This window comes from Macaca mulatta, chromosome 4 (assembly GCF_049350105.2).
Source record: "Macaca mulatta isolate MMU2019108-1 chromosome 4, T2T-MMU8v2.0, whole genome shotgun sequence".
Lineage (NCBI taxonomy): Eukaryota > Metazoa > Chordata > Mammalia > Primates > Cercopithecidae > Macaca > Macaca mulatta.
Window position 1 is genome coordinate 89,570,162 of NC_133409.1, and position 576,716 is coordinate 90,146,877.

Consider the following 576,716-nt stretch of genomic DNA (forward strand, 5'->3'; position numbering starts at 1 on the left):
TGGTGTTTTCTACATAGATAATATGCCATGTGTGAGCAAAGACAGTTTTATTTCTTCTTTTTGAATTTATTTATATTATATATATATATATTTAGTTTTATTAGAGTGGCTAAGATTTTATAAGTATGATGCTGAAATGGAGTGATGCGAAAGAACATTCTTGGCTTTGTCATAATATTTAAGGGATAGATGTGCCCCTTAATTTTTATGTTAGCTGTGAATTTTTTCTAGATGTTTTTTATCATGTTGAAGAAGCTTCTCTCATTCCTACTTTGCTAGAAGTTTTCATCATGAGTAGATGTTGGATTTTGTCAAATGCTTTTTCCTAAGTCAATTAATATGATCGTATCATTTTTTTCTTTACGGTGTTGATGTGGTGGACCACATTGACTGATTTTTTTAAAAAACCATAACCACCATTCCATTATCATACTTGAAACAAAAAATAATTTATTAATATGATTTCCTATATTGTGTTCAAATTTCTCTGATAGTTCCAATTTCTTTTTAAACATTTAGTTATTCAGAATGAGAATCCAGACAAGGTCCACACATTACATTTGTTGATACATACATTCACTTAGAGGATATTAACGTCTTCTAACTAAATTAGTCACCCCAACTTTCAAAAGTACTGCTGTTAAGAAACTGCCATGGTGTCATTTAACGATTTTTTATCCTTCTGTTTTCTGTAAACAGATAGACGGCAGTGCTTGATCAGATTCAGGTTCAGTTTTTTGGCAAGAATATCTTATGGATGTTTGTGTACTCTTCTTACTGCAGCAAATCAGGAGGCACGTTATATCACCAACAGCTTTTCTCTCTTGTGTGATGTTAAGGTTGTTCTGTGGTTTTAAGTATAGAAAGTCTAATCCATCTATTTTAAAGTTCCCCATCAGCAAATGGTTTTAGCAACTGTTAATTATCATTAGATAGAGCAATGATTTTATATAGATTCTATTATTATTTCTATGTTTGTTAGATGTAATTCTCTAAAGAAGGATTTTTCTTCATTTTTGCCAAGATACGGTGCATACAACAGACTTTTTAAAAAAACCATATTGGTTATTTTTTAATGTCGAACCAGCCTTGCATACTTGGAATATATCTGTTAGTTGAAGTGCACTTTTTTTTTACATTGTTGGATTGTTTGTTATTTTTTTGTGGATTACAATGGGAAATACACGAAGATTCTTTGTACTATCTGGAACAAAGAAATTTTTGAAAATGCAAATTTCCTGACATAGAGCAAATGCTTGCTAGGGCCATCAGAATTTGTGAAGTATAGAAAATGTGATTTATTTTATATCACTGACTCGCAAAACCTGTAGATTTGATTTCATCTTAGTTCAATCTAACGAGATTGGTAAATGTTTGTCATTTCTCAGCTTAGGATGCTGACTACAGTTGAGGAAGAATATAAGCAAATTTCTTAACTCTGTTTTGAACCCAGGTTTTCCATGCCTTAAAATCCATGCTTTTTTTTTTTCACCACAATAGCCAGCTTTGCTAAGAGTAGAGGAAGTGGAAGGTTGATACATTAAAAGCCACAAAGCGAGTCAGTAGTAAAGTTTGAAAACGAAGTATGTATTTTTGATATCTGCATGCAAAATATCAGTCTAAGGTATTTAATCAAGATAATATATGTATTTGTGTATATACACACACACATACACTAAGAACTGAAAACAAACTTTCTAAGCCATTTTCTTGTGATACTGAATTCTGTGCTTTCGTTTAGATGATACATTCAGAGTAGAGAAAATGGGGATTGGCACAGGCTTGTTTACTATGAAAAGCTGATATGCAGTCTATACAACTCCTCAATACTCACTATGTTTCCTTTAAAACTATGAAAAAGTGTTTTGTTTCCCTGAACCTCAAACTCATTTTCTCTGACACAGTGTTCTGTCATTTAATAGTGTCTTTTGAGAAAATTATCAATGTAACACTATTAATCATTTAGCAGCTGGTAAAAGAAAGAGCTTTTAGGAGACTTCAGTTGCAGGAATAATTATTTGCTCACTATGCAGCATGAGATGTGCTTCATGCAATGAACCAGAGATTCATTCTCTTTTTTTTTTTTTTTTGCCCTTATGATTTCTGAAACTGGAATGTTCAGTGTATGTTTTAAAATAGACTTTATCATATTTATAATTTAGTACAATGAGAAAAATATGTGACATTTTCTGATGAAAAGGGAAGGAGAATGTGAAGAAAAGAATACCTTTGAATTCTCTTGAGGTGGTTCATTTTTTACAAATTCATTTTACTATGTAGCAGTGAAATATTCAACTGAATTTTACAAAAAAAGTGGATGTTTTATAAATTTTCTATAAAAAGTTTCAGAATGTATATGATGTTAAGTCCTATCACTGAATTTGTGAGCAGAAAATTGACATAGTTAAATTTTATTTTGCTATCATTAGGTATTATGTTTTATTGTGTGATCAAAGCTTATTAGCCAATTAACTAAATGGCTCTTAAGAATTTTTGTAAGTGTTGACTTTTTAATTATAGTATATGTTCATTTTAGAAACTTTATATAATAAAGATGAGCATGTAGTAAAAATTAAGTTAATTAGAATATACATCTATAAATAATTTTTTTAGCATTTTGTCATATAATCTTTGTTTATGTATTTTGCTATAATTCACATATGTGTATATATAGCAAATGCATAATTATAAAATGACTGAAAACATATTGTGAATGCTTTATAATAAACTGTATACTATTTATTAAACATTAAAGTGATGAAATTTTATAAGACAAAACTCAAAGTGATAACAAAGGATTTAGCCATATGGGCTAACAGCTATAATTTGATTTGACTGTATCCCCACCCAAGTGTCATCTTGTTCTCATGATAGCAAATAAGTCTCATGAGATCTGATGATTTTAAAAAGAAGAGAGTTCCCCTGCACAAGCTCTCTCTCTTTGCCTGCTGCCATTCATGTAAGATGTGACTTGCTCCTCCTTGCCTTCCACCTTGATTATGAGGCCTTTCTAACCATGTGGAACTGTAAGTCCATTAAATCTCTTTCTTTTGTAAATTGCCCAGTCTTGGGCATGTCTTTATCAGCAGAGTGAAAATGGACTAATACAGTCAATTGGTAACAGTAGAGTGGATTGTTACTGAAAAGGTACCTGAAAATGTGAAAGCAACTTTACAACTGAGCAACAGGCAGAGACTGGAACAGTTTGGAGGACTCAGAAGAAGACAGGAAAATGTGGAAAAATTTGGAACTTCCTAGAAACTTATTGAAAGGCTTAGACCAAAATGTTGATAATGATATGGACAATGAAATCCAGGCTGAGATGGTCTCAGATGGAGATGAGGAACTTGTTGAGAAATGGAGCAAAGGGGACTTTCGTTATGTTTGAGAAAAGAGACTGGTGGCATTTTGCCCCTGGTCTGGAGATTTGTGGAACTTTGAACTTGAGAGAGATGATTTAGTGTATCTAGCAGAAGAAATTTCTAAGCAGCAAACCATTCAAGAGGTGACTTGGGTGCTGCTAATGGAATTCAGCTTTATAAGGGAAGTAGAGCCTAAAACTTCAGAAAATTTGCAGCCTGACAATGTGATAGAAAAGAAAATCCCGTTTTCTGAGGAGAATATCAAGCTGGCTACTGATATTTGCATAAGTAATGAGGAGTCAAATGTTAATCACCGAGACAATGGGGGAAATGTCTCCAGGGAAGGTCAGAGACCTTTGTGGCAGCCCCTCCCATCAAGGCCTTGAGACCTAGGGGGAAAAATGGTTTTGTATGCCAGGTCCAGAGTCTCTTTGCTATATGCAGTCTATGGACTTGGTGCCCTGCATCCCAGCCGCTCCATCATGACTAAAAGGAGCCAAGATACAGCTTAGGCCTGTATATAGCCAAGATATGGCTTCAGAAGATTCAAATCCCAAAACTTGGCAGCTACCACATGGTGTTGAGCCTGTGGGTGCATGGAAGTTAATCAATGGGGCTTGGGAACCTCTGCCTAGGTTTCAGAGGATGTATGGAAATGCCTGAATGTCTTGGCAAAAGTTTCCTGCAGGGGCAGGGTGCTCACGGAGAATCTCTGCTAGGGCAGTGTGGAAGGGAAATGTGGGGCTGAAACCCCCACACACAGTCCCCTTTGGGGCACTGCCTAGTGGAGCTGTGAGAAGAGGTCTACTGTCTTCCAGACTGCAGAATGGTAGATCCACAACAGCTTGCACTGTGCACCCAGAAAAACCATAGACCCTCAACACTAGCCTGTGAAAGCAGCTAGGAGGGAGGCTGTACCCTATAAAGCCACAGGGGCAGAGCTTCACAAGACCTTGGGAATCTACTTCTTGCATCAGTGTGACCTGGATGTGAGACATGGAGTGAAAGGAGATCATTTTGGAGCTTTAAGATTTGCTTGCTCCGTGCGATTTTGGACTTGCATGGGGCCTGTAGCCCCTTTATTTTGGCCAATTTTTCCTATTTGGAATGGCTGTATTTACTGAGTGCCTACATCCCCATTGTATCTAGGAAATAACTCATTTGCTTTTGATTTTACCGGCTCATAGGCAGAAGGGACTTGCTTTGTCTCAGATGAGATGTTGGACTGTGGATTTCTGAGTTAATGCTGAAATGAGTTAAGACTTTGGGCGACTGTTGGGAAGGCATGATTTGTTTTGAAATGTGAAGACATGAGATTTGGGAGGGGCCAGGGGTGAAATAATATGGTTTGACTGTGTCCCTATCCATATCTCCTCTTGAATTCTCATGTGTTGTGGGAGGGACCTGATGGAGGGTAATGAAATCATGAAAGCTGGTCTTTCTTGTGCTGTTCTCATGATAGTTAATAAGTCTCAGGAGATCTGTTGGTTCTAAAAAGAGGCGTTCCCCTCCACAAACTCTTTCTTTGCCTGCTACCATCCATGTAAGATGTGACTCACTCCTCCTTGCCTTCCACCATGGTTGTGAAGCCTCCCCAACCATGTGGAACTGTAAGTCCATTAAACCTCTTTCTTTTGTAAACTGCCCAGTCTCAGGTATGTCTATATTAGCAGTGTGAAAACAGACTAATACAAACTGAATGCTAGGAGGGATCCAAAGAACATGAAACAGAGAAAGGAGGACCAAAAGGTGTCCAATCGAAATGCTATCTAAGACAGAAATAGAGGGTAACAGAAGGCAAAAACATGTACATTTGTTTTAGAGGTAGTCCTCTGGCCTCTAGATCCCGCATCATGTCTTAGCGACAGAAGAGTAGCAAGAAAAACTGCGAGGATTATTTACACACAAAATCTTTGTGAGATTTGGGTGGTCAAAGAAGCTTCTTTGAGGACAATGAGATTGTGTTTGTATATGTGTATGTAGCAAGGTGGACAGTGGATCCAACTTAATTTTTGATTATTCTTTTAAAATGTGATAAATGGAGGTTGATATTTGCAGAGACAGAATTGGGGAACATTTCATAAGGAGCTTGGTTTCTTTTGGAGACACAAAGGATAGAAATCCTAAACTTCCCTGAGATTAAAAGTTATTAAAACTCGTTGTATAGACAGAGCCAGGTTTGATCAAGGCTTGTAAACAGAAAAGACCAGAGAAGTCCTTGATAGTCCCATCACGAGGTATTTGAAAGTAGATCGGAGCTGTGAACTGGTCTTCGCACATGCATAGCAGTCCTGGAGTAAGTATGAGCTGACAGCAAAATTAATTCATGTCTAGCCCTTTTAAACCAGAGGAGATAAAACGTTAGCAAATCTAAAGTGTTATACTTCTGGGAGCTTAAAGAGTTACTTTGACTGAGCATGGTTATGCAGAGGAAGGCAGCCATGTAGGGGATACATTCTCCCATGAAACTTGAAGAATGACAGCATCCAAGATAAGCACCTGTGGCCTAAAACTGGGGCAGGAGGTCTTGCCTTTAGCCACATAGCCTTAGACAGGACTGGAGGAGTGTGCCAGCCTTTTTTGCAAACCAAGGATTGCTTGCATGTTTTGGATGTTACACAGATGTCTGGTTGCCCACAGGGGCTGGGTTGGAAGCAAACTGAATGTATGCTGTTTGATTGTAGTATCTCCCAGTTTAAGGGGTTAAATGAAGTCTGTAAAGCAGGAACAAGTAGGTCTGACTAATTGGAAATGAGAAAGCACTCTGGAGATTCTGAGGATTATCATGGGAATGGGGACCCTGTGGAAAAAGCATTAAAGAACATTAAAAATTGATGCAATAGTAGCCAAATTCCATACCAATAAGTGAGAGCCCTTATACATGGAGAGGAAATTCTCTCTATTTTAGCCCAGAAGCCTCAACACGTTGTGGCTTTTATGTGGTATGGCACGGTATGGTCATCGACAGAGAGTGGCTTTGTTTCCTGTTGCTGCTGTAACAAATGATGACAAACTTAACTGTTGAAAATAACACAAATTCATTATCTTATGTTCTGAATGAAAGATTTCTAAAATGTGCAAGTAGGGCTATATTCCCCCTGAATGTTCCAGAGGAGTATCCTTCTCCTTGCTTTTTCTAATTTATAGCCCACATTCCCTGGCTCATTGCCCTGCATTACTCTGGCCTCTGCTTCCACTGTCACATCTGCTTCTCTGATTGTCCTCTCCTTGCTTCCTTCTTCACTTATAAGCATACTTGTGATTACATTGGGCATGCTTGGATATCCAGGATGATCTCTGCATTGAGACCCTTAAATTTAATCACATCTGCAAAGTACTTTTTGCCGCATAAAGTAACATATTCGCAGCTTCTGTGAATAATGACATATTTGGCGGGCCTGTCATTTAGCCCACCCCAATGAGCAATGCAAGACCGGTCACTGACACCCACTTCTGTGGCAGGGGCTTGTCCTCTAGACTCAGGAATTTTGGATTAGATAAGTTGCTATTTACTAAAATGCCATGGTTAGGTTATGTAGAGTTCTCCAAAAAATATTGCATGTGTACCCTTGAAAGTTTTATGGAAGCCATATATTAGTCAAGTGGGAGATAAATCAAAGTTGAAAACACAATAATAGGTCATTAAATGAAAACAAAACCAGGTTGTGTACATCAAAAACAGTATTTCAGGTCAATCTAAATTATTATTGTAAATATTGTTTGTTAAACTAAATGCAATCAATATTTTCAAAAGAAATGGTGTATTAACCAGTTTTGTGTTTCTGTAAAGGAATGCCTGAGACTGGGTAATTTATAAAGAGAAGAAGTTTATTTGGCTCATGGTTCTGCGGGCTGTATAAGCATGCCACCAGCATCAGCTCCGCTTCTGGTGAAGCCTCGGAAAGCTTTTACTCACAGTGGAAGGCAAATAGGGAGCAGGCGTTTCGTATAGTGAGAGAGGAAGTAAGCGGGAGGCCAGGCTTTTGTAAACAATGCTCTCCATGAGTGACACTGGGAGTTTCACAGTTCCATCATTACCTCCTGGTTCTCAAGACTGTGGACTCAGACTAGAATTAAACCACTGGCTTTCCTGGGTCTCTATATTGTAGATGCCAGATTCTAGAACTTTTCAGCCTCCATAATTGCATGAGTTAATTTTTCATAATAAATCTTTATATATATATTCATGTGTGTGCATATGTATATATATATGTGTGTGTTTATTTGTGTATATATGCATATATTTATATCTATCTATCTATCTATCATCTATCTATCTATATATCTACAAATGAAATTGGTTCTGTTTCTCTGGAGAACCTTGACTAATACAATTAAAGAAATAAATAGAAACAGAAAAATGTAAAACTACTTCTTCCAGAAAATAAAGCATAAAACAAACTGACAGAAGTAAGGAAAAGCATGACAATTTTGTCAACAAATATAAAGCATTCTACTGAACATAAACATTGGCAATTTGAGTGTAATGAGCAAAATAATCTAATTATCTACGTCTACATGAATCAGAATTATTGAAAATAAATGGATGGACAGCATTCCTCAAATTTGAAAAAGAAAGCTTCGGTTGCAATTTTAATTTCAGACAAAGTTGAGAATTCATTGCAAGAATAATTGAATGGGCTAAAACCTGTTATTTATATTTAAATAAAAATATAATACTCATGGGCTCTTTTAGCTATGCTTAATAATGTATCAATATATATAATTCAAAGACAAATCCTTAAAAAAGAAATGGCTGGGTTCTGTAGCTGACACCCATAATCCCAAAACTTTGGGAGGGTGAGGTGGGAGGACTGCTTGAGTCCAGGAGTACAAGACCAGCCTGGGCAATGTAGTGAGACCTCATCTCTACAGAAAATAAAGAAAAAATTAGCCAGCCATGGTGGTTCTTGTGTGTAGTCCCAGCCACTTGGGAGGCTGTGGTGGAAGAATCACTTGAGCCCAGGAGGTAGAGGCTGCAGTGAGCCTTGATTACACGGCTGCACTCCAGCCTGAGTGAGACCTTGTCTCAAAAAAAAAAAAAGAAAAGAAATGGAAAGATACATGATCTAAGATAACTGCTGTTGCCTTCGACTGGTTGAGTCCAAACATCTAAATAAGACATACAAAATTAGAATAACATAGCTTATAAAACTTAATTATTAATTTATATGTAAAGTTTGTTATCCTAAAAGAGATATCAAAACTTATTTTTTAATTTTTATAAAATCTTCCCCCACTCCATTAAATATTAGGCTAAAAAGTAAATTTAGAATAGCCTAAATGACAGAAATGATTCAAGATAGATTTTTTTTTCTGTCCAAACTGCTGTAAAATATGAAATTTATAATTAAAAGTTATAAGTAAACAAATCACCCACACATTTGTTCATTAATGCAAGCCTCCCTGGTTACAAGAGAGTTAAAGAAAATCCCTGTAAGACAAAGTTTTGGGGATGTCTAAAGTGGTGACAAAATCAAATCATAGTCATATGTTTCTATTATTAAATACTTAAAATAAAAATCTATTTGTAGCCAATAAAAAATTATACTTTAATAAGCACATCTACACATAGTATCTTCAAATGGGTTCCTAGACATGGAATTATTGTGTTAAATGATATACATTTGATTTGTATTACCACTGTATATTCCAGAAATGTTGAAAAAGTAAAAATAAAATCTCTTGTATCTTAGTAGAACATTATAAGAATTAACTGAACAGTTATCAATCATATTTGTACATGATTTTACTCACAAACCATAATCCCAGCATAATCCCACAAGCCAAATGATAATCCCATACCAAAAATCCCAAATGATTTTAATCACAACCTATATTATCTCTATTTTTGAGCTGGCATTATGCAACAGTGTAAGCTATATGGTTTATTTGACTGTAGTAAACTTGGTTAGATAATTTTATTATTTTATTTATTTACTTTTCTGAGATGGAGTCTCGCTCTGTTGCCCAGGCTGGAGTGCAGTGGTATGATCTCAGATCACTGCAACCTCTGTCTCCCGGGTTCAAGCGATTCTCCTGCCTCACTCTCCCAAGTAGCTGGGACTACAGTTGCGCACCACCACGCCCAGCATTTTGTGGGTGTGTGTGTATTTTTAGTAGAGATGGGGTTTTACCATGTTGGCCAGGCTGGTCTTGAACTCCTGACCTCAAATAATCCACCTGTCTTGGCATCCCAAAATGCTGAGATAACAGGCGTGAGTCACTGCACTCAGCCAGAGAACTTTAAAGTCACAATCATAGTTTAATTATCAAGTGTCACCAGCTAGGTCACAAAGCTCTGTGGGCTCCAGCTGCTTGTGTCCTCCCCCAACTGGCCTGTGGAGCTAGTGCTACCCCATAGCTGATTCTGTCATGTGGCCCACGTGGGGACCCAGCTGGGCACCCGCCTCACTGCCAGCCATGAGGGATTCTAGAGAAGAGGTCTACCAAGTGTGAGCCCAAAAGTCCCCACTGATATAGGCTCAATTCTCTGCCAAGCTGTTCCTTAAAGGTGGCAGCCAGCCATTTCCTTCCCCTGCCCCTTTACCTTTCGTGGCTGGCTTATGGCCCATTTTTGGAGAAAAGACACGCAATCTTGCACATTTGTGAAAATATTTAAGCATTCCCTCATACCCTTTCAACTGTACCACTATATGTATGTTGTGTTTTAGATATGTGTGTGTGTTACATGCATATTGCTACTTGCTCATTTGAGTTTATTTTTCCTTTGCATAAGTTGGCTGAGCATCAGTTGCCATGAGAGATTCAGATGAGAAATTTTCACCATCTTCAAGTCACAAATTGCAAGAGAAATTCTTCTGGGGATGGGGACAATCAGGACTGAAGAACATGTCATTTTCCCTAGAAACAGCTCTCATCCTCCTAAGAGATTTGCGTCTTTTTCTTTCTGTTTTTATTTATGAAGTCACTTCTGGTAGTTGGAGGAGACAAAACCAGCTCTTTTAGTTTCTTCATGGTTATATTCTTACATCTGCAAGATATTATAGAGTTTAACTATATGTAATTTGGGGATTGTCCTCTGCAAACAAAGGCGGGGGTGGTTGCAGAGGAAGAAAAGATGTTCTAGAACTGGTAGTTGATATATGGAGATACTGTAATGAAATAATCCCACATGTTACTCTATCAGAGTTCTAACAGTTTATAGGGTAGTACTGACAAAATAATGTGCAGAAAAATGGAATGGAATATGCATTGATGTATCTCTGAACTAAGTATATGCTAATAGAAGAATTACAAACTGACACTGAAGGGATATCTTTACTTAATAAATGGCATGGGGAGAAAGTTATTACTAGATGAAATAAAGACTTAAATGAAAAAAATACTGAAGGTGAAGAATTTTGAGTGTAGAATTTTTCAAATAGACTAATATTTAGCTACGAAAGTGAAATATCTTTATTTTCTGATGCTCAGCTCAATGAACTTCAGAAAATTTGCCACACAAAAATGACTTTTGAAATTACTCTTGGAGACAGAATTCTAGCAAAAAAGAGAAATAAATCTAAGAAGAAGTAACACTGTGGAGTTATAGCTTAGCAATACTATTATCTTAATAAACAAAAATATAACCAAACAGATACAAACAAATTAAACAAATGAACCCCATAACATTCCAGAATTAAAATTCTTGGTGATTCTAAAATAATGGGGATATAAGGAGTGCTGGAGACCAGTGTGGGCTGAGAGTAATTGTCCAGTTCAAGAAAAATATGTACACAGTAATAAATTTAAGAAATTTATAGTTGCAAATAAAACAACTCTAAATTTTAATTAGACAGAATTAAAAATAGTATGTCTGCTGTGTTACATAGAGTTTAAGATGCCATCAGTTGTAAAATGTGCCATCATTTCATTTACCATGATGAAGGATGGATCCAATTATGACACTATGTGCTTTCTTATCAGATAGAATATTTATTTATATTCAAAGAGTTTTTTAGACATCATCATTTTATGAAAACACAGAAAGAAGAAATGAAGTAAAATCAGATAAGATATTATTAAAACTTCTTTACAAGAGTCCAACTCTTCTAAGCTACTTCTTAACTTAGCATCATTGATATTTGTATTTTTCTGGACAAAATAATTCACTGTACCATAAAGAGTGATGATGTCATATTTTTAAAAGAATTTATAGAAGAAGTAAAACTACTCTGTTTTGCAGTTAGAGGAGGTCTACTTTAGGCTTCGTTTAGGGATGTTGCTACAGTTCTCCAGTTCACCACCTCTGTCAACTTCTTTCCGCATATCATTTCATTTCTAGGGGTTAAAAATACTCTACTCTTCAATATTTTCTCTGGGATTTTCTTCAGACTGCTGACACTAATTCTGTGGGTTTTGATGCTCAAACTTTTGATATTTCTACGTGTTCAGGAAGTGGCAACTATGTCACAATTACCACCTGGCCAGTAATGATCATACAATGCCATACACTTCAAACCATTCTGGTTTTCAAGACATTAAACTATAAAACACACACATCTTAGAAAGCATAAATTTTAACTTTCAGTCAACTGAAAAACAGTAACCTTCCTAATATCTAAAGTAGGAATGGAAAAAAATGAAAAAAATTAAGATATGGTAATATAGAACACTAAGCTTTACACACAAGAAAACCTAAATTATAAGAGTAATATTAATTACTGTGAGTTAAAATATAGAGACAGAGATTGAATTAAAAATAAGATTTAATGATATGTTGTTTTTATTAGTCAAAATTCCTATCAAGGAAAAAACTCAAGATATTTAAAGGAAATTCAGGTAATTGGTCACACAGGTGTTGAATGAGCAAAATGCAGAGGATGATCAGCAGAAGCAAAAAAAAAATAAAAAAAAGATGGGGTGATAGCCAAAGAACAGAAACTTTGACAAGTTGACAATTCTGGGCTAAAGTCCAGGTTTCTATACCTGTCAATAAATTGATGGAGCTGCTGTAACATCCTATTCAGAGTGCACCAAAGACTTTCCTTTTTGGCCAGGGATAGACCCATAACCTACACTGTAACAAATACCAGTGCTGTCCTCTGTGTCTATGCTGTAGCTCTGTTGTTCTGTCACTGCTGCTGCTGCCCCTGAAGACTGTCACAAACTGAAAACAGGTGAGAGATATTTTTTCCCTCCTCCAACTTACGAATTCCTATTAGGATTCCCGTTAGCAGAACTTGACAGGAAGCCAGTTGGCATGAGATCCTAGGAAATGTCACTTGCAGGCTTTCAGTCCCCTTAACACATAGCAGAATACAGAAACATGGGAATAGGGGCTTAAAACAAACATGCAAATAACTGAAATCACTGTCTACAAGATATACATGTAAAAAAGAGGGATATGGAAGTGTTTATTCATTCAACAAATATTTATGGAAAGCCTTCTAGGTGTTGAGCTCCTCTTCCAACTGTGATGTTACAGCAGAGAGCAAAACAGATGAAATATCTGTTTAGTGTATTTTCTGAGTTAAACTCAGGGAAGACAGACAACAAACTACATGAGTAGTTACATTCTGTCTTTGTTGACACTTGAAAAATACTATAGTGGAAAGTAAAGCAGGGAGAGGGGTAAGGAGGGTAGGGTGTTGCAATTTGATAAAACAGAGGCCTGGAAGTTACCTGAGTAAATCCACACAGGGACAGTTTAGCCAGCATACAGGGAGACAGGAAAGAACATGGTAGGAGAAGGCAACAAATACATGATGAGGTGACATCATTTGGTCTGAGCAGGACTGAAAGCTGTCTTTTACTGTTTATATAATATTTATACTTTTAAGAAATTTCATAATGCACCCCCATCTAGTCTTCAGATTAGTCCAGATTTCAAGATCACATTGATTTAATGACTTTGGCCTCAGTTTTTTTAAACCTTCTAAAGACTTCCTAATAATTATAAATAAGTTAGCATCCACTATAAGTGATTTGTCCTCAAGGACTCTCAGATGGAAATATATCTTACTACCCACACTCTGTGTAGAAACTGCAAGAAACTTTCTATGACACCTGAAAGATTAAACTGTCCCCACAGTCAATTCACTTCTGAATCTTCGTAGTCATGGAGAGAAGTTGTCAGAATGCTTGGGTGCTGTTGCTTAGTGGAAGACAGAATTAAAGAAATTTCCCCATCAAAACCAAGACATAGCACAAGAAAACAAAATATCTCTCTCATTTGGGAATATAATCATATAATCCCTACTTAGTAAAAATATATGGTTGGCTATAGAATAAAATGAACTATCTGAATTCAAGCTATTGCCTCTTTATGGTTTAATTAACCTAAGTCCTTCAGAAGGAAGCCCCATTTATTGTTACCGAAGGAAATCAAGAACAAATACAAACTGAGATAACTACTCACACACGTATGCATGCATACATGACTGAGTGTGTTCGTTTGAATATGAATAAGCATTCATGGGCAGAAAACAAACAAATAAGCCAGAGACCTGGAAAGGCCTCTTTGAAAATGTGGCGTTTAAACAACGATATGAAGGAGGAAAAGTAAATCTGAGTGAAATCTGAGATAATTATTCTAATAATGCACCAAGTAGACATTAAGGTGAAAGTATAGTAGGAATAATGAAATATATAATTTACTGGTAAAAGAAATATTAGCTCAAGAAGGTATGATGATCATGCATGTAATTTGCAGAATATCAGTGCAACTGAAATGGGCCCAGTTGTCCCACAGACATGAGGTTATGGTTTCTTTTGAATAAACATAGAAATTGCCCCTCCCAATCTCAAAGCTTGAGAATGTTACATTTGTCTTATACGAGTTCCTTTCTCAGAACACCAATCATCAGTCCTCCCAAATAATGTCAAGGGACTGAAACTTATGAGGCTATTGCATCTGAACAATAAGACACCAGCGCCCTCATCCCTCATGATTGCCTATTCAACCATCTGCTTCCTTTTCACCACCTCCTCTTCTTCACTATTCCCTAATGCCTGTTTTCTTACACATAGTTACATTTCTTCCCCATTATATTAACTTCTAATTTTAATCAGTTGAGAAGATGGATTTGAGACTGATCTCCTATCTTCTGGACTACAACCCCCACGTAAAGCCTTCTTCCCTGGCAATGCTCATTGCCTCAGTGATTGGCTTTCTGTGTAGTGAGAAGCAGGATCTAGACCAAACCTCTGGTGTTTCAGTAACACAGCCCTAAAACATGTGACACAACAATGCTCAGGAAAAATAGATATATCAAAAGTTGTGGTTTAAGCTGAGAGATCTAGAAGACAAACCTATTAATATATTAGATTTAAGTAACACATTAAAAACATGTTAACTGTATGTAGAAATATATACCCAACGACAACAATAAGTATTCTTTTAGTCAATTCATGGGAGATACCATAGACAAGGCCACAACAGAAGCATTAATAAATCCTGAAGAATTGGCATTGTGTTATGACTATGTTCTTTGACCATAATTCAGTGAAGTGAGAAATTCATAACAAAAGGACAGCTTTAAAAAAATCTCTTATATTTGGAACCTGTGATAAATATTTCTTTTATTGTAGAGGAACTCTTAGGAAATTATGAAGTACTGAATGAAGTAAAAACACTACTTATCAGTATTTGTAAGACTCAATCAAAGTGTTACAGGTAGTTAGACAGGCATGAGTGGGGCAGGAGACGGCTCTTCCCCCACTCACTAGGAATGTCAGGTGCCAGGGACATGCAACTTCCTGAATATGTGCATGAAGAGACAAAATGGCAGAATACGACCTTCTGGGGGAACACTGCTGGAAAAGGGAAGAAAGTCTCAGATGGGCATGCATACAACTTCCTAAACACACTAAGCATGCTCACTTCCCAAGGACAAGGAATCCTGGCCACATCTAAGGGCCATGAATAACAGATTACAATGGTATTGGTTAAGGAAAATCTTGCTTTTACCACTCTCCATCTACCTTCTTTCCCTCATCACTGGAACAGCCAGTGGTAAAAGTTAAAGACTAAGTCAGACCTTAGCTGAGTGAGGCAGCAAGTTTCAAATGAAATGAGAGACTTGCACTTGACTTTAACTTTTAATATGTGAGTGTGGCAAGAAAGAAAATGCAAAACCTCATTTAGAACAGTGACAAAGTATTCAGAAGATTGCATAAAGGCAATGGTCAAGAAAAGATCACGTTTCTTTTTTGCACCTTGCCAGGTCCAACTTACTCAATAAACCAAATATACCTACATCAAATAAATATATTTACTAAAAAAAACCTCTTACGTGTTGTAGTATGTGTCAGAATTTCAACCCATTTTAAGGCTGAATAATCCATTGTATGCACATACTATATTTTCTTTAACCATTTCTTCTTTGATGGACATTTGGGTTGCTTCCCCCTGTTGGATATTGCGAATAATGCTGTGAGCAAATGGATGCACAAATATCTCTTTACGACCCTGCTTTCAATTCTTTTGAATATATCACCAGAAATGAAATTACTGGATCATATGGTAATCCTATTTTTAATTTTTGAGAAACTGTCATACTGCTTTCTATAGCAGCTGTACTGTTTTACATTCTCAACAACAGTATAGAGGGTTTCCAGTTTCTCCACATTCTTCCTAACACTTGTTATTTTCTCTTTTATTTTTAATAGTAGTCATCCTAAAAGTGTGAGTTTACAGTTACTTGTGGTTTTGAATTGCATTTCCCTAATGATTAGTGATGCCAAGCATCTTTCCATATGCTTCTTGGCTGTAAAATATTTCTGATTATCAAAATCCCTATAAACAAATATTTCTCTATATCATTTAAAAAAGATGTCATATTGTTGTTATAAAATATATTACACAACAATAAGGATAACATTAGCATCTCAAAATAAACAGAATTCACATAAAAAGAACTCAAGATAGTCTTTAAAGACACTTTAGGCCAGGCGCGGTGGCTCACACCCGTAATCCCAGCACTTCAGGATGTCAAGGCAGGCAGATCACAAGGTCAGGAGTTCGAGATCAGCCTGGCCAATATGGTGAAACCCCGTCTCTACTAAAAATACAAAAATTAGCCATGCGTGGTGGTGTGCCCCTATCGTCCCAGCTACTTGGAGACTGAGTCAGGAGAATGACTTGAACCCGGGAGGCAGAGGTTGCAGTGAGCTGAGATCGTGCCACTGAACTCCAGCCTGGGCGACGGAGTGAGACTCTGTCTCAAACAAACAAAAAAACGACTTCAGTTATTTTAATATAAATGAAAATGTAATTTAAAACATCAAGTCTTTAAAAATATCAAATTGACAAAAATTAAAAGAAACATTAATATTTAATATAACTGAGGGTTTATTAAGACATTCGTATTCTTAAAATGATGCCATTGTTTTGATCCTTCTGAAATGAAGTTATCTGTCTATTCATCTGTCTCTCTCTCTCTTGCATATATCACATCTATCTTAAATTAACAAAAATACAATATTTTTGACCCTTCAATAAAGTCATGATAAAATACAAATCATAAAGAAAAAAAATGCATAAGTTTAACTCTATCAAAATAGAAAATTCTAAAGACCATCAGCAAAATTAAGACAAGAAATAGACCTGTAGAAGGTTTTTGTAACAGAGATAACAAATGATAAATGTCTAAGATAAATTAAGAATTTCCATACAATAATATGAAAAAGACAAACCCACAGAAAATAAGGCTAATAAATATGTGTATAAGATCTATAGATTTATTAATAATAACTTACACAGTAAATTACAGTGAAATATCTTTCTGTTGCATCAGCTTGATAAAAATATTATGACTATATCTAGCATTGACAAGCAAAAAAGAAAACTATTGTTCATCGATGATGAGATTATTAATGATACCAAAATGTTAAAACTACTTTGGCAGTATGTATTAAATTTGCATATGTGCATATATTAGTACCAAAAATTCCATTTTAGGTATGTATTATTATGGAACAAGGCCACACATTAAGAATTTCACTTTAAAAAATAATAATGGAAATGCAGGGAGGAGGGTGACTCACAGCTCGAGCTAGCAATGACCATAACGCATTTTTTTTAACATATCAAAATTCGAAGCTTTACACAAAATGACTGAGTAAATTCAAGGTATTTCTTCCTTCTCTCTACATGCAAGTACATGAATTCAGGAAGTCCTTGGTAGTCAGCAGGATAGGGAAGGTATATACTGGAAACAAACAAACTTTGAAAGAGGAAGTTGAAGATACACATTCGAAAAATCAATCATATACATTTGTAAACAAGGTGACTCACAATATTTATTCAGAATGAAAGTGAATGTGATGTTGAGGAACTGTAAAGGGGTTAGAGGTAATTGTTTACCAGAGCAAAACATTCCTGTTAGCTGAGTAGTTAACTGAATAACTGACACACATTTCTTTTGATTGTGTTGGGGCTGACTTTGCCATGATGCCCTTCTGTACACAGGGTGACAAAACAATAGTTTTCAACGTGGTAAAATCTGTACTAATAATAAGAAAAAAATTAAAACAACCCCAAATATCCATCAACAAGAGAATAGAGAAATAAATTTTAGACAATTCTTATAATGGAATATTATACAGCATATAGAATAAACTAGAGCTTAGCAAATAGAGACCAATGCTTGAGCGTGGAATGGAAGATTTTGTTCCCAGACAGAGCCCAATCTAGCACAGCATCTAAATATTGATGAATGAGGTGCCAGGGAAGAAAAATGTGGTAGGTCTCTTAAAGCTGAGGAATAAATCAAACCATTTCTGCCCCATATTACAAAAGCACAGCCTCAGACTGCAGTTGATCAGCAAGCAATAACTATGATGGTTCGGAAGGTTTCAGGTGGCAAATATCACTTTAGTACTTTCTTCAGGGTTTCAGCATCTGGCTATCTTTGCTGTGCAGGTAAGTTTCTTAGTTTGGAATTATAATACCCAGATATTTTTTAGCAAAGTTGGTGTGCCCTGCTGTCAGCATACTGGACGACCAGGTTAAGAGCAAGTAGTAACGTGGGCAGATCTCAGAGATGATAGTAAATGCAAAAAGCATATTGCTGAACCATTGAGCAGTCAGAATTATTTATGTAAATTATGTACATTTTAAAACACACTAAGGGGTTTATATTTTGTTATTTTGAGCATATTTAAGAATATTCTCGGGATGATTATTAGCTGCTTATAGATTGTGTTTGCTTAATTATCCTAGACACTGAAATCAGAAAAGAAAATACTGAGTACATTTGGCTAAATGGGTTTACTTACCATTCCATCAAAACTAAAATAAATGATGTCTGGCTTTAAAAATAAAAATAGCTGCTTTTCTCTTACAGCAACTATGAGCTGGAACCACCAGGCACAGCTCCTTGGATAATGTGTGGAGTCAGAGGTTTGAAATTTTAGTGTTGTAAAATACTGTCCTTATATGCCTTACCAATACCTTGTGAATTGACAGTGTAGAAATGGTGGCTCTCACCTTCCTTTCAGTGTTTTCAGACTACAGAGTAGTCAGTGCAGACTAATAGAGACATGATGCTCTATGTCAGAGCTAGGCAAACTTCTCTGGAGGAGCCATTGTTTTTCAGGGATTTCTTGGGTGAGCTCTAAACATCAATATTTCCTTTTCATCTAGTGGCAATAACTCAAAGACCAGGGGAATCACTTAAATATTTATAGGAGCTACCTGCCCATGCTCATGCCTGGGCTGTCATCAGATTCAAGGAAAGGCATGAGCCCTGTCATCAGAGGCAGGTACTTTCAAAGAAAAAACAGCACACACTCTCATATATCTTTAATGGAAAAACAAATCATACTTCTATGGAAAGTGTTGGTGTTGATGTGATGGAATGTTGAAATTTATTCATAGATGTGAAAATTCTTCCACGTCAGAAAAAAATGACATGGAGCTTGACCAAGCTTCACATTAAAGCTGTACCCCTGACTTCCCTCACTAATTAGTCTTTCCACCTAGAAAGCCACTGGAAAAAGGTCCTCAGATCGGCATCGCTGTAGCTGCTTGAGCCTCACCAGGTGGTCAGATCACAGGCAGCTATTTTCCTTGCCCTAACCCAAACCTGCAAACCTCTGGCACAGCAATTCAACTGCAGAAAATGTGCCCCTTTGCTGTTTTGAAAGATCCTTCTCTTTGTCTTCTAATAATGTAGGCTCTATTTTTCCCATGTTATTTATTTTGTCTTTAGATTTAATCAGGATTGTAAAACGTTTTTATTTTTACAGCCAGACATCATAAATTCTGTGACAAGCTCTTCAATGGACCATTTGAGCTTATGTGACCTGCTTTCTATTTCTTTTTCATCCCTCTAACTTTTATAACTTATTACCTACTTTCTGTTACTTTAGCAGTGCGATTTAGAACAGGATTAAACACATTTCCACATGGTTTGCAAGTAGGCTTTTAAACTGGGTCTTTTAAAATATGCTTTTGAGTCAGAGTTTTACTAGAGTACAATAATTATTCTTTCATCCTTGCTCCATTTTTATACTGGTGGGTAAATAAAGCAACAACTGTACAGAATGTTTATTGGTGATATAATTACCTATTGCCAGTAGCCAAACACCTGGTGAAAGCCACAAATTCCCCAAACGTATATTAATTTACTTAATAGATGTGCCAGTTCATAGATGTATTAAATAAACACTAGCTTTTTGATTGGTTGATTCAGACTATATTTGTTTGCACATATGTTTGTCCAAAAACTTTCCTAGTCAGTTTAATCAGCCAACCAATTAGGTCAGTTGGCAAAACTACCAACTGATATGATTGCATATTTTGACTCACTGCTTTGTCAAATTCATGCTATTAAAACAATAGGCTTTTTATCTTATATTTGTCTTCCCCACCATGATAATAGCTCCATACTTAATTCAACCATGGCTGGATGTCCTTGGAGCTATTCAGTCCTCCTCCAACTTGATTCTGAGCAATTGAAAAACCAATCATTATAATTAATTCTAAATCTTCTTGTCAATTCACCATCTCATATTTCATATTATTTCTTTCTTACTGCAGTTGTTTCTGTATCTATTTTATGGAGTTTAACATTTCCATCTTCAGATTCAGGTCCTAATTAATCTCCTGCAGAAGACTTAAAAACTTTTGCCTTCATTTGTAATGATCTATGTGCTTTAGACTTACTCATTCACAGATTAAAACCTTTTTTTTTTATTGTGGTCAGATTTTCACATTTCTAACACCGTGATTTCTGCATTTAGCATCCTTTTGTCCTCTCTTTCATTTAATTAACTGAATTAATTAATTCAATTTTAATAGTTATTACTTCTTCCATGTGTCCAATATTATGTTAAACAAATGAAAGAAATGAAAAAGACAATTCTTTTCCTTGTGGAATTTGTGCTCTGGTTAGAGAGAGATGTGGGAAAAAAAACAAAACAAAGCAAAACAACAACCACTCACACAGATAATTCCAACACAAAGCAGTAAAATCTATCAAAGCAGAATCCCAGAGCGCAGGCAGAGGGGCAGTGTGCCAAGATAGTCAAGAACACTGACTCTCACATCCTACTGTCTGCTCCTGTAATGACGTCACCACTTGGAAATCTTGTGGCTGTGGCGGAAATTCCTTTCCTTTTTCAGGCCTCGGGTTCCTTTTATTTTAATTTAGGATACCTACAGGACTTCCTTCATTGACTTGTCGTGAGAAGGTAATGAAATGATACATATTCAATACTTAGGCTAATTCCTGACACATATAACGTAGTCAATACATGGTGTTGTTATTAAAATATGATTATTGTTACTAGGTGCCCCAACTTCAGAAGGTAGAGAGAAAAGAGGGTTTGGCATAACTGGCTGACTGCCATTTGGGTAAATGATAATAAGGCTGGGAGCTATGAGATGTGGTTTGTTTTCTGGATCTGCCACTAAAAACCTGTAGTCTCTCCACCTTTGGAAACTCAAAATTGTTTTAAGTGACGTTGTTACAGACCACAGGTTCTTGAGCTCTCTATGCAACAGAAATTGACACAGGCCAAAAGAGTTTTCCAAATAAGACTTAATTCTTAATTGGAGGTTACGCCCAGACTTAAGCGAGGCAGCGAGAGAGAGAGAGAGAGAGAGAGAGAGAGAGAGAGAGAGAGAGAAAGAGAATTCCTTGACTGAGTCCCTGAAAAGAACTAGAGGTAGAGCTTTTTTTTTTTTTTTAAGCATGGGAATTGACATCACGGTAGGGTGTGCAGGTTGAGCTAGTCAAAGTATGTGAGGGGTGAGGCATATGGGCCGGCATTATCTGGTTGTGATGGTTATCTTGAGTAATGGGCCACCTGATGGTCTGGTCTGTGAGCAAAAAGGCTATAAATCAATTGTTCAGCATTCCTGCCTGAAGTGGGACACTCTGCAACCTTGGTTATCTCTTAAGGCCACTTCCTGGAATTCTTTCAGTAAAAGGCATGGTTAAACATTATGGCATTAGTGAGGTAGTGGTGTGAGTTCTGTGATCAGTGGGAATGCATGAAAGAATGCTCTAGTGGGAACGAGTTGCCACCGAGTCCTGTTCCTACTCTGTCTCAAAATGAACAGATTTAAATAGTTTCTCTCCCTCACCAAATTCAGATTAGTTTAGACCTTTAAAACTATGCTCTCACAGATCTCAGTATTTATTATTATTATTTTTTGAGACAGAGTCTCTCTCTGTCACTTAGGCTGGAGTGTACTGGTGTGATCTCGGCCCATTGCAACCTCTGTCTCCCAGGTTCAAGCAATTCTCCTGCCTCAACCACCCAAGTAGCTGGGATTACAGGTGCCTGCCACCATGTCCAGCTAATGTTTGTATTTTTATTAGAGATGGGGTTTCGCCATGTTGCCCAGGCTAGCCTTGAACTCCTGGCCTCAAGTGATCCGTCTGCCTCAGCCTCCCAAAGTGCTAGGATTACAAGTGTAAGCCACTGCATCTGACTGTATTATTTGTGTTATAATGTTACTACTATTATTTAGATAAGTACAATCATAAAGCAATATAAATCTTTAATACTTATTAAACTATAAAATGAAAATCAAAGCAAATATCCCTTTTTGGGGCCTGATTTGTTTTGATTTGCCGTGATTTAATTTTATTTGAGTCTACAGAGTGCAAACAGATAGCTTCATTCTATTTTTTACAATTGCCTTTATTATAAACAGACCACATGGGATTTTTTCACTCAGTCCTTTGATGGCATAGTGGGGCTAATTTTTTCAGTCACTTTCAGGTGTTGAAATAATTTTATTTTTTACTTACTAGAAAATCCATTGTGACCTTAATCAAATAACCAAAGATAACATCACAGTAATGGGACAAAATGAAATTGTGTGCCACAGTTACAGTAGGTAGCTAGTCAGACATGAGCAGAACTGGAGAGGGCTCCCCTACTCTCTGCCACCAGGAATGTTAGGCAACCACCAGGTGACAGGCAGGCGGTTGTTACACTGTTTCTGTAAAATAATAATTGGTCGCAGCCTGCACCAGGGAAAGGCAGTCTCCCAATATATAGAAAAAACCTGAAACTGGTGATCAGCAGTTTCCCAATAAGATCTCGTGAGTTAGGCAAGTGGGCTCAAACATGTGCATTAAGAGGCAAAATGGTGGAGTTTAACTGGTATATGACCTTCTAGGGACATTTGACTGGTAAGGAAAGACACCTCAAGTGAGCATGTGTACAACTCCAGTAAACACACTGTGCTTGCAGCACCTTCCAAGTGCTGGCAGGCCACTGTGCATGCAGACAGTCCACTCCGCAAGGGAAGAATCAAGGAAGAAGGAGCACAAGACCTGGAAGCAGGCCAACGTACAAAACCCCAAGTCAAAAAGTCAAACTATGCACTTGATCTCTCAAGTCACCCACTTGGTCCTCTTCCAGGTGTACTTTATTTCCTTTCATTCCTGCTCTAAAGTTTTCATTAATCTTTCACTTCTGCTCTAACACTTGCCTCTGCCTCTCCTTATGCCTTATGCCCCTCAGTTGAATTCTTTCTTCTGAGGAGGCAAGTATTGAGGTTGCTGCGGACCTATATGGATTCATCGCCGCCGGTAACACCACCTTAGGCAAACTAAGAAAAATATAGTGTCTCTTCCATGATATTCTTGCCAAAGATACATAACTTGGATCATATCGCTAGGAAGCATGAGACAAATCTAAATTGCTGGGCAATCTATAGAATAACTGGCCTATAATTTTCAAAAGAATTAGGATGTGGGAGTCAAGGTAGACTAAGAAACTCTTCCAGATTGAAGGGAATTAGAGAAACATGACAGCTAAATGCAATTTGCATTCCTGGGTTAAATCTTTTTGCTATAAAGGATGTTATCGGGACAACCACAAAAATTAAGTGGAATGTGAGGATTTGATGCTAGCAATGTGTCAGTATTTGTATTCTGATTTTGATGGCTGCATTATACTTATATATAAAAAGTCCTTGTTTATAAAAATAGCATGCTGAAGTATTACAAGGTGATGATTGCATTAACACTATTTTCAAATAATTTAGGAAAAAATGACTTGTACTTGCAACTTTTCTGTAATTTCAAAATTAATTAAAACTATTTAAAAATAATTTGAACATGTTGTTTTTCAATGAGTCTGAAAGGAAATATATGTACCTTATATTTATGCTATGTATAAATCCAATTCACAGCAAAATAAAAACTCCAGTCTCTTACTTAATATTTTGCTTCCTTCTCTAGTTGAATCCTGAACTTCGATACTGTAAACCCCATAGAGAAGGCAGTGCATTCTGTGCTATCTTTCCCTGCTTCATAGCCTGATCCTCACCTCTGCTGCTCCTATTTCTTCTGGGTCTGGGACATGGGAAAAAGTATTTAGGAGGAAAGGACAGCCTTACCTGACTGGTTCTCTTGAAATCTGATCATAGCATCTGTTATGGCAGAAACCGCATGTTTTTAATTTCTCCTGTGGGTCACTTTATAAACCTTTGGGGATATACCACAGAGACCTACATAGTAGCATTCCCTGATGCTGATAATGTGTACTCCAAAGAAGCCCAAACCACACTCTTAGGAACTACACCTCTGGAGTGTTTTTTACCAGGATTTGTTCAATGTCATCCTAACTTCTTTTTTTTTTTTTTTAATTATACTTTAAGTTCTAGGGTACATGTGCACAACATGCAGGTTTGTTACATATGTATACATGTGCCATATGGGTGTGCTGCACCCATTAACTCATCATTTACATTAGGTATATCTCCTAATGCTGTCCCTCCCCCCTACCCCCACCCCACCACAGGCCCCGGTGTGTGATGTTCCCCTTCCTGTGTCCATTGAGTCCCGGGAAAATTCATCACTAAACTCTGTCAAATGCGAATGTCTGTAATCCCAGCTACTCTGGAGACTGAGACATGAGAATCACTTGAACCCGGGAGGCAAAGGTGGTAGTGAGCCGAGATCATGCCACTGTACTCCAGCATGGGTGACACAGACAGACTCTGTCTCAAAAAAATTAAAAAAAAAAAAAAAACTTAAAAAAAATTGGGGCAAAAATGGAGAGGGAACAGGGAGGATATGGTAATTCACATATTGCAAGAGAAAAGGAGCAGGTAGGGAATAGTCAGTTATGTATTTGTCTCATACTTTACATAAGATATGGAAATACTTAACTTTTATCTATAGCTATTTAACTTGTGGAAATATTTAACTTTTTATCTATAGCTATCTGCTTAGGAACAAAAGGAAAGGCAGCTTCTTGCATGACTCAGCTTTCACCTTAACATTTTTCTTTTGGCATAGTGAATTGGGGTCCCAAGTTTTTATTTTACTTTCACAAGGTCTATATTGCATTCTGGAAAATATTGCCATCATTATCACAATGGGACTGTATCACTGTCGTGTTATTTTTTACCTCTATGATTCCATTTATTTGACAATATTTCACAGGCAAAACAACAAAGAAAACAGATCAGTGGTTGTCAGGGTGTAGGGATTAGAGGAGAGATTGACCACAAAGAAGCAGGGAGAAATTTTTGGGAGTGGTGGGACTATTCTGGTTACATAACTGTGTATGGTTACACAACTGTGTATGTTAATAAAACTCACAGAACTGTATACTAAAAGGATAAATTTTATTATATGTAATTGATCCTTAATTTCTAAAATGAAAAAAAAATCAACCAATTAAAAAAAGGAGGAAATTTAGAACGTGTAATGAGGAATTAATTTAAATGCCAAATGCTGGGCAATACAAACCTCCACCTCTGTTTCCCCTAGAAAATATCAAATGAATTCTATGTTGAACATTATGGTTTTTAAAATGTTTCTCTTTAAAGGAGATTTGTAAATAAATTTTGAGTGCTATCTTTAAGGTTGGTACAAGGAAAAAAAGAGGCTGACCACAGGGGACAGCCAATATATAGACAAGGTAGTTCATTTTAAAATGCAAATTAAAATGTATTATCATTTCTCCACTATCATACTGGCAATTTCAATATTATCTGTAGAGTAAGACTGAGCCAAAAGACAATGGATTGATATTTTCAAAATTCAGAGGAAATTTTTAAATACTATTTTTTTTTATTTCAATAGCTTTTGGGGCACAAGTGGTTTTTGCATACATGGATGAATTGTTTAGGGGTGAAGTCTGAGATTTTAGTGTACCTATCACCAAAATAATGTACATTGTGCCCACTCTGTAGTGTTTCATCCCTCACTGCCCCTCACACTCTCCCTCTTCTGAGTCTCCATAGCCCATTATATCACTCTGTATGCCTTTGTGTTTCCATAGCTTAGCTCACATTTGTAAGTGAGAACATATGTTATTTAGTGTTTCATTCCTAAGTTACTTCACTAAGAATAATGACCTCCAGCTCCATCCATCCAAGTTGCTGCAAAATATACTATTTAGTTCATTTTAAAGGCTGAGTAGTATTCCATGGTGTATATACACCGCATTTTCTTCATCCACTCATTGGTCAATGGCCATTTAGGTTGGTTCTATATGTTTGCTACTATGAATTGTGCTGCAATAAACATGCATGTGCAGATGCCTTTTGGTGTAATGACTTTTCCTTTGGTAGACACCCAACAGTAGGATTGTTGCGTTGGATGTTAGATAATAGATTTACTTTTAGTTCTTTAAGAAATCTCCTTACTGTTTTCCATGGAGGCTGTACTAGCTTACGCTCCCACCAGCAGTGTATAAGTGTTCCCTTTTCACCACATCCACACCAATGTCTATTTTTTTTGACTCTTTAACAATGGCCAGTCTTGAAGGAGTAAGGTGGTATTGCATTGTGGTTTTAATTTGCATTTCCCTAATTAGTGCTGCTGAGCATTTTTCATATGTTTGTTGGACATTTGTATATCTTTTTATTGAGACATGTCAATTCATGTCCTTTGCCCACTTTTTGATGGGATTTCTTTTCTTGCTGATTTGTTTGAGTTCCTTGTATATTCTGGATATTAGTCCTTTGTTGGATTGATAGTTTGCAAATATTTTTTTCCTTGCTGTGCTTTGTCTGTTTACTCTGATGATTATTTGTTTTGCTGTACAGAACTTTTTAGTTTTATTAGGTCCTATTTATTTATTTTTATTATTGCTGTATTTGCTTTTGGAGGTCTTAGTCATTAATTCTTTTCCTATGCCAATGTCCAGAAGAGTTTTTTCTAGGTTATCTTCTAGAGTTTGTATGGTTTCAGGTCATAGATTTAAGTCTTTGATCCATCTTGAGTTTATTTTTGTGTAAGGTGAGAGACAGGGATCCAGTTTCATTCTTCTACATGTGGCTAGCCAATTTTCCCTGCACGATTTATTAAATAAAGTGTCCTGTCCCCACTTTTTTTGTTTGCTTTGTTGGAGATCAGTTGGTGGTAACTATTTGGATTTGTGTGTTCCCTATTTAGTTCTATTGATCTGTGTGTCTACTTTCATACCAGTACCATGCTGCCTTGTAGTATAATTTGAAGTCCAGTAATGTGATGCCTCTGAATTTGTTCTTTTTGTGTAGGATTGCTTTGGCTATTTGGGTATTTTTTTTTTTGTTCCATATGAATTTTATAACTGTTTTCTCTAATTCTGTGAAATACAATATCGGTATTTTGACAGGAATTGCATTAAATCTGTGGACTGCTTTGGGGAATATGGTCATTTTCACAATATTGATTCTTCCAATCCCTGAACATGGGATGTGTTTCCATTTGTTTGTGTCATCTATGATTTATTTTAGCAGTGTTTTGTGTTCTTCTTGTATAGATTTTTCATCTCCTTGTAAAAGGGTATTTTATTTTTTTTGAAGCTCTTGTAAAAGGGATTGAGTTCTTAATTTGATACTCATCTTTGCCATTGTTAGTGTTTAGCCGTGGTACTAATTTGTGTAAATCAATTCTGTAACCTGAGACTTTACTATATTTGTTTATCAAATCTAGGAGCCTTTTGGATGGGTCTTTAGGGTTTTCCAGGTATATGATCATATCACTGGTGAACAATGATAATTTTTGACTTCCGCTTTTTCAATTTGAATGCACTTTCTTTCTCTTGCCTGATTGCTCTGCCTAATACTTCAGTACTATGCTGAATAGAAGTGGTGAAAGTGAGCATCTTTGTCTTGTTCCAGTTCTCAGGGGGAATGCTTTCAACTTTTCCCTACTCAGTATAATGTAGGCTGTGGGATTGCCATATGTAGATTTTATTATTTTGAGGTAAGCACCTTCTATGCCTAGTTTTTTGAGTGTATCATAAAGAAATGCTGAATTTTATAGAATACTTTTTCTGCATAGATTGAAATCATCATATGATTTTTGTTTTTAATTCTTTTTATGTGATGTGCTACATTTATTGACTTGCATATGTCAGACCATCCCTACATTCCTGGGATGAAACCTACTTGATCATGGTATATTATCTTTTTGAGATACTGTTGAATTCAGTTAGCTAGTACTTTATTGAGCATTTTTGTATATATGTTCATCAGGGGTGTTGGTCTGTAGTTTTCTTTCATCGTTATGTGCTTTTCTGGTGTTGGTATCAGGTTGATACCAACTTCATAGAATGAGTTAGGGAGGACTCTCTCTTTCTCAATCATTTGGAATAATTTCAGTAGAATTGGCACCAGTTATTCTTTGAATGTCTGGAAGAATTCAGCTTTGAATCCAGCTGGCCCTGGGCTTTGTTTTGTTGTTGTTGGGAATTTTTAAATTACTGATTCAATCTCACTGCTTCTTATTGGTCTGCTCAGAGTTTCTATTTATTCCTGATTTAATCTAGGTGGGTTGTATATTTCCAGGAATTTATCCATTTCCTCTAAATTTTCTAGTTTATGTGCATAGAGGTGTTGATAGTAGTCTCAAATGATGTTTTGTGTTTGTGTGTTGTTGCTTGTAATGTCTCCATTTGCATTTCCAATTGAGATTACTTGAATCTTCTATCTTTTCTTGGTTAACCTTGGCTAATGGTCTATCAAATTTGTTCAACTTTTCAAAGAACCATCTTTTTGTTTAATTTATCATCTGATCTTCTTTTTCTTTATTTCAATTTCATTTAGTTCTGCTCTGATCTTTTTTTTTTTTTTCTTCTGCTAGCTATGGATCCAGTTTGTTGTTGTTTCTCTAGTTCCTTGGGGAGTGGCATTAGGTTATTTGTAACCTTTCAGACTTTTTAAAACTTTCAATAGTTTTTTGAGAATAGGGGGTTTTTGGTTACATGAATAAGTTCTTTAGTGGTGATTTCTGAGGTTTTGGTGTACCCATCACCCATAAAGTATACACTGTACCCAATATATAGTCTTTTATCCCTCATCACCCTCCCAAATTCTCTCTGAATCCCCAAAGTCAATTTTGTCATTCTTATGCCTTTGCATCCTCATAGCTTAACTCTCATTTATGAGTGGGAACATATGCCATTGCTATTTGGTTTTTCATTCCTGAGTTACTTAACTTAGAACAATCACCTCCAAATCCATCCAAGTTGCTGCAATTGCCGTTACTTCATTCCTTATTATGGCTGAGTAGTATTCCATGGTGTGTATATACCACATTTTCTTTATTCATTCATTGGGCATTTAGGCTGCTTTCACGTTTTTGCAGTTGCAAATTGTGCTGCTATAAGCATGTGTATGCAAGAGTCTTTTTCATATAATGACTTCTTTTGTTGTGGAGTAGATACCCAGTAGTGAGATTGCTGGATTAAAAGGTAGTTCTACTTTTAGTTCTTTAAGGAATCTCCATACTGTTTCCCATAGTGGTTGTGCTAGTTTGCATTCCCACCAGCAGTGTAAAATTGTTTCTTTTCTTACCACACCCACACTGACATCTAGGTTTTTTTTTAAATTATGGCCATTTTTGCAAGAATAAGTTGGTATCTCACTGTGGTTTTAATTTGTATTTCCCTGATAATTAGTGATGTTGAGCAGTTTTTCATATGTTTGTTGGTCATTTGTATATCTTCTTTTGAGAATTATCTATTTATATCTTTCGTCTGCTTTTTGATTGGATCTTTGTCCTTGATTTGTCTTTTCCTTGATTTTCCTGATTTGTCTGAGTTACTTATAGATACTGGATATTAGTCCTTTGTCAGATGCATAGTTTCTAAATATTTTCTCCCACTCTGTAGGTTGTCTGTTTACTCTGCTGATTATTTCTTTTAGTGTGCAGGAGAATTTTAGTTTAATTTGGTCTCATCTATTTAGTTTTGTTTTTGTTGCATTTCCTTTTGGGTTCTTGGTCATGAACTCTTTGCCTAAGCCAAAGTCTAGAAGAGTTTTTCTAATGTTGTTTTCTACAGTTGTTATGGTTTCAGGTGTTAGATGTAAGTCTTTGATCCATCTGAAGTTGATTTTTGTATAAGGTGAGAGATGAGGATCCAGTTTCATTCTTCTCCATGTGACTTGCCAATTATCCAAACATCATTTATTGAATAGGGTACCCTTTCCCCAGTTTGTAATTTTGTTTGCTTTGTCAAAGATCAGTTGGCTGTATTTGGCTTCATTTGTAGGTTCTCAAATCTGTTCCATTTGTCTATGTGCCTATTTTTATACCAGTGCCATCCCATTTTGGTAACTATATAGTCTTGTAGTATAGTTTGAAGTCAGGCAATGTGATGCCTCCAGATTTGTTCTTTTTGATTATTCTTGGTTTTGCTATGCAGGCTCTTTATTGGTTTCATACAAATTTTAGGACTGTTTTATCTAGTTCTGTGAATAATGGTGATAACATTTTGATGGGAATTGCATTGAATCTGTAGGTTGCTCTGGGCAGTATGCTCATTTTCACAATACCGATTCTACCCATCCATGAGCATGGAATATGTTTCCCTTTGTTTGCGTCATCAATCATTTCTTTCAGCAGTGTGTTGTAATTTTCCTTGTAGAAATCTTTAACCTCCTTGGTTATGTTATTCCTATGTATTTTATTTTATTTTTTGCTGCTGTTGTAAAAGGGATTGAGTTTTTGATTCAATTCTGAGCTTCATCGTTGTTGGTGTAGAGCAATGCTACTGATTTGCGTATATTGATTTTGCATCCTGAGACTTTATTAAATTTGTTTATCCGATCCAGGAGCTTTCTGGGAAAGTCTTTTGGGTTTTCTAAGAATATGACTATATCATTGGTGAACAACAGTGGTTTGACTTCCTCTTCACCAATTTGAATGCCCTTTATTTCTTTCTCCTGTCTCATAGCTCTGACTAGGACTTTCAGTATTATGTTGAATAGAAGTCATGAAGGTGGGTGTCCTTGTTCCAGCTCTTGGGGTGAATGCTTTCAACTTTTTCCCATCCAATATAATTTCGGCTGTGGGTTTGTCATAGATAGATTTTATTACCTCGAGGTATTTCACTTCTATGCCAGTTTTGTGAGGGTTTTAATCTTAAAGGGATGCTGGATTTTGTCAAATGCTTTTCTGTGTCTATTGACATGATAATATAATTTTTATTTTTAATTTTGTTTATGTGATGTATCACATTTATTGATGAGCATGTTAAATCATCCTGCCTCCCTGGTATGAAACCCACTTGGTCCTGATGTGTTTCTTGGTTGTTTCTTCTTTTTTTCTTTGTTGTTGTTGTTTTGGTTTTTGGTTTTTTTGATATGCTGTTGGATTTGGTTAGCTATTATTTTGTTGAGAAGTTTTGGATCTATGTTCATCAGGATATTGGTCTGTAATTTCCTTTTTTCATTATGTCCTTTCCTTGTTTTGATATTAGGATGACACTGGGTTCACAAAACGATTCAGACAAGATTCCCTATTTTTCTATCTTTTGAAATACTTACAGTAGGACTGGTACCACTTCTTTGAATGAATGTTTGTTAAAATTGAGCTGTGTATTCATCTGGTCCTGGATTTTTTTATGTTGGCAATTTTTTTATTACTGTTTCAATCATGCTACTTGTTATTGGTCTGTTCAGAGTTTATATTTCTTTCTAATTTAATCTAGCAGGATTGTATATTTCCAGAAATTTATCCATATCCTCTAGATTTTCTAGTCTGTGTGCACACAGGTGTTCATAGTAGCCTTGAATGATCTATGATCTTTTGTATTTCTGTGGTATTGATTATAATATCTCCCATTTCATTTCTAATTGAACTTACTTGGATTTTCTCTCTTCTTCTTTTTTTTTTTTTTTTGGTTAATCTCACTAATGGTCTATCAGTTTTGTTTTGTTTATCATTTCAAAGAACCCGCTTTTTCTTCCTTTTTTCGTTTTTTAAAAAATTATTTAGTTTTGCTCTGATTTTTTAATTCATTTTCTTTTTCTGGGTTTGGGTTGTTCTTCTTTCTCTAGTTCCTTGAGGTGTGACATTAGATTGTCCACTTGTGCTCTTTCAGGTGTTTTAGTGCAGGCACATAATGCTATGAACTTTCGTCTTAGCACTGCTTTTGCTGTATCTCGGAGGTTCTGATAAATTTTGTTGCTATATCTTTCAGTTCAAATAATTTTTGAATTTCCATTTTGATTTGATGTTGACCCGGAGATCATTCAAGAGCAGATTATTTGATGTTCATGTATTTGTGTAATTGTGAGCGCTCCGTTTTGAGTCAATTTCCAGTTTTAGTTCAATGTGGTCTTAGAGGATGCTTGATATGATTTTGATTTTTTAAAATTTATTGAGACTTGGTTTGTGGCCTGTCATATGATCTATCTTGGAAAATGTTTCATGTGCTAATGAGAAGAATGTGTTTTCTGAAGTTCTTGAATACAATATTCTGTAAATATCTGTTAGGTCCATTTGTTCTAGAGCATAGTTGAAGTCATTGTTTCTTTGCTGACTTTCTGTCTCAATAACCATTCTAGTGCTGTCAGTGGAGAGTTGAATCATTGACTATTATTGTGTTACCTTCTATCTCATTTATTAGGGCTCATAGCAATTGTTTTATAAATTTGGGAGCTCCAGTGTTAGGAGCATATAAATTCAAGATGGTAATATCTTCTTATTGGATTGATTCTTTTATCATTATACAGAGGCCTTCTTTGCCCTTTTTATTTCCTGCTGTTGCTTTAAAGTGTGTTTTATCTGATATGAGAATATCTACTCCTGCTAGCTTTTGGTTTCCATTTGAATGGAATATCTTTTCATATCCCTTTACTTTTAGTTTATATGAATCTTTACATGTTAGGTGAGTCTCTTGAAGACAACAGATATTTGGTATGCATTTTTAAAAATCCATTTGGTTAATCTGTATCTTTTAAGTGGGGTGTTTAGGCCATTTATATTCAATTTTCATACTGAGAAGTGAGTTACTGCTTCAGTCATTATCTTAATCATTACCTAGACACTTTTTTTTTCTTTATTGTGTTATTGTTTATAGGCCCTGTGAGTTTACGCTTTCAAGAGTTTCTATTCAGGTGAATATCTTAAGTTTCAGGATTTAGAATTCCTTTTTAGCATTTTCTTAGGGCTGGTCTAGTAGTGACAAATACCTCCTAGCATTTATTTGTCTGAAAAGTGGGTTTATTTTTTCCTCATTTAGGAGACTTAGTTTTGCTGGACCCAAAATTCTTGGCTGACATTAATTCTGTTTAAGGAGGCTAAAGATATGGCCACAATCCCTACTGGCTTATAAGGTTTCTTGTGAGAAATCCACTGTTAGTCTGGTAAGTTTTCCTTTAATGGTTACCTGGTGCTTTTGTCTCACTACTCTCAGAATTCTTTCCTTTACATTGAATTTAGATATCCTGATGACTATGTTCATTGGTGAAGTCTTTTTTGTGATGAATCTCCCGGGAGTTCTTTGAGCTTGTTGTATTTGGATATCTAAATCTCTATCAAGGCCAGAGAAGATTTCCTCAATTATTCTCTCAAATAAATTTTACCAAATTTCGCTTTCTCTTCTCCCCTCAGGAACACCAGTTATTCTTAGGTTTGGAAATTTTATATAATCCCATATTTCTTGGATATTTTGTTTAATTCTTTTTATTCTTTTTTTCTTTATTTTTGTTTGACTGAGTTAATTCAAAAGCCATGTCTTAGAGCTCTGAATTTTTTCTTCTGCGTGTTCTAGTCTATTGTTGAAACTTTTCACTGCATTTTGTAATTCCTTAAATGTGTCTTTTATTTTCAAAAGTTCTACTTGGATTTTCTTTAAAATATCAAATTAGAAAATTTTTCATTAATATCTTGAATTTTTAAAAATGTATGTTGGTTTTCTCTTTTCTTTGGTATCTCCTTGAGTAGTTTAACAATCAACCTTTTGAATTCTTTATCTTGCATCAAAAGTTTCATGTTGGTTTAGATCCATTACTGGAAAGCTAGTGTGATCTTTTTGGGGTAGTATAGAACTCTGTTTTGTCAGATTACCAGAATGATTTTTCTGGGTCCTAATCATTTGGGAAAACTATTTCTTCTAATTATTCTTGAATTTATTTTTTATTTGACTGTGTTGTTTCCCCTTTAAGGATGTAAATTTAATTTTTAGTTTATTGTAGCTTAATTCAGTTTTTTATGTTTTCAGGGGTGAAGACTGTATGAATTTCTTGATTATAGAGCACGAGGCTGGTGCTGGGGAATGTCTGCAAGGGATCCAATGATGTGACCTAATCTCAAGTCTCCCAGCAGGACCTATTTTGATAAGGGTGGCAGGGGAGTGATGTAGACTCTGAGATTCCTTGGTTATAAATAGCCTTTGGCTTTCTCAAATGCCAGTTGTAGTAGTAATAAGATGGTCAGGACCTCCTGGTTAGTCAGGGTAGTGCAGGCAATGGTGATAGCTGAGGTTTTCCACAAGTTTTCTCATTCCTGGGCGCAGATTATTCTACCTATAGATGCTATAATGAACTGTGTCAGTTCTTCTTCAGTCAGGAGGTGGGACTTGCAAAAGAGTACTAGCTGCAGTAGTAGTGGTGGTATTCATGTTTGCCTTATGTTACCCATGGGAGGTACTCTGGTTTCTCAAGTGATGGGCGGGGCCGCTGGGCTCCCAAACATTTCTGTCCGTTGTGTTAAGCTACCCGGGTGGGTTGAAAGGCAAAGCCAGGTGGGGGCTGAATCAGGCAGGTCTGAACTCTGGCTCTCTACATGCAGGGCAAGCAGAGGCTCCTTTGGGAATTGAGGGACTGTTCTCTGGTCTCTAGGGTAATGTTCTAGGAAGGGGTGCAGCTGCCTCTGCAACAAAGAACAGTTTGTACAGGGAGTGGGAAATAGCAGGTGGCAGTAAGTCTCACCCATATCCCATGCACTTGGCAAGGCAAGTTTCTCATGAAAGTGTTGCAGTGTTTGCTAGGAGCAGCTAGCTAAATTCCAGGCAGTCTACACTCAGAATTCTGGAGATACCAAGTCATATGCTTTCTCCACAGACACAGGAACCATTGCTTTCAGGTCATGCCCCTCCCTGTTGCCCAAACAGCCAGGGTTCCCAGCTCCTGTGCCCATGGTTGCAGCACACTTCCCACTCACCCCCTGGTTCTGGCCAAGGGAGTTCCTTCCTACTCGAGATTATATTAGGAATTTCAGTTGGGAGCTTCTTTTCACCTACCACCACTCCCTGAGGTAGTTGGCTAACTTCTGCGAGGTGCCTTGTGATGTGGAATCAGGAATGGCTTCCCTCAGTCTGCACTGAAGACTGGGAATGCCTGCAAGGCTCTTCCTGCTGTCCCTCCTACTTTTCGATTCCCCATCACTTCCTATATGACCTTCAGCACTGAGTAGGGTTAAGACCTTCCCCCATGGGCTGAATTGTTATGTTCCCCAGAAGGAGTGTATATCTTGGAGGCAGTCTCCCCATTTCTCACATGCTAGAGACTTACAATTTTTTTCCCTGCTCATGGTGTAGGCTATACCCTGTTGCTTCTTTCAAAGGGTCTGTGTTTTCTTTCAATTTTCCTGTTAAGTTCCTGCATTGCTTCTTGGAAAAAAGTTCACAGTGTGAATCTCTGGTCACTACTTTGTCTTTCCAAGTTGGAGAGGCATGTTAACACTGCCTCTAATTTGCCATCTTGGAAAACACACACACACACATACACACACACACACACACACACTCACACAGTGAGACTCTCTTAATACACACACACACACACACACAGAGTGAGACTCTCTTAATACCCTTTTTACCTGTACTAGAGGAATGTCATAAAATAGAAACACTAAAGCATTCTCTAAACCTGCATATTTCCTTTGAAAATCTTCTCTCATCAATAAATTCTCAGATGTGTGATGGGTGATTCTCTAAAAGTTTCTTGGGTTTTTGATGCCTCAGATTTATTTATATAATTTCATATTATAAGAAGTCATATAATTGTGCTGAAACTAAGTTGCTGTAAGCAACATAAATATGGTACTGATGATTAATGCAATAATTGTTTTGATTTTTACGCTATCTATATTGTATACCTATTCAATTCTCCCATTTCCTTTCTCTATACAAACTGCTAGGTATCCTGATGTTTTTAGACATTAAATAAACTGACATGGTTCTCTTAGTATTGGCTCCAAAAATTAAAATAATAGTTTTTGACCTTTACATGATTGAAAACACAACTGTAATTTAAGATTTTTCAAGTCCAACGCCATTATAATGTGCTCATTCATATGGTTAAGAAAATTTTTGTTTTCAAATTATCATTGAATTATAGATGTGCAATATGCAGGTAAACCCTAATTTTAGAAACATTGATATAAACCAAGTAATTTTATGTTATTTCAAATATATAGTCACAATGACTCTAAGAGTATAAAAGATTTCCTTGTGATTGGTCTTTTATATGGTTGAGGATGATCCGATGTTGTCAAAATTAAACTGGACCTTTAAAAGTACTAGATCTATATGTTTTTTATAGGAAGCTATCATTTCCCAACCTTTTTTCTTAAAAATGGTATAGAAAACTTGCTGGTAGATATCTGTGAGATGTGCTATTTTTGTCTACTAGAGATATTTATAAAAGGAACATGTTGGAGTTCAGAACCCAATACCCCAAAATATGTCATGTTAACATGCTGATCTGAAGAAGAAATCTCAGTGTCTCTTTGATCTTCCCCTCCTCCCCACAGTCTTTCCAAAAGAAGGTGAAATTCTTTTATTTGCTTAAAATCCAGGCCTATCAAAGGAAAAAAGTTTTCTTATCTTCCCTATAAGATCAAAGCTGTAGCCACACTTCAACAGATCTTTTTTCAAAATAATGACCATCTCCAAATATCAATTGTTTAAATTCCAAAGAGAACTATTTACAAGTTCCCTGATATAATCATTTTCACCAATAACCACTTATTGCCCCTCAATAGAATTCCTCCACTCTCTCTCTCAATAGAACTCCTATTCTCCCCTTCCCATAACCTGTTTTACCAGAATCCAAGACCCCATTCCTTCTGTAACCTCAAGAGGGTATCAATATATAAGCTTCAGTAACCTTATCAGAAAGTTGGGTCTTCATTTTGAAGGCTCCTGTGTATACAAGTTAAATAAGTTTTTATGTTTTTTCTTGTGTAAATCAATCTGCCACATGTCACTGATTTTTCAATGAACTTTTAGGGGTCTAAGAGCCTATGTTTCCCACATAAACCCTCAAACTCCATACTTGTGTTAGAAACAGAAGGTGAGGTTAGTTATCACTGGGTATCTTGTCACAGTGTCCAGAAGTTTTTAAAAGTGTTCTTGAAATATTTTCATATATTGTTAAAGTCAGTAAAGTGGCTGACCTTAGAGTGTGTCTTTCCAACTCTCAGGGTTGTAGAAGTATGTGGAAGAAAAGAAAACAAAAAGGCAAATACAACCTCCATGTCCCCTGGCAGTTGCTACTTTATCAGTTGGTGCTCTCAAATGCTCTGGCACCAGATGAAGATTTAACTGAGTATATCAAGGTTCCCTGGGACCACATTTTCTATTTCTCTGTATTCTTCACAGTTTCACACATTGATGCATATGTAGAAGTCTAGTAGACTCATGATGTTCAGATAAATCCTGAATATGGCTCATCAAGTTACTGAGGGAATAAGAAGGAAATTTTCTGTGAAATCCTGGTTCAAATTTTGGTGAGTATAATAAATAAACAATGAAAAGAATACTGAATAATCTCAACTGAATTTATTGCTTGTTTTTCTGAACCTCACATGGAAAAGTTTGTCCAGAAGATATAATTTATAATTTATTCAAACCAATAGGTAAACACAGGTTTCTCTCTCAGCAACATAACTCAGGGTATAGGATCTTTTGATTTAAATCTCTTGGGCTATACACCAAGGTGCCATAGCGTTTTAGTTGCAATCTGCATCTTGATTTTGACAGTCTATGATTTGTAACCACGCTGTGCAGGATGCAATAACACTGTCTACCTCTTATCTTCAAGGGTGCAAAGAGAGAAAATGACTGTTTACTAGTATGTTGACCTCAAGAATTTGTAAATATTTTAATAATATCATCATCATCAAAATTTCCAGGAAATACCTTGTATGTTTGCTGTAGTGTATTTCCTGTTTTTCCTAGCTGGAAATTTAGAAATAAACTCTACCAGAAATAAGAGTATAGCTCTTTTTAAAATTTTAATGTGCTTATTACTACTTAAAAATAAATTGCATTTGTACTATTTTCAGATAGGAAATTTTAGTAAGAAAATTGTTTTAAATAGTTGCTTATTAAGGTTAGCATTTGCAAATTTCCTGGTTTATATTTGCATTTGAAAATGATCATGAAGAAATGTTTAGATACATCTGGCAATAAAAAATTTACATAATAGCTGGGCCAGTGAAACTCATTAGCTTCCAAAATAATGTATATGTTATTTATATAAAAGCTAGGAATTATGTTTGATTTTAAAATCTTCATTCAGATTAATAATTAGGCAGTTTTAGGAATTAACTGATTAATGGGATAAGGCGTCATTACTTTGCAGTTTAGAATAGGAGGGGTAATTCAATTACTATAAGGCAAATGTTTGGCTAATCTGAGCTTGCTTTTTTAATTAAAATCAATACTCACTATCATATCAATTTTCCAAAGTAAACTATCAAGATATATATTGTATGCTATGTCTATACTATGCACTATAAACATAAAGGAAAACTATCATTGAAATGAGAATTATGTAAGTAAAATGAGTATCATTAAACCAGTGGATAAAAATAACTGAATCACATAAAGCCACTTATCAAAATCGAAGGAGAAAAACATTCTTAGCGTTATTCTGATTTTTTCTTGGTAATTGGTTTTCTTTCTTCATACCTTACTTCATATTTCTTTCTTCATACCCTTTGGAATTAGAGGAGACCTACTAATGGAAGAAAAAAAACACACTGTGGAAATGAAAACTTGACAGACTCACAGGATTAACACCCGGCTTCCTTTCCAGATTTGTTATTGATAGACTTTCTCACAATCCCTCTAACTCTAGGAAGTATTATTAGTTGGCAACCCATATTTAGGATTCCTTGTATTTGCATCAGATCATGTATATCTGACTTGTTTTTCTTTTTTGCATTTTCCTTTTTATGTCAGTTTGAAATATTACCATTGGAAGGCAAATACTGAAATAAAAGTTATCTTCCCTTAGCCTTTTAAAAGCTAGAAAAACTTTATTTATTTATTAGTATTTTATTTTTTTCAGAGACAGAGTTCACTATGTTGCCCAGGCTGGAGTGCAGTGGCTATTCACAGGCACAATCCTACTACTGATCAGCAATGAAGTTTTGACCTACCCCATTTCTGACTAGGGCTGGTTCTCCCCTCCTTTGACAACCTGGTGGTTCCCTGCTGCCAGGAGGTCACCATATTGATGCCAAACTTAGTGTAGACACCCAATCAACATAGCTCACTACAACTCAGAACACCTAGGCTTGAACGATGCTCCTGCCTCAGCCTCCTGAGTAGCTGGGACTAAAGGCATACACCACTGCACTGGTGCTAGAGAAACTTAAAAATTAGGGTAGGAAAAGTTCAGGTATTCAGAACAGTGGAGCAGAAATGTCTTTGTACAAGTAATCTGGTCAATTCCTTTGTCTCTAGTATAAAACTTTTCCTCAATTATTCCTGAAAGATAAGAGTGAACCCTTCATCTCTGAATCCCGGAGGAAATACCACAATTCTCTCAAGTATTATAATTAGAATGCCTCTTATTTCACTTCTCAAATTAAATCTCTTATTATTGGCTGGGCATGGTGGCTCACGCCTTTAATCCCAGCGCTTTGGGAGGCCAAGGCAGGCAGATCACAAGGTCAGGAGTTCAAGACCAGCCTGGCCAATGTGGTGAAACCCTGTCTCTAACAAAGATACAAAAAAAATTAGCTGGGCATGGTGGTGAGTGCCTGTAGTCCCAGCTACTCAGGAGGCTGAGGGAGGAGAATCACTTGAACCCAGGAGGCAGAAGTTGCAGTGAGCCGAGATCCTGCCACTGCACTTCAGCCTGGGTGACTTTTTGAGAGTGAGAATCCATCTCAAAAAACAAAACAAAACAAACAAACAAAAAAACAAAACAAAAAAAAACACAATCGTATTATTATTGTACTGCTACAGTAAGGTGTGATACTGAAGTAATATGTGTAATATGGGAGTCTTCAGACATGAATACTGAAAGACTCAGGGAAAACAGTCTATTTTTATGCTTGGGTTTGTTGAAGAATGTGCAGCCTTGCAGAAATGTGATTGGACTAAAAGGTAAAACTAAGAGTAATAAACTGAGAGGGGAAACCTAGCAAGTTCTATCTATTCAGATTTATCTTGTCCTCTTTGGGTACCATTCATTCCTCCCAGGCTTGGGGAAGAACCCTTCTGGAGAGAGAGTCTTCAAGGGAGAAGAGAGAAGGAAGAGAGTGACCTTTTTTTTTGATTTTATGGGTTGCTTTGGGGCAAATGGATTCAAGTTTCTATGACCAAACTTGGGGAAGAGAAATTCTGCTTTCTATGACTTGGTTGAGATCATAGATCCTTTTGGTATTGCCTAACCATGTTAAAGTGTTTTTATTCTTTTTTTTTATGTAGCCACTATATTTGTCTCATATATATACCAAATATTGCTACCAGCTTATAGTTTTCACATTAGTTTTATAAATGATGTTTTTGAGATAATTTTACTTCTTGTAGTGAAACTATCAATTTTTCTCTTTTTTAATTATTATCTGATTTTTATAGCTTTTTTATATCATGGCTATGCATCCTTAGAGTGTGAATTGGGAACTATTCATATGTTTTTTATTCTCTGTAATAATTTGCATAGTAAGGAAGTGATCTCTTCCAATGTAGTTTGAACTATTGGTCATTTGGAATTGCTTGTTTATGACAACTTTCTTGAAATTTAGCTTTCGACAATTTTTTCAAAATCACCCAATACTATTATTGTTAAGATTAGGATTCATCTACTTTGAGTCAGTTTTCTTTTCCAGAATATCACCTACTTTATTTTATTGCTTGGTTATGACAACTTTCTTGGAATTTAGCTTCTGATAATTTTTTCAAAATCACCCAATACTATTATTGTTAAGATTAGGATTCATCTACTTTGAGTCAGTTTTCTTTTCCAGAATATCATCTACTTTATTGAAATTTTATAATTTACTAACATAAAATTGTGCCTATTATTTTAATTTCCTTTGGTAACCTCCTTTTTATTTATTAACGAGTTTTTCTATCTTCTCTCTTTTTTTGTTAACTTTAATAGCATGTGGTTTATTTAGTTCATAAAATTCTTCAAGTTTTTTGTTTCATTACATAATGTGAATGTCTTCATTTCTTAGGTTCTCTGACTGTCAGGAACACCTTGTATACCAGGAAAGGCATGTTTCCTTGTCCTTTAGAGTATTTAACATTTTATCTTCAGTGTATAGAACAGTATAGTAGATTCTCGATAAATGCTGCTTGAATAGGTTATTAGAAAGTGGAGATCAAGGTGGGGGCATGGAGGGAAGAAAATAGAGTAAATATGAAAAGCATACATTTAAGGAAAATGAACAAAGAGAGAATTGAGAAAACATTGTTATATTCATAAGAATTTATTCTCTGCTTTATATCCTAAATTACACCACTTTTAGCTTAGGGATTATAGATAGTACAGATTCTCAAGTATGTGTCTGTTTATTCACTGCTATAAATAACTACCTGATACTGGGTAATGTATGAAAAAAAGAGGTTTAATTGATTCACAGTTCTGCATGCTTAACAGGAACATGACTGAGGGAGCCTCAGGAAACTTACAATTGTGGCAGAAGGGCAAAGGGGATGCAAGTATGTCTTACAGTGGTAGAGTAAGAGACAGAGAGCACAAAGGGGAAGTGCCATACACTTTCAAACAACTCTTGTGAGAACTCAGTATCACAGAAACAGCAAGGGGGAAGTGTGCCCCTACGATTCAATCATCTCCTGGAAGCCCCTCCACTGACATGTGTGGATTACAATTCGAGGTGATATTTGGGTGGGGACACAGAGCCAAATTATATCAGTCTGTATTAGTCTGTTCTCACACTGCTATGAAGAACTATCTGAGACTGGGTAACTTATGAAGGAAAGAGGTTTAATCGACTCACAGTTCTGCAGGCTGTACAGGAGGCATGGCTAGGGAGGCCTCAGGGAACATGCAATCATGGAGGAAGGTGGAGGGGAAGAAAGAACCTTTTTCACATGGTGACAGGAGAGAGCAAAGGGGGAAGTGCCATACCCTTTTAAAAAAATCAGACCTCATCAAAACTCACCCACTATTATGAGAACAGCAGAGGGGATATTCACCCCATGATCCAATCTCCTCCCACCAGGTCCCTCCCGCAACACTGGGAATAGTGATTCAACATGAGATTTGGGCGGGGAGACAGAGCCAAACCATATCAGGGTCTGAGGCCTGATTGCTGGAAATGGAAGAAAGTATGCTAAGGTCATCTGACCAGAAGCTGTCTTAATTTATTTACACTGTGATTATTTTGTTTGGGATTGAAATATCCCCTTTCCCTGCATTCATCATATGTATGTTATCCTGTCATCCTGCACTATGAGCATCTGATTTGAAGGTATTTGGGGTTGCTTCATACAATTCCATCACTTTGTGGAACAACAGCAAGATGTCTGGCAATAGTTTTTGGACAATTAGATATGGTCAGCTTGAGATATTGTAAGAGGTTGAAGTTTGATTCAGTTTTGTGAAGGAAAACATGGATATCTTTTAAAGGATTTCTTAGATTTACTCTCAAGAGATTAATCTCATTTCATATTCTTCCTTGAACCACCTAAATTTCTTCTATATACCACAGGACCTTTACCAGAAGCATTGGTAACCATGGCTCTCTTTTTTCCCGTGGACATATGTTTTCTTATCTTGTGAGTTATTAGCTCTATCCAGTGAATCAGGGAGAACACAGAAGTGCGTTCAATTAATTTCTTAGCTCAAAGGCATCAATCTGCAGTTTCTCACATCCATTACATATGTCGGTTGTGCCTTTTATGAAGGCTGACTGCTATTTCTGAGACAGCACAAATTTAACCTGAGTGCTTGGACAGGTTTTCTTGATGACATGGTTGATTTCCAAGGGGATTTTATTTTGAGCAAGAACATGATTTTGAGAAATGGTAGAAGAGGTATTTTGGAGTAGATTTACTTTACAAACTCCTTCAAAATCCATTTTTATTTCAGTCTAAGTTTCAAAGCAAATGTCACTTTACATAGTAACAGAACTCTTCCAGTGTGCAAAACATTTTTGTGATTAATGTTCTTAAATTATGATTAATTCAACATACATTGTTGATTACATACTATGTGCCAGATACTACGCTAGACACTGAAGTTCCAAAATAAAATGGGTGCTCTTGCCTCAGAGATGAGAGTGTGTATAGTAGGGTGACTGATTATCAAACCAGTATAATAAAATAAGGTACATGTTATGTGTTGCTATGAGACTGTGTTCAAAGGGCACTGAGAAAAGAACAAATGGCATACATCTTTAATGTTATGTTCTTTTGTTATGGAAGAAGATAAAAATAAGCAATGGCTAGGATTAGTGACAAGATAGCAATTGTGAAATAAAATAGGTGGCACAGTTACACCGGAAGCAGAATGATAATTTAGTACTCAATTGATAAAATGACTGCACTTTCACAATGGATTATCTACTTTCAACCAAACCCAGGTCACTTACATTGCGGGGAAAAAGTCTCCATCAAAATAAAGTTCACTCATACTATTTGCTTTTAGTATTAACTATGTTTATTTTTTGATAGTTGATAAATAGCTGTGTTTTGAATATATTGCTCTTGATTCACAGGGAATATATAGGTATATATATTACGCGTAGACACACACACACACACACACACACACACACACATGCTGAATAATTTTCTTAACTCTTCTTCCAGATCTTTCACTAGATCTTTTTCAGACATATGCTTCTTTTAAGTCTCCAAATGCTTATTCTTCTACTTTACTATGTGGTACTTTTTTTCTTTCATGTTCCATGGCATTGAATATTATGAGATTTATTAAAACACAGATTTTGTTAGATTATGAGACAGGAGGATCACTTGAGCCCAAGAGTTTAAGATGAGCCTTGGCAATAAAGTAAATCCCCATCTCTCTCAAAAAATCCCCATCTCTCTCAAAAAAAAAAAAAAAAAAAAAAAAAATAGCCAGTGTGGTGGTGTGCACCTGTAGTTCAGCTCTACTCAGAAGGATGAGGTGGGAGGATAACTTGAGCCCAGGAGTTTGAGGCTGCAGTGAGCTATGATTGTGCCATTGCACTCCAGCCTGGGCAACAGAATGAGACCCTGTTTCTCTCCCACCCCCACAAAAAGAAAAGAAAAGGAAAAGAATACTGGATGAATGATTGCTCTTGATCTTTCTCCTGTTTATGAGTGGGAGTTAGTTTTTTTCCATAGGTTCACAAGGAGCAGGTTAAGTCAGTTCATTCTTTCTAGTTCGTATTTCAAAACCTGTTCAGTGTTTTCAGGCACATCTCTGCAGTATTGCAGGTTTATCTTCCTTCTACCCGTGTCTATTGGTTGTCTGTTTCTCTCAGCAGTCACTAATCTGTGAAAAACTGCACTTTTCAATATGCATGATTACCAGCATGCTTCCAATTTCTACTTCCACTATAGTAATCTTGTTTTCTGATTTATGTAGGACTTGGGTCTTTTGGTTAGAAAAGAGATTTAAGAGGATGTAAGAAATATACTGCTACAAGTTTTAGGCATTCTCTTCCAAAGAGGTAAAACTGCGAACAAATGCAAAGTTTTCTCATTATTCCCTATCATTTCTTTTCACTAAAACACATTTCCAACTTAGGACATGGGAAAAGATCACTTGGGCTGCTAAGCAAGACCCCACAGACTTGAAAGAATGGTGGGATTTTATAGGTGGAGAACATTCCATGCAGAAGAAAAACCGAGAGTCTGGTTAAGATTATGACCCCAAATTATATCCAGTATGTTCAGGGGATAATTGTTATTTGCTAATATGGTAGTGCAACTAGGAGAATGAGCATTTGTAAATAACCAATGAGAGAGAAATTTGTAAAGATAATTTGGGTCTAGATTCTGGAAGAGATTAAGTGTTTTTGTTTTGTTTTGTTTTTCCTTTGTAAATGAAGTTGACATCATATTTTGTTATTACCTTGACTAAAGAAGTTGAGTTTTATAAGAGATGGTTAGCGTCTTTTCATCTATTTTAAACCTTTGTCACAAATGCTACATGAGTTGGGATATGTTGACTTTCAATGCATATTCAGATCTGATTACTTTTCATCAGCTCCACCTCAGTTAGTTGGACTTCCCAATATATCTCATTTAGATTATTACCTTGGCATTCTTGTAAGTAGTTAATATGGCTTGGTTCTGTGTCCCCACCCAAATCTCATGTTGAATTGCAATTCCCAATGCTGGAGGTGGGGCCTTTTGGGAGGTGACTAGATCATAGGAGTGGTTTCTAATGGTTTAGCACCATTCTCCTAGTGCTGTCTTATGATTGCCTTCTTACGAGATCTGGTGGTTGAAAAGTGTGTAGCACTCCCCATTTCACTTTCTCCTGCTTTGCTATGTGAAAATTATACCTGCTTCCCTTTTGCATTCTGTCATAATTGTAAGTTTCCTGAGGCCTCCCCAGCCATGCTTCCTGTACAGTCTGCAGAACTTTGAGCCAATTAAACCTCTTTTCTTTATAAATTACCCAGTCTCAGGTAGTTCTTTATAGCAGTGTGAGAATGGACTAATACAGAACGTGGGTATCATGGAAGTAGGGTATTGCTATAAAGATACCTGAAAATGAGGAAACAACTTTGGAACTGGGTAATGGGCAAAGGTTGGAACAGTTTGGGGGACTCCAAAGAAGACAGGAAGATAAGGGAAAATTTGGAACTTCCTAGAGACTTGTTGAATGGTTGTGGCCACAATGCTGATGTGATATGGACAGTGAAGTCAAGGTTGAGGTGGTCTCAGGTGGAGATGGGGAACTTATGGGGAACTGGAGCAAAGGTCACTCTTGCTATGCTTTAGGATAAAGACTGGCAGTATTGTGCCCCTTCCCTAGAGATCTGTGGAAATTTGAACTTGAGAGAGATGAGAGAGATAATTTAGTGCATCTGGTGTAAGAAATTTCTAAGCAGAAAAGGGTTCAAGAAGTGGCCTGGTCACTTCTAAATACCTATGATTATTTGCAAAAACAAAGAAATAACCTGAAACTAGAACTTATATTTAAAAGGAAAGCAGAGAATAAAAGTTTGGGAAATTTACAGTTTGACCATGTGATAGAAAAGAAAAACCCATTTTCTGGGGAGAGAACCAAGGCTGCAGAAATGTGCATAAGTAAAGAGGAGATGAATCTTAATAGCCAAGACAATGGGGGAAAGTGTCTTCAGGGCATTTCAGAGACCTTCATGGCAGCCCTTCCCATCACAAGTCTCAAGGCCTAAGAGGGAAAAAAGGTTTCATGGGCCAGGCCCAGGGCCTTGCTGCTCTGTGAAGCCTCAGGACATGGTGCCCTCTGTTTCAGTTGCTCCAGCTCCAGCCATGGATAAAAGAGGTCAAGGCACAGCTCGGGCCATTACTTTAGAGGATGCAAGCCCCAAGCCTTGGCAGCTTCCATGAAGTGTTGGGTCTGTGGGTGTACAGAAGACAAGAATTGAGGCTTGTAACCTCTGCTTATATTTCAGAGGATGTATGGAAATACCTGGATATCCAGGCAGAAGTCTGATGCAGAGGCAGAGCCCTCATGGAGAACCTCTATGAGGGCAAAGCAGAGTGGAAATGTGGAGTTGGAGCTCCCACACAGAATCTCCACTGGGGCACTGCCTAGTGGAGCTGTGAGAAGAGAGCCACTGTCCTCTAAACCTCAGAATAGTAGATCCATTTATGGCTTGCACCTTGTGTCTGGAAAAGCCACAGGTATTCAATGCTGGCCCATGAAAGCACCTGAAGGCATTGGGAGACCACCCCTTGCATTAGTATAGCCTGGATATGAGACATGGACTCAAAGGAGATTATCTTGTAGCTTTAAGATTTAATGACTGCCCTGCTAAGTTTCAGACTTGTATGGGGCCTGTAACCCTTTGTTTTGGCCAATTTCTCCCTTTCAGAATGGAAACATTTACCCGATGCCTGTTGTCTTCATCATATGGATATTCATTTTCCTAAGCACTACTTGTTGAAAAGACTGACCACTCCCCAAGTTACATTCTTGATGTCTTTGTCAAAAATGATATCATTTTAGATGTATGAATTTGTTTAAGGGTTCTCTATTCTGTTACATTACTCTATATGTCTGTTTTTATGCCAGTACCAATCTGTATTGGTTACTATAGCTCTGCAGTATAATTTGAAGTCAGGTAATGTGATCCCTGTAGTTTTGTTGTTTCTGGTCAGGAGAGCTTTGGCTATTCTGAGTCTTTAGTGGTTCCATATACATTGCAGGATTTTTTTTTTTCTATTTCTGTGAAGAATGTCACTGGTATTTTGATATGGATTGCATTTAAAAGTAAATTGCTGAGAATATTATGGACATTTTAATGATATCGATTCTTCCAATCCATCAAATATCTTTCCATTTTTTGGTGTTCTTTTCAACTTTCTGTAATAGTGTTTTATAATTTTCATTGTAGAGATCTTTCTCTTTGTTTAAGTTAATTCTGAGGTATTTTATTTTACTAGTTTTTTGAGGTTGTTATTGTGATGGGATGTTGAATTTTTATCAAATTTTTTTAACATAAATTGAAATGCTCACATAGGTTGATTTGTGGGTGTTGAACTGCCACACTTAGTCATGATGAATTATCCTTTTAATGTGTTGTTGAATTTAATAGTATTTTGTTGAGGACTGTTGAATCAATGTTCATCAGGGATGGTTTTAGATTTCTTTATGGTTCAATCTTCTGGCCTGTATGTGCCTAGGAATTTATCCATTTATTTGAGATTTTCCAATTTATTGGCATATAGTTGCTCATAGTGGTCATTAATGGTCTTTTGTGTTTCTGCAATATCAGTTGTAATGTCTCCTTTTTCATCTCTGATTTTATCTATTTATGTCTGGTTTCTTTTTATCTTAGTTAGTCTAGCTAAAGCTTTCTCAATTTTAAAGGCTTGTCAATGTTTAATTTTTCAAAAAAACAACCTTTTTGTTTTGTTAATCTTTTGTATTGTTTTTTTCATTTCAATTTATTTATTTTTAATCTTTATTATTTCTTTCCTTCTGCTGTTTTAGATTTGGTTTACTCTTACATTTTTAGTTAAGATGTGTCATTAGGTTGTTTATTTGACTTTTTTTCTTCTTTATTGATATAGGCACTTATAGCTATAAACCTCCTTCTTAATAGCTTTCACTGTATCACACAGGTTTTTGTATGTTGTTTCCATTATCATTTGTTCCAAGATATTTTCCCTTCTTAATGCCATCAAAATTTCCTTATTAATGTCATACTTGACCCACTGGTTATTCAGGAGTGTATTGTTTAATTTCCATGTGATTGTATAGTTTCCAAAATTGCTCTTGTTATTGATTTCCAGTTTTATTCCATTGCGGTCAGAAAATACGCTTGATATTATTTCAATATTTTAAATGTTTTAAGACTTGTTTTGTGACCTAAAACATGGTCTATTCTTGAGAATGATTTATGTGCTGAGAAAAAGAATATGTATGGTGTAGTGGTTGAATAAAATATTATGTAGATTTTTGCCTATAATGCAGATTAAGTTTGATACTTCTATAGTGTAGATTAATGTCAATGTTTCTTTGTTGATTTTGTCTGAAAGATCTGTCCAATGCTGAAAATGAGGTGTTGAAGTCTCCGGCTATTATCGTATTGGGGCCAATCTTTCTGTTTAACTGTAATAATAGTTGTTTATATATCTGAGTGCTCCAGTGTTGGGTGCATATATAGCTACAAATGCTATATCCTCTTGTTAAATTGACCCCTTCATCATTATATAGTGGCCTTTTGGCTCTTCTTATAGTTTTTATCTTGAAATCTGTTTCTGTGTGATGTAACTATCACTACTCCTTTTCTTGCTTTCAGTTGGCATAAAATATCTTTTTCCATCACTTTATTTTAAGTCTATGTGAGTTTTTATAGGTGAAGTATATTTCTTGTAGGCAATAGATGAACAAGTCTTATTTTTTAATCCACTCAAGCAGTCTATATATTTTTATTGGAGAGTTTAGTTCATTTCCGTTCAATGTTATTACCGAAAAGCAAGGACTTACTCCTGCTATTTTGTTATTTGTTTTCTGGTTGTTTTGTGGTCTTCTTTTCTTTCTTTCCTCCCTTGTTGTCTTCCATTTAGTGAAAGTGAATTTTTTTTCTGGTGGTATGTTTTAATTTCTTACCCTTTATTTTTTGTATATCTATTTTATGTTTTTTTGGTTTAAGGTTACCGTGAGGCATGCAAATGTTGTCTTGTAATTCATTATTTTAAGCTGATAAGCAACTTAATACTGTTTGTAAAGCAAACAAACAAGCAAAAAAAAAAAAAAACCTAATAAAACTCTACACTTTAAATTTGTCCTCCTGCTTTTTAACTTTGTATTCTTTCTACTTACATCTTATTGTACTCTCTGTGTCTTGGGAAGTTGTTGTTGCAATTATTTTGGATCGGTTTATCTTTTAGTGTTTCTACTTAAGAGTAGTTACACACCACAGTTACAGTGTTATAATAAAGTCTTTGTTTATTCTTCATGTTTGAATAATATTTTCACTGAATTTACTATACCAGGATGTACGATTTTTCCTTCATAACTTAAAATGTGTCATGCCATGTTCTCTCCTGGTCTGTAAGGTTTTCACTGAAAAGTCTGCTGTCAGATGTATTGGAGCTCCAGTTTTACTCTTCTATATGTGGCTAGCCAGTTATCCCAGCACCATTTGTTGAATAGGGTGTCCTTTCCCCACTTTATGTTTTTATTTGCTTTGTTGAAAGTTAGTTGGCTGTAAGTATTTGGTTTTATTTCTGGGTTCTCTATTCTGTTCCATTGGTGTGTGGCCTATTTTTATACCAGTACCATACTGTTTTGGTGACTATGGCTTTATAGTATAGTTTGAAGTCGGGTAATGTGATGCTTCCAGGTTTGTTCTTTTTGCTTAGTCTTGCTTTGGCTATGTAGGCTCTTTTTTGGTTCTGTATAAATTTTAGGATTATTTTTTCTAGTTCTGTGAAGAATAATGGTGGTATTTTGATGGGAATTGCAATGAATTTGTAGATTGCTTTTGGCTAGGTGGTCATTTTCACAATATTGATTCTACCCATTCATAAGCATAGAATGTGTTTCTGTTTGATTGTGTCATCTATGATTTCTTTCAGCAGTGTTTTGTAGTTTTTCTTGTAGAGGCCTTTCACCTCCTTGGTTAGGTATATTCCTAAGTATAATTTTTTTGGCAGCTATTGTAAAAGGGGTTGAGTTCTTGATTTTGTTCTCAACTTTTTCACTGTTGGTGTATAACAGAGCTACCAAATTGTGTACATAAAGTTTGTTAAATTCATATATCAGTTCTAGGAGCTTTTTGGATGAGTCTTTAGGGTTTTCTAGGTCTATAATCATATCATCAGCAAACAGCAACACTTTCTTTTCCTCTTTTACTGATTTGGATGCCCTTGATATCTTTGTCTTGTCTGACTGATCTGGCTATAACTTGCAGTACTATGTTGAATCAAAGTGATGAAAGTAGGCATCCTTTTCTGGATCCTTATCTCTCACCTTATACAAATATCAACTCCAGATGGATCAAAGACTTAAATATAAGACCTGAAACCATAAAAATTCTAGAAGACAACATGAGGAAAACCCTTCTGGACAATGACTTAGGCAAAGACTTCATGACCAAGAACACAAAAGCAAATGCAACAATAACAAAGATAAATAGGTTAGACTTAATTAGACTAAAAAGCTTCTGCACAGCAAAATAAATAATCACTGCACAGCCAAAAAAATAATCAATCAGCAGAGTTAACAGACAAATTATAGAGTGGAATAAACTCTTCATAGTCTATATATCTGACAAAAGACTCATATCCAGAGTATACATATATAGACATGAATAGACAATTCTCAAAAGATAAACAAACGACCAACAAGCGTATGGAAAAATGTTCAACATCACTAAGTATCAGGGAAATAGGAATCAAAACCACAATGTGATACCACATTTCTCCTGAAAGAATGTCCATAAATCTTTGAGAAATTCTTATTATACCTTTGAATAAACTTCCTACTCCCCCACCTCCTCTTTAAGGCCAATAAGTTTTACATTTCTCATTCTGAGGTTATTTTCTAAATCTTGTAGATATGCTTCATTCCTTTTTCTCCTCTGACTGTGTATTTTCTTCTCTGACTGTATTTTCAAACAGCCTGTCTTCAAACCCATAATTATTTCTTCTGCTTGATCAATTCTGCCATTATGAGACTGTGATGCATTCTTCAGTATGTCAATTGCATTTTTCAACTCCAGAATTACTGCTTAATTCTTTTTAATTATCTCAATCTCTTAGTCAAATTTATCTGATAGAATTCTGAGTTTCTTCTCTGTGTTATCTTGAATTTTGTTGAGTTTTCTCAAAGCAGCTATTCTGAGTTATCTTGTCTGAAAGGTCACATATTTCTGTCTCTCCAGAATTTGTCCCTGGTGCCTTATTTAGGTTTTTTTTGTTTTGTTTTGTTTTGTTTTTTTGTGAGGTCATTTTCCTGGATGGTCTTGATACTTGTGGTTGTTCATCATTTTCTGGGCATTGAAGAGGTAGGTATTTATTGTAGTCTTCACATTCTGGGAAGTTTGTACCCAAACTTCTTGGGAAAGCTTTCAGACATTTAAAAGGACTTGATTGTTTTTGGTCATTGCATTCTTATCTGCATTTGAGGGCACCCCAAGTCCAGTAATGCTGTGGCTCTTGCAGACTCATATAAGTACTACCTTGGTGATCTTGGGTAAGATATGAAAAAATTTCTTGCATTACCAGGTGGAGACTCTTGTTCCCTTACTTTCTCTCAAATAATGGAGTCTCTCTTTGCTGAGCTGCCTGGAGCTGGGGGAGGGGTGACACAAATACCTCTATGCCCACCACCACTGGAACTGTTCTGGGTCAGACCTGAAACCAGCACAGCACTGGGTCTTGCCCAAGGCCCATGGTAACCACTGCCAGGCTATCACTTATGTTTGCTTAAGGTTCTAGGACTCTACAATCAACAGGTGGTAAAGCTCTCCTCAGGCTCTCATCCTTCCCTTCAAAGCATTGACCTTCCCCCAGCCTTGGGCAGGTCTCAACATGCCATCTAAGAGCCAGAACCTGGAGTAAGAAATTTTAGGAATCTATCTGGTGCTCTATTCTACTCTGGCTAAGCTGGCACACAAGCCACAGGGCAAAGTTTTTCCCACTCTTCCACCTCCCCTCTTGATACTGGCAGAAGAACCTTTCCCCATCACTGCTTCAGGTCTACATCAAGTACTGCCTGGCTACTACTGGTGCTCACTCAAGGTCCAAGACCTCTTCAGTCAGCTTGTGGTAAATGCCTCCAGGCCTAGGATTCTCCTTTCAAGGCAGTGGGCTCCTCTCTGTCCCAGAGAAGGTACAGAAATGCTGTCCAAGAGCTCAGACCTGAAATCAGGTACCCAAAAAGCCTGTTTGGTGCTCTACCCCACTGTGACTGAGCTAGATCCTAAGCTGAAAGACAAAATCCTCTTTACTCTTGCCTCTCCTTTTCTCAAGCAGAAGGGGGTCTCTCCCTGTAGCCACTTGAGCTGGGAATGTGCTGGTTCACATCTGAAGCTAGCGCATCTCCGAGTCTCACTCAATGACCCTGGTGAGTACTGCTTGGCTACTATCACTGATTATTCCTGACCCAAGGGATCTTTATTCAGCAGATAATGAATCCTGCCAGAATTGGGTCCTTCCCTTCAAGGGAGTGGGTTACCTTCCTGCTAAGGATGTATATAGAAATGTCATCCAGAAGTTAGGGGCTGGAGTGGGGGTCTCAGGATGCTGCCTATCCTACTGATTGCCCTAGCCTACAGTGACTGAGCTGGTATCCAAGTTGCAAAGCAAAGTGCTCTTAATTCTCCCCTCACCTCTCTTTAGGTAGAAGGAAGAATCTGTCTCGGAGATGTTTTCTAGGGTTGGGGGAGGGATGACAAAAGCACTCCCTTTGCCACCCCACCTGGTGTCTCACTGGATCATATACATCTTAAATCCACTGATTCCAAGCCCAGCACAGTTCTAGAACTTGTCCAGGAATTGCAGTCCTCGTGGCCTAGACTGCCTTTCCCATTTATTTAGAACCCCAGAGCACTTTAGTCTGCAGTGGTAGGGATTGCTGTAACTCAGATTCCAACCACTGGGATGGTCAATTTTCCTCTGGCTAGGGCTGGTCTAAATGCCCTGCCTGTGAGCTCCAACAAGTTCTGCCTGGTGTGGCTTTCACCTGTGACAGACAGCACTGAGTTCCAATGCAAAGTCTCACAATCATTGTGTTTTCCTCCCTCAAATGCACAAATTACTTCTTTGCATGTGGCTGCCACTAAAGAACTGGGAAGAAGCGGCATGGGCAATTCAAGACTGTTTTTCCTACTCTCTTTGGTGCATTTTTCAGTAATATAAAGTTAAAACCAGGTACTGTGTGCACACACCTGATTTTTGGTTCTTATGAGGGTGCATTTTTTGTGAGGATAGTTGTTCAATTTGATGTTCCTTTGGGGAGGACAATTAGTGGAGGATTCTATTCAGCCATCTTGCTCTGCCTCCTCCCTCATTGCACTTCTTATCTTCTTTACCCAGCTTTACTTTTCTCCCTAGAGCATATTACCACCTAATATATTGTGTACTTGCTTGTTTATAGTCTCTCTTTCCCCTTTATGAGGATAAGGACTTTGATTTTGTTTATTCACCTCTATATCCCCAGGGCTTAAAAGAGAGCTCTTCATGAAGTAGATGCTCAATATATTTGTAGAATAAATGGCATGAAGTGATACATGCAAGGTGAATGGGTAGAGTATAGCAGTTTCATTTTAAAGAAGCAATTAAGGAAGAGCTTTCTCAGGATGAGACACTTGAGCAGAGGCTAGGGAAGGAGTGGGCCCTGTGAACATCTGGGGGAGTGTCATAGGCACAGAAAGAGAAAGGGAATGTGTTCTGGGAAAGAAACATGCTTGGAGACCAGTGATTTATCTTGGTGATGATAATGAATAATAACAAATCTTCTATTTTAATTAATGTTATCCTCTTGTTATTTATTTTAATATAGAATTCTAAGTCAGAAGTTGAAAGTGAGTGACCATTGAGCCAAATACAGCCAAAAGATACATTTCTTTTGACACACATAATTTTTGTAAAGGACAAAATTATTTGCTAGCATTTAAAATGGAAAGATTCACTTCTGGTTCTTTTAGACTTTTTGGTTTCTCCTGAACAATCAACATATTAAAAAGCTGGTGTCAGCAAGCAGTTGGAACTGAGCAGTGGTGGTCTCTATAAATGAGACTCAGTCTATTTAGTTTTATTTCTCATCTTGCTCTACTGTCCTCAATCTACTTGCTGCATTCACTAATGTTATCTGCCCCAACCAGAAGGCATTCGTTGTAGTCATACTCTTGGGTGCACTTAAAAAAGATAATTTTTATACATTGAAAGAGTATAAGTGCAATTTTCTTACATGAATATATTGTGTACTGCTGAAGTCTGGGTTTTTAGTGTACCCATCACTTGAATAGTGAACATTGTACCGAACAACCAGTTTTTTTCAATCCTCATCCCACTCTCTCTCCCTCCCACCTTTTGCAGTCTCCAATGTCGATTTTTCCAATTTGTATGTCCACATAGGATGACATGAATATTCTTTCTATGAATATTCTTTCAAAAAGTGTCTGTGAAAGTTCACCTGAAAATTGCATGTGCACTTTTGTAAGTAAAGCTTAATGACTGTTTAGAGGCTTTTATAATACATTAGAGGCTCCTGACAAAAAATATATGAAGAAAAGATTATTTTTTAAACTGCTCTTTGTTCACAAACTTTCCAACTGAAATATAGAAATGCATAATTTACTGAAAATAATATGACTTTTAGCTGTCAAAATGTTTAAGTTATGTCACAGTTAATATTTTATTAGATATATTTCATCGAAGGCAGACACAGCTTGTCATGCTGTAACTTAATTGTTTTTTACAAAGATCATAGGGAGAAGTTGTTCCGAAATTTCCTCTTGTCTTGCACTGAGAGAGAGGATCATAGAAAGGGCACTCATTGAATTCTAATTATCTAACATCTAAGGTGCCCACTTCCTCAGGCTTTCCAATATTTGACTGAAATTAAGCTTGTCTTCATTAAGCCCTTTTAAGGGCTATTTGGCTATAGGAGCACAAGAACAGGTGATGTGAGTCTGCCCTATGTCTTAATCTCTATGAATTTATTCTAATTGGATATAACTGTACTGTTGTGAGATGCCTGGATATCTTTGAATAAAATGTAAAGACTGAAATGTGTGAAGTAAATCATTTTATATGCTGCTCACACAGGTGATCAATGTGATAGTGTGATTCAATGAATGAGTCATTAGACTTTTAGTTTTCAGTAAGTGCTATTTAAAAGTAAAAGGATTCCTAGCTGTCTGAACTTAAGTTAGCAGAAACACCTGTGCAAATCTAGGAGCCTGTACTTTAACTGAGCTTGAAGCTTTATTATAGGCACAATTAAACTAATTATACAACCAAATGTTCTCAATGTGATAAACTTCTCTGTACATTCATGTAAGAGCTTTTTGCAATTTTGCATTTTCTACTTTGTACATACCAATTTACTAGGAGAGGCATGCAAATTTTAATACATTTTAGAAATATTTTCATACTATAACTAAAATAGCAAATGAAATATAGTGTTTTTTAGGTCTGTAGAAGAAAGTGTTGCACTTAAAACTCTTTAAGTGTACAAAAAATAATGTACACATTGGCAGCTACCATGTCACAATTTGTAGCTCATTTGGGCTGCTATAACACAATGTTTTTTATGAGGAAAAAAATTCGTCCATTGGGGCTGCTATAACACAGTTCCTTAAAATGAGTAATTTATATCTCTGGAACACAGCTAAAGCAGTGTTTAGAGGGAAATTTATAGCACTAAATGCCCGCAGGAGAAAGCAGGAAAGATCTAAAATTGACACCCTAACATCACAATTAAATAAACTAGATAAGCAAGAGCAAACAAATTCAAAAGCTAGCAGAAGACAAGAAATAACCGAGATCAGAGCAGAACTGAAGGAGGTAGAGACACGAAAAACCCTTCAAAAAATCAATGAATTCAGGAGCTGGTTTTTCAAAAGATTAACAAAATAGATAAACCACTAGCCAGACTAATAAAGAAGAGAGAAGAATCAAATAGACACAATAAAAAATTATAAAGGGGATGTCACCACTGATCCCACAGAAATACAAACTACCATCAGAGAATACCATAAATACCTCTATGCAAATAAACTAGAAAATCTAGAAGAAATAGATAAATTCCTGGACACATACACCCTCCCAGGACTAAACCAGGAAAAATTCGAATCCCTGCATAGACCAATAAAATGTTCTTAAATTGAGGCAGCAATAGACTACCGACCATAAAAAGCCCAGGACCAGAGAGATTCACAGCCGAATTCTACCAGAGGTACAAAGAGAAGCTGGTACTATTCATTCTGAAACTATTTCAAACAATAGAAAAAGAGGGAATCTTCCCTAACTCATTTTATAAGGCCAGCATCATCCTGATACCAAAACCTAGAAGAGACAAAACAAAAAAAGATTTCAGGCCAATATCCTGAATGAACATCAATGTGAAAATCCCCAATAAAATACTGGCAAACCGAATCCAGCAGCACGTCAAAACGCTTATCCATCATGATCAAGATGGCTTCATCCCTGGAATGCAAGCCTGGTTCAACATATGCAAATCAATATATGTAACCCATCACATAAACAGAACCAATGACAAAACTCACATGATTATCTCAATAGACTTCAATAAAATTCAACACCTCTTCATGCAAAAAGCTCTCAATAAACTAGATATTGATGGAATGTATCTCAAAATAATAAGAGTTATTTATGACAGACCCACAGCCAATATCATACTGAATGGGCAAAAGCCAAAAGTATTCCCTTTGAAAACCGGCATAAGACAAGAATGCCCTCTCTCACCACTCCTATTCAACATAGTATTGGAAGTTCTGGCCAGGGCAATCAGATGAGAGAATGAAAGAAACATATTCAAATAGGAAGAGAGGAAGTCATATTGTCTCTATCTGCAGATGACATGGCTGTATATTTAGAAAAGCCCATAGTCTCAGTCGAAAATCTCCTTAAGATGATAAGCAACTTCCACAAAGTCTCAGGATACAAATCAATGTGCAAAAATCACAAGCATTCCTATACACCAATAATAGACAAACAGCCAAATCATGACTGAGTTCCCATTCACAACTGCAGAAAAGATAATAAAATACCTAGGAATACAGCTTACAAGGGACGTGAAGGACCTGTTCAAGGATAACTACAAACCACTGCTCAAAGAAATAAGACAGAACACAAACAAATAGAAAAACATTCCATGCTCATGTATCGGAAGAATCAATATTGTATAAATGACAATACTGCTCAAAGTAATTTATAGATTTGATACTATCCCCATGAAGCTACCATTGATTTTCTTCACAGAATTAGAAAAAAAAAGACTTTAAATTTCATATGGAACCAAAAAAGAACCTGCATACCCAAGACAATCCTATGCAAAAAGAACAAAGCAGGAGACATCACGCTACCTGACTTCAAACTATACTAAAAGGCTATAGTAACCAAAACAGCATGGTACTGGTACCAAAACAGATATATAGACCAATGGAAAAGATCAGAGGCCTCAGAAATAACACATCTACAATCATTGGATCTTTGTCAAACCTGACAAAAACAACCCATAAGGAAAGGATTCTCTATTTAATAAATGGTGTTGAGAAAACTGGCTAGCTATATGCAGAAAACTGAAATTGGACCCCTTCTTTACACCTTATGCAAAAATTAACTCAAGATGGATTAAAGGCTCAAACATAAGACCTAAAACTTTAAGAACCCTAGAAGAAAATCTAGGCATTGCCATTCAGGGCATAGCCATGGGCAAAGGCTTCATGACTAAAACACCAAAAGTAATCGCAACAAAAGGCAAAACTGACAAATGAGATCTAATTAAATTAAAGAGTTTCTGCACAGCAAAAGAAACTATCACCAGAGTGAACAGGCAACCTACAGAATGAGAGAAAATTGTTGCAATCTCTTCAGCTGACAAAGGGCTAATATCCAGAAGCTACAAGGAACTTAAACAAATTTACAAGAAAAAAACAAACAGCCCCATCAAAAAGTATGCAAAGGATATGAACAGAAATTTCTCAAAAGAAGACATTTATGCAGCCAACAAACATATGAAAGAAAGCTCATCATCACTGATCATTAGAGAAAGGCAAATCAAAACCACAATGAGATACCAGCTCATACCAGTCAGAATGGTGATCATTAAAAAGTCAGAAAACAACAGATGCTGGAGAGGATGTGGAGAAATAGAAATGCTTTTACACTGTTGGTGGGAATGTAAATTAGTTCAACCATTGTGGAAGACAGCGTGGCGATTCCTCAAGGATATAGAACCAGAAATACTATTTGATCTGGCAATCCCATTACTGGGTTTGTACCCTAAGGACTACAAATCATTCTACTATAAAGACACATGCACACATATGTTTATTGCAGCACTATTCATAATAGCAGAAACTTGGAACCAACCCAAATTCCCATCAATGATAGACTGGATAAAGAAAATGTGGTACATATACACCGTGGAATAGTATGCAGACATAAAAAAGGATGAGTTCATGTCCTTTGGAGGGACATGGATGAAACTGGAAACCATCATTCTCAACAAACTAACACAGTAACAGAAAACCAAACACCACATGTTCTCACTCGTAAGTGGGAGTTGAACAATGAGAACACGTGCACACAGGGAGGGGAACATCACACACCAGCACCTATTGTGGGATGGGGGGCTAGGGGAAGAATGGCATTAGGAGAAATACCTAATCTAGATGATGAGTTGATGGGTGCAGCAAACGACCATGGCATGTGTATACCTATGTAACAAACGTGCACGTTCTGCACATGTATTCCAAAACTTAAATTTATAATAATAATAAAGTAATTCTCATTCATTGCTTGTGGGAATATAAAATGGTAAAAAATTGAGTAATTTATAAACAATAGAAATGTATTGTTAACAGCTCTGGACACTACACCACTGACAGATTTGTTGTCTGGTAAGGGCTTGCTCTCTGCTTCAAAGATGGAAACTTCTTGCCATGTCCTCATATGGCAGAAGAGGTGGAAAAGGGGCAAACAGGTTCCCCCATGCCCTTTTATAAGGGCACTAATCCCACTCATTAGGGCAGAGCCCTCAAGATCTAATCACCTCCCAAAGGCCCCACCTTTTAATGTTTCGACATATGAATTTTGGAGGGACACAAACATTCAGACCATAGCACAGTTACATGTGTTAAGGTAAATTAAGAGAACAAGCCTAAAGAATCACTGAGCAAACAAGGCCAGTTAGGCCTCATAAGTGACCTTAACCTTCCTTGATTTACAAACAGAAGCAAAACTTAATTTGAGCTATTTCTTGTTAATGCCTGTATCAAAGAAAAACAGAACTTAAGCTCAACCAATCAGAAATAACCAACTAACATATAATTATATAACTAGAGACTTTCCAACAGGATAGACCAAATAAAGCAACTGTAAAACTGTAATCAATCAAATATTGTCTTTGTTTTGCCTCCATGTTTGTCCTATAAATCTCCCTCTTTTCCTTCCCTTAGTGGAGCTCCTGAATCACTAATGGTTTGGAGCTGCCCAAAACAGAAATTACTGTTTGCTCAAATAAACTCTTTAAAGTTTTATGGTGCTTCAATTTACTCTTTCATATGTGAAAGTAAAGTCACTTTAAAATTGCTTCTAGTTGTAAATGAGTATTTTTGTTTGAATTACAGCCTGTCACTTTAAATAAAAAAAGAAATGGTCAGCTATTTCATACAATCATTAAAGGTATTTCCTAATGATAAAGAAAATGGAAGATAGAGTATAATAAAAAATATATTAATTATGGAAATAATTTCCTTACCAAAACATGTGAGTCTTACATAATTTCCCCAAAGTTTGAATCTGACTCTCTTGCGGGAAAATACCTCATTAAAAATCAGAATATAATTTGCATATCTGTTAAAAATATCGGATTTATGTTTATGTACACACATAATTTCAATTTGGCTTATTGCAGCTCATTTAGTGACTAATTCAAAAATTCTAGTGATTGGAAGTGTTCAAAAGTCCCTAGGTTTCTGTGAATCTTTACTGCAAGTGAACCATCTTAACATCTTTACAAATGTAGTCACTATAATCAGATAGAATTCAAAAGGTCATTTTACCAGTGGTGCCAAAAGCGAGATTACTGAAGCAATCCATTAGGATTTGCTAACATTTAATTAAACACTTGACCCTGGCACCCTCAACAGGCACGTATGTCATATAGTAGCCTATGGGGAGTTATCCTGAGGGAGGTGAAGATATCCTAAAACAAAGATGTTTACATAGCTCTTCGTGTATTCATTCGATTTCAACATATTGTGATTATTGAAATTTATTTCTGCCTAATTAGGTAAATTTGCAGATTATATTAATCAGTTTTGATGAAACTAGACCTCAAAGTGAGCAAATGGTTTAAAAAATATTTCTGCGAAGAAATCCTAGCTTGAAGATATTACTGATAATGCAAGTGTAAATAATCAACAAGTAAATGGCAGAATTAACACTTCTGAAGCTAGCATTTGCTCTTTTGCCACATGGTGGACTCAAATCAATAACCTAATAAGATTTGAGATATTGGTTAAAAAATATATAAAATTATCAGGATGAGGCTTTTTGAAATTTGAATTGCATCCAACATCATTAAGGACAAATCTTGTCCTAAGTGTTTATTTAGCCCTAAGATGTTAGCTAATCATAGTAGAAAACCATTATGAGAACAAGACATTGAAAAGCTAAGCACTGGGAAGCAAAAGACTATTCTTTCAATACTACTTAGAATTATTTGATAATGTATTACCTTGTAAAAGCTTAGTCAAATATAATAATTGTATAGATGATCAATTTGAGGTTTCTTAATTGTAAAAGATGAAATGCCATGTACTGTTAGGGAAACATTTGTTCTTGCTCTGGTTAAAAAGTAGCTGAAATGCTACATAGGAATTAACATAAAAACAAACTCAAAGCACATTTCTTCTCAGAAAATGCTATTGAAAGATGCATAAGAAACACTACTAAAGAAATAATAAAAAGTGATAAAATATATTTCATGTATTTAGGGCAGGCAGGTTTACTATATAGCTCGATGAATGTACACGGTTTTCCAACATTTGGGCTATGGTACTTGCTAGGTTATGTTTCCTTTTGTAAGCAACCAAAATAAGATGTCCCATAAAGAATATGTTCTCAATATAAATAATTTCATTAAACAAAAAGTATTTTATTGACTAAGTCTATACATGTAACCACTGATAAAGCTGCTGATTAGTTTGTATAATAAAAATGTTCCTGGTCATGATTATAGAGATATATCTTCAAAATGGAAATTTATTCATTGTATTATTTGTAGAAAATAAATTGAAAATGAAATGACATCATTTTCAAATGTTATGAATATAGCTAATTTTGTAAAAAGAAGACTATTCAATAGAAGAACTCTTTGTATGTTATTTTTAACACAATACAAGTGACCATAAAAGTCTTTGTTAAGTACTGCAATTTGCTGGTACTTAAAGGAGGTGGCAACTTAAAAAAAGATATAATTTTTCTTTTAAAAAAGACAAGTTTCCTAAATTTGCTGACATTTTCAGGAATGAAGAAATGTACTACCTGGAAAATATATGTGTGTGTGTGTGTGTGTGTGTGTGTATATATATATATATATATATATATAAAATTTTATATAAAATTATATACATATTTAAAAAATTTAAAAATAAAACATAATCTATTTCTTCAAGTTAAAATTGAGATGTTAACAAAGAGTGAGAAAATGAATATTTGTTCAAAGAAACTTATGTTATGACAAGAGAACATTGAGAATAGATACTTGGAAATATTCCCATAGTAATGTGGTTTTGTTGACAAAAACAATTCTAAGCATTTCACCTATAAACTCTAGTCTGCATATCTGAAATCAGAATTTTCTAGTCTGTAAAATCTCCCAAATGAAGAGCTTTTTTTTAGGTTTTAAATATATTTTAAATATAAAATATACTTCTTATTTTGTAAGATTTGAATGCCATCAGAAAAGGTAAAAATTTACTAGCAGCTTCATAATTATTTATACTGATAGATGGGATTGAAAAAATGTATCATGATTTAGTAGGAGCTGCAATGACTCACTTTTTGTATTTGGGCTTATATAGTTTTCTAGGGCATCCTTTTTAGATATATATGGCCACTCAGACAAATATGAACATAATTTATAAACCAGACATTAAAATTAGCATCTCACAGAATGTTATGCAAATATTAATAAAATAAATTCTAAATAGTGTATACTTGGGGTATGTATTTACATTTTCCTTTTTTCTGTTTGAGTTTAGGATGAAAATATCCAGGTACTATTGATGTAAGCACACCTGCTGCTACAAGGTGCCCCAGACTTGAGTTGCCCAGTTACATGAGCCTTAGTCCTAGTATAAAGTCCTCACCATTGGAAGTGTCTACAATAGCTTGTTTTAAGACAGAATGTGAAACATTTTCTTTATAATATTATTTCTCTGTATTTTTTTTCATTTAGTCTAGAAAAAAGCCTTATTCTCACTTGTTTTTTAAATTGAAGTGTTACATAGTGACATTTGACTGTGTTTTCTTCTCATTCGAGTTAAAGCCTTGGATCCCTTGCCTGGATCCAAGGCACCGCTTGGGAGTTACCACCACTCCCCACCTTCCCCTCTTCATTTTCTTTCTTTCTCTTTTCAAACATTATTAATTCTTTCCTGTTTTGAAAACAAAACTAACAAAAACAAACTTTCACTTATACTCTAGTTGTTATCTATTTTGTATTTCCTTATTGCCAAAGCATAAACAAATAGGAAATATATTCTCTGGTCCAATTTCATCTTCACTCACTCCTTCCTTTTTCATACCTTGGAAAAGGTTGGAAAGACTCCATTATTTATAGTTGAAAATTTTCTGTTTTCAAAAAACAAAACAAAACAAAACAAAAAAATAACAAAAACAAAATGTTAAAATAGAATATTATAAGATTTTTAAAAATGGCCACCGTTCTTTCCCTCAATAAGACTCTTAAGCATGCTCTTTTCCATCTTGTAAGCCCACTCTCCCTAATACTAAGTTACTTCTGATATATTAAATAGAAGTGATTATCACAGTTACAATTTTCTTCCTATTTTGAGTTTTCCTTATATAATTGAGTTGGTTTTGTGAATACAAAGCTCTTCATTCTTTTTCTCCTGTTCATATGCAAAGCCACTTTCATTTTGTATTATTCATTTTCTGTCTCAAATTTTCTATCCAATATAATGTGAATAGTTAAGCAAGTTATTTTACTTTGTGTTTGTCTTTATCTACTTCCTCCAAATTGTGTTTTATCCACAATACTTTGTATATTTTCATCCGCCTCACCATTTTAAGAATCCAGGTGAATAAACACACAAACCCACACACATTGAATTTTCTGCTGGAATTGGAAATCTTTGGCAAACAATCCAGGAGTTTATTGAATTATCTGGGTCGTGCTCTTGTTATTGGGACTTAATAGTACTTGTTTGAGGAGTATTTTTTCACTATTTTAATGGAATTTAAAAATACTGTAATAACAATTATAAATGTATTGTTTATTACAGTTGTGGTTATGTTTTACAGATTATTTAATTGTAAAATTCCTACTACAAATCCACAAACTATTGCAGCCAGTTTTGATTCATAATTCAGAATTGCTCAGCTTTTTAAAATATTTAAGTATGTGTATGCCAAATATTGCATAAACACCCTGTAGAGTCTGAAGTATCAGTCTATAATCAACACATTACTATTCCTGTAGCAAAACATGAAAAGTTACTCTAAAATGTATTGATATTGAGTTTTATCAATATTTAAAATATCAATATAAATATCTCACCTCAGTGTAGTAAGCACGCCAAGTGAGTGCTGCATATTTACAAAACTCAGTTTTCAGAACTTTTGTGTTTTAGAATTTCAGATAGCTATGTGATTTTAAATGTTTCATGGAAGACATTTAATACTTATAGATTAATGTTTCCCATTTATAAGCATGTAAGCACTAGAGTATTGTTTTTGTTTTCCTTTGCTGTTCTTGATGAGTAGTTCATGAATGTGTATTAATAATTAGGCTTTTTTCTCATAAACTTTTTATAATACTAAAAAAAAAAAAAAGAAAAAAGAAAATTTTCTGTTTTCAAAGTCACTAATGACGAATTGATAATCGAATGCCCCTTTTCTATTCGTCTCTGTGGCTTCTCTGAAGCGTTTCACACCATTGTCTAAAATCCTCATCATACCTCTTTTTTGTCACTTCTCTGATGTTACACTATCATACCCTCTTCCCTAGGATAGCTGTTCACTCTTTGTTCGTGTCCCTGAATTACCAAGTATCTATATTCATCACTGTTTAGTCCCCGACACTCTGGATCAAGGAGGAATATATTCTTTATATAGGAACCTTTTTGTATTTTCCCCAAATAATTTTTTCCCATCATCTAATTCAGTCATGATACTGTCAGGAAACTAAATTGACCCCCAGATTATTCAAATGAAGAGACTTAAATAAAAGGATTACAGACTTGCAGGCAGAGTGAAGGGCTTAAGAAAAAAAGGATGGTGAGGTGCTTAGAAAAGAATAATATTGGGAAATTATCTCCACTTCAAGGGCTAAAGAAAAACAGAGACTCAAACTTACAAGAGCCCAGCGAGGCCTGAAACCTGGCGGGAGGAGCTGTTAAGGTGGAGCTGTAATGGTGGCGGGAAACAGTTACTGTCAGAAATCAGACTTGAAGCCAGGAGGGAGCAGAGAAGAAACGCCCTGACTGCTTTCTCCTCCTACCAACCCCTCCAATTCCCTGTCCCTGCCTCCTATGGCCCAACCCAACCCGTAGCCAGCTGGTGAGTGAGGCTGGAAAGGCAGCCTATGGAGATCAGCCTCCCGAGGAACAGAGTGGACAGAGAGTGAAGACAGCCAGTCAGTACACCACCTCTTTGCAAATAACTACATTTTTTTTTTTCCAGTTGGACCTCTCACATAAACCTTATTTCTAGGTCAACCATCTATTAGCTATTTCCACATGATTTTCTTTTTGTTCCTTCAAATACAGTATGTCTAAAGGCAAGTACCATCTCCTTTTTCCAAACCTGACCCTGAACTAGCCTTACCTTTCAACTCATGCCATGCATGCTTCGAGATTTTCTCTGACCTGTATCCTAGTTCCACTCTGTAATTCTGGGACCATATTCGACTTTACCTGAATCTTGGGACTCATTCTCTACTTTGAACCACACTGACAGAAATCTAATGCCTTATTTGTTTCCAGTGTCTATCTCATCTTGCTCTTCCTATTATCCCATATCCTTGGGGAATGAAGTTTTGTCCTAGTGGCTGAAATCTGGCAGTTTACAGATGGTCTTCTGAGCAGCTGTGGTCCATCTGATCTGCCTGGGTCTCTGAAGGGACCCTATTCTTAAAGGCTCAGCTGTCTTGCTCTGCCTTTTAGCGCACCTTTTGGGTGAGATTTTCCCCATTCTGACTCCCTGTCGGGGTGCCTTCTGGGTTAGTATTAGTCTCCAGGTTTACTGTTGTGTTTGCTATACTAGATTTTCTTTTTAAAACTTATATGCAAATCTGTGATCCCTAGTGCCTGCCTCCTCTGACAGGCAAGTATAGTTCTAGGTGCTAGTCCTTCCCAAGTGGAGGAGTTACTACTACTGGGTTGTTCCGAGTCATGGAGCTACTGTGATCAAGTTGAATAAGTCAGAAACTTCTTATTTTTATTATTTTTTTTTTGAGACTGGGTTTCACTCCTGTCGCCCAGGCTGGAGTGCAACGGCGTGATCTTGGCTCACCGCAACCTCCATCTCCCAGGTTCAAGCGATTCTCCCGCCTTAGCCTCCTGAGTAGTTGAGATTACAGGCACCCGCCACCACGACTGCCTACTTTTTGTATTCTTAGTAGAGTCAGGGTTTCACCTTGTTAGCCAGGCTGGTCTCGAATTCCTGATCTCAGGTGATCTACTGACTTCGACCTCCCAAAGTGCTAAGATTACAGGCGTGAGCCACCACTCCCAGCCCTTTTAACGTTTGTTTTTTCTGATCTAAAAAACATGCCGGCAAACTATAAAAATATAAGAAAATACAAAAAAGCATTGCAAGCAAATAAAATCCACCTATGTTTCTAATGTCAACATCCTGAAATAAAAACTAATAATATTGGGGGATATTTCTATTTCAAATATATATGGATACATATGTGCATATATGTGTGTGTGTGTGTGTGGTAATAAATACATACTTTAAAATGCATATATAGATAATGTTTATATAATTTTTCACATCTTTTATTTTTATTTATTTATTTTAGACTAGTTCTTACTCTGTCTCCCAGACAGGAGTGCAGCGGTGCAATCACAATTCACTGCAGCCTCAACCTCCTGGGCTCAAGTGACCCTCCCACCTCAGCCTCCTGAGTAGCTAGGACCACAGGCATGTGCCACCACACCCAAGTAATTTCAAAATTTTTATTGTAGAGTGGGGGCCTCCCTATGTTGCCTAGGCTTGTCTTGAACTCCTGGACTCACACTTCAGCCTCCCACAGTACTGAGATTACAGGCATGAGCAACTGCATCTGGCTCATATCTCTGTCAAAAATAATATATGTATATGCACAACATATTTACGAATAAATATATGAATAAAATATGTATGAAAATATATGTATAGATATGTGTATGTAGTTTTATAGCCCATCTTTTTAACTTAATATTTTTCATGAAAAAATAAGTTCCTAAATATTTTTGGAAACTATTTTACTGGCTAAATAATATTGTGTGTAAGGATGTGCCATGAGGCATTCTGTCACCCACTTTGTTGAATCCCTTTATTTGCTTCCAGCTTGTATCTTTGTAGAGCATCATATTTTTTTGCTTTAGGACAGAGTCTGCAAAGTAGAATTACTGAGTCAAAGGGAATCAGATTTATTAAAGGCTCTTGAAACACACTGTGAAGTTGCTGTCTAAACAAAATAAAGCAACATGTGCCTCTCCCAGAAGTGTTTGTGCACACAGGTACCAATGTCCCTTTTTGCCACATTCTTCTTACAGGGAATATTTTTCTTAAATATTATTAATTTTAATTTTGTGGGTATATAGTATATATATATACGATATATATATTATATATATATTGTGTGTGTGTGTGTGTGTGTGTATATATATATATGGGGTGCATGAGATGTTTTATACAGGCATACAATGTGAAATAATCACATCATGGAGAATGGGGTATGTATCCCGTCAGGCCTTTATTCTTTGAGTTACAAACAATACAGTTACACTCTTTTAGTTATTTTAAAATGTACAATTAAGTTATTGTTGACTGTATTCACTCTGCTGTGCTATCAAATAGTAGGTCTTATTCATTCCTTCTGTTTGTTTCCAACCCATTAACTATCTCTCCCTGCCCCACAGCGCCTACTACCTGTCCAAGCCTTTAGTAACCATCATTATACTCTCTATCTCCATGAGTTCAATTGTTTTGATTATTACATCCCACAAATAAGTGAGAACAGGCAAAATTTGTCTTCCTGTGCCTGGCTTATTTCACTGAACATAATGATTTCCATTTCAATCTATGTTTTTGCAAATGACAGGATCTCATTCTTTTTATAGCTGAATAGTACTCCACTGTGTATATGTACTACATTTTCTGTATCCATTCATTTATTGACGAACATTTAGATTGCTTTCAAATCAGCTACTGTGAACAGTGCTGCAACAAACATGAATGTGTGGGTATTGCCTCGATAAACTGATTTCCTTATTTTGGTATATACCCAGCAGTGGGATTGCTGGATCATATGATAGCTCAATTTTTAGTTTTTTGAGGAGCCTCCAGACTGCTCTTCATAGGGGCTGTGCTAATTTACATTCCCACCAACAGTGTACAAAGATTCCCTTTTCTCCACATTCTCACCAGCATTTGTTATTGCCTGCCTTTTGGATAGAAGCCATTTTAACTGAGGTGAGATGATATGTCAATGTAGTTTTGATTTGCATTCCTCTGATGATCCATGATGTTGAGTGGCTTTTTATAGCCTGTTTCATTTGTGTATCTTCTTTTGAGAAATGCCCATTCAAACCTTTTTGCCCATTTTCTAATCAGATTATTATATTTTTTCCCTATAGAGTTGTTTGAGTTCCTTACGTATTCTGGCTCTTAATCCCTTGTCAGATGGGTAATTTGCAAACATTTTCTGCCATTGTGTGGGTTGTCTCCTCACTTTGTTGATTGTTTCCATTGGTGTGCAGGAGCTTGTTAACTTGATGTGATTCCATTTGTCCATTTTTGCTTTGGTTGCCTGTTGTGGGGTATTGCTCAAGAAATTTTTGCCGAGACCAATGTCCTAGAGATTTCCCCTAACGTTTCCTGGTGGTAGTTTCATAGCTTGAGGTGTTAGATTTAAGGCTTTAATCCATTCTGATTTGATTTTTTTTTTTTGTATCTGTTGAGAGATGGGGGTTATTTTCATTTTTCTGCATATAGATACTCAGCTTTCCCAGCATCATTTATTGAAGAGGCTGTCTTTTTCCCAGCATATGTTCTTGGCACCTTTGTCGAAAATGAGTTCAATATAGGTGTCTGGATTTATTTCTAGGCTCTTTATTCTCTTCCACTGGTCTATGTCAGTACACATCATTTTGGTTACTATAGCTGGGCACTATAATTTGAAGTCTGGTAATGTGATTACTCAATTTTTTTTTTCCTTAGGATACCTTTAGGTATTCTGGATCTTTTGTGATCCCATATAAATTTTAGGATTTTGTTTCTATTTTTGTGAAGAATGTTATTGGTATTTTGATAGAGATTGGATTGAAATGTACATTGCTTTGGGTAGTGTGGACACTCAGACCACAAGATGCGGTCTTTCCAGCTCTTCTCCCCTCTTTCCAAAGGCAAAGGAGTTTTCCATGGTACCACTGCCTCCACAGGCCATGTCCCTTAAGGCCCAAGGGCTCTTACATCAGCTTGTGGTGAATGCTGCCTAGCCTAGGACTCACCCTTCAGGGCAGCGGGCTCCGCTCTGACCCAGGGCAGGCTTAGAAATTGCTGTCCAAGAGTCAAGTCATGAAATCAGGGACCCCAAGAACATACTTGCTGCTCTGCTGCCCTGTGGTCATGCTGGTGCCTGAAGCCAGAAACTCTGAGAAGCTCACCCAAGGCCCTCGACGTAGTACCTGTGTATCACTGCTGGTTATTCAAGGTCCAGTGACTCTTCCATTAGCAGGTGATAAATGCTGCCAGGACTGGGTCCTTCTCTTCAAGGCAGTGGGTTCACTTCTGGCCAGGTTGTGTCTAGAAATGTCGTTTGCAGCCAGGGTCTGGAATGGGGTCCTCACGACCCTGACCAGTGCTTTATCCTGCTGTGGCTTGGCTGGTATCCAAGATGCAAGACAAAGTCCTCCCTGCTCTTCCCTCTCCTCTCCTCAAGTGGAAGGCAATGGTCACTTTTGCATTCAGGAAATATGCAGCCTGGGGTTTGGGGAGGGGTGATGCCAGCACTCCCTTTGCTGCCCTAGCTGGTGTCTCACTAGGTCATATTTCCCCACACAGCGCACTGTCTCTAGGCCTACTTCTGCACTAGGACTTGCCTAAGAGTTGCAGTACTTATGACCTAGACTGCTTCTCACGTTTATTTAGAAACACAGAGTACTGTAGCTCTTCCTGGAGAGGTTTGCAGAAAGCCATGTTCAGACCACTGGGATTTGTGATTCTCCTCTGGCTAGGGCTGATTTAAATGCTCCCTCCATGGTGGGAAGTGGGGTGTCAGCTGAGTTTGGTACAGTGTTCCTTTCTGCTCTAACAGGACAGCGCTGAGTTTAATGCCTCACAATTGCTATGCACTCTCTCTCTCTCTCCCCCAGCATCCAGAGATGCTCTCCACACCACACTGTCACGTGGGGAAGGGGAAGAGAATCCTCCACAATTAGGACTGGTTTTTTTCTGTCTCTTCAGTGCAGTTTTCAGTGACATGAAACTGAAGACTAAAGACAGATACTATGGGTGCTCACCTGGTAACTGGTTCTTATGAAGGTGTTTTTCTGTGTAGGTAGTTGTTAATTGGTGTCCTTGTTGAAGGGACGATGGGTGAAGCATTCTATTCCTCTGTTTTGCTATGCCTCCTCCCTCTCGAGTATTTTTATATTAAAAAAATTCTCGACTTGTGTGGCCCAAATTTCCTTAGTGTTTAAATGATGTTTCTTTTACTGCATCATGATAAGCAGAGAACATTTTGAAGAAACTGGACTCCTTATTGTCTCACAGTAAAAACAAAATGGAGGACACCTTCCCTTATCTTTGTGTCCTCCCCAGCTTATTTTCCATTGGATGTGCTCTGTTTACTTGTGTCCCAAGGAGCCAGGGAAATTTGTACTTATCTATAAGAAGGACGGTAAATGAAAACTAGCCAGGAATCCCTTCCTGGATGAATGTACAGGGCACTCAGAAGGTAACGGTGCATTCCAAGGTTAGAGGTCTCGACTGGAGGCTATATCGGATGAAAATTTGACTCAAAACTCTGAAACAATAAAGACAGTTTCAATTTCTTTTTGTGGCCTTTAAAAAACTGTATTGTTCCTCCCTTCCTGCTCCCACTTCTTTTTGGTAAGTGTGATACTTGTTGATTAAAATGTAAAGAAAATGCACCATATGAGGTTCTGTGGTACTTTTCTTAATTTCGAGAACTGAAGTGTGAAATTCTCAATGCTGTCTTGTTTTGAGAATTAGCTCAGTAAACCTATCTCCAATGTTGCCCATAAAAAAGAGAAGCCATTCTCTTCAGTTTGTTCTATGAGGCTTTACTTCCATTTATCAGCCATTCCCTCTACAAGCAGAAGAGGATCTTGAAGATATATATATGCGTGTGTGTGTGTGTGTATGGATTGTTATTTCACTATATTAAAAACAATGAATCTTTCAGGTGAGAGTTTATAAGATAAGCTATATTGTCTCCATGACAAATGAAAGGTAAGATAAAGCAGCAAATATTTGTCTTAGTCAAAATAAGAGCTCAAAAATATTCTTGTGTTGTTAATTTTCATTTTTCCCTGTCATTAGCTTTGTACTATTTCTTGTCAATTTCACAAAGGGAACTAGTGCAAAACAAATGGAAAAGAGTTTCTGGCCTCCTCTCTCTTTTAAAAAAATAAAAAAAGAAATAAAAAGAAAAAGAGAAATCCCACATTTAAATCAAGCTTATCGTCACACATTTTGATATCAAAAAATGTTTTGCCAGTTAGAGACTGAAAACATGGATCTAATCAAAAGCTTCTTTTCTCATTAATTTCAATTTTCTTTTAGAGGCATTTATTTGCTACTTTTCAAAGGTGAGCTAATAATTTCCCTTAAGTCTGAGAACTCATCTTGAACAAAAATATCATAGAAAGAATCTATACATAGCACTTAAATCTTTTTTATCAGTCTTTTGCACCATGTGTAGTGAATTATGTCCTTCTTGAATTCATAATTAGAGGAGGGAGCAGATGGCTGGGACTTATTGTAAAATTTTATGCCTATTAAACAGTAAGTTATGCATTCTCAGTAACTATTCTTTGTTGTGAGATAAGCCAAATATTTAAATGATTTTAAAGGATGAAACAAAATACATTTTCTCCTGTAGATTAATGTGCTATATACATCAGAATCACTTGACAGTTAAGTTTTGAATTACTATGTGCTGACTGTATGGAATCTTTGTTCTAAATCCTTTTCATAGATACTGTGATACCGACACTTTTGGAACAAGGGTTCTTATAATGCAACCAGCAATTTTATCCCTTTCCACTGTATTTTCAAGCCCTTCCTTTATGATGATTATTTTCAAAAGTATTTGACCTACATCAAAGCTATCTTACTTTTTCTTTTTATAAAGATACATTTGAGCATGGGGGCTATGGGTAGAGACAGATGATTGAGCCCATCATTTTCTGATTTTGTTCTAATTGTACCCAGAAGAGGTGCTGAGAGTAGGCAGCTGCCAGAGGTATGCCTATATATCCTAGTGTTACCCACACACTCACAACCCCAGTTCAGTGATGCATGCACTCATTCTTTCTTACAAGCACATGCACATCACACACTACTTGAACACTTGTGCTTACCAAGAACTTCCTACTTTCTCTTTATGTACATTTTGATTACCTCCTGCTTGCTGTAGCTGAAAAAAAGCATTTTAATTTTATGAGAAATAAAATATGAGGATAGTCAAGTACAGTGCTTTTGAGGACAACATCATTACACCTTAAACATTCAACTGTCAGTTGGCAGAATTGTTAAGCTTAAAGCATAGCAGTGGCATTAGAGAGGCTATACTGTTGGAACAAAGCTTTTGGAGTGATTTCTATTCTGTCTAAACAGATTTTTATAGGTATTTTAGCTCTCCTTTTTCTCTGCTTAAAATAGTCTTTCAGAAAAACTATAGGACCACACTTGCTGACTGAGGAGGGCAGGAATTAAAAAATGAATTCATTTTTTCATTTCTGCTCTGTGTTTCATGTTTATTAATGAATAATTGTACTTTTTGCCTACAATTACATGGAAATTCTAGAAATCTCTGCCTTGGCATTTAGTAAAATGAATATACAGACACATAATCTTATGTCAAAAATCATGTTAACAAAAAGGGATTGCTCAAAATGCTGGTGGGCATAGTTAATGTTTTCTTGAGCAAGAAACTACACATTGTTTGCAAAGATTTTAAAAAATATATTACATGTGTTTTGTTGAGAGAAAGGTATTTCCAGATACTTTTATGCAGATGATGAAAGGAATACAAAGAAAGGAGTGATATTATGTTTTCAATAAAGCCTGGCTGGGCCTCACTGGTATTCTTAGTTGTAAGAATTCTCGTATTTTTAGGATCAACTTCAATGGATCAGCTCTGAAAGCAGATATACCTGGATGGTCTCCAAACTGGTCTCAGTCCAGAACTTCATTGGCCTGTCTTATTCTAGAGCTTTTTCATTATCTTTGAGGATTCCAGTGTTAAAAAAAAAAAAAACCAAAAGTCAAGGAGCTATGGACACTAATAGGGTTAGTATCCTGCTATGTATTTAATTCAGGTTCAGAATCTTAAACTGGGACCAGTTTCAAATATCTGGGTTGACCACACCATTCACCTAGGATTTGGGTTGCTCCTAGGGAATGTTTTAGGATTTTAGATCAGGAGTCTCTGCTCTCAGACTTCTGAGGGTCCCCTTTTTAATAAAGTATATAACAGGACACTTTAGTACAAATGGCACATCTTTTTGTTGATTCTTCCAATTGGTTACTCTTCTTATGAGAAGTATACACCTCATAATGATACAGCTTTTGCATTTGATACATAGGATTTGGTCCATGAGTTAAAAGGATCGTTGAATGCCATGAAGAACGAGGGTGGCACCCTAAAGACCAGCAACAATGACTGGTGTCCGTGTGGACATGTGAATAAGTTTAAAAAGTCAACAGTGATTGATATTGTGTTGGCTTTGTGCAGGCAGAGACTTTTCATTAGTTATTGCAGTATGTGAGAATGTTACATATATATGTGTGTGTGTGTATATACATATATATGCACCAATATAATAGATAATATAGGCTCTTCAATTCTAATCACCCTTGCACTCATGCATTGTAATCAAAATATTGTATGCCTTACAATAGTGAAGTAGTATTTTGAACTTTTAAATTTGACTCACTACCCTTCCTTAAGATTCTGTGATTTTTCTCTTTGGCTTTTATATGTGCATATATGTATATATACATAGATACACACACACACACACACACAAACTCCAGATAATTCATAGAGAAATGGAATTAAAAGATAAAAGTAAAAAACATAAGCTTTATTTCTCAACATAAGTTCCATCAAGTTGAATACACCTTTGTAAGCAGTGACACCAGTTGTTTAGTCTATCCTTAAAGAACTAAAGTTCTTGTGAATTTAACCGTGTTGATGCAGTATTTTTAACATTATTAACTGAGGAAAAATAGGTGCCCTTTACAGATTTTTTGTAAGAATAGTGATATGGCTTGGCTGTGTCCCGCCCAAATCTCATCTTGAATTGTAGTTCCCATGACCCCCACATGTCTTTGGAGGAACGCAGTGAGAAGTGATTGAAGCATGGGGGTGGTTTCCCCCATGCTGCTCTCATGATAGTGAGTGAGTACTCACAAGATCTGATGGTTTTATAAGTGTCTGGCATTTCCCCTGCTGGCCCTTCACTTTCCTGCTGCCTTGTGAAGAAGCTGCCTTTCTTCCCCTTCACCTTCCACCACGATTGTGTTTCCTGAGGCCCAGCCAGCCATGAAGAACTGTGAGTCAATTAAACCTATTTTCTTTATAAATTACCCAATCTCAGGTATTTCTTCATAGCATTGTGAAAATGGACTAATACAATTGGGAAACAAAAAGGAGTCAGAATGAGCCAATTCAGGACCGAAAGTGGATGCCTAATAAGTTTCCACTGAAACTAACAGAATTACTCTTATTTAATGAAAGAAATGACCAGGAGCATTATGGTGGAGAAAGACTCCCTGTTAAAGCTTTCTGGGGTATTTTTATGCTACAGCTTTGGCTTTCTTAAAAACAACAACAAACAAACAAACAAACAAACAAAACTCTCTCATAATAAGAAGATGTCACTGTTCTTTGGCTCCCCAGAAAGACAACAAGCAAAATACCTTACCTTGAGCACCCCAAAAAACTGTTGCCATATTCTTTGCTCTTGAGTGGTCTGCTTCTGCTTTGACTGGATCGCTTTCATCTCGTGGTAGGCATTGCTTTGATTGTGTTTTGTTTTCAGGGTCATACTAGTAAAGCCATGTTTTATCTTGTTACAATACTTGAAGAAATACTTCAAGATCTTGATCTCAATTGTGTAAAATTTCCACTGAAAGCTCTGCTCTTTTCTACATCTGATCTAGGCGCAATGGTTTTGGCACCTATCAAGAGGTAACTTTGCTCAACCTTAACTTTTCAGTCAGAATTGCGTAAGTTGAACCAACTGAGAAGTCTATAGTGTTGGCTATTGTTTCTGTAGTTAATCATTGGTCCTCCTAAATTAGGGTATGGGCAAGATTAATTTTTTTCCTCAGAAATTGATGTGGATAACCTGCCACTGCAGGCTTCATCTTCAATATGCTCTTGTCCCTTCTTAAAGTGAGTTATCTCTTTGTAAACCGCTGATTTCTTATGGGGCATTTTTCCCATAAACTTTCCATAAAGCATCAGTGATCTCACTATTCCTCAGCTAAGCTTCACCATAAATTTGATGTTTTACTTCAGTGTTAGCAGAATTTATGTTGCTCTGATAGGGACTCTTTTCAAACTGTTGTCTTATCCTTCGTAGTGCCCCAAGCTAGATCCTGTCCAGACATGTTAAGAAGTTAGGAAGCTTTTATTTTGGCACAAAACATTTTTAAAATTCATGGATTATTTAATAATATCCATTTCCCATGATTTTTTTTATGAGACAGGGTCTTGTTCTGTGGCCCAGGCTGGAGTGCAGTGGCATGATCATAACTCCATGTAGTCTCCAACTCCTGGACTCAGATGATCCTCCCACTTTAGTCTCCTGAGTATCTAGGACTACAGGTGCACGCCACCATACCTGGCTAATTATTTTAATTGTATTTTGTAGGACAAGATATTGCTCTGTTGCCCAGACTGGTCTTGAACTCCCAGCCTCAAGTTATTCTTCTAAAGAGCTGAAATTACAGGCATAACCTACCATGCCAGGCCTCCATGAACATTTTTAAAACCCTTTCTGTATCTCCAAAAATTTCTCAATCATTCAGAAATTGATGCTATCTTTTCCTCATGTCTATTGCCTCTAATCAACTACAACTATTATAGTAAATTAGCCAATATATAACTAGATTTTATCTTCCCTTTTTAATTCTTTTGAAATTGCTCTGGGAATTCATGAAAATTCTAATCTAGGATAAATAGTATACAGTAAAAACATTCAGTGTGAAGTATCAGTGTGAACAGGAGTTTTTCTCTCCCGATAGCTAAAACATTAAATTTGTCTGAAATATTGTTGAATACTGGGGAGGCTAATTTAATACTAGTCTCACGAGAAGTAACCTGGAATTTAGACATCATTTAAATCACCTTCCATTAGAAGCAAATTAGAATGTTCAGGTAAAACAGAAAAAGAACTGTATCTAGAGATTGATTTTTAAAATAGGAGCATGTGCATTATCGTTTGTCAGTGCTATGTCCTCAGTTGGTGTATTCATCATATAATACTCGTTTCTGTTAAATCTGTCATTAGTGCGTGAGACTACAGATTTTCTAGTACACACTTGACTTTATATAGGTTAAGGTAAGAGATTATCCACTTCTATTGTGCTAGAAGATACGGATTTGTAGAAAACATTTATTTTAAGAAGTAAGTCTCTATTAGATACAAACTATTAAAAATAACTGCCTAAACTAAGATTTTGCTTTCTCCCTGGGAATTCCTGACTTTCTGGATTTCTCAGGATGCAGCAGAAATCCCATTTCTGGGTTCTCTTCTTGTGCTGGGCATTATTTCAGAAAAATCAGAAGTATGTCTTAGATTTCCCCCCTTGATGTCCACATCCAAAACTGTGAGGTTCAAAGCCTGTCTTATCTGTCTTGCTTTCAGTTTCAGAACTTACGTATTCTTTGGAACATGTTTATTCAAGTATTAAAGAGTATCAAATTACATGACAGTTTTAATTTTTTTTTTTTTTTTTTTTTTTTTTTTTGAGACAGAGTTTCCTCTCTCGCCCAGGCTGGAGTGCAGTGGCGCCATCTCGGCTCACTGCAAGCTCCGCCTCCCAAGTTCGCGCCATTCTCCTGCCTCACGCTCCCGAGTAACTGAGACCACAAGCGCCCGACACCACGCCCAGCTAGTTTTTTATATTTTTGGTAGAGACGCGGTTTCACTATGTTGGCCAGTCTGGTCATGAACTCTTTACCTCATGTGGTCCACACGCCTCAGCCTCCCAAAGTCGCGGCCTTTTAAAAAAAATATAGATGAAATCCAGAGGATATTTACAAAATGCATGCAAAATTTTAAAAATAGTGTACAGTAACATAAATAGACCACACAACTCAGAAAACACCTGTGTTCCTCTCTGAGTCCCTGCCCTGCTTCATTCACCGTCAGATGTAACCATCATAATGAATTTTGGATTTATTATTATTTTGCTTTTCTATACAGCTTAATTTTATGTTTGTATTCCGAATAATATATCATTAGATTAACGAATTATTGAAATGTATGTGATTGAATTTGAATTATATCGTAAGTATTCTTCTACAATTTTTTGCCACTCAAAATTATTTTCTCAAGATCCATTCATGTTGTTGTATCTAGCTGTAATTCATCTATTTTCTCTGTGGTATCAGATTTCATTTACAGCCATTTGCAACCATTTATTTACAAATTCAACTGCTGATAGATGCATGGGATTTTTACGAGGTAATTTTGATGTCCAGTTTTTTATATAGGAAATGTTTTCATTTTCATTTATTTCATATATCCAAACACAAAGTGATTGACTTTTGAATATTTTAAAAATTTCAATTTAACTGCCCTCTCTAATATCACACCTTCCCTGATTCCCTTCTGTCCTGAGCCTTTTTCACTCCGGACATACACTTTATCTCACCTCTCTACATATTGCTGTGAGCAATGATGTAAAAGAAGATTGAGCTTAAAGGAAAGATTACTAGTCAGGAATGAGTTTGGACAATCAGTTGGTAATAACTTTTAAGAGAGTAAAATTTCATACTTATCAAAATGTTCTGCTTTTTTAGTTTCATCACATCGTGTTTTTAAATAAATAAAATGCCTTGCTGATAAACCATTACAACTCACTTAGGCTGATGTCCTTTTCATATATAAACACACAGAGTTTAGAGATTACCATGTGATTTACTATATAATTTCCTGCTGGTTGATACGCCTGGCTGGGAGTATCTGAATTTTGTTCTTTGTATCACTCCTATTTAATGGAGAAAAAGTTGCTATTGCCACCAAAAGAGAAGGACAATCAACAGCCTTTCCTTCTCTATTTTCAATGATTTTCTGAAAATGGAGTTAATTCCCCTAGGATAATACTTTATAAAATGTGTAAGAGCTTATTGTGGTTCAGGGAAATGCAGTGCTGTCTCAGGAAGAAAGTGAAGGAAATTTATACGGGAGATTAGAAGAGGGGTTGAGATCGTAGCCAAAAATTAATTAACTTCACAGGAGAGATAGCATGGCTCATATCTTAAGGCCTTATTGGGAATTTGTTATTTTTCCTCAATGATTGATTTAGTGCATTGTGTAAGTCAGAAATAAATACACGAAGCTTAACATGAAAATTTCTTACATTGTACATTGAGTAATTTTAATTAACACTTTTATACTACTTATGCTTTAAAAGCAAAAGTTAAAGCTTATGTTAGGGAATCAAAGGCTATCAAAACACACTCTATGAATGTATACCATATAGATTTTACTTCTGCAGTCATTCACACTTCACTGTAAGAAAATGAACAAGGGAACATTTTGATGATTTTCAGGAGAAACACTAGCCTGTTTTCTCCAACCACTTCTGTTATCTTCCTTTTATGGCATTACGTCTGTTAAAATGTAATACCTTTTAATGATTAAAAAAAAACAAAAAACCTTCTAGCCTTCTTTCTGACATACGACATACTGGCAAATTTCCCTCTCTTTGAAATTTAGAATGTTGTATTGGAAAGTATAGACTTGAAAATATAGTTAATGTATTACCTTCTCATAAATGAAGAACTTACAATTAATAAATATTCAATCTGAAGTATAATCCATGTTAGTTTGCTAAATTTATACACAAGTAGGCAATGGGGCTCATTCACATTCTCAGGAGGGAACTAAAGCTGAAATAGGAAGGAGGCATTTATCATCAGTGAAAATGCCTTTGGTTGGACAACAGGCCTGAGCAACATGCAGAGGGACAGTATTGTGCAAACCACATTGATAAGACATGTGGTTGTGGAAACACCCTGGCCCTACAGCTATGCCACTCTACCAACTAGGTTACATTCACCTTGGATTAATAATAACCTCTTTCTTTTATTTCCTCATCTGAAAAGTGCTGAAATCTATGCCTAACCTGTCTACTTCACAGTATTATCGTAATAATGAAATAGAGAAATATGTATGAAAGATGTATGAATTTTTAAGTATTATATTCATTTAAAAAATAATAATATTGTGTTCACTTGCTCCTCACAGTGGTAGAAAGTATAGTTCACATGTTTCTTAGATGGAGGTGCATCTTAGAAAGTCTCTAACTTGTCAAATGCCACATGTAATAACACTATTAATATATTTGGGATTTCATTACAGGGTACTTCTTATGGCCTCTATTTTAAAGATGTTTAAGAATAGAGCAGGTTTTTTGTTTTCTTTGGTTTTTATGTAGAGGACTTCGTTGGTGATAATATTTTAGGTTAAACTTGATTTTGACTGCCAGTGACAGAATGCAAAACATCGTAGTTTATGAGATAAAATAAAAAGGATTGTATATATGTTTATACAACTGCAGCAGTCAACTTCAAATGATTATCCCAATGCTCCCCTGGCCCTGGCATTTAAAGCGTTGCATAGGCCCCTCCCACATTGTGTCAGGATTGATCTGCGTGACCAATAGATTACAGCAGAAGTGATGATATGTGACTTCTGAGGCTAAGTTATGAAGGACATTGTAGCTTCTACCGTAATCTTTCTTGAATTGTTAGTCTAGGATGAGTGAGCTCCCTGCTGTGTCTTGAAGACATTCAAGCAGCTCTAAGGAGAAATCCATGTGATGAGGAACTGCACACTGTTGGTAAAAGTCACTGGAAAACTGAGGCCTCTGGCCAACAGCCATGTGAGTGAGCCATCATGAAAAGGGTCCTTCATTCCCAGTGTAGCCTTCAGATGATGGACCCCCCAGCTGACATCTCTTCTTCAATCTCATGAGAAACATTAAGTCAGAGCTGCCCATCAGATCTATTCTTGTATTCCTGACTCTCAAAAACTATGAGAGTTAATACATGTTTGTTGTTTCAAGCTGCAATGTTTGGACTAATTTGTCATAAATAAATAAATACCTAATACAACAATGGAGGAATCCTATGGTAGAACTTGTTGAGGTACGTGTGAATTGAAAATTGTGGTCAGAGCTATTTTCGACTTAATCTCGTGCCTGTACATTTCTCTATGTTTTTTTTTTTTATTTTCAGACTCTTTCTATGTCATAGACATAGACCACCAGGAGATTCTGGCTCACATCAAATTTACACCTTTCAATTTTCAATGAAAAGTAAAATCTTATTTTTCTTTCCACGTTGATAAATATACCTTATAGAGGACTCTGAATAGTGCACCTTGAGACACATGTCACCTTTTAGATCAATCATTTTGGGCAGTGAGTCATTCTAGGCTACTCCATGTGGCCTTTATATTACCATATGCACCATGGTTGGCCAGACACATGTCATGGGGCATATTCACTACCACTGAGGAAAAGAAGTATGTTATAGGCAGTCCCATAGAAATCATATTGAATATGGATAGGGATCTTCTGCAAAGAATAGGGTATTGGCTAGGAAAACAACACACATTCATCATAGGATAGGTAGGTGTCACTCCACAGGAAAGAAAGAGTACTTTATTTTGCTTCCCTTTACACTTTCATTAGGGTAAGGAAAACCAGATGGAACACCTATTTGTCAGATTGCGGGGTTACTATTATTTTCTCTAAAGGTTGGCCTACTATGTGCTACAGATAAGAAAAGGGCAACACAATTTTTATTTTAATGAAGACACCGGATATTTTTTTTTGTTAGAATATCAAAATTCATTTGAAAAAAAATTATAAGTTGGTAGACAATTGAATCAATGTTATGTTAGGAATGAAGTGGTGGAATACATTATCTGGATATAAGGGTGACCCAAGGAACTCCCTAAGCCTCTTTACTACTCCCCTCCCTTTGGCCTCAACATAATCCAGAGTGGAGTTATCAGAGGTCCCGCAGCCTTGTGCACTCTGGCTAACACCAGGTCTCGATGCTCATCTCTGCTCTTGTTGAACATTTTCTGAATTATTTTCACATAATTGCTTAAGCAAAGAAATCTCTCAAAGAAGAGGCTGTAATTGGAATTGTTAATCCACCTGCTTTTAGAAGATCCTTAGAAATCATTCTATTATGCTTGGCATCTCAGTTTACCTCAGTCCGCACCAGAGGTGCAATCCTCCCAGGGATTCAGCTCCTTTGTACGTAACGCTTGGTACATCCTTGGTTTCAAGGCTCCACAACAATCTGTTAGCAAAACCTATTGGCTCTACCTTCAAAATATTGTATATCATAAATCCAACAACTTCTCACCACTGTTATTCAGCACTGTAGTCTAAGCCATCATCATCTCTATCCTGGGCCAGGGTGATGGTTACTTGACAGCTTGTCCTCTTCCCCAAAATCAACTCTCCATTTAACAGCTGGGCTGGAATGAACCTTTAAGCACATAAATCAAATACTTTGATTTCCTTTACCAAAACCCTCTAATTGTTTTATGTTATAACCAGAAAAAAAATCTAAGGTCCTCACCATGCCCTGCAAAATCCTACATGATCTGCCCACGTGTGTGTCTCTGGCTCTACATCCTACCACTCTCCACTTTCTTACTCTGTTCTAGCTACAATGGCTTTTTGGTGTTTCCTAAACTCACCGTGTTAAAAATTCTCATCTCAGGTTCTTTGCATTTGCTGTTTCCCCTTTATTTAATGCTCTTTTACCAGAACTGCATGTATCCCAATATCTTACTTTACTCAGGTCTCTGCTCAGATGTCACCTGAAGTGGGATTTGCTTGATCTTCCTAACTAAAATAGCTCCCATGTCCACCATTCTGCTTATTATCCAAGATGATTTTGTAGGTTTAATATACAGACAAGTAAAGAGCAGTGATTATATATCTCATTATATAAGAAACTGGCATGAATGACTAGAGTAGAAAATGTACAGAGCTGAAGTCTATGTTAGAATAATAGAGTAAAAATCATAGGCTCGAAGTAGACCATGGACAGCCCCTGGGAGAACAGCATCTCTAGCCAGAGAATACATATGAAGAGGCAGTGAGTATCTGCAACATGAAAACTTTCTAGAGCCAGATACAGGAATCTCCGCTTATTCGCAGTTTCACTTTCTGTGGTTTCAGTTGCCTGTGGTCAACTGCAATCCAAAAATAGATGAGTACTGTACAATAAGATATTTTGAGAAAGAGAGACCATATTCATTTAACTTTTATTTCATACATTGTTATAAATGTTTTACCTTATGATTAGTTATTGTTGTTAATCTCTTACTGTGCTTTGTTTGTAAATTAAACTTTATCATAGGTATGCATGCATAGGAGAAAATATAGAGTTAAGTACTATCTGCAGTTTCAGGAATCCACCTGGGTCTTGGAACATATCCCCTGTGGATAAGACGGACTACTATACCAAGGAATTTCATTAGAACTTAAGCAACTGTATTGACATTGTATAAATAGATTAGGGGAATATATATTCAACAGGATGAGCCAGCAAAGTCTCTAAGAACACACACCAGATGGTTTGCTCATGGTATTTCTCCCTCTTTGGTACAAATGTATAAGAATATTGCAGAATGTAAGGAACAATGGCTTTGCCAATTTTTGCCTAGTACAACAAAATAATATAAAATTCTTTATTTCCGTAAGAAGAAAAAATATTATATGGTGTTGGAGGGAATTTCAGGCCATATAGGGAGACTTTTCTGATGAACCCTCTAATAATAATATAAATGATCATTGCCTTATCATTGGAAAGTTTACTTATTTTCTGGTTTTCACTATAAAATAATTCTGCAATGTAAATGCAATGAAAATGCAATTCTTCTTTAAAAGTCCTTTTTGTACATTGGTGGGAAAATTTGTAAAATAAATTTCTAAAAGTGAAAATATTAAATCAAAAGCCATCACAAATTACCTTACAAGAAGTTATATATCAGTTTATACCAGTATAAAAAATATAGGACAGTGAACATTCCCCTTCTTTTGATAACACTGGATTTTATCACACAGATTTTCCCTAAAACCAATTTTGAAAAATAGTATCTCATTCTTCTTTTAATTCACATTTTCCTGATTACTGCTGAGAGTGACTGTCCATATATTTGTCATTTACATTTTTTATTCTGTGACTTGCCTCCTCATATTCCTTCCTGTTTTTTTCTTTTTGCATCTTTTTTCTTTCTATTTAGGATTCTTAAAAGTCTTTATGTATTTTCTACATTAATCTTTTGTCCACCACATGAACAATGATTTTTCCAGTACATTTCTTATCTTTTAGTTTTCTTCTACTACCATCTATCATTCCAGTTTTAAACACTTAAATCATTATCTGGTGCTTCCCATTTCAGTAAAACAACCATGCATTCAGTTACTAAAACTAAAAACCTTGATGCCATCTTGACCCTCTTTTAAAATATTCCATTTTACATCAGCAACTCTTTTTAACTCATCACTCATATACTTCCCTATATTGATCCTTGCTTCCACTGTCCGCTCTACCATGCCTTCTTGAGCCATCACCATCTTCTGCCTATACAACTGTATGGCCTTTAGACTGGTAGACTGTTTGCACTTGTACTCTCTACTCTCCATGTCTCAGCCAGTGACACGTTTATTTTTGTTACCTTTTTATTATAAAATAATAAATAAAATATTATAAAAATTATATTTTATTGGCACTATATATACATTTTAAATAACAAAAATTAATTAAAGTATACACTCAGGTGCCCACCAGCTAGCTTGAGGAATAGAATATTTCCAAAATATCTGAAGGCTCTGTGTGTCCCTTTTGTTTATATCATCATTTTTCCACCACAGAGGCAACTGCTATTCCGAGTTTTATGTTAGACATTGTTTTACTTTTCTTAAATGTTTTTCCATATACATGTGCATTATTAAACAATACATTTTTTTATTTTGCCTGATATTGAACTTGTTTCTATGAAACATATTGTGAAGTTTTTCATTGTTGGTGTTTACTGCTATAATTTATTCATTTAACTGGTATATGTTATTCCATTGTAAGAATATGCTGTTTATAGAGTATAACATTTTGGTTCTGTTTATCTATTTATTGATTTATTTCTCATTAGGAACAATGGTTCTATGGATATCTTTTCACATACTTCCTGATGTACATGTGTAAGAGTTTCTCTAGGATAATTTAGGAGTGGAAAGGTTGAGCTATCAGGGATATGCATCTTCAACTTACACCATATTTTGAACATGCCATTCTTTCCCCACTAACTTTCAATGTCATCTGCATCATTCAACAAATATATATGTGCACATATCTGTCTCCAGTTTCCTCCCTTTGTTCTTTTGTTTCATTGTATTTTTCTGTGCCAATGACAATGCATCTTAGCTATTAAAGATTCTTAATAAATTTTGAAAATCTGTACATACTATAGAGTATATCTCCTCTTCTGGTTTTACTTTCGAGGGTCTTAGCTATTCTTGACCCTTCATTTGTTGGCATAAATTTTAGAAACAGCTCGTCATGTGACATGAAAAATTCTATTTGCTTTTTTGTTAAAATGTCATTGAATGTTTTCTTGCTAATCATGAATGATTTATTTTTCCTTTCTTAGGTCTTTTCTCATTTTAATAAACTTCATGACTTTCTTCATAAAACCTTATATATATTTGGGTAGATATATTCCTAGTAAATTTCACCTTATGATTATTTTTTAATAAAATGCCACTGCATTTTGTGTCTGATCTTATATTCAGCAACCTTTACATATTATATTATTTAATCTAATAATTATCTTTTAAGTATTGTGAGGGATTTCTGTATAGGCAAAAATGTCATCTGCAAATAATTACAGATCTTTCTTTGTTTCCAATACTTATGTCTTTTTAAAATAGTTGCACTAGTTAGCATCTTTAATACAATATTAAATGAAATTTGTGATGGTAGGAGTTCTAATTTAAAAGAAAATGATTTTGGTTATTAATATTGAAATATGGTAGATGTGTTGTTTTTTATAGATATCATTTATCAAAATAAGGAAGTTCCTTATAGTTATATTTCTGAGATTTGGTTTTCTTCTTAAATTATAAATATTTTTGATTTTTAATGATTTTTCTACATTTGTACAGATGATAATTTATTTTCCTCTAATCTGTTAATATGGTGAAATAAATTATTTGACTTCCTATTATTGATCTATTGTTGAGATGAAACAAACTTGTTGATTATATAGTAAATGTACATTTTTCTTTTTCTTTCCTTTTTTTTTTTTGAGACAGATTCTCCCTGTTGCCCAGGCTGGAGTACAGCTGTACAATCTCTGCTCACTGCAACCTCTGCTTCCTGGCTCAGGCGATCCTCCTACCTCAGCCTCCGGAGTAACTGAACTACAGGCATGCACCACCACACACGGATGTTATGTATTTCTTGTAGAGACAGGGTTTCACCATGTTGCCCAGGCTGGTCTCCAACTAGTGAGCTCAAGCGATCTGCCCACCTTGGGCTCTCAAAGTGCTGGGATTACAGGCACGAGCCACTTTGCCCAGCTGTAAGTGTATTTTGGAATTTAATTTTTTTCATTTTTATTTCTACAGTAATGAGAAATATTGATCTACAGTAGTTCTTTCTCATATTTTTCTTACTTAATTTTAGAATCAAGATTATACCAGGTTTTTAAAATGAGTCCAGGAGTATTGCATCTTCTATTTTCACACAATATCCTATAAATTAGAATAAGCTGTTTCTTGAAAAATTGGTAGCATTTGACTGGAAAAAATGTTTAGTCTGGTATTTTCTTTATGGAAAGATTTTTAAACTGATCCAGTTTCTTTACTAAGACAGTTCAGACTTTCTGTTTATTCTTGAGACAATGTTGTTAATTATATTTGAGATGAATTTCTTTTCATTTAAATTTTCAAATATACTGACCTAAATTTGTCCGTAAAACTCTTTTATTATGTTTTAATTTTGCCTGAATTTAGAATTATGTTCTCCTTTTTTTTTTTTTTTGAGATGAAATTTTACTCTTTTTGCCCAGGTTGGAGTGCAATGGTGCAATCTTGGCTCACTGCAACCTTCTCCCGATTTCAAGTGATTCTCCTGCCTCAGCCTCCCAAGTAGCTGAAATTACAGGTGTGCACCACCACGACAGTCTAATTTTGCATTTTGTTTTTGTTTTTGTTTTTTAGTAGAGACAGGGTTTCACCGTGATGGCCAGGCTGGTCTCAAACTCCTGACCTCAGGTGATCTGCCCACCTTAGCTTCCCAAGGTGCTGGGATTACAGGAGTGAGCCACCACACCCGGCCCATGTTCTCTTTTCTATTTTAATATGTCTTCTTCCTTTTTGCAAAATATTAAGCAATTTTATTAGTCTTAATATTAGCCAAATTTTGCTTGCCTGTCATCTCTATTGTAGTTTTAAAGTTTTATATTTCTTTAATTTTTTTCTCATGTATATTAATTCTATATTTTCTTTTCAAATGTCTTATGTGCTTCATTAATTTTCAGCTTTATTTCTTTTCCAAAATGAATTTACTTAAGAATAAAATTTTCCTATGTTTTGATTTAGTGGTATCCTAAAAAGTTAAAATAAGTTTTATTATCATATAGTTCTAATTGTTTTCTAATTTCAATTACAATTTCATCTTTAATCCATAAATTATTAAGGACTTAAAAAATTTTTTACTAAATATGTTGTTTTTAACTTATTTTTATTTCCTAACCTAATTGACTTGTAGCCCAGTAATACCAGCTTTATGATATAGATTTTATTACATATGTCCAAAAAATTTACACAGTCAATTGTCAGTATTTTTTAATGTTCTGTATGCTTAGTAAAGAATGTTCTCCAGTTGCTGGCTGTTGTGGTTCAATATATGCCAATTAAGTAAAGTGAATTGATTGTGATTTAAAAAAACTTTTAAAATCATTTTTATTTTCTCTACTTCGTCAATTATTGATAGAAATGTGTACATTTTTTCTCATTAACTTGACATATCCATCAATTTCTTCTTGAAGTCTATAAACATTTGCTTTATGTATTTTGGATCCTTGTTATTAGGTTCACAAAGATTTAGAATTTTATCATCCTGTGAACTGAAACATTACAATATAACTCTATCCTTAGTAAGGCCTTTTTGCCAGGAAGTCAATTTTGTCTACACTGATTTAGGAGGTTAATACTTCCAGTATATATGATTTTTCTTTTTTTAAAATTTTTATGTTTATTTTCTATATAGCAAGAGTATTATAATTTTAATAGTGTAGTCAATACTTGGATAGCTTTATTGCCCAATTTCCTATTTTTCTTTGCTCATCATGTTTTTTTTTAATCTTGCACATATTTTCTTGATCATTTTCTTTCCTTCTTAAGTAGATTCCTTGGAAATAATTTTTATAAAGTAGTTGTAGTAAAATTCCTTTTTTAACAGGATCTGAAAATATCTGTATTTCAATCTTGCTATTGAAAGATTGTTTGTCAGTACAGAATTCTACTTTGATGATTACTTTCTCTCATATCTGAAAATAGCATTCTTCCATTTTCTATTATAGGCATTGATAAATTAGCTATCAGTTTAATTATATTTACTTTGTTTATGATATATTTAAAAATTGATAGTTGCTCATACTACATTGTTTTCTTTTGTGTTTTGCATTTTTAGTATATTTCTTGGTATGGATTTCTTTTTAATTTTTCTCACTTAGGTTTCATTGGAGTTTCTGAATTTGCAAATTGAACTGTTTCTTCATTTCTGAAAAAATTCTTGACCATTACCTTTTACTATTCTTTCCTTCTGGCACTACAGTTAGTCTTATATTAGACCTTCAGTTACTCTTATATTAGGCCTTCACACTCTTCTTTCATAATTTCTTTCTTATCTGTTTATCTTTGTGTTGCCTCGTAATTTTTTTAGATGTGTTTTCCAGTTTACTTCCAGCACTTTCTCGTCTGCAGTTAATCCATGATATTGTTTTTGTTAGTATATTTGTGTCCAACAGTTCTGTTTTGTTCTGTTTCTTTCAAACCTACCTGCCAATTTTGTTACTCTTCTGCTTTCATCATGCTTTCATTGCTCCCCTTATTTGTTTGTACATAGTAAGAATGTTTACTTTATATTTAGTACTGGATAATTCCAATATCTTTTTTTTAATGTGGCGCAGATTCTGTAGTTTGATTTTGTTACTGATGGTTGTAATGTTGGCTTGTTTCCTTACATCTTAGTAAATGTTCATTGTGAGCTCACATTTTTTGAAACTCTGGAAATTATTTGAATTCTGAGTTCTATGTGTCTTCATTTATTTGCTTCAGACTGATGTATGGAAAAGTTAGAAACATGGTGATAAATGTGCAGCTTGTGCTTTTTGGGCCCATTAGACTAGTATGAAATCAGAGTTAAACCTGTGTGAATGTGAGCTTGTAATCTCAATGAGTAATTTTTTGTTTCTTTGTTGCCAAATTCAGGTCTTGGTCTTGACTGGATAGTCTCTTTTTTTGAGGCTTTATTTTCTGGCCGAGCCATTGAGTAAGCTACACTCCTGTGCCTCTAATGTTATCAGTGATCTCCAATTAGACTTCCTCAGTTTTTTGTCTTGTCCTCAGCACACTCAGTTTGTTAAAGCCCAAGCTCTAATCTACCAGAGATGGAGAGCCAATTTGAGAGTAAGTGCAGCTCCAAAACACAGAGTATAGATTTTTATTATTTCTGACATTTGTAGATTTCTTTTACTTTACACCTAGCTTTCTTTTAAAAAAGTGTATTGTACCTGAATGTATTTCTCTTTATATCTTTTCTGCCATTATATTAGAAATGGAAGACACTGGTGATTCTTTAACACATAAATTAGGTCATGTCACTCTACTGCTGAAAACAGTCTATTATGACCCATCATACTTAGAATGAAATTTAAAACCTTTCATCTTGTCTGTACAACTTTACATGGTTGGGCCTCTGGTTACTTCTTCTCATTTCTTATGACTGATGCCCACTTGTTCTCTGCACTTCAGCCTGTGTTTCTCTTCCACAATAGGACTGCTTGATTTTCCTCCAAAATACTAAACTCACACCAGTCTTGGGGTTTTAATCTGCTTTTCTCTTGAATTTGAATGCTTTCACCCAAGCCATGACTTGCTTCCTTAATTCATTCCGGACAGATATTTTGTGTGCAAATGTCACCTTACATAATTTTCTCTATCTAATGTAATAGAGCACCTTCTACCACTGTCCCTTTAACCTGGTTGTTATATTTTTATGCATTGTATTCATCACCATTTGCACACACACAGGTACACATTTCTGTTTCATATTAGAATGTAAATTTTGTGGAGCCAATACAGAATGCCTGGCACCAATTCCTGGCACAAAACAGTCATTCAATAATTACTTGTTGAATTAATAAGTGAATGTCTTCAATTATGTTAATTTTATCTTATGTGACTTCTTAGTATCTCATGTTAAGGTGGTCTGCTGTATTTTCTCCTTATTTGTTTTATAATTTTATTTAGCAAACTTTTATTGAGTTCTTGTGCTAAGTTAAACATGCACATGTATTATCTCATTAATCTGAAAACCAACCCTGCATTGTGGATTATCATTCTTATTTCACAAATGAGGAATCTGAAGTTCGTGGAAGTCAATAAGTTCCCTAATGTCATACACGGCCAACATGAATTAAAATAAAAATTAATGCCAGTCCAAATTATACTTGTCTGACTCTATATCTATACTCTTTACCAAATCAGTGCATTGTATTTTTCTTCCCAATTGACCACTATGGTGGTGATCAGTCGATTTTAATGGAAAACTTGTGAAAATCAAATAAAGCCTGAAGTTTTGCTAATTTTTTTAAAATGAACTACTAATGTAAGCAATGGCATAGATAAATCTTACAAAAAATGTTCTACATGAAAAAAGTCAAACAAAGTACATTCACATGATTCCATTTATATGAAAGTTGGAAACAAGCAAAAACTACTCTACAATGACAGAAGGCTAATGAGTGGTCACTTAGACTCAGAAAGTGGAGTGGTATCGACTGAAAATGGGCCTGATGAAATGTTTTGGTGAGAGTAAAATGCTCTCTAAAAGTGAGCGGCTTACATTTTCAAAACTTTTAGAAATGTAAAATTAAATTAGATATAAGTTATATAACATAAATTATATCTCAATACAGTTGTTTTCTTTTTTTCCCAGAAAAATAAATATGGGTTGAGTGCAGTGGCTCATACCTGTAATTCCAGCATATTGAGAGGCCTAAGCAGGCAGCTCCGTTGAGTCCAGGAGTTGAAACCAGCCTAGGCAACATGGTGAAACCCTATCTCTACTAAAAATGCAAAAAATTAGCATGGCGTGCTGACACAGACCTGTAGCCCCAGCTACTTGGGAGTTTGTGGTTGCAGTGATGATTGTACCACTGCACTCCAGCCTGGGCTATAGAGTGAGATCCTGTCCTAAAACAAAACAAAACAAAACAAAACAAAACAAAGTGTGTGTGTGTATATATATATACTTAAACCAAATATTTCTGAATTGTGAACTATTTTCTTGAGTTGTTGAAGTCAACATGTTATATTTTACAAATATCAGACCTTTTAGGGCAGCAGACTGGAAGTCAGGACTCCTGATTTCATCATTGAATAAGAGGCACTTTTCTGTGTTCTGACTTTGGTTTTATCGTCTATGAAGCTAAGAGGCTATCCCACAGTGCCCAAGGTTCCTATCGGCTCTGAAGTATTTGAATACAATGTTGTAAAGATGATTTTGTTTTGTGTTTCAAGTACTTTTAGAGAATTGTTGGGTTTCTAATCTCTATTCCACAAGTAAACAAACAACTTAGTCAACAATCCGGAGAGACAGACAGAAGTATGAACATGTGAGTGTGCCTATAATCTAGACAGCAGTCTAGTTTGACTAAAGTTTAATGTTTTAAATGTTTTTTGAGGTGTGTGTGCATGTGTGTGTCTGTGTGTATATATATTCAGAATTTAGGGTAGGTTAAAAGCACTTTTGTAGGCACTATGGGAAGACAATAAAGAATTTAGCTATCCTCAAGATAACTATATTATAATTTTCAACATGATAGATTGTAACTCCAAAGTCATGTACATAAGACATACAGTTATAAACAAGAAGGCAAATGTGTGGCTGTATAGAATTAGATCATTAAGATAGAAAAGTCTACAAGTCAACAAATATAGTCTTAGTACACTAAGTGCAGTTAGTACACTTCCCTGTGTTGAGGGAAGGTGGGAAAGTACCTTTCGTGACCTTCAGGAATTTTTTATACAGTGAATAGAGGAGATAGGATACATTTCCAGTACATCACTCAGGAATAAGTGAAATAGTAAAGATAGAAAAAGTCTCATGGGAGTGTAGGGAGGAAAAATAACTCGTAGGACATCTGGGAAGCTTCCTAAAATATTCATCATTTACACTGGACCTTAAGGAATGAGGAAACTTTTCAGAAATAGCTATAAGAAACAAGGTCATTTCAGTGAAAGTATTAATCTGGAGGCTGACAGGTCAGTAGAAGAGTCTCCAGAGGGGTTCAAACAACGAGTCTGAAGCAGCTTAGGTCATGATCCCAGCACTCCTGTTATGTGCTTTAGAAGGCATTTTGCACAACGAAGCACAAGTTTTCTTGCAAGGAATTTTTATACAAGTGTAGGATATGGGTCTGGTGTAAACACTTTTATGTTAGTTTTATGAGATACTAGAAATCTCCATATAAATGCGCCACATTTCCTAGATCAAACTTACTTCTATTGCAAGGAGAAATGAATGTATTCCAGCAGATGCACAGTTGCACTATCTCACTTGGAAATATTTGCAGCTACATCTACTCTTACTGACATAGTTACTTGGCATTTGTTTGGATTCCTAGTCTGCAACAATTTGAGAGAACTCCAGTGAAACTGTCAGCATTCCCTGGAACTGAGGTGATTTGAATGAATCGAATGAATCTTTCTTTTTTTTTTTTTAAATTATACTTTAAGTTCTAGGGTACATGTGCACAACATGCAGGTTTGTTGAATATGTATACATGTGCCATGTTGGTGTGCTGCACCCATTAACTCATCATTTACATTAGGTATATTTCCTAATGCTATCCCTTCCCGCTCCTCCCACCCCATGACAGGCCCCAGTGTGTGATGTTCCCCTTCCTGTGTCCAAGTGTTCTCACTGTTCAATTCCCACCTATAAGTGAGAACAGGTGGTGTTTGGTTTTCTGTCCTTGTGATAGTTTTCTCAGAATGATGGTTTCCAGCTTCATCCATGTCCCTACAAAGAATGTGAACTCATCCTTTTTTATGGCTGCATAGTGCTCCATGGTATATATATGCCACATTTTCTTAATCCAGTCTATCATTGATGGACATTTGGGTTGGTTCCAAGTCTTTGCTGTTGTGAATAGTGCCACAATAAACATACATGTGCATGTGTCTTTATAGCAGCATGACTTCTAATCCTTTGGGTATATACCCAGTAATGGGATGGCTGGGTCAAATGGTATTTCTAGTTCTAGATCCTTGAGGAATCGTCACACTGTCTTCCACAATGGTTGAACTAGTTTACTGTCCACACCAACAGTGTAAAAGTGTTGCTATTTCTCCACATCCTCTTCAGCACCTGTTGTTTCCTTTTTAATGATCACCATTCGAATTGGTATGAGATGGTATCTCATTGTGGTTGGATTTGCATTTCTCTGATGGTGAGTGATGATGAGCATTTTTTCATGTGTCTGTTGGCTGCATCAATGTCTTCTTTTGATAAGTGTCTGTTCATGTCATTTGCCCACTTTTTGATGGAGTTGTTTGATTTTTTCTTGTAAATTTGTTTAAGTTCTTTGTAGATTCTAGATATTAGCCCTTTGTCAGATGCATAGATTGTAAAAATTTTCTCCTATTCTGTAGGTTGCCTGTTCACTCTGATGGTAGTTTCTTTTGCTGTGCACAAGTTCTTTAGTTTAATTAGATCCCATTTGTCTATTATGGCTTTTGTTACCATTGCTTTTGAAGTGTTTTACTCATGAAGTCCTTGCCCATGCCTATGTCCTGAATGGCATTGCCCAAGTTTTCTTCTAGGATTTTTATGGTTTTATGTCTAACATTTAAGTTTCTAATCCATCTTGAATTAATTTTTGTGGAAGATGTAAGGAAGGGATCCAGTTTCAGCTTTCTACATATGGCTAGCCAGTTTTCCCAACACCATTTATTAAATAGGGAATCCTTTCCCCATTTCTTGTTTTTGTCAGGTTTGTCAAAGATTAGATGGTTGTAGATGTGTGGTATTATTTCTGAAGGTTCTGTTCTGTTCCATTGTTCTATATCTCTGTTTTGGTACCAGTACCATGTGTTTTGGTTGCTGTAACCTTGTGGTATAGTTTGAAGTTAGGTAGCATGATGCTTCCAGCTTTGTTCTTTTGGCTTCGGATTGTCCTGGCAATGTGGGCTCTTTTTTGATTGCATTTGAACTTTAAAGTAGTTTTCTTCGAATTCTTTGAAGAAGGTCATTGGTAGCTTGATGGGGATGGCAATGAATCTATAAATTACCTTGGGCAGTATGGCCATTTTCACGACATTGATTCTTCCTATCCATGAGCATGGAATGCTCTTCCATTTGTTTGTGTTCTCTTTTATTTAGTTGAGCAGTGGTTTGTTGTTCTCCTTGAACAGGTCCTTCACATCCCTTGTAAGTTGGATTCTTAGGTATTTTATTCTGTTTGAAGCAATTGTGAATGGGAATTCACTCATGATTTAGCTCTCTGTTTGTCCATTATTGGTGTGTAGGAATGCTTGTGATTTTTGCACATTGATTTTGTATCCTGAGACTTTGCTGAAGTTGCTTATCAGCTTAAGGAGATTTTGGGCTGAGACGATGGGGTTTTCTAAATATACGATCATGTCATCTGCAAACTGGGACAATTTGACTTCCTTTTTTCCTAATTGAATACCCTTTATTTCTTTCTCCTGCCTGATTGCCCTGGCTAGAATTTCCAACACTGTGTTGAACAGGAGTGGTGAGAGAGGGCATCCCTGTCTTGTGCCAGTTTTCAAAAGAAATGCTTCCAGTTTTTGCCCATTCAGTATGATATTGACTGTGGGTTTGTCATAAATAGCTCTTATTATTTTGAAATACATCCCATCAGTACCTACTTTAATGAGAGTTTTTAGCATGAAGGGCTGTTGAATTTTGTTGAAGGCCTTTTCTGCATCTATTGACATAATGATGTGGTTTTTGTCTTTGGTTCTGTTTATATGATGGATTACATTGATTGATTTGCATATGTTGAACCAGTCTTGCATCCCAGGGATGAAGCCAACTTGATCATGGTAGGTAAGTTTTTTGATGTGCTGCTGGATTTGGTTTGCCAGCATTTTATTGAGGTTTTTGCATCAATGTTCATCAGGGATATTGGTCTAAAATTCTGTTTTTTTGTTGTGTCTCTGCCCGGTTTTGTTATCAGGATGATGCTGGCCTCATAAAATGAGTTACGGAGGATTCCCTCTTTTTCTATTGATTGCAATAGTTTCAGAAGTAATGACACCAGCTCATATTTGTACCTCTGGTAGAATTTGACTGAATCTGACTTGTTTTGGACTTTTTATGGTTGGCAGGCTGTTAATTATTGCCTCAATTTCAGATCCTGTTATTGGTCTATTCAGGAATTCAGCTTCTTCCTGGTTTAGTCTTGGAAGAGTCTATGTGTCCAGGAAATTGTCCATTTCTTCTAGATTTTCTAGTTTATTAGCATAGAGGTGTCTGATGGTAGTTTGTACTTCTGTGGTTTCGGTGGTGATATCCCCTTTATCATTTTTTGTTGCACCTATTTGATTCTTCTCTCTTTTCTTCTTCATTAGTCTTGCTAGTGGTCTATCAATTTTGTTGATCTTTTGAAAAAAACAGCTCCTGGAGTTGTTGATTTTTTGAGGGTTTTTGGGTCTTATCTCCTTCAGTTCTGCTCTGATCTTAGTTATTTCTTGCCTTCTGCTAGCTTTTGAACGTGTTTGCTCTTGCTTCTCCAGTTCTTTTAATTGTGATGTTAGAGTGTCAATTTTAGATCTTTCCAGCTTTCTCTTGTGGGCATTTAGTGCTATAAATTTCCCTCTACACACTGCTTTAAATGTGTCCTGGAGATGTTGTGTGTTTTTTCTCATTCATTTCAAAGAACATCTTTATTTCTGCCTTCATTTCGTTATGTACCCAGTAGTCATTCAGGAGCAGGTTGTTTAGTTTCCATGTAGTTGAGTGGTTTTGAGTAAGTTTCTTAATCCTGTGTTCTAGTTTGATTGTATTGTGGTTCTTTTATATTTGCTAAGGAGTGCTTTACTTCCAACTATGTGGTCAATTTTGGAATAAGTGTGATGCAGTGCTGAGAAGAATGTATATTCTGTTGATTTTGGGTGGAGAGTTCTGTAGATGTCTATTAGGTTCACTTGGTGTAGAGCTGAGTTCAATTACTGGATATCCTTGTTAACTTTCTGTCTCATTGATCTGTCTAATGTTTACAGTGGTGTGATGAAGTCTCCCACTACTATTGTGTGGGAGTCTAAGTCTCTTTGTAGGTCTCTAAGGACTTGCTTTATAAATCTGGGTGCTCCTGTATTGGGTGCATATATGCTTAGGATAGTTAGCTCTTCTTGTCAAATTGATCCCTTTACCATTATGCAATGGCCTTCTTTGTCTCTTTTGAACTTTATTGGTTTAAAGTCTGTTTTATCAGAGACTAAGATTGCAACCCTTGCTTTTTTTGTTTTCCATTTGCTTGGTAGATCTTCCTCCATCCCTTTATTTTGAGCCTATGTGTGTCTCTGCATGTGAGATGGGTCTCCTGAATACAGCACACTGATGAGTCTTGACTCTTTATCCAATTTGCAAGTCTGTATCTTTTAATTGGAGCATTTAGCCCATTTACATTTAAAGTTAATATTGTAATGTGTGAATTTGATCCTTTCATTATGATCTTAGCTGGTTATTTTGCTTGTTAGTTGATGCAGTTTCTTCTTAGTATCAATGGTCTTTACAATTTGGCATGTTTTTGCAGTGGCTGGTACTGGTTATTCCTTTCCATGTTCAGTGCTTCCTTCAGGAGCTCTTGTAAGGCAGGCCTGGTGGTGACAAAATCTCTCAGCATCTGCTTGTCTGTAAAGGATTTTATTTCTCCTTCACTTATGAAGCTTAGTTTGGCTGGATATGAAATTCTGTGCTGAAAATTCTTTTGTTTAAGAATGTTGAACGTAGGCCCCCACTCTCTTCTGGCCTGTAGAGTTTCTGCAGCAAGATCCACTGTTAGTCTGATGGGCTTCCCTGTGTGGGTAATGTAAGCTTTCTCTCTGACTGTCCTTAATATTTTTTCCTTCATTTCATCTTTGGTGAATCTGACAATTATGTGTCTTGGAGTTACTCTTCTTGAGGAGTATCTTTGTGGCATTCTCTGTATTTCCTGAATTTGAATGTTGGCCTGGCTCACTAGGTTGGGGAAGTTCTACTAGATAATATCCTGCAGAGTGTTTTCCAACTTGGTTCCATTCTTCCTGTCACTTTGAGGTACACCAATCAGACATAGATATGGTCTTTTCACATAGTCCCATATTTTTTGGAGGCTTTGTTTGTTTCTTTTTACACTTTTTTCTCTAAACTTCTCTTCTTGCTTCATTTCATTCATTTGATCTTCAATCACTGATACCCTTTCTTCCACTTGATCGAATTGGCTACTGAAACTTGTGCATGCATCACATAGTTCTTGTGCCATGGTTTTCAGCTCCATCAGGTCATTTAAGGTCTTTTCTATGCTCTTTATTCTAGTTAGCCATTTGTCTAATCTTTTTTCAAGGTTTTTAGCTTCTTTGTGATGGGTTTGAACATCCTCCTTTAGCTTGGAGAAGTTTGTTATTACTGATTGTCTGATGCCTTCTTCTCTCAACTCGTCAGAGTCATTCTCCATCCAGCTTTGTTCAGTTGCTGGTGAGGAGCTGCATTTCTTTGGAGGAGAAGAGGTGCTCTGATTTTTAGAATTTTCAGCTTTTCTGCTCTGGTTTCTCCCCATCTTTGTGCTTTTATCTACCTTGGGTCTTTGATGATGGTGATGTACAGATGGGGTTTTGGTGTGGATGCCCTTTCTGTTTGTTAGTTTTCCTTCTAACGGTTGGGACCCTCAGCTGCAGGTCTGTTGGAGTTTGCTGGAGGTCCACTCCAGACCCTGTTTGCCTGGGTATCACCAGTGGCGGCTGTAGAACAGCAAATATTGCAGAACGGTAAATATTGCTGCCTGGTCCTTCCTCTGGAAGCTTTGTGTCAGAGGGGCACCTGGCTGTATGAGGTGTCAGTTGGCCCCTATTGGGAGGTGACTCCCAGTTAGACTATTCAGGGGTCAGGGACCCACTTGAGGAGGCAGTCTCTATGTTCTCAGATTTGGAGAACCACTAATCTCTTCAAAGCTGTCAGACGGGGACGTTTAAGTCTGAAGAAGTTTCTGCTGCCTTTTGTTTGGCTATGTCCTGCCCCCAGAGGTAGAGTCTACACAGGCAGGCAGGCCTACTTGAGCTGCAGTGGGTTCCACCCAGTTTGAGCGTCCCAGCTGCTTTGTTTACCTACTCAAGCCTCAGCAATGGTGGATGCTCCTCCCCCAGCCTCACTGCCACCTTGCAGTTCGATCTCAGACTGCTGTGCTAGCTGTGAGCAAGGCTCTGTGGGCATGGGACCCTCTGAGCCAGGCGCGAGATATAATCTCCTGGCATACCATTTGCTAAGACCATTGGAAAAGTGCAGTAGTAGGGTGGGAGTGTCCCAATTTTCTAGGTACCATCTGTCATGGCTTCCTTTGGCTAGGAAAGGGAATTCCCCGACCCCTTGTGCTTCCTGGGTGAGGCAATCCCCTGCCCTGCTTTAGCTCATGCTCCATGGGCTGCACCCACTCTCCGACAAGCCCCAGTGAGATGAACCTGGTACCTAAGTTGGAAATGCAGAAATCACCTGTCTTCTGTGTCACTCACTCTGGGAGCTGTAGACTGGAGCTGTTCCTATTCAGCCGTCTTGGAACCTCTCTCTGAACAAATCTTTCAAAAGTGTGCATTGAGTTGAAGTTTAGAAAGAAAAAAGAGGAGGCAAGGATTGATATGTTTATCAAATTCACATCCAAGTGTTATTTCACATCAGTGATACTTTTGAAAAATGATTTTCACTTTTAATAGATCTCTCATCCTTTTGCTCCTCTCATTTCAAGAGATTTTTCAGTGGAACCTTGTCACAAAGTTCTTAATCAGTTTTGAAAAGTTTTAGCTGATGGTCACCTATGTGTGTTTGTCTAAAACAGCTTGCCTAAAAGGCAAATTCTGAGGCAATGTAGCGTGGTGACAACATGTCTACTTTCAGGTGAAGCAGTCTCCAATTTAACTCAGCCCTCTGCTTCCTGGCTCTGGGACTTGATAGTCATTGTAATTTCCATCTCCACCTGGGTAAGAGGAGGCCAATAATTTATCCTTCTAAACACAATCATGAGAGTTAATGGTATGAGTTTATGTTAGCAGCCTGAGCTTCTGATTCATAGCAGGGCTCCGTTTGCTCCCATGCCATGGCCTTCTCTATTCTTGACCACATACATGATTTTGCTCTGTCTCATCTTGTCCCAGCCTAGTTTTGGCCACTGAGCCTTTTCCATTCGTTGAAAATACCTTTCACCCCACTGCTCCAGAGATATTGCAAATACCTCTCTTCCTGATAAATACATACTCTTTTTACATAGCACTTGTCACAGCTGGCAATTTCTATTTATTTGTGTGATTATGGGTTGGTAAACTTCACTAGGGTAGGAGTCAGGTCTGTTTTTCTCTTCATTGCATCACCTGTCTCTACTTCTTACCTGGCACTTAGGAATCTCAGAAAATACTTGAATGTATAACTGAATGAAGTGGAGAAACAGAGTTCTTAAATTCTAATATAAGATACTTCAAAACTTTTGTGGACAGAGTCAGCATTGTTGAATAGACAGGATGCTATCTTTGGAGTCAGATGAATCTGGGTTCTGTTCTGTCAGTCAATGAACCAATTATCTTTAGACAACCTCTCTGAAACTCAGTTTCTACCTCTGGAAAATGGGGCTAAAATATTCAGCATAGAGTTTTGTCTTTTGAGTATTAAGCAGGATAATGTAAATGAAAGACCTACTTTAGTACATGTATTTGGTATTCATACAATAAATGATAGTGTTAAATACACATAGTAATAATTATAATAATATATACATTAAATAAATAATTGTCCATATCATATATAAAATCTTCATTCTATGTTAAAGTTAAATGTAATCTGCTTATAATCATTAAAATTTAATAAGGAGCAATGGCATATTTTTTCCTCTAGAGTAGCTAGAAAGAATGGCAACAGCATTTTTATCTGAATAATTCAAGAGAATGCAGCCTAGGAGTATGCTTTGAGCAAGTTACCAGTAGAGCCAACAAGTAAAACACGTTAGTAGTTGACAGAGCATGATGTCTTAAGGATTTTTGGAGCAAAGAGTATTCGAAGAAAATAACTGAGTTATTAGTTTAGGGTGAAAGACACAAGTAGTAATTCCATTTTACTAAAGGTGCTTCTGATAAATTGAAAGGCAGATTAGAGATACATTTGAGAGCTGAAGACAGACTTGTTCCTTCTCCATATGACCCTGCTTTATGTAGGTTTATGAAGCTTTAAGTGCTTAGAAAGGATTAATCTATTTGATACTTTTGTCTCTATATAAGAGTCTCCTGTATAAGAAGGAGCCGTTGATCAATTTTCTCCTTCTACTGACTTCCATCATCACAGGTGGAGTGCTGTGGCTGACAAAGGGGGCCTTTGAAATTTATAAATAGGTCCACGAGAACTTTTAATAACAGAAAGGCTGTGGGCTGGGCAAGATGTCACTAGCAGAAAGCATCACTTAAAAGCTACATGGGAAATCTTTAGTCATGTTGTGGCTTTGGGTTACCCATACAAGAGGCGGAATATGCATGGAACATGAGTTAGTGGCTAACTCCCTAATGAGGAAAAACTCATTGTGGAAAAGCTGCAGGCCAGAGAACACTTTATTACTACTTGGTATGCAGCATGCTTTACAGTCTTCCAATGGCAGAGGAGCCACTTTAGAATTTATTATATACATTAATTTGATTGTACAGTGATGTATTTGTTAGACAAATTACCGCAGGTCTAATTAAAGACGGTCCTAAAGCCACCTGATTACTGATTTACATTACATTATTTGATTCCAATGTATTTGTGGAGACAAATTAGATGTAATTTCCAGGTAATAAAACTTAAGTGGTGTAAAATCTCAAGGTTACTAGATAAAACATGAATTGAGAACCTCAGCCACATCACTGAATAATGTGAGCCACTGAATGAGGTATTGTGTATCAGTATTATCATATGCAATGTAGGGGAGTCAGAAGACTGCTTCTTTTTTCCTTTTATTTTTAGTCGACACATAATAATTGTACACATTTATGGGATTTATTGTATGATTTCAAAGGCTAGAAAAGTGGATTTTGAATGTCCACAACACAAAGAAGATTGTTTTAAATTTATTTATGTTGTTGATTTGTGGGGCCCTCTAGTTAGAGGCCACAGTTTTTTCATCTGAAAATCAGTTGTTTGGATTTACTCACCATGGTTGCTTTTAGAAAAACTAGTAAGATGGGAAGACATTCAGTTTTCAGTGTTGTGCAATGAATGATAGATGATGGAAGCTATTTCTCGTGATGATCCTGAGCCCAAGAAGAAACAATCCACGACCTCAGAGTGTAGGTATTTCTATGTTGTTTATCCTGTAACCTGTATGTGAAGACAATATGTATGTATATTAATTATAATTTGCCATAATACCATTGAACATCTGGCCAGAATATGTGTTTATTAACTCTAGGCCAATAATTAAACTCGTAGGAAAAGGCCCTACTACTTATATATCTGAAAACAGATTCATTTCCAGTTATTCCAAATTTAATAATCCTTAGATTCTAATATTAAATACTCTTTATTTGAAGTTACAAAGATGGCTTTGGTGGCCAGATGGATCTCTCTCAATATTTGCTATCTTTTTTTCATTTGGGCCCATTAGTGAAGTTTACTGCTTCACTTATTTTAATTATGTGACACTAATAGTTTTAAACTAATCTACTAGAACAGGACAGATTTTTAGAATCCTAACCCACTAGTCCATGAAGGGGTACATGGAGATGGAATCAGGAAGAGGCCTGGATTAGAAGAACATAGATGGTGACTGTTAGGAGCTCTAGAAACAGGAGCCCATCCTAGGGAACTGATTCATCATTAGGAATGAGAATGTGTGCAATGTCTCTGCCCACGGCCCTCCTCCTCTTTTCAAATTGTGTATGCGTGTGTGTGGGGAGGAGGCTGTGTGTTTGCGCGTATCTGCATGTGTGCATGTGCGTGTATGTGTGAGTTACTAACCCAAGGTGTTTATAGAGGACTTTTCCCCTCATTTTATTCTACCTATGGTGGTGGGAGCCCTAGGTGTATGGGAAGTCCTATGCTTGCTGATTTTGCCATCTGACATTTGAGCCAAACATGACTTTCCTTATCTTTTATTAAAGATGTCTTTTTATTCTTATATCTCTTTCCCACCAGAACCTACAGGCTAATTATATGTATGAAAGAAGATTCTTCCTCTGTCAGTGGTTAAGTATGCCTTTGTTTTTTGTTTCTAGTAAATTATGCTTCTTGAGCTTCTTTGTAATCTATTATAACCATCCACCTTCATGATGTATTTATTCCTTCTCAAAAATGGCACTTCTATTTTTTGCACATTAAGCTTCTTTAATAGAATTATTTTTTCGTATCTTCCTGTTTTTACCATTGCTTTCTGTTTTATTTCAATCATTGGGTTTGTTCTTTCTTCTTGGATGGGACCTGGCTTGTGACATATAAAGCAAATTCAATAAGTTCAGTTTTTAAGGTGGAAAGCTGAGATAAGCTTGACTGCAAATGTCTAAGATCCTATTTTATTTATTACATGTTCTAAAGGTAGATTAGAATTGAAAACTCTATCAATAGAATCATTCTGGGCTTATAGTCATGCAGTTATCAACTTGAGAACCCAATCCTGGGGCTTTACATTTTTAGATACATAACTTAAGATATATTCAACCATCTCAGGAAAGAATAAGCAAGACACAAGAAGCGTATTTCTGTTCTTGCCATCAAAGCCTTACAGCTGTGCATAATCTGTGTGTTACAGTTTCTTCTTTAATGAAGACACTGAAACTCAATAATTCATATAATCTCTTCTAGTTCTAAAAAAAGATAGTTGGATTAATGCTTTTAGCTTATCACTTTATTTTTCAGTTTCTACTGAAGGCATTTTTGCAATTAAGAATTAAATAAATATTACCTAATTAAATGAGTGTGATTTTTGCCCATACTTCCATATGTAATACAAATGTAAGACCTCTTGCTAATTAATAACCAAAAGATGGAAGATTAGTGAAGATGAATTAAAACATTGTGTTGATTGAAATACCAAATGTTTAAAAATAAATGCTATAGTTTGGATATTTGTCCCGACATAAATCTCAGGTTGCACTGTAATCCCCAGTGCTAGAGGTGGGACCTGGTGGGAGGTGTTTGGCTTATGGAGGCATATCCCTCATGGCTTGGTGCCATCTTCGCAATAGTGAGTGAGTTCTCATGAGATCTGGCCCTTTAAAAGTGTGTGGCCACCATTCCTTTGCTTGCTCCTGCATTCACCATGTGACATGCCTGTTCCCCTTTTGGTTTCTGCCATGATTGGAAGTTTCCTGAGGCTTCTCCAGAAGCGGATGCTGCTATGCTTCCTGTACAGCCTGCAGAGCCATGAGCCAACTAAATCTCCTTTCGTATAAAGTATCCAGTCTCAGGCATTTCTTTATAGAAATTTGGTAATTTATGCCTTCTTTCTTTTTTCCATGGTCAGTCTAGCCAAAAATTGATCAATTTTATTAATCATTTCTAAGAATCAGTTTTTGGTTTCATTGATTTTCTCTATAGAAATTTCTATAAAGAAATGCAAGAACGGTCCAGTACAATAATTATTTACAGTGTTATTTTCTTGTTACAATTACATTCATGTGGAAATTTTGGCTGAATCTTGGTTTGATGAGCAAGAAGAATAGTGGTGGTCAACATGTAATAAATAAATAAATAAATATTTATTCACTTTGTCTCTGCTTGCATGTTTGTTTCATGATAACTTTTGAAGGAGAGGAGTTAGTGAACATTGAAGTATTCCTTAAGTGTGCCAAGAATTTCCCTAGATTCCATTGTAGTATAGACTCCATTCTTGACTCTAAATTAAAATTGAGCAATTTTTTCTAAGTTTTTTGTATTCTTAAATTGGCTTTTAGCTCATTTGAATAATAATTTTTGAATCATAACTTTGTGTCAGGCACTAAAAAGTAAGCAATCATGTTAGCATTAGTTTAGAGTCAACACATTCTCCTCAAAAGTAAACTTCTTTCAAATACTGAAAAAAATGATTTGGGGTTAAATATTATATTTCACACAAGCGCAAATTTAATAATGTTGGCAATCAAAATATAAATTCATAATACAGTGTTTTCCATCTTGTTTCCATATGCAACATGTGTTTAAAATAGCTACTTAGATGTGATATGTTTGGTTTCCCTAGAAATTTATCTTTCCATTACAGAAGCTAAACATCTTGATCCAGTTAAAATCATTTTCTTACACTATGATAAAAGCAAGTTTATTGGAAACATAAATATCAATTTATTTATGACAGCTGATACATACACACATATATCTCATACATTACTACAATGTAGTAAGTCCTCACTTTGTTGATAGGTTCTTGAAAACTATGTCTTTAAAAGCAAAAAGACATGTAGCAGATCCCGAATAAAGCTGTTTCATTCAATGTACTTTTGTTATAATGTAGATGAGAAAATAAATGGTTTTGTTATATGTCATTCTGATTAAAGTTGCAATTTCCAAGAAATTACTGAGGACATGTATTTCCGTATTACTTTCCATATGGGTAAAAAAGCTTATGATTCCACCAGCACTATCAAATATAAAATTCTTATCACAATTTTCTCAGCATTTATTTGATCTTTTAAAATTTGGTGGGAGGTATAAAATAATTTTTCATTATTATTTTATTTGCATTTTCTTAATAAATGTTGGATGTATTCCTATGGGAACTGTCCACTGCTTATTTACTGGAAGCATATTTTTTAAAAACCTTTTTAAACAGATTATTGAGGTATAACTGACATATATTTACAGTATATAATTTCATAAGTTTTGATATATGTATACACTTGTGAAGCCATCATTGCACTAAAGACAATAAACATATCCTGTTGAATTTCTGAAAATGTTTGTTGAGTTTGCCAGTAAGTCATCAGGCCTGGAAATGTCTTTGTGGGAATATTTTACACTACAAACTTAAAATTTGAAAACAGATATTGGGTTATTCAGATTATTTTTTTATTTTGAATGAGCCTTGGTAGTTTGTGTCTTTGAAAATTTTTCCCATTTCATCTAAGTTGTCAAATTTATTGGCATAGAGTAGTCCATAATATTCCCTCATTTGCTTTTTAATAACTCTAGAATATGTAGTTCTATAACTTCTCTCACTTCTGGTGTTGGTAATTTATGTCTTCTTTCTTTTTTCCATGGCCAGTCTAGCCAAAAATTGATCAATTTTATTAATCATTTCTAAGAATCAGTTTTTGGTTTCACTGATTTTCTCTATAAAGTTTCCATTTTCTGTTTTGTTAGTATCTGTCCTCATTTTTATTATTTACTTTCTCCTACTTAATTTGAATTTAATTTTTGACTTGATGCCAGACATTAAATATTTTATCTTGTTGAATAATATATACATTTTAAGTCTGTAAATGTGTTTGAACTCTGGTTTGGACACAGTTAAAGTACTTGGAGATGGTTTTGTTCTGTTAAGAATTGCTTTTAAGCTTTGTCAGGCAGAATCAGAGCAGCCCGTGCTCAAGGGTTAATATTTCCTCCTACCGAGGCAATATATTTTGAATCCTTTACTGAAAGTCCTGTTAATTTCAAGGTTTTCCTTTACTCACTGGTAGGAACACAAACTAGTCTCAGCCTTGTATTATTTCCAAGGATTGCACACATGAATCCTTTGAGGTTGTTCTTTCCCTGGCCTCAGATAATTTCCCCACATACATGTTTTAAAGAGCATCAGCTGATTTCTCAGCTGAATACGGGAACCCTCTGCAGAACTTCAGATCTCAATCTCTCTCTCTCTCTCTCTCTCTTTCTCTCTCTCTCTCTGTCTCCATCTCTGTCTCTGTCTCTCCTGCTATTTGGTACTGTGCTTTGAAAATACGACTGGTTGCCTTTGCCTCTCCAGACTACCAACTCTGTGTCCTCAACTCAGGGATCTTTTTAATCTATTTCTGTTGACGTTTCGGAAGTAGTTTTACTTGTTTTTCACCCATAATTAATTTCCTCATTTTCCTATTTATTTTTGCATAATAGACAATGTCTTAAGAAGATAATTTATAGAAAACAATCAGGAGCTCAGGATGACTTACCATCCTTTAAAGAAGATTTTTATTGCTTCTACTGGATACCTGAGATCACTATTAGACCACATAACTTGAAACTGTGCTTGGGGCATGAGGTTTCCTGTTCTACCCACATGATCTGACTGCATTCTGTACAAGAGCAGTTCCTTCTTTCCTCCTAATACTGCAATGTGGTTCTTTGGACCCCAGCTCAAAGCAGACAGTGAAGTGTGGCAGGATTACGTTGTTTATTGGTCCTAAGTGCTGACTTTTGCCACCCAAGACTTGTGATGATGTTAGAAATGCCTGAAATAAAAAGCAGCTCAGCTTTTAGTGGTGAACAATTATGATTAGATAATAATGCAGAGTAAAATGTTCCCAATTGTCAAGTTAAAATCACTGGATTCACATTCTTTCCAGTGCCTTGGCCTTTTAATTCTTTTTCATCAAGCTATTTGTTTTCAGAAGATGATCGTTACAGTTCATTCAGCATCTTAATGTTCAACAGAAAAGTTTTTCTGAAACATTTAGTCCACTGATTTCAGAAATGAAAGTCATGCTATTTTTCCCTTTAAATATCAGTAAGCAGTGTGTTGTAGCTATAATGTCACTGTCTTAAATATTAAATGTAGTATTACTTTGAATCTTCTAAATTATCACAATATTAAATATTAAATAATATATTAGTTATGACAACTAAAAATGTCTCCAGAATTTGCTAAATATCCCACGGGGAGCAAAATTACTCCTAGTGAGAACCATTGCTACTGGAAGCAGGAAGGCATTTTCCAGTCTTTGCAGCCCATGCTCATAACCATGATACTGCACCGTCTACTTGGTACTTTCTGCCCTGGGGAATACACTCGTTTCCACTAACTCTCTATCCCACTGCTTATTTCTCATTTTACAGACAAAAAACTATAATTAATCTGAATTATTTCTTTTTCTTCTCTGTATTTTACACTTCCTTCCTTCTTTCCTTCCTCCCTCCCTCCCTCCCTCCCTCCCTCCTTTCTTTCTTTCTTTCTTTCTTTCTTTCTTTCTTTCTTTCTTTCTTTCTTTCTTTCTTTCTCTCTCTCTTTCTTTCTTTTTTCTTTCTTTCTTTCTTTTCTTTCTTTCCTTCCTTCTTTCTCTCTCTTTCTTTCTCTCTTTCTCTCTCTCTTTCTTTCTTTCTCTCTCTCTCTTTCTTTCTTTCTTTCTTTCTTTCTTTCTTTCTTTCTTTCTTTCTTTCTTTCTTTCTTTTTCTTTCTTTCTTCTTTCTTTCTTTCTTTTTGACAGAGTCTTGCTCTGTCACCAGGATGGAGTGCAATGGCACAATCTTGGCTCACTGCAACCTCGGCCTCCTGGGTTCAAGCGATTCTCCTGCCTCAGCCTCCCAAGTAGCTGGGACTACAGGTGCACCCACCAAGCCCAGCTAATTATTGTATTTTTAGTAGAGACAGGGTTTCACTGCATTGGACAGGATGGTCTTGATCTCTTGACTTCATGATTTGAAAGCCCACATCAGCTTTCCAAAGTACTGGGATTGCAGGTGTGAGCCACTGTGCCTGGCCCTGTATTTTACCTTTTCTACATGTCATCAGGTTCCCTTTCCTTACAATTCACTTATTTCTTGTCCTAATACCTGCCCTGTCCATCCTGTCCAGTTTAAATGCCATGTACTTTCTAAAGCCTTTCCTCATCATCTCATGTGCATTTCTCTCTCCTTTGAATGCGGTTTCTCCCCTGAGTGTGTGAGTTTTATATATATATATATAAAGATATATCATGAAAGATGTGAGGACAAAATTCACTGTATTCATGCGTTGTCTTCTAAAAATACATCAGAGTTCCCTGAGTCCAGTAGGGACCAAGTAAATGTTTGTTAAATGAGTTAACTGCTGTTTTGTGAGAGGGGAAACTGATTGTCTTTCCTAAACTTCTTCTCGAAAGGAACTGCTTCTTTAGATTCCATTATGGACTCGTTATACATTTATCATCCAAGAATTCAACTGAATTATACTCTTCCTAAGTTACTATTTCTGTGAACTACAAATTCTTGAAGCATTATGTCCCATATAGGGACTAGTTAACATTTTGCTTCCAGTTATTTGTCTGAAAAATGAGCTTCTTTCCTTCTTTACTCTTGATTTTTTTGAATAATTTTAGGAGTTGGGTTGTTTGCACAAAATTTGATTTTTCTGCCAGTGTTGAAATATTCATTAATTTTAGAATCTATGAGAAGAGAATTCTATAACTAATTAAAATTAAACCTGAAAAGAAATATACTCAATTTTTGTTCAGTTTTCCTTATGACACAATTGTTTCTTATGTATTACTTTATTAACTCAGAAATAAAAGCAAATTATAGCCATATTTCAGAAGGAATCATCTACTAGTGCCTTTCAGTAGTTCATAAAAATACAAATGAATTAAAACGATTATATACATTTTGGAAACTTTATGGTATATCCTGCTCTGAGAAAGTCGTAATTCACTGTAACATATTAAAGGTCATAAGAAATCCTACAGCAAAAATTAATCAATGAGATATTGGTTCAACCTCATTTAATCCAGCGTTTCCAAACAGTAGAATTTAGTGGTTGAGCACTGACGTCCTGGAGGCAGATGACCTGCTCTCACATTCCAGCTCTCACACTTTGTAGCTGTGTAAAGTTGGGTGAATTTCCCAACTTTTTGGTTAGGAAAAAAAGAGGTAATGCTAGAACTGTAGTGTTGGGAGGATTAAATGAAATAACACTTGTAAAGTACTTAGAATACAACCTTGCCCTCTGAAAACTCTCAGTCTATATTTACTATTATAATCATTTATATATGACCAGGATTTTTTTCTTTATTTTGGAGAAAGAACTATTGGAATCACTGTGGTATACAAACTTTGCGAGGACTGTTACAAAGATTTTGATGCAGTAGCCAATAGAAGGAAGTCTGCCCAGATAAATTACTTCCTGTCTCTGAGTGCTTACCTGGGGGAAAGATAACTGACCTAAGCAGGGAACAGTTAATGCCTGTATGTGACTGGAAACAAGTTGCAAACTCAGAATTATGGAGCTGAGTTTTCGTCTACCCCCATGGACACTGAGAAACATAACAGTTCTATATCCAGAGAAAAGAATAAGGCATGAAGATGAGAAAAATTAAAGAAGTTAACACCCTTCACCCGTGCACAACACAGACACACACAATTACACATGAGCATGTGCACGTGCACACACACACACACAACCAACCCACACATCAAAACACATGTGTAGAAATCCAAACTTGTTCACATAAGTCATACGCATACCTGTAGAGCACTGCGGAGATTCCTGCAGGCTTCCCTGTTCCAAGTCCAGGACTCTCAGAAGGCCTGGCACCTTGAGTTCTCTAAGCCACTTAAGAATAATATCATTAAGCCCCCTTTTTGGCTTATTTTAGCTCATGTTAATATATCTTATTAGCATTTTTTTCAGAAATACCTGAATCACAAATTTCATTACAACAAAAGAACTTGGTAAAACCTCAAATTCTTCTCAAATTTCAAAAGTAGAGATCAATAGATCAATATAAACATGCGATTTCTTATAACTGGATTAAACAAATGGTTTTGAGCTTTAAAAAAACTCATCTTTACCCCACAGGCACAGACAACCGAAGCAACAATGGACAAATAGAATCACATTAAGTTAAAAGTTTCTGCACAGCAAATGAAACAATAAAGTGAAGAGACAATGCCCAGAATGGGGGAAAATATTTGCAAACCACCCATCTGCCAAAGGATTAAAAACCAGAATATATCAGAAACTCAAACAACTCTGTAGGAGTTGTAACTCCCACAGAGCAGCAATAACAAATACTGGTGAGGATATGGAGAAAAGGAAACCCTCATGCACTGTTGGTGGGAATGTAAATTAGTACAACCACTATGGGGAACACTTTGGAGGTTCCTCAAAGAACTAAAAATAGAGCTACGCTATGATCCCTTTCCTAGGTAATTACCCAAAAGAAAGGAAATCAGTAGAGTGAAGAGATATCTTCACTCCCATGTTTATTAGAGCACTATTCACAGTAGCCAAGATTTGCTTGTTTTTTTTTTTAATCTATTATTTTTTGAGACAGGGTCACATTCTGTCACCCAGGTTGGAATGCTGTGTCATGATCGACTTCTGAAATGGATCCACTCACCTCAGCCTCTTGAGTAGCTGGGACTACAGGAATTCACCACTATGCCTGGCTAATTTTTTTTATTTTTATTTTGTTTTTTATTTTTTTATTTTTATTATTATTATTTTTTGGTAGCCGTAGGGTTTGCTCTGTTGCCCAGGCTGGTCTCAAGTTCCTAACCACAAGTAATCCATCTGCTTTGGCCTCCCAAAGTGCTGGGATTATAGGCATGAGCCACCACACCAGGCCCACAATTGCCAAGATTTGGAAGCAACCTAGGCATTCATCAACAGATGAATGGATAAAGAAAATGGCATACATATACACAATGAAGTACTATTCAACCATAAGACAGAATGAGATCTTGGTATTTGCAAAAACATGGGTGGAACTGGAGATCATTATGTTAAATGAAATAAGTCAGACAGAGAAGACAAACTTTGCATATTCTCACTTATTTGGGGGAGCTAAAAGTTAAAATAATTGAACTCATGGAGATCATGGAAGGATGGTTACCAGAGGCTGGGAAGAGTGGAGGGGTCTGGGGAGGACAAGTGGGGATGGTTAATGGGTACCAAATATAGAAAGAATAAGAATTAGTATTTGCTAGCACAACAGGGTGACTATAGTAAAAATAATTTAATTGTACAATTAAAAATAACGAAAATGGTACACAATTGGATTGTTTGTAACACAAAGGATAAATACTTGAGGTGATGGATACCCTATTGACCTTGATGTGATTATTAAACATTGCATACCTGTATCAAAATATCTCATGCATTCTGTAAATACATACACTTACTATGAACCCATAGAAATTCAAAGTTTGAAAAATCCTTTATTTAGAGGTTTAGATAGAAACATGACACACTTATGTATCATGTATAAAAGTTGGAAATCAGAAAGTAGTTTAGTAACAAAACTAAAGATAGTGTCAACAGAGATTATTAATATGCTTGCTTAATTATCTTAATGAAATCATGATTTTTTAAATTTTACTTTAAAATTTTATAAATAAATTAATGATTTGGCCCATAAGGACATAATTAGAAAATTTTGACTGATTGATACAAATTAAATAAGAAGATTCTGAGGTGAATTTTGTGAGTTAGAAAACTCACATGAAATCACATTCCCAGCAAAACTGGAAATACTTTGCCATCAAATTAAGTGACTGTAAATAAAGCATCTCTTATGAAATAATCCAAACATGAATCCATAGGTGATTAACTGCATAAAGTTTTCTGAATAATTCAGGTGAAATAAATGATATAACATAAAATCAATGTCTTCTCCTACTTTTAGGTAGAATAAAGATTTTCATCTGCATATTTCCTGTTATTAAGTAACTATTGAGGGTCTAGGGTGCCAATATCAGAGAATTTTGGGTTTCGGACTTGTTGAAAAATATCTTATTGTGTCTTAATTCATTGGCAACTCTAAACAATGATTCTACTCTTTTTCTAAGACACCTAGTGAGAAGTACGTTAACGTTTTTGTTTCTGGATCTGATTGAAGATACAACATTTGCTGATTTACCATTTTAGAAAGTAGACTTAGATGAGACCAGGCGTGGTCCTATACTCCTGTAGTCCCAGCTATTCATTAGGCTGATTTTGGAAGATCTCTTGAGCCCAGGTTTTAAGGTCAGCCTGGGCAAAATAGCAAAACCTCACCTATAATAAATAAATAAATAAATAAATAGATTTGAATGACTACTTTACAAGCTGTAAAGTTGTAAAATTCCTTACAATTTGAATGTGAATTCTCTTCAGCGTCTGTGGTTTCCTGACTTTTTAATGATCGCCATTCTAACAGGCGCAAGATAATATCTCATTGTGGTTTTGGTTTGCATTTCTCTAACGACCAGTGATGATGAGCTTTTTTTCATATGTTTGTTAGCTGCATAAATGTCTTCTTTTGATAAGTGTCCATTCATATCCTTCGTCCACTTTTTGATGTGGTTTTTTTTTTTTCTTTTAAATTTGTTTAAGTTCCTTGTAGATTCTGGATATTAGTCCCTTGTCAGATGGATAGATTGCAAAATTTTTCTCCAATGCTGTAGGTTGCCTGTTCAATCTGATGATAGTTTCTTTTGCTGTGCAGAAGCTAAATAGGAATGCTTTTACACTGTTGGTGGGAGTGTAAATTAGTTCAATCATTGTGGAAGACAGTATGGCGATTCCTCAAGGATCTAGAACCAGAAATACCATTTGACTCAGCAATGTCATTACTGGGTATATACCCAAAGGATTATAAATTATTCTACTATAACGGCACATGCATATGTATGTTTATTGCAGCACTATTAACAATAGCAAAAACTTGGAACAAACCGAAATGCCCATCAATGATAGACCGGGTTAAGAAAATGTGGCACACATACGCTATGGAATACTATGCAGTTATAAAAAAGAATGAGTTCATGTCCTTTGCAGGGACATGGATGAAACTGGAAACCATCCTTCTCAACAAACTAACACATGCACAGAAAACCAAACACCACATGTTCTCACTCATAAGTGGGAGTTGAACAATGAGAACACATGGACACAGGGAGGGGAACATCACACACTGGGACCTGTTGGGGGGTGGAGGGCAAGGAGGGGGATAGCATTAGAAGAAATACTTACTCCATGCAGGGCATTAAATCCTAGATGATGGGTTGATGAGTGCAGCAAACTATCATGGCACATGTATACCTATGTAACAAACCGGCACGTTCTGCACATATATCCCAGCACTTGAAGTACAATAAAAAAAGAAAAGAAAAGTAATATTCTACAAAATAACTTGCTAGTATTCTTCTAAAGTATCAGTCATAAAAGAGAAAGGACTGTGGAAGTATCTCAGAATGGAAGAAATTAAGGAGACATGACAACTAAATTCTATGTGTGAACTTGGATTAGATCCTGATCCTGATAAGGGTCATTTGTGGGGCAACTGGTAAAATTCAGGTTATGTCTATAGATTAATTAATGATATTGTACGAACTTTTTGTTTTTGATCTTTAAACTATGTTAACATTTGACAAGATGTTAATAGTTAAGGAACACACATAATTAATAGTTGGATGAGGGTTATAGCAGAACCCTGCAAAAATTTTTAATTTTTTTTATAATTCTTTAGTTCTTATAAAATGGAAAGTTAAAACATTAAAAAAATGTGGAAATACAATTCTTAAAGACTTAATGAATAAACTAGCACTATCTTGTGTCACTTGAGTTCTAAACTGACACACACACACATTCACACATACACACATTCACACATACACACATTCACACATACACACATTCACACATACACACATTCACACATACACACATTCACACATACACAGAGACACGCACATAGAACAGATATAGTTTTATTTTATGGTTAGAGTTCATTTCTACACTAAAATGATCATTGCTATTTTGATCCTAGTAAGGATGGAAAGGGTGCTTTTTCCTACTTATAAAGTAAGGACAACAGTTATCTTCTTAATTGTTTTTCTTGCTTAGTCCGAAGCTATCTTTTTTTTTTTTATTTTTTTTTTATTTACGTATTTTGAGACAGAGCCTCACTCTGCTGCCCAGGATGGAGTGCAGTGGCACAATCTTGGCTCACTGCACCCTCCAGCTCCTGGGTTCAAAGGATTCTCCTACCTCAGCCTCCAAATTGGCTGGGATTACAGGCGTCTGCCACTACGCCCAGCTAATTTTTCTATTTTTAACAGAGACGAGGTCTCACCATGTTGGCCAGGCAGGTCTTGAACTCCTGACCTCAAATGATACACCCACCTCTGCCTCCCAAAGTGCTAGGACTATAGGCATGAGCCACCGCACCTGGCCTGAGGTGATCTGTTAAAAATAGACATCCTAAAGTGTAGTTAGCACAGAATATAAAACGTATATGTCTGTAGTATCCACATCTGCACTTGGTGAGCCTTCTCTCAGATGAATGGGATCCCAGCCACTCCCTCTCCCCTCCTTTTCTTCTTCCTGACATCTGCTCCTACCTTCTATGCCATGTTCTGCTACCGTTTTTTGCTACTGAATTTCACATATATATAATATATGCATTTGTTTCTCTTTTCTATCTTATTCTAATCACTTGTCTGTACCTGGAATATCATTTGCTGTCTGTTTCCCTAACTTGTGAAATCACATTAATCCTTAACTTTCTAGAATAAACTTTCTTTTAGCACCTATAGCTTGGGTCTACCTCTCTAGTACCTACCCTGCTTCACTTGGCAAAAGTAATTCTAGGTCACAGATTCTAGTTTGTCCTGTTTCACTACGCTCAACTAGGTCATGTTGTAAAGGCACTTGAGCCTGGAGATGATTAGGTTGAGGGCAAGGAGAAAGAAGTAAGATAAACAACATTGGCACTAGCATAATTTGGGACATAGACTTAAGGGACACCTTTTGATGCAGTATTCAGTCTGAGTGATCATTTGCAAACATGGTCATTTACTAAACTAAGTAACATGTGTTGACAAATTTAATAAATGGCCAAATGGCCATACAAATATTTTCTTGTAATTCTAAACTCTTATACTCTAAAATTAGAATTTTGGCTTGATATAATTTGGCTTTGAATAATTAAAATCCTGAGTTTTAGATCTGCCTCTGGCTTTGGGGCATAATATTTAACATTTTGGCGGAATCTGGCAATCCCAAATGGACATTGAATCTTCCAGAATAATCCATTTGGTCTCTTTTGCCAGATTGTATGTTATAGGTATTTGTGTCCTTGCTGGTTTTGGGTAATTGGGCATATTTTTCTCCTGAATTATAGCGAGCAATCTGTTGATAAAGGTATTCCAATTTTAAAAAAATCCTTTTTACAGTATAAGATAGAGTGAAAACAAAAGACAAGGAGGGCAAAACTCCATCATCCATCTGGAAAGGAGTTTCAGTTTCTTTCAAGCCAGTTCTATGCTCAAAAAAGGTTGTTGGACTGCTTACAATATGAGAAATTCTGAATTATCACTATTGCCAGCTTACTTCAGATGTAATTCCCAAATCAGAATGTGTTCAGTGTGGAGTTTTTTTTCAGAGTACCTAACTACTGAGCATAGGCTATCAAATATTTATATTCCTCCTGTTTGTAGGAAGCATCCAGTCATGTTCTAGGACTCTTCTCTGTGATGAAAACCACCTTCTGTCTAGAATAGACAGAATAGAGCAGTAACTTGAAGATCTATGTTTTGTTTTGTTTTGACTAAACAAAGTGATAGAGTGACTGGGTCTCACTGTATCACTAAGGCTGGAGTGCAGTGGCACAATAATCACAGCTTAGTGAAACCGCGAACCCCTGGACTCAAACTGTCCTCCTGCCTAAGCCTCCTGAGTAGTTAGTACTCCAGGTACATGCCACCATGCTAGGCCTGAAGATCTATGTTTTTAACAAGAACAACAAAAATATGTTAAAAGACAATGATTTAATAGTGACCGGTGGAACTGAAGTAAAGGTGTATTGTAAAAATGTTTGTGTTCCTTTTAAAATAATAGCTGAGATATTGAGTGCTTGTAGTGCCAGATAATGTTCTAAATAATGTATGTGCATTAACTCATTTAATCTTTACAACAATTTAGGAGAAAGTGTCATTATTCCTGCTTTTCATACAAGAAAATTAAGGTGAAGAGGGGTGAAATAACTTCCCCAAGGCCACACCACTGGAAGTGGAAGGGCTGTAGAATGTGAGCAGTCCAGCCTCAGAACCCAAACACTTAGAGCCACGATATCACATGGTTTCTCTCAGCCAAAGGGAGACATTGTCCACTGAAACACCTTGGAACCGGCCATGAGGGTGGACAAGATGTTATGATGCTAGTTTACATTTTTTAATGATTTAGAGCTTTAAAAAGATACATTTCACGGCTTTGCACACACCCATACATCTGCTCATAATTATTCAGTGACTTTAAATCATGCAGCGGTATGAACCGAATCAAACTAACTCAATGCAAATCAACCAACCTAGTTTACATTTATCAGTTTGAGTGTCAAGCTCCAAGTATTCTGACCTTTTCATTTTTAAATCACTAATGCTTTATCTAACACTATTCTTCTTCATGAATGTACAACTAAAATGAGCCATTTTTATTCATTCTATGCTGTTCCCAAGACCTTGTTCATGTCCTCATTGGAAGGTCTATCCACATGTCCTCTCTGCTTGTTTAACTAAATTCTTCTTTCAAGGACAGTCTCACAACTCATTTCTTCCAGGATGTTGCCAATAACCTTACTTGCCTCTTAGGCTTTGAACACAACTGAAATATCTTTTGCATCTGAAATGTATTTTGCATCACAATGAATATGACCCTGGACTATAATCTTAAGGATGCTGAGAATTCACTGGGCAGAAAAGCTGTCTGAGCCCTGGGAGGTGTGAGAGGTATCACAGATGATGAAACGTCATAGGGTAACACAAGGGAGCGAAAAAGAGCTTAGAAAATTTAATATAAGTCAAATGTTAACGGACAGTATATGATCCGCTCCCAAATAAAGAATTCGTCCTAAAAACTATGAGGAACCAATGAAAAAATCGTAATCAGTATGTGACTTTGGGGAAAAAAACTACTGGTTAATCAACATTTTAAGCTGAATTCTCTCTGTATCACTTTTCCTCTGTTTTTTTCCAGCAGTGGCAGTGTCGAGTGTAGATTTTTTGAGACTTAAGAAGTTACTGCTTTGCCCCAGGTAAGAAATATTGAAGGCCCTATTGACTGAATGAAGCCATGCAGTGGATCAGAAGAAAATGACATATTTGAGAGAAATTTCATAGTCAATTCAATGTGGGGAAAAGGAAAAAGAAGAATTAAGGATAATTCTAAGTTTTTGGTTTAGGCAACATAATTTATAATAGTGCCCTTAAGGGAATAAAAGTTTAGAGGCCTTTCGGTGTTTCCATTCCCTTACAGTGGGCTATCCCTGTTAATGGATCTGCACGAAGTTCGATGACAGTAGGAAACTGGATATAAACACTTGGGATCTTAGCATATTGGTAATTGTTGATTCTGTAGGCCTGAATATAAACAACCAAAAGAGTATGTAGAATGGCAGATAATTCAGAATGCAAGGTGAGACATTTCCAAAGCCAAGATCAAGGCAGAATAGAGAAGGTTGAATGGATTCTCCTATTCCCCATGCATACAAGCCCAAATCATTAACAGGTCTAATTGCAGCCCTGAATCCATTAAAGCAATGCAAGAGTAAGGAAACAAAGCATGTAGAACATTTTATATATGAACACTGACTGTCCTTTTTGATGCAATATTTGTAATGAGTGTATAATCTGGAAAATATATTTATGTAGTTTTAAAATCTTAATTCAATATATATATAGAATCTAGATTTGCATCTGAGTAAAAATGAGTCTTCTCAAGTGAATAATTTTGATTGTAAGAATTACAAATAACCAGCACTAGCTAGTATACATTTAAATTGAATTCTTTTATTTTAAATATTCACATTACAGGAATTCATTAGGTCAGAATAGAACATCATTATTTACACATTCAAGGAATAACTCCAGTGCTAAATCAGCGAGGTACTTACACTGAATTTAGGAAATATGACTGAAGAGTTTCTTCTTACACACACAGGCTCAAATCCTTTATACATTTATGTCTGCCTTGGAATCTTACATATTGCTGAAGTCACTATTAATTGCTGAACAAAATTTCACAAAATTATAGCAATCACATCGTGTATTTATAAGCCTAGAAAGACATCCATGAGCAGGAATCCATTTGTGACAGCATGTTTAAGGGAAGAAAATTTCAAATGACATCTCCAGTTTAATTTGTGGAAAACACAAGTTCTCCAAATAGCTGAATATACAGATTTCCTCTGGTATCTTGCCTTTCATGGCTTATTAAAATATTTGCTTAGCTGCCTTAAAGTGTTATGTTATTTACAGTTTAATCAATGAAGGGAACAATGTGGTAGCAAACTAAGTGCCCAGATCAATGCTAGCTGAATGTCACACACTTACCATATCTTGGTTGGTAAAGTTGGCATCTACAGTGCTAGGACTGGCTACTCCTCATTTGAATTAATGCTTTACTCCCAGGATGCAGCAGGACTCAGCTGCATGAATTTCACTTGGAATAATAGCCAGAGTCAATTTTTTCTTATCATTATACTAACTTCACTGAAGCTGTTAAATTGAACTGGAAGGAACCAATCTTCTGTAAATAAATAAATAAATAAATGTATAAATAGGATTCCCATCATTTTAATAACATTGCAATGAAATTACCTTCCAACAGTGTAAATGTTTACATCATGTTTTAAGTCACTAAGAGCTACTTTCTAGCCTTAATATATTACTATGAATGATTAATTTCATAGGAGGAGAGATGATTCATCCACATATATTACCTGTTTGGAATTAAGCCCTTTCAAAAGAACAGGTGTATTTTCTGAATAAAAGAGAAAAGCTAAACAAAACAAACCCTTCATTAAATGGAATATTTTTTGTTATTTTCAAAGACTGCTGTAAATTATCTGCATGCAAAGGCTCCTCTGCAGCCAACATTTGTATTTTTATACAATTTTTATTACTTAAGTTACTAAGTAAAAGGGTAGGCCTACTTTTTCTTCCCCTGGTGATTACACTGGTTGACTGTCAAGGCTGCCTAGATGTTCTATGTTATTGCCCAATTTACTGTTGTGCAGACCTGACCTCAGGTGACTGGCAGTAGTACTGATTTTGGCAGTGTATAAAAAGATATACTATTCTCATTATAGAAAAAGCTGCCAGAATATTATGTTCATAGAATGAAACTGGTTAAGATGATATTTTCACATCTTCATGCTTTATGCTATAAAGTTGCTATACAGTAAATTGTATCACTTGCCAACAAATAATTTGTTGTATTTATTGCCAACAATAACTCCAAAAATAAAGTTTTGGGAGAAAATTTACCACAATATGCTGCAAAGTTAGAAAAAAGAAATGCAGCATTGTTTATCGGCTCATTAGCACTAAGAATAGCATTTTCACTTTACCAAATGTTGAAAAAGGACTTTTGAAAGGACGTGAATCATGCAAATGGATTGAGACAGAGCCTGTGTGTGAGTGGCAGTGCAAATGTCCCCAAAGCTGCATGATTCACCAACTGCATGCATTTTTTCACCTAATATAAACACAACCTTAATATAGTCATATAATTTCTAACACATCTTATTTCAAACATGCATTAGCTACTAAAATAAGATTTTAAAGAAAAGCCGATGTTTGATATAAAATAATCATGTTTTTTTTTCAAGTGTGGAAAAATACTCTACAAAAAAATAAATAGAAAAATGATTTCTGATCAATGTGTGATTTTTATCTATAAAAATCCAGATGACTAATTAGTGTGCTTAAAATAACCCTATTGGGTCTGCATCGCAATAATACATACACAGAAAGTTAATAGCAAGAAACAACTATTAGCACAATGCAATTAAATTCTTATCAGAAATAACATGAACCTATAAACTGTACATTTGGCATTACATTTCAGGGTATTTTTAAGAGTTTGATTAAATATGACAATACAATAGTGCAAAATTACATCACATTAATAAAACATACAATTACCATCCAAATAGTTTATGGATTACTGACCCTTACAATTCACATATTGGCTAGAATTGGCACATTTTGCTTCAGAACAATAGTTTTGACCTTCCTTGAATGTAAGTCATTTTATTCAAAGTTATACTTGAACTACATAAAAAAGATATTGGCATATGTGTGTCTATATGTGCATTCTTGAGGGAATGAGACAAAGAGAAATCATGTAAAGTCCCAACTGTTCATTTTCAGAACTTCATTGCAGTATTTTGCTTCAGTAACCTTTTAATCAGAGCTCCTGAAGCAATTACAGGTTAACTTTTTCCCTACCCCTTGTAGTGATATGGCCACATGGAAAGGAGCAGTAAGAAAAAAACTGCAAGAATATATGGCAGTTCGTGTACTGTGCCAGGCTAATTAAATTGGAATTTCTAACCAATTCATCAAGATTTATTAAGAGCTTCTCATGTACTTCTAATGTACAGTCCACCACACTCCCTTTACAGATTAAAAATCTATGGCCCAGAAATGTTAGTGAATACAGTAGATTGTGAAAACTGAAACTTGGGCTTTGATCCTTAGTTTACTACTCCTCTTCTTGTTTCTCATTGACACTTTTCTCCTTTTTGCCGCTTTGTGAGCTTGAATCTAGATACAGACTTGTTAGCTCTTTACTTTTTCCATTTAAAAATCTCTTCTCTACATTCATATTGTCTTGGAATCAGAATGAGACATATTATTATAATGAAGATGTTTAATCTCAACAATTTCATTCAAGTAATTTTGACCAGTTGCATTTCTGCAAGCATACATTACTTCCTACCTTCATCTCATACATTATTTACCTCTTAGGGATTCTATAACAATGCCATTTTTTATATTGTCACAATTACTCCCTTAACCCTGATTCCTACCAAACCCAATCTTTCTTTTAAGCACATGAATATATATTGTTTTGAAAGCTGTCATAATGACGACAGCTCTAAAGATTTGCATTTTTATTTAAGGATAAAAAGGCATCATTATTTCCCTAATTTCCTTCCTCGTATCCATTTCCAATGACAGGGAGCCTGTTAGACTTCCAGAGCAAGAACTTTCATTGATTTGAATGTAGAGCATCTATAAGCTGAAAGCTCTTTTTTTTTTTCCCCGCTTCTAAGTAAAATCTTGTTCTCAAATATGACCGTCTTTGTTTTTTGATTAATTATTTAAAAATCATATATGAAATATTCAAGATAGATTATCTTTTATCTAAAAAGTAAACTACTTCCAGCTTTACATAGATCAGATAATCTTCATTTGCTTAAGGACTCTTGAGGAAGAAAACCAGTAAATGAAAAGCCCGATCTCATTACAGTCCCTGGAGACATGTATTCCACCCTAGATGAGCTCATATCCTCTGGCAATCTCACCTTGGGTAAGGATGGCATCTTCAGGATTATCTCATTTGAGGAACTGAAGATGGCTAATGAGGCCAATCTGAGACTGGAGATGTGATATTGTAACTGTGGCCCATATTTCTCACATAATGAGTAGTAGTCCTGGGTTTTTAATTTAGTCTTTGGATACGGCTTCTGCAGAGCCCGCCTTACTATTTCCTGAATCCTCATTAATCTAAATGGAATGCAGCCATGTGTAGAAAGTTAGCACATTAGCATAACTTTCTGTAGAAATGGTCCTTAAAATTGTTCAGATAAAACCTATATTTGTTTTCCACAATAAAATTCCAGCAAGCTATAACTTAACTTACTTTACATACACAACTAATTCAAAATTGTTTGGTTTCCAGAGAATTCAGAAAAATAAATCAGTTTTTGAAGTTTTCTAATGTTACTGACATAACAGACATTTCTAATGCTCTTTAAAGGAACACAATTAGAAACTACTTAAAAATACTATCTTGAATATCATTCCCTTTTTCATATAGAAAAATAGAAATTTTCCTTGAGCCTATTTTTTTGTTCTAACACAGTACAGCTTTAAAATTGTACACTTGAACAATTGAGATTATTCATGTCAAAACTATTTATTATGCAATTAGGGTAGCCTTAATCACAGTCTGGCTAACAATTATTTTATTTCTGCACCACTAGACAAATATTCCTGTTTATTGAAGTTATACCCTAACATTTTTAAAGTAACTTTTAACTTTTTTAAAAATTAGTTTTACGAAAAGTACATGGAGACTTCCTAAGAAATCATTAACTAGTCCTGTGTCAAAACTAGTGAACCAGCTGAAGTGATAGATTAAGTCAAACTGCTAAATATTCCTAGGCATTTTTCTTTACCAGAAAATGGTCTCTGAGAATCTTCTTGCTATCTATTCTGTGAAATGAACTATACCAACTGATAGTAAGTTAAATTGACTATTAATTTATTGATTGCTCATAACAGGGAGAGAAAATTAGGCCTCCTTGAGTTCCAATTATTTTAAGAAATGGTATATGTATTTAGTAATGCAAACAATGCCTATTCACCACCACTGCCAGCTCCTCACACCTCTTCCATTACTTAGTAATTATGGGAAACATGAATATATGCTTCAGCGCTGTATTTATTTGTTTCCCTTTTGCTGAGTGTTGTTCCTTCGGCTTGTATAAAATTTCAATGATTCCTACAAGCTGCCTGTTTAACATCTTCAGAGTTTTAGACCTAAAACTGTGAAAATAGCCCTGGATTCCTCACAATTATCTTTCATAAGAATAACAGATAACACTTGAACACATATCTAGTCACTTGAATATAATTTCTCAGAAATATGCTACCTCTATTTTACAGCTGCAAAATCTGAGGGTAAGAGAAGTCGAGTAACTTGCACATAGCTAGTGAATGGCAGACCTTGGATTCAATTCTAAATCTGTAGTTGTCAAAAATTTGGATGCTGCAATTCTTTGCCATATCTCAAATGCAAATTACCTTTCTATCTATCAGGCAGAGACTTTGGAACCCAAGAATGTGATCTCTTAAACAGATACAATAGAAAAGCAGATCACAGAAGCATATATCCCAGTAATTGTCTAGACCAGTCTTTCCTGTTGCAAAATATAAACATGCAGTTAGAACCTAGAAAGTAAATTAGAGATATTTTTTTCAAGATATGTAGCCTTTTATTTTCCTAAAAGTTCCTCCAGGACAAGAACTAGTGATTTCCTGAGGTATGCCCACATTACTATTACCTGTGGAGCCTTTACACCTGTTAGACTTCTGGGCTTTTCCTCAAACTAAATAGATTAACTCTCTGGAGGTGGGGTTTAGACATCTACAATTTTAAATCCTCTCCAGATGGTTCTAATGTGCATTCAAGTTCGTGAACTACTATAAGCAACTTGCAACTGGAAAAAAAGTCTGGAGACTAGAAATAACTTGCCCTAAATCACAAGACTGGTGAGTTCCATGCTCATGTGTGAAATAATTAGACATAGAAAATGTCTTGGATCTTGAGGTAGAATACTTTACCTATGTATTTAAGAAGATTCCAGGTGAACCAAAGACAGATAATACCTCATATGTAATAGAATACTTCCCATCTAAACAGGTGGGATGCAAACCTCAAAACTAGCAGGACACCAGAACCATCTGGGGAGATTTTTAAAATAAGATTCCTGGTCCCATCTCACACCCAGAGACTCAGAAGCTGTGTATTATTAACAATCTTTCAAATGATTTTTATGCATATGATCTAGGAAGTTTCAAAGGCATATGCATGTTTGAGAACTGCTAGTTTAGGACAGGATGGTTTACCAGTTATAGCAGAAACAGAATAATTTTGGAAATGTATTAAAAACATGCTCTTTTTTTGGATGGCAGGAGGGCATGGATTATTTGAAGAAATTCTAATTTCATGGCTCAAAGCCCAGAAATCGGTATTGTTAACACTTCTGGTGATTCTAGGTCAGGTGACCTAGGAAACGTGCTTTGAGTAAAACTGAGAGGAAGCAACTGGTGTTAGAGAGGTTATTTTTAAATAAAAGTATTTTTAAAGTAAATCAAATGCATGGACATATGTTGACTATGAGTTAAAAAATAGCTAAATGTTCTAAATGAACTCAGTGTAGCTTACTTAAAATTATGCTATTTTATCGTTAGCTTGGGATTGCCTTAGGTATTTCCAATGACTCCCTAAATTTTTTGCATCAATAAATATCTTCAGATTTTTGTAATAAGAATCTTCATGGTACAGAAAACTCTAAAATATTTCAAAATAATGCCCCAGATATGATTGATTTTTCTGCAGGCAGTTAAGGTGTCAGGGAGTAGTGAGTTCAAAAGTCATAGACAACTAAAGGGAGGGAGGAAATACAGGAGGAATGTCAGTTAATTGAGCACTTTCTATATTCCAAGCTCTGGATTAGGTTCTTTCCACATGTTAGTTTAAATAATCAGTTTCATACTTTAAGTATCTACCCAGAGAAATGAGAAGGAAATCTGTATGGAATATTCTAAAAAATTACTTTGTGATGGTTATTGAAATTCCATTAGGAATTTCATCCATATATCAAATTCGATCTTAGATAAGAGTAATAGTGCTAGAAGAAACTTTACAAACAAGGTCCAGAGAGGTTAGGTGGCTTTTTCAAAATCAGTTTGTTGAACTCATAACCTACGGTAGCACTCATATTCCAGGTTTAGCAGGCTGTTACTTAGGTTCTGTTAATCATTTTATAAAATGCATATGAATATGGATACATTCAATATGAATTACTAAAGGGGAGAACACTTTGGATAGTAGTGAAGCATACCCATTTGCAAAATGCTACAAAATCTCTAAATGAGACATCCAGGAAAAAAAAAATCACTTTAATTGACTGATTGCAATACAATGGAATGAAGTTAGGAGAGAGACTATATTTCTCTCCATGTGGTTTGGTAATAGATATCTGCCCTTCACAGTGCTTGCACTTTATACTCTCCTTAAATACCAATTTTCTTTCCTGTTAGAAACAGTTGATATGTTACTAATATTTGCATAGAATGTTAACGTGATCCAAATCCTTTCTAATCTTTCTTGCGATGTTACTTCTTTTGATGATTTACAATGTGGTAAGATAGAAAGGAGTTAAAATGCCTTACTTTCGCATCCAGGCGACAAACTGACTAATCAAATAAATATAAAATATCATCTCCAGTTGGTGCCAAAAAACACCATCAGTACTCTTAAAAAATGTTTTACGACAACTAATGACTTTCATTTATTTATTCAACAAATATTTGATATGACCCTCCTGTACATTAGGCACTGTGCTTATCCTTTAGGTTCTGATGTTTGTTATATTTAACAGCTTGATTGTAATGGTTAAGAAGTTTTCTAAAATGAGATCAGAGTTCAAGGGAGCTCAAAGATATGATCAAACACAGTCATAAGGTAAGGACCTGAAAGTTGTGGTAACTTTAATTCATGCAAAAAAAAATTCTAGGTGATTACCTTAAGACTCATGGAATCTAGTTTAAAAATAGACTGACAAAAATATCAGAGGCATAGTTTCCTATTCTTTTCATATTTAACCTCCAATTGGAGGCAAGAATTGAAAGGCTCAGCAAATAATTCCTAAATATTCTGTTGCTTTACACATCAAATGCTCTGAGCTTTCTAAGCCCCTCACAATTAAAAAAAAAAAATTCTGCACAATCTGAGATTATCAGGAGTGTTACAGTAAATATAACTATTTTAAGCATGTATATGTTTCCCACTAAGATGATTTTTTTTTTCATTTTCTGCTTCATATTGTCAGATATACAGCTGTCATAATATATATGGCTGTCAGGCTCTCATGTCTTTCTTGTTCAGGGTGTGGTACTCTGGATGTGGACAATTCAGTATATATTCTTATTAGTAAGGTCTATAATGACTAATATTTATTCATTCTTACTGATGACTACAATAATTAATATTTAAATATTTAGAGTATTGAAGGTAATAGCTTTTCAATATTTTGAAATAAAACATTTTAAACGGTCTGTTCCCTTTTTGTGTCCACAATTTAATTCCAGGCATAATTATTTGTTTGTATAATCAACAGCAAACCAATTTTGTTGAATCAGTATATCTTTTCCATAAGTTTCTTACAAAGCATTGCAATCCACAGGATTTATTAAAGGAGTGGCTGTGAACCATACACTTTCTTGAGGGCTGTATTTCACTTAAATGTAGTGATAGCCCATTTCCTTCTGCTGAACTCAACTCCTAAAATATTTAAACCAGAACGAATGCTAACAAGTTTGATGTTTTATTTATCGTATACCTTCAAAAGTCGAAGTTCTTCTACACGAGGTATACCATTCTATAGGTCCTAAAAATACCAATAAGACATTCACATTTGTAAAAATTGAGACATAATTCTATGATAAGGTAGGAATGCGATTGAAAAAAAAAGTGGGATTTAGAGAAATAGGATCCTTAAATCCTAATCTTAACTATTGTCACTAGCTGTGATGTGTGTGTGCATGTGTGTGTATGTGTGTGTGAATGTGTGTCTTGAATAGATACTTCTGGATCTAGTTAATTCATAAGTAGAAAGAAAAGCAATTATAATTTTTATATTATAGCAATTATAAACAACAAAATTATAATTCCTTCTAGCCCTAAAACTCACAGATCAATGGACCAGAGCTAAATGGTTCCACTGAGTCGTTTAATTATTTCACTTCAAATTTAGGAAACAGTCTTCTGGGACTTAGTAATGGGGTTTCAATGCACCTGTTAGACACTTAGTACTGCCTTGACTTGGGTCGTATTATCAGTGTGTGATTATAGTCATAGTCCAACAAAGAGCCTAAATTTGTAGTCAACAATAGAGACAATGCCTTTAGGTCTTTCAGTCCTTTCAAATCATGAACATTCACTAGAGCCAAGGTGGGTTGAAACAATATCGAATGCTTTTCTACCTTCAAAAAAGCAGGTGGCCCAGACACAGTGACTCATACCTATAATCCCAGCACTTTGGGAGGCTGAGGGAGGTGGATCACTTGAGGTCAGGAGTTCAAGACCAGCCTGGCCAACATGGAGAACCCCATCTCTACTAAAAATACAAAAAGTAGCCAGGCATGGTGATACATGCCTGTAATCTCAGCTACTCGGGAGGCTGATACAGGAGAATCGCTTGAACCTGGGAGGCTGAGGTTGCAGTGAGCCGAGATCATGCCACTGCACTCCAGCTTGGGTGACAGAGCGAGACTCCATCACAAAAAAACAAAACAAACAACAAAAAAAGCAGGTGCTTTCTAAACTTGTTAGCAGTGTATCCTCTTTAGATCTCTATGCTTTTTACAGGTCAAAAATTTGACAAATAAATGTAAATGTATGAATTTGACTGTCTTACCAATTAATTAAATATGGATGGAGATCTTTACTTATTGAGGAGGACATCCACATAAAAATATTATTTCTTAATGCATTGTGGTTAGAAGAGGTAATACAGAGAGAATAATATATTGGGTCAAAAGAGTTAACAAAGTTTGCAACTCAGAAACATGTCAAACAGCTAAGCAATTGGGGAAATTTGCTACTGTTTTGCCCCATTAAATCAGCATTGACTCATACAAACTTCATTGAGAGTAGCACATGCATGTAAACAGTCTCAGACTGAATTGAAAGGAAGTTTTTATATGTCTGTCCACTTAATTGTAAGCTCATTTTAGGCAGTGATAGTACCTTGTTCATCTTATTTCTGTGGGTGTTAAGGCAGTGTCTGACACTGCGTTCAATTTTGGCTTAAGAAATATACCTGAGAATCAAACAATCCTCTATTCATTACAGGAATATTCCTCTGCTCAAATCTTTCTGGTGCTAGGGTAAGCTTATTCTCTCACAAGATAGTCTGGGTAGCTGGATCTACGCCCTTTTTACTGAATTCTTTTTGAATTTTGCTGATGTCAACTTGTAATAGGACTACTGGAATAAGTCACAAATAGACCCAAATGGATGTCCTCAGAACATTCTAATTTTTGGATGGATTTTTGGCCTGAATGGAATAAAGGCACTAAAGATTATTTTGAGGAATGCTTTCCTTGAAGAATCTTTAGTGGCCCGTCTTTTTTCACCTACTGTCTCTGCTTATATCCAGCTCTCCTCTTCTCTAGCCTTATGGAGGAGAATGCTATAGGCAGCTGCACGTTCAGGAATATACTCTTCAAAATTTTCATGTAATGGTAGGTTTATTTTGGTTCTGTAAAGCCCTGAACATCATGGTCGTATGTGCTATGTATGAATAATTACCAAAATGGGATATAAAAGTCATCTCCAATTAGTACTTCTAAAGTAGAACTGTCACTTCCTTGAAACAAACAAACATTTTTCTGTGAATTCAATTGCATTTATTTATTCATCCAACAAATGTGCATTGAGATCTTACTCTGTGCTAACACTGTGCGTTTTCTATATATCCCCACTTTATTATATTTAACATCTTATATTTAATTCCTTGGTGATAATTTTATTTAGGCTCTCTGAAATGATAGAACTCAAGTCAAATGATAGGGCTCATCATTATGAGCCAAATCTTATATCCATATGGTAAAATAAGACCATTTTAAATAATAGGGCTTCAGAAAAAAAATCTTAAATTGGTAAGTAATTAAACATTTTTCATAAATGACACCATTTATAAATATATTTATAGGTATCATTTTTCTTTGTTATTTGAGGAAATCATTTGTTTTATTATGACAATGACTGTTATCAGTAGCAGAAAGAGAACTGTCTTCGATTTTCTAAAATATTATTGGTATTACTTCCCAGGTGCTGAAAATCACAACAAATTGGATATTTAAAAATACTTGAATAATTTAAGATCATGCGAATAAGTAGTGGCAAATCACCTTAATGAAAATAAATGAGAAGTCTAATAGCTTTCTGAATAGAACAGTTCTGCTTCGTATATTTCTAATTCACTCCATGAACAATTTCACCTTCACAAATGTGGTAAACAGGTAAAAAATAGATCAAATAGAGACAGTTAAACACTTCGTTCAACTTCAGAGTCAAAGAGGTTAGAATTCAATAGCAACATGTTCTTCCTTTGTTATAGTATGCAAAGTTGGAACTAGACATTATAATACTCAGTGAAAATTTTTCATTCTTTAAGATGCGCATCTTCATTTCCCAAATAGATTAAACAGCTGATCAGGGTAGAAACAATAATCAAACCACAAGCTTACATTATAGACAACTACAAAAATGTGAAAAAACAATGTTTACAAATGATAATGAAGAATAAATTACTCTCCAGTGCACATAATTAGGTATATACAGGATAATTTAAAACCAAATGGAATGATTGCTCATGCTGAGCTTTTAAAAATCTCCACCAAAATATACATGTTACCCTAGAGAGGGTGATAAAAATAAATTGTGACACAATAGTAGTATGTTGCATCTCTTCTTATCCTCAATACTTGGATGATATTTCATCAAAATATTTATCAAGTGTGCAAGTGATGAAAAATTTTAATTCCAAAACCATTTCTCTAAATTACCAACAGATTTATATTCTTGATGCCTTTTCACATGATCACAAGCCAAGCAGGCATGTGATTCCCAAAATCGTGGAAGATTTACAGTGAAATCCTTCCTCCAGTTAAAGTAACTAAGGTATAACTTATTGTTTTTGTCGACTTCCTTCAGATACTTTGCTAGCTCACTGGGAGAGTTATAATCTTCCACATGAATGAATGAATCTGCTGGAATGTAATTCTCATAGTTTTCTCTAGATGGTCCCAGAACAACAGGTACAGAGCCAGCCAGAAAAGCATTGTAGAGCTTTTCCGTGATGTAATCCTTGTGGATTGAATTTTCAAAGGAAAGATAAAATTTACAAGTAGATATGGTAGGAATCAAATTTTTATCATTGACATATTCTCCAAATGCTTGCCCATAGGTATGGATTTCAATGCTTTTGCTTAGCTCATTGTAATACTTGACCCTGGCATGCTCAGGGTTCCAGTTACTCACAACCCAGCACACCAACTTCTCTTTGCTTGGCACTTCAAACACAAAGGGATTTGTGCTCACCGTCAAGAAGCCATAAGGCACTTGGATATCTGAGTCGCGGCGATAAGTCAGAGTCAGGTTAAACAAGTGCTCAATGCCACTCTTTTGAGGAGTGTGAGTTGGTGACTCCAAATTCATCCAAATCCATTTCTGGAAGGGTGGCCTAGCTTGCTGAGGTAAATTTGTCAGATCCCAACTGATGTCTCGGTGATGGATCAGAACTGCATGGGATTTGTTGTACAGTGAACGGTCCGTTGTGAGATGGCATCCTTGGATGTTGAACATTGCTTGGCAGGATGTAAGGTCAAAGGTCTGCCCAAATGGCCACACCCACACCAGAATAGTAGTTTCATTAAAATAATCAGTTTTGGTGGAGAAGAAGTTTTTCATTTTCAGCACAGAGCTGGCTGATTCCATTGGACTGAAGATCCAGCTGTTGGTAGGTTTGATGTAAATGAGAAGACATGCCATGAAACAGCCCAGGATAATGCAGACAATTAAAAATGGGCGAAGAATTCCTTTGGATGTTGATGTCATAATTTTTTCTATGAAACAGAGAAAGACAGAAGGGGAGGTGGGGTGGGAATGAAGAGATAATCATAAATATATTTGAGATATATTTAAAATCACAAATATGAGATAAACAGGTAGTAATCAACTGCATTTTCCTTTTCAGTGTTATCAAACCATTAAGAGAAACAGAACTTTCCTCAAAGCCAAGAAACTGCTTTCAAAAGGAAGTTTCCCAAAAACTCTTCTAAAAGTACCAGCATATCTTCAAACCAAGAAACTTTTTTTTTCAACGCTATGCTTAACTGTTCTATTTTTATTTGCTTGTAGAAAACTGGCACAACCTAAACTGTTATCTCTAAAGCCATGACTAGAAGTTTTAGTATTTTGTAACCACATCAGATTTGTAAACATTTCCCAGTTGATATAATCACTTATTTACTCTCATATTGAGACTGTACTATAACTTTGTGGTTCAGATGGAATTCAATAGAAAACTAAACTGTTTTTTAAAAAGTTACATTTTTGTTTTTCTCGTTATAAATTTATCTTCACAGTTTGCAAATGCATTACTATAATCATCCGGTAAAAAAAAAAAAGGCAACTCTTGATTTGATACATTTTTAAAAAACAAATACACTCAGGCAAATTTTATAAATTTAAAACTCACAGTGTTTTGTTTTTATTTATATATTTTTCTTACAGTTTTCTTTGTTTACTTTTAATAATTTGTTAGTACATCCAATATCTACCAAGATGTAATAATCAAATGTTCTATTTGTATTGGAACAACTTTCTCACTTATATAGCTTAAGGGCTTTAAAACAGTTTTCCTTTGTATTAAGATGATACTGGTATTATAAAAATAAATGTAAACAAATTCTCAAAAAAGGGCTGTATTTCATGAAGAACAACTTTGATCCCAAGGATTTTAACAGATTGTGGCTAAAAAGATGAGTGAAGCCTTTTTTTTTTTTTTTAAAAGAAAAAAAGTGTCTCTGAGTTTTTTTCTCTTCGGCATTCATGCCTCTTTATGGGTATGAACACAAAAATATATTTGCAAAAACTGTTTCTTGATAAAATCCTCACAGATCTTTGAAATTCGTGTTGTTTCTCTTATGAAAATAATATGGCCTATAAATTTCAGACTCATTAAAGTATTTTGAAATTTTGATAGAAGCTAGGATAGGAACATTAGATGTTTCCTTCAAAAAAGGGGAGAAATTGCCCTTCATTTAATTACCTAAATTTATGTGAACATTAAAAAAAAAGCACATTCTTTTGCTGTGTAGTTTTTTTTAAAGCATGTGAGACTCTCTGAGTATCTAAGCTTGACTGTGAATACAAAGATTTTGGACATTGCATTCTAGATCACTCCCAGAACTACATTAGAATCAAATATTGCAGCTTCCTGTCAAAGTTGGCTTTAGTTCTACAGTCAATAAGAAAATGAAAACAAAAGGTATATATTAAATATGTCCAGGAGCTAAATTATTAATCAACCCTTGGAATACAGAGAAAATCAGGAAAGAATTATGAAGGAAATTTCAGTTATTCAGAATTAAATGACACTGAAGGTTCTACATGCCAAATTTTGTTGTATATTTAAACAGAAGGAAATTATAGGTTTGCATACTTTCCAGAAAAATAATAAATTGGTCAACTCAAGACGCCAGACAAAGAAAAATGGTAAAATGCTAAAAAAATAAGAAGGAAAAATGTTAAGGTAAGGACCAGAAATTTGAAATGAGTAATAACATCACAAGTTTTGAAAATACTCAAACTGTAGGCAAGAATAATGAAGAAAAAAGAAATTCAAATTTAATATCAAAAATAGCAAATATTTGTTGATTTAGCATGGATAAAAATGGCAGTAACTATTTTGAGTAATTTTCTGTTGAAAAATTTGAAATATTACTAAATAGTTGTATTTTTGTACAAATATTTGTAAAATAATTGTACAAAAATTCTGATTCAAAAGATAACAGTTAAAGAAATGGAATTTATAAACAATAACAACTAAAAGCAAATACTAGGTCTAAATAGTTTTCCAATAATATCAACAATTTAATAAATTGGGAATACCATCCACCTTTTAAAAAAAATCATTTTAGAAAATATAAAAATAAAGAACTCATGAGGTCAATTATAATCTTGTTACCCAAGCAAGATATGACTTTTTAAAAAAAAAGTCATTTGTGTTTGTGAACACAGATGCAAAAATACAAAAATTTAGCAATAATAAGTATTGGAAATAGATCATGATGTGATTCAGGAGTAAGTTTATGGAAGTTTAGTTGCATTTGATCCTAAGTATAAATTTAACTAATTAGACCATCTCTCAATTCCACCTAGACTCCACAATTTACAGACTGAAAAACCTTACCGGAAGGGTCTCTTTTCATTGGAAAAACATTAACTTCTAATATGCATGATTTGACTGACTTTTGCATTGTTTTCTTCCTGTGAGACCAATGTTTAATGGTTTTTAGAAATGAAATGCTCTGATTGACAGTTTCCTTAAATCCTTCTTGAACTGAAATGCAGTGGCAAAAACTATTAAATAAATGACGTCAGTTCAATATAATCAGGTTACAACTGAAATAGCCACCATTTAATAAATGCTCACCCTTAGCCACGCCTTGTGCCAAGCATTTTACACACATCATTTCCTTTGATCTTTCCAGAACCCCTAAAAAGGACATCTTTTCTCATTCCTTCACAGATGAGGAAACTGAAGGCCAGAGATACAGGTAACTAGCTTAACCACTGGATTGTGCTCTCTCTTTTCTTCTATAATCTACTTTGAACAAATAATACAAACATGAATAATCCATTTGCTTTTCGTGTCTCAAGTTTTGTTGTCTTGATTTCCCTGGTCTCTACCTTTTATTCTGTAATTAAGAACCATTTACCCATGAGTTAAATTAAGATTAATTTCTCTTAACAAGAAGGATATCTGACACATATATATGGCACTTATCAGTGTCAAACACTGATTTGAGCACTTATATTAACTTACACACACATACACACGTATTAACTCATTATATCCCCATTTTATTGATAAAGAAACTGAGGCCCAAAATGATTAAGTAACTTGTCCAAAACCACACAGAGAGTTAATGGAACAGAATACTTTTCAAGCCCAGGCCAACTGGCTTTGGAATCTGGGCACTTGATAATTAACATTTTAGATCACTGTTTCCCCAGGTTGCAGCCAGAATATGCAATCATTTCAGTGATATCAGAATGTAAGCTTTGTGAGGAGCTATGTTTTCTTCACTGCTGTATTGTTATCACCAGAATGTAGCAGATGCTTAATAAATGCTGTATATCTCATAGGAATGAATGGGTGAATTGCTGCATCTCAACTATGTACAGATATTATGCTTGATAGGTAACCAGATACACAAAAATGAACCAAATATGAATGAATGAATATGTACTTTGTTTTTTCCTCTGTGCATTTACCATGGAGCTCTCTATGGAATGACTCCCATTAAAATTGGCATGTGGCTATTCCTACCACTAGATGAGCAAAATCCCAGTCCTCTCTTTGTTTTGTCTCAAAGTTAGTATCTACCCAGAACATTTTAGTTTCATGTCTCAATTTCTCTCTCTCTCTCTCTCTCTCTCTCTCTCTTTTATTAGTCAAATGAGGAATTGGTCACTAGACAGGAACAATGTTCCTTCTACGGTGTGATTTCCAGTTTTCATGCTTCCTGGATATTTTATATAACTTGAGGTTTTCCTTGTTAACTCTCTGCTCACCCTCTCCCCTCAATTTTTCACTGCTGTCAGGGTCAATTACTAAATAACAGGGGCAGTTATTCAGTAACCCCTACTTTGTACAGAGCTGTCAAAAAAAGTTTGCCCCTTGGGGCCAAATTGACATCTCCTTGACAGAATCCTTTTCACCTATTCCTCATAACTAAAATTCAGTTGGATACTCACTGTGTCTTATACTGGTAATCAATACAATCTATTTTAAAAACACCTGCAGCAGTGTTTCTATAACTCACTAGAGATAGCAATAAATGTATAGCACAAAGCAAATTGTAACAGTAAATAGGATAATTAAACCTTTTCAATTATTTTTAGTAGTTTCAAGTACTATGAAAGAATGTAACTTAAAGACTTTACCATCAAAAATAATAGAATCTGTGCTAAAAGTACTGCTTAACAAGACGTGGTATGTATGATTCAATTTTCTGTTAAGAGATTACCTATAGTCATTCTTTAAGAACTCTCTACTGAATGTTAAAGAATGGAAGATAACTTGAAATAGAAAAAGATTAGAGTTGTAATTCTCAAACCACAGATACATATCAAGGTATTTGGAAGAAAAAATGTGAAACTAAGGAGAACAGGAGGCTCCCTCAAGGAGAGGCAGTCCTACTGTATGTTTTGATTTTGCGGGGAGGTAGGCATTGAATCCTTATTTTAAATGGAAAGAAACAAGAGCATACTATAGAACAAAGTTCAATGCTTGCTTCAAATGTGGAGATGGAACAGGATAGCTGAGCTTGTAACTTGTCACTTGGGGCATTATACCCAGATTGCAGTCACTACCTACCTCTTCAACCCACCTCCCCTATCTCTCATTAGCAGGATGGTGGAGTTGGAAGAGATTTTCCCTTATGCCATTAGGAGTTGTTGGGTCAGCACATTTGACAGTCACTGTATAGTACATTTACTATTTTGTGTGTGTGTGTGTATGTGTGTACTATCAAACCATTCCTAATAAGACTTTTTGATAGCTGGTAAAAATATGTGAAATACGTAGACTATTTGAACAGAACTTTAGATCAACCTGAGGATCTTCAAGATAAATTCATACCGACTCCAAAGACAACAAATGAATCACTGACAAATTGAAGGGTGAATTAAAGTTAGCAAAGGCCTCAGAAGCAACCTCAGAAACAAAGTTTCTGTCTGACTTTTTCTGCCCTCCTGTCTTTCACCACTCATTATCTCCTAAAGCAAGCAGTACAAACTAGAATCCCTCTTTCCCAAGGCATTCATAGAAACAAGAACCCTTTTCCTCCAAGGCCACTAATAAAACCTAAAAATATTCCTACACCTTGCACCCATCTTTCTGTGTAAGAACTGGCCATGAAGAAATTTCCTGACCTACCTTGTTCGATTGTAGGTCATAAGACCTGCATTCCAGAGAAGATCCTGCCTTTTACCAGAAGGAAGGAATGCTACAGAGAAGCCAGGAAGAATCTTAACAGACTGGTCTTGCTGGGTTTCTCCCTTTGTTTATTTACTTTATTTTATTTTGCTTTTTTGAGACGGAGTCTCACTCTGTCACCGGGCTGGAGTGCAGTGGTGCGATGTCGGCTCACTGTAACCTCTGCCTCCCAGGTTCAAATGATTCTTCTCCCTCAGCCTCCCAAGTAGCTGGGATTACAGCTACACACTACCACGCCCAGCTGATTTTTGTATTTTTAGTAGAGATGGGGTTCCACCATGTTGGCCAGGATGATGTTGATCTCCTGACCTCATGACCTGCCCACCTCAGCCTCCAAAAGTGCCAGGATTACAGGCGTGAGCCATTGCGCCCGTCCCTCCTTTGTTTATCATTATTAGATCAGACCTTTTTTGCCCAGTCACATTTCTATATGACTGTCCGTTCTTCATTAATCCCAAGCATAAAAATGAATAGTTCACCTTGAGCCTTTGAGTCTTAATTCTGCAGGCTCCCGTGTAACATAAAGCTATGATCAGAGAAATTTCTTATGCTGTTATTAATTTTTAAATTAATCTGTCTATTATACTCAACTATTCTTCTATTAATCTGTCTTTGTTAGAGGGGAGTTGGCCATGACCCTTATCATGGGGAGGAAAGAGACCACCACTTTTCTATTCCCACACTGGCAATCGCTTCCCCTTCTTCCCCTAATATTCCAGGATCCAAAGTATGTATATTGAATCCTTCAAAGTATATCCATAATTATCTAGATTTTCAAATAAGCCAAAACACCCCACAACAATACTATATGTAAATTCTCAAAACTACAAGGAAATCTCTTTATTTTATATAAGCCATTGGTGTTATCTGACTCTCAACTATTAGTAATCTGTTTATGCAGGCTCAAATACAAATTTGCTCCCCATATAATCACTGTGATCTTCACTATCATAGTATTAGTACAGGATTCTGCAAAAATCTGAATACTACACTGAATGCTTATAATTTAAATTGGGTGGCTTATCTTTTCTTTTTAGGTTTTTTGGTTTTTGTTTTATTTTACTCCTGCCTACAATTTTTATGCAAGATTAAAAACAAAAGCTTTACGCTTTAGCTAGCTATTATACACCAAATTATATTCTGCCTCAGAGTCCTGTAAAATTTTATATATTCATCACTGTGCTTTGAAAAATTCCCTTGAAACTTCAAATTCTATTGAACCTCTCTAATGGGCATTCCTCCTCTAAGTTCTCACAATTTTCTCCATTAAATTCTGAGCCAAATATCTCTTGCCTTTGGGAGAAATGCCATTTCCTTTTTTGGCATGAAGACACTGGTTGATCTCTGGAATGCTATAAAATTTGTGTTTGTGAACCTTTCTCAAAGATCCTTAGATATAATCTCTGGTATTTCCACAGGTAAACCTTTATTTTATTTCCTCAAGCCCTGAGGAAGTTGCCACCAAATTATACCAATTTTGATCACCAACACTTTTCCTAAATATTCCTCAGAATGCTCTCTGGTAGTAACAAGTCCCTGATTCATTTCTGCAGTGGGGTTGTCTTTAGACAGTCCAATGCATGTCTTTGTAATATTCATTTTTCTTCTTTCATTTTTGTCTCAGACATTCGTTTCGACAGGCAAGAGAGCTGGCAACTACTCTAAAGAGCTGGCCCCATCTCTAAAAATTTTCCTGTACTGCAAATTTCTTTATTTTAGGCACCTTCTACCATCTCTGTCTTTGAAATTTTCTTTTCAAATTCAGGGATTCGCCTCTCTTAGTTTGATCTTTCATCTGCTTTCTCTCCTCTCCACTCAATCACTAGTCCTTCATCACTGTCTTTATTAACTTTAGAAGCTCTGTTTATTGGCTTCAGCTGCAGCTAGAGCCATGCGATCTGACATTGAGCCCAAGTGTAACCTGGCTCATGCTTCACGTGCCCTTGGGGAATACCACAGACAGGACCAGGAGGTTCCTTGCTGGCATTTTTTCAGAACAAGCTTTCCAGCACCCTTTGAGGCCAGCAGTCTTTCATAACTTAGCTGTCAGTACCAGCACTTTCCATGATTATTGTCAGGTTTTAGTCCCTTGCAGCCAACCAGTGCAAGCCAGGAGAACCTTTTAAAAACAGTCCAAAACTCTCATTTTGGGCTGTAGTCTTTTGGACTTTATAAATGAGAATGTCTTCCTTCTAGATGATAAGGTAGGGCAACTAACCCAGTGACATCTTGACATCTCCCTGTCCTTCATATCCATACCTAACCTAGAACCAAATCCTGCCAATTTTACCTCCAAAATATTCCTTACATTAGTAAACTTCTCTCTATTTCCCTAGGTCAAATGTCCATGAATTCTTGTGTGGAAGACTAATATTTCTTTGTAAGTGGTCCACCTGGTGCTCCCTTTTGATCCTTTCAATTTGTTCACCGTACAGTAGATTAGTAGTCCTCAAAGGATGACTCTAGACCAGCAGCATCAGCAAGATCTGGGATCCTGTTAGAAAGGCAAATTCTCCTACCGGAACCCAGACATATGAAATCAGAAACTTTGGAAAGAGGCCCAGCAACATGCTTTGAAGACCTCTCCAAGTGGATCTGATGTACACTAAAATTTGAGGATTCCTCCAACAGGGTGATGTTTCAAACTGCAGATCACATATTACCATTCTGTTTTAAGCCTTTTGATGAATTCCAATTGCTTATAAGATTAAAAAAAAATGTTAAAAGTCTTCATGTAGCTTAAAGAGCCCTGGATAATGGGGACACAGCTTTTGTCTCCAGCTTCAGCACATGCCAATGTTGCATTCCCTCCATCACCATACTTGTCCCTCTCACAGAGCTGCTCCACCAGCCCCCACCTCTCCCTGGCGCAGATTCCCTCCTCTCTTTACTGATATGCTCCTTTTCACTTTTCAGCTCTCAGTTCTACTGGCAGTAGCTTATGGAAAAATTCCTGACAGTCTCCCCACCTTCCCCCAACACACTAAATCAAAGCCCCAAGTACACATTTTATAGTACCATGTGTCATTTTTGCACAGCATTTGCCGCAGTATCAAGTTTACCTAGATTTGTGTGAGTATATGATTAATGTTGTTATCTCTGTTCAATTGTAACTAGGCTCATAAGGCAAAGATTGGGTATTTTCACTCAGATTTCAATCCCTAGTGCCTAAAGCATACTTGTCATATTCTTGCTCTCAACATATGTTTTATGACTGACCAAAGAGCTAACAATCATTCAGCATTTCCAATGTTTAAACCACCAAACTAAGATTTTTATATAAATTTTACCATTTAATCTTCAGGAAAAATATATTTCTTACTGTTCATTTAACAAATATTTATATATATATTTGTTAGATGAACAATATATGGGCATGTGTTTAAACACACACACACACACAAACATATATGTATATTTATTTCTATGTGCCAAGCATGGTTCCAAGCATTTTGCAGGTAATAATTCCTTTAAATCTCACAACCAGATGAAATACGGGTTAGAATCACATCAATTTTTCCAGATGAGGAAACTGGTGTACGTCTTTCTGCCTCAGGCCACACATATTGCTTTAAGAATAAACTGAGTGCAGTGGCTCACTACTGTAATCCCAGCACTTTGGAAGGCCAAGGCAGGATTGCTTGAGCCCAGGAGTCTGAGACCAGCCTGGGTGCCACAGAGAGACACCTTCCCTACAAAAATAAGAAAAATTAGCCAGGTGTAGTGGCAATGCCTGTAATCTGAGCTACTTAGGAGGCTGAGACAGGAAAAGTGCTTGAACCCAGGAGTTCAAGGCTGCAGTGAGCTATGATCGTGCCACTGCACTCTAGGCTGGGCAACGGGTCAGGCCCCATCTCCAAAAATTATATATATACATACACACACACACATGAAAGAGAGAGAATATGAAGATTTCAGTTAACAGTTGCAAAGACTTTTATGAATTATATGACTGAAAATTGATTTTATGAGATATATTTTCCTGGAGTCATTGTTAATTAGAACAAACTAGATTCACCAACACTTCCCTGTCTTTTCTCTTTCTGGAAGCCAATGGCCAGGAACAGTGGTCACGTGCCATCAGGAGAGGATAGAAAGGTGAATCAGAACAGTGAAGGAGTCTAGATTTGTTTTATTGTTGGAGTGTTTATGAAGCAATTCAAGGAACATCAAGGATTAATGATGCATTAATTGCTGATCCAAAGCCTCTGTGATAGTTGTATCCCCTCCTAACCACATTCTCTTTCAGATAAATTCCTTATGTGCTGCTCTGTTGAGTCAGCTTTGAAAATTAACTAACCTCAAAGAACCAAGTTGCCTAAAAACAATATAGGGAGAGAAAAGGAAGATTGTAAGTAAACATTTCAATTATGTCCCAGAGTTTTCCACACATCATCAGCTGATATATTTTTTTAAATATTTGCAAGTATTTATTTTAATTACTGAAAACAAAATAAAGAATTCTCTCTCTGTAAATTTTTATAATCCAAATTCCCTGGATCTTACCAAACTACTGTATAAGGTCAGACATTTACTGACCATATTGTGATAGTTTGATCCTTTGTTGATCTTACCACTGGGCATTTCTCTTCTTTCCCCAGTTGTTTCTGTAAAGGACCACAGGAGTTTTATATGGATTCCAAACATTTCTAGCAATTACAGTCTGCACCCACCCTACTCGCCGTTTATCATTTGGCTGCCACTCGTCTGAGAATCTGTCTGATGCAAGCTCACTTCTGCTCCTCCCTATTGGATGTGTGGGCCCAGAATCCCAAATTCAGTAGTTCCTTGACCTCTAACTCTGCAACTGCCAGTCTGGCTTCATGTTGCAGCTGAGGAAAACTGACTATCTGCATCAAACTTTGTTGCTGATTTCAGTGGCTTTGAATTCACTGAAACACTCACAGCATCTCTTCCAGAACACTTCCGTTAATTTCTGGTCCTCTATCTGCTAATGATAGAGGTTTTAGTCCAGTTCACAGGGCAAGGTAGAGAATCCATGGGAAACCAACTGCTTTACCCTCCTTGACTCTTTCCTACACCCTTTTTTCTAACATTAGGCCAGGCCGGCAACCTGCTCTAATCTTTTGCTATTATGTATACATAAAATTCTTGCTCTTCCAGTTTGTGATGGTTAATTTTATGTGCTAACTTGCTTGGGCCATAGGATGCCTGGATAAATGGTTAAACATTCTTTCTGGGTGTGTCTGTGAGAGTGTTTCTGGAAAAGATTAACATTTAAATTGGTGGATTGAGTAAAGCAGATAGCCCTCCCTAATGTGGGTAGACATCATTCAACCCATTTTAGGGCCTTAATAAAGCAAAAAGATAGAGAAAGACTGAACTTGCTGTCTGCCTGACTGGTTGGACTGGAGCATGCATCTTCTGTCCTCAGGTTTCCTGGTTTTCAGCCCTTAGATCTGAACTGGAATTGACACCATTGGTTGTCTGGGTTTCAGGCCTTCAAACCACTCACAGCTTTTCTGGGGCTCCAGGTTGCAGATGGCAGATTGTGAAACTTTCTAGCTTTCATAATCATGTGAGCCAAAACCTTATAATAAATCTTTTCCTATACAGATAATTCTATTTTATATGTATTCTCTATATATGATAAATCTCTTTCCTGTTGGTTCTGTTTCTCTGAGAACCCTAATACACAGTTACAAAACAAACACCATCATGCATATAAAGGGACGTTAACATACTAAGAAGAAGGCTGCAGGAGTGAAAGAGAGTATTACTTTAGATGGGGCATTGCTATGACAACAGTTTCTGCATCAGACCAAATTTTGCAGGCTGATCATCTTTTGAACTCATGGGAAACTAATTAGCACCAGCTTTGCTGAGATTAAATAAAAATGTATCACTATAGTTAATGAGGAGCTCTGAAACTTCAAGTTCAATTTACAATAAGAGAACAAACTAAATGGAAAAAATAAGCCACAAAGAAGTCAACAGCCTAAAAAATAATATGATAAAAGTGTAGCTAAAGAGATTTTTAGAAAAAAGGCAAGTTTAATCAACTTGCAGCTGAGTAATCTGAAAATGAACTAATGAACATACTTTTTAGAAACTGATGTTACTAGAAAAAAGGTGGAAAGGCAGAGTTTAGAAGTGAAAATCCAAGAATGAGAAATCACTAATCTTAGAGAGATAAATTTCTCGAACCTTAGAGGAGAGGATTTTTCTTATATCAGGAAATTTCTTTGGCTCCATTTCTTTCTCCATAGTCTGAACAGAACATCCTCAAGGGTCATCTTATACTTTTGTCTGATTTCATTCTCAATAAACAATCTTGTCAATATTAAGTTTACCAAGTTGCTAACTACTCAGAAGAAAGTTCCAAATTTTGTGAACACAATAGTGAAAATGGAGGCCACTAGAAGAGAATACATCAAAGAGAACATTCTTGCTTTTTTCCCTCCCACCAGAATGGAAAAGGCATCTGTCCTCACACCTAAAGCTGATCCCTCCTCATTAAATTATGAAATCTAAATGGGTAAAGTGATCTCATTCCATAGATTATTTTATATTTTTGCTACATCATCCTTTTCTATGTTTTTACTGGTTGTTTTCTATCAGAATTTAAATAAAATCAAAGTTCTCTTATCTTCTATTAAAGAACCTCCATCTTCCCACACATTGCTCCTCTGTTTTCTCAAATAGCCATGTTATTCATATACCTGCCTAAGGCTCTGACTGGAAGTCATTATTTATTTCTTCAATTCCCTAAATCCTACATCTAGTCAATTACTATATTGAGTCCATTGAAATGCTGTGGTATTTGTTAAATCTCACTCCCTGTCTCCATCCTATTGTTACTTCATTGTTTAGGCTTATATCATTTTCTGGATTATCATAATGAACCATTCACTATTATAAATGATGTTAGTCTTGCTTTCCTCCAATTCAAAACAAACACGATGGCTTGAGTGTTTTTCCCCCCTTTCATTCCTTCTGTTAAAAAAAAAAATTCTAAAAGTATTGTTGAGGAGGAAGGAGTTAAAGTAGCTAGCCTGTAACTCCTTCTGACTATCAGGGGATTCCCCTGGAGAGTGGGGAAGGAAGGTTGGTGACCTGGTCTAATCTCTTTGTAAACATAACAACTGGGGCCCAGGGCAACAGACTAAGAATGTTTGCTAAAAAAAAAAAAAAAAAAAAAAAAAAAAAAAAAAAAAGCATTTTTATCTATGAGCTACTTTGAGAAAGTTGTTCTTGATTTAGAATTGCTTACTGTAAAGAAACCTAAACTTTGATGAATTTATGAGACATGGCATAAAGGGAATGTCACATAAGCTATACAACAATCTTAGGTACAAAATAGAGATGCTTCTCTCTCAGACCACAGCAGAATAAAACTGGAGATCAACTCCAAAAGGGACCTTCAAAACTATGCAAATAAATTGAAATGAAATAACCTGCTTCTGAATAATCATCAGGTCAACAATGAAATCACGATGGAAATTAAAAAATTCTTTGAACTGAATGACAATAGTGACACAATGTATCAAAACCTCTGGGATACAGCAAAGGCAGAGTTAAGAGGAAAGTTCATAGCTCTAAACGCCTACATTGAAAAATCTGAAGAGCACAAGCAGTCAATCTAAGGTCACACCTCAAGAAACTAGAGAAACAATAACAAAGCAAACCCAAACCTCAAAGAAGAAAGGAAATAAGCAAGATCAGAGCAGAGCTAAAACAAACTGAAACAGACAAACAAAAAAAAGATATATGAAACAAAAATCTGGTTCTTTGAAAATAAAAATAAAATTGATAGACCATTAGCAAGATTAACCAAGAAGAAAGAAAAATCCAAATGAGCTCAGTCAGAAACAAAATGAGAGATATTACAACTTACACCACAGAAATACAAAAGATCATTCAAAGCTACTAGGAACATCTTTATATGCATAAACTAGAAAAGCTAGAGGAGATGGATAAATTTCTGGAAAGATACAACCCTCCTAGCTTAAATCAGGAAGAATTAGATACCTTGAACATACCAAAAACAAGCAGTGAGATTTAAATGGTAATAATAAAAAATTACCAACAACAAAACAAAGTCCAGGACCAGATGGAGTCATAGCTGAAATCTATCAGACATGAAAAGAAGAATTGGTACCAATCCTATTGAGACTATTACACAAGACAGAGAAAGAGGGAATCCTCCCTAAATCATTCTGTGAAGTCAGTATCACCCTAATACCAAAACCAGAAAAGGACATAGCCAAAAAAGACAACTATAGCCCAATATCCCTGAAGAACATAGATGCAAAATTCCTTAACAAAATATTAGCTAACCAAATCCAATAACATAGCAAAAAGATAATCCACCATGATCAAGTAGGTTTCCTACCAGGGATACAGGGATGTTTTAACATATGGAAGTTAATAAATGTGATACATCACATAAAAAGAATTAAAAACAAAAATCACATGATCATCTCAATAGACACAGAAAAAGCATTCCACAAAATCTAGCATCCCTTTATGATTAAAACTCTCAACAAAATCAGCATAGAGAGAACATACCACAATGTAATAAAAGCCATCTATGACAAACCCACAGCCAATGTAATACTGAATGGGGAAAAGTTGAAAGCATTCCTTCTGAGAACTGGAACAAGACAAGGATGCCCACTCTTACCACTTCTCCTCAACGTACTAATGGAAGTCTCAGACCAATCAGACAGGAGAAAGAAATAAAGGACATCCAAAACGGTAAAGAGGAAGTCCAACTGTCACTGTTTGCTGATTATATGATTACATACCTAGAAAACCCTAAAGACTCCTCCAGAAAGCTTCTAAAACTGATAAAAGAATTCAGCAAAGTTTCCAGATGCAAAGTTAATGTACACAAATTAGTAGCTCTCCTATACACCAACAATGAACAATCTAAGAATCAAATCAAGAACTCAGCACCTTTACAATAGCTGCCAAAAAATAAAAAATGAAACACTTAGGAATATACCTAACCAAAGAGGTGAAAGACTGCTACAAGGAAAACTATAAAACACTGCCAAAAGCATTCATAGATGACACAAACAATAGGAACCATATCCCATGCTCATGGATGGGTAGAATCAATATTGTGAAAATGACCATACTGCCAAAAGCAGTCTACAAATTCAATGCAATTCCTATCAAAATACGACCATTATCCTTCACAGAACTAGAAAAAATAATCCTAAAATTCATATGAATCCAAAAAGGAGTCTGCATAGCCAAAGCAAGACTAAGCAAAAAGAACAAATCTGGAGGCATCACATTACCTGATTTCAAACTATACTATAAGGCAATAGTAACCAAAACAGCCTGGTACTGGTTTAAAAATAGGCACATAGACCAAGGGAACAGAATAGAGAACCCAGAAATAAACCCAAATACTTACAGCCAGCTTATCTTCGACAAAGCAAACAAAAAACATAAAGTGGGGAAAGGACACCCTATTCCACAAATGGTGCTGGGATAACTGGCTAGCCACATGTATTAAAATGAAACTAGATCCTCATCTCTTGCTGTACATAAGATGGATCAAGGACTTAAACCTGAGTTCAAGATGGATCAAGGACTGAAATCTAAGACCTGAAACCTTAAAAATTCTAGAAGATAACACCGGAAAAACCTCCAGACATTGGCTTAGGCAAGGATTTCATGACCGATAACCCAAAAGCAAATGCAATAAAAACAAAGATAAATAGCTGGTACTTAATTAAATTAAAGACCTTTTTCATGGGAAAAGGAATAATCAGCAGAGTAAACAGACAACCCACAGAATGAGCGAACATCTTCACAATCTATACATCTGACAAAGGACAAATACACAGAATCTACAATGAACTCAAACAAATTAGCAAGAAAAAAACAATTACATCAAAAACTGGACTAAGGACATTACTAGACAATTCTCAAAAGATGATATACAAATGGCCAATACACATATGAAAAAATGCTCAACATCACTAATAATCAGGAAAATGCAAATCAAAACCACAATGTGATATCCTTACTCCTGCAAGAATGTCCATAATCAAAAAATCAAAAATTAATGATGTTGTAGATGCAGTGAACAGGAAACACTTCTACAGTGCTAGTGGGGATGTAAACTACTACAACCACTATAGAAAACAGTGTGGAAGTTCCTTAAAGAACTAAAAGTAGGACTACCATTTGATCCAGCAATCCCACTACTGGGTATCTAGCCAGAAAAAAAAAAGTTGTTATATGAAAAAGATACTTGCACATGAATGTTTATAGTAGCACAATTCACAATTGCAAAAATGTGGAACCAGCCTAAATGCCTATCAATCAATGAGTGGATAAAGAAACTGTGGGTTGTATATACGATGGAATACCACTCAACCATAAAAAGGAATAAAATAATGGCATCTGCAGAAACCTAGATGAGATTTGAGACTATTATTCTTAGTGAAGTAACTCAGGAGTGGAAAACCAAACATTGTATGTTCTCACTCATAAATGGGAGCTAAGATATGAGGATGCAAAGGCATAAGAATGGCACAATGAACTTTGGGTACTCAGGGGGAAAGGGAAGGAAGGCATGAGGGATAAAAGAATACAAATAGGGTGCAGTGTATACTGCTTGGTGATTTGTGCACCAAAATCTCACAAATCATCACTGAATAACTTACTCATGTAACCAAATACCACCTGTTCCCCAATAACCTATGGGGAAAATTTTTAAAAAAAGAACTATGGAGAAAAAAATAAAATGGAGATGCTTTCTAACATAAATGCTTCCTATTGGGTGAGGTGACATTGTAGACTTCTATTATCATCAACCAGAGATTATATGTCTAATGTGAAAAAGAGGGCTGTGGAGGCTAATAGGGTGTTTCAGACCTCTTCTTACCTCTTCATTGACTGAACCCTTAAACTACAGGTAAAGCTTCATACTGGACACAATCTCTCATTGAAGTGAGTCTGATATGACAATCTGATTTTATATTAACTTAATGTTTATTGTATATAATTTTGAAAATACACACATAAGGAAATGAAAGCAATCTATACTTCAACTCACAGAATTAATAACAATTTCTAGTCTTTACTGTATAGATCTATTTCCTTATCTTAACTATATATTTACCTATCTAGTTTCAATGACTAACTCTGTATGTTATTTTTAAAAATAGTAGTGAGAACCAGTAGGTAAAGATCACTTTTCTGCTGCTTTTCTTTTTTTTTTTTTTTTTTTTTTTTTTTACTTAACAGTAAGTTGGGAGCATTTGCTTAAGTCATCAAAAAAATTTCATTTTTATTTACAATAACCAAATGAATGGGTAAAGAAAATATACACAATAGAATACTGTTTAGCCATAGAAAAGAACAAATGCTGAGCTTGGAAGACATTAAGTGACGTAAGTCAGGCACCAAAAGATAAATACTGTATGTTCTCATTCATATGTAGAAGCTAAGAAGGTTGTTCTTACAGAAGCAGAGAGCAGAATAGTGGTTACTAGAGGGAGGAGAGTGTTGGCAGGGGGATAAGCCAAAGGTTGGTGAACTGATACAAAAGTATGCATGTGTTAAAATATCACACTGTACTCCATAAATATTACAATTATTACGTGTTAATGAAAAATAATAAAAAAACCTTCACTTACATTTAAAAAATGTAAACAGGAAGATCATCCACTGGTTTCTGGACTATGTGGGGCACATGGCACATTATTCTGACAACACTTACTCTGGACACAGCACACCTGGTTTCAAATCACCACACCTGGATCTACGTCAGCTCTCTGTGAAACTTTTGGGCAACATCCCCAACCTTCCATGTCTCAGTTATTCATCTAAAAACTGAAAAAATACCACTATGCTAGATTTGTGCCTATAAAATGAACTGATACATGTAAATTCCCTGGGACAGTCCCTGGACATAGCAAACACTCAGTAAACATGACCAGGAATAATTGTTGCACTTACACATGCATGACTTAAGATGTATACTTGTTTTGTTATTGAATATGAAATTGCCACCAATAGCAGTAGCAATAATAAACTTTGCATTTCCTCTGAGAGACAGGATTGCAGAAGATTTTCCATGAAGTAACCTAGTTACTTAACCATCGAGCAATAGATCACCTCTCACAAAAAGAAAGTGGTATTTTACAGCATGAATGTGTCACTAATTGTCATTGGCCACAATGTAAAAGGCAATTTGCTCCATTTTAACTTGATTTTGTCTCATCTTTTAGAGTAATTGCTGCACAATTATTTTGTCATAAGCTGTATGTTCAGTAGGCAAATCTGGCTGTACGAGATTAAGAAACTCATTTTCTCTGATGTGCTTTGCCCCTCTTTGACCTTCAATTTATGAAAACATATTTTTTTTCAGGTATTCTCTTTGGGAATAAATGATTTTCACTTATTATCATTTTCTTAATTTTTATTGTTCTTATGTATAATAATTCCATTTTTTCTTTCAGCTAGCAAGGTAACTTAACCAAAACTTTGCATATAAAAAATGTTCATTAAATATTTTTAAGTTCCTGTATGTATGTAACATAGTGTTTTGAATAGAATCCCTCTTAAATAATGCACAAGTGAAAAAAAATTGTCAAAGTAACATATAAATCCTGTTGAATAATAAACACCTTTGAAAGATTTTTATCTTAATAAGAAAGGTGCTCCTCCTCTGTGCTCCCATAGCTGCTGTGCATCTCTTTGACATCGCACTTGCGTTAGAATGACACTATAATTGATTTGCCTGTGTTTCTCCCCCATTAGACCATAAGCTCCATGGAGGCATGAACCAAATTTGTTTTGACTTTCTATTCTTTGTACTTAGCACAATTTCTGGTACACAGGAGACATAAATATCTACTAAATGAGTAAATGTGTATTGAACAAATAAATATAAATAATGAATGAATGAAAGTTCAATCAAACATTCTAACTTGATAGTTTTTTTCTTTCTTTGGAATGAAGAAGGACAAATCTTCTATGGTCATATACAATACGGGATGACTATACCTAAGATCCCAATAACTATAAATTTATAGCTGTAACGATTTCATTGCATTGAGAGAATGAGGTTTTTGCTGCTTGATGTATAAAATAAGACCCAGATTCTTCAGAAATCCCAAAATGTGGGAAACTACAAAAGGTTTGTTTCTTTTTTAAATTTTTTTAATTTCGTTTTTTTAAATTGTGAAATCAAAGTACAATGAGATCCTTAAAGCAAAAGAATATATTTTTTTCACCATGTGATTTTATGAACTGCAAATAGTGAATGCCGATGTGAGGCAAATATTGGCACAGTGCAAAAGGGAGATGCGAAATGGATATCTCTGTGTTTATTATATTAAATGATTAACATAATGATAGCAAAGAAGACCCTTAGATACTACAGTTCATATTCCTTCCACTTACATTTTAGTTAAATATCACATATTTAGTGACACAATAGAAACAACAAACCACGTATATTAGCTTCTGGTTCAAGACTTTTTCCATAATACAATGTCTCCCCTTTTCCTAAAATTAGGAAATACAGTTGTGATATTAAGAATTCAAAATGGAAAAAGTCCAAATTAAATTCATCAAGTGGGTTAGGATTAAAACTTAAACAAATGTAAATTCAAAAGGGAAAAGTCTTCCCTGGATATTGAATTGACCCAGTGGCTTGTCTTGGCCATCCTGGTACACATCCTTTCCTATCATTTTCCTGCTTCCAACACTGCCATTATGTTCTAGGCCTGTGCACTCAGCAAGGTCTGGCATCATGGGAGCTGAGGAGAATGGCAGCGTAGGCAGACACCAGACTTTGTTCTTCAATGTGATGCTCTTTTAGTCCTTTTAAGAATGGGAGTTCCTCACACTATGAGCAAACAAAGGCTGCCCATCAAAGATGCTTCTGCTCTGGGGAAAAAGATGTCTGTATAACTATTCTTGGTGGGTGTAATTCGAATGGAAGAGTAATAATTTTAAGAAGAACTAGTTCTTACTAAGCCTTTAGTATGTGGCAGACTCTATGTTGAGGACCTTAGTAACATTAACCAAAAAATGATAATAATTTTAATACCCTATAGGATCGTTTTGAGAATTAAATAAGATAATATATCTAAATGTTTAGAAACTGCCTGGCTCACCCAGGGGCTGGATGAAAGATAGCTGTTACTATATTTACCTCATTTAATCCCAATGATTCCATGCAAAGGTGGAGAGAAGTTCATTTATTTGGAGGCTTTGGGGCTAGAACCCAAACCAAGCGCTTTACCAGGAGTTAACTTCCTGTCTTCCAGGAATTGTGGTTGAATGAGAATTAGGAGTGTAGTCAGAAACAGGTATGTTTTCTGCTTTTTTATAAAGTAACTGGTCAAGCTTTATTTAGCAAATTCTGTGAACCTTAATTTTTTCATCTCTAGATGAGTATAACAATACCTACCTAGGAGGACTGCTGCAGGGGAAATTTAACATAACATGTAATTACATTATCCTTTCTGAACTTTGTCAATGCATGACCTTTATCCTAGCTGGCCTGTCATCTAATCTACCTCAGGGTTGGGTAGGATAAGTAAATTCAGATTTATTAGAGAAGGAGTAAGAAGAGAAAGAAGACTGTAATTTTCAGGTTCTGACATATAGTAAAAGATACAAACTCAATTATTTTTAGAGAAAAAATGTTTAATGCTTTTAAACATATCAAGATTTAGGACTGAGAGAAGTTCTCTGGGCTTTGACCTAAGTGAGGAGTATCACATAATTTAGGGTAATATTTCAAAGAGAGAGAAGCGGCCTCTCACAAACCACAGGAACGGCCAACAGTATAGTCAGACACCTGAGATCTTAAGACAGTTCTCCAAATTGCCCTTGTTTTATGTATAGTGTGGGTGGGATGTAGAGATGGCTGGGAAGCTAGTTAGAGGGGATTACCATAATGTGATGAAGTGATGAAGTAGCTGTGGAACTGCAGAGCCTAAGACTAAGCGGCAGTCACAGCCAGACCCCTGAAAAGTCACAGCACCAAAGGAGCTGAGGAGAACCAAGACAGCCAGGCAGCTCCACATAGTGCCCTTCCTGGAGAGTCCCAGATTACAAATTATCCTGGCCTCAGAACCAAAGCCAGCAGGGCAAGCCAGAAGCAAGGAGCCAGGAAGCGTGGCCCTGAGGTTGGCGGATGAGACGATGCCTTTACTCATTCTATTGAATTTCAACTGAGCAAGAAAAATAGGTGAAAGGAGAGAATATCTGAGTGAATAAAAAAGCAAAATTTCCCGAAGGGATTGTTGAAATCCACAGTCAGCAAACTATATGGCTGGTGGCCAAATCCAGCTACTGTCTAATTTTTAAATAATATTTTACTGGAAAACAGCCAAACTCACCCTTTTATGTATTGTCCATGACTGCTTTTGTGCTACAATGACAGAGTTGAGTAGTTGCAACACAGACTGTATATTAGGGTTTCCCGCAGAAACAGAGCCAATAAGATATATATATATAAATATACCTTACATATTATGTATCATTATATACGATATAAAATATTTCAAAAACATATTTTATAAAAGTAGAAGATAGATATAAATAGGAGGGGATTAACTAGAGGAGTTGGCTTATGTGATTATGGGGGGCTGAAATCCCACAGTATGGAGTCCACAAGCTGGAGAATCAGGGAAACCGGTAGTGTGGCTCAGACCAAGTGCAAAGCCTGAGAACCAGGGAGTGGACCGTGTAACTCTTGGTCCAAGGCTGAAGGCCTGAAAACCGGTAGAGAGGGAACTGGCACAAGTCCTGGAGTCTGAAGGCTAGAGATCCTGGAGTTCTGATGTCCAAGAGCAGGAGAAGCTGAATGTCTCAGCTCCAGAAGGGGGAGAGAGAGAGAGAGAGAGAGAGAGAGAGAGAGAGAGAGAAAGAGAATTCTTCTTTCCTCTCCTCTGCTTTTTGTTCTGTCTGGGCCTTCAGCAAATTTGTTAGTACCCAGTCACATTGGTGAGAGCAGATCTTCCTTACTGAGTCCGCTGATCAAAAGTCAGTCTCTTCTGAAAACACCCTCAAAACAGACATCCCCAGAAATAATGCTTTACCATCTATCTGGTTATCCCTTAATCCCATTAAGTTAACATCTGAAATTAACCATTACAAACTGAATGGCCCACAAAGCCTAAAATATTTGCTCTCTGGCCCTCTGTAGAAAGATTTCAATTGCTGGTTTATAGCACCAGGTAAAATTTATTTTAAAGTGTAATGTGCATTTATTTATTTATTGTTTCATAATATTTGAGGCTCAGGTAGAAGGCCAGAGTAGTTTTAAACAAGAAACTCTATATTTTCAATTTACATGCCTGTTAAATCTGCATTAAACTAGGTGCCCCGTGGTATTTGTATTTACGTAAGTATCACAGCTAACCACAGAACAGGTACAATATTTGGTTTTTGATTTATATATTTAGCATCGAGACCATTAATTTTTCTCTGTTTTTTTCAAAGCAACCATATAGCTTACACATTTATTAGCAGACAATGTAGTATTCGGGATGTATTTTGTTGAGACCAAAGATGGAATGAGACAGATCGGAAACAAAAATACAATGCCTTCCCTTTACTCAATAAAGACAGAGCTGAATGTGCTATCTGGGAAGGAGAACCAGGTGACGGGGCCATGGACTTGGAGAAGCACTGTTTCTTTCTCTTTAATGAGCTCCAAGATTTCTCTCCTAAACTGTAATGTCAGGTAACTGGGAGCCACAAGATATTCCTTTAGCTTTAAATAGTCCCTGAAAGACACTTGATATCTTGCTGAGGACATTTTCTCAGTCCAGCTCCAGAAAACAAAAAGTCTTCAATCTAGCTAATGCCTAATTATTAAGGTAAAATCGTGATCGGAATAGCAACACAATTATTTAGTCCACAGCAATGTTTAGTCTAAGATCCCGAAAGTTTTTGAAGTCAGCCACCCCTTTGGAATAGATGAATGCTTTAGAATCTGATGACTTTTTTTCTAAATGCACATATATGAAATGGATTGCATTGAATTTCAAGGAGCTTTGGTTTGTGATGTTTTCTAGGTCATCAGTTTAGGACTTCAGAACTGGTATGTATTGCAAAAGTCTTTGAGTTTACTATTATTTACTTTCTAACTGTGCATTCTTATCTTCCCTCATTTATTTCCATCTTCTTCAACTTTTCTAATCTAGTCACACTTTCTCAGTTCACTTTATTGTTTCTTTCCCTGGTTCATAAAGCACGATGAACTGGGGACAAACAAGACCAAATGTGTGTATTTTGTTAATCATGGTGATAGTGAGCCTCTTAGAGACCCCTGTGTCTATTTCTGCCAGAAGAAAAATCCTGGTGGGTATTGCCTCTTCGTTCTCTGCCTGCAAGTATTGCTATACGTAACTGGTGAAAGATGACTGTGTCAATCTATAATCTTATCCAGTAGGGATGCTTATTTTTAGGTGTAATTTACTTCTTTCTTATTATAATTTGCCATCATTTAATTTGATTCTGTCCCCATGTAGATGGAAAACATCTGTTCATTTTAACGGCACTTTTTATATGCTTGAAAACAGTTATTAACAACCCTCAGTTCACATTTCTTTAATAATAATCTAAGTTTCTTTAAAATCTCTATAATAATGTGCTGCCTGTAAATATAAAGCTGGAATTGTGAGGACATTAATTTTGAGTCATTTTACAGGAGTGGTGAAAAGTTTGTATTTATTTACTCACATCTCTTTAATGTGTTGCTTGTGGATTTTTAAGGTAGTGCTTGAAATGGTCTGTGACTGCAAAACCCGTGAGGGAATTACTGGGCCACAGGATTGCATATTTCCTGTCTCAACCAGTAGAGCAAATTCTTCATTTTAGAAGTCCTAAATACTTTTTCTATTTCTCTTAATCTTGATTCATATAGTAAAATTTCACATTCCTTTTTATAAAAACTAAACAACAATCAACACAAATAAATTATTAACTATTTTGTTTTGCAAAATGGTTTTTTAATAGAAAATTTTAATGACAACAATATGGCTATCACATTTAATGTAAAACTTAAAACTCTTTTAGCAATGCTGTAAGAAGACAGCAACAGATCGTAGAAGATAAACAGTATTAGAGAAAACAAAAGAAAATTTGTGTGATTTTTTTATTTTAAATGTCCATAATACATTTTAAATTATCTTATTTATCATATTGTAAATATAAAAGACCAGATGTTTCATCTTGCCAAATTCATACCTTTATAAGACAGATGTAAGAATATTTTATCTGATAAAATAGTCACCAGTTTTTTTTTTCTTTTTTGTTGTTGAATAGATTTTAAATGAAGCAAGAACATGAATCGAGGAAACCTCTAGTTAATAGAGAGACTGAGAAAAGAACATACTGAAGTCCCAATTCTTGCCATGGAAGAGGCAAGGTCATATGATTATGTGTGATACATTCTTCAACTTATCCAAGAAATATGATTAGTCGTGAACTTTATGTTGAGTACTGTTCAAATTGCTGTTGAACGGTAGGTAAAGAAGATGGAAAAGTTCTCTTCTCTCATGTAGCTAACATTTTGGCGGAGGATGGCAGACAAAACAAACACAAGTAAGTAAGTAAGACAATATCAGTTAAGGCAAGTCCTTTGAGGAAAATAAAATAAGGCATAATTCTACAGAGAGACTAGTGTCTACACAAGTAAGATGATGCAGGGATTCTTAAGGCAAGACTTAAATGACAAGTGGGAGCCAGCACCTCATCTCAAGAAAAATCAGCAGAGAGGAACTTAGGGAAATGGAAAAATGCCATTGTGACTGGACAGAATAATGTGTGTCTGTGTAATTACTCATATACTATTCCTCACAAGAAATGCATTTTCTGGCCTTTTCCACAAGCCCAAATTCAAACCTCTCATTTTCTACAAGTCCTCCTCTAAATCCATAAAACCATTCATTTTGACTCCAGCCTTATAAAAATGTTTCTGTTTTTAAATTTTTTTCAATGGTACGGGGAACCTTCCACCTAATCTTATGTTATGTAACTGTTTGTACATGGCTCTCTTATATCCTCAGAGTGTACAGTGCTCCCTTCAAGATTGAGAACCCTATCTCTTTATTTTGTCCTCCATAGTGCCAATCTTTTTGGACAAATTAGAATTTCGTGCATGTTTATCAATGTATTGTACAGACAATCTTTTGGTTTGATGAAGAACCTGCTTGTTTGCTGCTACTTGTCAACCTTAAACTTTTAGTGTTTGTCCAGTTTTTTTTTTTTCAATAACAGGTTTCCTTTCCTCCTTCTCTTGACTTTTGGCAGCAATCTCTAAACACTGGTGGTATGATGTAGAAACCCACACTCTACTAAGACCCCAATTTTCAAGAAAGGGGCAAAAATATACAGGGGTCAAGTATTTAATAAACTAAACATCTCTCAGTGTGGTAGTGATGCTTTCCAAAAAGACATAACAACAATCATCTGAAATTGTATTCAGACCCATAATCATTACTAAGCATTTTGACAAGAATAAAATGATATGAAAAATGTATATGGTGGTAAATGGCAATGTTTCCAAGAAAAATGTTAAAAAGAAATCTTTCATTCAATTATCTCACACAGATTACAATGGACTGAATGTTTGTGTCCTACTCTCCCAAATCTATATGTTGAAATCCTGACCCCAGTGTTTTGGTATTAGGAGGTCGGGATTTGGGGAATTCATTAGGTCTGAGAATGTAGCCCCCTCTCCCATAAATAGAATTAGGGCCTTGTGATAAGGATCCCAGAAAACTCTTCCCATCATGTGAGGATACAAACAGAAGAGATCCTTCACCAGAACCTGACCAAGCTCACACCCTGATCCTGAACTTCCAGCCCCTGGAGCTCTTAGAAATAAATTTCTGTTGTTTAAGTCCCCTAGTCTACTGTCATTTGTTACAGTAACCTGAACTAAGACACTGATGTTTGGAGGAAATACATTCTACCACAAGAATTGTCAAATAGTAGTGAACCACAAAAGGTCTTAGATATTACATCAGACAAATTCTTTATTCTGTTAGGTATTTCAAGACGAGGGTAGGATGGTATTTCAAGACGAGGGTAGGATGATGTTTCAGGACACTTGACTAACTTAAGGGTTAGGATGAATGAAGGGAACCAAGAGTAGAAATCCCATGAGGTGATAGAAAGTCTTTGATAAGGTAGAGGGATTCAAAGGTTTTCTGCATGCTGCATGCAGCTAAAGCTGCTATTTAGAATTTTTACATACTTAAGGTTGAAGATATCACTATTTTGTTTTTATCCTGCTCCAGAAAAATAAGTCATGCATTAAGATAAAATAATCTTGGTATGTACAGAGTAGCAACAAAAGCAAAATGTTTTGTGGGCCATAAGTGGAGGAGCTTGAAGGAGTCTAGATTACAGGAGGAGGAAGAGCGTCTCAGACAACTATTGTGTCTCATTTCACCATTCTCTAAGCCTTACTGGGAACTCCAGCCCCTGTTTCTGTGGTGTGACGGCCTCCATTCAGCCCTCCACTAGCTGTGGCAGTTGGAACCCAACAGTGCCTTTTCTTGGGCTACAAACCAACTGCTTACTGCCTTGAGTATAGAACATTATTGAGCTTCTGCAATGTACTCACGCATGAGCAACCCAGAAGAGCACGGCAGTTAATGTCTGAGGAGTCAGTCTTATCCAAATGAAGGTTGGAACTGACAGATAAATGTTTTCATCTATCATCCTCCAGGAAAACGGCTCTGAAGCCTCTTCAGAATGTGCCATGGGCTTGAGTCTCAGTCACGTATTTGGTTGCCAACTTGAAAATGCATTCTGGAATCAGTTATCGCTCCTTTTCATTTTCACTTGCCCTGTTCTGCACTTCTGTTTCTTAGGATTGTATGCTCCTCCAAATGACTGGCAATCAAGTCTTTGTCTCAGGCCCTTTTCTCAAAAGTACTACAGCTGAAACAGTGAGAATGTAGGGGAAAAGCGGGGGAAAAAGCAGAATGAGTGAACTACATGTTGTCCTCAAAAGAGTAGACAGTTACTTCATTTATGAACTAAATCACTGTTACGAGTAACTTAGAGAAAGTGGGACAGTTTGTTTTATCACTGGAATTTTCTTTGAATATCTACTTGACTCAGAACACAATCCCCAAATGTCCCATTCTCCAGGGTTTAAAAATATGTTGTATGAATGGAGAGTTAGAAAAAGATATTTCTTACTAATCTCAGGACAGTGGCTCTTTTGTCATTATTATATACTTTATTGATTTTTATTAACTTATAAAGATATCACAGGAAAACCGCTGTTTTCAACCTAGAAGGCAATGATTATAAGTGACAATAACATTATTTTCTTATTTTATTACTATTCAATAGCACGTGTGTGTGTGTGTGTGTGTGTGTGTGTTTGTGTGAGAAAGGGATTTCATTCTGGTTGAACTAGCTCTAACTAGCTCATTAGCTATTCTTTTGAAAGAAAAAAAAAGAACAGTTTGATTTTGATATACTGTTGTACATAATCCTAACTTATTAATATGGGTACTTTTGTTTCAGTTTATGGTTAGAATAAATCCCTGCTGTTAACATTAAATCTTATTTATAACTTATTTTAAACTTCGATTAGAGTCAAACTTGGGTTTCTGCATTTATCAAATAAAACATTTAACTCTAAGCATGACAACATCAATTTGACCTACTGTACACATTATAAACTACATATACTTAGCAACTTCATGAGATTTGGATTGAAACTCAATTTTCCTGAATTATTTCACATCACCAACTTATAGATAAGAAATGTTTCAAATGGCAAAGTGAATATGAGCTTCTTATTATGCTGTCTATGCACATTTCCTTCTCTGAAATATTATATTTATAATTTCATTAGACTTTTCAAAACATATCAGAATGCAAGCATTTTTCAGTATCTAATTCAGTTAGAACTGCAAATGAGTCCTATTTGTTTTCAGGGTTGGTTTTATTTCATTAAGTCAGAATTACTTGTTTTATAATTTCATGTGAAATAAATAACCTGTTCACAGGCTAATGGGGGAAATCACTCACTCAAGTTTTCTCCAAATTTCTTTGGTTGGCAAAATTAACCTCTCACTCATCTTTGCCATAAGAAATTAATTTACCTTTCTTTTCAAAAGGAGAAAAAATTGTTTCTTTAAATTTCGCCAAATGGGTCAAAATAATAAACAATTTTAAGGAGCAAAAGAGAGAAATTTGGTAAACACACGGCATTTAAAAGAGATTTGAATATGAGAGAAACAAAGTCTTAATCATAATGCCTAAGTCCTTTAGAACAGTTCTTCAATTTAAAAAAACCTAAAGAGAGAAAGATTTACATTTAAAATGATTATGCCCATCTCCAATAAATAAAACTTTTTTCCTGAAAGATAAATCTAATTCTGATCTTCAGTCGAGACCTCCCCCAATACAAAAACAAAACACTATCAGCAACAAAGCCACCCCCTCCACCCCTAGCAATAATGAAAAATAAATTATTACTTTCTAAGAATTATGATTGTTTTATTTAACTTATACCTGAGATTCATTTAGTACTTACTCTGTGTCATAACTATGCTGAGTTCTTTATTTGCACAATTTCACTGAACTCTCAAATAACCTTATCCTCCATGATAATGACATGAATTTACTGTATTTAATTGGGAAATGAATGTAAAATACAACTGAAATCATCAGCCCAGCTTACTTTGAAGTTAGAATTAAAATCAGCATATTTGCTTCATATTCATCAGAATTTATGTAGGCAATATTAAATCGCCCATCAGCAGATTAGTTACTCACTGCTTGGTAAGTCACTGTAGTGGACCCTGTAGGGCATCACCCAGCTCCCTCCTTCAGGGTCTTGGTACTCACAGGTTTCCCCAGTTGCTGGGCATGTTGACTGCTGACGATATATGTAAAGAAGAGAATGTCAGCTCACTTTTATTCCACATATGTGCTTCTACTCCCTTCTGTTCAGACCTAGCAGCATCTGTACCCATATGCCATGCTTTCCTGCCTGTTGCCACAGACAGGATAAGCTTTATTCCTATAAGAACCAATCCCTTGATTTGTACAGTAAGTCCCATCACCTTGTGACTAATAAAAAAAATTCAGCCCTGTTCTATCATCATTTTTTTTCACTTTCTATGGGATTATTCCCATCACAATACAAAGACGTCTCTCATCTTAAAAGAAGTCATCAAACTTCTCTTGACTCCACGTCCCTGCCATCTACTGATTCACTCCTGTATTTCACTTTGCGGCAAAACTCTCTGAACTAGTGGTCTACATGTTCACTTTCTTCACTTTTTCTACTTCTATGCCTATTACATACATTCCAGTTGGCCACTTTCCCTTGCTACTTCATGAAACTCTTCTATTTCCCAAGTTCAATGGTCAATTCTCAGTCTTCATCTTATTCACTCTTCCTTTACTTATGAATGGTGTTTGATGCAATTGCTTTCTTCCCTTGTCCTTCATAAACTTTCTGCTCTTAGGTCAAGATACCACCTTCTCTTAGTTTTCTCCGTTTCTGGTCACTCTTTCTCTGCTCCATTCTTGGTAATGCCCATTCTTCTTTAGCAGTCAAGATTCAGGTGTCCCAGAGCTTAGTACCTGGTTCACATACCCAATTTTGTTCCACATATATGTGCAAAGTTACCAATTATGTATTTCCAGAGTAGATCACTCCCGAACTCTAGATTCATATATCAAGATGCCTACTTGATCCTTCCATTTGAATTTCCCACAGACATCTCAAATCCATGAAAAATCATCAAATAAAGCTCATCAAATCTCAAATTTGTTTTCAGATAAAAGAAAAATTGAAATTCAATGTTCTACTCAGTCTTCTCCACTTGTTTTTTTCTCTGTCTTACCTGAAGGCAATTTCATCCTTTCAGTTGCTCAAGCTATAATCTTGGGATATATGGTGGACTCCACTCCTTCACTTGCATGTGTACCCAATTAGCAGGAAATCCAGTTGGCTCTACCTTCAACTTATATTTATAGTTTCGCCTTTAATGACTTCTCTGACCTCTTCTTCTTCCCTCTCTTTTCCCCCAGTTCTCTGGTCACTCCTTTATGGCCACAATGGCTTCCATGTAGCATCTTGAGCACAGTAGCACTCTCCACCCTAGGTCATGTACAAGCTATTGTCTCTACCTGGAGCGCTCTTCTCTCCTACACTTTTGTTCAAATGTTTACCTTCTCAATGAGGCCCACAGATTTCAAGTTGCAACTACTCTCCTCTACTTGGCACCCTCCAAATTTCTTACTCTACTCTTTTTATTATCCGTAGTACTTTTGAGATCATTATTTACTTATTTATGTGCTTCTACTAAAATAGAAACTACAAAAGGACAGAAAATCTTGTCTACTTGGCTCATCTGTAGTGTCCCACATGTCTAGACAGTTTCTGGCACATGGTAAGGGCTTCATAAATATTTGTTGAGGGAATGAAGGAATAATTAGTTTGGTGCCTGGTACATGTAAATGATTGATAAACATTAGCTATATTTGCAATTTCCATATTACCCCTCCACCTCGTGATGCTGCAAGTGAAGGCAGAAGATCTTATGGTATTACAGTTGTTTCCTTCTTTATATCTTTGCTCATTGCTGGCTCTATTGATGTCTACACATATTTGCCATCAAGTTGGCCCAGGCATTTGATTTAGAAATTTTCAAGATCTTTATTATTATTTTCAATTTTCAAGATTTGAGGATACATAGTTGCTTATTAGGAATTAAGGTTCACATCCAATAACTTCCAGTCCCAGAAATAGTCTTTAAATTATTCTTAATTACATTGCTTCTCTCAAACTTAAAATAACCATTTTACATTTTCAGGAATTTATTTTAGGAATCTCAGTAATGAAAGCATTTAATCAGTGAGTAAGAAGTTACAAAGTTAATATACAGTCAACCCTCCGTATCCATGGGTTCTGTATCCATGGATTCAACTGACTGTGGATTGAAAATATTTTTTTTTAAATGTGTCTGTACTGAACAACTACAGACGTTTTTTCCTTATCATTATTCCCTAAATGATGCAGTATGACAACTATTCACTTAGCATTTACATGGTGTTGGGTATTATAAGTAATCTAAAGATGATTTAAAGAGTACGGGAGGATGTGCAGGGGTTATATACAAATAGTACAATGTATGCAATGACAAAAAACTACACCATTTTACATCAGACACTTGAGCATTCATAGATTTGTGGGAGATCCTGAAACCAAGCCCCAAGGGATACTGAGGGACAACTATGGAGTGCAACATACATTTATCAGCCTCTTACTAATAAGTATCACATTTTGTCCAAATATCACATTTAAAAAAATAGTATAGGAAATATTTTATTTTCTTCAACCAATGGCATTCCAGAATGAATGGCTCTTACTCTCTGATAAAAGTAAAGGATCAAAGGCAAAATGATAAACTTCTAATTTTAACATTCAATTTAAAAAACAGATTGTTCAAAGTAAAAACTTGCGGCTCCTGTGAGGAACTCAGAGCAGCATATTGGCATTTTAAATCAGTTATATACAGCATTATTAAGAAAAAATATAAAAAGATATCTTTAACTGCTGTATTATACCAGTAAGACAATGTTTGAACAACCGACAATGCACAGACTATGCCAACATTACTATGCTTCTCCGGTCTAACAGTGCGTTATCATATTTAACTGTCCTGGCAGTATAATTACCTCAAAGGTTTCAGTCATTAAGCCTGTCACTTATATGACATTCTTTAATAGTAAAAGTACAGAGGATCTCATTTTCTTTTTTTTTTTTTAATTGTTTCTGAAGCAAGTGAATTGTGTGTGTGCTCTGTCTTTCGTTTAAAAATTTTTTACTTTTATTCTGGATTATATGCTTTTGAAATTAATTTCTGAATAATTCCTGGGGCTGAATCACCATACATCCTTGGGGAATTTTATTACACACTCAAAACCACAAGCTGAAGCTAGAATTTACTAGCTAATTCTCAGACTTCTGTCTGACAGGAAAAATATACTTAATAATATAAAAACAAGGCCAGGTGTGGTGCCTCACACCTGTAATCCCAGCACTCTGGGAGGTCGAGACTGGTGGATCACTTGAGGTCAAGAGTTCAAGACCAGCCTGGGCAATATGGCAAAACCTGTCTGGACTAAAAATACAAAAATTAACCAGGCATGGTGGTACGCAACTGCAATCCCAGCTACTTGGGAGGCTGAGGCACAAGAATCGCTTGAGCCTGGGAGGTGGAGGTTGAAGTGAGCCGAGATCACGCCACTGCACTCCAGCCTGGGTGACATATGACAGAGCAAGACTCAGTTTTAAATCCACAAGCGACAGTCAGTTACAGAAAATCCAAGTTTGGCTTTAGCTATATTATGAAAATATAAAGGTCTTTGCATTGGGTTGGGTCTTTTTTCTTTTTCTTTTTCTTTGCCTTAGGTTAATTGCTATAATAAAGTAGAGATCACTTTTTATCTTTATCACTGCAGACTATTGTGAGTCAACTCTTTCTTTTCTTTTTTTTTTTTTGAGACAGAGTCTTACTCTGTCACCCAGGCTGGAGTGCAGTGGCGGGATCTTGGCTCACTGCAACCTCCACTTCCCTGGTTCGAGCAGTTCCCCTGCCTCAGCCTCCCGAGTAACTAGGATTACAGGTGCCCACCACCACGCCCAGCTAATTTTGTATTTTTAGTAGAGATGGGGTTTCTCCATGTTGGTCAGGCTGGTCTCAAACTCCCGACCTCAGGTGATCCACTGGCCTCGGCCTCCCAAAGTGCTGGGATTACAGGTGTGAACCACCATGCCCGGTCCGTGAGTCAACTCTTTAGTTATCCTCTCTTGTGAATTTTCTCTCTTATCATTTAGTGAATCTGAGACAAAGATTTACATCACCCTAAACGATTTTATTTTATACTGACCCATTTTGTCTTGTGATTCTAATTGCCCCATGAGATTTCTTTAGAGAATTCCTCTAGCCCATCTCTGACTAATAGAAATTCCTGTGATGATGGAAATGTTCTACATGGGTGCTGTCTCATACAGAAACCACTAGCCATACATGGCTATTGAACATCTGAAATATGGCTAGTGTGACCAAGAAACAAATGTTTACATTTTACTTAACTTCACATAGTTTTGTAAACCAAAAATAAAATTCTAAGCGCCCCCAACCAATTGAATGGACCCCTCCTCTTGGCCAAGGGCATTCTACAAAAACCCCGAAACACTAGTTCAGGCCGTGATGGGAATGGGTGGTCAGACATGCCTCGTTTTACCTTCCTTTCTTTGGAATTTGGGCATAGCTGACCAACTTTAACATTAAAATGGAGATCTTAAGACTGACAGAGCAGACTCTTCAGGTCTGATAAGAAACGTTTACAGTCTATTCTCTCTGAAGTCTGCTACCTGGAATAATAGTAACCTTGATCTCCAAAACTGTTTATCTTAACCCAGAAACTCCCTTCTATTGATTCCAGGTCTTTAGAGAAACTCTTTCATCCAATTGCCAATCAGAAAATCTTTGAATACACCTAAGACCTGCAGAGTCAACCCCCATCCCCAACGTAGAGTTGCACTGCAGTTCTGTATCCTGAACCTATGCACATTTCACGTGTATTGATTGATGTCATACGTCTCCCTAAAATGTATAAAGTCAAACTGTAGCCTGACCACCTTGGGCATATGTTGTCAGGATCCCCTGAGATTGTGTCACAGGCGTGTCATTAACCTTGGCAAAACAAACTCCTGAGACTTGTCTCAGGTACTTTTTGGTTTACAATTTAAATTTAAATAGACACATATAGAAATTCTGGTTTTAGCTACAATATGTGAAGTGCTTAGCTGGGCACAGTGGCTTGTGCCTGTAATCCTAGCTACTCAAGAGGCTGAAAAAGGAGGAATACTTGAGGTCTGGTGTTAAAAGAGAAACTTCTTAAATGAGTTTAATTGAGCAATGAATGATTCATGAATCAGGCAATCCCCAGAATCACAGCAGATTCAGCGAGACTCCAGGGATGCTTCGTGGTCAGAACTAATTTATAGACAAAAAAAGGAAGTGATATACAGAAATCGGCAGTAAGGTATAGAAACAGCTGGATTGGTTACACGTTGGTGTTTGCCTTATTTGAACACAATTTGAACACTTAGCAATCTGTGAGTGGTTGAAGTATAGCCACTGGGATTGGCCAAGGCTCGGCTTAGCTATTGTTACAGGCACATACTCTTGTTAGGTTTTCAATCTTGTCTGCCTATTAAGCTAAGTTACAGTTCATCCACAAGTACTCAAATATAGAAGTATGAAGTCCTTCTCAGGCCATATTTAGTTTGTTTTAACACTGGTAAACATAGCAAGATCCCCTTTCTCCAAAAAAAAAAAAAAAAAAAAAAAAAAAAAAAAAGAGCTTGGAAGTAGTTACTGCTATCTTTGAAACAAGGAAACAGAAGAACAACTTGTAATTAATCACTTTTCTTTGAGCCATAAACTGGTAGGGACATTTAAATTAGTAACTTTCATGAATTGTTGAAGCTGGTTGTGAACTAGCATGAGAGTGAGAAACTTGTAAAGGATGCAGTCTTGGAGGACCTCTCACATTTTCTTAGAATTTCCAAAAGAATCTCACAAGGAAGAGCCAAAATCCTCTCCAGGCTCTGAGAGGTGGAGAGGAAAATAACCTTTGTGAAATACACCTGGGGCAATCTCCATGACAAAGGTCTCCTCTCCAAGGGAAAAGACTTTACCTGAGCCTTATCTGGCCTAGAGGAAAGGCATTCCCTATCATCCTCTAGTCTTTCTGAATGACCTAATCATAAGATTAAAGAACACCTCTCTACCACCTATACCTTAATATCAGGCCAAAAGGGCTCCAGTATAATAGCAGAGAATTACAACGGAAAGAGTGCCAGATGTAGCCTCTATTTAAGGAAGAATTGTTAAGTAAGCACAAAAACAACACTGGAGACAAAATGAGGACACTAGTTAAGGTTGGTCTGTGACACATAATACTATAACAATCATTGAACATAAATGTGTGGTTTTATGTTAGTCTGACCAGGAGTTAGATTATTTTTAGGGCCTATTTTCTTCAATTCACATCAACTGATACACTACTTCTGGCTTTCAACAAAAAATTACAAGGGAGTAGAATAGTAGTTACTAGAGACTGGAAGGGGTAAGATTACAGTTAGATGGGGAAGTGTAAGTTCTGACATTCATGGTCTGTAGGTTAACTATGGGTCACAATAATATAGTATATTTTCCAATAGCTAGAAGAGAGGATTTCGAATGTTTCCAACACAAGGAAATTGCAAGTCTGTATTTGAAGTGATAGATATGCTAATTACCCTGATTTGACACATGACATACATACTGAAATATTATGCTGTATTCCATAAATATGTACAATTATTACATGTCAAGTAAAAATATCAATAAAAATCAGAGGCATGCTAAAAGGCAACAACAAAATAACATGTTTTGAAGAGAAAAAGCACGCATCAGAACTAGACTCAGATATGTCACAGATTTTGGAATTAACAGACAGAATTTAAAATAGCAATGATGAATATGTTAAGGGCTCTCTGGAAAACATGCAAGAAAAGATGAGAAATGTAAGCAGAAAAATGAAAGTGCTAAGAAGGAATAAAGAGGAAATGGTAAAGATCAAAACCACTGTAACAGAAATGAAAAGATGCCTTTGATGGGTTCATCAGTAGACTAGACACAGATAAGGAAAGAATCAATGAGTTTGAAGATATGTCATTAGAAATTTCCCAAACTGAAATGCAAAGAGAAAAAAGCGCGGTGGCTCAAGCCTGTAATCCCAGCACTTTGGGAGGCCGAGGCAGGTGGATCACGAGGTCAGGAGATCGAGACTATCCTGGCTAACATGGTGAAACCCCGTCTCTACTAAAAATACAAAAAAAAAAAAAAAAAAAACTAGCCGGGCGTGGTGGCGGGCGCCTGTAGTCTCAGCTACTTGGGAGGCTGAGGCCGGAGAATGGCGTGAACCCGGGAGGCGGAGCTTGCAGTGAGCCGAGATCACGCCACTGCACTCCAGCCTGGGAGACACAGCGAGACTCCGTCTCAAAAAAAAAAAAAAAAAAGAGAAAGAAACAGAACAGAATATCCAAGAACTATAGAACAATCTCACACAGAATGACATATGCATACTTAGAATATCAGAGGAAGTAAGAGAAAACAAAGAGGAAGAAACATTTGAAGTAATAATGATTAAGATATTTTTGAAATTAATAACAGAAATCAAACCACAGATTCAGGAAGATCAGAGCACAACAAATAAGATAAAATGCCAGCAATTTTATATCTAGGCAGTTTACATATTCGAACTACAGAAAGTCAAAGACAGAACAAAAAGTCTTGAAAGAAGGCAGAGTGAGTGAAAACTGCCTACAAAATTCCTACTTTGAATATAAGGACTCAGCTAGTTTAAAAGTAAAGGGAAACACAAATACATACTATGCTAATTGTAATTTAAAGAAGGCTGGAATAGCTATAAATTTCAGAAACAGCATACTTCAGAAAAAGAAAAAGTATCAGGGAAAAGATGAACATTATATAATGATAAATGTTCAACTGTCCAAGAAGCTAAATAACAATCCTTAATGTCTGTGTGCCTAACAATAAATGAGTATCAAAATACATGAGATAGTAACTGACAGAACTGCAGAGAGAAATAGACAAATTCATGTTTGTAGTTGGAGATTTCAACACTCTTGTTTCAATAATTGACAGATCAAGCAGGCAGAAAATCAGTAAAAATATAGTTGACCTGAATAGCACCATAAATAGCTGTGTGTGGCTAATGGCGCCTGTATTGACCCTACTTTCTTGCAATTCAATGTATGGTCTTTGGAACAGCAGCATTGTTTTTCTTTGGAGTGTGTTAGAAATCCAGAATCTCAGGTCACACCCCAGACCTACTGAATCAGAATGTTCATCTTTAGCAAAACGCCCAGTTAATTTGTATGCATATTAAAGTTTCAAAAACATTGTACTAGATCATCAGGAAAAACAAAAGCATTCTCCAGAATTAGACTGAAATGTCTACTACTACTATCTTTTGACTCTGATTATTAGCACTGGCTACTGCTAAATATCCTTGGATCATATCTGGAGACAGGAAATAAAAACAGCATGGTGGTAATTGGCATCCTCCAGAAGCCGAAAGAGAAGCAACACATTTTTAATTCTCAGGGCAGTCATTCTCCAAGCTCCTAAACACACTTTCCACCAAACACCACCTATGACTGTGTCTACAGCAGATTATGAACAGATTTTATATGCACTCTTCTTGTTCAAACCATAAATTTTATGTGTGGTAGTGCCTCAAATATATGGAGTGTGTCTTATGGATAATTTCACATATCCAGAAAAGCATCAGAATCAGAGAAGAGACATAGGCTTTAAGGCAGTGAAAAAATAGCCATCAGTCTATAAGAGATTATTCATATAATCTAGAAATGTAAAACAATGGATGGCCCAAATAATATTCATATGACATCAATGGGCAATTTTCCCCTAAAAAGGTGACTGGTTCTTACTAAAATGCCAAGCCCTTCAGTGAGAAGAACGATAAGAGATAAGGAGTAGGGATCATAAGAGATAAACAGTAGGAAAAACGTAAAGGAATTGTGGCATTTAGCTTTTCCTAACAGGTAATAGGCACAACTACAGGAAAGAATGGGAAGCAGACACAGTGAAGAAAAGAGGTGGAAGCAGACATGAGAAAACTTGAAAAGTTTTGCATTAGAGCAAATTGTCTGGTCAACCCCAGCAAACATTTTCAGAGGAATGGTAGAATCTTAGACCCAACATTCTGTCATGCCCAAAGGCCCCTGAAAATATTTGGTGAAATAAGCAAACTACATTCTATAACTTGACTTGCCTCAGTGTCCACGTAGCAAAACCCAGTGGAGTCTCCAGCAATCCAGAGGTGCTGACATTTTCCCCCAGTGAACAGACCAAAAAGCACCCTCATCTTTGACATACTGTCGCAAGTTTTATCAAAAATTTTAATAAACAAATAACTTTGACTAAACCGTGAGCCTATTTCAGTGGGTCTTGATGGCTCTTGTATTTGACATTGAGACCTTCCATAATGTGTTGAATGTACCTGCTAAGAAATCATTACCAAATGATGATACTACAGAATTATATTAAGGATTATTACACACAACTTGTTTCTGAACACAACATCCCTGAATAGCAGTATAATGCCAAAGATTCTTTCTAGTCTAGAAAAATATGTGTAAACATTCTACTTTAGCAAAGATCTGTGAATCAATTGTTAGTTTAAGCAGAAGGATTAGTTGACTTTTAGCATGCTAATACTGTTTGTCATCAAAGAAAACGTTGACTAGAAACATTTTATTATGCTGGATGTTTTGCATATTTTATCTGAAGTGTGGTAGATACAAGCAAATAGTTCGAAAGATAAGGACACTGCTTTCTAACTGATATTGCCAGTATTTCTGTCCCCCAGTAAAAGAGTCTGTAAGTAGAATGCTCTTATTCTACTTTAGCAAGGCCATTCTTTTGCTGCATACATGATGAACTTGCTCCAAGGAAGTAATGCTAGTACTTTGTGATATTTCACTATCTTGCTGTATCTCATCATTGTCTGGGCTGTGGATCTGGATGTTTCAGAGAATATGTAGTGCTATTACAAAGAGATTTAATAAGAAATGCAACTCATTATGCAGATAACATACAAAAATTTAGGGCATTAAACGTATAATCTTGAAATATTGTTTGTACCTAGGATTCTGCCTAAAGTCAAGTATTAAGAAAAGTCTGGAGAATCTTTTGATCTCTTAGGATGTCAAGAAAATTGGCCCTTTTATGATTAAGACAGTGGACAATTGCAAGAAAAAATGCAGAATTTCAAAAATTGGAATGTGTGAAAAAGGAACCAAATGAATATTCTAGAAGTGAAAATATATTGCCTGAAATTAAAAACTCATCTGATGGGCTTAAGAGCAAACTGTGTTTGGAGCAGTGTTTGGAGGTGTGAACCCAAAAGTATCTGAGACAGATCTCAATCAATTTAGAAAGTTTACTTTGTCAAAGTTAAGGATGTACCCATGACACAGCCTTGGGAGTTCCTGCAAATATGTGCCCAATGTGGTTGGGGCACAGCTTGGAAGAAAATCAGTAAAATTATAGTTGACCTGAATAGCACCATAAATAGCTATGTGTGGCTAATGGTGCCATTTTAGGGAGACATGAGACATCAATCAAATACACTTAATCTGTACATTGGTTCAGGTCTTGAAAGGGGACAACTCGAGGCAGGGGGGCTTCCAGGTTACAGGTAGATATTAAAATTTTCTGACTGGCAGTTGGTTGAAAGAGTTATTATCAGTAGAAAGGAATGTCTGAGTTATAATAAGAGGTTGTGGAGACCAAAGTTTTATCATGCAGATGAAACCTCCAGGTAGCAAGATTCAGAGAGACTAGCTTGCAAATGTTTCTTATCATACTTATGGTCTATGTTTATGTTAAATGCTGATCAGTTTTCCTGAATCCCAAAACAGAGGATAACATAATGAGGCATGTCTCACCCTCTACCATCCCGCCATGGCCTGAGCCAACTTTTCAGGTTAATTTTGGAATACGCTGGCTGAGAGGAGGGAATCCATTCAGATGGTTGTAGTGGGGCTCAGAATTTTATTTTCAGTTTACAGAGGAAAGAAGTCAAAATCCACTAGTACAAATTATTGGAATGGTGATTATCACTTCTTCACATCCCATGGTAAAAGGCAAAGTGAAGTGGGTGTGTTTTTTTGGATATCTGGTGCTCACATATTAATAATGCAGAAGTTATAGGTACTGATTTAAATATCTACATAATGTATAATACAGCTTTTATTGAACAGAAAATGTAAATTCAGAGGATACAGGTGTGAAATTGTATTTTAGATCCCTTAAGTATTTGTGTGCTCTGTAGATATTCACATCCACATTCAGGCAGTCACCTCTAACAGTGAAACTATTTATATTCTTCAAAAGATGTCAAAATCAACCTGGTTATCTATCTATCATCTATCTATCTATCTATCTATCTATCTATCTATCTATCTATCTATCTATCTGTCTGCCTCTAGCTATATCTATATTTATCTGTGTCTATATTTCTGTCTTAGTCCATTCAGGCTGTTACAACAACATATAATAAACTGCGTGGCTTATGAACAACAAATATTTATTCCTCACAGCTCTGAAGGCTGGGAAGTCCAAGATTAAGGTGTTGGCAGATTTGGTGTCTGGGGAACGCCTGATCCTCACAGAGGACATCTTCTAGCTGTGTCCGATTATGGTTGGAGGGGCCAATGATATTCCTTGAGCCTCTTTAATAAAGGCACTTATCCCATCCAGGAGAGCTCTGTACTCATGATCCAATCACCCACTAAAGACCCCATCTCTTAATATCATCACATTTGGGATTAAGTTTTGACATATAAATTTGGGGCGGATATAACATTCAGATGATAGCAAATTTCTAGCTATAAAGTCTTTTCCTTGAGTTTGATCTTGTGCCAATTACTGTTTCTACTCTGGTATTACAAAATGAATCCAGATTTTCCTCTACTGAGGAATATAATCCCTCTTAATTTACCCTATAGAAGTAGATGGAGGTTATCCAGTAATTACAATTCACCTTTTCATAATCATAGTTTAAAAACAGAGTATTGTCTTTCATTATTTTTCTCTGTCAGCCATACACTCTCTCTCAATCATTAGCACCTTCTGATTATTATTATTTCTACTACTTTAAGTACATAATAAACAATAGTAAAGAAAAATCCAAATGTGATAATTTTGCTTTGTAAAAAGATTATATATTAATCAATATGAATTTATACATAGATCTGCATTTTCATTTTTCTATGTTATCACCAAAGTCTATTTCCATAGATAAGAGCTAGTTATCTATGATAATGTATTTGTGAAAGTCATCAATATCTATTATTAGCCTCTCTCTTCCCCTTTTTTTGACTTATTTGGAACAATTTAGTGAATCATCAAGTTGGACAAATTTTTTATCATTGTATATAACAATTTAATAAATAATGCCTTGAGTTTTTATAGCACTTACTTTTTAAAAAACGTTCATACATATTATTTCAACTACACTTACCAATTGTTTCACTCCGGATTGACTAGAGTGACTGTTCTACAAATCAGGTAAAGCAAGTCTTTGCTATTCAAATAGAAACACAGTTAGTAATGGAAGCCAAAGCTATTTATTCTGCAAACTCAGGCAGCATAACTGTGGTATTTTTCATCAGCACAAATTATGAGGTGCTGAAAGGACTGGGCAATCGAGAACTGTACTCACAGTTTCCTCCCCACTCTTTCCCCCGACTCTTCAACAGAGACACAATTCCATCATTGACACAGATTTCAGAATTCCCAGTTTTTATTCAGTGTGCCAAAAATTAAATTAGTAGTTTAAGCTTTGAGCCTGTTGGAAACAGGGAATGGCAGTACTTTTAAAAGCTCAATCAAAATGTCTGTAAGGGCAAAAGTCTAAAACCTTTTATCTTAATGTAACTAACAAGTGTCCTGATAATTCTTCTATCCTCTGATTTTATCTGTCAGCCTAATTAATTTTTTGTTTCTTTGATAATATAAATTTAAGCTAATGAAAAATTATATTCAAGGTAGAATCAATGAATATAAAGTAGGATAGCAGAAAGTAGCTGTGGCCATAACTAAAAGTTGACATGGTTAACTTTATCACTAGTAAAGCATGGATCAGTGATGCAGTTTATCAAGACAATTTATTACATCTACTGCTAAAATAATCAATGTGTTTAGAATCCTGTTGATATAAGACTCATATATAAAATTATAATGCTTGATTCATTCAGTCATGTTTAACAGTTACTAAATACCATATTAAGGACTAAAATGGGAGAAAAATGAATGGAACTTGGATCCTGGCTCCAGCAGAAACAGTTTAAAGCATGAAGGGTGCTTTGAAACACCACAGGCAGATCTTACATGAGTGAAGGAAAACAGGCCAAAAAGATTTAGTCAGTATAATTAGCCTGTTTCTGAAAGCTTATTTTGGGAGATATTTCTACAAATTACACATTTTTAAGTCATTTTACAGACATATAGGTCTACCAACACATTTGGTCTTATAGAACCCATCTTAATAATTTATGTTCTAATTTCTCATGTCTTATTTCATTCTTTGATTTTTGGAAGGAAGTTATAGAGAAAAGATGCTTTTAATTTTTTTTTCTTTGGCTCAACTTAGCAGTATATCATCATTCAGAGGGATCAGCATCAATCCCTGCATCCCTGTGGTTGATGGGATCAACATTTTCTTCTGTGTTGATTCAAAAATCACTTGTCTTCAAACCTACTCCTGTCTTTTCTTTAGAGACAGGCTCATTTTTGCTTAATGATACTATGCAAATGAAAGGAATACATTTGTAAAAATATGATTTTTCTAGCTATTTATTTTCTCTAACTCTAAAGTTTTACTTGTAAACATCAATTATATTATCCAATCTTTAAGAATCACTAATAGAGGCCGGGCGCGGGGGCTCAAGCCTGTAATCTCAGCCCTTTGGGAGGCCGAGACGGGTGGATCACGAGGTCAGAAAATCGAGACCATCCTGGCTAACACGGTGAAACCCCATCTCTACTAAAAATACAAAAAAAAAAAAAAAAAATTAGCAGGGGGTGGTGGCGGGGGCCTGTAGTCCCAGCTACTCCGGAGCCTGAGGCAGGAGAATGGCGTGGAGCTTGCAGTGAGCCGGGGTCGCGTCACTGCACTCTAGCCTGGGCGACAGAGAGAGAGACTCTGTCTCAAAAAAAAAAAAAAAAGAATCACTAATAGAATAAGCATTATTAGAAAAGGTAACTAGATAAGGCCTCAATGATGACTTTTAATTAGCACTTTTGCAACATGATGTTCTGAAGAAAATATGATTAGTGGTTACTATAATGTTTACAACGTCATTTACCTGAACATGGACCTTTACCTTTACGTTGATCAACATCAATCCCATCAACAATAGGAATGCAGCAGATAATCTACAAGCAAGTGCTTAAAAATAATTTAACAAATGATGTTAAAGTTCTGAGGATTCAAGCCTAAGAGGCTGATTCAGGAAAAAGAAGCGAGAGTTTGAATTTTAGTCATTGATGGTATAGAAGAAAGTCAAAGGCAATTTCGGTGATGAAGCAACAAATCTAATATTATGAAAGCGGAAAAGGTGGTTGGAGATTCTTTCCGCTTTCTTTTAATGATCAAGTCTCCCAAGAATACTTGATCATTAAAAGAACAGAGCAAGTTTCTTATCTGAGAGCTGATTAATGAATGTCTGTCCCTAGAATTATTGAAGGAGTGATTAAGAAATTAGGAGATATACCTAATGTAAATGACGAGTTAATGGGTGCAGCACAACAACATGGCACATGTATGTGTATGTAACAAACCTGCACGCTGTGCACATGTACCCTAGAACTTAAAGTATAATAAAAAAGAAAAAAAAAAAAAAGAAATTAGGGACCAATCTATTTTGCCCTGTTGCAAAAAGGTTTCCATCTGAAAGAAGTTAATAACTCCCTTTATCAAATCATAAATTCAAATAGATTAATATTTGATATTTCACAAAATGCTCCTGAAGAATAACTTGTCTTAATAAAATATCTTAGTCTCAGGAAATACACACACATACACACTCATATCATATATATTATAGAAAATTTAACTTACTTTGTATAGTGTTTATTGCTTTAATATCATACACCTACACAGTGGGGAAAATCCTTCTCCACCATCTGTCCATTATGATATGAAAATGAATTAAAGACCATTAAACCATCACCTTGCTTTAAAAAATATAAATCAGAAATGGAATCTTTGAGAGTGTGTCCCTTTATTTATCTACAAAAATGACACAAATGTAAAGTTCAGGTAAATGACATTGTAAACATTATAGTAACCACTAATCATATTTTCTTCAGAACATCATATTGCAAAAGTGCTAATTAAAAGTCACCATTGTTGAGGCCTTATCTGATTTTCTTTTCTAATAATTCTTGTTCTATTAGTGATTCTTAAAGACTGGATGATATAGTTGATATTTACAAGTAAAATTATAGAGTTAGAGAAAAAAATAAAGAGCTAGAGAAATCGTATTTTCCCAAATGTATTCCTTTCATTTGCATCGTATCATTAAGCAAAAATGAGCCTGTCTCTAAAGAAAAGACAGAAGTAGGTTTGAGGACAAGTGATTTTTGAATCAACAGAGAAAAAATTGCAAGGCAATGTTGCTCAATATTCATATGATATTGATTCAAATTATAATTGCAGGACTGAGTAGTTCCTACTGAGGAGTGGTTTCATTCCTGTTTTATAAAACATTTATATAAATAGATCAAATACGATTTTGAAATCATAACTGAATTAGTTTTATAGTCTTCACTGGCATTTCTGAGGTTTAAATGTTTAAATTTTCCTACATTGTTTTCGCTTGATTGAGAGAACCATTAAAACCCTGGTTGCCTTTAAATGTCATTATTTGTCTAGAATAAATTCTTTGTTTCTTTTTTTTTAATTATACTTTATGTTCTAGGACACATGTGCACAATGTGCAGGTTTGTTACATGTGAATACATGTGCCATGTTGGTGTGTTGCACAATTAACTCGTCATTTACATTAGGTGTATCTCCTAATGCTATCCCTCCCCACTCCGCCCACCCCACAACAGGCCCCAGTGTGTGATGTTTCCTTTCTGTGTCTAAGATTGTTCGATTCCCACCCATGAGTGAGAACATGCAGTCTTTGGTTTTCTGTTCTTGCAATAGTTTGCTGAGAATGACAGTTTCCAGCTGCACTCATGTCCCCACAAAGGACATGAACTCATCCTTTTTTATGGCTGCATAGTATTTCATGGTGTATATGTGCCACATTTTCTTAATCCAGTCTATCACTGATGGACATTTGGGTTGGTCCCAAGTCTCTGCTATTGTGAATAGTGCCACAATAAACATAGGTGTGTGTGTGTCTTTATAGCAGCATGATTTATAATCCTTTGGGTATATCCCCAGTAATGGGATGGCTGGGTCAAATGGTATTTCTAGTCCTAGATCCTTGAGGAATTGCCACACTGTTTTCCACAATGGTTGAACTAGTTTACAGTCCCACCAACAGTGTATAAGCATTCCTATTTCTCCACATCCTCTCCAGCACCTGTTGTTTCCTGACTCTTTAATGATCGCCATTCTAACTGGTATGAGATGGTATCTCATTGTGGTTTTGATTTGCATTTCTCTGATGGCTAGTGATGATGAGCATTTTTTCATGTGCCTATTGGCTGCATAATTGTTTTCTTTTGAGAAGTGTCTGTTCATATCCTTTGCCCACTTTTTGATGGGGTTGTTTTTTTCTTGTAAAGTTGTTTGAGTTCTTTGTAGGTTCTGGATATTAGCCCTTTGTCAGATGAGTAGATTGCAAAAATTTTTTCCCATTCTGTAGGTTGCCTGTTCACTCTGATGGTAGTTTCTTTTGCTGTACAGAAGTTCTTTAGTTTAATTAGATCCCATTTGTCAATTTTGGCTTTTGTTGCCATTGCTTTGGTGTTTTAGACATGAAGTCCTTGCCCATGCCTATGTCCTGAATGGTATTACCTAGGTTTTCTTCTAGAGTTTTTATGGTTTTACGTCTAACATTTAAATCTCTAATCCATCTTGAATTGATTTTTGTAGAAGGTGTAAGGAAGGGATCCAGTTTTACCTTTCTACTTATGGCGAGCCAGTTTTCCCAGCACCATTTATTAAATAGGGAATCCTTTCCCCATTTCTTGTTTTTGTCAGGTTTGTCAAAGATCAGATGGCTGTAGATGTGTGGTATTATTTCTGAGGGCTCTGTTTGGTTCCATTGGTCTACATCTCTGTTTTGGTACCAGTATCATGCTGTTTTGGTTACTCTAGCCTTGTAGTATAGTTTGAAGTCAGGTAATGTGATGCCTCCAGTTTTGTTCTTTTAGCATAGGACTGTCTTGACAATGTGGGCTATTTTTTGGTTCCATATGAACTTTAAAGTACTTTTTTCCAATTCTGTGAAGAAAGTCATTGGTAGCTTAATGGAGATGGCATTGAATCTATAAATTATCTTGGGCAGTATGGCCATTTTGATTCCTCCTATCCATAAGCATGGAATGTTCTTCCATTTGTTTGTGTTCTCTTTTATTTCATTGAGCAGTGGTTTGTAGTTCTCCTTGAACAGGTCCTTCACATCCCACGTAAGTTGGATTCCTGGGTATTTTATTCTCTTTGAAGCAATTGTGAATGGGAGTTCACTCATAATTTGGCTCTCTGTCTGTTATTGGTGTATAAGAATGCTAGTGATTTTTGCACATTGCTTTTGTATCCTGAGACTTTGCTGAAGTTGCTTATCAGCTTAAGGAGATTTTGGGCTGAGAGGATGGAGTTTTCTGAATATACAATCATGTCATCTGCAAACAGGGACAATTTGACTTCCTCTTTTCCTAATTGAATACTCTTTATTTCTTTCTCTTGCCTGAATGCCCTGGTTAGAACTTTCAACACTATGTTGAATAGGAGTAGTGAGAGAGGGCATCCCTGTCTTGTGCCAGTTTGCAAGGGGAATGCTTCCAGTTTTTGCCCATTCAGTATGATATTGGCTGTGGGTTTGCCATAAATAGTTCTTATTATTTTGAGATATACTCCATCAATACCAAATTTATTGAGAGTTTTTAGCATGAAGGGCTGTTGAATTTTGTCAAAGGCCTTTTCTGCATCTATTGAGATAATCATGTGGTTTTCGCCTTTGGTTCTGTTTATATGCTGGATTATGTTTATTATTTGCATAAGTTGAACCAGCCTTGCATCCCAGGGATGAAGTCCACTTGATCATGGTGGATAAGTTTTTTGATGTGCTGCTGGATTCATTTTGCCAGTATTTTATTGAAGATTTTTGCATCAATGTTCCTCAGGGATATTGGTCTAAAATTCTCTTTTTTTGTTGTGTCTCTGCCAGGCTTTGGTATCAAGATGTGTCATCTGCATAAAATGAGTTAGGGAAGATTCCCTCTTTTTCTGTTGCTTGGAATAGTTTCAGAGGAAATGGTACCAGATCCTCCTTGTACCTCTGGTAGAATTCAGCTGTGAGTCTGTATGGTCCTGGACTTTGTTTGGTTGATAAGCTATTAATTATTGCCTCAATTTCAGAGCCTGTTACTGGTCTATTCAGGGATTCAATTTCTTCCTGATTTAGTCTTAGGAGAGTGTACGTGTCCAGGAATTTATCCATTTCTTCTAGGTTTTCTAGTTTATTTGCACAGAGGTGTTTATTGTATTCTCTGATGGTAGTTTGTATTTCTGTGGGGTCCATGGTGATATCCCCTTTATCATTTTTTATTGCATCTATTTGATTCTTCCCTCTTTTCTTCTTTATTAGTCTTGCTCACGGTCTGTCAATTCTGTTGATCTTTTTAAAAAACCAACTCCTGGATTCATTGATTTTTTTGAAGGGTTTTGTGTGTTTCTATCTCCTTCAGTTCTGTTCTCATCTTAGTTATGTCTTGCATTCTGCTAGCTTTTGAATGTGTTTGCTCTTGCTTCTCTAGTTCTTTTAATTGTGATGTTAGGGTGTCAATTTTAGATCTCTCCTGCTTTCTCTTGTGGGCATTTAGTGCTATAAACTTCCCTCTACACACTGCCCTAAATGTGTCTCAGAGATTCCAGTATGTTGTATCTTTGTTGTCATTGGTTTCAAAGAACATCCTTATTTCTGCCTTCATTTTGTTATGTACCCAGGAGTCATTCAGGAGCAGGATGTTCAGTTTCCATGTAGTTGAGTGGTTTTGATTGAGTTTCTTAATCCTGAATTCTAGTTTCATTGCACTGTGGTCTGAGAGACAGTTTGTTATAATTTCTGTTCTTGTACATTTGCTGAGGAGTGCTTTACTTCCAACTCTGTGATCAATTTTGGAATAAGTGCAATGTGGTACTGAGAAGAATGTATATTCTGTTGATTTGGGGTTGAGAGTTCTGTAGATGTCTATTAGGTTTGCTTGGTGCAGAGTTGAGTTCAATTCCTGGATATCTTGTTAACTTTCTGTCTCGTTGATCTGTCTAATGTTGACAGTGGGGTGTTAAAGTCTCCCATTACTATTGTATTGGAGTCTAAGTCTCTTTGTAAGTCTCTAAGGATTTGCTTTATGAATCTGGGTGCTCCTGTATTGGATGCATATATATTTACGATAGTTAGCTCTTCTTGTTGAATTGATCCCTTTACCATTATGTAATGTCCTTCTTTGTCTCCTTTGATCTTTGATGGTTTAAAGTCTGTTTTATCAGAGACTAGGATAGCAACCTCCACCTTTTCTTGTTTTCCATTTGCTTGGTAGATCTTCCTCCATCCCTTTATTTTGAGCTTATGTGTGTCTCTGCACGTGAGATGGGTCTCCTGAATACAGCAAACTGAGGGGTCTTGACTCCTTATCCAATTTGCCAGTCTGTGTCTTTTAATTGGAGCATTTAGCCCATTTACATTTAAAGTTAATATTGTTATGTGTGAACTTGATCCTGTCATTATGATATTAGCTGGTTATTTTGCTCGTTATTTGATGCAGTTTCTTCCTAGCATCAATGGTCTTTACTTTTTGGCATGTTTTTGCAGTGGCTGGTACTGGTTGTTCCTTTCCATGTTTAGTGCTTCCTTCAGGATCTCTTGTAAGGCTGACTTGGTGATGGCAAAATCTCCCAGCATTTGCTTGTCTGTAAAGGATTTTATTTCTCCTTCACTTATGAAACTTAGTTTGGCTGGATATGAAATTCTGGGTTGAATATTCTTTTCTTTAAAAATGTTGAATATTGGCCCCCACTCTCTTCTGGCTTGTAGAGTTTCTGCTGAGAGATCTGCTGTTAGTCTGATGGGCTTCCCTTTGTGGGTAACCTGACCTTTCTCTCTGGCTGCCCTTAACATTTTTTCCTTCATTTCAACTTTGGTGAATCTGACAATTTTGTGTCTTTGAGTTACTCTTCTCAAGGAGTATCTTTTGTGGCATTCTCTGTATTTCCTGAATTTAAATATTGGCTTGCCTTGCTGTGTTGTGGAAGTTCTCCTGGATAATATCCTGCAGAGTGGTTTCCAACTTAGTTCCATTTTTCCCGTCACTTTCAGGTACACCAATCAGACGTAGATTTGATCTTTTCATGTAGTCCTATATTTCTTGGAGGCCTTGTTCATTTCTTTTTACTCTTTTTTCTCTAAACTTCTCTTCTCACTTCATGTCTTTCATTTGCTCTTCAATCACTGATACCCTTTCTTCCAGTTGATCGAGTCAGTTACTGAAGCATTTGCATTTGTCACTCAGTTCTCGTTTCATGGTTTTCACCTCTATCAGGTCGTTTAAGGACTTCTCTACATTGGTTATTCTAGTTAGCCATTCGTCAAATCTTTTTTCAAGGTTTTTAGTTTCTTTGCGCTGGTTTGTAATTCCTCCTTTAGCTCAGAGAATTTTGATCCTCTGAAGCCTTCTTCTCTAAACTTGTCAAAATCATTCTCTGTCCAGCTTTGTTCCATTGCTGGTAAGGAGCTGCGTTCCTTTGGAGGGGGAGAGGCACTCTGAATTTTAGAATTTCCAGCTTTTCTGTACTCCTTTTTCCTCATCTTTGTGGTTTTATCTACCTTTGGTCTTTGATGATGGTGACGTACAGATGGGGTTTTGATGTTGATGTCCTTTCTGTTTGTTATTTTTTCTTCTAACAGTCAGGACCCTCAGCTGCAGGTCTGTTGGAGTTTGCTCGAGGTCAACTCCAGACCCTGTTTGCCTGGAGATCAGCAGCGGAGGCTGCAGAAGAGTGAATACTGCTGAACAGCAAATGTTGCTGCCTGATCATTCCTCTGGAAGCTTCATCTCAGAGGTGTACCCAGCGGTGTGAGGTGTGAGGTGTCAGTCTGCCCCTAGTGGGGGATGTCTCCGAGTTAGGCTACTCGGGGGTCAGGGATCCACTTGAGCAGGCAGTCTGTCCATTCTCAGATCTCAAACTCCGTGCTGGGAGAACCACTACTCTAGAATAAATTCTAAACTGCAGCTTCCTTTATAACTAAAATAAACACTCCCAAATCCAGGAGTATTGTTCACTCTGACACAGTATACATTACTCAACTCATTTTATTAGGCGTTCTCTTCCAAAGGAATAACACAAAAATAAGCTCACCAGAATAATGAAAAGATTATGAAAACACCCAGATTCTCTACAGTTTATCACATTTAATACTTATTCAACATATTCTGAGGAGCTCCTCCTTTGTGATGTTTTCAGTGACTTTGGTAACAGACTCTGAGGTATCATGGGCAGAATTATCACACTCATTTCACAATTACAACAAACAATGAAAGTGAAGGTACTGATCATATTGTATTATATAGGCTCAAAGAATATAAGAAGAAATTCTAGAAAAACACACATCTTGGTTAGCCTTTTTAGCCAGTCATAATTTCATGTCTTTCTCTGGGGCTAGGTACAGTTAACTCAGTTCCTTTGGGGATAAGTTTCTAGGCAAAAGCATTGCACTTTATTTCTTTCTCTTTTCTCTAACAAGGAACCAACCCAAATTTAATAGGAGCAGAGGGGAAAAAGAACATTTCAAACTAACATTGTCTGCCTATTATTTTATTTAACGGTAACATATTTCTATTTTTTATACATAGGCAGTCATAATTTGTACATTTGAGTTCCAAACCTCAGCACACATTAAAAGGAGATATTTCTTTTATACATTATAAGAACTGGATTTATGGTGAAATAAATTGAAAAGAGATAGTGCTTAGAAAAACAACAGCAAAAAACGTTCAAAGCCACTGAAAGGAGTTAACCAGCTTGCTTTAGGCAGACAGTAAGGGAGGGTCCCTGAAGAACATCTGACTTGACCTGACCTACAAGCACCTACACCAGATATTTTGTGCAGATAAGGGAATTTGCACAGGGGCTTGCCTAAACATGCCCGGAGACGATTAAGTGTCCACATGCACACTGGGGTGAATGGGGCAGAGCCACCTGGAATTTGTGCCTTATACAAATAGGGAATCCAGCTCCATCAGCTTATATATATATAAGAGCCCTTGTACTGTGAAGGGCAACTAGCAACCTGCTTTCAGGATGCCCCTTTTTGCTGAAAGCTTTCATTTTCACTTAATAAATTCTACTCCACTCACTCTTCAAGTGTCTGTGTTCTTGATTTTTCCTGGTCATGAGACAAGACAAGAACCCAGACCTAGCTGAGCTAAGGAGATAAAATCCTGCATCACCAGGAATGAACCCAAGGCTCCAAGGGGAAAAGTTATACTCATAAACACCAACAAAAAAATTAGAAAGAGACCATGGTGAAAGTTGCACTGGCTCACAGCTGTCATCCTCAAAGTATTTGCCAGTTGGAAGGAAAATTACTGGTCCTGGACCAGTGTGAAATTTGAAAACTTTCCTGTAGCATTAGACTTCACTGGTGAAGAGAAACGCATCAACCTAACCAAGTACCAGAAGTATCCTTTGAACACCAGCAAAATAACTATTACTTCTATGAAATCAAGTCTCCTACTGCAACAAAATCCTAAATTAAAATGTTGGAAGAAGCAGTTGGTTTTATAGCCTCCAAAAGAAAAGTTAAGAAAAAGCAAACAAACCACTGTTCTGTATTAGTTTGCTAGGGATACCATAACAAAATACCACAAACTGGGTAGATTAAGCAGCAGAAATGTATTTCCTCACTGTTCTAGAGGCTGGAAGTCCAACATCAAGGGGTCAGCAGGGTTGAGTCCTTCTGAAACTCTTTCTTGGCTTGCAGATGGCTGCCGTCCCACTGCCTCATCTCTTGGTCATTCCTTTGTGTGCTCTTACCTCTGGTAGCTCTTGCTTTTTTTTCTTTCTTTCTTTTTTTTCTTTTTGAGACGGAGTCTCCCTCTGTCACCCAGGTTGGAGTGCAGTGGCGTGATCTCGGCTCACTGCAAGCTCCACCTCCTGGGTTCATACCATTCTGCTGCCTCAGCCTCCCAAGTAGCTGGGACTACAGGCACCCACAACCATGCCTGGCTAATTTTTTGTATTTTTAGTAGAAACAGGGTTTCACCATGTTAGCCAGGATGGTCTCGATCTCCAGCTCTTGCTTTTCTTATAGGGACATCTTGCTTTTCTGATAGTCATTTTAGATTAGGGCCTAATCACTTCTTTAAAGACCTTATCTCCAAAAACATACTGGAGATTGGGACTTCAACATGAATTTGAGAACACATTTCAGACCATAACGCTCTCTCCCCCTCTCCCAAAAAGACAAGAAAGACCTTTACAATAAACCTTTTGACACTGACTCTTTTTTTTCCCCCTTCTAACTCCCAATTAGTAACTTTCTGGATTTCAAAGAATCAGATTTTAAAATTGCTATAAAGCTTGCTAAGAGCATTCAAAAAAAAAGGCAGGCATTATAGGCAAGTAAACCTTGACTGCTGTAGAATTGAGACAATCTTTGCTCTGATGATTGGGGGTCATTTTTCTGTATGCTAGAGAGAATACTTTTGTGATTTAAGAGCCAATTGAAATGTTAAGAAAGTTTGGGTATCTGCAGTGACTGTCATTGCCTCCTCAGCATGTGCTGTGCCTCTCTCCTATTGCACAGCAGCAAGCACTTTGAAGGACTGACCCCAGTGCATGAGACCTAATCCACTGCCTATGCCTGTCTTCCAATCTGCATATCCAGGAGTTGTCAGTTACACTGATTGATTCAGAGGTGTTCACATGAAATACTTTGTTTCAAACAAGATGAAGCCAAAAATTTTTGACTATTGGGAAAAAGGTAGTTATCTTTTTACTTAATCTAAGACATTCTCTTTATAATTGGACAGTATTATAGGAAGAAGTGATACTTACAAATGCAATCATTCTTTGCAGGCACAAAAATAGTTAAGTCACAGAATGAAGCTTTTCATGGAATAAAAAAGAGCCAATAGAATTATAAAAAATTGAGTGACTTGATCAGACTACACCCAGAGTCCACTAACCTCTGAACTCTTAAGTTAATAAATTTACTTTCTTTAAGAGAATTTAAGATGTACATTCTGTCTCATACAATCTTACTTTACAAAAAAGTAAAAACATGTTTACTTTTATACCTTACAATTTTCAACTAACAAGTAAAAAGTAACTAAGTACTGTTTGTTTGCTTTTGTATTACTATTGGAATCTAAGAAAAATCATAATTTTTAAAAATAAAATTTGACCAGATAATTTGACCATATAGATGACTAAAGGGAATAAGAAGAACAAAAACTCAACATTAACAGAGGATCACCATTTGTGAAGATGATTTTGCTGCTCTGTGTTCATGTATTTCTATCACTTTTGCTAATATCCAACTTTAAGATGTACAATGAATATTATTAATTTGATACTATAAAACATGTGTTGAACTCTGATTTAAAGAGTAATATAAACTACCATCACCCATTGTGTGGAAGCAAATGTTGTGTCAAACAAATTAACCATTGGATCGAAAGCATCTCTTCTACTTTTTCCTCTCACTCATTGAAAACTACTGCTAAAATGAGGTTAATGTGGCAGAAACATACAGTCTGATGATCAAATCCAGAAACAAAAGACAAATATAGTAGCTCCCCCTCCAGGAGAATTAAGATTTTGATCATTTCCTCTCCAGATTGAGATTGGCTGCTAGCCATTACTTAGCAAAAGAAATGTCTCTGAAAGGGACAGGAAATTAAAATGCAAATGGTATAAAGAAATAAAGACATTCTATTTTTTTTAAGTGACAGAAGTGATTCTAGCATTCGTAATTGAAAACTATAAGGAAACTGGAGAAGTGAGATTCAAGACAAAGTGATAAATGAGGGACCTCAGGAGATGGGTAGTATTTCCCATAGTCTCATTTAACAAATTACTGTTTTTGTTCTGCCTGACTGAAGACCTTTGTAAAGGTCTGAGATTTAATGGTCATTATCTTGATTCAGATACCATTGTAGCAGAAATCATAGGATTTGTATTTTCTTAGCTAAATTCAGTCTGACTCTGACTTTTCAGGATATTTCTCAATTTCATACTTGAAAAGAGACCTGGAAAGTATTTATAACTTTTTCTCACACTGTCTACTCAGGAGAATCCTGCACACTTAGAAGAAATGTCAGTTTTTCCAGTCACCCCCAAATATAAATTAATGCAAGGCATCAGTTAATGTCTAATGTCCTTTTGTGATTTTAAAGACAGGAGGACAGGGAAAAATGAAGCAGCTGGCTCAGGGAGGGGCAGAGAGCACATCCCAGATGAGTTGAAGGGAATCCAGTCCCAGATGGTCTGATATGCTCTTCAATTTTTGATGTTCTTCAAAAGTTGTTTATATGTATTTCTTGACCAAATTTGGATTCTTAAAAATGTATCTTGGCAATTACCTATGACAATTAAATACTTTTTGTAAGTACCCCAATTTTATATCTACTTATTAAACAGGAGACACGGAAGGGCTTTTTAAAAGGCACTTCATTACTTTTACTGATGAGAAGAATTACTGGTTTCTCTATCATACCTAAACATTCTGAGTCCATTGAAGACTGTTCCTAATTGGATTTCTATAGTTTTCCCAGAAGGTTCCCAGATGCAGTTTGCCTAGCCTCTGTGAGGCAAAGCTCAGCTTTCACTGAACCGTGTTCATTGGAATGCAAACGCTTTTTATGTTATGCTTCTCAGGTATTGCTTTGAATATATATGCATTTTTAGCAACTTTCTTCTGAAAGGCAATAATTATCTATTTACAACTTCATCAACTGAATGTTCAAGCATATTAAAGTATTTGTACTTGGCAGAATATTCATAGGCAAAGTCATACAACAAGTCATAGTCCAAAATGCCTACACAGCGAATCAGTGTGCTGTGACCCTAAGTAGACAGGTACTTAAGTAAGTCCTAATGCAGTCCCTTCATCTTAAATGGCAGGGGCTGGAGAGCAGATTGCGTTAGAAGGACATTTTATAAAATTATAATTATTCCAGAATTTTTCAAGCCCCACTCCAGTGATTCACTTATTTAAAAAATATTTATTGAACAGTTGCTATGTACCAGGAGCAAGGCTTTTAATTATGAACAAAACAGACCTCACCCTGACCTTCCCAGTGCTTTTGGTCCAGTGGAGGAGATAAGCAGTGACATAAGCACTTAGAACTCAATACAAGGAGTGCTATGAGTGGGGACAGGGTGCTCTAGAAGAGAGGGCGGGTGCCAGATGCCTGTGGGAGGGATATCCACATATATATCTAGGTCATCACACAAATCTTCAAATCTGAACCTCAGGGATTAGGTCTGGGCTGAATTTTTAGATTTGGATGTTAGCAGCGTATACAGCGTGTAATAGGTAAAACTATAACAGAGTAAGAGATGACCCATTAGATGAGCCCATGACCAAAGACAGAATCCTGGGTAGCACCAGACTTTAAAAGACAGGCTCCTTCCCTATGGTTTCTCAAAATATAATGCTGATCTCTCCCTATGTAAAAATGGGAACAGTTTCAATGACACTAAATATATCTCTGATTTTTTTCTATAAGCCTTGGCATCAAGTGGACCTGTGAATAGATGCGTCCTCTGATCCCATTTTGAATGCTTCTCTACTTCAATAATGTCCTTGCTGGTATGTCTTCAAGATTGCCATTGTTTTCTATCCCAAATTATGGAGCTTGAGAAATCGTTTTATGGTAAGAAGCAGGCTCTGGTGATTAAAAATAGTTTCAAAGCTCACAGTTATGTCTTGCTTATATAACTCCTTTTATACTGGATCGTTGCTTCCTGGAGAAAGAGAAAGGGTAAAATATTCCTTAGGTTCAAAATATCCTAGCTGAAACTCAAAGCTCATGAGAGATCTGGATAGTGAATCTGAATATAACAAAACTCAGCTCACAGCTTTGTGTAACTGGTCTCTTGAGAATTGAGGGGAGTTTTGTTCTGCAAAACTTTGGACAACGATTCTTTCCAGTGAACTAGCATATAGATGTGCTCTGAAGCCATTTGCAGTGCCCTAAAGCAAGGAGGAAGGCAGAACTGATGTCTTTACCTGGTAAAATCGTTAAGGAAGGCTGGTCCCTTAAAGTATGTCTGCACTTGGCCTGATAACAGGAAAACAATTTCATTTCACTTTAGGCACCAAAGACAAGAAAGGCAAATACAATTTCTTCATTCTCTTTGACAGATTTTCATTTCTCTCTGCTAAAATGTGATTATCTCCTTCAGATATTGTAATGTATTTTGGAAAAAAACATTCTATTATATATAATTACAATGGCTTGGCCCATAGAATGAGGCTCATATTGGAGTAGAGGTTACCCTAAAGATAACCCACTATCAAGTTTAATCAAAGAATTAAAGCCTCAAGCAGGGTTCTCCTCACTTTCCCTTTCAGGTTAAATTTAACATCTATTTTAGCCTTCAAAATGACTTCAGGTTAAAACATTTTTCTTGCTGTTACCTACTCTGCTAAGTTTGAAAATCATATTTCCAAAGTATCAATTAGCATTCTATTTGCTATCTACAAATCTAAATTATGGAATCACATTTTTCCTTTCTGTAGCCACATTGATAAAGATAATTAGAAAGCTTATATCAGTGATACAGCACAAATCTCAAGACAAATCAAGTAACTTGCTATTATAAAACTTCAAAAGCTAAAACAGGAACAAAGTAGGAGTGTAAGAGTGTTATACCGCCTTTACCCCTAGTCCTAGGGAATGATATAAACCTTTTATTATAATTATCCCTATCAGGTCAGCTCCACACAGCTCATGTAATAGGTTTTAACTGTTCACAGATCCATGGTATTCTGGAAAGAGGTGGACAGTCTTCAGATTGGTGCTGCAGGTGGAACACAGGACAATTTTCAGTGGCACGTGGGTTAGTCTCTACTGCAACTGTGCCTTTTCTCCACTTTAAGGAATTGTTGAGCCTGAGCTGGCATCACCTCCTTCAATCCATCCTACACACTGCTGTCAGAATAAATCTCCAAAAGCACAGCTCTGGTTCTGTCATTCTCCTTCTTAAAACCCTCTATACCTGGTCCACGTCTGATGATTAAAGTGCACGTCAGGCCTCCAAAGCTTTACACCATCTAGCCCCTCACAGCCCATTGATCTCTTTCACACACTAGAGGCTCAGAAAGATCAAGTCCTCTTTTCAGTTGGTGCCTCACACTTCCTTCTCCCCTTGCTTTTTCCTTGGAATGCTGGATTCATCACCCTCCCCACTAATTTCCATATTTTGAAGTCCAGGTCTATCAAAAATACCACTTTGTTTACAATGACTTCCCTGATTCCTAATTGCTCCAGCTGGAATGTCTCCCTCCTGAATTCTAATGTCATTTTAGCTGAAACTGACACCATTTAGTATAGCACACCAAGTATAGTATAACATCATACTACCGACCCCATTTTCTCTTTTTGTATTCTATTCTTGGACATGACTTATCCCTCCTAAGAGAATCAAGACCCAGGTAGGCAGAGTTTATCTTTTACTCTAGAAGTATAATTATTACAAATTATAGAGAATAGAATGCTGGTTACCACAGGCTGGGAAGGGTAATGGAGAAGGGGCATAAGGAGGGTAGGGTTAATTAGTACAAAAACGCAATTAGATAGAGTACAATTTAGTGTTTGGTGGCATAATAGGGTGACTATAGTTAACAATAACTTAGTGTATATTTCAAAATAACTAAAAGAGTGGAATTGAAATGTTCCTAACACAAAGAAATGATAAAAGCTTAAGGCGATGGATATCTCAATTGCCCTGATTTGATCATTACACATTGTATACTGTATCCAAACATCACATATATATAAATATGTACAACTATTATATATCCACAATAATTATAAATAAAACAATTTTTTAAAATTCAGGCAAAGAAATGCTTGCTTTTTATGGAATGCATAGATATATTTTTTCTCACAATGTTCACGTTTCAATAAGGTTTTTTCTCAACTTTGCTGACAATTACAAATAATTGAGTTTTGTTTGATGTTGATAATACACACACACCTGATCTAAGGCAATGGGAGTTCTGTGATTTAGTGAAATTACAGGACTTCTTTAGAAGGGTTATACTAAGAAAACATTTGTTTCAGGTTTTAAAATTATTCACTCACTTGGGCTAAAAGGGATGGAAGAATGAATTTTAAGTTAATATTTTCATTTTATCCCCAAAAATGTTCCATTGTGGTTTCTAATAGAGACTTTTTTTGTTTTTTGTCTGCCTTAAACTTGGTTACATGTCATCTAAATTAGTAATCATGTTCCTCATTTTAAAAAAAATTGTTCTCTGGTGATAGAAGAATTAAATTTAATTCAACAAAATTGCATAGAATACTAACTCTGTACATAATAAAAGCAGTCTATTATTTTCAAGTAGTTCAAAATCTTGATTTTTTTATTTTTTATTTTTTGAGACCGAATCTCACTGTGTTGCCCAGGCTGTGGTGCAGTGGCACGATCTCGGCTCAAGGCCCACTACAACCTCTGCTTCCCAAGTTCAAGCAATTCTCCTGCCTCAGCCTCCTGAGAAGCTGGGATTACAGGCACATGCCACCACACCTGGCTAATTTTTGTGTTTTTAGTTGGAGACAAGGTTTCGCCATACTGGCCAGGCTGGTCTCGAACTCCTGACCTCAGGTGATCTGTCCACCTCAGCCTCCCAAAGTGCTGGGATTACAGGTGTGAACCACCGTGCCTGACCTCAAGTAGTTCAAAATCTAACAGCCCACATTTTAAGCCAGGGTCACGTAAGACTAGTTAGAGAACATTTTGTTGGGATTTGTGTGCACGTACACACTCAGAATAAAGACAACATTTGGTTAGATTTTCATGTATTTACACTACTATAGGAGTGGCCACTTTAAAAATTTTACTGTCTTTTCAACCCTATTACAAAATATATACTATCTGGAGCAATATAAACCTCAGGCAGTACAAAATTGTTACAACTTGAGCTTCTCCAGGGCCGCTCCAGGCTTTGGAATATTTAAGTGTTTTGATAGGGTCAATGAAAGTATCAAGAACTCAGGAATCAATAGCCTTCAGAGCACATTTCCACAGCTGGACTGATTATACTGTGTAATTTTTACTGAAAGCAAAACTGTAAATTTGAAAAAGCCAGCAATCTGAATCCGCTTCGATGCACTACAGAGTACTCACTCATTTTAATTATCCACCTTAATGGAGAGACTTGCTTGATAATTAAATTCCCCAGAGCTCCATGAAGCTGTTAGAATCAAATAGTTATGGAGATAGGAGGGACTTTGGCAATCTTTCTAGACCCAATTTCCTATTCTCTAGGTTAGAATCTGAGACCCTGAGTGGTAGTTAATTACTCAAGATCACTTAATCAACTAGAACTTAGATTTTTACATTTCTAGAATAGTGATAAGTCTATTGCCCTAAACAGTTGGAAAGATTTTTAGTTACCATCAGCTTTGTGAGATATTTGGTGTGTTAGAAAGGGCTTTTAAGGAAGGATTGGACTTCAATTAATTGCACATGGGCTGCCCAGTTTCAACACTTTTTTTTCTTTCCAACATAAATGTTGCTTTTAAAGTCTTTGCTTTGTAGTGTTTCTAAAACTAATTTTCACTTCGGTACTCTTTATCCCACGTTCAGTGGTTCTTTTACCTTAATCTCTGATGTAGAACCATATCAAATGCACTTTCTTTTTTTCTGGAATATTAACTATATTGTAGTCCCAGATCATCTTTTATCTAGCGTGGCTGTGATATATTCAAAGAACCCCTGCGGATTATTTATACAAGCCTGAATCCATCGTGGCCGGCCATCAACGAGTGATGCTTTAGCACTCTGTATGAGATTTTTTGAAAAACCCCTGAGGTCTTCGTCATTCAATTAGCATGGAAAGGATGAAGAGTTAAGAAATCTTCACTCTATATCCTACTAGTGGCAAATGTTCACATTGCTTCTAAATACATGAAGAAGATTTACTTCTTTCTTTGGGTTTAATAATTATAGTCATAAGCATCCTGAAGCTTAAGTTTTCTCAGAAAACATACCAATCACTTTGGTATTTTTATTTTCCACAGTTGCTCATCTTTTTCTTTTGCTTTAGGGCAAACATGAAGATAACGAAGATTTGGGGCCAGGCGCGGTGGCTTGTAATCCCAGCACTTTGGGAGGCTGAGGCAGGCAGATCATCTGAAGTCAGGAGTTCCAGACCAGCCTGGCCAATATGATGAAACCCCACCCCACCCCATCCACTAAAAATGCCAAAATTAGTCAGCTATGGTGGTGTGCACCTGTAATCCCAGCTGCTTGGAAGCTGAGGCAGGAGAATTGCTTGAACCCAGAAGGTGGAGGTTACAGTGAGCCGAAATCAGACCACTGCACTCTAGCCTGGGTGACACAGTCAGACTCTATCTCAAAAAAAAAAAAAAAAAATTGGGCAAGTAGGGAGAAAAGATCATGCTACTATGATAGATAAAGCAACTCTCCCCATTTTGCATGGCAAAAATGGGGAGAGTTGCTTTATCTTGCATGTGAGAAGGTAATTGTGTTTGCACTGATTGTTACTCTTGGCCTGCTAATTCTTTGCTTTCTATTTAATTTCTGAAAGAGAAGCATTTGTGTGTGAGGTATTTTATATTTCATTATGATGTAATAAAGGAGCTAAAGCAAGCTTGATTAAATTACAGATATTCAAAGACAGGGAATTTTCAGTTCCAAATTTGGTGCTGTACAACTGGGCTTGTCAATTAGCAGCAATAAAACCTTGGCTTGAGCAGACCCATGAGCATATTTAGCTGGCTCCTGGATTCATCCTTTGAAATAAATTTAAACTGCATTTTACCATTTTACAATAAAACAAAACTTTCACCAAGCAGTAATACTGTTTTATGGTAACATGGAAAAGAATGAGAAGGTACATAAAATAAGAATCTAGAGATATCCCTTTGCCTTCTTTCTGTGACAAAGTGGCACTCCAGAATTAATTCATTTCTCTTTAAATGTAGTTCTAAAAAGGAAAAGCAAAGAACATTTACCATATGCATGATGAATAAAAATATTTTTTAACTTACCAAATTATTCAGTTCTTAGGAAGTACAGGCATTTAAACTGGACTAAAAAGATGTAACCCCTCAGATTTTCCTTTGTAGTTTGCAAATTTTTTATTTTTATGATTAAGTTAGGCCCACATTAAAAGGTAACCAGCATCATTAATAAACACTTTCCAGGATTAACTGTGTACTAAATTATAAAACAGATAGAAGGTTCTTGAGCTATCCACAACCCAGTAGATAGAATAGTATATCACTAAGATAATTTTTACAAAGCTGCATGGCCCAGAGAAGCCCCTGCAGTTGAGAAGCTCATGTCTGATGAAATAAGGTAGGTCATGTCTTTTCTGTTCAATGCTACCACTCCTTCCCATCTCAATTTGGAGTCAAAATTTGGACAGGTGTGGTAGCTCATGCCTGTAATCCCAACACTCTGGGAGGTTTAGGTGTGGTCCCTTGAGCCCAGGAGTTCGAGTCCAGTCCTGGCAACATAATGAGACTATCTACAAATAATTAGTGGGGATGGTGGCATGTGCTTGTAGTCCCAGACACTTGGGAAGCTGAGGCAGGAGGATCACTTGAACCTGGGAGGTTGAGGCTGCCGTGAGCAGTGGTCATGCCACTGCATGCCTGCCTGGGTGACAGAGTGAGACTTTGCCTCAAAAAACTAAAATGCAATGAAGTAAAATAAATTAAAATAGAAATCAAAATCCTTACTGTGGCTTTGTGACCTACATACAACCTGTGCCTTCTCCCCAGCACCTGCCTAGATGTACTCTATCAACATCATTTCTTGCTGTTGCTCAAACAAGCCATGCACAGCCTGCCTCAGGCCTTTGCATATCTGTCTAGAGGCTTTCTTAAGATATCAGCATGGTCAGCTCCTTCACTTCATTCAAATCTTTACTCAAGTTTCCACAATGAGGCCTTCTTTGACCATCATCTCAAAAAAAAAAAACTCACCCTTCCACTTGATATTTATCTTCTTCAGCATTCATTGCCATCCAACATACTATACATCATACTTATTTATCTTTTACATTATCCCTTTTCAAACAGAATGTAAGATTCTTGATGGTAGGAAATTTTGTCTCTTTCATTCTCTGCTGTATCTCCTGTGCCTGAAACACTGGCTGCCACATAGTAGCTGCTCCGTAAATGTCTGTTTAATGGATGAATAAATAATAAGATAAAAAGGAGGTGTCTACTAATAGCTATGATATAATAAAGAAATTAAATAGTATAAACAGAGAATGAATACAGTTCTTAAGTTATGAGACATTACTTATTTGTGTTTCAGCAAGTGATATTCTTTCAATTTGCTTTCTTCTCAGTAAAATGGGCTTATGTGGTTAACAAAATACTTCTCTCTCCCATAAATACTGAAGCTACAGTGTTGCTTTTTCTTTAGATTCCTTTCACTTTAAAGTGAAACTAAAAATATATCTATTCTTAGAGTAATTGTTAAAGTGCATCTTTAATTGTTATGAATAATTCCACTTAAAATATGCAATGTTTGATAATAAATCCTAAAGATGAAATCAATTTCTTATTTTCTTTTATAATTAGCCTCCTCCCATTTGGAATCTTAATAGCTGAAATCGCAGAGATCCATGGTGTTTTTAATCAAATTAGCAAGCAGATTTCCTCCTTTATTGCTCTTCCATAAAAATCTGTTTAGCATAAAATGAGGATGCTGTAGCATTTCCAGGCAATATTTGATTATGTACAGACTTAAATGCTTTCAATTCTATCCAATTATTGGAGGGTGCATCTAATTATATCTTCACTTCTAATTCAGCAATCTGTTTTTCCAGTTGTTTCAATCTGGAATATCACTCTTTTCTCCTATCAGCACAAAAAAGATATAATGGCCCTGCGTAGCATTGATCAAGCAATTTCCCTAAATGAATAACTACTCTTTTTTATGGGCAACACTGGAAGCTGCAAACAAATACCATCATTCGTTCAACTAATTGGAAAAAAAAATCACTAAGGAAGAAAGAGGATCTTAGAAACTAACTTCTCCCAAAAGCAGGAGTCACAGATGATATAATAAACAAGTTTGCATTACTCTACGTGTATGTGTGTGTGCAGCTGAAGGCTCCATGTTGAGAAAACATATCCAGGACAAAGTACTGAACAACAGCAGGGTAAACAGGAGAGCCAGTTTGGAGAGGAAGAGCACAGGGATTAAGGGGGACAGTTCACTATTTTATCTGGGAAGACTCATCTCTTCACTTGCTGAATTGGGGATTTCTAAGTACACAACCAGAGTTACCTATTTCCAAGTGGTAAAAATTAAATGCAGTTGGGTGGTGTGGAATAAGCAAGGGCAATCTGCTTAAATTATTTAAATGGGCATTTCTCTATCCTCTGTTATATGACTCCCTCCTAGCAACCTTTTTCAGGATAGTACATTCCCACTTACCTTTGACAAAAATACAGTGACTCGGCCATCTTATCTAAAATTTCAATCCACCCAATGATTTTATATTTTTATATTTTAAAAATAATCTGAATGGAAAAATACTGGTAGTAAACAGTTCCAAATGACCCTGTGCTTAACACACATGTATTGAGGATGCGGTATTTCTGATAATTAGGGGTTGAGATATGGGGAAAGAGTATATTAAAAATGAGGAGAAGGAAAGGACAAAACGGAGGGGATGGGAGGAAAGGATAGAGAGAGATAAAGAAGGAGGAGGAGATGAAAGATAGAAAAGATGGAAGGAAAAAAGGAAAGAAGGAATGAATGAAGGAAGGAACCTTATTTAACTATTAGTTTCTATCTTATGGGTCCTTATCATCCTCACTCTCTAGCCATACTGAAAGACAGTTTTCTAAGCACACTAAGGTGGTTCCTGTTTCATTCCATTCATTGCCTCTGCTCATATTCCTCCCTATCTGAAATGCCACATTCTAGGAAACAGTTTCTAAACCTCTAGAATTTTCCTGACCACCACTGTGTTTGATGCCTACACCGCTGTTTCTTTCTTAGTGATTGAAATGCTTTTGACAAATATTAGTTTGTATGAGTACTTGCCTTCCTTGGGCCAGAAACCACTCAAAGCAAGGAGTTATACTTTTATGCTCTGGGTCTTTTAGGACCTGGCACAGTGCCTGGCATAATGAATGACATAATGAAAGACTCAATGAATGCTTATGGAATGAATGTCTGTGAAGGAATCCCCAGCTTCTCAATATTTTTTTCCTCCTACTGCATAGAAGAAATAACATCACACATAGCATTTATGTGTGATTCATGAGTCACACAGGAATAGCATTCATGTGTGATTCAGGCTGCTGATTCCTTATATTATTTATCCTTATCACAAAACTTACAAGGCCAATGGTATTAGTATCAGCATTTTCCAGGTAGAGAGCTAAAATATAGAGAGGTTAAGTAACTCGTCCAAGGTCATACAACCACATGAATACAGATAATTTGATCTGAAAGAGATAGTAGGTAAGAACACATTCTTTTTTTTTTTTTTTAATTATTATTATACTTTAAGTTCTAGGGTACATAATTCTTTAGAGTTAAAATTCTCTTGGCTTCATTTCTAGCCATGACATTGATGAGTTATGCACTAAGCAAAAAACTCCCGTCTTAGTCCTTTTGGACTGTGTAACAAACACCATAAACTGAGTGTCTTATAAACAACAAAAATTTATGTCTCATCATTTTGGAAGCAGGGAAGTCCAAGATCAAGGTGCCAACAGATTAGGTATCTGGTGAGGGCCATCTTCTCACTGTGTCGTCACATGGCAGAAAGGGGCGAGTCAGCTCTTTAGGGCTTCTTTTATAAAGACTCTAATACCAGTAACAAGGGCTTCTCCCTCCTGACCTAATCTCCTCTTCTACCTAATTCTATAGCATTGGTGATTAGGTTTTCAACATAGGAATTTTGGGAGGGCCACAAACATTCAGACCACAGCAACCCTAAAGTTCACTAAGATTTTATTTCTCTTTATTTCTGAAATGTAGACAAAATATTTACCTCATCAAAACCACAGGCTTTTTATGAAGATAACATGATATAATCTATGTAAAAATAGTTTTTAAAATTATATGTTGTTATGAATTTATTTTATAATTATAATAAAATCTTGATTATCCTATGTATATTCTCCCCTATAACTATGCCCTTTCTTGGGTTAAAAAAATAAGAAACCAATTAGCTCAAGATGGATTAGAGACTTAAATGTTAGACCTAATACCATAAAAACCCTAGAAGAAAACCTAGGTAATACCATTGAGGACATAGGCATAGGCAAGGATTTCATGTCTAAAACACCAAAAGCAACGGCAACAAAAGCCAAAATTGACAAATGGGATCTAATTAAACTAAAGAGCTTCTGCACAACAAAAGAAACTACCATCAGAGTGAACAGGCAACCTACAGAATGGGAGAAAACTTTTGCAATCTACTCATCTGACAAAGGGCTAATATCCAGAACCTACAAAGAACTCAAACAAATTTACAAGAAAAAAAATCAAACAACCCCATCAAAAAATGGGCAAAGGATATGAACAGACACTTCTTAAAAGAAGACATGCATATGGCCAACAGACACATGAAAAAATGCTCGTCATCACTGGCCATCAGAGAAATGCAAATCAAAACCACAATGAGATACCATCTCACACCAGTTAGAATAGCAATCATAAAAAGTTAGGAAACAACAGGTGTGGGAGAGGATGTGGAGAAATAGGAACACTTTTACACTGTTGGTGGTATTGTAAACTAGTTCAACCATTGTGGAAAACAGTATGGAGATTCCTCAAGGATCTAAAACTAGAAATACTATATGACCCAGCCATCCCATTACTGGGTATATACCCAAAGGAATATAAATCATGCTGCTATAAAGACACATGCACATGTATGTTTATTGCGGCACTATTCACAATAGCAAAGACTTGGAATCAACCCAAATGTCCATCAGTGACAGACTGGATTAAGAAAATGTGGCACATATACACCATGGCATACTATGCAGCCATAAAAAAGGATGAGTTTGTATCCTTTGTAGGGACATGGATGCAGCTGGAAACTATCATTCTCAGCAAACTATTGCAAGAACAGAAAACCAAACACTGCATGTTCTCACTCATAGGTGGGAACTGAACAATGAGATCACTTGGACTCAGGAAGGGGAACATCACACACTGGGGCCTATTTTGGGGAGGGGAGACGGGGGAGGGGGAGGGATAGCATTGGGAGTTATACCTGATGTAAATGACGAGTTGATGGGTGCTGACGAGTTGATGGGTGCAGCACGACAACATGGCACAAGTATACATATGTAACAAACCTGCACGTTATGCACATGTACCCTAGAACTTAAAGTATAATAATTAAAAAAAAAGAGAGAGAGAGAAAAAATAAGAAACCTATATTAGCATAAAATACAGTGTCAAAAAGTGTTTGTATGTAAATACTATTCTGTATGCATAGTACATGTATTTTAAAAATATTTTTGAGCATGCATAAACAAAATAATATATCATGATCCTTCTATTAGCTATGTCTTTCTGAAAATTTTGTTAACAACCTGTAATGCTGACCTCATAGCATACCTGCATACAGAAAAAAATGAACTTCTCAGGTGGAGGTGGGACACACACAGAAGAGAGTGAAGAGACAGCCTCTGATGTAGGATTAGATTCACTTAGTTGTGTTATCTTAGTTAATGATGAACCTTTGAACAGCACTTCATCGAAGTCTGTCCCGATTCTGATCATTTTCTTCTTTTATAGATCTTCTGGTATTTGGCCTCTTGTTCACTTTTGGCAAGATGCACCAGCTTTGTCTCTCCAGGTTACTACCTTAGATCTGACATTGACATAGCCCAGACCTCTGCTGGCCAGGACCCGTATTCATAACTGGATTGTGCTTCATTTGTTTTCTATTTACAGCCAGAAGGAATAAAATTGAGTATTTCTCAAGATATGAGATTAATCTTATCTTTTAGTATCACTTATCACTTGTTAATATAAGAAGCAGCTGTACTGATGAACTTCAGGACCTAGAAATTTGCCTTAGGACTAGAAAATGTAAATGGGATTGATTTTCTTTGCCATATTTCTATATCCTGTTCAATCTCTGAAATTATTAGGTTTTAAAAGAATTGTACAGTTTCTTAGCAATATTCACAAGCAAAGAATCCCAGTGTGTAAGCTGTTGGTCTTACTACTGACACTGCCATTAAAATATATTTTCACCAATATACATATATTTTATAGGAGTGTTTGGACTAAGTAATCACTTCAGAAGGCTGGGATGTAAAATTGAGACGGGATAAAATTAAAATTGGAAGATGAGTATATGGCAGACAAGAAGAGAGAAATTATAAACTGTAGTCAAGAAAAGTAGCCAAGCCATAGTTAGGAAAATCTCAAAGGCAACAGCCAGAATCTGGAGAAGTAGTAGCGTGCCAGTGGGATAAGTCCTAGCAAAGACTTGCTTATCACTGTCACATTCCCAGATCTCCCACAATCCCTGGATTCTCAGCTTGCAACATAATTCTTGAGTTCTCTTTAAAATATTGAAGGGAGTTAATTCCTCATGTTTCCTATTCCCACTGTTCTAGTTCATTACACAAAGTGCAAGCCTCTGTGAATATCTGCCCTCTCCTTTCTGTTCAGCCTTATACTGCTATGCTGCTCTGCCTTCCTCCCTTTTGACCTAAACCCCAGCTTCTCTGATGCCCCTGGAACCCTCCACTTTCTTGCTTTAATTTCCTCATTCTCCCTTGAGGCTTTTTATTCTCCTGCATCCCACCTGATTCAGAGTCTTTTTTACAGGACTTACCAGAACATTTTGTATGCTAATAGAAAGATACAGAGAAGACTGCAATAGGAAACATTTCTGAAACTTATTTGTTCATGGAACGCTTTATCTTTATTCATAGAATAGTCAATAAAAATCTCTGATTACTAGTAGTATTCCAAACTTTGGAAAAATGATACAAAAGCCTATATATTCTGTCTAGATTTTACCATTAAGATTAATATTGTAAAAGTATAAAAACAGTAATAAAAATACATTTCAGAAGAAACTTATCATTAAAGGATAGTTTCCATATTGTGTTATAGATAACTTGTCACGAACATAATGCCTTTGAGATAATTTCAAAAATCTCATTAATTTTAATCAAAGAAATGAAAACAATTGCATGTCTGGCTATATTAGCAAAAATTGAATATTCTATCAAAACTCCTCTTTACAAACCAGAAACTGAAGTGTTCATTTTAATTATTACCTAGTTCTAAGGTCAATATAACATAAAACAAATATTTATCATTCAAATGTAACTACATTTCTATGAAGATTTTAGGTATGTAATGCATGACATACTTCAGATATTTGAACGTTATGATTGAAGAATATGAGTATTCTCAGTGATGAGAGTAGATCATAATCTCAGCATGTCATGGGGGGGTTGCAGTAGGAGGTAACTGAGGTAATTGAATCATAAGGATGGGTTTTCCTGTGCTGTTCTTGTGACAGCAAATAAGTCTCATGAGATCTGATGGTTTTATAAAGGGCAGTTCCCTTGCATACGTTCTTTTGCCTGCTGCCATGTAAGATGTGCCTTTGCTCTTCCTTCACCTTCTGCCATGTTTGTAAGGCCTCCTCAGCCATGTGGAAATATAAGTTGATTAAACCTCTTTTTCTTTATAATTACCCAGTCTCAGGTATTTCTTCATAGCGGTATGAAAATGGACTAATACAGTGAATTGGTACTGGTTAGTGAGGTGCTGCTTTAAAGATACCTGAAAATGTGGAAGCGACTTTGGAACTGGGTAACAGGAAGAGGTTGGAATACTTTGGAGGTCCCAGAAGAAGACAGGAAGATGTTAGAAAATTTGTAACGTCCTGTAGACTTGGAAGGCTTGGAAGACAGTAAGATGTGGGAAAGTTTGAGACTTCCTAGAAACTTAAATGACTTTGACCAAAATTCTGAATAGTGATATGGACAACAAAGTCCAGGCTGAGGTGGTCTCAGATGGAGATGAGGAACTTGCTGGGAACTGGAATAAAGGTCACTCTTGCTATGCAAAGATACTGGTGGTATTTTGCCCCTGCCCTAAGGATCTGTAGAACTTTGAACTTAAGAGAGATAATTTAGGGTATCTGGAGGAGGAAATTTCTAGGTGGCAAAACATGCAAGAGGAAGTAGAGCATAAAAGTTTCAAAAATTTGCAGCCTGATAATGTGATAGAAAAGAAAACCCCATTTTGGGGTGAGAAATTCAAGCTAGCTGCATAAATTTGCACAAGTAATGAGAAGCCAAATGTTAATCACTAAGACAATGGACAAAATGTCTTCAGGGCATGTCAGAGACCTTCACAGCAGCCCCTCCCACCACAAGCCTGGAGGCCCCACTCTATGCAGCCTTGGGACATGGTGCCCCCTGTGTCTCAGTGGCTTCAGTGCCAACCATGGTTAAAAGAGGGCAGTGTATAGCTCAGGCTATTGCTTCAGAGGGTGCAAGCTCCAAACCTTGGCAGCTTACACATGATGCTAAGCCTGTAGGTGCAAAGAAGTCAATAACTTAAGGTTGGGAACCTCCAACTAGATTTCAGAGGATGTATGGAAATGCCTGGATGTCCAGGCGGAAGTTTGCTGCAGCGGCAGAGCCCTCATGGAGAACTTCCACTAGGATAATGATGAAGAAAAATGTGGAATGTGAACCCCCACAAAGTGTCCCCACTGGGGCACTGCCTAGTGGAGCTGTGAGAAGGAAGCCACCTTCCTACAGACTCCAGAAGAATAGATACACTAACAGCATGCACCACATAGCTGGAAAAGCTGCAGTCACTCAACACCAGAGCATGAAAACAGCCAGGAGGGGGTTTGTGCCCTGCAAAGACACAGGGGCACAGCTTCCCAAGACCATGAGAACCTACCTCTTGCATCAGCATGACCTGGATTTGAGATGTGGGGTCAAAGGAAGTCTTTTGAAGCTTTAAGACTTGACTGCCTTGTTGAATTTCAGAATTGCATGGGGCCTGCAAGCCCTTCATTTTGGACGTTTTCTCCCACTTGGAACAGGTATATTTACACAATGCCTGTACCCCAGTTTTATCTAGGAAGTACCTAGCTTGCTTTCTCCTTATAAATTACCCAGTCTCTGGTATTTCTTCATAGCGGTATGAAAATGGACTAATATACACCCGTAATGTTAATTTCTATCTGCTGGTCATTTTTTTAAGACATGGAGATTAAATTGAGATTTGCATTATCTGCATTTAAGGCAATCAATAAGTAGTAGATATATTTTTCCAAAAGGGTGATCTCTGCCTTACTAGTGTCAAGCACTTTTTGTTTGAGAGTTTTACCTGAAAGCTCCATACTAAGTGTAAGTAGAAATTTAAGAGAAACTTCTACTTTAGAAGAAATAACGCATGCTGCAGAAAAGATAAGCTTTTGGGATCAAATTCATTTGCAGATACTTAAAAAAATCTGTTGTAGTGACAAGTGACATAAGAGTTAGACAGAAAGGAAATGAAAGGATGCCTTATTAATAAAGCCAATTCAGTCCTGGATGCTGCTGCCCAGCTTCGGAGTTGCTGACAGACTATACAATGATATAATTTCAGACTGTTAATTGTGTCCTCAACCTTGTTGCTAACCATCTGTGCTAAGAGTTTTTGCTCTTTTTTTTTTTTGCATGAAGAAGTGCCATTTTTAATTTCACTTTCCCTGCAAAATCCAAGTGTCAAAAAAGAGGAAGGAACGCATAGGTGCTTGTGCTTTTTATTCAAGAATATTCCTGCACATACCCTTTTTTGGAAAACCATACTTTTTCTTTGTCAGAATTCTGATCTATTTTTATAATAAAACAAAGAAAAAAATAGACATGCAAAGAAGAAAGAGTAAAAAATAAAAATCAAGCAAAAATTGCCCTTCACCTTTGCTCAGATCATCCTGACTCATTCATCCAAACACTTTAATTCCTCTTTCCTTTGTCTACAAAGTCATTTTCTCCAGAGATATAGAAAACCCAGCTTTGTATTGGAAAACCATTGCTGCCCTATTTTTTAATCAAGAGAGGGCATGAGTAACTCAGAACTAGGGTTTATGCCTTTTAGTAGCTTGTCACTGAAAGAAGCAATATGAAAGTAGGAAAGTATGTACAATGTCCATCAAAATAATAAACAGGGAACTATATAGCAATTCAACAGATGAGCAGTTATGAGCACAAAGAGACAGGTTTGCCTTCTTTTAGTCATAAGTGGGATGCTCCATAGGCCCTCTTAGACTAAACCTTCAGGTATCTCTTAATATGTAACTTTTAAATAAACTTTAAATTTCAGAATAGTTTTAGATGTACAGGAAATTTACAAAGAGAGTAGAGAAAGTTGTTGTATATTCCAAATCCAGTTCCCTCTATTTTTAACTTCTTATATTACTATGGTTCTTTCATCAAAACTAATGAGTCAATATTAATATATTATTATTCACTAAACCTAATATTTTATTCATATTTTCTTTTTTGCTTATTTTCTTAGTTTTTATTTTTCCCTCTGTTTTATGTTGCTAGAAAAAGGAGGTGAAATGTCATTCTCATCACATCATATCAAGTTATTATTGGCTATTAATACACCTTACCATTCTTGATGTTAACTTTTATTACTTTGCTGAGGCAATGTTTATCAGGTTTTTCCACTATAAAGTTCCTCTTTTTCTCCATTTCTATACTGCACTATTTGGGAGGAGATTATTATGTGCAGCTCACAATTATGGACTTCAAATTTATGCTTCTTCTACTTGAGGGTGAAGTATCCACATAAATTGTTGGGAATTCTTCTGTATGACACATCTGTCTTTCTCCCTCATTTATGTATTTAATCATTTATTTATATAACTATGCACTCAGGGATATTCATTCTATACACTGGAGTATAATATAATACTACAATATTTATTTTGTTTATCAAATTACTCCATTATGTGTTACTCAAAATTGGCCACTGGGGACTCTTTTGGTTGGCTCATATTTTTTTCTTTTGCTGGGCTCCCATTCTTTTGCTTTTTTAAACACTTCACTGTTGTGTCTCATGGTTTCCATGCCTTACAGCACCTCACAATATGCCTGGAATTAATAAGTTCTTGATAAATATTTGCTGATAGATCTCAGATAACCATGAATCTAAATTTTTATTTGATATGTATATAGAAGAGAAGAAAAGGTAAATGTCAAAGATTTATAAACTCTGTCTAAAGGTTTCCATTTTCTCATATCCAATTCTATTTGGGGGGACGCAGTCTGCATGCTGTAAATATCAAGTCTGATTCATAAGTCATTAAAAGTTGATATTCATAAGGGATACTAAAAGTTATATCAAATTTGTTATTTGTGAAATTTGAGAATGGCATTTTGTTTGAGAGTAGCCTTGCAATTATTTTTTTTTCTGCTATTGTTTTAAATCCCACAATGCTTCTACCCTCTCAAACACAGAGCTTTACCACACTTACTACTACATTTCTTTGGAATAAAATTTGTTCTCTTCTGTGCACAAAAGCATTGTGATAACATACAAATGCTGTGAAGAAGATATTCCTAAGCATAATGTAAATCTTTCTGTATCTGCTGATCACTTAATGGATACATAGTATTCAAAAGGATTGCCAGTGTTAGGTACATTAAAATGTTTATTATAATGAAAATGTAAAGATAAAATATAATAAACATAAATTATTTCATAACTGCAAGAAGGATGATCTGACCTAAGCATAATGAGTTCATTTCTTAGTAAAATTAAGTCAAAACTTTTAATTGTATCTGTCAATATTTTCAGGAAGCATTCAGAACCTCTTTAGATAGTTTTGAATACTGAGATATTTCTCACTGAATCCAACTTCTGGTGCCCCATCACATATCAACATATCATGCTCAAAGCTAAAAGGTTAAATGATTCTACTCATTCAAGTATTAGGAAGTCAAGACAAATCACTTTCTAATTACTCTTGGTGACATTTTACTCAAATGCATTTCTCAATCATCTAATGCAGTATACGGATGTGATTTTTAAATATGCCCACTGATACCCTATCAATATATTTCTCAGGCAAGTAGGAGATAAAGACAATCTTTAAGGATTGGAAAAAATCAATCTATAAGCCATCAGTTCTTTTACATGACTTCCTTTTGATCTTGTTAAGGAATTCTATTACCTTCATCTCAGAAAAGTCATTTCTTTGGCAATGGGTAATTGATTGAGGCTATATTAGATATCGAATATATCACTAAGATATGCTGCTTGAGAAAGCCACTTGAAATCACAGAGATGACAGTGTTGGTCTTGGAAAGAAATGTTTGTTCCCCACTTTCTTATTTCAAAAGTACTTTTCCTTTTACTTTACATTTTAAAAAATTGTGGTAAGAACATGTAATAATATCTAACCTTTATCAGATTTTTAAGTGCACAGTGTAGTATTTGTTCACTATTAGCACAATGTTTTACACCAAATATCTAGAACTCATTCATCTTCTGTAACAGAAACTTGACACCCATTGAACAGCAACTCCCCTCCCACTTCCCTCTCCCCCAGTACCTTTTTTTTTTACTGCAACTGGCAGTTTTGCATTTGCTGTGCATGTCTTTATGCAGTATACTTAGCATCCATGATATTATTATATTCCCAATGCTCATTACTTCCTTTTATGTTGAATCATGGTGAGGAATAATTAAATTGGCTGGCCAACTGGTTACCAGTCTAAAGCAGTTTGAGTATTGGCACTAAGGTGAAAACCTTGCCATTCCCTCCTTAACACCTTTCACTTGGGGCTAATAAGTGGTGCTCATTCAATAAAGTCATTGATAGAGTAATTTTCTTTCCAAGCAACATATTAGTCCTCAACTTAGTAATGAATATTTGTAGCAATACAGCAACCTGCACCTTTTTGAAATGCCATGTAATTTGAATGTGTCATGCAGCTACTTGACAAGATTACATATTAGACAATTCATGGGGGACCAAGGACAAATAAGTTGAAATTGGTCCTGCAAAGTATAATTTAGGTTATTCATCAAAAAATAATTTAAATTAACTGGAAACTAAGTAAGAATAATAAAAAAATTAAAATATTCAAACTATACTACACGAGAGTAGTATAGTGTGGTGGTTATACACATGAGTTTTGGAGTCTGTTGTTCCTGGTTATAATTCCTGCTTTCTGTGGACTTTTGGCAAATTATTCAACTTTATTAATTTTCAGTTGCCCTATTTGGTAAAATGTAGTGAATAATGTATCTCTTTCATCAGATTATTGCAATAATTATTGTAATAATCCCATGGAATGGTGTATATAAAACTTTCAACACTATAATTGTCAAATAGTGTTCAGTAATTGGTGACTACTTTTATGAACTGAAGGAGAAATTTATCATATTGAAATATTTGGAGAAGGATACAGAGAGTTTTATAAAACAACAGAGCATTGTTTGCAATTTCTAAATATCAGATGTTAGATAAATGTTCCTGAATAAGTAATTGTTTAAAAAACTATGGTCCAAACAAAGAATGGAATATTATACTGCTCTTAAAAACAATACTATTGACTTACATGTCTTGACATAGAAAACATCCATGATATAGTCACAGGACAAAAGGAACTTATAAAATTATGTATGGTATGATTTCATTTTGTGAAAAAACTGTTATTAGCTGTATATGTGCACAACAAATGCATTTGAAACATATACATCTAAATAGTAATATTGTTTAATTTATCTTTGGCTATTACCTAAATTTTTATAATGAATATGTATTAATTCTATAATAGAAAACTATTTTATTAACTGTTTTTTCTCAGTTTGTTCAAATATCTTCTTTTTGTTTTCCTCATTTAACTCATTCCAAAACTCATATATCTGAAAACCTTGTTACCATATTGTGTGGGCTTCTATACTTAGGAGTCAAAAAAAGAAGTACTTAAGGATATGTCTTTGAAATCATTAAAAAAATTATGCCTACTTACTTTAACTATTAATATCCTACAGTAAAACATTAAACAAAATGAAACTATCCTCATTCAATAGTTAGAAAACCATAAGACCTTACAAATAAATTATATATCTTCGAAGATAAAAAAGCAAAATTTATCATTTACTTGAGAGACTACTAATTTAGCAAGTAATTTTAGCAAAGTATAAACTATACAAACATACAAAACAAAAACACTTTAGGTTAGTCTGTAAATTAACACTTTGTGATGCCTCCGGTAGAGGTGTTCACTGAGTAGTTTATAGTCATTGAAAATTTATTCTATGTCGAGCAGTAATTTCAATGTATGAATTACACACCTTAATTTAGTTAACTGCCTGAGGAGACAGACGGTAGTTTCATCCTCATTTTATAGGGAGCCTAGCATGGTTAAATAATTTTGGTCAGGGTTCCTTAACCAACAAGTTGTAGAGCTGAGATCTGAACCCAACGTTTGTTAGCTGAATTATAAGATCTGTCTTATTCAAAAAATAATAACCAATTGATCACTCAGATGTTCACAATGATTTCACTACTGTTTTCCTTTTTTTTTTTTTTTTTTTTTTTTGGTTTTACTTCATCCCTGTATTCTACTCCTAGCCGCTTTCAGTGATGTAAGTGAAGCACCACAGAAGTGGCTTCTGGTTATGGACAAGTTTCTTAAAAGTTCCACCTCTCTAGAGCTATTTTTTTTTTATTGGCAATGAAAATTAGTTTAGAACAACAGTAAGAAATACATTTTATATTATTACCCGGTACACACACATACAAATGGTCCACACCTTCCCTAAAAGACAAGAATATTATTATTATTTTTTAAAAAGTGCTCTGGGGACTCCAGGGAAAGGCTGGGAGGGGAATTGAGGGTAAAAGACTACACACTGGGTACAGTGTACACTGCTCAGGTGATGGGTGTGCCAAGATCTCATAAATCACCACTAAAGAACATATCCATGTAACCAAACACCACCTGTTCCCCCAAAACCTATTGGAAATAAATAAATAAATAAATAAATGGTATAGATACATCAAGTCCTCTGAAGCGAACAGAATAATATGCTTTTTGTGTATTTGCTTTGAATGTTGCACTAAAAGTCTGCAAACAGTTTTTTGCTTGGGCAATTATACTTCATAAAGGTTTTCAGAAAGCTTATAGGAACTAATATATGCTCTTTACATTTTAGCACAAATTCCATTACAGTATATCAAAACACATTGTAAAATATTTTCTCGTATAAAAAATGAGTGTGTCTAAATCGCCAAAAACAGAACATAATGAAACATAATACAGATGAGTACCTGTAAATGTCTGGCAAAATGTATGTAGCTTAGTGCTAACAAGTCCACCAAAACTGTCACCCTTTCTCTTTTGGTGTCAGTCCAGGGACAATTTTCAGCTTTTTTGTGAAGAAAAATATTTCTCTATATTATGTACTTACTACAGTCGAATTAACCTTCCTTATCCAAACCCTCATGATTCTGCTGTGGAATGCACGCTTACACACACTAATGACTAACCTGCCGCTGAAACCAGAGAGGATGCATTCTACTGGGGGCAGAAATACTGATATTTCGCTCACTTTTCAGGAGCAGCTTATAAAGGCTTTTAGAAATGGAACAGCAGATATGTATGTTCTTTCAACCTTTGTTTTTCAGTCAGTTGTCTCGAATGATGTTGCGTACTAATAAAAAGTTTCATGGAGCGGAAAAGAATTCCTGTCTCCCATAAAATATTAGCATTTATAAAAAAATATAAAAAACAAATGACTTTTGGATTCATTCCAATATCTAGTGATGTAAATGTTAGGATGAGAAAACACAATGTATCATGAGTAACATGGGAATTTTGTAGGGCGACAGGAAGAAATGCAATTGATAAGTGGCACCATTTGCACCTGCTGCATTTCATGCTGGGACTCAGGAAAATCTCTAACTTCTCTGAGACTCGTTCATATGAGAAATGAAGACTATAATATCATCTCCATAGAACTGTGATGATAGGAAAAATAACTGTTGTAATTTACTGACATGTTTTAGGCAATTTAGTAAATTTTAGATTACCTTCCATTCCCTAATTCCTCTTCACATATTAGAGAAATGGTTTACCTGTTTGAGAAGAGGCAAGAAATTTGTTGTATACCAGGTGAAGAAAAAAGGATACTTCTTTTGGTTCCTAATGTCTGCAAAGTTATAGGAAATCTTTTCTCAATCTCAATTTCTTTGGGGTACTTATGAGAATGACTCCCAGAGGAATCACTGAATGAATGTTGAAGCTGGGATTCCCTAAAGCATCCTGAGGTTAAGGAACAACCACATATCTCCTTTGAAGGTCTGGAAGCAGTAGAATGCGAATAAGCTCTCTATAAAACTTTCTTCTCAGAGATAGGGATTTGTAGCCTGAATTCCTCCTTTTGCTTAAACAATTATGATTAAGGTTGACAATGATTGTGTGTGTTCGTGTGTATGTGTGTGTTTGGAGGAGTATGACAACAGTACATTTGTAGTCTGGATAACTGCATTGTTCAGTGCTGGCAACCACTTACAATATAAATATGGAAAGAGAAGGAAAGAAAAAATAAGCTGAAAATGAGAAAAATCAAGCTACTCTTCAAGGTGTTATTTATACAATGTTAGATAGTTGAATTTTCGGAAATAGTCATTCATAATACATTCTATTTTTTTTTCACCTTTCTTCATGCAGGTGGTTACCATAACATTTATTTTGGAAAATAAGTAATGTATAGCCTATTGTCATGAAAATTTAGAGTAAAAGAGAAATAGGAACTCATGGAAGAAAAAAATCATGCTAGCAGTACTTATTTAGAAAGGGCTGCTCCATACAAGCCAGGTACTGGGTTCTGCACATAACAAATACACACCATCCTGTGTCATTCTCAAACCAACAGTGTAGTTGGTAATATTATTAACCCAGTTTTATAAGCAGGGATGACCACAATGGTATACTGATTCCTCAAAAAGGATCAGGAGAAAATGTTAAATTTTGAAGAATTTCTAAAATAATTTGAGTTCAGAAATGGTTGCAGAGTAGCAAGCAACAAGTTTGCACTGTCATGGTAAAGAGAAAAGCAAACCTCCAAGAGTGTCCTCTCACACTGTAAGAGTTTTAGAATGAGTCAGAAGAATAATGATCACTTTTTCTATTGTCATACTAAGTTGGAAAACATGCGTGTGTAGTTCAATTAAAATTGTGTCAAAGAAAACAAATTTTACTGTATTATCTTGAAGGGGGAAAGAGAATTACTTTTGTATCCTTTAAAAATAATATGTAAAAACAGCTTGGATATTCATAATTGTAGCAACAATTAAAGTGCTTGAAAGTTTCACTCAGGCTCATGAATTGCAGTCAATCTACAGAATTTCCTTAATGTCCAAGAACAATCTCTCTGCTTTTTAGAGAGATATTTTCCCAAAAGGAAGGGAGTTTAATTTTTCAAGCACTAAGTGGAGACCATGTTATTGTGTTACTGAGACATTCAAGATGATGGTGGAGAGAGAATATTAACTAATGGCATTATTAATGCGACGTTAGCATTCACTCCAGGTTTCGTTTTTACTCCATCTTATTTAATACATGAAGACAGGTTAAGTTTCTTATAATATTTATAAAATTACAGAACAACTATCTCTCATAGCAGAGAAAGTCAAATTTTAATTTCTTTTCCTTTTCCTTTTTTAAATTTATTTTTTAAATTAATTTTTCTCATACTGCTTTGTCTCATACTGCTTTTTTACTTGTCAAATTTAAAAAAAAAATACTTTTCAAATATAAAGTTAAAAAAATGGTCTCCCAAAAACCATGCTGAGATTCGTACCCTCTCTCCCACCTCTCAATGCTGTTTTATTGAGGAGGTTCTGATTATTTGTTTCCAACAGATGCTCAATTTACATAAAATTTTGATTCTAGCCAAAGCTAAGCCGTACAAGTGTGGTAAAATTATTTTTTTTGAAATTTAATTTAAAAACTCAAGGCATAAACAGGAAAAATGTTCAAAAATGCCCACTCTTCAGAACACTATCACTAATTGACTGATAATTCATCAAATCTTTTCTGGAAACATTTACTTACTTCAGTTATACTACCTATATTTGCCCGACTTATAAGAAGTATAAAAGTAATAGAAGAATTTATTTTTATTATTAAAATGTAAGTAATTTAAGTGTATATAAAATAAATAATACCAAATTTTAGTATCAAATACCAAGTTAATACTAATTGCCACTCTTTCAACCCATTCTCTTCCCCAAGAGGTAATCACTTTTGTTTCAGTGTGTCCTATATCCTTTTAGAACTTTTTCAAAACTTTATACACATTTGCATATATTTAGATATATTTATACATATATATAATTTTTAAGAGATAATTGAGACTCTTCCATTTATTTTATTCTGAGACTTGCTTTTTATAGTGAATAGTTTGAGGCTGTTTTATTTTTTATTTTTATTTTTTGAGACAGGGTCTCACTCTGTCACCCAAGTTGGAGTGCGGTAGCACAATTGCAACTTACTTCAGCCTCAAACTTTCTGGGATCAGGTGACCTCCTCCCACCTCTGCTTCCCAGATAGCTGGGACCACAGGCACATGCCACCATGCCTGGCTATTTGTATTTTTTGTGGAGATGTTTCACCATGTTGCGCAGGCTGATCTTGAACTCCTGGGCTCGAGAGATCCTTCCTACTTAGCCTTTCAAAGTGCTGGGATTACAGGTGTAAGCCACTGTGCCTGGCCCTTCAGTTTGATATTTTAATCTGTCTTTATATACTCACCAAATTATTTTCAATGGTTGCTTAGCACTGACTGGTAAGAATATATTATTATATATTTTAGTTTTCTCCTATTGATGGGCATTTTGATTGTTTTTAATACTTTGCATTCTAAATTTGCAATAAACATTTTGGTGAAGGCTTCTTAGTGGTGAATACGAGTGGTTTTGATGAATAAATCACCACAGGTAGAATTACTGGGTCAAACAATATATGTTTTCAAAATTTTTGTAAGTATCACCAGTATGCCATCCAAACGGGCCCAACTTGCTTGACCTGGAATCAAATTTTCCACACACTTAATAATGATGAATGTTATGAACTAATTAATACAGTGCAAATGAAAAAATTCCCCATTAGACCACAAAATTGGGTTTGTCAGTTCATTAATTGGTAAGGTTGGACATTATTGTCTTTATTGGGATCATTTTTATTTCCTTTGTGAAATGACTATTCGTACTTTATTTGTGTCTTTTATTATGTCATTTTGCATAATTAATTTGTGAACAGTCTTTACATATTACAAAATTGAACCTTTGTTTAATTTTGGGGGGAACATTTTCTCTCAGGTTTTTAAATTTAAAGACAAAATTAATTTTGTTTATAGTATCTTTTGTTGTTATACCGAAGTTTTGATAATCAGGTAGTTGAATCAATTACTTTAAAAAGTTTATTGCTTGTTAAATTTGGCTTTAAAAGCTCTTTACAATTTTCCTTTTTAAAAGAGTAGTTTCAAAAATTGACAAATGGAATCTAATTAAAATAAAGAGCTTCTACACAGCAAAAGAAACTATCAGCAAAGTAAACAGATAAAATCTGCAGAATAGGAGAAAAAGACACATGCACATGTATGTTCATTGCGGCACTATTCACAATAGCTAAGACTTGGAATCAACCCAAATGTCCATCAGTGACAGACTGGATTAAGAAAATGTGGCACATATACATCATGGAATACTATGCAGCCATAAAAAAGGATGAGTTCCTGTCCTTTGTAGGGACATGGATGCAGCTGGAAGCCATCATTCTCAGCAAACTATCACAAGAACAGAAAACCAAACACCACATGTTCTCACTCATAGGTGGGAATTGAACAATGAGATCACTTGGACACAGGAAGGGGAACATCACACACTGGGGCCTGTTGTTGGGGGGGTGGGGAGAGAGGAGGGATAGCATTAGGAGATATATCTAACGTAAATGACAAGTTAATGGGTGCAGCATGCCAACATGGCACATGTATACATATGTAACAAACCTGCATGTTGTGCACATGTACCCTAGAACTTAAAGTATTAAAAAAAAAAAAAAAAGTATGCATCTGATAAAGGTCTAATATCCCAAATCTCTAAGAACTTAAATCAACAGGCAAAAAATAAACAACCCCTTTAAAAGTGGGCAAAGGACATGAACGTAGACTTTTCAAAAGAAGATATACACATGGCCAATAAGCATTTGAAAAAAATGCTCAACATCACATTAGAGAAATGCAAATTAAAACTGCCATGAGATATCATCTCATACCAATCAGAATGGCTGCTATTAAAAAGTCAAAAATAACAGAGGCTCACAAGGTTGAGGAGAAATTGCTGATGGGAATGTAAATTAGTTCAGCCATTATTGAAAGCAGTTTGGGGATCTCTCAAAAAAGTTAAAATTACCATTAGGGCCAGCAATCCCATTATTGGATATATAACTAAAGAAAGATAAATCATTCTACCATGAAGGCACATGAACACGTATGTTCACTGCAGCACTATTCACAATAGCAAAGACACAGAATAAGCCTAAAAGCCCATCAATGATAGACTGGATAAAGAAAATGTGATACATATGCACCATGGAATACTATGCAGTCATAAAAAAGAATGAGCGTATGTCCTTTGCAGCCACATGGATGGAACTGAAAGCCATTGTCCTAAGAAACTAATGCAAGAACAAGAAAATAAGTATATATTCTCACTTATAAGTGGGACCTAAACATTGAGTACACATGTACACAAAGAAGGGAACAACAGCCAGCCACTGGGGCCTACTTGAGGGTGAAAGGTAGGAGGAGGGTGAGGATTGAAAAACTACCTTTTGGATACTATGCTTATTACCTAGGTAAAGAAATAATCTGTCCATCAAACCCCTGAGACATGCAATTTACCTATCTAACAAACCTGTACATGTACACCTGAACCTCAAATAAACGTTTAAAAAAAAGTAGTTTTTAGCAAAAGAGATTATTAATCCTCAGACCAATAATAACCTGAAACCGCTCCTAATAACAGTTTTTCATGAATTATTTTGGTTGATAAGCTTTGACACTTAGATTGAAATTTTCTACTCAATTATTTAATATTATTACAGATGGTTCATTTCCATTTTAATCATCACTTTATAATTCTCATTCACCACCTGGCCATGCTATAATCTCCACAGGAAAGTTAAAGCATACAGAAATGATATTGCGTCTACCTCCATTGAACTTATTTAGGTGAAAGAAGTACATTTATAATAGTAAATAACATGAATTAAAGTGTAGTTTGAATTTACAAACCTGTGTATATAAAGACCAACTCAGTCTCTTAGTCTGAAGCAAAGGCAGAGAATCCTTTGCTTTAAAATGCACTGAAGCCTAACAACTCATTGCATGTAACTGATAATTTGCAATATGTCCTGGATCTACAGAATAGCATAACTATGGTATAAATACTTTTCCACTTTGTTGAGTGAGTGCTTTGAAGACCTAAGAACTTTAGGGAAGCAAAGAATGACATCTTGTTGGAGGTGGGGCCTGAAGGGAGGTGTTTTGGTCATGGGGGCAGATCTCTCATGAACGGTTTGGTGCCTTCCTGGCAGTAATGTGTGACTTCTTGCTCTAGAGCTGGTTGTTTAAAACAGCCCGGCACCTCTTCTTGCTTGCTCCCTCTCTTGCCACGTGACACACTGGCTCCCCTTGCCTTCCTCCATGAGTAAAAGCTTCCTGAGACCTCACTAGAAGCTGAGAAGATACTGGGGCCATGGTTCTTGTACAGCCTGCCATACCATAAATTTCCTTTCTTCATCAATTACCCTATCTCAGGTATTCCTTTATAGCAATGTAAAACGACTAATGAAACATCCAGAGGCTGTGGACGAGTTTTAACCTGTGCCAATATGAGAGAGGCTTAAGCACTATTGGAGGCAGAAGATGAGGGAGGCACATCAACCCTGAAGACAGCACGAAGAGGGAGGAAAAACAGGAAATGAGGTCAATCTTCACTCGCTGAAAAGCTTAAATATTGTGTGCATGTGTTTTTAATTGCCTAGAGCACTTGGTGGAGAACCTGACAGTAAAATTACAAAAGAGAAGCATGAATTAATGACATAGAAAAGAAAGCAGCTATAATGAAAATAAATGAAGTCGCAATCTAGCTCTATAATGCCTTTAGGAGAGTTAACAGGAGCCTTTGAAAATGAGCTGGGTAGTAACGGAGCATGGTTCAAGTAGTGGTCAAGGAGCATTTTTAATGAAAGGTACTGAATGCATTTGATCATTCACTGTTGCAGGGGGCTCTGAGGGTGCAGGTGGAGGTTCAGAAGACTTCAATTCTAGCCCTGTTCCCTCCCACCTATGTATCCTTGACCCAACTCCTTCATCTTTCTAAGCTGTAGCTCCTTCACATAAACATTATAAATAATATTAGTCCCTGTTAGATAATTATAAAGACTGAGCTTACATGTATTAAGTGCCAGCACAGTGACTTACACATAAACAACACCAGATTTAAAAATGCTAACAGTTATTGCTATTATAATAATTAAAAACTTTTATAATCAATATCACATTTCAATTTGCCATTGTCACAATGTAATTAAGGTAGATAAGGAATTATGATTATCCCTAAATGAACGAGATGAGATAAACTGACTTGCCTCATAAGACGACAAAGACATTGAGCTTCTGACACTAGGCCTCATGGATCTTCTGGTTGTGCAATTTGGAAGAACAGTTAACATAGTAAGAGACAATAAGAAATAAACACAAGATTTAACAATTATGTAGCTCCTCCTGGGTAGAAAGAGTATGCTATTTATATGTTTTCTCTACATGATTTCTTTACATCATCATTACCATCCCATGTACTAGAATTCCTATTTTACAGATAAAGGAGGTGAGATCCCTATAGCTTAAATTACTCATGTAAGATTACATCAGTCAGCAAACGGTAAAAATAGGAGTCTCTTGTTATTCTGTCTGAACCTAGAATGCAAGCTCTTTTCATGAGGTCAGGCTGAAATGAGTCATCTGTTGATGGTGCTGGAATAGGTTGTAGGACAGTAAGACAGAATGCAAGATAGAGACATCATTTGGAATGAGTTAACCAGGACTTATGTCACTAACACATTTCTCAAAAATAAAAAAATTACATATCTTTTTGGAAAGTTTAGCCAAAAGAAGAGAAAAGAAGAGTTATTTTTTGCATGGTGAAAGAATGGGGGTGGAAGTATAATGAGAGAAGCCAATATTTCAGAAACTGAATGTCATTTAAAAAAAGAAAAGGAGGTGTTCAAAATTGTTGACTATGGAGGAGAGCAAAATTCAGGAGGATGAGAGTCAGAAAAAAATTTAGAAGTGGCAGGGTCAGCCTTCTGGAAGGAGACTGGAAGGCATTCTAGAATGGAATATAAGCAAGTAAGAACACAATTTATATTAAAGCAAGAGAAAATGCAAAATAAATAAATAAATAAATAAAAAATAAAGATTACCAAGTAATCTATGTAAGTATGAATTTAGAGAAAAGCAGCCTTAAGAACTAAAAAGTTTAATAAAAAGACATTTGTGATCCCACAAAATGTATAATTATATGATTTCTTGACAATAAAATAAGAAATAAGTTTTCTTTAACAATTTAACTAACTTACATAAAATGTGCTTACCTTTCCACCCTAGTTCTATTCCTCTTTTCAATGAGTACTACCTTTCCACATCTGTTTCATTGTTGGATACTGATATAATACTTCTCAAGCAGAAGAAGATTACATTAAAAACAAATTTCTACTTATTTCCCCCTCTTCCTCATGAAAGGCCCTTGGCATTTTCCATCATTTCCTCTGTGACTTTTTTCACATAAGTTATTTCAACTATAGCTTGAGAATAAAATGTCCCCACACTCCTAGGAAATGATTGATATTTTTCTGTAGCTATGGTAGCAAGTAGTCACCAGAAGTGGTTTTAAAACCGCTGAATCAATGACAGCTCCAGAAACTATCAGAACTGGTTTTCCACAAAGTTGAAGAATTAATGACTCTGCATCTCAGTGAACATGCATTTGCAAGTCAACCAACTAGTTATAACCCTAACTTCCTAAAGTCAGTTAATCCGAAAAATATTCACTTCAAAGAACACACTTCTGGAAGTTGATTTATCAAAGGAATTCTCACCTGAAAACCATATTTCTACAAATGACATAAACACACTTATGTCTCTGGAAGTCAACCAGTAACTGAACTACACTCTTCCTCAGAGCCCTCTATAATATTAGCAGTCTTCTCTGCTCTGAGAGACTGTGCCTGACAATTGTATTTTGTTCTTTTTAAAGTAAGTGATCACTTCAGCATTGATTTTTTCGTTTGTTTGTTTAAGATATTGACAGCCAGTTTTTAGTCTTTTGGCAGCTGAATACTCTGGAAGTTAATAATTCATGCAACAGTCTCAGAAAGAATATATAGTCATATCCTTTGAGTCAACAATTTAATTTCTAGAAATTGGTCCAAACTGACACTATGTAATCCTTATTATGCATTTTTTTGCATTTAATCCTTACAACAACTCTACAATATAAGCTTGTTTTTGTTTCCATTTTTATTTGATCAAAGCGAAATATTTGACAAATATTTAAATTGAATTGTTATTTATATATACAAAAACTCAAGTACACTCCAATACCCAAGATAAGAAAAGGGTTAGGCAAATAGTCATTAGAAGGACACAAAAAAACCAACATGTTAAAATGTTTATGACTTGACACTGAGTAGAAAATCAAAACAAAATTATAACTATACCATGTAAAATTATGTGTACCCACAGATTAGAAATAAAAGGAAACATAGGCAAATAATTCTGTGAATTTCTGTGGTAGGTGGATTCTGAGTGGATTGGCCTTTTAAATATTGCTTTAATGTTGTGTAGTAAGAAAAGTAACCTAAAGTATAGTTTCTGCATTTGAGAGTTCCAGCCACCCATCCAAGATTGTATTGGAAATTCCAATGTCCCATAAGATTTCCGAGAATTAAAGGTGTTCTAGAAACTCATGATTATTTAGGGTCTTGAACTTCTACACTAGAGAATTCCAAATTCTATTCATGTGTTATCTACCATAAATGTTCCTTCTTCTCTGATTGCTTTGACCTGGACGTGAAACTGAGTCTCTTTAATTTCCCCTAAAATTTCACACAAGGCACATGTAATGTTAGCAGGAGTTTTAGATGGAGAGCTGTTATATCACAGCAAAGTGCACAAGCTAATATTGAACACAGTCCATCACTTTACTAAAATTCTTTTGGCTACCCAGCACATCTCATCTTCTCCTCCTTGAAGACTTACTGATAAGTTTCCCTCACTTTATCAGATAAAGCATCTTCCCATCTTCAGTGTAAGCTCTGAGTATAATGAAGATTTGATCTTGTGCTCTCATAAAATCAAGAGGCATATACTAAGTTTTACCCTTTAGCAACATAGAGATTTATTTTAAGGCAGATTATATTTCAAACATAAAAGTGGATGAATCACTATATTCATTTGGGGGATTTAAATGACATGAATTTAAGGTCACAAATTTTAAATTAGCATCCTACTGTGTTTAGAGTACAAAAGTGACACGAATTAAAAAGGAATGTAACATACAAAGTAAAAGAGAAGATTAATTTTTTAATATGAAGAGATAAAATAAAGATAATTTAAAATAAACTGAAATTAAAATTCAAAAACCTATAGGGTGATAATTGACTTTATAAGGATAGCAAGAAAGCTCACAGGATTTAAATAAGAGTTTAGGGTATTTTTATCTGTCTCTACTTATTCTAACTACTTGGTAACATAAATATTCACTCCACAGTGTTTTTCCTAGGGGGGCTAGTTCACTGGGAAGTTTTTTTTTTTTTTTTTTTTTGGCTCTTTGTAGAGTAGCTATAGGGAAATGATAGTCTCTAAAAATAAAATTTAAGAACAATTTGAAAATAATAAATTCAGATTTTCTTGACATCTTTGTTGACTAATTCTTTCCCCAAAGCATGTAATTTGAAGCATTGACTTAGAACTGCTTATATCTGCATATTGAAAGTAAGGATATATCTTTATAAGGGATAAGAAAAGAATTTAAAGTAGTCACTATTATAGGCAGTCTTCCATAGACATTGATTTTGACCCTACTATCAAGGCGAAAGTAAATTAATGTTAATTTTTTAGTTACCAAAATAAAACAGTATGCTCTCCTGGGTTCAGAGGGTAAAAATACTGTATCCTCAATTTTCTCTGAAATTATTGGAGTTCCACAGGATTCCATATTACCAAGTATGTTCCTTAGTTCCTAGAAACAAGTAAGGATAAAATACTGTCCATGGTATGGAAGGTATTGGACGGTATGTGTGAGAACAATCCAACTATTTGTCCATCTATTTGTCCTACTCCATCCACCCATGCATCCATCTATACTCCATCTACTTCTCCTTGTGGAGGAGACAGATTTGAGACACCACCAAGACTCATTTTATGTTGCATATAGAATGGTCATCACAAACCGTGGAACTCTGGAGCATCTCCTATATGTGATTTCTCCCAGGCTACTCCAATTACTCCTAAAATTAGCTGGAAAAAAAAGGTGCTTAATGTTATTTTGTTTAGATGTCAATACCGCAAATATTTTAAGTACCTGTTATTCACCAGGCGTAATAGTAGAAAGTCTTAGTACAAAAAAAAATAGGTGGTCTTGGCAGGGTACGGTGGCTCACGCCTGTAATCCCAGCACTTTGGGAGGCCGAGGCAGGCGGATCACGAGGTCAGGAAATCTAGACCAACCTGGCCAACATGGTGAAACCCCATCTCTACTAAAATAAAAAAAAAATTAAAAAAGAAAATTAGCCAGGCGTGGTGGCGAGCACCTGTAGTCCCAGCTACTGGGGAGGCTGAGGCAGGAGAATGGCGTGAACCTGGGAAGCAGAGCTTGCAGTGAGCCTAGATCGCACCACTGCACTCCAGTCTGGGCAACACATCGAGACTCCGTTCCCCCCACCCCCCAGAAAAAGGTGGTCTTATAATAAGGAACTCTTCTGAATAGTCTTTTAAACAAAAATAAAACAAGCAAAACAAGCAAATAAAACAGATAAAATAGACCTTTACTATGGTAGAAGGACTTTAAAACAGAAAAAAATAAAATACTGAGAATTCTGAACATTAAATATGGTAGAAAATTCAAATAGATTTGATAATATTCTTTTCAAAACACATTTATGCATTGCAACAGATAACAAATGAGGTTTAAATATATAATGGATCACACTGATTTTGCATTTGCTTCCTATACCTACTACACCATTGTTTGAAGGTATAGAAATTGTTTCTCTATTGGGTGTATCTTCTTTTATTGTTAATAATCCCCTCATATTCAAGAAGCTCCTCAAATAGCCTAATAAAGTACGTTCAAATTACCTAATAAAATAAGCTCCCTTAGAAGTCATCATTGTGATTGGAAAGCAATAGGGAGAAAGCTTGATTTATTGATTAGTAAGAGTATGCTATAAATTTTCTCCATATTAAAACTGTGTGGATTATGAGATCACACTTACTTACAGAAATTGCAGCAGATGGGCATAGTGATGAGGATATTAAAGGAAAGGATCACAGGTTAGCTTGTCTTTATAAAATGACTTTATTTCCTCTGAGATACTATGTATAAATCTAACAAAATTGCAGCAGGGAAGATTGTTATCTAAGAAAATACATGATGAATGCTTTTGTGAGACATAATTGTTTTGCAGTAAAAAACACTTTATGTACAGTCATGTGTCACTTAAAGATAGGAATACGTTCTGAGAAATGTGATGTTAGGTGATTTCATTGTTGTGCAAACATCAGAGAGTGGACTTACACAAACCTGAATGGTATTGCCTGCTACACACAGGCTATTGCTTCTAGGCTACAAACCTACGGCATGTTACCATACTGAATACTGTAGGAAATTTTAACACAATGGTACTTGGATAGCTAAACATAGAAAAGGTACAGTAAAAATACAGTATAAAACATAGAAAAATGGCACACCGGTGTAAAGCACTTACCATGAATGGGGCTTGCAGGACTGGAAGTTGCACTGGGTGAGTCAGTGAGTGAGTGGTGAGTGAATGTGAAAGCCTAGGACATTATTGTACACTACGGTAGACTTTATAAACACTGTACAAATGCTATATTAAACCTATAAAAAGATTTTTCTATCTTTAATAATTTAACCTTAGTTTATTGTAATTTTTTTTAACTTTATAAACTTTAAAAGTATTTTTAACTCTTCGAGATTTTTTGTAATAACACAGCTTAAAACACAAACACATTGTATAGCTGTACAAAATAATTTCTTTAATCCTTATTCTATAAGCTTTTTTCTATTTTTAAATATTTTTATTTTTTATTTTACCTTTTAAACTTGTAAAAACTAAGATACAAACCCACACATTAGCTTAGGTCTACACAGAGTGAAGATCATCAATATCACTGTCTTCGACCTCCATATCTTGTCTCACTGGAAGGTCTTCAGGGACAGTAACATGCCTGGAGCTCTCATTTCCTATGATAACAATCCCTTCTTCTGGAATACCTCCTGAAAGACCTGCCTGAGGCTGTTTAATAATTAAGTTTTTTTAATAAGTAGAAGTACACTCTAATGATAAAATATAGTAAATACATAAACTATAACATCATCATTTATTATCATTGTTATGTACCTTACGGAATTGTACAGTATGTACTACACTTTTATACAACTGGAAGTGCAATAGGTTTGTTTATACCAGCTTCATCAAAAACATGTGAGTTGTGTGCTGCTAAATTCTGATGGCTACAAAGTTACTATCAGATAAGAATTTTTCAGCTCTATTGTAATCTTACGGGACCGCTGTTGTATATGTGGTCAATCATTGTCTGCAATGTTATGCAGTGCATGATTGTATTTTGTAATTTTTTTTTGGTTCTTGCATAGGATTTCATTAAAGCGAAAGCATATGTGTGTCCATGACAGAAATAAATTAGCAATAGTAATTTCCCAGTCTGGTAGAACTTTCTTTCCTTCTTTTTTTTTTTTTTTTTTTTTTTGAGACAGACTCTTACTCTGTTGGTCAGGCTGGACTGCAGTGGCACAATCTTGGCTCACTGCCAAATCCACCTCCTGCACTCAAGCAATTCTCCTGCCTCAGCCTCCCCAGTAGCTGGGACTATAGGTGTGCACCACCACACTGGCTGATTTTTGTATTTTTAGTAGAGATGAGTTTTCATTGTGTTGGCCAGGCCAGTCTTGAACTCCTGACCTCAAGTGATCCACTTGCCTCAGCCTCCCACTGAGATGGGATTACAGGAGTGAGCCCACTGTGCCTGGCCTCTAGATGGGACTTTGAAACTCAACAGGAAACAGAAGTATCAGGTACAAATTTTGAATTTAAATGTGAATAATAGTTTTTTAATGATATAAAATTTGCCAGAATTTTATTTAAATTCAGTAAAAGAGCTTGATTATTTCTGGAAATTAAAAACAAATAATTCAACAAATAAGAATATTTCCATACAGTGTAGGCTTCTTGATGTGGTACAAAAGCTAAGATTAAGAATGAGGTAAGATTTGCTCTATGTAGATGCTCCATCCTTTACAAGTTGCTGATTCCAGGCCAGTCACTTAAACTCTCAGAGACTTCTCTTGTGTTTAAATAAAGAATGCTATTTGAATTTCCTACATTCTATGCTCACTCTAAGATTCAAGCTTTATGATGTATACACAGAAACCTCTAAACTCTGAGCATGAGACTAAAATTTAGGCATGAGGTATGCTCATTGCTAATGTGGTATCACTGCTTCTAGAGCTTTTCAGTAGATAGAGCTAATAAATGTTATGTATGTAGACCCATTTCTGTATCTATGTATTTTAAAATAAGAATGGGTTCACAAATTAATATCTACATCTCTAAACTAGCAATACAAGGTTAATTTTAGCCATCTCTCCTTGCTAATTATGACTTCTTTCTCTAGCAATATGAAACCTATCTCCCAATATCTATAATTTATTTACTTATGCATTCCACCCTAATATACATGCAAAGTACTTTCATAATTGCTAACCTGCGCTCCTTTGAAAAAAAATCAACTAAAATACAATGTCTATGTATAGTTCTTTGTATAGTTAGCCTCATCCTTTGCAGGTTTTGTCCTTTCAAAATACTGTTTTCCAAAATATAGGCTAGATCCTTTGACTTCATCACCTTCAGTAAGCTTATATATTACATTTGTAAGATGGTTAGGTTCACTTGTCACTTTTCCACCCCATTTGGGGATATTACATCTTATTCATTTTCTTTCTTTCTTCCTTTTTTTTTTTTTTTTTTTTAATGTGTATGCTGCAGAGATTACTCATTGTGTTGTACAGTTCTATGGGTTTTGACGAGCACAGTAATTTGTCCAGCACCACGGACAGTTCCACTGCCATTAAAATTTCCTCATGTAATCAACGATTTTGTAGTTAACCCTCCTATATCTCTAACTCAATATATCTCTAATTTGGGCAACCATTGATCTATTTCCCATCTTTATGTTTTGGCTTTTCCAGGGTTTAAGATGATTGAATTATATATCTTAAATATGTAGTCATTTGGGCTTCCCTTCTTTCACTTAGCAAAACGCACTAAAACGTTCATCCATGATGTGCATACATCAATAATTATCTTTTTAAAATATTTGAATAGTATTCCCTTTTATAGATTTACCACAGTCTGTTCATTCATTTACCAGCTGAAGACAGCATATTAGTTATTTCCAAATTTTGGCAATTGAAGTCAAAGTTTCTGTAAATATTCCCGTATTGTTTTTCTGTGTCAAATATGTTTTTCAATTCACTTGGGTAAATACTTAGGAGTGGGATCACTGGATCATATATTAAGCAAGCATCTGACTTCATAGCAAACTTGCACATACGTTTTTCAAAGTGGCTGTACCATTTTGAATTGCCAACAGTAATGAAAGTAGTGAATGAGAGTCTCCGTGGCTCTGCATGCTTACGAATATTTGATATTGTTAGACTTTTAATTTATTTATCCATTTTTAACAGGTATGTTCTGGCACCTTATTGTGGTTTTCATTTGTATCTCCCTAGTGAAAATCTCCTCTTATTCTTATTAGTCATCCGTACATCTTCTTTGGTAAAGCTCAGATATTTTACTAGGAAAATTGGATTTACTTTCTTATTTTTAAGAGTTTTTTTTTATATATATTATGGACACAAATCTTTTATCAGATATGTGATTCACAAATCTGATGCCCATATTTTCATTCTTTTAAGAATGTGTTTGATGGAACAATTTTTTTAAATGTTAGATTTTTTTTTTTTCTATTGATTTACTCCTTGTAATGAGGAGGGCTGTGATCAGCAAATTACTTTAGTTACAACAAAGCAAGTACACGGAAGCTAATAAAAAGCCCCCAAATTCCAACATGTATTATAGCTTAGAAGTACACATTTGGTATATTTTCTTCTCTATAATTTCTCATAAACACGGGATTCTATAAAACTCCATTTTAAGTAATAAGTTTAGGGTTTGACTTTTTTTCTCATTGAAATTTTAAAGTCATACTCCTTTGATGTGGTCTGAAGTTGGCCTTCAAAATTCCTGTTAGGTAACAGAACCAAAGTATTATATCAGTGATCCTCTGGAGCAGAGTTTCCAGTATGGAAGCTACCAGCCACGAGACAGCTGAGCACTTGAAATACAGCTAGCATCATTGAGAAGATGACTATCAGTTTAAATTTAAAAGCTGACTCTTGATTTAGTTATTGGAACAGTTTTAAATATTTGTAGGACAATTTGGGCTTGTGAATCTACTTTTTCGAATGTAAATTTTATTAAGTCTAAGTATAAATCAAGTATATTCAACAAAACTTTAGTATCCGAATTGAGATGTTCTGTAAGTACACACTGGATTTCAAGGACTTAGTGTGAAAAAAAGAATGCAAAGTGTCTCGTTCTTTTCTTTACATTAGTCATATGATAAAATAACTATATTTGGAATGTACAGGGTAAATAAATAAAATATATCATTAAGACTCATTTCACCTGCTTCTTTTTACTTTTTAAAAAGTGTGGCCATAAGAAAAAATTAAATAACATATGCAGTTCACATTACAATTTTATTAGATAGCACTGCTATAGAATATGATAATATGTATTAAATCATATTTTGTGTTGCAGTGGACTCAGAGTTCTGAAACGGGGATGTTAATAACCTATCCACCACCACCTCCAATTCTCTGATAGCTTTATATCCTCAGACAGGAGCTTAGCAAAACAAGGGCTGAAGACAATAGAGAGTAAGACTTGAGAAAGGATTTTAGGTCTGACGATATTAGGTGTTGTTAAGGAACAGCATCTCCTGATGCCCTAAACATACCGTAAATTGTAGGGACACTACTGATTCCTGATGGGTTCCAGTTCATAGTTTGCTTTCACCCAAGGAAAAGGGACTAGGCTGTTTTATTTCTTTCTCATTGACATGAGTAACACTTATTGCTTCATAGTATCTCTTAACTCAAAAACAAAGCACAGTATCCCAGAATTGTACTTCCTTCCTTATTTTTTAATAATGTGAAATGAACAGTAAGAGGTTCACATCTGTGTAAAGATTACTTTTCTTCTTTTCATTTAACTTATTAAGTTAACTTAATAACTTATTTAACTTATTAAGTTACATATATATGAATATATATACTCAATATATTCTTATATTCATATATAAGAATTATTTAGTGGTATAGGCATTATCTACCCCAAATTAAAATCTATTTTCAAAAGATAACTAATATAAAAAGAAATTGACCTAAATTTAAAATTAGATTGCAAATTATATTGAGAACATAAAATTTTCCATGTCCAATATTTATTTACAGTTTTCTAGAAAACACAAGAGTATAGAAATTTTAAGATTAACTGTAAGATTTATTTTAAAATATGATTAGACATGATCGATATATTATCCTACCTACTATGATAGAAAATTATTTTAAACTTTCACTTTGATAGAATGTTAAAACTAAGTTTATGGAAGATCTCCTCATAGAAGCTAACCTTCTGAAATTATTCTGTACCTTGGATAGGTTTTAGTTCATAATTTTCTGAAACAATATAAATCATCTATAAGTTCTAACTGAACAATTTCTCCCATAGTCAAGCTAGATTGAGAAAGTAAATATATACTTACAATATAGAGAACATATCATGGGAAGCACATAGACAGTTATACTACTTCACTGTCTTATCAAATCCTTGAGTTATTACATTCTAAACCTGATGAGAAAGAGAAATAAAGAAGTATGTTAGTTAAATGCACTAGATATACTATATATATAGCTAGATAACCAAAAAAATCTAAAAGAAAATGCATGATAAAAACAAAAATCTTTCTGTATTATTGCGTTCTTTGCTGATGTCTATTTGTGATTTCTGTTAAATTTTAAAAAAAAATGTTATTGATGGCCGGGCGCAGTGGCTCATGCCTGTAATCCCAGCACTTTGGGAGGCTGAGACAGGTGAATCACTTGAGGTCAGGAGTTCAAGACCAGCCTGGCCAACATGGTGAAACCCTGTCTCACTAAAAATATAAAAATTATCTGGGCACGGTGGCAGGCAACTGTAATCCCAGCTCCTGGGGAGGCTGAGGCAGGAGAATCACTTGAACCTGGGAAATGGAGGTTACAATGAGTTGAGGTCACACCACTGCACTCCAGCCACAGTGACAGAGCAAGACTCTATCTCAAAAAAAAAAAAAAAAGTTATTGAATACCTTAAATAGTTACAATATATAAGGGAAATATCATTAAAAAGAATGAATGATCTAGGTTATAGTTGAAACTCTAAGAAAGTGAGTATAAGATACCTTGATAATTAAATATATTTAAAATTTCCCGTTTACAGAATAAATTGTGCCCATGGCACAAAAAACAAACTAGCAAAAAACTTGCTAAATCATCTGGATGTATACAACTATCCGAATGCTTATAAAAATAAAGATCAAACAATTTGCTAATTTGCCTAAACATTTGTCATTTTAACGGTGATGTGTGTTAGCCAACATACATGATTAGCACAAACAGAGGTAAACGCTTTCAAATTGTATTGAATTAAGTACTCTATAATGAATAAGGATTAGATTTAATATAAAGTGTGAAACTGACCCACTGGCATTCACTTACCCCAATCAAGAACAAATATTTTTAAACTATGGAATAACTTAAAGTATATAAAGGGCACATTCAGTTTTCTCTTTAAGATAATGCCCCCGCAAGTATGTTATATAAACTTATCCCCTGTCAAAAAATGCATTTTTGCTATAGAACAGACCCAAGGGAATTCGTACACTTAGCACTAACCAAAAATACTTGTTAAGTATCTTGTACTCATTGCATACACCCCTGTGCACACGCTTGCGCACACACACAAACACGTTTTGTTCTGATTTTATGTCCCTCAAACACTTGCATTTTTTTCTTTCCCAAAGCAGTCAATTTTAAAACAAAATTCAATCTGATTTCTTTGTGGATTTCCACATAGCCTTGGATTATGCTTGAAAGAAAAATAATTTAATTTTCCACTGAATTTAGTACCTTTTCCCCCTTATACTTTGATATTGGATTCAAACACATTTAAAGATAATACAGATATGAAGAAATTGATCTATCTTGTCTTTAAAAAGTTGACTATCACCTAATTGTTCTTTTTTCAAATGTGTAACAGTTTGTAAATGAATAACTATATTTTGTAATATTTGTTTAGGGTTTTTATGGGTGTGTGTGATTGTCATATAATTATCAAAGCATTATTGTAAGGTAGGTTTTAGTTTTCTCATTTTGAAAGGTTCTGATAACTCAGACAACTGGTACATATTAAGAAGCTGGAAGGTATTGTAGCTGTGGATCAAATCCAAACCTAACTTCAAAATGTCTCCTCTTTCTTATTACAATCTTCACTTGCACATGGCTTCTGGATGTTGTTTGTAGGGCTATTCTGCTTAACTATCTACTTTCAATACTCTTAGAGGTCCCAATTAGAAAAAAATAATAAAATGCTTTATAGAGTAAATTAATTTCTTTGTTGAAACTGTGTATAGCTGTCTTAGGATTGTTAAATGAGTAAAACCACAAACACTATTATTGCATATAAAGTGTGCAGTGTATTGGTTATAATTCTTCACATAAAAGATCAAAATACTCAATCACTTAATAAAAACTAGAGAAGAGGCATAGATATCCATATAAATTGGCTCCCAAACATCTGAGATATATATATATATATATATAAATTATTTGCTGTCGCATTTGCTTTCATTGTACCAGTGTTTTCTTGTTTTTGTTTTTGTTTTTGCCATCTGACATCTGATTCAATGCTTTCAAAAAGACCTTGGCTGAGAAGTCAGAAAAAATCAAACATTTAGAATTATTTCTAGAATGAGAGCAAATAGTGAGGGCCAGGAAGTGGCCTGAGTTCTTTTATCTATTTGGTAACTCAGATTTGTGCGTGTGTGTGTATGTGTGTTTCCCAAATCATGGTTATAATTTAAAGTCTCAGCATGCTGAATAAATCACACTTAAGTAATTGAGCTACTCTTTTGATTACTTTTGTTGATAATGTTTTATTTGAACTTAGTTTTTATTATCTCTATCTCCCTTTTTCTATTATGTGTAGGGAGAAAATCATTTTCTCCATTCCCTATATTTGTGTCCAAACCAGTCAAAAAATTATAGTGCATTTTTCTCTTTTGCTTTTCTACATGTCTTTCTTCCTACAATGGTAAGGCATCTACCTGCCATGGGGTAGAGGTGGGAAAGAGACACTCAATTTCTGTTTTTCAAGGCATTATTTTAATGTATAGTTCAACATCAGTCTTTAGAAAGCCCTTCAGTTTCTTCCTCCATATCAAGACCAGGCTTGATGGGTTAGTCTATTATTTGGATGTTTTGCCAAGACCCAGATGCTTAGTAACTTAAAGATGAAACATTAAGATGATTCACTAAGTGTTTTTACTTTTCATCTCGATGTTTGTCAACAAACATAAATGAGTGGGTTTGCATGGAATTTTATATAAAGGAGTTTCAAATCATGTAGGAAGAACAGGCCAGGCACAGTTGCTCAGGCCTGTAATCCCAGTACTTTGGGAGGCCCAGGCAGGAGGACCTCTTAAGGGCAGGAGTTTCAGACCAGTTTGGCTAACATAATTAGACCCTGTTTCTTCCAAAAAAAAAAGTTTTAAAAAAAATAGGCAGGCACATTTGTGCACATCTGTAGTCCCAGCTACTCAGGAAGCTGATGTGGGAAGACTGCTTGAGTCCAGGAGTTTGAGGTGATAGACTATCATGCCACTGCACTCCAGCCTTGGCGATAGAATGAGACCCTTAAAAAAAGCACAATAGGAAAAAAGCCCTCAGGCATTCTTTTGAGGAATGCCAGAATAGGTGGAGAGAAAGAGTGCAGTGGTAGAGAAAAGTGGATGCTACAGCTCTTGTCTGTTCTTCCCAGCTTCTCGAGGCCAATCCTCTAGGGGATGTATCTTTCGAAATTCTTAATTACATTGACGGGATGCTTAGGGTTTTTGCTTTCAAGTTTTGGAGGACATTGCTGTGCTGAGTAATCCCAAGTCAACATGCGGATCCCAAGTAGTAGCCAAGGAGGCCCTGTGGCATGACAGACTCACTTTGCAATCCCAAGTTTCCTTTGGCTATCATGCAATATGGATAATAAATTGAGGGGGATTAATGGGCCTTCTATGAGCAAAATGGCTCAGCCAAGAAGGTTTATGAGGTTCACAGTTTTAACCAGGTGTCAGAAGAGAAAAGTAGTAGAGACTCTGAGGAATCTGAGCATCAAGATCAAGGGCAGGCTGAATTAGCAAGGCCATTAGAAGAGACAGAGCTCAGAAAGAATTGACTGTGACAGGTGTCGGCAGCAGAGTGGGACTGGAAAGGCCCACTGAAGAGAAGCAGCCAGAAAAGGAAGGTTTCATGAAGGAGTTCATGTTTGAGTTGAAGACAATGACTCACCCTTATATTCAAGACCTAGCATTACAAGGAGAGTAGACACAAAGTGCAAAGGCCCAGGACAGTAACAAGCACTGCATGTTCAAACAAAAAAGAAAAACACCCCAGTATACCTGTAGCATAGTTACCCGGGGCACTATGGGTAGGGTGGGTGTGAGGGGAAGGGTAAGACAACCAGGTAGCAGCAGGTCTTGATGGGCCTCAAAGGCCATTGTAAAGAGTTTAGACTTTATAGTGCAATGGATACAAGATGGTTTTGGCTGGGGACTAGCATGATCTGAATACAATTTTAAATGATCACTTCAGCTGTCCTATTGACAATAGAGGGGCAAGGCTGGAAGCAGTAGCCAGTTCAAAGGCTATTACTGTCCTTGAATTGAGGACAATGTTGGTTGTTAGGTTTGGTGGAAATAAGTGTTTGGATTTGGAATACATTTGATATATTTGAATAAAGTATTAAATCCAATTCATTAGTATGGTCATTTCACAAACACAAATGCATCATTGAGTCATCACTTTTGAATCATTGCTAATTTTTTTTTGTAGAGAAAGATCAGTTTAAATAATAAAAATTAGATCTTTATTCAAGATACTTTAGTAAATTTGGGGGAAAATACACCAAAGGTGAAAAATATGGAGACACACTAGTTTTATATAATTGTTTTCAGTTGCTGTTGAATTAAAGATAGTGCAAATGATTAAGAAAAACACTACACAATCTATAAATGTGAAAGAACAAGGAAATGGCCAAATGGAGCATTATTTATTTAAAAAGAAGCTTCAGAGAACTCTGAAAGATGTTGTTAGAAATACCTCAGATATATTGAAAACTGAATTCCAATAATAGGAGCAAACTTCTTAATTCAGCTGACCAGATGAGATTAAAGGACATTGAATTTTGAAAAATAATGACAAGTACTATGTGCTGTTTATAATAAGTGAGCGTTGCTGCCAAGAGAGGTCATCGAGCCAAATCCTGTGACTGTACTTTAAGTAGAATTTTATGACTTCAAAATTTTATGACTGGGTCTTTAAGCTTTTTTTAATTCAACATACATTTTCTAAATGTCTTCTATGTAACAGAGAGTTGCTAGGGGTTATGGCCATAAGGGTTCCTAAGACACTCTCTCTGCCCTCGAAATCTTCACAGTCTAGAAGCGGAAGGGGAAAAACAGAAATGAACTGTGTGTGTACAAAAGAACTGTGTGTGTGTATCTGGCTTTGGGTACACATGTAGTAGCATTCTATTTTACAAGGTGTAAGCTTAATAGAAAACAGGCTATGCAACGTGAATGCAGAATAATGACAAGACACTGCAGCATGAATAAAGAGAAGCATAGCAAGGATAATATCATTTTGGGACTAAAAAGTAATATGGCCTCTGTGGAACAGAGTGTAAAGGTAAAGAGCGTAATGGAAGACATGCACAAAGCAGTGGAGGTGAGTTGGAGAGCCCCTAGGTCATGCTGAGAGCTTGATTCTCATTAACGCTAGTAATAATAACACCTGTTCACTATATACAGGCTCAATTTTAAGAGTCTATCCATATATGTTCTCATTCAGTCTTGTCAATGAGTTTATGAAGTAGTACTATTGCAGTTTTAGAGATGAGAAATATGATGCACAGAAAGATTAAGCAATTTGTCCAAGGTCATTCAGCTTGTAAGTGGTACAGCTGGACTGGAACCCAGACAGATTGATTCCTGAGTCCCATTCTTGGTGTGATATGTCTGCCTCTTCCATACAGCATGGGATGATTTGTCTCTAAAGAATTCCTTTTTCATAAATGTACATGGAAAAGAAAATTTTCCTGTTCACAGTCCAAAAAATGTTGGTTGGCTCTCTACATTAGGTAGAAATATGAATAAGAATCCTAGACCGAAAAAAAACAAAGCCAAGTGAGAATGAACGAGAAGAAGAGAAGGAAATAACAAACATTTCTTAAGCATTTTATTGTGGAACAAATTCAGGGCTAGATGATTTAAAGGTCATCTCCCAGGTCCATATCTTTGCAGTATATGACCAAAGAAAAAGAAAAAAGAATGGCCATGAGAGACATGCATGATTTGGACTTGCTTCTACAGCTCTTGTTTATTTTCTTTATCTGAAATCTTTCAAGGGTTGTGCTTTCTTCTCATTCCTTCTCTCTCACTTAGCCGGCTTGAATGAACTGTTTTGACTCTATAGTTAAAGGGAATAGGATGTAGATCCTCGTGAGTTGAACAGGGTTGGATGTTCTATAGAAGGCTAGCCTTGAATGATATAGCCTATTCTACGCATGGAGTTGTTGCAGGTGACAGAATTAGTAACACTTAGGATCACTGACAAACATCAATGTCTTAAGAACTTAAAATACACTAATGCTTGGCATACAGATTAGTAATTGTTATAATAGATGTTTGAAATAGATTTGTCCAAATGTATACATACATTTTATCAATAGAAATATTTTCAACACGTATTTTGGGGAAGGGAAAGCTGCTTTGTTCTTTTAAAACTTGCACACTTCAGGAAAAATTCTTGAGCTTCTTCCCCTGAGCTTTAAGCAGTACTAGAAACCTCATTGTACATTCTTCCTAAAGCATCTATTTTATTCAAAGATTGGAGAAAATGAAATTTATTCTAAAATAGAGAGACAGTATATAATAAATAAAATGCAGAATGTACATATATTTGTAAAGACTTATTTAATCAAAACACTTATGGAATCCCTATTACGATAGGTGCTGCTGTGGTTGTTGGGAATAAGGCTGTTGTTCCTACATATTTATGATTGTCTCATGCTAGGTGGTATGAAAATAAAATATGCAAGTTTTAAGACATGTATGAATAATTTTTTATGGAATACAGTGGATGCATATTTTGCCTTCAGATGCTGGAGAAAATAAATTATGACTGTTTTGATTTAAACTAGAGTTTAGCAAAGCTATGCACTAGAGATCTATATGGTAAACACTTTAGGCATTGCAGGCCAGGAGACAAAGTCAAAGATGTCCTATAGGTACCCATATATTATACAATTTATGTTTCATCTGCTCCACTCTGCTTTTGTAATATGAAGACAGACATAAATAATGTGCTATAGTTTACCAAATTCTGGTTTGGATGAAAATGAATTTTTTTTATTTTTTTAATTTCACTGAGACATATGTCTGTAAAATGGTTTGATACTTTGTGTCTTTCAATCAAATCAATCAAGTTTAAGCATTCCCTCTCTTCATTTCTCTAGCTGTAATGGGGTCTTGGAATCATTAAACCAATGAAAGATAAGCCCTGACTTTTCTTGTAACAGGCCTGGGAGAGACAGACCAATTAGTCGCCTGGGAGCTTCTGATGGATAGAATAAGGTTTGGGCTGAGTTCTAGGTGTTGCTCCCAAAGACTGCAATGCACTTCATACTTATTCAGATGGTGTTTTAATTCCTTATCTTACATGTTAAAATACTCCCAGGAAGAAGGATCTGAAGATAGGAGATAAGAGGTAAACTCAGGCAAAGATTGTATAACACTCGTCTATCATCAGTCACATCCACCAAAAAGGACATGTCTCTTGGAACCGGGATTGGGAAAGTAGACCAGGGACAGACAGTTGATGACACTTCTTACTTCTTTACTATTTTTTGTCTATGGCAATAACAAGAAAAAATTGAATACTTCCTTTTAAAAGCACATGTTTTTAAGAGTGTTAAAGGAGGTCAAGATAAGATAAAGCAGGGTTTTGATATGCTGTTGCTCTTCTCCCAACAACCCTCCCTCCCCATTCTTCTGACAAAAATGGGGGAAGCACTAAGAAGATAGAAGGAAGGAAGGAAGGAAGGAAGGAAGGAAGGAAGGAAGGAAGGAAGGAAGGAAGGAAGGAAGGGAGGGAGGAAGGAAGGAAAGTGACGTTTTGTCTTGGGCTCACTCTCAATGACGTAGCTCCATACTTGCTGCCTGCTATCTTCAGTCAGGCTCCCGGAACTCCAGAACTCTAGGGGTAGTAAAAGGCAGTTCAGGTTTTCTCTCTTTCCTGACCCCTGGATGACTTCTACGAAAAGCTGACATTCATTGAACAAGCTATCCCAGTGTACTACAAAGCCTAGAGATAACTAGTGTTGGAAAGGTTAGGATCCACTGGTTTGTTCCCTTTAACATTGGGTTCTTAAAATTTAATAGGCATAAGAGTCATCTAATGACTTCTTAGAAACACATATTTGTGAAATATATCTCCAGAGATGCTGATAATAGGTACGGGTAAGGCCCTGGATTTCCATATCTAACAATTTCCCTAATTTTTAGAGGAATTTGTTGCAGATGTTTGGGGATCATGCTGTGAAAAATAACAGATCAACTCCAGAGTGTTCAAAACAACCGAATAAAAAAAGACTATAGAAACTTATCATTATTTAAATAACTATTAAAACTTTTCTTAAGTATAAATTAACTGCATGAAAAATAATTCTATCACTATAAATTTTAATTAGAAAATTTAAGACACAGCTTTTCATCTAGACCAAAGACTCTTGGGAAATCAATAATCAAATGATAAAATTTAGCATAGTATGTTTTTTGTAATCAACAAAGAAGACATACTATTCCTAGCAAAAATATTAAATGGCTATTTTACATAATGGCTATTTAATTTAGAATAATATGATTTTTATTTGTAAAGGAGTGCTTACACTGATGAGGGATTTTAAAAATCAGAATTGCTTGTTAAATTCTCCTCAAACAATGAACGTTTTGGGAAAGGAAAAGAGTCCACTTCAATTTTAACTGCAATTTTTATATTAAATACAGTAGTTTGAGATATGTGTTAATAGTACATGGTTTACAAATAAACTGAGTTATTAAAAAATGAAATACATTATATTGTTCAGAACATAGGGCAATTTACCACAAAGCAGTACTCTGACTCACTGCATACAAAGAAATGCATTTTGTTTTAAAACAGATTTATCTCCTTTTGAATCATTTTAAAACTTGAATTTCAGGATTTTAATAGCCTAAATAAAAGAACCACACTCTTCTGAACTTATTCCTTCCAGGCGTGAGCATTCCACCACTATGAATAAATTTGACTCTAAGTAAGCACGGAAGAACTCAGATTGCCTGATATGAAGCCCCGAGATGACTATCTTTGTTCTTATTTGTTCTTCTAATACACACTTACAATGTATTTTGGAAAAAATGAAATCTGTACCTGCCAAAAAATCTGTACCCACTCTATTTTGCTTAGAAAATTATACAAAATAATTTACACTTGTGTGGCCAGTCACGGTGGCTCCTGCCTGTAATCCCAGCACTGTGGGAGGCCAAGGCGGGTGGATCACGAGGTCAGGAATTCAAGATCAGCCTGGGCAAGATGGTGAAACCCCCATCTCTAAGAAAAATACAAAAAATGTGCCGGAAGTGGTGGTGGGCACCTGTAGTCCCAGCTACTCGGAAGCCTGAGGCAGGAGAATGGCGTGAACCCAGGAGATGGAGCTTGCAGTGAGCCAAGATTGCGCCACTGCACTCCAGCCTGGGCGACAGAGCAAAACTCCACCTCAAACAAACAAACAAAAACAAAACAAACAAAAAATAATGTACACTTGAGTAGTTTTCTACTGCCAACATTTTTGATCCATGTCCTTCATATATTTTATATCTGTCCTTCATATATGGACCATGTATGGCAAATATGCAGATCTAAATTCATCTTAACATGGGAAAATTAAAATAAAGTATCAAGCCATTTTTCATATAGTTTGGTCAAATAATATTAAAATATTTACTATAAAAGTGAAAACATTGCTAAAGGAAAAGGAAATAAAATACACAACCTAAATTTTCTGCTTAAGTATCCTTTTCATTTCAGAGCTAATCTACTCTGGCAAATGGGTAGAGAAATATAACCTTGGCGTTGAGTTTACTGAAGGTGGAGGGTTGAAAGCTCTGGATAGAAAGCAGGTACTAGGAATGCTCTTACCCTTAACAGTGTGTACATTATTCAATACATTTTTGTTATAGCATTCTTCTTTAGAAAGGCAGTGTTATTCTGACTTTTATGTAAATTGGTTTAATCAGATGATGTGGTTGTCCTTCTAAACATCTAGCTGAGATTAGCCCCCTGTTGTGCATTGAATTATGGCACCCCTAAAAGACATATTGAAGTCTTAACCCCTGGTACCTGTGAATGGGACCTTATTTGGAAATACATCATTTGCAGATTCAATCAAGTTAAGATGGATCCACCAATTAACTTTATTATAGCAGTTATTTTACAACATATATATATATCAAAACCATGCTGTATATCTTAAATATATACAATTTTCATCCATCAAATATACCTCAATAAAGAAAAGATGGGAAAAAAAAGATGAAAATCACACTGGATAAGGTTAGGCCCTAAATCCAATTATTGGTGATATGAGAGAGCTTGGGAGATACAGAGACTCACAGAAAGAAGTCTATTGAAGAAGCAGCAGATATTGAAGTTATGCTGCCACAAACCAAGAAACTTGCTAGCAACCACCAGAAGATAGAGGGAAAAGAAAGGATTCTTTATGGAGCCATTGGAGAGAGCGTGGCACTATCGACACCTTCAGCTTGGACTTCTAGCCTCCAGAATTGTGAAAGAATAAATGTCTGTTCTTTGAAGCCACCTAGTTTGTGGTTATTTATTATGGCAGCCCTAGGAAATTAATATACTCCTCACAGATTTAATTTTAATTTGGGTAAGGAGAGTAGTTGAGGTAATGGTGGGATGCTGTAGTGTTGAGTTCTTGAATATAAAGAAGGCAGAATAAGAATTCTATTCACCTGAGAGATGGAAATTGAGGGCAAAGAAGAAGAAGGAAAGTGTCTAGAAAATACATATGCATACACACACACGTGTGTATGTGTTTGTGTGTGTGTGTATTTGCCCTGACTGAACTTAAAATCATCTTAAATAATGCTGTTGCATGATAATGTTGTTGAAATATTCACTGGTCTCCTCCCCTACTCCCTATTCAAGCATTTGGCCATTCCCTATTCACTTAGCTGATGTTGAAGGCCTGAAAGTCTGTTTCTGACTGTTATTTTCCAATAGCCCAAGGCCAGGGAAGTCTGGACCTGCCTCCTCCGCTCTTGGTTTTGTACAGTCTGTTTTAGTCACTCTAGCCTTCTGTCAGCTCTTCAAAGTGCTCTCCTGTTTCCATATGTAATGTCTATTGGCACAGCATGTCACACATTCCAGTGTAGCATGATGCATGAGAGAAACTAAGTTTAAACTGTTCTCTCTGGTATAATGGGAAGATGTTTTCTTTTCAAATTTGGTATACAGGGGGAAAACACACTTTCTACATGATATTTGATGTGGGTATCAAACTCAACTACATCTAGAGCTTAAGATTTTTCGGCCTGAAAAGGCTGATTAAAAAAAGAAAATAAAGGGGCTTGAACTTCAAATCCAATGAATCATATGTGATTGTAAGTAAAGTTATAGGCTTAAGGCTGTTTACATGTGGGGAAAAGAAAGAGAGAGCAGACTACTGTTACTGTGTCTATATAGAAAGAAGTAGACATAAGAGGTTCCATTTTGTTCTGTATTTGAGATGCTGTTAATCTGTGACCCTACCCCCAACCTTGTCCTTGCAAGAGACCTGTGCTGTGGTGATTCAAGGTTTAAAGGATTTTGGGCTGTGCAGGGTGTGCTTTGTTAAACAACTGCCTGAAGGCAGTATGCTTGTGAAAAGTCATCACCATTCTCTTAATCTCAAGTACCCAGGGACACGTACACTGCCAAAGGTCTCAGGGACCTCTGCCTAGGAAAGCTAGGTATTGTCCAAGGTTTCTCCCCATGTGATAGTCTGAAATATGGCCTCATGGGAAGGGAAAGACCTAATCGTCCCCCAGCCTGACACCCGTGAAAGGTCTGTGCTGAGGAGGACTAGTACAAGAGGAAAGAAGGCCTCTTGGCAGTTGAAACAGAGAAAAGCATCTGTCTCCTGCCCGTCCCTGGGCAATGGAACATCTCGGTGTAAAACCCAATTGTATGTTCTATTTACTGAGAAAGGAGAAAACCACCTTAGGGCTGAAGGTGGGACATGCTAGCGGCAATGCTGCTCTTTATGCACTAAAAAGGTTTATGGAGATGTTTGCATATGCATATCAAGGCACAGCAGTTTTCCTTAAACTTATTCATGTCACAGAGATCTTTATTCATATGTCTTACTGCTGACCTTCTCCCTATGATGATCCTATTATCCTGCCACTTCCCTTTTTCTAAGATTGTAAAGATAATGATCAATAAATACTGAGGGAACTCAGAGACCGGTGCCGGCGTCAGTCCTCAGTATGCTGAGCGCCGGTCCCCTGGGCCCACTTTTTCTTTCTCTATACTTTGTCTCTGTGTCTCATTTCTTTTCTCAAGTCTCTTGTTCCACCTAACAAGAAATGCCCACAGGTGTGGAGGGGCAGGCCACTCCTTCATTTACACATATAACACTAAGATAAGATGACTGTATTGTAGCAAAATATGTCTCAAAAGTGAACTCATAGCCCATTTGGGTCAGCTTTCAGAGAAAAAATTTATAATACCTCTTAGAGAAGGAACTGACATGAAAATTTATTGGCCAAAAAAATTCAAGGCAATTACAGATCCAGGGATTCAAATAAAAGGAATGGGAAGTAAGAATTAGAAAATTATCTCAGTAAAAAACAAAACATAATTATTATTTTTAATTAATGGCAATGACCTAATAATCTTTTTTTTAAAACTCAGGTAAATTTAGTGCTGTATTTATATGTAAAATTTCTGATATATTGTTCTTACTTGTCGTTATAATAAATATGTTTATAATATATGCCATCTTTTGAATACCTACATCTACATATGAACATTTACATTAGCACACATAATTTTTAAGAAAAAACAACTCTGCAATGATCTCTGTAAGAACATTGTTACCTATTTCTATATAAAGATATGATATTAGAAAGCTTTTTTCTGCATACAATTGTCATGACAAATCTGGAAAGTTTTACTGTTTTATTGAAATACCTACTGATTATTTTATAAGACTTTATACACATATTTTTACACACACGGACACACACATGCATACATATCCACCCATGATATCAAATGAACTAAAGTAACTATTAAATGTATCTTCATATATAAACATTTTCTAATCATCATAGGATAAAATGATATAAATTCCTGGTGACACTGACCAGGTAGAAAAGGAGAATGTGAGCCTGTGCAACATAGCAAGACCTTGTCTCTAGTAAAAAAAAAAAAAAAAAAAAAAAAAAATAGCTGGCAGTGGTGGTACATGTGGTGCATGCCTATCATTCCAGCTGCTCAGGAGGCTGAAGTAGGAGGATGGCTGGAGTCCAGGAGGTCAAGGTTGCAGTGAGCCGTGATTGCGCCACTGTACTCCAGCCTGGGCAACAGAATGAAATCTTGTCTCCAGAATTAGAGTATGTAAAAGAGTGAAGATTTCCCCGTCTCCTCAAGGAGGAAACTTGTGGTCTCCTTAATGAAATAATTGAACCTGTAATAAAATGTACATTTTTATGTTCTTTTTTTTTTTTTTTCCACAAAGTTTCACTCTTCTTGCCCAGGCTGGAGTGTAGTAGTGCCATCTCGGCTCACTGCAACCTTCACCTCCTGGGTTCAAGTCATTCTCCTGCCTCAGCCTCCTGAGTAGCTGGGATTCCAGGCACCTCCCCACCATGCCCGTTAATTTTTTGTATTTTCAGTAGAGATGGGGTTTCATCATGTTGGCCAGGCTGGTCTTAAACTCCTGGCCTCAGGTGGTCCACCCGCCCTGGCATCCCAAAGTACTGGGATTACGGGCATGAGCCACTCTGCGCCTGGCCTATTTTTATGTTCTTAAAATTTTTTTCCCTAAAACATTATTCTTGAAGATATTTTAGTAAAATAAGACACCCACACAAACACGCCCACACATATATATTTGCATGAACTGAAAAAGATTACTTAGGCATTTTAAATTTAGAATTCTTTGTAGAATTAAGAACACTTAGGTTAAAAATATTAAGTAGTAATTACATAATCAGATATGAAGTATTTAGTTTTGTTTAATAATTCACACTTGATTACACACGTATGCAATAGTACTAAGTAGAAATCCCGATTCCATCTTTAATCCTGATGCCTCCTAAACTTCCATTTTCATTCAAACACTAAGTCCTAATTCTAACTTTTAATGTGTCTTTCCCCTCCTTTTAATCCATTGTCACAGCCAAGGGTATCTTCACATATGTTAGGGAAATTACAGATTTTACACCTGGTGTGTTGTCACAAATGGTAACTTTCTAAAACATGTCTAAACTCAGGTTTAACTTAACCCATTCCAGAGGTCAAACTGTTCAGTAGTGCCTCACTACCTGACAACCTCACCATGGAAAAGAAAGGCGTTTCTTCAAATTCTAACCCGCGTCTTTACTTCTTGGCTTATCGATCCTCACTCCTCACCATACCTCAGTCATACAGCTCTGTTCTCCATTTCCCATAATTTTAAATTTCTTTAGCTATTTCCAGGACTCTTGCCCATATTTTGGCTTTTGTTTAGTATCTCCATTAAAACTTGTGAAATTCTGCTAATCATCTAAGACATAAGTGAAATCTTTCTCACTTTATAAAGTTTCATCTTTAAATCCTCTGTACTCCCATAGATAATTTCATATTGATATGAAAGTATTTCCTTTACTTAACCTTGTACTATAATGAATGAATTCTCAAGTTTGTTTTCTCATTAGATTGTGAGCATTTTTGAGGACATTGACTATTTTATTTATGTTGTACCCTTGGAGCCTAGAACAGCATTTTAAACATTATATATGTGTGTGTGTGTGTGTGTGTGTGCCTGTGTTAAATTCAAAGTAATAATTCATTTGAAGACACTTTTTGATAATTTTAAGAAATGGTGTGAAATGAGAATCATGGTCAACCTCTAGTGTGACCATTGCTATTACAAATGTTCCTTCTGATATCCCTTGGGAATGTTATTTTCCATGTAAATCTAAATGAATAAGATGAGTAAGAAGAGCATTACTTTTCCCCCTTTGGTATTGGATCACAAATAAATCGAATCAATTCTCACCCAACGTTAGCATTTGCAGAATGAACTAATAAATATAAGAAGATTCATTGCCATTCCATTGACCTTTTTGTTGCAGATTGCATAAAAATCTCAAGGGCTAGCTTAAAGTTCAATTAATAAAGATTGCGCATAATGTACAAGGTTATTTTGTTCTCCACACATTGAGTTTTTCAGTCTGTGGTAGAAACTAATTACTCAATCTCTGTACAGGAACACTAGGTATTTTATCAATGAATGTCTCCTTATAGAAATTTGGCTTTGGAAAAAAATTGATGAGTGCCTGGCCGTCAAAAGGCAGGCATAAAATGATGACATTTTATATTCTAAATACACTAATAAAGGTATTACTATCAGGCAAGCAGCAGAAAGTCTGAAGTGAATCTTATATACAAGAGGGCATAAATATTCAGGAACACTGTGATTTTGTGGCATTTTATCATTTTCATATAATGTTAAAGGAGACACTCCAAGTATGAGGTCTATGAATGGAAACATTGGCAACTATTTTTTTCTGAAGTGTTAATGAGATACTGTTTCTGACCTTTTAGAAAGAAATATAAAAGGTGACATATAAAGGAGGAAAACAGAAATAATCATAATAGCATGTACAGTTTTAGCTTAAGAAGGATAAAATTATCTTTCCGTTATAAAACCAAGTCACACATTCCATATGTGCATAAAGCTAAAATAGTAAGAGTGTTGTAAGTGAGGCCCAAAGAAATGAACTGGCTCCTCTATTCTCCCAAATTGTTGTGAGTCATCTTCAGTGATTTGCTTCCTAGAATAAGTCCAGAGAAAATTGTGAACTTTATACAGATTTTCACATCCGAAGGTAAAATATGAGACTCCTATTATTTACTCATCTGTTTGACAAATATTTATTAAGTACTACACATAAGGTTCTGATAATAGAGAGATAAAGGAGGCATAGATTAATTCTCCAAGCTCTTCACAGTACTTGAGAAGACAGATGCAAAAGAAAATTAGGGTACCTTGTGGTAAAGACTATGACAGAGACATGCACAAAATTTTATGAGGGCACAGAAGAGCTGTATACAACAGTATCTCAGGGAAAAGTTACAATAACAGACTGTACCATACCTCATCTAAATCCCCTGGATTTCAACAGCACATTTGAAATTTCCTAAGATTTCCTTGTGGATAGGGTGAATAAATGTGGGTTGAACAGTTAAGTAGTTTGTTGAATCTGTAGTTGATAGATCTTTCCTACCAAACATTAATCTGGCTCACGATAAAACTGCAGGAGGTCTCTGGCGTCTCTTATTCTTAAAGTAATTTTTAATGAACTATTTGATGACACATAAGACATATTGTATACATTTGGGAATGACTCTAACTGGGAGTTCTGACTGCTGTGCTATGTAATTTCCAAAGAGCTTCACAGGCTAGAACAGTGGTTGAAACTGACAGTGGAATTTAATGGTAAAAATATAGAGTTAAATTTAAAAGTCCACTACAGCAATAGAATTATAGAAGGAGCTAGCTGTAGTCTTTTGAGTGACAAGAATCTAGAGTTTTAGCTAAATGAAGATCACTGTGGATCGTGAGTGATTAAAGAAATGTTGCCTGGAACATTAGTTGAATCTTAAACTATAACAATAACTCTATATTTGAGTTTGGGGGAATGAGGCAATAGTTTGACTTTTTCCAAAATCAAGAACATTGAGTATCATAGGAGGGAGATCCAGAAGTTACATGTTTTGAAAATCATGCTTTATAAAGAGTAGTTGATGCAATTGGAGGTGTTTAGGAAAAGAGAAGATCTAAGAAGCAACTAAGATAACTATTCATTCCATCCATTTATTCAATCTGCAAGTCTTATTTTTTTTCTTTTTTTTCTTTTTTTTTTTTTTTAAGTGTCAGTATGTTAGACACATGCTGGGAATAGGCAATAAATTAGACAAAGAGCCTGCCCCTGGGATCCTCTACTGCAAGTGCAGAGTTCTTCACCTGGGGCCTATTGGTTGGGGTAGGAGCAGGGGTGGCATGGTATTTTGAAGATCTGTGCTCCTCTGGAAATTGTATGCATAATTTTTTGTAGCTTTGTCTTTTTATATGAAGGTGACTTTCTTAAAATAAATGGTGATTTAAAAATATTTAAGAAGGACTTGTCTAGTGGAAAAATTATGTATATTCACAGACACATAATGGTAAAATACAAAATGAATATACATTATGTGGGATACCATACTTGGGAGGAAATATGAGCCTTATTTTTTTATTTTCCCATCGGGAAAACAGAGAGCTCTGTCTAAGTAGAACTCATGGAGTAAGAAATGGAACTATATCCTATATCAAAGATTTTATTTGTTATGGTTTGTTTTTGTAATGTTCATTGAAAGTTATCAATCAACAGTTTTCACCTTTTCACCTTCTCTACAGCACCAGTATGCCAAAAGATGCCTCAGACTATAATATCCCCCTTGTACATTTTACTCAGGAATTCATTCACTCATACAGCGTTATATATATATTTAACTATCTTCTTTGCTGTGCTTTTCAGGTAAATATTTAATAAGCCCTGACTTGTTTGCTAATTTCCATGGTGTAAATATTCTCAGTAAGGCCAATTCCAAGCTACCAACATATGTCGCAAAAAGCAGGATTGGAAGAGAGCACACAACCCACTCTTCTGAGCCTGGGGAGCTGGCTCCAGCACACCGCTGCTTCTGTGATTCCCACACTATATTAGGTGCCAGGGTTATAAAGATGACTAAAACTGCTCCTTTTCTAAGGAAAATTCCTTCTAGTGAGAAGAGGAGTATGCATTTGGCTATTCTATTATTATCTTCTATGAATTACATATTCCTTCAGTATGTGTAGCCTAGATGCTGACCTGTGTCTTCTAAATCTGTGCTTTGACTTTGGATTCCTTGGGCAAATTTTGGGTGGTCTTGGAAAATGATTTGTCTCTATGAGCCTCACTATCTTTATCCCTTGTGGGAAGGAAGTAATTTATTCTATGACTATTGCTTAAGTGCCTACTATGTGCTGGATGCTCTAACACCAGAGATATGCAATGAACAGATGAAATAAAAATTTCTCCCCTCATTGAGCTTATGTTCTGGAAGGAATATTTGAAAAAACAAGAAGCGAATAAAAACCATATTGTGCTAGATCATTTTGAGCTCCAGAGAAAAAAAAATAAAAGAGAAAAAGGGGCTAGGGGTAGAGTGGAGTCGCAATTTTCAATAGAGTAGGCAAAGGCCTTGGGAAGGTGAATCTTAAGTAAAGATCTGAAAGAATAAGACACACACACACACACACACACACACACACACAAACACACAGGTGCCTTAAAAAATAACACACTAGGCAGAGGAATGGCAAGTGCAAGGAGGCTGAGAGAAGACCATGCTTAGATTCCCACAAGATCTGTGAGGGGGCTAGAGCAGTGAGAGTGGAATTAAATAAGTGAAAATTGTAGACAAGATTAGAGAGATTAAGGGAGTCATGGGACAGATTGGGTAAATTCTTATAAACCAGTATAAGAACTCCAGATTTTAATCAGTGAGGTAAAAAGTCACAGAAGTCTAGAAGCAGAGGAGAGATATAAGCTGATTTATATTTTAAAATAACCACTCTACTTTGTTGAATATAGTCCACAGAAGAGCAGTAAGCTAGTACAATAATTGAGATGAGGGATCCTGGAGGGTAGGATTAGAATGGTTGAGTTGAGAAGTAGCAAGATTCTGGAAAACTTGAAGGCAGAACAATCTAGATTGACAGATGGATGGATGTTCTGAGAGAATGGAATCAAGGAAGCATCCGAGTCTCTTTGCATCTGCAACTGGATGTAGTTGCCATTTACTAAGCATGCCTGGTTTAAGAGTGATGATAATACTTTCCATTTTATATATAACAAATTTGAGATACATGTTAGACTTCCATGTAGAGACATTGTATAGGTAGTTGGATATATGATTCATAAGTTTGTAGTAGAAATCCCAACTAGATAGATTTTGTGAGTCATTAGATTATAAATAATATCAGCAAAAACATATAGTGCCAGACATTATTCTGTGCTCTTCACAGACATTACATCATGTTATGTGACAATAGCTCTATGACAGAGGTACTGCTATAATCCCTATTTTTACCAATGAGGTAAAAGAGAGGTAGACATAGAAAGGTAGAGATAGATCGCTAGCCCAGTTACACATTTAACAAACTAGTTGAGCTTCAATTCAAAGCCAGACAGCCTGGTGCAAAGGTCTGTGCTCTTAGCCATAATGCTCAACATGAAATTTGATGAAATCACCAATGGAATTACTGCCAAAGGCTGGAGCAGGACAACATTTAGAATTAGTAAAGATGAGAAGAACCAGCAAACTAGACCACAAAAAAAAATTGCTGTGGTGTACAAAGAAAACCAGAAATGTACAGCATCCTGAAAGAAAAGTGAAGAATGGGTTTGAACTTCTACAAAGAGACAAACTTTGTCAAGTGCTGCTGATAATCCAAATAAATGAGGACTGAGACTTTGTCTGAATTCATTAATGTAGCAGCTGTTGGTATGTTAGACAGGAAAAGCCATGGTGAAGGGTAGGGCAAGCCTAGTTGAATGTATTCAAGTGAAAGTTGAGGAAAGCTGTCAATCAGGCAATGTAGTCATCTCTTTAGAGGAGTTTCCTGGAAAGGGAATCTGAGAACTGATATGTGAACTGGAGGGAAATGAGATAATAATAAATAATTCTTGTAAGTAGTAAAAGAGAAATGAGATTTGCAATGTCTAGAGTTGGGTTTAAACATAGAAGATGCTTGTTAAAGGTGAGGGATCATTCACATTATTTTATGACATTATAGCTCATTAGTGCTTATTCTGTATATATGAGAATATGATTGAAGGGCTAATAGATGACTTCACAGATGATGTGACATTTAAACTAGTGTGTAAATAAGAATTTACCACATATCACAAAGAGGACATAGGTGTTCCAGACCAAGACAACAGTCTGAGCAGAAGCATGAGGTGAGAAAGGACACAGAGCACTATAAAAATTGTCCTACACTTTGGGTACAGTGTACACAGCTCAGGAGGTGAGTGCACCAAAATCTCAGAAATCACCACTAAAGAATTTATTCATGTAACCAAATACCACCTGTTCCCCAAAACCCTATTGAAATAACAACAACAACAATGATAACAACAACAAAAACTTGTCTTTCTAGGACACAGGTTTGCATTAGAAACAAACAAACAAACAAACAAAAAAAACAATGAATAAAAAAATTTTATAGTTCCCTCTTGCCTGGAACAGTTTCCAAGAATAGCTTCCCTGTTCAAGTATGTTTTTAGAAATGCTGAGTTAAGCAATAAAAAAAGCTATTTCTCTATTAAAAAACGTTTTCAGAACTTGAGTACAGTAGTTTCCACTTATCCACGAGGATACATTCCAAGACCCCCAGTGGATGCCTGAAATCACTGATAGTACCAACCCAATATATGCTATGCATGAATTACTTTTTCCTTCTTCACAGTTTCATGGATAGCAGAGTCATTCTCATCATAGATTGCAACCTCAGCATATGATATTTAAAACTTCCTCATTTAGTACAGAACTTTCACTTTTTCATTAAAGAAAGTGCTTTATGTGTTCTCTTTGCCATATCCGAATTGCCAGCAGCCTTGTGCTTTGGGGCCATTATTAAGTAAAAGAAAGGACACTTGAACACAAGCACTGAGATACTGTGACAAGGTCTGATAATCAAGCCAGCTACAAAATGACTAACACAGAATGAATACACTAGACAAAGGGATGGCATGAGATTTCATCATGCTACTCAGAACAGCACACAATTTAAAACCTGTGAGTTGTTTATTTCTGGAATTTTTTATTTAATCTTTTCAGAACACTGGAACCACAAATAAGAGAGGACTATTGAATATGACATGCAGCGTACCCAAAACTTGTTTGACTTTGGAATCTTTCACAGAGCAGCATCAAATCTGAAGAAACACTGACTTAGATTAAAAAATGACATATACAATTCCAGCCTCATTAGTCTCAGCAAAACTTTCATATCCTTGACTTGCAGTGTACCAAACTAGGGCTCAGTAGTCATACAGATGTGGATTTAATTTTTGACTTTGCTGCTGTATAACCTGGGGAAAATTTTTCAACTCCTCTGTCCTTTAATTTATTCATTTGTAAGCATTGTAACAGTAATGTATACCTTCCTCTGAAGGACTGTTACACAGATGAAGATGGTGTGTGTAAGGTTCTTGGTAATATTTTAGAAGTTCATTTTGTGTGTGTATGTGGATCCATATTCATGCAATAACTTTGAAGCCATTTTTATGCCTGGAAAAGTGATGATTATATGCTCACAAATAATATGGGCATGGAGAAATGCATATTTAAATTCTAACTCTTATTGCAGCGATATTTTCTGTTAAATATTCTACTTCTTAATACAATCAATTTATTAACTCTTCAATGAAATTTCTTAACATATATTGATATATATTGCCAAGATTAGCATATCTCTTCCTCTGGTCTTAAATGCTCCATTCAGTGCCCACACTTCTAGAGGATACTCTCAATCATAGTATCTACATCCTGTCATTCAGGTAGAGATGCCCAAACCACATCAAACTGCAAGCCACAGGGAAAAGATAAAGGAAAGTGTAGAATTATCAAGAGAAGGCTGTTTCAACAGAATCATGATCAAAATAAGAGAATCCTATGAAAGAAACGACTTTGCCAATTCATTCACTTATTTAGTAAATATTTGGTAGGCACCTTTAATGTGTCAAGAACTGTGCAAGGTACTGGAGATATGATGCTTAGGAAAATAGATGCCATCTCCGATTTTATGTGGGGAAAACAAGCCTAATGGCAGGATAGATACTAATCACAAAACCTCATAAGTCAATTAGAAATAACAACTGATATAGTGCCCTCAAAGGAAAGAATAGAGGCTGGGTACGGTGGCTCGTGCCTGTAATTTCAATACTTTAGGCGGCCAAAGCAGGAGGATTGCTTGAGCCCGGGACTCTGAGACCAGCCTGGGCAATATAGCAAGCTCTGTCTCTCTGATTGTTTTTTTAATTAGCCAGGCATGGTTAACTACTCAGGAGGCTGAGTTGGGAGGATTCTTTTAGCCCAGGAGGTTGAGCTATGATTGTGCCACTGCATTCCAGTCTAGGAAACAGAGCAAGACCCTGTTTCCAAAAAAAGAAAAGGGAAAGAATGGTATGAAATGTTATAAAGAAAAATGATGGAATTTGACCTCGCGTCTCCTGAATATGGGATGAGAGCTGAAAGATAAGTATAAGTTATTTAAGAGGAAGAATAGAGCTAGAATAATCCAGAAGCAGGAAATGACATATGCAAAGTCTCAATTGTGAGTTGTAACAAGACACATTCAAGTGTATGAATGAAGAAGTCAGGTGAGGCTGGAGCACAGAGAGCTAGAAGAAGTATAATATTTGACTATTCTAGAAATGTCTGCAAAAATCAGATGATGCAGATTCCTAGAGTCTGTAATAAAGAATCTGATATTAATCTTAGCAGTTATAGGAAGCCATTAGAATATCTTATTTAGGGAATATACTGGTAACATTCTTTTTTTATATATATGTTGTCAATATGTCTATCAGAAAACATAATACAGATTTTTCTTTATTTTTGAATTTCACACAAGTGTATCATAGGATAAATATCATTCTCCAATTGATCGGTGCACTCAGTATTATGTTTCAGAGATATTCCCATAAAGATGTATACAGACTGAATTCATTCATTTTACCTGCTGTTTAGATCGATATTGTAAAAATATTCTGGATATTTTAGTTGGTTACAAGGTTTTTCTCTAATGTATTAATTTGATAAACATATCAATCAATGTTTTACTGTTAAAGTATTATTGTCCATTTGGAATACATCCTACTTGGTCATAGTATACTACTTTTTATTGCACTATTGGTTGTAATTTGACAATATTTTATCAAATATCATTTTTGTATCTATGTTTATAGTAGTACACTAAAATTTGAATTTCTCAAACTGTCCTGATTCAATAGAGTTTCAAGATTATGCTCACATTATAAAATCAGTATGGAAACTTTGTTTCTGAAAATATTTTCTCACTCAAAAATCCTTAAAGATTCAACAAAACTTGTTTGTAATACCATCTGGACTTGGCAAAGCCCCTCCTTACCAACTTTTTATATGGAAAATTTTCCAATTGATGAGATTGCAGCATTGTTGCAAAGATTACCTACAAACCCTTCAACTAGTTTCAATTGTTAACATTTTGCCAAGGATTTGTGCTCTCACTCTCTCTCTCTGTCTCACTCAGTCCCTTTCTCTCCTTAACTATCTGAAATTACATTGCAAGTATTATGACATTTCTCAGCTATATATTTCAAAATATTCTTAGAAAAAGGGCATTCCTCTACCTGACTGCAGTACCATTGTCATACCCATAAAGGCAATAATAATTGCATATCACAGGCCGGGCGCGGTGGCTCACGCCTGTAATCCCAGCGCTTTGGGAGGCCGAGGCGGGCGGATCACAAGGTCAGGAGATCGAGACCACGGTGAAACCCCGTCTCTACTTAAAAAAAGTACAAAAAATTAGCCGGGCGCGGTTGTGGGCGCCTGTAGTCCCAGCTACTCGGGAGGCTGAGGCAGGAGAATGGCGTGAACCCGGGAGGCGGAGCTTGCAGTGAGCCGAGATCGCGCCACTGCACTCCAGCCTGGGTGACAGAGCGAGACTCCGTCTCAAAAAAAAAAAAAAAAAATAATAATAATAATAATAATTGCATATCACATAATATGGGGCTCATATGCAATGTTTTCAATTGTGTCTAAGATAAAACTGATTTCTTTTATGATCCAAGATACGATAATGAAGATTCATGCATTGTTATTGACTCATTAGTCTTCTTTAATACAGAAGAGTCCCAATGAATTTATGACTTCTTCTTTCCTTTGCTTTTTGAAAAATTGGGTTTTTAGAGAATTTTAGAAGAATATTTTACAATTTATTTTGTAAAATATTTCAAATTCAGTATTTACCCTTCTCATGGTTAAATTTAGGCTAAACATTTATGGAAACAATGCATGGATAATGCTTTGAATGATTTTTTTGTTTGTTTGTTTGCGTGAGAGTCAAATAATATCAGACTCTCCTTCACTTGGTGAAGTTACATCACTTGTTTAAGAAGGTGATCTACATGGTGTCAGTGTACATATTTCCCATTGCAATTAAAAAGTTATCTGCAGGGTGATAATTGAGGTGGGGTAAATAGCCTCCTCCCCACCTGAATATATTCTCAATGGTTTTATCATTTATTGATGATTCTTGCCAGAATTAATTACTATTGCATTAGATATTACAAATTTATTCTACTTTTGTTAGCTGGCATTCTAATTTTAGGCACTTCCCTTTCTCTCATACTTTCTTTCCCTTTGTTTGCATAATCCTATGTACTATTTTAATTCAATATCTTATAATAAATTAACATCTTTTTACTTTAGGTATTTAAATTACATACAAATATGACCAATAGGTGTGGCAGTTGGGGTGTGTGTGACTATTATTGTAGTAACTTTTTAAAAATAATTTTCTATTTCATAATGTCTCCATGATTTAAAGTTGATCTGTTATGACTATAGTTGCATCACTTTTTCATTCTTAATATTGCTTATCTTGCTTTCCCTTTTCCTTTTTTGCTTCATCTTACCAGAGATGTATATCTTTTACTTAGGATCAGTTTCTGTCTTGATGATCATGTCAAATATATGTTTTATTTCAATTTTTAAATTTTAGTTTTATTTTACTATATTCTTTGAGTTGATATAATTATTTCCTCTTGTTTATAAAATTGAACACTTTCATCTACTTTTTAAAAATATAAATTATAGTCTATATCTAAGTATTGTTTTAACTACATCATGTTTTTTTCAAAAATTAATATCTCACATAAAAACATTTTAAATCTCTACTGTGATTTCTTCTTTAATTCATAAACAATTGATTTTACAAATTTATTTCCAAAAGTACTTCCTTATTGACTGTGTTCAGAAAAAGTATATACAAGATTCTAATTTTTGAAATTTAGTGATACTATCTTTGTGGTTTAACCCCCCAAAAATTGTATGTATGTTTCATATACACATGCTTGAAAATAATGTTAACTCTTTCTTATGGGCTTTAAGCACCCTATATGTCCATTGGTATTTGCGTTGCTAAAACTTTATTAATTTGGGGGATTTTTCATAATTTTATAGAGATGTGTTAAAATCTTATGTCTTCGTAGTTTTGTCAAGTCTCCCTATAATACAACCATGTTTTTAGGTTCCTTTCCGAATTATACAGGCTTATGTTTGATTTATTGTCCCAGTGCATTGTTCTTTCTGTGATTACCAGATATTCATCATTATACATACAAATTATTTCTACCTTAAACTGTACTTACCTTGCACTAATAATGCAATGCCATATGGGTATTGTGGATTTAGAGGACACACTTTTATAGCTTAAAAGCACTGTTATGAGTCCTTTTTTCTCCACTCATAGCCTGGTTACTTCTTTATGTTGGTAGGGCAGTATTTCAATACAAGTTATTGGATAGAAAGGCATTCATGCCTCCTGTGAATACACTGAAAGCTTCGTTCAGCTCCCCATCTTACTCTGGGATGAGATTGATGTATACTGTTAGCAGCTCAGATTATTGTTGTACTTTTTGGTCACAATGCAGGAATATGGATCAGATCTACCTTCTAGCTGCAACAATAACAAGTAAAAGTAGTAGAGAAAATGTATCAAACAGCAATTTTAAATGTTGGTTGTGGCAGCACATGTTCTTTGAGAAAGGAGATGCAAACAAGCCCTGTAACTTCCCCAGATTCCTGACAGGTTGGAGATTTTAGGCTGCAGCTCAGGGAAAGGGACACCAGGTGGAGCCTGATTGTCTGCCAGGGATGAGAAGACAAGTGTTAGGAACTCAAGGAGGCTAACAGGGTAGATTCTCAGGGGAAAGTAGCCAAACAGTTCCACAGCACATCTTCAGATATATGCAGAAGAATCCCTTTGGCTATTTAGCTGGGCATTAATCAGCAAATGTGTGTATGAAAACTAACCATGATGAAACAAAACTACCAAAAAGAAGAGAAGGAACAACTCTTCAGAGCTCACATATGGCCAGGAATAGTTATAGTCTGTGTTCCAAACAGAGTGAACAAATCTTATAATTCATGGAACATCAAGAAGAGTATGTAGAAGAGTAATGGGATCAAAATTAATCCTTGAATTAAATCTGCTCTTGTTTTGCCTAATAAAACCAAAAACAGTCCTTGAAAGGAAAGGGTCAAAGCTGTTTACAAGTAACTTAGCTGTGCCCAATAACAAAGCTAAAAAATTTTAGAGATACACAAAAATATCCAGGATCCAGCAAGACAAAATTCACAATGTATGACATCCAATTAAAGAATAGCCAGTCATGCAAGGAATTGGAAAAATAAGCAGTTAAAACATTACTTAGGTACAGACTACTAGAGGTAGAGAAAGGTCTGGGACATGTAAAGTATTTTTGAAAGACTCATTTTAAATTCTAAATATAAAACCATAATGTATGAAATTAAAAAATACAATAAATAAAATTAACCACATATTAGACACTGCAGAAGACAGACTAGGGAAACCGATGATAAGACAATAGAAATTGTCCAATATGGAACACATACACACACACACCCCACCCCCCAAACAAACAGAGAATCATACAACTATGGGGAAACTTCAAACCACATCACATACAAGTAATAACAGGAGTCCTAAAAAAGTGGGGGAAGACAAAAATGTTTAAATATACGAAAGTTTAAAAATTTTCAAATTTGATGAAATCTATCAATTTAAGGAATCAAGAAGTTCAATGAACTTCAAGCACAAGAAACATTAGGAAACTATACCACAGCATATCATAATAAAATTGCTTTAAAAATGAAATAACATTTTATTTTTTTATATTTTTATTTTTTATTGTTTATTATACTTTAAGTTCTAGGGTACATGTGCACAAGGTGGAGGTTTGTTACATAGGTATACATGTGCCATGTTGGTTTGCTGCACCCATCAACTTGTCATTTACATTAGGTATTTCTCAAAGCAGCCAAAGAAGATGACATATTATATAATATAGGAAATAAAGATAAGAATGACAGCATATTTCTCATCAGAAACAATGGAAGCTGAATAACAGCAGGGAAACATCATTAAAGTATTGAAAACAGAATTGGATAGCCAGTGAAAATGCCTTTGAAAAATAAAGACTTTCTCAGACACATACAAGAGCTAAAAGACATTAGCAGGTGTCTATTACCAGATATGTTAAAGGAAGTCCTTCAGAAGAAAATGATCCTTGTGGAAACATGGATCTACGCCAAGGAGTGATAAGCGCTGGAAATGGTAAATATGCAGTTAAAAGCAGAAAAAGCATTTTCTCTGTATCAGAACCTTTACTGTTTAGAGAAAACCCAAAAACTATATTGTAGGGTTTGCAACTTCTACATAACATATTTAGAAGTAACATGTATGACAATAACAAAGATTTGTGGGGAAGGCCTGACGTAGTGGCTCACGCCTGTAATCCCAACACTTTGGGAAGCTGAGGTGGGCAGATTACGAGGTCAAGAGATCAGATCCATCCTGACCAACGTGGTGAAACCCTGTCTCTACTAAAACTGCAGAAATTATCTGGGCGTTGTGGTGCGTGCCTGTAGTCCCAGCTACCCACGAGGCTGAGGCAGGAGAATCACTTGAACCTGGGAAGCGGAGGTTGCAGTGAGTTGAGATCATGCCACTGCACTCCAGTCTGGTGAAAGAGCGAGACTCCGTCTCAAAAAAAAAAAAAAAAAAAAGATTTGTGGGGAACATATAAACCTACTCTTGCAGTGTTCTCATACCATATGTAGAGGGCTATGTTACTTGGAGGTAGACCATGATAAGTTAAAAATATACACTACAAATCTGAAAGCAACACCAACAAATAATTTTAGGTAATGAGCCAATAATAGAGATAAAAGAGATAACAAAAACATTCAAATAATCCAAAATAAGGCTACTCTTGAATTTCCTTTTTGGCTCTGTAAGACTGTCATTTTTCTTTATCTAAAAACCAGGTCTAGATTTTTAAAAACAAGTACAACAGGAAGAACAAAAGCTAAAAACTGGTCTTCACCCACATGCATAATATTTGTCTCCTTGCTGATGCCCATGTGTTGAGATGGCACGTGCCCCACTGACTATATAGGAGGCACAGGTGCTAACCAAAAATTGGCAGGCTGCACACTCCTGAATTGCAGAAAACCTATTCTCTGTGACAGCAGGGTCCTGATATCATCTTGTGCCTTTTAATACCTTAGTTCAGACAGTACGTTCCTTTAGTGTGAGGACAAAAAAAGAGAGGCCAAGCAGTGGAAAATATTAACTAACTGAGAAAATGCAAAGGTACATGATAGATAATGAGTTCTTAGTTAAGATTAAGGATTACAAACAAAGGCAAGAACTCTGTGCTCCAAACCAGGTTTTTGATACGAAGAAAAAAATAAACTTGGGTTCCTATTTCATACTGATTACAAAATTAAAGTCCAGTGAGTTCTTAGTTAAGATTAAGGATTACAAACAAAGGCAAGAACTCTGTGGTCCAAACCAGGTTTTTGATATGAAGAAAAAAATAAAGTTGGGTTCCTATTTCATACTGATTACAAAATTAAAGTCCAGTGAGTTCTTAGTTAAGATTAAGGATTACAAACAAAGGCAAGAACTCTGTGGTCCAAACCAGGTTTTTGATATGAAGAAAAAAATAAAGTTGGGTTCCTATTTCATATTGATTACAAAATTAAAGTCCAGAATATTCCTGATTATGAAAGGAAAAATCATATAGCTAATGGAAGAAAATATAGGAGAATATCTTTGTGACTTTAAGAAGGAAAATACAGGAGATTATCTTTGAGACTGTAAGATGGGGAAATATTTCTTAAGCAATACATATAGTACAATTTAAAGATGAAAAATGAGTTGATTCACTATATCAAAATTAAGAATTTCTGGTAAAAGACAAAGTTAACGAATAGGGGACAAACTGAAGGAAAATAACTGCTAGATGTAAAGCTGACAACCAATTGATAAGCAGGAAAAATAAACCAAAGCTTTGAATCAGAAATTAAAAGAAAGGAAGACTGCATAGCTGGCAAATATGTGGATATAAATGCAGATGGAAGGAATACTGCATATGTCACATTTCAAAATTGGAAATTTGAAAACACAAAGTGTTGGCAATAAAATGTGTAGACAGGTGCATTTATGCGGTTTGGAGGAGAGTCTGGTAGTGTTATGTGAATATGTGCAGCCTGTGATTCAGGCATGGATGCCTTGGTTTACCCAGGCTCTGGTTCATGATGCTGTCATGGCATAATTATTAATAATACCCTCTTTCATTCTTAAAATTCGTTTAGTGTGGAGGATAAATTATACAATTGCCCTACTGATGAGTAGTAATTTTACATCTAATTTTCACAGAGAAACTTTAATATAGGCCCACAAAAGGACATTTCCCAATAAACATAACGATGTTGTTTTTGTCAGTTGGAGGGCTGGGTATCCATTTCTAGAAGAACGACTAAATAATAGTTGAGGGATGCAAGGCATGGAATACTATAAAGCAATTAGAGACAATAAAGTAGAGTACATTGTGGAGATAGAATTAATTTATAACTATGCTAAACAACTCTATATTTCCAGGACATTTGAGTGTTTGCATTTTACCATTGGCCAAGATAAGGGAAGTTGAATTTATGATGTGTTGAGAACCACCAGGGTAAGTTTTTTTTTCCTTATGATTGCAACTAGTTTCTGGGGTTTGACAAACCTGGCTTGTTTATTTGGCCAAAAAGACAAAGAAAGGCTTCCCAGGCAACTTATATTTTGCCATAGTTTGAATGTTTGTGTCCTCCAAAAATGTTGAAATCCTAAACTTCAAGATAATGGTATTAGAAAGTGGGGTCTTGAAAAAGGTGATTAGACTGTGAGTGCTCTATGCTTAGGAATATTATCAGTGCCCTTATAAAAGAGACCACAAAGAGCTAGGTAGCCTCTTTCACCAGGTAAGGACACAGCTAGAACTGCCGTCTATGAAGGAAAAGGGCCCTTATAGACATCAACTCTTCTGGTGTCTTGATCTAGAAATTCTTAGCCTCCTGAACCGTAAGAAATACATCCTTATTGTTTATAAGCTACACAGTATGCTATCTTGTTGTAGCAGCCCAAATGGACTAAGACATCCTTTGAGCTATGTCAGAAATGGTGCCTTGTACATGGCATATCTTTGGAACCTCTAATGTTTGCCTATACATTTTTTCTTTTGCTGTATTGTATTTTTTAAAAATTTAAATAAGAGCCTTATGCGAGCATGCTCTGTGGAGTCTGATAAGTCCTTTCAAATAGTCAAACTGGGAAATACATACATTTAGCAATGTGGATAGATATTATTCAGTAAAACAAAAAACTGAACAAAACAACACTTTATGACACTCTATGCATCATAATATCCTTTATATAAAATGATTAAATAATAGACACACACGAAACATAGTATATTTTGCTAGGATGTATATATATAAACAGGGATGTATATCAAACATTAGAGTAAATGTCTATGGGGAGTGAAGACATACAAATGGGAATCAGTAATAAGAACTTGGGACTGAAGACCATAGGATGCTAAGTAATGCAACTGTCAGTGTCCAAGGCTTCAAAATAATTTCTATTTCTAATTTGTAGGTCAAGATCTTATCCACAAGATTTATAAGTTTTATGGCTCGTATACAGCTAGTCCCCTTAGTCCAATTTCTGAGACACATTTGCTGTGTTGCTAATTTGCTGATAACTGAGTATTTGAACAGTTAGTCACAAATGTGTGTGTGAGAAAATTAACTTCACACTCTGAAAAACTACTAGTCAACTTTAAGGTAAGTCATTTAAGCGCTAGCTCAATAGAATTAGAGATAAACCTGGGACATTTAGATATATATTCGTAATTGACAAGAATGATTTGGGACAAAATTGAAAACTGAAATTTTTTGTTTTAGTTTTTTATCCCAAAATGCTTTCTTCTTAGAGCACTTTCTGTAGCTTAAAAAAATACATGACACTTATAAAATGTGCCAGATGGTCTTTCCAGGAAATTTAAGATCTTCTCTTTGACGGAATTCTTTGGAAAATCAACTCGAAATTATTTTAGTTGTAAAAAAGGAAATAAAGAGATATGATCTTCTAGACAGTCTGACTTTTAGTGTGATAAGTCACTTTAGTCTGTCTCTCTCTCTCTTTTAATTTTCAAGGTTGCTAAACACCTTCTTGTTAAAAATAGTCCATTGTTTCGGCTAGAATTAAGAAGAAGCCCCAAATCTCCACTAAATAGCTATTCAATTGACAAGTACATTCTGAAAGGTTAAGACCTAACTCAGGGAGTTATCATATAATGACATGTGAGAAGGAATGTTTTTTCAAATTATTACTATTTTTTAAATTATTATACTTTAAGTTCTAGGGTACATGTGCACAATGTGCAGTTTTGTTACATATGTATGCATGTGCCATGTTGGTGTGCTGCACCCATTAGCTCGTCATTTACATTAGGTATATCTCCTAATGCTATCCCTCCCCACTCCCGCTTCCCCACAATAGGACTCAGTGTGTGATGTTCCCCTTCCTGTGTCCAAGTGATCTCTTTTAATGCTTACCTTTTCTATGCCTGAGACATGGAAGACACTCAAGAAATAGTAGATGAAAGAAGGCGTGCATAAAAATAAACAGATGCTTAGATTAAATAAGATAAACACTATTATATCGAACAGAGTACTTAAAATATTTGAAGAGTTATTATGCTAAAAGTGGGTGAATTTCTTTTTTATTTCTTTCTTTTTAATTTGGAGGATCTGACAATCAGAGTTCAGATCGATAAATGGTAACTCAAGAGAAGCAGAGTTTAGTTCAGTATGACGAACTGTACTTGAAAATGGAATGGAAATCTGAGAAGAGGGTGTGATGCCAGCTGCTGAAGGGGTTTAAGTGGAACTCTTAACATTCAAGAACACTGCCACTCAAGAAAGATGCAATAGAGAGGCTGGAACATTGGATGAAAGGTAGAACTAGCTGACCTGTGATCAACAATATCATTCTACGCTATGTTCAATAATAACTTGTAAGTCAATGCATCCAGAGAACAGAATAGAATAAGTAAATGGTCAGCAGTCCCTTTTATACTATCTGCTACTCATAAATATTCATTTTGCAACTCCAAAATTGTGGCCTATGCTGGTTAATTATTAGCCAATACAATCTATTTATTTATGAGAAAGACAGAGCCCTTGTCTTGACTTACACACTCAGAAATATTAACAATATATGTGGCTCACCTCTTCATTCATTCATTTAAGTTTTTAAAGTGCCCACTTTGTTTTAGACACTGGTGATTCAGTGTTGATAAGAAAACACAAAGTTTCTACTCTCAGAAAACTAAATTCTGGTGAGAAAAGATATGTCACAAACACATCAAAGAATAAGGAAATAAATGTTCAGTGTGTGATAGTGAGAAGAATGGACTATAGGGAGGCAAGAGTAAAACAGAGAACCCAGTTAAAAAGCTACTTTCATTTCCCAACTAAAAAAAGTTTGGGAGAACTCTCATTTCTAACACTATGGTAAATGAAGCAACCAAATATATCCCTTATGGTTAATGTAGTCAAGACATAAAGTATCTAGAATCAAATAAACAAATAAATAAGAGGTAAACCCAATACACAAAGCTCTTTCTTGAGAAAACGATAACAATTTACTAAAAGACATTAAAGAAATCCTCAATAAGTTAGAGTTGGAGAAGTATAACATGTTTTTGAATGGAAAGGCTGAATACATTAAAGATGCAATTTCTCCAAAAAATGTAGATAGGTTCAATGTAATTGTTTAAAGATTTTAAGAAAATTGAAAACTAATTTTTAAAATGCATATAGAAAAAGAAAGGGACAATACTAACCAAGACTCTCTACAAGTATCAGATGAAAAAATTTGCTATACAAAAATTGTTATATAATTCAGACAATGTGGTATTTGGAATAGGCAAATAGCCAATGGCAGAAATAGTTTTAAAATAGACCCACACATGTATGGAATCTCTATTTGTTATAGTGCTGGTCATCAGGAAAGCATATACTATTTAAGGTGCTGGGATCTGGATATTGTTTGGAAAAAAATGAAAATAAATCTTTACATATGTCATTTTCAAAACTTGTTTTAAGAGGTATTAAATATTTAAATGTGAAAGGCAAACTTTAAAGGCTTTAGAGGACAATATAGGAAAATATCACCGTACTTCAAAGGTTGAAAAGTTTCTGCTAAAGAATAAAAAAAATCCAAACTCAAACGGAAAATATTGATAAAATTACTTAAAATAAATATTTTATCAGCTGAATATGTCATAAAAAGAGTAAAAACACAAGATCTGAACTGGAAGAAGGCATTCATAAAACTGGATTAAACAAATGACTATAGTGTTGAGAATACAGAATTTCTCCAGATCCATAATTACAAAACAATCAATAAAAATATTCTTAAATGATCAAACGTACATTTCAGAGGAGAGGGAACATAAACAGCCATTAAATAAAAAAAAAAAGTTGCTCAACTGCATTAGCAATCAGGAAAACAAAAATTTATAATAACAAAGAGATGCCTCTTTTCACTCTACAGTTGGACAAAATTAAAATTCAGAGATAATAATGAGTATTGGTGAGGGAATGGAGAAACTGTAATGTTCAACCATTGCTAATGGGAGTGTAAATCAGCACAAATACTTAATAGTTTGGCATAATCTATTGCATTTGAAAATATGGAAATCTCAACTTTGTTGTTCTACTCTAGATATGTACTTTGTAGAACCTCCCGCACATACTTACAATAGACTATTACCAGAATGTTTGTAGTAGCATTGTTTTTAATCCAGAAGGACAACAATGAAACATCGAAAAACCACAACCATCATCTTGGAAGCCATCCAAATATTTACCCGTATTAGAATTTATATATACATTTTAAGATATTAAGACAATTGCCTAATGTAGAACAGTAAAAACAAATGAACTACAAATAGACACATCAGCATAGGTGAATCTCACAATCAAGATGTGGAGAGAAAGGAGTAAATTGCAGAAAAATATATAAAATACTAGTTCATTTAAGAAAAGTTCGAAGACAATCAAAACTAAAAAATGTATTATCCAAGAAGGGTGTGTGTGTCTGTGTGTGTGTGTGTGTGTGTGTGTGTGTGTGAAAGGATACTTTTGAAAAAGTAAGGAAATGAAGAACATGTGAACAATTGCAAGAAATGGAGGGCAATTTAATTAGCATTTAAGGTGCCTCAAAATTGTTGATATTGTTTTATTTCTGATGTTAAATATTCATTGAAAAATATTACTTAAACTTTATGTATACTTTTTATGTTTCTTTCATGAAATATTTTACAGATATTATAACTAGTAAAAATAAATCCTAGTGTGAATAGGATTTTAGCAATGGAGATGGAGAGAATAGACAGATTTCAAACAATTTTGGTGTTATTGCTGATAAGATTTTATGATGTGTTACATGTGCATAATGAATGAAAATGTGATATTATAAATTAATCTCAGGATTTTGCTTTGAATAAACAGGGTACATGCTGTTGCTAATTCTTCAAATAAGGAATATGTTTACCAATGACATGAGAGTTCAAATCTGGACTCGCAATTTTTGAGAAGTATAATAGACATACCCAAGAACATCTGAAGTTGACAGTTAGATATATGCATTTTGAAATAAGGATATATAACAAGGCTGGTGATACAAATTTAGGCAAAAAACGCATACAGATGGCATTCATGTTAAAGCATGAACAGGATATGGCCACTTTACGAAAGACTGTGGATTGAAAGCAAAGAGGGTACATGGTCAAGACATGATTTTTCAAATATTAAAGTTAGAGTAAATGAGTTATTTACATTTTAACCATCATTGGAACATTTAAATACCTTATTTTTATCATAATTTTCTCAATATAGTGTTTTATTTGTAATAACTGACTTCAAATTTAGTTTTGAAATAGGCATAGTATACATACATTTAATAAGTAGGCAAAGACATTTTTTGTGGTTTGTTTTTGCTTCACTTCAGTTCTTTCTTCTTTCACTAAATTGCCTAAGGCATAGAAAAATATTACCTTAAAATTTCACTTTATTGATCTCTTTACTCCTCTTATGTAAAGTCTACTAAAATAAATCCTAGATTCTAGATAATTATTAAAGAAGTTATTTATAGCTACACTTTTATATCCTCTTACAAATAACCGTTTAAAAAGTATTATGTCATTCTTTCTGGCTTTTTTTTTTTAGAAATACAATTAAGCTTTATTTGTGAGAACTATTGAGAAATAGATCACAGAAACTAACAAAAATAAAATGTTGAATATTGGTTTGATGAATATTTTGTTCATCGTGATTTGTTCAAATATAATTTCTTAAAAAGTGCAAAGTCACAAATATATATGAATTTGTATTTCTTTTGATATTTAATGTCCTGAGTTTATTCTACTTCTTCAAGTGTAAAGCAATAATATTGTCCGATACATTGTTGTAAAGTCACAGACATTCTTTTCGGTTAGAATCATTATTGTTTCCCCATTCTTTTAAAGCTGGATCCATTTTTATTTTGCCCTAATAAACTTTTATTTTCTTAGAGTTTATTAAATTTAGCAAGTAGTTTTTCCTATGCTATTAAAATACATCATAGTCCCGCCAATAGACTTTGATAGCTAACATTGTAGTAGAATTGTTATTTTTTCACAAAACTATTAAAAAAAGTGAAAGTTTCCAGTTCTGATTATCTTGCTTTTTCTGATGGAGGTGATACTTTTTACACTATAAACATATTGTACAATAATAGGATTTTTATCCTAAATGTCCTCAGAGGCGGTTTGTCTCTGTACATTAGAGGACAAACTGGTGATGCCAATATCAAGAAGACTAATAAAAAAATATTCCATTAAAAATGGTAGATTAATTTCATGCATTTATTTTCTTGCCTTTCAACAACCTAACCAAAATGATTGTAAAGGAATAACATGTCTTTAAATACTCAAGGGGAATGGGAAACAGAGAGGAATAGAGACACCTGAAATATTTCAACAATTTCAGGAGGAATCAGAAAGCAAATGAAAGAATAGTAACTGACTTAACTTCAAGATTAGTAACTGACTTCAGATGCCACCTAAATACCTAGAGAGAGGGAGAGTGACAAGAAACTAGTCAATATAGCTGTGGTGTCCTCGAAAAGCTCAATATTTGAAGGCACTGAGTGTTGTGGAAATTTAAAGTTGTTGAAAATGGAAGTTTGGTCGAAATAATGCAGATAGATCTGGTGTTTCCTAGTCTCCCTTCCCCACCTTTAAAAATGTACAGGGAAAAAATCTTGAATATCTATTTTCAAGAGAAATTAAAGCACAGTGCCTCTGAACATGGACACATATGAAGAAGAATAAAGAAATAAAGTGCAGATCAAAGCTAAATACAGGAAGGCAGCAAAGATCTGAAAATGAAATGGCGGGACTCTTTGAACCCAAAACTCTAGCCACAGGAAAATATCTTTAGATAGGAAGATTAAGGAGTCTTCTTTTCAGAAACAGAATGGTTGGGGGCAGGGGCGAGGAGAAGCAAAAGCCTAAATATTGATGTCTCCCAATGAAAAGACCAGCTCACTGATTAATCACTGTGTCTAACAAATTCCACCTAATGCATAAAGAGCTTCAATTAGCTTTGTTTGACCTTTGTTTAATTATGAATACCTAATTAACAATCACGAAAAATTTGATTAATACTCTAATATGAAAGAAAGAGATCAAAGCAAGCACGCTGTAAGAAGGTTTATAAGAGAAAAGGTATATTGAATATCTGAGCTATAAAATAAGATGTATCTCTGAAATAAAAGCAGAATTATATGAAGCCAGAGTAGCCAGAGAGCAAGAAAAAGCTCATGGAAATATAACCAAAATTAAAATTCCAATAGAAAATTTGAAAAACACAGTTGAGGAAATCTCTTAGAATGTAGAAAAAAGTGAAAAGGAGAAAGTTGTAATGAAAAAATTAAAACAATTAGAGTCATTCTGAAGGTCCAACATCTCATTCATATGCATCCCAGAAATAGAACATAGAGGAAACAAGTTAAAATTATTTTGATAAACAAGAATAAAATAACTAAGGTCATGATTGCAAGTACTCACTGAATACCTAAGAAAGTAACGTTATAAAGAAACTCTTACAGTGTGCATCAACTTGAAATTTCAGAACGCTAGGGATAAAAGGCAAATAATGGAGACTATAAAGTTGATGCGGAGGCAGATCACATAAAAAGGAACAACCAAAAGAATATTTCCAAATTCTTAACCACAAAACACTGGCTATTAAGCATTGACTACATTATTAGTTGAGTGTGAGGTTAGAATGAGGATAAAGTTGATATCACATAAATAAAGACTCCAAAGTGTATTTTCATGTGTTCTTTCAGACATTGTTGTAGGATATGCTCCAAAAAAGCAAGAGAGAAAACCCCGAAAGAGAACTCAGGAAACAATAATCCAGCCAAAAAAGAGCTATAGGACATCTACAGAATGATCACTGCTTGCTGAGACTAGAGAACAATCAAGCCAGATGGAAAAAGGGTGGAGAGCTCCAGTAGGAGAGTTTATAAGGTAAGAGGAGGGGAAAGAAGCCGATAGATTACCAGATAATTTTGAGTTTTTAAAAGTTACATTAAAAGGCTTTTGATAGGTTAGATAAACTGTGGAAAAAATAGGAACAGTTACATAGAAAACCATGCACATTAATAAAGAAAAAGGAATTATTAACTCGAAGAACAACATGAAGTTGTATAAGAAAGAATAGTAGAGAATTTAGATCAAAAATAAGGACCTAGACAATCATAATAATATATAAACTGACTAAAGTTACTAATATTCTTAGTTTATGAGATTGGGTAAAAGGGATATGTATGTGTATGTGATGGTGGGGGAGCAACTGTGCAGATCCTAACCTCATTACCATAACACAAAGTCAAAAACTAACAATAACATTGATGAATGAAGTCACAGCATCATAAGAAAATTATACCAGAACTATGTCAGAATTTTTGTATTTGTGAGTATTGTGTCTCTGAGGTGTTAATCAGGGGGAAGGCAAGGGCTGTGGAGGGAATGGAAGTGTTTCTTTGCTAGACTTTTTGTATTATTTAATGGTTTTATGTTTTGTGAGCAGATTGCTCTGATAAAAATTTTGCATATTCATAAGATAATGAAGAGAGTCATCAGTAAACTAATATTTAGAGTTTCCTTATTACAGTCTATTTGCCTATCTGATATATAAACTTCACCAAAGTGTTCCAATTTGTAAAACAAAGCCAACAATATTTGCAGCTGAGCAGTTCATGTGGTATATTTGAGAACTAAATAACAGAAACATGTCAACTGCCCAGGGGAAATAACACTGCAAACATAAAACAGTGTTATAATATGCCTATGTTAAATTTTAATTTAATTAGGAGTTTAGTATTTATATTTCCATATATCAACAGTATAATACATTGACGATAATTTATTTACTTTAGACTTATGAAGCCAATGCCAAGTATATATGTTGTTCTCAGCAGTTCCATTTTCAAATGAAAGAAATCAGATGACATTTTCAGTTTTATCTCACACGGCGAAATGCTAAATAAATTATTTTAATAGACCTAACTATTTTAGGTGAAAACTCAAAAAGCATGTGGATATTTGTCTCCCTGGATGAAGGAAGGCTGCAATTTATATTCACAAAGCAACATAAATTAATTCAACAGCCGTAATTCCCAGATTACCAGCAAGGTTGTCTATCAAGTGAACTTGCAGTCCTTCACATTGTGTAAAGATATCTTAATAATCACTTTATATCCCAGCCGAAAATAGTCTTCCTATATTTCCTTAAATCTTGACATCAAGTTATAAAGTACCATTTGGTGTCGAAAATGCAAACATGCAAGCATTCTTTATGTAGTATCAGCTCCTAAAGAAAGGGTCTGAAAATTTGGACTATTTCTGAATCCCATGGATATGTTACCCACCAATAAACTGACTGCCCTGAGTCACAGCTTACTTCAGACCACTTGCCCAGTCATTTCATTATTTATAGTAAATAATAGGCTGGTGACATAGTCTGAACAATGCCGCTTGTGTAACTATCCTTTCTGGTACATTTTAAGAGGTAGAAGAACAAAGCCCACTCTAACAACAGGCTATTTGGGAATAAAAATATTTGTTAATACCTACTGCAAAACATGTAGGAAGGGGAAAGAAATGTCATTCTTTTACTTACGTACATATTAAACTTTAGAATCCTACAGACCTCTTTCATTGACCCATTGTCAAATCGGTCAGTGAGCTTAAGTTGACATAAAATTTAAGGAATCGGCTGATACTAATTTCAGCTGATGAAGCACTAGCCTGAATAAGACAGACAGTTTTAAACATCTAAAGGCTTAAAATGCGTATTAATTTCCATTAGATTCAGTTATACATTAGTATTATAAGAAGATCCAAGCCCGTATAACATTTGGCCCATTAATTTTCCTTTCAAAATATAGTGAAATGAATGAATTACTAAAAGTTAAGGAAATAAAAAGTTATACATAAGTAACTTGAGCTTGTATATATGTCAAACCTGCTTTTGCAAGGAGAACTAGTGTGTGTATATATACTATTATATATATTATATACAGTATATGTACTATATAGTATACATACTAACATATATACTATATATAGTATATAATATATAGTATATATACTAATATATATACTTATATATATACACACACACTAATATATATATATGTTTGTCAGGAAAGTGAGATTCATTTCTGAAGCACAAAATTTCCATCATTTTCTTATGGATTCTAAATATGAAATGGTACAAAATTAAAATTTAGGATTCCATCGTTTCTCAAGTTTTCTTGGTATCAAACCCTGGTCAAAGACTGTTTCTGATGTTTCCAAAGGGAACGTGAAACTTTGATTTTTTTCCCTACTGTTTAAAGTCTTCACCATTATTAGTTTCAAACTTGGCTCCTAACACAGCCAACTTTTTGTTGTATTTCTGATTTATGTGCTATAATAGTTTTCTGCTAGTAATTGACAAGGTAGAAATACACACGTGCACATACACACACACACACACACACACCCCTATATAATACACAGATGTACTGCCTAAAACCTAAAATCTGGCCAGGTGTGCTGGCTCATGCCTATAATCTCAGTGCTTTGGAGGCCAAGGTGGAAGTATTGCTTGAGGCCAGGAGTTTCTAATGAGCCTGGGCAACACAGTGAGACCTCCATCTCCACAAAGAATTAAAAAAAAAAAAAATTCACTGGCCGTGGTGGTGTGAGCCCGCAGTCCTTGCTACTCAGGAGGCTGAGGCAGAAAGGTTACTTGAACCCAGGAGATCCAGGATGAAGTGAGCTATGTTCATACCACAGCAACAGCACTCCAGCCTGGGAGACAGAATGAGACCCTGTCTCTTAAAAAAATAATAATTAAATTAAAACTAAAATCATCTAATTATTTTATTGCCTATATTTTATACAGTGACAATATTTGATTTGATTATAATAGCAAATTTTTAGAGATAAAGGTAATTTTTCTTCTAAAAAGTATAGTTACGTAGGTGACTATATTGCTTTTAAATGACCTTGTTTTTGAACCCCAATGTTCGAAGGAACAAAGAGACTCCAAAATATTCTTTAGGAAATGTCCATGAAGTATGAAGTGAGAGCAGTTATGATCCTATCCCTTTTACAAAGAAGAAAAGGGACATGCCAGAAGGCTAATTTTAGTTTCTTCCAAGAGCCTTATAATTAAACAAAAATCTGACTCCTAACTATATATTAATAAACTTGGCTTCTTCAGGAAATTCATATCCAAACTCAGTATTACTTTCATTATACCATTTGCTTTCTTCCCAAGATATGACTAGGAAGAAAGTCATTGCAAGACCCTATTCTTCTAGCTCTGCTTGTAAATGCTGTGTTTTATTTTTTAACAAACCAAAGAAAACAGATATCATCACATTTTATGTAAACGGCTGTGCTAATGGGCCACGTGCAGCTGCCAGGCAGGCTGCATTCTCAGGGATGGGGACAGTGTGGATATTGTTTGGTGCAGCACAAATTTCATGTTAACAACCAACTACTGCTAATATTCACTGAGATAATAAAATAACAGGTTTTTAGAACTGGAACCATTTGGGCTAATGGTTTACAACCTTTTCACTAGTAGATATTTTTTATTATTTTAATTGCAGGTCCTAAATTTTAAAAGATTTTAAGTCAGTAAGCAAGCCATAATTATATTGTTATTTTGTAATACTGAAAATCTAAATGGAATTTTAGTTGGGTTTGAAAACTCCACTACTACCTCTGGGTATTCAAGTTGGGAATGAATGAATGGATCTTTCTTCATTCCACAGATGACAGATGTTGTGTCAGGATGAGGGCTGTCCAAGGTTACACAGCTAATGAGAGGCAGCACTGGATATAGAACAATTTATAAGGAGGGAAACAATTTGTTAAAGCACCATCTTGGGCCCCTCATTAGCATCTCGCCCCTTTAATGTTTCTGTTCCCCATCACTCTTTCAGGCCTCTATTCTTCTAGCTCTGCTTCTCATGCTGTGCAAAGATTTTAATTAATAGTAAGATATTGATAATGTTCAATCTATTTCTCAACCTGACCTCACTCTTGATATTTAGACCTACATATCCTATATCCTATGGAATACTACACACTCACAGACCTTTAGGCCTTTACTTGCCCTGCATGTTTATCAGTAATACCATCCTTTATCTTTTCAATGCTTTTTTTTTTTTTTTTTTTTGAGACAGAGTCTCGCTCTGTCGCCCAAGCTGGAGTGCAGTAGCACAATCTCAGCTCACTGCAACCTCAGCCTCCTGGGTTCAAGCGATTATTCTGCCTCAGTCTCCCGAGTAGCCAGGACTACATGTGTGTGCCACCACGCTCATCTAATTTTTGAATTTTTAGTAGAGATGAGGTTTCACCATATTGACCAGGCTGATCTCGAACTCCTGACCTTGTGATCCACCCGTCTCGGCCCCACAAAGTGCTGGGATTACAGGAGTGAGTCACCATACTCGGCCAATGTTTCTTCTAATGACAGTTCAAATCTCAGCTTCTCTGTGAGACATCTGATTTCCAGCCTCCCACTATATCCAGGTAGAAATAGCGTGGTGTTCCCTGTGCTCACATTACAAGTCAGAGCATTTGTTCTGTTTTCTGAATGTTTGTTCATGTGTATCTCTCCAACTAGATGGAAAGACTCCTAAAAGTAGAAAGAGTGTCTGCTTCTTCTCTGCAACTCCAGTGGCCTACATATGCTGGCTCTGACATATGCCTGTCAAATAAGGCTTTACGTGTGGTGCATAATTACTATCTGCTCAAAATACTAGAAAGTATCCACTGGCCACATTTACTCAGACTTAGAGTAACTATAAACTTTATATAGCTATGTTTGTGCAATTTTTATTTACATCAAAGTACTTCAGTTAAAATATAGCACAAAATGCTAAACTTCAAAAAATCTTCTTTCACTAATGAATTAACCAGTGGACTTCATTATTTAGATAGAAAAAAAAGTTGCCTTTTTCTAGAAATGCATGGAACACAAAGGCATTATAAAAATAACTATGTGCATACCATGTAGAGGTACATGCCAAGCTTAGTGAATTGTAGACATCATTATGGACTAGTAATTTTATGGACTAGTAATTTTAAATATGATCCTCTCCCTTGCTCTGTTTTTAAAGATTCAGACAATTGAGTATAAAGAGAGGAAAAAAATGCTCTTTCAGTGTATTTGACAAAGATGTATTTCTGATGCAATCTACAAGGTGCTGCAGAGAATAATAGCAGAAAGATATAACTTTTTATACCATTAGTGTTTTTAATGCACATTTTCCATATTTATAATCAGTCATTTCCATGCTGTGACTGCTTAGAAATAAGGTGGTTAAGAAGTAAGATAAGAAATATATAGAGAGGGTAGTGTAGTGGTTCTGAGTCTGAGATTTATAGTCAATTAGGTTTGCATCTTGACTCTGCTACTTGCAGCTATATGACCTCAGCAAGTTAATTAACATCTCGAAACCCCTAGTTTCTCATTAAGAAATGGAGCCTATAATAGAACCCTATTTATTTTCTTTTCTTCTTAAATAGAAATAAGGTTTCACTATATTGCCTAGGAACCCAGCCTATAGAACCTATTTCATAAAGTCATTGCAAGGATTAAAAAGAATAATTCATAGAGAGTATATTGCACCACACCTAGTTTAATAGTAACAATAAATAAAATTAACTATTATTGGGCTGGGTGTGGTGGCTCAGACCTATAATCCAAGTACTTTGGGAAGCTGAGATGAGAGCATTGCTTGATCCCAGGAGTTTGAGACCAGCCTGAGCAACATGGTGGAACCCTGGCTCTACAAAAGAAAAAAAACCTTAAATTTACATTTTAAATATTAACTATTATCATGTATATAATTATTGATTGGCTGTTGTCAAAATTTTGGTCATAGATGTTTAGGGATAGAAGAGATCTTAGTGACAATTTTTAAAAATGCCTTGAGTCTTGCTCCTTTGTTAATGTAGTAATGGTTAAACTACCATGGCTTCCAGGTGTTCAGATTTGCAGCACATTGCTCTTTATACTCTTCTCTAAAATGACATTTAAACTTCATTTTTAAAATAATTGATTTGCCATGGGCAAACCAATTTTTTTACTTCCAGAATTATTGTATCTGTGATCATTAATCAAAATGAATAATAGAGGCAGAAAATTAATAATTCTTATATCTGGGCAAATGTGTAAAAATTGTTATAAATTCTTAATTTTTGCACCATATCGTTCAGCTTTATCCTCTCCATAATAACTACCTCCCAGAACATACTATCCCTTACCAGACAACTAGAACAAATCCCTTCTAGTTGTTCTACCAGGCAACTAGAACAAATTGCTCCCAGAGATAGCCCCACATACTTCCTCACTTACAGGAGCTGTTTTAATGACTGCTCCTGCAGAACAGCACCTCTGATCTGCAGTCAATTTCCAACTGAAGACACATCTACTGTCAGAATTCTGTCCTAATTCTAAAAAGTCCTCTACTACCTTTGAAATTTCTTTACTTTCAATTTGTTCATAAAATGCAAAACTAGATTTCAAAGAATTTTTATCCAATATGCATTAGCTACCTTGATCCACTGAGATTGTTTTAATATCACTTTTGATCAACTCATTTTGAGAGTGCTCATATTTATTTCTGTCAGGCAGTAATATTACATATATGTGCTAAATTTAAGCGAGAAGACTAACATCTATCTGATAAGCCCCTACTTACATACACTTCAATGTTTCTATTTAGATTACTGCATCCTTAGCAAAGCAATGAATAATTCAGATCCCAAGAGAAAAATGATTGAAAGAGAATCTAGGATATATTATAGATACACATACACATTCTGGTTCGTAAGTTAAACTGCATACCGATTTTCATATTCAAGTTTTTATTCAAAATTTTATAATAATGGTTTTCCATGTAATTTTAACTTAATTAAATTAGTAAATTAACTTTTTTTTTTTTTTGAGATGAGGTTTTCTTCTGTCTTCCAGGCTGGAGTGCAGTGGCACAATCTCGGCTCACTGTAACCTCTGCTCCCCATGCTCAATCAATCCTCCCACTTCAGCCTCCCGAGTAGCTGGGACTGAGGTATGCCCCACCACGCCCGACTAACTTTTTGTATTTTTTGTAGAGACAGGGTTTCCCCATGTTGCCCAGGCTGGTCTCATACTCCTGAGCTCAAGCGATCTGGCCACCTTGGCCTCCCAAAGTGCTGGAGTTACAAGCATAATTACGATTTTAAGGCTTGTATAGTATTACATAATATGGTTTGCCATATTTAACTTTTCTCATTTTGTGGGACATTTACAAGGTTCCCAATATTTTGTTATTATAAATAATGCTTTAATAAACGTATTTAAATAAATACTTTTTTTTTCTATAATTCAATGTTGCTCATATAGCTTCACAGAAATATCAATTCTGGAACAAAGAATGTAAACATTTTAAATATGTAATTATTTTTATCAGACATAATAAGACAGGTGCCACCTCACTTATCAGCTCATCAACAAGGTAAGATAATATTTCTCATGTGCTTTTTGTTTGCATAATTTTATTATTAAGGAAGCTAATTATTCTGTAATTCATTCACTACTGTTTGTAAATTAAAGAATAATTTATAATTTATTCATGAATTGTGCCCATTAGTATTTTTTTCTTTAACCGGTATCTGTTTTAATTATTTTGTGTGTGTGTGTGTGTGTGTGTGTGTGTGTGTGTGTGTGTGTGTGTGTGTTTTAACTGTGCTTTAGTAATTTGCTCTGTTGGCTGGGCGGAGTGGCTCACGCCTGTAATCCCAGCACTTTGAGAGGATGAGGAGGGCAAATCACGAGGTCCAGAGATTGAGACCATCGTAGCTAACACGGTGAAACTCCGTCTCTACTAAAAATACAAAAAAAATTAGCTGGGAATGGTGGCGCGTGCCTGTAGTCGCACTACTAGGGAGGCTGAGTTTGAAGAATCGCTTGAACCTGGGAGGTGGATGTCGCAGTGAGCCGAGATCGCACCACTGCACTCCAGCCTGGGTGACAGAGCCTTGAGACTCCATCTCAAAAAATAATAATAATAAAATAATAATAATAATAATTTGCTCTAACTACTTACTAATCTTCCTTGAAATTATCTTACCAAAAATTAGTCATTTCTCTGAATTTTAAAATTGATTTTTAAATTTCCTAAAGGTATTCTATTGAGATTATTAAAATTAAATTAACTATATTTTTTAAAATCTTGTAATTAAGTTTTTTCCAATCTTCTCGTTTGGCAATCTGATTACTCATTCCATTAAGCCCAGCAAAATATTGTAGATCTCATTCATTTCTTGGTAAGATGATTCTTTTTTTTTTTTTTTTTCTTTTTTTCTTGAGACAAAGTCTCGCTCTGCAGCCCAGGCTGGAGTTCAGCGGCGTGATCTCAGCTCACTGCCACCTCCGCCTCCCGGGTCCCAGTTCAAGCAATGCTTCTGCCTCAACCTCCCGAGTAGCTGGGATTACAGGAATGTGCCACCACGCCCAGCTAATATTTGTATTTTTAGTAGAGACGAGGTTTCACCATGTTGGCCAAGCTGGTCTTGAACTTCTGACCTCGTGATACGCCCGACTCGGCCTTCCAAAGTGCTGGGATTACAGGCGTGAGCCACCGCGCCCGGCCGATGATTCTTAACTATCGTATTTTACATTCGTTTCTTCAAAAAGAATCATATTTTCTTTATTTTTTTTTAATTGGGTATTATCTGTGTACAAAAAGTCTTTGGATTATATATATATGTATACTTTTTTTTTTTTTTTAGACAGTCTCACTCTGTCGCCCAGGCTGGAGTGCAGTGGTGCAATTTTGGCTCACAGTAAGCTCCACCTCCCGGGTTCACGCCATTCTCCTGCCTCAGCCTCCCGAGTAGCTGGGACTACAGGCGCCCGCCACCACCCCGGGCTAATTTTTTGTATTTTTGAGTAGAGACGGGGTTTTGCCTTGTTAGCCAGGATGATCTCGAGCTCCTCACCTGGTGATCCGCCTGCCTCAGCCTCCCAAAGTGCTGGCATTACAGGCGTGAGCCACCACGCCCAGCCTACAATTATATTTTTTCCAAAGCATAACTTTCCTCATTTCTCCAGTAACGACTTAGCCCACTGAAATCTGAAGTTCGTACCTAAAATTACTTAAACTGCTTTAAGTCTCACATTTATTTATTGATTTATTCGGATGCTAATCAATGTGATAGAAGCAGGATAAAACTAGTTTGCTATGTCATCAATAATGTTTCAATTCTCAAATTAATTGCTTCATTCATAACAATTATTTGTTGAATTCCAACTAACACTCTTTAGGCTAAGTCATACTATTATTATAGAATTTGACAATGCAGTTCTCTTCATCTTCATATCGGGTATTTTTGGTTAACTCACCCATCTTTCCATAGTCTTCTAGTATCTCTCTGATCTTCAGGCTACTATGAAGACCATCTTCTAATCATTCCTTAAGTATTGTTATTTCTAGGAGAGTTGTTTCATTTCTCAATATTACTCTTGTTTTTCTTTTCTTATACTTTCCTCTTGGGCAAGCCAAACTATTTCATAACCTCAAATATGACCTGTACATGGTTGATTTCCAAGTTTATATACTAGCTGTCACCTCTTTCCAGAACTGCATTTCAAACTCATCACTTCTATCTGGATGACTAAAATGATTAATCCAAAGTTGGATTCATTTATTTTCTTCAAAATCATCTTTTCTGTTGGAATTCATTAATTCAGATAATGCATAATGATAATGACAAAAATGATGCATGATAATAGTGACATTATAGTAATAATAAAAAAGAAATATTTATCCAACACCTATTATACTCCAGACACTATTTTAAGAGCTTTACATGCACTAACTCATTAATCATCACAAAAATCCTATGAAGTAAACATATGTATTATATATATATATATATATAATTTTTTTTTTTTTGAGACGGAGTCTGGCTCTGTCACCCAGGCTGGAGTGCAGTGGCCGGATCTCAGCTCACTGCAAGCTCCGCCTCCCGGGTTCCCGCCATTCTCCTGCCTCAGCCTCCCGAGTAGCTGGGACTACAGGCGCCCACGTCACCCGGCTAGTTTTTTGTATTTTTTTTTTTTTAGTAGAGATAGGGTTTCACTGTGTTAGCCAGGATGGTCTCGATCTCCTGACCTCGTGATCCGCCCATCTCGGCCTCCCAAAGTGCTGGGATTACAGGCTTGAGCCACCGCGCCCGGCCTTGTATTATATATTTTCCAAGTAAGAATATTTCGGCGCAAAATTTGAGGAAATTGCTCAAGGACATACAGATAAAATAAAAGGTAGAAAAACTAGCTTTATAGCCTCCACACAAAGTTGGTTCTTTTTTTCTTTTTTAAAAAAGAAACACAACCACAATTCTATACTTCCAACCACAATTCTATACTTCCAAGCTAAAGGACATACTGATAAAATAAAAGGTAGAAAAACTAGCTTTATAGTCTCCACACAAAGTTGGTTCTTTTTTTCTTTTTTAAAAGAGAAACACAACCACAATTCTTTACTTCCAACCACAATTCTATACTTCCAAGCTAAAAGCTAAAAGCGTCAGAGTCATCCTTGAGTCATTCTTTCCTCTTATATCCCTAAATAATTTACCAAGCCCTGTCAGTCTGGTCTCTCACATACTTAATGCCCTTCCCATCACCTCTACTCCCCTTTGCTTTTTCAAGCAATCACTGACTCTTATTTAAAGTGTAGCAAAGACTTCCCTCTTCCAATATTTTATATTTTCATGATGCCTCCAATACGATCAGGTGTGACTCCGTCATTCCTATGTTTAAAGCACTTCTGTTTTCTGTTTAAAATCTTTCTGTTTCATACAGGATAAAATTCAAACTTCTTGGCAAAGTGCTAGAGGTCTTTTATATTCTAAAGTTGTATTACATTTCTGGACATTCCTCACTTGCCCCTCAACCCTACCTCAAACATGTTTTCTCAGTTGTAATGATTACTTATTATTACCTAAACATGAGTATGTGTGTATACAACATATATGTATATATTCATATATATATTCATAGCCTAACGAATTTATATATATATCCATAACCTAATGTATACATATACACACACACACATATATATGTATACAAATATATCCATATCCTTTAAGCTAGGAATTCCTCATTGGAGAGGTCATGCCTTACTGATCTATATTTTTAAAACTTAACAATATACAATACTCTGCATATGGCAGCTATTCAATAAGTTTTGGCTGAACACATGAATGAATGAAGAAAGGAATGAAGAAATAAAAGAATAGAAAGCTTTTAGGTAAACATACACCTGTGATGTTCATTTTTAAAAATTCAGCCTCTCCTACAGCTGAAAGCAATTGAGTGTGCAAGATCCAAGAATTAGGCAAGACTCTGGAAGAGGTATACCACACACAGTTTCTCTAAATATTCAGGGAGGAGAATGAGGAAAATCTTTACCATGTCTACTCTGCAAGTAATGCCATTCTCAAGTAGTTCTGGAAATAGAGTACCTGTACTTGTATTTGTGTAAGTTATACGAAGATTTTTATGTACTCTATCAGCTTACTAATACTGGGAGCTTGCTTTCCATTTCAGGAAGCTGGCCTATGGTCCTATTGCTTTAAGAAGATAAATGGATTACAAAATCACCATCATGGTCGGAATGTGGAAGAACATGTTAAATTAGGAGAACAGTAGCCTCTTTTTTTACAGTAATTTATGAGTGGTGACAGGAATAAATGGCTTTGGATGACAATAGGGCTGTCAGTACCAAATGATAATATCACACTTGTGGTTAAATAAGCCACATCTGTCAGGGAGTAAGATGTGTAGAGCAATCAGTACACTTGTTAGAATCATAATGCTTATATTAAAATAATTCTGATTATCATTCCCCTTAGTTCTAGCTTTTAATTTAAATTTCTATCCTGATGTATTAAATGTGCATTTTAATGTGAACCATACTAGATCACTTTAAAGAAATAGATGACAATATGAAAAATTCTAAATAGAAAGAAAAAAGAAATTAAAACTGAGCCCAATCAATTTACTTTCTTAACTATTTCCTTACTATAAGATAGTTTTTGGCATAAACACAATAACCACTCAAAAATCAGGGTTGTATAACTCTAAACAATGCAGTAGTGACCTGAGTCATTTAGCTGCACAAATACCTGACAAGTGAAATGACAGCATCTAAATCATAGATTAGCCAGGAAAAGAAAAATAAAATGTTTGTACTAGAACAGTTGCTTGATAAATGTATCCTACTTTTCTTCAATGTTTATTTTTGATAAACGGCCAGACTTTGGAATGACTTTGCCTTGACATTTATCTCACAGTCAGCAACCATTATCTTGCGACAACAATCTATTCCTTTCCGTTATCTTGCAGATCATAACTGTTAATTATGCTCACTGAGCATTTCCTATCAATTTTGTTATTTATGTCATAGAGGGTCCAATTTTCTAATAAAGTATTTCAGACATATAGCTTGTAATTAAAAATTCAAAATAATAGATCTATAGCAGTTTTGTAGCTGTTGTCTACATACATATCCCAAAGGAAGAAATGTTATGAAAAGCAAAGTAAATGCTAACAATTTTTTTAATTCAAATTTCTTTAAATTGCATATAAACTGCCGAGAAAGTTCACAGACTGGGAGCTTAAAGAGATAGAAAAATATTGTACTTATTAACATACCGGTCACATCCCATCATATTAGATGGAGTAGCCACATGGCCAATTACTTAGAGAACTGAGGAAGTTGCCAGGAATTTGTTACTGTTGGCAATCTTCTCAATAAACATATTTTTTTCCAAGTGTTGTTGCTCCTATGGCTACAGGAGGCTTCTCAGGGCATACAAGGAACGGAAAAATTGAAAGGCAAATCCTTTAAGAGAGCGTTGTTTGTATGGCTAGTTCATTTCAAAACATTCATACTGAACAGCTAGACAATGAATTTTACTGGTTAGACCTTGATGGCCCCGCCATGAGCATTCATTTAATTGCCTCATATTACAGATAAGGAAACTAAGGCTCAGAATATTTTTATAATTTGGTCAAGTCTACCTAGACAGGAAGAGAGGAAAAGCAGCCACGTGACACTAGTAACTCTTCCAGAAACATCTAATCTAGTGTTCTTTCTACTAATGATTATTCTTAAAATTCACATGGAACTTTTACTAAAAATATAGATTTCTTGGTCCCTACCCCAAATGTGGAGTGAAGCCAAGGAATCTTCATTTTTACTGTCTAGAGTATTGTGTTGTAGCAATCTAAGAATGTATTTTGAGACATACTTTTCTATGCTACAATATTTCTTCATAAACATAAAATAATTGTTCATTGTTTTGGCTAGCACAGTAGCTTTCTCAACAGATTTCTTCACTATTCAGTTCTAGAATAGCTAATGCAGGCTGAGATGGGGAGAAAATTGGGGTGTGTGTGTGTGCGCACATGTGCACACGTGTGTGTTAAGGTGAAAGATAAAGATGAAGAATGAGTTGGATAGAAGCTACTTACAAATAAGCCAAGAAGAGAGGACAAATCAAACTGATTCGAGATCCACCTGCTTTTCTATATTAGAGCTACTTTTATGTTTGTATTTTTTTCAGTGTAGATCAGTGTGTGTGCTGGGAGCCAAAGAAAAGTTACTTCCAAGTAGAGATTTTGTGCCAAGTTCTCCCATAGGAAATGAGAAGACTCTAAGAGCTCTTTGCTCTAATGATGCCATCAGCCCACTCATTTTTTTCTCTGCTGTCCTTACCATGCACCTGCAAGTCAGCCACATTCTCTTAGTACATTGCCAGTATGGTGTGATGAATGCTCAAAGAAAACACATCATTTTCCACATGATCCAGTACTATACTCTCTATGCCCCTCATTCAGTTCTCCTTCTCAGCAGGGAGACCCAGGCTGGGTCTCAGTACTTAACTCATAGGTAACTAGTTTCTGATGAAGATATGAGACTATTGGTTGAATATCATGGTAATAACACTAATAATAGGTGCAGGATGAGTTCTTTGTCACAGAGAGCCAGTATGAACAAGCAGCTTATCTACTAGTGGTTAACCCTGAGCTAAGAAAAATGAGGTAATTGTTCTACCTCAACGTGAGTAGTTCTGGATCTCCTTACATTAACTCTCCTGTGAACTTTGGTAGCAATTGAGCCATTGTAGGTTCTAAATTGATGGGGATGTCTGTTAACCCTAATAGTGTAACCAAGCGATTGCTGGTTCATTCAAGTCATTGTCTCATTTTGAAGCTTTTCCAGTGAGTTTAAATAACAGAAACAATTACTTAAGTTTTTAATTCAATTACAAAGACTTTACCATGAGCTCCTTTCCAGTCTGAATCTCAGTGAAATTGGCTGAGATAGTTTGGTGCATCTGCCTGGTGCACAGGGTATAGGTGGCATCTTCAGGATCCTTCACCAAATTCACTCTCCAAAGATAACACTTATTGCTTCCCACTTTATGTACTCACTGTATCCAGTAACTTTATCCATCCATGACCCTGCAATGCTTCACTGCCTTTATTTATCTCACAAAACAGTGAAGCGTATGTTATTAAATATCTACATTACATACCCCATGATATAGTTAGGATATTTGTCTGTGCCCAAATCTCATGTTGAAATGTAATCCCCAGTATTGGAGATGGGTCCTGGTGGGAGGTGTCTGGATCATGCCCCTGAATGCCCCTGAATGGCTTGAGCTATTCCCTTGGTAATAACTGAGTTTTCCTCTGAGTTCACATGAGATCTGATTGTTGTAAAGTGTCCCCCGCAAACTCTCTCCCTTGTTCCTGGTTTTGCCATGTGATGCACTTGTTCCCCCTTTGCCTTCTGCCATGATTGTCAGCTTCCTGAGGCCTCCCCAGAAGCTGAGCAGATGTTGGCACCATACTTCCTGGAAAGCATACAGAACCGTGAACCAATTAACCGTATTTTCTTTATGAATATACCCAGCCTCTGGTGTTTCTTTACAGCAAGGCAAGAATGGCCTAATACACCCTAAATAGTCAGCCAGCTTATATACTTATCATTTTCCATAAATCCACAGATTCTGGGTTGATGTTTTATAAGCAACCTTAAACCAGGAACACCCTGGTAAGAGCATTTCATAGATAAGGTATCTTTTTCTTGTTCATTTACAAGGAGGTTTAGTCATTATCTTTTCACAAGGAAATTACACCAAATTCCCTGCTCTACATCACTCCAGCAACACCCCCATTTCTGTTTCCTCAGAAAGTTAGTGAATGGATGGATTATAGGCCAGCTGCTTTAACTCTTTTTCTCTCCAGTATTAAAAGACATCATTTAACTGAAGACACTGTTGTTGTTGTTGTTGTTTATCTTTGTTTTAATTTAAGATTTACTTTTTTTACAAAGGGGAAACAGTTTATTTTCCTCTTATTTTTATAAAAATATTACCTACTCATTGTAAAATATCCAAGCCATACAAAAAGGTATAATGAAGAAAAAAATCACCTGAAATTTCACTATGCAGTGATAACCTCTAGGTGTGTAGGTTTTCCTCTCTCCATCCTATCCTCCCTCCTTTTCTATTAGCTATCTAGCTACCTACGCTATTTGTCTTAAAAAGTCAATAAATACGCATGCATGGGGAAAAAACATAGTATTAGAGAATGACATAAAACAAAGAGCAAAGTCCCCTTCTCTGTGCTTTTGCAGTCCTAACCAAATTTTCCAGAGGTTAAATGTTTGTTTTCTCACTCAATTGTTTACACAGATAGCTCCAAATAACATGATTTTACTGATATTTTCTTGGTTTATCAACTTTTGAATATCATTGGCTGACTCCCAGCTATAGAGAGTAAAGATTCAGTTCACTCATTTACTTCCTATTTCTTTTTTCTGCCTATCAGTTTTAATAATATACTACTATTTTGATTTCTATTTGTTACTTTCTAGCCTTAAATATTTATATGTTTTTAGGTTATTTTTCTTTTTTTCTTTTTTTTTATTATTACACTTTAAGTTCTGAGATACGTGTGCAGAATATGCAGGTTTGTTACATAGGTATACACGTGCCATGGTGGTTTGCTGCATCCATCAACCCATCATCTACATTAGGTATTTCTTTGAATAGTATCATATACTACACAAACCGTGGTATAGTTATAAAATAAAGTATTGTTAATTAAGCCACTCCATGGGAATTATAAAGATCAAACTGACTTCCAAAGTGTGGATCAAATAAGACAAAATAATATGTAATTGTGCTTCTGTTTTCTGTAACTCAGTAATGGCATTGGTTCGCTTTTTCCCTTTGGCTTCCTCAGGAAAGAAGTACTCGGGGAGAATTCCTCTACATAAAACAGGAGAGATTAAGAGCTTTCTGAGTTTGCTGATGATTATTGTGATAGGTTAATTACCACCAGAGAGGAAAGGATTACAATATAAATAATGTTAACAATGAAAAGTAGCTAGACACCACTAGAATGCAGAACAGGACTACAAGGCTTACATGGGCAGCTACATGAGTCTGAGATTAAAAAGATCTTAGAATCGTAGTGGAGATCAGTTTAACAAAATAAAATCAGAAAAAAATATAAAAAGCATTAAAAATTCCATGAGACTTTGCATAAGTCTACTGTAAGGTATTAAGAAGGAGTTTACCAACCCCACTGGAAACAAGAAAATAAAAAAAAGAAGCAGTTTGATGCATTTTGGGGAAAGGCAAATGTGAAATGAAAACTGATACGAAGAATGAAAGCATTTGTAAAACTATACCCAGGAGAAACTAGGAATGCTAAAAAAAAAATAAAGAAGAGAAGACTTAGTGACTTCTAAGATAATAATATATGTTATGATTATTAGGATTTGCACAACTCCAGAGAGAACAGAGCCTAAGAAGTATCTTGAGAAGTTTAAAGAATAATGGGTGATAAAATCATTCTTAGGGGGAGATGTAGTTAAATACATTAACTAAATACTAGATGTAGTTAAATACATTTAACTAAATACTAGATGTAGTTAAATACATTTCCGGAGGTTAAATGTTTGTTTTCTCACTCAATTGTTTACACACTCTGCTTCAATGACACCATTATAAAGTGGATTAATATTCATGTGCCATAATAGGAAAATCCTAAAATGAAACAGAAATAAACTATAAGTTCTCTCCTATTCTTATAACTTCATAATAATATCCCATGGAATTACTAGTAAACTTCACTTTTAATGCTCATTAAATATAGGATACATTTTAATGTGAAATAACAGGTTTATGTATTTGGTCACTTATAATCTTTGCTTTGTCAAAACAAAACAAAACAAAGTAAAATGGCAACAAATTTACTTTCTTAGACTCACTGTTTCAATGTTACAGAAAGTATTTTTTATTAATTGAATTCCATCCTTTAAATGCTGTAAATGTTCAGCTAAAAATGCCTCTGTGAAGGTTAAGTATGCTGGCCAGGTGCCATGGCTCATGCTTGTAATCCCAGCACTTTGGGAGGCCCGGGCAGGCAGATTACTCGAGGTTAGGAGTTTGAGAACAGCCCGGCCAACATGGTGAAAACCTGTCTCCACAAAGAATACAAAAAATTAACTGGATATGGTGGTGGGCACCTGTAACCCCAGCTACCAGGGAGGCTGAGGCAGGAGAATCGCTTGAGCTTGGGAGGCAGAGGTTGCAGTGAGCTCAGATAGCACAACTGCACTCCAGCCTGGGTGACAGCGAGACTCCACGTCAAAAAAAAAAAAAAAAAAAGTAAAAGAAAAAAAAAAAGAGAGAGAGAGAAAAGAAAAAAATTATGCTTAATGTTACAGATAAACTTTAATGTGAATAAAATATAAAAATTTACTTAAATGGTTACATCATTATTTCAAAAAATACACTATGTCGATGATGTTGGAGGCACTTAACAATTCAAAATAATCGTTCTGTATTTAATGGTTCTAAATGTTTTGTGTTGTATAATTAAGTTTAATTTAGTATGTAAATGTTATTACTGAAATATTCTTTGGTACTTGAAATGAATTTAAGTAGGTATTCATATTATGTGGAAAATTCTAGGATTTGATCGTTATTGAATTAAACAGTTTATTTCCAAAGGATGGCTCTCCATAAGTGAGTTTGCATCTGTTCAATTTGACACTAAACAGAAAGGTTTAATTCAGAGCAGGATCATTCCTTGTGTTTAGATAATTAGGTGAGAACAAGATAAAATTTTGTAAAGTGTAGCTTTCACAAAATAAGATCTATTAATAAAGGAAGTAGGTGATTGTTCTATGCAAATAATAGACACAATGTGTTTTTATGTGTCCTCTTTTTTAGTATTAAAATCACATTCAATATGTGATTATAGAGCTATGAGACTATAAAATAAGTACTGAAATACCATTCAGAAAATTCACCTCGATAAGCCTATTCTAACCATGCTTCCATGACATGAAATATTTTGGCAACTCCAATTTAGGAACTGTTTTCAGAGACCGGATATGACTCATGAAAGAAAAACAGCCTCGTTGCTTTACATTCACACTTTGCAAAGAAAAAGGGATAACATTTTTCTGTACAGAGTAGATATTATGGGTCAAGCTGAGAAATCATTCCACAAACTAAATTCAAAACAAGCACTAAAAATTAGTCATCTTCCAAGGTAACATCAGTTAGAAATGAGCCTCGGAGTGAGGAATGATGTAAAGAAAGGCGCAGTTGGTCAAGATGATTTTAAAAATCCCCTCCAACATTAAGATTGTTATTCTTTTTCCTGATCCAAGATTCTGTCAAACTCCACCATACATATCAGTCATTCCTCCTCTGTAGATGCTTATGTATAAGTCACTATCATCCTTCTGCCACATACCCATGGTCCAGAGTAAAATCACTGCTTTAAAGCAAAATGACATTAACCTTCTGGTATGTGTGTATGCAGGTGTGCACACAAGTGGTTGGACTAACATTATTCTCTGACTGACCTCACATGAAGTCAGCGCAGATCAAGATGGAGAAATGAGTCTAAAAAAACTGGCACAGTGAAACCACTGGGATATTTAGGGAAGGATTGCATGCACGTGTCCTATGTACTAAATACGCAACATTTTATACTCCATTTAGCAGAAAATACACTCTCCTTTAGTGTGATATACACTCTTGGGGCTTTCTCCGTTTTAGTTCGCAAACTACATTATCCTCTACGTAGAATTTTTTGTATCAACATTCTTCAAATATCAATGATTTTTTAATTTAAAAGCACCACGTACAGCAAGATATTAAAAATTAATATTTTATGTATTCTATTAAGACACCTAAAATCTATTGCTACATTTTCCTGGCAAATGCAACTGCCATTACTGTTTTTCTCAAGTGACGCATCAGATTGTTTAACGTATCATTAGTCCCAATATAAAAGAGGGGAAAATTTTTGTAGTTAGACAATTGTTGTACCTTTTTTCTTGTGTCTAAAAATTCCATTTACAAGTGTACAAAATTCTACTGAACAAGGATAATCAGTACAGATAATATCATCACTATAAACCAGGCAAAGTATACAAAGTACAAAACAACAAGAGGTAAGATTGCCAGGTTTTTAATTTGTCTTTTCCAAGTAACCACATTGCTAATGATTAACACACATTACCAAAGGTTGGTACTGCTTGGTCTCACTGCATTAAACATTTATAAATTTATTATTTAGTTCTTCAAACATCCCTTTACATTTTCTTACCTGAAATTGTTATGCGTTTAACTTTTACTCATTTCAAAAAATTCTACTGCATTAGGTCTTCAAAGGGATTTCCAAAGTGTTCAATTACTTTTAACTGCGGCTTTTTTTCTGGCTTTTTTTTTTTTTTTTTTTTTTGGAATAAAGCCAGGTTCCCAGTCTTTGCACTTTTACTCTTACTCTCTTAATCCACTTGTTCCAGGGCTTGTGAAAAGGGGTTTTCTTTCATGACTTCCCCAACAGTGAGGGTTCCTTTCTAGCTTTAAAAAATTCAAGCTTAAAAAAATTTAAACTGGCATCTTTATAATGCTGTAGCTTTTGCTCAGTGAGGAATCAAACCCTTTGAACAATGAATGCTTGTCTAAAGCAACTATTCATAGAAGTACTGCCTTCTGGGGAATGGAAAAAGTTTTTACCTACTGACAAACGGGAGTAGCATAACAGAATAGAACTGCACCCAGTGCAAAATGCCTTGTGTTTTCAGCTCTGAAATAAGGAGATCAGTTACAGCCCGTCTGCTATTGACCCGTTATAAAAAGTAGAGTGCTGAAGAATATCAAACAAGATCAAGCAGCAGTCCAGAGGAGATCATGTGTCTTCTTTTTAAATGTCTTTAATTTACAGATTTTAAAAATGTTTGGAGAGGCTGGAGGCTTATCTACATGTGTGAATTACAACTTGATGAAGGAGTTTTAGTGAGCGTCTGAGAGACAAAAAGGACAAATCTTGAGAAAATTGTCGAGTATGTATAAATAGTTTTAGCGCTCACTTCAAAAGTTAGTCTTATGTTATATCATTTAGGTATCGAAACTTCCTAAGGCCTCTGAGAAGAAGCCAAACCTCCTGATGTCTCTTACTCAGCTTTCTCCAACAGCAGCCTCCTATGCATAAGATTGCTCTTCATTCTGTGCTCACACTAATTTTCGGTAGCAAAAATGGTGACACAGAATTTCCCTAATTCAGCATTTGGAAGCAATACGTTTTAATCCAGGTTAGGGAGTGGAGAAAGAGCAATTTAGAACTTTAAAAAAATAAGTTTATAAAATCAACATATATAAATGATGGCCATTATTATACTGATAATGTTGAGTTTCTTAGGAGTAGCAATAAAAGTGCCTTAGCAATTCAGTTTCTATATTTCTTTCTGTTTCCTTATTATTCACTGCCTGTGTCTGAAGCGTATGGTTTACTGGGGTTTCTCTCTTCCCTCTGAATTCCAGAATTGTCTGATTTTCCACACTTTGGCACTTCCTAATGTTAGATATAAAATAACGAAGTAGACACTCAAACTGCAATATTTTACCACTCTTCTAGGTATTCAAGCATTAGAAAAATAAAAGGTTGACAGTAAAACATGAAATGTAGCTGCTTTCATCTATCCAACCTCTCTTTTATAATTATTATTATCCACAATTAAGAATTACATACAGACGTCCCTTAATTTCTGATGGAATTACGTCCCAATAAAACCTTCATAAATTGAAAATATCATGAGTTAAAAATGCATTCAATACAACGAACCTACCAAACATTCTAGCTTGCTTAGCCAGAACACTTTTATTAGCCTACAGCAGGCGAAATCATCTAACACAATGTCTATTTTCTAATAAAGTATTAAATATCTCATGTAAGTTATTGAACATTAAAAGTAAAAAATAAAATTGTTGTGTGGGCACTTGCAGCATGGTTTCTACTGAATGCATATGCATTTATGCCATCTTAAATTAAAAAATCCTAAGTCAAACCACCGTTAAGTCAGAGACTGTATATATATAGTAAATATGTAAGACACAATTATCATATTTAGTGGTTCATTAGATGACTAATTTTAAAATCTTAGGTTTTTATTTTTTTATTTTTCCTTTAAGGATGGAGACTCACTTTGTCATCCGGGCTGCAGAGCAGTGGTGAGATCATAACTCTGCCTACTCAAACTCCTGGGCTCAGGCGATCCTCCTGCCTTATCCTCACAAGTACCTGGGACTACAGGCACATGCCACCACACCCAGCTGAGAGCTTATTTTGTTGGATACTAGGTATATTTGCTTATATTAAGATTGTGCTTTCTTCTTTACTACTAATACCCTGACTGAATTAGTGATAGTCATGGACAAAGATGTTGTAACTTCCTGCATGTTTTATTGATCATGAGCAGTCTAGTATAAGTTACATAAACAATTAATAAAAGGAAACTAAAAGCAGATATACATGTTTGTAGTGCTGATTCTCCACTTGCCATTTTAGTGCCCTTGGCAAAAGAAAAATGTTTCTAGATCTCATATGTATGACTTTGACATAGAGACTAACCAAATTCTATTTATCTTTTTTTCATCCCACTCAATGGGAAATAAGGATATGTGGGTATTTGAAAAGTTGAAAGCAGATATTGATCATTATTTTAGTCTTAGACAAGATAGAGTCCAAGGCAGAAAGCATTAAATAAGATACAAATTGTCATTTCATGCAGAAAAAGAGAATATATAATGAAGGTATAACAGGCATGAAACTTTAAGCAGCAGCAGAGACTCAACATATCTAAAATATAAATTATTTTTAAAAAGTAGAACTTAAGCTAGATAGAAATAGAAGACTTCAAATGCAAGACTAAAATGCAAGACTTTGATATAATATATTAATATATTATATATATTATTTTGATATTTTGATAAATTGTTTAGACATAGATGACAAATAATAAATTATATTAGAAATAGAATAACTGTACACTAAGCTTCATGTAATAGAGTGGCAGATTTCTTTTCAAATATCTAGAGTCTGGCCAGGGTCAACGGCTCACACCTTTAATCCCAGCATTTTGGGAGGCTGAGGCGGGCAGATCACTTGAGACCAGGAGTTTGAGACTAGTCTGGCCAACATGGCAAAACCCCATCTCTAGAAAAAAAAAAACAGAAAACAAAAACAAAAACCAATTACCTATAGTGTGTGTAATTGAAAACAGACCACACCACAAAGAAATAACCTGTACAACGAACCCTCATGATGCATGTTTATCTATGTAACATGCCTGCACATTTACCCTTGAACAAAAAAGTTTTAAAAAAAGGGAAAAAAAGAGAGGATTTTAAAAAAAATCCAAATAAATTACCAAAGCAGAAATTGCATGTACTAAATATGATCTTTGAGAAAGATACACTAAAATTTGAAATTAATGGTTTTCAAACAGGAAAATGTAAAAAAAATAATAATAATAAATCAAAAAACCACACAACCATTACCCAGAGATTTAAATTATTATCCTAGTTATTGGGTCAAATAAAAATTAAAAGGATAGTCACATGTATTCACAAATTACTGAGCAGAAGTATGCTGCACATCAAAATTATATCACATCACTAAAGCTATGTGCAAAGGTAAATGTGTAACATTAAATGTTTTCATTATTAAATAAGAGTGAAAAATCAATGCACTAAGCAGACCACTCATAATTTATAAATCAATTAATCCTAAGGAAAAAAGTACAGTATTAAATAAGAGCAGAATTTAATGAACTTGGAAATATAAAACAATATGTTCATTTTTCGTGTTTATTGGTGTAACCAATAAAACAATATATTTGATTACTAAATCAAGGGGCATAATTTTTGATATAATGAAAATTAGTTTAAAGAACCCTTGGAAATCTAATGAAGAAAAGGGAAACACAAGCACAAAATCAGAAAGGATAAAAATGAAAATGACCACTAATATTTCTTTAGTATGTAATATGTGTCAGGCACTCTTATAAGAACATTACCTATATTATTACATTTAATCCTCACTTTTAAACCATGTGTTGTAGGCACTATTTTTTCTTGCTCTTTCAGACATACAAAGCACTGAAATACAAAGGGATTAGGACTGCAAACAAGTTTATAAGGTAATATGTGGTTAGGGCTCTTCCATGTGCTGACATCAATATTTTTGCCTAAACTTCTAACTTCAAGTATACTGGATTGTTTCACATTTTAATCTATTTGCTGCATTGCATTATGATATTCATTGTATTCATGTTATATGCCCTTTGTTTATAATTTTGGTGGTCATGTGTGTTTTCATTTTATTTAGGCTGTAAATCCTTTAAGTGCAGAAGGATTTTTCTTTTATCTTTGTAGTCAGAAGATTTAGCAGAGTGTTTGGGTCATAATTGTTACTCAAAAATTGCTGACTAAATACATGAATGAGTAATGAATGAATTCTATAGAGCATATACACACTATCATGTGGACTTGGTCTTGGGTAAAAGTGCTCAATACTACAGTAAACAGCTGTTACACTGTATGGTCCATAAGGACCAACACTGAATCTATTACTTTCATTTTTGTTATAACCCCAGCACTGGGCACAATACCCAGCTCAGAGTAAAGACTTAGTAAATCAGACTTGATTGAAGGAGTGGATGGATCTGTCCCATCATCTTGACTGATAAGGACAAAATCCCTGGGCCAAAAAGACCTTAAGAACTACGGTCATTCGATGAAATGGACTCTGAAACAGCTGAAGATTTCATGTTCTTGTCATCTCACTTACTACAACAACATTCTCTTGCAACACCTTATGATATCCTGTGCTTTATTTAGCACTTTAAACAGATCCAACAATTAGAAGTGTGATTTGTCTGATTTATTTTATATATCATATGTTCACAAATATAATTTCACAATTTCCCCAAACCAAAAATTTAATTCTATAAATAAATATTATATACAATTTATCCTACTAGTTTAGCCAACCAAATACTGAATAGCTTCCCATAAGAACCTTGCAAAATTGATAAAAAACATATAACACATAATATTTTGGCCAGTGCTGTAATGATTCTTTATTTAAATATGTCTGTTAATACATTTATTTTATTAAGTTTGAATGGTTCAGGCTCAGGTTCAGTTGCTGGGTTTTGTTTTTTTTTTTTTTTCATTGAAAATAGAAAGATTTCTTTCTTCCATTTAATGTAGTCATAGTTCTAATAGTACTCTGGATACATAGCTTTAAAGTTTCTAAATTACAAAAGTAAGTGAAAAGACGAAATGAACTAAAAAATGCATTGCTTTAATGCTTCTTAGACATGTAAAATCATAAAATCTAAAATAACCCTGAAAAATAAGTAAAAAATTAATTAATTTTATTGTGATGAAAATAAGAATTATTTTGACATCTTTCTCAGTAGACCAGGATAAAGGCTTGCTAATTAATCTGATTCAGTACTTGCATTCAAAAGAATTTTAAAATTACTTTACTTTTGGTATATTTTCAGTGATGATTGGGCTTTGTGGTGTGCATGGCTAGATGGTAATTGAATTAAGACAAAAAAAAACAGTAAGGTGAAGACACAATATTATTTTCAAGACTTTATTTTTATATTTTAAATTTTTTGACCTTATTAAATATTTACTTGCTTTCTAAGTTTTCCCTTCTATTCTCTCCATTCCACCTTCATGAAGGAAAGTTGACACACTTTTTTCAGATTATTTTTTCTTAATGTTTCAAAAAGTATCTTGATTAGCAAAACAGCCAAAAAACTAGAAACTTTTCATTACAGTATAGTCATTTCCCCAACATCTTTCTGGCACTTGGCATCTGAGTATCTGTAGTGAAGCCAAGTTGGTTGCATTGGAAAATCCTCTGATGTTCTCCTTCCTAATCCTACTTTGTTTGTGCCACAACCTGGCCAGGTTAGGGAGCACATGCAATTTGACTTTCCAGCTTTCTTCTTGTTTCTGCCTTGACTTAATCAATTCGGAGTTGAGGAAAAGAAACTGTGCTTGATGAATAACAGAAATCGGTAAATACTTGGAACCTTGTGATGCATTTTCTAAGAAGCTATGGGGTGAAAGAATTAAGGAATAAAATGCAGAGAATTCAGCAGAGAATAAATACCATGGAAAGAAAGAGTGACAACAGTGGCCAGACATTTCAGTTCTTTTTAGTGACACTTTCTGATATAGTTTGACTGTGTCCCCACCCAAATGTCACCTGGAATTATATTTTCCACAATCCCTACATATTGTGGGAGGGACTCAGTGAGAAGTAATTGAATCTTGGGGGCAGTTACTCACATGCTGCTCTTCTCGTGATAGTGAGTGAGTTCTCATGAGATCTGATGGTTTTATAAGGGGCTTCTCCCCCTTTTGCTCAGCACTTCTCCTTCCTGCCATCATATGAACAAGGATGTGCTTGCTTCCCCTTCCACCATGATTGTAAGTTTCCTGAGGTCTCCCCAGCCATGCAGAACTGTGAGTCAATTCAACCTCTTTTCTTTATAAATTACCCAGTCTTGGGTATTTCTTCATAGCAGCTTAAGAAAGAACTAATATACTTCCCAATCCAACCACAATTCTCAAAGGTTGTGGAAAACCAACAGTCCTTTTCCAGAGACATCAAGTGGGTCTGGATGCTTGCTCTTCACCACCAGCATTCTAATCCAAGGACAAATCATGTATTTAATATACAATATTGATTTGCAAATTTCCAGTTTACTAATTTTACTATTATTTTATAGTTATATTTATTACTTATTTTTTTTTTTAGAGATGGGGTCTTGCTCTGTTGCCAAGGCTGGAGTGCAGTGACACAATCTCACCTCACTGCAATCTTGACTTCCCGGCCTCTAGCAATCCTCGCACCTCTGCCCCTTGAGTAGCTGGAAGCACAGGCACACACCACCATGCCCAGCAAATTTTGTTCTTTTTTTTTGTAGAGATGGGGTCTTACTATGTTGTCCCAGTTGGTTTTGAACTCTTGGCTTCAAGCAATCCTCTCACCTCAGCCTCTAAATGCTGAGATTATGGACGTGAACCACCATGCCTGGTCTATTTTATTGTTTTCAAAAAGAATTTCAAGTCAGTCACGTAGCAGTATCTATATTATCAAGAATCAAATTTTTAAAAATCCTTTATTACTCTTTCATAGGATAAAAATGAAAAAGAGACATGATAATCTAGCCCCCTATAACAGGGCGCCCCACAAAGTCCAGGCATGTAAATTAGGTATAGCATATAGTATATAATGTAACCTAAAATAATGTTTAGCCATTTTTTCCAGAGCTGAGATTTGGCAATATTTACTACTCAGTTTTTTCACATTCCACATGGAATTTAATCTCTTCACATCAGAGAATCCAAATATTTATCTGAAGAAATTGCCCCAACACACACACACACACACACACACACACACACACACACACACACACAGAGGGAGAGAGAGAAAGAGAAAGAGACATGATTCACTTCACAAACGCCTGGACAATATATGCACACATCGCTCAGTTGATCTGAAATAGCAATGACGTCTTACATTATTAAGTGTTTTTATTACCCATATAATGTGTTACATTAAGTAATTAGAAGTAGTTGTCAAAATAAATTAAGTAAACTGCATTGCAATGTAAGAAGAAAAAGAAAAAGAGACTTGACAGCTACATATCCCTCCATCATTCGTAAATGAATTAAAAGACTCTGAGGTAATCTTCCTAAGCAGTTCCTTACTGAGATTAACATTAAAAAATAATCTTTATAGTTAAAATGCAATTATAGGATATCTCTGAGATCAATGCTACTCAAAGCGTGGTATGTAAACGATTTGTTTCCAAGTCCCACTGAGATTAGTTCAGAAAGAAAGGATAGGCATTTAAATAATTTTAAAGCAATTTGACAAGAGCAAGATATCCAACTGTGTGGTTTTGTATTTCACCAAAATATCAGTTGCTACTGAATTGAGAGGAAAACAAATCTTCTGTTAGAATCGCTTGAAAAGCACTGGTTTAAATAACGAAGAGAGCAGTTGCTCATGACTATAAATCTAAACTACAAACTAAACAGGCATTGCATTTTTAATTAAATGGAATGATGGTAAACAGAACCCTATTTCTGTTCAAAATTTTTTAAATGGTGATTTGAACATCTTTGGGGTCAGGAGATCGAGACCATCCTGGCTAACACGGTGAAACCCCGTCTCTACTAAAAGTACAAAAGAAATTAGCCAGACGTGGTGGCAGGCGCCTGTAATCCCAGCTACTCAGGAGGCTGAGGCAGGAGAATGACGTGAACCTGGGAGGCAGAGCTTGCAGCGAGCCAAGATCCTGCCACTGCACTCCAGTCTGGGCAATGGAGCGAGACTCCATCTCAAAAAAAAAAAAAAAAAAAAGGGTGATTTGAACATCTTGAACTATTGAATTTTACCTCAAATTAGATTGGGGTAAACACAGAGACAGACTGATGGGTGTGTGACCTGTGCATTCACACAGGTCCCTCCTCTCAGAAGGGTCCTACACTTCATTGAATACTCTGCTGCTGCCATCTTGAAATTCTTAATAACTTTATCTTTTAAAGTGTGTTTTGAAATCTAGTGTAGTGATGGAGCATGCATATGAGCAGAAGAGAGATGTGAAATGTACATAGTCACCCGTTCCTTGCAGCCCTGTTTGCACATGGCCTTCAAGATGCCTTGTCAGCAAAGAATTCTGGTAGACCCACTTCTCCAAGGTGGGTATTTTATTTTTCAGTTTTCTAATTTTTAAGATGAGGATTATATCTGCCCCATAGAATGATTATGAAGAATAAATGACAGATAGCATTTTATATGCTACCTGACACATAGTAACTATTTAGTCCACGTTAGCTAATCCCGTATATCACCAACTTCACCCTTTCACTATCATCTTGTTATGATTATTCCAAAATTCTGGTTCTCTCTTTTCTGTGAATGAAAATAACAGAGATGCTCAAAACACAAAAGAAATAATTAAGATAAGCAAAACAGAGTTTAAAGAGGAAGAAAAGTCAAAACTATTGTCCAATTTGTGTTTCTCACTCCAGATGCTGTGAATTTGGGGGGCCAACATGGGAGTCTGGTAGATCTCTCATTTATTCTCATGCTGATACAAATGGATGAGTATTAAAACCAACCACTCTTCCTTTTCAAACCTCTTTCTGACAGTTTACCTTGGCCACAGGCTTTGACACAGGATGGCCTCATATGAGACATGGAAGGTGTAAGAAAGAGTTGTTTACTCACTCAAGAAGGACAGGACTAAGATATACTTCCTTTATTACAATGAGATATATAAATTGTGTATCAATGTTTTTATTCTTCAATTTAAACACTGAATTTTATTAGTGAGCAGCATGTGTTTTGGCATTTTGATGACTGACATCCCAGGAGACTGAATGTTACTAGCTTGCATAATTCTTAGAAAGAGACTCCAGAAAAGCAGCCTGAGAACTAAGGATTCCAGAGGACAGCACCCAAAAGGCTACAACCTTGGAAGGAAGAGATGATTTGATGACTCTATGTCCCCCTTTACTTCCTATCCATTACTTTCTGACTTAGACCAATCAAACTCTTACTTCAAGAGGACCCATTCCATAATTTTCCCTTGTCTTTTCATATCTATAAGTAATATTTATTTAATATGTGTCAGACACTATTCAAAGAATTTTACATGTAGGAACTCAGGACAAAACTACGAAGAAAACACTTTTATTATTATAACTATCTCAGAAGAAAGGACAGTGAAACACAGTGAGAGTAAATAATTTCCTGAAGGTTACCCAAGTAGAAGGTAGCAGAATCAGGATTCAAATGACTACAGCATTCCTGCTGTTCCACACCTGGTTTTACTGCAGATGCGCCACTCAGGAATATCAGATTTTGAATTAGCTCCGATTGTACTTGGTCAGTTCCCCCTCTCATTTCCCACAACTGGCACTTAGGACATGTCCAAGAATATTTTATGAATCAGTGAGCACTTGCTAATCAAAGCATCCAGTGCAGATCTCTTTTCTGGCTTCCATTCCGTGAGAATACACTCATCTTCTCCCAGATGTAGCATTAAGTATCATAGGAACTTAAATCAATATGACAGTATGAATTCACTATCCATTATTCTCTCCTTCTAGTCCCAGCTTCATAAGTGGGAGTACCATTTATCCCTTTGTCCAATTTGGAAACCTTGCTTCTCTTTGTCAATCTTTCATTACATCTGACACAGCAAAATCTTCTTCTCAAGCTACAAACACTTCCCATTGAGTAACAGTGGTAGGCATGTAATGATTTCCAATTTTACTACTTACTTTTGTCAAATTTATCTTTCTGACACTGATAATCCACTTACCCACTGTGGTAGGCAGAATGAACTCCCCTGTCCCCCAGAAGATGCCTGGGTGGGAATCCCTGAAAGCTGCGAATATGTTACCTTATATGGCAAAAGAGACTTTGCAGATATGATTAAGTTTAAGACCTTAAGATCAAGTGATATCCTGGATTTTCTAGAGGGCCCAATATAAACACATGGGTCTCTAAAAATAGAGGCCCTTTACTTGCTGTGGTCAGAGGAAGGTATCTCTAGAAGAAGGGTCAGGGCAATGAAACTTGCTGACTTTGAAAAATGGAGAAGAACCATGAGCCAAAGAATGCAGGCAGTGTCTAGAAGATGGAAAAGTCAAGGAAACAAATTATCCTCAAAAGCTTCTAGAAAGAGATATAACTCTGCTAACATATTGATTTATCCCAGTAAGATCTGAGTTGGACTTTGTTTTTGTTTGTTTGTTTGTTTGTTTGTTTTTTGAGGCGGAGTCTCGCTCTGTTGCCCAGGCTAGAGTGCAGTGGCGCGATCTCAGCTCACTGCAAGCTCCGCCTCCTGGGTTAACGCCATTCTCCTGCCTCAGCTTCCCAAGTCGCTGGGACTACAGGCGCCCGCCACCACGCCTGGCTAATTTTTTGTATTTTTAGTAGAAACGGGGTTTCACCGTGTTAGCCACGATGGTCTCGATCTCCCGACCTCGTGATCCGCCGGCCTCGGCCTCCCAAAGTGCTGGGATTACAGAGGTGAGCCACAATGGCCGGCCCGACCTGAGCTGGACTTCTGACTTAAGAGAACTGTAAGATAATAAGCTTATCTTGCTTTAAACTATCAAGTTTCTGGCAATTTGTTACAGCAGGAATAGAAAACTAATACATCCTCTATAAATCGTCTACTGATGCCCTAGAGATTTCAGGAAACCTTTCTTAATTTTTGTTGTCTGTCTTAGGTCATCTTATGTTTTCTCACATAGTACCTATGTTTGTTTTTGTTTTTCTATCATAGCCCTTGTTTTATTTTCACGGTGGTGTCAGGGGCTAGAGTAGGGAAGGCAGGGAGGCTGGAGGAGAGCGAGGCTCCTGCCATCTGTAATTAGAAATGCATTTCCTTTCTGAAGCTAAAATCACAAAGCACATATACAATGAAAGTAATTAGCTACCTCAGAAACAAAACCAAAATATTTGTTTTTAAGTGTATGAAGTAAGATTTGTGAAATACCCACAATTCTTATTGAAGTAATTTGTTAGCAATATCAAGGAGAAAGAAACAAGATCGCAACTCAGAAAACAAATTGCAACAATTGTACTTTACTTCAGGAAAAAAAAGAGACTATTTTGTAACTAAATGTATACCTAGAAGCAGAGGCAAATGCCCTGTGAAGCAATGACGCTTAAACATAGCTATTTTCATGGCTCCTGAGAGACGCCTGAGAGGGTCACACATACTTCTAACATTTGCGTAACTGAGGCATTTCTACTATAATTGGATAAGACTACTGGTTCTTAGCATTTCTCCATAACATTTTCCTTTCCATTCGGTGACACTGTGAGCACATGTATTTGTAATTTCCTGTTCTTTAATGGGGCTCCAAACCGTATGAGCTTCAGGTCATATAAAATTTGGATTCTGCTCTGTGTAATGAAAAGTGAAGATCAAATACAGCTTGGATTTGCCATTTAAGCCTGGTAGAAAGAAGAAAGTGCACAGCTTCAGAGACAAAGTTTTCTAGTCACTAGGGTGTATTGCCTTATTAAGGAGATGTTCTTTTGGATGCCACTAAACTCAAAATACATGATTAATTTCTGTCACTCTGACAATTTTTTCAAGTGTAGCATTCCTTTAGAGGAAAGCACAATGATCTGCTGACACCACTTCCCAGATTGAATAAAAATGGTCTTTTCCACTGTAAAATAATATTTTGGAATTTTGGAACAGACATGCCTATATGATAGATAAAATATATATCTTCATTAATTACTTGCCATGTTGCCAGAATTTGTGGAGAACAGCAGTGAAGAAGCTGGCTGTTTTCTCTTACAAAGCTTGCATGTTCATATGTGGGAAGGGGGCATGAAATAAACAAGTTAACAAATAAGTGAAGAAAATCATTGCCCATAGAGTTAGGGTGAAGGTCTTCGGGATGGGTGGTAACTCCAGGCTTCTTTGAAGCAATGGCATTTGAGTACAAACTTAGAAAGGAAGTAGCCTTTCCTGCAGAGATATCTGAATGGACGGTTTAAGGCAGAGGGAGAAACAGGTTCCAAAAACCTTAGATAGAGTCATGTTATAGGAGTTGTAAGATAATATTTTTCAAATTGGTCTGTGACCAATTTGTTGGCCTTGAAATCAATTCAGTGACATGCAACAATTTTCTTAAAGGAAATAGAACAGAAAAGAATAAGAAAAATCAAAGTGCATTGCATACGTTAAGAAAATAATTTTCATAAAATCATTGCTTCAGGGCTGTGTGTGTGTGTGTGTGTGTGTGTGTGTGAATATCTGTGTACTGGGTCATGGTATATAAACATTGTTTCCCCCTTTAGGTCCTAGTTAAAAAAACAACAACAACAAAAAACAAACAAACAAACAAAAAAACAACTTTGAAAGACATTGTTGTAGAGCTTATCAAGGGATCTGAATACTATTCCACATGAAATAAGACACTGAAGAAATCTTTTAAGCCACATATATACATACAAAGAAAGAATGTGAGCTGCTCAAAAGCTGAATCTACTGATTTACTCTGATTTCTTTAGCAAGTTCAGATTGATGTATTGGAAAGCTGAAAATTATACCCTAGTTCATGGTGGATTTTATACCTGGGTGGCCCTTTTGAGGTTCAACTAGCCATCCTCCTCCTGGAGGCACCCACACTACATTAAGCTGCCTTGGGCAAACTGCAAAAAAGTACCCCCCAGGAATGGGCAAACAACGAAAGGGGGTGCTTCCTCTGAAGTCTTGCAGCACGGTGATAACTTCCCCAGGGTGACCAGCTCACAAAGCTTGGCTTGCTCAAGCTGAGTTGCAGCCCCGGCTTTTCCCATCCAAGCACCCTTTCCTCTCCAGGAACTACACAGCCATGTGCAGGGGCTACTCCCCCACTTCCTCTGTTTTGTGCCTCATCAGCCAAATTTCAATAGTATTTGCTATCTTGGATGATAATTGCTTACTTGTCAGTCCTGGGATACTTAGGTAATTTAAACACTTAACATAGTGGTAAACCATAGTGTCTGGTTTAAAAATTCATTTTTAATAAAGAGAGTCATGGAAAAGTATCTGGGAATCAACAAAATTGTTATATTAGATGATAACGTCAGAAACTAGATGTATGTGGCACATGGAACAACACAAAATAAAATCTAGCTGGGATAGCATTTGAGAGTCTGGCCAAATTTTGTCTGGCACTTTGAGAGTTTCTCTCATTCCCTTATACTTCAACTTGCTGATTTCAGATCTTGCTTTCCTCTAATACCCACTTTTCTTTCTTCTGGTCTGATTGTTGCTGGTTCTTTGCCTCCTGCTCTGACATTTCCACCAGTCATTTTATTCCAGCATTATTTGCCTTTGCTTTCCAATTCTCACCTCTTGGTTTGACCCCTCAGTATAATGGTGGATCCATCAATTTGGCCCATCTTGTCCTGCTGAAGGATTCATCTGCGGCATGTTAAACTCCCTAAATCTTGACATTCTCCTGTTCAGTGAGCCTGGTCAATCTCCACCCCTTTCACTGTCACTCAAATTATATTGACTCCCCACATTATATCTAACTTTAGCAAATGGAATCAGTCACCTGGTGTATCAAGCATTTTGAAATATTGATGACAGGTAGAACATATAAGGCTGTATATATCAGCAGTAATTAATGTTAAATAGTGCAAATTCACTTACACTAAGATAGTCATCATTACTTAATGAAAATGATTAATTTATACAGTACTCTCATACCTAGCACAATAAAAGATTACTTAAAATTCATATGACTCATTGAATACTATAATTAGGGAATTAAAAAGAGTATTTATGAAAAATAATTTTTATTATGAAGACTTAGCACAGATTGTGGCTCTAAATAATGTAATTTCAGCTGTGTTTAATCAGGGAGGAAAAAAGCACAGAACAAACTGTTGATCAAGATTCCAGTTTCTAGTCTAAGAGTTTCAATTTATTACTGGTTTGCTGGTTTGGAGATTCTGTGTCATAACAGATATCAAATAATATAAGAAGAAAATAAGGCACATATTTGATTCAGCAGCACTGCTTGAAAATACAATTTATTTATTTGTATGTTTTGTGTTTAGTTTACCAGGCATAGCAGAGCTTTTCAAAGGATATGGATTTTGGAATGTTTCCACTCAAATCTGAGCAATTGTGAATGCAAATGGGTCTGCTATTGAGGTCTGTCTCTTTGTGCCAACAAAAGTTAAATGATTAAATTTCAAAATCTCAATGAAGAATCAGTCAGGTTTAAGGACAATTATTTAGGTCATGCTGTCTGTGCTCAAGGAATCACTTTTCCAATTTAGAGGCAAATTATAGGTAATGGAAAAATCACCAAGAATAAAGGCTTTCATTTGTACACATACGTATTGTTTTTGAACGTGGGACATGTACAAAACTTTTGTCAGTTATAATACCTACTGTATTTTTGTTCTTTCATCTCATTCACAGCCACTTACCGACTTACAAATGTAAATACAGTTACTCTTACATATATTTTAAATCAAGCATTACTTTTGAAAGTGTGCCCCTGAGCCAAAGTGACACTAAGGCCAATAATATCAAATAAAGCCAAAGATCACAGGTGCTTGAAACCTGAACTTGTAAAGACTAGCAGCTGTTGATCAGATTTGATCTGATCAGAGAGCAACGTGTTGGTTTTTAAAAGATTATTATTTTACTGACATTGATTTTCCTATTCTCGTTTCCATTAAAAATTGTCTTTCCAGCTTCTCTATTTTATGCTCTTAAAAAAAAATTCCATGAATATAAGATAGTCAAGTGTCAGAAGAGGCACCTTGGAGACGGTCTGACTTAAGTACTTCGAGATTACAAAAAGCCCCTGTGGGGACATTCTTTCGGACTATTAAAAAATAATATTCTGTCCGGGCGCGGTGGCTCAAGCCTGTAATGCCAGCACATTGGGTGGCCGAGACGGGCGGATCACGAGGTCAGGAGATCGAGACCATCCTGGCTAACACGGTGAAACCCCGTCTCTACTAAAAAATACAAAAAAACTAGCCGGGCGAGGTGGCAGACGCCTGTAGTCCCAGCTACTTGGGAGGCTGAGGCAGGAGAATGGCGTAAACCCGGGAGGCGGAGCTTGCAGTGAGCCGAGATCCGACCACTGCACTGCAGCCTGGGCGACAGAGCAAGACTCCGTGTCAAAAAAAAAAAAAAAAAAAAAAAAAAAAATATATATATATATATATATATATATATATATATACACACACACACACACACATACACACACACATATAGAATATTCCATTCAAAGATTATTCACAGCAATTGTGCTCTTGAATAAGTAATAATTATAATTTTATTAATTTTCTTCAATGAAAAGTTAAATGTCTAAAACATTTAATGATTTACTTCTAGTATAAATCAACAGATCTCAGATTTGGGGATTTTATAGACAGAAAATGTTCAAATAAAATAATATTGACATTTTCCAAGTAAGAGTAGTAAAACAATTAAACAAAACCAACCAAACAAACAAATAAGTATGACTGCCATCTATTGTAATTATAACTTAACAAAAACAATGTCATTTGACATCAAATAATGTATAACAGTTATAACCTTAGAATAAACAACAATCCTGTGAATTGATCAAATCTAAGTTTATGAAATACTCATCACAGGTAAAATGTATTTTATTTTGCCACACTCATAAAAATTTAGTCAAGAAACACATTGGTCCAGAGACTGATGTCAGATAACCACCACTATAGAGGCTTTTAAATGCTAAGTACATATTTTATCGGCACACAGGGAGCTTAATAAAGTGTCTTAAAATTACTTGCTCTAAACTCTAATTTTCTTATGTGTGAAATGAACAGAATAATGGGAACTACCTCACAGAGGTGTTGTGAGAATTCAATGAGTTAATACATCTATAAAACTCAATGGACTAATACACTTAAACCCAACGGGCTAATACAAGACCAAAAAAGGAGGGTTTGGGGCTTCATTGTATCTAAGATTTGATTCATCTCTAGAATATCCATCTTTCAAGTCTACACTAAATAACTCAAAAAACAGCTGTAAAATATTGATCTCTAAGTTTATAATATGCATGATGGAGTGTATAGGGAAATGTACTGCAAGTTACTATGCATAATAAAAGAATTTACAGGAATAAATAGATGTATATTCCTGCACACAACAAATGTAATATAATGGTAGTTACAGAATTTAGGTAGTGGGCACATTTTAAATTCTTTTACATTTTCCACTGGACAACTATCTACTACTTGTTCACTAATTAAAAAAAATTGTTAAAATAGGAAGCAATGAGATGCAGACATTGTTTCAAACACTTATCTGGGAATTCCCATAGTTATATTTAAGGTTAGGATTTCTGCTGCTTGCCTCCATGTCCATAGTTGCTAGTTGTGATGGTGCCCCTATAGACACATAACCATGCTTGCCCAGAGGCTGTGGGAGGCTCTGGTGACTGCAGGGACAACTTGGCATCCAGTTCTCACTAATCTGACCAGGATGAACCTAGGGATGTTGGGGTGGTGAGGGAGTGAACTGAACAGAGAGTCTGGAAATAACTGAAAGTTATAAGATGGTTTCTATTCTGGAGGCAAGTACTTGAAAAGTACTTGGTACAAATTTGACGATAAAGTTCAGGAGAAAAGTGTCATTAGTTGCAAAAACATGAGACAGAACAAAAATGTGCTGACTACATAACTTACTACAAAACACTTGTTTAGTAGTTTTATTCTGTGTTTTAAAAAAGTAATTTTTTATGTGTGCATATATATATGTGCATGTATGTCTGTGTGTATGTATAGATTTATATTTTGAAATACTGACTGTGAAACAATAAAATGTTTTTATGAGATGGTGCTATTTTTCATAATTCTATGTTTTCCTTATAATTTCAAACAAAACAAAGCTAAGATTTTTTAAAAGTATTTTTGCAACCTGTGTTTGAGATATGTTATGGCAATTAAAACCGAAAGAATAACTCCGTGTGAAATCAGAGCAGGCCTTCGTCGGAATGATTTTAATATCACCGGGAAATAATTATTTTTTTATTTCTGAAATAAAGAAAAATCCTTCAGATGTCTAAGTAAACCAATTTTTAAAAAAGAAGAAAGTCAATTGTATAAATATTCGGCATTCTGCAGAAAAGTTTGAGATGTTTTAGTGATATGTCTTCTCCTGGAGTCCAACTATTATAATTTCTGAGAAAGCTCTCAAAATATGAAATACACTTATATAGTCACTACTTTCCTAAGCACAAATAATAAAATGAAGATCCATTTCAGGCAAAATAAATTCTGCTTCAATCACGTGGATATTTCCATTAAGTCTTTCTTGTTTTTAATTATTCAGATAATAATGGTAATTCTCTTATTTCTGTATAAGAAAAATAACAGAAAAAATACTACCCTTCAATAATATTTTTCCATTAAAGGGTTAGGTCATAACAACAAGAGACTCATTGGGATTAACAGGAGGCAGAAATGGTGACTTTGGATGTATCAACAGATTGTTTAATATCCTAAATAGAAATTCAAAAAGAGGAAAAAAAAACCACTTAGATCAAAGTGTTTTGGAGCTGGAAAATGCCCTTAGACATATGCCTTTATGAATGAAAAACTAATGCCCAAAACAGCTAAATGTATCACCTCACAAGTCCATTTCGGGGCCAGTTAAACGGCAGTCAGCTGATTTTGTAAAATTTCCCCACACCACACTGCCAGTAGCTCTAAAAGGCTGCCATTATTTTCCTGCATAAAAACGGGATGTTGGAAGGAAATCCATATACAAAATCATTTACCTTAATATGGGTAGATGTCTGTTTACATTCAGGGAGCAGTAAAAGATTACATTTAATTTTGAATTATTTACACGAAGCTTATGAAATTTCCATATCAGTTATAAATCATGTATTCTACCAAGCACAATAGGGAAGAATTTGAGTAATAGAGAATCCATCACTCTGATTTTCTTGGCTTCAGAACACTTAAATAAGAATTCAATACATAAAATATTTTGTTGTGTATCAGGCATTCTGCTGGCTGCTTAGTGGTACACATAAACCCTGTCCTCAAGAAGTTCGCAGTCTACTAGATGGGAAGTATTGATGTATAAATATATGTACAAAGTTGTGTTTTGCAAGATGGATCACAGGAGAGAAAAACTGGGGAAAGGCATAAACTGGGAGGCACACTGGCCAAACCTAGAGAAGAAGCAGAACGAATAAGAGATGGGGCAGATGATGGCGAGGAAAGGGGGTGGGCAGTTGCAGGTAAAGACACATGTAGGCTCAAATCTGAAACTTCTAGTGCATCAATTCCTCTTCCTTTCCCACCCTCTCATTAAACCCTTTAAACAGTAGTAAAAACAAATGAAAGTGATAAAAAGGTCAAGTACAAAGAAACTGCTATAACATCAATCTCAACAAACTTGGCCGTCTTCCAGTGTCTTGGTGAATGTTACCATTAAGCCAAATCCAGGGATTCATCCTAGATTGCTCCTTGGCCTTCAATGCCCACATTCCATCATTCAAGCTCTAATAATTCTACCTCCAAAACAGGTACCTTTTTACATAGATTCCCCTCTATCCAAACTGCACTGTTCTTGCCCTCCTCATCTCTTTCCTTTGAACTGTAGTATCTGGGTTTAGTCACTTCAATCCTCGACTCCATTGCCAGGATACTACAGAGTAGGATCATCAAGAAAATAAAATGCCAGCTCCATTGCCTGTCGTGAAAGGTATTTTGTGACCTGATCCTTCGGAATGTCACATGACCTCCTACTTCTTCCTTCCCTTTTCTACTTCCAGCTTTATTCTCCAAGAATATCAAAGATTGCTAGTTCTAGGAATGTGCCATGGTTTTGCATTCTTGTGCCTTTTCACTTGTGGAATACTAGCTAATGGGCAGTACTCTTTTTAGACCACATGACTGCACTAGTAAGTTGATGGATAAATAAATGAATTTATTGTAGCTCTGAGTTGAAATTTTCAGTGCCTCAAATAGAATGTGTTTTGTTCTTCTAAATGGTTCTCAACTAGATGGACCATTTAAACAACTAAGCACTGGCACTTGGTTAGGCAGTGGGAAAACAAGAACAATCACTTATAATCTCTGCAAACAATATAGCATTCAGTATTCAGAACAAGTCAGAAATTTTAAAATTTTATATAATGTTATAGGTCACAAACATGATATGATACATTAGTTATTGCTACTTCACATGTAATGAGAACCTAATAAATACTTGAAACAAGAAGGAAAGAAAGCAAAAAAGCAAGCAAGAAAGAGAAGGAAAGAGAAAAAAATAGTTTGAATTTAAAGTTCAAGAGATACGGGCTTCTAACATATTTTAAGCCAAGAAAGTCTTGTAGAAACACTTTATAAGAAAATCCCACATGGAAAGGAAGTATATTATTCATTTCATACATATCCACAACGTATTTGCTCATTGCTAAATGCTTGGACTGTTGTAGGTGGAGGAGACATAGTAAAGAACAAGATAGATAAGGTCTCTGTCCTCTGCTATCTTACTGCTAGCAGAGAAGATAGATGCTAAGCAACAAGAGAGATTTTCAGATGGTATAAATAATAGAAAAGTACAGGTTTGGCTACTTATAATAGGGTGACTGAGGAAGCACCTGTGAGGAGGAGGTAATGCTTGAGTTGAGACCTGGATAAATGAAGAGCAATCCAGGCACAAAAAATATCACATGCACAGGCCCTGAAGTGGGAACAAACTTGCCAAATTCAAGAGACAGAATGAAGAAAAATGAGATAGTGGGTGCACAGTGTAAAATGAAGACAAAATAATAGGTTCAGTAGAAACTTAGAGGCATTTTTATAAATTGGTGAGGAGCTAATGGAGAATAGGTAGTATAGGTATTAAGCACGAATGTGATTGTTGTTTATCACCATAAACATACTCTGAGGACTGTGAAGTTCCTTCCTTTTCTCATGCCTGCATTCCACATAATTGGCACTAATTGCACTCCATTGCTTGGTTATCACTAATGGCATATACGTGTGTGCGTGTGTATGTGTGTGTACATGTATATAACTGAATGATGCTCAGTTCAATTGAATAAACATTTGCTGAGCATAAATTATGTGCCCATCACTAAGTTTAGTGATAGAAGTACAAAAATGAAAGTTATGCATCTAGTCTTAGAGATTATTCAATGCAGAAAGAAAGGCAGGTTCACTCACATAATTTTAGAAGAATACATTACGTGCTAAGGTAGAAATATTAAGCATTGAGGGGAGGCCTGATTATTCCAGGCTGGTTGTTAGGGAAGGTTTCCTGGAAGAGGTGACACCTGAGTTTTGGGTTAATTAACCAGGCCAAAGAGGATATTCTGTGCAGAATGAAAGCACAAGCTAAAGAAGAGACACATTTTCATGTAGATGGTGCATAGAAGGTAATTCAGGTCAGTATCACTAAAGCTTGAAGTAGGAACTGGGGACCAGTGAAAAATGAGATTTGTGACATAAACAAGAACTAGATCAAGAAAGTGTTCAAAGTCATTTAAAGCTATTCAAATACTATCCTGAGATCAATTAAAAGTCATTGATGGGTGTTGAAGAGTAGATTGAACCTAGTCAGATTTGCATTTTAAATATATCTCTGGCAGCTGGTGGGGAACATATTGGACATATTTTTCCCCAGCTACCATTCTGGAAGAGAATTGCTTTTCTAGAAATGCCAAATCTCTTCTGAATTCTTTAAACATTTTTTAAAAACATAATAGAAAAAATTTAAAGGAAGTTACCTGATATTTTCCTCATAGTCTCCCACATTCTTTTTCAAATTCATTTATATTTTTAATGCATAATGGCAAAGGAGAAGAATTAAAAATGCGTTTTTTTTAAGCCAGTTATTCTGCCAATAGAAGCCTGAGATGGCCTGAGTTTTCTAATATTACTCATGTTTCAGATTCCAAGATTGCAGTGAATTCATCTGACCCAGATATGACAGAAGATCCTCTCTGATGAATATGTGCAACCTTTCTGAGCCTCTCTTTTGAAAACTTTACTCTTCTTCTGATTTGATTCCATAATTGGAAATTAAATGGAAACTCTTGCCTTCTTAAAAATATTGTAATTACATATTTTGTATTTCTTTTACCTGAAGTTGTCCATTGCCATCTTATACCTCTTACTTAAGAGCGCTTGGCCTTGTGGCAACGCTCTGAAGCATCACTCTCTGTTCAAGGCACCACACACCTGCAGTGAGGATGCAGGGATTAGGCGTGTGTTTCAGATGTCCATATTAGGCTCAAGTTAGCTCACTGGTCTGGAAACTTCTAATACCTTCAGAATCATAGCCCAGCTTAAAGTTTTAGCCAATATTTCTCTGCACATTTCACTGACACTACAAATCAATCACTCTCCCATTCACCTCACCCATTGCTGCAGCAATTATTTTAAGAACTTGTGCTTCTGCCATTTTGTATTCACAATTGGCATAACTGGCTAATGAAAATATGATATTGTTTATAAGTACATTTCTTGACAGAGAAGATAAAAAGGGTCTTTTTTTTCTAACATTCAAAAAGATTTTTTTTCACACTAAAGACTAATGACTAAGCATTTGCAGAGTTTTATCCAGATAAAGATAAGAATAGTCTGAAGGGTTAATCTTTAAATTCCATTTTTGCTGCCCCTACTTTCCTCTTTTCAGTGTTTGCTGTTCCCCAACTTCTTCCATATCAAAGTCATTAAATATCAATACCACCAGTTTCTTCTTTAATCTAGGCCAAATATTCTTATGCTTTCTCCTCAAAGGATCATATGCATGAAGTGTTCGTATTCACTTGCTTACTTGTTCTTTCATTATTTAATTTATTTACTGAATTATTACACTTATTTATCCCAAACCAAAGTTTGAAAGACAATCTAGTACTATTAAAATCCCTGCATTAAGCACCAGAAACCTGGATGCAATTCCTAGGTTTGTAACAAACTGTGTGAACCTCACAGATAATTTAGCCTCCTTAGACCTTAGTTTACTTATCTAAAAATGGGATTGATTCAATCACTATCCACTTATTTTAATTAGGTCTTCAAAACCTCTTACAAAAGCTAATAACTGTTAACTCTCCAGAAAATTTAAAAATGCCCATACCCACATACATATACAATTTTGCATTTTACTTCTTGGGACTCATAGAATCCTAAAACCTGTGGATAAATGTCTCAGAGATTCACAGGTTCTTGGTTAAGAGCCATGAACTAAAAGGTCTCTACCTTTCTAGTTCTACAGACCCTTGCTTGTCAAGGTGTGGTTTCCAGAGTAGCAGTTTACTTAAGTGTTTGTTAGAAATCCCCCATCCCAACCCAGACCTATTGAATAAGAATCTGCATTTTAACAATATCTTCAGGTGATTCACATGGACAGTGAAGTTTGAGAAGCACAGCTATAGTTTGGTTTAAATAAATGTCATATGAAAGCAGGAAGGAAGGTGGGATTATTATTAGGATGGATTGGAGGTGCTTTCCTTTTCTTTTGTCTCCTTTGATACTCCAAAATACAGACAAACCACAGCAATGATTTTTAATCTGGGACTCAGCTTCCTGGATGAACTGAAGAGCTCTCCAATGAAAGAAACTTAAGGTTCTGTCAGGAAGAAACACTAATTTACATTATGTTATATTTGAGTTAATAATAATCGTGATTAAATGTTCATGTTATCTGGGGAAGTTATCACCGCTAAAGGCCCTACTGACAAAATGGGAAGAACTGAAACCCAAAAAATTAGTTCAACTAAGCAATTCTACTGATAGTCATTTTTGTGAATTACTTAGCATTTATGCCTAATAATCATCTGCACCATCATGATTATGCAAACCATGAATAGACTCAATGTATCAGATTAACATTGCTCTTGGTTTTATTTAATTATAATAGCAAATTTCAGATATATATTTACTCTTCATAATTTGTTACTCTTGCAGCATGGAAATCTGCTTAGAACCTTACAAAATTAAGGCAAATATTATTTTTAAAGAACATCTTGAATGAAAATTATGTTCTCAATATTAAGCTATTTATTTAGCATTTATATAGAATATCTATTCTGAAGTGTAAATGTTTTGGCTCAAAATATATGAGAAATCTAAAACCAAAAGTATTCTTTCGCAGATGGGAACTTTCCTAATATATCTACTTAAAATTAAGGTATCTTTTGAAGTTCTCCTGGGTAAATATTACATTACATTGGTCTTCAAAACTGTGGGACAATATTTCCAAAATCACCTCTTAAAATGGAAGAAATTAAATGTATTAGATGAATGAATTAAGAGATAACAGGAAGCTGAATTACATATAAGAGAAAATAAGGTTATGGGTGCAAAGGAAGACGAGATGAAGAGTGTGAACTTCATGTCTAAATACAGAGTGACATTTACTGTTCCAAGAAAAGAAACGGGAGGAAATAATTTGTTTTCATTGCATTTATGCATTTTTTGTCATGTCAATAATAGTAATTCAGTAATGCTCCCAAAATAAATAGGATCTCTTCTCTCTCTCTGACTTTCTCATTCTCTCTTCATCTCTCTTTTTTCCTCATTTCCTCTTTCCCTCCCTCCCTCTCCTCATATGTGTAATAGCGCATTTTGGTTTTATGGAAAGGATATAATCTATTATAGAGGATGATTATATCATTTTTTTCTAACAAAGGTTTCTTCTCTTTACTAATTTCATCACCTTAAGTGAATTAATTGAACTGATGACTTTTTGTCCCTCTTTTATCAGAGCTTTTAGAAAAGTGTGGCTAATTTGCCTATGTTCTCTTATTGAAATCATTTGCTTATCTCCTCTTATCCAAACCACTGGTACCTTGTAGTTCCCAAACTACTTTTCTCATGCTTCTGCTTTGTAATAGGCCATTGTTCCAAAACTGGTCTTTCTTACAAAGTTAAAAGTTGAGAAAGCAAGAGAAATCATGGCTAATTTCTTTTTTTCACCGCCAGTTAAGAGTTTTTGTAACTTTCTTTGCACCTGTTAAGCAAGCACTCTGGGTTCGATGCAGGGGTAAGTTTGGGGTCTGGATTGGCATAATTTAGGGCATAAGGATGTAGGTGGTGGTTTTCTAAGCACATATTTAAATTTCCCTTATAGTAGTAAGTGTGTGATACAGAACCACTCTGTTCTGTTGCATCTCAAACGGATTCATGCTGGTTGATTCATTTCCTAATCTAGGGCATTTACTTTCACTGAAATATGTACACACTAGTTTAATAGAAATTATTAAATAAACACAATAATTTAAAAAATAATGTAAGAACATGTACTGCTCCTTACATGAATTATAATTTACAGTATTGCTTTTTTGTTTTTCTGCTTTTTTTTCTCTGCCGGTTTGATTTCATATTGGATATTGGATATAATCCTAAATAAAACAGGGACAGTATAAGTAGGTAATAGGGGTATAGTGCCTAACCATAACCTCATAGGCAATTATCTTTTAGTAACAGTTATAATGACAAAATGCTCCTCTACTCCTTCTAATGATGACATCTTCCCAAGTTGGTACAGAGGTTGCCTCTGCTCCTGTGCCTGCTTCATTCAGAAGGATGATGTGCTAGAGGAAGGAGCCAAAAGATATGAAGATCAAGAACTAAGATGAAAATAAGAAAAGAATACTGAAAAAGTGCTACCAATGGGAAGTCAGATTGATCCTGCTTATCCAGCACTGTATAGAGTTTATATTTTCTGTCTTCTTGTTTGTTCTATGGTTTCCCTTCCTAAGTTAAATGTCCGTGTCCCTTTTATTAAATTTTGGAGGTTTTTTTTCTGAATTTAGGGTGTTTAAGTTTAGGATGAATGCATGTGTGTGTGTGTATTTGTGTATATATTTAATGAATGTGTGTTTTTATATGTAAGCATGTATATGTATATGTGCATCTGCATGTGAGTATATTTGTATATGTGTTTACATATTTGCTAGTTTGTATTTGTATGTACATAAGAACAAATATGTGTTTGAATTTGAGTGTGTATGAATATTTATATTTTGGTATATCAGAAGACAAATTTATGAAAGAAGACAGCTTGTCTATATAATTGTTTAGTTTGAAAAAATGAGTTTTCTAACATATTCTGTGCTGTTTATACAACTAGTCTGTGTCAATACATTTTTATGTGCCTCAGGAAAATAATTTTAGGGTGAAGAGAAATTGACCTTGGACAGTTTTCCAGGGATTTGGACAATTTTCAGCCTATGTAATTAATTATTTCTTATATGTTTTCTGGACCTGCTGTTTCAATTGAATGTGGAGTCATTTCCCTTTATCAGTAATTTTATTCTATCTGTGAATTTCTGTACCCAATTTTAATGGTGGCACTGTCTCATCAATCAGGAAAATGCTTCTATTCAATAGAAGTTCACTAACTGTTTAGCAGCTTTAATTAGTGATCAAAAAGTTCTCAGTGAGACTGAGATGTAAGGTCTCATAAGCTGAAAAGTATTACAATTACTCTTTCTTCAGTGAAACTCAATCCAATATATTCAAATTCTTAGAACAAAGCTTGGCAGTGGTTATGAAACTACTGATAACAATAAGCTTTTAATATTTTTTCATACTTTTACTAGCAGAGTGGTTTGCTTTTACGCTTCCTTTCTTTTTATCTGCATAAGGTGTAATTAATTATACAGAATTTCAACTCTCATTGTAGAGAGCTGGAAACCACATGTAGTTGTTCTTAATAGCTTGGATTCTTTTCCTAGCAGCCTAGGAACTTCTTTCCGGGAATCAAAAAACTGTCATGCCGAGTAGAACAGGATGCAAATCTGGCCTGAAGTTTTCTTACAATTGCTCTAATAACACGTACTGTTCCCCTACTCCTCAGGTTGCCATTAGGAATAAAAGCATATTATCTCAGTAGGATGCTGTTATCTCTCCGGTTACACAGCCTGCCTATAGACAGGGCCAGGCTTAAATCGGAACCTGAAACACTGTGAGACCACATGGACGGAGATAATGAAGAAGGGACTCCCAGTTTACATAACCTGGTTAAGAACAGGGAGTTCTGAAAAGAAAATATGGGTAAATTTTACTGCCTATATAGAAAATTATATTACATTTCCCCCTACTGTTATAACTTTGAAAACATTAAAATTTTCAAAGTTATGTTTTCAAAGAATTTTTTTGAACTAGGTATCTAGGAGAGTAAAATTTAAAGAAGTAATGTACTCTAGAGTTACTCAAATATTTAATATGTAGCATACAAGCATATTTGAGTACTCCTTCCTTTCTTTTCTTTCCTTACTATTTATTGTCTTTCTAGTGTCCTTTACTTTACTAAAAGTTAACATGCACTATGAGAAAAAAATTAGTGACTGAATGAGATTGGAAACATAAAATTAAACAAGAACATTCATAAATTAAGTTACATAATTTAAAAATGCATATCGTAGTCTCTCTGTAGTCATTAGGGATAGAAAGTTGACACTGAGTTTCCTAGCAGCCATTAAAAAGAGGTTCATTCAATAAAATCAGTAACAAAATAATTACGGCTCCTTCAGAAAACAAAGTGTGAGAAACATTCTCCTGTAGATTAGCATAAAAGGACTCTGTATTATGTAGTAAACTGGATTTTTTTTAAAACGACCTTATTTTAAATGTAACAGTATGTTTCCCAGGGCTCAATGTAAACTGAAAACATAATGCAGATACATCAGTTCTGCAAAAGGTGAGAATAATGCGGTCTTGGTACACAGGTCTCAAGTTTAGAATATTTAAAGGAAGAACTGCAAACTGAAAAGCCATAGGCCATATGGGGCTACAGATTTTTATTTAGTTAGTTCGAATGCCTGGGAATAAGTATTTCTCAAACAAACTGAAATAAAGTCCTAGTTTTGTTTTAAAATTCTTATCCATCAAGAATTTTGTAAAATATACTGAGAAATAAATTATTAGGAAAAATATATTTTAAAAGACTTAAAAATAGAGTAAAGTATTTAAATTTGGGGCCAATTTCCTTAGAGCAACAGTCAGTTCTCCAAAATGTACCAATCAATATAACTAAGTTTTTGATGAATAGTAGATGGAGCAGGTCAAAAGTATGCTTCCTTATAAATTGCTAGGGAATAAATATTCTGTTGCTCTATTGAAGGATACACTATCTGTTAAATAATTACTGTCCAGTTGCGGGCAGATAATCTTTTACTAGTCTAATTTGCTACACTGGGCCATGATCTTGGGGGGTAGTCACCCTAACTCTACATAAAGGTAAGTCCTCCCAGTATATGATTACTAGTCTGACTGCAATGCTTAATAGCGCCAGCAAACCATGCAACCTCTCTGAATTAGTTGTCTTATCTACTAATCTGTCTCAACAGCCTTTCCCAATAACTCTTCAAGGTTAGGGTTAGATTACGATTATTGAATTTAATAAAGATTGCAGTAATATAGATGTGTGTCAATACTTTGGAATAATGCAAAATGTTATTTACCAAAATTAGGTTGTTTACACACATATACTCAAATGTTCAAATTGCCAGGAATTAAAAATATGTGAAATAATCATCTCTAGGCACTGTTAGAAAGTGCCTAATATGTAGACCTACCTAATGGGAATTCTTTCATTCTTCCACTCACGATTTTTTTTAAATCAGGTTTATTGAAATATGATTGGCAAACAGATTATTAATCTTTTTAAAGTGGCAAGTTCTATGAATTTTGACAAAGGCCTACAGACCACCAGTGAATATCAAGATATAGCACAGTTCCATCACCCCCAAAATCTTTCTTCTTGTCATTTTAAAATCAGCCTCTATTTCCCACCCTAACCCCTGGGAACCACTAATACGTTTTCTGTTCCTAAGTTTTTATTTTATTTTTTTTAACGTCGTATAAATGTAATTGCGCAGCGTGTAGCCTTTTGAGTACAATTTTTCACTGGGCAGTAGTTCAATCCTTTTTATTGTTAAGTAGTATGCCATTGTATGAATATACCAGTTTGTTATTTATTCAGCAGTTGATGGACATTTAGGTTGTTTCTAGTTTTTGGCAAGTATGGGTATTCATTCACACTTAAATATTCATTATATTTGTATGCAGAAACACATGTTCATTCTACTTGAGCAAATACCTAGAAATGGTATTGCTGGGTCAGGTATCTGTATTTTTAACTTTATAAGGCACTATTAAACAGTTTCCAAAATTGCAGTACCATTTTGCATCCCTTCCAGCAATGGACCAGTGTTCCAACTGGTCCACATTTTCACTCGGACTTGGTTAGGTCATGTTTTTGTTTGTTTGTTCTGTTTTTGTTTTGCTTTAATAGCTATACAGTGGTATCTTACTCCAATTTTAATTTGCTTAATTTTCTTAGTAATTATCAGTGTTGAACATCTTTTCACTACTTTTTTTACCAACCACATATCTCCATTGTTAAAATGTCTGTTCAAATATTTTGCAACTTGTTTTATTGGGTTATTTGGTTTTGTTCATTGAATTGTGATAATTCTTTATATATCCTGCATATCAGTCCTTTATGATACATATTTTGTAAGTATTTTCTTCCATATTCTGTTGTTATTGGGTGGAGTATTCTATAATTATCAGTTATGTCAAATTGGTTGAGGATGTTGTTCAGGCCATCTATACAGTTACTGATTTCTATTTGTTCTATTAACTACAGAGGAGTTCTAGTCATTAGAAAAATCCACAGTTGTGGACTTATCTTTTTATCCTTTCAGTCTGATCAATTTTGCTTCTTAGATTCTGAAACTCTGTTCTTAGCTGCACACATATTTGGGATTGTTGTTGGTAAATTCATCCACTTATTATAGAATTTGTGATCTGTGATAATATTTCCTTTCACTTCTCACCTTCATTTCAATCTTTCCTGAACTTTCGATTTATCTGCCATTATTCTCCATCCTTTCATGCAGATTGCCCATTTTTTCCTATTAGGTTCTTTAAAACATTAGTCATAGTCCCTGTTTGATAATTTCAACTCCTGGGTCATCCCTAAATCTGGTTTTGTTCATTGCTTGAAGTTGACAATGGGTTTTTTTTTTTCTTAAGTTTTGTATATCTTATAATTTTTCAATTAAATGTCAAATATCAAGTGCAAAATAATTGGGAATGATGCCAATCATTTATACCTAGAAACAGAGTATACTCTTGCTACTCTAAAGTCATTAGTTTGGGGCATTGAGTTAAGCTAGTCAAGAGCTGACCTTTAGGGTGCCAAAGACTTTACATTCCTCTAGCCTTGTGCTTAGGATATGGGATGCGAGCTTGAATAGACTGGGATTTTGTGTTTTATCTGAAGTGACAGCCAATCCCTTACTCTGCACCTGTTTTGCCAACAGGCTCCCTCCTGTCTCCCACCCTGCTTCCAACATTTCTCATAAGTACCTGGTGGAAGTCCACATAAAAGCCCCAATGGGTGACATCAGATTACCCTTTTGTGAGGGATTACCAGAGTTTCTAAACTGTCAGTCAGTCTTTGGCAATTTGTAACAATTTTAGCTTTTTACAGAATTTCTTGTTAGATAATTTAAATAATAATAATTTTTATCATCGCTTGTATGACAGCCAGGTCCTATTCTATTCTCTGCCACGTATGACACTATCCCCATGACTCATTTCTCAGTGGAGGAACCTATCATTTCCTGAAAACCTAGATATTTGTTTGCCCAGTGAACTCAGTTTTACAAGAGTTTTAACAAAAGTTATAGTTTTGTAGTTCATCTGGCTTTGTCTTGTGAGGCTGGGATTGACACTGTTTCCAGTTTTGTTCATCCTAGTTAAAAGAGGAACTCCTCTTGTTCATGAGTTTTAATTCTTGTGGAAAAAATGTTATACCACTGTGATTTAATAATTATTAAAACAGATACCTTCTTTTCTAAGTACTTACTTCATATTGTCATGGAAAGTATGATTCTAATTAACTCTTCAGTGCTCATTATATTCTTCTTCCTGCATTACTACATAATATTCTGAAAGTTCCAAAATTCTCCAAGTTGCTGATTATCAGATTGGATTATCTAATTGTCTCTTGCTAACTGTCTATTTGGGAAATAGACTCATTTTATTTGTTACAAGCTGAAATGATTGTGTCTTCTTATTCTTAAGTATGGAGAAAATGTAACATTTGTTGAATGAAAATTTACAGTGCCAGTCAGTTTTAAAGATTTCTACATATTATCTAATTCCACATTCAAAATAATTAAGCAAGTTGTTATGTAATAGGAAAAAGAGTCTTAGATATACTAAGAAATTTGACTTTAATCTCTCAGCTAGATAGTTGATAATTATCTTTGTTTAATTAAAAATGTGAAATGTTACTTAATGTTTAATTAAGCATTACTTTGCCATTAAAAGTCATGGCCAAAACTGCAATGACTTTTGCACCAATTGAATAGTTAACTCAATAAACAAGTAAGAATTTAATTGTAACCAATATCTGGTTACAGCTCTGTGGTTTTTTTTTTTTTTTCTATGTAATGCAATGTTTCCATGAAGCCCTATTATAACATAGGTAAATATTTGTCTTTATTGTTCTAGAACTTGCTACTTTGCCCCCTCTTATCTCTATAGTATTTCTATGTTTTTCTATTGTTTGATATCTTCCTCTTTTCTTCTGCACAAGATTGCCACTGACATGCTCCAAGCAAACCAGTCATTTCCTGACCTTCCATGCTTCCCATAAAAACATATCTTTCTTTTGTTTCATTCATTCCAACCTTTTTGTTCTCTGAAATGACACACATATTTTATAAGTTCTAAGGTATTCACTTGTTAATGTTGCTATTAAATAACAGGGCAGTGTTAGGACAAAAAAGTTACAAAAACCTGTTTTATATGAAGAAAACAGCAAAACATTGGCTAATCAAAGTCCAAGAATTTAGAATTCTTAAATTTCCAAAATGGCTCTGGAAAAAAACCAGAAAAATACAGCCCTTGAAGTGAAGTGAAGATACAGCCAGTCCTTAGATAACCACAAATAGAGAATAAGAGCCAGAGAACCCATCACTTTTTCTGATCCTTCAAGTTCACTGCCCAGAAGGAAAGGGCAGCTGTCCCTTAGAGACAGTCCTTTTGTTTATGTTTTTGTTGTTTTTAGAATATGAGTAAGCAATAAAAGTCAGAAGAAATTGGAAAATTTGAGAAAAGAGGAAGGGGAGAAATGCACCAGATTTCAGGGTTGGCAGCACTGGTGATAATGACAATAATGATTAGGTGGGGTAGTGACAGAAACCGCAAAGGTAGGTATGAGCAGCAGACATCTATCTGAATGCAAGAGAAACAAAAAACTATGACAAAGAAATAAAGAAAGAACATCTGTCCATTAGGGCAGAGAAAGGGACATGTATTCATCTTCAGTCTACTTCTTTGAAAAAGGGGAAAGGCAAGATGCTTTGAAATTTCTAATGCAGCATTAGAATAGAAGTCAATTCTGGATAATATAAATAAGTGACTCCAAACCTTTTGATAATTAAACAAAGTCTTACATTTAATTTTGTGACCCTCTCTTCGATGTCTAAACGTATAAAAGATTTATAAAATCTTAAAGTTTCACTATACATGCAAAATTTTAAATGTTTCGGGATGTCTTAAAACTAGGAATGAGTATCAGGATATGAATATTTACATGACTATAAGTAAAACAATGGTCATTAAGAAATTTTATAAATTATTTCAGCTCAAATATTCTTTACATCTTCCATTCAGTTATTCCTCATGGGACATAATTGTCTGAAATATCTGAAAGTAAATTCAACATTAACAGACACTGTTACTTTCAGTTCATCTCTACTAGCATTTATTGGATACTCACCATGCTTCAGTTGGGGTGGTAGGCGCTAAGAGAACAAAGAGTAATAAGCAACAAGGTTTAATTTCAAAGTAATCCAGTCAGGGAAACATAAATATATAAGGCCAACATGATGTTGCAAAGGCATAAAATGGTACAAATGAACCTGCCATTGTGTCAATACAGAGAAAGGCATGTGTCCAAGCCTAGTGCATAGGAAATGACTATTAGAGATGACAATTATGCTCAGTCTTGAAAAAATTAAACATATTAAAGCAGTATCGCACCTTTTTGTTTTGATTATTTAGGAAAATTTTGACACCTTTCAAACTACAAAGCATTGGAGAAACATTACGGCCATGGGAAACATGTAATAACACATTTTTGCTTAATGATTTTGATTTACAATACACTGTAATTACACAAAATATATATTTAATATATTTTGTGGTTTGGGCTCAAATTTTTACTTCCTGATAGAAATTCTTAATTCTTTAACATGCCCTGTGCTGTAACCTATATAGGTTATAGCCAGGAATTACTAATTAAGACTCTAATATTGCAGTTTAAATACAATATATTTGCTCCAAAAGCTTCCTTTTTATTTTCTATCTTAGTGACAGGTTCATCAATCTCAGGTAACAAAAGTTTAATGCATTCCATCATGAGGAAATAGCAAGGATGAACATATATCGTACCACAGACAAGAAGCCTATCCAAACAGTCACTTATGGAAGTCTTTCGTCACTATTGGGAGACAATTTCCCATGGGTCTTTCACATTTCTGCACATCTTATGAAAGAATCATTGGCTGCTTTTGTTTTGAACTATTTTAAAAAGATGTTTGTAAAGCAAACAGCCTTAGAGGACAGAAATAGTATCTTCTGGAACAAAGGGAGGCATGCTCATTGCCCATTATAAAAGCGTAGAATTCCTTAAATTCAGGGTCTTTTTGTTTGTAATGTGTATACTTCATGTTGCCTTGTGGAAATCGGGACCCAGGGAACAGGACAAAAATGTTGATATTTTTGCTACTGCTATTGCAGTAAAAAATAAATTGTCCTTCATCTCTGACCTAGGAGTCTATTGTTTTCTACCAGCATCCATTCAACTGTGGCAGGTTTTCATCTTAACTTGTGAGCAGGGAAAACTCTCCGACGCTTCAGAGATTTTTATAACGTTAGTGATGAGGATGGGAAGCTGACAAACTCATGGCTTTCTGGAAGAGGAAAGATGAGAGCCCTGCAGACCTACTAAATACTAAAAGTTAATTGGGTTATGCCATGAACCACCACCACATCACTTGAAACTAATAGTACATATGAAGTCTCTCTCCTTCCCTTCTCTCTGATTCCTCTCTGTCCCTCTACCATGACCTCGTTTATTTAAACAGAAACATAACTAGGGTCAGGGTATCCATATCCCTGATAAATATCAAAGGACATATGCACTCATCCATGAATGTCGAGAAATTTCAGGAAAATAAATATTTGAAAGAAGTCCTTAGGAATCAGTAACATAGATGTTTACAAATTATATGGGCCACTAGGCAATAGACAGTCCTTAACTTCTTTCCCTTTTAATGAGGAGGAATCAAGGAGGTCATTGCAAGCTAAATAACAAAAATAGGTAAAGTATGGATGCCAGAATTTTTCTCTAAATGGAACAAGTTCCTTGTCTGAGACTGGAATCTGGAGTCCAGTCTCAGACCTGCAGCACTGTAACAACTAATACTAAGATTTGCACTGGGTAGGCAGAAGCTTCTACCTTCTTTCAGACAATAGTTAAGAGTAATGTGTACATATACTGAGTGTGAAAAGGGGAACTCCATAACCAGAAACCAGGTGAATCATTAGAATTTTGGCTCACAATGGAAAGGAGGGGTTATGGATCATATTGCTTCTCAAGGAATCATGGCAAATGCTGCATTGACTTACAGCTAAATCTCTCCTTCATGTCAACCGTAGGTCCACTTGGAAGTAATGAGAAAATCTATCCAAGCTTTTTGCAGTGGGACTTTGCTGCTATAAGAAAGCTTTACTCCTCTTGAGGAGATTTTTCTGAGACAGAAAAACTCCTGTGGAAAACCACAGATAAGGCATTGACTAGTATTTGGGCTCTTACTGGCCTGGATTGTGTCTAGAATTCTGATAAAATTGACCCACTAGAAAATTGAGAAAGAGACCCAAAGAAACCTAGGTACATTCTTGAGGTCATCAACACTGTGCAGAGAAACTTCCGTATCCTTGATGCTGAAACTGGGAGAGCTTAACAGATACAAGATAATGGGGCAGCTAATGCTCTAAAGTAAGGTGGATGCTTTAAAGTCACCACTGTGTCAGCCAAGACTGAGTCAGCCAGAGGTCACAAACCCCATACCCTAGCAAAAACAGCAATGTATCTGTGGCTTCCGAGTCAAGGGATTCCCAAGGATGAAATAAACGGTGCCAGCCTCAAGAGTCCTGCTCCCAATATAGAGTATTGGGTGGACAACAATATTCTAAGTTAATTTGGTTACGCCATGAGCCACTGCTGTATCATTGAAACTGGGATAGTACATATGAAGTCTCTCTCCTCCCTTGCCCTCTGATTCTTCTATGCCCCTCTCCCATAATCTCAGTTTATTTAAAGAGAAACATGACTACAGGTCAGGGTATCCCTATTCCCAATGGGTATCAAATGACATATGCACCTATCCAAGAATGTTGAGGAATTTCAGGAAAATAAGGGAATAAAACTTTTAGGATATTTGGATATGGACACACAAGTCACGTTTTAAACTGGATTTATAGAAAGAAAAAGGATGTCTGATTTAGCTAATGGGGTTTAAGCAGGATTCACAGTGGGAAAGGCAAGCTAACATGATCTCATGAGTGGAGCCCTTTGGGGCAATTCAATGTACTGTTGTTTTTTTTCTATATCCGATTGTATAGTAATTAATATATTAAGTGCTTATACTTCATCATCAGTTAAGTGCCTGGGCAGATTATCACAATTGGGAAAGGCCAAATGTAGTGAAGTGTTAATGGGACACGTAAATCAGTTTCTGGTCTTGTTCTCTACTTCCTCCCAGATGATCCCACAAAAACAGTATAAAGAAAAAGAGAGGCCGGGCGAGGTGGCTCACGCCTGTAATCCCAGCACTTTGGGAGGCCGAGGCGGGCGGATCATGAGGTCAGGAGATCGAGACCATCCTGGCGAACACGGTGAAATCCCATCTGTACTACAAATACAAAAAATAAAAAATTAGCCGGGCGTGGTGGCGGGCACCTACAGTCCCAGCTTCTAGGGAGACTGAGGCAGGAGAATGGCGTGAACCCGGGAGGCGGCGGAGTTTGCAGTGAGCGGAGATAGCGCCACTGCACTCCAGCCTGGGCGACAGAGTGAGACTCTGTCTCAAAAAAAAAAAAAAAAAAAAAAAAGGAAAAGAAAAAGAGAAAAGAAAATCAGGCCTTGATTGCAGACTTGAAGGGAACATGGGCGCTAAGAGATGCAATATTTTAATACAGCAGCACTGTATGATCAGTGAAACAGGGTAATGAGAGCTAGAAACTTAGAAGAGATTATCGCCAACTGAATCAAGTTGTTAGTCTCACAATCCCAACTATCCATGTAACTGAATCCATTGCACAGACTAAACTCTTGGTATGCTGTCTTGGACTGTACCAATGCCAGCTTTTCTATACAGCTGGCTTCTGAGGACAAAGATCAAGTCACATTCATGTGACATAGCCACCAATATACATTTCTAGTAACCTCCCAAGTTACTACAGGTTACTCCCAGGTGTACCAAGATTCCTCTGCCATTTGCCATCAGTAGTACATAGGTCAGCATGAATGTCCCTACTCTCTATGGTGCAAAGCTTTCACTCTACAGATGATGTCCTGTTAATGAGCCAGTCAGGAGCTTCCATTGCAATGGTCTTGACTGTGGTGCTGACACACTTCTATCAACCATGGCAGCTGATAAATTCTGAAAAAAAATCAGGGTTCCAATTGTCAAATAAAGTTTCTTGGGACTATATGAGCAGATTCACAATGTTCAATCCTTCTGGTAGTCAAAGAAAAACTGCTGTCTCTTCATTTGCAACAAACAAAAACAATGTTCAGGATCTTACTGGAACCTTTGGGTACTGGAGATGGTATGTTCTTCACTTGGAAATTCTACTCGGACTTCTATATTAGCTGGTCCAAAACATCAGCATCTTCTGAATGAAGCATAAACCAACACACTGTGTTAGCAGGCTGTGGCCTTCTCTTGACATTTGGGGTCCCACATCCCTAATTAACCTGTAAGCTACCAGTTTCTGTGACTAATGATTTTTCTAATTGGAGCCCCAGGAAAATGTAAGCAGCTTCCATTCACAGGAGCCCTTTGGGATTTTGGACAGATCACCTCCTTAACATACAGGATATACTCCTACCAGGTACACCTCATTTGAAAAGTAGCTATTAGCTTGCTGCTGGGCTCTTGTCAGAACTGAACTCCTGTTCCTGAAGACTCTATGACTGTCTGGCATACTATTTTCATTTTGGGGTGTACCAATTCAGATTCAATGACAAATAAAGATAAAAAGGGGTCCTATGAACCTTGCTTATCAAACAGAAAGAGTATATTCCAGCTTGTAGCTCTCCCGGCTTTCCAGTGGCATCTCAGCTTTACATGAAAAAGTGGTTCACTCAACTGTTGCAAGTGCCTTAAATTTAACTCTCTACCAGACCTGCCATCCCACACCAGACAGCTCGGACCATGATTTGATCTACATTCACCTTAGCCATAGCAAAAAATCCATTGGAAATAGAGGAGATGGTCTCAGCTTCTGTATTTCCCATGCGATACCTGTCAACACCTCCAGATGTCTTTCCCACGCCCATTTCTGTAACTCTTGCTTAACCATTCAGTGCAGACAGACAAACACCATTAAGCTGTTGTTTTAGACAAATAGGACAAGTTGGATTGACTGCCTTCATGCAGCCTTTTCAAAACAAGGAGTACAACCAGTCACTCATACTTAACTTAGTGGGTTAAATTAATCTCAGACCCTGTAGGACCCTTGAAAGTCAGCAGGAATTGACTAGTGAAATAGCTCAGTTGGCTCCCTACAGTGACACATCGTTATCATTAACACCTGTGTCTTGTAGCTCATCTCATGTCACAGATTTCCCCATTTTTCCCTGAGGTTCTCTAATCACATTACCCATGTAACTCAGTCACTTTCTTCACACAATGAATGTCATGAAAACATAAAGTAGTAAAGAATTCATAAAACAGTCAACAAGTTAGGAGGTATATTTTTCCCTCTTATGTAAAAATCGAATACTTTATTTTTTTCTCTTGGTAAACCAATATTGAACATAAATGAATCACATCTTTCATGGGCGTAAGCTGTTCCTTTTATAGCATAATTCAGGCACCTTCAGAAGCTGTTCGAGGCCATTATTTTTTCCAATAACATAAATATTATAAACTTTGGGTATAAAAGTAATTATCCAGTCCATGTTCTAGGTCAGATGACATGTAATACATATTATTTAAATGCTGCCATATACTTCTCCCAAATTACTCAATGAGTATATATTTTATCATCCCAACTATATGTCATCCTCCTTTTCTATCACTGAATAGAAACTGTTCAATAAATATTCACCAGAGTAAATAAAATATAGATAATTACAAATACCTTTTAAGGTTGTCTAACTTATTAAAGTGGTTTTTAAACCTTTGATTATGAAATAGATATTACATATACTGTTCATAACCTCCTTCCCTGCATCCTCTGCATGTACCTCTCTGTGAATATTCCTTGAAGATTTAAGTTTCTTAAAAGGTAAGCATTTCCTAGTTACTGTAAAAGTATATACTTAGTTACATTTCCATTAACAGATTACCCTGTGACCTCCAAGGACTGAATCAACCACTGAATTTGTTAGTTTGGGACTACCTATGTTCATTCTCCTAATAGGTTCCAGCATTGTCCAAAAAAAAGAAAAATCTCTGTCATAGTTAAAATTAATATAGAAAGCAATGGAAACTTGCTTTTTTTAAGGAACTAAATCATTTTTGTTGTCTAGCCTTAGCCACGGCATGCCTAGATCCATGTTACACAAGACAGATTTTTATTCATTTTTGGTCTTTTTGAGTTTTTCCTGGACACCCTTGTTTAATACCAAGGTGACATTCCCTAGGTTAAAGCAGCTGGTGTCTCATCACTCCTTTCTATTTGTTCTTGCTGGTTTCTCCACTTAAACTTTAAGCTGCTTGGGGTCAGAGTTTAAATCATACTTACTCTTGTGCCTGCCATCATCACTTCAGTTCTTGCCCCATAGGCCCTCAATAAAGAGAGGCTGAATTACACTCTAAAGAAACTATGTCAGGGGAGCCCTAGAGATGTAGTTTTCCTTTCAGCCATATTTGCATCTTAATGCGCTATAAGAAAACCAATGCCTAAGATCAATGCCTCAGCTTTTGAACCAGACACCCAGCAGTACAAGATCACTGATTCCCCTAGTTTACATCAATCCAACCACGTTTAGATAATACAGTATTGTTCCAGAAAATGTAATTGAGATATCAAAATATGTCACCATGTTATTCTTCCTAGATGAAATCATGGTGATGAGCCACCATCACCAAGAATACATTTGAGAGCTTATTTTTTACGCATTAATGATGATGGTTTCCCATTGATTTAGTCATTCACTTTCATTGATCCCTCTGGCTATCAGTGAAGAGAAAGCTAAAAGTGCCAGGATTTTCATCTGTGGGCCTGGAATTTTGTGAAACAAATTTACCTTCCCTGACCACCTGAGCAATTCACAGTCTATGGAGGTAAAAATTTAAAAATAAATAAACATATGGATATGAAACTTTATCTGTGATAACATAAATATTGAATCAGCATGGAAATGAAACAAGTGTATTTTGTTTACAGAAACTAAAACCTGTTTTTTAGGAGTACTTTTCAGTCAATTGTCTATAAAAGTTTATATGGAAGCGTCCATGACATGCTATTAACATGAAAAGACTTACACTGCATAAGTGAGGAATTTCTAATAAAAATTGTGCAAAAATGTTAAAAGATTTTTAAGTGGGCTAGTTGCAGTTTAATTTTTAAATATTTCCCAAGCTTTAACCTGAAGGTGGGAGTGAATGAAGAAGTCTGGTTGACTGATTACCTTTAACTATGGTGTGTTGGAAGACTAAGCATTGAGATGGTCCTTGAAGAAGCACAGACATTTTATTTCATTTTATTTTCAGATTTCTTTAACATTAATACTAACTTCTCCTTTATTAATATCTTAAAATAAAATAAGTGGAAAAATTTTTTTATTTTATAGAAGACAAATACAGCAAGGAGTCAGGAGACCAGGATTTGAACTCTGTTTCTCTTAACCACTCTGCAACCTTGAGCAAGTCATTAGAGTAATAGAAATAGAATGCTCTCTATATTTCTAATCAACATCTGAATGCTGTGACTCTATTAAGAATGCCAAGCATCCCATTTACAGCTAAATGAATAAAATTGTGTTTTACACAATCAGTCACAGGTAAAAAAATCACACAATTTAAATGTATCTGTAAGGAATTTTAATTGTACATTAGAGTTTATGAGAGTATCACTTTATAGCATTGTTGTAAAACTTTGGTTGAATCATCACGTTTATTCTGAAATATTCATTTTACATATTTGCTCTTTGAGAATGCGTTCTGCTGAATACTCCCTCCAGAATGCAAGATAGAAAGCAAAATTATGAACATTTATGTAATAATTTTATACTTACAAGTGTAATTTGGGGATTATTTGAATTTATAAAATTTGCATTTTATAATATAGACATGAATTTATAAATAAAATGAAAATACTTATAAAAATGTAATAATGCATCCACCACAATGAAAAAGAAAATATAAAAAATATATATTAAAGTATAAAAATATTGTATGTAGTTATCCTTTGAATCCTTTTGCCTTCATAAGACACTAAATTGTTTAGCTCTGTATCTAATATCGTAATTTTAGGTATGTGTGAGGTGTGAGTATGTGTGCTTTCTTTTTCAAAGTATTTTTATAAATTTGTCTAGAATTTTATTTAGTTTAATTCATCAATTAGATTACACAAAATAGTTTGCCTTTGATGCTCAGATTTTACTAAATAAAAGTAATAAAAGACTTTATTTTAAAAAACTTATATTTTTATTGCTATAATTAAGGAGTCATATCCTAAAATTCAAGCGGGAAAACAGTTGTTATCCCAAATACCAAAATAATAGAACTTGTATTTAGTTACCTTAATTGGATTAAATAATTTAAGCCAGTCTCCAAGGGGTTGAAGTGTTTCCCTCTATGTCTCCCTTCCTGCAGCTCTCTCTTCCTCAATCATTCTTTCTCTTCATCACACACAAGGCAAAACATGGTTTCACAAGGAACATTCAACTAACAACAACTTGTTGATAGAATAACCTATATAATTTCCATAATTTTAAATTTATCTTTATAATGTTTAATTTATATTTAACATTGCAAATACTTAATTTAAACCATCATCCTCTAGGTGGCATATGATTATGAGCATTATAAGATACAGTTCAATGGTACTTAAAGATATGCCATTCCAATATTGGTGTGCCTTACCTCCCCATATGTTATATTTAACTGTTTAGTCTGTCTTACTAATGACAATGACCTTAAATCCTGGCAGATCTTGACTTTCAGCTCACCAGTAATTCTTTATAGAAATTCTTGCCATAATTTTTGGCTGACTAGTTATTTGCATTCTCACAGATAATTCTGAGACCTTGTTAATATTTTCATGTTAATTGGAATTATGTTAGAATACATTGACTTTAATTTATCATTAACATGATTATGGGCAATAACTGATCAAAGTATTACACCTTGCTTTCAATTTAGGATGTATCAGTCCCAATACAGATTAATTACTGTTGGATATACTGTGCATAGTAGTCACACTACTGTTACCCAAAGGTTAAACATATGTATGGAAATAATCAAATAATCTTTTGATTCAGCTCCTGACATACCTACTATCTTCATGTCATGGCCACATGTGGATATTTGCAGCAACTACAAATTTAAATACAGCTTTGAATGTTCTTAGTCAAGCCCTAAATATAACCAACTAAAATTTTCAAATTTAGAAAACCAACAGTAAAGTCATTATTCACAGCCCCTCTTGACTTTTAGTGCAGCTATCCACATTTACTTAAACCATCCCTTGTCAGTGGACTTGCTCAGTGCATTTTTGCCGATGTCTACACAACAGGGAAATAAAAGCTCAGATGCAGTTTGAATGAAAACAAACCAACAAAAATTCCTGACATTGGAGAAGGTATTAAGGCAATATTCACTAACAAATTCCCTAGATGATGGTTCAACTGTCCCCTCCTATTTCTTATATAGCCTGAGACTTGCTCCTTTAAGGTGATGAAGCATACATCTCTCTCCACCAACTGCAAGAGCAAGAATGGCACTTTAATTCGCATTCCCATCAAATTCTAGTGATAATAATATCAGGAAATTTATATTGACACAATGGGCCACCTTTTAAAGTTCCTAACCTTTATTTCTGGATATACTTATCCATATTGCTTAGAACACAAGTCCTATGACCAAGGGTTCCATGGAGTAAAATGCCACGTTGAAATAAATGTCTTTTTATCATTTCTCTAAAATATTAAGCCATAAATTGTGTGGGGTAGTTTTGTTTTTAAGATTTCAGTACATGAGAAATTGAGAGCACAAATTTTATTATTTAACTGACCCCTCCCGATGTTCACTTATTCCTCCATCCCCCTTGCTCATATTCATTCATTGAACACAACTCTATTTTCTCGCACTCCAACTAGAAATCATAAAACAGTAAACATGGTTTCAGAAGAAATGACTACTGCCCTAAGAAAACTTCTACAGGAATACCGTCTGGTGCTAAGATACTACACAACTCCAGAAGCACCCAAATAGTGCAGGAGCTTCCTGGTACAACGTTTTCTAATCCTCCTATATCCCTGTTTTAGCCACTACACCTAAAGAAAAATAAGAGCTTTGGCTGATTGCAATTTCAAAGAAGATTTTAAAGGGTAAGTTTGGTGCTACTCTCATCTCCTTCAAGAAAAAGCTTCTTATCCTCAAGCGTTGCTGAGCTTTTGATAGTGTTGCTGCTGAAAGAGATTCCCCGCCCAGGCAGGTGCTCCGTTCTTAACCTGGAAGTAAGACCAATTCCGCAGGAACAGGTAAAATAGGTGTGTTTCCTGTACTCAGCTAAGACGCCTCTCAATGAACAGAACAAACCAAAGCAATGCAAATTGTTCTGCGCTTTAAAACAACAATGACAAAAAGTTTGGTTCCAAAGGGTTTGTTTTCTGTCTTTATTTTTTCATGCTTGATCATACCCTTAACAGCCCAGGTACTGAGTAACACACAAAGTAACTGTACGGAAGCCAGGATCACAGCGTGTCTGTGTCAATTTCCTGAGGTGACTGTCAGAAAATCTGGAGAGGCACCATTGTGTCGAGGGAATGAGCTCAGAATTCACCGAACACCATTCACCCTGGGAAGGAATAGGACGGGGCAGTAGGGCTCGCGAGCCAGGCTTTGGGGAAGGCGAGAAGGTGGGTCAGGGAGGACTTTGTGGAGAAGGCTTTGTCAGCGCGAGATCCGGTGAAGGGTGGCAGATGGGGGCGTTTGCGCACTGGCATAAGGTAGGAACGCAGGGACGGTAAGAGTAGAGATGACCCTGTTTGGGGTGACCAGAGGGTCGGGGCCATCTACTGCTGCTGCTGGTGTGGGAGCCTGGGGGCTGGAAGGTGAGGCGGGACTGTGAGCTGCAGGCAGCTGTCCCCGAGAGGGAGAGGGGTTCAGGTTGCCAGCAGGTGGAGTTGAAATCAAACATCCCCTTGGGGACCACAGAGCAGCACCCTCCCTGGACCCTCTGCCTGGAGGACGGAGAATCACAGCAGCTGGTTTGGGGTGCCTCCCAAATCAAAAGATGTTCTCTCCGCGCCAAGCTTTGAAGCCCGACCCCCGGCACTCTCCCGCCTACTCACCAGTCCTGGGGGTAAAGCGCCATCCGGGGCGCTCGCGAGGGCTGCGCGGCGCAGGAGGCAGGCAGGGCCAGGCGGCGGTGGCGGCGCTGTCCTAAGAGCGCGACGGGAGCTGGGGGACACCGAGGCGGCGACAGCGACGGGGGCGCGGGGAGCTGCAGGGGAGAGCAGTGAATCTGGAGCTGCTGCGCCGCGCGCGCTCTCTGCCCATCTCCGGCTTCGCTGAAGCTGCTACAGCTACGGCTGCTGGAGGGGAGGGGGGCGAGGGGGAGGGGAGGAGGCACGCGGTAGGGAGAGACGGAAGAGCAGGAAGGGTGGGGGGTGAGCGAGGGGAGAGGGGGAGATGGTCGCCCAGAGTTGAGGGGGTGGGGAGGGAGGCGCGCAGGAGCACAGCAAAGGTTCCCACCAGATGAGCTCGGGAGGGGAAATGGAAGATGAGGCCATGGGTCTCTCCCTCGCCCTCCTTCTACCCAACCCTTCTTCCCCCTTCGCGCCCTTTCCTTGGGCTCTTCCTCTCGTGGCTCAGGCTGGGGGTTACCCAAGCTTGGCAGCAGCCACGGCTTCAGCGCGCTGGTGCGAGTGCTGAGTCCGGGAGGCAGCCGCTACAGCTCGCCGCGCCACCGGCCTGTGGCACCTGTGCGCGCACGCCGCCGCCCGCTCCATTGCGGCGGCTCTTGGACCAGGATCCCGTAGCCTGTCGCCCTCCTTCTCTCCGCTTTCTGGACAGATTATGATCCTACATGTGCATCCATGACATCTGTATACTCCCCCTTTGGTGTTTGTTTCCCTGGCCGCTCTTTGGCACCGGCTGTCCCGCCAGAAGGCGCCAGCAGGGAGCTCAACGCCGGCAACCATCGCCTGCCCCTTGGAGCTGTTGCCTGGGCAGTGGTGGCCTTGGTTGTTTACTGCCGGGGTTGACCAGCTAAAGAGGTAAAAAAAAGAAATATATACATATATCATTTTGACCCAATTGCCTCGGACCGTGTTCTCAATGATCTAGGAAGGTTGTAAGTGTGAAGGGCATAGTGACAGCCCCATTACTTTCTGTCTTGGTTTCCTTCCTCCCTTTTCTCAACATCCTAAAAACCTAGGGATTGAAAGATCTCTGAATCTCTTTATCACAGAGGTTTTCATTTCCCCCTGCATTTTCCTAGGGTTGGTCCCGCTTTCGTAGTGTGGATTTTCTTTTGCTCTATTTGACTCTAAATCAATCCTGTATATTCGCAAACTACAAAGAGGTGCATGCAAATAGATATTGTACTGAGGACAGATACACGCGCGAGATCGAGAGGGTGAATTAACACACATTCAGTAAATATAAAAACAACTGAACATTATTAACTGATTTCCGTGAGCCGTAATTTTACTTTATAATTTTCACGTGGTAATTGGGAATAGACAGGGAGCAAGTAGATTATGTGTCTAAAAGATATGACTAGAAAAAAAAAAGCCTGGTAAAACTCTCCTCAAATAACATAACACATAAGGTGAGCTAATTATTCCCAGACATTCCCAGGAGGGAAAGAGATTCTGATTTTGTTTGGCTGGCTGGTTGTGTTGCTTTAAAATTTTTTTTTTTTTTAAATGAAGTAATCCTTCAGTTGGTGGAATCATTTTTTTAAAAGCCTAAAGGATCATAGTCTCTAGAATAAATAAAGTAGGCATTTCGTTTTACATGTGTGTCTTATATAACAAATGTTCTCAGATTTTAAAAAGTGCTCTCTTGACTGTAAATGGAATGTGGAAAAACATTTTCAGTGCAATAGGCCATACCTAAATATTGATTAAAAACCTCTAGATTTTCCTGTATACATTCACATGAAGGAAAAAACAATGTTGGAGATAAAGTGTTACTTGATGGGCTGAGTGGCATCAACTTGCTAGACTCTATCCTGTTGAGTATATCTGCTAATGAAAATATTTGGTTCAACATCTACCCAATGACCTGAATGAGAGAACCACCTCCTTATTTAGGAACAAACATCTAATTATTCGAATACACCTCCCTTTTAAAAGGCATGTGTTACTGTCTTCAGAGATCCAGAGGTGTACCATGCAAATTAACCCACTGTTATTCTTTCCATAAAGACCATAGAAAGAAAAGGTTTGCAAAGACTTACAATTCATTCAGCTCCCTAAGTCTTCTCAGTGGTGCCTATATTACAGAAGTGAACAATAAATTTTGTAAATGCCAGTGGCCACTTGGGCAGAGGATGGTTACCAAGAATTAATTAAATCTCTGTTTTCTCATTTCTATTTAAAATATTTCTCATCCCTTCCTTATTAAAGTAATTTACCTTTGAGAATTTTTGCTATTTTCTTCCTATAATTATGAAACTATAACGCAATAGCTTATAGTCTCATTTTATGGTTCTAAAATGGCAAAGACAAAAATGCAAACTATAATGCCTTACAGCCAAGCAAAGGAAAAGGGTGATGTTTGGGGTAGAGCAAGCAAGCTTCTAACTCCTGCCTCCAGCTTACATCCCCAGCCACTTGGCCCACCAGAGACAAGAACAGGATGATAAGCAATGGAATGGCATTGAACTCTCCTGTTGAAGGACTTGTGTTTCAATGTAGATTCTGAGCCTGGGTGAAAACTTCTCTGTCACCTTTACTACAGCATTCTTACCCTTTTATGCTTCTTTCTCCTTCTACATCTCTATTACTGTTGTACTGTGTTAAGCATTACACCATGGGAAAATTAAGGAATTAATACAATAAAAGCTTAATTTTAAAACCCTGACCCTTTGAACTTATTTAATTGAAAACAAATTCTCATGCTGAAATTTTCTAAAATCAGAAAGATTCAAAACCCTGTCTTTGAGCTGATATTGCATGAGTGCCAGATATTGGTTAGCAAAGGAAATATCATTGCTCTGTTTATTAAACACATATCCAATGAGCACTCCCTGTAGGCAGGCAATATGTTAGGTCCCAGGGATATCACAGTTAAGAAAATTGCTAACTGTGCCTTTGTGAGGCTTAAGAGTCCAGTGATAGAATGAAAAAAGCTTTATCACTAAGAAAGATGTGCTAGTAATAATGATGATCATGACAAATTTCAAGCTTAAAGAATAAATATTTAATAATTTAGTTATAGACATCAAAAAGATTAGGAGTAAAGGAAGACAGATTATGAGCCTCTGCTATCACCAGCCCTTATGTGAGCTGCTGAAGAAACGAGGAGACTGAAGGGTTAGTTAAGAAAGTCACATTTGTTGTAGTAACATAATACAGTGGATACTTTTTAGGCAAGAGAAAATTTTGGTGAGCCTTAACTTTAAAAAATAAACATCTGCTTTTATTCAAAGTGAGAAAAATGGAGAATAATAAATGTTTCTGAGGTTGCAGACACGTCTAAAAATTATATATGTACTATATGATTAGCACTGCTGAATGCATAGACTGAATCTATTATAAAGACAGTGGCAAAAATGAGCATTTTCCCTTTTTCCTCCCAAACAATGTACCAAAGAATCAAAAGGAAAAAAAGTCACAACTTTTTTTCAGTAAAATCAAAAGATAGATAATCTGCAGTTTCCAAAATTTGTATATGAGATCCCAGAACTGCTGAGATCAACCAGAAGTTTCAGAAGAGAAAGAAAGAAGGGCAGAGAGTGGGCCCAATGATACCTAATTTGAGAATATGCAAAAAAAAAAAAAAAAGATTCTTGAAAGTGACAGTTTCACTCAGAAGAACAAAATCAATTTCCATCGATTACAACAATGGATTCAGGAACTAGAGTTGGGGTATAGCTGCAAATGGAGGAAAGAAAGAAACCTGACAAATGTAGAGGACTCTGTTGTGGCTAATCTCAGGAAACCTACAAAAATATGATTTCTGAAGCTAAGATCTTACTGTGACTTATGAAACCTATATATCTTGTTTGCACCAATCAGTGTAGGACCTGGAATTTCCAACAATCAGTGTGGCTAGTGAAAGAAGCCCACTTGGATGTGCCTTGAGGGAAGTAATGGAGGGATACACAAAAATGAGGCAGAGGAGTGAGTCTATCTCTGTAACAGCAGTGAAGAGAAACCCTTTGAAAACCCCAGATATTATTTTGCTCTCCTTTTCCCAAGAACCTAGATGAGAAAAATTTAACTCAGTTATATATGAGTAATTGAAGAAAGAATGGACACACTGTCGACACAAAAGCAGTATAGGAAAAGACTTGCAAAGGAGTAGTAAAATGTTTCCATTGTTGAAGAACACACACCACAACAATGTTGTCATGGAGAAGTTGAAAAATTTGTTCTAACATTACGGCAAAAATTTTCAAAAAGGCACAATGAAGGAATTGCTTCTATAAATTAAAACTACAAGGTACAAATGCAAGAACTTGGGAAGGGATGATGACAGACAATAGGAGCTGGTGACACATAGCTGGAGAAACTCAGAAAAGAAGTGAAGAAAAAAAATACCTTCACGAATTAAGAATATAAATGGAAGAATTACGAGGTGAAATGCACACTGAGATAGACACAGGCAGGAAAAGAAGAGACAGAAATGAGGAAGGCTAACAAAATAAAATGCAAGTAAAGAAAAACTACACAGGAGTAGAGAGAATACAAAAGGTGGAGAAGATAGGGAATGGTAATCCAATAGATATACAATTAGAGAAAAGAAATAAATGATGGGAAAATAAATATGTAAATATATTATTAAAGAAAGAAACATTCTTCAAATGAAAGATGACTTGAAATTTCACTTTGAAAAGAAACAGCGATTACCAGGAAAAACTGCCCCAGAATCATCAACATTGAGATGTGTCCTAGTACAGTAACTAGAATTTAAATACAAAAAAAGAATTTTTTTAGACATGCAGGCAAAAGCAATCAGTAACTTATAAAGAAAAATACTGATACTGGCCTCAGAAGTCTTCACTGCAACTTTAGTGGAATCGAGCCATTCAGTATCAGTGGAACAAAGCTTACAAGAAACCAAAGAAAATAAATTGAGAACTAAGGTTTTTTTTCTTTTCTTTTTAGCTAAATGGTTTTTCAAGTACAATGGGAACAGACAAACAATGGTGAACATGCAAGAACTCAGGGACTATTATTCTCATGAAACTACCTTCAGGAAATCACTAGAATAATGAATGAAATTCGGCTTTCTAATAAATAAGTAAAAGAGACATGCTGAATCAAGGACTGATTTTCAAGTTAATACATTCAATGTATTTATCTACTGACCTACATGTTAGAATATGAGAATTAAAGCAATATAATGCAATATAAATTTTATAGAACAAATAGACTCTGACAATATAAAAATGATATGAAATATAATGGCATCCATTGTCTAATGGCTGGGAGTCCAATAAAACCTCTTAAAAGAACAAATAAGTAGCATGACATTTAGCCACACAAAGATGAAATGTAATCCAAATTATTTGATAAATTATCTAGTCAAGCAGGAAGGCATTGAGGAATAAGAAACACTAATTTTTATCATTACTTACTTTAACAGACTAGCAGAAACATTTCTTACTTTAACTTAAAAATAGAGCGATGCAGATAAATAATTACAAAAGTAACACAGAACAAAATGAAAATCTTTGTAAATATTAAGAATACATATATAGGCTGGGCGTGGTAGCTAACACCTGTAATCCCAGCACTTTTGGAGCTGAGGCAGGCAGATCCTTTGAGCCCAGGAGTTTGAGACTAGCCTGGGCAACATGGTGAAGCCCAAACTCTACAAAAAATAGAAAAATTAGCCATGCGTGGTGGCACAATCCTGTAGTCCCAGCTACTTGGAGGGGCTGAGGCAGGAGGATCGCTTGAGCCTGGGAGATTAAGGCTGCAATGAGCCATGATCTTGCCACTTCACTCCAACCTGAGTGACAAAGAAAGACCTTGTCTCAAACACACACACACACACACACACACACATACAGAGAGAGAGAGAGAGAGAAAATAAAAGAAAACAGAACACAAAATGAAGGGGTTTTACAAGGTAACAATTGAAAACATAACATATGTTTTACCACCAAATACATGCACAAAACATAACAATGTAGCAGAACCAAAAGTAAATATTTTCATTATATCAATAAATGTAAATAAAATTTTCTCCTGTTCTATAGGCAAAAGTAAAGATTTTTATATTTTATCACAGAAAATAGAGTTCTATGTTTTATATCTACAATAAGAAAACTCAGAACACTTAACAAATAAAAAGATGAACAAACATATATCAGTGAAATGGAAACAAAGAGTAAGCAGGCATTGCAATCTTAATCAGAGATTAGGTGGCATAAAGCCTAAAACATGTTAAACAAGATAAAGAAGGATATTTTAAGGTGGTCACAAAACAGACACCTTCCTATTAAAACAAAGCAATTATGAATATCTGTGTAGAACATTATATATCACCAACATTCCTACAGCAGCAATTATAAGATATTCAAGGAGCTAGCATGAAGCCCACGGTTAATAAGGGTCTTAATACTTTATAAAATGTAAGTAAAGTTTTGAATATTAAATGTCATATACACTTTTCAGACCAATCTCACTTAAGAGCATCAGTGCAAAAATCCTAATTAAAATATTAACAAATGAACCTGAATAGCACATTACTCTATCAACACTAAGTATATTTTTCTTTTTTATCAAAAAAGTTAGGAATGTTACTGTATTAGAAAATCTATTAATGTATTTGGTCACTTCCCTTACCTATAAAATGGAACTGCAATATTAGTATCCACTTTATGGGATCATTTTTTCATTGATTAAAAGAGTTATTGCATGCCAAATCTTTAGCAAAAATGCCTGGCATAGAGTGAGCTTTTCATAAATGCTATCTGTTGTGTTTATCGGCACTCACAAGATATTAAAATATAACTATGCTTGCAATAGTAATATAAGTCTTCTTATAATTTTCTTAAATAATTAACTTCTTATGTTAATTTATTAATATTGTATTCTCATATTTTACCCCTTCTCTTTGGGGTTTTTTATTATTGTTCTTTTAGGCCCTCTGTTCTTTTTGTAATTGAAATCAATTTGTAAAGTCAGAGAGTACCTAAGACCAACCACTTATTTTAAAATAATTTCAAATGATAATAGTAATATATGAGTGCACTGCCTCTGTTTTAAATAGACTTTTTTAAGGGCAATTTTAAGTTCACAGCAAAATTTAGCAGAAGGTAGAGTTTCCACGTAGTGTCCACCACATACATGCACAGACTCCCCATTGTCAACATCTCTCATGAGAGGGGTGTATTTGTTATAAGCAATAAACTTATATTGATACATTATCATCACCCACTGTCTATAGTTTACATTAGGGTTCACTTGATGTTGTGCATTCTATGGATTTTGACAAATGTATAATGGCATGTATCTATTATTGCAGTATCATACAGATAATTTCACTGTCCTAAAAATTCTGTTTCACCTATTCATCCCTCCCTCCCCACCAGCTGCTAACAACTACGGATCTTTTTACTCTATCTATAGTTGGAGATGTCCTAGAATATCATACAGTTGAAATCATATATTATGTAGCCTTTTCAGACAGGCTTCTATCACTTAGTCATATGCATTTAAGTATCCTCCATGTCTTTTATTATTATTATTAATTATTATTACTATACTTTAAGTTCTGGGATACACGTGCAGAACGTGCAGGTTTGTTACATAGGTATAAACGTGCCATGGAGGCTTGGGGTACCCATCAACCCGTCATCTACATTAGGTATTTCTCCTAATGCTATCCCTCCTCTAGCCCCCAACCCCTGAGGGGCCCCAGTGTGTGAGGTTCCCCTCCCTGTGTTCATGTGTTCTCATTGCTCAATTCTCGCTTGTGAGTGAGAACATGTGGTGTTTGGTTTTCTGTTCTTGTGTTAAGTTTGCTGAGAATTATGGTTTCCAGCTTCATCCATGTCCCTGCAAAGGACATGAACTCATCCTTTCTTATGGCTGCATAGAATTTCATGGTGTATATGTGCCATTTTTTCTTTATCCAGTCTATCATTGATGGGCATTTGGGTTGGTTCCAAGTCTTTGCTATTGTGAACAGTGCTGCAATCAACATACGTGTGCATGTGTCTTTATAGTAGAATGATTTATAATCTTTTGGGTATACCCATACCAGAACATTGCTTGCTGTGCTTAAGAATCAGATCAAAGTGAGACAGATGACCAAAAGCAACAGTGTCCTCAAGCTATGATAGGTCAAGGCACTGAAAAGCCATATGTCCTCTATCCTGGGCAATTGCAAAGACAAATATTTTGTGCTCAAACATAAAATCACAGCAGATATATTTTCTGATGTCTTGGCAATGAGCTAGCTGGGAGCTGTGACTCCCCTTTACCCTAGTAGAATGGACTGCAAAGCTATCAGTTCCCCAGGCCTCTAGGTGTTAACATCACTGTATAAACAAGTCATTTGCACAAATGGTATTTCAGGTCTTGGGAATAAACATCCCCCTAAAGAGCTGGTCCCTAATCTGACAACTGCTCCACCCCTTTTTAAACATTCTCAAGGGCACTCTCACCGTAGTCCTATAAAATTTAGAGGAAGAGAGGACAGGTTTCCTTCCTGGAGAACAGTGTCCTTTACAATTTCCCATTGTGTTTTTACCCTTATATGCTTCTCCAAGGGAGAAAAGAATGTGGCAAACAGCATGCTGTATCTTGCTGTTCCTCTGTTTATAAATTTCCCCAATAGAGCCTGTTTTTTTGCAGACCTGGTGGCATTGTGACTTAGCTCTCTGCAGGACTGTAGGGAAAAACAGACAAATTCACATTGCTCTTTTAAAAATATTTATATTTGATTTAAGTACCATAGTTCTGTTAGTGGCATATAACAATTAATTAGGTCATAAATTCACTAGTCACATTTTAGTGCTTTTAATAAGATTTCAGAGAAACAACCTTCTCATCAGCAATAAATCCACAAATTGTATTTCAGAATGTTACTTCTGAAGGTAATACTTTCAATTTTTATTGATTCTAATTGGATGCAATTTTAAAAGGCACAATTTTCTAATACTGACACCAAGCTCTAGAGGTGTACAAAATCTAGGCCTCAATCTCTCATATACTATATGTGAAACTTATCAGTAATCTGACACTGAAAATCCTCTATGAGAGTAACATTTATAAACTTAAGATGTAGAAATATATGTGAGCTACAAAAGATTATTATTAAATAGTAGTAAAAGTATAATACAATGATTTACATAAATTGTGAATTATATTTACTGCAATAAATAATAAATATACAGAAGATGCTGTACTTTAAATAGCACTTTAGCTAAGAGACCAAACAGTACAGTTCTTCCAGCAAAAATGGAAGCTTATCATTCTTTCTTATGTAACAGCCTCAGGGGTTTCAATCATCTCTCTCTTCTTGCCTTTTACTATAAGCAGTCAGGAGGAACAAAGACCCTCCTTCAACACTTTTCCTAGAAATCTCCTCAGGTAAATGCCCAATTTTATTGCTTACAAGTTCTACCTTTCACAAAACAATAAAGCAAAGTTTAGCCATGTCTTTGCCATTTTATAACAGGGATCACCTTTTTCATTTCCCAAAATATATTTTTATTTCCATTTCAGACCTCACAGTAATCACCCTTAGTGTAAACATTTCTTGCATGTACCTCAAAACTCTTTCAACCTCTACCCATTACCCAGTTCCAAAGCTACTTCTACATTTTTTGATATTTGTTATAGCAGTACCTCATTCTTTGTATCAAAATCTGTATTAGTCTTGTTCTCCAGAGAAACAGAATGTGGTAGGAGTTCTTAGTAGAAAGAAAATTTTATATATGTATATACATACACATACATATGTGTTTATAAAGAGATTTACTATAAGAAATTGGTTCATAAAATTGTGGAGGCTAAGAAGTCCCAAGATCTGTAGTCAGCAAGCTGGAGATCAAAGAGAATTGATGCAGTATTCCAATTTTGCTTCCCAAGGCATGAGAATCAAGAGAGCTCAATAAATTCCAGTTTAAGTGCAGAAAAAGACAAATGCTCAAGCTCAAGCAGCCAGGCTTCCTCTACTCTCAGGAAGGCCTTTTTGTTCTCTTTAAGCCTTCAGTTGATTGGATAAAGCCTGCCTCAACTAGGAGGAACAATTTGCTTTACTCACTTGACTGATTCAGTTGTTAATCTCACCTAAAAGTTCTCTTATAAACAAATTCAAAGTAATGTTTAACCAAATGTCTAGGCACCCTGTGGCCTGGTAAAGGGGAACATAAAATTAACCATCACAGGTGGTGAAAAACTTCATTTTTAAAGCTTGTGACCCTTTGTAAGTTTGCAGAAACAACTTCCTTTCATGAGCCAAAATGTAGTATATAGCTTTATCTATGTCTAAGGAAGGTCAGGAAATGTAGTCTGTAGCTGGGTGGACATAAATTGACCTTAAACTTGGAGGTTTCTAGTACTTCAAAGAAAAAGAGAAGAATGTATACTGGAAACAATCTATCTCTGTCTGCATTCACATGCATGTGAGTTGCACATTATTCCCCTACTTTTTGTACCTACAGTAGCAATAAAGAGGTCTTCTATACAGATGCCTTCAAAAAATTTTAAGAGGCCATTGACAAACTTAACCAGATAGGTTGCAGAATATTAAGTGTTTTATTATGTTCTTCTTGTCTAAATCCAATGATCTTCTTTAAGATAACTTCTCTTCTTTTAATTTTTATTTTAGGCTCAGGAGTATATATGTGTTTGTTATGTATGTGAATTGTATGTCACAGGGTTTTGTTGTACAGATTATTTCATCACCCTGGTAATAGGCATAGTACCCAACAGGTAGTTGTTCAATCGCCACTGTCCTTTGAATCTCCACCCTCAAGTAGGTACTGATGTCTGTTGTTTGCTTCTTTGTGTCTATGTGTACTCAATGTGTAGCTCCCAGTATAAGTGAGAACATGTGACATTTGGTTTTCTGTTCCTGCATTGGTTCACTTAAGATAGTGGCCTTCAGCTCCATTCTTGTTGCTGCAAAGAATGTGATGCCATTCTTTTTCATGGCTGTGTATTTTTCCATGGTGTAAATCTGCCACATTTTCTTTCTTTAGTCTACCATTAATGAGCATTTAGGTTTATTCCATGTCTTTGCTCTTGTAAATAGTGCTACAATGAGTACATGAGTGCGTGTGTCCTTATGGTAGAACAATTCATATACCTTTGGGTATATACCCAATAATGGGATTTATTGGTCAAATGGGCATTCTAAGTTATTTGAGAAATTGCCAAACTGCTTTCCACAATGGCTGAACTAATTTCCATTCTCATTAGCAGTGTATCAGCATTCCTTCACCAGTGTCTGTTATCTTTTGACTTTTTAATAATAGCCATTCTGACTGATTGTGAGGTGGTATCTCATTGTAGTTTTTATTTGCATTTCTCTAATGATTAGTGATGTTGAGCATTATTTTTGATATCCTTGTTGGCCATGTGTATGTCTTCATTTGAAAAGTGTCTGTTCATGTCTTTTGCCCACTTTTTAATGAGGCTGTTTGCTTGTAAATTTGTTTAAGTTCCTTATAGATTATGGATATTAGTCCTTTGTCAGATGCATACTTCACAAATATTTTCTCTTATTCTGTAGTTTGTCTGTTTATTGTATTGATAGTTTCTTTTAATGTGCAGTAGCTTTTTAGTTTAGGCCTCATTTATCCATTTTTATTTTTGTAGTAATTGTTTTTGGCATCTTTACTCTGAAATATTTGCCAAGTGCTATGTCCAGAACAGTATTTCCTCGGTTACTTTTCAGGGTTTTTATAGTTTTAGGTTTTGTGTTTTAAGTCTTTATTCCATCTTGGGTTGATTTTTGTATATGGTGTAAGGAAGGGGTCCAGTGTCAGTCCCTTACATATAACTAGCCAGTTATCTCAGCACCACTTGTTGAATGGGGAATTCTTTCCCCATTGCTCCTTTTTGCCAACTTTGTTAAATATTGGATGATTGCAGGTGTGCAGCTATACTTATAGACTCTCTATTTTGTTTATTTTCTCTGTGGGTATGTTTTTGTACCAGTACCATGTTGTTTTGATTACTGTAGCCTTGTAGTATAGTTTGAAGTCAGATAATGGATGCCTTCAGTATTTTTCCCACCTTAGCATTTCTCTGGCTATTCAAACTCTTTTGGTTTCATATAAAATTTAAAATAGTATTTTCTAGTTCTGTGAAGAATGCCATTGGTAGTTTGATATGAATAACATTGAGTCTGTAAATTTCGGGGGGCAGTATGGGCATTTTAGCAATACTTATGCTTACTATCCATAAGCATGGGGTGCTTATCTATTTGTTTGTGTCATCTCTGAATTCTTTCAGCAGTATTTTGTAAATTGTAGAGATCTTTCACATCCCTGGTAAGTTGAATTCCTGGGTATTTTATTCATTTTGTGGCTATTATGAATGAGTTTGCATTCTTTATTTGGCTCTCAGATTGGATGTTACTCATTTTTGCACATTGTTTTTGTATCCTGAAACTTTGCTGAAGTTGTTTATCAGATACAGGAGCTTTTGGGAAGATACTATGAGGGGTTTTCTAGGTATAGAATTATATCATCTGCAAACAGAGATAATTTGATTTCCTCTCTTCCTATTTAGATTCCTTTTATTTCTTTCTCTTGCCTGATTTCTCTAGTTAGGACTTCCAGTACTATGTCAACTAGGACTAGTAAGAGTAGGTATCCTTGTCTTGTCCTGGTTCTCAAGGACAATGCTTCTGGGTTTTGTTCATTCAGTATGATGTTGGCTTCGAGTTTGTCATAGATGCTTCATTATTTTCAGATATGTTGCTTCAATGACTAGTTGTTAAGGGTTTTTAATATGAAGGTGATGACAGCTGGCAGCTGTCCAAAGCAACCACTGCCATGGTACCAGCTGTGGTGGGGTGCAGGTGGTGGGGTGTCGGTTTGAGCCATGGGTACTTAGGTGTGGATGTTGAGGCGAACTGTCCCTGGTATCTGCTGCCTTGGGAGCCCACCTCTGGGAGTCACTGCTGTAGGTCCAAGCTGGGCTAGGCCACTGTTTGTGGAGGAATGGCACCAACAAGCATGGAGGGACCCCAAGGCAGAACTTGACCCAAGGAGGTACCATGCTTGTGCATGGAGTGTGGGGGCTGGTCCTGAACATGGAGCAGTGGCTGCATTTCAGGGCCCTGTGGTGGGAAGTGGGAGTGGCCCTTTGCAAGTGGGACCTGGCCAGTGTCATACCCTCCTTGCTGAGGGCACCAGGTTCCTGTGCCTTTGTGGGAGGCTCAGCATGGGGCCACCCTAGGATGCCTACCAAGGATCCACCCTATGTTGAGGTGACAGCTGAGTCTGGTGCTCCCAATGGCTGTGTCCAGGGCCCCAATCCACTCCTGAAGGCACACTTATGGCATGGTCATGAGCTAACGAAGGGGGAGCCCCTGTTCACCACTGAGAGCTGGGGCTGCAGGGGAACTTGCAAATGTCATCCCATCCCCAGAACCTGGCGAGGGCCGGGAGCCCAGCCCCAGGCTGCAAAGCATCAGACTGGGCAGCAGGAGCAGCTGCAGAAGCAATGGTGGTGGCATTGTGTCCTCTGTGCCCCACATCCCTAAGACAACTGACTGTACCACCCCCATCCTCACATGGCCTGGCAGGACCTGCTCCCAGGTCCAGAGCCTCCACTGCAGCTTCGACCTTGCTCTCTACCACACCCTGGAGCCTACAAGCATCTGGCCAATGGTGCAGCTGGGACTCACAGAACTGGCCCAGGAAGCATGGGGTTCATTTGTGCGGAGGTGACCAGGGCCACCGTGCCACCTGCACCTTGCCTGCTGCCACAGTGGTGAGACACGGAGTAGGGGTACAGCCTGGGACAGGGTCAGTTGGGAGCCCTGCCCCTCCCAAGTTGTCAGGATGGGAGCTCCCCAGGAACAGCTGTAGTCACCCAGGTTGTGGCTGTGGGCCCAGGTTTCCAGATGGTCTCTCAGGGCCCAGAAGGGCCCCCCTGTCATGGCAAGCTCAGAGGTGCCTGCTCCCCATGCCTGGCCTCATCCTGCTGCCAGCACTCTGAGATGGGAGCAGAGTTAGTGCCAAGCCCTGGAGCTGTCACAGCTTGGCCTGGTGTGCAGCAGGCCCCCTGCTGCATCAGCCTCTCCAGACTTTGGGCACCAAAAAGTGTGGGAGGAGGCTCATATGAGGTGGAGAGCAACTCAGCCTGTGGGTGCCCCTTGGCCTGAGTGGTGGGAGGCAGACAGGCCCTTCCACAGAAAGGGATAGGTCCTGATGAGGCTCCACCTTCAGCCAGGGAGGGCCTGAAAATTGGGGCTGGGCTGCTAGTCCTGCAGACTGATGTGGGAACTTGTGATGCCTTTTCTTTGCTGCTCATGGCCACCTATGAACCAATTGGCATGGACTTCCTCCCCTCTGAGACCCATAAAAGCCCTGGGTTCAGCAGATCAGAGGAGAGGGCAAAGGGACAATGAGACAACTGGCCTACAGAGAAGAGCTCCCCTCTGTGGGTCTCCTCTGAGTTGTTCTAACACTTAATAAAGCTCCTCTTTGTCTTGCTCACCCTCCACTTTTCTGCATACCTCATTCTTCCTGGATGCAGGACAAGAACTTGGGCCAAGGCACCACTGGCCACAGAGGTTTCTGGACAGAAAAAGCAACATGGCAAAAATCCCATATCAAAGGGATGTTGAATTTTATTGACAGTCTTTTCTACATCTATTGAGATGATCATGTGGATATTTTTAGTTTTGTTTATGTGATAAATCACATCTTTTGATTTGCATATGTTGAACCAACCTTGCATCCCAAGGATAAAGCCTACTTGATAGTGGTAGATTCACTTTTTGATATTATGCTGGATTTGAGATTCAGTTTGTTAGTATTTGGTGAGGATTTTTGCATCTATGTTCATCAAGGATATTGGCCTAAAGTTTTCTTTCTTTGTTATGTTTTTGTCAGGTTTTTGTATAAGAATGACGTTGGCCTCATAGAATGAGTTATGAAGAAGTCCCTCTTCCTCAGTTTTTGGGAATAGTTTCAGTAGGAATGATATCAACTCTGCTTTATACATCTAGTAGAATTCAACTATGAATCTGCCTGGTCTTGGGCTTTTTCTGGTTGGTACGGTTGCTATTACTGTTTCAATTTTGGAACTTGTTACTAGTCTGGTCACAAATTAAATTTGTTCTTGGTTCAATCTGGGGAGGTTGAATTTTTCCAGAAATCCATTCATTTCTTCTAGGTTTTCTAGTTTGTGTACATAAAGGTGTTTGTAGTAGTCTCTAAATGGTTCTCATACATCCATGGGGTTGCAGGTAATGTCCGCTTTGTTCTTTTCCAATTGATTGTGTTTATTTGGATCTTCTTTCCTTTTCTATTTTTTAGTCTAGCTAATTGTCTATCCATCTTATTTATTCTCTTAAATAACAAATTCCTGAGTTTGTTGATCTTTTATATGGTGTTTCATGTCAAGTTCCTTCAGTTCAGCTTCAGTTTTGTTATTTCTTGTATACTGCTAGCTTTGGATTTGGCTTGCTTTGTTTTTTACTCTAGCTGTGATGTTAGGTTGTTAATTTGATATCTTTCTAACTTTGGATGTGGGCACTTAGCACTATAAACTTCCCTCTTAATACTGTGTTAGCTATGTCCCAGAGATTCTTGATACATGTATCTTTTTTCTCATTAGTTTCAAAGATTTCTTGATTTTGGCCTTAATTTTATTGTTTATCCAAAAGTCATTAAGGAACAGGTTGTTTAATTTCCATGTAATTATATGGTTTTGAGCAATTTTCTTTCTATTGATTTTTATTTTGATTGTGCTATGGTCTGAGAGTGTGGTTGGTATTAATTCAATTTTTCTGAATTTGCTGAGAATTGTTTTATGACCTCTTGAATGTTCAATTTTAGAATATGTGCCATATGCTATTGTTTTGGGGTGGAAAGTTCAGTGGATGTCTGTTAGGTCTGTTTGGTGGGATGTCAAGTACAAATCCAAAATATCTTCATTAGTTTTCTGCCTCTATAATCTTCCTAACACTGTCATTGAGGTTTTGAAGTCTCTTACTATTGTTCTGTGGTTACCTAAGTCGTTGTAGGTCTCTATGAACTGTTTTATAAATCTAGTTACTTCTGTGTTAGGTGCATATATATTTAGAATAGTTAGGTCTTCTTGTTGAATTGAACCCTTTACCATTATGTAATGCTCTTCTTTCTTTTCCAACTGTTGTTATTTTAAAGTCTGTTTTCTGAAACTAGAATCGCAGCTTCTGCTTTTTTCTGTTTCCCATTTTCTTGGTACATTTTTCTCCATCCCTTTTCTTCAAGCCTATGGAGATCATTGCATGTGAGATGAGTCTCTTGAAGACAGCATACCAATAGGTCCTGCTTCTTGATCCAATGTACCACTCTGTGCATTTTAATTGAGGCATTTAGCCCATTTACATTCAAGGTTAATATTGATATGTGCTAATTTGATCCTGTCATCTTATTGTTACCTGGTTATTATGCTGATTTGATTGGGTAGTTGCTTTATAAAGTCAATGATCTTTGTACTTAAGTGTGCTTTTGTGGTGGCCAGTAAGGGACTTTCCTTTCCATATTTAACATTCCCTTTAAGACCTCTTTTAAGGCATATCTGGTGGTCACAAATTCCCTTAGCATCTTCTTTTCTGAAAAGGGTCTTATTTTTCCTTTGTTCATTATGGTTATGAGGCTGCATATGAAATTTTTTATTGAACTTTTTTTCTTTAAGAATGTTGAATATAGGCTCCTAATCTCTTCTGGTTTGTAGGATTTCTGTCAAAGGACCACTGTTAGACAGATGGGATTCCCTTTGTAAGTGACCTGCTGCTTCTTTCCTAGGTGCCTTTAAAACTTTTTCTTTTAATCTTGGAGAATCTGATGACTATATGTTTTGGGGATGGTCATCTTGTGTAGTATATTCCTGGGATTCTCTGAATTTCCTGAATTCGATTTTTTGTCACTTCATATGGTTAGGCTGTGTCCCCACCCAAATCTCATTTTGAATTTCCATTTGTTGTGGAAGGGACCCAGTGGGAGGTAACTGAATCATGGGGGCAAGCCTTTACTGCACTGTTCTCATGATAATGAATAAGTCTCATGAGAGCTGATGGTTTTATAAAGAGTAGGTCCCCTGCACAAGTTCTCTCTCTTTGCCTGCTGCCATCCATGTAAGATGTGACTTGCTCTTCTTTGCCTTCTGCCATGGTCGTGAGGCCTCCCCAGCCATGTGAAACTGTAAGTTCACTAAACCTTTCCTTTGTAGATTGCCCAGTCTTGGGTATGTCTATATCAACAGTGTGAAAAAGGATGAATACAGTAAATTGGTTTCAGAAGAGTGGGGTGCTGCTGAAAAGATATCCAAAATTGTGGAAGTGACTTTGGAACTGGGTAACAGGCAGAGGTTGGAACAATTTGGAGGACTCAAAAGAAGACAGGAAAATGTGGGAAAGTTTGGAACTTCCCAGAGACTTGTTGAATAGCTTTGCCCAAATGTTGATAGCAATATGGACAATAGAATGCAGGCTGAGGTGGTCTTAGATGGAAATGAGGAACTTGGAAACTGAAGCAAAAGCGATTCTTGTCATGTTTTAGCAAAGAGACTGGTGACATTTTTGCCTCTGCCCTAGAGATTTGTGGAACTTGAAACTTCAGAGAGATGATTTAGGGTATCTGGCAGAAGAAATTTCTAAGCAGCAAAGCATTCAAGAGGTTACTTGGGTGCTGTTAAAGGCATTCAGTTTTATAAGGGAAGCAGAACATAAAAGTTCAGAAAATTTGTAGCTTGACAATGTGATATAAAAGAAAATCTTACTTTCTGAGGAGAAACTCAAGCCGGCTGCAGAAATTTGGATAAGTAACAAAAAGCTGAATGTTAATATCCATGACAATGGGGAAAATATCTCCAGGGAATGTCAGAGGTCTTCACAGCAGCCCCTCCCATTACAGGCCGAGAGACCTAAAAGGGAAATATGGTTCATAAGCATATAAGCTGTATATAAGCATTGTACTATAGTTGATAAAGTTATTTCTCCTGAGGATATGAATGATCGGTTCTGATACTGCTAAACATGTGGACAGGAATTGAACAATTAAGTATATAATAAAGTAAAGTAAGTAAATAAATAAAGAATGGTGGTTTCTCACTGTTGGAATGAGAGTTTACAGATAAACAAGGAAGCAGACTAGAATGATCCTGGTAGTAATAGTTCAGATGTGGAGACATCAGTAAGAATTCATGTTTAATTTAATATAGATACAGATGGTTACATATAAAATATTTATAGAGTTCATTCTTGTTATTTATGGTAGTTATATTCTGTAAAGCCATTAGAAACACTGAATTAGCAAATGATGAACCATTGTCCAAGAAAAAAATACAGGGTTACTTTTCTGTGATCCTCTGGTTATAACATTTTCATTAACCATCAATATGTAACCTGTTTTATGTGTATTTCTGTTTTAACTCACCCCATTTACTATATAGTGTTGGTTCATTAATATTGAGTTCCCAGCCAACAATACTATATATATAGTTACAAATTGTTCCAAGTTTGGCCATTAGGAGCTCTTTCAGTTGGCTCCTGTGCTCCTGTATAAGTGCTATATATATATAAAACATATATAACCCTTGCCTGAAGGAAGCTTATCTAACCCAAGTATTTTCTTCATAAGGTACAGCACAACCTTCTCTCACGTAGGAATACTAGGAAAGCACTGTAGCACCACACTTGAGGGACCACTTTAAACAGGAAAATAACATAAAGCACAAAAACTGTGCAAAACATAATGCTAAGTATACCACAAAATGACACTTGTTTATATTATGATAGTTAAAACAAGAAGGCAGAATGTTGCCTTGTTCTATCTCAGTTAGGATGTACATGTCAGGTAACTCATTTTTTTTGCTGTCCTGCATGTGTATATAAATGTTCAAGTAGAAAAAGTCACAAGTATGTTTGTATCACTACAAATAAAGAGGATCTACTGTGTGTATGCAATCACCGGTTAGTGTATACACATCTATTTCTTTGCTCTGTTAGCTGAGAGAGTTTAAAATAAAGGACATTCTTATAATAACTAGCACACTTATTGTTCAGATCTCAGTTTCTAATACCATTCTCCAATGACAGGAAGCAAGGCTCCCTTGAGAGATGGTGGCTTCTAGAACTGGAGCAGAAAGATTAACCTGCAGCATTTTGAAGTCTCAGAAAGTAAAAACGTGCTAATAAAAAGGCCCCCAAAATACATCAGTGGGAGTACATATGCCAACAGAGTACAGTAGCTAACTGAAGGAGCTCTTAATGGCCAAAGTTGGAACAATTTGAGTACAAAATGAAGTACAAGTATCTATGAGTACATACTGATATAAATTTAAAAATTTGGCAAATTAACAAATGAAGAGACAAGTCTTTCATGTGGAAGAATTCCAAAAAAATTATGTAGGTACCTTTCCTTCAAGCAGAGAGAACATAACTTTTCATCCCTTAAGTGTGGGCTGTGATATTGACTTACTTACTTCCAAAGAGTACAGCATGAAACAGAGGAATAAGAGTAACTTCACAGTGAAGAAATCTGACAATCACTATCTCAGCTGACCAAGGTTGACATAAAAAATGACAAATCATGTTGATTTTATCTTTGATATGATGTGATGAAAATGGCACTTTACCTCTGCGACCTTTCTCCATCAAACCCGTAACTCAAGTCCAATAGTGAGAAAAACATCAGACAAACCCAATAGAGGAGTATCTTACAAAATACTTGACCAATACTCCTCAGAGGGGTCAGTGTCACTAAAACACTAAAAATAAGAAAAGTTCGATAAATTGTCATGGCCAAAAAAGGCCTAAGGAAACATTACAACTAAGTATAATATGATATTCTGGATAATATCCTGGAACAGGAAATGAATAGAAGGCAACAAATAAGGAAATCTAAATAAACCATGAACTTCAGTTAATAATACTGTATTAATATTATTTCATTAATTATAACAAATTTGCCATGCAAATGCAAGATGTTAATAATGGAGAAAACTAGGTGTAGGGTATTTTGGAACTCTACTATCCTCTCAATTCTTCCTGTACATGTAAACTGTTATGGTGGAGAGAGGTTTTAGATTTTCTATCATTTTCTCAAATGAAATATTTTTGTCAGTTTTTGTGTTGCTTATCCGTCAAATTCTACTCCTTTTTTTTTTTTTACCTTAACTCTGCAAAGGAGTGCTGTTGGTGTAGATGAGATGCGAGGACTGATGACATTAGGGAAGAAAATTTGAAAGGAGTTATGCAAGATATCTAAGAGTGCATAACTCCACTAGAGGCAGTTAGGATTGGCAGGAAATCATGGGTAGAATTAATTTTTTCCCATAATAAAGTCAGGACTATGATAAAGAAGATTAAAGAGCTATTATACCAAACACTTGTTGAATCACATCACTTATGTAATGAAACCAACACATGTGTACACAAAAGTGACAAAAATGTATTCCATTTCTAGATCTTATTTATTTATTTAATTTCAATAGTTTTGGGCCAACAGGTGATATTCAGTTATATGGATAAACTCTTTAGTGGTGATTTCTGAGATTTTGGTGCACCCTTCACTGGAGCAGTGTACACTGTACTCTGGTGTCGTCTTTTTATCCCTAACACCCCTCCCATCCTTCTCCCTGAGTCCATTGTATCATTTTAATGCCTTTGCATCCTCATAGCATCCTCATAGCTTAGCTCCCACTTACAAGTGAGAACAATGTTTGATTTTCTATTCCTGACTTAATTCACTTAGAATAATTGTCTCCAACTCCATCCAGGTTACTGCAAATGCCATTATTTCATTCCTTTTTATGGCTTAGTATTCCATGGTGTATGTGTGTGTGTGTGTGTGTGTGTGTGTGTGTGTGTGTATGGTATATATGATATATACAGAATATGATATACATCATGTATGTGTATTATATATGTATATGAGTTTTCTTTACCTACTAGTTGATTAATGGACATTTGGGCTCGTTCCACATTTTTGTGATTACAAATTGTGCTGCTATAAACATGCATGTGCAAGTGTCTTTTTCATATAATGACTTTTCCTCTGGGTAGATACCCAATAGTGGGATTGCTGGATCAAAGGTAGATCGATTTTCAGTTTTCTAAGGAATCTCCATACTGTTTTCCATAATGGTTGTACAAGTTTACATTCCCACCATCAGTAGTGCAAAAGTGTTCCCCATTTCTAGATCTTTAAAGAATAAGGGAGTCGATACGTGAAGTAAAATGTTGTCTTTCATGAAAAATGGCTGAAGCTTTCAAATGATTTTTCAGGGTTTCTCTGGTGGCAAATAAATAAATAAATAAATAAATAAATCATTGTACTAACCAAAAATACAAAGAAATAAATAAAGATTGGAAAAGATTTAGTAACATTGAACCAACTGATGGTACCAACTGCTCAACTCCCATTTTTAGAATCCATTAGAAAAAACTTTGAAGATTTGATTACATTAAGTGATAAGAGAGAAAAGGGCTTTGGGGCCAATAAAAAAAAGTACAGAAATGATTGGTTTCTTACACTACTATTTAAATCTACCTAGCAGAGCAATGGGATTCAAGAAAAAAAATTGACCTCTGAATAAGATAACATATTTTCAACACACACATATATAAGCAGCTGCAAAGTGGCCTGCAAAAGAGGAAAGGAATGACCTCTGTTAATGAGTATCACATGTTCTTCAAAAGTTTATAAAATGCAATGCGTACAATGCCCATTCCACATAACAAAAGAAAAACCCTGCTTGATCCAGTGCTGTGAACCTGCTGAAGCTTCAAGCAATCAATTGAATAATTAAACTTTCACAGTTCAATTTTAACAACCTTGAATGTCTCCATTATTTGCCAGAGAAAGAGTGACCAGAGGACTTCATTTTCTCAATGACTCTTCTCCTTATTTCTCCTTGGCTACATTCATTACTTTCGGGTCATACAAAATGTATCATATCATTTCAAAAAATTATCTTAAAATCAAATATCAATAGAATTATATTAAACAATAATCATTAAAACTAACAAAACTAAAACATCACTAATTGCTTTTGTATTTGGCATTGTCTTTATTTTTATATGTATTGAGTTTTATATTAGTGTTCTGTATTATTTTTATATAAATATATTTTAACAGTTTAATAAGATCATTCATGAATTTGAAATGTCAGCTGCCCAAAAACAGATCCTTCATTTCTTCAATCAGTGATTATTCTACTAGTTTTAAAATTCTGACCATGAAGTTTGGGGAAGAACTCTTAAAACTGTGTTACAGATTCCATAGTTATTTATTTTCCAAAAATCTAGGTTTTTTCATAATAACTAGTCAATGTCAGGTGTAAGGCTACTGGATTTATTCTCATTTCTTGATTATATTCATAAGCACAAATAAAAATTTTAATCTAAGTTAAACAGGTCAGAGTAGCAACAGACATAAAACACAATGCTATGCTTTTTTTGCTATATCACTGCTTACTAATTTTAATTTTTAATTATTTTTAATCATGGCAAAATATGTAACATATTTGCTATTTTAGTCATTTCTTAAGTGTTCAATTCAGAGGTATCAATCACATTCACAACGTTGTACAACCATAATCGCTAATTTCAAAATGTTTTCATCAACTCAAATAGAAACTCTGCGACCAGTAGGCAGTAGCACCCTCTTCACTCCGCTCTCAGGCCCTGGTAACCTCTAATCTACTTTTTGTTTCTCTGAAGTTGCCTATTCTAGATATTCCATGTGAATGGAATTACAAAATATGTGTTTTTTGGTGTCTGCTTATTTAATCTAACACAATGATTTCATGTTTCTTGCATGTTGTAGCATGTATCAGAACCTCATTCTTTTTAATGGATGAATAATATTTCAATATGTTCATGTTATTATGAACATTATTATATATATACAATTATATATACAAACATACATATATATTTATATGTATGGAATATTATTATATGTACAAAAGTAAATATATAATATTTAATTGAAATTTTTGAAACAATCCTAGATTTATTCAATGTAAAAATTACTTCTGTTGGGGTAAAAGTTAGTGATAAATAATAAAAGCATATATTTTATTGTAACCAGTTTTCTCCCCTTTTTAAAACTTATGGAGAAAATTATAAACTAACAAAGTCCAGATAATGAAATATTATTTCTGCATTTTCCCTTTTATTTTAATGTTTCTCTGCCTTTTCAGTATACATTTGCTATTGAAACATAAAACATGCTAACTCAGTGAGATGAAATAGGACCAGAACAGTTATATACCTCCTCCCTAAGTTTAAGCTTTCTGTTATAAGACAAATATTTGTGGCATATCATAACTCTTATACCTGACAAGACTACAGAATTTTCTACTCAAGATAGATCATAAAATTACAAAAAGATCTATCATTCTGTATAGTTCAGTGTATCAACTAAACCGAGATAACTTCTGCACAAAGAATACACTTCTAGGATTGATAGTGGATTGTGTGAAGTTGCCAGTTGTTTTCACTATAATAAGTTTAAAAACGAAGAATATATTTTATTCCAAAGACAGTTTTGGTGAGGTGTTTAAAGCATGGAATGTATTTCCCAATGATAGAATGTTTGAAAAATTAGTTAGGTTCCCTATCAATTTTGTTAGTTGATATAGAGCTGAATCTAAAAACTCCTGGTATTGGGTGACCAGAACTGCTGTTTGATTTTTGTTTGGACCTCTGAACTTTTTATTGGTCTCCTGTTACCTAAAGGGCACCTTGCTTCTGCTGCCTGAAAACCTCAGAACTTTAGTGTCACTGGTGTCAGATGTCATCCACTATCCCGCAGGATACTTTGTCATCCACTATCCCGCAGGTGGCGGTCTTTCGGATGGCTTGCATGAGGTTGCTGCTATCCAGGGCATCACTGGGATTGAAGTCCCTCCCATCTTCCAGCAGGCAGCAGTAAGGTGGCCAGCTCAGCCAGCTGTTTGACCTTGATGCTCAGCAGGGCCTCCTCATACACCCGGGCCTGATGCCACCCTTCTGCCAGAGTCTGTGCCAGCTCTGACTCCAGGTGCAGCAGAACCCCATTGAGCTGCTCCATCTGCATGGCATAGTGGGCCTCCATCTCCCTCAGCTGTTCTCCAAGCTGGCCTTAAGATTTCTCCTAGAGTCCAAGTTGATCTCCAAGGACTGGACTGTACCTCTCAGCTCCATGAGCATCATTTTAGCATTTCTGATTTTGGCGACTGCATGGTGATAACTGTGGTGCTCTCCTCACTCAATCTGCAGGGACCAGTATTTTCCAGTTCCTGTAGGTTCTTCTGAGCCAGCTCATTACACTGATATGCCAGGATCTTGCTGGGGTCCTGAGATTTAGGGACATCTACCTCTATGGTCAAACCAGAATTAGGAAACTGGGCTTGTAAGTCTTTTTTTTTTCTCCTTGTGGTTCTTCTTCATGAAGAGGAGCTCCTCCTTGAGAGCCGAGATCTGTCTTCAGCTGCAGCTGAGTGACATTGGTGTCATCAGTGACCTTCCTGAGCCCACGAATTTGGCTTTCCACAGATGGGTGTATGGCCAGCTCTGTCTCATACTCGACTCTAAAATCCTCAGCAGCAAGATAGGCATTGTCAATCTGCAGAACAATGTGGGCATTGTCCACAGAATTTGCAAAGGTCTGAGCCCTCAAGTCCTCTATGGTCTTAACATAATGTCCCCAGTCTCTGATCTGGGGCCCCTTCTTCTCCAGATGTTCCCAGATTTTGGTTTCTAGCCTTCGATTCTTGGTCTCCAGGCCACTCACTCTGTCCAGGTAGGAGGCTAAGCAGTTATTCAGGCCTGGCATGGCCTCGTTCTTACTCTGTATGCCCTGCTATTTCTACCAGATACCTAGCCGACCCAGAAGCTGGAGGAGCTGAAAGAAAAGATCCAGAAGTTAGAGCCCATAGTGCTTGCATAAAGGATAGCCAGGCTGCTGGTGAGCAACTGGGTGGACCCCACAGACAGGCAGTTAGTGGAGAAAGTGGTGGAGTGGGTGATGAATCTCATGTCTCGGGAGAAAAGCAAGAGGACAGGATTCAGGTTCTGTTGAGCTTCTGTTCATTTTTTCTTTTTCCTAAGGATATTCTCATTGGTGATTTCAGAAACAACTTTCTTCCTATTTATTCCATCCGGGACTCCAGTACATCTTGCCACCAGCATCCACACCTTATTCTTGGAAGGAAGAGCTCCTATCACCTAGGATTGTTGTGGAAACAGGGATTTAGTGGCAGATTAGAAGCGGAAACATTGACTAAACTTAGATATTTGCTTAATTTAATTCAACAAAATATGGTAAATATCATTTATCTGTATTCTGTAATGCTAAGATATATAGAGAATTTAAAGACAAATGAGACACAGTTCCAGACCTCAAGAAGCTTTCAGTTTATGGAGAGGCACAGAAGATATTAAGATCTCTTGGATAAAAGACCTGGTCTGGAAACTATCATATACAAATGTCAAATGAAATACATAAATGGAGATATGAGTACATCTGTTTGAGGAGTCCTGGAAGGTTCATGGAGTAGTCAACAGTAGAAATGGACCTTGAATGATCTAGGGACTTTTGAAAATCAGAGTTGGGAGTGTGGCCCTTATGGGCCAGAATGCTTAGTAGTCATGTATAGGAGGTTTTGAAGTAAGATGCTATTGGGGGAACCCACCTCCAATATTTCAATGTAGGTTCTTTCTATTTTCCCTAAGTGTCGGCTGGTCTAAGAAATAAAGAGAAAGAATACAAAGAGAGAAATTTTACAGTTGGGCCACTAGGGGTGACATCACATATCAGTAGGTCTGTGATGCCCACCTGAGCCATAAAACCAGCAAGTTTTTATTAAGGATTTCAAAAGGGGAGGGGGTGTGCAAACAGGGAGTAAGTCACATGCTTTAAGAGGCAAAAAGCAGAGCAAAGATCACATGCTTCTGAGGAAACAGGGCAAGGACAAAATCAGAACTCCTGATAAGGGTCTATGTTCAGTGGTACATGTATTGTCTTGATAAACATCTTAACAGAAAACAGGGTTCAGAAGCAGAGAACAGGTCTGACCTCAAATTTACCAGGGCTGGGGTTTCCCAATCTTAGTAAGCCTGAGGGTACTGCAGGAGACCAGGTTGTAGCTCAGTCCTTATCTCAACCGCATAGGACAGACACTCCCAGAGTGGCCATTTATAGGCCTCCCCCCAGTAATGCAATTCTTTTCCTAGGGTCTTAATATTATATTCCTTGCTAGGAAAAGAATTTAGCAATATCTGTCCTACTTGCACTTCTGTTTATAAGCTCTCTGCAAGAAGAAAAATATGGCTCTATTCTGCCACAGGCAGTCAGACTTTATGGTTGTCTTCCCTTGTTCCCTGAAAATCGCTGGTATTCTGTTCTTTTTCAAGGTGCACTGATTTCATATTGTTCAAACACACATGTTTTACAATCAATTTGTACAGTTAACGCAATCATCACAGTGAACCTGAGGTGATGTACATGCTCAGCTAACGAAGATAACAGGATTAAGAGATTAAGGTAAGACAGGCATAAGAAATTATAAGAGTATTATTAGGGAAGTGATAAAATGTCCATGAAATCTTCATAATTTATGTTTCCTCTGCTGTGGCTGCAGCCGGTCCCTCCATTTGGGGTCCCTGACTTCCCGCAAAAAGATGCAGCTTTTTAATTCCTGATTTTGGAAGATATTAGAGAATTAAAGGTGAAAATTATAAAGGAGCAGGATATGGTGGCTCATGTTTATAATCCCAACAATTTGGGAGGCTGAGGCAGGAGGATTGCTTGAGGCCAGGAGTTTAAGATGCACCTGGGCAACATAATGAGACCCTATTTCTTAAAAAAAAGAAAAAAAAAATAGACTGGTGTAGTGGTACATGTCTCAGCTACTCAGGAGTCTGAGGTGAGAGGATTACTTCAGACCAGGAGTTCAAGGTTATAGTGAGCTATAATCATGCCACTATACTCCAGCCTGGGTGACAGAGCAAGGCCCTATCTCAAAGAAAAATTAAAAAAAAAAAAAAAAAAAAGAAAGGCAAAAAAGAAAATTAAAAAAGGAGAACATCCTCTGAATGCATACTCTCTTGCCTATGTTTGTAAATATGACAGGCCTGTACACACAATTTTATTGAGAAATGAAAGCCAGTTTGGGAATAACAAACTTTTTTTTGTCAATACCTGAACTTGAATTTAATTGAATTCAAAGTTTTAAATGAACACTAAGCTAAATATCTATTTTAACTTTAATATCTTTAATAAAGCTTTGTAGAATTTTCTTATTAAACATTGCATAAGTAATTTCTGTTTGTTACAGAAAAATTAAAGAATACTAATAAAATAAAAGTAATAAATCATTCCAAATCAAAATGTTAGTAACATATGTCAATGTAAGAACAGGCACTCAGTGTTTTTTTGCTACACAATAGGAATGTCCACATAAAAATAAGAAAATAAAAAGCAAGTTATCAACATTGAATCTTTGGGAAAGGGACAACATTATAAATTTTGAACAATTTCTGTATTATTACAGATGAGACTTCTTTTAAGAAGAAGTTTCCGGCTACTAAAAGCAGGCAACTTTTGGAGAAAGCAAATAAAAAGCACAGAATGACACCACAGAATTCTTAATTTGAAGGGATGAAGGCCAGAGGAGAAGGTAGATAATGAAAGATGGAGACTGTATTAATGTTGAGTATGCTGACACAATAGACCCCAAACTTTCAGTACCAAAAAAAAAAAAAAAAAAAAAAAAAAAAGACCTGATTTATTTCTTTTCTTTTTTTTTTTCTTTTTTTTTTCTTTTTTGGCACAAGGTCTAACTCTGTTGCCAAGGCTGGAGTGCAGTTGCACAATCTTGGCTCACTGTGACCTCTGTCTCCCAGGCTCAAGAGATCCTCCTACTTCAGCCTCCCTAGTAGCTGGAACCACAGGTGCCTGCTCTCTTGCATGGCTAATTTTTTGTGTTTTTTGTACAGACAGGGTTTTGCCATCTTGCCCAGGCTGGTCTCAAACTCCTGAGCCCAAATGATTCTCCTGCCTTGGCCTCCCGAAATGCTGGGATTACAGGAGTGAGCCACCACGCCCGGCCTATTTCTTTCTCAGTTAATTGTCCTGGCTGTTATTTGGGTTGATAGCACATTTTCTCTTTGCAGACATACAGGGCAGACTGATGGCTACTTTGCCATCTTCAATATGTGGATTCCAAGGTTAGCAGGGGCATAACCATCAGCCAGAAGTGGGGAATGAAGAGCATAGAGGTTGCTTATAGGAGGTTTATTTGAGCCACTTTTGGAAGTTGTACGCATGACTTCTCTTTACAGTACCTTCATTAAAACAACCATGTGTCTACACTCAATTGCAAGGGAGGCTAACTGTAGTCTAGATGTGTTCCCAAGAAGAGGCAACCAATATCTGTTTATCTGCTTGTGTGTTATCTGTTTGGTGGACAGCTGGCTAGCTCAGCCACAGAAATGATTCTACTTTAGGTACTATTTTGTATTTAATTATGGCATACTGAAGAAAACCTCTGGGTGGACTTATGTCCACTTTATATTGCATAACTTCTTTTCAGCAAATACATATTAGTGTATACATATACATGTTAGTAGCAAATATATATTAGTACTCATTATTAGTATAATGAAAAGCTTTTTTTAAATAAGCAAGGTTAATATTACTCCAAATATTATGATCCAGAATACACCCAATGTTAATATTTATGCATACATGTCTTTTTAGATAATCTATTGACCTATCATCTATCTGTTTAATAATGCTCCATTGAATTTGTCCAATATTTCAGTTGTCAGGAATAAGGTCAGATCTTGCTATTGTAAGTGAAAATAAATTTATTTTAAGACACCAGATAGCTCACAGATTCAGTGAGAGGTTCTAGAATACCAGGTTCTGATGTTACTCCAACAGGAACAATGCAGCCAGTAAAACTGCCCAATCACATGATAGAAATATTTCTGTCATCAGAACCTTTTGCTCCACACCAGTGATGGTGGGGGAACTGGATACCATATTGCTAGCCTAGTTGCTCCAGAAGAACCAAATGCCTCTATTTCCATGCTTTCCAGAACATGTGAAGTCCTCTCACGTAGAGAGCATCTCACAGCATTCACTTTGCATCCAAATCTTGCATATGTGCATATGATTTTTAGAATCCAGATCAAATACTTATATCACTGATCTCCTGTAATAAGGAGCATAAGACTTTGCATTAGATTTTAAGTCTTTGTAGCAGATAGGAAGGCAAATTATGAGTTATTGAAGTAAGAATTGTGTGAACCCATTTAAAATACTTGCCAGCTCAGAATGGTGGCTCTCACCTGTAATCCCAGCACTTTGGAAGGCTGAGGCAGGTGGATCCCGTGAACTCAGGAGTTCAAGACCAGCCTTGGCAACATGGCGAAACTCCATCTCTAAGAAGAATACAAAAATTATCCGGGCATGGTGGCACCCACTTGTAGTGCCAGCTATTTGGGAGGCTGATGCAAGAGGATCCATTGAGCCTTGAGAGGTTGAGGCTACAGTGATCAGTGATCATGCCATTGGACTCCAACCTGTGCAACAGAATGAGACCCTGTCTCAAAAAAATAGAGCAGAATAAAATAAAATATTTTCCAATGAGATTTGTCTCAAGTATTTTTTTCTTAATGGTTATTTTAAAAGCTATTATTGTTATATTTTTAACTAGCCAGCTACTGAACTGTACTCTAGTTTCAAGAGTTTTTCAGTTTATTTTTGTGTGGTTTTTAGATAGAGAATTATATTTGCAATAATGGTATTTATCTTTTCATTTTTAATATTTATGCCCTGTTTCATTTCTTTGTCTACAGCATTAACTGTTTTATCAAAGTTATCTTAAATAACACATGCTCTTTCAAGTCCTCTCAAATAACAGAGATAAATACTTGATGATACTTGTAGGTATAATGCCTCTTTTAAGTAGATATTTAATAATAGGAAAACATTACTGACTCTAAATGCTTTGCTGACCCTGTTTGCTTAAGGAATTATCTTTATGGTTTGTAAAGGAGAGAACTAGTGGTTCTAAGATTCCAGTATAAAACTAGTAATTAGACTAACTTAAATAAAAAATAACTTTAATTATAATAAAACTAGTTTAAAAGTAGATTAATATAGAGGAGAAAATAAAATCACCAATAATTTCATTGTTCAAGATGGCCTGATAACTATATGTGCATCTCTGCACATCCTTCCAAAAGCCACTGCCGACACACACGCACACGCATTTAAAAAACTGAATCATATGAATGTTTTGAATATACTATTTAATTATAAATTAAAAGTATATTATTGTGTCAATCATTGTCATTTTATTGCAAAATTTGATATAATTTATTTATTTAATCCAGAAAAGTTTTAACTGCAAACATGTGTTATGGGATACCTGATTTCCCCCAGATCTAATCTACCTCTTCGTTCTAGTCCACATTTTAAAAACTCTTCACTGAGATTTTAAAATTTAGTAGTCTTCACTTTTGAAGCCCTTTAAGGGCTGAATTTTTGTTTTATTTAGAGTATTCTGAGCATTTTATTATGGATGAAATAAACAGTGTTTTATAAATCAACATGTCTCTATATTTTATCATGTAGACTGATTAGCCAGTAAGAATAATTTCTTATCTTTATTTTTAATTTTTCTGACTTCAAAGTCCAAATTCATTCAGTCTGTGGAAAAGTAATGATGTGCAAAGGAAAGATTAATCAAAATAAGAACAGATGCAAAAAAAATTTTATTAGCTTCCCACAGCATACAACTTTTACATAACTTTGTGAAATTTTTCCATTGTTATGTTAAATTTGTGTGATGTAACATCAGTTAATGATCCCTTGAGAATATGAATTAATAATAGAAGTCCACTTTTGTTTTAAATATTTTAGATAATCCTGAAGCAATTCTAGATAAGTAGAAGAAAGTCCTGAGTTTGAATAAATGAGGCTGGGTATAGGCAGCCAATTAAAGAAATTTCAGGAGCAGTAGTAGAAATTTTATGTGTGTGTATGTGAAATATATCAGCAATTGTTGTTGTATTTTGAAGAAAATTTTTAACTATGCCTCCTCAAGACCCATTAAACTTTCTGTTTGCATTAATTTTGTCTTAACACTCAGAGTAAACCAAATAGAACAGAACTTTAAAATTTTCGTTCTGTGTATAGTTTACATTAATAAAAACAAAAGTAATAATATTAAAAACTTCAAAAATATGGATGAGTAAAATAAATGCAAATCATCCTCAGTCTTATTATACAACAATAGTAGCATTTCAGAGTTTTGTCTTTCATATATACTCACAGAATGAAAACATACTAAATATATCTGTTTTAGTATTCTCTTTTCACTTAATTTTTAAATGTCTTTCCATGTTATTAAATTTCTTTGACTCACAATTTTTAACTACAGTGATTTATTTTGTACATTTGAATGACTCATATGATCATATTTTTCTCAAAATTATTATGTTTATAAAGAAAATGCATAGAAAGTCCTGTGACTATATCTTTATGTATGTTCTCAGTTGTTACAATAGATTCTTAGAACTCGACTTTTATCCAAAATGACCTAACAAAATTTTCATATCAAAATTTTATTCAAAAATTACTATTAAAATATTATATTTCTTTGATACAATGTAATTATAAGTTAATAAGACAAAAATCCCCTTATGTCCAAAAATTAAAAAATTAAACACCAAAATACGTGAATTTAAGCTAAAATAGAAAGCCTATACAACATTTTATATCTTTCCTTTCTAGGAAAAATGTTGGAAGTTAAATAAATAAATAAATAGAGGCTTAAAACTCATGGTATGATTTCAATTTCAGGTAGTCATTTTTAAAAAGCAACGACATTTAAGAAATGAGGTTGAAAGCCTCTAAATAGTCAGAGGCTAAATGAAGAAAGATGTATACTGTTAACACTAAATCTAACTTTTTGGTAATGTGGCTGCTCTCACTGGCCCAGGAGGAATATATTTCAGAAATCTAGACAGGAATCAAATCATGTATTTCAGCTGAATGGGACCATTCTGTCGCATATCCATGAGATGCTTTTAAAATTGTACTGAGGCTATACTCTACTGACTAAATATATGCACTTTTAAGTCTTGACTTTGGAATGTTAAAACAATTCCACTTATGCTAATTTTTTATTACAGTGGCTATATCTAACAACCCTGGAAAAAGAGATCAGATTTTGAGAATTCGAATGGCTCAATTTGATGAAAATCTGTCTTAACAGTTTCCACAAGCACTAAAGCTAACACTTTCAGGACTTGAAAAACCGACAAATCAAGTCAAGGACAGTTCTTTTTTAAAGACTTAATTGTATTTTTAATTGACAAATAATAATTGTAAAATTCCACTTCTGGATATATGTCCAAAGAAACTGAAATCAGTATGCCAAGATATATCTGTACTGTCACATTCGCTGCAGCGCTATTTACAAGGGCAAACAGTTCTCTTATGGCCTGATTTCCTTGCGGTTGTATAGATGTGGACAAACATTAATTCTGCTGCAGCGTAACTTTTAAATTTAATTTTCGTATTTTTTCCCATAACAAGGTTGAAAGAAAAACATAAAGAAGTGGTAATCATAAAAGTGAATAAACGTGATTTCCACAGGGTGGGAAAGGTAATCCACTATAAACTGGCTATTTATTTTATTTGAGCTTGTTCATTTATCCATTTATTTGTTCTTTTATCAATGACTATGCAGTCTGTATTCACACTACTGAATCAGACACTGGAGATTCCAATATGAAGAAGACAATGTACTTTGGAAGAGAGAGAGAGGTTGATTTTTATGATAGTATGATATGCAGTACTATACAGGTTCTGTATTTGGGGTCGCAGTATTATTTAGTATTTCAGAACTTTAGCTCTCAAATATTAATGAATGGATTCAAAGTCTGCTCCATATCTCATCAGCCAGGTGGTCTTGGACAAGTGTTTAATTCTTTAGTTCCAGTTTTCTCATCTGTTAGATAAGGATGATAACATTACCCACATTATGGAATTGTTTTGAGGCATAAATGAGGTATTATCTGTCTCTATAATAGTGTGTGACACATAACTGTATATTAATGTTAACTACTGTTATTCGTGCTCTTGTTATTAAGGAATAATTATGCTAAAAGGTGAAAGAGAGAGGATGACTAACACAAGATGAGAAGAAAAGGGCATCATGATTAAGCAGAGAAGGGAGGGAGAGGCACTCCAAGTGGGAGATGGAGAGAAAATAGTGCAGAGCAGTAAGGTGTAGATATGCAGCACAGGTTCAGAGAACTGTGACCTTTTGTACTGAACTCGATGTGTAATGGTGAGTCATCTGAACTTTATCCTGAAAACTTCTAAGCCTTACAAGAAAAGAAGTAGCATGATTAGATTTGGATATCAGAAATATGGTATAGTAAATGATGTGGAAAACAAATCTGAGTGTGGGCAGCTGAGATTAGAGAGACTCATGAGACAGACCTAACTGTCCAAGTGAGAAACTGAAAACATAAATTAAAGCTTAAATATTAAAGATTAAACCAGGCATATGGTCTACAAATTATTTATGACACATACGTGATGAAAAGGTGGGATTTAAAGCTGATGCCCAGATTTCCAGCTTATGCAAATTGATGACAATGTTATTAGCCAAGATAGAGAATATAATAAGTGCTTATTATAATATTTAATATTATTTAGTTCTTAATTTGTGTCAGGCTCAAGCTCCAAATACTTTTTTTTTGGAGACGGAATCTCGCTCTGTCACCAGGCTGGCATGCAGTGGCGTGATCTCGCTCACTGCAACCTCTGCCTCCAGGTTCAAGCAATTCTCCTGCCTCAGCCTCCTGAATAGCCGGGACTGCAGCCAAACACCACCATGCCCAGCTAATTTTTGTATTTTTAGTAGAGATGGGATTTCACCCTGTCAGCCAGGATGATCTCAGTCTCTTGACCTCACGATCCGCCTGCCTTGGCCTCCCAAAGTGCTGGGATTACAGGTGTGAGCCACCACGCCTGGCCTCCAAATACTTTTTTTTTTTTTTAAGAGAGTCTCACTCTTATTGCCAATGCTGGAGTGCAATGGTGCTATCATAGCTTGCTGTAAACTGGAACTCGTGGGCTCCAGTGATCCTCCCATGTCAGAGCAGCTATCCCGTCCACCATCATGTACAACTAATTTTTAAACTTTTTGTAGAAACAGGGTCTCACTATATTGCCCTGGCTGATATTGAATTCTTGACCTCAAACTATCTTTGCACCTTGGCCTCTCAAAATGCAGAGATTCCAAATATTCTTAATGCAATAACTCATTTAATTCTCACGATAATGCTACAAAATAATATTTCCCCATTTTACAGATAAGGAAATTGTAGGACATGAGAAATAAATAATTTTCCAAGGTCATATAGTTAGCGACCAGGAGAGTGGAATTGCAAATATGGCTGAATAGTTGCAGAGGTTATGCCCTTGAGCTCCATGCCACACAGCTCTGCTACTGAGAAGAGGAACAAATTTGAAGGAGGAGTTGGCCTCTACAAAGATAGATAAGGCTTAATGTAAAGATTTTGGTTCTCTTTTGAACATCATTCTATACAATTAGTATCAATACAGTGCTATATTCGTTCATTATTTTAATAACTAATCAACTTGACTGTGTCTTCATTTTGTAACATAATTAAATATAAATAAAATACATATACATAAATTTATGTATGTACATACACACATATATACATATATATAAAAATATAACACTTCCAAACAATGGACTAGTTACCACATCAAAATAATGTGGGCTTAGTCTAGAATGACTTATTATTCATAAATATATGATTGTTTTTAGTGCTTAAAATTTTTATTTTTAAATGTTCATACTATTATGCCAAGCTTTTCTTTATCTCCTCATGAATAGAGATTCTATTAATATTTCCCAGACCCCATAGCTAATTCAATATTATTTACTTCTGTGGATCAGGGATGGACACCAAATATAATATTACACATCTTCCACCTATGTCTCGAGAAATCACAAGCATCTTCTTAAACTCCATATTGGCTTATTACTACATATTTGTGTTAATTAGATTAGTTTTATCTACAGTAATAAACTCTTAAATATGCTAATGAACAATTCTGTCCCTGTATTATTTGATTGATGCTGTCATGGGACCCATTGATTACACATTTCAAACTGCAAAATGTTAGTATGTCATTTTACTTAATAAATGACTGCACATATTGAAATAAACTCAAGGGCTAGGTAAATTTATAGATCTAATGGGAGTTCCACTTTTCCTGGTTATGTAGCCTCCACAAGCTTTAAATCAGTGATTACACATTTCTTATTAGGTAAGCAAATCTAAGACACCAACAACATGAATACAGGCCATGAAACAAATGAATGATTTTCTCAGATAATATGAGGGGGCAACAAAGCATATGAATAACTATTATTGGTTTCAAATTATAATATCTATAATAATTTTTATTAAATTAGTCTTTCAAAGTAGGGCAGATAAGAAAAATAAAAATACCAGTTTAATTTTCTATGTATCAAACAGAACTGCAAATGTATTCATTTATTAACGTTCTACTTGAGACTGCCAATCTTGCAGGTGCTCAGTTTTCTCTCTTACTCTCTACAGAAGTTGTTTCAATCTTTTCTATTCTTCCAGATCTTCTATGAAACCAGGTACTTGTTCATCATCAGATGATGATTTTACCTCATAAATTTTAGAGAAAATGAGAAGCATAGGTAAGAATTACCTCACCTTCCTTTTTTCCTCTCAGTAAAATTCAAGAAGTGACTTTCCTCCTAGGGCCATTCTCTTACGTAGCATTTCCTGTCTTCTCTTCCAGGAACGGACTCCATCAGTTGTCCCTCTCTCTCTCTATCTTCATTATCTCCATTCCTGGTAACTGTTTCTCAACAACATTTAAAGCTTCTTGAATCTCCTTATCAATGTTAGTTTTCTAGGACTCCTGTAACAAAGTATCACAAACAGGATGGTTAAAGGGAAGAAACTTATGGTCTCACAACCCTGGGCTACCTCTTCGTAGCTTCTGGTGGTTTCCTGGTAATCTTTGGTGTCCCCTGGCTTGCAGACACTTAATTCCCTTCTCTGCTTTTGATGTCCTGTGGTGTTCCCTCTGTGTCTCTGTTTTCACATGGGCATGTGCTTATGAAGATACTAGTCATATTGGATGAGAGGTCAACCCTACTCCAGCATTCCCTCATCTTAACTAGTAACATCTGCAATACCCTAATTCTAAATAAAAAGTCACATTGCAAAGTACTGGGGATTAGGACATCAAAATATATGTATACTTTTGGTTGGGGACACAGTTCAACCCATAACACTACCTTAATAAAACAAAATACTAAACTTTCAAACATTCCTTAACTAGACTTTCTGTTTCAGCCACAATTTTTATCTTTTCTTTCCTTTTTTGCCTTTACTTTCTCTGCAATCCACTTTTTAAATCAAGCTTATAAAGAAAATTGTCTTTTCTTGCGTGTGTGTAAATGTAATTTGCCCTGATTATGCAAAAATAACACTCAGCCTGATAGTTCTATTTCTCAGTGGTAATTAATCTATTAACATTTTGATTTTATATGTAACAATAAGCTATCATGTATTCAGCATCTGGCTCCAGATATATTGGTAAATATAACTCATTTTATTCTCACTATTTTGAAGATGAAAAATATATGTAAATTTAATTTTATGGGCTTTGTTCACATGAGGCTCCCCACTGGGAAATATATTCTTCTTCGACTGCTGATAAAACTTGGTTTCAGTAAACTCATGAGTTTGGGATCCAGACTGACAAAAGTGTGGAAGTGTGGTTAAATTCATCAAAATAGTTTCACCCTTTAAGCTTCATGGTGGACAGGCAGCTGGTTTTCTTCTAGACTCAATGTGCTTTATTTTGAGTCTAATGTTATATAATATATATTAGTCTGTGTGTGTGTGTATATACACACACACACACACACAAACACACTAACATTTAGTGTATTCAGGCCACCATTATATTCATTTATACAGGTTGAGCATCCCTAATCCGAAAATCCGAAGTCCGGTATGGTCCAAAGAGCATTTATTTTGAGCATGAGGTTTGAATGTCGTGTCTACACTCAAAAAGTTTCAGATTTTTGTATGATCTTGCATTTCAGATTTTCAGATTAAGGATGCTCAACCTGCACTATGCCAACAATCTTCTAAGTGTCCTTTCTTCTAGCCTTACTCTTTTCCAATCAATATAACAATAAATAAAAATAAATAAATAAAGAATACAAGAAAACATTCTCACTTTACCTAATAATAAAATAAATATAGAATATAAGGAAGTTTAAAAAATTCACATATCACATCGGCATAGATAACAAGTATTAATAGTATTCAGTCTTGGCAAGATTTTTCATACTGTTAGTTTAAGTGTTGATGTCCTGGAGGATCACCAGCAAATTACAGAACCACTATAACTGGTTTTTCATTTGCCAGTGAATAGTGTTGAACAATCCCATCAATAAATGTTTCCTGAGACAAAAATTTCACAACGTCTTATTATTTCTGAAAGCCACCCTGCCCCCGCCATCAATTCATCCACACTCTTAGGAAATTACCTGTAAGAAAATGAAGCAGTGTTCTGTCATTAGAAATACAACTTTCTAATGGTCTACAATTACCTTTGTCTTTTGTTCCCTGTTATTCTCAGTTGGACAGGGACTTCCTTTGCAATTTCATTTTATTTTTCCTTAATCATTAATGCCCCTCTTCAGAAGATTAATCTCAACAACACAAATATACTTAACATTTCTTGTCTTTTGTTTTAAACTCAAATTGTGTATTTATCCATTTCCACTTTACATTCCCATTTGTTGACTCTTCTTTATAACAAAACTTCTCAAAATTTTTGCATAAATTCTGCCTTTTTCACTATTAACTCTTTTTATTTTTTCCAACCTTATTAAAGAACAAATAACAAATGAAATGTATATATTTACTGTGTACAACGTGATGTTTGAAATGTGTACACATTGTGAAATGATTTCCATAATCAAGGTGATGAACATATCCATCACCTCACCTAGTTTTTTTTCCAGTGAGAAAATTTAAGATCTAGACTCAGCAAATTTTGAGTATAAAATACAGTATTATTAACTAAAGCCACTATGCTCTACATTAGATCTTTAGAACTTATTCATCCTGCATAACCAAAAATTTGTACTATTTATCCAGCTTGTTCTCATTCTTCCCACCTTCTTCCCTCTGGCAACTCATCATTTTGTGTCTGTTTCAATGAGTTTGCATTTTTTTATATTCCTCATAGAAGTGAGACCATGCAGCATTTGTCTTTTTGTGCATGATTTATGTCACATAGCTTAATGTCCTCCAGATCTATGTCATCACAAATGACAGCATTGTCTTCTTTTTTAAAGGCTAAATAATATTCCATTTTGTGTGTGTATGTGTGTGTGTGTGTATGCATATGTGTGTGTCTTTTTGCTTATAATTGTTTTGGGCATTTCGGATATTTTGTGGTTCTATATTATATATATATACATTTATGTATAATTTTCTTTATCTGTTTATCTTTGTTGAATGATTAGGGTGATTTCATGTCTTGACTATTCTGAATAATGCTGCAATTAATATGGGAATGCAGATATCTCTTCAATTTACTGACCTCATTTTCTTTGGATATATACCCAGATGTGGGATTGCTGAATCAGATAATATTTCTATTTTTAATATTTTGAGGAACCGCCATATTGTTTTCCATAATAGCTGTCCTAATTTACATCCTCACAAACAGTGTACAAGTTGGCACACAACTGTCCATTTTCTCCACATTCTTACCAGCACTTATATTTTTTGTTATTAATAATAGATATTCTAATAAGTGTGAGATTATCCCTCATGTGATTTTAACTTGCATTTCCTTGAAAGTTAGTGATGTGGAGCATTTCTCTTTCATATTCCTGTGGCCATTTGTATGTCTTCTTTGGAGAAATGTCTATTCAGGTCCTTTGTCCATTTTAAATTGGATAATTTGTTTCCTTGCTGTTGAGTTGTATGTGTTCCTTAGATATTTTGGATATCAACCCCTTATAGGACATATGGATAGCAAATATTTTCTCACATTCCTTGGATTGTCTGTTGACTCTGTAAATTGTTTCCTTGGCTGTGTAGAAGCTTTTTAGTTTGATGCAATCCCATATGTTTATTTTTACTCTTGTTGTCTGTGCTTTTGAGACAATATTCAAAAAATCATTGCACAAACGAATGTCAAGAAATTTTTCCTTAAGTTTTCTTCTAGGAGTGTTACAACTTCAGATCTTTAATTACATTTAAGTCATTACAATTAAGTTACATCTAAAGTATTAATACATTTGAATTGATTTTTGTATATGGTATGAGATAAGGGCTCCATTTCATTCTTCTGCATACGGATATACAGTTTTCTCAGTGTCATCTATTGAAGAGACTGTCCTTTACTCTTTGTGTCTTCTTAACACCTTTGTCAAATAACAATTGACCGTAATGTGTGGAATTATTTCTGAGCTCTGTGTTCTGTTCCCTGAGTCTATAAGTCTGTTTTTATGCCAGTATCATGCTGTTTTGGTTGCTATAATTTTGTAGCATATTTTGAACTCAGGTAGTGTGATGCTTCCAGCTTTTGTCTTTTTGCTCATGATTGCTTTGGGCATTTTATCGTTCCATGCAAATTCTAGGATTTTAAAAAATTTCTGTAAAAAATGTCATTGGAATTTTAATAGAGAGTGTATTGAATTGTAAATCACCTTGGGTAGTGAAGATATTTTAACATTGATCACTTTAGTCAATGAACATGGGATATCGTTTCATTTATTTGTGTCTTCTTCAATTTCTTTCATCAGTGTTTATAGTTTTCAGTGTATTGATCTTTCACCCCATGATTAAGTTTACTCCTCAATATTTATTTTTTAATGCTACTGTAAATGAAATTTTATTGTTGTTGTCTCTTTCAGATATTTCCTTTTTAGTGTACAGAATTGCTGTAGAATAGCTACAGAGTTTTGTGTGTTGATTTTGTGTCCAGCAACTTTACTAAACTCATTTAGTAGTTCTAACAGTGTTTTGGTAGAGTTTATGGGGTTTTCTATATATAAGATCATGTTTTCTGCAAACAATGATAATTTAATTCTTCCTTATTGATTTGGATGCCTTTTATTTCATCTTGCCTAATTGCTGTGGCTAGAACTTCCAGTACTATGCTAAATAGAAGTTGCAGTGTAGGAGTAGGCACTCTTGTTTCTCATCTTAGCAAAAAATCAACTTTTTGCTCCTGAGTATGATATTAGCTGTGGGCTTGTTGTATATGGGCTTTATTATGTTGAGGTATATCCTTCTATACCTAATTGATTGAGAATTTTCACTATAATAGGACATTAAATTTCTGCAAATGCTTTTTCTGCATGGACTGAGATGAAAATATCATTTTTATCTTTCATTCTTTTAAAGCAGATGAGCTTCTTTATTGGTTTGTGCTTGTTAAACCATTCTTGTATCTCACAGATAAATCCCACTTGATCATTGTGTGTGATCCTTTTAATGTGCTACTGAATATGGTTTTCTAGTATTTTGTTGAGGATTTTTGCATGTAGGCTCATTAGAAATATTACCCTGTAATTTTCTTTCCTTTTAATGTTCTTGCTCGGCATTGGTACCAGGGTAACACAGGCCTTGAAAAATGTATTTGGAACTGTTCCCTGCTCTTCAATTCCTCACAGATTTTGAGAAGGACTGGCGATAATTCCTTAGATGTTCTGTAAAATTGACCTTGAGCTCATCATCTAGTTTTGGATTTTCCTTTGTTGAGCAATTTTTGATTACTGCTTCAATCACATTTTTGTTATTGTTCTGTTCAGACAAGGTGTATTTTGAGATTTTTTAAAAAATATAAACATAATTTTAAAAATTATAAACACTATAATTATCAAAAATTATAAACACTATAATTTTTTAAAATTATTATTTTTAAAGAAAATTACAGTGTTTATCACTATAGGCTTCCCTAGTAGAGGTGCTTTTGCTGTCTCTCATAAATTTTGGTGTGTTGTATCTTTATTTTTTACTATTTCAAGATTTTTAAAATTTCTCCTTTGATTTCTTTTATGATCCTTTAGTTGTCTATAAGTGTGTTATTTAATTTCCACATATTTATTGATTTTCCTATTTTTGATTTCTAGATTCACACGATTATAGTTTGATTGATATGATTTTGGTCTTCTCAAATGTGTTAAGATTTATTCCGATCTCCTGGGAATCTTGTTAAAATGTAGGTTCTGATTCGAGAGGTCTGCAGTGGGATCCAAGATTCTACAGTTCTAACAAGTTCCCAGGTGATGGTGGCACTGCTGATCTATGGACCATACTTTGAGTACCAAATATAATGTCACTTCTTCACCCACAATTCCAGAACCACCCTGAGAGAAGAAGGTCCCCATTTCGGGGATAAAAAAAAAAAAAAAAAAGGAGGGGCGGAGCAAGATGGCCGAATAGGAACAGCTCCAGTCTCCAACTCCCAGCGCCAGCGACACAGAAGACCGGTGATTTCTGCATTTTCAACTGAGGTACTGGGTTCATCTCACTGGGGAGTGCCGGACGATCGGTGCTGGTCAGCTGCTGCAGCCTGACCAGCAAGAGCTGAAGCAGGGCGAGGCATCGCCTCACCTGGGAAGCGCAAGGGGGAAAGGAATCCCTTTTCCTAGCCAGGGGAACTGAGACACACAACACCTGGAAAATCGGGTAACTCCCACCCCAATACTGCGCTTTAAGCAAACAGGCACACCAGGAGATCATATCCCACACCTGGCCGGGAGGGTCCCACACCCACGGAGCCTCCCTCATTGCTAGCACAGCAGTCTGTGATCTACCGGCAAGGCAGCAGCGAGGCTAGGGGAGGGGCGCCCGCCATTGCTGAGGCTTAAGTAGGTAAACAGAGCTGCTGGTAAGCTCGAACTGGGTGGAGCTCACAGCAGCTCAAGGAAACCTGCCTGTCTCTGTAGACTCCACCTCTGGGGACAGGGCAATAACAAACACAGCCGAAACCTCTGCAGAGGCAAATGACTCTGTCTGACAGCTTTGAAGAGAGCAGTGGATCTCCCAACACGGAGGTTGAGATCTGAGAAGGGACAGACTCCCTGCTCAAGTGGGTCCCTGACCCCTGAGTAGCCTAACTGGGAGACATCCCCACTAGGGGCAGTCTGACACCCCACACCTCACAGGGTGGAGTACACCCCTGAGAGGAAGCTTCCAAAGCAAGAATCAGACAGGTACACTCGCTGTTCAGAAATATTCTATCTTCTGCAGCCTCTGCTGCTGATACCCAGGCAAACAGGGTCTGGAGTGGACCTCAAGCAATCTCCAACAGACCTACAGCTGAGGGTCCTGACTGTTAGAAGGAAAACTATCAAACAGGAAGGACACCTACACCAAAACCCCATTAGTACATCACCATCATCAAAGACCAGAGGCAGATAAAACCACAAAGATGGGGAAAAAGCAGGGCATAAAAGCTGGAAATTCAAAAAATAAGAGCGCATCTCCCCCGGCAAAGGAGTGCAGCTCATCGCCAGCAACGGATCAAAGCTGGACGGAGAATGACTTTGACGAGATGAGACAAGAAGGCTTCAGTCCATCAAATTTCTCAGAGCTAAAGGAGGAATTACGTACCCAGCGCAAAGAAACTAAAAATCTTGAAAAAAAAAGTGGAAGAATTGATGGCTAGAGTAATTAATGCAGAGAAGGTCATAAACGAAATGAAAGAGATGAAAACCATGACATGAGAAATACGTGACAAATGCACAAGCTTCAGTAACCGACTCGATCAACTGGAAGAAAGAGTATCTGCGATTGAGGATCAAATGAATGAAATGAAGCGAGAAGAGAAACCAAAAGAAAAAAGAAGAAAAAGAAATGAACAAAGCCTGCAAGAAGTATGGGATTATGTAAAAAGACCAAATCTACGTCTGATTGGGGTGCCTGAAAGTGAGGGGGAAAATGGAACCAAGTTGGAAAACACTCTTCAGGATATCATCCAGGAGAACTTCCCCAACCTAGTAGGGCAGGCCAACATTCAAATCCAGGAAATACAGAGAACGCCACAAAGATACTCCTCGAGAAGAGCAACTCCAAGACACATAATTGCCAGATTCACCAAAGTTGAAATGAAGGAAAAAATCTTAAGGGCAGCCAGAGAGAAAGGTCGGGTTACCCACAAAGGGAAGCCCATCAGACTAACAGCAGATCTCTCGGCAGAAACTCTCCAAGCCAGAAGAGAGTGGGGGCCAATATTCAACATTCTTAAAGAAAAGAATTTTAAACCCAGAATTTCATATCCAGCCAAACTAAGTTTCATAAGTGAAGGAGAAATAAAATCCTTTACAGATAAGCAAATGCTTAGAGATTTTGTCACCACTAGGCCTGCCTTACAAGAGACCCTGAAGGAAGCACTAAACATGGAAAGGAACAACCAGTACCAGCCATTGCAAAAACATGCCAAAATGTAAAGACCATCGAGGCTAGGAAGAAACTGCATCAACTAACGAGCAAAATAACCAGTTAATATCATAATGGCAGGATCAAGTTCACACATAACAATCTTAACCTTAAATGTAAATGGGCTAAATGCTCCAATTAAAAGACACAGACTGGCAAACTGGGTAAAGAGTCAAGACCCATCAGTCTGCTGTATTCAGGAGACCCATCTCACACGCAGAGACATACATAGGCTCAAATTAAAGGGATGGAGGAAGATTTACCAAGCAAATGGAGAACAAAAAAAAGCGGGGGTTGCAATACTAGTCTCTGATAAAACAGACTTTAAACCATCAAAGATCAAAAGAGACAAAGAAGGCCATTACATAATGGTAAAGGGATCAATTCAACAGGAAGAGCTAACTATCCTAAATATATATGCACCCAATACAGGAGCACCCAGATTCATAAAGCAAGTCCTTAGAGACTTACAAAGAGACTTAGACTCCCATACAATAATAATGGGAGACTTCAACACTCCACTGTCAACATTAGACAGATCAACGAGACAGAAAGTTAACAAGGATATCCAGGAATTGAACTCATCTCTGCAGCAAGCAGACCTAATAGACATCTATGGAACTCTCCACCCCAAATCAACAGAATATACATTCTTCTCAGCACCACATCATACTTACTCCAAAATCGACCACGTAATTGGAAGTAAAGCACTCCTCAGCAAATGTACAAGAACAGAAATTATAACAAACTGTCTCTCAGACCACAGTGCAATCAAACTAGAACTCAGGACTAAGAAACTCAATCAAAACCACTCAACTACATGGAAACTGAACAACCTGCTCCTGAATGACTACTGGGTACATAACGAAATGAAGGCAGAAATAAAGATGTTCTTTGAAACCAATGAGAACAAAGATACAACATACCAGAATCTCTGGGACACATTTAAAGCAGTGTGTAGAGGGAAATTTATAGCACTAAATGCCCACAAGAGAAAGCAGGAAAGATCTAAAATTGACACTCTAACATCACAATTAAAAGAACTAGAGAAGCAAGAACAAACACATTCGAAAGCTAGCAGAAGGCTAGAAATAACTAAGATCAGAGCAGAACTGAAGGAGATAGAGACACAAAAAACTCTCCAAAAAATCAATGAATCCAGGAGTTGGTTTTTTGAAAAGATCAACAAAATTGACAGACCACTAGCCAGACTAATAAAGAAGAAAAGAGAGAAGAATCAAATCGACGCAATTAAAAATGATAAAGGGGATATCACCACCGACCCCACAGAAATACAAACTACCATCAGAGAATACTATAAACACCTCTACGCAAATAAACTGGAAAATCTAGAAGAAATGGATAATTTCCTGGACACTTACACTCTTCCAAGACTAAACCAGGAAGAAGTTGAATCCCTGAATAGACCAATAGCAGGCTCTGAAATTGAGGCAGTAATTAATAGCCTACCAACCAAAAAAAGTCCAGGACCAGATGGATTCGCAGCTGAATTCTACCAGAGGTACAAGGAGGAGTTGGTACCATTCCTTCTGAAACTATTCCAATCAATAGAAAAAGAGGGAATCCTCCCTAACTCATTTTATGAGGCCAACATCATCCTGATACCAAAGCCTGGCAGAGATACAACAAAAAAAGAGAATTTTAGACCAATATCCCTGATGAACATCGATGCAAAAATCCTCAATAAAATACTGGCAATCCGGATTCAGCAACACATCAAAAAGCTTATCCACCATGATCAAGTGGGCTTCATCCCTGGGATGCAAGGCTGGTTCAACATTCGCAAATCAATAAACATAATCCAGCATATAAACAGAACCAAAGACAAGAACCACATGATTATCTCAATAGATGCAGAAAAGGCTTTTGACAAAATTCAACAGCCCTTCATGCTAAAAACGCTCAATAAATTTGGTATTGATGGAACGTACCTCAAAATCATAAGAGCTATTTATGACAAATGCACAGCCAATATCATACTGAATGGGCAAAAACTGGAAAAATTCCCTTTGAAAACTGGCACAAGACAGGGATGCCCTCTCTCACCACTCTTATTCAACATAGTGTTGGAAGTTCTGGCTAGGGCAATTAGGCAAGAGAAAGAAATCAAGGGTATTCAGTTAGGAAAAGAAGAAGTCAAACTGTCCCTGTTTGCAGACGACATGATTGTATATTTAGAAAACCCCATTGTCTCAGCCCAAAATCTCCTTAAGCTGATAAGCAACTTCAGCAAAGTCTCAGGATACAAAATTAATGTGCAAAAATCACAAGCATTCTTATACACCAGTAACAGACAAACAGAGAGCCAAATCAGGAATGAACTTCCATTCACAATTGCTTCAAAGAGAATCAAATACCTAGGAATCCAACTTACAAGGGATGTAAAGGACCTCTTCAAGGAGAACTACAAACCACTGCTCAGTGAAATCAAAGAGGACACAAACAAATGGAAGAACATACCATGCTCATGGATAGGAAGAATCAATATCGTGAAAATGGCCATACTGCCCAAGGTAATTTATAGATTCAATGCCATCCCCATCAAGCTACCAATGAGTTTCTTCACAGAATTGGAAAAAACTGCTTTAAAGTTCATATGGAACCAAAAAAGAGCCCGCATCTCCAAGACAATCCTAAGTCAAAAGAACAAAGCTGGAGGCATCACGCTACCTGACTTCAAACTATACTACAAGGCTACAGTAACCAAAACAGCATGGTACTGGTACCAAAACAGAGATATAGACCAATGGAACAGAACAGAGTCCTCAGAAATAATACCACACATCTACAGCCATCTGATCTTTGACAAACCTGAGAGAAACAAGAAATGGGGAAAGGATTCCCTATTTAATAAATGGTGCTGGGAAAATTGGCTAGCCATAAGTAGAAAGCTGAAACTGGATCCTTTCCTTACTCCTTATACGAAAATTAATTCAAGATGGATTAGAGACTTAAATGTTAGACCTAATACCATAAAAATCCTAGAGGAAAACCTAGGTAGTACCATTCAGGACATAGGCATGGGCAAAGACTTCATGTCTAAAACACCAAAAGCAACGGCAGCAAAAGCCAAAATTGACAAATGGGATCTCATTAAATTAAGGAGCTTCTGCACAGCAAAAGAAACTACCATCAGAGTGAACAGGCAACCTACAGAATGGGAGAAAATTTTTGCAATCTACTCATCTGACAAAGGGCTAATATCCAGAACCTACAAAGAACTCAAACAAATTTTCAAGAAAAAAACAAACAACCCCATCAAAAAGTGGGCAAAGGATATGAACAGACATTTCTCAAAAGAAGACATTCATACAGCCAACAGACACATGAAAAAATGCTCATCATCACTGGCCATCAGAGAAATGCAAATCAAAACCACAATGAGATACCATCTCACACCAGTTAGAATGGCGATCATTAAAAAGTCAGGAAACAACAGGTGCTGGAGAGGATGTGGAGAAATAGGAACATTTTACACTGTTGGTGGGATTGTAAACTAGTTCAACCATTATGGAAAACAGTATGGCGATTCCTCAAGGATCTAGAACTAGATGTACCATATGACCCAGCCATCCCATTACTGGGTATATACCCAAAGGATTATAAATTATGCTGCTATAAAGACACATGCACACGTATGTTTATTGCAGCACTATTCACAATAGCAAAGACTTGGAATCAACCCAAATGTCCATCAGTGACAGATTGGATTAAGAAAATGTGGCACATATACACCATGGAATACTATGCAGCCATCAAAAAGGATGAGTTTGCGTCCTTTGTATGGACATGGATGCAGCTGGAAACCATCATTTTCTTAGCAAACTATCACAAGAACAGAAAACCAAACACCGCATGTTCTCACTCATAGGTGGGAACTGAACAATAAGATCACTTGGACTCAGGAAGGGGAACATCACACACAGGGGCCTATCATGGGGAGGGGGGAGGGGGGAGGGATTGCATTGGGAGTTATACCTGATGTAAATGATGAGTTGATGGGTGTAGCACACCAACATGGCACAAGTATACATATGTAACAAACCTGCACGTTATGCACATGTACCCTACAACTTAAAGTATAATAATAATAAATAAATTAAAAAAAAAAAAAAGCTTTATTCCGTGGCCTAACATGTAATCTATCCTGAAGAATGTTTCATACACATTTGAAAATAATGTTTTTACTCTGCTGCATGTTGTGGACTGTTCTCTATTTATTTGTAGGTCCATCTTTTCTCTAGTGTTCTTCAGGTCCACTGTTTTCTTTTGATTTTTCTGTCTGGATGACCCATCAATTGTTGAAAGTGGGGTAAGAAAGCTTCTTACCATTATCATATAGCCATTTCCCACCCCCCCCCATAAGAAGTTCTGTTAATATTTTCTTTTATATTTAAAATATAAACTAAATTTAAATTTCTATTTAAAATATTTCAGTGCAACAATGTTGAGTGCAAACATATTTATAATTAGTATATCCTCTTGATAAATTGATCCTTTTATTAATACATAATAACCTTTGGTTTGTGTCAGTTTTTCACTTAAATACTATTTTATCTGATATAAGTATATTCTCTCCTTCTCACTTTTGCTTGGAATATCTTTTTCCATCCTTTCATTTTAAACTATGTGTGTTCTTAAAGGTGAAGTGATTAGAGTTGGATCTTATTTTTTCATTTATTCAAACAGTCTATAGTCTCTATGATTAGTGAATTTAATCCATTTACATTTTAAGTAATTACTGAAAGGTAAAAACTGACTACTGCAGTTTTGCTTATTGTTTTCTGTTTGTAGTTCCTTTGTTTCATGTGTCTTTCTTTGTGATGTGATGATGTTTTTGAGTGATATGCTTTGATTCCTTTTTCTTTACTTTTTACATATAATATTACATATTTTTCTAGTGGTTACCATGAGGCTTACATAAGACATCTTATCACTAAAGCAGTGTATTTCAGACTGATAACAAATTAACTTTGGCTGCATACAAAAACTGCACATTAACTTCTCCTTTCCCCATATTTTAAGTTATTAATATCAAAACTTAATCTCTTATATACAGTGTATCCATTAAAAAGGTATTAAAGTTATAGTTATTTTTAATTCTTTTGTCTTTTAACTTTTATACCAGAGGTAAAAGTAATTTATTTACCACCATTATATTATAAGACTATTCTTAATTTGACTGTATTTCTGTTTTATATTTGCCATTATTTTAATGGCAAAACCACAACTACTTTTGCACCAACCTAGTACTAAATTTTATACTATAATATGTTTTCATGTTGTTAGTTAACACTTTTATCTTTTTAAACTTGAAAAACTCCATTTAGTGCTTCTTATAATGCAGGTTTAGTGGTGATTAATTTCCATGGCTTTTGTTTATCTGGAGAATTTTTTTTCTCATTCATTTTTATCTCCAATGAACAACTTTGCCAAATACAATATTCTTGGTTGGCAGTTTTCTTATCACAGCACTTTGAATACATTGTCTCATTCTTTCTTGGCTTGGAAGGTTTCTGCTGAGAAATCCATTGATAGTCTTATGAACATTCCCTGTTATGGGACAGATTGCTTTTGTTTTTTTTGCTTTCAAAATTCTTTGACTTTCACTTTTGAAAATTTGATTACAAAGAGTCTCGGTAAGATGTCTTTCTATTTAAGCTAGTTGAGGGCTTCATGGTCTGGATGTTTACTTTTTTTTCTAGATTTGGGAAACTTTCTGTCTCTAAATAAGATTTCTGCCTCTTTCTCATTCTCTTCTTATCTTGGATTCCTATGTGTTCTGAGACCTATAGGCTGTCATTATTCTTTTGCATTCCTGTTTTGTTTTGATTCCTCTGACTGGGTAATTTTAAGTCACCTACAGATTTTCCTTTCTGCTTAATCATGTCTGCTGTTGAAGTTCTTTATGGGATTTTTCAGTTTAGTAATTGCATTCTACAGCACCAGAATTTCTGTTTGATTTTTTCCATGGTTTCTAAGTTATTGATGAACTTTTTATTTCATTGACGTATTGCTTTGCTGAATTTTGTTTAGTTGTCTACTTATGTTTTCTTAAAGCTCACTGAACTTCTTTAAAATAATTGTTTTGAATTTTTAACAGGCATACTGTAGATATGCATTTCTATGGGACTGGTTACTGATGTTTAATCTATTCCTTTTGTGGTGTCATGTTTTCCTGATTATTTGTGATCCTTGTGGTTTTGCATTGGTGTCTTTAGGAAGTAAGTACCTCTCTCAGTCATTACAAACTGGTTTCAGCTGGGAAAAACCTTCACTAGTAAGTCAACCTATCCAGTCATTCTGGGTTGGCTGTCTGGTAGAGTTTGTGGGGTGCGGGTGGGAGTTTCCACTGGAATCCTTGGCCAGGCTTGCCTGGGGCCTTGAGTACACAAGTAGACAAGCCTGATACCTGGGTCCATAGAACAATGCCTCATGCCTGGGTGGGGCAGGATTGGAGCCTGTGTCTGCAAAAGTGACCCTGAATCCTGGGTCTATGGAGGTCAACCTGGAACTGGGATGAACCTTGGGCCTGAGTACGGTGGTACCAGTCTTACTGTGGGACAAGTCTGGCATCTGACTCCGTGGGGTTGAACCTCATACTGAGTCACTGGGAATGAGTCTAATGCTGGTGTCTACTGGGGCAAGCCTAGAACCTGGGTCCATGGAGGCCGTCCTGGTGCCTAAGACTACGAGGGGAGGCCTGGAGCCTGGGTCCACAAGTACAAACTGGGTCCTGGGTCCACAAGGACTAGCCCTGGTGCCTGGGTCCTATGGGGCAGGCTTGGATCCTGTGTCTGCAAAAGTGACCCTGAATCCAGGGTCCACAGAGGTCAACCTGGACCAAGGGTGAGCTTTGGGCCTGGGTACACTGGGACTTGGCAATTGGACAGCTTTGGCATCTGATTCCCTAGGGATGAGACTGGTACTGAGTCCCTAGAACTGGGCCTGATGCTGGAGTCTCTTGGGGCAAGCATCCTATGTCCATGGTGGCAGTCTTGGTGTCTTGGTGCCCGAGATCATGAGGACAAGCTTGGAGCCTTAGTCCACAGGGACAGCCTGGATCCTGGGTTCAGAGTGACCAGAGTGACCAACCTGGGATCAGAGTTCACAAGAACTGGTGTGGCATTGGGGCTGGCCTGGAGCTGGAGCTGCAGGGGTCGGCCTTGTTCCTGAGGCTATGGCTCTGTCCTGGCACTAGAGCAAGCCTGGAGTGTCAGGGGACAGTCTAATGCTGAGATTCATTCTGGTGGGCCTGATGTGATGGTTCAGTTCCTTTCCCTATGCAGAGAGTATCTTTCTCTGTACTTTGCTGCCTGGGCTTGTGGGAGGGGTGAAAAGAGCAATGTATAACTGACCTCCCTACTCTCTTCAATGTATCTTTTCTTATTTCTGTGCTCCACGCAGGTTCTGTAATATCTCACCTGGATACCATAGTTTTTGTGAAGGTAGTTTTGTGTGTGGATAGTTGTCAGACTGGTGTTTCTGTGAGGGGATGAGCACTGGAAAGTTCTATTTTATAATCTTTCTGACAATACTCCTCATCTTTTAAATATTTGAATACTTTATATTTACTATTTGATTATGAATACATACATATATTTTAAAGAATACACACAATATATATTTTCAAGAATAACAATAAGGAAAAACATTTATTTATGCACACATAAGTTTAACAAATAAATCATGAATGCTTTTAAAATGACTTAGGCTGGGTGCTGTGGCTCACGTCTGTAATCCCAGCACTTTGGGAGCCTGAGGTGGGTGAATTGCTTGAGCTCAGTGGTTCAAGATCAACCTGGGATACTTGATGAAACCCCCCCTCTACCCCCCCAAACAAAATACAAACATTAGCTGGGCATGATGGCACCTGACTGTACATCTAGCTACTTAGGAGACTGGGATAGGAGGATCGGTTGAGCTCAGGTTCAAAGGTTGCAGTGGCAAAGGTTGCAGTGAGGTGAGATTACACTGTTGCACTCTAGCCTGGGCAACAGAGAAAGACTCTGTCTCAAAAAATAAAATAATGATTAAAGATGTTGAGCTTTTTTTTTCATATGATTCTTTGCTGCACATATGCCTTCTTTTGAAAAGCTTCTGTTCATGTCCTTTGCCCACTTTTTTATGGGGTTGTTTGTTTTTTCTTGTAAATTTGTTTAACTTCCTTATAAATGTTGGCTATTAGACCTTTGTTGGATGCATAGTTTGCAAACATTTTCTTCCTTGCTGTAGTCTGTTTACTCTATTGATGGTTTCTTTTGCTGTGCAGAAGCTCATTAATTATTAGATCCCATTTGTCAATTTTTGCTTTTGCTGCAATTGCTTTTAGTAATTTTTACTTTTGTTATAATTGCAAATGAAATATTTGGCCATGCCTATGTTCTGAATGGTATTGCCTAAGTTGTCTTCCAGGGATTTTATAGTTTTGGGTTTTATATTTAAGTATTTAATCCATCTTGAGTAATCTTTGTATGTGGTGTAAGGAAGCGGTCCAGTTTTAATCTTCTGCATATGGCTAGCCAGTTATCTCAGCACCGTTTATTGAATAGAAAATCCTTTCCCCATTGCTTGTTTTTGTCATGTTCTTCAAAAATCAGAGAGTTGTAGGTGTGTGGTTTTATTTCTGGGTTCTTTATCCTGTTCCGTTGGTCTATGTGTCTGTTTTTGTACCAGTACCATGCTATTTTGGTTACTATTAAAACAAAAAAAAACCCCAAAAAAACAAACAAAAAAACCACACTAGTGGGTTTGTGGAGGAAAAAGAATGCTTCACACTGTTGGTGAGAGTGTAGATTAGTTCAACTATTGTGAAAGACAGTGTGGTGAGTCCTCAAAGACCTAAACACAAAAATACCATTCAACCCAGCAATCTCATTACGGGGTATGTACCCAAAGGAATAAAAATAATTCTGTTATAAAGATACATGCATATGTTCATTGCAACACTATCCACAACAGCAAAGACATGGAATCAACCTAAATGTCCATCAATGATAGATTGGATAAAGAAATTGTGGTACATTTATACCATGGAATACTATGCAGCCATAAAAATGAATGAGATCATGTCCTTTGCAGGGACATGGGTGGAGCTGGAGGCCATCATCCTTAGCAAACTAACACAGGAACAGAAAACAAACACTGCATGTGATCACTTATAAGTTGGAGTTAAATGATTAGGACACATGGACATATAGAGGAGAACAACACACACTGGGCCTATCAGGGAGGTGCATTGTGGGAGAAGGGAGAGAGTCAGGGAAAATAACTAATAGGTACTAGACTTAATTCCTGGGTGATGAAGTAATCAGTACAGCAAACCCGCATGACACAAGTTTACCTATGTAACAAACCTGTAGCTTGCACGTATACCCTTAAACTTATAAGTTAAATATATATATAAATAAAATACTTAATCTTCTTAATACTTTTTCATTCTCTAAATTTTCCTAAGTATTTTCTTGCTTTACTTCCTATTTACACAGTCACTATCCATTTAAATATTAGAACATATAACAAATACAAAAAAGCACATTACCTAAACATACAGGCTAATGAACAATTCTAGAGCTAAGACAAATTAACCATCACTTAAGTACAACGTAGTACATCACAAGCCTTAGGAGTTCCCCAAAACTTTATTAGGATACCTGTATAAAAAATAAACTTTATTTTTAGAGCAATTTTAAGTTCACTGTAAAATTAAGTGGAGTACAAGTTCTCATATACTCTCTCTCCCCTCATATCTACAACCTCCTGCATTATCAATATCCCTCCCCATAGTAGTCCATTTGTTACAATCAATGAACCTACATTGATGTATCATTATCACCCAAACTCTGTAGCTATATTAGAATTCACTCTTGGCGTTGCACATTTTATGGGTTTTGACAAATATATAATGGCATTTACCCATTATTGTAGTATCACACAGAATGCACAGCCTTAAAAATCCTCTGTGCTCCACCTATTTATCCTTTTCCCTCCTACCCTCTGCTAACTACTGATCGTTTTGCTGTCTCCCTAGTTTACCTTTTCCAGAATGTCATATAGTTGGAATCATATGGTATATAGACTTTACAGATTTTTTTAAAAATTAGTAATGTGCATTTTAATTTCCTGTATATCTTTTCATGTCTTGATCACTCCTTTATTTTGGCACTGAATAACATTTTATTGTCTGGATATACCACTGTTAATTTATTCATTCAATTACAAAAAGACTTCTTGGTTATGTCTAAGTTTTGGCAATTATAGATAAAGATTCTATAACCATTCATGTGCAGGTGTTGTGTAGGCTGACATTTTCAACTCTTTTGAGTAAATACCAAAGAGCATGAGAGCTGGATTATATGGTAAGAGTATGTTTACTTTTCTAAGAAACTGACAAACTGTTTTACAAAGTGACTGTATCATTCTGCATTCCTGTCAATAAATGAGAGTTCCTATTGCTCCATATCCTCTTCAACATCTGGTGTTCTCATTTTTTATTTTAATTTTCTAAATAGATCAACAGTGGTTTCTCATTGTTTTATCTAATGATATAATATGTTGAACGTCTTTTCATATGCTTATTTGCCTTCCGTATATCCTCTTTAGTGAGGTAACTTCTCAGGTCTTTTGCCCATACATTAATCAGATTGTTCATTATCCCATTGTTGAACTTGAAGTATTTTAATATGTCTTCCCTTCTAATCTGTATACCTGTTATTTCCTTTCCTTGTCCTATTGAATTAACCATGTCTTCCATTCAGTGTTAAAAAGCAGTAGAGAGAGGGAACATTTTTGCCTTATTGCTGATCTTAGTGAAAAAACTTCAATTATCTTGCCATTAAATATGATGTTACCTGTAGGTTTTCTGTAGGTACGTTTTATTAAGTTGAGGAAGTATTGCTTTGTTCCTAGGTTTTTTTATCACTATGAATGGGTGGTGAATTATGTCAAATACCTTTTCTGTATCTATTGATATGATTATGTGATTTTTCTTTTTTAACATGTTCACATGATGAATTACATTAATTGATTTTCAAATGTTGAATCAACTTGTCAGAGCTTGTATAAATGCCACCTGATAATAGTGTATAATTCTAATTATATGTTTTTAAATTTAATTTGCCAATATTATGAAGATTTGTGCTTTATGTTTACATGAGATATTAATCTATAATTTTTGAATGTGTTTCTCTGGTTTTGGTATTAGGGTAATGTTGACCTCACAGTGTTAGTTGGGAAATATTTCTCTGCTAGTATCTTCTGAAAAAAATTCTAGAGAATTGGAATAATTTCTTACTGAAATATTTGGTAGAATTCATCAGTAAATCCATTTGGGTCTGGTGTTTTGTGTTTTGGATGGGTATTAATTATTGATTCAATTTCTCTGAATAATATAGGCCCATTCATATTGTCTATTTTTCTTAAGTTTTATCAGATTTTGTCATTCAAAAATTGATCTATTTTATCTAAGTTAACCAATTTGTAGACACAAGTTGTTTATAATATTCATTTATTATCCTCTCATGCCTATGAGTTCTGTAGTTAAGTTCACTCTTTCATTTCTGATGTTAGTCTTTTGTACCTTCTCTCTTTGCTAGAAGCTTATTAATTTTATTGATCTCTTTAAAAATCAGATTTTTATTCTGTTGATTTTTCTCAATTAAATTTCTGTTTTCAATTTCATTGATTCCTGCTCTAATTTTATTATTTCTTTTCTTTTGCTTACTTTGGATTCAATTTGCTCTCCTTTTTCTAATTTTCTAGGGTGGAAATTCAGATGATTGATTTTAGATCTTTTTTTTCCCATATGGTTGTATTCAGTACTATAAAATTCCCTGTTAACTCTGCTTTTGCTGCATCCTGTAAATTTTGATTAAGTGAAGCACTTCAAAATATTTTAAGATTTATCTTGATTTTTCTTCTCTGACTCACGTGTTATTTGGAAGAGTGTTATTTAATCTCAACATATTTTGAGGTTGTCCAGCTATCTTTCTGTTATTTATTTCAAGTTTAATTTCTTTCTGAAGTGGGAGCCAACATTGTATTATTTCTATTTTGTAAATTTGTTTATGTATGTTTCATGGTGCTAAATATGATCTGTCTCACTGAATATTCCATGTGAGCTTGAGAAGAATGTGTCATCTACTGTTGTTGGATAAAGTCGTTGATAGATGTCAATCGTATCCAGTTGATTAATGGTTCTTCTGTGTTCAAATCCATCCTCACTAATTTCCTGCTGGATCAGTCCATTTCTGATAGAGGGATGAAAAGTCTTCAACTGTAACGGTGAATTAACTTACTTCTCCATGCAGTTCTCACTTTTTGTTGTTAAATGCGTACATATTAAGAATTGTTATGACTTCTTAGAGTACTGTCCCCTTTTTCACTATGCAATGCCTTTCTTTATCTCTGATAACTCTTCTTGTTCTAAAGACTGCTCAGCCTGAAATTAATATAGCTACTTCTACTTTCTTTTGATTAGTGTGTCATATGCTGTTATCTATCCCTTTACTTTTAATTTATTGATGCCATTATATTTAATGTTGGTTTCTTGTAAACAGCATATTGTTGGGTCTTGGTTTATGATCCACTCTCACAATCTGTCTTTCAATTGGTTTATTTAGATCATTGGTGTATAAAGTGATTATTAAGATATTTAGACAACAGCTACCATATTTTTTACTATTCTCTATTTGTTGGCCTTGTTCTTTTGTTCCTGTTTTTGTCTTCATTTTATTTGTCATTCTGCAATTTTAACTGAGTATTTTATGTGATTCTATTTCTCTTTTCTTGGCATAGCAATTGTAGTTCTTTTTGGTTTGTTTCTTTTCTTAGTGATTGCCCTAGAGTTTGCAATACATTTTTACAGTGAAACTAAGTCCACTTTCAAATAACACTGTACTGCTTCATGGGTAGTGCAAGTACCTTATATTAACAAAATATTCTAATTTCTCTCTCTCATATCTTTGCATCATTGTTGTCATTAACTTTGTTTATACATAAGCATACATCATCAAATATATTATTATTATTTTGAACAAATTGTGATTCATTAAAAATAAGAAAAGAGAAACTTTTTTTAACCATCATTATTTTTTCTCCATTGCTCTTCTTTTTTTAATATAGACTAGTTTCTGACCTATATTATTTTGGTTCTCTCTGAAGAACTTTTAACATTTCTTAAGTGGCATGTACGCTGGCAACAAATTCCATTTTTCACTGAGGAAACCTTATTTCCCCTTCCACTTTAAAAGCCAGTTTCTCAGGGTACAGAATTTTAGGTTGGTAGGTTCTTCTTCTCAACATTAAATATTTCACTGTATTCACTTCCTGCTTACATGGTTTCTGAGAAATCAGATGTAATTCTTATATTTACTTTTCTATAGATAAGATCATTTTTTCCTCTGGATTCTTCTAAGATTTTTTTTTAATCTTTGATTTTTTGCAGTTTGAATATAATATGTTTCTGCATAGTTTGTATGTTTGCTTTGTGCTTATCCTGATTGCTGTTCTCTGAGTTTCCTGGATGTGTCTGTCATTCATTTGTCTGAAATTAATTTTTGGAAGTTATCTGTCATGATCGCTTCAAATATTGCTCCTGTTTTTTGTCTCTTTCTCTTCTTCTGATATTCCTGTTATGTGTATGTTACAACTGCTGTGGTTGTCCCACAGTCCTTTGATATTTCGTTCTGTTTATTTTAGTTTTTTCTTTGCTTTTTCATCTTTGTCTATTGTCATATACCCAAGCACAGGTATTTTTTCCTCAGTGTAGTAATGAGCCCATCAAAGGCATTTTTATTTCTGTTAGTGTTTTTGATCTCTAGCATTTCTTTTAGACTCTTTGATAGAATTTCAATTTATCTGCTTACCTTATTCATCTGTTCTTGGATGTTATCTAGTCTTTCCATTAAAGCCCTTACTTAGCACATGAATCATAGTTGTAAAAATTTTTGGCCTGATAATCCCAATATTCCTGCCATTTCTGTCTCTGATCCTGATGCTTGTTCTGTCTGTTCAAACTGTGTTTTTGCCTTTTGGTATGTATTGTATTTTTTTGTTGAAAGGTGGACACGATGTACTGGGTTAAAGGATCTGTAGTAAATAGGCCTTTAGTAAGGTAATCACAAACTGTGAGAGTAGAGAAAGCATTCTCTATTCCTATGATTAAGTTTCAGTCTTTTGGTGAGTCTGTGCCCCCATACTATAGGCTTAACCAGTGCCTTCTAGTACTTTTCTCCTTAGGATCTAGTAAAATTTTTTCTCTTAAGGGCCAACTTTATTAAGAACAATGTGCCCAGGTGTATTTCAAAATGGTTACTTTTCCCTTTCCCCTGCTAGAAGCAGAAGGGAATTTTTCTTTGATACTCACTGTGGAGGTCTGGTAGAACTCCTCGTGGTTAAACTCACAAAAGTGTGGATGGAGGCTCCCTTTTGACTAGATCCTCCTGGAATTTTTAACATTTGGATCTGTCCACAATGAGTATCCAACAATTTGTCAATTACTGTTCTGGTTTTCCTACAAGACACCAGTCCCCTAGGAAGTTTCTGCTCAAGTAATGTGATTCTCTGCATCACCCTGTCTGGCTCTCTGATTTTAAGGCAGTGGTTTGCCCTGTGCTCTCATTTTTCTCTGATGGATCTAAGAGGAATTGTTGATGTTTTAGCTTTTTACTTGTGAGGGTCAAGTGGTGACTTCTAAGCTTCTTACATGCTGAACCAGAGCATATGGAATTTTCCTAGTGTTGCTTTTTAGAGTTAACATTCATTTATATTTACCCAATTTTTACCATTTACATTGTTTGTTTTGCTTTCCTGTATATTTATATTTGTATCTGAAATAATTTTTTTGTCCTTGAATTATTTACTGTATCTATTAGTGTAGGACACTAGCAATGCATTTTCCAATTTTGTTTGTCACAAAACATTTTTATTTCTTCTCACTTTAGAAGGACATTTTAGCTAGATATAGAATAAATGTTGACCAATGTTTTCTTTTAGTGCTATAATAATGTCTTCTTTAAAACTTATTTCCTTGAGAAATCTTTCTCATACTTATTGATTCTATTTTAAATATAGTTTAGTTATGCATCATTTAATGACGGTAATAATTTCTAAAAAATGTGTCTTAGGTGATTTTTTTGTTGTGTTAACATCATAGAGTGTACTCACACATATCTAGATGGGATGTCCTCCCCCTTACTCAGGTTATATGCTCTAGTCTATTGCTCCTAGGCTACAAACCTCTACAGTGTGTTACTGTACTGAATACTGTAGGCAAGTGTAACCCAATGGCAAGTATTGGTGTATCTAAGCATATCTAAACATAGCAAAGGCACAGTGAAACTGCAGTATAAAAGATATTTTAAAGCAACTGTGCATAGGGTACTTATGCGAATGGAGTTTATAGGACCAGAAGTTGCTCTGAGTGAGTCGGTAAAAGGGATGTGGGTATGAAATCCTAAGGATATTACTGTATACTATGGTAAACTTTATGAACACCCTAAAATTTGATTACATTAAATTTGTAAGAAATTTTTTCTTTCTTAATAAATTAGAACTTAGCTTACTATAATTTTTTTTACTTTATAAACGTTACTTTTTAAGCATTTGACTCTTCTGTAATAACAGTTTAAAACACAAACACATTGTACAAAAATATTTACGTTCTTTATATTTGTATTCTGTAATCTTTTTTCTATTTTTAATTTTTCTTTTTTACTTTTTAAAACTTTTGTTAAAAATGAAGACACAAACATACACATTAGCCTAGGCCTATACAGGATCAAGATCATTAATATCACTGTCTTCCATCTCCACATCTTGTTCCACTGGTAGGTCTTCAGGGGCAAAAACATGCATAGAGCTGTCATCTCCTATAATAATAATGTCTTCTTTTGAAATACTTCCTAAAGGACCTGCTTGAGGCTGTTTTACAGTTGACTATTTTTTTAATCAGTAGAAGAAACACTCTACTTTTTTTAATAAGTAGAAGACATACTCTAAAATGGCGATACAATAATATAGTAAATACATAAACCCGAAACATAGTCATTTATTAATATTATCATTATCAAGTATTATGTGTTTCATTTTTATAATACTGGAAGTGCAGTAGATTTGTTCACACAATTGTAACCACAAATGTGAGTAAATTCATTGTGCTACAATGGTAAGATGGCTATGATATCACTAGGCAAGAAGAATTTTTCAGCTCCATTTTTATCTTAAGGAACTGTTGCTGACCAAAACATTATTACTGTATATTTTTTTTTCTTTGAATGTTATTAAGTTTTTCTTTTTGTTTTAGTTTTCAGTGTTTTGATTATGGTGTGAATAATCTGATTTTGTTTGTATTTATTTTGTTTGCTTAGTAGCGCTTTAATAATTGATAGTTTAAATTCTTTCATCAGTTTTGAAAAATTTTTAGTGTGTCATTAAAAATTGCTACCATTCCCTGTACTCTTTCCTTCTAAGTTTCTAGTTACACAAATGTTAGAATTTTTCTTTCTTTTGCAATGCCTTTTATATAAGTTTTGAAATATGTGTGTTTTTTGGTAGTTTTTTGTAATTAATTAGTATTTTAATTTCATTGTCACCAGAAAATGGCTGATATAATTATACTTCTTTGATATTGGTTGTCAATTTATTGTTTTGAAGTTAATTTTTTGTTAATTATATATGGTACAAAATGTGCATTCAGCAATTTCATGGTGCAGGTTTTTATATATTTTCATTACATTAAGTGTGTTAGCTGTTCAAATCTCTTGTAACAATTTTCAATTTTGTCATTGTTCAATGTATTTATTATTCAGAGAGAAGTTTTACAATGTTTTGATTTCAGATTTGGAATTATTTTCATTGTAATTCTGTAAATTTTACTAATATATTTGGAGCTTATACTACTTGAAGAATACAAGCTTAAAACAATTGTATCTCAACTCTGTCATTTATTTTATAAAATAAGCTGTACTCTTCTATAACATAGAGCTTTTCCCCAATTACTGGAGTTCTTACTCCAAAACATAGTTCCTAATGGAAAAAAAGAAAGACAAGAAAAGATGTTTACTCATTGTACTTTAGCTACCAAATTCTCAGTAAGGAAATGCTTTATCAAATCTTATTCTGTGAGATATTTCTGGCCTTATTGTTTTTGAACACTACTTGTGGATTTTGAAAAGTTATTTTATTCCACTGCAATTATTATCCTTTTGGTACTCAACTTGTCACAACTTTAGTCCTTGAGGGCTTTTTATATCTGTTTCCTTGTTGTTTTAATGTCACTTCATTAATTTTTAAGTCAATTAAATTTATTGTAGAACAAGATACCCTAGCCTCACATAATTCTTTCTTTGCCCCAGACTAGGAAGTACTCATTGCTACAAGAAGCTCTTGTTCTTTTAGTTTTTCCCAGATTGTTTTTTTTTCCCAGATTGGTTTTTTTTTCAATTCTTCACATTTATTTATTTTTACCTTCTTTTGTTTCTTCTTTGCAAGATATATACACATTTTAAATGTAATTAGATTATACGTATACAAATAGAATTGGATAGAGATATTTCTGCTAATAGTTGACATTTAACAATAAAAGGTGAGAGTATTTTGACGCAAACTTTATTTCCTTAAATGATATATGAGACTTTTAACTAAAATGTGAATTTCATGTTGCTGAAATTTCAGATGTTATAAATGAGAAGTAAAAGATTAGACAGAGAATAAATCTGGTGGTGAGATTAGTTTTGGATCAATAAGCATCATGGCAAAATAAGAATAAGGATGTAAACAGACTATTTTTATCTTGAATTTCTTCGTCTGACTATCCTTACATTTAATGTTCTGTCCTGTATTATGCAAAGCTGAAAAGAAAAAAAAACATTTACTTTCTTAATATTTTTAAAAATTGTGTGTCTCATTTTTATTAATATGGCATCCAGCCTATTAAAATTTTAATAGCAACATCAGCTATTATGTGAATACTTACAGTTCACATTTCTCAAATAGGCAAATTTTTTCAATTCTTAGATAAACAAAAACAAGGAGTATTTGCTTTGAAGTTAGTATTCAAAATTGGCCAATTTCAAAAGAAATATTAAAATGCTTTGTTGATTTGAATTATTTATGTTCTGGAAAATAACCCGCCATTACTATATAAAATAATTGTTTTCAAAATTCTCCTCTATTGTATGTAAGTGGCCCCAAATCTAGTCATTTTAAAACATTGGCATTATGTATATTTTCTTTATACCTGGTGACTATATTAAGTTTGCATTGATTTATTGTAGTTACCTGTATTGTGCCTGGATAAAAAATTTTAAAATGCTAGTACCTTAGTATTTTTATTTTCTTCACAAAATTAAGACATGTTATAAGAATTAATCATTATTTGAATTCAGCTAATGTGAAGTAATAGTTCATAAAGAAGCCATTACTCTTCCTATGGTAATAACAAAAATGTGTTTTTCTTTTCTAAATAACCATTTCAATGACAGTACTTATCTGCATAAGTGGGTGAGCTCATATTTAAACAAAGGAGTCATAATTAAGAGAGTCTTAACCCTGAATCCTTATCTTTTTGAAACGTTCTTCTATTTTGATCTTTGAATGTCCGGATAATTATGCATTGGAGAGTGTCAGAGGAACAAATCAGAAAAATAAATATGTATTTAACCAATATTTAGGCATGTCACATGAGAGGTCCAGGTTTGGAATGGGTAGTATGAGAATATAAGCAGTAATGTCATCTTTACTATGGACTTAAGGTGAGTAAATAATATTTTAGAGTGACACAAAATAGGAATAATTATTCAATTAGAGTCTTATATTTTGCCAAAAGTCCACACTAAAAGTGACATTTCTGCTTATATTCTTTCCCTCTCCCACTCCAAAATTTTCTTCATTTTTTGTATATGGCCCTATTTTCTACCTAACAGGCTAAACAAGAAATTTGAAAAATGACTTAGTTTGCCTTTGTCCTTCACCCACTACATTGAGTAGATGACCAAATACTATTGATTCTGTCTTTAGAAAGCTCTTCATCTTTCCTCTCTGTATGAACGCCATATAAAACTGAAATCTTTATTTTTCTAGAGGGTAACTATTATATCAACAGTTATATTAATAACTGTAGCTTTGCTCTATTCAAATGCTTATCACTAACTTTTCTCTGATTTATCTTTCTAAAATAGAAAATGTTTTCTTACATTTCCCTTGCTTAAAATATTGCAATGGTGCTCAAGACTTTGTAACAGCAATAATTCATGAGTTTGCTTGGCTTTGCTCCTCAATGTTATTTCTCTCCAGTTCTTTTTTATCCTTATTACTAAAGTATTCACTCTGGCTATATTCAATAATTTACAGTTTCTCACATACTCCTTTGCTTGACAGAAATGACTTCCCCAAATGCCCTCCAACACAGACTAACTCCTACAAATCCTTTGAGACTTTGCTCATGTGCTGCTAGGAGATTAGGTAGAAGGTCTTGCTAAATTCCCCAATATATTGTATGTCAAGGACTACTTCATTTATTGCAGCTAAAATGGGAAACAAAAAAGTTATGGTTCTTGACTTTTGTTAGAGTTTAGTGATGAGAGACAGAAAAAAGAAACAAGCAAAAATAAAACAATCACACATTTTGTTTAACACTTTACAGGAAACAAACAGAAAACTAAGAATTAATGAGAGTGAATGTGTAGATGAGAAATCTCCTTTGGGTAGGATGGTCAGAAAGAGGTGAATTTTAGCTGATACCTAAAAGACAAGGAGCAGCACAGATCTGCCTTGAGTCCTGTTAGCATTTGATAGTCAGCTTCCTCCACTCACCCTAAGCTTCTGAGATCTCCAATCTCTATCACACTGAATAATCTTAGAAATGTCTAGAATAGAAAGGGTTTACATTGAATTAATTTATTTCGGAGACCCATGACTATGTTGCTTATTGTTTCTTACATCTTTTTTCCCCATTCAGCATATAGTCTGAAGAATGGCATAGCATCATTTTTATAAGCCTTTCACAAGCTAGCTAGCATTTCACACACTGTCTTCCTCCAGCATTGGGTAGTGTGCAGAAACAATTCCCATTCTAGCTTTGTAATTTTTCTCTAATTTGCATTTAAGATTCTTATAAATTACATCCATACTTTCAGATTACTTAAGTCTCATTTGAATAAGTGTGTAGCATTCCAAAAGCCATCATCAAGAGTTTTTGTTTGTTCATTCATTTGCTTGTTTGTTTTAATGCATACAGCCTCACACAGGGCACTCCATTTTAAAGTATTTAAGGAGAAAATGGTTAATAAAAGGAATTTGAAAACTGCTCAAGTGGGAATATTTAGAGTTGCATACATTCTCAGTAAAAGTCTATTTTGTTTTAGATTTGGTCTCAGCTTCCACAATGCCGACTTTAGTGTCAGCAAGGATGAGAAACACGGAATCAAGGCAAGAGCAACAACATTTTGTAAGCTGGAAAAGAGACGGAAAAGTTTATAAAAGGAAAATAAATCTCTGAACCCCCAAATCACTAAAGCAAAGGGAAAAGTCAAGCTAGGAGCTGCATCAGGCAAACCTGCCTCCTATTTTTTTCCTAAATAAGATAGCTGCAAAGAGAAAAAAGCTACATACCTTCCTCACAGTGTGCCCACAAGGAAATTCCTTGTGGGTCTCAAAATCTTTACCCTGAAACAGTTCTGTTGAATTTCACCTTGGCAATGTAAATTGATACCTTATCTTCACAGATGTGGGGAAAGGGGACAGAACTCAAAGTCATCTCAGCTCACCTGAGACAAATGCATATCTGATTTCTTCTTCTGCCCTATTGTTTATGTAAAATATACAGATTCACTGAGTCAGACTAAGGCATAAGTTACTATTCCTCTAGACCCCTCCCCCACATTTAAATTGTGTATTCAGTGAAAGGATGATCGAAGACTCAAAAGAATGCAACTCTTTGTCTTTTATCTACCTGTGATCTCAAAGCCTGGAGCAGGCTTCCAGTTGTCCTGCCTTTCTGGACCAAATCAATGTACGTCTTACACATATTGATTGATATCCCATGTCTCCCTAAAATGTATGAAACCAAGCTGTATCCTGACCACCTTTGTCACATGTCATCAGACTTCCTGAGGCTGTGTCACAAGTGTGTCCTTAACTTTGGCAAAATAAAGTTTCTAACTAGATTGAGACCTGTCTCAGATTCTTTGTATTCACAAGTGGTAACAGGCTCATCCATCTGAAAAAGCCAGATTCCAAGCCTGACATGAGGAAATCTTAAGACTGCACAATGTCTACTGAATAATTCTCAAGAATTACTGGAAGTATCAAGGACCATGTAATCGTAAGTGAAGGGGAAGCCTAACATGAGGAAGACTGGCTAAAAGCCATTTAGATGCATTACTATTTCTAGATCCCATAAAAACACTCCCTGTTTAGTAAATTGCCTCTTTCTCAACCAAATAGAAATCTAAAAGTATATACTATGAATTGAGTAAAGAGAAGGGATGAGATTGGCAGAAAAAAGCACCGGGCCAGGGGCGGGGGTTGATATTCCACAAAGGGATTAAATGGTGATTGTTATAGTGACTAATGAATTCAAAGATGACAGTCCTTCTCTACCATTGAGCTTTTAGGTCATTACCTTCCAAGTAGGAGATTGGAGGTCTCTATGGGAGACGAGAGCAGTCCTTCAAAAAAGGCCTGAAATTTTGACATCAATGGTTCTGTTGGTATCGATAAGAGAAACTAGATACCCTTTTGAAGCTCAAAGAAAGCCAAGACAGAGGACAAAATGGAATACTTGAAACAAGAGATTTACCACAAGAAAGAGGTAAAGAGACCTACTGGTAAGGTTGTGAAGGAAGATCCCTCAATGATAACAGTGCTTCAGAATAGATTGGAATAGACTCAAGAGACAAACTTGTGGAAGTCTGCTTTCAACAACCTCTCCACTGCCTCTGTGCCATTATTATTAATCTAAGAGCAGAATGCCTAAGTGGCACCTGCCCCAGAGTCTTACCTGTACCTGGCTGAACTAAACCATGTGCTAATAAAGTTATTGCTTCTCTCCTCATGCTTTATTCCCTGGATCAGTTGACAATGCCATAAGTGTTCTGCTTTGGCCAATTCATGGGAGCTAAAGTTGGGCTATGATGAGCTTAGAAGCAGAAAATGCAGAGCTGCTCACTTCCTCTGGCCATATTTCTGATGGATCTTCCTCAATATCTATTTCTCACTTCAACCTAGCTAAATGGTCTAAGTGACACAAGCCCTATTTGTCAGGACTCTAATAGCTTCACCCACTAACTTCACCAAAAAGCGTTCTTGTACATTCTCAGAGATCCTATCGCTCAGCAGAGCTTTTCCTGAAAGCTTTCCACTAATAGTGTTGAATTCTATTTTTATTATATGTCTAGTTTTATGCTTGCTACTTAGGGTTTCAAAAGTAGACATACATATTCAGACAGCTAAATATATATGGAAAAAGAGAATAATGAACACAAAATTGACTCTAGAGGATAATTATAATTTTGTAGGAACTCACAACTTCTTAGGAACCAGTAGTGTTCTAACACATTAATATGGTGGTGAGACTGTGATATTCACTTATTATTCTTTCAAAATCTTCGTGTATTATAGATTTATATATATGCCAGATTAAACAATTAACTTCTTTCAAAAGAATTTAGCATTGGCAGAATGTAAAAAAATAGGCCTATTTGTACAATGCTGATAGAATATTATGTTGGTATAATATTTGACAAAGGTACATTGTAAGTACAAAGGAATTATATTTCAAATAATTTAGTGGACAGCATGGACACTGACCATTGACATACTTCAAGGTATATACCTTAGAAACAGTTAGAGAAACTTCACACATTTATATAAGAAATACATAGAAGACAGTTTGCTGCCTATTTATTTAAAATATTGTAAGTTTGAAGTCTAAGTATTCATTAATATGGAATAGATAAATAAAACATTGATTAATTGTGATGCAATTGTTAAAATGAATCAACTAGATTACATGTGAAATTGTAAGAAAAAATTTATAGAATTATTTCACAGCATGATACGATTTATGTAGGTCAACATATAATTAATGTTGATGGCTTACATATAATATATATGCAGTAAAATAATTAAAAACATTGCCTGGCAGAATACACACCAAGCTCAGTATAGCAGTTGTCTCCAGAGAAGAAATAAGAGGACTGTGAGAATAAGAACATAAGAATGTTGCATTTTATTTGTATAGTTTGCTTTTATAGACAAGATGGTAACCTTTGTTACAGGTTCCATTGCTTGTTTTCTAGATAGATAGATGACAATAGATAGATAGATAGATAGATAGATAGATAGATAGATAGATAGATGATAGATAGATAGATTTTCAAACCAAACAAATAAACAAACCAAGGGGGGTTGGATTGTGGGGGGAAAAAAATGCCCTTACAATGAGACAGGCATTATTTAATGGTTCAGCTAGTGGCTTTGAAATTAGACAGACTGATTTTGAATTATGCTCCAAAGTTGCTAGCTTTAATTCTGGGCAAGCTTCACTTCTAAAACTCATTTTAACCTGTATGTCACATGGGTATATAAACAAATTGCAGGGTTTTTTTTTTTTCTTTTTAGGTTAGAGCAGAGACATTATTCAAAGAATTTAAATAAGTTTTGTAATTTTTTTATAATTAAAAATTATTAAATTATTGAGTTTAATCTCTACAGATTAAAATGTACATGTGTGAGTCACATATATAATGATCTATCCACTAATTACAAGGCATACTGGAGACTATGCATAATGAATAATTCAAATTTATTCTTATTTTTTCCCCAATGGCTCTAAGTACCTAGAATACCTCAACATAATATTTCTTTGTTGATAATCAACCATTATTTTTTCTGTGATGTTGTATGCTTTGATGACACAATGCATCAAGATACTCACTGTTGGTATCCTCCCAAAACAATAGCCCCATCTGTGGTGTCTTTTATTTTCATACAGGCAGAGCAGTGTGCAACACTCAGTAACTGGCTAACTAGCCACAGTCTCTGCAATGCACTCATTCAAAGCTACTAAAACCCACAGATGGGTACATTGCTGTGATAATGTTGGACTGTGTTTCTCTCAGATGAACTGGAAAGTTGCCCTAGTCATTGGAACCCAGAGAGCCATTCACTGTTATCCCATGTCTGCACTATTAGCTCATACTTCAGAACTAGCCTATGTTTTGGCCTGCAGTGTACAATAACTTGTGTTTTAGATGCGAGTTCATGCTGTCACTTGGTTGAACAAAGTATAACAATAGAACAAATACAGCCCATTATTATAATTCCTTGTACTCAGAAGACTATGTTTATGATAATAACTAGTGAATTGCATTTTTAGTTCAACAGAAGTGATGACATAAATATAAAACTACAGAAAGCTGATTAAATTACTTATGGTTTAGGGAGCTGTTCATATTAAATCAAGAAGATAACCAATAACAACATTACTGGAACACAAAACTCAGTAGTATATTTTGTACAAAAGACTAATATGGTTAGCTTATCTATCAGAGGGATGAGTATGTGATTATAATATCATCTCACCTCACCATTTGCTACAGTGTTTATACAAATTTACCAAATTTGGTGAAACAAAAATTCTTTCATATGGTGCACATTAATCTGTCATTCCTCTTTAGTAAATGCAGCCTTTGAACAGATGGAGACGGTGGTCATTTATTGCTTTCTTTCCTGAAATTACAAATTCTGGAATATTGTCTGGGGATGTTTTTCTTATGAAGTACACCAAATGCCAACCTCCTCTCAGACAATAAAACATAATAACTCAGTCACTGCTCACTGAAATAAACATTCATGTGATGAGAGATAATGTGACAAGAAAAAAATGTTTTCAACCTGGGATTTTCAAACTATTTTTCTTAGAGTCCTGGAAACTGTTTACTGGTAGTTGGTGTTGGCAGCTTTAACCATTGCAGGTCCATCTTCAAGGGATTGTTTTTTTAGACTCTACTCAAACTTTCATATGAAGACAGGGTTCCATTGCTAAATAATACCAATGTGCACAAAACAGTATTTTAGGTATAATTAACGTAGTATCCATTGTCCTAACAGAGTGCACATGGGAGTATCTATGAAAATTGGCATTCTGGTGCAAAAATTTATATAGGCAGATATTGCAAAAAGATAGCTTTTTTTTCAAAATAAATATAAGGGGGGTTATAATAATAGGAAACAAAAAATATTTACTATATAATACTGATCTAAGAACTTTACATATATTAACTCACTTATAATAATCCTAAAAATAATCTTATAATTCTAGTACTTCTCTAATACTACTAATAATCCTATACTCATGCAAATTTTACAGATAAGGAATGGGAGGTACAGAAAGTTCAACCAACCTGCCAGCAGGCAAAAAGTACTGCTGCCAGGAATGGGTCTGAAATCTGTGCTCTTAAACATTAGACCTCATCTGTGAGGTGGTAGTGAAATGTTTTTCTTCAATACATATACTACAATACATCATATTGTTAAAATAACACAGTATTGTTTCAAAAATACATTAATGTCATTGAATAGGGAAAACAGAAATAGCCCCATTTCTATGTGGGAATTTATAATATAAAATGGGCTATATTTCAAATTAGTAAGGAAAGTAAAAGCAAGCTTTTAGTAAACTGGAGATGAACATCTATTTTAAAACAAAATTTGATTTCAGTAGGTACCTCACACTATATAAAAAGTACTGATAGATTAAGATCTAAATATTTATAAAAGTAGTAGAAAAAATATGGAACAGTATTTTTGAATTTAGGGATTGAGCTATCTTCCTTAACAAGATATAAAATGTAAAATATATAAAGAAGAGTTTGAATGACTTGGCTACGTAAAACATAAAACTTAATAAACAGACATCATAAATATAGGCAAATGACAAGTTTGAGGCTGGAAGAAAGTATTTTTACAGTTTACATGCCACAAAGGAGTAATAAACATAATACACAGAAAGCTTTTACGTTTCAGTAAGAAAATGGCCAAGAGAAAAAAAATGAGCAAATGCTATGTACAGATTTCACAGAAAAAGGTACAAATGATCAATACATACACTAAAAAACATTCGCCCTCACTAGTAATTTGTAAAATTCCCAATTAAGACAATAATAATATACATAAGTTGAATAAAATGGAAAAGTTTAATATTCAGTGATGAGAATATCAGGGAAATAGAACATTAATACACTGTTGAGGGTGATGGTAAATTGATTCAGTTTTTAGGAGGCTATCTTAGTTCATTTTGTGCTGTTATAACAAAATACCTGAGACTGGATAATTTATAAAGAACAGAACTTTATTTCTTACATTTCTGGAGACTGGATAATACAAGATCAAAGAATTAGCATTTCGTGTCTTGATAAGGGTTTTTCTCTGCTTCCTTGCTGTTTCCTCTGGAGGGAAGGAACACCATGATCTCATATGGCAGTGGGGATGAAGGTCAAAAGGGATGAATGCTGTTCCCCCCAGCTCTTTTATTAGATCACGAACTCTATTCATGTGGGCTCAAACCAGTGGGAATAAACAGACAAACACAAGTAACAAATAAACCATTTGGTGTTTGTTTTGTGAACAAAATGCAGGTTGATTGATTTTCAAATTTTGGCCCTGTGTTAATGTACTCATAAACACTACCCAGAGATACTCTAGGTATGTGTAGGACTAGGGATCTTTTAGATGTTTAGACCTTATTGAGAAATGAAACTTAGTACTATCAAGTATAAAAAATAGGTTACATTAAATTTTATTTGAGAAACCGTCATCATCTTAAAATATGGGTGATTTTGAATCAATTTCCATTCATGCTTTAGATGTAGTAAAGTCACTATGGGACACCAGTGACTATTTTCTATGTTTTTTTTTTTTTTTTTTTTTTTTTTTTTTTTTTTTTTTATCACTTTACTTCCCTTTTTACGGCCACAGAAAGAGCATGACTTAGTGGCTAAGATCTTTCATTTTGTAGACAGACACAATTTGAATTTTGTGTGCCCTGGTTTACACACCAACTGTGTGCCCTGGATCAAGATATTTGATCCCTCTGTTTTATTTTCCAAATGAGAAAATGTAACAAACTCAGGATTATTGTGAGGATTAAATAAAGTAATGATTTCAATGCAACTAAATAGTGCTTGCTTTTACCATCTGAATGTTTGTGTTGTCTCTAAATTCATATATTGAAACCTAATCACCATATGAGGATATTAAGAGGTGGGGCCATTGGGAAGTGATTAAATCGTGAGGGTTCAGCTTTCATGAATGAGATTAGTTTGCCCTCATAAAAGAGTCCCTAGAAAGCTGCCTTAACTTCTTTGAACTATGTGAGTACATAGCCAGAAGTCACCATATATGAACCAGAAAATGGGCCTTCACTAGACACCAAATGTGTCAATGCCTTAATCTTGAATTTCCAAGCCTCCAGAACTGTGAGAAATAAATTTCTTTTCTTTATAAGCCACCCAGTTAATGGTATTTTACTACTGCAGCCCAATGGACTAAGACTCCTGCTATGTAGTAGTCAATTAGCTTAATATTCATATCTATATTTTCTGATTTATCACTCTATCACAAACAATTGTTGGTTTCTTATAATAGCATACAAATCAAAGAAAATAGATATTTTTTTTACTGTGTTAAAGGTTTTCATAGATTTCTGAAAGTCTCCTGATATATTTAAATCAGGGGGATACTAGACTTGCTCTAGTTTTGGAAATAGAATAACCTAATCAAACTGAAGATACACAGACGTTTGTCTGATTCTCTAAGGAATTGACAGGTGTCAAAATAAATATGGATCAAAGAACTTATTAGTCACTCCTTCAAAATTTAATGTCTAGGCTTCTAATTATATACTTTTCCTTTCTCTTTTTTAAAAAATGACTTTATTAAAGTATAATTCACCCCATACAATTCATTCATTTAAAGTGTACAGTTCAATTATTTTTAGTATATTCACAGATATGTTCAAACCTCACCACAGAACATTTCATTGCCACAAAAAGAAAGTTCTGTAAGTTTTAGCTATCCTTCTGCCATCCACCCTCCCCTATCCTTAAGCAACCACTAATTTACTTTCTGTCTCTGTAGGTTTCCCTGTTCTGGACATTTCAAACAAATAGAATCATACAATAAGTGGGATTTTTGACTGGTTTCTTTCATTTAGCATAATGTTTTCTTTTTATTTTCAACCTTTAAGTTCAAGGGTACATATGCAGGATGTGCAGATTTGTTACATAGGTAAACATGTACCATGGTTGCTTGCTGCACAGATCATCCCATCACACATGTATTAAGCGCAGGATTTATTAGTTAATCTTCCTGATGCTCTCCCTCCTCCCTTCCTCCACCCTTTGAGAGGTCCCAGGACATGTTGTTTCTCACTTTGTGCCCATGTGTTCTCATGATTGAGCTTCCACTTATTAGTGAGAAAATGTGGTATTTGGTTTTCTGTTTCTGCATTAGCTTGCTAAGGATAATGGCCTCCAGCTCCATCCATGTCACTGCAATGGACATCATCTCATTACTTTTTATGGCTGCATAGTATACCATGTTGTATATGTACCACATTTTCTATATCCAGGCTGTCATTGGAGATATCAACCAGCTTCTGGTTGATTCCATGTCTCTGCTATTGTGAATAATGCTGTCAATAGCAATTTCAACAAAAGCAAAAATTGATAAATGGGATCTAATTAAACTAAAGAGCTGCTGCACAGCAAAAGAAACTATCAACAGAGTAAACAGACAACCTACAGAATGGAAGAAAAGTTTTGCAATCTATTAGACAAAAGTCTAACAACCAGAGTCTTCAGGAACTTAAATAAACTTACAAGAAAAAAAAAACCCATTAAAAAGTGGAAAAGGACACAGAACAGACACTTCTCAAAAGAAGACATACATGAGGTCAACAAATATATGAAAAAAAGTTCAAATCGCTGACCATTAGAGAAATGCAAATCAAAATCACAATAAGATACCATCTCACATCAGACAGAATGGCTATTATTAAAATGTCAAAAAAACAACAGATGCTGGCAAGGTTGTGGAAGAAAATGAACACTTTTACATTATTGGTGGGACTGTAAATTACTTCATCCATTTTGGAAGACAGTTTGGTGATCCCTCAAAGACCTGTAGGCATAAATAGCATTCAACCCAGCAATCTCATTACCGGGTAAATACTCAAAGGAATTCAAATTGTTTTATTATAAAGATACATGCATATGTATGTTCATTACTTTCCCTTTTTCTTGAAATATTTTTGACTAATAGAATCTTGGAAACTCTAGCAGAACTCATGAAATATTTTCCTTTGTCTGCTATTGAAAATAAGTTAGAACTCTGATTTAGAATATGATAGGAACAATTCTCCAGAATTGTATAAAAAATTTTGAAGTTCTTTTTTTACTCTATCATTTCATAAAACAATTATAAGAACTGAAAATGAAGTAATACCTAAAAATTCGAATTTAGTAATATTTTTCAGTTATATCTGGTTATAAAAAAAAGAGGGAGAACAAAAACAAAAAACGAAACAGCAAGAGATTTTGTCATAAAGAAATAATTTTCTAAGTAAAATCAATAGTTTCCACTATTTTATATAAATTTTCAATAACATTACCGATATTTTCAACATCAAATATACATAGTTAAGTATGCATATATTTAGGTGTATATTTGTACATATATTGTACATATTTGTCTATATAAATATGCATGTTAAAACTTTTATTTCTATTTTATTAACAATACATTACTCTGTTATCAACTACATTGGGGTAGTCTAGGACTGAGAATTATCTTGTTCAAATTAAATTTTAAAACAAATATTTAAGGAGTTACTCTGTGAAACAATTCATTAAACACATTAAGACACATAACAATTCGAAATAGCCTATGCTTAGTGTCGAATGAATGTTTTTTATCAATAGAAGTGCAATTAGCATTAATCAAGCACCAAATTTGTGCTAAGAAAAATCAATTTAAGTTTTTTTCATTGTTGTTTATCTTCAGGGCAGCCCTAAAAGTTATATATTTTTAGTTCCATTTTATAGATGAGAAAACCAAAGTTCAAAAAGAGTAAATGTCTAGTCTGTGTTTAATAAATAGTAGGTCAACATTGTAATTGGGTCTGGGTGCATCCATGCCCACAAATCATTCTACTATGTCATTCAGATCCCAGAGGCTGACAGTTTGCTGGGAATTGCACAAATTACAAATTCTAAAACAATTAACCTAAAAGAAATTATCTTAGAATAGAGGTATGTGTAACACTTTTTTTTTTTTTTTTTGACGGAGTCTCAGTTTGTTGCCCAGGCTGCAGTGCAGTAGCACAATCTTGGCTCACTGCAACCTCCCTCCTGAATTCAAGTGATTATCCTGCCTCAGCCTCCCGAGTAGCTGCGATTACCGGTGTGTGCCACCGTGCCCGGGTGATTTTTGTATTTTTAATAGAGATGGGTTTCACCATGTTGGCCAGGCTGGTCTCAAACTCCTGACCTCAGGTAATCCACCCACCTTAGCCTCCCAAAGTGCTGGCGTTACAGGAGTGAGCCACCACACCTGGCCAACACAAAATTGTTGATCTTGACTGAGTCTATGTAAAGTGACTTATGATACTTCCTCTGTTTAATGCAAACCTACTCATTAATTAGCAACATGCTGCTCTGTGTCATGCCTTGCTGCTTTAGTCACATACATAGACTGTGCATATGCAACATGAAGAAAAATGCTGATTGCCCCTGAGAGAATACCACTGCTACAAGAACATAGATCTTGCCAATTTGCTGAGTTTTGAAAGATCAATAGCATTTCTCAGGGACTGTAGTTTGAACATGCACATATGCAAATATTAAACTTTAGTTTTGCCAGCCTTGAAACAAGGAGAGGCACAATGGGTTCAAGGTCATCTATGGTTTTTAGGAGGAAGAAATAGAGAATTATTCTATACTTACTATATATTATTGACAGTTTGAGCCATATGCAATTAATTCTATTTAGCTATCATTTTATGAGCTTAACTATTCTCAAATAAAATGCTAGATTATAGGACGCTTTATTTTTTTCTAGAAAAATACTTGGTCATGATGAACTCTATAAACCTGACATTTAAGTTGAAACATAGGTAGTATAAAATTCTTTACGACAAACATTCTTTGACTACTAGTACATTGAGGACATGAGTTATTTGGAATGATTACCTGACCAACTATATTAGATACTGGTCCTTTTACATTAATGGCATGTATTGTCTATGAGAAAAAGTAAAAGTCTTGCTTGATATCCATATATATCAGTATCATTGCTTTTGGGTATGAGAACACAGGTTATCCAAATATTTACTAACTCCTTTATAGTAGAATAAGAAACTAGGGAAAGGATCCATAAGCAAAGTCAAGCAGAAGTTAATGCATTTTGTGCTACAACATATATTCACATATTTAAATTTATATGTATTTCTTGATATTGAGGTCAGAGGAGAGCCCTGTACTTTAAAATAGAAGAAGTAACTATTATATTTCATTTGTGATTTACTATTTGTACTGCCTTTGCTTCCTGCGGAAAGACCTTCAAAATTATTAAATTTGCATATAGGCTAGCTTGTGACAGTTGAGTCCGAATGAATTCTGTTCGAAAGTTTGGTCTGAATGTTTGACTTCATTGACCATATGTCTAGGAATGAGCTGATATTCGGCCTTCTGTGCTTAGAGATATATTTATCTCAGATATATTTCTCTTAGCACAATTTTTATTTCCTCTCCTGACTATTCCTCCTGTCCAGCTTACTCAGCATAGGTAAATGGTGTCATTATTCACCCATTTTTCTCAAGCAGAAATACTGAGAGTCATCCCGTATTCTTTTCTTTCCCTCCCACCCTACATTCAATACAACAAATTTTTCTTTTTTGCTCTAACTTCACACCTGAATACTTCTCACCATCTCTTCTACTACAAAGCTAAGGACAAACAAAATTATTTGCCAATGAGGCACACACAGTAACCTCTTGTTAGTTGCTCTGCTTGCAGTTTTGTCTTTTTATATAGTTCATTCTCTGCAAAGAGGTTAATTTAATATTTTATGAGCATAAATCATATATTACTTTTCTGCTAAGAAACTGCTTAGAAATCTTCACAAGAGGGTATTCATGTCCCTGTTTGCTTGGGAGAGTCCTTGTTTGTTCCTATTGTTCTGAAATAATTATTAATTGTGCCTACTTTCTCTCTCAAAGGTTCTGGTTTGGATGACAGGTTGTGTAGTTACCCTACTTCAATGGCTTCTCATTGCAATTCAAGTCAAGTAAAACACACCCTCCTCTCCTTAGCTTAGAAGGCCTGACCTCATTGACCTCTGCCTACCTCACTGACTTAAACTTTTTTACTTTCATTTGATTAATTCTAGGAACACTGGTCTTTTTGTATTTCAAACAAGGACAAGCCAGTCCTTACTTGAGGCCTTTGCACTTGATTTTCCCTCTTCATAGAAAGCTTTTCTACCAGATCTTTACATGGTAGGCTCCTCCTTAGAAAAGACCTTTTTTATCACCATCTTTTAAAATTACCAATCAGCCCTTGTTTCCATTCTTATTAAACAGATCTTATTTTTTAATATAATTTTTATTTTTAATTGAACTTCTATTTATTTACTTTTCTGGTTAATATTTCCCTGATAGGCTACAGTTTACTAGAATGTAGTTGTCAAGAGCAGCTAATAGGTTTATTTCTAGAACTTAGCTTTAAACCAGTTCTCAGCACATAGTAGCTGCCCCATAAATATTTGTTGATTATATGAATTAGCTATGGAGACCCAGGAGCATAAATATGATGCCCTTTGTACAGAAACTTACTGTAGAATAAACTGATGCTTTGACTAAAGCAAACATTCCATGAATGATTCTATAAATTTTAGGCCACTAAGATCATATATTTGTAATTCAGTAAGAACCAGGTTAAACTTTGGTAAAGATAAAAATATATGCAGTGATACATTTTCATGATTTTGTTAAACTTAAATCTGTCAGCCTATCATGACTGTATGTTCTTGCAGTATTTAAAATGCTGCTGGGTTGAGGAAATCATACCCTCTCTTTACCACCAATTCTTTGATTCTATTATTATTATTATTATTAATCAATTAGCACTCAGAAAAGGTAAAGTCACGTTCTTATACCTGAGATTCTATAAGTTTACAGATAAATCTTCACAAAATACGTAGATTATTTTCACTTCTATTAATTTCAAAAATCTTGTTTTTCTACCTTATAATGAAATCAAGGCAAAAATCTTCTTTTTCTACCTTATAGTGAAATCAAGGCACATAGGAGTACTGGCGAATTATGAGGTAGAGTGGACATGGTGCAAAAACCTGAACTTGGTAGGAAACCAGCTTATCAAGCCAGAGTTATGCAATTTGGCTGTAGCCCATTAAGGAAGTCCATGAAATGGTGGTTCTTTTTGCCTTGGAGCCTCAGCATGTTTATTAAAACTATCAGTACAAGTCAATAACCTTTTGTGAAAACTTTGTAAAGTACTCAAAAATGTCCCAGCCCAGTCAATTCAAATTTCCTTTTGCTTTCCTTGTCTCCTTCAGCTAAATGCAGTTCAACACACATTTATAGAGAACCTTTCATTTTTTTAGCCTGGTGCTAGATGCTGAAAACCAAAAATCAAGAGACCTCATCCCAGTCCTTAGGGATGCCTGTGTTTATAGGACGTAATGTAACTATGGGCTATAATCTTATTAAGATAATACTAAGTTCACTGAATTCTGTTCCCAGTTTCTAGCAAGAGATAAATATAGAAAAAAAATTAAATGATATTTTTCTCCCATTTTTATTCCTTTTAGGTATGAGTCACAAGATAATCTTAATATTGGTTTATTTATTTGTCCTTTATTGTTAATTAATATAGTAAAGGATTAGAATAGGAAAATGGAGAACAAAGGAAATAAAAATCTAGATTATTGGTAGGGAAATTGTTCTCTTAGTGGGCAGTCAACCATAAACATGATTTGGAGGAATAGAAAAATGGATTTTTATAGAACAGTAACTTTTATTGCAAAGTACACATAATCTATTCTGCTTGATGACTGAAGATTTGTCTACAGAGTTCCAAATATTGGTTTAAAAACATAAGGCAGTCATGCAGTTATTTCCTAAAGTGTAGATTTTAAGGTTGTAGAAAGCAGTAATTTGGATAACTGACAATTTTAAGGATTCTAAAATTTTAAACTAGAAACAACCTTAAATATCTTTAAGTCTAATGGATGAGTTTACAACCTGAATAGCTTAAACAAATTATCCAAAATCTCACTGTTAGACAGTGATAAAATCTGAAGTAGAACCTACTGACTTGCTGTTTACTGTTTTTACATTTTAACTAATTTACTTTGCTATTTAAAATGTACTCCTTATTTTCATGTGTAGTTTTACTGTTCTACAGCTCACATCTATGCAAAATTTGCTAAAAGTCTTGCAAGAAATGCCTCTGACTTCAATGAGATACGCGTTTGACAGGTATTAGTAGATAATTGCTGGTTTTTAAAAAAATATTTTGCTTATTTTAAACGTAAGTGTTCTGAGTACAATGGACCACATAGGAATTAGTAAAATTTTTATTTTTTCCAGCATAAAGAATGTGGCAATAATAAGAATACACAGAAAAAAAACAACTTTTTTTTTTTTTTCCAAATTACTCATTCCCTCCACAGTCTTAGCAGTCAAAGTGAAGGGTTGTCTTTGTTGCTTTATGTATTTCTTGATGAACAAGCAAGAAGTTTATGGCAAATTTTTGTCAGTCTCCTTGTAGTAGAAAGGAAAGGGCCAATGCCACCCTCTTGATTTACCCAATATTATAGCTGTTATTGCTCCTGTTAGTCCTGGATAAAACTCAGAAATTCAGGAAGTAAAGAAAGTATAATTCAATTACATTACTGTAGAATTCAGACCAATAAGAGTGAGACTTGCAGACTGAGAATAAAGATATTAGCATTACTACTGGAAGTATAGATGACCCTCAATAACATTCTCTTAGTATATGAGAACAGAAAGTGAAAAAGCAGAGTGTGCTCGATTGAGAACAGCAGTCTACAAAACAATGTCTGAAAGAGATGGACCTATGGTGTCCAAGTTTCAATTCACTGATTCCTCCTTTGAATGGAATAAGAAGAAATCTTTCACAATTTTATGAATTGTGTAAGTTACTCATCTTCCAGGAAGAATATGTGAGTTGGTGGAAATACAGACAGACAAGCACTCACTCGATGCTCAACAAGCCAGTGAGTCAAACACAAATGAGCTGAGATGAGAAGCAGGAATAGGACACGAAGGTTTCCACATCACATTTCAGCTCCTCAGTCTGGTTCTCAGCTTTTTAATTTTATTTTATTTATGCTTTGGTGACCAGAGGACAAGAATTTCCATTTGTCTTCCTTTTTTCCCCCTCCTTTCTCCCTCCTCCTTTCTCCTTCTCCTTTGTATTCCCCTCTTCCATCTTACCCTCCTCCTCCTCTTCCTCCTTCTTCTCCTTCCTCTTCTTTACCTTTTTTTTTAATTGTGGTAAAATACACATATCGTAAAACTTACCCTTTTAGCCATTTTAAGTGTACAGTTCTGTGACATTAAGTACATTCACATGGTTGTGCAACCATCACCACCATACATCTCTAGAGATTTTTCACATTTTTCATATGGAACTTTTGATTGTGGCGATGGCATCGCAGATATATGCATATCTCCAAAGTCACTAAATTGTCTCCATTAAGTATGTCCAGTTTTTAAAATGTATCAATAATATCTCAATACAGTTTTAAAAATTCAATAAAACACTATTCATTCCCTCTCCCCGTCAGCTCCTGATGACCATTATTCTACTTGATCCCCATTTTCAATAATACTTCTTGCTACTACACATGTTAATTTTTAATTTTTTAAAATCTAGTTTGTGCTAAATAATGCAGAAATACTGTTACCTTGTGTTTCTTTTTTTTTTTTACATGATTGAGTAACATGTCACAAGTACATTAGCCATTTTTTTTCATTTTTGTGAAATGACTAAGTTTTAAAATATGTATCAGCTTTATGAGATACAATTAATATACCATATAACCTATCTATTTCAAATGTATAATTTAATGGCTATTAGTATATTCAGAGTTGTTACAATCTATTTCAAGTGTACAATTCAATGGCTGTTAGTATATTCAGGTCATTGCAATCAATTGTAGAGCATTTTGACCACTGCAAAGAGAAACAACATGCTCACTGGCAGTAATTCCACAGTTCTTCCCACTTTCCCATCCCTAAACAATCACTAAAATACATTCTGTCTCTATAGAGTTTTTTGTTATGGATGTTTCATATAAATAGAATACTAAAATATGTGGTGTTTTGTGACTGGTGTCTTTCACTTAGCATGTGTTTTCGAGGACCATACATGTTTAGCACGTATCAGTACATTACTCTTTTTATTTATTTATTTATTTATTTATTTATTTATTTATTTATTGAGAGAGAGTCTCGCTCTGTCACCCAGGCTGGAGCGCAGCGGCGCCATCTAGGCTCACTGCAAGCTCCGCCTCTCAGGTTCACGCCATTCTCCTGCCTCAGGCTCCCTAGTAGCTGGGACTACAGGTGCCGGCCACCACGCCCGGCTGATTTTTTGTATTTTGTAGTACAGACGGGGTTTCACCGTGTTAGCCAGAATGGTCTCGATCTCCTAACCTCGTGATCCGCCCACCTCGGCCTCCTAAAGTGCAGGCATTACAGGCGTGAGCCACCACACCCGGCCACATTACTCATTTTTATTACTGAATAATATTCCATTTTATGAATATACCACATTTTGTTTACCAACTCATTGGTTTATGATTATTTTGGGTATTTCCACTTTTTGGTTAATATTTATAATGCTGCTATATTAATTCATTTAAACCTTTATGTGTAGTCAAACATTTTCATTTCTAATAGTGGTATTCCTGGGTCACAAGGTCACTCTATGTGTAGCTTTGTGAGAAACCTCCAAACTGTTTTCCAAAGTAGGTAGCCAAAAATTTTTCCAAAGTAGATAATTTCATTATCTAAACCTGTTTTGCTATTTTTCAAATTTTGAAATTCAACTTCAATTTGACCAAGCCACATATCATATGAGCTTTGAACTGATATGATTTATTCTTGGAGAAATCTGTATTCATATTACTAGATACCCAATGGTTATAATTAATTATATTGTTCAGAAGTCACAACTCTACAACTGGAATATCTATTCTATGTAAAATATACATAACCACTGGTTATGAATCATTACACACTCTCCTTCATCTTAAACACTGAAGTACTAAAAATTCTCCTTGAAATGTTGAAATGTCTCCTAAATAAGGTCTTTATTTACTCTCAATGATTTAATCAAAATTCCTCAATTATCTCTTGAAAGAACTATTGCCATAGATCCCTAATTGGTTTCCTTGTTTGAGTCTTCCTACCGTAACCAATGCACAAAGCAAAATCCTAAAAATATCTCCATCATAAGCCCATTTTAAAAGACCTCGGTTGCCCTCATGTTAAGTGTATATTTATATTGAATTTTGCAGCCTCACCCCAAAATAACTCCCCTCAAACCTCTTATAATATTCCTTCCAAGCATCTAGCAGTAAAAACACATTAAACATTTCCTATCTCCTGGATATATCATTACTTTAATACGTTAACTTCCACATTCTGTCGCTTTTTGGTTATTTCGTCCTCTTCTTTATTTGACCCATTTTTACATACCTTTCGAGAGCTGGCTCAAAGTTTACTTTCTTAGTGACACCTTTCTGGACACTCCTAGATAATATTCCATATTCTTCTCTATGTTTCCAAAGCAGTCATCACCAAGTATTATCATAACATATGCCATACTTTGTTGCAACTATATACTTACCTGTCTTTCTTCGATGGTTGAGAATTCTTTGAGGACAGGAACCATATCATATTCACCTTTGAATCTTTTGTATCTAATAGTTTGCCAAATAAATTAAACATGAAGAGAGATCAGGGTGTTATTCTAACAGTTTTTGTCAGGTAATAATCATGCCTATTGTGATCTTTATGTTTTATATATACTGCCTTTGAATTCTTTTTCAGCATTAAAACTATTATTTACAGAAGTGTCAATGGTATGAGCTGGCTTAGGTGTTCTCTACTGCATCATCCCATGACATCTTGAATTTCTCCTGTGATAGCACATTTTCAACTTTATTGATTTTACACATATTATTGTGTGCTTGCCCTCTAAACTATAACTCCGTGAGAGCAGGTACCAATTCTGTTTGGTTTACCAGTCTTTCTTTGGGGCTTCGCACAGTGACTGATAATTAAATTCCTTTATTAGTGAATGAGTTTATAGACACTGAACTCAAGTCATAAGTATGGGTTTCATTTCCATCTCAATAATTTCCTAGTTCCTGTGATGTCACTTTCAGATTCTCTGAAATTCCATTACTTTGTGTAAATGAGACCAAAGTATCCACTTATATTAGAAAGTCTAGAAAAATCAGGGAAGAATATATTTATTTAGAAACTTCAAAAAATGGAAAGCTGCACAAATACAAAGTATTTTTAGTTTTACAAAAATAACTGCCATACAGGTGAGTTCAGCACAAATGAGGCTGGTGCCTTTTTGTGTAATTATAAATCATTTATCTTTACCGTAAAACTTTTTGATACATACATTTTTGGCACTAAGCTTCAGGAGTGACAAATAATCATTCTTCTCTTCCAAAGTGAGTTCTAGATAAATTGAGAAAACTGCAAAAAAAAAAAAATAGTTAAATTAAGATATAAATTATATATAAATCTGACTTGCAAAATGTGGCTTGAATCAAAGCCAAAATTAAGCTTTCTTAATCCTTAAATTGCCAAAATAATAGGCTTACGAGACGATTTTAATAAATACATCAGACATAAGGAGGGAAAGCATAATTCCTGAGAATAAGTTGCTTCCAAAACAGATTCCATATAAGGTATATAAGCAGGTACCCAGTTCCTTCTCCCAGTCTCACCTATGCTCTCGTTGAGAAATAGATTTGGGTAAGAAAAAGGCTAGAAGGGTTTTTTTGTTTGTTTGTTTCTGTGTTTTCTTTTTTGGGAAGAAAGAGAAAATTCTTATTCACCTAGGGAAACATGAAAAATGAAGAATAAGAACTTCTTCCATTAATACTGCCAAGCTCTTTGCTCTCTTTATTGGACATCCTGCTTCTACTTTCAGAAGTCCTCATGACTCATATAAAAACTGATATTTTATTAGATTTTTAGTAGGTGTTTTCTGGGATCAATTGTTGGACAGCTTAGATTTATGACACAAAGCCTCTGATAGTGTAAAATATATTAGATAGAAAAAATGTTATTCAAAGTAAATACAAGTTTCTACTGGTTCTTCAATTTGAACATTTTTATTTATTTGTTTATTTTTTATTTTTTTGACAGAGTCTCGCTCTTTTGCGCAGGGGCTGGAGTGCAGTGACGCAATCTTGGCTCACTGCAACCTCTGCCTCCAGGTTCAAGCAATTATTGTGCCTCAGCCTCCTGAGTAGCTGAGACTACAGGTGCCTGCCACCATGCCCGGCTAATTTTTTTGTATTTTAGTAGAGATGGGAGGTCTCGAACTCCTGAACTCAGGGAATTTGCCTGCCTTGCTGAGTGCTGAGAGTACAGGCATGAGCCACTGTGCCCTGCCTAATTTGAAAATTTATTCTTATTCTAATGTTCAATTCAAATAATTCTCAGACATATGGTCCCATACAGTTCTCTACATCTTATGTGAAGATCTTTTGAGAACATCAAATTACCTTAATCCTAAAATAATGGTTTAGAACATGATCTAAAGTTAAAAATCATAATGCCCCCTTCCTGACCAAACATCTAGGCAAAAATTAAAATCCCAAAACATGATGCATTTATTCTTGCCAACAGTTAGGATATTAAAGTCTAACATTAGTAAAATCTAACAGATGGTAAGAGCACAGTTGTTTTCTAACTAACTTCTCATTTGTTAGGAATCCTGTGTAGAACAAGTGCAGACATAACATTGAAACGTGGGCTGTCATTCACAGAAATGGGTGGAGTTTCTCTACCATGTCTAAATAAATTAATCCATTCCAGATAATTTCATATGTTTTATTTGTTCATAAAGCAATTTCCATTCTGCCTTAAGTCCTGTGTCTCTGATGCAGGCCAATGGGCCAATGTTGAGTTGAACCTGGGACACAAGTACACAGACACTACCCTCTCCTATGGGAAAGAACTACCAACCAGTGGAGATTTTAGCCTAACTTTCTCCAAATTCTCTGATTCTTGTTTCTGCCTCTGTTTCAGTTATGTCTAAAGGCATCTTCCAGTAGGTTCTTACACATTGGGGATCACCATCGGCATAACTCCTGAGGCAAAGCTGCAGTTGATATAACTGAAGCTTATGCTTATATGCATCCAGTGAGAACCAAGACCTCAGCCACATGTTCACAAGATTTCTGAATAATCTTTATACTTCAATAATAGAAAACTATGCCTCTTATTTTCTACTATATTCTTTTTGTAGAAGTGAACCATGACCCCAGTGAGCCATTTCTGATTTTGGTGCTTGACTCCTTCCAAGAAAATTCAAGTGATTTTTTTAAGGGTTAAGTTATATTCCTGACTTTCTGGATTTGAAGTTTTTGATGGATTTGAAGGTCTTTTTTCTTTTGCTTTATCTTTGTTTCTGGACCCAGACTTTTTTTTTCAAAAGTGTTACACCACATTTTATGTTACAAAGTCTCCTGTAGTAATAGGAATGAAAGTAATGAATTCTGGTTCTCTCTAAAAGTTAAGTCCATTGAAATAAATTGTGTTGACTTTCACCTCCTTAAGTTGGATAATATTACCTAGAAAACACTTCCTTATGATATCAATATTGTAAACAATCAATCAGAGTTAAGCAGATAGTATTGAAATCATACTTGTACAGCAAACAAAAGCCTACACAATTTCTGGATTTTCACATTTTTGTTTCAGCTGCTACCTCATAAAACTGTACCATTTAAGAAACCACAAAGTTAAACTATTTACTGTAATTTATTAATATTTATCTGTGCCAAAATGATTAATGCAAAGCAGCTTTATCAAAATCATTGGTTTGACCTCTATATAGGCTATATATCATAATCATAGCTAGTTGTTGTGAAAACATTTATTATTGAACATAAGGGGCCTTTGGAAACTGAATGTAAAAGGATCAGTGCAATTACATCACTATTATAGGAAAACAATAACTGAAAATACATTTCACACTGCCTGAGTCTTCATTCCATTATATTGCTTTATAAAAACAAATTAAAACAAACTCTTATTAATGTTACCCATTTATGATTCTGTATAAATGATACAAAAATTCCTAAGTAAGAACAAAGATGAGGAAATACATTTTCCAGGTAAATATAAGTACTCCTGTATAAGAGCTATTTGATTGATTATATATTTCCTCTTACACATATTTTCAATAATCCTGATCCTAATTATATTAATTCCAATAGCTAAGGTTAAAAACGTCAGCCACTTATGGTGGCACGCACCTGTAGCCCCAGCTACATGGGAAGCTGAAGCAGGAGGATTACTTGGGCTCAGAAGTTCTGGACTGTAGTGTGCTGTGCCAATCAAGTGTCTGTCCTAGGTTTGGCATCAATTTGGTGACCTTCTGGAGGCAAGGGTAAGTAAGGGTAAACCAAAACAGGTTAAAAATAAAGCAGATCAATGCTCCCATGCTTTGTCACTGCATCCCAGCCTGGGCAACATACCAAGACCCTATGTCTTAAAAAATAAAACATAAAAGTTAAAAACTTCAAAAACATTCTAGTCAAGATGATCCTGAGAATCCAAATGTAATCAACCACCTGCAAATCCAAACAAACAGCAATGATAGACATATCTGTTTAAATGCATTTAAAAGGCATAGTTGTGTATAAAAGCAAGCTATACATCTCCAAAAATGAGGAATGCAACATAAAAAGAACAGTGCCTGACACCTGAAGCTGTATGCTTACTGGGCTCTTGGAAATGGGCACAGAGGTAGATGGTCTGGAATAGTTTTTCCCCTTCTGAGTAACAGGAATGCAAAATAGGCCATACATATCAGGAGATCAGAGAAAAGCTAAAGGTAGAGCTGGTGACTGGGTTTCCATTCTTCCAACTCTCCACGGAAAATATTCTGGAAAGAGTTGAAACTGTTGCCTAGGTCTGTAGTTTGAGCTTCTACCTGAAGCAGTGGAAGAAAGCAGAGACAGCTGCATGACTAGAATCTGAGTGAAGCTGGTAAAGAAATCAATGAGATCTCAATTCTCACATGACTGGGGCAGAGTCATAATGATAAAAACTGTTTCTAACGTCAGCCTTCCAGGTTGCTAGGTAGAGAAAAAACAGCTGCTGATTGCAGAAGGGATAACTATCTGTCAAAATGAGACAAAAATTAAAGTGTTAAAGTACAAAAGGAAAAATACATGTGATATATTTGATAAAAGTCAGTCCCAAATTGGTCAGCAAAATTTATTCTTGAAGCAACATGAATAATAGAGCAACCTTAAAGGATTTACAAATGAATATTTCTTTCATAGAATCCTCATGAAAATGTAAAATGGTACAATTACTTTGAAATGGGATGCTTTATTCTATTGCGATGACTATTTTGTTTTTGTTTTTGTTTTCTGGGGCTTTTTGTTTTGATACGGAGTCTTACTCCCTCACCCAGGCTGGAATGCAGTGGCACACTCGGCTCACCACAGCCTCTGCCTCCTGGGTTCAAGGGATTATCCTGCCTCAGTCTCCCGAGTAGCTGAGATTACACTTGTGCACCACCATGCCTGACTAATTTTTTGTGTGTTTAGAAGAGATGGGGTTTCGCCTTGTTGGTCAGGCTGGTCTCAAACTACTCATGACTCTTTTTCTATATAGTGTTGATTACTCTTTTTAAGAAAGGTCAAATAGATAAATTGGTATATTCATTATCCTTTAAAAGCTAGATAAATTCATATAATTAAAATTTCTCTTTTGAATTATTGATTTACTAACATTATATAGTATATCCTATGTTATACCACTGGGAAGTAGAATCATTTTCCCCATGATGTCTCAAATTTGTTGTGAAGATCTTACATTTATTTATTAAGAAAGATAGATGGGCAAGTCATTTTACTGAATGTTGGGAAACAAAAATATTACTGTCTATATTCATTATACAAATATATGTATGATGCCATCAAACATTCTTTAAGCTTACAAACCTAAAAGAGTTTTAGAAAACTATATTTTAAATTAATTTTTAAAAATTTACTTTTACTGGGATGGGAGTATGGTATAATAAAAGCATAACCAATAATGAATAAGGTGCAAATATTTGATGAAAATGGGTAAGATAATGTAGATAATGGTAAACACCATACTATTCACTGAACACATTGAAATAGGTGAAATTATCATTTACAGTCAGAAGTTATTTAGTGTTAGTTATTAATACTATTGAAAATTTTAGTTTGAACTGGCTCAATAAAGAAAAACTACATCCAAACTTAAATGTACAGAGAGTTTATTAATAAACATTTTTTTCTCTAACTTCATAATCAGGGGGAAATGAATAAGGAAAGAAAATACTATTCTCAATGACATGCTGGATAAGAGAGGGTTTTTAATACTGCTTTCTAGAGAAGAGTTTAGCATAACAAGTCTTCTCCCATTTTTCTGTAGGGACATGGCTAGAATATGTTACATTATTCCTGAGATCCTTTTCCTAGTATATAGTCTCCCCTTACCCACGGTTTTGCTTTCTGAGATTTCAGTTTCTGGGATGAACTGTGGTCCAAAAATTATTAAGTGGAAAATTCTGGAAATAAACAATGCCTAGTTTTTAAACTGTGCACTGTTCTGAATAGCATGGTGAAATCACGGACCATTCTGCTCCATCTCGCCTTGAATGTGAATCATCCCTTTGTTCAGAGTATCCATGCTGTATACTCTACCCATCCATTAGTCACTTAGTAGCTGTCTTGGTTATCAGAGCTACTGTCGGGGTATCACAGTGAGTGTGTTTAAGTAGCCCTTAGTTTACTTAATAATGGTCCCAGGGTGAAAGAGTAGCGAAGTTGGTATATTGTTATAATTATTCTATGTTATTATTATTGTTAATCTCTTACTGTGTCTAATTTATACACTATATTTTATCCCTGGTAGGTATGTATAGGAAAACAACATAGTATATATAGAATTTGGTACCATTCATGGTTTCAGGCATCATCCATGGTTTCAGGCATTTACTGAGGTTCTTGGAACATATTCCCTGGGGATAATGGCGGGGGTGGGGTTACTATGTTCACTCACTGTAAACCAAAACCATCTTTCTCTGACCATTTCATGAATCCTCCAACTTTCTTGGTGAACACCCTTTTAAATTCCTGAAAACTTTGCTTCCTGGCCCTCATCTACATCTCTTGACTTACTCCATTATTTATAATTCTTATCTCTAGCTCTAATCTTTTACCAGTGTATTTTATATTTCAAGTTGCCTGGATGTACATTTTACTTTGAGGAGTGGACAAGCTCTGATAATTCACATTTATATAACTGAAAGTAGACTTTGGTTCCTATTAATACAGCACAATAGATAATCCCCAAGTAGTCTTACTGCAAAGTATGGGTAGATGATTGATGAAATGTAACAATTATAATTCAAAATGCATAGCTGACTGGCAAAAATGGTAGAAAAATGGGCCAAATATCAAGAGAAAGCTGAGAAACAGCTTTAATCATGAGGTGTGGATACTCTGTTTTGGTTTCCATGTGGAGATGCGAAAGGCTGCTTTGGGTTTACATAAGATTGTGAGTTAGAATGAAACCAATGCATAAAGCTAGGACTTTTGAAAAGCTGCATTTTCCATGACAGGGTACACTAGAAAACTCTTATTTGCCATCTAGGATACACTCTCAATGGAAAAATCAAAAAATTCCCTAATAATTAGTACAATGGTCTGCCCTTAAAGTGGTGTTGGAATACTAACATACATAAAGTCTAATAACATTTAAGCAGATAACTTAATATGAAGAGCGGCCCTGAGATGGCAATACCTCCAAGGTGATTAGTAGAAGCACATGCAATATGACTTTGCAAACACATACCTTCAGCTAAGGTGTCAAAGGATTTCGACTAAATATGAGCCTACTATCAAAAACTGTAAAATAAAAGCAGATACAGGGTTCTATGAGCAATAGAAAACAGCACCAAAGAGAAGTCATAATTAAAGAATTAAAAACATAAGAATGGAGAAGACACAGTAAATAGGATCAGACCAGTTTGGAAAAGACCCAAGTAGAACACCTAGAAATGAAGAAATTAAATCAATAAGATAAAAACTGAATAATTTAGTTAAACAGAAGACTAGACACATCCAGAGAATGAGTTAGTAAATTGGAATATAAATCAGAAAAAAAATATCACTCAGAGGTAATACAAAAGAAAAATTTTAAAAACATGTAGAATAAGAAATAAATTTCTATACATATCAATGAGACTTCCAGAAGAGGTAATAGTGATGTTATGGCAGATGGCACAATTGATAAGACACTAACAGTGAACATTACAGAACTGATTATTTTGAATTGTCTATCTGAGAATCCTCAGATTTAGGCAGCACAAGAGTAAAATTGAGTAAAGAGTAAAATTGAGCAAGAGTAAAATTTTACTAATAATTTATCTGAGCATAAAATTCCAGCATGACAGTTATTTTATTTATCACTTGAAATGTTTATTGTCTTTTAAATTGTATTGCCATTGGTATATCTATCACGTTGTTAATTGTCTTCTTGATTTTCAGCTATTAAGACCTCTTTATTTATACTATTGCTATTTTGTTAACATACATATATGTATGATTATTTTCCTATAATTTATATTTTTTTATTTCAACAATTTAGAATACTTATTTAACTGTATTCTCATTTTATTAGCACTATTCATAAATTTATTGCCATTCTAAAAGTTGTCACTTTATTAGTGATACAATATTTCTCTTTGGCTGTTTTTAAGATCACCTTTTGGTCTTTAGTTTTCTGTAGTTTCACTTTGATTTTAAAAAGAGTTTTAGGTTTTTAATTTAAATTTAAATATAATTTAAATTAATAATTTTATTATTTTTAAACATGTACTCCAATGTAAATTCACATATCTAGGAACTTTTACTGAGGTGTTGGATTTTTATTTTCATGAATACTGAAAAACATCTGATAGTGAGTTAAGTAGTGCTCCCCCCAATTCATGTTTACTTGGAAGCTTAGCAGTACATCTACCGTTTGATCCAGCAATCCCACTGTGGGTCCAAAAGAGAAGAAGTCATTATATGAAAAAGACACTTGCACACATATGTTTATAGTACCACAACTCACAATTGCAAATATGTGGAAGCAACTTAAGTGGCCATTCACTAATGAGTGGATAAAGAAAATGTTGTATACTTTCTTTACAGCATGGAATACTACTAAGTCATTAAAAGGAATGAAATAATGTATTTTGCAGCCACTTGGATAAAGCTGGAGACCATTATTCCAAGTGAAGTAGCACAGGAATTGAAAACCAAAAACTGTATGTTCTCACTTATCAGTGGGAGCTAAGCTATGAGTACACAAAGGCATACAGAGTGATATAATGGACTTTAGAGATTCATAAGGGGAAGGGTGGAAGGGAGGCTAGGGATAAAAAACTACACATAGGTACAAAGTAAGCTACTTGGGTGACAAGTGCACTAAAATCTCAGAATTCACCACTAAGTAATCCATCCATGTAACAAAACAAAAAAAAAAAAAAAAAAAAAAAAAAAAAAAAAAAAAAAAAAAAACTTGTACTGCAAAAGATACTGAAATAAAAATTAATTTAAAAAAGAATGTGAGAATCATTTAAAATAACGTCTTTGCAGACGTTAATTAGTTAAGGACTCATGATGAAACATCCTGGATATAGGATGGGCCCTAAATGACTGGTGTCTTTATAAAGAGAAGAGAACACAGTGAGACACATAGAAAAAGGGCCATATGAACACAGGGTCAGAGATGGAGTTTTGCTGCCACAAACCAAGGAATACCAGGAGTAGCCAACTGGAACCTATAAGGGGCAGAGGCTCTCTCCTAGAGGCTTTGGAGGGAGCATGGCCCCTCTGGTATCTTGATTTCAGACTTGGAGCCTCCGGAAATGTGAAAGAGTAAGTTTCTTTTGTTTGAAGCCATCAACTATGTTGTAATTGCATGGCAATCAGTACATATTCCAACCAGCATTTAAAAAATCTTGTTAAATCTATGGTGATGGATTCTAATTAGACATGTTTTAAACCTGCATATTCTGCTTTCCCTGTATCTTTTTTTTTTTAATCATAAAAAGAATTTATTTTTTTTTAAATTTATTTATTATTATTATACTTTAAGTTGTAGGGTACATGTGCATAACGTGCAGGTTTGTTACATATGTATACTTGTGCCATGTTGGTGTGCTGCACCCATCAACTCATCATTTACATCAGGTATAACTCCCAGTGCAATTCCTCACCCCTCCCGCCTCCCCATGATAGGCCCCTGTGTGTGATGTTCCCCTTCCTGAGTCCAAGTGATCTTATTGTTCAGTTCCCACCTATGAGTGAGAACATGCGGTGTTTAGTTTTCTGTTCTTGTGATAGTTTGCTAAGAATGATGGTTTCCAGCTGCATCCATGTCCCTACAAAGGATGCAAACTCATCCTTTTTGATGGCTGCATAGTATTCCATGGTGTATATGTGCCACATTTTCTTAATCCAATCTGTCACTGATGGACATTTGGGTTGATTCCAAGTCTTTGCTATTGTGAATAGTGCTGCAATAAACATACGTGTGCATGTGTCTTTATAGCAGCATAATTTATAATCCTTTGGGTATATACCCAGTAATGGGATGGCTGGGTCATATGGTACATCTAGTTCTAGATCCTTGAGGAATCGCCATACTGTTTTCCATAATGGTTGAACTAGTTTACAATCCCACCAACAGTGTAAAAGTGTTCCTATTTCTCCACATCCTCTCCAGCACCTGTTGTTTCCTGACTTTTTAATGATCACCATTCTAAGTGGTGTGAGATGGTATCTCATTGTGGTTTTGATTTGCATTTCTCTGATGGCCAGTGATGATGAGCATTTTTTCATGTGTCTGTTGGCTGTATGAATGTCTTCTTTTGAGAAATGTCTGTTCATATCCTTTGCCCACTTTTTGATGGGGTTGTTTGTTTTTTTCTTGTAAATTTGTTTGAGTTCTTTGTAGGTTCTGGATATTAGCCCTTTGTCAGATGAGTAGATTGCAAAAATTTTCTCCCATTCTGTAGGTTGCCTGTTCACTCTGATGATAGTTTCTTTTGCTGTGCAGAAGCTCTTTAATTTAATGAGATCCCATTTGTCAATTTTGGCTTTTGCTGCCATTGCTTTTGGTGTTTTAGACATGAAGTCTTTGCCCATGCCTATGTCCTGAATGGTACTACCTAGGTTTTCCTCTAGGATTTTTATGGTATTAGGTCTAACATTTAAGTCTCTAATCCATCTTGAATTAATTTTCGTATAAGGAGTAAGGAAAGGATCCAGTTTCAGCTTTCTACTTATGGCTAGCCAATTTTCCCAGCACCATTTATTAAATAGGGAATCCTTTCCCCATTTCTTGTTTCTCTCAGGTTTGTCAAATATCAGATGGCTGTAGATGTGTGGTATTATTTCTGAGGACTCTGATCTGTTCCATTGGTCTATATCTCTGTTTTGGTACCAGTACCATGCTGTTTTGGTTACTGTAGCCTTGTAGTATAGTTTGAAGTCAGGTAGCGTGATGCCTCCAGCTTTGTTCTTTTGACTTAGGATTGTCTTGGAGATGCGGGCTCTTTTTTGGTTCCATATGAACTTTAAAGCAGTTTTTTCCAATTCTGTGAAGAAACTCATTGGTGGCTTGATGGGGATGGCATTGAATCTATAAATTACCTTGGGCAGTATGGCCATTTTCACGATATTGATTCTTCCTATCCATGAGCAAGGTATGTTCTTCCATTTGTTTGTGTCCTCTTTTATTTCACTGAGCAGTGGTTTGTAGTTCTCCTTGAAGAGGTCCTTTACATCCCTTGTAAGTTGGATTCCTAGGTATTTGATTCTCTTTGAAGCAATTGTGAATGGAAGTTCATTCCTGATTTGGCTCTCTGTTTGTCTGTTACTGGTGTATAAGAATGCTTGTGATTTTTGCACATTAATTTTGTATACTGAGACTTTGCTGAAGTTGCTTATCAGCTTAAGGAGATTTTGGGCTGAGACAATGGGGTTTTCTAAATATACAATCATGTCATCTGCAAACAGGGACAGTTTGACTTCTTCTTTTCCTAACTGAATACGCTTGATTTCTTTCTCTTGCCTAATTGCCCTAGCCAGAACTTCCAACACTATGTTGAATAGGAGTGGTGAGAGAGGGCATCCCTGTCTTGTGCCAGTTTTCAGAGGGAATTTTTCCAGTTTTTGCCCATTCAGTATGATATTGGCTGTGGGTTTGTCATAAATAGCTGTTATTATTTTGAGGTACGTTCCATCAATACCGAATTTATTGAGCGTTTTTAGCATGAAGGGCTGTTGAATTTTGTCAAAAGCCTTTTCTGCATCTATTGAGATAATCATGTGGTTCTTGTCTTTGGTTCTGTTTATATGCTGGATTATGTTTATTGATTTGCGAATGTTGAACCAGCCTTGCATCCCAGGGATGAATCCCACTTGATCATGGTGGATAAGCTTTTTGATGTGTTGCTGAATCCGGTTTGCCAGTACTTTATTGAGGATTTTTGCATCGATGTTCATCAGGGATATTGGTCTAAAATTCTCTTTTTTTGTTGTGTCTCTGCCAGGCTTTGGTATCAGGATGATGTTGGCCTCATAAAATGAGTTAGGGAGGATTCCCTCTTTTTCTATTGATTGGAATAGTTTCAGAAGGAATGGTACCAACTCCTCCTTGTACCTCTGGTAGAACTCAGCTGTGAATCCATCTGGTCCTGGACTTTTTTTGGTTGGTAGGCTATTAATTATTACCTCAATTTCAGAGCCTGCTATTGGTCTATTCAGGGATTCAGCTTCTTCCTGGTTTAGTCTTGGAAGAGTGTAAGTGTCCAGGAAATTATCCATTTCTTCTAGATTTTCCAGTTTATTTGCGTAGAGGTGTTTATAGTATTCTCTGATGGTAGTTTGTATTTCTGTGGGGTCGGTGGTGATATCCCCTTTATCATTTTTTATTGCGTCAATTTGATTCTTCTCTCTTTTCTTCTTTATTAGTCTTGCTAGTGGTCTGTCAATTTTGTTGATCTTTTCAAAAAACCAACTCCTGGATTCATTGATTTTTTGGAGAGTTTTTTGTGTCTCTATCTCCTTCAGTTCTGCTCTGATCTTAGTTATTTCTTGCCTTCTGCTAGCTTTCGAATGTGTTTGCTCTTGCTTCTCTAGTTCTTTTAATTGTGATGTTAGAGTGTCAATTTTAGATCTTTCCTGCTTTCTCTTGTGGGCATTTAGTGCTATAAATTTCCCTCTACACACTGCTTTAAATGTGTCCCAGAGATTCTGGTATGTTGTATCTTTGTTCTCATTGGTTTCAAAGAACATCTTTATTTCTGCCTTCATTTCGTTATGTACCCAGTAGTCATTCAGGAGCAGGTTGTTCAGTTTCCATGTAGTTGAGCGGTTTTGATTGAGTTTCTTAGTCCTGAGTTCTAGTTTGATTGCACTGTGGTCTGAGAGACAGTTTGTTATAATTTCTGTTCTTGTACATTTGCTGAGGAGTGCTTTACTTCCAATTACGTGGTCAATTTTGGAGTAAGTACGATGTGGTGCTGAGAAGAATGTATATTCTGTTGATTTGGGGTGGAGAGTTCTATAGATGTCTATTAGGTCTGCTTGCTGCAGAGATGAGTTCAATTCCTGGATATCCTTGTTAACTTTCTGTCTCGTTGATCTGTCTAATGTTGACAGTGGAGTGTTGAAGTCTCCCATTATTATTGTATGGGAGTCTAAGTCTCTTTGTAAGTCTCTAAGGACTTGCTTTATGAATCTGGGTGCTCCTGTATTGGGTGCATATATATTTAGGATAGTTAGCTCTTCCTGTTGAATTGATCCCTTTACCATTATGTAATGGCCTTCTTTGTCTCTTTTGATCTTCGATGGTTTAAAGTCTGTTTTATCAGAGACTAGTATTGCAACCCCTGCTTTTTTTTGTTCTCCATTTGCTTGGTAAATCTTCCTCCATCCCTTTATTTTGAGCCTATGTATGTCTCTGCGTGTGAGATGGGTCTCCTGAATACAGCAGACTGATGGGTCTTGACTCTTTATCCAGTTTGCCAGTCTGTGTCTTTTAATTGGAGCATTTAGCCCATTTACATTTAAGGTTAAGATTGTTATGTGTGAACTTGATCCTGCCATTATGATATTAACTGGTTATTTTGCTCGTTAGTTGATGCAGTTTCTTCCTAGCCTCAATAGTCTTTACATTTTGGCATGTTTTTGCAATGGCTGGTACCAGTTGTTCCTTTCCATGTTTAGTGCTTCCTTCAGGGTCTCTTGTAAGGCAGGCCTAGTGGTGACAAAATCTCTAAGCATTTGCTTATCTGTAAAGGATTTTATTTCTCCTTCACTTATGAAACTTAGTTTGGCTGGATATGAAATTCTGGGTTTAAAATTCTTTTAAGAATGTTGAATATTGGCCCCCACTCTCTTCTGGCTTGGAGAGTTTCTGCCGAGAGATCTGCTGTTAGTCTGATGGGCTTCCCTTTGTGGGTAACCCGACCTTTCTCTCTGGCTGCCCTTAAGATTTTTTCCTTCATTTCAACTTTGGTGAATCTGGCAATTATGTGTCTTGGAGTTGCTCTTTTGGAGGAGTATCTTTGTGGCGTTCTCTGTATTTCCTGGATTTGAATGTTGGCCTGCCCTAGTAGGTTGGGGAAGTTCTCCTGGATGATATCCTGAAGAGTGTTTTCCAACTTGGTTCCATTTTCCCCCTCACTTTCAGGCACCCCAATCAGACGTAGATTTGGTCTTTTTACATAATCCCATACTTCTTGCAGGCTTTGTTCATTTCTTTTTCTTCTTTTTTCTTTTGGTTTCTCTTCTCGCTTCATTTCATTCATTTGATCCTCAATCACAGATACTCTTTCTTCCAGTTGATCAAGTCGGTTACTGAAGCTTGTGCATTTGTCACGTATTTCTCGTGTCATGGTTTTCATCTCTTTCATTTCATTTAGGACCTTCTCTGCATTAATTACTCTAGCCATCAATTCTTCCACTTTTTTTTCAAGATTTTTAGTTTCTTTGCACTGGGTACGTAATTCCTCCTTTAGCTCTGAGAAATTTGATGGACTGAAGCCTTCTTGTCTCATCTCGTCAAAGTCATTCTCCATCCAGCTTTGATCCGTTGCTGGCGATGAGCTGTGCTCCTTTGCCGGGGGAGATGCTCTCTTATTTTTTGAATTTCCAGCTTTTCCGCCCTGCTTTTTCCCCATCTTTGTGGTTTTATCTGCCTCTGGTCTTTGATGATGGTGATGTACTGATGGGGTTTTGGTGTAGGTGTCCTTCCTGTTTGATAGTTTTCCTTCTAACAGTCAGGACCCTCAGCTGTAGGTCTGTTGGAGATTGCTTGAGGTCCACTCCAGACCCTGTTTGCCTGGGTATCAGCAGCAGAGGCTGCAGAAGATAGAATATTTCTGAACAGCGAGTGTACCTGTCTGATTCTTGCTTTGGAAGCTTCCTCTCAGGGGTGTACTCCACCCTGTGAGGTGTGGGGTGTCAGACTGCCCCTAGTGGGGGATGTCTCCCAGTTAGGCTACTCAGGGGTCAGGGACCCACTTGAGCAGGGAGTCTGTCCCTTCTCAGATCTCAACCTCCATGTTGGGAGATCCACTGCTCTCTTCAAAGCTGTCAGACAGAGTCGTTTGCGTCTGCAGAGGTTTCGGCTGTGTTTGTTATTGCCCTGTCCCCAGAGGTGGAGTCTACAGAGACAGGCAGGTTTCCTTGACCTGCTGTGAGCTCCACCCAGTTCGAGCTTCCCAGCAGCTTTGTTTACTTACTTAAGCCTCAGCAATGGCGGATGCCCCTCCCCCAGCCTCGCTGCTGCCTTGCTGGTAGATCACAGACTGCTGTGCTAGCAATGAGGGATGCTCCGTGGGTGTGGGACCCTCCCGACCAGGTGTGGGATATGATCTCCTGGTGTGCCTGTTTGCTTAAAGCGCAGTATTGGGGTGGGAGTTACCCGATTTTCCAGGTGTTGTGTGTCTCAGTTCCCCTGGCTAGGAAAAGGGATTCCCTTCCCCCTTGCGCTTCCCAGGTGAGGCAGTGCCTCGCCCTGCTTCAGCTCTCGCTGGTCGGGCTGCAGCAGCTGACCAGCACCGATCGTCCGGCACTCCCCAGTGAGATGAACCCAGTACCTCAGTTGAAAATGCAGAAATCACCGGTCTTCTGTGTGGCTCGCGCTGGGAGTTGGAGACTGGAGCTGTTCCTATTCGGCCATCTTGCTCCGCCCCCTCGCTTTCCCTGTATCTTAATACATCTCCTTATTTATTACTACCTCCTTATCTTCCTGTGATGCATTCCTATCCTTCAGATAAATCTTTCATTTCATTTACTCTTCATTCAGCAATGTCTAATCCTGTTTAACCTGTCTTTTTACTTTTCAAAAAATTTCAATCTTTATGGTTTTCATGGATTTTTTAAAATGCCTATTTATTGCTTATGAAATATACTTTTCCTACATATATGTTCTAAATTCTGTATCTAAAAGTTCTGCAGTTTGGGGGTACCTAATTCTGTTATTCGTTATTCATTTTTTGTGATCTAATGGCTTGGCTTATCATGTGCCTGTTATTTTTTTATTAGCTTGTTGCTTGCCCTTAATCTGTGGGACATCAAGTGACTATATATAAAGGAAAGTTTCCCTCAGAAAAACATTTCCTTCTGTTGATATCCCAGGAGCACTACTGCCTGGTATGACTTTAGGCCTACCCCGGGGTCCTTGCTCAGGGCAAATTTCAGGCTTACTTTCCTCAAATTAGTACCGTTAAAGGCTCAGTGTGAAGATTACACTGTATAGCATATATATACATATATATATACACACACACACAGATGTGGTGTGTATATATACATATATATACACGCACACACACACACACACAGAGATACAGTATATATATATAAATATATATAGAATCTAAGGAGATTCTTATGTACCGCCATGTACCCATAAATGAATTGTCGTCCTTACTAGCTCAGTTGTTATTAGTTGTAACTATGTAACCAAGTATAGAATTGGTCCCAAGTATACAGGAGGTGTTTTATATTAGAAACCCTTGGATATAATTTAACATGTTAATAGAATCAATGAACAAAAATGTGACCAACTACAAAGAAGAAGGGATATTATTTAGTATAATGCAATACATGTTCATAGTGAAAAATCTTATTAAACTAGAACTCTAATGGAATTTTCTTATCCTGCTTATGGCAGCTACTCCAAGTCTACAGGAAAAATTATCTTTGTAAGAATGGTAGATATGCATTACATGTCAAGTTGCTATGGTAGGCAGCCTTCTAAGATGACTCCTAGTGACCTTCAGTATTCTATAGCCCACTCTGCTTTGAGTGTGGGTGGGAGTTATGACTACAAAGAGATACCACTCCCACGACTCTGTTAACTTATTTAGTAAATGGGAAATTATCTTCGGTGGAACTGACCTAACCAGACAATGCCTTTAAAAGCAGAATTTTCGCCTGCTTGTCACAGAAGAGGAAGTTAGAGAGATGAACTTTAGTGAGCCTTAATGAAAGCAAATGTCCATATTATAAACCACCTAAACAAAACTCCACCTAAACAAAACTCCAGCCACACTGTGCTCAGATGTTTGACCTGCAAAAACTGTGAGATACATTTGTGCTGTGTCAAGCCACAAGGTTTATAATAATTTATTACACAGCAGCATGAAAATGAATATAATAAACTTATATCTGTATATCGGCGATCCCAATGTATTCAATTCTTTTCTATACCCGAGGTTTATTCTGGGACTGTAGAACTTTCTGTGATGATGGAAATGTTCTATTTCTGTGTGGTACAATATTGCAGCCACTTAACTCATGTGGCTATTGAGCACTTGAAATGTGGCCAGTAACTGAGGAACTGAGTAGTTAATTTTATTTAAATCTACTTAATTTAAATGTAAATAATCATATGTAACTAGTGGCTACTATTGAGGACTGTGCAATTCCAGCCAATGCAATGAGTAACTAAAAATAAGGCAAAGTCATAATTCTTATAAAGAAAGTAATACACTTTTACATTGATAGGACTGCTTATGTAGATGATCAAAAAGAACCGAGTTGCAAACTTTTGAAACTACTCAGGGAGTTCTGCAATTTGCTATACAGATATAAAACAAAGATGCAAAAAAAATGGTGTTTCTGTTCACTAGTAAAAATTCAATAGTATCAAAATTTTGAAAATCCTGGTTTTTAGCAACCAAAAAAATTAAAATCAAGGTTGGGCGCAGTGACTCTTGCCTGTAATCCTAGCATTTTGGGAGGCTGGGGTGGGCAGAACACTTGAGCCCAGGAGTTCGTGACCAGCCTGGACAATATGGCAAAACCCTGTCTCTACAAAGAATACAAAAATTAGCAGGGCATGGTGTTGGGAACCTGTAGTCCTAGCTACTCAGTAGACTGAGGTGAGAGCATCACCTGAGTCTGGGAGGTTGGGGTTGTGGTGAGCCACGGTTGTGCCACTGCACTCAAGCCTGGGTGACAGTGAGACTGTGTCCCCACCCTCCAAAAAAGCAATAAAATTATAATCTATATTTAAATCTAGCTAAATATAATAGCAGTATCTTATATGAAATATCATAAAGAGTTTTTGAAGAATATGAAGTCAGACTTAAGTGGTGAGATATATTCTTTCCTGAATGGGAAGCCTCAATACCACAAATATATCTCATTTCCCACAAGTAATCTATACATTTAACATAATCCAGTCAAAATATCGGCAAGGTATTAGTAGATTTTAACAAGTGATAGTATTATAAATACTTATTATGATGTTATAAAAATCTAAATATTATGGTGTTGATGCAAGGATAACAAATACAGGGTCAGGGGAGTCACTCACAGACAAAAAAATCTTTCTTAATACAGAGGTGGCATTGAACATGAGTCGGGAAAATATTGACTGTCTAATAAACGGATAATTGGCTATCCATATTAAAAAGCAGAAAATTGTACCTCAACCTCATGCGACATGTTATACAGAAATTTTGGCTTAACTCCCACATTTCATAATTAAATTTAAAACAATACAACCAAACGATATAAAAGCAACAAGAAACTCTATTACTTCAAGGCAAGGAAGAATCTCTTAGACAAGATATACAAAGTACACACCCCACAAGAACAGAGTGATAAATTAGACAATAAAATTGGAAACATCTGTATGACCAAAGACACTATAAACAAAGTAAAAACCCACCCACAGTGAATGAGTCAGTGAATGAATGAAACCTGTATCACAAATATTTACATAGGTAACCAGTAACTCTGAGTTAATAAAGTAAGATGCATAATGAAAGGTTTAAATACATTTTGAACATGCATAATCAATACTTTATGGAATCACACAAATTTAATGAAAGTATAAAAACGTAGACTGTAAACATGAAATAACTTTAGACTTATGTCTGCCTTTAATCATGGGGGGTGGGAGTGAATGGAATAGGGGTGTTCAAAGACATCTGTATTATTTCTTTATATGAAAACTGTAAAAACAAAGACGGCAAAATTACAGCAGTTGTCAAGTCTATATGCTTAAAAGAGGTAGTCACATTAAAAATTCAGCATTTTCCAGGTATCTCCACAGCCAATAACATATCTATTCTTACAATATTGTTTGACAGCTTGGGATCTCTCATCTGGTATGCTTTCATTTACTTTTATATTTTTCTCTATTTTCATACGTAAATTGGCCTTTACATACTGTGTCTGATCATTGTATTTCTTTCCCATAAACTATGCTAATCCTTCTTTAACTAATGCTGGAATATCTACAAGTGTCTTCAGTTTTTCTAATTTCAATAATTACTGTTACAACTCAAGCTACGTATGACTTCAAGAATGCTTTTCCTTACAGAGCATTTATACCCTACTAATTATGAAATAAATTTATGGCACCTCTCATTGTCCATGCCCTGAATTTAGAGTCAGTCATTTAGTGTATTCATTTTAGACACTGCAAATGTAAATGCTATGCATAATTTGTCTATTATTTTCCTAACAATTTCTCTTGCATAAATTTCTCTCCTATTCTTTCCTACCAAATTACGTCCATTAATTCCTGAACTGGCCAGAAATAATTTTATTCTAATCCAGCTTGTTCTGTATCCCATCTCATTTAATGAATGAGTCACCTAATACGGGTTAAGCACTGGAGCCATAATATGCATATGCATGGTCCTCATTCTTATTACAAACTTCTATTGCTGTTTGTTCAGAAGGTCTTGCTTTCTATCAATGAGATGCTATAGCTCTCTTGTATATGTCTTAGATCCCAAATCAAAATATTAGTTACTTTAGCACTCTAAGTTTTTCTATCCTTTTCTCTATCCCCTCACTCTGTCATCCACTTTTTAAAAGTATATGCAATTAGCAAATAATTGATAACTGACTTAAATCCAATTCATCTTCTTATGTGTGTCATATTTCATGTGCTTTGGAAAGTAAGTGCAGCGAAGTAGATCTACTAAGTGGCTGAATCGTGACTCGTGTTCAGCCTCAAACCTCACCTGGGGATCTACCTACCTAGTATTTGTTACATTTTAAGCTTGAAACAGGGTTTAATATTAAAAATTCAATAGGCTGTCTTGTCCCAGGTTGGTCCTTGGCTAATAATAGGCCTTTCCTTGATTCCTCCAATTATGAGACTGGTTGAATTGTTGGGACTTCTGGTCTAACATTATTTAATTCACTTTTATTGTTTGCCTTCACTCTTTCATGTAAATCATCTGACGAGAAAACATCCACCTTAAGCCTTCATATCACGGGACAGATCGTGTAAGCGGACTAGATGTATCTAAAATTTCTGCTCTCGTGAAGATCCATCTTTGAGATTTACACCTTAGAATATCATTATCATTAAATTCTACTTAATATCTTAAATTAACTTCAGCCTGCATTCTAAATAGCCACTGAGCTCTCCTATTTGTACTTAAGACAAATGCTAACATAACATTGCTTCAGAAAAAAAAAAGTATTTGCTTCCCTGTCATATTTTATTCACTGTCTTGAGAGCCCATTTCATTTCACTACTGACTAATCATTAAAAAAAACCTCAAAGAACAAAACACATGCTCAGCAGGGCCTAAACGTTTTCAAACTCATTGCACAAAGTACAGGACCCTGAGAGAAGGTATCGCACCAGGTGGCAGCTGCAGAGCCAGCATCTGGGCTTCACAATAATCACCTTGTGTGAATCACAGCAGAGAAAGAACAGCATTGCTAGATGAGGTGAGCCTCAGACACTTCCATCTGTTTTTCAAACTGCACTGTGTTTATCAGGGTTGCAGTTTGTGACATCTGGCAGCTTTTCTTATACTTCATGTGTCTTTGAGATGAGAAAAAGAAAGAGAGGCAACAGAAAGTATCATTCCTGACCAGCGAAAGACATTTGTGATTAAATTGCTGTATCTTTAAAGTCTTCATATCTTGTGTACATGGTTGAAAAGCAAGAACTTGAAGGTGAAGTGTTTCAAATAAATTGATTTTCTTATTACTTCCATAGTCTATAAATGTGTTGAGCTGCTATTATTGTTATTTTTTAAGACTGTCACAGATACAAGTTGTTAAATACTTACATCTAAAAACATGTATACACCTTATAGCTGTGGTAAATCAATAAGGTAAGTCTGAGTGAAATTGTTTTGAAGATATCTCCAAAAATATCCTCATATTCTAGTAGGTATCCAGACAAAATGTTAGTAGTTTATGTCAATTTAAACCCCTTTTCAGGAGCCACTTATTCCTGTGAGTTTTTGACCAGTCTGCAATGACTGTACAATGTGTTAGTGTCAATATAAGAAAGAGTGACTATCAAATTTGGCTCCAAGAAGTCAATATCTTTGAAGTCTGGGTGTAGTAAACAAACATATAACCTCAAGGGCCCATAAAAATTTTGATAATTATCAAATTATATCGATTCTATATGCACTGAATATGTTAAAATGCCAGTAATTTTTCATAGAAACATCTTAAATTCGAATTTAGGAATCTATGAAGATTCAGGCTCTGCTAACTTTCCACAGCGCCCTTTGAGATCTTCTCCTCTTATTAAATTTCACGCTGTATTTACATGGGGATGCAAGAAGAAAATTGTTTTGCTTGGGAAAATTGCCCATATCGGGTTTCATATTGGAACATTGAAAATAACACTGATAGCAAATGTGTCCCTAACTCTGATAGTGCAACCAAGAAAAAGTGAAGAACCTGGAAAATTCTAATACAAGCACATATCACAATGGAGATCCTACTCCTCCAACAGGAAGGTGTCAGTTATTGAGACACTTTTAAATAGAAAAGGAAGTATTTTCACACCAGATGCCTTGATATTACTGGACAGTGCTTGATGAAAGAATATTGACAGATTTATAATCTCCAGATATTTTGTTGTTTTAATCATTGTTGTTATTTACTTGTTGATCATTTTAACATTTATTCTGGGCCGGGCACAGTGGCTCACGCCTGTAATCCCAGCACTCTAGGGGGCCGAGGCAGGCGGATCACGAGGTCAGGAGATGGAGACCATTCTAGCTAACATGGTGAAACCCCGTCTCTACTAAAATATACAAAAAAAAAAAAAAAAATTAGCCCGGCGTGGTGGTGGGCGCCTGTAGTCCCAGTTAACTTGGGAGGCTGAGGCAGCAGAACAGCGTGAACCCAGGAGGCGGAGCTTGCAGTGAGCCGAGATCGAGCCACTGCGCTCCAGCCTGGGCAACAGAGCGAGACTCCGTCTCAAAAAAAAAAAAAAAAATTATTCTGTTAGTATTAGTTAGCTTGAACTTTCCAAAGTACGATTCCACTTTTTTTTTTCTTTTCTTCTCTCCTGGTAACATATAGCATATTTGTTATTTTATTTATAATAGGGGACACTGAGTAAGAGAATATGACTGATGTCCTTTATTACTATCCTTGTCTTTGTAAGTTTTATCAGCAGCAACTGTCTTAAGAGCTCTAAGATATTCACTAAAAGAAGTGTTGATTGTGTGAGATTCATTGTCCAGCTTATTCTTTGAGAGGAACTCTTTTTTTTTTCACTTGGGATTATAGGATATTTCTTTCTTTCTTTCTTTTTTTAATTATACTTAAGTTCTGGGATACATGTGCAGAACGTGCAGGTTTGTTACATAGGTATATATTTGCCATAGTGGTTTGCTGCACCCATCAACCCATCATCCACATTAGATATTTCTCCTAATGCTATCCCTCCCCTTGCCATCACTGGTCATTAGACAAATGCAAATCAAAACCACAACGAGATACCATTTCACGCCAGTTAGAATGGCAATCATTAAAAAGTCAGGAAACAACAGATGCTGGAGAGGATGTGGAGAAATAGGAACGCTTACACTGCTGGTGGGAGTGTAAACTAATTCAACCACTGTGGAAGACAGTGTGGCGATTCCTCAAGGATCTAGAACCAGAAATGCCATTTGACCCAGCCATCCTATTACTGGGTATATTCCCCAAGGATTATAAATCATTCTACAACAAAGACACATGCACACATATGTTTATAGAGATGAACTCTTTCAGGTTTCCAAGCTTTGCTTTTCTAGTCAACTCATTAGGACAAATCAATCACAAAAAACATCTTTGTATGTCAGCAAGTGCTTTTTTCCTTAATGGACTGGTGCTTTCCTCCTGTGGCCTCTTGCCTGCTAATATATTGCCGTTTGCAATACTTTCCTTTATTTCCTCACCTCTACTACCTTTCATTTCACTCTCATCCTTGCCCATTTAAAAATTAAGGAACTTCGGGTTCAGATTCTAGGGAAGGTGGGTAAGTACACTTCACCCAGTTTCTCCCACTGAAACAACCCCAAATTCCAGACAGAATGCGTGAAGCAGCAGTCCGAGGCCCTAAAAAGCACATGGTAGCAGTTGTATTGGACATTAGAATTTCAAAATTCAAAGTTCCGTGGAACTGGTGGTAAGTTTACAGTGTTTTCTTTCTGCCTCTGGTATTACCCAACCTGGACTAAAAACAGCTCCAAATCTGGAAATGCATGCCAAGCACAGATAGAAAAAGGTCCGTGAGAAATATGTTCTCCAATCTGAGGAGAAAGAAACTACCGAAGTTTGGAAAAAATGAAAGAAATGGCCTGTTTTGTTTAACTTTTTTTCCTTCTCTCCTGTTCTAGCTCCCAGGCAGCTGTGATGGTGGGGTGGCAGCTGCACAGTGATGGCAGTGGCTGCCAGGCAGGCTCCCACAACTCTAAGAAAGGAAAATTCTGCTCTCTGGCAAGAAAATCTGGGGTCCCCAGAGCATGAAGCAAATTTCCATTTTTCCCCCTCCCTCTGTCCTCCCACCATTTGGTCCTGAATACAAACACACTTTTTGGAAGTGTCTGGAAGAGCAAGAAGTTAGGTTTCTGGAGAGAGGACAGGAAAGGGTGGCCTCAGGAAGGTAGAAGCTGTTGTGGAGGTCACAGAAAGAAGAAAGATCAACAGAAATCCCATAAACTGTGTGGGAACTCCTCAGCTCACCTCCAAACTGCACATTCATGCATCTCACCCTAAATATCATATCAAAGATTTTGGAAACTGAGCCCAGGGTAGGCTTCCACTCACTGTTTGGCCACTGGGGGGCACAAATGTGGGGTGATCTAAATAGTACAGTAAATGCTCTGAAGACTAAACTGAGGGAATAAGAACCCACAGAAAGCAAGTTGTGGCCTAAACCTCTACCTAATCAGATTGCGTGATAAAAAGCAAAAAATCAATATCCTCTTCAGAATTTAAATGAGGCTGAAAGTCTGATAACATAATATTAAAAATATCTATAATTTGATTTCAAATTACCTTGCCTATACAGAACCAGGAAAATCACAGGGGAAAATATAATCACAAAATGACACAGATGTTGGGATTATCAGACGAAGTCCATAAATTAGCTGTTATAAACATGCCCCACCCAACTAACAAATGACAAAACCAAGACCTGAACTCAGCTCATGCCCTATACATTATGTTCGTTATCTTCTTCATTCCCAATTCAAGATAAACTGTCTCAGAAGTACAGCCTCAGTGTGAAAAATTAAGCGTGAAGCTAATGCATAAACTGTATTATTGAGAGAATAAGGCTGAGCAACTAAGGGAAATGCATTTGTTATAGCCATGCAGGTCCTGTCATAAGTACTTTTTGATATAGTGATTTTATATTTTTCTCTCAGTTTTTGGGACATTGCACATTAAAAGAGGATTTACTAATAAATTTACAAGTTAATTAAATTAGAGTACACACTTGTATTTGGAATGATATAGTTGTGTTTAGTGTAAGTCATAGAAGTCGTGTTTGTCCATTTTATTCTCTTACAGCGGGAACTAGCCGCCTGTGCCCCAACTCTGTCTGGTGGCCCATTTTTACCCAATATGAGAGATAAGAACTCTTTTTTACCTATTTAAAGAATCTTTAAAAAGAGGAGGATGAGTAGGAGGGGCAGGAGGAAGATATGGAGAAGGAGAAAGGTGAAAGAAGTCTTCATAAGTACTGTATGTGGCCCATAAACCCTAAAGTATTTAACATCTGACCCTTTACAGAAAACCTTTGCCAACCCCGGTCCAAAGAAATGGAAGCACCTTGATAGGAACAATTTCATGTTTTTTTGTTTCTTTCTAGTGTTTTAAATTCATGTCACAAGGGAGCACCTAATAAGGACCTGACCCACGGTGGACATTCAAACAGTGACTATGTGAACTAATCGGTGGATAAATAGTTGGCTGTCTGCCTCCAGCATAGCAAAACAAGTCAGCTTCTTGGATACCTTTTATGGGAGATAATATGTCTATCCAAATGTTCACCACTCCCTCACTTACACCCGGTGCCCACTCATGGGAGATATATAATTCCATGCCCCAGTGATGTTGGGTTTTGACATGTGACTTGCTTTGGCCAAGAGAATGTAATCAGACATAACATATGCCACATTGTGTCAGAAGCTGTGAGAGTTATTTTACGTTTCTATCAGTCACCTTTAATTTCTGCCTTCTGCAATTTTAAAAGTATGTTGTAGTAGTGGCTGATATTTCCACTTGGATACTGCAATAAGGAAACACAAGGAGACAGGCCAAGCACAATAAAACCAACCAAACAAATCCAGAAATGCTCAGCCAAACTGAAGCTGACCCTCAGCATTCATATAATGGGTGAGAACTACAAGGTGTAAGCCTTTGAGATTTTGTGGTTCTCTGGCTGAAAGAAAAGTTGATTGACATACTTCTATAAAACAAAAGATTCAGAAGGATCTAATGGATTAGGTTTTAGTATATCATTGCAAATCATAATTAATTCTTAGATACAGATTTTTTTAACATAATAGGAAGAGTAGCTATTTATACAACTCATGTTTACAGGATGATTTCATATTTTTAGTTCATTTTCTGCTGTGTAGAAATGTAATGGTTATAATATGGTGCCCTTTCATGCTCATCAAGCACCATTTTATCTCACTAATGAAGGGCAAAAGTGATGGATATATGTTGTTACTAGAATAAAAAGGCACCTTACACTCAAGAAAATTAATGTATTACTGTGATAACTTTGCTCTCTATTAAAAATGAATCATTCTTGAATCACAATTTCTTTCCCTTGGAAGTTAGTATTTCACTCTTACAACAATTTAACTTTGTAGAAATACGACTAGAAATTAAATGGCATAAAAACTGAGAAACAAATTTACACAGAAAAGATTTATAATTTATAATGAGTTGTGCCAAGTAGCAAATATTTTAACCTCAGTAAAGGTAAGTGTGAGATCAAGAAATTTGTAATCAAAGGTGGTTCATCCTATAAAAATAAAAGTATACAGGAGAATACTGATGAGAAGAGAAAATTAAAATATCCAGAAATTTTCATGTAGCTTATTTGAAGTCACAAAATGTGACAAAAATACCATAAAATAAAATGTGTAATTCAGGGCTCCAGAAATGGCCATGGTGCTGATAGTTGACAGCTGTTGTTTTTGCCTGCCCAGCACTCTCCCACTTCTTAATGTTAAGAGAATTCTAATTCTGTTTTGGGAAACATCCTCTCCTCTTTCACTTCAGTAACCCTAGTGCTACAATGTCATTCCTCTTTTAAATGTGGGCAATGTGAGCCCAGTAAATCAGAGTCTCATATGACCCTCGCCACAGGCATTTCTTTAGGACTGGTATCTGAGCCAAGAGAAGATACTCAGAGCAGATAGGAATCTGAGGAGTGAGAGAAACTTTCTTCAGCTATTAAAGTTGGTAGAAGATAGCAGTAAGATGGGAGCAGCCGGTGTACATCTGGTCAGCAGAAGTGGCAAGCCAGCCTGAGAACTCCACTAACACAAAGGAAAGCAAAGATCAGAGAAAGCAAGGGACAGACCAAGTTCTGATGATGCCATATAATCCTACATCCTTCCAAACAGAATATACCTGATTTTTTAACCTTGTTTTCCTTTCTCTTGCAATTTCAATCCCTGAAAGATACGGTGCTACTGGGGGCAGTTGAGACATTTCAAGATGAATATTTTACAATTAGTCTTTCCCTTCACGTCTGTATTTCAGTAAACCTATAAAGAACATATTTCAGAAGTGGTTGAATTCTTGTGATGTTTCTCAATTTAAGTTTCATTTTTGCAACCATGGAATTCCAGCAAATGGCTGGCAGTGAAGTTTGGCATGCAAACATATAAGAACTATATCTGAAAATCTCCTTTGAATATAGATTGATCAGATGATTAATCTCTATTTTTTTAGTTTAAAAAAGCAGGCTGTATTTTCAATATAAAAAGAGTTTTGTTCATTTCATAAACTTTTTATTTTGGGAAAAAATCAAACCTACAGAAAAGTTGGAGAAATTTTACTATAGGTACAATGCCACCTGTACCTAGCTAAATTTAGACATTAAATTTTTCCTAAAATTATTTTCTTTCTCTAAATACATACTTTTTTTTTTCTTTTGCTGAACAATTTGAAAATAATTTGCAGGCATTTCATAACTTCTCTGACAAATATGTTAGCAGGACTCTCCTAAGGATAAAAACATTCTTCTCTATAACTACTATACCAATGTTGCATCTAAGAAAATTAACACTAATTCTAAAAGATCACCTAATACACTGTCCATCTTCAAAATTCACTAATTGTTCTAAAATTATCTTTTAGAATCTTTTTGTAAAACTCCAGGATGCAATTCTGGTTTGTAAATTGAATTTGGTTATGTCTCTTTAGTTTCTTTTAATGTTGAACTGTCCCTTATCTTTTTTCTCATTATATTGAAATGTTGACCATTCTAGGCCTCTGGTCTTTTACAATGTGTTCCATTCTTGTTTTTTCTTATGTAAATTCAGTTTAACAATTTTGGCAAGAATAGTACACAGTTGCTGTGTTGTTTCACAATAGTACACAGTTGCTTGTTGTTTCACATTAAGAACATTATATCAAGTTGTCCTACCATTGATGATTCAAAGTTTGGCTGCTAAATCTCCAAATCATAAAGAAAAATTGTTTTCTATTAATAATTAATATTATACTTGTGTGATATCTTGAATAGGTAGGAAAGCCCTGTTTTCCAACAATCCACCACACAATGGTTTTAGCATCTGTTGACAACATTTGCTCAGAGAAGGCAAGGGACAGACCAAGTTCTGATGGTGCATTTTCGTTTTCGTTTGAATAAAGTTCATTTTTAGAATTCATTTATTTTTTCCATATTTGTTAGATGTCCTTTATATATAAAGATAAAGATGAGTTTACTTCCATCCCTCCATCTTCTTCATACTCACACACCTAATTAACCATTTTCATTATTTTCTGTGTATCTTTTCTGTGTGTGTGATGTATTACATATTATACATTTTAAATACATATATAATAGAGAACATTTGTTTGTACACATACACACACACAAATTTCTTCTGCACTCATTCACAAACATGCCATAGTATGTATACTTTTTTAAGCCACTTTTTTCACTGAACAATGTATCTTGGAAATACTCCATATAAGTTAATAGCTAGTTATCTTTTCATTGTTCTATAAATTATTTAATCTGTCTTCTATAGATAGGCATTTTGTTTGTATCCAACATTTGTTATTTTAGTTAATGCTGCAGTGAATAACCTTTTGCATATATTGTTTTGTTATTTGCAGGAAGGTATATACAAGCAAAGTCTTAGAAGGAGGATTTCTGGATCAAAGTGTAAATGCACCGGCAGCTTTGTTAGATATTGCCACATTGTGTTCAACAAGGGTTTTACCATCATATGATCCCATCAGCAGTTATGAGTGTCTATTTTCCCAAAGCCTAGCCAAAAGGATGTGTTTTCAAGGCACTCATTTTCTACTAATCTGGTAGGTAAGAAATAGCATAATGGTGTAGTTTTAATTTGCATTCCTATTATTATCAGTGAGTTAGAGTGCCTTTTCATATGTTCAAGGACCATTTTAATATATTTTCTCTAAATCTTTCTTTTTTAAATCATTTTCCTATGTTTTTTTCACTTTATTTTCAATAACTTTTTAAGTGAAAGATACTAGCATTTTATTTTCTGTGATGTAAGTTGCAAATATTTTTGTCCAGCCTGTCTCCTAATTTTTCTCAGTTTTATCATGAATTTTAAAATTTTTAATGAAGTTGCATTTATAATTTTTATGTAGCTGCTTGATAGTGAATCATAATTAGAAATGTCTCCACACACATTATAAAGAAAGCCAAGCATGTTCCCATTTAGACTGTTGACCCAAGTAGAGTGTTTTCACACTCTCTACTAGATCAATAATGGATCCAATATTTTTCTTTTCTAAAATACTATCCAGTTTTCCCAACACTATGTTTTTAAAAAGCTATATTTTTTCCAGTAGCCTAAGATAACATATATAATATTTACTAAATCTTCATTTATACTTGAGTCTATTCTGAACTTTCCATACAATATTGTTAACCTATTAATATATTCTTGAATCTGTATCGTGCTGTTTTGATTACAGAGACTTTATAGTATACTTTTTAAAAATAGACTTTAATTTTAGGCTAGCTTAAGGTTCACAGCAGAAGTTACAGAGATTTCCCAGATACTCCCTACACCAACAGATGCACAGCCTCCTCCATTATCAATATCCCCTATCAGAGTGGTACAATTATTATAATTGATGAACCTAAACTGAAAAATCGTTATTACTCAGAATCCATAGTTTACACTGAGGTTCACTCTTGGTTTTGTGCGTTCTATGGGTTTAGAAACGTTTATAATCGTATATACCCATTCTTATAACATCATACAAAGTAGTTTCACTGCTCTAAAAATCATCTGTGCTCCAGCTATTTGCCTCTCCCTCCTCCTAACCCTTGGTCTTTTTGTTATCGCCACAGTTTTGCCTTTTCTGGAATGTCATATAGTTAGAATTATACGGTATATAGCCTTTTTAAATTGGATTGTTTCATTTAGTCATTTGCGTTTGAATTTCCTCGATGTCTTTTCATGGCTTGATAGCTCATCAAAAAATAATAAATAATATTTTATTGTCTAGATGTACCTATTTTATTTATCCATTTACCTACTAAAGTAAATCTTGATTAATTTCATGTTCTGAAAATTATAAATAATTGTGTGTATTTTAATATCTGGCAGTACTACCTAACTAATTGCACTTATTTTTAAATGTTTACTTAAATATTATTTCATGTTATTTCTTTTAGAAAATATATAAATTAAATGTAATACTAACAAAGATGAAAGAATCAGCATATGTACGGATATTGAGACATATCCATGAACAAGGAATTCTTGAATCCAAACAATTGTTCAAGCTTGGTCTTACAGAGTGGTTTGGAGATTCTTATAGGTTTAAATATTTCTAGAAAGGATTTAAGTTAATTTAAGCGTGTTACTATTTTTATTGTTATTATATTTTTAAATTGTTTTCGGATTATTTTTTGTTTATATAAGGATTATTGATTTTTGTGTGCTAACTCAGAAGTTTTGTTCTTATACAACAGTTATTGCAATCCCTATAATACTCTCTTTGTTGAAAAAAATTTACTTCTGCTATTGAGTTCCCTTTCTTTCCTAAAATGAACTTACCACTGGCACAGTGACTCACACCTGTAATCTCAGCTGAGGCAGGAGGATCACTTAAGGCCAAGAGTTGGAGACAGGCCTGGGCAACAGAGAGAGACCCCATCTCTAATAAGTAGATAAATAAATAAAATAAACTCATTTTCTCCCTGGCATTTATTTTTTTATATCTACCTTATAATTGAACACCCATAGATCACAATCACTTAGTGCTCAATAAGAAAAATGTATTCAGTGCATGATAATTGTGTGTATTCAATTCTATTATTTCCATAAGCTAATTATAAAGTTGGACATATGTATCTCTGAGAAAATAGTGACCTCCAAGTGTAATAAAATTTAAAATGCTTTTTAATAATTATTTGATAAAATATATAAGCTTAAATGAAAAATTAATGTTCTGTTCAAAAATCACACATTTCTAATCAAATGCCATCCTCAAACTGCAATTCTATGAACATGCAATGTTTTGTGTACGCACAACCATAGCAAGTAGAAACCATGCAGGATCATTTGAGCAGTGCTGAGAAGATAAGCTTTGCCCATGTATCTGACCCCTAACCTTCATAAGCTTCAGACTGAAAATCAGATTTAGAAGTATTAATATGTCTAGTTATCTTCATTAAATACACATTACATGCCTCATTAGCTAGGGTAAGCTTTTCAGATTAGTCTGTTCACCACTTTGGACCTGAAGACATGATGTCTAGGGCACACCATTTTCACAAGGGATAATGGTGACATAAGCTGGATGCTATATTGCAGTCCAGGAGATTGTGTGTTGTAGCTCTAGTAAGACAAATAAAAATAAATGTTGATGTTTAAGGAATTTATTTTGGCACAAATCTTCAAAGCACATAAATCACTTTGCTTGCTGAGATGCTGTGTCATAATTTTTGAGTGTGTATTGGTCCTGAAAAAAAAAGAATCAAGAAATGTGTGTTCGACTGGGTGTGATGGCTCACACCTGTAATCCCAGCACTTTGGGAGGCCGAAGCAGGTGAATCACCTGACATCAGAAGTTCAAGACCAGCCTGGCCAACATGGTGAAACCCTGTCTCTACTAGAAATACAAAATTCAATGGGCTTAGTGGCACACACCTGTAGTCCCAACTACTCGGGAGACTGAGGCAGGAGAATCACTCAAATCTGGGAGGCGGAGGTTGCAGTGAGCCAAGATCACACCACTATACTCCAGTCTGGGTGACAAGAGCAAAACTCCATCAAGAAAGAAAAGAAAAGAAAAGGAAAAAGAAAAGAAAAGAAAAGGAAAGGAAAGGAAAGGAAAGAAGGAAGGAAGGAAAAAAGGAAGGAAAGAAGGAAGGAAGGAAGCAGAGAAAGAAAAGAAAGAAAGAAAGAAAGAAAGAAAGAAAGAAAGAAAGAAAGAAAGAAAGAAAGAAAGGAAGACAGAAAGAGAAAGAAAGAAAGAGAGAAAGAAAGAAAGAAAGAAAGAAAGAAAGAAAGAAAGAAAGAAAGAAAGAAAGAAAGAAAGAAAGAAAGAAAGAAAAAAAAAGAAATGTGTGTTCTAAACCAGCAATACTGTCTTAGCAAAAAAGCTCTGAAAGGACTTTGGACCTTTCATATTGGTCTCTCTCATAAGGTATGGGGTATACTTCTTGGGAAAGAAACCACTCTTAAATAGAGAACAGCAAGCCACATTAATTATTTCCAATAATCTGACCCATTATTAATAAGGGACAGGTGTACTGAAGGTATCTGGGTGCAAATCATGTTCCCTTTTCTGTGAATGCTCTCTGACATCAGAGGCAGTCACTAGTTATGTCAAACGTAATATGTATGGCAATAACTACATTTCCTGATATATGAACCAAAACATTGGAAAACTGGACTACAGGGAGGGTCAGGGACAAAAAGAGGGAAAAACACGGGACTGCAGAGTAGAGCAAAGTCCAGGGTCAAAGCAGAAGTCCCAAGAAGACTCAGACTTTCTCTTTAATATGACTTTGCCTATTATATTATAAAGAATTACGTTTTTGTGATTATGAAATCCAGAGTCAGTTTCTGTTGCAAATTCATACAATAAGGGCAGTGCTAAACGAAGCACACTTTCTGCCGCTTTGATTGACCTCAGTCTAATTCATTCACTTCTTCAATAAGTATTTTGGAGACATACTAGTATTTTCCAAGCTTTGTGCTCAGCATTGTTGTTAGTGGTGCACAAATGGACACAGTCTTCACTTTTATGGTATTACCAATATAGTGAAGGAGACAAGGATTTAAGAAACAACCAATGGAGAAGTGCAAGCAGCATAAGATATATTTGGTAAAATAACAGGTATCATGACAATTTATAGCATGACTAATAGATTAAATTAGTGGTTTCTAAAGATGTGAAGTGACATTAAATTGAAGCTTGAATGATGACTAGGAAGTAGCCAGGTGAAGAGTAGGGATAAGAGTATTATAAGCAAAGAGAACCACATGAGCAAAGGTTCTGAAGTAGGAGTGAGTGAGGTACTGATGCTTTGGAAGGTTGATGTGTCTAAAATATATTAATCCAGGGGGAAGTGTAGTGTGAGATCCAGCTAGAGATGCAGTCGGGGTAATGCTATCAATAATAAAGATAACCAAATGAAAAATGTATTCTAAATTCAATGTTAAATCACTAATAACTTTTAAGCCAGTTTGGTGGCTTAACAAACACTGAAATAAGTTATTTCTATATAACACATTTAAAACCTAAAGAAATCCTGATGTGTAATCCTGGAAGTAGAAACAAAAGTATAGATCATCCTAAGCAGGAGATGATTTGGAATGGAGAAGAAACCAAAAAGAATACAGTACTTAGGTGGACCTGCATGTGCAGGCAATGGCTGAACCAAGAGCCTCAGGGCATACATTTGTCATGAGAATCAGTAGCACTGGGCATTTGGTAAAGTGATCTGTGGCTTAATAGTGCCACTGTAATTACTTAGACATGAGCCAGTTGTCACCATGGCCTAGCAGAAAGTCCTGGTTCAAAGAACATGTAATATTGCTTCATGAACACTGTGACATTGTCTCACCAGAAAACTTCCAAAATATTAGGAAACATCTGAGACTATTCTCAGATTCTGGTATTCTGCAGAGTAGGTGAGTACAGAGTAGAGGAAATTTAAGTCAACTAATTCTTAACTAATGTGTATAGGAGTAGGTGGAAAGATATATATGATTTATTAAGTTATCACTTTTCTTTTTCTTAACTGTAAACTTCTGAGACAGTCATTTTCACTGTAATTCTGAAATAACACCCTAAAAGATCTAGCTGTAGCTTTCTAGCCTCAGGAAATTGTTCCATTATATTAGAAGGAAAGTTGGAATGATGGTATATGGAAATATCTTTGAATTAACACTAATGTAGAAAAACATTTTTGCATGAATAAAAAACTACTCTTAGTAATAGATTATTTCCAACATATCACACTTATCACAGAATACCTAGACTGTTGCAATGGTCTTGCAAGAGAATTATTAAATAAATATTTAATTCTTGTAAAGAATTTGTAACCTATTATCCAAATGTCAAGAAGGTCCTAAGAATGTTAATATTGAGGATTTACCCAGAGTGACTCAAGTCATTTCCTAAACAATTAAAAAAGCAGAATTGAGAGAAAGAGATTACTTTACTCCCTTTATTAAGGAATTTGATTTTTCTTATTTTTCATAAAGCGCATTAAAAGTGAAAGAGAAAAAAGAATCGTAGTCATATATTAAATGCAATATAGTAATGTAATTGCTCTTAATGGCAACATTTGCCCTTCTCTAACAATATCTCATTTTTTTAGCATTCAAGTTGTAAATATAAGTGACTATCCAGAATTTTATTTAGTTAAAGGAATATAATCTGCAAGATTATAAGATCTCTATACAACTTATAATAACTTTTTCCATAAAACTATTAACCTGTTTTTTATATACATACACATATATACATATATAAATATGAAGAGTCTTTAGGTATACTTCAAGCAATTGTCAGAGTAAATGGAATCAAATAAAAATGTATTATCTTCATTAGTGCTTATTATTAAATCTATTTTTAATGAAACTAAACTTGCTTTTTACACTATCAATGTTTTTGTAATAGATTAAGCGTACATCTCTATTACTGATTGATTACTTGTGTACATTACAATTTTATTTAGTATATTTAATGTTAATGGGGAGAAAAACCCTACACTATATCAATCATTACACTTATAAGGATTGACTATACAGATGTTGAGGATTCCTAAACGACCTCAATCTTTAAAATGTGCTAATTTTGTCCTTAACCACTGACAAACTGTTGCAGGCTGGATTTTGCATTCAGGTACTCTTGAATCAGGCTGGATTTTGCATTTGGTTACTCTTACATTCAGGTACTCTGGTACTCTTGCTTCTCTGTTCAAGCTATAGGCGGTTGTAAATTTTCTGAAATTTCACTCCATGCATAGACTTCTATGCCCTAAAAGACACCACCTGACTACTTTGCACTACATGAGTAGCTCACTCCCATTTCTCACATACAGAACACAAGCTGTGCAGCACACATTGACTCATGGGGATAGATGAGAAATTTCTTTTACTTCCATCTCAGCCAACACAGTGTCTCTTCTTGTCTCTGCCCCATCCCTGTGTCACTAATGCTTATATTTTACTTTTCAATTTTTTAAATTTTTCATGTCATGGAATAGCCACTATTTGTATAGCTGGTTCTCAAGCTTTATTTAAACATTCCTAGATATTTTTCCAATTACCAAGTTTAAAGAAACCTAATTTCTTTTATTAGTAGTTACTTTATTGTTTATTTCTTTCTTTAAAATTTGTTCAAGAGAAGGTAATGTTTTCCCTGTTTTCTCAGTCTTCCAGTGCTCTACCTTCAGTCTTCTGAGTCCTTCACCCTCTCTATGTACATACTGTTTTGGCTTATGATAAACTGACGAGTCAGAATGACAAAATAACATTTAGTGTCAACGGCATACGCAAGAACTCATTGAGTGAATGGGATTTTAGCGATATAGCTATGCAGAATCCACAATTGTTAGTCCTCCTTAGCCCTTTCCTCATCTGGGACAACTAAATTTTCAAGTGTGAGACTTCTGTAAGAAATAGGAAGATTCTAAGATTCTAAGATCAATGGAAAGCTTTACACATTAATGACAGACTATATTGAGGACTTTCAGACTAAATTAATTGGAACCATATGTGGTCATATCATAAATCTCAACATTATTTTACTATCCCATTATGGTAGGATTTATTATACATAGGAAACTCCTAAGTCTGCTTCAAAATTTCTGTTACAGCAAAGGCCTGTATCATTTTGATGTCTTTTTTTATCCTACAGGATGATTCAGGAGTCTCAGAACTGTCTGATCCAGTCCAGGCCGGCTTACATCCTTTCAGTTCGAGAAGCACCAAACACATTAAAAGTTTGGGTTGCAGTACCATACGGTTTGGCTCTGCGTCTCCACCCATATCTCATTTTGTAGCTACCATAATTCCCATGGTTGTGGGAAGGACTCCGTGAGAGATGATTGAGTTATGGGGGTGGGTCATTCCCAAGCTCTTCTCATGATAGTGAATAAGTCTCACGAGATCTGATGGTTTTAAAATGGGGAGTTTCCTTGCACAAGCTCTCTTCTCTTGTCTGCCACCATGTGAGACATGCCTTTCACCTTCTGCCATGACTGTGAGGCCTCCCCAGCCACGTGGAATTGTAAATCCAATAAACCTCTTTTTTTTGTAAATTGCCCAATCTCCGTCATGTCTTTATTAGCAGTGTGAAAATGAACTAATACACTATATATGCCTTTTTAAAAATGTAAGTACTTAATTTCTTTTGAGAAAAAAATAACTGGTTTCTTTTGAGTTAATTAAAAAATATAGAGAGGTAAGGAATAAATTATCCTTAACTCAGAAAGAATAAAACAATCCTGATATTGTTCAGTGAAGAAGAAATAGCCTTTCTTCCCTCTTGCCTCCAGGAAGCTTCCATATTTCTTTCCTTAATCACTTTAAAGAAAAGACATATTCTCCATTTGATTTTTCAGAATTCCAGATACTGATGGAAGCGTGGTTGTAAGTGGGTAGGATTACTGTGCTCAGCAAGTGGTACCCAGTGCTGTTCTCTGTTGCTTCTTTTGCATTCCATGGAGTGAGCCGATCCCAATAAGGTGCTCCCTCGGCAAGCACCATGGATCAAGGCCCTCCTCTTACTACATTTCTCATCTGGGGAGGTTTCTTTTCAAAACTTTCTATACAAATAAGTCATCTATATTTTTCTTTTTCTCTACAAGTAAGCACGAACATAATGAATTTAAAATGAGCAAAGGGGTAAACAGAAAGCTTTACTTGACCCTCATCCATGAGCCATCCCTCCCCAGCCAAGATTTTGTTGTAGAAGTTTGCACTGAAGTTTCTAAAACTTGGATAGCTTTTCACCACGCTTTTATTCTTATTCTACAACTCTTCTTTGTAAATTCCCTCCTTAGATCCTTACATTAGAGGTGGGAGAAAGAAAGGCAGGCTGGTGGCTAAAGGTAATTGACAGGTTAAGATTCAGGTATAACTTAGTTTTGAAGCAGGATATTTACCTGGCCCTTTCATGGGTGGGAACTGGAGTACACAAGCACTAGAGTCAGCTGGCCACTCCAGTGCCAGCAGGGGCAAACTCCACTCACTTGGACCTTCTGCATTCTGCTCCTCGTGGGAGGGAGCACACAGGAGACCGGGTGCAGGAGACAGGGCGAGTGCTTTTTGGGTGCTGGCAAGAGCCAATTCCATACCGACATTGCAGCAGCCTCTGGTAGAGATGCGGGGTGTGACCCCTGAAGCCCTGGAGGAAGTCTTACAGTACTCTTTTAGCTCTACCGTCTGCTGACGGCTTAAGTGTTAACATCTCAGTAGCCCCTTTGCCTTTTCACATGAGGCAGCTAGCTGCCTTCTGCCAGCGAGGGCAAAGGCTCAGTGTGACAGTCTTTTGCATCTGCACTTGTGGCACCCAAACTCTTGTCTGGCATCCAGGAGAAATGAAGTTGCGTGAACAAATTGAAGGATGGTAAATGTGGGAGATTTTATTGCTGACGGGGGTGGCTCTCAGTGGAAAGGAATGCTGAAAGGGGGACAGGGTGGGAAGGTAATCTCCTGAAGTTCAGCTGTCTATGTCCAGATTCTTCTCCAAAGATTTGCTGTCAAACTGTCCCTCAGAGGTCAAGCTGCTTCTCTCATGTGTCCAGCTGTGGTTGCTGACATAGGCTGCTTCTCCTCTCTGTGCTGGCTGAGCTGGGGGTTTTACTGACACAGGATGAAGGTCGAGGCAGGCCACGGGTGGTTTTAGAAAAGGCAGCATTTGAGCAGAAAAACAGGGATGTAAGTTCTTGCTTTGGGCCACGGTTTCAGTCTTGTGGGTGGGGTTTTTTCAGAGACCCACCCTTTTCTGCCTAGAATATCTCTGCTTCCTGCACCTATCAGTTTGGGGTCATAAAGCCATATTTTGCAATAAAAAAGATCACCTATAATCGCTTAAATATAGCAACCAGTGGTAGGGAACGTCAGTTTGAAGGGCAAATCAAGCTTCCTGTAAGCAAAAGAGGCACTATATTACAAGTTAAGCAACTGAGTCTGTTTTCAGACACTTCAGAAGAAGAGGGAGAAAAATGAGATATAAAAGAATTATGAAAAATGTGGAGACTAAGCCAACTTGAAACAATAATTTCCTAGAAGATAATGCCACAAATTATATTGTTAAATAGCAAAATCATTAACATGTTGTCAAATGTCCTTAAAATATGATTAATCTTAGTGGTAATGACCAAGTTAAGGTTATTAATTGTAGCTTATTTTAAACAGAAATAGCTTAAACATCATGAGTCTTTGAAGCTTTCAACTAATCTACAATTTATTCACATAAATTTGATCTTTGAGCACTGAAATATTTTTCTGTTACTAAACAATGCTTGTTTTATTAGGTTGGTACAACAGTAACTGCAGTTTTTGCCATTAAAAGTGATGCAAAATATATATTTGGAGCACTGATTTTGGTAAGATAAGCATATAGATTAATGTAGTCTAGAAAGATCTTTAATATGAGCTGATAAAAAGCCTGGTATGCAATCGTTGTTAAGATATCTTCATGTTACTTTTTTTCTACTTGTTGAGTACCTATTTTCTGTATGCGATAAGAATCTTTTTAATGTATTTTACAATTTTGTTAACTTTATGGATAAACAAAATATCACTTGTACCTAAAACTAGATATAGGACACTTGGGGAGTTGAAAATTGATAAATACACACTTAATGAGAAAAAAAAATAAAGAGAAACTAATTTTGAACACTGTCAACAATATGGAAGATAAGACCTAATCTCAAACTTCAATGGTCTTAGTTTCTAATGTAATGAATCTGTCAAAATGAAAACAAAATAAACATACTAGAACAAGAAATTCAAGTGATAGATGTTACTGATTCATGTTAACTCATCTTGATCATGTGATGCATTATAATTTGCATCAGGATAGTATTCAGTGAATATGCATGCTGGCATAACATATGCTCATGAGGTTGCATGGTATATATTTTATATTTTTATTTGAATCCTCCAATAATCCTGTCAGTAAAGAAATAACAGCAACTAGAAACTATCCATCTTTGTTTACTGTCTCTGTGACATACAAATCCCCAATGTCTGTGACAATAAATGTCAACATAGAAACTGTTCATATTGCATGAGCACTTACCATCAACTAAGAAGTTCATATCAATTCTTTCTTTTGATCCTTATCTTAGTCTTATAAATTGAAGTACTTTCATTTCACATGGTAGGCTTCAGGTTATGAAAGATTACATGGCCAGAATTTTGACCAATGTGTCTATCCCCTAAGACTTTGTGCTTAAGCATCCTCATATCGCTCCCCCTACACACTTCTGCTGCACTGTCATAAAAGGTTTTCTTAACAATCTGAATCCAATGCAGGTCTCAAGTCTTATTACCTTAATTTTTAACTAAATTTCTTTTGATTGGCACCCAAAAGAGAGAACTGAGTTCCCAGAGTAGTAATCATTTTAGTGCTAGCTTTTAACACTTGGAAACTGTCTACGTGTCTTTGAGCTTATTTAAATTTCCATTTAGTAAATATATTAAAGTACACAGACTAGAACTATGATCAAATTAATTATTAATCTGACATTTTTTTCAGTGGCCTAAAACAATTCGGGATTTTAACACCACATCCTGAGTTATTTCTGGATGTCTCTCAAGACCTAGAACAAAAAAACAGGTATTGATTGCCCTTCATGTCATCTCTTTTCAAATCACATTTTTATGTTTTAACACACGTGAAGCCTTACCAGATGAGGCCTTTGCCAGCATTTAGCATCAATACCTTTTTGCAACCAATTTGAAGCTCCAATACATCCATCTCCTTTGCACAATATCTCTTAGTATTATAATAAAGTTATTAAGATCTGTGGTTTCCTGAATGCATCCATCACCTAATTTCAATTTAGTTTTTCTGGTCCTGAATTACTGCTTTTAAATGGCCCTTTCAGAGGCAAAGAAAGATACACTTTAAAACTATTTACTAGTATCAAATTATATACTCATCTGTAAGGTTATCTCTATAGAATGTTCAATGTCTGGATTAAAACACAAAGGAAAATAAATCTAATATGATTTTGAACATTTAAATTTCATTGCTTTGTATCTCAACCAATAATATATGGTGACATGTCATTACAAACTTGGATGATATTTGGTGTTTGTTAGTTTATTCTTTGTAACAGGAAAATGTGCATATATATTCAATCTCAAAGTAAACTTAATTTCATGAAAGCCTTGTGGGAGTAAATTCTGGTTATTTCCTAAAAGTTGATAAAGTCATTTCCATGCCATTTGATATTTACATTTATCTTAGCTGCCTTCTCCCTTCAGTTCCAAAAATAGAAGTAAGTTTGATTTTATAATATATTTAGATGTATGGACTATAGCAAATAGTTATATTTAAAAAAGAAAGTCATTTTTTAAAGCATTGTAAGTTAGAAATGCAGAGATAATATACTATGAATTATTTGGGGTTTATCATGAAAAAAATGATACCACTATAAACTTATTAGGGTGATAAATTGAAAAAAAAAAAATACTAGCAATACCAGTATACTGACAAGGATGTGAAGCACTTGGAGCTCTCCTACATTTCTAGTGGAAATACAGAATGGTACAACAACTTGAAAAGTAACTTCTTATAAAGCTAAATATACACTTACTTAATGACCCAGCAATCCCACCTCTGAGTAGTTACTCTCAAGTAATGAAAACTTACATCTTTATGAAAACCTATACATGAATATTTATAGCAGCTTGCCTCTTAATTGCCAAAGAGCTGGAAATGACTCAAATATTCTCTAACAGATGAATGGACCTGAGAAGATAAGGAAAACCCATCATTATCTTTCTTAAGAGTGAAAAGATACATGGACCAGGGCTTTTTGTGAGAATCAGCTTCTTTTGTATTTTAGACACCTATGACCATCAGTGACATTTTTGTGCAGTTCCTGACCTCAGTAACATTCAGATTCTCTGTAAAATAGCAGTGCACCTGGGATCCAGCCGTTTTATTAGCTTTGTAAGTACACAGATTCTTAAATTAAAGCCTGTCCTGTCTGAATAGCCACAGTGCTTATTGCTTTTCTGAATAAGTGCTGCTCTAATAGAAGAATGCATTACCTTCACTTTACAAATGTGCATTCTGAGGCATTGAACGTTTCACCGTGAGTAGAGGTAAAGACATGATAGGATTGTAAAATCAGTACTCATAATCATTCTTTATCTCCAGAATTTCTGCTACTTTCCGCAGGAGAATGCTGCTTTAAAAAAAATCGTGGAGTGACCTATCTTTAGCCATTTTCCTTTGGGTAACACAACATGGATGTTGGGTCATGCACATAAGAAAGACCCTCATTTCCCTCTATACTAACGGTACAAGACAGCATTATGAGAATAAATAATAGAGATGGACCTTTTTGAAGGTCTATATATACGTCATAGAATACTGAATGGGGTCACAGATTATGTCTTACCCTTGACAAAGAGATCACTAGAAATAACATATAAGATGACAAGAACCAGAAGTTATAACTTCGATAATATCAAAGGAGACTGGGCAAAAAAAGTCTTAAGGTGACTTTTAGGAGATAGGAAGTAACCAGATTACAAATTAAATAACTAGGGATCTACATGGAGTTGAGAATCTTCATTGGCAAATATGATTTGAAAAAAGGTCAAACTGGGCCCGGTTCGGTGGCTCACGCCTGTAATCCCAGCCCTTTGGGAGGCCGAGGCGGGTGGATCACGAGGTCAGGAGATCAAGATCATCCTGACTAACATGGTGAAACCCCGTCTCTACTAAAAATACAAAAAAATTAGCCGGGCGTTGTGGCAGGTACCTGTAGTCCCAGCTGCTCGGGAGGCTGAGTGCCACTGCACTCCAGCCTGGGCGACAGAGCAAGACTCCGTCTCAAAAAAAAAAAAAAAAAAAAGGTCAAACTGAGGCACTGATGAAAGGGAACAATAGGGTCATTTGCAAAACTCAACACATGCAGTGGACTCCCAGGAAAACTGGGTATGCAGAAGGAAATGTTCCGCCAGGTCTCATGTACAACTTTAAAAATAAAATAAAACCAAGAAAAGAGACAGACTACATGAGTGGGTTTCACAGATTGAGTTTGAAAGGCACTGTGAGTTTCTATGCACAGTTTACATATGTAAAATACTTTATTTTGTTTTTCTGCTAAATTAACCCTCAGTATAATATTTTGACAACGTACTTGTGTCATACTCAGGTATTCTCATGAATATACAACCTTGAGGGAATTTCTTTTAGAAAAGAATACTCTTGAAATGATATAAAGATTTCTGGAGAAATATGTTTCCCACTATGCTTTTGTGAAATCGTATTATATCCTCTTAATCAAAAAACTTGAATTAAAAACATAAATTCTTAAAAATTATTATACAAGAGATTTATGTTTCAGCAGTATTCATCAACAGTGATTTTATAATCTATGTACCTGCATCTACTTTGATGAAAATGAGTTTATTCCTATTTTATAAAAGGAAAAACAACATTTTAAAGATTTTAGGCTTCTATTATAATAAATGTGAAAGTTCTAAATTTCCCATTTTTGTGTTATATGTTTATATATTTCTCATAAGAACCAAAACATAATTTCAGTTTTTCATACACTCATTGGTTTTCAAATTTCTTTATACCCAATATTTATTAAACATCTCATTTTTATTAAGTGCTTTAATATAACATTTTAAGAAATAAATAGAAATTCACCAAGAGCAATTTGAAATAGCCCTATTATCTGTATATAGCAAATGCTGTATTTTGCTTTCACTTTAAAACAAATGTTAGAAAATTAAATTGAATGTCTGTTTTGAAATATGCTCATAAACAATTTTATGTGTTTAGAGATTTTTTCATAAATTTCCTAATTAGGTGGCAACTAGATTGATAGATAAAAATACCTACAATGGAAAAAAATAATTTTTTTTGGAATTTAATATTTGATCCTACAGGATACAATACACAGAACACAATGTGAATGGCATCTTCATCCCAGAGCTCAATAGCAAAATTGGAAATGAGTTTAAAAGGCTGAAAAATCAAAAGATAAACTAATTTCATATATTTCAAAATTAAAGATAGTATTTCTAAGAAATCCAGGAGTCAAAAAGCACAGTAGAAGTTAAGATGCTAAAAAATAAATAGCAATGAAACTATGATATATTAAAAACTTAAGAATAAATCCAAATAGTAATTTGAAGGGCAATTTATAACCTTAAATGCAGCTATTTAAAATGAAAATGTTTGAAAGACAGAAAATTACTGACATCATAATTCAACATAAACGTAAGAAAGATAAGCAGAAAAAATACATTAAAAAAGTAAATAATAGGCAGAATACAACAATAAATGAAAGTAGCAAAGGTCTATGTAAAAGACTGATCAAATAAAGTTTTGGAAAATTTAATAAAAACAACAAAAATAATGATGCTAAGAGATAATGCTCAGATAATAATAACAGCTTGTATTTCACATGTATTAACTGATTTAATTTGCAACAACTTACAGAGTAGAGAGTGTCACTGTTCTCAATTTATACTTGCCCAAAGTCACACAATTGGCCAAACTCCCACAATAAGCCAGAAATTTGAGTACACGGAGTCTATCTCTAGTGCCTTTTTGCTCAGCAAAATTGTTTTATTTCACTAGATAAACAGTATTTGTTTCTGGATACTTTTATAATACAATAATATGATAGAATTTATGCTAATAAATTTGAAATTTTAAATAAAATAAACTCATGGTCAGTGAATGTATCATATCTGATTCTACTTTCATGAGAAGTTTTTCTAAGAATTTGTATCTTCCTTTCCCCTTTATTCAACTTCTCTAGGCAAGCTGGGATGATTTGATTGATAATTGTGGGCAGAATAAATGGTACACGGTCAGCTCAGTTCCTCCCAATTCCTTTGGAAACTGGCCGACCAGAAGAGCATTTGTTCCTCACTCCTTTGAGCAGTGTGGAGCTAGGGGTTTTCCTTCTGTGTTCATCAGGGTCAGTTTGGGTGGATATGCTGACCTCATTGTGGATTTCAATATCAGGGAAACTGTCGGTGTGCTCCCCAACCTAACCTTCAAAATCATCCTCGTCAGCAATAAGAGTGACACTGTTTTCCATCGACCTTTATCTTTTGTTTTATCTTTCAATTTCTTAAGAACATAAAGGGATGAGGTAGGAAAAAGGAATCTTATGTATCCTCCTCAAATATCAAGATCTACTGCATGGGGAGATAGCAGGAAGTGCAATTTTGCAAAGGAAAGATAACTTGTGCAGATGAAGATTCTGGCAGTCAGGACATGCGGCTTTAAGCATTGGGGCACCGCTGTATCACAGGCTTTTGACCTTGGCAGAGTGCTATGACCTGTGTTGTATAGTGTGACTGCATTACCAGGTGTGTGGCTGAATTTAACTTCAATTCTTAGATCTTCTGGAATTTTCCCTTTGTGTCACTGAAGCTTATGGTGCATGGCAAGTTAGAATCCAGACATGCATAACTCTTTGCTGACCTCTTTTTTTTTTTTTTTTCTTAATGGGCCAAACAAACACAGTTCTATATGCAAGTTCTGCTGCTTCATGCTGGAATATCAAAGGAAACTGCCCCTGAAAGAGAGGGCTATGTTTTCCACTGCCTCCTGTGACTGGCAGACACATACCTTATTCTGGCAGTCAGGATTAAAAAGTTTTATTCCCGCAGTTATAAACTACATCTTTTAACCTGCATTTTATAAATAAAAGTGATATTTTGATCTCCCCTTTATTCATTTATATATTTGATTTATCAATTTCTGCAAAACTCAGTATGAAGGAGAGCTAATATATATTCGTCACTTTGAATTCAAAAATCTAGTGTATAGGCTGAAATTCTGAAATGTGGACAAGAAGTGGACTTGGGAGTACATTAAAATATAGGGAAACGAAAGCTCATTGCACGGCCAGGGCAGGGTACGTTAGGCCTTGACAATATTTTTCTAAAGGTAGGACAAGTGGAATTTTGATCCTGTTGAGGCTCTGCAGTATATAGTTATTTTGCTGAATTAATATACCATAGCCCTCAGCAAAGACACTGACCTCATCAAAGTGCAGACTATTCTGTCAGCAGGCACTTTGTATTAGTTGCTCCAAATCCTTTTCCTATTTTACTTTTTTCTGAACTGTCTTCAGGGTCTAATTCTTGTATTTTCTCCATAGTTTCAAACGTCACTTTCTACCACAAGCCGTTAAGTTGATTTTAGATTTGTTAATTATAAAAATGTTGAACATTTCAAAAATGAAACTTAAAAGAAGGATAGGTTTTACTCTGGAAGTCAGGATTAGAGGAATGAGGCCCCTTATTGTGAAAAAAGTACGTAACTGATCAACACACTTCAATGATCACAAAGCCTAAGGTTAAAGAAAAGGTTAACAAGACTTGCACATGAAATGCCTGTCTCCTGAAATCAAGATTATCCAGAAAACTAAGGAAAACCTGGAGTGGGTTTGAAAACATGTTTGCCATCAGAACAGGAATAATAGAAGAATGAAAACAGAATGAAGTATGGTAGACTGATTAAATTGGGAAAACATAGGTTTCTTTTGGTTATAGTCTGATAAAAATGGTAGAATAAAAACTTAAAGGACTGGAGAGTCTGAAATAAAAAGGAAAACAGTATCTACCCCAGTTTGTGCTAAATGGATTTTCAGGAGAGTGGTTATTAGTTCAGAAATAGTTCTTGGTATCCAGTAAAATCTGAAGGAGAAAGAGGTATGGATATAGAGAGTGTACTGGAATGATACTCTCAAAAGACTATGACAGTCCCTAATAAGAGCTGTATAAATGCTATTAGAACGGCTACATAATATGATTAAATTAAATTTCAAAAGACGTGAGCTGAAAAGCTGAGGAAGATCAGAATAAAATACATAATGAATTACTGGGTGTGTTTCAAAGTATTGTAGCTATTTGGAGAGTAGTGCTACTATTTGAGAAATTTACGATATTTAAACTCTGAAAGAGTATAGCAAATATAAATCATATTAAGAGAGAATCTAGGGTACAATAATAGGGCAAAATCTAGCTGGTTGAGATGTTGGTTTGATCAGAGTCCATCTACTGACTGGATTTATTTATCAATTAAAAAGAATAGATGGATGATACTTGTTTGAACAATGTATGGTTTTTGGAAGACTCAGAGCTCAATGACATCCTATATCTTACCTTTAGAGAATCCATAATTTAAAATCTAGATATGCCTTAAGAAGTAAACATCTTGCTAAGATGCAAAGGAGAAAAATGGAAAAAACTTGTATCAGCGAACCATACTTATTCCATCATTGTAGACATAAGGAAATCTTTAAGCAGATTAAATGGCCAATAGTTATATGAAACAATGCTCAACATCACTAAGGCAGAGAAATACAAATTAAAACTATAATGAAATACCAACTCACAACTACTAGGATGGCTAATCCCAAAAAGACAAGAAATAATTTTTAGAGAGGATGTGGAGGAAAGAAAACCCTTGCATGCAGTTGGTGAGAATGTAAATTAGTATAGTCATTATGAAAAACATTATGGAAATTCCTCAAAAATCAAAAATAGAAGTACCAGATGATCCAGCAATTTCATTTCTTGGCATATGTCTGAAAGAAATAAAATCAGTATGTCAAATTGATATTTGCATTTCTATATTCATTGCAGCGTTATTCAGAATAACCAAGACACAGAATCAGCCTAAGTGCCCATTAATGGAGGAAAGGATAAAGAAAATATGGTGTATAGGCAAAATAGAATATTATTCAGCCTTAAAAAAAAAGAAGAAAATCCTGTCATCTGCGAAAACATGGATGAACCCAGAGGACATTATGCTAAGTGAAATAAACCAGACACAAGGAAAAACGATGCACGGTCCCACTTATATGTGCAGTCTAAAAACATCAAACTCATAGAAGCAGATAATAGAATGGCGATCCAGGGACTGGGACAGGAGTTGGGAGATTGGGAAAATGTTGGTCAAAGGACACACAATTTTAGTTAGATAGAAGGATGAAGTTCAGGAGATCTATTGTAAAACATGGTAATTATAATTAACAATGTACTGTATCCTTGAAAGTTGCTAACACTATAGATTTAAACTGTTCTCACAAAACACAAAAAAGTGATAAGGTAATGTATGCATTAATTAGCTTTATTTAGCCATTCTGCCATGTATGCACATATCAAAATATCATACTGTACACCATAAACATTTACTTCCTTTTTAATTAAAAATAAATTATTTTGAAAAATATTTTTTTTTAAAGAGGCAGATTAAAGTGTAAGGACACTGGTTAACAATTTACTAGAGGCATATCTCAATACAACAGAAAAAGATACAGAAGGAATACAAAGGCTGGGATATTTGGAAACTGGGGTAAGCAAAGGAGCACACAGAGTGCTTTTGGTCCTCATGTGCTTTTAGGGACACTGGCTTTAGAAGCATCAACTACTGCCTCAAGTCAGCAAGAGTTTTGAATATAATGAGTAAGAAAGAAAGATACCTCAAGTAAGACCTGATGACTGGGAATGTCAATAATGCAAATTTCTAAACATTGCAGATATTAAGTAATGTCTCAGTTACCAAAGACAAGATGTATACGTTGATTTTCCCTGTATGTTGGGTAAATAAACCACTTGTTATGTTTCTCCTGATTGAATTTAATATCTCAATGAGTAGACTCTGGATATCAATTGAAGCTGAAACTCAAGTCAAACTCCCTCATTAGACACCACTGAGTTAGTGCTATCACCTTGGCAATGTTAAGCATTGGTTTCTGGGAATATCACTTTGTTGGGGTTAATTGCTTTAGGGGACATATGTTAATTGTTTCCTAAATTTGGTGGTAGTGATTTCAACGCTGTGATAATCTTGTATGTTCTATAAATGTGTTGGATTCTGCAAAAGTGAAGCACATCAGAAGTTTGGAATTGAACTAATTCTCCTCCTCAAGACAGCAAGGAATCTCATCCATTCCCATGAAAGGTAGCCCAGGCTGTAGCTTCTGAAGAAACTTCAACTCCATCCAGCAATTAAGAGCCCCTCTTGCTAAGAGTGAGAAGGACAATCAATTGTAAGGATCTATAGATGTTTTATACTCAAAGGGTGAGTTAGTGTGATTTTAAATTTTACTTACACTGGACTTTAGTATGCAAGGAAATTTAGTATTTTGACTCTGGTTTTTCCAATGAAACTTTGTAATTGGAGAAAGGAAGTTTGTAATCATTTTTTGGCCCTTCTGTCATTGGCACTTTATTACTAGATTGTCTTTATACTGTTCATTGATTTTGCTGAAGAACTATAATGTGATATGTTAAAAGCATGACTATACTTATTTGTAATGGGAAACATATTCAGTAATAAATTTGCAGTTTCCAGTGCAGAATAATCTTTAAGTTAACTTAAGTAATATGTCAGTTTCAGAGACCCATATTTTAAACTGTTCTGGAGATACATTCTATGGTGTATTAGTCAATTCTCACACTGCTAATAAAGACATACCCAAGGCTGGGTAATTTATAAAGGAAAGAGGTTTAATTGGCTCACGGTTGAGCATGGCTGGGGAGGCCTCAGGAAACTTACAATCATGGTGGAAGGGGAAGCAAACACATATTCTTCACAAGGAAGCAGTGAGGAGAAGTGCAGAGAGAAGGTGGGAAAGCCTCTTATAAAACCATTAGATCTCGTGAGAACTCACTATCACGAGAACAGCATGGAGGTAACCACCCCATGTTTCAATTACCTCCCATCGGTCCCTCCCATGACACTTGGGAATTATGGGAACTATAATTCAAGATGATATTTGCATGGGGACACAGCCAAACCATATCACTAGTGCTTTCATGTAGATCCACAAAAGCTCTGCAGGATTTTGACAGAATAGCTTTATGAAGACTCAAGGTAAAACCGTCCTCATGCAAGTTGTGGATCTCCAATCCAAAGGGAATGTCTATGCCCCAGGTTGCCTGTTGATTTAATGATTAAGCTTATTGGCTTAACCAAAAAATTAGAGGAAAAATTCTAAGGTTCTAATATTATTAGAGAAGTTTACAAATAATATTTCAAATTATACTGTAATAAGTCAAATATCCTTCCTGAAATATTTGAGAGTAGCCATTAAAGAATATTGCAAGGGAAGTATATGACTAATAAGTAAACAGAAATATGTATGTAAATGCAGGCAACAAAAATAGCAGAACAGTAAACAGCTAGATCAAATAGAAATATAATGATTAGCATGGTGTGATAAAACAAAATAGGTAGGTAATAACATCACATGTAAAAGGATTAAATACTACAAGGAAAAACTATTACCATATTACTACAAAAAAACTATGTGCATCTTACTAGAGATACACATTTTATAGGAACACAGAAAGTTTACAAATAAAAGGAAAGATGGAAGAAGATATACTATGCACACACTAACCTAATAAAACTAATGTGACTGTGTTAATATCACTCTAGACTTTAAAGCAAGATGAATTACTAGGGATGACAAACTTTTTGTAATGATAATAGAGGCTTAATGACTTATTTGCAAAATAGTTGAAGTAAAATAACAAGATCTTAAAAATAGACACATATATAATTACATTGTGAGGCCTTTACTTATGTCTTTCATTAGCCAATAGAAGATGCAGACAAAAAAATCAGTAAATATATAAAAGATCTGTAAAATACAATGAACAAACTAAATGTAATATTTATTAAAAAATGCATTCAACCACTGCCAAATACACATTCTTTTCCAAATATTCATGGAATATTAACCATAATTATCATATGCTAGGCAATAAACACAGTCTTCAATAAATATCAGATATTGAAATCATTTAGAGGATGCTCTCTTACCACAATACAATTAAACTGCATTTAAATGATCTAGAAATGCATTAAAAGAACTAGAAAATCCTCAACCGCCAAATATTAAACAAAGCACTTCTAAATAATCCACAGTTCAATGATAAAATTAAAGTGAAAAGCGGAACACATTTTAATCTATATAAAATTTAATGCATGACTTCTAAACTAGTAGGATACAGCTGTCAAAGAATCATCTATTTACGATATTGAGTACTTCCCACGAAGAAAAACTCTAGCCGAAATGCTTTTACTAATCATTATTTTCCAAATTTGTAAAGAAGAGATAACATGAGTCTTTCATAAACTATTACAGAGCAAAGAGAGAAGAATGAACAGTTACTAATTATTTTTACAGGGCTAGCTTAACCTTGATTCTAAAATATAATGAGAATATCCCAAGAGAAAAGCACATATATACACATCATATATGTATATACACCCATATATATATAAACAGATACATATATTTCTGCAGATATATATTCTAGTGTACTTATGTGGAATACATATAATATATATACCTATATATATATTTATTTATTTTGTTATTTCGTGTCTATCTTTCCGTTCTAGAGAATCTCTAATACATATTCAGAAACAAATTAGAAAGATGTTCTAAAAGACTAATATAATTTCTAAAAATCAGAAATAATGTTCACAAAAAGTAAAATACATAAATACATTTTAAAGTGTACAATTTAATTAAATGAAATTTATTAAATAAATGTTTGTGTCAAAATGGGTAAATCACAAAAGCATAATGCTGATTGAGTGAAACATGTTGCTGAATACGTAATGCATAAAAATATTTTCATTAATGTGCAAGAAAATGTCATTCTTTGGTGAATCCTTATTTATGTGAAAATTATAAATCACATGAAAATATTGATGCAAACACATTCATCAATGTAGTTATTATCTCTGTAGAAAAAAATTAAATAAGAAAGTATGGGGCAGAAAAATGAATTGACCAACATCTGAATTGTTGTATTTTAAACAAACCAAAAAAAATTCAACCTCTGAGAGCTGCAGACAAAGAAATGACCTACCTGCTTGTCTCCCAACCCCTGTGACCACCACCACCAAAAAGTACAAAAAGAAAGAGAAAAAAGTCCAAAAGAATCTAGACTTCAGTATAGATAAGGTTGTCACTGGGCAAGAATCTTGTAAACCATCTTAACACCTCTAAAATGGACAGAAAATAAATCTGTAAAGTTATTACCAAAAGATCAGGAAAGAAAATTCAACATATCTCAACTGATGATATCCCACCATCATTCTCTCAAAAGACCATAAATCAGTTCTCAAAATATAAGACAACACTTGAAAACTAGTCAAACATATACTCAAACAAACATTTGGGGATAGGAAAAAACCTTGGATCAGAGTATTTAGAACTATAGAAAGAGGTAGATAAAATAGGAAGAAATAAAAATGGAGTTAATTATGTCAGAAAAAAATGCAAAAAAAAAGGCAAAATTATCTCAGAAACAAAAATAGATTGCAAACTGCTTGAATGAAAAAATTTAAGTGAAAATGTAGTGAAGAGGATTGGAGAAAGGCAGGATAGCAAGAGATAATAATTTTCTTTTTAAAAAAGAAAAATAAGTGAAATGCTTTTGAAAGAAATAGTAGAAAATAAGAAAAAAAATTATGTAATCAGTATTCCTTAAGAAGATTTAAAAAATGGAATATAACGTATCCCAAACTATAATCTTAGAAATATTTCTAGAAATAAAAGAAAACCTGAATGTATGCATTTAAAGGATCTATGAGACACCTGGGATAATTACTTCAAGGCCAATTACAGTAAAACTATTACACTTAAAAGATGAAGAAAAAAATTTCTTATGGCCACAAAGAGACATAATCAAATAATTGCAAGGACAAAATAATTAGCCTGGTATGAACATTTTATGGAGTAGCATTTTCAAAAAACTCAAATGTAGTATGAATTACAAACTACATCTAGCTATGTAATATAGTATGAATTACAAACTACTTTTAGCTATGTAATACAGTATGAATTACAAACTGCAACTTGTCTTTCAAGTGTTAAGGTTATAGAAATCAGTTTCGGGCATACAGGAGTTTAGCAAACTCTGCATCCATGAACTCTCCTTGAGGTGCCTAGTAGAGCAGTAATCTGATCTGCTTATGAAAATAAAGTTTTGTTGGAACACAGTCATGAATACTAATTTATGGGTGTCTATGGCTGCTTTTGAGCTGCAATAATTGTATTAGCGAGGATTCTACAGAGAAACAGAACCAATAGCACACATATATATATATGAAGATTTAATATGGCAATTGACTTACGTGATTATGGAAACTGAAAATTCCCATGGTATGCCATCTGCAAGTTGGAGAACTGGGAAAGCTGGTGGTATAATTCAGTCTGTGTCCAAAAGCCTGAGAACTAGACTAGGAGCTTCAATGGCTGAGGGCAGGTGAAACTGATGTCCTAGCTCAAGAAGGTAGAAAGAGAATTCACCCTTCCTCTGCCTTCTTGTAGTTTGGACCCACAAAAATTGGATGATGCCTGCCCACATTGGTGAGGGTGGATCTTCTATATTCAGTCTACTGATTCAAATGCTAATGTCTTCCACAAATACTCTCACGAACACACCCAGAAACAATGTTTTGTGAGCATAAGCTAATTCGACTAAGCCATCATTAGAAAAACTTCAGCAAAAGGAATGATGGGGTGGAGACGACAGTAAAAGACTAATACACAGATGTCATATATTGCACAAATTAGAAATAATGCAACTAGATGTTAGGAGGAGAAGGGAGAAAACGTAGAATAAATTTATTGATTAGATAACATTAAAGGATACCATAAAACTGACAAAACTGTTAGTAAATATTGTATAAGATGACAGAAGAATAAGATGATTAAAGAAGGTAAAGTACAAAGGAAATAACTATAAAAACAAAAACCTTCCTAAATACCATTTTTTCCATAAATTAAAAAGAAAAAATACATTAAAGAAGGAAATAGAGCTAATTATCACATAACAGATACACTTAAAAATTTAACAGAGTTCAGAGTAAACACTTCAGTTGCACCCATAAATGTAAATAGGATCGACTTCATCCATTTAAAGGTCAATCTTTCAACTTGACTAATGAAGTACGACCCAACCATATGCAGTACATTACATACTCATAAAAATAATGACTCAGAAAGGCTAAAAAAAGAAATGATGGACAGACAGAAACAATAAAAGAGCAGTGGTAGTGTCCTAATATCAGAAAAGTAGAATTCAAACCAAAAAGTACAAAATGTGATCAAAAAGTTTACTATTTAATGCCAAAAGCCAAAATTCATAAAACATATTCATAAATATATATGCAGAAAATAAAAGTGCATCCATCTTTATGAAGGATAATTACAGGAGATAAAAGGAAACATACCTAGAAAGAGAAGAATAATGAGACTTTACTGCCCCACTGTCAGTGTAAGACAGACAAATGAATAGATGTAAGTACTAAACAACATAATGAGGTAGATCCAATAGATACATAAAGCTTTCAAACTCTAATAATGAAGGATACATCTTATTTTCAAACATGATGGAATAATCACAAAAACTGAACACATATTAAGTTGCAAAAAAATCACTAAGTTCTACAAAGTAGAAATACTATGAAAAACACACTCAGATAGCAATGCAGTAAAATTAGAAAGTATTTTTTAAGGGTCCTTTTTCATTCAAATTTAAATGTCTTCCATTAAACAACTATTGGGTAAAACGAAAAATGCAGGTATAAATTACAGAATTCCTGGAAAATAGCCATAGTGGGAACACTACATTTAAGAATTTGAGATGTAGTTAAACAGCTATCTAAGAAAAATTCATCTTAATAAACCCTTTATCTGTAGAAATAAAAGAATAAAATAAATACATGGTTCAAAATAAAAATAGAGAGGAACAAAGTAAATCAAAGAAACCATATAGAAGGACATATGAAGAAATAAATAAAATAGAATATGAAAGCTGTAGACCTAATTAATAAATCAAATTTTTGTTTATTAAAAATAATAAACTAATCTCATCAAAAGAAAGAAAAACCCCAATACAGAAAAGAAATGACAACAGGGAGCTATAGGTTGAAATAGAAAGGAAATTATTAAATATGAAGGACAACATTTTAGGCCTTTATAAAAACAAATTTTAAAATTTAGACAAAATGAATAATTCCTAGGTCATACTGGCATCATTTAAGAAAAGAATGCACAGACAGATTTTATAGAATAAGTAAAGAAATTTGTTATGTTACTACTACATAAACACACAAAAGGACCAACTCTGATTATTTTTACAGTGGATTCTAGTAATTTTTCAAATTGGTTGTTCCAATACTCTCAAAATTGTTCCAGAGTATCAAAAATAAAGCAATACTTTCTAATTGTTTTATGAAACAAGTATGACATTGACACAGAAGTATAAAGAAAATGTGGTACATATATACCGTGGAAGACTATGCAGCTATTAAAAAGAATGAGATCATGTCCTTTGCAGGAACATAGATGAAGCTGGAGGCCATTATCCTTGGCAAACTAACACAGGAACAGAAAGACCAAATGCTGCATGTTCTCACCACGTAAATGGCAGCTGAATGATGAGAATGCATTAACACACAGAGGGGAATAACACACATTGAAGCCTATCAGAGGGTGGAGGGTGGGAGGTGGGAGAGAATTAGAAAAAATAACCAATAGGTACTAAGTTGAATACCTGGCTGATGAAATAATCTGTACAACGAACAAACCCCCATGACACAAGTTTACCTTTGTTAACAAACCTGCACACGTACCCTTGAATTTAAAAGATTAAAAAAAAATGAATAAAAATTTAAAAACTTCAAGCTAATATCATCTATAAATATTGATGTAAAAATACTAAGTAAAATGTTAGCAGACATAATTGAACTCCACATTAAGACGAGTTAATGGGTGCAGCACACCAACATGGCACATGTATACATATGTAGCAAACCTGCACATTGTGCATATGTACCCTAGAACTTAAAGTATAATAATAAAAAATTTAAAAAAAGAAAATAGTATACCGAAACCAACTATAGCTTATTCCAATAATATAAAGTGATTTGAAATTAGGAAATCCATCAGTATTATGTGAATGTAGATCTAAGGTAAAATTTTATAAAGCTATCTCCACAAATAATGTAAAACCCTTCTGCCATTCTTGATAGCAATATTAGAGAAAAATGGAAGTTAAGGAACCTTTTTAAATACAATAGTTCCTTAATATTAGGAACATTTTAAAATACAATAGTTCCTTAATATTAATGTAAGTATCTTACTTACTGTGCAGTATACCTGCAAAAATCAGGAAGAAGACAAATATATGTGCTATTTTCTGAACAAAATATTTTGCTTTGCAGTTATGAGAGAGAAAAAAATGAAAAGCATAACTTTTGATAACAAAGTAGTAAAAAGATCTCTATTTGTAGATTATATATGAAAAACGTGAGATAATCCTTGATGAAACTAAACCAATAAAATTCAACAAGAAAACAGGATATCAAATTAACATATTTAAATTAATAGCATTCATATACACAAAAAATGACAAGCTACATAATATAAAGTTAGAAGGAAATCCCATTTACAATAACAACAAAAATGAAGTAATAGAAATAAACTTAATAAGAAATGTACAAAAATATTCTTAAGAATTGAAAATTACATGAATAAATGGAAAAACCTCTTTTTTGAATGGAGGAAAACATATATCAGTTCTCTGGCCAGGCACGGTGGCTCACGCCTGTAATCCCAACACTTTGGGAGGCCAAGGTGGGCAGATCATGAGGTCAGGAGATTGAAACCATCCTGGCTGACACTGTGAAACCCCGTCTCTACTAAAAATACAAAAAGTTAGCTGGACATGGTGGCGGGTGCCTGTAGTCCCAGCTACTGGGGAGGCTGAGGCAGGAGAATGACATGAATCTGGAGGCGGAGCTTGCAGTGAGCCGAGATCGCACCACTGCACTCCAGCCTGGGCGACAGAGTGAGACTCTGTCTCAAAAAAAATATATATATATATATTTTTTAAACATATATAAAAATATATTGTATATATATTTTTTATATTCATATATTCTATAAATATATTCTATAAATATATTTTATATAAATATATTTTAATATATTTTTATATATTTATATATATAAAATATATATATCAGTTCCCCCTATGTTAATTTGTATATTAAAAACAACATCAATAAAATATCACAAGTTTTTTATGGTTTTAAACAACTTGATACTAAAATTCATACGAAAAAACAAATAGAAAAACATAGGCAGCAAAATACTGAAAAAGAAAAACTACAGAAGGGGACAAACCCTATCAGACATTAAAACATATTCTAAAGCTTCTGTAATTAAGTCAGTATTTTACTGGTACATTGATAAACATATAGAACAGCAGAATAGAATGTATAGCCTCAAAATAGATGCAAATGCCTTTGGAAATTAAGTATATGATGATGGTGTTAATTCAAATTTCTGCGGCAAAAATAAACGTTTTAATAAATGCTTCTGGGAAAACTGGATAGTCATTTGGTAAAAGATAAAATTAGATCTATAATTTACACTGTGCCATCCAAAAAGGATGGAGTGAAATGTTTAGAGTTGAAAGGAAAAGGAAACAAAAACACAAAAACAACAACAAAACAAACAAACAAACAAAACACTAACTTAGAATTCTATCGAGTAAATTATCCTTCAAAAGTAAAGGAGACATAGAGACTTTCTTCAAAAAATAAAAAAGGAGTAAATTCGTTGCCAGCAGAACTGCCCTCAAGTAAATGACAAAAGATGTTCACCAGGGAAAATCAGAATTACATAGGCCAGAAATACAGATCTATGTAAAGAAAGGAAGAGCATCAAGAAAGAATGAATCAAGGTGTATAAAATCTTTTGTTTTCCTTAACTGATCTAAAATATCTGCTTTTAAGTGACAAGAGAAGCAATGCATTAGATGATTTGCAGCATTTGGATAAGCGAATATGAATGACAGCAATGATATAAAGGTTAGAAAAGAGGAACTGGCAATATTTTGTTATAAGGTACCTGCACTAAATGTAAAGAAGTAAAGACTTATTGGAAAGTGGACTAATATTACTTGTTACTGTATATTGCAACCAGTGAAACAAAGCAACCAGTGAAACATTTTCATGAAAATGAATAATTGAAATGAAATACTGTAAAATGTTGAAATAAAACCAGAGAATGCAAATAATGTAGTGAATAAAAACTGTTATGTTAGTATCAATCTAACGATATCATTAATAATTTTGTATGTGAATGGTCTAAACACACCAATTAAAATACAGATATTGTTAACTGGATACAAAAAATTAGAGTTAATTATTGTGTAGTCTAATGTAAAGCTACGTTAAGTATAAAGACACAGGTTAAAAATAAAGAGATATACTATGCTAATGACAAATAAAACAAAACTGGAGAAGCTATATTAATTTCAGACAAAGCAAACTTCAGAACAAAGGAAATTATTAAGGATAAGATTAGTATTACATAATTATAAAGGGAGTAAATTCTCCAGGAAGACATAGCACTCCTTATCATGCATACTCCTTACATCAAAATACGTAAGACAAAATCTGATATAACTTAAAGAATAAATAGACATATCCACACACACACACAAAAACCATATATTGAAGTCCTTATAATGCGACCTTATTTGAAGTTGGGGTATTTACACAGATTAGTTCATTAAAGTGGGTATTAATCCTTTATGACAAATATTATTATTAAAAGGGGACGTTTAGGCACAGACATGCACACAGAGAGAACAACATGTGAAAATGAAGGAAGAGATTAGGGTGATGTACACAAGCCAGAGAAGTCAAAGTTGCCAGCAAATTACCTAGAAACTTAAAGGAAGGCATGGAGCAGATTTTCCCCAACATCACTCAAAAGGAACCCTGCTGTCACCTTGATCTCAGACTTCTAGCCTCCAGAACTATGAGATAATTAATTAAATTCTGTTATCTAAGACATCCAGTTTGTGGTTCTTTGTTGCAGTTCTAGCAAACTGATATGAAGGTCTTTATGTGGAAAACTAACCATAGCTCTACATACCATTAGAACAGCTAAAATCCAAAAATTTGACAGTATAAATGCTGGTTAAAAAAAAAAAAAAAAAAAAAAGCAATTGTTGCTGGTACTAATGCAAAATGGTACAGCAACAGCGACTTTGGATGAGCATTTGGCAATTTCTTATAAAACCAAACATAATCTTAGCATATGATTTAGCAATGTGTGCTTGAATTGTTATCCAACTAATTTTAAATCTTATGTCCTTATGAAATTCCACACAAAAATGTTTATAATGGCTTTATTCACAATTCATAATTTCCCCAAACTGGAAGCAACCAAGATGGATTGCAATAGGTGAATAAGCATCCATTCTGTGAAATATTAATCAGCAACAAAAATAAATAAGCCTTTGAGGGACAAGAAGATATGGGTGAACCTTAAATACATATTGTTATGCATTGTTAGGTTTAAAAAGTTGTTTTAAAAAGGGTACATACTGCATAATTCCAATTATATGACATTCTGGAAAGGGCAAAACTACAAAGACAATAAAATGATGAATGGTTGCTAGAAGATTTGGAAGACAGAGGAAGGTTGATTAGGTGAAGGATATGGAATTTTTAGGGCAGTAAAACTATTCTGTATGACACTATAATGGTTGATACATGACTTTTTGCATGTGTCAAAACCCATAGAACTTTATGACATGGTGAATTCATTTTAATAATTGCAACCTACAAAAAGTAATAATGAGCCAGACCTGGTGGCTCATACCTAGAATTCTAGGCTTTTGGAAGTCAAGGCAAGAGAATTTCTTGAGGCCAGGAGTTTGAGACCAGCCTGGGCAACATAGCCAGACCCTGTGTCTACAAAAATAAAATAAAATAAAATAAAAAATCAGCCTAGTACAGCAGTATGTGCCTGTAGTCCTAGCTACTCAAGAGGCTGAGGTGGGAGAATTGCTTAAGCCCAGGAGTATAAGGCTGAAGTAAGCTGTGATCATGCCACTGCACTTCAGCCTGGGTGACAGAGTGAGAACTGGTCTCCAGGAAAAAATATTAAAAAATAAGAAGCAGAAATTACGCAGGAGATTTGCGGGTCATAGAAAGAAACACAGACTGAGAAAATAGAGTCTAACTGTATTACAAACTATTAACCTAAAAGAAGGGGATTGGGAGAAAAGTGCCTTTGAGTGGAGTCTGTAAGACTAAGGGCAAAAACAAACTACATACAAGCACTCACTCTACATTTTTTCTCTTTTTAGAGACAAGCCCTTGCTCTGTTCCCCAGGCTGGAGTGCAGTGCTGTGATCGAAGCTCATGGCAGCCTCAACCACCAGGCTCAAGTGATCCTCTCACCTCAGCCTCCCAAGTAACTGAGACTATAGGCACACATCACCACACTGAGCTAATTTTTAAATTTTCTTTTTGTAAAGACAAGGTCTCACTCTGTTTCCCAGGCTGATCTAGACCTCCTGAACTCAAGCTATCCTTCCAAAGTGTTGGGATTACAGACACTAGCCACTGCATCTGGATACACTCTACTCTTGATAAAGTTGTTTCACATAGCAGTATAGGTTAACAATCCTAATATCACTTTACTGGTATACTGGAATTGAACAATTAAGAATGATGAATAATGAGAACAAATTTTCTCACTGCTGGATTGTTACATATCAGGAATGAGAGGAGGCTAGAAAGATTCATGTAGTAATAGATTAGTGTTGGAGAGATCAATATAAACTCATATTAAGGTTAATATAGATAAAGCTGGTTACCTATGTGTTTTTATACTGAACAATATTCACACTTTAAAATTTTCCTGCTCTTTCAGCCAAAAGGACCTAAGAAGACTTGATAATTAAATGTATTGTGGCAATTCTTGGTGGAAATTGTGGGGTTTTACAAAAGGAATTGAGGTAAAAACTAAATAAAATTGAATAAACTGTGGACTTAATAGTCATATGTTAATATTGGTTTATTAATGCTAACAAATGTAATATAATAATTGAAGATATTAATTGATATGGTTTGGCTGTGTCCCCATCCAAATCCTACCTTGAATTGTAACTCCCACAATTTCCACATGTCATGGGAGGAACCCAGTGGGAGGTGATTGCATTATGGGGGTGGGTCTTTCCTTTGCTGTTCTCATGATAGTGTCACAAGTCTCACAAGATCTGATGGTTTTAAAAATGAAAGTTTCCCCACACAAGCACTCTCTCTCTTTGCCTGCTGCCATCCATGCAAAAAGTGACTTACTCCTCCTTGCCTTCTGCTATGATTGTGAGACCTCCCCTCCCATGTGGAACTGTAAGTCCATTAAACTTATTTTTCTTCCCAGTCTCAGAAATGTCTTTATCAGCATCTTGAAAATGGACTAATACAGTAAATTGGTGCCAGTAGAGTGGGGCTCTGCTGAAAAGATACCTGAATATGTGGAAGCAACTTTGGAACTGGTAACAGGCAAAGAATGGAACAGTTTGGAGGGCTAAGAAGAAGATGCGAAAATGTGGAAAAGTTTGGAACTTAGTGAATGCTGTTAAAATAATTCAGCTTTGAAAGAGAAACAGAGCATAAAAGTTCAGAAAATTTGCAGCCTGATGATGGGCTAGGAAAGAAAAACCCACTTTCTGAGGAGAAATTCAAGCTGGCTGCAGAAATTTGGTAAGTAACTAGAAGCCAAATGTTAATCACCAAGACAATGGAGAAAATACCTCCAGGGCATGTCAGAGATTTTTGCGGCACACCTCCCATCACAGTCCTGGAGGTCTAGGAGGAAAAAATGGTTTTGTGAGCAGGGCTCAAGGTTCCTGTGTTTTGTGCAGTCTAGGGATTCGGTGCCCTTTGTCCCAGCTAGTCCAGTTGTTACTAAAAGGGGCCAAGGTACAGCTTGGGCCATAGCTTCAGAGGGTGCAAGCCCCAAGCCTTGGCAGCTTCCACATGGTGTTGAGCCTGTGGGAGCACAGAAGTCAAGAACTGAGGTTTGGGAACCTCCACCTAGATTTCAGAGGACGTATGGAAATGCCTGAATGTCCAGGCAGAAGTTTGCTGCAGGAGTGGGGCTCTCATGGAGAACCTCTGCTAGGGCAGTGTTGAAAGGAAATGTGGGATGGGAGCCCCATATAGAGTCCCTTCTGGGGCACCACCTAGTGGATCTGTGAGAAGAGGGTCACCATCAACCAGACCCCAGAATTGTGGATCCACTGACAGCTTGTATCGTGTGCCTGGAAAAGCCATAGACACTCAACACCAGCCCATGAAAGCAGCCAGGAACGAGGCTGTACCCTGTAAAGCTGCAGGGGCAGAGATGCCCAAGACGATGAGAACCCCCCTCTTGCATAAAGCTGGTTACCTATGTGTTTTTATACTGAACAATATTCACACTTTTAAATTTTCCTGCTCTTTCAGCCAAAAGGACCTAAGAAGACTTGATAATTAAATGTATTGTGGCAATTCTTGGTGGAAATTGTGGGGTTTTACAAAAGGAATTGAGGTAAAAACTAAATAAAATTGAATAAACTGTGGACTTAATAATCATATGTGTGACATGGATGTGAGACATGGAGTCAAAGGAGATCATTTTAGAGCTTTAAAATTTGACTTCCCTAATGGATTTTGGACTTGAATAGGGCCTGTCTGTAGCCCCTTTGTTTTGACCAATTTCTCCCATTTGGAAAGACTGTATTTACCCAATGCCTATACCCCAATTGTTTCTAGGAAGTAACTAACTTGCTTTTGATTTTACTAGATGATGAGTTGATAGGTGCAGCAAACCACCATGGCACATGTTTACCTATATAACAAACTTGCATGTCCTACACATGTATCCTGGAACTTAAAATAAAATAAAATTAAAAAGAATTACCTGACACTGATGAGACTGAGCAATTTATAAAGGAAGAGGTTTAATTGACTCACAGTTCAGCATGGCTGGGGAGGCCTCAGAAAACTTACAATCATGGCAGAAGGTGAAGAGGAAGCAAGGCACCTTCTTCACAAGGTGGCAGGAAGGATAACTGCTGAGTAAAGGAAAAAGAGCCCCTTATAAAACCAATAGATCTCCTGAGAATTCACTCACTACTGTTAGAATAGCATGCAGGAGACAGCCCCCATGGTTAAATTACCTCCACCAGGTCTCTCCCTTGACAAGTGGGCATTATGGGGCTTACAATTTAAGATGAGATTTGGGTGGGGACACAAAGCTTAACCATATCACCAAGGAATTGTTCCAGATTCTCCAATCTGGAGACATGGCAACTACATCAATTTACTATCCTGGATTTGTCATTAGGTTAAATCTGAATAAATTGTATAGATTAACAGTGTTACAGACTGAATGTATATGTCCCCCAAAATTCATATATTAAGGCTCTGACCCCCAGTGTGGCTGTATTTGGAGTAAGGAAGTAATTAAGGTTAAACGAAGTTGTAAGAGTAAGGTCCTGGTCAATAGGATTGGTGTCCTTAAAAGAGGAGATGCCAGAGAACTTTCTGTGTGCATACGTACTGAGGTGAGGACACATGAGAACACAGCAAGAAGGTGGCCATCTAAAGCCCAATGGGGAGCCCTCATCAGACACTGTGCTGGTGCCTTGATCCTGAGCTTCCTAGGCTTCCAGACGGGGTAAAATAAATGCCTGCAGTTTAAGTCATCTAGCCTGCGGTATTTTGTGATAGCAGCTTGAGCAGACTAATGCAAATAGTTATTAAAAGTATAATATCAGTGTATTGTATCAATTAGTACCAAGCACTAACATTTAAGCCTGGGTATTATTTTAGTGACTTTTTGTGCGGTTTAGGGTATATTTTTAATACTTTATCATAGACCATTCATATGTGGAACAATTTTTCCCTTCCATGAATCTCTCCCTGATGTTCCCACTCCAGATGATGAGGCAAGGGACTGAAAACCAGGAGATTAATTACAAGTCTTCATAGAGAAAAAATAGATCCTCACTCTCTCCTGTGTCCAGAAATCAGAACGCTATGAGTGTGGCTGCTATCCAGGTAAGAAATGGAAGTAAACTCTCTGAAGAAACTAAAATTCCCCAGAAAAAAAATCTTCAATGTAAAGAGCACTCCTCCCAGTTCCTCCACCCACATTTCAAATGATGTTACATTGACGATGATCCCTGCTCTGGTCATGGAGTTGTAAGGATCTGAGAAATAATCTTCAATTCCTTGGCTCTCAATCTGTGTGCAAAACTATATCAAAAGAGTGATACTGAGAATAGCAATATAAAGTAGACAGGGTGGCTTAGAGTCTGATCAATTGAGGCACCACATCTTACCAAAATGAATGTTTTATTCCTTTTTCCCTTGCTTTTGCTTTTTTGTTATAGCTCATATCATGGTTTATATTCAAAACTTCATAAAAGGATTTGAGTTCTGGGCTATTTTTTATTAAGTGCGATTGAAAAATGTCATATTCATTTTGATTCAGTTATTCATAGTTATGGTAAGCTGTTAAAACAATGAAGGATTTTTAAATCTTTTAAATGTTTCTGTGTCTCTCTGTCTCACTTTCTTAATCTATAATATGGTGATAATAACAGTATTGTAGGGTTGGGTCAATTAATTGACATGATCCATGGCAAATGCATAGCACTGCATCAACAAATAAGCATTCAATGAAGGTCAGGCATTACTATCATTGTTTGTTATTACTATTTCCTTTATTTTTTAATTATTCAATCAATCGTGTAATTATTTCCTAAACTAATGTTGACAACACACGGTTAGGGGTACCAGTCTCTGAGCAGTTAGAAATCTGCATATAACTTTTGACTCCTCAAGAACTTAATTACTAATAGCTACTGTTGACTGAAAGTCTTACTGATAATGTAAATAACCAATTAGCATAAATTTTGTATATATATTATATAGGTATACAGTCTTAAAGCAAGTTAGAGAAAAAATATTGTTAAGAAAATCATAAGGAAGAGAAAATATATTTACTATTCATTAAGTGGAAGTGAATCATGAAGTTCTTCATCTTTATAATCTTCCTTTTAAGTAGGCTGAGGGAGGAAGAGGAGGAGAAGTTGGTCTTGCTTTCTTAGGGTGACAGTGGCAAAAAAGTCCACATATAAGTGGATCCATGCAATTCAAACATATGTTGTCTAAGGGTCAACATGGTTACATTATGTCTGTATTACGTTTGTCAACTTAATTTAAATTTTGGAAATACACACTATAACATAAAGTGATAAATTACAAAGAACACTCTCAATTTTTCATCTTTAAAAATGTTTATTTTTGAGGAACAACATGTTAGGTTTTTTTGCTTTGAAATGTACCTTGTAAAATGAGGGTGTTCCTTACTAATATTAAGAATAGAACAGAAGTAAATGATGCTGTTGTGAAATAAATGTACTCTAGGATATTAGAGTTCATTGTTAGCTTACATAAAATAAAAATGTCAGCAAACTTAAAAGTTCAATCAATTTATGGACTTCCTTGTTTTATTGTATTATCTTTCTCATATCAAAGTCAAACCTTTGTTTATTATAACCTTTATGTTTTATTGTTTCTGGCAAATTAAATAGATTAATCTGACAGACTTAAATGTTACCACTTCATATTTCTGCTATTATCCAAACACAGCTGTTTTCCTTAAAGGTATCTCCCAATAATTGCTGCTGACAACATGTACAAGCGCAATTTGTACTGCAATCTTTTCAGTGTTCTCTTAGTAAAAGAATAGTATCTTAGTTACAAAAGGTGAATAAAACATAGCAGCGCATAACATTTTAAGTTTGTAGGAATTATTAAATACTTGAAGAAATTTTGGACTTGTCATTACATGAACATAAAGAGTCATCTGAAGGCATAAAAAACATAAGACAGGAATGTGTTTTTTTATTTTACCCATTGGCCATTGCTAAAAGTCTTTGTTTTAACCAGAATGTGAGTTCTTTTCTGCTCTGTTTACATCCTGGAAGGTTCATCCCTCTGGTGAATTGCATTGCAGTACTGGCACAGAATGACAAGGGTATTTGTGTGCACGTGTGTGTGTGTGTGTGTGTGTGTGTGTGTATTTCCATAATATCAAAATACCAGCATTAATAACAGCATTTGATTTAAAAGTATCCACAATACACACATGAAAAGCTAAAACTAAATATATGATCCTAAGAAAAATATGTGTTACAAATCAAAACTTATATAAGTAAATATAATTATCTATATATATAATATAAATCAAACACAGAAAGGTATAAATATATTATAAAGTATTAATTATAATACACATTAGTGAATATATATAATTCAAATATATTATGATTCTATTATAAATTAGTAGCAGATATATACCTAAAATAAGCAGTATAAAGTGTGAAAGTAATTTAAATACATAATTGAAAGTAAAATATTATTTTTAAACAAGTGGATTTTAAAAAACAGTGCATCAAAACTCATCCATGGTTGAGTTGAAGCATCTTTTTGAGCATTTTTTCCTCAGCTGATGAGAAATAGAAATATCTTTATGGCTCCATGGCATAATGTTGCTAAATTTAGTTCGAGTACACAGCAGGCCAAAACCCTTGAGCTCAGCACGCTTACATTTCTGCCTCCTAAGGAGCTTGTCACATAGGCATGCACCATCATAGCCAGCCATTCACATTACATGTGTAAAGGGGGAAATTTCATTTACAACCTCCACTGAATTTTATGAGAGAATTCCCGATAGCATCAAACCCTTGTTTACTGAGCACTATCTTGGGCTTTGGTAAGTAGGTTTGAAGGTGGAAGCTGGGGCAAAGCTGAATTACTTAGCATAGCAATTGGGGTGAGGAAAATTCAGAGATAAGGAAATAGAAAGCCATGAGGCTAACCTAACCCCTGTGGACAGAGAGCAGAAAAGAGCAATGCCCATTAGTGATGGAGGCGTGAAAGAAAGGGAAGTTAAGGGAGCATAGGTGTCTGTTTTATGTTTTAAATTCATGTACTTTGGTGTGGGCTGAGGGCAAACAAGGATAACTAATGCCAAGAAACATGACATATGATCATATGGTCAAGCCCCAGGTTTAGAACATTAATATTGAATTGTCGTCTTGTTGCCATTCTATGTTCTCCACAGTGAGTGTCTAGCTTGTGCCTTTCTCTATTGGTTATGACATCATGGAAATTCCTTTAAATTAAAATTGTTTATAGTTTTTAGTCAATTCTGGAAGCACTATTCCCTCTTTTCTAAAAGTTTCAACTTTAAAAGTAAAAATCTCCTTAGTTCTTGGAGTCTGACTTGACTTAGGATTTGAGTGCTGACCTCAAATCTTGAGCCAAAATATTTAAAATTTCAAAATTAAAATCAGCATCTTAAACCCCAGAAGTCATATAGTACAAATGAACTCTCCCTTAGGTGTATGACATGACCAAAATGAAATAAAGAAAATATACACCATGAATTACTACACAGCCATAAAAGAGGAATGCAAGCATGTCCTTGCAGGAACATGGGTATAGCTGGAAGCCATTATGCTAAGCAAATGAATGCAGAAACAGAAAACAAAATACTACATGGTCTCACTTACAAGTGGGAGATAAATGCTGGGTACTTTTGGACGTAAAGATGGAAACAATGGACACTGGGGACTACTCGGCGGGGAGGAGGGAGGAGATAAGTGTTGAAAAACTAACTATTGGGTACTGTGATCAGTACCTGGATGATAGGATCAATCATACCCCAAACTTCACTGTCACACAATACACCCAGTAACAAATCTGAGCATGTATCCCCTGAATCTAGAATAAAAGTTGAAAATATTTTTAAAAAGGTCAACCATCAGTCATGGATTCTCTCCAAAGGACTAGCTTCTAAGGCTGAGGTCAACTCACTTCCACCTCTGTAACAAAGATAAAAAAAAATTTGTTACCAGTACAAAACGAGAATTCTTACTTTTTTCAGTTTTGGTAGTTTCTTTTAACCTATCTTGATGCTCAGCAATTCTTTCGTTGGATGAATTGAGTCTACGGATGAGCCTTGAAAGGCATTCTCTGTTTCTATTACAATGTTATTCATTTCTAGAACTTCCACTTGATTCTTCCTTACAGTTTCCCTTTCTCTGCTGAGATTACACATTTAATCTTGAATGTTGTCAATCTTTTCCATTAAACTTTTAGCCTACTCAATATGGTTATTTTAATTTCCCTGGAATATAGTCCCAACATCTGTGTCATGGTAACCTTGTCTCTTGGAGTATGTTGCTTTATCCTCTCTTATGTGCTTCATAATTTTTAGTTGTTTTGGAAAGCTGGACTTCTTATATAGAAAAGACTGAGGTAAGTAGCATTATATACCTGGAAATGGACATTCCTTCCTTTCAGTGGTGCCTTGAGTGAGGGAATTACTCTAAGTAAGAGTTGGCTTGGGTTTGAGATTTTTTCTTATTATGTTACCCTTAATGTATTATAGCCTTAAAATTCCTCTACATAAATAGTATCTGTTTAGAGAAGGGGTTAGTTTTCCAGATATTTTTGTTTGTTTGATTTTCCTCAGTATTTATTCTGCCGAGAGCTTTGCATTGCATCTCAGAGATGTTCTCTCTTTAGCAGGGTCCTTTCTAATCTAAGCCTGTTAGCCTAGTAGTAATGGTGGTGGTGGTAGGTATTTTACGTTGTTCAAATAAAGCCTCAGTCTTAGGTGGATACCATATCTCTGCTGACCTTTCCCCAGGGATAGAGTTATTCTCCTCTTCTTTTCCCTCTCTTACGATGGATTTTCACCAGTGCCCTAATGACAACAGTGTTTTTCCCTACAGATGAAGGCTTTTGTTCGGTAGGAGAGATGGGGATGAGTATCTCAGCAGTGTTCTCCAACCTCATCCCTACGGGGAGCTCCTGGTGCCCTCCCCCTGCTCTGCACTATGAGAGAGACATTCTCAAAATTTTCTCAATCTTTCTGTGACCACCTGGTAGTTTGTGGACAAAAATGGCGTGAAAAGAATGTGCCACTCTCAGAAGCTTCGCCCCTGTCACTAGCACATACACCAACAGACCAATCACCCAAGCTAAACCACTCCTGCCAGTGGGTGTCTGACTATTTATTGCACAAGAAATCCAGGGCTCTAGTCTTTTCTCTGCCTGGCTGTCTCTCCTTAGATTTGGGGCCAGCTGGTTGCTATGCAACCTCAGCCTTCAAGTGGATCAAAAAAAGAGTATAAATCTGATGCGTGTTTAGCTTATTTTTACTGTAAGATTGGAGACCTCACTTTTTGCAGCTCCCTACATCTCTGAACGGAAACCAGAAGGAAGTCTTAGTCCTTTGAATTTTTAATTTTTTTGGTTACTTTCTTTGAAAGCTGCTTCTTTTGACTTGTTCTTAATATGCAATCAGACCAATGACATAACAATTTCAATTGGGATGCACGGAAAGATACATATAAAGATAATTTGGAAATAACCAATCTTTACTGAGTCAAATATTATCTTTCCATTTACTTTACATTCCAAAATTACTGTTTCAGAGATATTCAGACACGTCACAGACAAATACATGCAGACAAACAGTAAGAAAGACTAATGACAACAGTGTTGTCATTTGCCTAAGGAAAATGTGGAATAAATATTATCTCAACCTACTACTAACTTAATAAAGATTCTCTCCCCAGAGAAGCAGAAGGCACTTTAAGGTTTCCTAATTTGTTTTTATATTGCTGTTAAGAGAAGCAATAATAGTCCTTATCACACATGCTCGTGGAGAAATTAATAAAGGTACCTTGCCCCAAGCCAAAGTTAATTGGTCCATGAATCACTGGAAACTCTAACTCCCAATCCAGTGAATCACTCCCTTCAGCTCCCTCTCTCCAAATAAAGCCTATTTAAGGCTCCTGAATGCTTTAATTAAGTGTCAGATATTAATATGAATGTTCTGGTTTTTTATATTTTCTTTCTATTTTATTCAACATCTAAAATCTTGTGCTAAAATTTTTCACCAAAGATGTGTCTTCTATATGAACTAGACATATGCCCTAGAAACCAACTTCCACAAATCTTGTAGGTTCTGTGCTGCTTTCTAACCTTGTGCCAGTAATGCTCACTCATTTCTATAATTTTCTAGAAATATAAATAAAATAAAGACCTACAGACTGAATTCTGCCTCCGGAACTTATATGGTAATTATAATAGAAAATAAAGCAGCACTTAGGAACCTCATCTGTGGAGATGCTGCATTGACAGCGCTGGAGGCTAGTTTATCCTAACTTGGTGAGTAGATCTCACCTTGGCTATGCAGCAAGCTTCCTATAGAGTAGTACGTCTCAGATTTTCCTGTGCACATCAACTCCTGAGTTCTTGTGAAAGTGCTAATTACGATTCAGTAGGTATGGGAAAGCCAAGATTCTGCATGTCTCAAAAGCTCCCAGGAGATGCTGGTCACCAGACAATATTTTGAGAGCATTTTTGAAAACAATAAACCTCACTTTCTCATGCTGAAGATCTCTGAGGGCAGCCTTATAATTGTATTTTTTAAGAGCTGCAAATGTTGATTTTATTGCCCAGCTAGGAAAAAGGATCACTTCTGTGGGTGTATCTCACCTTTGTGAAAATGTTTGCAAAGGGTCTTGTACAGCTCGATTTTGATACCTAATTAGCATAATATATACAGTATTTTCTTATTTACTAAATTTCATGTTAAAGTGTTGGATAATACAAAAGATCCTTTTTGAAATTTTATGGAATATGACAAAGTAATATATTATTTTAAATTCAATTTTTCACATAGGCTTTTTAAGCAGGGCATACTTTTTTAGAATATCTTATACTGAGATGAAAATTATTTCGAATGTTCTCTTTTGCATAACTCATATTTTCAAAGACTAAATCGTTGTAAGGAGAAAAAGTTATTCTGAGGCAAGATAGTGTGATTCTAGCAGTTTAAAATTCTTTAAGGATGACTGAATTAAATTCTAAACCATAATTACAAAATCTCTGACTTCACAAAATTTCTGATAACAGGATTTGAGGCTATCTTATTATAGGATCCCATCAAAGGGAGATTCTTTTGCTATAAAGAGTTCTGCTCTATCTTTGTTCACTGAACCAGAGGGTCTTAATGTTTTTCTCAACTGAATCAAATTTTAGACAGGCTTCCTTCTGCATCTCAGCCCCTGGATTCCTTTTTGTTAGAGCATTTACTTTTGAAAACTTGTAATTGTAAATTCTTCCTCACCTTTTTGAGATACAAATTTCTTAAAAGCCTTTTCCAGTTTTGAAAACCAAGACTGTCTCTCAAGAACCTGGGAACCAAAACTCTAAAACGCCCTAATTTAGAAAGATAGTACCTCTATCTCTCAGTATCTGAGAGATAGGGGAGGAGCCTATCTCCTGTTACAAAAATACTAGAAAGTTTACTTTCCCTTTGGGTGAGGCCAATGAGTAAATACAGATGGCCTTTGTTTCAGTAGAATTAAGTTGAGCTTTGACCTCTCTCCTCTATTGCAATATGGAAGTCCTCACTTATCCATGGGGGATAAGTTTTAAGACCCCCACAGGATGCTTGAAACCAGAGAGTACCAAACCCGGTTTCCATCAATCCAAACACACTTCTGTTCATGTCTTGTACCCACAAATTTAATGCCTTTTTCATCTTAACTAAGCACTTGACATGCCCTGTGACCATAACTTTTGCAGTCTGAGGTGCGACAGCAAAGCTAGCCTAAGTTTCTTGCTTTTTCTTCTTCACAGTTTCACAAATAGAAGATTCATTCTTACCATAGAGTTTTAGAAACTTAGCCTACATTTTTTCCTTTATTAAGTCGACAACTTTCACCTTTTTCCATAAAGGAAATATGTTACAGCTTCTTTCTGACATATCCAAATTTTCAGCATCACTATTCTTGTGCCTTGAGTAAAATAAGGGTTATTGAGTAAAATAAGGGTTACCTGAACACAGCACTGTGACACCACGACAGTGAATCTGATAACCAAGATGGCTACAAAGTGACTAACAGGTATGGACACACTGGGCAAAGGGAGAATTCATGTCTCAGGTGGAGCAAAGCTGGACAGCTTCAGATTGCATCACACTACTCAGAATGGCCCACAGTTTAAAATTTACCAGTTTTTTATTTCATATTTTCAGGCTGCAGTTGACTCCAGGCAACTGAAACCACAAAACACAAAACTGCGAATAAGGAGGAACTACTATAGTCTTGAATAAAGCCTTTAACTTTAACCTGTTTAATTTTTGCTTTGACATCATCTTGATATTACACTTTTAGAATGAATTTAGGAAATAATCTGTTTCCTAAACTTCCCTAACAGAGAAAACTAGTCTTGCATCTCTTTCTCACCACTTTCTAATACCAGCCCATTAAGATTTTTCTTGTTTACTTGAACCACTAGTAGCTCTCACCAAAATGTGGGTTCGAGTAAGTATGTTTCAAAACTGATTGAACATACACTTCCTCAGCTGAGTGAATCTACAACACAGCACTTATTTAAAGGGGAGCTGGGTTTAGACACAGGTTTATTTCTGGAATGCGGTTGATCAGAATTATCTGTGTGAGATTTTCAGATACTTTCGAATATATCATATTCATAAAGGTCCTCAATTGGATATTTATCTCTTCATGGACAAGGAGAGAAAGACAAACAATAATTGGCTGGCAGTGATAGACTAACCACATTTATTTTTCTCAGTCTATGCTTTTTAAAATTTCATGCTTATTTTATCCATTAGACAAAAACCCATGAGGAAAAAGACCATGTTTTTGCTCACCATTTTATAAACTATGCCTAGTACAATGTTAAATGTACACACAAAAAAGCAGTTATAGTGGCAAGATGCAAAATCAAAGTTAAAAGTAGATAATATTTTTTAAAATCAAATGTAAATATCAATGCAAATTTTTTAGTATCTCAAATAGATCCAACAATGGGAATAACCTTACATTTTGTGAGAGAGACTCATGGAAGATCAGTTCTCCAGATATAGCTAGAAGGTTCCCTGTTTTATGTACTAGAAACCAACTTGCTCAAATCTTATAGGTTCTATGCTGCCCTGTAATCCTGGGCCAGTAATACTCACTCGTTTATATAATTTTCTAGAAAATTAAATAAAATAAAACACCTGTAGACTAAGTTCTGCCTCCAGAATTTATATGGTTACTGAATAATTTCTGTCAATTTGTTTTACTTTGTTGAATCTATCAGTTAGGACTTTCTAGCTGTCTTATAGAATTTTCTGTCTCATAGAGTGTTCTCTCAAATTCCCTTATGAGCGTGTTAAGTTAGTGTAATAATAACATGACATTTATTGAAGGTGACTATGTTTTAGGCACTATTTTAGGCATTTCACATACATCGACTTATTCAGTCTCTGCAACAATCCCACGAGGTTAAGTACTGTGTTTAACATTTTACACATGAGAACACTGGGTTCAAAATTATCACATACCTTTTCAAAGTTACGCAACTTCCAAATTACAGAAACATAATTCAAAAATCATACCTAAGCTTATTTGATTCTAAAATCGATTATTTTAATCCTTTACCATATTGTGACTTATGATGTAATTTTTCATTATCTTGTGGAAAAATGCTTAATTGATATATGTAACCATAGTCAAACTCAAATTTTGGTAAAATATAGATTTGTTGAGTATAAAACAGGTATAGTAATTTTTATTCTTCATTCCTCTAAATGTCATTTTTCTCAGATATTTAAAAATATTATTTCCTCAAGATGATCCTCAAAAATTTCAATAATGTAGTTCTTGCTGTGAAGTATTCACATCTCATTCAGCTCTATGATTACTTACCATAAAAGCCACTCATATATGTATCCTTTTATATCCAACTGCTGTTTAGAAAATATTTAACAAGCAACTGCATTTAAATTATTTGACATAGCTGAGAATTCTATTAAGTATTCAGAGCTTTCAAATACAGGTAAAGAATTCTGAATAACAATTTACCTATAATTTTCTTAGAATTCATTAAATATCAGAAGAGCAGCTTCATTAATTTATTAATTTTGCTTTTGTCTGCATTGTTACACATTTAAAGATGCCTGTTACTTCTCAAACACACATACAATCTGCCTGTGACTTGGGGATGCCAGGAAGTTGTATTATACCCAACATGTTTATACGTTACATAGAAAATATATAGGTATCATAAATTAAACCTTTGTTTGAGAACTTTATTAACACTGATCTTTATGCCTAGGACTATTTCACTAGTCTCATCTGCTTGCCCACCTTGTAGGATCAACCCCTTAGCTATCTTTAATACTCCTACCATGCCCATCGCCCATGGTGCTTCCTCATCAACCACCACAACTAGGAAAACATATGCTTAGCTGCACAGTGGAATTATCTGGAGAACTTTAAAATGTACTGATGCCTGAACTTGGCTCCTAGAGACTGCTTTGTTGGTGGACTCAGTCATTTTAACAACTTCTCAGATACATGTGGTATGTGACCAGGATTGAGAACCTCTGGACTTCAATCAGAGCAGGTCTTTTATTTGATTTACTTGTAGTGTTTACCCAAACACTTCTTTCAGAAATATGTTTAAAATCTATTGCAGAGTTTTTATGCCTTTCATATGACACCATGGACATTAATCTATATAGTTCTAATACTCTTTGAGAAGTATGGTACTTAATGCTACGTATTTCCTTTCCTTACTGACCTCTTTGAGATCAGAGTTTATGACTTAATCTCTCTAGTCCTTATGTTTGTCATTTATAAAATAAGAATTGCAAAAAGGCTCATTGTGTTGATTAAGGGGGATCATCCATATGAAGTGTCAAAAACATAGTGAATGATCAATAAATATGTATTTAAGAAACGCCTTAAGTAGTAGACAATAAGTATTTATCCTGGATGTAAGTAAGCCAAATTACTTGCTCCAGAAATAGTGTATGCTGTCATAAACAATAAAATAACTTCTTTTAATTTCTATAGTTTAGGACACTAAACTGGAATAGCTTCTTCTGTGCATGTCAGTACCAACAGTTAACCAACATGCTGGTCAGTTCCACCGCCCCACTGAGTACATGTCCTCCTCTTTCTTCCCAGGCAACAACGCTTCCCTCCAGGTAACTCACCTGCAAGAAATATGCTCCTCACTCTGCTTAGGTCTGACACCATGGGCTGGTACACTTTTAGGCAGCTGTTCAAGTCACTGCATTTGTTACCTTGTCCCACACTTGAAGACATGCTAATCAACCCACTTGAGCTCCCAGACCTTTCCCTGGACTGCTTTCTGCTGAGTGTTTCCACCACTGTGTTTGGGCTCAAATTCTCTGGGATAAGCCACTCCTCTGTGAGGCCCCCTCACATCCTGGTTGGACTCCAAAATGATGCAGCTGGCCACACTCCCTTGAGGGTACTCCCCGAACCCCACACAGCTATCTTCCCATGGGATGCCCATGTGGATATGACATCACCTCTCAGAAACAGCTCCTCTCTCCAGTCAGCCTCCCTCACTCTTCTCAGCATGAACTCCTTATTTGGCTTGGCACCTCCTAACGGCCTTTGCACTGTGTCTTAGTCCTTGTGGGTTGCTATCACAGGATAACATAAACTGGGTGGCCTAGAAACTACAGAAAGTTTTTTTTCACACAGTTATAGGGAGTGGAAGTCTGAGATCAAGGTGCAGGCAGATTCAGTATCTGGTGATGGCCTTCCTCCTGGTACACAGACTGTTGTCTCCTAATTATGTCTTCACATGGTAGAAGGGACAAGAGAGTTCTCTGGGATCACCTTTATAAAGAACTAATTTCATTAGTGGACTCTTCATGACCTAATCATCTCCCAAACGACCCACATCCAAATATCCTCACCTTAAGGGTTAGCTTTCAACAGGCATATGAATTTTGAGGCCCATTAATATTCAGTCTATAGCTGACTGAAATGTTCAGAAAGGAACAGGGAAGAAAAAGAGCTTAATTTCTTTTTAAAAATACCATCTACTAGTATGTTTCTATCACAAAGTGATAGAAATATTATAATAATATTTTAATAGATAATAATAAAGAATAAACAATATTTTTCAGTACACATAATTTTTTGTATATATTTACTAGGAAAATTATGTGTACTGAAAAATATTGTTTATTCTTTAAAAATTTATGAATAGCCAAGACCAAGTGTATTTCTTTTTTCAGCCTGGAGCAGGGAAAATAAGATGTGAACCTGAAACACCTTGTAAAGGCAATAATGTTAACAAATAATAAATGCTGAGAATAATAGAATTAGCAAAATCACCAGTTTGCAAACATCAATGTAGCAATTGGTTTATTTTTCTTTGTTCTTATTTTTCTGTGAAATTTCAACATTTATTTGAGGTTCGGAGGTATATGCACAGGTTGGTTATGTGGGTATATTGCATGATGCTGAGGTTTGGGGTACAAATAATCCCATCACTCAGGTAGTGAGCATAGTATTCAACAGTTACTTGTCGCTATCCTTTCCTCCTTACTCTAGTAGTCCCCAGCGTCTGTTGTTTACATCTTCATGTCCATGTGTACTCAATGTTTGGCTCCAATTTATAAGTGAGAACATGATATATATGACTTTTTGTTCCTTCGTTTTCTCAGAGGATAAGGCCTCCAGTTACATTCATGTTCCTGCAAGGGCATGACTGCATTCTTTTTTATGGCTATGTAGTAATCCATGGTGTATATGTACCATATTTTCTTTCTTTCATTTTGGTCATGTTATATACCTAAGGGAGTGTTCATCTGTACCACATAACTTCTCCTGGGATTTAAGATGCTGATTTTCATTTTGAAAATGAAAATTTAATATCTGGCTCATGTCAGCCCCTAAATCTAAAGTCAAGTCAGACATCAAAAGCTAAGGAGATTTTTACCTTTAAAGCTAAAATTTTAGAAAAATTTTAGGGAGAAGAGTGCTTCCAGAATGGACTAAAGTTTCTAAATAATTTTATTTTAAAAGGAGCTTTCCATAATGCCATAATCAACAGAGAAAGGTTTATTCACTTAGGATAATGGCCTCCAGCTGTATCCATATTTCTGCAAAGGACATGATTTCATTCTTTTTTATGGCTGCATAGAATTCCATGGTGTATACGTACCACATTTTCTTTAGACAATCCGCCATTGATGGACACCTAGGCTGATTCCATGTCTTTGCTATTGTGAATACTACTGTGATGACCATGAGTGCATGTGTCCTTTTTGTATCATGATTTCTTTTTTTTTGGATCTATACCTAGTAATGAGACTGCTGGGTTGAATGGTAGTACTGCTTTCATTTCTTTGAGAAATCTCCAAACTGCTTTCCATAGTGGTTGAACTCATTTACATTCCCACCAACAGTGTATAAACATTCCCTTTTCCCACACCCTCACCAATGTCTGTTGTTTTCTTGACTTTTAATAGCCATTCCAACTGATGTGAGATAGTATCTCATTGTGGTTTTAATTTTTCTGATGATTAATGATGATGAGCATTTTTTTCATGTTTGTTGGTTGCTTGTGTATCTTCTTTTGAGAAGTGTCTGTTTATGTCTTGTGACCATTTTTTAAAAAATTGAATTATTTGCTTTTTGCTTGTTCAATTGTTTCAGTTCCTTATAGATTCTGCATATTAGACCTTTGTCAGATTTTTATTCTTGGTAGTTTCTTTTGCTGTGCAGAAGTTCTTTAGGTTAGTTAGGTCCCACTTGTCAATTTTTGTTGTTGCAATTGGTTTTAAGGACTTAGTCTGAACTTCTTTCCCAAGGCCCATGTACAGAATGGTGTTTTCTAGGTTTTCTTCTAGGATGTTTATAATTTAAGGTTTTATATTTAAATCTTGAATCCATATTGAGTTAATTTTGGTATATGGTGAAAGGTAGTGCTTCAGTTTTATTCTTCTGTATATGACTAGCCGGCTATCCCTGCATCATTTGTTGACTAGGGAGCTTTTACCACATCGCTTATTTTTGTTGAATTTGTCAAAGATCAGGTGGCTGTAGGTGTGCACCCTTGATGGTTGACTTTCAGGGACATGTTTACCAAATGAGTGGTCATTGATTGATTAAGAAGATTTAAAAACAGTTCTAAAGTTTACTGATTATCACAACTGTAGAACAGAATGGGAATTAAATAAAAATTTGTAATTCTGTATATGATTCTAATTGCTAACTTGGTCTAAGATGAATTAAAAGCCATAAACACATGAAACAGTTAAATAGAATTATTTTATTTCAAGTCTGGCATAGCTAGTTTTCATGGTGTATTTCTAATACATTTCTAATTGCTGAAAATTTCAAAGATTTTGAGACATTAAGGTAAACCAAAGTGGACTTCTATTTTAATACCATATTTTTATGTTATGTAATCATGTTGTTAGGATGACAAGCACACACCACCATGCCCAGATTGCTATTTTTCTGTAGAAATGACATCTCACTATGTTGCCCAGACTGGTCTTAAACTCCTGGGCTGAACCAGTCCTCCTCCCTCAGCCTCTCAAAGTGCTGAGATTATAGGCATGAGTCACAATGCCCAGCCTTAATCAGATTTTTTTTTTTTTTTTTTTTAAGGATTCTCCTCCCCTCTGCTGTATTTCAGAGCTTGGGCAAAATCATTAATTTCTGTTGTATGATTCCAGATTTACAGAATAATTTCTATTGTAGACACATTAAAATTAAATTGAATATGAGAAGACACAGCAAATGATATTTGATGCATTACTGTGATGCATCTCAGTGTGTGGGTTTTTAATTTTGAAAATATTTTAAGACTGAGTTTTAGAAGAATAAAAATCATTTATTGCAGAAAAGAGCTTATCTCAAGATAGCATCTGTTTATGTGATTGTGATTACTTTTGTCAGAAACTGTGTAATTGACAATAATTTTCTTGCTAATCTAATTAAGCTATGAACAAATGATGCAAGAAATTGTGAAGAATTCTGGGTAGAGCCTTGGGCCCTTCTTGATAGATATTACTGATGGTACTAAGTTCACTGTTCTGTCATTATTTTATGCATTGGATGGTGAAGAAAGATTCGAAATATCATTTTTGCAGTAGTTCCATGTTTAAACTCCCAAACAGCCTACTGGTGATTTAAAATAAGAAAGTTTTTAATGTGTGATAATATGAAAAAAAAAAAAAAAAGAAAAACAGGAGGATGTAGGTAGCTGACAAACTAGCAGTGAATCAAGAACTGTGTCCTCACTGCATATGTCCCCCTGCCTCTGACTCTTAGGACCCCAGGTGTTTCTACCTGTCTCTAATGACGGGCTCTCACCCCTTTCTAAGAGCAAGTGAGTCTTGGGCTGAAAGGAAATAACAGAGTTCTGGCTCTGAAGCCAGTTGCCTTGGCACTAATCCTCATTTCTTTTGCATGCTTAAAAATAATCACATTTTAAAAGCAAATATCTGTACATGCCTGGCAAGCAGAAGTATATGTGGAGAGACTACAGGTCAGGCTATCTAAAATCAAAGATATTTCAGAAAATTTTAGATTCTTGATTATTGTATCTATGATTATTTTACTCAAATATCTGTAGATAAGCCCCTCCCCTTCTAGTCCTTTCCAGCCTCCCCCTACTTGTACATTGCTTCAGTCATTTATTCGCAGTTAATTTACTTAACCATTCAATAAATATAAATTGAGGTTATACTTTTATATCTACCACAGTCCTAAATGCATCAGTAGTTTCCCAAATACCTGACATACTTCTCCATTTGATTTTTCCTAAGACTTCTTTCTCCTTTTTATGGCAGTTCACATGTTTTCATTCACAATTATTTCCATTCAAATATTTGATGTAAACTCCATAAGAGTGAATATCACGTCTACTATTTACTCCAGCTATGGCCACCACATACCCTAGTTTAAATTAGAGCTTTTCAGTACGCATTCATAGAATAAATTATTCAATGGAAAGATCTGTTTCATGTTCATTCTTTTTTATCAAGTTTAGGTATATGAGATTTTCCACAAATGTTGAATAGATAATTAGTTAATTAATGTATTCAAACTTTCTATTTTTCACCCAATAAACTTTGATTTTTTTTTAAATTTTTATTCGGATCATCTGTTGCTTATTTGCAGCTTTGCTCCATAGCCTCATACTTTTTCTGAAACACTTGCTCACCAGACCTGCCTGTGTTGTACTTGAACTCTGTGTCTTCTATCATTACCCTCCCTCCTGGTAACCTACAGCTCCTCTCCTAACTATTCAAATTTCTGTATCTAACATTTTCTGTTCTGCCTCTTCCTAGTCCTGGCCAAGTCCTGGCTGGTAGCCTCTATTCACCCTGTGCTGAAACCCCTGGCCTCAGAAGGCTTGTCCTGTCCTAAATCTTGCTCCTGGGGCCCAAGTTTAAATAAGGTCACATGATAAAATTTTTTGATTTGAGATTTTGAACTGGTTAATTCTACATTGTTACTGTACTTAGCATTTTCCTTAAAATCCTTTTACCTCATTTGTTTCATTTGGAATGTCTATCGTTCTCACAAAAAGTTAAAAATCTGTGAAGGCTAGTGACCATGCTATATTTTTTTCTATTTTACATTTTCTCCCTGCAATCTGAGCATCTAGCTCAGTGTATTATTTATGATAGTGACATGATGCATAGATAAAATAAAAACTAAGTAACAAAATAAGGAAAAATTTGTAAGATGTTTATTTATTATATAACAACTACTCTCAGAAATATGAATTATTTAAGAATCTATGTTCTTAGTGGCATCTACACTATTAAGTCAGTCTTGAGATATGAAATTAGACTCATGTGAGTCTTCCAAAACATCTGGGTCTTTTAAATTGAGTAGACTACTAATTTTAGATTTTGTACTAAAAATTTTTTAATAAAATTTCAACTAAGATGAAATTATCTGTAGGCCCTCAGCTATTATTGCTATATAATAGATGTACAAGAAAGATATATAATGTAACTAAAGCATAATATTATTTTACATTTGTAAAGATCTTTATAGTTTAATAATAATCATTAACTGCATTTCTCATTGAATCTTTAAAATACTACTGTGAGGTGAGTATATTATCTCCATTTTTAGGTATGGAGCTCATTTTAGGTATTTTAGGGATGTTAAACTGGCTTTTCCCAAAATAGAAAACCCAGACCTTTTGATACTACATTTAATACTTTTCCTAAATGAATACCTTGTCTCTTGTTTTGATGCTTAGAAGTATTTAATGAGCTAAACTTTATTTTCTTTTTTAAAAAAAGAAACCTTAGAGTCCCTTATTTTTTTATCAGTAGGTGAAAGCTTGATACTAATGTATGTTTAATTTGAATACATTCAGTTCTTGGTCTATTGTAAAAACTTAAAAAATAATTCTACAGTAAGTTTCTGAATTATGATAAAATCATGATGAATATCACAGGGGAGCTATGTCTATTTGAGCTCATGGCATGAGGGTAAAACAACTTATCAAGACAGTTGTAGATAAAGAAAGGTTTATTGAGAAAGTATGAAAATACATTGCAAGGGAGCAACGGGCAGGATCAGCAGAAGAGGAGCTGACTATGAGGAAACAAAGACTTGCTGGAGATTTTACAGGATAGTATTTATGCCGCATGCTGTAGAGGGCTTTGTGCAATACTGAGAACTCCAAGATTGTAGTGAGCTAACTTGCAGTGTTTTTGTATCAGGCAAGGATCTGGTGATAACTGGACACAGAAAGATGGTGAGTTATTTGCGCTGGAGGGCTATGTGTCCTGGGCCGTGAAGTAAGGCAGACTTGTAGCTTATCTGCGTCTTCTTTTTGCTTTCCCCTGCTCCCACCAGTCTGACTTCCTTTCCTTAAGTAGGACATCACAATGAAGATCATGTAAAGGTAACAACCTGTGAAAGTCAAATCAAATATTAGAGCTGGAACAAACAGAGAATGCATCTAGACCCAGTGTGGTCAAATGACTTGCCCACGGGCATTCCATTCTCAGAGTCAATATTTGGAAATGAAGTTTACTTAACATGACACTTCTCTACACCATGTTAGAATTGATGAAAATATAAATATGTCTTAAACACTTTTTTACTTTAGGTGCTCCACACCTGCCTCTGTACATCTACTTGTCGGGGTCACATATTGTTGCTGACCATCTCTGCCAGTAGATGTCAGCACCACCTGCATATACTGACATTTTTATTAGGCTAACAGACACCTCATAAATAAAGGCAAGAAAGGATGGTTAAAACTCATGAGGTAAATCTGTTTCATCTATAATATATACAGTTAGCTTTCATGTGGATTTTCTAATTACAAATTTTGATAATTTATCTTTAAAATGTTAAATGCTTTTATCACTTGCCTATTACATATGTATGTCTGCATTTGTGCCCTTAACATTCAGTGTTTAAGGCACGTTTATGAATAAGACAGTAGAAGAAAAGGAAGAAAGTGATAGGTATTGGATCACGCAGCTTGTGGGGATACTGATGTATAATATCTCCAATTATAAAGTGAAATATCAAAAATAAATTAGTCATCTTCCAGCTTCGTGTGGCAGTTTCACCTTTAACATACTATTTTTTAAATCTATACCTTTCGTTAATAGAAAGAAAATTATGAATCATGATTTTACTAATTCATACATGTTAAGTGTTTGGCTAAATAAGGGAATGTACCTGAAGTATAGTGATTTTTTTAAAGCAATCTCAAGGTTGCACATGCAAGTTTCAACATAGAGGCTTTGTATGAAAAGGAGCTCAAACAATTTTATTTCACCAGTGAATACAGATAACATGGAATTTTATACTAAAAGTAAATTTAGAGATTTTTCTAATCCATTTTCATATTATAGATCATGAAATAAAGACCCTAAAAGGTTAAAGACTCTTTACAAATTTTCGAAATTCCCAAATTGTGGCATCTAAAGGGGCAGGGATTATAATTTATTTCTCCTAGGTCTCTATCTGAGTCCATCCTTGTGCACTGAGCCTCAAGGCCAACATATTACCTGTTAGATGAATCATTCTATATCATATTAAAAAGTATGGCACAATCACTTCTTTTTCAAGAAAGTGTGTTTTTAGAATCAAGACTATGAATTGTATCTTATTAAAAGTTATTTAGTAGCAAATTATATTGCCTATTATTTTAATATTTATATTATAGGCACTCTATCACTTGTAAATAAATAAAATTGTATAGAACTAAATAAGGATGCCTATTCTCTTAGGCAATCTTATCAATCAATCAATGAATCATTGAAAATATTTTCGGGGGGGGCGGAGCAAGATGGCCAAATAGGAACAGCTCCAGTCTCCAACTCCCAGCGCGAGCGACACAGAAGACCCGTGATTTCTGCATTTTCGACTGACCTCTGCTGCTGACACCCAGGCAAACAGGGTCTGGAGTGAACCTCAAGCAATCTCCAACAGACCTACAGCTGAGGGTCCTGACTGTTAGAAGGAAAACTATCAAACAGAAAGGACACCTACACCAAAACCCCATCAGTACGTCACCATCATCAAAGACCAGAGGCAGATAAAACCACAAAGATGGGGAAAAAGCAGGGCAGAAAAGCTGGAAATTCAAAAAATAAGAGCACATCTCCCCCGGCAAAGGAGCGCAGCTCATCGCCAGCAATGGATCAAAGTTGGACGGAGAATGACTTTGACGAGATGAGAGAAGAAGGCTTCAGTCCATCAAACTTCTCAGAGCTAAAGGAGGAAATACGTACCCAGCGCAAAGAAACTAAAAATCTTGAAAAAAAAGTGGAAGAATTGATGGCTAGAGTAATTAATGCAGAGAAGGTCCTAAACGAAATGAAAGAGATGAAAACCATGACACGAGAAATACGTGACAAATGCACAAGCTTCAGTAACCGACTCGATCAACTGGAAGAAAGAGTATCAGCGATTGAGGATCAAATGAATGAAATGAAGCGAGAAGAGAAACCAAAAGAAAAAAGAAGAAAAAGAAATGAACAAAGCCTGCAAGAAGTATGGGATTATGTAAAAAGACCAAATCTACGTCTGATTGGGGTGCCTGAAAGTGAGGGGGAAAATGAAACCAAGTTGGAAAACACTCTTCAGGATATCATCCAGGAGAACTTCCCCAACCTAGTAGGGCAGGCCAACATTCAAATCCAGGAAATACAGAGAACGCCACAAAGATACTCCTCCAAAAGAGCAACTCCGAGACACATAATTGCCAGATTCACCAAAGTTGAAATGAAGGAAAAAATCTTAAGGGCAGCCAGAGAGAAAGGTCGGGTTACCCACAAAGGGAAGCCCATCAGACTAACAGCAGATCTCTCGGCAGAAACTCTCCAAGCCAGAAGAGAGTGGGGGCCAATATTCAACATTCTTAAAGAAAAGAATTTTAAACCCAGAATTTCATATCCAGCCAAACTAAGTTTCATAAGTGAAGGAGAAATAAAATCCTTTACAGATAAGCAAATGCCTAGAGATTTTGTCACCACTAGGCCTGCCTTACAAGAGACCCTGAAGGAAGCACTGAACATGGAAAGGAAGAACCGGTACCAGCCATTGCAAAAACATGCCAAAATGTAAAGACCATCGAGGCTAGGAAGAAACTGCATCAACTAACGAGCAAAATAACCAGTTAATATCATAATGGCAGGATCAAGTTCACACATAACAATCTAACCTTAAATGTAAATGGACTAAATGCTCCAATTAAAAGACACAGACTGGCAAACTGGATAAAGAGTCAAGACTCATCAGTCTGCTGTATTCAGGAGACCCATCTCACATGCAGAGACATACATAGGCTCAAAATAAAGGGATGGAGGAAGATTTACCAAGCAAATGGACTACAAAAAAAAGCAGGGGTTGCAATACTAGTCTCTGATAAAACAGACTTTAAACCATCGAAGATCAAAAGAGACAAAGAAGGCCATTACATAATGGTAAAGGGATCAATTCAACAGGAAGAGCTAACTATCCTAAATATATATGCACCCAATACAGGAGCACCCAGATTCATAAAGCAAGTCCTTAGAGACTTACAAAGAGACTTAGACTCCCATACAATAATAATGGGAGACTTCAACACTCCACTGTCAACATTAGACAGATCAACGAGACAGAACGTTAACAAGGATATCCAGGAATTGAACTCATCTCTGCAGCAAGCAGACCTAATAGACATCTATAGAACTCTCCACCCCAAATCAACAGAATATACATTCTTCTCAGCACCACATCGCACTTACTCCAAAATTGACCACATAATTGGAAGTAAAGCACTCCTCAGCAAATGTACAAGAACAGAAATTATAACAAACTGTCTCTCAGACCACAGTGCAATCAAACTAGAACTCAGGACTAAGAAACTCAATCAAAACTGCACAACTACATGGAAACTGAACAACCTGCTCCTGAATGACTACTGGGTACATAACGAAATGAAGGCAGAAATAAAGATGTTCTTTGAAACCAATGAGAACAAAGATACAACATACCAGAATCTCTGGGACACATTTAAAGCAGTGTATAGAGGGAAATTTATAGCACTAAATGCCCACAAGAGAAAGCAGGAAAGATCTAAAATTGACACTCTAACATCGCAATTAAAAGAACTAGAGAAGCAAGAGCAAACACATTCGAAAGCTAGCAGAAGGCAAGAAATAACTAAGATCAGAGCAGAACTGAAGGAGATAGAAACGCAAAAAACCCTCCAAAAAATCAATGAATCCAGGAGTTGGTTTTTTGAAAAGATCAACAAAATTGACAGACCGCTAGCAAGACTAATAAAGAAGAAAAGAGAGAAGAATCAAATTGACGCAATAAAAAATGATAAAGGGGATATCACCACCGACCCCACAGAAATACAAACTACCATCAGAGAATACTATAAACACCTCTACGCAAATAAACTGGAAAATCTAGAAGAAATGGATAATTTCCTGGACACTTACACTGTTCCAAGACTAAACCAGGAAGAAGTTGAATCCCTGAATAGACCAATAGCAGGCTCTGAAATTGAGGCAATAATTAATAGCCTACCAACCAAAAAAAGTCCAGGACCAGATGGATTCACAGCTGAGTTCTACCAGAGGTACAAGGAGGAGTTGGTACCATTCCTTCTGAAACTATTCCAATCAACAGAAAAAGAGGGAATCCTCCCTAACTCATTTTATGAGGCCAACATCATCCTGATACCAAAGCCTGGCAGAGACACAACAAAAAAAGAGAATTATAGACCAATATCCCTGATGAACATCGATGCAAAAATCCTCAATAAAATACTGGCAAACCGGATTCAGCAACACATCAAAAAGCTTATCCACCATGATCAAGTGGGCTTCATCCCTGGGATGCAAGGCTGGTTCAACATTCGCAAATCAATAAACATAATCCAGCATATAAACAGAACCAAAGACAAGAACCACATGATTATCTCAATTGATGCAGAAAAGGCTTTTGACAAAATTCAACAGCCCTTCATGCTAAAAACGCTCAATAAATTCGGTATTGATGGAACGTACCTCAAAATCATAACAGCTATTTATGACAAACCCACAGCCAATATCATACTGAATGGGCAAAAACTGGAAAAATTCCCTTTGAAAACTGGCACAAGACAGGGATGCCCTCTCTCACCACTCCTATTCAACATAGTGTTGGAAGTTCTGGCTAGGGCAATCAGGCAAGAGAAAGAAATCAAGGGTATTCAGTTAGGAAAAGAAGAAGTCAAATTGTCCCTGTTTGCAGATGACATGACTGTATATTTAGAAAACCCCATTGCCTCAGCCCAAAATCTCCTTAAGCTGATAAGCAACTTCAGCAAAGTCTCAGGATACAAAATTAATGTGCAAAAATCACAAGCATTCTTATACACCAGTAACAGACAAACAGAGAGCCAAATCAGGAATGAACTTCCATTCACAATTGCTTCAAAGAGAATAAAATACCTAGGAATCCAACTTACAAGGGATGTAAAGGACCTCTTCAAGGAGAACTACAAACCACTGCTCAGTGAAATAAAAGAGGACATAAACAAATGGAAGAACATACCATGCTCATGGATAGGAAGAATCAATATCGTGAAAATGGCCATACTGCCCAAGGTTATTTATAGATTCAATGCCATCCCCATCAAGCTACCAATGAGTTTCTTCACAGAATTGGAAAAAACTGCTTTAAAGTTCATATGGAACCAAAAAAGAGCCCGCATCTCCAAGACAATCCTAAGTCAAAAGAACAAAGCTGGAGGCATCACGCTACCTGACTTCAAACTATACTACAAGGCTACAGTAACCAAAACAGCATGGTACTGGTACCAAAACAGAGATATAGACCAATGGAACAGAACAGAGTCCTCAGAAATAATACCACACATCTACAGCCATCTGATCTTTGACAAACCTGAGAGAAACAAGAAATGGGGAAAGGATTCCCTATTTAATCAATGGTGCTGGGAAAATTGGCTAGCCATAAGTAGAAAGCTGAAACTGGATCCTTTCCTTACTCCTTATACGAAAATTAATTCAAGATGGATTAGAGACTTAAATGTTATACCTAATACCATAAAAATCCTAGAGGAAAACCTAGGTAGTACCATTCAGGACATAGGCATGGGCAAAGACTTCATGTCTAAAACACCAAAAGCAACGGCAGCAAAAGCCAAAATTGACAAATGGGATCTCATTAAACTAAAGAGCTTCTGCACAGCAAAAGAAACTACCATCAGAATGAACAGGCAACCTACAGAATGGGAGAAAATTTTTGCAATCTACTCATCTGACAAAGGGCTAATATCCAGAACCTACAAAGAACTCAAACAAATTTACAAGAAAAAAACAAACAGCCCCATCAAAAAGTGGGCAAAGGATATGAACAGACATTTCTCAAAAGAAGATATTCATACAGCCAACAGACACATGAAAAAATGCTCATCATCACTGGCCATCAGAGAAATGCAAATCAAAACCACAATGAGATACCGTCTCACCCCAGTTAGAATGGCGATCATTAAAAAGTCAGGAAACAGCAGGTGCTGGAGAGGATGTGGAGAAATAGGAACACTTTTACACTGTTGGTGGGATTGTAAACTAGTTCAACCATTATGGAAAACAGTATGGCGATTCCTCAAGGATCTAGAACTAGATGTACCATATGACCCAGCCATCCCATTACTGGGTATATACCCAAAGGATTATAAATCATGCTGCTATAAAGACACATGCACACATATGTTTACTGCGGCACTATTCACAATAGCAAAGACTTGGAATCAACCCAAATGTCCATCAGTGACAGACTGGATTAAGAAAATGTGGCACATATACACCATGGAATACTATGCCATAAAAAAGGATGAGTTTGTGTCCTTTGTAGGGACATGGATGCAGCTGGAAACCATCATTCTTAGCAAACTATCACAAGAACAGAAAACCAAACACCACATGTTCTCACTCATAGGTGGGAACTGAACAATGAGATCACTTGGACTCGGGAAGGGGAACATCACACACTGGGGCCTATCATGGGGAGGGGGAAGGGGGGAGGGGGGAGGGGGGAGGGATTGCATTGGGAGTTATACCTGATGTAAATGACAAGTTGATGGGTGCTGACTAGTTGATGGGTGCAGCACAGCAACATGGCACAAGTATACATATGTAACAAACCTGCACGTTATGCACATGTCCCCTAAAACTTAAAGTATAATAATAATAATAATAATAATTAATAAATAAAAATAAAAAATAAAAAAATAAAAAGAATATATATCGAAAAAACCCAAAATATTATAAACACATCTACGCAAGTAAAGTAGAAAAAAAAAAAAGAAAAAAAAAAAGAAAATATTTTCAATATTGTGTATAGAAGAACACATAAGGTCCTAAATTTGTAAAAACTTATGATTTAGTTGGGGAGATAGAATAGACTTATAAAAATTAATTGACTATATAGAGCTGAGAAAAGCCCGATGAATATAATTTTTGTCGGAATTTGTAAGGTATTGGGAAAACCTTGACATGCCTAATAAATGAAGATAGGTGAGATTAACTTAGGGTTTTTTAAAATAACAAGCATTTAAGAAGGTGAGAAGTGAAGAGAGAGAGGCAAATGAATTGTGAGACAACAAACCAATTGGAGAAAACCAACCTGAATTCTTCAGTTTGAGATGAGTGTTTCATGAGAAATAAAAATGAACACACATGCATACCTTAGATTATTTTATATTGTGTTTCTTACCTCATTCAAGAGCTAATGGTCCTTTTTTATAGAAATGTGGGTGCTTGTTTAGTTACCATTATTTTAAAAATAATTTCAATAAATAAATGGCATATTAAATAAATTGCCTGATGTCCCAAAGCAAAGACATTACAACTATTTGAAGCATCAACATTTTTAGCCCCTGCAAACTTCTTTCAGGCTGAAAGCTTAGTTCAGTAAAATAAATTTAAAATTTCAAAGTCCCATACATATATTTGTAGAAACCCACACATAATGCAAATGAGAGAGGAATTGATTAGTAGCATATGTAAAAAAGACCTATGAGATAATTGTGTGTGTGGCTGCCAACAGAATAAATTTGATATAAATATCATATTTTGAAAAATGAGAATCATTTATATCTTGCAGAATAAACTTACATCATTTGATGTCTGCCTTTAGGTAAATCTTATAATTTTATGTTTCAAATAGATAATATTTGCTTTACTGATTTTAAATACCAATTGGAACTTCTATCTGACTCCATGTTATCAGCATTGGTGTAGTATTTATACAGAAGATTCTTTTGAAAACTTGAGAAATAATTTGACATTAATTATCAATGAAATTTTTGAAAAATACTGCAAATGAAGACACGCCATTCTGGGAGACATCATGAAATATTTTTTCCCTCAAAATATTACTAGATTCAGAAATAAATTAAATTGAATTCCTTAAGCTTGGATGTCTACCTTAGCTTTTCAAAGGGAATAATAGAAACTAAACAGACTAGTGAGTGGGTGTCTTTCTATATGTGGGTGTAACTGGAAAGCCTTTTAGAAGCACTTTGCATAAGCAACTTTTTTAAAAATGTAGTGCTTTTCAATTATTACTAAAAACTGGAAGACATGAAGAAAAGAAAATCTTCAGGAGCCAAGATGGCAAGTGAAGATCTGAAGGCAAATTATCTGACATTAAAGAAAAATATGAATCAGCTAAAATTTCATAAAAAATTTAATTGCATTTAAATTATTGGCTCATGTATAAACCAGCCTTTCATAAACTAAAGAAAAATAATAAAATGTAATATGGATTTTTATGGTAATATGAGTTCTTTGCATGAACAATTTGAGTGTGATTCATCTAGTCTATCCAACAGTTTTGAGAGCTTGGCAAGTGTTTCTTAGTGTACTCAGCTGCAGGAAAATTTCTTACAGTTTTTTCACTTGGAGAAAAATGTATGATTATGTGCTTCCAATAAATAGACCATATTCAAAAGGAGAATTAAGAAATAAATGGTCTTCAGGTGATCCATGTGAAAATTATAGCAAACAGTGCTAAGGAGTCTGAAAGGTGAGAAAAATGTATACTTTTATAATCTGTTAGTGACATTTCTCTCAGATAAGTTCATAAGACTGCATTGTCAGAAAATAGGAGGTAGAAGTGAAAGAGGGTGTGAAATAGAAAAAGAAAAAAATAATATTAATTGAGAGGAAGAAACTATTCCATGAGGAGAACAGAGGTATCAGGAAATTAAAATACTTGCTTAATGTAACTTAATGTAGGATGTCGTATATCTGTAATTTCCTTAAACAATCAGAAAGTTTTTATTCAAGCTACCACTAGGACATTTTATCCTAAATTTAATTACTCTTCAACTATTATCCTAGTAGGCATGTAGACACAGCATTATTTAAATGATTATAAATGCATTCACACCTTTTATTTGGTGATGAAATAGAGACACATTTAGGAAGCATTCTAATTCATAAAACGAAAAAGCTAGTAAGTTCTTCAACCTGTGGAATGGAGAAAGCCATTATTAGATTTAGGCATTTTTGGGGAGAAATAACCAGAAAAAATTTAAAAAGACAAAATTGCAGTAGCAGATTTAGACTTTCTCCCTTATCCCTCCACATTCTTCTACTTTAGCTACTTTCCCCTTCTTTTTATTATTTTTCCCATTGATTCCACACTACTCACCTGACAGATTCTACAGACTCCCTATTGCATGGAGAAACTAGATTTTCTGTGTTTGTGCACCCACGTATTTGTGTGCTGTGTGTCTCAGGAGCCTGAGAATTTTCTAGATTCACAAGGGTTTGTTCTGTAGCATAAAGTCAATTCTTATAAACTACAAAAAGGATGTCAGTACAAAAGTTTAATTCTAATTTTTGCTCTAGAATTTATAAAGTGTAAGTACCCCCCTCCAATTAATTGATTATGATTTTCACATAGCAGTTTCCATTAATCTGAAAAGGTATAAAATAATACAAGACATCACACAACTTCCGCTTCTGGGAAAAGATGGTGAAGACTCACATTTTCTGCTCCTCTCCTCAAAATATGCTAAAAGAACCTGGAAATAAATAACGATGAAAGGACCCTGAAATTTAAAAAGAAGAAAAGAGGTTGATTTGAGGCCTTGGGACTTGAGAAACAAAATACAGTGAGTTTTCTAGGTTGTCTTGTTTTTTTCCTTTAATTTTCCTTATACTCTGAGCTAGGTACCAAACAGGCATGCAACCCAGAACCACCAGCCACCTGTTTATCCTTCCTTTCAGCTGGTGATTTTGTCTAAAAATTCAGTAAGAAAGATGAAGCTATCAGATACAAATCTCTTATATTTCCACTATCAAGTACAAATATACTACACTCACACCTGCTGTCTCCTCCTTCTTTCCTGTTACGATGTAGGACAATATTAGCAGAGACTGCCCCCTCCACCTGAACTGTACAGCCAGTTCCCTCTCACCTTTTCAAGGAATTCAAGCCCATTCATATCCTCTTCCCAGCATCACAATTTTTGCCCTCACAGCTGCTGAACTGTTAGCATATAAACAATTTTTAGCATCTCCTGCTAAAATTTGTCTTAAAAAATAATTCTTGAATCCATAGTCCCATCTACAAATCTGATCATGGAGTATTTCACTGCTTTATTTTCTGTTCACCTTTACAACCTAATTCTAGGATAAAATTGTATTTGTCATTCCCACTTTATTATTTACTCATCAGTTCTTGTTCTGTTTTTGTTTATATATTATTCTCTTTTTGCTTGGAATTTATATATTTTTCTGTTCTTTCAGTGATTAACTTTATGCTTCTGAGCATCTAAAGTCAGGCAATATATTCTAAATACACATGTGGGCAATAGAACTCAGCACACTTCAAGGTGTCATTGTCCCTTTCTCAACTTACATGCCATAATTGAACCATATTTTAGTCTTATCATTTGTTATTCTTATAAACTATCTTTATGATTATGCTAGTATTATATTAATAAAAGAAAGTGTTTTCTTCCATTACTAAACATTTGCTTTTTAATTTTATCATTCCTTCTTGTATTTCAGACAATTTTCTTGTATTTCAGACAATTTCTCTTATTCCTTAAGTAAAGCCCCTGATGTTTCCATAACATCTGTCATACTTTTCCTAAAATTATTCTATCTGCTACTAGTTATTTAATATATGTTGTTCTTGCTAGATTTTAAGCTCAATAAAAGCAGGCCCATATTTGTTTTTCTCTACTATTTGTTACACTTGGCAGAGATTCTAGTAGTGTGTTAGTTTTTGGGTGACATTTGATGGAATAAACATATTTTAATAAAAAATTTTCGCTTCTGCTTTTCTTTATATTGCAAAAGGTAATTTCCTCTCATGCCATAATTCTAGTTAGCCAACAAAGTCTCTAAATCTACCTTGAGTCAAGAAAAAGATGAGTTAGAGACAGGAGGAAAGTGGAGGGTATAGAAAGAAAGAAAGAGAATATCAATGTATGGAAAGGAGAGAATTGTAATTTTATTTAAGTCTGGTAACAATTTTTTTTTCTGTTTTGTTTTGTTTTTGCCATTGAAATGATCAGTTCCTATGGCTCTACCTTGCCAATAGAATATACTTAATTCATACTTCCTGAATGATTAGAGGAATAAAAGACTATAAATTCCTCTGTAAGTAACAGAACTTTTAATTATTTTGGAAAAGGCACAATTACCTGAATCTTACATGCCAAAGACTATGCCATAGTATTTGTTGGAGTGGTTGCTTAAGGAATTTGAAATACAAACATCATCCAGAGACTAGTTAGAGAAATATTTATTAAAAGGCAGTTAGGTGTTAGTTTAATCTGGCAGTTTGAGAATATATTAATATTCATCAATTTATTTGACCTATATTTCCTATCTTAATTTGAAAAGAAAAATAAACTTTGACTTTTTCTCTCTTGCTTTTTCACAATCTGTAACCCATTTGTTGCTTTACCTGTGGTTTGCTATTCTCTTAATTCTGGCACTGATTATCTAGTTTCCCTTACATTATGTTGATTATGCATATGTTTGAATATAATTCTGCATAATTTGTGATCTATTTTTGTTTGTTCTCAACAATATGATAAATTCCTAGAAATCAGGTCTTACTAAACTTTTATCTTCAAATAATGTCCTGCTTTCCTCAGCCTTGAGCAACATCTTGCACATGGCACATGTTCAGCAAATTCAGTGACTCAAATTATTTTGCTTTAATACAGACTCATTCTAATACATTATCATTTCTCTGTTTTCAAATTGGAAATTTGATGCCAAGCTTATATACAGTCCATTGGAGATATGTTTCCAATTTCTGGGTGAGAAATTGGATCAAGGAAAATGTAACACTTTAGTATTCTGGTTCCTTAATGTCATTGATTTTATAATCCGAGAATTTCTAAATTATTTTAAAGTACTAGCAAAACATTTTCTGTTTAAAAGAAATTTTGTTGAAATAGAATTAGTAAGATAAGGGCTAGAAGTGATGTTAGCAAGGTGTTAGAATAGGAGTTTTCAGCCCTCATCACCCCTTCTTCCCACCAACACACACAAATTGATTTCAACAACCACCCATGGATGAAAGTACCTCTGTGGGAACTCAGGAGAGGTCGCAGCACACAGCTGGAGTAGAAAATCCCAGAATATGGCACCTTAAGTAGACTAAGAAGTAGAGTTTCACTTTACCTGAATCACCCCTCCCTTGAGGTTGCACAGGTCAGCGTTAAGAGAGACCCCTTTGGCCCGTGATTCCTCTCACAGAAGACAGTGAGAGCATAGTGAGCAGAACACTGCCCAAGAGGCCTACTTCTTTCTCTCCTCATCCAGATCACTGAGGGGGATCAGAGGGAAGAATAGTCTGTGGACAGATAAGAGCAGGGAAAAGGGGAAGGGGGCTCACAGCAACGGAGACAGAGATTTCAGCAAAGGGCTATAGTTTCTGCTAACCGTCTGTGAACTCCACCAGAAAGCCTGCCCACAAAGCTCACAGGATAAATCTCTCTGAGAACACACCTAGACAGCTCATTGCACTTCCAGCATTTCTCATATTCCTCCTAGCCCCACCCACCACTTCTGCTGGATTGGAGAAGATGCATAACCTTGAGCACTTCAGAGAATAACCCTGGGGAAAATAAATAAAAAGCTCTCTGCACCGATTTGACTTCTCAGGATCAAGAGAAGACATAGAGTCCTGAGTTCTCCCCAGGAGGGAACCAAGAGGATTAGTGTGAAAAGGCCTGAAAGGGCCCAGAAACCTTAGTGGGGCTGATGGGTGAAGTAATTTGTCTCCTGAAGCCAGTCAATAAAGACTGGAGGTGGTGACTACTTCTTCAAATGTAAAGATAGAAAAGTCAGAATTCAAGGAATACAAAAAAATTAAGGAAACAGGACACCATCAAAGAACACACATAATTTTTCAGTAACCAATCCCAAAGAAACAGAAATCTACAAATGTCCTGAAAAATAATTTAAAATCATTGTTTTAAGGAAGCTCAGCAAGCTACAAGAGAATATACATAAACAATTCAGTGTTTTCAGGAAAACAATACATGAACAAAACAATAAGTTTAACAGAGATAAAAATCATAAAAAGAACAAACAGAAAATCTGGAGCTGATTAATGCAATAAATGAAATGAAAAGATGCAGAAAGTTTCAATAGGAAACTCAAAAAAGAATAAAAGAACTTTACTTTAAATGTAAATAAATTAAATTCTCCCAACAAAATAAATACAGTGGCTGAATGGAGTTTTTAAAAACAAGATCCAGCAATATGTTGCCTACAAAAATAAAAATAAAAAATAAAAGAATCTGTGAACTCAAAGACAGGCCATTGAAATTATCCAGAGGAGGAGAAAGGAAAAAAGAATGACAGGTGAAAGTATAGGATTTATGGTACACCATCAAATGAACCAAAATAGAGATTATAACAGTTCCAGGAGGAGAAAAGAGAGAGAAATGAGAAGAAAGCTCATGAAAAGAAATTGTGTCTGAAACCTTCCCAAATCTTAGAATGATAGGAATATCCAGATTAACAAAGCTCTAAAGTTCCCAAACATGTACCCTCTCCCCTGAATTATATCAAGACACATCATAATCAAATTTTCAAAAGTTAAAGACAGAGAAGAAATTTTTGAAAGCAGCAAGAGAAAAGCAACTCATCATATACAAGGGAACATGCATAAGACTATCATTGAGTTTTTCAGCAGGAGAGATTGAGACAGAATTTTCAAAGTACTAAAAGAAAAAAAATTGTCAACCAATACTCATTAAAATTGCCTTTCAGAAATGAAGGTGAGATAAAAACTTGCCCAGGCAAACAAAGACTGAAGGAGTGCATAACCAGTATACCTGCTTTTCAAAAGTGTTAAAGGGAGTTTTTCACATTGAAATAAAACAATGCTATTACTAGTATGTAAACAAGAAAGTATAAAGCTAATTAGTAAAAGTAAGTATATATTCAAATTCAGAATACTCTACTATTGTAATACTGATGCATAAATCACTTTAAACTCTTTTATAAAAGTTAAAAGAACAAAAGTATTTTTAAAATCTATAATTACAATAATATTTAATTACGATTATATGTATAATATAAAACAATGTATACAGAATGAAACAATGTAAGCTGTGACATCAATAACATAAAACATGGGGATAGAGAAGTAAGAGCTTAGAGTTTTTACATGTGATTAAATTCAGTTCCTCGCCAAAAATAGACTGTTAACAACTATAAAACATTTTATGTAAGCCATATGGTTAAAATAAAAAGCCTCTAGTAGATTCACAGATATACAATAGATCAAGAGAAATAAAGAAAAGCATATCACTTCTGAAAATCATTGAATCACAAAGGAATGTACCATGAGAAAACAGAACAAAGTAATTACAAAACAATCAGAATAAAATAATAAATGACAATAGTAATTTCTTACCCATAAATAATTAGATGCTGCTTGACTTATGATGAAGTTTCATCCCAACAAACATATCACAAGTTGAAAATAATGTCAAGTAGCATGTGATACACCTAACCTACTAAACATAATAGCTTAGCATAGCCTACCTTAAACATGTTCAGAACACTTAGCCTACAGTTGGGAAAAATCTTCAAGCACAAAGCCTATCTTATCTATTTTATAATAAATGTTGGTTACCTCATGTAATTTATTTAATTATTTACTGAAAGTGAAAAATAGAATGTTTGCATGGGTACTTGAAGTATAGTTTCCACTGTCTAGCTTTGGCACCATCATAAAATAAATAAATTATAGATCTACGATTGTGAGTTCAGGACCATATGTACTTTAAATGTAAATAAATTCTCCAAGCAAAATAAATACAGTGGCTGAATCGATTTTTTGAAAACAAGATCCAGCAATATGCTGCCTACAAAAATAAAAATAAAAAAATAAAAAAAAATTTACTTTCGGATTAACAGACTGAATATAAAAGGATAGAAAAAGATATTTCATGCAAATAATAACCAAAAGACAGCAGGGTGAACATAGTTATATCAGAAAAAAATAGTCTTTAAGTCTAAATCTGTAAAAGGAGACAAATAAATTCATCATAAAATGATAAATGGGTCATCAGGAAGCTATAACATTGTTTCATATTACATATACCCAACATTGGAGAATCAAAATATTTAAAGCAAATATTAACATAATTGAAAGGAGAGATAGACAGCAATGCAATAATAGTAAGTGACTTCAATACCCCACTTTCAACAACAGATAGATCATTCAAACAGAAAATTGATAAGGAAACAGCAGATTTAAATAACAGACAAGATGGACTTAACAGACATATATAAAACCTTCTATCCAACAGCAGCAGAATATACATTCAAGCAACTTGGAACATTCTCCAAGGATATGTTGGGCTACGAAAGATTGAAACTACACCAAGTATCTTTTCTAACTACAATGGTATGAAACTAAAAATCAATAACAGGAGAAAAATTAGAAAATTCACAAATTTGTGGAGATAAAATACTACACTTCAGAACAACCAATGGGTCAAAAGAAATTAAACCAGAAATAAAAGTACCTTGAGACCAAAAAAAGTGATAATAAAACAGTAGAACTTATGAGATACAGCAAAAGCAGTTCTAAGAAGAAAGTTTATAGCCATAAATGCCTATGTTAAGAAAAAAGAAAAGTCTCAGGTAAGCCTAACTTCACTCCTCAAAGACTAAGAAAAAAGTTTACAAACTAAGCCTGAGTGAGCAAAAATAAGTAAATAATAAATATTCAAGCAGTAATAAATGAAATAGAGACTAGATAAACAATAGAAAGTTTCAGTAAAATTGAGGGTTTTTTTGCAAATATTATCAAAATTTTACTTAGGCTAACTCTAAGTAAATATTTTAAAAAGATTCAGGTAAATAAGATTCTAAATGAAAGGTAAGACTTTTAACTGATACTAGAGAGATAGAGAGGATCATGAGATATTATGAACAGATTATGTTCTATCACACTGGATAATCTAGTGAAACAGAAAAATCCCTAGAAACATACAGTCTTCCAAGACTAAACCAAAAAGAAATAGAAAATCTGAACCAATCAATATGGGTAAAGAGATTGATCCAGTAAGCAAAACTTCCCAACAAAGAAAGCCTAGGACCCAATGGCTTCCCATGTGAATTCTATCAAACATTTAAAGAAGAATTAACACCAAACCTCCTTAAGCTTTTCCCAAAACTTGAATAAGAGGGAACTTCCAAAATTATTTTATAAGGCTAGTATTACTTTAATACCAAAGCCAGATTTCTTTTTCTACAAGAAGAGGAAACTACTGGCCAGTATCTCTGATAAACATAGATGGAAAAATCAACAACAATATTTTAGCGAACTAAACTCAGCAGCGCAGTAAAAGAAGCATTACCATGATCAAGTGGAATTTACTCCTGGGCTGCAAGGATGGTTCAACACATCAAAATAAATACATTTTATATATCATATTAACAGAATGAAGATTTAAATCTTTTAATTATCTCAATCAATTTAGAACAAGCATTTTCCAAATTTCAACATTTTTAATTATAAAAACTCATCATATTAAGTACAGAAAAATATACGTTAACACACTAATGACTATGTATGACAAATCCACAGCTATCATCTTACACAATGGTGCAAAGTTAAAAGACTTTTGTCTCAGATCAGGAACAAGACAAGAATGCCCACTCTAACCACTTCTATTCAATATAGGGCTGCAAATCATACTCAGAGCTAAAAGGCAGGAAAAAGATAAAAGTTACTCAGATCAGAAAGGAAGTAGTAAAATTGCCTCTGTTTGCAAATGGTATTATGTTATTTATAAAAGAACCTAGGCCGTGTTACCTATGTAACACACCTGCACATCCTGCACATGTACCCTGAAACATAAAATAAAATAAATTTAAATTAAATTAAATAACTGGGCAAAGACATGAATGGATAATTCTCCAAAGAAGAAGACATGCAAATAGCCAACAAGTATATAGAAAGGTGCTCATTAGCACTAATCATTAGAGAAACGTGTATCAAAACTACAGTGAGAAATCACATCACACCCATTAGAGTGGGTATGACCAAAAAGACAAAAGATAAGTGTTGCTTCAGATGTGGAGAAATGGAAATATTTGTACACTGTTGGTGGGAATGTAAATTGGCATAGCCATTATGGAAAATGGTGTGGAGGTTCCTTAAAAAAATTAAAAATGGAACCACCATCTCTAGCAATTCTACTTCTGAATATATATCCAAAGGAAATGAAATCAGAATCTCAAAATGAGATCTGTACTCATGTTCATTGGAGCTTTATTTACAATAGGCAAAATATGGAAACAACCTAAATGCCCATCAACAGACGAAAAGCTAAAAAAGATGGTATAGATACACAATGGAATATTATTTAATCTTAGAAAGGAAGAAAATTCTGCCACTGGCGATACCATGGATAAAACTGAGAAACATAATGAGAAATGAAATAAACCGGATACAAAAAGTCAAATATTGCATTATCTCACTTATGCATGAAATCCAAAAAGTCAAATTCATAGAAGCAGAGAGTAGAATTGCAGTTGCCAGGGGTTAGGAGGTGGGATTAAGATGAAGAGCTAGTGATCAAGTAAAGAAAGTTTCAGTTATTAGTTTTGGAGATTTAATGTAGAGACTTTAAATCTATCCTATGACTGTATGTACTATGTAGACTATCTATACTACCACTATGACTATAGCTAATAATACTGTACTGTATATTTGAAATTTACTAAGAGAGTAGTTCTTATGTATTCTCTTCCAAAAAATAAGGTACCTATGTGAGGCAATAAATGTGTTAATTAATTTGATCCTGATAATTATTTCACAATGTACACTTATATCAAAACATCACATTATATGCCTTACTATGATACAATTCTTATTTGTTAATTATAGTTCAATAAAGCTGGAAGAAAAGATGAGGGCTAATATAATAAAATTCTGTGATTTGCTTCTATTTGAATTGGAAATGCAGTTGGCAGCCCATGGAACGTCGCTATCTTCTGTTTAATATCCTTGGAATAGTTTTATGTTGAAGAATAGTGATTTATTTAAAAATTATTAAATTACCCACTACTTTTAAATCATATTTTAATATAATCCTGAGTCAGAGGCCTAATGTTACTTTACATTTTCATATTGATCGCTGTAAGTAATCTACTGCAATTAGTGTTTTCATGCAAGCTCTCATACAACTCTAATGCTATCAATCATAATTTCATCTATTGAACTTCTTTGAATGTAGTTTTGATCAAAAGAAAGCATAGTTAGTAGTACGATGTAGACTATGTTAGTATAGATTCAGTTTCAAAGACGTGTGTTGAATCGATGCTATCTTCCAAACAGTTTCACTCTATTATCTTATTTTATTTTATAACAGTTTGACCAGGTTTTCTTGGGAGCACTCAGTAACTCTGTCCTTTCTTTCCAGCATGCAAGCTGGAAACATTTCGTGACTTCATTTTTTAAAATCACCAGAATTTCAAAACATATATTTTTGTTTTATAAAAATAAACATTTGAAACAATATTAAAATAATACAGTGCACTTTTAATAATTATTTTGATTTTTCATTGTATAATAAACTTTATCATATTTTCATCAGACCCCTCTTTTAGATCAGCATACAACTCAATAAAATGCCATATTCCTCTGAATTATGTAAAATAATCACAATTTACAGAGAAAATATTTATTAATTTTGTACTTATTAATTTTGTTTACTTTATATTTATTAATTTTTATGTAAAAGGATATAATTTTCACAACCTGAAAATTCAACATGTAAAACAATAATTTTGCTTATTTTTCCATCACTGAATATAATTATCATCTCAAATCTCCAATATATCAGATATTAAAATTTTAATCTAGGTAAATGCAGAGTAAACTAAAAGGTATCAGGTTATTTTCCTCATTTGATTCAGGGTTTGCTTAGTCAACTTAGGGATGTCTCCAGTATATTTCTAGAGTTTTGATCCAGACTCTCAAATAAAATCTTGTATCTAATTATTAATAATATGTTTAATAATGTGTAATGTAAAATAGGGCTATAATCCAACTTGGCCATTTAAACAGGATTGCCTTTTAGGGACCAGAAACTCTTTGCTGTAATAAAGTAGTAGCTTATAAAATGGTTGTTCTGTGGTCATAAAGAACTGCTATCATTTACAAAACATGTAAGTCATGTTGTAATCAGAAAGGGAAAAATTGTTAGGGGAGATGAGTAACAAAGGCAGGCTTTAGCAAAATATTTTTTTTGAAGTATATAAGCACTTATTCCATCAAGAAGTTGCTTGCCATCTATTTAAATGTTGCTGACCATATAATTGTCCTATTAGAATTTTCTGTTTTTAATGTCAGTTTATCTCAGTAGTTGAGGTTTTGGGACAATTTAATTCTTCTCTAAAGGAGTGGCTCTCAACTGGGGATGATTTTTCTCCTAGGAGACATGAGCTTAGAGATGTTTCCAAGTGTGTTCTGAGAAGAAGAAATGATCATCACTGAGAACCACTGCACTTAAGGTACATCCCTAAGAGCACTGGTCAATATTCCTATTTCCAGTACTTTTTACAGTATGGGAAAGAAGACTATTATTAGTAGCATCAGTAGTTGGATACAAACAACTGCAATTTAACTTAGATATGCAAATGTTTACGTAATTTGTCATTGCAAATATGGTGAAATATTCCCAGGCTCGGTTCCAAAGGGGGAATAAGGTAGATGGTTTTTCTGCTATTCTGTGATACTTTCAGTGTCTAAATTACACTACAGAAGAAAGCTGAAAGTTTTTAAAGATATTAATTTTTTGCCATATTCTCATTTTATTTAGCATTATGATTTGCCTAGTGTGATGGTTAATATTGAGTGTCAATTTGACTGGATTGAAGGATGCAAAGTTTTGTTCATGGGTGTGTCTGTGAGAATGTTGCCAGAGGAGATTAACATTTGAGTCGGTGGACTGGGAGAGGCAGACCCACTCTCAAGCTGCGTGGGCACCATCTAATCAGCTGCCAGTGTAGCTAGAATGAAGCAGGCAGAGAGAAGTAGAAAGACCAAACTTGCTGAGTCTTCCGGTCTTCATCTTTCTCCCGTGCTGCATGCTTCCTGCTCTCAAACATCAGACTCCAGGCTCTTTGGCTTTTGTACTCTTGGGCTTACACTAGTGGTTTGCCAGAGGCTGTCTGGCCTTTGGCCACAGACTGGAGGCTGTACTGTCGGCTTCCCTGCTTTTCTTTAACTCTTTTAGTATCTGCACTGAGCATCCATAAGAGTGCTTGGCCGCCTTGTCTTGGCATTAATAAAAATGACAAGTAAAAGGAGAAAACAGAATTGGAATGCTCAGTTCTCTAGCATGGGGAATATTTCTTTACCAAAGACATAAAAGATAAAATTGATTTTCAACGACTATAAATGGTGTTTTTCTCCAGTTCATAAAGTACTGATTTTTCACAATTTACCACATGTCTAAAAGATCATGATTTTAGAAACCTTTGTCATCTCCTTTAAGAAAGGGTAACTTGATTTGTGTGAAGCTGTTTTTTATTATTTCCTGAACATAAATATGACAAATCAAAATGCTTAGAAATTCCTTTCCCTTACAGTCTTTTCAGTTAAAAATGTCATGGATTATTAAATATAAATGGACAAATATGACTCTATCTTTAAAAATCAGCTGCAGCCTCACTTTACCCTTAAACATAAAGACTGCATATTTACAAGTCTTATTTTTACAAACATTTTTATATCAGGTGATTCGAGGAACAGCTTCTTACTTATAGACTCGTTTAATCTTTATAATCTCTCCCCAATAGACTTCAAAGACCTTACAAGTATGCAAATTCATTTATTTTTCAGTTTGCTGTGCTCTTGGTAAAATACCCTCCAGGCAAAAGTACAATCAAATGGCAGTAGTTCAAAATAGTTTGTTTAAAAAAAGGACCAGCAGCGAAAATCAAACCCTAACAAACTAAATAAAATAGCAAAAAAAACCCAAAAAAACAAAATGACAACTATAATTTTGCTAGCCTAGGAAGGCATGGTGTTAAAATGGCTACAACAAAATTTGCTTAGTTGGACAAATAGCACTTTAAGAGACAACGCAGCATCTGAATAGCAAGGAATAGAACTATTTAAGGAAAAATCCACCATAATCGGTAATACTTTCTTCTGAGGGTCATCTCTTTGTGGCCACCCTAAATAGCCTCCTTATAATACATTTAATTCCAGGAGTTCTGAATCCCCTAAGAAATTCACAGATGTCTATCTCTGAAAGAACATGTAAGTCTCAAGACACAAGGCACTGTGTATATTTGGAACCCTGGTTTATTCTGAACCATCTCTTTCATTCTTTTTGCGTGATATGTTCAGGAACAACCGCTTGTGTGAGCCAGTATAACACCCTCTACCTGCACACTACCACAAAATTTAATTGCTTATAATCAAGACTATAGATATAATTCAAAGACCAATTGGTAAGGTCCAGTCCTGTAATGAGTGCACCTTACCACTCATTACTCTTAAGTGGACTTATTCTGTATGACAGACAGTAGATAGGAACTTGCTTTCTCTGTTGCTGCATAATACAAAACCATTATGTCTATAAAAAGTTAGAGGTCTTAGTTTCATGTCTGCAGTTTTAAAACATAAACCATTAACATCTTCAATGTCCTTCTTCTTGCCAGGCTGTATCAAAAGTGGAGAGAAGTGGTGCCGGTTAGGGAAAGTGGGAGACACCCTAAGATGAAACAAGGAAGTGGACAGGAAGAAGGAATGCAGCATCAAAGCATTGTTACTGGGGAGCTCTGCTGTGCTGAGAGGTGACCATGGCAACAAGGGAACTGAGATGATGAGAGAAAACAACATGCTCCAACAATGTGAGCTCCTTTGTCTCTTATCAGAACACTTGATAGCTTTCAGAGTTGAGACATCCAAGTTCCGTATTGTGTTTTCTTGCTCTAGGAAGCAAATGGCTTTGGCAGGATCATAATCAAAGATGATTATTTAGCCACTCAGAAAGTGGCTAAAATATGCAGTGCTGTCTATTATAGCCTGCTGGACTTCTTCTCTTGGATATTTTATTCAACCTATTTCAAATTACTGTCCATATGAACATACCTGAAAGCTAAGGGGTAGCCCAGTGCATTGGAAGCGACGCTACTGGGGAGAGCAGGTGGCTCCGTCTGCATTAGCCTGTTTGCTGACGTGGTTGGAAGCAATCCCACACAGCTGTTTCAGGGAATGATGGCTACATTCCTTATTAATTACTTAGTCTTCCTATCTGCCTCACTGGTTAGTCCAGTTCTCTGAAGTACTCTAGAGAGGAAGATGAAAAGTCTAACGTACTTTCTGCAGAGAGAAAATACAGTTCAGGAAGCACTGACTTCACTAAGGCCATTTTATAAAGAGAGTGCTTAGTATAGAGATAAATTTTTGATATGTCTTGGTGTTGACAGTTTTTTGGAAAAGAATGAGGCATACACATGCACACACACAATCACGGGAAAATTTTCTTAAGAATACTCCAGAGACTATGTAGTCAAATAACATAATTACACATTTAAATTGTGCTGAGACTTTTGATATCACTTGTTTTCATACATGTGATGAGACAGCAGATTTTTAGGTCTAACACCAATAGGATACAATTTATTTTTAATTAGAGGGGATGATAATGTTCCCCGATGGTGATGATCAACCCAATGATGTTTCTAATGTTGGGTTATTTCAAAAATGTAACTTTTTAGGTTGGCAAATATTATCATAAGTACACTGATGTTACGAGGAGCACTTGCAAAGTGGAAAAGTATTGGGATGTCAATTAAGTTATCAAACATTCATTTTTTGTTAATTTACTTGATAAACTTGATTATTGTCTTTGGTTTTCTGTTTCAATTTACTGTTTATTCTCCCTGCACTGTGTGTGAAAAGAAACTTCATCCTGACTATTAGGTTTCAGGAATGGTGCAAAACATTAATTAGATTCCTATTTGTTATCTTCTCCTTTGCTCACATCATAATTTTCATTGTCTTCTTATACTATCTACTTTTACATAACTCTTGGTTTCAGTGAAGATATAGTTTATGACAAACTAAATTAAATGTGGAGGAAAAATGAGTTCTAGGAAAGTTTGCATTCATCAGGAGTTTCTGCCTCGGAGAGTAGACACCTATGTCTATCACGAAACCATTGATAACCTTTTAGAGAAGAGCTTTTATTCCTTCTAAAACATAATACCTATGACCTATGGGAGCTAGATAAGATTTTCATCCTGATTTTTGCCCTTTTCTTATTTTAAACATGATTTTACAGTAGTGGGTGTTTATGTAACATATTTCTTCCAAGTAATTCAACAGATTTTCCTATATTTCACCTCTGTTATTGCCTATGAAATAATAACAGGTATATACTATTTCCATGTCTCAGATGGAGAAATAGAGAAAAAAATGATGAAAAGACTTATCGGTTATTATGTGACAATTAAAGTTTGAACCTTGTTTTGAATATCAAACTTTTTTTATTAAGCAACTCTTCTGTTTAGAGAGCAAATAAAGGAGTATCAGCATAGAAAGAGAGCAGACCATGAGAGTGGATGTGATGAGACAGATTTGGTGATATTTTGATAGATCTTTGTGGGTACTTCAATGGAGGCTCCTTGAGTGGAATAATAACGTATCTCTACTTATTTTGAAGTGAGTGCACTATTATCATTGTGGACCCATATTCTAGAACTTCAAAAATCATGCCTTTGCATCTATCTTTAAATATTTTATTTGGAAACTCATAAAACTGATTTCCTCCTAGGAAGAAAACTCAGTGAGAGAGAGAGAATTTCCACTGCATCTTTCTGTGTCTTTCAAATATTGAAGTCTGTGACTATTATGTGTTTAAAGATGTCATTAGAAATTATTTTTTCAAATTGTGTTTTAGCAAGGGACGTTTTCAACTTCTTATAAAATGGAGATCTGTTCTAAATCACTGAAGAAGATTTCAAACTTTGGAATCTTGGCTCCCTGTTTTTCTGTTAGGTCCTACTCCTATTTTCCTAAACTTTTTTTTTTTAACTGAGGAATACATGTAGAGAAAAGTTCTATGGGAGTGACAGCTCAGTTTATGGTGCATATTGAAGTTGTCTATACAACTGTATCTTCACCAGTGGAATGCCACATGCTCTATAATCTCTCCCTTTCTCCTAGCCCTTTCAGCCCTCATCCCCAAACCCACCATTAACCAGGGGAAGAAGCTTTTAAAAGCAATGCGATGAGGGTGGTCACTACTGGTAAAGGAGACTTATGAGGGCTCCACTTGGAAGCATGTGAAGCTCTAGGAACAAAAGGACTTTCTAACATGGAAAAAGGAGAGAGGTCACATAGGACCAGGATGAAAATATGAAAGAGAAAAGGAAGGATACCAAGGGAAGGGAGAGTTCTGAATGCCCATGCAAGAAAACTTTAGCAGTGCCTCAAAAACCATCCACAGGCAACAGTAAAAACATTTTATCCCATTCTCTATACTCAGAGTACTTTCTCCTTGCTAAAACTTTACACTGGTTCATGTCTGATTCTACATCAGGGGTTGGGGTGAAATGGCATGATTATGTTTGTGTATTATTAACACTCTTGATTTTTTTAAATTCATGAGTGTGGTAGGGAATGGGAATTTATACTGTCTCATAGGTGAAATATCTGTCATAAGCCACTGAAAAGATTTTTATTTATGTATATTAATGTTTAAAATTTAGATTGGATTTTAAACAGTCACTGAATTTCAAGTTCTGTTCTAACCAGAACCTATCTTAATATTTATTGGCAAAGCCATGACTCTATTAGAAGAAAGCCTACAATTCTGCCCTTGATATATTTTTCTTTTGCTTTGTTTTGTTTGGCAAATTCTTTTATAAATGTGATTTGACCATGTTTACTGCCCGGGAACCATCTGCCAAGGTGAAAACAGATTCACATTGTACATTGACAGAGCTTGGTTTGTCAGTAGGAAATTAATAGCTGTTTTGTTTTTATTGCTAACACAATTGATTTTATGAAACTATTTAATTTTTTTTTGTTGATCTCACAGTCGTACCACATTATTAACACCTGAGATTTCTTTCCTTTTAATGAGAAAAATGTATGAAATCTATAATAACTATTTGTGTGGAATGCTACTTAATATAGCAAGGATTGTATTCAGGTATTGTTATTTGTATCTCCCCCAAGTGTCTGCCAAGAAAATATCGTCTAGTAGGTTTTTATTTTCTGGTCACAGAATTCTACACAAAAAGTGCACAAGCTGACACATGGGAAGTATTAGAATCATTAAGTGATGATATCAATGAAATATTCGCACATAAATATGGTCCAAATTGTTCTTCATAACTTATTGGACATTATCCTTTGAAAGAAAAAAGCAATTCCATGCAGAGTATATAAATTAAGCAGTGAACAAAGCGGGGGAAAATAATAGTTGAATAATTTTTCAGGTTTTATTTTTTAAACTGACATTCTTAGCCTGCAGACAATTTTAGTTCTCTTTTTCCACCACTTCTCCTTTAATGTATCTTAAGGTTATTTCTTAGCTCTGCCATCCTAGAAAAAGTTGTCAAGGACAGGGCAACATGGTAATTGAAATAATCTCCTCTCAGTCCTTAAAGAAAATTGTCAGTGAGGTCATTTTTTTTTTTCTAGTGGTTAATATTATTTGGTAGAGACATCCAAAAGATTTTCTTCTCTGACTGCCCATATGACTTTAAAAATTATTCGGTTCTTCAACCTCCTAAAATAATGACATATTTTTTCTAGGACTCTCAAGCAACATCTGATTAAAGATGGTCAAGTAATAATATTTTTAGTCTTTTATTTCCATGAAGCCTACTGGATAATCTTAAAGGCTAAAAAAAGAACATATCTCACAAAAGGATTCAGACAATGCAGTAGTAGGTAAGGGATTAAAAATGTGGTTGCATTTTTCTAAGAATTAATAGTTGATATAATTTGTGTTTAAAAAATTGTCAGGTGATAAACGGTTTCAATAAGAGGTAATGAAGAAAAGCCTATGTCTCCACAGGAGTAAAAATTTCCATATTTTTGCTTATAATAAAGGCCAAATAAACCCTGAGAAAAAAAGGGCCATGTGGTAAAAGCAGAGTATCCAGGAAGTAGACTGTGTATCCAAACATTCAAAAGCTTTTCACGATTATGTTTGTAATTAAAGCAATCATGTAGGAAAAAATAATTTCAGTTAGTTGGTGAGATGCATAGAGGATATCTGTTTTTACAAAATGACAAAATTATTGAAGCACTAAATTTAAGAGCTAAGTTATCTAAAGATACACAAAATATGTAAATTTTCCACAGTCAAAACACAAACATTCTAAAATTTATAGTGTCTCTTCCATGTGTATTAACCAAAAACAGTCTGTTCAGATTAATATCATGATTTAACTCACAGTGCAAACTTCTCATAAAATAATCCCAGTTATTTTACATATCCTGTACATTTGAATAAATGTATTTACTACATGTTTTCTCATTACATCTTCAAATGAAATGGAAGAAAAATTACTGTACATATATTTCTCTTACCAGAGCAACATCAGTTAACTATAAACCTGAGTTTGTCAAAATGGAATTCACATTGTATGAGATTAAAGTTTTGCAAGATTCTGCCTGCTGAATAACAAAGTATACCAAAATTCTTCTCAAGATAAAGAGCTTACTTTAATCTTGCTACTAAAGTATCTTTTTAAATTATTGAAAATAAAGATACAACAAATGCGACTTATTTTATTTAATTAATAAAAGATAGCCATTTGCTTTTAGTATTCAAAGTTGCATTCAAGTTTCTTTAGGGACTTAACATTATTAAATTATAAGGAAAAGATGTGCGTAAAATGAGGATGCATTTCTCTTTACAACAACTCCAACATATTACGTATTTGTTAAAATTTTTCTAAACTATTAGCTTAAATTCAAAGATAAATAAAAATGCAGAAAACTTCACCAGAAACAGGAGGAAGAGTTTCAAGAACTACTAAGGTTCTGAGATTTTTACCATATCTAAAAGCTCAAAAGTAAACCTGCTATAGTTTCATGGTGGATAACATGAGACTTCTGGTTCAGAGACAAAGGAATTTATTATTCACAGCAATAGCAGAAGACAGAGTATTAGCTTCTCTTTCAGTGATCTCTCAAACTTCAATTTCCATAGGGTGACATAATGAAGGCCAGATGACACCTGCATATTCAATGGACTGTATTACAGGAAAGAAACTCTCACCTTAAAGAGCATCAATCTTTTATAATGGGCAATAAGCATGTCTTGTGTTTTCTCCAGTAGGAGACACTATCTCTGCCTTCTAGGACTGTAAGCTAACCTGCCCTTTACTTTGGAAGTAAGTACTATCTCTATCTTCCCAGGTTGCTTGTTATGCAAACATCTATGAAAGAATAATCTCAAACAAAAGATAAGCAGGTATCTTGCTCATAAAGCATGCAGAAAAGCAAGAAGTTCATAGAGAAATGGTGCCAGCAATTACCTACCACTTGCTTCTACACTTTCTTTGTTTCTGGTGAAATTTCCCATGAGTACATTGTAGGCTACTCTGATTATTCTAACAAAGGTTGGCCAAATTTGTTGAATTTGCCACTTAGAATTTGTTACAACTGAGACTTATAGCAGTCAAGGTGGTCAGTTTGATGACCCCTCCAGTATGGCTCACTGGTAAGCTGTAGGATTTCTAGTCCATTTCAAGTAATTGTATTTAGGCCTTTCTTTTGGAGGAACCACCTGAGGGTATTCATGTCACCAGCCAAGTTGAGTTCATCTGTGCTGTGGAACGACTGAACAACTGTTAGTGGAATGAGGGAAGGAGAAAATCTCCAGGTGGTTTGTATGGCAGGTGCAGAAACTGGGGCTACCGTCTGCTATTTGATTATGGTAGATACTTTCAGTACAGTTAAGACGAATGGCAATCAAATTTTGGTCAGAGCTGTTTGGTGGGGAATGGCAGACCCAATAATCAATTAAATGTACTATGTTTGCAATAGTTTAGGAAGGCCACACTAGGAATTATCTTTGTGAGAATAACTCCATGGAGCAACTGTGAAAGATTTTATTAATGTTCTTCACTTCCTTCGCAGAGACAGGGCCATTGTTGCCCCTCCACTGCCATAAACATGGGTATGTCCTAGTTCAGTAACTGTAACCTAACTTTTTTTTTTTTCAATTATCTCCTGCTTACATGTTTTGAATGGAAGGCCATGTAGAAGAGGGACAAAGAAATTTTATAAAACATATAGATATCCATTATTTTCTTATTTCAGCCTGTGTGGGCCACTGCAGGGAAGTGTAGAAAATGCAAAGAACAGTGAATTCAGGCTGGGTGCAGTGGCTCATGCCTGTAATCCCAGCACTTTGGGAGGCCGAGGTGGGTGGATCATGAAGTCAGGAGTTTGAGACCAGCCTGGCCAGCATGGTTAAACCTGGTCTCTACTAAAAATACCAAAAAAAAAAAGTTAGCTGGGCATGATGTCACACGCCTGTAGTATCAGCTACCCAGGAGGCTGAGGCAGGAGAATTTCTTGAACCTGGGAGGCAGAGGTTGTAGTGAGTGAAGATTGTGCCACTGCACTCCAGCCTGGGTGACAGAGCGAGACTCCATCTCAAAAACAAACAAACAAAACAAAAACAACAACAACAACAACAACAAAACAACAGTGAATTCAGCTAAGTGGTCATTATCCATATCATTTTCCTTATAATCAAGGACCATGCCCATCCAGTAAGAGAATCCAGGTGGCTAAACCAAAATGAGGCTGGAACCCACCAGACCTCTTTGTGAAGGGTGTACTAAAAAGCTAGCCTAAGGTTACTATCAAAAGAAGAAAACAAAAATATGTCAGAAATCATCAGGGCAAAATCTCTAATTTTTAAAATAGGTCCCTATAGCTCCCCTACCTCTATCATCCTGATTGAAGCACAGGGAGCGGCTAGCGGAGGATGATCTCTTTCTGGAAACAGCCACACTTAGTGTGTTAGTGTATAGACTAGAAGGAGGTTAGGAAGTAATCTTTTTGAGCTACTTTTTTAATGCGTGTTGTTTTAACACTAAATACCAATGTCTGCATATTGCAGAAAGCGTGCAAGTTTCATGGCTTAGTTAATACCTCGATTAACAATATGTGAATCGACAGCATTCGTGATAGAAGGAGCATCCATTGTCAGAATGCAAATTATCTGCAAAGCTGAAAACATGACACTGGGTAGTTTCAAGGTGATATATAAATGGGCCAGTGGTGGCTCCTGTACATTGACCACTATGTTTTTGGTGGCCAGATACTTGGTCAAATAGTATTCTAGGTCTTTCTGGGAGGGTGTTTTTGAATGAGGTTAACATTTTAATCAGTAGAATAAAGCAATACCTTCCCCAAACACCACATGAGTGGGCCTCTTCCAATCCATTGAAAGACCTGAATAGAACGAAAGACGAAAGACCTGAATAGAACAGAAAGAATGATTCTCCCCTGAGTGCAAGAACATTCTTCAGCAGATTGTCTTTAGCCTGGAACTGCGCCATCTGCTCTTCTAGGTTTTAAGCCTGTCAGCCTACACTGTGGAACTCAAAATTTAATACAAATTTCCTGGCTCAGCATAAGTTTAACCAAGAACTTGTTACCCAATGATTTTTATAAATATTTCTATATCAAAAGCTTTAAGTAAGTCTCATCTGATTTAGATATTCAATCCTGGAAGTAAGACAAACAAACTAAATGCACTTTTAGGCTAAATCTGAAGGAAAATTTACACTAAAATATTAGAATATGTGAAAATGGCATTTGGCCTAAAATTTTCATAAATTCAACAATTTAGTTGGACCATACAAACAAAATCTTGCTTAATTGATGTATTATTCTCTGCAACAAATAATTGTCAGTCATAAATTTTCAATCATGGTCTTTGTTCTCTAATTGCCAGTTTCAGACTGTATTTGACTTTTGCTTTGTGTTTGCTTTGTGTTCTGTGTTTATAGGATATGCTTTGTGAGCAGAAACCTTACCCTGATGGAGCTTTCTAAAAGCTTATAGTGTACAATAATGGCAAAAATGCATTTCCAAGATAAATTCTTTGAATAAACAGAACTCAAGGTAATTTCACCATTTATAATAATTGTCTATTATTCTACCATATGTGGCATACTGAACATTTTTATTTGGAAAAGTAAATGAAAATCACACCCATTATATATTATCTCCCTTGTACATATATTTAACTATTTTTAATTTTCTATTAAGTGCTCTCCTTTGTTGTAATTTTAATCATGAAAAATAATATTAAGACTCAACCATTAGATTTAGAAATATAAAACACTAATGTAAAAACCTGTTAATTTTATTTGAAATTATTTATATTTGTACTCTATTGCTATCTTTGGGGCTGCAGGAAAGGAGGCTCTTGCTCATTTGAATCACAGATATTTTAAATATTTCATAAACTGAGGCTGGTTTTCACTATGTAGAGAGTGATAAGAATGATTCTGTCAGGATGACCTTGGAGTAGGCTTTAGGTCTAATGGGCCTGGGTTTGATCTAACTCAAGTGTTTCCAGCGTTAATTTTTTGTGCTACTACAACGGTCTGCTAGGGTGGCCATAACAAAATACTGTTGACAGGTTCACTTAAACAACAGAAATTTATTTTCTCACAGTTCTGGACACTAGAAGTACAAGATCAAGGTTCTTGCAGAGTTGCTAGAAAAATTGGTTTATAATGAGGCCTCTCTTCTTGGCTTGCTGATGGCCACCTACTCACTATGTCCTCACATGGCCCTTCCCCTGCGTTTGCACACCTCTGGTGTCTCTTTCTCCTATTAGGATACCAGGCCTATCAAATTAGGAGCCTACCCTTATGAACTCACTTAACGTTAATTACCTCCTTAAAGGTCCTGTGTCCAAATACAGTCACATTAGGGGTTAAAGCTTTAGCATATAAATTTTGAGAAGACATAATTCAGTCTAAAACGGTGACCCTAGGCAAATAATTAACCTGAACCTCTGTTTCTCTTTGTTTAAAATGGAGATGTTAAAGTTACCTTGAAGAACTATTCTGATTATTAAATGAGATACAATGTATCAAGTTCCCAACATAATAGCAATGTTTAATAAACTAAACACACACACACACACACACACACACACACACACACACACACGTGCGCACAGAGAACTGTTACTCTGTGAATTTTCCACCCTCAGCCCTAACTCTCCATCTCCCATTGGTTGTTGGTTATTGCACAGGTATTCAAGAAGCAAGGGTAGGGTCTGCACTAATCAAAATTTAATCATAGAATACCTTTAAAACTAATAGTATTCCTTTATGAATTAACTAAAATCAGTTTGGTTGTAGGTTAGGTCCCTTTTTTGTGATTGTCTATATTTTGCCTAAGTCTCTGTGCTCTTGAAAGATGGGAATTTATTCAGGGTATCCTTCGCAAATAAATGTGATGTGAATAGACCAAAAAAGTGTAATCGTTTGATATAGTAGTAATTCAAGCCTCAACCTATAAGAAAGCCAAACAGGGTACATTTAGGTTAAGTGAGTTGCATAGGATGGCACAACGAAGTTTTGACAGCGATGAGCTTGTTACCTAGGTTTCTTAACTCCTATCCAATACATTTTATAGTTTATCTTAATTGCTTGCCTTACTTATTAGTTAAGTGACTTTGGCTCTTTAAACCTGCCACTTGTTTTTTCATTTGTAAAATAACAATTATAGAGTTTTATCCATAGGATTTTTATGAGAGTTAAATGTGTGTGTGTGTGTGTGTGGGTTTTTTTTTTTTTTTTTTTTTTTTTTTTTTTTTTTTTTTTTTTTTTTTTCCGTAAAGTGGAGCAGAGTGCCCAACACATTGTAATGATCAATAAAATTAAATTTTTATGATAATTTCTAACAGCGTAATTGGTATCATTATCTCCTGGTCAGTTTCTTTCCCTGCAGGTGCAGTTTTTCACATTTAATTCCTTGAGGTAAATAATTGCTTTATGACTGTTTTCCGCAGCCTTACTTTCAGAACTCTCCAAAACATAGCCTCTATCACCCACCTGGTATGAGTTCATACTGTACACCAACTTGAACCTCTGGTTCCAGTCCTCCAGTCATCAGTGTTATCATTGGTCTGTGTAATTCTCACTCTCAGAAGCACCCTTCTCTGGCAATATTCTATCAACTTCTAATCATCTTGAAAGGTGAAGATCAAGTTTACTTTCCCATTAGCCTCTTTCTCAGCCGTTGTTGTACATATTATTTCTCTTTCATTCGACTGAACTAATTCTAGTCTGATTCTTAGTCCACTTCAATAGGACTTTTAGACAAATTATTCATGCCATATTCTCAAATAGAAATAAAGTCTCAACAAGATTTTAACCACATCCTTTTGAAGCCTATTGGCGGGGAGTGAGAGGGGAGGATAGAATCATGTTCTTCTAGGTAATGGGAGTAACATTTACAATCAGTGATAGTTTTTATTTGCGCAGTCACTACACAAAACATTTTGGTCCTAGGAGACACAAATTAGGAATATGGGTTACATCACTGCTAGGAAGCTTCAGCATTTAGTATCCCTCAGCTTAAATACTTTCTTAGTCACTTAGAACTAGAACGTACCTTTGTCTTAAAAATATGTAACCAATGATGCCTGATTTAAGGCACAGTGGGATTTACGGCCCAAGGGAGAAACATAAGAGTATATAGAGGGGATTTATATTGATCAAATAATTGATAGTTGAGGATGTTGTAGCATTTGACCTAAACATTAAAGAATGAATGGTATACAGAGATATGAGAAAGAAGGCACATATTGGGAGACTGAAAAGGTATTCCTGAAATAACTTTATCAAAGGAGCAAGTTTAAATAAAAAGGAGAGTATATCGAGAATAGGACAGGTACTGTGGGCCTGAAACGTATATAATTTATGGCTTTTTTGAAAGAATACACATTTGAGAATAAAAACTTGATACAAAGAAAATATTTTGAATGGCAAATGAAATCCCACAAAATTCCTGGAAGCTTGGAGATTTAGGACTTTTCCTTCTGAGATATCTTTAGGCAATTTTTCAGAAATGCTGTCACAGAAGTGCTTCCTGATTGTAACCTGACTTGCAGGTCTTCTCTCATAATTCTCTATTGAGAACTCCCAGCAACTTCTAGCATTCAATGATCTATGCAAGTAAGCAGTCCTGGCATATCAAGTTCATCAGGCTCATGGTAAATCTGTGATTAAGAATGATAACATTATAGATAAAGTAACAGGAGAGAGGTGTAGAAGGTGTGGGGATGGTGGGGTTATTAAAGATCAACTTTAAATAGAGAAAAATGAGTCAATCATGGGATGCCTTAAAAGCCATTTAAGCTATTTTGGATTTATTCACTGAAGAAGTCTACAAGGAGTTTGGAGCAGTCACTTTTGTAATTCAGGACTTATTTTCTTATAATAGAAACCACACAGAAAATGATTTGCAGAAATACATCATTTTTCCTGGAGCTAAAATGGAATATGCACTTAATATAGAATTGATTTGATCACCATTCCAATCTAATGTGTGCTATATATAGGAGGTGACTTACGATAGGGCTTCAATGGCTAACTTCGTACTCATTAAAGTGTATTTTTCATTTCCATGCCCTTAAAAAAACAAAAGTCCTCATAGAAAGAAATTTGATAGAATTTTTATTATTTCCTTATCTTTCTTTAAAAGTGATTTTATTTTAATGACATGTACTTAGGAAAATAATGGGATGGAGTTTCATGATATGCTATTTTGATGGAGACAACCACTTTTATTACTAAGCTCCCATACATAGGGCAGAGAAACAGAGTATCAAAAGAAAGATAAAATATTGATAAGAATTTTTTTTCAATTAGAAATATGAGTACAATTGCTTATTTGGGACAAATAAAAAATTAAAGTGAAAGCTAAGCTAGCTCTATTTTGTCTTTTCCCTGTCCTGTGAGAGTTCCCATTTGTGTTATAGGGGCCAAGGGTTATAAGCCCTTATGAAATGCCACTGAAAATGCTAATATGGCTTGGAAATTATTCCTTCAAGTGACCCCTTAGAGGGGAACTGTATCAGAGTGGAGATGCCTTCTGACAAGTGAGGATTAGACATGGGTGTTCTGTTTTCACATACTCTGTAAATCTAGTATCCTTGTATACAAGGAGGGTTGGGTGTTTTGACAAATGTCCTGAGATGGTTTCCTTTTTCTGCAGTCAATATCTGTTGTAAACCACCTCGTTAGACAGCAAATATGCATCCTCTTTACCCTCTCAACTTCAGCTTCTCAGGTGCTACAGCTTGTCTTGTGTTCAGTTAGGTCTCTACTCCTCCTATGTGAGGCTAGCCTAACACCTGATTTTATTTGCCCTTTTTCTTAGAGTGTTGTCCTAATCACCTTGTATCTGAGTGACCACAGGAATTTATTAAAATGCAGATTGTTTAAAGTCTGAGTCCAGAATGGTATCCAGGAATCCACACTTTTACCAAGCTCTTGAAATGTTTCTTACGAGCCTCAAATTTGAAAGACTCTCTTCATGACTAAAATACAAAACCTAAAAGAGATTCTTGTCCCACTTCACCAGTATTCAGCAATGCAATGCAACACTTTGAGTATATGTCTCATTTTTCTGATTTGTAAGATAAGATATGTTTATAAAATGGTATGGATCTAACATGAATACTCTCTATACTAAGTTAGGTTAGGCTCTGACACCCTTTCTCCTTTACCACTTCCCCATTTCCCTTTCTATATTGCTCCTTAGTCCGGAAGTTCTTAAAGTGTAGCCTTGATACCAGCAACATCATCATTCATCATCTGTGAACTTATCAGAAATGCAAACATACATGTCCTATGTTGTCTCCTCCACACTCCAAGTCCTGTTGAACCAGGAACTCTAGGAGTGTGGCTCAGCCTTCCAGATGATTCCAGTGCACACTGAGGTTGGAAAATTTGATCTTAATTTCTTTCCTTCATATCTCTGTTGCCTACTCAGGAAATAATGGAAATTGTTCAATCAAATCACACCAAGTTAATTAAGAACGTCTATCTCAAAAGAAAATCTTGGTAAGAGAGTAAGTGCTAATCCCACAGAAATAAAGTAGAAACTGAAAAAAAAAAATGGTTCTTTTAGATCCTTGAGGGAAAATATTTTGATGAGATTAGTGAGGGTGTCATCAAACAGTTATGCACTTTATGCTTGATCTACCCCTGAAAGTATCTTAGTGCATTTGATTTGCTATGAAGAATTACTGAGGCTGAATAATTTATAAAGAAAAGAGGTTTATTCTGCTCACAGTTCTTCAGGCCATGTAAAAAGTATGGTGCCAGCATCTGCATGTGGTGAGGGCCTGACGGCAGAAAGTGAAGGGGACCCAGCTGGTCATGTGGTGAGGGAGGAAGCACGACAGAGGTCAGGGTGGTGACAGGCTCTTTGTAACAAACAGTTCTCATGGGGGCTAATAGAGTGAGGACCGATTACCACAAGGATGGCACCAAGCCATTTGTAAGGGATCTGCCCTGTGACCCAAGCACCTCCCGTTAGACTCCACCAACATTGTGGATCAAATTTCAACGTAGCCTTAAGGAAGCCAAACAAACCACATCCAAAACGTAGCAATATCCCATTTCCAATATCTCATCCGTGCAGATCCATTGGAGTGTACCTAACCTTTTTCATCCCCTCCAAGGTCTCTTTTCTAGGGCAACAAATAATAGATAAATTAATACGTGCTTATATACAATTATGTTACTCAACATATGTAGCTTATAATTTTATTGAGATCTTCTGAAGATGATTCCCCAGTCCTACATGTTGGAAAAATCCAGGTAACATGGTAGACTGAGAGGTAGAAAGAGAGCTTCCATGAAGCTTGTTCTATCTCCTCATGACTCTTTTTCTTCAATGGGAGTTTACACTTGTACCTGAAATATTTACCTGAGAAAACATTAAAGGGAAATCTGATTGCTGTCTTATCTCATTTGAAAGGCAAGTAAATAAGTACTAACTTTGCTATGACATTTACAGGAATGTATATTTTAGCTCAATATAAAGAAAACTTTTCTAAGAACTAAAACTCTCTATCCCAAAAATTCAAGCAGCATACTGTAGATATTAAGAGCACATTCTGTGGAAGCAAAAGGATCTGAGTTCATATTTTGTGACACCTCTTATTTTTTGTTTGACATTGAACAAAGTAGTAAATGCTCCAAACTTTAGTTGTCTTTAAAAAATGACAATAAACGGTCTTCTTTATAGTGTCATTGTGATAATTAAGTGTGATATTTGTTAGGTATTTAACACAGTCCCCAGGACAAATGAGCACTTAGTAAATGGTAGCTATTATTTTCATAGTTTCTAGCAGAGGATGAATTACCACCTTACAGTGATGCCAAAGAGAGGGATGAAAAAACTGCTAATGCCTATTTTAAATCTATGAACCTGAGACCCTAGAAAGCCATATATTCTATAACTTTTACATTTAGATGAAGACTACTTCTAGAAAATAATTAAATGTGAAAAAAAATTTCCTCAAATTAATTTTAAGATGCATTTTGGCTGGCTTACTTTTTCAGGGAGCCATGCAACAAATCCTAAACAATCCTTTCAGTGGTCATTTTTTTCCACTCTGAAACTTTTCCACATTTGTAAGACAGTTTCTTTGAGGATATTTTCATCTCACTCATCAAAATTCAAATATGGACATGCATCCGTGTTAACATGAAGATTATCTCCATCACTTATGTCAAATTCCATGGAGCTCATGGAACACTGGGTTGGCCTCAAATGCTATATTGTCTCCGGAAGAGTGGCCTTTTTCTTTTTCCAGTCTGCTTCAACATAGTTTTCCGGACATAGCTTTCTATTTCCCCTGAGTTAAGAGATGGATAAAAGTTTTTATCAATCTGACAAGTTATTTCTTGCCATTATTCAAGACATTTGAGATTTGGAGGGTTTTAATGTGTGCACTCTTTGATGGCATTTGAAAAACATCCATTAAGAATCAGCAATATTCTGATAAATCTCAGAGAGGAGTTTTTCTCTGCTATGCTCAGAAAATGTGATTTTAAATGAACAATGAATGCATAAAAGTCCTTTCTTAAGTGGGAAAAACATTCTCCTTTTATCTCATAAACAAAAAGATACATTTTCCAAATGAAACCAAATATGAGACTCTAATACAATTTTAAACTATCACAGTGCCTTTGATTATAAATTTCATGTATTGCTTATGAGTCCTGTGGATGTTTTGGCAAATTTGTGTTAGAGTAAAAGCAGAAATGCGACTCCAAAAAGTGAACCCTTTATATTTGCCTCTTTGAATTCCTGGCCAAGTAGATGTACCATTAATAATTTATTTATGTTAGTATTGACTTCATTTGCTTTCACACTGGGTGCGGGCCCTTTGGGAACCTAGAATGCCAATAGAGTGGATTTTTGTCAGAGATTTATGGAGTCAATGATCTTGGGTCCATGGCAACTATCTAACAAATTACTCTGGCAGAGGTTAGTGGTCATTCAGTCAGTGTCAGAGACTTTGGAGGCAATTCATTTATGAGAATCAATAATCATAACTCAGGCTGGGGCTTAGTTTGTAATCTACACAGCTTTGTTTATTTTCAACCCACTCTGGTAAAAAATAAAAGAAAATAGAGCTATTGCATGTTCTTTTCCATATAATTTTGCATCAGTATTATAAAGCTTTTACTATACTGTATTTACATAAAATTCTAAGGGCAGTATGGAATCAGAGAAAAAGTGATATGGTTTGGCTGTGTGTCCCCACCCAAATCTCATGTTGAATTTTAATCCTCAATGTTGGAGGAGAGGTCTGGTGGTTTGGTGGCAGGTACTTGGATAATGGAGACAGATTTTCCCCTTGCTGTTCTCATAATAATGAGTGAGTTATCATGAGATCTGGTCATTTAAAAGTGTAGCACTTCCCCCTTGACTCTCTTTCTCCTGCCCTGGCCATGTGAAGACATGTCTGCTTCCCTTTTGCCTTCCACCATAACTGTAAGTTTCCTGAGGTCTTCCCAGCCGTACTTCCTGCACAGCCTGCACAACTGTGAGTCAATTAAACCTCTTTTCTTCATAAATTGCCCAGTCTCAAGTATGTCTTTATAGTAGTGTGAGAATGGACGAATACAGGAGGAAACAACTTGAATTTAAAACCATAAACACTGGGAAGAAACCTTCTTCTTAATAGCTTTAAAATTTTAGATACAAATTAAAAGGAGTATCGGTTACATCCCTGCTTGGAAGCATCAGGGTTTATAATTCCTCAGATTAAATATTTTGTTAGTCAGTTAGAACTAGAATTTTCTTATACTTTGGACTCTGTAGCAGTGATTCTTTTTAAGAATTTTATATATAACATTTTTATGATACTTTCACTGTTGCAATTTTACAAAAAATGGGAAGCAAAACACAAAATTTAAGTAACTTGTCCAGAGTCTCTAGCTTTTATTGGAGATTCAAATCAAGACAATTGTACTTCAGGGCCCATGTTCTTAACAATTACACATACTGTCCTTAACTATTAAGTATAAAATAACTTATTATACAGAATTATGTAAAAGATAGGGAATAAGCTGTTGTTTATTAATATTATAGTTACCAGGTGTTTCAAATATAACTGTCCCAGAAGCCATGCAAGTTAAAATTTGTGTGTAACACCAAACCCATTTTACAGATTAGGGAAATAAATTTCAGAGTGATAAAGCAATTTGCCGTATATTCTATGGTTAAGAAGTAGCTGGTCTGAGGTTTAACTTTAAATCTTCCTGAACTCAAAAATTAAATTACTTGTATTCTATCACACTGACCTTAATAATCATAAATAATATTTCTACCTGTTAGAAGTTTAACCCCTAAAGTTACCCTTCAGAAGTTTATTTGTTGAATGTACAGATGGTTCTGAAAAATATAGTAAACCTCTAAAGTATATTGCTATGATGAGAAGAAATTGAAATATTCTTTTTGTCTCTCTGTAGAGACTGAAATTTCTTCAAGAATAGTAATTTCCTATTTTATAACATTAAAAATATATACCTTAATTCACCTGAAAGCTCAAATGGATTTTTCAGCATTCAGTAAAGAGAATATGATATATACATAAAATGTCCTCTCCATAAAGTAGGCAACTGATTTCTGCAATTATAGATAATCATTAGATAACAAAACCTTTATCAGCTACTTTAAGTCATCTTGAAAGAATCTTTACATTGTTGATGCATAATGCACAAGAGAGTGCTCTCTTGGTAACTGCAAGTATATGTGAAGATACAAACTAGTATAGGTAAGGAGGAAAGATTCAGTTTTCCTACAGAATTCATATCCAGTTTGGAGTCTTAAAATAACTGAAATCTGGCTCTTCATGGGGCCATAGTTTCAAACCACATTGAAAGGGTCAAGAGTAATGGATATTTGATATGCAGATATACTGCAGCAATTACATTTTTATAAGGTCAATTGGAGTCATATGGGTAGTTTAACACAGCATGGTTTTTAATGCTTTTTAATAACCCACTTAACTTGAAAGTCCTCAAATCAAGTCTTAAATTAGAGGGCCATTTTAAAAGCACAGATATCTAGGCCCAAATGGTCATGAGAATCTACTCTATTTTATTTTACTAGATTAATGACAACAATCTGACACTTTGATTGAAGTAGCAATAATAGGATAAGACTAGCCAAAGTACACAAAACCAGTAGTTCAGATACATACTTTGTGAAGACATAGAAGTAGCTAGCAAATAAGTCTAGGAACATCAAGGTGGGATGTATTAATGTGGGCTTAAAATGAAATTAGGACCTAGATATAAAAAATAGCTCAGGACTTGCCATTTCTTCTCACAGGGCTCCTGAAAGAAAAATATGCCCAGAAAAAGCAAAATTACCATTTTACTGTGAGTGGATTTTGCCTTAAATCATCTGTGACTCTTTAATGGACTAGCCAGAGGTAACATAAGATAGAAACAAAGCAAACCCAAATAGGCCAAAATCAAAGTAGGTGAAAGATCTTTTCAGTTTATATCCTCCACAAACCCCAATCTTACTTCAAACTCTAATTTGAAATAAGTTTAAATCATGTGTACCTTCTTAAAGAACATGAAGAAACGGTAAGTTGTCCCAATGCCAAAGGTGAAGCCCCCACTTGATTTCCTGCCTTGGAGCTTTTCGTAAGTGTTTCCTGTAGGGTCTTCCTTAGCTATGTGGATAGCCCATTACAGTGTCTTCAACTTGAAAAGCTAGGATTAAAACCTTTCTTATGGGGGATGAAGTTGAGGCTAGTTTATGGAAGCAGGGAGCAGGAAAAAAAAAGTTGACTTCCTTCTAAATAGGATAATACCCCTGACTTTACCATGTACCTTTTATTAACCCCTTAGGTTTAATAGCAAGCCCCACAGTCAATGAAGAATATGAGAATTTTCTTTTGGGGAGATAATCACAGATAATCAAAAAGGCCTGCCAACAACTTCTCTAAGTCTTGCACTACAATTTTTTTCTTAGACCAATAAATTGGAAAAGAAAATAATAAATTGGAAAGTTCACCCTCTCGAGATTTTTTTGATTTTACTTCTGGAATGTTTGAAAAAGTTTTAAAAAGTACACTGAGTTTATTCAAAATTAATTTTAAGCATAAAATAAAAAAGATATTTTAAATCTTACTCTGAAAGTTTCTGTCACCCATCTAAGATTTCCTGGTGCACACCAGGTGGCAACACAGCTTGAAAACACCATCATGCCAGTCATGTAAATACAACAGCAGTGTGTTAATGCCTTCTAACAGGTAACAAAAGACAACTTTCTGCAGGCAATTTCTATTTCCCAAAGAAAGTTTGAAGTTCTTGCTATAGTTTGAATGTGCTCCCCAAAGTTCATATATTGAAAACTTTATACCCAATGTGGCAGTGTTGAGAGGTGAAGTTTAATGGAAGGTATTTGGTTCATGGGGTACCACCCTTGAGAATAAATTAATGCTGTTATCATGGTAATGGGTTTCTTATAAATGGACGAATTTGGTTCCCTCTTGCTCTCTTGCCATCTTTTTGCCCTTCCAAAATGTTATGATGATGTAAGAAAGCTCTTGCTAGATGCCGGGCTCTCAAGATTAGACTTCCCAGCCTCCAGAATCATGAGCCAATATATTTCGGTTCATTATAAATTACCCAGTCTGTGGTATTCTGTTATAGCAGCACATAATGGATTAGAAAGTTCCAATTTGAAACTTCTCCCTTTCTTTTCATTGTTTTTATTTGAATTTTGCTTAATTGTTTGTTACTGATCTAAATGTTTTTACTTTTTCTTTATTTCCAACATTTATTTTAGGTTCAGGGGTACCTGTGCAGGATGTGCACGTTTGTTGCATAGGTAAAAGTGATGTGCCATGCTGGTTTACTGCACAGAACATACCATCACCTAGGTATTAAGTCAAGCATCCATTAACTATTCTTCTTGATGCTCTCCCTCCTCCCATCCCCCACACTCTGACACGCCCTGGTATGTGTTGTTCCCCACCATGTGTCCATGTGATCACATCATTCAGCTCCCACTCACAAGAGAGAATAGGCAGTATTTGGTTTTCTGTTCCTGCACTTAATTTGCTGAGGAAAGTAGCTTCCAGCTTCATCCACATCCCTGCGAAGGACATGATCTTCATTTTTATGGCTGCATTGTATTCCATGATATATATATGTCTGTGTGTTTTTGTGTGTGTGTGTATATATATATACACACACACACACACATATATACACACATATATACACACACACATATATATACACACACATATATATATACACACACACACACACACACATTTTTTTTTTTTTTTCCTCCAGAGACGGAGTCTTGCCGTGTCTCCCAGGCTGGAGTGCAGTGGCTCGATCTCGGCTCACAGCAAACTCCGCCTCCTGGGTTCAAGCAATTCTCCCGCCTCAGCCTCCCGAGTAGCTGGGACTACATGCACCCACCACCATGCCTGGCTAATTTTTTTTTGTATTTTAGTAGAGACGGAGTTTCACCGTGTTGCCCAGGCTGGTCTCAAACTCCTGAGCTCAGGCAATCTACCCGCTTCAGTTTCCCAAAGTGCTAGGATTACAGGCGTGAGCCACTATGCCCAGCCTCACATTTTCTTTATTTGGTCTATCATCGATGGGCATTTAGGTTGATTACATGTCATTGCTATTGTGAATAATGCTGCAATGAACATACATATGCATGTATCTTTATTATAGAATGCTTTATATTCCGTTGACTATATACCCAGTAATGGGATTGCTGGGTCAAATAGTATTTCTGCCTCTAGGTCTTTGAGGAATCGCCATGCTGTCTTCCATAATAGTTGAACTGATTTGCACTCCCACAGAACAGTGTAAAAGCATTCCTTTTTCTCCACAAGCTCACCAGCATCTGTTGCTTTTTGACTTTTTAAAAAGGTATTTTCCATAATTTATTGGGGTACAGGTGGTATTTGGTTACATGAGTAAGTTCTTTAGTGGTGAGTTATGAGATTTTGGTGCCCCCATCACCCGAGCAGTATACACTGCGCTGTATTTGTAGTCTTCTATCCCTTGCCCCCTTTCCACTCTTCCCCACAAGTCCCCAAAGTCAATTGCATCATTCTTATGCCTTTGTGTTCTCATAGCTTAGCTCCCACATATCAGCGAGAACATACGATGTTTGGTTTTCCATTCCTGAGTTATTTTACTTAGAAAAATAGTCTCCGATCTCATCCAGGTCACTGCACATGCTGTTTTTTCATTCATTTTTATGGCTGAGTAGTATTCCAACATATATATACACACAAATATATCATCATAAATAATTATATATGTGTGTGTATATATGTGTGTGTGTGTATACATATATATATATATATATATATATCTCACAGTGTATTTGTCCTCTCATTGATTGATGGGCATTTGGGTTGTTTCCATGATTTTGTAACTGTGAATCGTGCTGCTATAAACATGTGTGTGAAAGTATCTTTTTTGAATAATGACTTATTTTCCTCTAGGTAGATACCAAGTGGGATTGCTGGATCAAATGGTGGTTCTGCTTTTAGTTCTTTAAGGAATCCGCACGTTGTTTTCTGTAGTGGCTGTACTAGTTTACATTCCCACCAGTAGTATAGAAGTGTCCCTTGTTCAACGCATTCACGCCAGCATACACTGTTTTTTGATTTTTTGATTATGGCCATTCTTGCAGGAGTAAGGTGGCATCACATTGTGGTTTTGATTTGCATTTCCCTGATCCTTAGTGATACTGAGCATTTTTTTCATATTTTGTTGTCTACTTGTATATCTTCTTTTGGAAATTGTCTATTAATGTCCTTAGCCCACTTTTTGATGGGATTTTTTTTTTCTTACTGATTTGTTTGAGTTTGTTGCAGATTCTGAATATTAGCCCTTTGTCAGATGTACAGATTGTGAAGATTTTCTCCCACTCTGTGGGTGATCTGTTTACTCTGCTGACTGTTGCTTTGCCTTGCAAAAGCTCTTTAATTTAATTAGGTCCCAGCTATTTATCTTTGTTTTTATTGCATTTGCTTTTGGGTCCTCGGTCATGAAATCCTTGCCTAAGTCAATGTCTAGAAGGGTTTCTCCAATGTTATCTTCTAGAATTTTTATAGTTTCAAGTCTTAGGTTTATGTCCTTAATCCATCTTGAGTTGATTTTTGTATAAGGTCTCCTACATGTGGCTAGCCAATTATCCGAGCACCATTTGTTTAAAAAAAAGTGTCGTTTCCCCACTTTATGTTTTTGTTTGCTTTGTTGAAGATCAGTTGGCTGTAAGTATTTGGGTTTATTTCCAGGTTCTCTATTCCGTTACATTTGTCTATGTGCCTATTTTTGTACCAATACCATGCTATTTTTATGACTATGGCCTTATAGTATAGTTTGAAATCAGGTAGTGTGGTGCCTCCAGATTTGTTCTTTTTGTGTAGTCTTGCTTTGACTGTGTAGACTCTTTTCTGGTTCCATTTGAATTTTAGAATTTTTTTTTCTAATTCTGTGAAGAATGATGGTGGTATTTTGATGGGGATTGCATTGAATTTGTAGATTGCTTTGGCAATGTGGTCATTTTCACAATATTGAATCTATCCATCCATGAGCATGGGATGTTTTTCCATTTGTTTGTGTCATCTATGATTTCTTTCAGCAGTGATTAGTGTTTTGTAGTTTTCCTTGTAGAGGTCTTTCAACTCCTTCGTTAGGCATATTCCTAAGTATTTTATTTTTTTTTTTTGAAGCTATTATAAAAGGGGTTGAGTTCTTGATTTGATTCTCTGCTTGGTCGCTGTTGGTGTATAGAAGAGCTACTGATTTGTGTACATTGATTTTGTGTCCAGAAAATTTGGTGAATTCTTTTTTTAGTTCTAGGAGCTTCCTGGAGGAGTCCTTAGGATTTTCAAGGTAAACAATCATATTGTCAGAATACCTTCCCGATTTAAGCTAGGAGGGTTTTATTTTTCCAGGAATTTATCCATCTTTTCTAGGTTTTCTAGTTTTTGTGCATAAAGGTGTTCTTAGTAGCCTTGAATAATCTTTTGTTTTTCAGTGGTGTCAATTGTAATATCTCCTATGCCATTTTTTAGTGCCGTTATTTGGATTTTCTGTCTTCTTTTCTTGGTTAATCTTGCCAATGATCTATCAATTTTATTTATCTTTTCAAAGAACCAGTTTTATTTCATTTATCTTTTGTATTTTGTGTGTGTGTGTGTGTGTTTCAATTTTGTTTAGTTCTGTTCTGACCTTGGTTATTTCCTTTCTTCTGCTGGGTTTGGGTTTGGTTTGTTCTTGTTTCTCTAGTTCCTTGGGGTGTGAACTTAGAGTGTCAGTTTGTGCTCTTTTAGTCTGTTTAATATAGGCACTTAGGGCAGTGAACCTTTCTCTTAGCACCACGTTTGCTCTATCCCAGAGGTTTTAATAGGTTGTGTCATTATTGTCATTCACTTCAAATAATTTTTAAATTTCCATCTTGATTTCATTTTTGACCCAATGCATATTAAGGAACAGGTTATTTAATTTCCCTGTATTTGCATGGTTTTGAAGGTTCCTTTTGGAGTTGATTTCCAGTTTTATTCCACTGTAGTCTAAGAGAGTGCTTGATATAATTTCAATTTTCTTCAATTTATTGAGGCTCATTTTATGGCCTATCATATGGTTTATCTTGGAGAAAGTTCCATGGGCTATTGAATAGAATGTGTATTCTGCAGTTGTTGGATGAAACGTTCTACATATATCTGTTAAGTCCATTTGTTCCAAGGTGTAGTTTAAATCCATTGTTTCTTTGTTGACTTTCTATCTTGATGACCTGTCTCGTCCTGTCAGTGGAGTACTGAAATCCCCCACTATTATTGTGTTGCTGTCTGTCTCATTTCTTAGGTCCCTTAGTAATTGTATTATAAATTTGTGAGCACCAGTGTTAGGTAAATACATGTTTAGAATTGTGTTATTTTCCTGTTGAACAAAGCCTTTTACCATTATATAATGTCCCTCTTTGTCTCTTTTAACTGCCGTTGCTTTAAAGTTTGTTTTGTCTGATATAAGAATAGCTATCCCTGCTCACTTTTGGTGTCCATTTGCATGAAATGTCTTTGTCCACTCCATTACTTTATGTTTATGTAAGTCCTTATGTGGTAGGTGAGTCTCTGAAGGCAGCAGATAGTTAGTTGGTGAGTTCTTATCCATTCTATGGTTCTGTATATTTTAAGTGGAGCATTTAGGTCATTTACATCCAGTATTAGTATTAAAATATGAGGTACCATTGCATTCATCGTGCTCTTTGTTGCCTGTGTACTTTGGTTTTTCAGTTTTTGGTTTTTCATTTGTATTTTAGTTTTATAGGTCCTGTGTGATTTATGCTTTAAAGAGGTTCTGTTTTGATGTGTTTCCAGATTTTTTTAAGATTTAGAGCTCCTTTTAGCAGTTTTTGTTCTGGTTGCTTGATAATAGCAAATTCTTTCAGTATTTGTTTGTCTGAAAAGGACTGTCTCTTTCCTTCATATATGATGCTTAGTCTTGCTGGATACAAAATTCTTGGCTGCTAATTGTTTTGTTTGAGGAAGCTGAAGATAGGGCACCAATCCCTTCTAGCTTGTAGGGTTTCTGCTGAGAAATCTGCTGTTAATATGATAGGTTTTCCTTTATAGGTTACCTGGTACTTGTGTCTCATAGCTCTTAAGATTGTTTCCTTCGTCTTAACTTCGGATAGCCTAATGACAATGTGCCCAGGTGAAGGTCTTTTTGTGTTGAATTTCCCAGGTGTTCTCTGTGCTTCTTGTGTTTGGATGTCTCAGTCTCTAGCAAGGCTGGGGAAGTTTTCCTTGACTATTCCCCTAAATATGTTTTCCAAGCTTTTAGAATTCTCTTCTTCCTTGGGAATGCCAATCATTCTTAGGTGTGTTTATTTAACATAATCCCAGACTTCTTGGAGGCTTTGTTCATATTTTCTTATTCTTTTTTCTTTGTCATTTTTGAATTCGGTTAATACGAAGACCTTGTCTTCGAGCTCTGAATTTCTTTCTTCTTACTCAATTCTATTGCTGAGACTTTCCAGGACATTTTGCAGTTCTAAGAGTGTGTCCAAAGTTTCCTGAATTTTTGATGTTTTTTTTCTTTAAACTATATATTACCTTGAATATTTCTCCCTTCACTTTTTTATAATAGTTTAGATTTCCTTGCATTGGGCTTCGCCTTTCTCTGGTCCCTTCCTATTTAGCTTAATAACTAACCTCCAGAATTCTTTTTCAGGTAAATCATGGATTTCTTCTTGGTTTGGATCCATTGCTAGAAAACTAGTGTAATTGTGTAATTTTGGGGGGGTGATGACAAATCTTGTTTTGTCATATTTCCAGGGTTGGTTTTCTGGTTCCTTCTCATTTGGGTAGGCTCTGTCAGAGGGTAGGTCTAGTGCTGAAGGCTATTGTTCATATTCTTTTGTCCCACGGGGTAGTCCCTTGATGTAGTACTCTCCTCCTCTTCCTTTGGATGTGGCTTCCTGTGAGCCACACTGCAACGATTGTTGTCACTCTTCTGGGTCTAGCGGTGCAGCGATCCTACCCGGCTCCAGGCTGGTCCTGGAGGTTGTCAGCACAGAGTCCTATGATGTGAACTGTCTATAAATCTCATTGCCTGTTCCAGTGAAGGTGGTGAGGCGTGCAATGGACTCCGTGAGGGTTCTTGGCTTTGGTGGTTTAATGTTCTGTTTGTGCTAGTTTGGTGCTCTAATGTTCTTTTTTGCTGGCTGGCCTCCTGCCAGAGGGTGGCGCTTTCCAGAGAGCATCAGCTGTGGTATTACAGGGAGGAACTGGTGGCTGGCAGGGCCCTAGAACTCTCAAGATTATATGCCCTTTGTCTTCTGCTACCAGGGGGGGTAGGGAAAGACTATCAATGGGGCAGGGCTAGCTGTGTCTGAGCTCAGACTGTCCTTGGGCGGGTCTTGCTGTGGCTGCTGTGGGAGATGGGGGTGAGATTCCCATGTCACTGGAGTTGTGTGCCTAGGAGGATTATGGCTGCCTCTGCTGAGTCATGCAGGTTGTCAGGAAAATGGGGGGGAGCGGCAGTCACAGGCCTCACCCAGCTCCCATGTAAACCAAACGGCCAGTCTCATTCCCACTGTGCCTGCCCCAACAGCCCTCAGACCATTTCCAGGTGTAGAGCAGTATGTGTTTGAAAACCTGTCTCGGCGGGGCGCGGTGGCTCAAGCCTGAAATCCCAGCACTTTGGGAGGCTGAGGTGGGCAGATCACGAGGTCAGGAGATCGAGACCATCCTGGCTAACACCGTGAAACCCTGTCTCTACTAAAAGATAAAAAAAACTAGCCGGGCGTGGTGGCGGGCACCTGTAGTCCCAGCTACTCAGGAGGCTGAGGCAGGAGAATGGCATGAACCCAGGGGAGGGAGCTTGCAGTGAGCCGAGATTGCGCCACTGCACTCCAGCCTGGGGCACAGAGCAAGACTCTGTCTCAAAAAAAAAAGAAAAAAGAAAAAAAAAAGAAAAGAAAACCTGTCCCAGGCTCTCCACCTCCTATCTGTGAAAGAAAAGCTCTTAGTACTTTCTCTGCCTGTGAAGTCTCCACACCAGATTAGCGCCCTCCCCTAAGTTCTCACCAGGACACTTATCACCCTATTCACATTGTTAGCAAGTTCAGCTACAGATTTGTTTCTCCCTGTTTAGTTTTACCCCCTGCTCCTCTCCGGATGGATCCCTGTGGTGCCAGGCAGGAATGGCCTGCTAGGGAACCCAGCAAGCTCTCAGGGCCTTTCTGTGCTTTCTCTACCCCTGTATTTCACTCAGCTTTCCAAATTGACTCAGTTCCAGGTAAAGTTGGAAACTTCTCCCCCAAACAGACCTTCAGCTTCTCCATTTGCGCTGAGTGTTCGGGAGAGGAGGGTCTCCGTTTCCCATTTCCACAGTTAAGGCACTCAGAGTTTTGCAGGAGGTGGAGGGAGGGTCTCCTGTGTACTGCAGGAGCAGTCTGCTTCCTTCAGAGGGTCTGTGGGTCCTCTCCGGATTGCTGGTCTATTTTTTGACTTTTTAATAATAACAGTTCTGACTGGCATGAGATGATATCTCATTGTGGTTTTGATTTGCATTTCTCTAATGATTGGTGAGGTTGAGCTTTTTTTCATATATTTGTTGGCTGCATGTATGGCTTCTTTTGAGAACGGTTTGGTCACGTCCTTTGCCCACTTTTTAACGTGATTGTTTGTTGTTTCCTTTAAAATTTGTTTAAGTTCCTTGTAGATGCTAGATATTATACCTTTGTCAGAGGGATAGATTGCAAAAGTTTTCTCCTTTTCTGTGGGTTGTATTTTTACTCTGCTGATAGTTTCTTTTGCTGTGCAGAAGCTCCTTAGTTTAATTAGATCCCATTTGGCAGTTTGTGCTTGTGTTGTGATTGCTTTTGAGTTCTTTGTCATGAAATGTTTGCCCATGCTTATGCCCTGAATGGTATTGCCTAGGTTGTCTTCCAGGGTTTTTATATTTGTGTTTTACATTTAACTCTTCAATCCATCTTAAGTTTATTTCTTATATATGGTATAAGGAAGGGGTCTAGTTTCAATTTTCTGCATATGACCAGCCAGTTATCCCAGTACCATTAATTAAACAGGGAATTCTTTCCCCATTGCTTGTTTTTGTGTGGTATGTTGAAGATCAGATGGTTTTAAGTGTATGGTCTTATTTCTGGGTTCTCTAGTCTGTTCCATTGATCTTTGTTTGTTCTTGTAGCAATACCATGCTGTTTTGGTTACTGTAGCCTCATATTTTGTAGTCAGGTAGTATGATGCCTCCAGCTTTGTTCTGTTTGCTTAGAATTGTCTTAGCTATTCAGGATCTTTTTTGGTTCCGTATGAATATTAAAATAGTTTTTGTAATTCTGTGAAGAATGTCAATGGTAGCTTAATGGGAATAGCATTGAATCTATAAACTGCTTTGGGCAGTATGGCCGTTTTCATGATACTGTTTTTTCTACCCATTAGTATGGACTATTTTTCCATCTGTTTGTGTCCTCTCTGATTTCCTTGAGCAGCGGTTGTAGTTCTCCTTAAAGAGATCCTTCATTTCCCTCGTTAGCTGTATTGCTAGGTATTTTATTCTCTTTTTAGTAATTGTGAATTGGAGTTCATTCATGATTTGGGTCTCCGCTTGTCTGTTGTTGGTGTATAGTAATGCTTGTGATTTATGCATATTGTTTGCATACTGAGACTTTGCTGAAGTTGCTTATCAGCTTGAGAAACTTTTGGGCTGAGACAATGGGGTTTTCTAAATATAGGAGCATGTCATCTGCAAACAAAGATAGTTTGACTTCCTCTCTTTCTATCTGAATACACTTCATTTCTTTTGCTTGCCTCATTGCCCTGGCCAGAGATTCCAATACTATGTTGAATAGGAGTGGTGAGAGAGGGCATCCTTGTCTTGTGCTCATTTTCAAGCGGAACGCTTACAGCTTTTTCCCATTCAGTATGATATTGGCTGTGTGTTTGTCATATGTGGCTCTTATTGTTTTGAGGTACGTTCCTTCAATACTTAATTTATTGAGAATTTTTAAGGGATGTTGAATTTTATTGAAGGCCTTTTCTGCATCTATTGAGATAATCATGTGGTGTCTGTCTTTAGTTCTGTCTATGTGATGAATCACTTCTATTGATGTGCATATGTTGAACCAACCTTGCATCCCTGGGATGCAGCCTGGTCGTAGTGAATAAGCTTTTTGATGTGCTGCTGAATTCAGTTTGCCAGTCTTTTGCTGATTTTTGCATTGATGTTCATCAAGGATATTGGCCTGTAGTTTTCTTTATTTGTTGTATCTCTGCCAGGTTTTTGTATCAGAATGATGCTGGCCTCATAGAATGAGCTAGAGAGGATCCCCACCTTTTCAATATTTTGGAATAGTTTCAGTTGAATGGGACCAGCTCATCTTTGTACCTCTGGTAGAATCAGTTGTGAATCTGTCTGGTCCTAGGCTTTTTTTTTTTAGTTGGTAGGCTATTTATTATAGCTTCAATTTCAGAACTCATTATTGGTCTGTTGACGGATGTAATTTCTTCCTGGTTTAGTCTTAGGAGGGTGTATGTGTCCAGGAATTTATTCATTTAGATTGTCTAGTTTATGTGTATAGAGGCTTTTATAATATTCTCTGATAATTTTCTAGTTTATGTGCATAGAGGTGTTTATAGTATTATCTGATAGGTGTTTATACTTCTGGGGGGCCAGTGGTGATATCTTCCTTATCATTTCTAATTGTGTTTATATGAATCTTCTCTCTTTTCTTCCTTAGTAGTCTACCTGGCAGTCCAGAAAAATTGAGGTTGAAAAAGTGTCCCTCCCTTACCAGCCAGATGGTTTTAATCTGTAGTTGCAGCCTGGATTATCTGTCACTAAAACAGGTGGAACTTCTCTTGCATTTCCAAAGCTGTGCACCACCACTAAATTATTAATTGATTTAGTATTTCTAAAGATCCATGTGGTCAATAAATTCATTAGGAATCCAAATACCAATTGTACATCAATAAAATTTTGAAAAAAACAAATTGTTATAACAGTTTAAAACCAAGGTACCAATTTTCTCTACCTTACTCCTCAATCAAAAGTAGTGTTCCCAGAACTGTAACATATAGATCTATACTGATTTGCTAACCATAACCCATAGCAAAGAATTAACATTATGGATAACAGGAGTAAATGGAAAAGGAAAACAAAGTTATAGGAAGGAAAGATATGTTTCTTGATTTTGTTCTCTAGTTTGTATTACTTGATACTGGTGAACCACAACCAACAATTGGTTATCTTGAGTTTCAATCAATTATGACAACATGCGTCACATTTTCTGGAGGAAACAACTTTCATTTATAAATGAGTTTCTCTGCCAGAAATTGGAACCCAAAACACCTTTGGCGCTTTGCATATTGAGACATTTGCACTACAGGCTTCTAGATGTTCCCTTTTAGTTTCAATTTTCTCCTGTGCCCCAACCTTAGCAATTTCAGTGGGGCTTTTTCTGTGAAGAAGCTGAGCATAGGCCCAAGTTTCACAACATCTTAGATATTCACTGTGTGTGACCTGAAACAAATTATAAAAACTTTCTTAACTCCTGTTCCCTCATCTATTAAAAGATCATAATAATAATACTCTATCTCACATGGCAATGTTAAGGATTTAATGAGATAATATAAGTAACATGCCTTGTGCAATGCCTGACACAAAATAGGTACAGGGCATGTTTTTAATAGGTCATTGTCCAAACAAATATCCTGATCTTGAGGGTCTTCTGCTCTTCTCCTTTATGCTTCTTCATTTAGCAGAAGGTAATGAGGCCATAGGGAGAGAGGATCACACACATGATAAAATATGTAAAAGAGATTAGGTGAATTTAGGAATTATAAAGACATCAAATGTGCAGCACCATAAAAGGTCATCAAGAACTGTGTCATAGCTGTATACATTATGCAATGATTTTCTTTTATGAAATGGTCACAAATTCACATGGTTCCCCAAGGCCTACCATTTGATTACACATTGTCCCAGTAAATTTTGTACTCCTCTATGCTTTGTTTACCCTAATAAGATTGGAAGCTATTGAAAAATAGGATCTTAGCATCTTGACTTCTTTAATATTTTGTACCTTCAATATGTAATAGAGTACAGGACACTTAATCTTCATTTGTTTGTTGGTTAACTAATGGAGAAATTAGATATGATTGTGTTGTTCCTCTATCAACTATGAACTTATAGACAAAATCTTGTGGAGAGAAAAGACACAGAAAAATATAAGAAATGGTGAATTCAATGAAACATGTATAATTATGGATTTAGAGTAACACTGACATTATAATCCTCTTTATTCACACTTTTAACCCAATTTGGAGTTGTTCTTCAGATATTGTTATAGTATCATAATTTTATCTAAAATAAAACATCAAAAAATGATTGGGCATCAAATTTTTATGAATATTCTAAGTCAAAATGATAAGTCTATTTTCAGTGTCTTGATCACAGGCAAGACGATCACTGAAATCCATAGTTGATTAAGCCAATGTTTATGAAATCGTATCTGTCAGATCAAGTGTGCCCACTTCTTGGTGATGAAAGTACATTGTAATGTTTAACAATTCTGTCTTCTTTTGTTTGTGATTCTATGAGTGAGACTATTTGCATATGACATTTACTTTTTATTACACGAAGCTCTTGTATTTTAGTATTGTCTGTTATTATTCACAAAGAAGGGAAAAATTGCTGTTTGTGTAGTATAGCTGGAGTCCAATACTTCAGTTTTGTTTCAGTTAAATAAACAGTTCCATTTATAAACATTCTTTGGTTCACCTTCAGTGATTCTTCCCTTGGCAGAGTGCTGCTGTCACACTATTTCCACATGTTCTCAGGCAAAGAGAACACAGTTCAACTTCCATGCCACTGGGTCACTGGTTTGGGGCAAAAGTCAACACATGTTAGGTGAACTCTGCACACTCAGCCCTGGAGAACAGAATGAACCACACTTGGTCTCTTTTCAGAAAGCAGTGGAGGAGATAGAGAGGGAATCAGACTTATAAATATCCAACTGTCCTCATAGAGGACAAAGGAGATGATTATAAAAAGATTTATAAATAAGTAGCACTCAATTAAAATCTTGTGACTGCAGGAGAAATTAAACATGGGGTCTTAGGGCTAAATGCATTTTTCCTGCCACTGCTATTTAACCTCTGTTTTATTAAAATACAGTTTTTCATAGTTAATAAATTATAGTTATATCTTTAACTAATATGAAACATTTTTATTAAGCATTATTATAAAATAATTTAGAACAATTATAATGATATGTGATCTTTACTAAGTACTTTCTATCTACCAATGATTGTGCTAAGGACTTTATAGTACTTGTTTAATTCATTTACATATAAAATATGTAATACAACTGAATATGATGAGAAGAATGGTTGGAAAATATTGTGAACAGAGTAGATGGAGTGGAATTTAGAAAATTATACATGGAGAAAAGATGGATCAAAACAGAAAGTAATTTTTTTGGCCATCCCAGAAGAAGAAAACAAATATCAACCCCCAATAAAGTAAATGTGTGCTCCTCCCTGTCAAGGACCTGGAGAAGTCTGGCAGTGTGTGTGGTTCCACTAAATAGTAACTCCTACCTCCTAGGAAGGTGAGGGTGGGAGTGGGCTGTTGTGATCACAGCTCAAATAATGCACAGAAAAATAAAGATCCATTCTAAGGGATAAATCATTTTCAAACCACAGGTAGAGCTGAGATGATTTTTCCAGCTGTTTCTGAGACTGTACATACCCATTGACTCTGGGTAGAGCTAGGAAACTGAAAAAAACAGCAACACGTGTGCCCACCAAGTTCCTTCTTCTGGCCCAGAAAAAGGAATAAATGTCAATGATTGCAGATGAGGTGGGTGCACTCTGAAGACTAAGGTCACTTAGGAATCCTAAATATTTATATGCACTCAAACATTTAATGTTTAATATATGCAGGTAATCTATATTTTGTTATTTATATTTCTTAATATTGCATCATCATAACAGTGCTTGAAACAATTTTAGATATTCTCAGAAGTGCTGAGAAAAGAAAGTATATCTCCAGTAAGATTCTATAAAGCTAATTATCAGGATAATTCATAAAAATGGCCTAGGTTAAGATGCTATATATATAATATAAACACTTTTTTAGAAGACACTTGCAGATAGTCTACTTCTAGATAACCCAAATGACTGTCCTTATTTTTAAAAAAACATTTAAGTATTTGAAGATTAAGACAAGCAAATCTAGTCTATGATGTATAGCTTTTAGTTCATATTCTTGAACTATCAATTTTGTCTTCTAGAGACACATTTATTCTTTATAATAAGGCAGTCTTAGAATCAGAGAACTCTACTTAATTAATCTCAATTGGAGTCCCCCGATAAATATATAGACTATGAAATAGTCTAAGCACCTAATAATGATTTCTAACATCTGAAAGAAAATAGTTTCAATGCACAATAGAATATGATGGTTTTATGAAACAACTATGAAAACAGATATTTTGCAATAAAATAAGAAGAATATTAAAAAATAATTTTTAGGACTATTATCCTATGTCACAATGTAAAACCTTGTTTAGAAAGCAAATGTAGAGATTTCTAAATATGAAAAGTTGGAATAGATATCTTCTTTCCTGTCTTTCCCACTAAGTACATCCAAAATCCCTGGACTTTATATATATTACAGACTTAAGAAGGTTGTGAAATATGGAGCAAAGGAAGATAGTCTAGGGATCTTGGAATTAGGAACGAAGTAGTGCATTTCCTGTGTTTTGCTTTTACATTATCTATGCCAGATTTGATTCTGCAGAACCCAGCAACCCAGAAACACCAACAAGCACAAACAAAATAAACCCCAAGAAAAACCCATTCTCTCTATCCTAAGGACTAGGAAAGGGGCAGCTTAACAACACAGAAAAATTTTACGCAGTAGTCACTCTATGAAAGCAATACATCACAGAAAAAACCATGACCCCACTCTCACCCCCCACTGACAAAGGCTGAATTTGCAACCTACATGTCCACTCTTTCCATGGTGAAATGAGGTACCTCTTTATCCCACTTCCACCCGGCCAGTGTGGTATCAGAGAAAGCTAAATGGAGAGCCCAGAGTTTTACCCCAACAGGGCAGTAAAGAATCCCTTCCCTGGTCTCCTGGAGTATCAGTGGAGACCACATGGGAGAGCCTGGACTTCCGCTCCCATTGAGGATAAAGAAATACGTACCTCCTCCTGCTAGGGTAATATCAGAGGAGATATAATGGAGAGTCAGAATTGTTATCACCACTAATAATTAACTAGAACAGCCTCTCACCCTTTCAAACATATACCCCTAACATGTCAGTAGAGGCTACATGGCTAAGAGTAGCAGAAACAAGACACCCTTGCTTTCCCAGTCATGATCATGTTAGCAGATGTCTACTGGAGAGCTTCAACTATCATCTCTGCCAAGCAGTAGGAAGAAACTCCTTGGGTGTAAACAGATAGGGAGTGAGTAACCTGGATTTCCACTGTCACTAGAAGTACTGTTACTCCCATGGGAATGGTGGCAGAAGAGGCTTGTTAAAATAGATTTAAATAAAATGCATAGCGTCATAATATAATACCAAAAACATATAAATTTCTATTAAAAATCACTTCCCATACCAAGATCCTGAAACATCTTAACTTCAAGGAGAAAAGACAATCCACAAATGCCAATAGCTAGATGATGCAGATGTTAAAAATATCTGGCAAGGACTTTAAAAGCAGTGATCATAAAAATGCTTCAATGAGCCACTATGAACTTGTTTGAAACAAAATATGGAAAGTAAGGGGAGAGGATATAAAAAGCAAAATGGAAACTTAAAATTTAAAAGTGTAGTAACCAAATTGAAAACCTTCTAGATGGGCTCAAAAGCAGAATGAAAAGAAAAAAGAAAAGAATTTGCGAATTTGAATATAGAATAATAGAAATTACCCAATATAGACAATAATGAGAAATTGAACATAGTAAAGTTCAGGGATGTGAGGGATTGTAGCAAAAGATTCAACATTTGTGTCATTGGAGTCCTAAAAGGAAGGGATATTGAATTTATAATTTTAAGACTTTTAAAAAAAGAAGGTCTCCAGGACCACATGGTTTCACTGAAGAATTCTACCAAAGTTTAAAGAATAGTTGATATAAATCTGTTTCAGAAAACAAGAAACAACTTTTCCCAACTCATTTTATGAAGCTGATACTACTTTGATATCAAACCAGAGAAAGGCAACATGAAAAAGGAAGCTAAAGACTAATATCCTTCATGAATATGGACATAGAAATTCTTCATAAAATGTTAGAAAATAGAATTCTGCAATATGTTAGAAAATTACGAACCACGGTCAAATGAGCTTTATTTCAGAGATGCAAGACTGATTTTAAAATCAATATAATCCACTATATAATAGGTTAAGAAGAAAAATCAGAATAAAAATGATCATATACATTGGTGCTAAAAAGTTATTTGACAAAATTCAACATCTTTTATGGTATAATCTCCCAGAATAGTGTGGAATTTATTCAGCTTGTTGAATAATATCTGCAAGAAACCTTCAGCTAACCTCATACCTATTAATGAAAGACCGAATGCCTTTTCTCCTAAGATTAGGAACTGGTTACTACTCTTACCCAACATGGTACTAGAAATTCTAGACGACAAATTAACTCATAAAAAAGGAAATAAATGGGATATAAATCAGAAAGAAAGAAATAAAACAGTCTCTATCTACAGATGACATAAATTTACATAGTAAATCCTAGGGAAACTATGAAAAACTCATAAACTAAGTGAGTACAATAAAGTCACAGGATACAAATTTAACAAAAAACACAACTGTATTTCTATATAAGCTCAATGAACAAACACATATACATCTAAATTAGAAATGCAATATCATTTATAATCACTCAAAAAAGGAAATACTTTGATGTAAATCTAACAAAGCGTACATGACTTGTAAGTTAAACTGCACAACACTGAAGAAGACCTTAAAGAAATTGAGGTGGGCGGATCACGAGGGCAGGAGATCAAGACCATCCTAGCTAAAACAGTGAAACCCTGTCTCTACTAAAAATACAAAAAAGTAGCCGGGCATGGTGGCAGGCACCTGTAGTCCCAGCTACTCTGGAGGCTGAGGCAGGAGAATGGTGTGACCCTGGGAGGCAGAGTTTGTAGTGAGCCAAGAACGCACCACTGTACTCCAGACTGGGCGACAGAGCGAGACTCCGTCTCAAATAATAATAATAATAATAATAATAATAATAATAATAATGAATAAATAAATCATGAAAAATGCCATGCCCATGGATTGGAAGACTCCACATAGGAAAGATGTAATTTTCCTGTGCATTAATGTAATTCTTATGAAAATTCCAGCAATATTTTGTATAAATATAGAAATGTCATTAAAAAGTTTACATGAAAAGACAAAGGGTCTAAAATAGCTAAAACAATTTTTAAATGGAAGAATAAAATGGGAGAAATCAGTCTACAAAATTCCAAGTCTCGGAATCATATCATCTGCAAACAGAGATGGTTTGACGTTTTCGCTGTTTGGATGCTTTTCCTTTCTTTCTTCTGCCTGATTGCTCTGGCCAGGACTTCCAGTACTATTCTGAGTGAGAGTGGTAAAGGAGGGCATCCTTCTCTAGCTCTAGTTTTCAAAGGGAATGTGTCCAGATTTTGGCCATTCAATATGATGTTCACTGTGAGTTTGTCATAGATGGGTCTTACTGTTTTGAAGTATGTTTCTTCAGTGCCTAGTTTATTGAGTATTTTTAACATTAAGGGATGTTGAATTTGATCAAAATCCTTTTCTGCATCTATTGAGATAATCATATGGTTTTTGTCTGGTAGTTCTGTTTATGTAATGCATCATATTTATTGATTGGTATATGTTGAACCAACCTTGCATCCCAGGGTTAAAACCTTCATGATCATGGTGGAATAGCTTTGTGGTGTTCTGCTAGATTCAGTTTTGCTAATATTTCATAAAGGATTTTTGCATCTATATTCATTATGGATATTGGCCTGGATTTTCTTTTTGTTGTTGTTGTGTCTTTGCCAGGTTTTGGTATTAGGATGATGCTGACCTCACAGAATGAATTGGGTAGGAGTTCCTAGTCTCTACCCACCCACAAGCTCCTTGGTCTGATTAACGACCTCAGAAAAATTTCAGAATACAGAATCAATGTACAAAACTTAGTAGCATTCATATACACCAACAACATCCAAGCTGAGAGCCAAATCAGAAATACAACAATTGCCACAAAAAAAATGCCCAGGTATATAGCTAACCAGGGAGGTGAAAAATCTCTACAGTGAGAATTACAAAACACTGCTTATAGAAATCAGAAATGACAAACAAATGTGAAAACGTTCCATGATAATAGATAGAAAGAACTAATATTGTCAAAATGGACATATTACCCAAAGAAATTTATAGATTCAAAGTTATTTCTTTCAAACTACTAATGACATTCTTCCTAGAATTAGAGAAAACTGTTTTAAAATTCATATGGAACCAAAAAAGAACCCAAATAGCCAAGTCAATGCTAAGTAAATGGAAGAATGCTGGAGACATCACACTACCCAACTTCAAACTATGCTACAAGGCTACAGCAAGCAAAACAGCATGTTACTGGTACAAAAAAACACACAGACCAATGAAACAGTATAGAGAGCCCAGAAATGATGCTTCACACCTACAATAATTTGATCTTCAACAAAACTGATAAAAACAAGCAGTGGCTAAAGGACTCTATTCAATAAATGGTGCTGGAATAACCGGCTAACCATATGCAGATGATTGAAACTGGACCCCATCCTTATACCATATACAAAACCAACTCAAGATGGATTGAAGGGTTAAATGTAAAACATAAAACCATAATAAAAACTCTGGAAGATAACCTAGGAAATGCCATTCTGTACATAAGACCTGCAAATTTTTCATGATGAAGATATCAAAAACAATTGCAACAAAAACAAAAATTGACCAATGAGACCTAATAAATCTAAAGGCTTCTGAACAGCAAAAGAAATTAACAACAGAGTAAACAGATAATGTACAGAATGGGAGAAAATATTCACAAACTATGCATCTGATAAAGGTCTAATATACAGAATCTATATGGAACTTAAACACATTTACAAGCAAAAAACACACAACCCTATCAAAAAGTGGGCAAAGGACATGAACAGACACATTTCAAAAGAAGATATACATGTGGCCAACAAGCATGTGAAAGAAGTACTCAACATAAACTAATCATTAGAGAAATGCATATCCAAACAACCATGAGATACTGTCTCACACCAGTCAGGATGGCTATTATTAAAAAGTCAAAAAATAACATACAGACCTGGTTGCAGAGAAAAGGGAATGCTGATACAATGCTAATGGGAATGTAAATTAGCTCAGCCACTGTAGAAATTGGTGTGGCAATTTCTCAAAGAAAACAAAATTACCATTCAACCCCTCAAGGCCATTATTGGGTATATACCCAAAGGAATATAAATCATTCTACCATAAAGATACATGTACACATATGTTTGCTGCAGCACTACTCACAATGGCAAAGATATGGAATCATCCTAAATGTCCATCAGTGGTAGGCTGGATGAAGAAAGTGTGGCACACAGGAATACTGCACAACCACAAAAAAGAACAAGATCACGTCCTCTGCAGCAACAGGGATGGAGTTGGGGGTTATTATTCTAAGCAAATCAACACAGAAACAGAAAACCAAGTACAACATGTTCTCACTTATAAGTGAGAGCTAAATAATGAGAACACATGGATACAAAGAGGGGGAAAAAAAGACACTGGGGACTACTAGAGAGTAGAGAGAGGGAGATGTGAAAATCTGCAGAGCTCAAGATCATTGTGAAGGTTTTTGAGGTAGATCTAGAGCAAACTGTTAGAAATGGAAATCATTCTGTAACTATTAGCATAAGAATTGCTTTCATTAAATTGCTTATAAGGCCAAAGTTAATGGTCCATGGAAGTTTCTTTTATATGAATACAGAGTTAACCTTTGCTAAATTAAAACAATAATTATAGCAGTCATTGCAAGTTTTAATTTAAATTGTCACATGTGGCAGGATTTTCTTATTTTTGTGGCTGATGCTATTTCACTGTATGTATATACCACATTTTCTTTACACATTTGATATGGTTCGAATATATGTGCCTGCCCAAATCTCATGTCGAATTGTAATCCCCAGTGTTAGAGCAGGGGTCTGGTAAGAGGTGATTGGATTATGGGTGTGAATTCCCCCTTGCCGTTCTCATAATAGTGAATGAGTTTTCATGAGATCTGGTTGCTTAAAGGTGAGTAGCACCTCCCCCTTTGCTCTCTTCTTCCTGCTCCGGTCATGTAAGATCTAACTCTTTCCACTTCGCCTTCACCATAACTGTAAGTCTCCTGAGACCTCCCCATCCCTGCTTCATGTACATCCTGCAAAACTGTGAGTCTCTCTCTTTTTTTTTTTTTTAAATAAATTACCCAATCTCAGGTAGTTCTTTATAGCAATGTGAGAATGGACGAATACACCATTCTTCCATCGATGGGCATTTAGATTGTCATACAATATAGATGAACCTTGAGGATATCATGCTAATTGAAATAAGCCAATCACAGAAGCACAAATACTGCATGATTCCACTTACACAAGGTATCTCACCTAGTCAAACATAGAAACACAAAGTAGAACGGTGGTTTCCAGGAGCTAGTGAGAGGGGAAAATAGGGAGTTGTTCTTCAATAGATATAGAGTTCCAGTTATGAAAGATGAAAAAGTTCTAGAGACATGCTATACAACATTGTGCTTATAGATAACAACCCTGTACTGTACACTTAAAAATTTGTGAAAAGAGTCGATCTCACAGTGTTTTTTTAATACAATAAAAAGTTAAATTACCACTGGAAATACTTTTCTATATCAGTGCTCTTTCAACTGCGATCCACAAATTGTGCTAACAATAAACTCTTTGTTATGGGGTTTGTGTCAATATAAAGAGCTTAATCACAATTCACAATAGCACTAAGCATTCTGTTTCACATATCTGACAGGTTCTTGGTAGCAAGACTTTATTGATTAAGATAGCAATGCATTAAATTACATTTTTGATCAAGCTTCTTATCTCTTAGTGTGAGTGTAATGAACAGTTTGGGAAATAGCTACTTTGAGTATGTGGTTACTTTTATTCTTTGTGAGTCATTTCAAAAATAATCAAAAACAGAAATTACAAATAGAAAGGCAGAATGACTTCCTCATCTGTGCATACACACACACGCTCGCGCGCGCGCACGGGCACACACACACACACACACACACACACACACACACACACACGATCCCAGGAAGCTCTGCCTCCTGGCAGGCACTTTGATTGCTGAGATATAGACTATAATGGTATGTTCAAAAGAGTTCAAAGAAAAATTTCAAAATCAAGAGATTAGTGCCTTTCTTTTGTTTTGTTTTGTTTGATATCCAGAAAAACAGATTGTGAAATTTGTTTTCTGACATCAAAGAAAGAGTCCACTTTCAGTCATTTTTTTTTGTATTCTGTTCAGTGGAAAGTATGGCCAAGCCAGGACTTACCATTCAATGACAAAATTAATGCAATAACTAATAACCCGATATGGCTCAAAAATTGAGTACATTTTTGGGAAAATGTTTTGGTTGACAGGCAGTAATACAGCTGCACACCTTAAGTTTCTGGAAATGGTGTCAGTAGCAGTAATTAACTCTTTCCAAATCTGTGAAGTAACTTCTTGTGACATCTTCAAATACTCCACATTGAAAGCAAAATGGTATAAATTATACTATTTTTACAACTCAAGTCTTCTCTTTATATGGCCTGAGGCAAACATCAAAGTGCCTCATAGTGTATTGTCAATGCATACCTGTTTAATTGAGATACTTTGGTGATATGGAAATAACTTGGGCTTGGGAACATGAATATTAGGTTCTAGGCCTAGATCTAACGGACTTAGTGGTGTGACCTGAGTAAGTCATTAGTTGAGTTTACACTTTGATTTCCACTTACTGAAAATTCAGGTTAGAGGAACAACATAGTACATTACTTTTAAAGGCATTTACTTATCTTGCTTAATAAATACCATTAACCAATTTCCAAACTCTTACAATAATTTCTTTACTGGTCTTTAGTCAGGAAATTTTAGATATACATATAAATTTCACACCTACTGATCGCTTCAGGTAAATCTTCTTAAAGGATTTATTTGACCATTTCACTTTTTATTATTACAATTGAACAAGAAAATAAAAGTTCACTACCATTCTCTAAATAAAGCTCAAAATGTTAACTTTCAGTTTGGCTTTACAAAATCCATTAACAGCCATTATTCTCACTCTTTTATTTCATTCTGCTGTGAAATTAGTATTTATTCTAGCCCAACAGTGTCCTGCTCTTTACCATACCTGGCTAAGCTCTGCTGCTGTGTTATTGGCTTATAATGTTCCTTTAACCTAGAAGTCTCCTCCTTTTCTCTTTTTTAACCCTTGTTTTGCCAACAATAGTTCACCTTTATTGAGTGCTCACTAGTACCAGCAAATACACTAAAACTTTTACAGAATTTTCTTGTTTTTAATTTGCACAACTCTCTCAAATAGGCAATATTATTAGGTCCATTTTCCTGATAAGAAAACTGAGATATAGAGAGGTTAAATAAATGTTCCAATGTCAGGCAGACAGTATAGTAGCAAAATGGGAAATGAAATAAAAGTCCATTTTATAGGAGTTAAAAATACATCTTATAAGTATTAAAAATACATTTTATAGGAAGCATAGAGTTCTCAACAGGAGACCAAAGGAAAGTCATTAAGGTGGCTTCAAAGGTTATAATAATTATCTCTACTTTAAAAATAATTAAAATTTTAAAAATAACTTTTATATTCTTCATTCTGTTTAATTTATTTCTTCTTAATTTAGTATCAGCAGAACCTTAAGTTTGGCAAAAAAAATAGTAATAATGAAATTAAGAGAACATTTTAAAATGTAATAGTTATTTTCCAATTTGAGTACAAAGCTAAAAGAATATGATTATTTCATCTTACTTTTTGGTTGTAATAAAAATAATAAAACCGATTTTTACAAGGCTGAAAAGAATTTCGCTAGAACACTGATTTTCTTAAAGTATAAAAATCTTAATAATTTAAACATAAAATTATGTTTACTTGAATGTAAATTATCTGATCCCAACACAGAGTCTGCTTAATTAAAGGATGACTTTTGTATTATTAAAGCTTATCTATATGTATGTATATAGCTTTTGCATTCAACTAGTTGACTAGGGAAGGCTTTCAAAAGATTTAAGAGGTATTCATTTGTTGAACAAATGCTTTATATTCACCACTGGGAAATAGTTTAAGCCTGCTGTGTCAATTAGCTTAATTGATAAGAACTTCAATTGGTCCTGGAGTGTGTTAATTTCCTGAGGTGAGCCTATTGAGAGAATTACTTAGAGAAACTTTCACAGTTGGGAAACCTTTCAAACACACTTCACTTAATCTGGGATTGGGTTACCACATTTTCACACATATTTGATGCCCCAAATAGTCCCTACTTTAGCACCTTTGATGTCAAGATAATCCTCTGCTCCCTCTTTCTCAGTTTTCTTCATCTGCCACTCACTTAGACAAGAGGGACAAAAATTCATACTGATTGTTCCAAAAGGTAACATTTTCCGTGCTTGAAAATTACTCTTTAGTGTAAGGAAGAATTTCCTTAAACTTGTCTCAAAATTAGAAGATGTGTAGTTTGCAGGTGGATTACGAATATGCCTGTATGTGCTTAGAAGTGTTTACCCATATAAATCCTTTACATATGATACTATGTTATCATAGCAGATCTATAAATTACTTATTTCCATTTTATAAATACAACAAACCAGGCTCAGAGAAACTAAATGACTATTTAAGGCTGCATAGCAGAGTCATACATTAAATCAAATCTGGAAAACTGTGTTCTTTTCTCCACATTATACTATCTTATAAAAGATGAGCTCGGCAGTAGCTTTGAGGCATATGCTAAAAGAAATTCAAGCAATTGTTGGAAATTTAATGAAGAGTTGGACTAAGGTCTTGCACTTATCTTTGAGTCACTTGATGGCCTAGTCTTTCTGAAGAGTCTGAAAATTAATTTGTTTACAAAGGTTCACACCTATGGGACTTTTCCCTTAATTTCACTCTCACAATCCACGTCCTAATTATGCTCTGAACTTTTCATCTCTCTAAATGTCTTAAAATCTATGGCTCTCAAATCTCTGTGTTCAGTGTGGTCCACTTTTGTAAAATGTATTGTCTTAATGAACCCCATTACCTGAATTTTTACAGCTCTCCTAAACTAAAATGCCCCAGTGCCAACAAATTGGCTAACCTAGAAGAAATGGATACATTTCTAAAAACATACAACTTACCAAGACTAAATCAAGAAGAAATAGAAAATCAGAACAGACCAACAACTTGTACGGATTGAATCAATAATTTTTTTAAAAATCTCACATCATAGAAAAGCCAACAACAAGATAGATTTATAGCAGAATTCTACCAAACATTTAAAGAAGAATATCAATCCTTCTCAAACTCTTCCAAAAATTTAAGGAAAATAAGTACTTTTAAACTACTTTTACGAGTCCAGCATTACTCCTATGTCAAAGCCAGATAAGGACACTATAAGAAAATAAAATGGCAGGTCAATATCCCTGATGTACATAGATACAAAAATCTTCAACACAATATTAGCAAACTGAATTCAACAGCGCATTTAGAGGATCTTTCCCCACAGTCAAGTAGGATCATTGTCCATAAAGTTGGATGTCCTACTATCCTTGCATCTATGAAACAATGGATAATGTGATATGGTTTATCACATTTATTATGAAAATAAATAAAAGCATTAAACAATATTAACAAGACAAAGAACAAATGCCAAAGAATCATTTCAGCGGATGTTGAGAAAGCATTTGACGAAGTTCAGCATTTGTTATGATAAAAGGTCTCAAAAAATTAAGCATAGAAGAAACATGTTTCAGTACTATAAAGGCCATAATAAAAAAGTTCACAACCAGCCTCATACTCAAAAGTAAAATGTTGAAAGGTTTTCTCTAAGATCAGGAACAAGACAAAGATGCTCACTCTTGCCGCATCTATTTAACATAGTCTGAGAAATCCTAGCCAGAACAATAGGCAATAAGAAGAAATAAAAGGCATCCAAATAGGAAAGGAATACGTGAAATTGTCTCTGCAGATGACATGATCTTATCCACAGAAAATATCAAAGACTCCACCAAAACAATTTGTTTACTGGTAAACAAATTCAGTAAAGTTGCAAAGTACAAAATCAACACACAAAAATCAGCAGCATTTTCTTATACTAACAATAAACAATCTGAAAAAAATTAATATATCAATCCCATTTAAAAGAATGTACACACGAAAAATACGTAGGAGTAAATTTAACCAAGAAAGTGAAAGATCCATATACAGAAAAGTATAAAACATCGATTAAATAAATCACAGTTGACACAAATAAATGGGGAAGTCTCATGTTCATGGATTGGAAGAATTAATATTATTAAAATGTGTATATTATCCAAATAATTTACAGATTCAGCGCAACCCCTACCAAAATTTCAATGTCATCTTTCATGGAAATAAAAAAATATGTAAAATGTATATGAAACCACAAAATACCCTGAATAGCTAAAGCAATCTTAGGCAACAGGAACAAAGTCAGAAGCATCACACTGCCTGACTTAAAAATCTATTACAAAGTTATAATAACCAAAACAATATCACACTGGCATAAAAATATATATTACATTGACCAATGGAACAGGGTAGGGAGCTGAAAAATAAAGGCATATGTGTAGTTAATTGATTTAAACAAAAGTGCCAAGAACATACAATGGAGAAAAGACAGTCTCTTCAGTGCTGTGGGGAAAAACTGGATATCCACATGCAGAAAAATAAAATATTATCTGTATCTCACACCATCTACAAAATCAACTCAAAATGAATTACAGACTTAAAGGTAAGACCTGAAACTAAAGGCACTTAAAGAAAATACAGGGGAAATCCTCCATAACATTGGTCTAGGCAAAGATTTCTTGGACACAACTCCAAAAGCCTATACAATCAAAGCAAAAATAAATAAATAGAATTGCATTAAACTAGAAAGCTGCTGCACAGCCAAGACAACAATTAGCAGAATGAAGAGACAATTCACAAATTTGGATAAAATATTTGCAAACCATATATCTAATAAGTGCCTAATATCCAAAATATATAAAAAACTCAAACAACTTTATATCAAGAAAACAACCCAATCAAAAAATGGGCAAAGGATCTAATAGATACTTCTCTAAAGAAGACACACGACAACAAATATATGAAAAATGCTTATCATCACTAATCAGCAGGAAAATGCAAATTAAAACCATAGTCATGTATCACCGCCACACACCTGTTAGAATAACACCTGTTATTATGAAAAAGATAAAAGATAAATGTAGGTAGGGGTGTGGAGAAAAGGGAATACTTGTGCACTGATGTTGCGAATGTACATGAGTAGTCCTTATAGAAAACATTATTGGGGTTCCTCAGAAAACTAAAGACAGAATTATCAGATGATCCAGCAATCCATCTTCTGAGTATATACCCAAAGGAATTGAAATCAGTATGTGATAGAAATATGTACACTCCAATATTCATCCCAGCATTATTCACAATAGCCAAGATATGAAAGCAACCTATGTGTTCATCATCAGATGAATGGATAAAGAAAATGTGGCATATACATATACTGAATTTTGAATACTATTCAGCCTTAAAAAGGGAGGGGGAAATCCTACCATTTGCAACAACTTGGATACACCTGCAACACATTGTGATAAGTGATTGTGCTAAGCCAGGCACAAAAAGAAAAAATACTGCATCTAGCCTATATATGGAATGCAAAAAAAGTTGAACTTGTAGAAGTAGAGAGTAGATGATTGCCAGATGCTGGAGAATGGAGAGAAGATGGAGAAATAGGAGATATTGATCAAAGGGAAATTTCGGTTAGAGAGGAGGAATAAGCCTTACTGGTCTATGGCACAGAATAGTGACTATAAATGAACAATTCATTGTATATTTCAAAATTGCTAAAAGAATAGATTTTAAATATTTTCACCAAAAAAACTGATAAATACGTGAGGTGCTGTATTTCCTAATTAGTCTGATTTAATCATTCTACATTGATAACACACATCAAACCATCACAATGTACCCCATAAATATATATAATTTTTATTTGTCAATTAAAAATAAATTTAAAAAATAAAAAAATAAAATGCCCCAAATAATCTAGTTATCTTCATATTTACTTATATCTCTTCTTTGATTCTTCAAAACCATAAGGTAGAGACTTTGAATTTACCTTGGACTTCCATAATAAATTAAAGATCCAATTGACTACACTTAAGGTTTAGTTAATGGGACTTCACTTCCTAAACACCCTTTGCCTCATTGGTCTTTCTTTGTTTTCTCTTAGAATAAGTTCTCTTCTTCTTTGGTCTGGTCTAGAGCAGTCACCTTCTTTAAGAGTTACTATTATAAAATCAATATGAGAATGTCTCTGCAAAGCTAAATAAATATAAAATAAATAATAGGTATATTATATATAATTTCATTTGATTCTATGAACAAGTATTGCTTTTTATTAAGGTGCGAAAATTAAAGCTGAAAATATACAAGTGTCTTGCCAAAGGTCACGTAGCGAAAGAACTGAATATCAATTCTTTCTTATCACAGTCTCTTTCTATTATTGCAGGCTAGGCCTACCAAAAATTCCTCTTTATACATGGGCTGAAATCGAAATTCCTTTAAAATGTGGCTCTACCTTCAAAATTTTAACTTCTTTCACTCCCACACATTTAATTAATGCTTGCTTAACAAAACTACTTGTCATTTCTCTCAGTAAGCAGGTCTTTATAAATCCACACATATTCCAACTGTCATTAGAGAGGTAACCAGTAACAAGAATTTTTCTCTACAGAACTTGAACCTCCATGAGCAGGAGAACGTTGCTAACCCCTACTCCTCTCTGTCTGTAACACTGACAACTTTGCGAGCACTATTTTTCTTAGGAATGATTGTATTATTCTTTTTTTGTGTGGTTACTGACTATAAGAAGCCCTATTCTCCCACACCATTTCTTTTCCCTTAGAAATTTGATTCCTTTAGATTCTGTACATTACCTTTTCTGACCTCAACTCCCACTGCTCATCATCTTCTAAAATCTTTTCCCTGGACTCTCTGAAATTCCATGTCAATTATGAAGATAAAGCTTTATATCTCCAGCATTTTCAGTGAACAGTCTTCACCTTTTTTTCTCTAACCTAAAACCAGATTTCTACTGTGACTACTTTCTATGTGATCTTATGAAATAATCATTGGTTTTTCCCTACCTGCCTCCCACCATCCATTGTAGAGGTGAATTTGTATCCGCTTTCCTCACTATTGTTGCCTCCAGATACTTTTCTCTCCATCCTCTCTAATCCGAATCTCATGTTTCTATGTCACTCATCTATCATCATGTCTCTTTATTGCAGACATCTACCCCTCCCTTTGGGTCACTATTCCTTCTTCTTTGACATTAGCACTGGATTCACTATTATTCTCTCCAATATCACTCTTATCATAACTCTTGGAGATTTCCCTGTCCATAAAGATGCTTCCATGATTCAAATCTCTCAGCAACTTGATCTCCTTTACTCTACCACAGCCATACATCCTCATGATCACACCCTACTGCTTGTCTTGATCAACGACTAATGCAACCTTCCTCCTTAATTTCAGCGTCACACCTCCTACTTCTTCTTTTTCTGGCTCACTCCCTCTAGTAACCCAGCTCCAACAATCCTTCAAAATGCAAGACATACCTTATTCTATAACTTGACAATATCCCTTAGCCCTTTACTCACTTCCATCCTTACTCAGATTAAATTCCATAGCCAATTATTATAATCATTTTGTTCTGTTTCATATACACTCAGCCTCCTTGCCCTCTGCCTGCAGCCGCACAAATGAATATGTCTGGAAAAAAGCCCACAATTATGCTGACTGGCCACTCTTTATAATCATAATCATTAGCCTCAAATGGTTCCTTAATGATGCCCAGTCATCATATGTTATTTTGCTTTTCTTATTCATGCTTCCCTTCAACTAGAGAATTGCTTCACAGTTGTTCTTTTCTTAAACTTCCATAATCTCCTCCTTCATCCTCATTCTCAGATGATTATATACTTGCTATTTCAGAACTGACTACATAATTTGTAAGTCTTGGTGAAAAATAAAAATACAGGGTCTCTTGTTTTAAAAGCAGAAAAAAAGTGCTATTAAAGTCACTAAAATATAGTTCTGTTTGCTTCCACAGACTCTCCTTCTCAAAATATCATATCATTTTTAAATTTAGTATTTAATGATTCTCTAAGCAAAGAAAAATTAAATATTTAAGGTGCTAGTATGGATTCTACGATTCATCTTTATATTGTGGAATTCTAGTTTTACATGCGTTTATAAGAACATTTAACCCATAAGCATACTAACCAAACTCACACAATTCATATTATGTAGCTTATACATGTAAATGTATTTTTTCTTGACAGAATAGTAGATATGCTGCACAAAAGTAATTCAACTATTTACTTTTACTTCTTGATGTGTGCATGTTCTACCTAAACTCTCTACCTTCAACATATTGATGAATAAGGGTGGAAAGGAAATAGAACTGTAGGTTATTTTGTCTTCCCCCTTCTTTTTATGTCATCATTTTCGGTATAAATAGTCAGCTAAAACTGAAAGGTAACATGAATGAGAAAAGATATAACAGCACTTCCTTTTTTTTGCACCCAACAATGTTTTTAATTTTTAATTTTTGTCCATACATAATAGGTATATATATTTATGAGGTACATGAGCTGTTTTGATACAGGCATGCAATGTGAAATAAGCATATCATGAAGAATGGAGGATCCATTCCCTCAAGCATTTATCCATTGAATTGCAAACAATCCCATGACACTAATAGGGCTTCTTGATCATTTGTGTTTCTTGAAACGTTACTATTTTTTGAATTGGAAGCAAGTTCTTGTACTAACTGAAAGTGTGACTTTTTGGGACCTCAATGCCCCAGGCTTACTCAGTCATAGACTGGTTTACCTTGTACTTGCTTTGAGTCTTGATGAACTCCCACATATTGTGGGTTCATTGGAATTGTGTGCTCAAGGCCATTGGTAGTGCTATATGTGAATGAAGTGGCAAGAAAGAGCAGATACATATGTTGTGTACATTTCTGTTTAGACTCACATTCCCTTGTCTCAATGGATTTCACAAAACACATATTCAAAGATAAAATGTTAATAATTTCATGACATCAGATAATTAAAATAAATAATGCATCTTTCTGAGCAAGGAGAATTTTGCAATTGCATGGGTTGCACACCCATGAGAATAGGCATGCCACCCAAAGAATAGGACAAGGACTGCCCTATTTTATGAGAAATAGAAATCATCAGAAGAGAACTTTGATAATCTCCTGCCACCACACCACCATTCTGACCTGCCTCTACACCCATATCCTCAAATTCCCACCTACTTTAAGGAGCAGTCCATACTCCTGTGTATGTTTTAGCCTTTCACATCTATAGAAATCTCTCCTCTTTCAACTATTCAAGGTATTACATTTCTGCCTTTTCTTTCCCACATCCTCTCTACTAGATCATTCTTATCAGCATTTAAACATATTGTTATTTCTCCTATACATATTAAAAAAACTTCTCTTAACCTTATCACTCAATCAAGCTACCATACCATTTATCTCCCTATCTTTAAAGCAAAACTCCTTGAAAGAATGGTTTATTCCTACTGTGTTCAATGTCTCTCCTTCCACTCACCTTTGAATTTACTTCAATTAGGCACGACCATCGATGCCACCTGAGATACCTCGTGGCATTGTTTTGCTAATTCTAATGACCAGTTTATGGTCAAATTCTCATCTTATTGTACCTGTTGCAGCACTTGATTAAAACTTAATTTCTTGTCTTTGAAACTTACTTTTTACTTGGTTTTTGTGATGGTTAATTTTATGTGTCATATTGGTTAGGCCACAGTATCCAGATATTTGGTCAAACACCAGCCTGGATGTCACTGTAAAAAATGTTTTCAGATAAAATTAACATTTAAACAAGTAGACTTTTAGTAAAGCAAATCACTTTGCATAATTCTGGCGGGCCACATCCAATCAGTTGAAGACCTTAAGACAAAAAAGATGAAAGCCCCCCAAAGAAGAAGAAATACTCCCATCAGACTGCCATCGAACTTGAACTGCAACATCAACGCTTCCTTGGGTCTACAGCCTGCAGCCTATCCTGCAGATTTTGGACTTGCCAGCCTCTACAATCACGTGAGTCAATTTCACACACACATACACACACACCACTCTATTGGTTCTGGTTCTCTAGAGAACCCTGACTAATATAGCTTCCAAGACTATGAAGTCAACCACCTAGTTTTGCCTTTAGCCCTCAAGCTAGTCCAACTGAGTCTCATTTGCAATTTCTTCTCCATTTCCCCAGTTTTTAAAGTCTGGAGTACTACAGGATTTGTCCTTGGCATTAATATTTTTGCTATTTATATTTACTCTCTAGGTAACTTCATCCACAATATGTTTTAAATACTGTCTAAGTGCTGGTAGCTCTCGATTTCTTCTCTAGCACAAAAATCTCCTCTGAACTTCAGGTTCATATAGTCTGCTTATTTTGCATCCCCACTTAGATGGCATATAGGTACTTCTAATTTAACACGGCTAAGAATGAGCTCCTGGCATGTGACTTCCCTCAAAAATCACTCTATTTTTCTCTTCAACTTTCTCAACTCAGTAAATGAGAGCTCCATTACTCTAGTTGCTTGACCCAAAACTTTGGTAGTGTCCTTGGCTCCTTTCTTTCTCTAACACTCCACATTAAATCAGAAAATCTCATTGGCTGTGTTTTCAAAATACATCCAGATCCCAACCATTTCTTAAAATTTTCATGTCAACATCTCTGAACCACACCACCATCCTCTTGCTTCTGTATTACTATAGGAACTGGCTAATTGGTGTTTCTTTTCCTGTCATTAGCTTCTACCTACCACCCCTTGTGCCACATCCTATATAATTAACATCAAGAGTTATTTGTCTCAAATCAAATTATACATTTTTTTTTGGCTCTAAACTCTTTTCTCTTACCCAGAGAAACCATCAAAGTATTTGTAATGTCCTACATTATATGAGACCCTGTTACCTCTATGACTTTATGCCCCTTGGTTATCCTGTTTCTTTCTTTTTCTTCAAACCCGTAAGTTGTACTGTGTCTTCAAGGCTTTTGTATTTGCTGTTCTTTTGCGAAGGATATAAGATCTAGGTCTAGATTCAATATTTTTTTGCATGTGGATGTCCATTTGTTCTAGTATTATTTGTTGAAAGAGTATCTTTTCTCCACTGTATTGCCTTTGCTCCTTTGTCAGGGATCAGTTGACTATATTTATGTGAGTCTATTTCTGGGCTCTCTATTCTGTTCCATTAATCTATTTGTCTAATCTTTCACCAATACCACACTGTCTTGATTAATGTAACTTTATAGTAAGTCTTGGTGAACATACTTACATAAGTGTTTTACCACCTCCTCTTTGTCTTCTCATCTGCTGAACACTATGCACAGTCAGGACATGACTGACATGTCACTCAGGGCCCAGCTGCCTCACTATACAAGGTGAGTTAGACTGTCTGCCTCTGTATTTCCACAGGGAAATATGGGAAATATGCATTTCTTTTTACTATGTTTTAGAACAGGTCCCATTGTATTTAATTAGTTTATTTACATTTATGTTTCCTTTTGAAAATAAATCAAAGAATAAGTCCCATTCATCTGTGTATTCCAAACACCTGAAATACTATCTGATGCAAAGCAGAGGCCATGACACATGTATCTGGTCAGGAGGCCTTCAACTTTTCCCTTTTTTGTATAATGTTGGCTATGAGTTTGTCATAGATGGTTTTTTATTATCTTAATGTATGTCCCTTCCATGCCAATTTTTCTGAATATTTCAATCATAAAAGAATTCTGGTTGGTCAAGTGCTTTTTCTGTATCCATTGAGATGATTATGTGATTTTTGTTTTTAATTCTGCTTATGTGGTGTATAAGAATTTGTCCCATTGAGATAAGGAGGGCTGTGTTGGTGCCCAGAATAAATTTCTACTCATTTAGCATTTGGAGGACTATGCTCCTTGCTGACCAGCTACCTGATTATTTACTTGAAAACAAAGGCTATCTCTCAACATACCCCAATTTCTATTCACAAAGCTTACAACATGACCTCCCAGGAATTTCATGATATAGAACAAGACCCACATTAGCTATCTAAATGAGCAAACCAATGAATTTGTTTTCTTATTAATATTTTTAAATTTTTATTATATATAAGGTATACAATATGATTACTCAATATACTATAATAATCATTTAACTATGTATATGTATATCATACTATACACATACATAGTTTATATATTATGTAATGCATATTATGATATACATATACATAGTTAAATGATTATTACGGTAAATTAGCATATCTATATATGTATATATAAAGAGGGTTTATAGATATATAAAGATATATATAAAGAGGTAACTAACTGAAATAATGGATATGCTAATTTACTGCAATAATCATTTAACTATATATAGTTGAATGATTATATTATATATGTATGTGTGCGTGTTGGTAAGAGCACCTAAAATAAACTCTCCTGGAAAATTATCAATATGCAGTATAGTATTATTAACTATAATCCTTATACGCTATAAATCTCTAGATTCCTTCATCCTACATAACTGCAACTTTATTATACTTTTGACCTATGTAGCGAATTTGTTTTTAAATATGAATGATCAGCCAAAATCAGCAGGCATTTCAGGAACACAAATAACATAAAATGCAAAGTCCAAGTAAACCAACAAAGACTTTTACCCAAGGTGAAACTGTGATTCAGGAACAGAAGAAAATATTTTAATTTGTAGAGTGGGATAACACATTTTATTTTTTTATTTTTTATTATTTTTTATTTATTTTATTTTATTTTTTTTTTTTGAGACGGAGTCTCGCTGTGTCACCCAGGCTGGAGTGCAGTGGCACGATCTCGGCTCACTGCAAGCTCCGCCTCCCGGGTTTTCGCCGTTCTCCTGCCTCAGCCTCCGAGTAGCTGGGACTACAGGCTCCCGCCACCACGCCCGGCTAGTTTTTTGTATTTTTAGTAGAGACGGGGTTTCACCATGTTAGCCAGGATGGTCTCGATCTCCTGACTTCGTGATCCACCCGCCTCGGCCTCCCAAAGTACCGGGATTACAGGCTTGAGCCACCGCGCCCGGCCGGGATAACACATTTTAAACTATACACTGATGTGCGGAGAAATTGTGACTTCTTTGCTTTCTTTTTCTTTCATTTTTGGTTGTGGTTGTTGTTTTGAGGCAGGGTCTCAATCTGTCACCTAGGTTGGAGTGCAGTAGTGCCAAGATAGCTCCCTGCAGCCTCAATCTCCTGGGCTCAAATAATCCTCCTGCGTCAGCCTCCCAAGTAGGTAGGACTAGAGGCACACACCACCACACCTGAATTTTTAAAACGTTTTGCACCAACGGGACCTTGCTATGTTGTCCAGGCTGGTCTTGAAGTCCTGGCCTCAAGGGATCCTCCCACCTTGACCTCCCAAAGTGCTGGGATTATGGGCATGAGCTACTGTGCCCTGCCAACTTTTTTGTTTGCTATACCTGAGATAATATTCTTCAAATGCTTTCCATTCATTGGGAATATATTGCTGGGTGATAAGAATTTAGAGGTTAGCATGTTAATAACCTCTTTTTAGTTTAAAATTATGACCTTCAAGCCCACACTAAATCTATTCCAGTTTCATGTTTTCTCATTTATGGTCTCCCAAATAGTATCTGAGGAATTTCTAGGCGTAAGAAGGAGACAAGGATTTATTAACTTGTGGGATCTTGTGCTCATTCTATTTTTTTCCTGGCCTATGAAGCAGGTGGCTTTATCCACTTGTCATGTTGCACTCACCCACTCCCTGCTGAAGCGGTGGTTGGTGAACTCATGGTCTCTACTCACTTGGCTCATTCGAGTCCTTAGATCCCCTCTATTGATTTGCTTCTTGCAGTCTTCCAAGATTTTTCTGACATCAGTCATTGAATTGCTTCCCTATTGACTTTTGGTTTTCAAATAATTCCAGATGTGTAGAAAAGTTGCAAGAATTACACCAAAATTCCTATATATTTACCCTTAGATTTTCCAAAAGTTAATATTTTAACGTATTTGCTTTATTGTTTCCTCTGTGTTTGTAGAGGAAAGAATATCATTACTTTTCTGAATTATTTCACAGTAAGGTGCACACATTATTTCCCTTTACCCAAAACACTTCACTGTATATTTCTTAAAATCAAGGATACTCTCTTACATACCCAAAATAAGATTATCAAAATCAGTTAATTAAGATTGGTATAATATTCTCCTTTAATGTAATGGCATTATTACAATTTTGTGAAATTCCTATAAGTGTTCTTTATAACAAAAGGAAAAACAATCTATTCAGGACATCACCTTTACCATTAAGTCTTTTTAAGTATCCTTTAATACGGAGCAGCTCCTCAGTCCTTGTCTTTTGTGACATTGATATTTAAAAAGTATAGAGGATTTATTTCATAAAATGTCTTTCAGTCTGGGTTTGTCTGATGTTTCCACATGATTATGTTCAAGTTAAGTATTTTTGGTAGGAACACCATGAATGCCTACTTTTTGATTTATAGCCTAAACTGTTTGCCCTACATGAAGTAGTTCCAAAGTCACTTTGTACCTAGCAAGGAAACTTTCAGACTTTCTAGTCAACATCACTGACAAACTTTTCTGCTTCTTCATCAGGTACAAAGGGATTCAGAAAACCTTCCATGATATCTATAAATACTGTGATTCTTTGTGGATTGAAACTCAAACTCTTCTACTGCCTAAACATGGAAAACCCTAAATTTATCCTAAAATAGGGTTACTCATATTTTGAAAATAAGGATAAAGATCCTCTTCTCTCAACTTGCCCTTCAACCTAATACCCTGCCTCAGAGAGAAACAAAAGGAATATGCATCCAGAAAACAAAAATAAACTTTGATGACTAAAAAAAAAAAAAGAGAACATGAAGGAATTCTTAGAAACTGAAGACATTACTGCTAAATTTTAAGAAATAATAAAAGAAGATTTCAAAGATAAAGTCCAAGAAATATCCCAAAGGACAGAAAGTGATGGAAACACATGAAGGTAAGCGCAACGTAAAGAGCAGATCCAATTAATAAGGGAAGATCTAAAAGAGAAAATAGAAATTTATATTACCATCCAGAGTATTAATCAAGTGCAAGGGCAACATAAAGACTTTCTCACCCATGAAAGAAATAGTTGTTTTCACACTCTATCTAAAGAAGTTACTTGAATATCTATGTGTTTTGTCCTACTGACAACCCTTGTAAATTGCCAGGCTTACCTTCAGAAACACCAGAACAATAAAAAGGTGTCATGAGAACCAAAGAGTGGATGCAAGTTTCTTGTACCTAACCAGGTTTGGATGAGTGGCATCAGTATCAGTTGCATGATTTTATAGGAAAATTTCACAGCTCTAAATATCCAATGCCTCCATCTTGGTATAGATATTAAAGGAAATTTTTTTTTTTTTTTTTTTGAGACGGAGTCTGGCTTTGTCGCTCAGGCTGGAGTGCAGTGGCGCGATCTCTGCTCACTGCAAGCTCTGCCTCCCGGGTTCACGCCATTCTCCTGCCTCAACCTCCCGAATAGTTGGGACTACAGGCGCCCACCACCACGCCCGGCTTATTTTTTGTATTTTTAGTAGAGACGGAGTTTCATCGTGTTAGCCAGGATGGTCTTGATATCCTGACCTCGTGATCCGCCCGCGTCGGCCTCCCAAGGTGCTGGGATTACAGGCGTGAGCCACCGGGCCCGGCCAAAGGAACCTTACATCCCTTAGCATTACTTGTTGAACTCTTTCTAACCATCACTTCACTACCCTGTATTGAAGCCCATAAAAAGGCATATTCATCTTTTCTCAACAGAAAACACAAAGGCAAATAAACCTTTTGGCAAAATACATTTTTAAAAACTATCTAAAAAGTCATTTTTCAAATACGAACAAAAAATTGCATAACTTTGAGAAACTGGTAGAACAAAAGATATGATTCTGATTACCCTTGATATTGTGAGCCATCATGGTACAGAGCAGTAATTCTAATAAAAGTTTGTAAAGAAGCATATACAACGTCCAGAAAAAATATTTTGTCCTACCTTGGTAAGTATTTCCATGGCCATAGTTTTTGGGAGACAATTCTCCACGGCTCTCTTATTTCTGCAAATTTTCAAAGGCGTTCATTCGTAATTTAATCTGGAACACCTTTTCAAGTATATTTGTATATCAGGCAGTCTTAGAAAACAAAAATGTCTCTCCCTGGTGCAGATTTGTTTACGTTACAGGGTGAGAAAAATAACGTCTTTCTCTGGAGGGGAAGATGGAAGGTGAGAATTTTGGCTCGGGGAAACAGTATAATGATGTGTTGGTCACTACTACTGACGCAATAATATTCGGTCCCTAACCGAAGAGCCCCATGTCTCTGCTAGTCTTTATGAAAATGTAGCAGGCTAACTTATCAGCATGTAAGCAGAACAAAATCTCAAACGTTTTGCAGTTCTCATTAATAACAATGCAAATGCTTTTTTTTTATTTTCAACTTTTAGAAAAAATATAAGCAGGCTATTTTTGTAGGCATCCATAAATTGATTTTTAAAATTATATAGAATTACAAAGGACCTAAAATAACAGAACAATTATGAAAAAAAATGCTTGGAGAACAAATACCTCCTGATTTTCAAAATTGTTTTAAATCTACAATAATTAAGACAGTGTGGTAATGGATATGAAGATAAACACATGTATCAATGGAACTGAATCGAAGTTCAGAAATAGAACCACATTATATGGTGAATTGATTGTCAACAACAATGTCAAGGTAATTTATTGAGGAAAGAATTTTCTCTTCAAAAAAGGTTCAGGAACAATTAATCAAATATAGGAAAGAAAAAAATGAACATTGCTCTTTACCTGACACTATATGCAAACTTCGACTTAAAATAGACCTAAATATAAAAAGCTTAAACTAAAATAATTCTAGAAAAAAACATAGGAGAAAATCTTTATGAATTTGAGCTAAATAAATAATTCTTGCACAAACGAGCCTATACCATAAAAGTAAACTTTGATAATTTGAATTTCATTAAAATAAAAAGCAAAAATAAAACTTTTATTCCCTAAATTTACCATTAAGGAAATGAAAAGTCAAGTCAGACTATGGGAAATATTCTCTCTCTCTCTCTTTTTCTCTCTTTCTACATATACATATATATGTGTGTGTGTGTGTGTATGTGTATGTGTGTATATAAAATTATATAAATATATATAATATATAAATATATTTTAAAACCTTAAAGTATTTAAGATGGAGATAATATGTATGGAAACAATAGCAACTGCTTGTTTTGCTTTAATTCTTAATGTCTGTATTGTTCATTTTTATACAACATAATAAAATGTGTAACTATAGTCAGTTTTTAATGGCCCTACTCAGAATTTCTGGCATTGTCTAAAAGCTGTTCATAGAGAAAGTTGTTAGGTATCTTGGTACTAAGCAAAGAAACTGGAAAATAGTTTGGAAATAAACTCAAGTATAATTTTTTTAAAATACAGTGTTTGATCTGGATATTAAGATTGTTGATAGGAAGGGATTACTTTTCACTTAGAATTTGTTAGCAATTTTCAATGTTTGTTACTTTCGCGCAGTTTGTCACCTATGTAAATTTATACTTGAATTGGTAAATTTAGGTATCGCCTCTTCTTTTCAAAATTTCAGCCAGTTGGCTATTACTGTTATCATTAGAAGAGCTCATTGCGGTTGATTGCCTTACAGCAACTCTCTGACCAACAGCAACTTACAGGCTTAAAACCATCAATAACTTAAGTGGGCCTATACTCAAGAACTCTCTATTAGTATCTAAGTTAGTATTTCTCAAACTTGGATACACATGTAATTGCTTCAAAAAATACTTACACCTGGATCCCCTACCATTTTCATTTTTTTAATTGTCTGGGAAATGGAATTTTAAAAATAGTCCCTGTTGATTACCATGTGCAGCAATGTTGATAATGCCCTGATTAATCCAGTCTTACTGTATAACTAATCATGTGTGGTAAGTTAGTAGCAGCTCAGTGTTTCATGACTGTACTTCATCTACAAGTCAGTTGGTTTCTGTGGATGAAAAGCATCTTAATGACTCTTTGTGTTATTCAAATTACGACTTTCATAAAGCTTTATTTCAAGCTTCTAATCTACTGCTGTAGATTTGAGGAAATGTTAGCTTTAGAGACAGAAAATTATTAGTCAATTACAAAAAGGAGAAAGAGAATTTCATATCATGAATTTCTAAACCACATTTTTCTTCCACACATAGTCCTCTGGTTCAACTTATGATAGAGGATCCAGAAATATCATTGCATAGTCATTTACAGTGAGTTTTTTCCTAATTTAAGTAATTAGATTTATTAATTAATCTTAGGTAATTAAGATTTATTAATTTGGTTAACAGAAAGACTTTGTAGTTTTAAAGTTTTAGTCGTATATTATCCATTGCTAACTGATTTAAAATCAGTGGTTATTATGGGCCACATTGTGTCCCTTCCAAATGCCTATGTTGAAGTCCTAACTTCACTACCTCAGAATGTGAGTATATTTGGAGACGGGTCTTTAAAGAAGTAAAATGGGGTCTTTAGGGAGGATTCTAATGCAATACGACTTGTCTCCTTATAAGAAGAGAAGATTGGAAGATTAGGACACAGACACATAGAAGGAGGGTCATGTGAGGACACAGGCAGAAGGGCATCATCTGTAAGCCAGGGAGAAGCTTCAGAAGAAACCAACCCTGCCAACACCTGGATCTCAGACTGTAGTCTCAAGAATTTTGAAAAAAAAAATTCTGTTGTTTAAGACACCCAGCCTATAGTACTTTGATTTAGCAGCCTTAGCTAATGAATACACTGGTTGTCAACCTTGGCTGCTCAATAGAAACACCTGTAGCTACAAACAATAAAATTAAAATAAAATGAAATAACATCCATGCTAATTAAATCATAATGGAGCAAGGGATAGTGAAGGGAGTACAGCGTGAGTGGGCACTAATTTTTAAAAACAATGTCTCTGTATTATTGAGGACAGGCTTATGTTTAACTGACTTCTTTCTGTAACAGTCTCCTGCAAAGTTGCCTATAGAAAATAATCTGAAAATTGATAAACATGTCATCAACTCTTTTCAATCTATTCAGGTTCTATTTGTTATTTTGACAAGTGTGTTCCTTAAATTATTCAGTATCTAGTATTTCGTATCTACTTAGTATTTAGTATTGTGTGACAGAAAACAGAAGTGAGGTAGTTTAAATTTTTGTTATCCATTATTGAAACAAATTTCTTCTAATGGCTTATGCAGAAGAAGCATTATTTATTCTATTGCAATATTTCCCTTAAGAGCTAGATCTTGATATGTTCCTGTGTTTTCAATTTGATAGCATAGCCCCAAAGAAAACATAAATGTCAGAATTTTAAGCAACTTCATAGTAATATTGAGGATTAATACCAATTATTAATTTAAAGTTTTTAAAATTATTTGGTTTGATTTCCTTAAAAAGAAAATACTACATCAAATGTAAAAACAGAAAAAAAAAAGTCCTGAAACAGAAAAGAATACAAATAAGACAGCAGCAGCTGCAACAACTAACCACAGCAGGAACGAACCGCCCAGATACACCATTTAAAATTTAGCTCTTTCCATATCGTTGTTTCCAAATGAGTACTGCTGCTTGCTTGTCTGAAGGTAGGTAAGACACATGACACATATTGACCATAATATGCGTGGTAGGGCGTCTCCAGGAACTGACCCATATAACAGGATAAAAGTCACCTGGAGACCTCTGGTTGTTCCTGCAAATCAACCCTGAGACCAAAGATGGTGCAGGGTTTAAAACCAAAAAATCAGGTGCTGGCATAGATGGGCTGAATTCAAATCTAGTTTTAATCCTTTTGGTTTTGTCACAAAACCAAAAATTATGATTTATTATGATTATTATTATTTTAATTTTCATGTGACTTTCTTGCCTCAAAAGTTTGTTATGGTAATTTATTTAAGGTAGTATTAAACACTCAATGTTAATTTACATCGATGTTGTCTACTACAACTGTCTAGAAATCCTTACATCTTTTTCTACATTTCCACATGACTTTTGTATTTGATCTATATTTTACTTTTCCATTCTATTTCTTTTTCACTGTCTTTTATACGGACAATACGAAAAGTTCAGATTGCTTTTTTAAATTCTGTATCAACCACATGCCAATATGGTTCCATTTTGGTTTTCACTGGAAATTATCCCACTGGTAATATACTGAAAGAGAAGCTCCTGCTCTCATCAGCCATAATTATCTCATTTGTTATCCATTACTTCACCTTAGAAAGGGAATGTAGCTCTGAGATGGTTTGTGGTTAAAGAAAAAAAACTGAAAAAGATAGTGTCAAAACCTTACAGAGAAAAAAAATTCTGCTTTTATTAAAGAAACTGCTCAATTTTACCAGCTTTACCCACTTAGCCAGCTTATACTGATAACTCTTCAGTTCCTTTCACTGAATCATCACTTAACTCATCCTCATCCATAATCTAGCAGCACTAAAACCTCAATCTGAGATACGACTCAAGGTCAGGCACTTAATTACTATGAACACTAATTCCTCTCAAAATTTTACTCCTTTGAATCTCATTATTTCTAATAGCTCCTGAAATTTAATATTTCTGATAATTCCAATAATCCTTTTATCTGTAACATATTTGACACTGAGTATGGAACATATTGAACGTGATATATAATCATCTATCTGTTTTAAATATAACGTTTAAAACGATTAGTCTTTTCTTCTTTAACTGGTCATAGTACCTATGAGGAAAAAGACTCGAACTAAATTTCTTCTTGTCCTCTGTAAAGGCTAGTCCCAAGAGTGACAGGAACATAAGAGGCATATGTTTAGCTTGATTTTATAAGCAATTATTCCTTCAAAATAAAACATAACAGAAAAACATCATTGGTGTTATTCCTTGGCGACTATGATTTGGCTCTGTGTCCCCACCCAAATCTCATCTTGAATTATAGTCCCCATATGTTGAGGGAGGGATCTGGTGGGAGGTGATTGGATCATGGGGATGGTTTCCCCCACGCTTTTCTCATGATAGTGCGGGAGTTCTCACAAGATCTGATGGTTTTAAAAGTGGCATTTTTCCCTGACCTTTCTCTCTCTTCTGCCACCTTGGGAAGAAGGCGCCCGCTTCCCCTTCCACCATGATTGTAAGTTTTCTGAGGCCTCCCCAGTTAAGTGGAACTGTGAGTCAATTAAACTTTGTTTCTTCATAAATTACCCAGTCTCAGATAGTATCTTTATAGCAGTGTGAGAACAGATGAATACACTTGGTATTTTACTGAATAAGGTGCTAGATGGATGTATCTCTTATTTGACTTCATTGTCCTTAAAAGATCTTGTTGTGTCTTGGTTTGGTCATAGTCATGAGTAGAGATTAAATTCATCCCTAGGCCGGGCGCAGTGGCTCAAGCCTGTAATCCCAGCACTTTGGGAGGCCGAGACGGGCGGATCACGAGGTCAGGAGATCGAGACCATCTTGGCTAACCCGGTGAAACCCCGTCTCTACTAAAAAATAAAAAAACTAGCCGGGCGAGGCGGCAGGCGCCTGTAGTCCCAGCTACTCGGGAGGCTGAGGCAGGAGAATGGCGGGAACCCGGGAGGCGGAGCTTGCAGTGAGCTGAGATACGGCCACTGCACTCCAGCCTGGGCTACAGAGCGAGACTCCGTCTCAAAAAAAAAAAAAAAAAGAAAAGAAAAAAAAGAAATTCATCCCATTGAAACAAAAGCTCTAGACATATTTCAAAATTGTGAGAAAATGTTATATTATTCTTGAGTCAGTGGTTTTATTTCATGTACATTAGTATATTGCTACAACGTAACTGTGGATTTAATTTGGCTGCCTACTAATTACATGTGCAAAGAAATGTTCCTTGTGCCAGATCTCATTAAATAATATAATGTAACAGGAACATGTTTCTTACATAGTTAATAATTTCATGTTCGCTTTTTAAATTTATTTTCATTCCATTGCCTGCTTGTCTTGGGGTGAATAATAAGCATATGACATGCAAGAAAATCTGACTGCATAGATAAAAGGCTTGCTTTTTCACTATAAACTCCACTGGTGATTCATTACTTCCTTCACATTTATGAAACTGGGAGGATTCTAAAAAGTAATAAAATATCATGATGTGAAAAGAAAGTAAATTTTTTACTTGCAGGAGATGGTTGGATATTCCCTGATCACAAGCCACAGTTATCATACTGCCTATTGTGTTAATTGGTATTTTCTATTCTAATGTTCGCTGAAATTGTGAATGTCAATGTCTTCAAACACAATAGAGATTGATATATTGGGAGCCCATGAAAAAAATCTCTTTTGGAATATATGAGTGTATGTATTTGTGTTTGTGTGTGTACATACACAAAATTTGCTATTTCTCAGACTATAAGAGAGAGTATAATAAGTACAAAATAAATTGACTTTTAATAGTTGATTATATTAGAGAGAGCACTGATTATTAAATTCAACTAAGTCCTAAAGCTATAATTACAATTGTGTTGACTGATACATACTTTTCTCATAAGTGGTATTTTCTGAATCAATACTGGGACTTCCAAACAGGCCCCTAGAAGTAAAATGATAATTTCAACAAATTTTTCTAAATATATTGACCATTGGAAATTTTCTTATGATTTAGCTACTGCCTTTCAATCTAATGATGGTTCTTGGCTGGAAGGATTGAAAAACATTTACAATAGATTTTATTCTTATTAATAATGTTTCTTGATGGCATTAAATGAAAATGAGCATAACAGTTATATTTGTTCAGGGTTATCACAGCGTGTAGAATAAAAACAGGTTGACCAAAAAGAAAATGAATTAAAATTACCCATAAACCCTGCCTACAGCATAATTAAGAGTGAGATAATACTACAAGATAAAATTTACGTGTAAGTATGCATAACATACAAGACCACTGCAGTAGTCCCCCCAGAGTCTACGTCAGAACAAACAGTCAAACAAAAGTTGCATGGGAGGGAGAAGCAGGGTCCCTGTGGACTAATCCACAGAAGAACAGAAACCCAAATGAAGTGGGAGTACTGGAAACAAGTCCGAGATCTGGTGCATTAGTGTACCAAGTAGATGGAAGATGGAACAAACGGTCCTAGTAATTGCTTGGCATGAGAGGTGCTAGCCTTGGTAAGAGAAGGAGGCACCCTTGAAGAGGAAGATAAATCTGAGATGGTTGTTGGTTAAGGTAAACAGGAAAATCTAAAAAGTCTATGTCAAAATAACTCAGGAAACCAGAGCAAAAAATCTCCATTTATTAAAGAAGCTACTCCACTATACCAATGAAAAAAGACTTTTTCTTTACTAGAATACTGGGTGTAATATTCAAACCCCTTCATCCATTCAGCCTCATTGTGTCACCTATATATTGTGGGTCCAGGAAAATCCAATGCATATAAACGTGAACCAACAAAAAACGTCAAATATATATAAAGTTATGAGAAGAAACTGGGAAAGATGAAACAAATCTTTTGAGCAGATCATTTTTCCTTTTTCTTTTCTTTCTTTTTTTTTTGAAATGGAGTCTTCCTCTGTTGCCAAGGCTGGAGTGCAGTGACACAATCTCAGCAAACTGCAATCTCCACCTCCCGGGTTCAAACGATTCTCCTTTCTCAGCCTCCCGAGTAGCTGGAACTACAGGCGCACGCCACCACATCCAGCTAATTTTTTTATTTTTAGTAGAGATGGGGTTTCACCATATTGGTCAGGCTGGTCTTGAATTCCTGACCTCAGGTAATCCACCCGCCTCGGCCTCCCAAAGTTCTGGAATTACAGGCATAAGACAACATGCCTGGCCCTAAACAGGTCATTTTTTAAAAGCCTTTTTGTAAAGCCCTTTGAAAAGGTGGTAAAATACAGGGAAATTAAAATGTCCATTAAAATAAAAATTAAATATAATTTCAGATTAAAAAGCACCAGAAACTAGAAATCCAAAATCTCAACATAAAAATGGCTAATGCCAGGCAAATGTGAAATTGAATTTGAACTGAGGAACTAAATTAAAGTAAAAGATAAAATCTTCTCAGATAAGAAAACTAAATTATAAGATACACAAGGAAGAACAGGGAAGGCCAAAATACAGTAAGAACCAGAGAGAAGGAGCCAAGAAAATTCAACTGAATAAAGAAGGCATAAAATAGGAAAGAAACAAAAGTGATAAGAAAGATTGACAACTACAACTAGAGCAGGACTAATCTTTAAAAGAATAATCCAAGGAAACCTCCTCAAAATAAAAGATGACCTGAATTTACACATTTGCCATATACTTAGGAAAAATGAGCAGAACGGTTAACTCAAAACTTACCTGAACAGAAACAAGTGTTAATAATAAAGAAGACCAAATCCTCTGGTTCTTCAAGCAAAAAAGTCCTAATTACTAATAAAGGAAAAAAAATCATTTCGGCACCTGATTTCTTGATAACCACATCCACATTGAAAGCAGAAAATGATGGAACAGAAATAAGAATTTTGTGTCCAACCAAGCTTTTCTTCAAATACAAAGTCTATAAAATGAATGAAGAACTCAGGAAACATTGACTAATGAGGCATCAGCAAGAAACTGATTTAATATTGCATATTTAAAACTGAAACAAAAGTGGGATAATAATGAAAAAATGTATGTAAATATTATGTGCTCCGATAAAGTTCAAAAAGAAACAGGACAAAAAAAAATGGGAACAAAAGAAAGCAAGTAATAGGAAACCTCACTTAATGCCACATAGATAACAGGTAGAAGTCAAACAAAATTCTTTAAAGCTGACAAAGCAAGGGTAAAAGTCTAAACAAGGAAAAGGGTATCAAATACTACTATAATAGCAACACTAGAAAACAAACACAAGACTTTTCAAATACGAGAAGTAATCCAATATTTTTAAAATAATGAAAACAGGTCACATAGTGGAAAACACAGTAAGTAGAACATAATGTGACAAAGCTGAAACTGAGCAAATCAAATATATTAGTAAATTCAAATAGGCTTAGCTTTAAGTTCCTTTGTAAAGGAAAATGTTTTCTGATTGGTTCAGAAAGCAAAATCATACTATGTGCTATATGAAAAAGACATCCTTAGAACAACGTGATTCAGAAAGTCTAGAAATATAAGATAGGTGTTGGAAGCAGGCAAATTCAGACAAAATAAAGTAGACATTTGGATCTCAATGTCTGACAAGGTCAAATTAAGAACAAAAGGATTAAGAGTGAAATGAATGACACTTCATAATGCTGAAGGGCCGCTTCACAAAGAAGGTACAATAGGTATTAACATGTGTGCTTCCAATAACATAATAGCAAGTTTAAAAAAGTAGAAAATGCTAACAAAAGCAAGATTATGTTAGGCAAATTTTACATACATATATATATATATAATTTCTTTTTTTTTTCCTGAGGCAAGGTCGAGCTCTATTGCCCAGGCTGGAGTGAAGTGGCCCTTGGCTAACTGCAACCTTCGCCTCCCAGGATGAAGCCATCCTCTCACCTCAGTCTCCCTAGAGCTAGAACTACAGGTGCATGCCACCACGCCTGGCTAATTTTTGTATTTTTTGTAGAGACAAGGTTTCACCATGTTGCTCGGGTTGGACTCAAACTCAAGAGCTCCAGCGATCTGCCCACCTTGGCCTCCCAAAGTGCTAGGATTACAGGTGTAAGCCATCACTCCTGGCCTTAATATACCTTTTTAGTCTAAAATAGTTCACATGAACACATAAAAAGTTAGAATACAAAAGAACTATTCCAGTGTATCTAAAACATTAACCAAAAATGATGGTATATTAATGTCACAAAAAATAACTTAAAATTGCATGAAATAGAAATGATACATTAGTCACAATGCAATAAAACTATAAATAAATAGAAATCAAAATAACAACAATAAAAATTATTCCACAGAGAAATTCTTAAAATCCTCTGTTAAACAACTCTTGAGTCTAAGAGGAAACATAAAACAAGATGTATGTTATCTAATAAATAACATAATGAAAATATAATTTAACAAATCTATAGGGTTCAGTACAATTAAGTGATTAGAGAAAACCCTTGCCCTTTAATTTTTATTTAAATATCAATAAGATATAAAAATAACTGAATTAATCTTAAACTTTAAAAAGATGGAAAAAATTTCAAAGTAAACAAAGGAAAATGGAATGTTCTAATATAGAAAAAAGCAGATATTTATAAGGTAGAAAAATTGGATTAATAATTTTTAAAAACCTGGATTATGACAAAACCAACAAAATAAGCAAATGCCTGGGTTCTTAATAAATAAAAATGATAGAACAAATGAACAAAATAACAAGGGTGAATTGGTCACTGGAAAAAAATTAAAGAAATCTGATAAGAGATGACTTTGCATATCAAAATTACAAATCTTGATGACCACTATACACCTATTATAAAGTCCAAATTCAAGACACTGACAACACTCCAAATCTACTCCATTTACTCCAAATGCTGGAGTAGATGTGGGGTAACAGAAACTCTCATTCATGGCTGGTAGAAATGCAATGATACAGCCACTTTAAATAGTTTGGCAGTTTTTTATAAAACTAAACAAACTCTAACTATACAGTTTAATAATTGTCACCCCTGGGATTCACCTTAAATTAAAACCTTATGTTCACACAAAAACCTGCTCATATGTGTGTGTGTATAGCAGCATATTCACAAATGCCACAACTTGAAAGCTACCAAGATGTTCTTCAGTAGGTGAATGGATAAATAAACTGGTACATCAGACAAAGCAGTATTTTTCAGAACTGAAAAGAAATGAGTCATCAAGTCATGAAAAGACATGGAGAAAACTTAAATGCATATTACTAAGTAAAACAAGTTTTTCTGAAAAGCCTACATACTATATGACGTTCTGGAAAGTGCACAACTATGGCAACAGTAAATAGCAGTTACTAGGGAGTAGGGTGAAAGGTGGGATCACACAGGTTTTTAGGGCTGTGAAGCTTTTATTTATGATGATATAATGCTGGAGACACATTATTATAGATTTGTCAAAATGCATAGAACAAAAATATCTAGGAATACAGCTAACCAGGGAGGTGACAGATCTCTACAAGGAAAACTACAAACCATTGCTCAAAGAAACCAGAAATAAATGGAAAAACATTCCATGCTCCTGAATCGGTAGAATCAATATCGTTAAAATGGCCATACTGCCCAAAGAAATTTATAGATTCAATGCTATGCCTATTACACTACTATTGACATTCTTCACAGAACTAGAAAAAACTATTTTAAAATTCATATGGAACCAAAGAAAAGAGCCCAAATAGCCAAGGCAATCGTAAGCAAAAACATCGAAGCTGGAAGCATCATGCTACCCATCTTCAAACTATACTACAGGGCTACAGTAACCAAAAAAGCATGGTTCTGATACCAAAACAGACATATAGACCAAGGAAACTAGATAGAGAGCCCAGAAATCAGACAGCACACCTGCAAACTATCTGATCTTTGACAAACCTGACAAGAACAAGCAATGGGGAAAGGATTCCTATTCAACAAATGGTACTGGGATAACTGGCTAGCCATATGTTTAAGACTGAAATTAAACCCCTTCCTTGCGCTGTATACAAGATATAAACTTAAGATAGATTAAGACTTAAATGTAAAACCCAAAACTATAAAAACCTGGAAGACAACCTAGGCAATACCATTTAGAACATAGGCACAGGCAAAAATTTCATGACAAAGACAACAAAAGCAATTGCAACAAAAGCAAAAATTGCCAAATGGGATCTAATTAAATTAAGGAGTTTCTGCACAGCAAAAGAAACTATCAACAGCATGAACAGACAACATAGAGAATGAGAGAAAACTTTTGCAGCCTATCCATCTGACAAAGGTCTAATATCCATGATCCACAAGGAACTTAAACAAATTTACAAGAAAAAAAAAAAAAAACATTAAAACATGAGTGAATTACATGAACAGACACTTCTCAAAAAAAGACATACATGTGGCCAACAAACTTATGAAAAAAAAACACAGCCTCTCTGATCATTAGAGAAATGCAAATCAAAACCATAATGAGATAC

The 576,716-nt window shown here is 35.5% G+C and overlaps 1 protein-coding gene and 1 long non-coding RNA gene across 2 annotated transcripts; one reads left to right on the forward strand and one right to left on the reverse strand.

Annotated features, from left to right (window-relative positions):
- Positions 1-129,029: 129,029 nt before the first annotated feature.
- On the reverse strand, positions 129,030-324,743 carry FUT9 (fucosyltransferase 9). Its single transcript, NM_001194065.1, is given in 3 exon segments — positions 129,030-130,386; positions 223,902-223,987; positions 324,506-324,743. A coding segment is annotated over 1 exon segment (1,080 nt). The 5' UTR covers positions 130,379-130,386; positions 223,902-223,987; positions 324,506-324,743; the 3' UTR covers positions 129,030-129,298.
- Positions 324,007-446,400, forward strand: LOC114677539 (uncharacterized). Its single transcript, XR_013417016.1, has 3 exons — positions 324,007-325,432; positions 434,665-434,865; positions 441,919-446,400. It is a non-coding gene; the product is annotated as an uncharacterized LOC114677539 (long non-coding RNA).
- The last annotated feature ends 130,316 nt before the right edge of the window (positions 446,401-576,716 follow it).